General features: G+C 37.8%; 21 protein-coding genes and 1 pseudogene across 38 annotated transcripts; 8 read left to right on the plus strand and 14 right to left on the minus strand.

The window, feature by feature from the left end:
* Positions 1-1,263: 1,263 nt before the first annotated feature.
* LOC132121619 (Na(+)/H(+) exchange regulatory cofactor NHE-RF1-like) lies at positions 1,264-27,911 on the plus strand. The gene is made up of 6 exons (XM_059531208.1): positions 1,264-1,896; positions 19,501-19,671; positions 24,248-24,401; positions 25,194-25,237; positions 27,387-27,503; positions 27,580-27,911. The coding sequence occupies exons 1-6, from the start codon at positions 1,441-1,443 to the stop codon at positions 27,733-27,735; spliced, it is 1,098 nt and encodes a 365-aa protein (XP_059387191.1). The 5' UTR covers positions 1,264-1,440; the 3' UTR covers positions 27,736-27,911.
* A 1,279-nt stretch (positions 27,912-29,190) lies between these two features.
* Positions 29,191-40,406, minus strand: LOC132121618 (MBT domain-containing protein 1-like). Of its 2 annotated transcripts, XM_059531206.1 has the most exons (17): positions 40,234-40,404; positions 39,068-39,269; positions 38,148-38,281; positions 37,954-38,068; positions 37,763-37,845; positions 37,542-37,659; positions 37,315-37,449; positions 37,069-37,157; positions 36,129-36,363; positions 35,961-36,016; positions 35,782-35,886; positions 35,222-35,369; positions 35,041-35,123; positions 34,712-34,946; positions 34,168-34,239; positions 33,548-33,715; positions 29,191-32,400 (listed from the first exon to the last, which is right to left on the minus strand). In XM_059531206.1, the coding sequence occupies exons 1-17, from the start codon at positions 40,252-40,254 to the stop codon at positions 32,282-32,284; spliced, it is 2,118 nt and encodes a 705-aa protein (XP_059387189.1). In that variant the 5' UTR covers positions 40,255-40,404; the 3' UTR covers positions 29,191-32,281. The 2 variants fall into 2 exon arrangements, with proteins under 2 accessions (XP_059387189.1, XP_059387190.1); XM_059531207.1 differs by lacking the exon at positions 33,548-33,715 and having other exon boundaries at positions 40,234-40,406.
* Positions 40,407-58,107: 17,701 nt separating this feature from the next.
* On the minus strand, positions 58,108-77,984 carry LOC132121620 (transmembrane protein 94-like). Of its 2 annotated transcripts, XM_059531209.1 has the most exons (32): positions 77,841-77,984; positions 76,679-76,939; positions 73,491-73,610; positions 73,275-73,402; positions 73,052-73,188; positions 72,571-72,779; positions 71,599-71,750; positions 71,324-71,426; positions 70,942-71,028; positions 69,489-69,605; positions 69,085-69,141; positions 67,260-67,364; positions 66,471-66,644; positions 66,076-66,291; positions 65,671-65,983; positions 64,476-64,649; positions 64,283-64,385; positions 63,971-64,179; positions 63,377-63,558; positions 63,148-63,283; positions 62,936-63,045; positions 62,710-62,809; positions 62,362-62,470; positions 61,909-62,098; positions 61,174-61,251; positions 60,987-61,072; positions 60,812-60,893; positions 60,553-60,710; positions 60,378-60,469; positions 60,193-60,286; positions 59,890-60,060; positions 58,108-59,237 (listed from the first exon to the last, which is right to left on the minus strand). In XM_059531209.1, exons 2-32 carry the CDS (start codon positions 76,700-76,702, stop codon positions 59,165-59,167), a joined length of 4,089 nt encoding a protein of 1,362 aa, XP_059387192.1. In that variant the 5' UTR covers positions 76,703-76,939; positions 77,841-77,984; the 3' UTR covers positions 58,108-59,164. The 2 variants fall into 2 exon arrangements, with proteins under 2 accessions (XP_059387192.1, XP_059387193.1); XM_059531210.1 differs by lacking the exon at positions 69,085-69,141.
* Positions 77,985-78,790: 806 nt separating this feature from the next.
* Positions 78,791-110,073, minus strand: LOC132121621 (unconventional myosin-XV-like). The gene is made up of 64 exons (XM_059531211.1): positions 109,321-110,073; positions 109,059-109,123; positions 108,657-108,720; positions 108,454-108,563; positions 108,267-108,341; positions 106,097-106,190; positions 105,913-106,016; positions 105,765-105,828; positions 105,581-105,694; positions 105,344-105,505; positions 105,143-105,256; positions 103,125-103,183; positions 102,899-103,022; positions 102,646-102,741; positions 102,211-102,342; positions 101,809-101,934; positions 101,615-101,692; positions 101,203-101,348; positions 100,987-101,032; positions 100,736-100,860; positions 100,249-100,363; positions 99,960-100,135; positions 99,767-99,857; positions 93,314-93,376; positions 93,086-93,143; positions 92,202-92,326; positions 91,974-92,069; positions 91,667-91,902; positions 91,243-91,412; positions 91,006-91,078; positions 90,187-90,360; positions 89,974-90,092; positions 89,703-89,773; positions 89,143-89,221; positions 88,803-88,892; positions 88,610-88,713; positions 88,257-88,487; positions 88,086-88,158; positions 87,894-87,992; positions 87,616-87,778; positions 87,222-87,312; positions 86,894-87,107; positions 85,934-86,049; positions 85,761-85,820; positions 85,584-85,659; positions 85,327-85,442; positions 85,114-85,232; positions 84,490-84,631; positions 83,631-83,742; positions 83,093-83,456; positions 82,962-83,007; positions 82,798-82,870; positions 82,272-82,348; positions 82,101-82,177; positions 81,756-81,886; positions 81,477-81,571; positions 81,302-81,379; positions 81,124-81,220; positions 80,868-81,016; positions 79,767-79,891; positions 79,515-79,648; positions 79,291-79,424; positions 79,059-79,196; positions 78,791-78,944 (listed from the first exon to the last, which is right to left on the minus strand). Exons 1-64 carry the CDS (start codon positions 110,056-110,058, stop codon positions 78,849-78,851), a joined length of 7,902 nt encoding a protein of 2,633 aa, XP_059387194.1. The 5' UTR covers positions 110,059-110,073; the 3' UTR covers positions 78,791-78,848.
* Positions 110,074-114,012: 3,939 nt separating this feature from the next.
* Positions 114,013-152,429, minus strand: LOC132121622 (LLGL scribble cell polarity complex component 2-like). 2 transcript variants are annotated; one of them, XM_059531212.1, is made up of 26 exons: positions 152,204-152,429; positions 134,292-134,424; positions 133,772-133,869; positions 131,462-131,543; positions 131,020-131,135; positions 129,796-129,954; positions 129,214-129,376; positions 123,260-123,392; positions 122,724-122,778; positions 122,237-122,391; positions 121,923-122,134; positions 121,598-121,665; positions 121,109-121,262; positions 120,883-120,987; positions 119,815-120,107; positions 118,759-118,906; positions 118,433-118,583; positions 118,199-118,315; positions 117,403-117,569; positions 117,060-117,321; positions 116,809-116,971; positions 116,666-116,694; positions 115,915-115,962; positions 115,449-115,491; positions 115,296-115,354; positions 114,013-115,052 (listed from the first exon to the last, which is right to left on the minus strand). In XM_059531212.1, the coding sequence occupies exons 2-26, from the start codon at positions 134,364-134,366 to the stop codon at positions 115,048-115,050; spliced, it is 3,060 nt and encodes a 1,019-aa protein (XP_059387195.1). In that variant the 5' UTR covers positions 134,367-134,424; positions 152,204-152,429; the 3' UTR covers positions 114,013-115,047. The 2 variants fall into 2 exon arrangements, with proteins under 2 accessions (XP_059387195.1, XP_059387196.1); XM_059531213.1 differs by lacking the exon at positions 115,915-115,962.
* Positions 152,430-152,882: 453 nt separating this feature from the next.
* Positions 152,883-158,709, minus strand: LOC132121093 (galactokinase-like; annotated as a pseudogene).
* Positions 158,710-161,941: 3,232 nt separating this feature from the next.
* Positions 161,942-166,816, minus strand: LOC132121623 (twinkle mtDNA helicase-like). Of its 4 annotated transcripts, none has more exons than XM_059531216.1 (6): positions 166,686-166,816; positions 164,756-166,146; positions 164,403-164,643; positions 164,095-164,202; positions 162,818-162,959; positions 161,942-162,677 (listed from the first exon to the last, which is right to left on the minus strand). In XM_059531216.1, exons 2-6 carry the CDS (start codon positions 166,116-166,118, stop codon positions 162,330-162,332), a joined length of 2,202 nt encoding a protein of 733 aa, XP_059387199.1. In that variant the 5' UTR covers positions 166,119-166,146; positions 166,686-166,816; the 3' UTR covers positions 161,942-162,329. The 4 variants fall into 4 exon arrangements, with proteins under 4 accessions (XP_059387199.1, XP_059387201.1, XP_059387200.1 ...); XM_059531218.1 differs by having other exon boundaries at positions 164,756-165,909; positions 166,686-166,799; XM_059531217.1 differs by having other exon boundaries at positions 164,756-165,909; positions 166,642-166,799.
* A 132-nt stretch (positions 166,817-166,948) lies between these two features.
* Positions 166,949-168,382, plus strand: LOC132121624 (large ribosomal subunit protein mL43-like). Its single transcript, XM_059531219.1, has 3 exons — positions 166,949-167,230; positions 167,667-167,773; positions 167,898-168,382. The coding sequence occupies exons 1-3, from the start codon at positions 167,100-167,102 to the stop codon at positions 168,104-168,106; spliced, it is 447 nt and encodes a 148-aa protein (XP_059387202.1). The 5' UTR covers positions 166,949-167,099; the 3' UTR covers positions 168,107-168,382.
* A 4,068-nt stretch (positions 168,383-172,450) lies between these two features.
* Positions 172,451-196,636, minus strand: LOC132121625 (semaphorin-4G-like). Its single transcript, XM_059531220.1, has 15 exons — positions 196,501-196,636; positions 193,971-194,268; positions 185,565-185,716; positions 185,403-185,465; positions 184,910-185,008; positions 184,702-184,792; positions 184,515-184,628; positions 183,931-184,085; positions 181,382-181,557; positions 178,367-178,505; positions 177,997-178,219; positions 177,073-177,188; positions 176,809-176,963; positions 174,035-174,096; positions 172,451-173,947 (listed from the first exon to the last, which is right to left on the minus strand). Exons 2-15 carry the CDS (start codon positions 194,227-194,229, stop codon positions 172,968-172,970), a joined length of 2,784 nt encoding a protein of 927 aa, XP_059387203.1. The 5' UTR covers positions 194,230-194,268; positions 196,501-196,636; the 3' UTR covers positions 172,451-172,967.
* Positions 196,637-198,079: 1,443 nt separating this feature from the next.
* Positions 198,080-207,686, plus strand: LOC132121626 (transmembrane protein 180-like). 2 transcript variants are annotated; one of them, XM_059531222.1, is made up of 10 exons: positions 198,091-198,194; positions 198,609-198,666; positions 200,691-200,945; positions 201,666-201,745; positions 201,830-202,279; positions 203,532-203,652; positions 203,753-203,849; positions 204,001-204,172; positions 205,050-205,243; positions 206,799-207,686. In XM_059531222.1, the coding sequence occupies exons 3-10, from the start codon at positions 200,781-200,783 to the stop codon at positions 207,032-207,034; spliced, it is 1,515 nt and encodes a 504-aa protein (XP_059387205.1). In that variant the 5' UTR covers positions 198,091-198,194; positions 198,609-198,666; positions 200,691-200,780; the 3' UTR covers positions 207,035-207,686. The 2 variants fall into 2 exon arrangements, with proteins under 2 accessions (XP_059387204.1, XP_059387205.1); XM_059531221.1 differs by lacking the exon at positions 198,609-198,666 and having other exon boundaries at positions 198,080-198,194.
* Positions 207,687-209,619: 1,933 nt separating this feature from the next.
* On the plus strand, positions 209,620-220,340 carry LOC132121627 (E3 ubiquitin-protein ligase TRIM8-like). The gene is made up of 6 exons (XM_059531224.1): positions 209,620-211,439; positions 215,514-215,609; positions 216,574-216,807; positions 217,839-217,870; positions 217,994-218,109; positions 218,255-220,340. Exons 1-6 carry the CDS (start codon positions 210,867-210,869, stop codon positions 218,896-218,898), a joined length of 1,695 nt encoding a protein of 564 aa, XP_059387207.1. The 5' UTR covers positions 209,620-210,866; the 3' UTR covers positions 218,899-220,340.
* Positions 220,341-230,487: 10,147 nt separating this feature from the next.
* LOC132121631 (ADP-ribosylation factor-like protein 3) lies at positions 230,488-233,030 on the minus strand. Of its 2 annotated transcripts, none has more exons than XM_059531233.1 (6): positions 232,952-233,030; positions 232,395-232,538; positions 231,828-231,944; positions 231,696-231,746; positions 231,425-231,610; positions 230,488-231,354 (listed from the first exon to the last, which is right to left on the minus strand). In XM_059531233.1, the coding sequence occupies exons 1-6, from the start codon at positions 232,952-232,954 to the stop codon at positions 231,307-231,309; spliced, it is 549 nt and encodes a 182-aa protein (XP_059387216.1). In that variant the 5' UTR covers positions 232,955-233,030; the 3' UTR covers positions 230,488-231,306. The 2 variants fall into 2 exon arrangements, with proteins under 2 accessions (XP_059387216.1, XP_059387215.1); XM_059531232.1 differs by lacking the exon at positions 232,952-233,030 and adding an exon at positions 232,769-232,834.
* Positions 233,031-234,639: 1,609 nt separating this feature from the next.
* On the plus strand, positions 234,640-240,517 carry LOC132121628 (sideroflexin-2-like). The gene is made up of 12 exons (XM_059531225.1): positions 234,640-234,797; positions 235,894-236,076; positions 236,159-236,329; positions 236,431-236,529; positions 236,744-236,819; positions 237,585-237,670; positions 237,776-237,836; positions 238,292-238,358; positions 238,473-238,522; positions 238,913-238,962; positions 239,071-239,118; positions 239,743-240,517. The coding sequence occupies exons 2-12, from the start codon at positions 235,919-235,921 to the stop codon at positions 239,840-239,842; spliced, it is 966 nt and encodes a 321-aa protein (XP_059387208.1). The 5' UTR covers positions 234,640-234,797; positions 235,894-235,918; the 3' UTR covers positions 239,843-240,517.
* A 7,487-nt stretch (positions 240,518-248,004) lies between these two features.
* Positions 248,005-264,445, minus strand: LOC132121629 (metalloproteinase inhibitor 2-like). The gene is made up of 5 exons (XM_059531226.1): positions 264,028-264,445; positions 250,041-250,141; positions 249,834-249,945; positions 248,808-248,932; positions 248,005-248,235 (listed from the first exon to the last, which is right to left on the minus strand). Exons 1-5 carry the CDS (start codon positions 264,152-264,154, stop codon positions 248,038-248,040), a joined length of 663 nt encoding a protein of 220 aa, XP_059387209.1. The 5' UTR covers positions 264,155-264,445; the 3' UTR covers positions 248,005-248,037.
* A 2,568-nt stretch (positions 264,446-267,013) lies between these two features.
* Positions 267,014-327,301, plus strand: LOC132121630 (cytohesin-1-like). Of its 4 annotated transcripts, none has more exons than XM_059531229.1 (13): positions 267,014-267,074; positions 310,767-310,849; positions 315,976-316,040; positions 317,188-317,254; positions 317,650-317,768; positions 318,842-318,922; positions 321,045-321,157; positions 321,869-322,017; positions 322,437-322,549; positions 324,286-324,364; positions 324,479-324,550; positions 325,399-325,553; positions 326,514-327,301. In XM_059531229.1, exons 1-13 carry the CDS (start codon positions 267,056-267,058, stop codon positions 326,590-326,592), a joined length of 1,194 nt encoding a protein of 397 aa, XP_059387212.1. In that variant the 5' UTR covers positions 267,014-267,055; the 3' UTR covers positions 326,593-327,301. The 4 variants fall into 4 exon arrangements, with proteins under 4 accessions (XP_059387212.1, XP_059387210.1, XP_059387211.1 ...); XM_059531227.1 differs by lacking the exon at positions 267,014-267,074 and adding an exon at positions 277,304-277,741 and having other exon boundaries at positions 322,437-322,548; positions 324,288-324,364; XM_059531228.1 differs by lacking the exon at positions 267,014-267,074 and adding an exon at positions 298,659-298,908.
* Positions 327,302-327,600: 299 nt separating this feature from the next.
* On the minus strand, positions 327,601-346,897 carry LOC132121632 (CDP-diacylglycerol--glycerol-3-phosphate 3-phosphatidyltransferase, mitochondrial-like). 4 transcript variants are annotated; one of them, XR_009426293.1, is made up of 11 exons: positions 346,750-346,897; positions 344,581-344,782; positions 343,904-343,981; positions 343,270-343,366; positions 341,059-341,248; positions 340,623-340,801; positions 337,454-337,869; positions 336,045-336,120; positions 332,067-332,215; positions 331,319-331,496; positions 327,601-328,394 (listed from the first exon to the last, which is right to left on the minus strand). XR_009426293.1 is itself a non-coding variant. In XM_059531234.1 (11 exons), the coding sequence occupies exons 1-10, from the start codon at positions 346,863-346,865 to the stop codon at positions 331,377-331,379; spliced, it is 1,623 nt and encodes a 540-aa protein (XP_059387217.1). In that variant the 5' UTR covers positions 346,866-346,897; the 3' UTR covers positions 327,601-328,458; positions 331,332-331,376. The 4 variants fall into 4 exon arrangements, 3 of the variants coding, with proteins under 3 accessions (XP_059387217.1, XP_059387218.1, XP_059387219.1); XM_059531234.1 differs by having other exon boundaries at positions 327,601-328,458; positions 331,332-331,496; XM_059531235.1 differs by lacking the exon at positions 327,601-328,394 and adding an exon at positions 329,116-330,319 and having other exon boundaries at positions 331,332-331,496.
* Positions 346,898-348,819: 1,922 nt separating this feature from the next.
* Positions 348,820-352,327, plus strand: LOC132121633 (suppressor of cytokine signaling 3-like). The gene is made up of 2 exons (XM_059531237.1): positions 348,820-349,029; positions 350,443-352,327. The coding sequence occupies exon 2, from the start codon at positions 350,617-350,619 to the stop codon at positions 351,274-351,276; it is 660 nt and encodes a 219-aa protein (XP_059387220.1). The 5' UTR covers positions 348,820-349,029; positions 350,443-350,616; the 3' UTR covers positions 351,277-352,327.
* A 36,217-nt stretch (positions 352,328-388,544) lies between these two features.
* On the plus strand, positions 388,545-395,776 carry LOC132121634 (uncharacterized). The gene is made up of 7 exons (XM_059531238.1): positions 388,545-389,021; positions 389,523-389,606; positions 389,897-389,985; positions 390,589-390,774; positions 391,089-391,226; positions 393,286-393,478; positions 394,716-395,776. Exons 1-7 carry the CDS (start codon positions 388,775-388,777, stop codon positions 395,021-395,023), a joined length of 1,245 nt encoding a protein of 414 aa, XP_059387221.1. The 5' UTR covers positions 388,545-388,774; the 3' UTR covers positions 395,024-395,776.
* Positions 395,777-401,105: 5,329 nt separating this feature from the next.
* Positions 401,106-407,842, minus strand: LOC132121635 (transmembrane protein 235-like). Its single transcript, XM_059531239.1, has 4 exons — positions 407,057-407,842; positions 406,301-406,357; positions 406,027-406,164; positions 401,106-401,516 (listed from the first exon to the last, which is right to left on the minus strand). The coding sequence occupies exons 1-4, from the start codon at positions 407,226-407,228 to the stop codon at positions 401,281-401,283; spliced, it is 603 nt and encodes a 200-aa protein (XP_059387222.1). The 5' UTR covers positions 407,229-407,842; the 3' UTR covers positions 401,106-401,280.
* Positions 407,843-407,904: 62 nt separating this feature from the next.
* Positions 407,905-411,774, minus strand: LOC132121636 (baculoviral IAP repeat-containing protein 5.2-like). Its single transcript, XM_059531241.1, has 4 exons — positions 411,558-411,774; positions 411,366-411,475; positions 411,065-411,182; positions 407,905-408,302 (listed from the first exon to the last, which is right to left on the minus strand). The coding sequence occupies exons 1-4, from the start codon at positions 411,663-411,665 to the stop codon at positions 408,210-408,212; spliced, it is 429 nt and encodes a 142-aa protein (XP_059387224.1). The 5' UTR covers positions 411,666-411,774; the 3' UTR covers positions 407,905-408,209.
* A 1,528-nt stretch (positions 411,775-413,302) lies between these two features.
* LOC132121637 (fascin-2-like) lies at positions 413,303-423,096 on the minus strand. The gene is made up of 5 exons (XM_059531242.1): positions 422,017-423,096; positions 415,647-415,803; positions 414,936-415,057; positions 414,656-414,823; positions 413,303-414,067 (listed from the first exon to the last, which is right to left on the minus strand). The coding sequence occupies exons 1-5, from the start codon at positions 422,834-422,836 to the stop codon at positions 413,862-413,864; spliced, it is 1,473 nt and encodes a 490-aa protein (XP_059387225.1). The 5' UTR covers positions 422,837-423,096; the 3' UTR covers positions 413,303-413,861.
* Positions 423,097-469,829: 46,733 nt separating this feature from the next.
* LOC132121638 (BAH and coiled-coil domain-containing protein 1-like) lies at positions 469,830-563,975 on the minus strand. 4 transcript variants are annotated; one of them, XM_059531245.1, is made up of 29 exons: positions 563,777-563,975; positions 561,327-561,665; positions 520,352-520,528; positions 505,957-506,079; positions 503,864-505,873; positions 503,182-503,296; positions 502,833-503,023; positions 502,485-502,643; positions 499,376-499,572; positions 498,446-498,803; positions 494,963-495,733; positions 489,728-489,882; positions 489,198-489,334; positions 488,734-488,841; positions 482,439-482,553; positions 481,587-481,824; positions 481,263-481,454; positions 479,447-479,611; positions 479,099-479,334; positions 478,921-478,998; positions 477,981-478,128; positions 477,742-477,859; positions 477,499-477,574; positions 475,237-475,345; positions 474,870-474,986; positions 474,592-474,741; positions 472,540-473,726; positions 472,215-472,451; positions 469,830-472,125 (listed from the first exon to the last, which is right to left on the minus strand). In XM_059531245.1, exons 2-29 carry the CDS (start codon positions 561,496-561,498, stop codon positions 471,916-471,918), a joined length of 8,049 nt encoding a protein of 2,682 aa, XP_059387228.1. In that variant the 5' UTR covers positions 561,499-561,665; positions 563,777-563,975; the 3' UTR covers positions 469,830-471,915. The 4 variants fall into 4 exon arrangements, with proteins under 4 accessions (XP_059387228.1, XP_059387229.1, XP_059387226.1 ...); XM_059531246.1 differs by having other exon boundaries at positions 477,981-478,125; positions 481,263-481,457; XM_059531243.1 differs by having other exon boundaries at positions 481,263-481,457.
* Between the last annotated feature and the right edge of the window lie 12,741 nt (positions 563,976-576,716).

The raw sequence follows: 576,716 nt of genomic DNA on the forward strand, positions 1-576,716 counted from the left end.
ATGACTGAATTATTGAGTCTCTGGCTATAAACACAATATTTAAAAAAAGCTCATGATCACACAATGCTACAGAGTTTTTCTTTGAACTTTTAGTATTTGAACATTTAGTTTGACACTTCAGAGTAAATCCCATTTGTGATTAAACAGTAACAAAACTTAATGTGATTCTCATAACTTTGCTCTGGTATGTCGACAGGCAGATGATCTCTGCAAGCAAATCTTTATATTTTTTTATTATTATTGAATGGAAGAAAGTAAAAGGTTTCCACAGTAACGAGATTTGATTATAATGTGGGGATAAATTACTTAATGGGTAAACTTTTAATGTTGGTATAGATATTTCTCATTAAAGCTAGTACATTCAAAAATAAGATCATGATGATGTTGCTTATTCGATATGAAAGACTGTTACTCTACACATAACAGAGGTGTACTAGAAATTTATATGGCAAAATGTTACCATTTTATTTGACCTTGTAATGCAGAAGCATGCCATGTAATTCCAACTATGTCCTGATACAATCATTAATTCATCACAGAACTATTTTAAAGAAACTTTTTTATATATATTAGATATATTGTGGATATTATACAGAAACTGTTTAAGACATTTCAGAAAATATCCCAACAACAAAATAATTTGTTTATAATAATGTGTCCATATTTCATTATAAAAATAGTTAAATAGTTAAAAAAAATCTACATTAAATAAAATAAATCTATTTTTCTTTATCTACTTTTTGCTTGTATTGCCCCTTTATTTTATTTATTTTATTCAATACTTAAAAAAAAAAACATATGCCAAGGAAAAGAGCAGGGGTTCAAGGATGGCCAAACAATATATAGCACTTAAAATTCATAGGAGAGAGAAATAATAATAAAAATAAAATATCAACAAAAAACAATTACATTAAAAATATATAAATAACTGGAAAAATTTTTACAGATCATATAACAATAAACATTACAATCTTTCCTACAGAAGGTACACAAGGATTTAATATAGATATAGATATAATTAGGTTGAAAAGAAAGTAAACATTTCCATATTGCTTCCCAAAAGTCAAAGATCCTAACAAAACATCAGTGTCATTATTTATGAAGTTTTCTTTTATGAAGACAATGCCAAAATGAAACAAGAAAGTTTCTGGTCGATTCCCATAGCCCCTTTTACCGTGCAAGAGAACTCGCGCCATGACGTTCTTCTGATTGACAGGTGAAAGTTCCAATCAGTTAGAGTAAAAGACGGAGGCGGGTCCGTGAAGCGCTGACTGTCTACACTTCAAAGAAAACTGCGATTTGACTTGCAGTGTTGCAACAACACAGTGAAGACGCGGAGTGGGCGTTTTCACTTCACATAGCTACTTTTCGTTTTTGCCTCCAACTTTAAGTCTAGCTGGACAGCTAATTTTGTGTATCTGTAAGTTTCAAAGTTTCAAAATGACCAGCAACCTCAGGCCAAAGCTTTGCGTCTTAGAAAAAGGGGACAACGGCTACGGTTTTCATCTCCACGGCGAAAAGAACAAGCTAGGTCAGTTCATTCGGCACGTGGAGCCCGACTCTCCGGCCGCCGCTGCAGGTCTGCTGGCCGGGGACAAACTGGTGTTCGTGAACGGGGAGAATGTGGAGGACGAGAAGCATCAACAGGTGGTGTCCCGCATACGAGGCATCACGGGCCAACTAGAGCTCATCGTGATGGATACAGAGACCGCAGAACTGCTGCAGAAGCACAACTTGAAGTGCCAGAAAGAGTATGTGACTGAAGGCATACTGATACCGAGCAGTGCTGGATCGGACCATGAAGACGAAGTGAAGAACGTGACACCAAGCGAGTCCACCCCTGTCCCGGAAACAAACGGGGACATACGCATGGATAGACTGAGCTTGAGCTCCAAGGTGAGTTCAGCTGAACGAGCAGCTTTTATGAGCAAATTTCCATCACTTAAAAGATTATTTTGGATCTCGCGGATGCTGCAAACAAGATGCGAGAGAAGATGAGTCTTCTGCACATGCGTCACACTTTGGATATTTTTCATAACATGACATAGTAAATATGTGTATATGTAGGTTAATGTCAAATAAGGATGTTCGAGATCGTTAAAAATAATACATCGCGTAAAAATCTAGTTTTAAATACACGTTTTATTCATGTTGGTTACATACATTTTTGAAAGAATGTTTTTTAGGCCTAACATTTTTTCACATCTATTCAGATTCATAGTGGTGTAACCATTAAACTAAAATACTTTAACTGGACATTAAATAGGCTTGAGTTTACAGAAATTAATCAGTTTCAGAAATTCATCCTTTTGACTCTTTTTCTTTTCTTTTTTAATCTCTGGTTGGAAAGTTATAGCCTACCCTGCCACCTTTGACTTTTTGATTTTTGACTTTAATCCCCACAAAAGCTATTAAAACGAGTTTTAATTCAATAATTAAAAACATGTTCAACATAGTAGATGTGTATTCAAGTCAATCTTTGCACATTTTTGTACAACTTAATCGATTTAGACAAAAATCTTTGAATATTATACTAGTTGCCAACTTGCCAATATTATATTCCCATCAGAGCATCTCCACATAAAAGCTTATTTTCACATTTTCTTATGACAAGTTTCATTGCACATAGTTTGATGACCAGGCTGTGGATATGTGCCCAAAACAACACAGTGTTTGGTGGGGAACGACACTTGTCATCATTTTTTTGAGCCGTTATTGCTTGAGATGAGGACAAAAGCCAGCAGACTAAAATGACCACCAATAAAGTTTCTATCCCTTGAAAGTGACATTCAGCCAAGTATGGTGACCCATACTCAGATTCGTGCTCTGCATTTAACCCATCCAAAGTGCACACACACAGAGCAGTGATAACACACACACTGTGAACACACACCCAGAGCAGTGGGCAGCCATTTATGCGGGGAGCAGTTTGGGGGTTCGATGCCTAGCTCAAGGGCACCTAAGTCATGGCATTGTCGGCCCAAGATTCGAACCCACAACCCTAGGATTAGGATTAGTGATAAGGCAAATAAGTTTTCCAAAGTGCCAGCACAGCAAAAGCAAACGTCAAGTGTGCAGTTTTGATGCTAGTTATTCATTTAATGTACATAAAGACATACAGGCCAGTGTTTGTCAGTCCCTTTTCTGATTATGTGGCATGAGCCAGAAATAACGTTAATCATCATAACCCTGGCGCACCAGAGAAGGCCTCTGCTCAATAACCGTTATTTAGAGTCTCCGGAACAATATGGATTGTAATCACATTTCTCTCCAGAAAATATCAATTGTTTTTGAATCCCTCAGTCAATCATGAATGGCCCTTCTGTTGTGTCGTTTTCCTCTCACCCTCCTGTGTCCCATCCTTCCTCTCTGTGATCATTCAGAAGTAAAATGCTGCTGGAGGGAACATCCTTGGATCAGCTGTCACTTAAACCCAGACTAAGCTTTGTTCTTGATGGCAGCTACTGAGATGAGATTACGCTCAGACAGCTTGCTCGCATTGTGTTTAGCAATAAATGATGGGAAAGAGACAGAAAGGATGTTTATGAAAATTAGATCAATGTCTGAGTCTGATTTCTTCAAATAATTCTTCAGAAATACAGGTGTGTTGGGACTAGGGCTGGGTATCGATTCAGCTGTCCCCATTCGATTCGATTTCGATTCACAAGCTCTCGATTCGATTCTCGATTTCAACTTTTTTTTTTATTACATTCAGTGAATATACTTTTAATACAAATGCTTTTGATATCTCTATAAAATTAACAGTGAATATCATTTTACAAATGGTGAATTTATAAAAAGAAATTAAGAGCCACAGGTCTGTATTTTAAACCTTTTCTTTTTTTGTATAGGGTCCTTTTTAAACAATAATATGGCCATATAAAATTTTCTTAATTTTTCTTGTAATTAGATGAAGACATAAAACCATTTAATTTGCCTAATCAAATGAAAAAACGTTTATTTTTTGGCAAACAAAGTGCTGCACAACAGAGGTTTATTGTTAAAATTAAAAAGACAACAAATTAGATTATTCCTTTAAAAATAAAGATTTATTCATATTTATTATTAGTATTAGTATTAGTAGTTGCAGTAGCATTGTTGTTACATTGAGTCTTGAGACTGCTAAATAATCATATATTTTTGACAATTTCAAAACTAAACTTTTATTTTGATGGGTTGCTGTGAGGAACTTGCAGCTGCTGTGTTTTCAGATTAAACTGTAAAATGCTAATGAAGTGACTCTCAGAGCAGCTGTGGATGAAATTTGTGTATTCATATCATCATAGTGAGACGACAGAGGCTGAAAACACCATGAGCGTCGTCCGCGCTTGTGTAAACAAAACAGTGCGTTGCATCATCCGCCAATCATTGCGGAAATTATGGCGCCTTTATGCGTGATGTTAAATGTATCCGCAGATTTTAAGTATTACTATAGAATTTTACCGGAGCATTGCAAATATATGCATATTGCTTTGTTCTTGGTTCTTGTCAACCGTATCTCCGTCATGATAAGCACTGAATGAGTGACAGGCTTTCTGTTTGTAACATTGTGCAAGGTAAATAAGAGGGTGACATCTTGTTGAGAAGACTAATGAAAATATTCACATATTAATCAGATCTTCTTTTAAATGTTTGCTTAAATACCGGAAAAGATCGACTCATGGCTTTTGAGAATTGATATTGAATTGACATCATTTTAAAAAATGGTTCATCGAAAAATCTGATTATGAAAAGATGGAAGTGGCCTACTTCCTAACTTTACTAATGTTACAGTTATAGACTGGTAAAAGTGGTCGTAATCACTGAACAGGGCTTGCAAAATGCTAGTCCGATGTCCCGGGACTATTGAGTTTTCAAGTCAGGCTACCAAAATGAATCACTGCTCTGCCCACATGCTATCTTGAACTTATGATGCAAGTAGGAGATTCATTCATCATTCATCGTTTTTTTGTGCTAGACTTAAGTCAGTCATATACTTTTCCTTGACAATGTAAATGTTCTTTTCTTGCTTTCTCTGTATCATTTATTAAATGTTTGAATAACTTTGGATGGTACAGGTAATACAAAAATGTATTAATTACATCCATGAACATGATTCGGAAAACGACATCTCCCATGATCACTCCACTCTACTTTATAGAGCCATCAATCTTGTTTGCGATGGATCGGCGTTGCTAATACCGATTGGCGTATGACATCAAAGTGTCGCAACAGTGTGATTAGAGAGAAGACAACTCTTTAAGCTTTTGAATTGCTCTCGCGGTACTTTGATGTTTTACACCGATCGGTCTGTGCAATGCCGATGCATCTTGAACAAGCCTATTGTTTTGAAAATGCGACTTGTAGCAGCAAAAGTAACACATTGTGCCTTTAACGTAAACAGAGGAGAAAGAAATTGCTTGTGCGTCATTACGTGCATTTGGTTTTAAAGAGAACGCTGAGTATTAAGACTTGTAAATAATGTCTCTTACTGAAATATGTAATAGAATACCCATGAAAGATTTACGTTATTTAAAAAATACACATCGTTTTATACGTATTTTCTGGGCGCCATTATTTAAAGGATGTCAACTGGTTGCACTCGGTGAGCTACTACAACCAAAAGCCACACAATGTGGCATCGTATCAGTATTCTGAGTTGTGTTTCAGGTAAAATTAAAAACACATAGCACCAGTATCTCAACAGCAACACATAGCACCAGTATCTCAACAGCAACACATAGCACCAGTATCTCATCAGCAACCATTTGATGTCATTGAAATAATGGCGCCCTCCATAGTCCAAAATATGTATAAAAAGATGTGGATTTTTTTTAAATAACTTAAGGTGAGACACTGCAGGCAAAAACACTGTTTTTTCAAGCACCTGTCAATTTTGAGATTTTGGGCTTTTTGGTTTTTCATAAAGTGCTTTTTCAAACTAGTGGAAGGAAAACATCCAAAAGACACTGTTAAGTGTTTCTTTTATAGCACTTTATCTGTTTGTTTCAATAGATTTCAATTACAATACATATTTTTAAAGGCCGTTTTCTCAAAATGAGTTTTTTCTTCAACACTGAGCCATAAATCTCCACTTCAGTAGCACTTACACACACCAAACTTGACATTTTTATTCCTGTCTATATTCTCAAGGTTTTTACAGAGGGATTTGTTCATAAATATTTTCCTTGATTATATACAACATTTTATTCCCCCCAAAATTGTGAAAATATATTGTTTTCTGGCTGTTCAAAGTATTTTCTGAATTATGGCGTGACAAAAAAAGATAACCAGAATTCCCTCTGTAAAAACATTTGACTCTAATATGTCAAAAAAATTAAACAAACATTTTTAAACTGACTTCATCTAGTGTTCAGATTTTTGTACTAGACATTTATGCAAATTAGCACATATTTCATTAAATAATGACTCATTTGCATATTTAAACATAACATTTTTGAAAACTTGTAATACAAAAAATGTTTGCAATAATAAATGTTATCAATCAACTGGGTAAGTAAGGTGATAACTATTAGTTATTTTTTTTGCCCTATTCACCTGCAGTGTCTCGCCTTAAAGAGTAACTAAACCCTAAACCAACTTTTTTTAGTTAATGATCTGTAAGAATGGGGCTTTATTAGTGCTGTTCATTGATTCAAGTAACTTTTTTGACATTTGAGTATAAAGTGTTTTAATTCTACAATATATGGTGTAAAAACGTGCTGCCCTCTTCAGGTTGAACGGTGGCTACTGCAGTTGATTTTTCCTATTGAATGTTGCAGTGGCAAGTGACCTAAGCGGTGGCAGGTGACGTAAGCAGTTTCCAGCTCACCACGCCCCTTGGTATGAGCCACCACGCCCTTGGCAGTATAAAACCATCTTTTTCTGTCAAAATCACTGTAGTGAGTTGGGAGTTGGAATTCCGATTATTGAAAAAGACAAGGATAGACTATTATAGCATCTATTTAGCATAGTAATTATATAGTTATTTAGATTATTTTGTGTAGCCTATGTAGTAAATTAGCATAGTTTTTAGTGTAATGTTAGTATTGTTAGAAGCACAGTTAGTTAGTAGCATAGTATTGCATCAGTTAGGATAGCTTCAAGTTGGCGTAGATTTATCTGTATTTAGTACAGTGGTCAGGATGGTAGGTGTAGTGTTGCTGGTTGCATGCACTTGGCCTGGAAGACCGCGAGTTCCCGCCTAGAGCTAGAGTGTGCAAACTGCATTTTACGCAGAATTGCTTCTCCAACGCAATGGAGGTGGAAATGGGCTTCTCCACACAGCTCGCGCTGAAAAGCGACACGGTGCGGGAGTTAAGACCGCATTTTGAGCCAGCGGCTCGAATTGATATGAACAGACACCTCGACATCCTCCACTTAAGGTGACTTCTCCTCTACTTCAAATGATCGCTCTGTTGCAAAGCTACTTGCGTCACTACAGTCACTCTCCATTTTAGCGTCTCTGACAGCAGCTGTCAATCAATCCGTCACTGTGGGTCTCAGGTTCACGCCGCACTCGCTCAGCCCCGCCCTAGGTTCGTCCCCTCTATCTCCGCTGTGATCTGCCCACTTTTCAGCATATTTCAAATATTGCCAGTGGGTGGAGTCAGGCCTTGACCAGGGGTTTAGTTACCCTTTAAGTATTTTATGGGTTTTCTACTACATACAGTATTTCACACAGACATGAAAAGTCTTAATACCCGGGGATTCCCTATATAGGGGAAGCAGAATATAAACACCTGCTGCTCCATAAGCGCCCCCTGCTGTCAGAGAGTGACATTCGCATCTCATTCACCCCGTCTTGCTGTTTTTGTTTTGTTCAGATTTTTTTTATGTATTATAGTTTCACAAAGCTAAAGTCAAACCATTCTGTATTTGCTTCAAATTTAGAAATTTTACAGTCTTGATAACATGTATTTAGGATCTTTGTTTGGATTGTGATTAAAATACAGTGGTTGCCTCTAATTTTAAATGGAAAGAGAATAAGCAAAGACTTATTTTGTTTATATTAAGATATTTGAATCATTTATTTATTTCATTTGGGATTTGTTTTTGTTGTTGTATTGAAGAAGTAAAGTGTTCTTTTAATAATAAGTGTTATTTAAATAAAGAACCATATTTTTTGCTATATGATCTGAGCCTTGAGTTTTGTGATCCGTTGCACACCTACTCTCTTGACTTGTTATTTGAATAAAAAAATACAATCACCGAAGTTCATGCTGATTTGTCTGCAGGCTAGCAGTGTTGTCACGATACCAAAATTATTGTTTCGATACCGATACCTAGTAAAGAATTGCGATTTCGATACTTTTTCGATGCCATTCCTGAAAAGGGAAAATACACTCAAATATCATTGCTGTGCTTTATTTTAAAACCGGGACAACATTCTAATCATATAACACACTAATAAATGAACATATGAACAGCAGATATATTAAACATTTGAACAAAATATGAAATATCAAAAAAGAGCAATGAGATTCAAGGTAAAGAAAGAATAAATTTAGCAGCATTATCTCAGTTATCAAAAGAAACATAATAGTAATAAATTTATCTTGATTCTGAACTTTGAATAAAAATATGAACAGTGATTATATTAAACAATGTTTCTGAAGTCAGAAGATTAAATGTCAAAAGATAAATAATATCAATTTAAGCAATGGCATTAAAAAAAAAAAAAAAAAAGATTTAGCAGCAATATCTCAGCGTCATCTTTTTCTACCAGCCGTGGACTGGCGGCCACAGTATCACTTGTGCTCGCACATGCAGCCTAGTGATGCGCGGGTCGGTTTTTTTTTTCAACTCACGAGTCCCGCTTTTATGAAAATATTTGGCCTGCCCCAGCCGGCAAATAAAGTAACATTTCTTTACCCACCCGACCCGCGCAACAGAGAGTCGAGTGGTTATGACGCAATCGTTAGCCTATTTTTAAAAAACAGTTTCTACGGGGCCATAATGTAACATAGAAGGTAATGGAGCCCTTTATACATTGTCGTGTATCTTTAGAAATAAATAATGGACAAATGGAGTCTTTAAACACCTCAGATGTAAAGTTATTCGCTGTCAAAGTGACGCCAAAATGAATGGGAATCAATGGGATGCTAATGCAAGTGAAGTTCTGCTACAAGATGGCGGCCGACTTCAACTTCTGGTCGACTTCCTTCCCGCCTGGTAAATCTCGATCAGCAATCAGCAGATACAAAGCTCAGTTATAGGTGCTGTGCAGATACGCTCATATTTAGCATACAGAACATAACTCCACGTTTAATCCCGATTAATGTGAATATTATATAAGAATATTCTGACCAAACAAATCGCTGTAGTGCTTTTTGCTGCTTGCATGAGGAGAAAAAACACAGACATCCATAGGGAGGCACTGAAAGCGTGCGTTGCACACACCAACATGAAATACGTCTCTTACAAATCTGGAACGCAGTCATTCTTTTAAGTATCGATACTAATAAATTTAGGAATCGTGCCGTTTTTAATTTCCGAGAATCGCGATACTTTTGAAGTATCGGTGCACCGTGCAACACTACAGGCTAGTTAAATTTATTTTGGGCTGCCAAAATCTGATGAATGCCTGCCCGAAGGGCTACCAGAGAATTAGAAATTTTGCAAGCCCTGAGTGAGTGACATGACATTCAGCCAAGTATGGTGACCCATACTCAGAATTCGTGCTCTGCATTTAACCGATCCAAAGTGCACACACACACAGAGCAGTGGGCAGCCATTTATGCTGCAGCACCCGGGGAGAAGTTGGGGGTTCAATGTCTTGCTCAATGGCACCTAAGTCATGGTATTGCCGGCCCAAGATTCAAACCCACAACCCTAGGGTTAGGAGTCAAACTCTCTAACCACTAGGCCACGACTTCCCACTGCTGTAGAATCCTTTCTATATCATTTGTATTTTAACCTTGATATTCTACCAGCTAATTTTCCCACCATCTATTTAGGGTTACGGAATTAAAAATTATTATTGACAATTATAATTATAAATGTGTAATTTTCTATTTGTGCTATGGATACGAATGTTTCCTCAAATTGTACAATTTATTGACAAGAGGTTTCCTGTTCATTTCTAAGTAAACATGTGATTTTTGCCTGGTGGTCCATTAAATTGACAGAAATTTCCACAAACTTTTACTTTTTCCATGATCCTGAATCATTGAGGAACCATATATAGGTGCCAAAAAACATATTGAGCTGTTAAGCAACTACCTAGCAATTACAGAGAGCAACATTACCCTAGCAGTATGCCACTTTAGCAACACACCAAAAACCTTCTGATTATCTTAGCAACCGTATCCTTATACCTTGGAAACAACTTCCAACTCACTGAATGAATCCTTTTTATGGGCAAAGCACAAATGTACATTTTATTCAATAAAAAATATTTTTGTATGTTAAAAATTATTTATTCTCTCACAGCAATACATTTCAGCAGACACAATACAATATCTTAAGGAGTGTTTGGCAACCACTAGCTATTCTCTAGACGTTCAGCACTTAAATTTCAACAGTGAACTTAAAAGCTGAATGTGTAACTTTTTGAGAGAGGGAGGGATGTTTACACATTTGAACAAACCACTTCCTTGGTTACAAGTTCACTGTTTTCCTGCTGTGGTCTGCTGCATTTTAGATTACATGAGCAGTAATACCAATCGTATCAGTCCTCACCTCACTCTTCTTGGTACATGTCTGGGCATTTTGCTGTTGTTTGGCAGTTTTCAAATCTCTGGAGATTAATTATTGGCTGTTGAGTTTTGCAAGTGCACATTTTGGATCCAAAGCCTCAGGCCTGTAAATATATTTATGGTTCCTTTGCCAGCTCTGCCCATCTTCACATTCATTTAATCAATATTGTATCATACTATACATTTTTTTTTCTTTATTGCTTTTGGTGAACCAGTATTAGAGATCGACCTGGTCAGGGTCAGCCAATGGCTATATATATATATAAGGGATGGGCGTTTTCCGCAAATATCACATTCGAATATTTGAGCTCACAAAAAACGAATATTCGAATATTTGTTTATTTAAATTAAGTTTAATGAGACAGACGTTATTTTCAGCAACATTTATTGTTTCCGTCATTTTTGAACAAGCTTACACACAATAAGCTTGAACATTACACATCGTGTTTTGTAGCTGAAAACCTTTAACAATGCGTGCAATCAAACAAAAGTACAGATTAAAAGCAAAAAAAAAAAAAAGTGAACAAAGAAAAAACGTAAAGCAGCCTGCAGCAATTAGGCTATTGTACAGAATGTAGCTTACACTTAACTTTGAAACTGTCAGCAAATCTTTTTTGCTTTTTTTTCTATTGTTTTACATGTTCTTGTTAAGAAACACGGGCATGTAAACATGATTGGGGGAAAGTCAGCTTCTGTTAACAATAAGGCCAGTGTTGTACCGAAATCTGACTCCCTGGACAAATCGCACTCCCCTTCGCGTGCACGCGCGTCACACAGTTGAACGCAGTGCTTGCAGTTAAACCTTCAGGGGTTTATTATAAGCCTTTTATTTATCTTTTTTTCCACAGTTGGCATCAAGAAAGAACATAGAAGCGTTATCTGATTAACAAGCAGCTAACGGATGCAAAAACGCCGACTGGAGAAGGTCGTCAACGGAATTAAACCGCTATTTCCAAAGTAGCCTAAAGGCCGCGGAGAAAACGCGCTGTGACGGCACAGACGTTGGCGGGACTCACAAATAACGGTGTGCTAAGCGAATAAGTTTTGTGAAGCGCTAAGTGTTTTCGTTTCACCACTGAATGGGATCCTCATCTGGTGGAATACATGGCTCCAGCAAGAACTGTTCCCACTCGTCTCGGCTGGACTCTCTGTAATCATTGCTGAAGAACTGGCTCAGCATTTTCCGATGAGTGGGCATTGCATTCTCTTCATCGTTGGTGGCGGCGGCTGCATCCGAACCACTCGCATCAAGGAAAATGTTCTTATAATGTTCAAACAAGTTTTTTTTCTTACTTCTCTCATGTTTTTATCGAGAAACCTGAGATGTTTGTACCGAGGGTCTAGTGCGGACGCGAGAAGAGGAGTTTTCACTGCATTCTCCAAGTTAGCGGTGTTTATTTGTTGCTTGAGAGATGCCGCAACAATGTTCTTCTATTTGGTCACTGTGATTCTCGACGGCATATTAGAAGTACTGTAAAAGACCGCAGTTCTTACTCATTCATTAATTATTTTTTGCTTGCATACATCCTCAAATATTCCGTGGAGAATTAGGTTTTATTGTGGACTTTTTTTTTCTTTTTTTTATGGCAAGCAAAAATATAGCGAAATTCGAATATCATTTTTATTTATTGAATAATTATAGCAGAACGACTATTCGAATGTTCGACTATCCGTGAAGAGGATGATCTTTTCCGTCTAGTTTACATTGAATTTTAAACTATAATATTTTGTATTTTTTAGATACATTGCGAATATGGAAACATTTGGATATGTGCAGAACGAGATGTGAGCAATAACCACCAAATACATCTAGCCAAATCCACGCTCGCTCGTCTTCGTATACACGCACGCATGCATTGGCTCGATCTAATGCACTGTAAATGCAGGATTTAAAAAAAAAAAATAGACCCCTTAAGAGTTTGTAAACATTCCAACGTCTTCGGGTGGGAGGGGCTTAGCTGGAGGCAAAAAGAGGCATGGACGCAATGTTGACAAGCGTAAGCTAGCATGTTTTAAGAGGGATTTATTAAACATGGATGCAGAAGAAGGTTCGGAACTGTCCGAATATGTACAGTCCCTGACTCTGCGGGACCGTGACAGCTTTTTAAATTTTTTTTATTATTAACTCTCGCGGATGGAAGCAGGCTACCTGACCCGTATGCCATACGGCCATATGAATTACTTTTGGGTGGTATGGGGAATTTTGTCAAGGCTTATTTTCTAATGTAACCTATCGCTGGGCTAACTATGATTAGCAATGTGTATTATTTTAAGAGACCATTCAAAGGATGGCACACACATCTATCGCTGTATGTTTGTTTAACATTTAAACTAGCTAGTGCGCTGAAGGTTGGCGACTTTTCACCTATTAAAATTTTGCAGAACAGGATCAAACAAAAAAGTACTGGTCATAATACTTGCATAAAAGGTTTGATGTGAAAAATGCGGTTCACTGTCTGCGCAGCACAGCCACAAGCGCCACAGTTACGTTTGGCATAATTTTATTTTTAATACTATAGTGTCATTTGAAAACATTGCAATTGCGTTTTAAAATACAACAACGAGCACCACAAAACCATTTAAAGAGGCGCATTCAGTGTTCTCCTTGACGGGAAACAAAGTAAAATGATCTCAAACGTATGGCACGCTCTCTTCATTTTATCAAATGATCATAATCACATCTATTCATTTTACAGTCCTGCTACTAGCATTTTATTCAGACTAAAACCCCTTTAATTTGGGTAAGAAAGCTTTTTTTCCAAGTGGCTTATGCACATTATAATAATACTGCTGCAGACGCATTTTGCAGCATTAAGGTTATTAATTGATTGTTAATTTAAACGACGATCGATCATGGAAATTATCGAATATTGACATCCCTAAATGCAAAAGAGTTGGATGGAAACCTGGCTATTGTCTGCATCAAACCATGCTTCCGAACAAATGTCATTCACCGTTCTGGGCAGCTCCAGCTGTCTCTCCGAGCACGGTGCTGTCTGTGAGCGGCGGAGTAACGGAGCAGTGTTTGTGAGAGCTGCCAACTTCTCCACCCCATTTACAGAGTGAAATTCTCTGTTTACCTTTATCTCCCAGGACTGTTGTTGAATCTTCCAAAAGTTTTGGCTTGGGGTCCTTCACATGCGGCAGCAGCACTTTCCACCACACCAATAACACGGGGCTGCCTGCCGACGTGCCTGACTTTAAATCGGCGCTACTAAACATGGATATTGGCCGATACCGATACCGAAAAATTACAAATATCAGCACGATATATCGGCCGACCGATATATTGGTCGACCTCTAACCAGTATGCCAGTATACCACATTATATTTTGGAAGGTTTTAAATAAAGTTTGTTTACTTGGAAAACCCAGGTTATGTTTAAGGATGATTATTGTTTTCAATCATCAGTTCATGTTTCACCAACCTTACCCAAGTCTTTCAAGAGTTGAGCAAACCAAGGACAAGATTATGAGTTACTAAAGTGAGCTATAAAGTCATTAACCCTTTGTATTATTGAACTGTAGTATCTTTATAGGACTAGTGGAGGATTAACTGAGGCCTGTCGTCAGCTGGAGATGGGTTATTCAATCATTCCAGACATTCCAAACCTGTATGACTTTTTTAAAGTCACGTGATTTAAAGTGCTACTGACATTGTGCTGTCAACTGTATGGGAAAAAATACCTTTTTTGTGTGTTCCACAGATGAAAGAAAGGTAATAGGTTTGAAAGGATGTGAGGATGAGTACATTTTGTGAGTTATTTTTTGAGTAAATGTCATTAATCTGAAATCTTATCTACACATTCTTTGTGGATTGTGGTTTGTTGACCGTGTTTATTGTCCACGTGGAAAAATTTGCACAGATTTTAAAAGTGATGAATTATGAATGCTGCTTGGCTGTGGGGTGAGTTTGTCCCAGTCGTGGTAATAAACAGTTGGGGAAATTTCATGCAGAGTTTGCATAATGTCATACATGTCATAATGATCTGATGCAATGATGCACTTATATTTCATAATGTTCCTCGCACAAACCTATCATATTTATTTAGGCGCTCTAGAAAAGCATGCACAAGTTGATGGAAACTTCAGTCCCCATTCTTTGTAAATGGCTGAAAAATACTAAGCAATGCAATATATTTGAAGAATTTATCCTTTTGTGGACTTGCTTAAAATCAACAAGAACATTTTTCTGTTTTTACTCTCACAGTATATGAGAAGACAAGAAGAGAGTCTTTTAAGTCCTAAAGTTATCGCTACATTTGAATTTTTCTCTGTGATCCAGTGATTGACCTCTTTGCCAATAGCCACTTTGAAGACCACAGGAGCTACAGGGTATTGTTATGTCACAGACTATCAGGAGGATTGGTAGTGAATGAAGGTCTTTGTCAGACACTGTAGTTGTAAAATGACTCTTCCCCACATCTACTGTGGACAGGGGGAAATTATTTCCTCTGCTGACTTCAGCTTCCTATACTGAAATAACCTAAGGGCCAAAGGAGGCCCCGAGGGAGACCGTCTAGTCAGCAAAAGGAACTCTACACGAAAAGGAACTTTCTGAGTTTCATGCATAACAGCCAAAGATCACAGGCTTTCGTCACATACTGCATTAAGGCATGTCATAGTTTAATGCTAGTTTATTGTTAAACTTATTTCCTCTCATCCCATTTCCGTTGTTGTTGAGGTTGTTCTGCCCTGCTCGCAAAACTGGTCACAAAGAAAAGATCCTCTCAAATCCTCTGAGTAATCAGAACCGGATCTATAATAAGCCCAAATCAAATGTAGAAGTATCTCTCTCTCTCGTTTTTTTTTTTCTAATCTAAAAATGGGTTTGATAAACAGTAGTTTGTACATTTGTGGAACAAACTATTCTGTACTAAATAAGAATACATTTGAAGGAAATGTAATTAAAAAAAATTAAGAGCTTTTGCATTGTGCATTGTTAATATATACATTACAGGAAGTACAACATGTAGAATTGTTTTTTCAGAGTATTGAGATTATTTTTGCATTAATATAATGAGAACTATTATTGTCGTAAAAATAATATCAGAAGGACAAAGAAAATTGTAGTTCTAAAAATAGGCTTTATTCTTTACGCAAATACAATTTATTTTTTTACTTTTCATGGGATTCAGGGGTGAAATAATAAAGTTTGTGACTGTCACCTCATGATGACTTAGATCATCTGTAGAATATATTTCTTTTGAGTGTCCTCTCTTCAAGTGGATTGATAAGATTTCTTTCATAAAATCATACGGCAGTGTTCCAGGAATCTTATCAAATCTGATGATGTCATCTTTTCATTGTGAATGTGTGGGCCCCTGCCATACCCAAATAGCAGTCCACACCCGAGTCCTCCCCTTACTCACACCCGACACGACCAAACAGAGATATCATCAGCTCACCTCACCTTCTGCATACATATCTTTTGCTTCTCATACAGTGGCAATGCAGCAAGTATGATATCCATATCATATCATTCATCTGTTCAGTTCATAATTTCCAACCCAAATTTGCACACAAAAAGTGTGGTGTTGGTTGAAAGAGTTTGCAGGAGTTACATGTCATTTGTAATGAAGACACAAGAAAAACAAATACAGTGACAAGTATATGGCTTTATCAGACAGCTTTGTATATCTTATCACAGCGGGGGTGTATCTTTTAGTACATGCTGAGTGATCTTCTGTCCGCTTGTACGCATAGTATCTCATGCATTTAAAAAAAATTGTGACAGTCACACGTGTTTGACGATAAACCCAGCCAGAGAGCAGATAACATTGTATAATATCCCTCACTGTATGTCCAGTCCTCTCAGGACATTGTGAACCTTCTGTCAAACATTGTTGAGCTTGGCTACAGCACTTGGCATGGTGAAATAAGACCTAATGTAGTCTCTTGCCAGTTTGGTCAGTGCTTAAAGCCAATAACGTGTTTGCTAAATCATCCAGCATGTTTGTGCTAGACAAGACAAAACCTTAAATAGTCGGGCAGAGTGAAAGGTGTTTAAGTTTAAAGTTTAAAGTGAGCAGCGTGTCAAAACAATAAAGCAGTACACACCACAAGCACTCAGGGTTGTTTATGGCAATGATCTTATATAGCCTACTGTATGTATTTTCATCTAGAGCCGAATGCGCTTCTGTCAAGCACTTTCTGTTCCGTTGCTTCTCTAAGAAGCAACTAAAGCATCTAAAGATGTAAAGCACTATAAGAGCTACAGATGCTGTGGTTATTTTAACAACAGCAGCAGAAACACAGTGAGCAGAAAAACTGATTAATACAATCATTTTTATTTGTCATACATGTTTGACTCTAGGTTTGTAACAAGACATTTAGCATTGTAATGAGCATTTAATAATAAACAATGTTATCACTGGGAGAATTATTGGTAGATGGCAAGGAAATACAAAAGTTTGAGACACTTCTATTTTTGCTCCCAAATAAATTTTTTTAATGATTTTCAAATGTTGCAATTCATTAAATTATAAGAAATACTTTGGAAGCTGTAATGACACTGTGCAGGTTTTTTTATTTTTTGCATTTCAGCTAAGCATCCTCTTGTTCGAGCACCTGTTTAAATGAATGTGATGTGCACATTCTACTTTAAATAGAAGGGCAAGGAAAGACAGCTTTGATATTAAAACTTTGAGGCATGCTCATGATGAAAGCATTTTAATTATTATGTACATGTTTTTGTTTTTAGTAAATACTTAAGCAAAATATAAAAAAGGTCCACACTTAAACAGGAAAACCCTGAACTCTCATACTGTATTTTTTTTCTGCCACGTGGCCTTCTGCCATACATATTTTTACATTTAGATACCATATTGCTCTATAGGGAGCAGTAAGTGTTTTAGTTTTTATTCAAAGTGACTTATAGTACACTTATTACAGGGACAATCTTTCTGGGGCAGTCTTTGATCAAGGGTACACTTAATAATAGCTCATGGCTCTGATTACCAGGACTGGGCTTTAACCACTTTGCCACACACTTTCCACAAACCATCCACAAACAGAACTCTTCAGTCGCAGCCTAGTGTTCAGCAGGAGGGCTTAAACTCTTTGCGTAACATATGGACTCTGCTGGCTAAGCCTATGCTAATCAGAGCTTAGATGGGTCTTGCCTTTGCATAGTCACTTGTCAGAAGAGTTCTTTCTTTCATTAATGGCTACAGTCAGGGACATTTTTATTTGGGGGACAGTAATGAAGATATCTTTGCTATTGTCAGCTGTGTCTGTGTCCTGTGGTTAGCCCCCAGCTAGTAGAGCGGGTATTATTAATCGCGTCGAGCACATTCAGTGTCCCTAGACCTAACCCCTTCACTTCTCACTGATATCCGATTTCCCAGAAGAGCAGGGCTCCCAGGAAGTATGTAGCCTGTACACTGCAAAATAATAATAACTAGTCATGATTAATCTCATAAATGGTGTATCATGTTTACTTTTTTTATTATTAATTTTAAATAAATAATTTATATTATTATTATTATTAAGCATTATTGATGGGACTGTGGAGATGCATAAGACAAAACATTGGCTTAAATAAACTACATATAATATACTATGTAATTATTATATTATATATATATATATATATATATATATATATATATATATATATATATATATATATATATATATATAATTGTATATAATTAATAATAACAACAGTAGCAACATTTTATATTATATTAATATTTGTATTATTGTTAACATTGTTGTTTGTTTTAGTGAATCATGTTTAGTGGTTTTATTTAATTATTTATAATTATATTAATTATAAACAAATGATGAATATATTGTTGTTATTATTATTATACTTGAACTTTAATGATGTGGCTGTGAGGTTTCACAAGACGAAACATTGGCCTAAATCAGCTATATGTTGTTAATAATAATAATAATAAGCAGTAGTAATTATTATTATTGTTATTATTAATAAGAATAATAATATTATTGGTGTTTGTTTTACCATAGCATGTTTTGTTTTTCGTGATAAAGGTTTTTTTTATTAATGGGACATGAGAAAACACTGGACTCTATAAACAAAACTATATTATATATATATATATATATATAATATAATTATTATATATTATATAATAGTTTTAATATAATTTTATAATAAACTTGAACAAACGTCCTTCCATGTTAGTTTTCATCCTTTGCTAGTTCCTGTAGGTTTAGTTTGACTCATCCATAAATCAATATGTTCATGTGTATAGCAGGTAGATGTTTGGTTTGTTATCTGTTTGTTTAATTTCAGCCATATATTATAGACTGCTTTGCTAAAGAAGGAAGTACACAGATGACTGGTCAGTATAGTTACTTCTACTTTTCTGTGCTTCATCTCGGGATGTTGATGTACTGAGTCCTCTTTAAAATGGTATACAAGTTATTTATCTCGTTTAATAGATTTCTTTTTTAGATTTTATTTAGAAAGTGTTGCTCAGAATATTGTGGAAGCTTAAATGTTTCAGGAAGCAGGTGACTTGTTCATGTATCGATGGGGATGGGTGGCTTTATTTTGGAAGTTCTTTCTTTTGTACATTTATGATTTTCTCATGCACATTTGTAAAGTGAAAGAATTTATTCTGAATGTATTTCTGGTGTGTGGTGAAGGTTTGATTTGAACATTTTGCAGTGAAGGGAATTAGTAGTTTACATTTGAAAGATACATCTTATTATGATTGACAAGAAACTGATGTGTATTTGATATCTTGAAATGTTCTCCTAATTTATACGTTTTGCTTTGTGTTTAAGATATATCAGTATATCCGCTTTTATCATAATTTCCTTCCTTGTTCATTGTCTTTTTATAGGAATCAAAGAACGAGCTGCGTCCACGTCTCTGTCACATGAAGAAGGGTGCCACTGGATATGGCTTTAACCTGCACACAGAGAAGTCAAAACCCGGCCAGTACATCAGGGCGGTGGATGAGGACTCCCCAGCAGAGAAATCTGGACTTCTGCCCCAAGATAAAATAGTGCAGGTATAATACACCATATTTAATCAGTGAGTTAAACAACTCTGTGTGTGTGATTCAGGAATGTATGGTAATAAGCTTTTGTTTTGATGTTCAGAGAGTGTATATATCACTATAATTCAATGCCTCTTCTTAAAAGTCAAAAAATTTAAAGTATTTAATTTGCCTAACCATAGGCTGTTTATGGCTGACATCATAAAAAAAAAAGGTTTCATTTTCAAGCCAGACTGCTATTTTAAACATTTTATACTTGCACAGAGAGCATTACCTGTAAATGCCTGAGCGGTTTGGACTGTGTTTCCAGAGCATTAATCTCATTATCTGTCAGTGAAGGAGTGGCCAGTGTAACACTGTCTCTTTGGGAGTGCTGGGATTACTGAACTCCTGAGGAGAGCTCAGAGCCACATATCTTTATCAAACCACTGATATAAGACCAGGCTCAATCCACTTACTACAGCTAAGGGATAGAGGTCCCAAAGACCCCAAAGAAAGTTCAGGCTGATGGGGAGAAAAAGACCCGGTTTATTGTTATTTATATGTATAAAAAAAATTATGTATTTATCAGTGTCCTATTTTAAATGCGTGTTACTACCTGGTGTAAATTAGGTAAGTGATATGAAGAAAAAAAGGCTAGACAAATAAATATAAATAAAATAATTTCTCGTTTTGTTTAATCCAACTCTGTACATAGTTTGGTTATATACTAGTGTGTGAAATCTGTTCTTCACTTGAATTAATTCCTGAAAAATTCAGGTAATGGCAACAGTGTATTGTGTACAAACAGATAACAGATTAGCAGCTAGTTACTGATGATGTCATTAAAAGCGTATCTGATATACATCACTCTTTTCCAATCAAGTGTTGTGTTATGTTGATAAAGATATCATTATGTCAGTCATCATCCGTTTGAGTGAATATAGGGGAATCGCTCTTGGATTTAAATAAGGTTGTCACTCACAAAAGCCTGTGAAGAGTGTGTGTACATGACTTCAGTAAAAGTATCGGCATGTTCTGAGGGTCATGGTGAAATGGTTTTGGCTAGGGCTGAAACTATTCCTCGAGTAACTCGATTACAAAAAATGATCGAGGCAAATTCCTCTGCCTCGAAGCCTCTTTTAATTTATTTTAAATCTCACGTCAGGTTCTTTCGCAATGATTTTTTTTTAATGTGACACAACGCGTTTACGTCACCCACACAGCGGAAGGAGACACAAGCACTGCATCCGAAATCTCATACTGCAAGGAGTCCGCAGTGTTTTGATTTGAGGGCGCGGGCAAACGTAAAGAGAACGTCGTGGTGTGTGTCCATTGCAAGATAGAGCTGGCATAACACAACTAGGGCCCTATGATTTCCGCCATGCAGAAAACGCGGAGGGAATCGCGGAATCCAGTCATAAAAACGGAATTTACAGTTTAACGCGGAATGGCACAGAATTTGCCAAATTTTTAATTAATTAATCAAAAATAGGTCATTGCACTTACATCAAATCAAGATATTGACTAATATCTGTAAATATCAAGCCTGAACAGTCTATTTAAATATGAATCCTGCATGTTCTGCGTGTCTCTGTTAATGGAGCAGAAGCGCAAGTTCCTTTATCACACAAACTGAAGCGCGCGTGACACTCGCGGTGATTTCAGCATCTTTCCTCTCACTCAATAAAGATGTGAACACATGAGGAACATCTCCAGAACTGCTCTGACAGTCACTTCATGAGCATTTGACCGTTTGATTGGAGTAAAACAAGCGTCACATCACATACACAGAACTGTAAAGGTACGTCAACCTGTCAGAATAAAAGTCCGGTTAAAGACTATTGTTCAGCAGAATGTACAGTCGTGGCCAAAAGTTTTGAGAATTACATAAATATTGGAAATTGGAAAAGTTGCTGCTTAAGTTTTTATAATAGCAATTTGCATATACTCCAGAATGTTATGAAGAGTGATCAGATGAATTGCATAGTCCTTATTTGCCATGAAAATTTACTTAATCCCAAAAAAACCTTTCCACTGCATTTCATTGCTGTCATTAAAGGACCTGCTGAGATCATTTCAGTAATCGTCTTGTTAACTCGGGTGAGAATGTTGATGAGCACAAGGCTGGAGATCATTATGTCAGGCTGATTGGGTTAGAATGGCAGACTTGACATGTTAAAAGGAGGGTGATGCTTGAAATCATTGTTCTTCCATTGTTAACCATGGTGACCTGCAAAGAAACGCGTGCAGCCATCATTGCGTTGCATAAAAATGGCTTCACAGGCAAGGATATTGTGGCTACTAAGATTGCACCTAAATCAACAATTTATAGGATCATCAAGAACTTCAAGGAAAGAGGTTCAATTCTTGTAAAGAAGGCTTCAGGGTGTCCAAGAAAGTCCAGCAAGCGCCAGGATCGTCTCCTAAAGAGGATTCAGCTGCGGGATCGGAGTGCCACCAGTGCAGAGCTTGCTCAGGAATGGCAGCAGGCAGGTGTGAGCGCATCTGCACGCACAGTGAGGCCAAGACTTTTGGAAGATGGCCTGGTGTCAAGAAGGGCAGCAAAGAAGCCACTTCTCTCCAAAGAAAAAAATCAGGGACAGATTGATCTTCTGCAGAAAGTATAGTGAATGGACTGCTGAGGACTGGGGCAAAGTCATATTCTCCGATGAAGCCCCTTTCCGATTGTTTGGGGCATCTGGAAAAAGGCTTGTCCGGAGAAGAAAAGGTGAGCGCTACCATCAGTCCTGTGTCATGCCAACAGTAAAGCATCCTGACACCAATCATGTGTGGGGTTGCTTCTCAGCCAAGGGAGTGGGCTCACAATTCTGCCCAAAAACACAGCCATGAATAAAGAATGGTACCAAAACACCCTCCAACAGCAACTTCTTCCAACAACCCAACAACAGTTTGGTGAAGAACAATGCATTTTCCAGCACGATGGAGCACGGTGCCATAAGGCAAAAGTGATAACTAAGTGGCTCGGGGACCAGAATGTTGAAATTTTGGGTCCTTGGCCTGGAAACTCCCAAGATCTTAATCCCATTGAGAACTTGTGGTCAATCCTCAAGAGGCGGGTGGACAAACAAAAACCCACTAATTCTGACAAACTCCAAGAAGTGATTATGAAAGAATGGGTTGCTATCAGTCAGGATTTGGCCCAGAAGTTGATTGAGAGCATGTCCAGTCGAATTGCAGAGGTCCTGAAAACTCCTGGCCTAACTGAGAAGATTAGTCATTTTAAAGCCTCGTCTCATTTCCTTTACAATGCCACCAAACGCTGACTTCATGCAGCGGCCGTGTTTTCACACTCTCAGTATCCCTGTTCTTAGTTTCACTCCCATTTCCCACGTCTCAAGAAGAGATCTGAGACGAACATGGCAATAAAATCATGCTATGCAATGCCTGTGTGTCTCATGCTCACTCAGATGAATTCTCCTTTTTGCTTCCCTGTTCAGTGAGTGTGGCCTCTTAATATGTGCGTGTGTCTCTAATAGGGCTGTGTTTAAAGGACACATAAGGGGGCTGTTTTTTCTCTGCTGTTTTTTAATTTAGGAATGCAGTGGGGTCTGCATTCCTAAAAGCCCACTCCTGCCCTGAATCTCCCACGCTGGTTCCTTAGCCTCTGGCATTATGGGATAGACAGACAGAACCTCAGTCTTTTCCCAGGTGTCTCCTCTCTGGGAACAAGTCATGGTCATGGTCAAGTATTTCAAATGAACAGAGCATCAGAGAAAGGAGTTGTGCTTTGTCTGACTGGTATATATTATAGTATGTATAGACAAAAACTCACTTGTTACACATTTGCATTGACTAAATTTGAGTCTAGCTGCATTGGTGTGAATAGTGCAAATTAAGTTATAGTGAAGTAAAGAAACAATAGTGCAAATATATTAGAATAGAAATATTCACAAGAAAAAAATAGTTTTTATTTTAATAGTTTTTAAATATAATGACTTTAAATTAAATTTCATTATATTTTTACATTTAAGTTACATTGTATTAAAATTGTGTTCAAAAAAACATGACTTTAAAATGAAAAATTAAATTTCTACAAATTGAATAAAGGATAATAACATAAAATAATAGATTTTTATTTTAATTCTTAATTTGTAATTTAATTTTATGAAATGTATTTATATTTGTATTTCAATTATATTACATTAAAATTAAATTACCTTTAAGCAAGAAAATTACATTTAAGAAATCAACATTACATTTACTAATCAACAAATATTTTTTTTTATATTAAATAATAATTTTTTATTTGTAATGATTTTTCATGTAATTATGTTTTTACATTTAAATTAAATTACATTGATGCTACATTACCATAAAGGTATTAATTAAATTGACTAGGATGTTTTTCACAGATGTTCTTTCCATGAAATGTCCCCTGAAGATCACTACTGAACCACAGACACTGACTCTCATGCACATGCTTCGAATGATCCAGAGAAACAATTGTTCATTTAGATATCCAGATATATCAGAATGAATGGAGGCTTCCTGCCTTCCTGCAATGTTCCCACAACTCTTCCTTATCATATTTTAAGTCTCTATCTTTGCTTCAAAATCTATGAATTCATGTCTGTTGTTTCTGCAGGTAAATGGCATTGCTGTGCACACAATGCAGCATTCAGAAGTGGTGGCAGCCATCAAGACAGGAGGAGATGAGACCAGACTGCTGGTGGTGGATCCTGAGACAGACGCCTTCTTCAGCAGCTGTGGTGTCCTTCCGACTGAGAAACATCTCACAGGTGCCAGCGTTACAAATTAACCAGCTGTTGCGTGGTTTTTCATGTGCAAAGTGGTTTTCTGTCCATCTCACCCTCGACCTTAAGTGTGGTTCTGCTGATCCAGAACAACTTTGTTCACTTTGGCAAACATTTCAGATGATGTTACGCACACACACTCACAGACTGCTGGTTAAACATCAACTCAAGGCCTGCGGTGGCACTGTCTGTACACGAGAGAATCAGCCAAAGTCAACAGCGCACTGCCAGCAGGTTGTCATGGGGATCAGGGCCATGGCAGAAGTATGAGAAATAGGGGAAGTCAGTCACCCCCAGCCTAAATGTGCCAGACAGGCAAACAACTCCTGTTTGTGTTCCACCTCACTACGACACAAAGTATATAATATATAGGTCACTTCATTGGAGCCTTTTTGAGGGAAATAGAGTAACAGGTGAAATAAGGGAAATTAAGGTTTCTAAGAAAATGATTGGCAAAATTATTCATAAAATTACTCATTCGATTCTGTAAAGGCTTTTTGCCCATTTCCTGTTTTTTCTTCTTATTTTCTTGGAAGGAAACTCCCTGTTCAACCATTGTACTGTGACTCTTCTGTGACAATGGCATTTTAGTTAATAATAGTGATGGCCAGTTATCATGAATCTGCTTAACCCCAACCCCCCCCCCCCCCCCCCCATGCGGAATTGAACTGAGACCAATACGTCTGATCATAAGTCTTTCAGATGCACCAAAAGAAAGCAATCTTTAGCAAAAGAAATCTAATGGATTGGTCTTTTCCCGTCCCTCTTTGTTCTCAGGTCCTCTTCCAGATCCTGTTTCCAGCCATGATGAAGAAGATCAGGTGAGTAAAGTCTGTGTTGCTCGTAGCTCAAAAGACTAAGGCTGATGATTCAAGGGGAAACTTTTTGAGCAATGTTGCTGTCAGCAGGCAACCAGGTGAGACACAGGACCCATGACCCATCTAAAGTATCCAGATAGAAATGTGTTACTCATTCTCTAGAAATGTGTTACTCATTCTCAATGGGAAAGTGCTAAATTGCTCAAAAGTTGCCCTTTGTATCATCAGCCTAAAAGTATTCAGACTTAAGTGGACCACTTATCTTCAAATGTGATCAAGCAAATATGTGTGTGACATATTACACATCTTGAAAAGTGTGTATGTGATGTGTTCGTTTGGTAGCACATGCTAAATTTACATGATCACATTTGATTGGCTGATAAAGTGTAGTAGTGTCCGAGCCTCAGTGATGGGATTAGACGGGCAGCATTAGGACGAGGGTAAATCTGTGGAGTCTGATCACCAGATTTCAGCCACTTTTAATGCAGTGTCCTGGTTCCTCTCCAGCAGCTCGTCTCTGTCAGTTTTCCCACTGCTAGATTAGACTGATTGAGAGAATGATGACCTGGAGCAGATAATCGCCGCTTCCTCTGACTCAGTGGAAGCTCCGTATGTCCAGTTATCTGGTAGTAGATAAAACATCTCAAGCATGAGCGAGAGTTTGTGCTCTGTCTCTTCACACAACACAAACATCTGTAGCTTTATCAAACTCTAAACCTGGTACCGCTGGCGTTTCTCAGATAAAGGATTCCTGGCTCTTGCTCAGCTGGAGACATCACAGAGAGTACTGGAATACCAATATTGCTTTAAAGATTTGTTGATCATGTAGTTTACATCAGTTGTTCTAGAATGGGGCTCCCATAAATCAATTCTACTTTAAAAATATTTTTTGGGATTTCGAGTTTCTGAAACTTACTCGAGATATAATAATAATTAATTATTTAATGCAACAGTCAAGATTATCTTTCTAACTTTCTATTCTCCAAAGAATGCTGCAAAAAAGTATCAATTTTCACAAACATGTTAAGCAGCAAAGCTGTTTTCAGCATTGATAATCAGCATATTAAAATGATTTCTTAAGGATCAAACTTTTGAACGGTAGTGTCAAGATACTCATTCCTATGTGATATTCTTACCATAACATTTTGGATACATACTGTACAAGTAAAACAATTTGACAAAGCACACAATACACTTGACCATTTGTCTGCTTACATGACAAGCTTCCTGTATTCAACCCAAGAAGGTGTGAAGACCAGAAGTGAATGTAGAATGCATGATTACCCGATGGGACACACTTATAAAACAGTTTCGCATAAATGCAAGTGAAGTTATTAAAAAGCTTCAGTTTTTGATTTCCAGTACTTTGCACTTTAAAATAAACTTAAATGTTTGTTCAGTAGTTCCTGTGTAAGAGACAGTACAGTTTAATTATGGTGCTTGTAAAATAAAAAATCCCTTCTAAACGTTATACAAAATATGCATAGTCACCTCCACACCAATAAAATGTGCATTACTTAATATTTTACTATAAAATGATATGTAACATCTAATTAATGTAGCTTACACTGTTTTCCTCAAAATCTCACGAGTTCATGCACATGATGTGTAATTAGATACACTTAGCCTCAAAAAATGCACCAAGGCACTCTTAGATAGTGTGGATTTAGCTTTGGCATTTATCCTTCCTGGGACAGTCTTGTGTTTGTCCTTTCGGTCACATGCACTTGACCAAGACCTACCCCAAGTGTGGCTGTTGGGACAGGCCCCATAGTCAGACTGTGAACTGAAACCTCAGGGTCCATCTAGGGGTTTGTTTTTGGTACTTCACTTAAAGGGAAAGTCCACCCAATTTTTTCAACATTTATTCACCCCCATGTCCTTCCAAACTAACTTTCTTCTGTAGAAGACAAAATACTTTAAAGAATGTTGGTAGCATTGTATGGACAAAAAAATACAGTGGATGTCAGCAGAGACAGAAAGTGTTTGGTTATCAACATTCTTCAAAATACATACTTTTGTGTTCAACAGAAGAAAGAAATGCAGACAGGTTTGGAATGACATGAGTGTGAGTAAATAATGACTGAATTTCCTTTTTTGTGGTGGATTACGCTATTAATTGTTTGACATTGTTTGCAATACTTTGTTGAAGGTGAATGGAAAAGCAACTCAGGAGGAAAAGCCTAAAGTAGCTATGAGCCTGTCGACTTCCAGCACCTCCTCCAACACCTCCACCTCTGCAGCTCCAGCCAGCACCTCAGCACCAGAGGTTTGTGTCCGTGCACAGTCTTGAGTACGTAGAATATTAACATTCAATTTAAACTTTCATGATGAAATGTTTGCAGGAGAAACCAAAAGAGAAGGCTTCAAATGATGATGCAGGACTATCTCTGGAGATATCGCTGCAGCAGGCCAAGGAACGCGCTCGCCAGAAACGCTCTAACAAGAGAGCCCCGCAGATGGATTGGAGCAAAAGAAATGAGCTCTTCAGCAACCTCTGAACCTCCTCTGTGCCTCCCATCTTCCTCTCACCCATTTTCTTTACTTCCTCTACAATTGTCCGTCCCATCATGCCTCTCCGCTCTTTCAGTACACTTGTACACATTTTGAAACCCTCTCACATGTGTATTTTTAAACCAGTGTTATTTCGCATGTGATTTCTAAATCTGTAGATTTTTTTTTTATGTTTGATCAATTTTTACTTGATTTAACCCAGTATCGATCTTCTGATTTATCGATATCTGATATAAGATGAAATATACGATTTAACATTACTGTATAATGTAAGTCTAGAATATAATTTTTTTTAAAGAAGAAAGCTTAAATGATATCTGAAACATACCTGTATATTCTCTTGCTTTGCTTATGGTAATATTGATGCAGTATTGATAGTTCTGTGAAAACGCCGTAGCGTAGAGTGTCTGAGGAGTTGCTTCAGGACTAGTTTTAACCATGGAGTTTTTAAATAACTTTTAGAGCAGCAACAATCCATTGATTTTTATTTTTCGTGTGTGTGTGTGGTTACGATCAGTTCATAACATTAAGTGTAGAAACTGCAGCCTTTTAATTTTGTAAATGTGAGCCATTCATGGTTTGGGACCCATTAACCACTGAAATGAAAGCGATTGACTGAATTGACGCTGTTGGCTGATAAACCTTCTAATTAAAGGTTTTATTTAAAGTGCTTGTTTAGTGGATGTACTGTGCTTTTTATACAGCACATGGTAATAGTGGGAGTGAGTACTGAATGTTTAAGCGTATGTTTACTTGTAAATCTTGCACAGTATTTTATTTCCATAGCAAATGCTCGCTTCACTCCATATGTCTTTAGTAGGTGAATTTCTAAAGTACTGAAATGTACCTGCTTTAAATAACTGTTAAAGAACCATGTCTTTTTGTTCTACACCAAAAACAATGAACATTTAAAAAAATGGCCAGTGTGTTATGACTATATTTATACACGTGTTGCACAATATATACCGATGCCAGAAAAGCATTGTAATACCCTGACAGCATTTTAATAAGAGTTGTATTCCCTAAAATTGTCTGTTCAAAGTAGGTCTTAAAGTGACAGTAGCCTAATAAACCTGCCTGCTCTCTGATGTTAAACAACAACAGAAAATGAGAAAATCACTCTCAACTGAATAACTTTAGTAGCTTGCACATTTAATTCATACAGAGAAGACTATTCAGTGTTTTATTTTTATGTTTGGTTATCTAATTTCTGTACTATTTCTTACGTGAATGCTACTGTTTAAATAGTCTGTACCTGAAACAAAAATTAAAGCACTGTTTATTTAATTTGTATCTTATATTGCATTTTTCCTGTTTATAATGTGCATTTTTGTCATTTTTAATAAGAGTTAAAAAAAATATATAACTATGCCTTTAAGTACTAAGAAGGGGAAACAACAACAGATAAACATTTAGTATCCTTTTTAATTCAGTGTAAAAAGTTCTTTTTTTTTTTTTTTCAAATTCAACAGATACATTTTCACAGCCATGCGGAAACAGTTTGAAATGCCTGTAATCAAATTAACAAAATTCAACAAAAGCTTCCCCCACAGTTGAACTATATACACGAGCTATCAAACCCCATATCACAGCACGCATCATCAGAAATAAAGCAAAGACTAGATACAGACTCTATCAAAAAAGTTACAAACCCACCACCCTCGTCTCTATATACTATGAGGGTCAATGTTAGTTCTTTATTTTTTCATCGTTATAACAAATGATTTCGGCTACTTGTATCCAAAATACAGATCTGAAGTTATAATCACCAGCTCTCCAACTTATAATTACAGACTTAATTCTTTTAATAGACCTAATGAATGAGTTATCAAATATATATATATAGCACCATGATGTGATTACTGAGGACAGAGGGAACGTCGCAAAAACCCGTGTTAGTATCGAGACCAGAACAACACTGGCCCTCATAAGATTCTCACATTGCTGCATGCACTGATAATCACTCTACTGGACAACATCTTTTTCTTTATATTTTGTATTCTGCTTCTTTATATTTGACTCAATAACTTTACTTATGTAGAGAAAAAACATAACAGAGGATAAGGCATCAATTCTGTTGATAAGAGAGTGTTTACTTAAAGGTGAAGTTGTGCGTTAGGGCTTAAATTCATTTGAGGGTAGCAGCTAAATTTGCCTCAACAGTCATATTTTAGTTGCAAATGATTGAGATTTTGGTATTATTATTATTATTATTATTATAAAAAAATTAGTTGACAAGCAAGATCATAACCAGTGTGTACCTAAATCCTGATGCTATGGATGGGGTTTATGAGGGAAAAAAATACCTGACATTGAAAAAGCAACATTTCAATAAAGAATAAGCATTGAAAGAAGTATAAACATGACAATATTGATCTGGTTGCTGATTTAAAATGTAGCCATAAAGCCCTAGTTTGACTTTTACAAATTAAATACACAATAGTGCCTTTCATTTGGAAAACTACACGTGCATACAACACAACAGCCACTGAAGAAACCCAAAAAATGAAAAAAATTCATAATGATTCAGTACAAACATCTGAACCCATGAAGGAAAAAAGTAAATTACAAAAGAGAGAGAGAAAGAAAAACACACCATCACTTGTTAAAAAAATACATAGGATCTTTATACAGCAAACCATAATTTAACATGAATCTAACAACATGTGGGTGACCATTTACAAAATTTAATCAGCATTTGATGAACGCAAGCAAAGATGAACCAGAGGGAAAACAACGACATGGTCACATTTGTAAGAAGCTTCAAATATTGCAAAGAAACAAAAGAGCGGTATCATAAGTAGAATTGGATGATCTTAGAAGCACTTAGGGTCTATAGACCCTTCAAATAAAGCAGAAGTCAATGAGATACGTTTCCTGAGAGTTCACCAACAACCTTACTGGTATTGAATAGAGCTTCTAGTTATACGAAGATAAACCACTATGCAAATGTAAATTGGTTGATTCTATATGATGTTATAAAATGTATTTACACTCAGAACGATCTATAACAGGGAAAGCTCAAGTCTAGCTCGTAGAAAATTGTCACAGTTTTGCAATATATTGTAAGACTATTTTGTTTGAAGTCTATAGAATGTATCTAGTCTATATACTTGTGAGCTGTGAGCTTTTTGTTTCCAGAGTAAGACATCATAAAACAACAGACATTATTATTGCATAACATTCTTTTCCATTTCAAGAACTCTGTCGATAACATGCTATGTTACAAATATAAATGATGTGTAGACTTTTAAAGTGAAATACGCCATGTGTCCAAGTGTGGATATTTACCATTTGCATAAAATATTATGAATATACCCTTTCAAATGGAGCATGAGAACTACCCTATTGCAACCTTAGCAAGGCCGAGGAACCACATGAATCCTCAACCCGTGTATTTCAAAATCATGTTTTCTTTTAGAGGTAGTAAAAATGGTTTTATCCTGGAATGAATGCTGTGAGTAAAGGAATATGCAGGGGATGGGATTCGTCGCTGATGCATGAACAAGGAGGCTGGTAAACAAATAAGCTGGCGCTGTTTTGATCAGAGACTCGCATTACTACTAGAAAGCCTACCAGAAGAATCCTCTGCTGTGCTGTCAACATCAAAGATGACAGGAAGGTAGTGTTCAGGTAGCAGTGATTGTTTACCTTTTATTTTACGGCTCACAAAATACTTTGACTGCCCGTATAAAAATGGCTCTTTAGAACGAAATCAAAACTATAAACATTGGTGTGAATGTCAAATAATATATATTTTTTTGCATATCACAATATTCACTTTGACTTGAGCACATCCCACTTCTAGAATTATGTTTGCTAATCACATAATACAATGAAGCTGCAGGTTTTACTATAGTTTTACAGGCCAATACATATATTTTTATCCCTGTAGTGCAAATTGTGAGTGTTTTCCATTAGTCTACTCTTCATACCAGTAAGGTTTGATTTCAATACCATCATCCCTCATTCCACTACTATATTTATACGTTTAAATATTTATATATGTGTGTTTAATATGAATGTCATACATATATGAATATACTGTCTCAATATAGATTTCTACTACTCTTACCAAATGCATACCCATCCAAAACAAATGAAACAGCGCAAGAAACACACAAGGTACTAAAATCTTACCACCCAAATAGTTTTTTTTTTTTTTTTGCTTCCCTCACCAAAAGGGGAAATAAAGACAGAAAAAAAGTGAAGAAAACTTCAAGTACAATGAACACTGAGGAGAAAAAGTCCATCGGGCAAATAGCTTCAATGAAAAGTCAGGAACAAAAAAAACAGTATCCCCACTTCAAACAAAATCCCCTCTTATACACACTCTTCGCTCTCGGATCAATGAATGAAAAATCCATTCTTCAAGCTTTTCAAACATGAAAAGAAACAAAAAAACGAAAAGAGAGAGACCTGGTGTGAGGGGAAGTCACTGTGTCTTCTTCCAGGCCTCGTGTGCATCGCTCCGAGTGGGATTTTTCCAGTGCTGTTGGCAGTGAGGTGAGGCTCTGTGATGGCTGATGCTGCTCAAGGCTCCTGTCTGATGTAGTAACTGCCTGAGCCGTTGCTCTCCTGGTCTGAGATGCCCTGCAAGAAGGTGAACTCGTCCATCTCAGGAGGCTCTTCTTTCAACTGCAGAGAGGCCTCTGGAAGACAAAAACGAGAGACAAGAATACCAATCCATAAAATAAATCGTGAACAGTAAATGGAAAAATTGGCTGTGAGATCACCTAAAGACTAGCATTTTGCACTCAGATCTACAGAAGTGTGGGTGGACAGAAGTATCACTCCACTTAAAAAAAATAAAATCAAAACAAAAACATTTCCATATTTACATTTTCAAATGTAAGCATATTATAGCATTCACATAATGAATTTAACCAGGCAGCAAGTAATTTCATAGGCTCATGAACTTACCTGTAATATTTAGAAGGACAGTTCACTCAAAAATGAACATGTTGTAATTTCCTCACTCTCATGTCATCCCATATGGCTTGGAGTATAGAAAATGGCCAGAGCCACCTACAGCTGAAGAATGGGTAGCTAGCCATTCTATAATATGTGTATGTGTGTCTTTTTTGTTTTTGTTTTTTAATTTTCTTTCATATAGAAGAATGTTCATTTTTTATTTGAAATTTTACTTTGGACAGAATACATCAAACAACCAAACCCATACAATAACACTTTTATTGAATGTTAAATAACCTTCAGTGTTGGAGCACATACCTGGTAAAAATAATATAACCATATTAATAATAATGTTCTTGTATTATTGTGGAAATAATGCTTTTCGGTCACGTTACATGTTTTGCTTGTGTAACAAATATATAAACACAGAATATTGCTCACAAGTCATATGAGCTTTTTATTTATTTATTTAATGGTAATTTTAGAGCTTGACAGAATCAGTACGATTTTTATTGTTAAATAATAATTAAAAAAGGCAATTTTGTGTGTTTTAAATAAAGTCGTACAGGTTTTAAATATGCAGACAGGTGACAGAATTGATAGTATTTTGTTGACCTATTCCTTTAACATCCAAATACTATTAACTCACATCACTGAACGTGTATAAAAAGGTCAGGCGTGGGTTGAAACTGACCGTGCACACAACTCTTCTGAGTCAAACAATAAAACTATACTTTTTATCATGCAACTGTTGTTAATGGTGTATGCAGCACAAATGACTCCGATACCTGATGACGTGCAACTCTTCAAGCTGGCCGACCTGAAAAGTTCTACAGGAAGGAGCTCTGTGGCGCCATCTCCCTGAGTGATGGAGAATTGAGTTACCTGAGTTGAGAGAGCGATCATGCTCTACACCTGAGGTGGGAGGTCGCCCGGACCCAGAGAAGTGGGACAGGTAATGGGGCGGAGTCTGTTCGTCATCGCCCGAGAAGCTCCTCCTCCTCAGAGGCCCAACCAAACCGATCGGCCTCCTCCCAACTGGAATCTTCCTCTCTAAACACCAAGCCAGACTGAGGTTACCGAAGTTACTGAGGTTACCCAGGCTATCGAGCTCCACTCCACACACTGCGGGCCATCCTCCGGCTGAGCCCAAATTTCAACTCAGATCTGAACCTTAATTTGATTTCTACATGTCAGAAGGGTGATTGTTGAGAAACTGAAGCCCTGAAAAAAGGCAATGTGGAACCCAACATGATGACTTAAAATCTGACCCCTACCAAACATTTGCTCAGATTCGGTCACCCTGAGGGAGGGGGTCACTCTTGTCACCAGAGGATGAGGATGATGGTTACAGTTGTCTGTAATTATCCGTGAACCCACTAAATTGTGAAAACTGCTACTGACTATCAAGCAGAACCAGACCAGACCCAGAGCTGAGGGAAACCCAAAAGAAATGGCTCCTGGACCAATTTTGAGGAGAGAGAAGATGAAAAGACTGGACTCACTTTTCTTTTGTCCTTTATACTGTGCGGTCTTCTTTTTCTGTTTGGAGACATTTGGTGGTGCTTCTCTTGTGGCTGAGGTTGAAACAGACAAGCTGTTATTCTATGCAGCCAATCATTAAACATCATACAAACACATTGTACTTTACAATAAAAAAGGACAGCAGGATTTTTATTGCTACAACCAATTTAAATAATACATCAAAATCAAAATTATTAGCCTATTCTTATTTACACTTTGCACAGTTCATAGGTCATGTGACGCATGCTATCCATTGTGCTCTGTTAAAGAACACTTGATTGATTGGAATGGTCAAAAAGACAAGAAATGATGGCCTAAGTTTACATGTCAGTGTTTACTCAGTATACAGTACCTCTAACATGTCTTTCAATCAGAGAAGTCATTTACATATAGATTTACATTTACATTTACAGTATCAAACTGCTTAAATCTAAGGGTCAGACGGAGAGTAGAGAACAGTTGTGTAAAACTCAAATAAAAAAAAAAAACCTTCTAGAATCAGAATGTTCTGGACTGTTCACTCACTCTGTGTGGCAGGCGGCTGCAGCTGATAGCCAGTCAGTTGGCACCAGCCTACGGGGTAGAGATCTGGAGACTCACAGTCCACCCACTGATCATACTCATCCTCCCAACCATCAAAATGAATGCGCAGGAGTCTGTGGACGATCCTGGTCACTGTGGCGACACATACCAGACGTGGCTCCATCAGGTCCACTGCCTCCAGCTTCATACCTACACGGAAGCCGTGATTCGGTACTTCCTGAAAGCAAGAAAAGGCATTCATCCCAGTGTGTAAATGAAGACAAAACATAATTAATTATTTGTCAAATTAATTAAAAAAAAAAAAAACTTACTTTGTTAAAGAGCTTCACAGGGGCTGCAATTGAACCCATATCTCGGAGGTAGTCAAACCATTTGAAAGGGAGTTTGGTGAACCCTGTGGAGCAGTTTCAGATTCATTAGCAAAAATGGACATGAAGTTCATTCAGTTATGCAGTCATGTCAAATCACACTGCAGAAAGAGAGGGAAAGCACCTCTTGGGGGTGTGAGCTCAATGTTGTTGATTTCACAGAAGCCGACTGGGAAGATGGAGGGAGAGGCTGAGTGGTAGCAGAACCAGTCTGACCCATCAGCAGCCTCAGAACCATCAATCCCAATCATTAGGTACCCGTCTGCCAACACCTGAGAGAAGATCATCAATTCCAAGTTAAAAATACTTCTTCCTAACCATTTCACTAATAACTGATTTTGTTTTAGCTGTTTTTTCCCCATGCAGTGTGTATCTAGCAGATGAAGAGAGGTGGGTGGAGAGGGCGGATGGGTAATTGTTCTGTATTATTTACAATACGTGTTCACATGTATATATGTATTTTTAGGTGATAGGTGCTGGTACAGTTATATAAAGAAAACAATGGTATGTATAGATGCACATTTATATAAGATTATACTGAATATAAAATAAAAAAAGAATCTTCCTGTATTTCACAATTTCTAGTCTTTTTTTCTGAATTACAAATCTTTATTTTGTATTTGTACTACCGTAGTGTTGTGATTTTTTTTTTAATTTTTGCCTAAATCAACATTTAAGTCTTACCTTTCTTACAGTAGCAACACATATAGCAGAGAGATTTAGAGGGTCTATTGCCTCCAACTTCATTCCATCTTTAAACCATTCCCCGCTCTGATCCACATCTTTAACCTGTGGGTTCAAAAGATGACACACATGAATGTGACCGTAAACACAGTTGAATTAAAAAACAATTACAAATATACCTTAAGAAACAACTGTGACGGAGCATCCATTTGACCCTCGATTTTCTTTGTCACCTCTAGAGAGGGCAACATTAGACACATTTAGATCCATAAGCCACAACAACTTCCATCAAATGTTATTCAAGTTTGAAAAGGTCAATCGAAAACCATTCAGACTCCCACACTGACCAGATCTTTTGAAACGGTGTCCAATGCTACGTGACCAGCCAATGGAGTGGATGACAGGGCTGTACATGTGACACCAGAAGTCATCGTTGCCGTCCTGGCTCTCCTCATACACCAGACGCAAACGTCCGCCGATCACCTGTTCCACCAGGGCCACGCGGGTTCGACACAGGTGGCTCTTATCCACAACTTCCACACGCATCAGTTTCTTAAACGGGAACTGCATGTTTTCCTGAACCTTTCGTTAAACATTTAAACAAATAGTTTTTTGCTCACAGATAGAGATTACTGTCAAAGGTGGGGGTTTGTAACATTTTTTTATGTTTTTAAAAGAAGGTTCTTATACTCACCAAGGCTGCATTTGTTGATAAAAATTATATTAAAATCAGTAATATTGTGGAATATTGTTTCAATTTTGTGCTGAAGAAATTTTTATTATTTTCATTATATTTGTTGTAGACACTTTTTTGTAGATGATTAATATTTTGTAGAAACAGATACATTTTAAAAAATTCTATAAAAAATTGCATTCATTTAAAATAAAAACCTTTTGTAAATTTATAACTGTGTTTATAAATTTATTTTGAACAAAGAAACTGTAATTGAGTATTTTATAATTCATAATACTTTTATATACAAATAAAAGTAACCGCATGCTACTTTTAAAATGTCAAACAACAGAAAAAAAAGAAAAACAAGAAACAAAAACACAAAAATGTAAAGAAATTAACAAAAATGTTTATACAATTTTTTTGTTTTATTTCACGTTATCACAGTGACAGGCAATGACATGCAAGTAAACATGGTCAATGATGTCTGCTTCCTCTGTAATAATAAGGCAGTCTGACACCTGCACCACAATATCCTCCTGCTCTGCTGGTTTTTCTAGAGCATCTCTCTAGTGGAAAACGGTTTCATAATCACTGCTGGGATAGTGTCTTACCTTTGTGGCGAAATCTGGTGGAAGCGTTTTGGCTCCAGTGAGTCGTTTCACAAGAAATGCTTTCCAGTTAGAATACTTATGGTGGATGGCTATGAAAACAAGTTATATATATATATATATATATATATAAAAAAAATAATAACAATTTATAAATTACTTCTATTCAGCAAAGGTAACTCCACACTACTTTAACAGTAAAGAAACTAGCTAATTACATAGTTTTGATTGACTTAATGTTTCACATACATTTTGGAGGCACCAGTGGCTTTCCACTAGAAGCACACCATCCAACAGGGTGGATTTCGGGGATACACAGATTACGCCAGAAGTCTTTGCTTGAATCGTTATCAAAACCCTCATAGCGCAGAAGAGCTTTAAAACCTGAGAAATGATGAAAATAAAATATCAGACCTTTTTCAGTTGAACGATTTTTAACAGAAAAATCCTTGGCAGTCATTAAACTACAACATTACCTGCCAGTTTGACAATCCCTGCTACCCAGTAAACTTTTGTGGAGAGGTTTGTATCAGAATTGAGGGCCTCCACCCTTACCCCCTCTGCGATGTCACCCCAGCACATACCCATGGGTACCTGGAGAATGATCAAGTTACAAACAGTATTTATAACAAAAACAAAGATGTCAAAATATTAGATACAAAAATGTAACGTTTCGTCAACCTCTGCCTGTACTCACATGTTTGAAACTGCTGACTGGTGCCCCAACAAGATTATTGCTACAAATGTACTGGCCCCAGTCAAAGCCTTCAACAGGTACCACTACATAACCAAAATGACAAATGATGCCGTGGTTAAGTGATGTGACAACAGATTATTAATCAATTAGGAATACAATTACATAATGACACTTTAAACCTGGATATCTACCTGATTTTGATTTAGCTTGGTTCTGTTGATTTGCTTGATACTGTGCGTAAGCTGCCAATTTTGCCATTAATGGCTGTTTCTGTAAGACTTTTGCCTTTTTCGTAGGTGGTTTACCCTTGGATAGAATACATTCATTGAACAAAAATCAAGGTTGTATTTGATTAGGAGTGCTTCTTAAGTCCATGAGTAGTTACCTGAAGTCTTGCCAGTATACTGGCCTTTTTAGAATTGGAGGAATAGCTTCTAGAGCAGGATACACTGCAAAATCTCTTTGTTTTAGAGTAGAAAGCATCTCGTACACCAACCATACCACACATCTCACAGGTTGCTGCATGAAAAAAAAATAAAATAAAATCATTAATCATATATTCACACTACTGAACTAGTGATTCACTGAAATTTTGGCAACCAAAATTTTTCAGCTCAATCTGAACATTTTTGGAGGGGTAAAATAATTGTCCAAAATAGCGCCGTTTAATTCATGGTTTTCCAATTGCACGTTTTGGAGTCTATATTTGTGCACATAATGTGGTTAAACTACAACAGGTACACATCTGTGTGGACCCTAATGCAGGATTAACAATACGGATTTGTCCTTACTCGATACTAATATATATATTTCTAAATCTCAAGATCAATCTTTTAGTCTTGGTTGTTTTCCACTGACGTGTGAACTTTATTAAATATTATTTGTAGTGCACCTGTCATACAAAAACTGCGATAAGATTTGTGCTTTGTTACCTTTAGTATGAAAGTACGTCTCTGCTTTCAAATTCTGTTCATTTAATAAAAAAAATTAAAAAACATAAAATTCAAACAAAAAATTTGTTTTTATTTGTCTTTAACGTGGCGTAACAGATTACTGTAGCCACCTCAGTTCAAGTGGCACGTGAACTGACCAAGTGCATCCTGAAGATTAATGTGGTTATTAAACAATTTTTCATTAGAAATTATATTACAATTAATTACATTTATAATAAAATTTAAATGAGCAAAAAGTTGACCTGATATATATATATATATATATATTTTAATTATAATACTTTGTTTATTTTCAGGTTTAAATAAAAAAAATGAGACTTTTGGAACCCCACTATACACGAAATTTACGAACCCATTCCTGCTTTTCCATCTGGATAGGTGTACACTTGGCCGTTGTTTTTGATGATTGGCAGGCTGGCGGGGATGCTGGGGACTTCATCCTCACTGTCCTCTGAGCTGGAGCTGCTACTGCTGTCTTCACTGCAGCTGTCATACCCGTCAAACATCCCGAACGAATCTCTCCTCTTCCGCTCTGAGCGGGGAGTGTGCTCAGCCTACGCGTGACGGGGAGTGAAAAATGTGGAGAAATTAAAAAAAGGAGGTTATTAATGGAAGTGCAAAGAAAGACCAGGATTAAGGCTCACTTATATACCACTAATACTTCAATAAATGATAACCTCTGACATAATACAGCCTGCTTAATATTACAGTCAGTGATAACCATAATCTTCACATTAGTTCATCAACGTTTTAATGAGCTGGGAATTAAGAAGCGGACTATATCACATGAATAAAACTGAAAGTTATCATGGGTCACAAAAAAAAAAAAAAGAACAAACATAATGGTAAAAGGGTCAATATGATCAGCACCCAATACCCCCACAGCACATTAAAGACAAGACACAGCCAAAGCAAAAGAATCTCATTTACTCATTTATTGGAATATCATTCCAATGACATCTGCTGTGTTTTCAGGTTCTGTGACCTGATTTCATACCCTTCTTCATCTGAACGCATGCCAGTTCCATGACCAACTGCTAAAATAAAATTTTACTAAAAATCTACACATTTTATATCCCCATAACCCACAATAAAGTGATTTTTTTAGGTCATATCACAACACAAACGTGCATATATGCTGTGCCTGAAAGAGCTTTCAACAAAAACGTTTTCAGAAAACGTGCTTAACTCGTTTAAGAGCTTCATAAATACTGTCTACTAAAGTTAACTATGTTTTGAGAAACAACCGTAAACACCAACATGGGCCTGCGGGTATATTTCTCCTACACAAAACATATACATTATCAGTTGTATTAGCATCATTTACTGAGACAGCTAGATTGAATAAGCTGTGACTCAACGTAGAGAGTATTACGAGTGATTTGAATGAGGTAAAGTTTGTAGTTTGTGTGACGAACAGGATCGGTTTCTGACAACCAAAACAAAGAGGACGGCTAACAGTGCTAGCCGCTAACTGAGCTAAATCAAGGAAGCGGGCTCACATAAACTATTTCTTACCATATCCCTTGGGTTTTCCATTAGCCCTTCATGCAAGTCGGTATCTTTTGTTCGTTCTGGTACGGTCCAAGAGCCCCCCTGGGGGAAAGGGCTAGGCTTGAAATTATTTTACTCTAAAGGAAAAAAATAACTCCAGTTGATTATCAACAATTGTCATGGCTCAAGCGCGCGTGCGCGTTGATCTAAATTAGAATGATTGACACGGATATTAGCCAATCACGGTTCATCTGTCTTGCACCTTTTACACCCTATAAGGTAATAGGAAACGTTTTGGTGAGTAATAACATTGGAAATAAATTCCGACTTTGTGGTGCCAAAGCAGATTTATTGACTATAACTATTAAATATAATGTCCACAGTCATAACTTCATGGTAATAGAAAATGACAGGATGAAATGATAGATGGGGTAATAAATGTTGGATGTGTGGCCAGATTATCAAATAGGACAGTGAATAGCTCAGTGAGTTGTGCTGTTGTAGTCCTATTAATAAATAATAATAATAATAATAAAAATAAAAATAAAAATAAAATAAAATAAAAATATAGGATTTAATAAAACTTTTATATGTGCTGCTATATTTACTTTTCCAAACATGTTTATCAAAAATTATTAAATTTTCCATTTTTTGTTACGTTTGAGTCATTTGTTTGTGGCATACACGTTTAAATTTTAGTAAAATTTAATTAAAATTTAGTATGTAAATTTTATTCTGATATATATATATATATATATATATATATATATATATATATATATATATAATTGTAGGTTTAAATTGGATAGGATTTGGACGTTGAGGTTAACGAACGAATAACATTTTATGGTTAAGCTTTTCTTTTTTTTAAATATCAATTTATTGAGAAAGGAAAAAACTGCCTCTTACATTGAAGAAAATCTCTTAAATGTGTTATTGTACATTTTTAAGAAAAGAGTTACAATCAATAGATTTACAACTTACTTACATTGATCTATTGATGCACAGCCTCACATTTGAAATAAAATTTATTGGGGTTTTCTATTAAACCTACACTTCACAACATTAAAATATTTTTAACATACTTGAATTTGACAAACAATTTCAATCAGTAATCTTTTATATGAAGTTGACTGCCTTATTTATGGATTAAGCGTTCCATTTTTACTGAATTATTTGCTGCTTCTCACAATTGTATTGCTTAGTCCATGCTTTCTTTAAATATAATGGAAAAATATCTATTTACATTTCCATGTTTTTAGCCATTTTCTCCTGGTTATATCAACCATTTTCACATAACTTCTTGTATCATCACTTATGTATTTTATAACAACCTTTGAATTATTATTATTATTGAAAACAGTTCATTCATTTTTAATCACAGAACAAAGATCCAAAAACAACTGAAGGACTGTGTTCACTCAACCGGCAAAAAAAAGTCATTAAAATATATGGGGTATAATAATAGTATTTATTTGATTTTTTACACATATATACTGTAGCATTCAATGTAATAAAATTTAATTCACAACAAATCATTTTTAACAGAGAAAATGAGAAACAGTATACAAACATCATATCACAGATAAACACAACCCAAAGGAACAAAGCTGGACTGGGACAAAAAAAATCAGCCCTGGACTTCAACCAGACCGGCCCACTATGCATGTAAACACACCCACGCACACACAAACTATATATGTCTATACATACATTAATCTGCATGTAAAATTACTGATGACAATTTATTTACTATCAAAACCAATTAAAAAAAAACTATTTAAAAAAAATGCAAATTATTTTATCAGGCTTTATTGTAAATATCTTGTGATGGCCGAGGACGTGGCCACACCAAAGGGGCAGTAACTGAGAACCCATGCACACATGCATCCCTCTTTCTGGGTTGTTTACACAATTATTTTAGATTATGTTTAGTATTTCATGACACATTTGTTACAGATACCTTGGTTACAGATCACGCTATTCGCATATTTCATAATAATGACAGACACAGATTTAGTTTACGTTCATTGTTTTATTTTCAAATTTGTTTTCTGCCATAAATTTCTAGTTTGGGTGCACACTTTCTAGTTGTTACTGGCATGTTAACATTTATTTCTTTTGAGTTTAAGTTCTTACGTGGAAAGAGTGGAGGGTTGGTGCTGTCTGGGACGTAGCGCTTCGGTGGAGGTCCGTTCCGATAAAGGACCGGCTGGCGTCAGTGGCTGCCATTTTGTTCTGTTGGATTAAACCATGTTGCTAATTAGCTGGGGGTGCTAGATTAATTATATCTGTTTATTTGGTTATTATAATTCTATGTATATTTTGTTGAGTATGATTCTTTGGCTATATTACTTTGTGGATGACCCATTTATTCATGTTTCTGAATTTATTACTTTATTTATTTGAATTGTGTTAAGTAATGTTGGTGTTATTCCCTGTGTATGTGTAATGGACTAGTCCTTTGTGTATATAAGTTCCCCATTTGTGTCATTTGAGAGGTCATGTTTCTTTTTGTCTAGTTTGGTTTTGATTACTGTTAAGTTTGGTTCTGTTCAGTTGACCCTGTTTTTGGGCCTAGACCTGACTTTATTTTGTTCAGTTTTCAAGTAATTTAATTTGTAATTTTGTTTGGCATTTAATAAATCATTTTCTTGGTTTTGGAAATCCTGCATTCTTTGCCCTTGACTGCTTGGTCCCTCACATATGGTGTCAGAAGTGGGATAAGCAGAGGAGGCAGGTTCCCTATATATTTTTCTTTCCCCCCCTGCAACTTTTTTTTTTGGGCTATGAGTCGGCCTGGAAGGAAAGGGCCTCCAAAGACAGTGCTGATGGAAGCACAGGAAGAAGAGGAAGAGATCATGGAGGATGGTGAGGAACTGGTCGCAGAGGAGTCAGTAGGCCGGGAGCCAACGCTGGCAGATCTGACAAGTTTGTTCCGGGCCCACATGGCGCAGGTGGATGCTTGGGAGGCCGGGAGGGCCCAAGAGCAAAAGGAACAAGAGCGGCGATTTAAGGCATTGCAGCACCAGTTTGGCCTGCTTCAGATGGAGGTGCAAGCTCGTACTCGTACTCCGGCCACCCCTGATCCACTTTCTATGAATCCAAGTCCAAGGGAAATGCAGGGTGGTGACCCTGATTCTGATCGACCATTCCCGAAAAGGAGTGAAAGAGAATTTCACCACGTGGACCATGATAGAGATGCTTCGGAACGAGGTATTGGAGCTGTGCTACTGCAAGGGCCAGGTGATGGACGACAGCTGGTGGCTTGTATCAGCCGTAAACTCTTCCCGCGAGAGGTCCGGTATTCTACAATCGAAAAGGAGTGCTTGGCTGTGAAATGGGCTCTGGATTCCCTAAAATATTATCTGCTGGGGAGAGAGTTTATTGTGGAAACTGACCATAAGGCTCTACAGTGGTTGAAGAGGATGAAGGACACAAATAGCAGAATTACTCGGTGGTACTTGGCCATGCAGCCCTTCCGATTCATTGTCCAGTATGTTCCAGGGAAAGACAATGTTACGGCTGATTTCCTCTCTCGGTGTGTCAGTGACGTGCCTGAAGGGGAGGGGAATGTGATGGCCGAGGACGTGGCCACACCAAAGGGGCAGTAACTGAGAACCCATGCACACATGCATCCCTCTTTCTGGGTTGTTTACACAATTATTTTAGATTATGTTTAGTATTTCATGACACATTTGTTACAGATACCTTGGTTACAGATCACGCTATTCGCATATTTCATAATAATGACAGACACGGATTTAGTTTACGTTCATTGTTTTATTTTCAAATTTGTTTTCTGCCATAAATTTCTAGTTTGGGTGCACACTTTCTAGTTGTTACTGGCATGTTAACATTTATTTCTTTTGAGTTTAAGTTCTTACGTGGAAAGAGTGGAGGGTTGGTGCTGTCTGGGACGTAGCGCTTCGGTGGAGGTCCGTTCCGATAAAGGACCGGCTGGCGTCAGTGGCTGCCATTTTGTTCTGTTGGATTAAACCATGTTGCTAATTAGCTGGGGGTGCTAGATTAATTATATCTGTTTATTTGGTTATTATAATTCTATGTATATTTTGTTGAGTATGATTCTTTGGCTATATTACTTTGTGGATGACCCATTTATTCATGTTTCTGAATTTATTACTTTATTTATTTGAATTGTGTTAAGTAATGTTGGTGTTATTCCCTGTGTATGTGTAATGGACTAGTCCTTTGTGTATATAAGTTCCCCATGTGTGTCATTTGAGAGGTCATGTTTCTTTTTGTCTAGTTTGGATTTGATTACTGTTAAGTTTGGTTCTGTTCAGTTGACCCTGTTTTTGGGCCTAGACCTGACTTTATTTTGTTCAGTTTTCAAGTAATTTAATTTGTAATTTTGTTTGGCGTTTAATAAATCATTTTCTTGGTTTTGGAAATCCTGCATTCTTTGCCCTTGACTGCTTGGTCCCTCACATATCTAAAGGTCTTAATTTATGTGCTGCTTATTATTCTAATAGAAATAATGCTTAGGGTACACAATTTCTGCTGTAACTATATTTCATGTGGTGCAACATCAAACTTGTTTTTATTTTACATTTATTTACACAAATTACCTCGGACCTGTTGATAGTAGTATTAAGACCACTGATCTAAAGTAAACGTGATTTATAAAGACCATTGATCTACAATAAAATAAATGAGTAATTAAGACAAGGAACATTGTGTAGTGATTTATTTTAAAATTTTTCTGAACATGATCAAAGGACTTTAAAAATACATGGAGTAGACTGGCTTATATATTCAAATGCAGAGCTCAATGCTAGGGTTCAAAATTGTACTTGCCCTGCCAAAAATAAATACATAAACATAAATAAAAATAGCTATTGTTTTCTTTGTAAATAAGCTGCAATCTCATTTCACAATTCCAATTTCAATACCACAATAAACACTAACTATTAAGTTCAAACATTACTGAAGACAAGTGAACAGTCAGTAATAAAATAAGAAAAAAATGATCATAAATAGCACCATTTTCAGGTACAGATATTGCATAATCAAATGTAAAATACTTCACTTAACATACATACATTACATACATACATACACACACACAGTGCTCCTGTAGCTCAAGTGGTAGAGCATTGCTTTAGCAAGCACAAGGTTGTGGGTTTGATTCCCAGGGAACACGTTAGGTAAAATTCTTCGCTTGAATGCACTGTAAGTTGCTTTGGATAAAAGCATCTGCAAATCCTTGTTAAAGCTGTTATTCAAGAGCAGTGAGTTATTTCTCTCTGTCTTTTGTTCACATTAATGACACAGACCGACACTTTTGGTGAATTTCAGTATTTTTTTCTAAGAATCATTAACCTTTGGAACATAAAAAACCCTTTTGGTCAAATACAGTAATTGTATTCGATAATTAATTATGTACTCTATGTACAGTAAGGGTGATATTGGCAAACGTTCATGTAGTAACTCAGTCTTGCCACTAGGAATGTACTACAATCTTTAGAACATAAAAAGCTTTTTGGGTGAATTACAGTAATTGTTTTCTAACAATAATTATGTACTGTATGTACAGTAAGGGAGATATTGGCAAAATTTCACCTGTAGGAAGTCAGTCTTGTAACTACAAATGTCCTACAACCTTTGGAACATAAAAAAAAGAAAAAAGAAAATACTTTGTGTGTCCTGTAAATACATTAAGGGAGATATTGTCTGTAGCGACATATTGGTTAAATATTTTCTGTCAGTTTGCCCACAAGACATTTACAATGGCAGTGTAAACATAATTTGTATTAATTATTGGACTTCGTTTTGTGCTGAGAGGTAAATTCGCAGACGGTCCCTAAAGCAGCCTAGGCGAATATTCAGCGAATATTAAACCTAAAACTAACTTTACCATGCTTATGTTAAGAACGAAATTAGTGCGTGAAAACAGAGCACTTTAAGTACATTATAGAAGTGTACTTTTTTTTCACCTGGGTATCCGTGACAGGTCGAGTGACAGGCGCGTATAGCCGTGACCGGTCGAGTGACAGGCGCGTATATCCGTGACCGGTCGAGTGACAGGCACGTATATCCGTGGCAGTTCACGGGGCAGGCGCGTATAGCAGTGACAGGTCGAGTGACAGGCGCGTATAGCAGTGACAGGTCGAGTGGCAGCAGTGGCAGGTTGAGTGACAGGCGCACACAGCAGTGACAGGTCGAGTGGCAGCTGCCACTAGCGGTGACGGGTCGAGGGACAGGTCTCAGTGGCAGCTGCCCCTGCCACGCAAAGATTTTACCCCCTCTCTGATTTGTTGCTCACCAAAAAAGAAAAAAAAAAGCTTTTTACAACTTATTTACGATTATTTGATCAACACAAAAAGTTCAAAGAACTGCATTTATTTGAAATAAATCTTGTGTAACATATGTCTTTTTTCTTTTATTATTTTAATGTGTCCTTGCGAAAAAAAAATATACTAAAAATAAAAAAATACTAACCCCAATATTTTGAACAGTGTATGTGAAAGAATGCAAGCATGTTCTAAATTTTTTTTTTAAATGCATGAACAAGGAAGTTGCCCATGGAAGTGTCTCAAATTTATTTCTTCATTTCTGAGGAACCACCCTGAGAATACGTACCTGACAAACTGATACAGGACAAACTGAGTTCTGATGTTGCTACGATCATGTCGTCCTGTAAAAAAAAGTAACAATATTTCTTCTAGTGCTGCTTCCATGTCTAATACACTGTATAACAATTCATATGCATCTTACCAGCATCTTGTGCAATGATCTGGACTCATCCCAGTCTCCCCTCAGCACAATCCCCTCATCCTCACAGCTTACCGCATGACCGAGACGAATCAACTCTTTACCGAGATCTAGAACCTGAGACAGATGACAGACCATACAGGATTAAAAATTAAAACTTTTACACTTTAGGAAGGAAACATGAGTGGTGCCTGTCCAAGCAACTCAGTGGACTGTGGACTGGACAAAGCTGCAGTAATAATACTATATTTGGACTCGCAGTAAAGGCAAAAATGTTAATCTCCCTGACCCAATGAAACCTCCAATCAAAACATTTGCATTTGCATGAGGTATTTCTACAACAACTGGATCAGCTGAAGAATAAAGCAGAGTTTCAGCACAGTATTGATGCATAAAGCGGTGGACGTTCATCTTGAAAGACACATACAGGAGCAACACCTTGCAGAACGATTCTCACTGGGAAAACAGGGCAGTGGGGCTGTAGTTCAGAAACACACAGGGTTTAGGGATGTCCATGTCCATCTTGGACCTCAAAACTGTTCTGCCTCTCTTTAACAGGAAGAACAGGCAAAAGAGTGAAATATAATGTAATAAATGGAAGACCACTTGTTTTTATTTTTTAAATATATAAAAAAGACAAAAACAGCAAATTAACATTGATTGTCATTTTAAATTTAATTTGAAGCCAAATTAATGTTTAGTTCTAATATTGTCGTTTAAGAAGCCCATGATATAAGCCATACAGTATTTTCAGAATCCAGTGATTAATGATACTTTAACATTTTAGAGATTAATAAATTACATGCAACCAGTGTTGTTATTGTTAATGAAAACTAAAACTATAAAAAAAAAAAATCGATTTCAGTAGCTGAAATAAAGCAGAACTAAAATAAACCTCGGCATATATTACCTCGGCAACTAACTTTAAGTACTACTGTGATGTATTTCCTTGGCATTATTTTGCATTTAAAAGATGCACGTCTGCTCATAAAGATACAGCAGATGTGACAGAAAAAAACAACAGTGTTGATAGTCATATTAAAGAATAACATTTGAAACACTTGATGCTGTTGATCTGTTATACATCCACAAATATAATTTTTTGTCAAGTGGTTCACAAAATAATTTTAAACCAACTTAATATCTACTAAATCAGATTATCTATGAGCAAATATGCAAACTTAGATTTGGGTGGAGTCAGAATGGTCACTAACCATAGATGTAGGCCAGATCAGATTTTATTTACATGTAGGTCTGCTTCTCTTTGCTGCATTCTTTGTGCAAACCACACAAAATAATTTTAAATGTGCAAAAATAAACAAGGCGGCATTCAGGTGCATCAACAAAATACTTTTGCAGGGTTTTCTTTTGCTCGTAAAATCTGTAGCTTGTGTCACTTCATTGTTTAGATATATATGCACATTAAAGGTGCCATGTGCAAAAATTGAGGTAAAAATATCCAAAAAATGACCTACACGCATCAAAAGAATGAGAAGAAATAAGGGCGATGATGTCATTAAAAAAATGTCAAGTTATAGTGCTGCAGAGATATCAACTTAATTAGCATTAGCATTACTAGCCCCGGCCCGACAGGTGTCGTAATACCAGTTTCGGCCATGGGAGGCGGTATGCGGGCAACATAACCACCAGCCAACCTGCAATATACAAATAACTCGCACAGCTTGTGGGCGTACTTGAACCTGATGTCAATCGTGTGGAAAGTACAGCCCACTACTTCATTTCAGTTCAGGGAAGAGAGCGGAAGGATGACTGAAGCCCTTGGCAAGAGACAACCGCGCTCGGAATCACAAATCAAATCCGATAAGAAAAGGAGCCGAACCAGAGTAAACATCGGCACTGCTTTCAATCGCTGGAGACAACTGATGGACCTGAAAGAAATGAGGTTCGACACCGAACTTGCAACATTTCTTTTGGATTGGTAAGTTAGATGCTGTTAGTATTTTGCTAGAAGTTTGTTTTATATGTTTGTGTATTTTTTTTCGGGAAGTTATAACATAGAAATGTATCGAAAGCTGTTCGATAAACGTGCTAATGTTAGCGATGGCTAACCGTAGCTGCGTTTGATAGTTAGCTAGCTATAACTTACCCATTTGAAAAGAGTCAATTGTGTGTGTCTCACAGTGAATGATTGAGAGTTGGCAGCTTTGGTTACGTTGGTTGGCGCTAGCTTGGTCAACATCAGCTGTCTGATGTTGACCAATGATGTTGACAGAATGCTGTCTGTAAAATTAATTTAATTCAAATAATGTGTATATAGGTTGTGTCCATGTACTTGTCAGGAGATGGCGCTGTAGTCACATGTTGATACCTATAAAAAGGTGTGGAGTAAGAATGGAAGTTGTTGCACCTGCTGCCCCAATCATGTAAATGGCTGGCACTGTTGTATTGCGTGTGGGTTTGAATAAACCTTAAAGAAGTGAGAAACTGTCTTGTCTTCATGATTACTTGGACTTGAATTTAACAATATACAACTCAAAATGTAATATGAACAGAACGAATATGAACATATTCACTGGTAAAGGTGAAGGGGAGTAGCTTGAAGATGTCATGTTTCAAAATCACTTGACATCACCCAACGTTCCTCTGGAGGCAAAACGTCCTCTTAGGCTTCGGCTATGGCTGTAGGGTAGTGATGTGTCGTTCTTGAACGATTCATTCATTTTGAACGAATCTTTAATGTGACTCGGGAAGAACGAGTCGTCTCGGGGAGTGATTCGTTCAGTCGCGCATGCGCATTATTCTATAGGTTCTGTTCTAGTAGTTGTGATTCACCATACATGTCTATGGATTCACCTGTCAGTCAATGGAGTCTTGAGCCGGAAAGAGAATTGATTAGTTCATAGTTCGGGTCTATCGGGTTTTTGACTCGTTCCTTAATGACGTGACAGCCCCATACGCTAACCCAATGCAGTCTGAGCCGGAAAGAGAATTGATTAGTTCATAGTTCGGGTCTTTCGGGTTTTTGACTCGTTCCTTAATCACGTGACAGCCACATACGCTAAAACCAATGCAATATGAGCCGGAAAGAGAATTGATTAGTTCATAGTTCGGGTCTATCGGGTTTTTGACTCGTTCCTTAATCACGTGACAGCCACATACGCTAAAACCAATGCAATATGAGCCGGAAAGAGAATTGATTAGTTCATCTCATGAGTCTTCGGGTCGGGTCGAGTCATTCCTTAATCACGTGACAGCCCCGTACGCTAAAACCATAGACAGTAAAAGAATGCAGTATTGAGTCGGAGAGAGAATTGATTAGTTAATCTTTCGGTTCTTCGGGTTGTTCGTTCTTTTGTCCCGTGTTGTGACAACATTGGCTAGAGTAATTATTAAATCAGATTGTCTGTATAAACCATACTTTTGTAACATATGACACTTTATAAACATTAAAAAACACTGTGTACATACTTTTGAATTGTTGTTTATTGTTTATTTTTGTGCCATTAAAGCTTTGTAACACAGAGGACAACTATTCCAAAATAAATCAAAATAATAAAAAAGTATAATAAAGATAAAACTAAAAGATAATAAAGCCACAGGGTCTAATAACCTTAACAAATGAACTTTAAAAGTACAATATAAAAAAAGAAAAAAAAGAAAAACTAAATATTGCACAACAAGCTTTGCTTTTTTTATATAATAATTTAAAATGAATACATTTTAAAATAAATAACACTTTTGTGCCAAAATATAAACTTTATATCAAAGAGTATAACTATTCCCCAAATAATTTTAAACCATTTAAATAAAAATAAATGAAAATGAAGAGATACTAAAGCTACGGAGCCTTATAACAATAACAAATTACCTTTAAAATCACAACAACAACAAAAATATTGCACAACAAGCTAGTCTTTTTCTAAATAAATAAAAATAAATAAGCTTTAAAATAAATAACACACTGTGGCTATATTTTTAGGACTTGCTTTAAGGCATGTTTGCATTAAAAAAAACAAGCTCCCTGACCTTGGATGGGCTGAGTCTGTTTCTTCTATCTGAGATAATCTGCCCAGTTTTAGAAAAAATTCTTTCAGATGGCACAGATGTGGCCACAATGCAAAGTCTTGTCTTTGTGACTTCAGAAAGGCTTTTGTATACTGGTGAACATCTCCTCCACCAGGCCAGAGGGTCTGATGTGCAGGGTAAGAGTGGCTCTGCAAGGTAGGCCTGCACCTTTATAGCATCTGAGGTCTTAGAAGAGGTAGCAGAAGGCCTCAAGCTTGCTACCCTCTCGTCAAAGTCTTCCCAAAACATGGCCCCTGCACTGGCAGTAGCACCAGGATCTGAAGTATCCTCCTCACTCTGAGCTGGGTTAAAACTGTTAAAGCTGAAGTTATCATAACCTTAATGTTTTAAACCAACATTAATAATTCAAATTCAAAATTTTATTTGCTTTTAATGTATATGTCATTATGTCCTTTTTTGAGCAATCTTCTTATACATATATTACACCAATATGTCAAGTCTGCCTAGGAAAAGCAATTATTATACTAGCAAACTCAAAATTGGAGTAAAAATGAACAAACTAGTATAAATACTTTTTATTGTAAGCTTGAATTATTATATTATTATATAGCCTAGTGTTTATTTACCGATAGACAGTCAAAAAGACAAATTAATCAATATTTTATTTATAACAGGGTTTTATTTATTTATAAAATAATAACAAACCACAGATCCTCAACAAACAGTAACAAAAACACAGTGACAGAAATAGCGTATGGGTCTGTCACGTGATTAAGGAACGAGTCAAACTCGACCCGAGACCCGAAAGACTCATGAGATGAACTAATCAATTCTCTTTCCGGCTCAAGACTGCGTTAGTTTTGCGTATGTGGCTGTCACGTGATTAAGGAACGAGTCAAACTCGACCCGAAACCCGAAAGACTCATGAGATGAACTAATCAATTCTCTTTCCGACTCAAGACTGCGTTAGTTTTGCGTATGTGGCTGTCACGTGATTAAGGAATGACTTAAACCCGAGGACTCTTGTCAGATAAGAGGTGAAGTGAGCTAATCACAGACTGAAGACCCAGGTAAAGAAGGAATTTTTTTTTCTGTATCTTATAGCATTTTAGTTTTGTATTGTTTTTAGTGGGATCAACGTTTGCGTACGTACTAGATGTGTTGGGGAAGTAACACATAACATTTTCATTACATTTTGCTAAAATGAACGAAATGAACGAAATGACTCGAAAAAAGATTCGTTCATTTTGCTGAACGAGACTCAAAAGTCCGAGTCGGTAAAATGATCCGAACTTCCCATCACTACTGTAGGGTTGTTGTGAAGGTAGGGGCGGAGCATAGAGACTATGCCGTTTCTCGTTTACTCTAGAGTAGACCAATTCACTTTATTGAGGCATACTGCCCCCATCTGGTATGGAATGTGGAGTATGATTTTTTTGCCAGACATGACAGATGGCACCTTTAAAGGTCCCGTTCTTCGTGATCCCATGTTTTAAACTTTAGTTACTGTGTAATGTTGTTGTTAGAGTATAAATAATATCTGTAAAATTCTAAAGCTCAAAGTTCAATGCCAAGCGAGATATTTTATTTAACAGAATTCGCCTACAAAAAACGACCCGTTTGGACTACATTCCTCTAGTTCCTGCAGTAATGACGTCACTAAAACGGTTTTTTGACTAACCTCCGCCCACATGAATTCACAAAAAGGGGGGCGTGGTCTTGTTGTGCTCCAATGGAGTAGAAAGAAGAGCTGCGTTTGTGTTTGCCATGTCTTTGAAACGCTGTTATTTTCATCTCGGAGTCCAATCACCTTTGTTTGGCCTTCCCAGGGACGCTGTACTTGGAGATTAATGGTTACAATTTATGTTTGACTCCGTTCCCGAAAATTATTATCTACATGTAAAACTGTGCAGCACATTTTGCTGAGGACAACTTCCTCTTTCCTTTTGCACAGATGTTAAAGCTGTGCAAAAAAACGAATGCGATTTTCATGCGCATCTCGTCAGTAAAAACGCTCCTGTGATTAGAAGTACATCTCCAGCACATACTCCTGCTCACTTGCTTCTCAAAGCTAGCCCAATCACGTTTCCAGGAGGGCAGCGCGCGCTCAGCTGCTGTCGAATCACAACACAGGAACCGCTGGCCCAATCAGAACCAGTTACATATTTCTGAAGGAGGTACTTTATAGAACAAGGAAGTCATCAGCCCGTTTTTATGACAGTGAAAACAGCGGTATACAGACAGGTGAATTGTGTGAAAAATACTGTTTTTTTTACACGCGAAACATGAACATGTTATATTGTACACTGTAAACACAATCAAAGCTTCAAAAAAGCGCGAATAACGGGACCTTTAAGAGTTACTGCCAGTAAGAGAAATAGAGAAAAGAGAAATTAACAGCACTCTATAAAGAAGTGTGACAGGCAATCAGAATCTAATTGTTGAGGGAAGCAAAAAGGTAACAATAAAAATAAAAAAAATCAACTTTTACTTTCATTGTTTTGGTGATTTCATTGTCTCTGGGAATCCTCTGAATAAACATGTCCTCCTGTGTGTAGACAACGAAGTCACACCAGTCTAAACCAGAAATCAACATCTGACCCTGGATTTGACAAAAGTAGAAATGAGTTTTCCTTAATGTGTGTGTGCCCTCACTGATCTTAACCTATGGGCAGTCAACATAGCTTGCAACATTGGGGCATTTAATTTCAACAAGGCCAAACACTTTATTAAATCTTTACGATACAAACAAAAATAACACACAAATAGAGTCATTAATGCAGTGTGCAATTGGATGCAGCAGCGTCTGTTATCGCGTGATGGATGGATGTCGCGTACTTGGAGGGCAGTGTATTTCTAGACTTTCTTTCCCGCGCTGTATAGCACTTAATGTAAAAAAAAAAACAAAAAAAAAAAACATCTGACACAGGTTTGTTTGGCTGGGTCATGCCTTTGCAACATATAAGTTACAGCCAGTGGCGGACTGCGACAGTAGGTAAATCAGGCCGGGAATTTGACTCCACCCCAGGCCACCTCTGTTGCTGCAGTCACCACCACCCAATTCATGTGTCCACCAGACTGCTAAATGATTTGGCTCTTTCAGTTGTTTGAATTGGGTTATACTTAAAAAAATTATCAAAATCCTTAGACTGTGGACGGGCAAAATAATTAAATGGACTATCAAAGCGTTTACTGTCTCTATCATCTTTCCCTGAATCCCCCTCTATCTCCCTCTGCACATCAAGTTTCTCAGCAATATGAAATAAGCACGTTCAATAATCTATATTAATTATGCAGCCATCAATTGTGTGTCCCGATGACCACAGTCCTACTACTAATGATCTTATAAATCATAAAAGCACATATTTTCTAACAGTATAGCCAGCATGTTTAGTTTTGCTTATAGCTTAAACTTTACCTGAAGGTTCCTGCTCTGACTCAAAAGGTCTAGCATTAGTTTTTAGTTACAGAAATTAAATAAAGTAATCAAAAGGTAAACAGCGAAACAGGGAAATTGCTGTTCGATTAATATAAATACTGTCTCTTTAAAAGAACACACTGATCCAGTGTTCGTATTCGTATTGAACAAGAGTGAATGGTTTGGCCACAGATTTTTTTTTTTCTCATCGCTGTTGTTGTAATGTCTGGGAACCCAAAATGCTAATCCATCAACAGAAACATATATTAGCTGAACCCTGTTTGTTTTAAGTGTAGATATACTTTGTCAGATTTAAGCTGAACAGCGGTCCCAGCGCGACCTGCTCCCTTGCTGGCGAGCATGGCTGGGATTTTGCAGCAATTTGCTGCGTACGTTTCCTCTCTGCTCCTCCTTTGCGTTTAGGCTACGTTCCATTTTTTGGACGGATAAAGCAAATTAGGCAGTGCTTCACTGATGTTTGGTCATGTGGTGGTGTCATTTTCACTCCGCAATCGCCTGATTCGTGAATTCATAAGTCCGTCAATTAATTAGCTGGTGCATTACAGCCTATTTGACGTCAGCCTGATCCACTGCACAGCGGCAGACCAGAATGACCGTCAGGCCACCGGGAAATGTCCCGGTGCTCCCGATGGCCAGTCCGCCCCTGGTTACAGCAGTTCGTTTGTGTTTTCAAATGGCATCTTCCTCGGACGCATAATGCACAAACATCAGAACCAAATAAAGCACAAAAACAGACTTTCCGACATATTTACCTCTAAACGGGTATAAACTGTGAAGAAACCCATGTAGCGAGTCCTTCAAGTGATGATACCCTTCAGCGTGCCGCTGAGCCACCGGCGCTTCTTTCTGTAGTAGTAATCAGTACCATCCTGCTTATCAACATAGAGCTTATCAACCACTAGAACCAATCACAGCCTCTGATGTTGTGGAACCTCTTCAGGTGCGGACAACGCCCCCTATTGATCAATTACAGCAACACAATACAAGCGTAATAATTTCCAACAACCTTGATGGTTGAATAAGGCATAATAAAGTCGTAGTTTTTTCTTTTTTTAGTACAGTAATGCAATGTGATTTTTATGTTTATAAAATGGAAAAAGTTAATAATAAATAAAATAAACGTTCAAATGGCAAAAGTCTTTAAAAATCTGAATATTAAGAGTGTTCCTGCAACTCCTGTAAGTTTTTCAGTCAGCATTTCATCACAAACGACTTTTCCAGATGTTACAATAGCAGATTGTGAAATATGAAATATCCGAAATATAATAAAGCATATTAGTTTTGCCCATATCTATGGAAGAAGCATTTTTATGGATTAATATGGACTCGAATGTTGGCCAGAAGATGATGAGCTGGAGTGGTGTGGATTGCTTATGAATTATTGTGATGTTTTTAATCAGCTGTTCGAACTCTTATTCTGATGGCACCCATTCACTCCAGAGGATCCACTGATGAGCAAGTGATGTAATGCTGAATTTTCCAAATCTGATCCAATGAAACAAATTCATCTACATCTTTGATGGCCCAAGAGTGAGTAAATTTTCTGTATATATATATATATATATATATATATATATATATATATATATATATATATATATTTTTTTTTTTTTTTTTTTTTTTTTTGTAACATGTAAAATTGCAGATGTTGGCAGAGTGGATGACAAAATCTGGACAGCTGAATATTACAATATCATAGGAGATATTCTTAATAAAAGAGCACACCTTTGTTTTGAAATGAACACATTTATTAACAATGGTTCACAAATAATCTCTGGGGAAGTGGAGAAATCAATGTTAAAGACATCTTAAAAAATGCAAACTGTACAACATTTATAAATCTTATGAACATTCACAAATAGCAAAAATATTGGGTCAATCAGTCTAGGTTGTAGCCCAGGCATGTATTTTGCAGAGAGGTTCTGAACAGCCCTCTAAAATAGCCTGATTCATACTCCCTGTTTAAATATTACAGTTTCTGACTGATGGAAAAACATCAGCAACATGTTTTAATCCATGCATGACTGAGTCAACATACTCAATATCCAGCAGATGAGTAAATCAAGAAAACCTTGCATTCTGGTCTTTATCATGCATACATCAGGAAAAGAGAACATTTTAAGAATAATTACCCCCCCAAAAAATCCTGTACAACAAATGCTGCTCACAAACTCATATCCCAAAATGTTTGTAACTATTTAACTTACTTTTTGATTTCTCTGATATGTCTGTATTAGTGTGGCTTAGTTACACAGCAGTGGTGCTGAACTAAAACACTGAACCACAACTACAGTTCTGTATAACCTCTCAACACTTCATACGACTCGCCTTCCTGTTGAATGAGCAGAAAAATTAGAAAGAAAGAAAAAAATGCAACACATACACCTATGAACATTCAGTGCCTAAGATCATCTCTAGATGCATTATGGAAAAGGCTGTTAGGTTGCAATCATTTGCTGATGTACAGGCATATATAATCATTTCAAAATAAATATCAACATTAGATTAGAGATTACAGTATGTATTTGCGATTTAAACTGAAGTATAACAGTGAGACCGGAACAAAAAGAGGCAGGAGATCAATAAATTAAGACATCTTGCAGTTCAGTATGTAGAAAAGGTCATAGACTGTGGCTCATTTGAAAGACTAAATACTAACTGGGTTGTGGACTATAGACTCTAGAGGTCTCATGATGCCTGTACACATGAATCATTTTTTAAATATACCACTTTATACAGCTCTAGCAGCAACTTAAAGGGACAGTTCACCTAAAAATGAAAAGTTAATCCAAAAATAAAAGAAAATGATTTCTTCACCCTCATATAATTCCAAACATGAATGACCTTCCCTGTATGTATACAAAAGATTAACACATTATACTAAATACCGTATTTTTCGGACTATATTCACACCTGAGTCGCATCAGTCCAAAAATACGTCATGATGAGGAAAAAAAACATATATAAGTCGCACTGGACTATAAGTCGCATTTATTTAGAACCAAGAACCAAGAGAAAACATTACCGTCTACAGCTGTGAGAGGGCGCTCTATGTCTTCAGTGTAGGCTACAGGAGCACTGAGCAGCATAGAGCGCCCTCTCGCGGCTGGAGACGGTAATGTTTTCTCTTGGTTCATTTGTCTTGGTTCATGTCAAATTAATTTTGATAAATAAGTCGCACCTTACTATAAGTCGCAGGACCAGCCAAACTATGAAACAAAAGTGTGACTTATAGTCCGGAAAATACGGTATCTCCTATGTTCTGCAGAAGAAATAAAGTCTAACAGGTTTGGAACAACATGAGGGTATGCAAATAATGGCAGTTTTAATTTTTGGGTGGACTATCCCTTTAAATTCTCCTTTTGATGAGTCTAGGCTAAGTCATGTTAGTGGATTACTTTAGTATTGGGAAAAAGTGCTGGTAATTTGGAGATTAGCTGGTCACTGCCAGAATATACACTTGAATGTGGTTTTTAAATAAGCACATCTGGTGACACTGTAACTGAGCCTCTTATACTCTATAGGTGCAGCCCAACTGCATAAATTAAAATAATAATAAAACCTATTAAAATGATGTTGCCTAGAATTTATATTAGCAATCAGCTAGAGGTAGAACAGAATAAAAGTTCAATATCCCTCTTTACCAGTAAACACTGAATTCTCTGGATAGGGGTGGAGAAATTAATTTTAATTTAAATAAGCCTACCCCATCCAGAGTTGTTTATATTCATCAGGCAAGTGATTTTTTTGTCTTGCATGCAAATGTATGCAAAATAAAATAAATAAATAAATAAAAAATCAGTGCATTCTGGCTGACAATCACACATGAAAAAACATTTCAAACGTCTCTGTAGAGAACAATTCATGTTGGAACATTCTTCCTTCAGTTGGACAGCTATTGGTTTGCCTGGTTAAAAAGACTTTGTGTTCTGATTGAACTTAAGAACTTTGAGGTAAAAATGGTTTAAAAGACTCATGCATTTCATCCGATATCGATCTGTAAAAGGAAAAGTTATTTAATGCCTGACTGATTCTAAGTAAGCTATTAAATGAATTTGCACACAGTCTCACACTGACTGCATTTGATTTTGGAAGTTAAGTTGCTCTTGCTGATATATTTTTGTAAGTAAATTCACTTGTACATCATGATCACAAAAGAACACAATGTAATCTTTCCCCTCTGGATATGAGGTAAGTTGAGGCGATGACATTCACATTCTAACCGGTTAAAACAGGCTTTATCAAGCTCTTATGATGTACAGTACTACACGAAACCTCTCAGCAGTGTGATAAAGAACCATACGGCTGAAATACGAACACAGAGAACCTACAGCTAAAGCTCATCTCATGAGCGGTCAACTGTCTCATGTTTGAAACCAAGGAAATCAATTAAATCCCCATTTCACAACATCGAATAAAAAAGATAAAAAAGAAAGAAGAAAAAGCATGCTAATTTAGCCCTCCGTTGTACATTTTGGTATATATTCTCTATATCGTGCATAAAGTGGGCAAAGGAATTGACTCATTAAAAAAGAATCCCTCCATTGAATGTCCCTGTCCAAACCAAAGCAGCATGCAGGTAAACATCCCTCAAAACAACACAGATTAAACCTTTACTTTGAGTAAAGCCTAAATCAAAGATCGCTCTCACGGATTAAAAATGCAGCCCTTCAGAGTTCTGTTGCAGCGAGAGCTCTGTTGGGGGAAATCCAAAGCATTCTTCATCTCCTCCACCACTGAAATGAACATGAGGCTGACGTGTACGACCATGCTGTGCTTTACAGAGGCAGGTCAGAAGGGAGAGTTCATCCCCAGCTTAGTCTCAAACTGAAGCTTCTGCCTCTTCTGGTAACGCACTCGTATCCTGAAATCAGAGCCATGTTTTCATAAGCTGCGGGTTAAATGATAAATGACATATGTAGGCTAGATTTGGACTGCTTAAGAATTGAAAGGAATCACATAGGTAAAGAAATAGTACATTCTGTCATTATAGTGAAATTTCAAAATAACGGTTTTCTACTTTAGTATGTTTTAAAATGTAATATATTCCTCTGATGGCAAAGCTGGATTTTCAGCTTCATCGTTACACGATTCTTTAGAAATCATTCTAATATGCCGATTTTTCTTATTAGCAATGTTAACTTCCTAATATTTTTGTGGAAATTGATATATATATACTGTATATATATATATATATATATATATTTTTTTTTTTTTTTTTAATGGAATGTAATGTGTCCTTACTGAATAAAAGTATTAATATAACTTTTATTCTTCCTGAGCTCAAACTTTTGAACAACAGTATACACTGTGGCCTATTCTCACATAAAGCTATCATGCAGCTTCAGATGACTCGGAATATTTTAAATTAGTTGTATGGTCTACTTTCATGGCAAATTTATATATTTTTTTTTATATATGCATTAATTGTATCAACGAAAGGGTTGTCAATGACATGAAGGTGAGTAAATGAGGACAGAATGTTTTCTCTACATTAAACGGATTTATCCTCTTACCTGATTTCATGCAGTTTTACTGCTTCATTGATTAGCACCACAAGTACAATGGACAGAGAGACCAACAGCCAGACCAAGAGGGGGATGTGATGCAGTGTGAAGACCACCTCTGTACTCCTGTCCTGCCACAACTGATAATCTATCACAGCCTGCACCACCTGTCCCAACAGTCTGCAAGAAAAACCATTGGCAAAGTGCATTTACTGTAAATGATCCCAGGGAAGTGACAATAGCTCTCAAAAACATTTGACTTAGCATGTGACTTTGCTAATAAAATAACCATTCTCTACATGAAACACTCACACCACAGGCACCGTGAGACACCACCATGTGTTACTGAACGGGTTCTTCCGCCACAGGGGTTGTGAACGGTGCACATAGCTCAGAGAGATGACCACTGAAAGAGAGGAAGAGAGATAATACGTTGTTTTCACTCTGATACATCTAGATAAATATTCAAATCAGGCAATGTATTTTATTAAAGTCACCTGTGTGCAGAGCCAGAAAACCTGCCATGATCTTCTGCATCAAAAGCAGCCCATTGGACAATTCACTAAACCACTGCGGGCCGTCCTGTGAGCTGTACACATGAATCATTGATTAGCACTCATAACTAATTCAGGGCATCTAAACAGAGAAAATTACATTCAAGCGTTTGTCTACCTAGATGTGAATATGTGAGAGCAGGTGCTGTTATAAGTTTTTGTGCGGTTAGCTGCTATAGAACACATTTCCTGTAGAGAAAACCCAAAGCCGACTAAGTAGGCCAACATCGTCAGACCAAACTTCAACAGGAACCAGCCTAGAAAGTAGTGCTGGGTCTGAGGGATGGAGTCAAAAACAACATGAATGCACATGTGAGGTACATCAGGTGCGTTTAGTGTAAATCGAGTGCATTGTGTGCACAATCTCATGACTTGACCTTGCGCGGTATGGAGTCCAGATTCTTTCCAGTAGCGACTGTCATCACTGAACTGTCTGGTGATTTTCCCAGTAAGGATACGCTGCGAATGCCAAGATTTTGTTTTACATATAAAGATCGCTGATATGACACGGTGACCTAGATTTACTAAAATGCAACGTTTTTTCCTTATTACCTTAGCAGCGGGTAAGAGAAGCAGGAAAGCCACAGTATGTCTGTGATGTTCATGGGAGGAGGTAGCTGAATAAGGCAGGCCAGGAACTATAAAATCAAGATATCAAGGAGTCTGAATATGAATTTTGAATGAATTCTGTAAATTTTATGTCCTGTAAATAACATGCAGGTCTGTTTTTTTCCCTCACCTGAATGATGACCAGTGTCAGTTGACACTGCAGTAGGAAGAGGAAGCACTTGCGGATGCCATAGGTGGTGTGTCTCGCCTGAAGATACATCAGATTCAACCCTTTTTTTTTTTTTAAAGATTGTTTTATTAGATATAGTAAAAACTGACAAGAAATGACGATGAGGCAATGGGATTGGGACAGGTTGCAAGCAAGACTTGAACCCGCATGACTTATATTCATGTACTTAATCATTTTTCTTTTCAGTTATTTATAACTATATCTGTCTACATTTAATAAGCAGTAAAAATACCCCCATGTTTTTCTTTCGGTTGTAAGCATACTACTGTTCAAAATCTGGGGTCAGTAATATTTTTTTTTAAGAAATTAATATTTTTATTAAACAAGAATGTATAAATGACTCAAATGAAAATAAATGTATACTGTATACTGTTATAAAAGAGTTCTATTTCAAATAAATACTGTACTTTGGGTTTCTTTTTCATCAAAAAAAAGGTATCACGGTTTACACCGAAATATTAAGCAGACACTTCAGACATTGAAGACTGGAGTAATAACTACTGAATATTCAGCTCTACCATCACAAATAACTGCAGACATGATAAAACTACATACCCCCACCTTTTAAACTATAATGAATTCACTGCATGAGCAGTGTATCTTCATGCTCCCATGTGATTAACAGCCTCATCAACCCTTCAGCATGCCAGCGAGTGTGTATTGATGCATGTATACCTGCTCAATGAGTTTGACCATGCTGACACTCTCGCCCTGATGGAAGGACATGGAGCAGGCCAGGCTGTTGAGACTAGCACTGAGCCCCATTGGAGACAGCTCATCACAGTCTCTATTCAGCCCGCAGCCTGCAGCATACCCAAATGTCTCCCATGAGCACCGGGATGGGTAAAGAGGATCCAGGGAGATACTAAAACACACAAAGAGAAGGTTTCCAAATCCCCAGAATCACTTTAAATTCAAATGAGTTATAGAGTACTCTAAAAGAAACATAATTTTTGATGTACACTATATTTTCTCACATATTTAGTATTATGCATTACACAAATACTCAAATCTATCTTTTTAGTTTTTTTTTGAAAATTAACATTCTTTATATTGCAGCTTTGCATAAGATTCTAGGGCATATTTGATTCTGGTGTACAGCATAGTAAAGTGACGTGTGTTACCCACCTAATGTCACTCTGCAGAAAAAGGCAACTGTTACGGAAGTTTGCGGAGCTCCCCAAACAGCATGTCACCTCTCTGTTCTCCTGCATGATCTTCATCATTTCACACATTGCTGTGAAACAAACATTTAGAGGGTTCAACTCAAGTACACTAGCATATAACACACATGGACTAAAAGCCACAAAACTTTAAGGGGTCACCTTGAGATCTAAATTGACAAACTGACAAAAATCAAGTCCCACCCTACATTTTGTTTTTCAACCGAGATATACTATATGTCATAACAGAAGAAAAGATGATCACAACTTTTGCTTAAAGTTGACATTAAAGCTGGTGTTGAGGCTGACTCACTTTCAGGGGTGCAGTCTGTGAACAGGGGCACCAGTAGAGGCACATTGTCTATGTTCTTCAAATGAGGACGAACCTGATGAATGCCACGAGGCAGTTTGGCCTATAGAACAACAGAAAGGAAAGAGCATCAATCAGTATTTAAGCAACATATTTCAAACTACCAAATTCACACTGCAAAGGTGGCATGGAGGTGCATATAAAGTGGCATTTGGAGTAGTCTGCTTACTCTGTTGCAGTCTTCTAAGAAACTGGGCACATCACTATCAGTAGGCTGGAAGCTGGCGAGATCTGATTGGTCCTCAGGCAGTAGTGGGCCCTCTGCATCATCACGAGAATCTAAGAACATAGAGAGATTGTATCGTTTAAATAATTTCCAAATGAGGGGAAAATGTAGTCTATGTAAATTGTGTGTACCGGCAGGCAGAAAGACACATTTACCATGCAGAAGGTCATCATGTAGAGATCCTGCTTGGCTAGGACTGGACGGAGCACCATCGTAGTGACCCTCTCCGTTTGGGGTCAGAGAGATGTGACAGTTCCAGCCTGTCTCCAAGCCCATCTTCTCTGCAAACACCTACAAGCAAAGCCAACATTAAGAGGTGAACAAATATGACAAAGCAAATGCATCGTGTTTCTACGGAGCGTGTTTTTCTCATCAGTGTAATACTTTGCTGCGCAGCTCGTCCTCCATGGAGAAGTACACAAAGCGGATACAGGCTACCACCAGGTTCTCAATGAGCCGTACAGTGTCCAGTCGGGCCTGGAACTGGGATGACACCATTCCCATGAAGATCTGGCCACTCAGAGCCTGCACACAGTCCTCCTTCTCCAAACCTTCTCCAATACCCTCTGAATCATGCACAGTACACAAACATATTAGAGTTGGTAAGTTTGATTCATTTCAGTGAATCGGTTTAAATAATCCAATACATATCAAAAAATGGATCAATCGAGTATCTATCCATATCTAGCCGTCTATCCATCCATGTATCCATCTTGTTATCTATTCAGGTATTTATCTATCTGACAATCCATCTACGTATCCTTTATCCATCCATTCATTCAGCTATCCATCCATCTAGCTATTTATCCAGCTGTCCCATCTGTCTATCCATCTATTTATTTATGTAGTTATCCATCTACGCATCTATCCAGCTACACAAACATCTATCTCTTTATGTATGTATGGGATCAGCTGATCGTCAGACAAACATATCAAGATATATATTTTTAGCTCTACTGTCCAGACAATGTCTCTTACCATCAGAGCTCCAGCTGTTCCTGCGGCTGCTCTGTTTGATGGGGATGGTACTGGGAAGCTCCACCCCAGAAAAGAGGGCGGGCCCTGGAGCCAGCTCCACACACTTTCCGTTGAGCTGTCCAGACAATGCCACCTGCATAGGCTTATATGCGAATGCAGAACAATATCCTGACAGACAGGCACGTTGGTAGAAATCTAAAACCTTTTTCCTATTGGGCATAATACCAGTACTTTAGTACACATACAAACTCCACTCTGCATATCAAGAAAACTAAACGAATAGGGTCAGTTTTTTTAATTCGTGTCTCTGACCTATCAGAGCCAGACAGCGGATAGATGTCTGCCCCGTCCCAGAAATCTGTGCAGGCTTCCAGGATGAGGTCAGCAGAGCCATGGGAGAGCATCTGTACATTATCTGAAAAGAGTTCAAGGGGGGAAAAGGTCAATGACTAAACAAAATCACAGAGGACAAACAGGAATTGGGATAGAAAATAACAGGCCATACTGGAAGTACTGTCCTTGACGAAGAGACTGATGAGGTGACTGATGGGAGGCTGGCGTTTTGTGAAGTGATGGAGACGACGGGGGACAGATTCTTTGGGCTTCTCTCCTGAAGGAAGCTGGTACAGAGACAGATGATTCTCATGCATAAACAGTTCCCTCGCTCCCGGAGTGAAACCTGACATACAACAGAACAGGAAAGAACAACCCAGTAATCTTAAGAAAGGATGTGAAGATACTAAAATGAGTTTTTAACGTCACTAGAAGTACTGCCAGAGTAGAAGTTAATAAATAATTAGGGATGCACAATGTCCAATAAAAATTGCACATCCATATTGGCCAATATTAGAATTTTTTTTCATTTATCATTATGGATTGAGGCTATGGATTGATATTAGTATTCTGCCTGATACGAAAATTCAACATAAAAATAAAGAAAGATAAAAGGAATGTCTGCGCACTAGCGAAACCGATACTATATATATATACACATTTATATAAACAACGCAACATTTCGACTGATTAGATCTTCGTCAGGCACCAAATTAATCGTCTTAAATTGCATTCTAAAAAATAAATGAAAAAATGTATGTTTATATATATATATATATATATATATATATATATATATATACATATATATACACACATATATATATATATATATATATATATATATATATATATATATATATATATATATATATATAAACAAATATATATAAATAAGAGCGGTATTTTTTATTACATTTTTATTGCTATTCTTTTTTATCCTGCACCTGGGCCCAGTTTGGGTTTTTGGATGCGCACACTGTTTTGTATTTTCTTATATTTAAATTGTTTTTTTTTATTAAAATATTAAAAACTAAAAAATATACGTACATATATCATTTTAATTGCTACAAATAAATATAGGCCACACAAAATAATACACAGTATGAAAAAAAAATTCTCTTTATGTTTTGCTAAAGAATACATAAAATGATTAGTGTTTTTAAAGATTAAGTGAGTTTTTACATGTTTTTTAAATTTCTGTCGACAATAATAATACAGATTGAATTTGTTGAATGATAAAAGTCATTTGTGTTTGTATAGCCCTGTATTCTTGTGATGGGAATTTCATCCAAAATTAATGAAAGATTATTGTTCAATACTATAAATCCTGAATATATGTTTGTTAACATGCTTCTCTCGTGTACCTATAAGGCGAGATAGTTCACAGAGGCCCCAGGGCACATGAACGGGTAGAACCGCCCCGTGGCATTCCTGCAGCGCCAGGTTTGACAGGTGGTCTGAGAATCTGCAGAGCTGCTGGGTGACGGTGGCATTGCACAGGTTCAACAGGATGTTCAAGCCAAGAGGCTTCAAAGAGGACAGGTGATTTTGCCAACCGGAGTCATCAAACTGGATGCTGACAGGGTTCTGCTGATCCTGGGACAGGCTCAGCATCTCCAGATGATAGTCGCACACAAAATCTTCTGCTTCACACAGATCATCACCCATACCGCATGGCTGGAAACAGGAGACACATACACATACATAAACCAAACTGCATAGTTATAAACTGAGCCAGCTCAAGCAGCAACAAAAAGATGTAGTCCTACCTGAGCAATGCCATCTTCACCACCTTCAGTTGCATTGCTGAAACTGACATTGGATCCTGAAGGGTGTTTGGAACGGGTAGTTTGGGGTCCTTGATGCTGACGCTGGGTGTCTGAGGAGCGGACGGTGTCATGTGGCGTCTCGCTGGGTTCCTGCTCAGCCACGTGAAGGGAGGGTTCAAACACTGGTAAACACAGCAGCGCTTCAGCTTCCTGAGGCTAAACACAGGAAAACACACACAGACTGAAGTGAGACAAAAACACTGGATAAAATAACAACTTCTTCAAGTCCAGCCTTATCGGGTACAATTACATGCTGTATTTTCTTATGAAACCTTATTCAAATCATCAGGATTAAAAGAAATTCTATGATACGTCAGTCTAGCTATCACCTGTACCTCGTCTCGTTCCTCCTCGCCCTCTGTCCTGCAGAGGGAGTTGACTAACAGGTCATCTCTGAGGTCATCCTGGCTGTCATGAGGAGGTTCTGCTCGTCCGCTGAAGAACAGCACAGTCTCGGGACTAGGGTTGGGCCAGGACAGAACGCCTTGCTTATCCACACAGCACAGCACCTATGAGCGGATCAGGAAATATGATAAAACAATAAAGCTTATGATTCTCTGAATTTAAAGCAAATGTCTATAGTTTTTTACCAAATAATGTAAATATGTTTGCATTTTATAGATTACTGCAAATATGATTGGTACAACAATATTGTAAAAGCAACTCATGGTATTGATCATAATTAAGTTTTAATTAAAAAGGATTTTTGTGTACTGTTGATGACGAACAGCTACAGATCTAATACAATTACACTCCCCATCAAGCATAAGAATGATAAAATGTGTTGGACAGTAAATCGATTTGCGGTGTTGCATTCATGCCCTCCAATCCTGCAGTATAAAGAGTATTTAATTACTGTAAACACCTCTTGAAATTTGTTTATACATACTGAGGGATGTGCTGTAATTATCGTTTTGTGGTGATTACCAGCATGATACAGATGCAGAATCTCAAGGATGTAAGAAAATGTTTCAGAATACCTGCTGTAATTGATAATTAGGTTGAAAATAACCCAGAACATTCCTTTAATTTTTATTCAGTTTTAAAGTCAACATTAAGCCGTTTTTTTAAACTGCAAGCAGGAAGTGTAACATTTCCAATATGACAGCAGGGGGAGCACTTACAGTGACTGAACCCAACGAGTGTAGCAGACTGGAGGTATGACAGAGGGTCTGGGACTCTCCCTTCAACACACTGACCAGGTGTCTCCACACACAGCGAAGCATCTCCTATACACAAGCACATACACACACACACACACACACACACACAAGTATGGAGTGAGTGTCATCTTCTCCCCTGACTGAAACACAAATCCATGCATCAGCACCTCTGGGTTGCCAATGGCTCTGCAATAGTGTCTGGATTTATGAAACCTGGTTCTGGATGCCATCCTCAGACAAAACACACACACACACACAAAGAGAATCTTTGTAAGACAAAGCCTGGGAGAGTTAGGCAGGAAGAAAGAAGCAGTAGCATGTACAGACTTGGGTTCGTCCTGGTGCATTCAGAGATTTTTAGGATCGTTTCATAATTATAATAAATGCACCTTGCAGCAGGAAAAGGGAGAGAGAAATTGAACTGACTGAATGACAGAAGATTTGAAACTGAAGCAAACAACTGAAAGCTTGAGGCAGCAGCTACAGGAGAGCAGCACCGAACTGAAGAACTTAAAGCTGTTAGTTGAAGGAGAATCTATCTGATGCACATCAGATGTCCAAGTATCCACCTTTAAAGCTCAAGATGAAATCAAAACTGAACTAATTTACTTTCTTAATACATGTTCTTGTTCCCATTGTGAATGATTTATCATTACATATAAAGAAAAACTGGTTGGCATTCAAAGCACAGCGACTTGCGCCTATCAATTGACTTTGAATATATTAGAATGATTTCTGGATCATGTGAAACTAAAGACTGGAGTAATGACTGCTGAAATTCAGCTTTGTCATCAAATTAATTACAATAAAAAAAACTTCTTTTTAAATGATAAAAATGTTGCAGTTTTTACATTTTTAAAAGTCACTGATCCAATTTATTCATCCTATTTAACCTTGCATTTATAAATTATCTTTGTTAAAAATGTATTTTTAATAAATAAAAAAGTCAGCTTAGGACTATACTAGGATATAGGCCACCTTGAATCCAACAGACATGGAAACTCAACAAAAAGCCACAAGTCCAATTTTGATTTCACTGGGTCTTTAAAGACACATCATCAAATACACACACACACACACACACACACACACACACACACACACACACACACACACACACTCAGACTTAAACTGTGCACAACTGTTAAACAAACCCCTGGGGAAGTTTATGAAGATCATATTAAAACCTTTCTTTTTTGTATTCCAAAGCCTTAAATAAATCATTAAAGAGCAAAACACACAGTAGAAGCCCGTTCATGTATCTGATCTGTCCATGCAGACAAATACTTACCACACTTTGGAAATTGTATAGGGAAAAAACAGAGTCTTGATCATGCAGTAGTTCTCATAATATACATTAGCTCAGATAAATGTAGTTTAGACACGCACCACTACTATAGAAAGAGTGTGTGCTCTATCATGCAAACCTCAGGCAGACAGAAGGTGGGCAGGCGAAGGCCGAGGGGTCACAGGTCAGCGTGTGCGGTGCCAAACTAACCGGCAGCACAAGAAGCGATTTTGCAAACTTGATCATACAAGTGAGATGAAGTGACCATGTATTTTAAAAGAAAACAATGAGAACAATCAAAAAAAAAAAAAAAGGTAACTCAAGAAAAAAAAAACAGGCTCTTTTCATAGTGATCCTCTGATAAAGAAGTTGACATGAGTAATTATCAGAACAAAAAGATGAAGAAAAAGATGACGATTGTGGAAAGACCCAGAGCAAGGGAGAGGGATCACAAGAAGCGTGTGGTGAACGGGAGGAGGAGGAATACAGAGGATATACCTGGGAGGACATCACTTCCGTGAAGCTGCTTAGAGTGTCCTCAGAGAACTTAGCAAGCTGGGATGAGAGAAAAGTCTGATTAAACACCTAATCAACTCTAGCCTTATCGCTTCACCTCGGCTCTGCAATCCCTCCCTAAGCCTCTCTACTACTAGTGTGAGCTGGGCCAACGAGATTTACTTCCTCATGCAGTGTTTAGGCTGCAAATCAAAGTTAATACACACAGTAATCCCAGACAGAGCGAGTTACAAATTAGCAGCAATATCCGTTGGTGTGGGATTTGGGAAGTTCTGCGAGTTGTGCAAATTTCGTGTCTGCATATGTATAAGTGTGAATTTGGTAATGAACAATTCATAAGTAAGCATGGACAAGTGACTGAATGTGCTGTGTTCTGTTTGTCTTACCAGGCCAGTGGGAGAGTTACGGCTGGACTCGGCTAACATGCGGGCCTCTCCGTACGCATTGACCACAATCCACATCACAGGAAACAGAAGAGGTAAAATCGGCAATACACCCATCATCTATTCATCAAAGACAGCAAGAGAGGGAGAAGAAGAGAGGGAGAAGAAAACATTAATATCAGAATCATTGGGGCAAATAAAAGGTTTGCACCTCTTTGTCTCTCTAATTCAAATGTATTTCTTATCTCTGTGCAGGCTTTGATAAAAATAAATATCTAAATAATATTTTCCATTAGTAGTCATTTAGAGCATTACAACAGTGGCTTTCAACTTTTCTCATTTCATGAATGTGATTTACTGTATATAAATTTTAACAAGGATTTTTTTTGTAAAACAATTTTTGAAAGAGTTTGGTGTAACTAGAAATCTGTATATTATAAAAAATATTAGGTTTCATAGCATATTGCAAGGACACGCTACCCAGGATCTCATATGTAAAGTGACCACTGTATGTAGACTTCACAAACAGTCTTGAGGAAAGTCCCCTATATCAGAAATTGAGCTGCTTGCTTTTATTTGGAATGATTATATGAGTATCATTAATCAGTGTCTTGCAAGGGTGCAATAATGTCATTTGAAACTTGCCTAATCACTCTTATGGAATGTGACATTATTCAAAAGGATTTTTTTGCTTTTTCACTCTCTCTGCACAGCGCATGTAAACTGCCAAAACTCAAATGGAATCGTAATTCCTTTTGCATTTGAATTTTCCGACGTCTACACAGAAACCTGTCAATCAATTGACAGGGGTGGGGCCATTTAATGGGGCATGATTGCTTTGGGAAGTGACGTCACTCACAGTCGACGGTAATAAACAATTATTAATAGACGATTTTATGGAATGTTTTGAAAAATGGAAGTAATTGGTGAAATTGTGGAGGACATTTTGACACTCACGCAGCAAGTTGATGACAGTTCATATGGTACAGATTTCCTTTTACTCAGAAGCCATTTGGTTTTGGACAGGTTAAATGAGTTTGCGGCCTTGACGAACAGCATCATAAGTAATGATGTCTTTGCCAATCTAATGCCAAATTTCAACCGAAATTACCCGGAACAATTGTACCAGGAACCTTTTTTTCCCCAGGAACTACTCTATACTCCAGGAACTATTTGCATTTGGATTATGTCACATTTTATGCGACCACAAATTGAAAACGCAATTGCAAATACAATTTGCAATTCCTTTTGAATAATGTCCAGAATATCATTCCATACACTCTAATGGTTAATAATCTAAATGAAGGTGCAATAAAAAAAAAAAAACTATTAAATGAAAAAGAGAATTCTATGATGACTTCAACCTAATACTTACTATTCTCAGAGTGTCAAAGCAGTTCTAAATAAATAAAAAAAACTGAAAGAAAATTCTGAGTTGAGATAAAGTATTATCAACCTGCAACTGAAGGAAGTTGAAGGGTCTAGTGGTGAGACCGGGAGCGTCACAAAAGTACCGGATCGTGTTAACACAGAAAAAGGCCACCTTTAAATGAAAATTTGAGCAAAGATCATCATCAGTAAATGGAGACATATTTTCACACAAATTTTTGTAACTGTTATGCGTGATCACACATCTTGCATCCGGGGCATGTGAACATCATGACAGCTTTCACACTGACAGCTCATAGTTCTTAATATAATCTAAATACATACTATGCAGTACGAATACAGCAAACTGTTAACATGAGTGTCAAAAAGGATGTTGCTTGCAGGCACAATATGTGTGAAACAAACCATTTTGAAAACTTAAAGTGCGCATGGGTTCAGTTTAGTCATACCAATACAGCTGGACAGGCGAATTTGGCAATGATGGACTGCGCTGAGAACCGTTCATTATCAAGGGCTGTGATTGGACGGGAGAGAGCCAGGTCAAGACTGTTCCTATTGGCCAGAAAAAGGGGATTCGTTACTATTAGCTGCTGTGAGAACACAAAAATGTTCACATATCACAAAGAAAATATGGCATAAAAAAAATATAGATATAATTTCCTTAAAATCAAACCAAAAATATTTCAGCTTTCATAGCAAGTTTGTTTGGCTCGGAGATATTAACCTGACACTGTCGAGTATAGGTGTGCGCACCACCCTGAAGAGGCGGTACTGCTGGGGACTGTGGGGGCCCCTCCGCTCATTCACACGTGGGGAAGGAGGAGGAGAGAATGGAGGAAAAAGATCTCCTGGCTCCAGCACGATGTGTTCGTCATCCTGGTAACAGAACATACAGGGATTGAGAAGAACAGAGTGAGAGAAACACTCATTAAAAAAAAACAGCACGAGTTCTCCAAGGTTTTCTTTTGTACGGTTTCAGATTCTAGCACAAAATACCAGTATGTAGTTCAAAGAGTTATTACGACTTCAGGAAAATCACAACAGCTTGATAGTGGATCTCTATTAAAAAGTGTGACAATATTTCCTAATCAGTCACGATGAGTGAGAGGACATTGTGTTCAATGCTTTCTTTTTATTTCTAAGGCATCACAATATGTAGCCCCACCCACTGAAAGCTAATTGGTCAAAATCTCATTCCTCAAATAGAATTGCACATTAAATATAAAATACTTCCCAAGTGGCTGTGTTTGGGTCACACCACTAAAGGAGTAACCATACATTTAGTTACTGATATTTTGGTTATCATGCAGTGTTGTTATCTATTAACTAAAATTAAAACTATTAAAACATTGTCTTCATTAATAGAAATAAAGCTGAAATTAAACAAAATATAAGTATTAGATGTCAAACTTAAAAACTTTATAGAATTAAAAATGTTGGCAACTAACTTAAGCTTAAGTACTAAAATTACTAAAAAAACAAAACAAAAAAAAAGTGATTCAAATGAAAAGAACAATTAAAATGCAAACTGAACTGAAAATATAAAAAATATAGAATTTGATATAAACAAATTCTGTAATTCTTTTTTATTTATTTTTTTACAGATAATACTTAATACTGTTAACATGGTAATTGTTAAGTATATTGTAAAATATCTATATCCAATACAAAAAAAGAAACTTAAATCCAACATTACCTTGATGCCTCTGAGAGATGCAAAGGCCTCCTGGCCCGGTCTAAGAGCGATGACATCACCTTCCACCAGAAGACTGACCGGTAGATTAACCAGCTGCCCATCTCTGAATGTCCAATGCAGTGACCAGGAAGGAGAAGTCGGGGTGTAGAGGTCAGGACACAGAGAGGGGGCCCATCTGATTGGATGTTCTGCACTTCTCTTCAAACAATCTGGCAATAATAAGAAAAGAAATGTGAGTTAACAAGTGAACATTTACTTTTTAGACTTGTCTAGCCAAGTCTAGTAAGATGAAACAACATGAGAGTGAATAATGACAGAATTTAAATTTTTCCATAATTCCAATTACTGTATATCAAAGTGTGTTTAGCATTGCATGGAAATATAATGCAAATGAATGGATAAACCACAGCATAACCATCTCTATTATTTCCTGAAGCATGAATAATTCCTTTAGACGTTCAAACACTCGCTGCTCTCTCACCATTCAGCTGTGAAATGATGGACTTGAGCCTCCGCACCACCTCACTCATCCGTAACCTCTGCTGCCGCCCAATGAGAAAGAGGTTCAACAGCAGGAGGAGGAAAAGTGCGCCCGCATTCACTAACTCTATGCCTTGACTGAGAGAACAAAAGAAATACTTACATAAAAATATCTGATAGCTAAACCCGACTACGTGCTGTTTTCTGCACTAAGCCCTGCCCACCTGCCCACCGGCTGGCTGCCATTACAACACAAAAGCCCAACCACCACAACCAGAGTGAGAGCAGCTCCCGGCCAATGGAAGCACGAATGCCGGTTGTCATGGTGAAGGAAGCTCTTAGCCCATTGCTCCTGTAAAAAAAAAAAAAAGAGGAAAACCAAAATCAGGCCAAAAGTAATATACCATAACTATGTTGATAACATGCATTCAGGAACAGACCTGTATGGTAGATTTACGCCGGCTGGATTTCTGGTGTTGACCCAATAAGTTGGACAGCTGGTCCCGTAGGGTGCACAGAGCATGAGCCGTGGACAGTCCCAGTGGAGTCGCCTCCTCCTCCTACAGCACAACCGGATGTCAAGGAAGTTCAAGTAGACCAACAGAAATCTGCTTTGCTTGAAAGTGAAGATCTTTATACATTGTTACAATAATTTCTATTGACAAAAAGACTTCTTTTGACAATGAAATTTGGACAAAATTTAGCTACTGTGACCACAACTTAAGAATGCTGTCTATTATAGACAATAGCTTCTTTACTACAGATTATAAAAACAAACACAAATCGTGTTTAGTAATGCACTTACAAATACAAATACAAAAGTGAAGCTTGTATTTAGGTGTGTACGATAAATATTGGCCGATAATTAATGCGCATCTGGTCAGTAAGGCCGGTTATCTAATCAGCGGTAAATTCCATCAGGTGCGTGATTTCACACAGAGCAGCTGTTATTAAATGACAAGTGGCGTTTATTTAATGTTCATTATCAGCGTGGAATTGCACAGCTTGTCAGTTAGATAACTGGCTTTACTGACAAGATGCGCATTAATTATCGGCCGATATTTATCGTGCACCCCTACTTGTATTGTTATACCTTTTTTTTAACAATTATAACATATAAATGTAAAAATATATATTTATTGCGCACTGTTGGTTGGTTGTATTTAAATGTATCGCCATATCAACTTCACAGGCTACTCAACATTCAACAATATAATAATGTTTTATACAATTCAAACTTAGAATTGAAAAGAGTAACAATTTTGTATATACAACTCTTTAAAAGATCCTTTAAATGTTTGTTTTTTTCTTGGTCCATCTTACAAAAGTCCTTCAAAGTTTGCCTTAATTAAAAATTGTTGTCACATGACATTAAAAACTAGGCAGATCAAAAACTTACGTTTTAAGGGCTAGTTTGTGCTACAATATGTCAGTGAGTCAGACTAGTATTACTGGAATTATAATCACACTATTCAACATGTATAGTTGTGCCTATACTAACAACAACTAAACAATCACTAATGCAATGCAATGCCCCACAGACTGTCCCAACCTCAGAAATGAGCTGAAATAATCTTTCTAGAAACTGACAGCCTGTCAAAAAGTTGCATTTAATCTGTAACATTTCATCATGACACTGCTAGTAAATAACCAGTTCACCAGTTCTGAACTACCGAAGCAAAACATTGAGGGAATGCAGACGCAGTAACTCAATCCTATTCATTTAGGCAGAAACTTTCATCGTTCAACATGCCTAGTATGGTAACAAAAGAAAAGTCTCTCTCCGCTGATGAATTAAGTTGCTACCCTACCAATAGCATTCCGGGACGGCCGGGGTCCTGTAGGTTCAAATGAATGCCTCAGCGCTATAAATAAACACGCCACTTTCCCACAGCCAGAGAGGCACTAAATCCCTGCATGAGCATCTCTCACACATCAACAAGCAGGGATTTACAGTACTAGCTCACACATTACAGATAAACCACTCAAGACCTTGAAAAATGCATGGAACATTTACACCCAGAGACGCAAATAAGAGTGCACAGATCCACTCACTTTATTCTTCCAGAACCAGGCCCCATTTTTCAGGATCATGGCTGTGAACAGTCCCTCTGCTGCAGACAGACTAATGTGCGACTGGTGTGCGTGTGGATTGGACACGAGTGTGCCAGGGTGCTACGGGATAATGTAAGCTGCTGTTTCAGCACCAGTCGCACAGTCTGGACAGACAGTCTCTTCCTCTGCGCATTCAGAGGCTGTGTTTTGGGCACGTCCCAGCTACACTGGTGTAGTCTGCCAGGTTAAAAAAGATTTGCAAACTAAAACCAGTACAAATGACCGGAGAGGATGAACACAAAACCATTCTTTTCAACCAATAACAGTGTGTAGGTCTCCTGCAAACAGTTAAGCTTAAGAAGAATGAACAGAAATTAAGAAATTAAGCTGAGAGCTCTGCAGAGGCAGCTGCGACACACCACCAAAAAAGAGAAACAGGCAAAAAGGGTGTAAAATGACAATGAAAAACTGAATAGGGTGAGCAGGTAGCAGGGTTGGGGAGCTTTTGAGCAAAAGAACTGGAGTATAAAGTGAGGGAGAGGGGCTTTACAGACAAGCAAAAGCATGGTGTGCCCTCGCCGCCCTGTCCAGGCATTCATCCATTCCAGCTAACATAGCAATTTACAATCCTAGCAGTGATGGGACGCAGTAGGATGAAACGCATCCTTAATGAACTTCACAACCTTACTAAAGTATGGATCAAATGACCAGCAAATGATAATGAACAATGTCTGTTTCAAATATCTTTTTAAGCAAAACGAAACAAAAATTAAATATCAAAACTTCTAAAAAATTAAATACTAAATGCTAATACTAAATTATAAGTAGCCTATATTAAGGAGTATATTATATATAAATTAAAGTATAAATAAAACATTTTCAAAAAAATTTGATATGATATAAAAATGTTTATGTAAAACATTTAATATACTACTGCTTGAGTTGCAGTTTTTCAATGAATTTGGTGTTGTGAAGTAAAATAATTCAACATTTAGAAATGCAGCATAGCACCCAAAATACCACTTTACACCAAAAAACTAGTCATTAAGCTAAACAAAACTTCACATCCTCACTGAACCTCACGAGTCACGACCCTGCAATGCACTCCAGATTCAGGGTCTGATTCAGATCCCCCTGTTCCTGCACCACAGAAACAACTATCCCAGCACACTTCCCTCACCTCAGCAAAATCGATACAGGTAAGACAAGAACCAAGAGCGGAACACAGCAACATCATTACTGCCAATGACATATAATGACTTAATAATGCTGTCTAACACAAGCAATGTTAAAAAATAATTAAAAAAAAGGCAAATTTAGACATTCAAAGCCACACACAAGGTTGTTTGCATGAGTTGATAACAAAAAGAATAAATATGCAGAATCAACTTTGCTAAAGCCCAGGGTCAATGAGTTTGAGTTCACAGTCATTTTACATGACAGTAATTAATGCATGCGGCTGGACGTTGTTTCGAAAATGTGACCATCCTAATGAATTAAACTCTACTTCAAAAACAGTAAGAATATTTATTTATTAAACCTTATATGAGACTGGTGTGATCATGAGACTTACATGTCTCTTATCCTTTAGCTCCATGGCAGCCGCTGTCTCTCACCATACTCTATCGAGACGCCCAGAGCTGTTAGTTACGGGCCACACTTGTCCCGATCCCAGCCCTCCTGGCAGAGGAAGGCAACTGTGGCCCCCAGCTCCAAGACACTGCACCTGCGGCCACTGCCAGTCTGAGGGACGAATGTTGGGGCTGTCGTCGAAGCCCAGGGGAATGGAATCAATAAGAGGGTGTAGCTTCTCTCTTCTTACATTCAAAGGGATCTGATGAGGCCAGAAAGTGTTACAAAAGGAGTTAGAACACATAATCAATGACTACAATTAACATCATTATCCAAGTCAGGATTACATGCTGGAGTTATTAGGAAATTTATTTATTCATGGTATCAGTATGTAGTATTCAAAATCATTCAGAATTCAAAATGGTAAATCAGTGTTCAAAATAAATACAACATTTTCCCACTATTGATGTACAGACGATGATCAGACTGGCCTTTGCCTACTTATTTCACTGACAAAAGCACACAAGAGTGCAATAAAGAGCAATAGCATGTCTGTAAATAAGGGTAGTTGGTTAATTAACCATCACTGGACCCAAAAAATAAATAAATAAACATTATCTCATAAATCCAAAATATTCAGAGAGAAGAAGTGCTGACAGCATTACACAGATACTTACTAAATAAGTAGGCTACTTTACTAGTGGTGTTGATGTAACTAGTCTAGGAACTAGAGGCTTTAATATTTAACTACAGGGAGTGAAATGATAATACAGGATTCATCTATACAACTTATTTACAGACTAAGCTTTAAAACAAAATGACATTTGTTTAGTAATATGTATATTTCTACAGAGACACCTTAAATAAGCAGTGGTGTTGCACAAAGTTATTAAATACTTTACAGTAACAGCTTGCATTTATGTATTACACACCTATGTTAATGTGAAAGGCAGCTCCCATTTGCATGTTGATCGTTTGATCAAGGTTTGCGACTGACAGAAACAATCCTGCTGTATCTCACTGTTGAAATGAGCTGTCAAAGTTACAATCCTTTATATATAAATATAATTACACCATTTAGAAACACAGCTGGTTCGTGTTAACCTAGGGGTTAAATTGTACTGGCTACATGTTCAGATCACATTTCATCGACGTAAACTTACGTTATAGAGCTGCAACATCAACGACCCGCAAGCGGCATTGTCAATCATCAAAAGCGTTTAAGCAGAATCAAATAATACTGGTCTCAAAATCCTTGGACTCGCTCCCTGGTGACGGCCATGTTGGTGACCAGAAGGGCGTAGTATGTTTTGTTCAGGGTCGATGTAGTGGAATCTGATTGGTCAGTGATATCCAAGAGGCGGGACTTGCTTTGTTTTGTGTTTTGTGATTGGTCAACACTACAGGGCGGTCTGGCTCACAGTTTTAGGCGTATTTACCCGGAACATCAACGTGAAACCTTTGATGTCATATGGGGTTTATAATAAATCCATATTTATAAATATCGCTGTTAAAATATATGCACGCAAAATAAAAATAAAATAATAATAATAATTATCGGTTTTCTGAGAGAGAAAGGAGGGGAGATACCAGGGATTTTTATTGAAAAATAATGAACAATACACTTCAGAAGACATTTATACTTTAATAGTTTAAAACATTAACACTTTAATAGTTTAACATCTACTCTCACTAGTAAGTTTTCTTTTATTTGGAGGCAAATAATTAAACAATTATAACATATACAAAATAGATCAGCCTTATAATAAATATAATCAAATCTCCCCATTTGGTGGTATAAATTCATAATGATACTAAATTAAACACATTTGTTTAAAAATATATATATATATTACATTAAATAACGCTTATTAAATCTATAGTGTTCATTCCAAACAGTTCAAAATGTCTTTGTATTTTTTATAGAAAATTGTATACTCTATACATCTCCGCAGTATCTTTATGCCCCCTGAAAAACCCTGGCTATAATGAATTAAACATTTGGTAACCTTGATGTTTGTACATCCTTTATACATACATACATACATAGACACACACACACACATACATATATATATATATATAACGTCTTAATATTTCATTGCAGGAGACATCTGTGAACTTTAGAGTAAGTCATGGGTTATTAGGTGAGCTTTGCATATGTTGCTTGTTTAATGTGGGGTTCCGGTCCGACTGGACACATTGCTGTAGGGGGGTTTCACCACCTCTTCCATAATCACAGCAATGGTGTGGCACAGCTCTTTCGCCTGGGAGACACGAGAGATAGAGCAATCTCATTAATCAAAACCAAAACATTAATAAGACCAGCTCTTGAAAATGACTGCATTGTATATATCCATGATCTTTATCTACATACAAACCTGCTTTAGACTGAAGCTGACAGTCTTGGGTTGAGTTTGGCCACTAAAGCTGATCTCAACCGATGGCAGCTTGTCTTTCTTGGGACGGACTGAGCGCAAGGACTGCACGTCCTCCAGAGACATTGTCAAACATTCATTCTGCAAAGTTTGTGATTCTTTAGTTGTGGTCGGGTATGGTTAAAACACACAGTTAAGATCAAAACATCACGGGAACTGAACAAGGATGTCATACCTGTGATTTGGGATCAATGATTTTGATAACTTCATGGCTGACTGCGACCAGGGAGGGAGACGGGCAGCTGCGATGACTGACTTTCTGAGCAGTGAATACATCAAATCCAAAGAAAGGCAGCAAACTGACACTTTCTGGAAATTTGAAGAGTTTGTTTATATGGATAAGGATCTGAAATGGTTTAACAGCTGTCTGGAAAGATGTAGACAGGTTTGTTCACTCACTGATAAAGCGAGCTTTGGCATCAAGATGGCCGAAGGGGCCTAAGGTAGAAAACTGTGCCCGTATAGCAGCAAGAAGTCTTTCATCACTGCGGTTGAGCCGGTCCGTCTGGGGAAGGTACTGCTTCACCTCAGCGCTGAAGATGAAAATAAGTTTCTTATTTAAACCAATGATTCAAATGTCAGTTTAAAGTTTCACTGAAAGTTTTAGGGATATGGAAATCACATGGTTTGAGATAAAAAGAATAAAATTACTTGGAGGGTAAATCAGTCAGCCCAAGGGCAAGGTGTTGAAGAGCGGTCAACTCTGCCACCTGCTGGTAGATTGTAGAGCTGCTCATGGGCAGCAGCAGCCTCCCTTTCAGATAATTAGCCACAAGCTTAAAAAAAAAACATAAGATGGCATCCATCATACAATAAAAAATATATGAATAAAGATATGAAAATTATAGATATTTAAAAAAAAGTTCAAGACTGATTTGTGAGCATGCTCACCAAGGCAGCATTTATTTGATCAAAAATAATTGTGAAATATTACAGTTTTAAATATTTTTTTTATTTAAAAATATTTTAAAATGCAATTTATTTTTGTGATGTTCAAACTGAATTTTCAACAGCCTTTGTGTCAGTCTTCAGTGTCACGTGATCCTTTAGAAATCATTGTTATATGCTGAGTCGGTGCTCAAGAAACATTTCTCATTATTATCAATGCTGAAAACTTTTGATTTTAGAAATTATTAAGAAATTATGATTTTAAACAACCTTTTACTGGAAACACCCTCAAACAAATGTGTGTTTCAGTTTCTGGTGTGAAAATATGGAATTTTCTAGAAAACTATCTAAAATGTTGTTCAAATATTCTTCAATTTAAATATAAGTATAAACAGAAGATATTTAACTTGTATAAAGATAAATGTGAAAATTGTTAAACCTATAACAATGATGGTCTCGTCGTTGTTTTCATTTCTAGAGTTGTCATTATCGCATCATTGTTGTTTTTGTTTGTTTAGTGTTGTTTAAGCAGAATTAATCATTTAAAAAAAACTGTTAAAATTGAGAGTAGATTACATCTGGTCTGGGTTATTTCTATTTGTTTGTTTTTTTCATGTCGGTGAGGCCATCTAATTTGTAACTTTCTTAATATAAGAATGGGGTAGGAGTTTATAAAATTATTATTTTTCTTCATCCTACTCCTATTATTCTTGTCATTCAATGTATTTTTGTTGTGTTTGTTGATTGTTGTTGTGGCAAGATATATATCTTGAAATCTTGAATATTCATTAATGTAACACAGGGGTTGTGTTATTACTTTAATATTTTAAATTATAATGAATTCAAAAGTGACTGTTTTTGTACCAGCTGGTAGTGGAACTCCACATAAAGATCATTGTTGAACTGGAGCGGCTGTTTCCAGATTATTCGTTGAAAGGAGAGGGAGATGGAGCCATCATCCAGCAGGAAGTCAAACAGATACTCATCAGAGTGAATTGGGCGTGTCCAATCACCTAAAGAGAGGGATTCATGGTTACCAAAAAAAAAAAACCCTTATAAAAGCGTTGACTGATATGAATGTGTGTTCATCTGAGCATAAGAGTGACTAAAGATATCTCACTTCTTTTCTTAGTGGCATGGATGGAAAATTCCTTCACTTCTGCTGGATTTATGATGCCCATCTCAGTGCAAAAGTCTTGTACCACCTCAAATGCAACCTACAGAAAAGCAGAATAGGACTTCATGTAAACAACACATTATCTGAATAGAATATAAATAGAAAGACGGCCCTCACTTACACTAAAGCTGCGAATCTTGCAGGAAGTTTCATTTCCACCAGGCAGCATGATGGGCAGCCGACGAGAGTTCCTCCCAGCCTGCACGTGATTCAGATATCAGGGCAAAGAAATGCTTCACATGCCTTCATCTTTTCTTGTTTCAACATATTTTCTTTTCTTATGTGTCTTCACTTACCAAAATGGCCTCCATCTCTGAATGGGAAGGGATGTACCTGCGTCCTCCAAAACTGAGTGACCGTTTGAGATTCTTCATGCACACATTTGCCAGCTCTAAATACAAACATTATAACCCAAGCAAACACAAAAACAGCCATTATTGTGCATACAAATATGTTCAAATGACTTTCTAATCAGATTGTATAACAAAACCCACATATGATGTAATCTTGGCTCATATTGGTGGGGTCATTGAAGCACTACAAATACAGTATAAGATGTTAGGGGAATACTGTACCTTGAAAAGGGTGGTTGGCATCATGAATGATGGCCTCCAGGTGACGGGTGCAATATGGCAGGAGAGTGTTGGAACAAGGGAAGAATCCAGTCACCAGATTGAACAAACGCCAGCCACGGGTACAGTTCTCCCTACAAAATCAGCAAACAATATGCCCATTCAAAAGTTTAGGGTCAGTACAATTTGAGAAGTCATTAATGACTAACTGTACAAACTTCAAAAGAGCAACATTAATTTGTAACACTGTAAATGTCTTTACAGTCACTTTATCAATTGAATGTGTGCTTGCAAGTATATTTAAAAAAAAATCATTTGAATGGTAGTGTACACATATTATTTACTCACTTGACTGGGTTTTTGGTAGTCTGCTTGATGACCTGACAGTAGATCTCATCCCTGAGGAACTCCTTCTCTTTTCCCAGCTGAACCAAAACAAGTTGTCATGTTACAGATACCTACATGTTACAATACCTTTAAAAAAACACGCTGTACTGTAGGTTTGGAGGGAACACTTACCTGCAAAATTAAGTTAACACAGTCACCCTCTGTCTGATTTTTCTTCATAGGCTGATCCAACATAAACTGCATCAAAACTACAAAGAAATTGTTGTGTCAAATACATGTTCTCTGGAATAGTTGACTCTCATTGGTCAATCCGTGCAACCAATCCCAAGCAACCAATTTTATATATAGCCATGCATGCTTCTTTTTAATGTCTTTTTTATTCCTTCAAAGTCAAATCAATAATTCATGTTTTTTTGTTGTTGTTTTTTTAAATACATATAAATTGTATTTTATTTTATATACTTAATGTATTTATATCAATGTGGTAAGTTGCCTTTTACCGTAATAAGTGGGATAATGTAGTTATTATCTCATTCTTACAAAAAAAAAAAAAAAAAAAAAACTTTGCTTCTCATTGGGGTCCTGATTTTATTTTCCATGACCCACTGACTGTACACTATCCCAGGGATCCCAAAATGTATGCTGTTATAATGGATGAGTTTACAGTATGTATTTGTCAGTACATATGTTCACTTACACATGAAGTTTTGAGCACCCAGACGACTGAGATCGCTGTCTGAGAAAAAGATCAGTGATTCCTGAATAGGATTCTAATAAAAGAAAACAGCAAACAAAAACATTTAAACAAATGTTTAAAATCCCAGCATGCATCGAGTGAGAGACTAAGAGATGCATACATACTGGAGTATATTCCACCATCTCATTAAGACTTTTGTCTTTGTTTGTTCTGAAAAATAAGAGAGAAATAAATCTATGTCAAGTGGAGTTTGTAAAGTATGAAGCAAACTCCTCTGCTTTCAAAAAGATTTCACCTGCTGATAGCATCTGTGAAGAACTTCTTGGCAAACTCAGTCATGATATGCTTATGACGTTCTGATTCAGATCTCTGGATGGTCCCCACTTCCACACTGTATTCACTGCTAGACGCTGAGCGGGTAACAGGGGTTTTGTAAATGGAACCATTGACAGGGGTGTTGGTCACAGGGCCATTGACAGGGGTGTTGGTGACAGGGCCACTGGCTGGTACATTGGAGGAAGAGCTGGTGAGTCTCATACTCTTCTTCCGCTCAAGCTGCCGCTCCATGTTGCTGCTGTGGTAGTCTGGTGGGGCACAAGGCTGAGTGACGTCCACCAGGAAGAGTCCAGAACGGCCCCCACTGGAACCAAACATCCATCCTGCAAACTCAATAGTAAACATCTTTTAGGTTTTATGCTAAAAGTGATATTTCAATATATGAACATATGAACATTTGTGATTCTGTGTCACTAATGGCGTAGAAATTACACATATTAACTTAAAGTTTATAGAGATCCACATTCTGAAACTGTTTTCTCAGGTTCTCTTCTCACCGTCCTTGAGGCCGTCCATGTTCAGGATTTTGATGACGTCGCCTCTGTGTAAGGTCAGCAAGCTCTTGTCATCTGTCACATAGCTCTTCACAGCGATCACATAGTCCGAGTACTGCAGATACAGAATCAGTCAAATTTATGGCAAAGAAAATTAAGATGCGCATTTATCACTGTTTGGAAATTTTTTTAAATTATTTCTTTAGGAATCCACACAATCTGGAATTTCACATGAGGACAAAAGATTTCCCCACACAAATTTCACAACAGGTTTAAGTTGTTCACACAAACTCGCTGCAATGTCCAGCAGAAACCTGCTTGATTTGAAAGCGAATTCTGTGTGACAATAGGCGATTTATCTTTTTTGCCTACGAAAATTCACTAAAATTAGTGATAAGACCGAGAACTGAATCATGGATGACAAATGTAAAAGGCCAAAAAACATGATACATAACAATAGTTAATGTCATGGTTAAAGTCAACATGAAACCGCAACACATTTTACTTCTGTAATGTAGTGAAACAGGAAATTAAATTTAAATATAGATTTATAAATCTATATATGGTTGGATTTAATCATTTGGCAGTTGTTTGGATTGTGATTGTGAAAAGAAGGTTTTGCATACCAGAAATGAAGCAGTTGAAAGAAAACGGGTTGAGAAATTGAAAAAGAGAGCCTGAGTTCTTTCAGAGGCTGACCAAGTTGCTTTTTTTTCTTATGAGTAAAATATACTGAACTGATCATTCCTTATAAGATCATGAATGTGTATTAAAAAATTATAAAGGGTCAGGTATGTTGACCTTAAATGAAAAATAAAGCTACGTGTGTTAAGGTTAGTATCACAAGATTTAAACTGAGCACCTTAATCAGCTCCATGAGGAAGAGATGAATCACAGCAGCGATCTGTGCAGCCTTTTCAGAGTGAAGTTCCAACTCCTCATTACTCAAAGTGATCAAGACTTTTCCAGCCCCTTGCTGCTGTACTGACAAAACCTGTGAAAAACTGAACACCAAAAAACATATAGTTATATAAATTGCAACACCATAGAATATTTGATACTACTGTTCAAATGTTTGGGGTCAGTAAGATTTATTTATTTATTTTTATTAATGTGATCATCTTTGTGAAATCCACGATAAAGCATCAAAGACAACAAAGATAACAAGCATCAAAGTTAGAATTCAACCATTCATTTCACTATGATTTCAATCTTTGACATGGTCTTACTCAGTCAGTAATACAGATATAAATGTTACGTTTTTACAGAATGTTCTTTACCTAATGAAGGATGATTTTATATAGAAAACATTTTTTTATAAATGTGGACGATTATCATGGCATCTGTTTGTATATAGTTAAGCAGAGTTTTGACTATGTTCTTGATATGGAACTTAAACTCAAATAAAATGTTGATCACAAAAAAAATAAAAATAATCATAAGTCTGTTTAACACAACATTTCTTATCCTCTCAGATGTTCTGTACCTGTAGCTGTGCAGTAGTCTGAGGTGTTCAGGGTTTATGCCTGAAGCTCTGGCAACCTTCAGAAGTCGGATTCCTCGATGCGACACTCCCAGAATCTGAGAATCTCCTCCGTTCTCCACCTGTGAAGCACACACGCAAAAACATTTCTGAGTGATTAACGAATTTCTGTATGCATGTTTCTGTGCATTATGTAAGAAAAGCCAAGTATTTCACCTTGACATTAAAGAGACGTGCAAAGTAATTGGACCAGCTGTCTCTTGCTGCCATGACAATTCTTTTCTTCATAGCATCATCTAGTGAACTGATACTGGTTCTGGTATGGAAACTCGCTGGTGAGAGAAAAACAAAGAGATGCAAAAAAAAACAAATATATATATATACAAATAGCTGAATTGTCCATGATAGTTTATCTGATTTATTAATAGACAGGTACATGGTTTTGGATTATTAAAAAACAGCAACTGTCATACCCAAAAGGTCTTTCATTTTACGTCTTTCTTCACGTGAAATCCTCAGACAAGAATCTGAGTAAGTGTCTCGCATGATCTGCAGTTTGCAAAAACAGTAGCCAATGTGTGAATTCGATGTTTATAAAATATATTAATTTTTGCATTGTATACAAATGCAATGCAATGTTTGCTACTGACCTGCTCACAGAGTAAATTAAGAATGTATGGGTGGTTGAATTTTTCCCTGGGATAAAACAGCTGCGTACAAGAAAGCACAAATAGCGTGAGTGTACTGTACATAAGTTAGCCAGAAGCAGCCATGATAACCTTTGTAAGGGTCATGCGAAGTCACATCAAACTCTCTTAGTTACCTCCTTGCGAAGGAAGAGTTTGCCAGGCATTCTGGGGTAGGAAAAGTAAACGCTGGCAGAGAATCTGTGCAGTTGGGAGCGAACACTCTCCTCCTCAGCCATCCTGTTGAACTGATCTTTAGAAACACAAAAAGGGTGAGATCATATTAGCAAATGAGATCTGTTTACCTTAATACTTGACATTTAGAAAGAGAAAGCTGCATAGCTTGCTTCAAATTTGCATATGTCTAACTTTAATTTATATGAATATCTCTATGCTGCAAATTAACGTATGTGTGATTTATACAAATATCCTCAAGACAAGACATCTTGCTTGAATTGAAAAAAACACACTTGGAAAATTTCTTAATAATTTAGCAGTTTTTCTATTAGACAGAAGGAAAAAATTAAAAACATTTCCTTAATATATAAAAAAAAATTCTTCATAAATTATTTCTTATTTAAAACATATAAAACTACTAAAAATGTTATTAGTTTCAAATACATATACACAGTACATAATATATATATATATATATATACATACATACAGTATATATATATATATATGTAAAACCTTAAATTAAAATCGACTGAAAGGAAATTGCTGAAAGGAAACACAAATGAATAAGTTAATAAAAAATGATCTCAATAAATACTATTTTTTTTCAACATCTAGAATAGTCACATGAATGATTACAAGAAGAAAAAATGAAACATCTGAATTATTTCTTAACAAATTGTCAGTCTTTCATTTTAATGCATAGCAAATGTCAAAATCCATTCAAATCTACAAATTTGTGAATTATTTCATTTCGCCCCATGTTCAGTTAATTGTGCTAATTAAGTTTTAAAGAAAACTAAGTAATATGACTTCAATATTTGAATATTTAACCCAATATATTATGACTTAATTAATGTACTATGTGTATTGCATATATGTTAGAAGTGACTCATATAAATGATTTGAGAATCACTTACTAGGTCCAGGTGGAGACATCAGTGGTGGGCTGGGGATGCTGGGAGATGGGGGAGGGATGGGCTCACGAGCTCGAGGCAGAGCATGCGGACGCTGCGAGCTGAAAAGATCAGCCAGTGAACGCTGCTTCTGTTTCATATCGTTAGAGATGGGACGAGGACCATGGGACTCAGGGAGCTGTGGGGGTGAAGGAGGCTTCTCTTCCCACTGTTTCTGCAGCACAAATAATACAGAAAAGATTCATGGTCAACTTCTGCATCCTTGAGATTGAACTTTGACCTCAAAAAGTTTATTATGGCCTGTCACTCAGGTCGGTATCACCTACAGTACCTTCTGTTGAGTGACAGGTCCCTGAGATTTGAGAATGGCCAGAGCCTCATCTTTGGGGTCATTTTTCTTTAGAAAGTTCTTGGCAGGTACCCTGTGATGATCAAAGTCCACATTATTCCTCCTCTTACAGTCTAAGAATCCCTCCAAGTGAAAAGGTCAAAGCAACATAATATTATGCAAGCATTCCGTTTTCAGCAGAGGCTGCATTAAGTCAGTGTGAATCACAGTTAGCAACCCATTTGACTTCCTTGGCACAACATATTTTAAAGCGAAGCAGGACATGTCATAGGAAAAAAAGAGAAGGGCTTGATTTTATCCATTGAGAATTCATCTGATCATGAAAAGGTGGAGCAAGGTCTTGCTTTAAAATAATTCAGGTCAATTCTTTACCCACCTGACAGGCTCAAAGGCTTTAGGTTCTGGAGAGGGCCGGCTCTGGTACTTCTTGATGATCTCTCTAATTTTACTAGTAGGTTCTGGTTTAGGAGATGTGGGTTCTGGAGATTCTGGTTCTGGTTCAGGTTCTTGGATGTTAGGAGGTACTGGGAGTGGCTTCACTGTGTGAAGAAGAGTTTATAAACTTCAAGACATTATGTCACTATGAGTTTAAATGTAAATAAAAAATGAAATCACAAAAACTTCTAATTCTAGGTATTGTGCCAGACGTCTGACCTTCAGTCTTTACTGGTGGAGGGGATTTGGGTTGGGTCACCGGTGGAGTGGCATATATCAGTGGCTTAGCAACCTTTGGCGCAGGCTTTGGGCGTGCTTCTGATGTACATGTGATGCATAAAGATAGTGAAAATCTTTTATGCAGTTTGATTTTAGACATTTAAAGGATTCTCTTTGACAGAGTGCACTCACCAATATTTTGAAAAAAATCCCTCTTCTCTTGAAAGGACCCTTGATCTTCCGGGAACTCTGTCTTAGGCTGTGGCTTAAAGAACAAATTAATTCACTGTAAAAATCTGAAGCGTAAAGATAAAGTTAACGGAAACAAGAAATCACAGGCACTGGTCAATATTGTGCTTGTACCTCTGGTCTGCCGGGCTTTTGATGGGTCTCTGGGGATTTTTGGGTGGTCTGATGGATGGTTCTTTCTACCTGGGGGTGGCTTCGGGGTCTGGTTTCGGGTGAGCGTGCACGTGGAGGAGAGCGCCGCCACTGACGTGGTGACTGTCTCTGTGATTCCTTTTCGCGTTTTCGCATCTCTTCCTGCTGCTGCTTCTGGGACATTGTCATTGCCTGCATGGTCATCTGCTGAGCCTATAGGGAAAAACAAATATATATATATATATATATATATATATATATATATATATATATATATATATATATTTATATAAGGATTTCACCTGCTCTAAATGTGTTTTGAGAGGTGGACTCACCAGAAGCAGAGCCTGTTGATTGATAAAGGCCTGTTGCTGAGCAGCCATTTGCTGTGTGTTGACAGCCGGTATGGCTTGTGGCATGGCAGTTGGCATCATCATAGCTACATCCAAAACAAGCAGTAGGAAGAGAGTAAGCATTTAACAGTTTATGCTATCAGAGATGCACAGCATCAGCAGTAGGGATGCTTACTTTGCATGGGATGCATTTGTTGCATCATGGTCATGTTTGGCATCATTGGTGCGGCAGCATAGCCAGCCATGGCAGGATTCATTGGCATTCCTAAATGATAGCAGGGGAGTAAACAGTACAGTTACTAAAAAATTCTAATGTCAGTATGGTAAAAGTATGTTAAATAAATATATAAATATTGAGTAAATAAAACGTTTAAATTCAGCAGTCTTGTCTAAATCTTGTTACCATTAAACTGTATTATATAAATCAGCATTATATTGGCCTCACTGCTCTCTAAATATCTGTATCACCATCAATCAATCACTACACACTGATTAAACAGATATACAATCTGTACCTGCTCCGGCGTACATGCTGGGCATCATACCTCCTCCACCTCTCATTCTACGATTCAGCATGGCCATCCGCTCAAAGTCCTACCAATAAAAAACAAATAAAAGTGCACATAAGACCTCTGCAGGCCAGCCCTCAAAGATAAAAGGTAATACAAGTAGAACTCAGTTAATAAGTTCTAAAGCTATGTAATCTTTGCTGGCTTAATGAATGTTAACAATATATCTGTGTAGCCTAGTGATAAGCAAACATGCACCAACATGCAGGTGACATGAGTTTGATTCATGACTTGTGTTCCAACTCTATAAATCTAAAGATAAAAATCTTTATTACAAAATGTATAAATATCAAAAAATCTACAGTGGTATTTAATTTAAAGAAAGACATCACAAGCACACTTTTCATTTCTACTTCACTAGAAGAAGTTTTATAGGTCATAAATGATAAATTAACAGATATATTGCTTAGTTCCTATAAAATAATGACTTTTGTTTTCAAAGTAGCTGCCAGTTTGACTATAAACTGTACAATAATGTTGATGTGTTTGAACTGGATGATACTGACCCCAGCACCCTGATCAAACACAGGATCAAAAAGGTCATCAACGTAAGAATCCATCTGTCGACCACGAGATCCTAAAAGAAAGATTGTTACAGGAGTGTCCCTTAAAAGTCAGAGTGAAACATTCATTTTATTTACTCTACAGGGTGAGCCGCTTCCCAACCCTGTAGCTTTTCTTCTCTTTGATTTCTTTCAATGTCTCTCTGCAAAGCTATGCAACAGAAATATGATAATGTATTTACTCTCTGTTTCCTAGTAATGGTTGGACTCTCACTCTGAGATGTGGAGGAGGGTTCATAGGTGTCCCATGGGGATGCTTCAAAGGGTGGGAGACCAGGGGCTTGCATAGGGGGAGCTGGAGGTATAAAGTCATCCAGGTCTGAAGTTCCCATCCTGACATGAGAAAATTGATCATTAATGGAATTAAACTGTGATTTGACAGTTTCTTTAGATTTAACTATTAGCACTAAGCTCTACACAGGTCTACCTGTCACTTGTGTTGCTAAAGAGGTATTCGGTTTGAGTGTGTGCATGACCGAGGGGCACATCAGCCTCCACTCCAGCCAAGAGATCCATTACAAAGTCACAGCCTGCCATGTCGGTCCAACCCTCCTCAGCCAGCAGAGACACAGACCAGCCCTGTGTAGCTTCAGTCAGACCCCTGAGAGAAAGAAATATGACTTTAAAATTATTCTGAACTCTCAGGGATGTAACACTACATAAAGCACCACTCACCATCCACTGCTTGCGTGTTTATGGTACTGTAATAAGGGTGAATCTCATATATATATAAAAATACTATTCCTTAGAGTTTATTTACATATTACATAATTATATATTAAATGATTTTGTTTTATATATTGCATATAATATATATTGCAATTAAAATAAATTTATTTAAATTTGAATTAAAAAAAAAATTATATAAATATGATTTAATTAAAATTAACTACATTATTTAGTATATAACATTTAATATGGCGTTTTATTTTATAATGATTGAATATATAACAATTTTACTATACACAAATTTTTTATTAACTTAATGATATAAAAAAATTAAAACATTGCTCTTTGTTTTTCTTTATATTTCGGATTCATATATTTCCCAAAATACAACCTAGAAAGAAACTTGTATTGATGCTACTTTATATAAATAAATACATACTGTACTTCAAATTTTGTTGTATTATAGCAATGAAAAAATCGGCCCAGTTTTCATGAACACGATGTCACAATGCAAATTATTTTCAAGGGCTTAAAATGTTAAAAAAAAAATTGTGAGACATCTATATGTATTAGCTACCTGTAGCTAAGAAGCCAAGAGGCCAGTTGTTCCCCTGTCGTCCAAGACTCAACCTCCACAGTCAACCTTTCCTCTTCAAAATAAAAACAGTCAGCATTAAATAAATAGAACACTTTCACAATGCATTCATACTCCAATATATTTCATATAATTTATTCTTTTTGTAATGAACAGTGCAGTAACTGATAATTATTCCAGTTATCAGATACAGCTCATCAGCTCATCAACAGTCCTTACCATTGAAAGTGTTAACCTCCACCACCATCTTTCCTTTTCTCTGATTGGCTGTCCACTCGAGTTGACTCGGAGGGTGTTGTCTGCAGGCAGGGGAGGGTAGCTGGAGGGATGTGAGGAGCTTGTGTTGACAAAGAGAGCGGTACTCCCCTGGACCTCGGTCAGACACATACCTGACGATCATTATACATACTATTTTTAATTCTGCTGATAAGCAGACTTCTGTCTGCAGTTATCTATTGTCTATAGATCACTATGAAATTTGACTTTATAACTCAATCACATTTCATTCAGTTTATTTAGGAAATGTTCATTTGTAAAATCAGTCACTGGCAATGTTATATCAGTCAACAACATTACACTAATAATCACTTCTTGTTCTAAAGACCCCACTTTTGCATTTGTAATACTATAACTGAAGACGTACTTAAGGAGGGGTTTCTCCAGGGCAGGAGAGGGTGTGAAGGCACTCAGACAGCAGGCCAGGAGCAACCATCCCCGGAGGACACTCTCCTCATTATCCCCGTCCCAAGTGTGGTACACCAGCTGAGCTAGAATCTCATCTCTGATGCTGGGCTGTGATTGGCTCTTCTCCACGATGTAGTTCCCCAACATCTGCTCTTGCCATCCAGTCAGATCAGAGTCACCTGTGAAACGCAGGATCTAAAGAAGAACGTAGACACGTAAGGATGTTTATTTTCTATGGTAAAAGATCCATTTAAAATACTACGGACCAGTTTGTAGATTTCTAGAGCTGTAAGAGCGTCATCATAGTCCAGAGAAGTCAAAGGCCTCTGAAGCGGAAAACCCTGCGTTTGGCACCATCCATCCTAAAGAAAAAAAGCATCTAAACTGATATAACAAATGCATAAAACTGATTCAAATGCATGAAAATTGTAAATGAATTGGAAGACCCCAAAACAAAACAAAATTCTGCTGTATGTTTTGTATGTAACGTCTACCTTGAGGACTGTGTTGGCATATTTGGAGAAAGGGTGTCTGTCAATGTCTTGGGGTAGTGAGAGGTTGTGGTCTGCTTTGACCTGTGGCAGAGCTACTTCTGTTACTCCTGATCCTTGAGGACGTCCTGAAAGCCATCATAGTACAATGTAAATATAATATGTTGATGGACACCCATCAGCCACTCCAATACAGTTTTGACCAAAAAGCAATGCAGTTTACTTATATCCATTACTTAAGAAAAAAATAACTTAATTTGTGTGTGAACAAGGTCAATCAATCTAAAACATAATACTTTTAATTAGCAAGGATGCAGTTAATTAATCCAAATTGACAGTAAGGACATTATTAATGTTACAAAAGACGAGCTGCCTATATCCATCAAAGAATCCAGAATTACTTTAAACTGCAATCATATTTCACAATATTCCTGTTTTTACTGTATTTTTTATCAAATAAAAGCAGCTAAGGGAGCATTACTGACTTTTTTGAACTATAGATAGATATATTCAAAATCAGCTGCTGATGTATTTAAAAAAAAAGTCAGGAAACACCTTTCAGTATCTTGAGTTCAGTATAGTTTCACATGGTCAAACCACTGAGAAAACTGTAAATAGGTTGCTTTAGGAAACGTGTTAATCAAAGTTGCTCCGATGAAGAAAAAAAAAAACTTTTCACTTGATTTCATCAGTTAGTTTTGAGAAGCTAAGAAAAAAGTTCACATTTTACTTTTAAGCACTTATATAAATACATATGGAAACTTTATACAATACTTTCAAGTGTTTGATCAATCAATTTGACTTTTGATTATGCTAAATGACACAGTACCTATACTATAATTTAAGTATAGTACTTTTTATTGGTTAACAAGTATCAAGGATCTCACCTGCTCCACTGCGTAATCGGGCCGACAGTTCTGCCGGGATCTCCAATATTCCCACATCCTTCGGGAAAAACAATTTTGTCGATCAAAATTAACTCTTAACTCTGAAGTGACCGGTTAAATTATGTCCGAGACCATACAAACCAGATGCTCAAATAACTTGAGCACACAAGTCAAAATAAAAGAAAATAAAACAAATCTATAAAAATGAAAAGATTCAGAGTGTCTCACCATCTCTGAAGAGGACGATGTAGGTTTTGCTGTTTCCTTCACCCTGGTTCTATCAGTATGCTCCTGATCAAATCAAAATACAATCAAAAACACAATCTAACTTTAAAAAAAAGAAGAAAAAGTTTAATACTAAGCCACCCTTTGTTCATTTCCATATTGTAGTGTTTCATTTCTTCTTGACTGAACAATGGGACATTTATTTTGTAAAGCTATTCCACTCTTTTATTCTATTACCTGTCCACGGCATCGTATGCAAAGGTAAAAGGCAAACTATTCTTAGCAGCTGGCCTTCTTTTATATCCTAGGAAGACCCTCCCTTGACTCGCTCCTCCCCAAACAAAAGAATTACATGAAATATGAGTCATCAAACCCATTTTTATCTGATCAGTTAGTATTATCATTGTTTGACTGGCCTTTTCTGTTTTGTGTATCATTGTTGCCAGAAAGCAGTGTGCAGAAAATAAGGCCACTGATTTTTACATATTCTAGAAACAAATCTGAGGGGATTCTGGAATGTTGCCACCAGATACCTTTGCCTATTCCAGCAAACCTTTCTTATACTAAATAAATTAACTTTTATTGGACACGCAAAAATAAAATCATACAAAAGATACACAAAGCTGCTTAACCCACTAAATGTGAATCATGTCACAAACCAGTCTTACAACAACTGCATAACAATTAATACAAAGTGATTTGACAGCAGAATTCATGACGGCTGAGGAGGACATAGTCCAAGCTGTATAAAACAATGATGGGAAACAAGAAAACATAACTGAAAGTTGCAGGTTATATAACTTAGTGGATCATTTAATAATGACTTACTACCAGTCAAATGTTTAGACTGACTTTATGCTTCTGATGAACATAATAATTGCTTTAATGCTCAAAATCAGTTTTTTATATAAATATAAATTGAATTTGTTTACAAAACTAACATTTCTATTCATATTATTTTTAACAGATGATTTGGACCTCAAAGAAAATCAGACAATAAGTGTGCAGCAGAACCATTTAAAAGCATTCCATGATGCTGAGAGAGCATGTGAAGAGTTGTCATCTAAATTGTGAGGCATCTCAAAAATATTTTACCATAATTCCCATATATCCATTTGTGTTTTTTTAATAGTTTCAAAGCTGTAATATTATTCTACAATATTGAAAATAGTAACAATATAGAATGAGTAAGTATATCATTTTAAGTATAACATTTTTTTAAGTATAACAATTTTGGCTGGTAGTGTAAAGTGTTAAAAAAAATAACCTTTCAGATGTACAGATCCAACATATAAGATCACATTATACAAATCACATTTAAAGTCTTATATTACTGATATAATCCCTTTCTTATTTTCCGCCCTGAGTTCCCTCTCGAGGCGGTAACTCAACATTACGTCAGCTAAGATGTATATGGGAACTCCTCCCTTCTCCACTTTCGCTGAAATCTTATTGGCTAACGCCAGCTGGGGGCAGCTGGCCAATTGACGCGAAGCATAAAAATACTGACAGGTCAGCGGGCAGTATAAAATGCATGGGCGCGAAAATTACGTCAATCTCTTTCCTCACGCTAGAAGTGTTATCTAGGTCATCGTGGAAGTTGCAATAGAGGACTACTCACCCTGTTTTTCCTCTCCGCATCCAATAGCTGCTAATGCTAGATTCTGACCTTTTCACCAGTTCTGTGTGACCTGCCTGGGAGCCTCACATGGACCACACGTGTGCCCACTGTGCCGAGCTGCCAGTGCGCGCCCTCAGAGCCAGAGTGGCTCGGAAAACAGCAGGAATGAGACCCACTGCTGCCAGCGAGCCGCTGGTGGGCCCTCCCCCGCCCGAAGACGAGTTGGACGTCGGCGTGGTGGACGATAGCTTCCGCCCCGCGAACTTCGTCCTCTTCGGAGCTGGCGAGGAAAACGACTCCATGTTGCTTTCGACGTCGGAAAAGGTTTTGGCCTCTCAGTGGGACTGCCCCGACCAAGAGGGCCCTGCAGACCTCCAGGAGGAGCTCGTCAGGGTCTTCGGAAAGGCTGTCACGGAGCTGGGTCTCGCTTGCAACGCACCTGACGAGCCTGTGAAAGGTAGCTGGACTCGTGGCTCCTCCAGTCGAGCTGCTGCCAGACGGCATTGAGGCATGCAAGAGCTCGTGGTGAAGTCGTGGGCTGCACCCCAATCGGCGCGCACCCACTCTCTTTGGTGATGCCATGGCGTCATGGAGCGTTTCTCAGAGACGCAGAAGGCGCCAAGGCGATGAGCCACGTGATGCCCCGTCGCTCACTCCAGTCATTATCTGCGAGGTTCCGCTCTTCTGCCCTGCACTGCGCTGAGCCACAACCCATGATTATAATGGCCTTGCGAGGGCGCGAGAGTGCCAACACCACATAAACACGTTGTCACTCTCCCTGTTCAGATGCATCATGTCCCCTATGTTCCTTCGGGCGACGATTGCTATGTCTGTTTAAATGCTGTTTGTGTGAGTTCCACAATAAAAGCATGTATACAATCAACAAAAGAGCTTTACTTCCTCTTACACTCAACACTGTGTCACTCGCCCTGTCTCAGAACATTGCAGAGCCACAACCTATGATTATAATGGCCTCGCGAGGGAGCGAGAGTGCCAACACCACAAAAACACATGCATCATGCATCATGTCCCCCATGTCACTATGGGTGACGATTGCTATATGTGTTTAAATGATGTTTGTGTGAAAAAATCTTTTAAAAATCTTTAAATGATGTTTGTGTGAAAAAACGCAGACCTCCCCGCTTAAATGGCGTGGTCCCGTCACTGACTTTGCCCCAAAACCGTCCTGTTCTGCGACAGGAAGTTCTCAGTCTGCTCGAGAGGGAGCGATAGAGCAAAATTTCCCTCAGATCGAGCGGAATGCACATGTTGAATTATCTGGACGATTGGCTGATTTTAGCCCACTCAAGAGATGTGCTATCAGTCACGTGGAAACAAAGCTTCACCGTTTGGATATGCTGGGACTGCGTGTGAATATGCAGAAGAGTGTGTTTTTACGAGTCAGACTGTAACATATCTGGGAATATGTTTGGACTCGATGGACGGATATGTTCAGCACAGGAGTTCTTTTCTCTACGAACGCGTCTACTTCAGGCTGGGGAGCAGTGCGTCTGGGCGTACCTGCCTCAGGCCTGTGGTCGGAGTCACAGAGAAGGTGGCACATAAACCATTTGCAATTGGCAGCGGTGTCCTTATCCCTGCAAGCCTTTCGGTCGAAATTGGAGTGGCAACATGTACTGATTCAAACCGACAACACGTCTGTGGTCTCGTACATAAATCGCCAGGGCGGCATGCGCTCCAGAGCTCTTTTCAAACAGGCAGCGAGTCTCCTGTTGTGGGCGGACCAACACTTAATCTCCATAAGAGCATCGCACATCCCCGGTACTTTGAACCGTGGAGTGAGCATGCTTTCGAGGAACAGGATTCCTCAAGGAGATGGAGGCTTCTCCCAGGATCAGATCTAATGATTTGGGAGGGAGGAAGTGGATTTGTTTGCCATGAGCGAGAACACACACTGTAAGTCATTCTTCTTGCTATCTCACTCCCCCCTGCCGGAAGATGCTCTGACATCGCGTTGGCCGGAAGCCAGGCTTACACGTTCCCTCCGGTGAAGATTCTCCCTGTGTTGTGCAAAATCAGGGAGGAGAGAGCGTCAGTTATACTCGTGGCCCCGAACTGGCCGAATCAGCCCTGGTTTGCGGACCTGAGAGAGTTAGAGATGGCTCCACCATGGCGAATCCCCCTCAGGCAGGACCTGCTGTCTCAGGCGAACGGCACAATATGGCACCCCAGCCCCGAGCTGTGTAACCTTGTGTGGCCACTGCGGGGACCCTCATAAGCGGGACGCTCTGCACTCACGAGTGCTGAACAAACTTACAGAGACGCGCGCACCATCAAACAGTCGCTGCTATGCGCAGAAGTGGGGAGTTTTCACAAAGGACATTTATATTGACCCGGGGACCTGTTCCGTGTCGGATGTTTTGCGCTTTCTACAGCACAGTATGGATAGTTTGAAAACCATTGAAACCATCCACGCTGAAGGTGTATGTGACCGCTATTGCCGCTTTTCATTCCCCGGTTGACGGGCGGGTAAGCACGCTCTGGTAATCAGTTTTCTCAGGGGAGCAAGGAGATTGTGTAATTCATGGCCGCCCTCCGTGCCGCCGTGGGATTTAGCTCTAGTTTTGAGGGCTCTATCTCTTACTACCGTTCGAGTCCTTAGCTTCGATCGCTGTTAAGGAGCTTCCCTGAAGTCTGCTTTGCTTCTTGCTCTCGCCTCGGCGAAGCGCCTTGGAAACTTTCATGAGTTTTTGGTGAAAGATATTGCATCGGTTTCGGACCTGGCAACTGTAATGTCACTTTCCGGCCGAGACCGGGTTTCGTTCCGAAGTCACTCAATACACCGTTTTGTTTCCCTGCCCGCCTTATCTGTTGAGCCGTCAGCCTCGCGTGACGCTGATGCTCAGAGCGCCGGGACCCTGTTAGGGTTTTACGGATGTATATGGATCGCTCGGCCGCCTTTCGTCAGTCGGACCAGCTGTTCGTGTGCTTGGTGGATGTAATAAGGGACGTGCTGTTTCTAAACAGAGACGTTCTCACTGGATCGTGGACGCTATCGAAAGCCAGGGGAAGGATTATCCCCTCAACCTCAGAGCTCATTCTGCGAGGACAATATAAATGCTTCCTGATGGGCCTGGTCTAGAGGTATGTGTATTTATGTTTTGCTGCTGGCTGGTCTTCCCAGAACACAATCGCCAGGTTTTACAAGCTGGATGTACCCTCTGTAGCGTCACATGTACTGTCAGCTATACAGTAGTTACCATGGCCATCTGTTTAACTCTCATGCTTGAGTGCTTATTGCGTTGTGTCTGCCCTGGTTAGTGCAGAGTTTGATTTATTGGTTGAAGTTATGCAAATTCTGTTAGGGTCGGAGCAGATGTCTCATTGGTCTAGTTCCGCCTTTCAGGTGCAAGCACTCTTAGCGACATGGCCATTGGCTAAAACTGTCCTGCTTATGTGTGGGGGTGATTGACTCCGTTCAGGGCTCATCTTCACTGCTCTCACGGCGGGATTTTATACAGTTCCCATATACGTCTTAGCTGACGTAATGTTGAGTTACCGCCTTGAGAGGGAACGTCTCCGGGTACTATCGTAACCTCGGTTCCCTGAGAGGCGGGAACGAGACATTACGTTAGCCGCCGTGGTCGCTGTTTGATCAGCTGTGCTAGCGTTCAGTCGTGATTCTGATGTAATTTTCGCGCCCATGCATTTTATACTGCCCGCTGACCTGTCAGTATTTGCATGCTTCGCGTCAATTGGCCAGCTGCCCCCAGCTGGCGTTAGCCAATAAGATTTCAGCGAAAGTGGAGAAGGGAGGAGTTCCCATATACGTCTTAGCTGACGTAATGTCTCGTTCCCGCCTCGAGAGGGAACCGAGGTTACGATAGTAACCGGAGACGTTCTCTCTGTATCATTAATCTTTCTGTTTGCTATTTGCATGTGTAATATGGATAAATATTAAATACTACCTACCTAGGATGATGTAAAAACAAACGTAGCCCTCCCCATGTAAAGTGCTCTTAAACTGATGAAATTAGTTGAAATCCAAACACAAGAGAAGTGGTGCTTAGGTTGGACTTTGCAGGAATGAGAGAGAGAAAGTGAGGAAAAAAGAGAGAGAGCCTAGGATCAAAGATGAAAGGGCAGCCGGGCGGGTGGAGCTCACCTCACCTAATTCTGAAATTTCTTACATGTGTACACACTCTTAAATTGCCCATGACCCACTAGAGATCAAACGTGCTACGTGAATCAGAAAATAAACATAACTTTATTAATAATGTACATTTTTTTTATAATGTAATAATTTGTTTGTTTCTTTCTTGTTTTTACAAGAAATTTATAAAAAAATGAATGAAAAGCACCATTCTTCTATTTTTTATTATTATATTTTTTTTTTTAATAAATTTGAATTCTTTTCCTATAGAGGTTGAGTTATAGGGAACTATGGGTGCCATTCTAAGAGTGATAAATCGAATTTCACAATCTAATATATTCAATAAAAAAAACGGGTCCAAAGTCCATTCAAAGAGTAAAATATATTATAAGACTCATAACTTATGATGCAAGTTCACCCTCTGCCCTTACAAGTAATGCAAGGAAACAGCAGTGGCTCTTGACTCATATAACTAACTTGGAAATGCATTTGACTGTCATTGCATTAGATAATAAAATATAAAACCGGATGACATTAATGGGAGGAGTGAGGCTGGAATCATATTAGCTGTCTCATATAAATAAAGTAGTTGGTTGCCTAGCATGGACCGTATAGGCAAACAGCTGATATAGTGAAGTGTGTGCATTTGTATATGTGCAAATTAAGGCAAGAAGAAGCCACAGAGCTAGAGACAGACAGAGGGAGAGATAAAAGCTCTCACCCTCCAATGACGTTTCTTGATGGTGTCTCTGGTAATCATCATTGCTGCCCAAAACTGAGTGAAGGACTGCTTCAATTTCTTGTAGTACTTCCTGTAACAGAAAAAGAGGGCGCCACAGCTTCACATTCAGAATCACGTTAGATTCACTTCGGTTTTTATCATGCTCTCAGAGTTGAAATCGCTGCACAAATACCGGGCCTGGTGGCCCCTGATGTGGGACTGGATGACAATAGCCTTCTGTTTAAAGAAACGGAAGTTTTTTCGGCAGATGAAGCCGCGAATGTTCCTCTGGATGGTGACTGCCGCCCATGTTTGAGTGCTACTCCATTTCTCCTCCACCCGCTGGTACAGACTCTCCTTCATAAACACCTGTTTTCACATTAAAGGAAGTCATTTTAGGGGGCGTTGTTAATGGTTAATGTAGTAAAAGAACGAGTCAGAATAACCCGGGCTGAGGTAGCTAAAGAGTTATGTTACTGTACTTTAGTGAGTCCTAGTTGGTACTGGCCTTCCTCTGCTCCTATAGTCTCCAGTAAAGTCTCTACTTGCTCTTTACAAGACTGGTGTGCAGGTTTCTGGGCCAATAATACGCCATATCTGAAATTAGACATAAACAGTGATTGGAAAATGTAGTTGAAACTCACCTAGTGGAGATTTTATTGAGGAAGAGACAGTGTAACGTTGCTTAATTTCTTAAAAAACTCTGATTGATGTAAGCTACCTATACTCAGGGTACACACAGATTTTAACCAATGGAATTACATGAGTTTTCCATGATTTTTAAAGATTGTACACCTTAAAAAATAAATAAATGATACAATAATTATAATTATACACATATATAATAAAACAAAAATACAAATGTTATTTTCAGGCATAAATATAACTACAAACACACACAAATATGATCACAATGTATGATTGTTAAACCACTAATAATGTGTTTGAATGTCCTAGATTCTGTATTACCTCTCCATGAACAGAGCGAAAGGGATGCGAATTGGAAATCCTTCTTTTCGTATGTGAATGGTCTCCAGTATCCCTCCATGCCTTAGCTGTGTGGTTATGTAGTCTACATCAAATATGCCTGGAAGCTGAAACCACACAAAAACACCAAACTGAGGACCAACAATCCATCATTTGTGCTTGCTTGCTCTAAACACAATGTTCATAAACAGAGAGATTAGATGCACATTACATGCAGTGTCAGCTGAAATTACCTTTACATAGTTTGGCTTAAAGCATCGTATAAATGTAGTTTTACACCTAAAAAAACAGAGAATAAATAAGTGATAAATTATCTACACATACAGTATACTCGCATTGGATGACTGCATAAGCCAAATGGCAATACCAAATACCCTGTGTATACAATACATAGCAGTCAATTTATACAAAAAAGTATAATAAAATAAATATTTGTGACATCGGTTGACCTCTCCAAACGAGTGGTGAGCTCTATAAGTGACTGCTGGAAATGAGCAGCTACAGTTGACATCTGGTTCCGGTAACCTCTTGCTCTTCCCAGTTCTTTCTGTTGGACGTAACGCTCTTGAACCTTCCGGAAGAGACCCGACACCATCTACACAGACAAGAAAACACACACTCCAATTACATGTTACAGGTTTCTGTTTCCAAACATTGGTGCTTTAAAACTTAATGAGACCTAAATCTTGCATAAATGATATGGGTTGTTCCTAACTCTTTTGTTTTGTCTGGGTGTGTTGACAGTCTCATGAATATATAATAGTGGACACGTTATTGTATTTCTTTGCAATCATGACACATTACAAATTACTGAAGACCATGTGAAGTGAGCTTCCATGAACACAGCTTAGATGAATTTACCTGTAAACGACTGCGGGCAAAAAGCTCTAATACCTCTGGGCGAAACTGGTCATGATTTTTATTTAGAAAGTTGTGCACCTGGTGAGCAGGGGGAAAAAATCTTAGTCATGGAAATCAAAGATTCTTGGCAAAATTGTGAGAAAAAATCATGCTGCATGAACAAATCATTTTGTGAACTCTCAGATCAGGCTTGCCTGGTACGTGACAGCTCCTGCATAGTGATATATTGTGAACACTGGCAGAGGAATTTTGGGCTTGGTGTAGTAGGGACTGTTGCCATGGTGATAGTGACATTTCTGCAAGAATGTGTGGTCTGTAGCCTGGGACAAAAAAAAGGGAGAGAGCCAAAGAAAAGAGAAAGGCAAAAAAGAGCAAAAGTGGCCCATAAATCCATTGTAGTATACATAATTTGCATTTGAATCAACACTAGGCCATTTTAGTGGAAATTCAAGTTTTATGATATTTAAACATCATGTTAGATACATACATGTAGAAGAAGAAACTTCTAAATCCATCGGTGAAGTATAAGATAATTCAAATGAATATTGACTTTAAGATCTCTAAAATATCCGGATAAAGCTGAAATGTGAAGTTACTTGAGGAAGGCAAGTCTGGTCATCCAGGATGCGAAGGATCCCGTACGGCCGTGCTGAGATAAGATCCAGACAGCCATTAGAGTCTTCCAGAATTATTGGATACCACTGGATCTGCTCTGCGCTGTATTCCTCCTAACAAAAACACACACAGCCAACCACTTGTTTTATTTATTTATTTTTTTCAGTCCCCTAAAGTATTAATTATTTCCAGTGAAAAAAAACATTATCAGAGAAGCCATATTTATTGTATTATATCTCAAGAATTACATTTACTGGTCCCATAGGAATTGGTAGATAGATATATATTTATACATGTTCCCATCAAGTCCAAATGGTAGAGTCTCCTCAGGGTACTAATATTTTCATAAATGGCCTCTAACTTTGGGAAAATGTGAGAAAACATTTTTGATGTAATTGCTGAGGACATAAACGGACCTGCTCTTGGGCCACCAGAGCTTTGTTCACAAACTGTTGCAGCTGCTCGTTGGCAAAGTTTATGCACAGCTGCTCGAAACTGTTCACACTCAGGTCCTGTAATGCATTTTTTTCACAGACTTTTTAGAGGTGCAGGTAGGAATTAATTTCAACTATGCAGATTTGATTCAGATATAAATGTAAAAAAAAGTCAATCAACAATAAATGTAGCAGTTAAATTGTCAATTTAAGGTCATAATGAGAGAGAGGATACCTCGAAGCCATATATATCCACAATTCCAACAGTGCTGTCCATCTCTGTGGGGATCAACCACTCATTGATGCGTTCAAGAATCCAGTCAAACAGCACAGAGTACAACATCTTGGCAATGGCATCTCTGAATCAAGAGCAATCTGTCAGTATTCATCAGCCACCCTCAGGGGTCAATGCATATAATACATTAATTCATCTAATAACCAGTAACATTTAATTGTCTAACCTGGATTCAATGGCACTTTCCACGGATAGAGGGCAGTAGATCCTATCATAAGTTGTTTCCTGTGGAAAAAATAACTCTTGTGTTCTTAGGAGATACGTCTGTTGTGTTTAAAGTTATATTCTGGGTTGAATATATATTTTGTGGCAGAATTTTCGCGCAATCACATTGCTGGACCAGTTTAAGTGATTTTAAGAGCGTGCATCAGTTGCATTTAGGGTCTGTAAGGTCATGAAAATGCCATGCGATTTTAAAACAACAATTTCCAGGCCGAAAAACGTTTTGAAAAAGTTGTGGAATTTTATTTTTCAAATCTCTGTGTAATAGTTATAATCAGGTCCTACATTACTGTGGTTTTAATAATTCTCGCAGCTTTCAAGTTTATAAAGAGGTAAATTCTTGCATTTATTCAACATAGGTTGTAGGTTTGAATAATAAAATAAATCCACACAAACAAGATTCAATCAGTCATTCGAAACCATAAACTCTCTTGGAGCGCGCTTCACATCAGCGCATCTTGTCTGCACTTCAGCGATCTGCTGCAAGCTGCGATACAAGACTCACTCGCATATCGATCGGGACAGCTGACAGAACTGCCACTTGGCTTGAATAATAGGGTAATTGTTGCATTGTCACAAAAATGTATAATTTCTACACCTTTTAAGCCATTTGGTACTCGCGCGCTCCACATGCTGTATTAGGCAATGAGCCCTCGCAGTCACATCCAAAGCTCGCGCGTATCAATCCGCCTCGCGAGTATTAGCCTATATAAGAGTTATTTTTCGTAGTTTGTTGAGTTTAAGCAACCAAATACACACAATATGATGTCTGATGGTTGTTGACAAATAAAACAGTTTCATGGCACACTCTACTAAAATACAGGGGGGGGGGTGAAAGAAAGGGGGGGGGGGGGGGTTAAATATTAAACACTGAGTCGTCAGTGTTTGTGTTGTACCAGACACGTGCAATTAACATTAGGCTATATGAAAAACAAGCTCAAGTGGAGTTAACAAGGTTTTTGGCCGGCGAATGAGGAGATCTGTGTTTTGTCTGCATCTGAGGTAAGTGTAGCGCATTATATGCTATCATCACTTTTTATAGGCTATATAACGTTTATTGTTGCTATATGGGCGCTTGGTTTTTCTTGTTGTTTAGTAAACTTGGCCAATGTCTCATGATATAAACAAAGCGCTTATGCACAGGATATTCAAGACAGGATATTCAAGACGTACAAAAGTAGGCTATATTGGCTAGATGGCAAAAAACGTACTTCTCCAGTCTTCAAACACACAAAGACAAGCCTTTGCGACATAGTGTTTGAGTAAAGGAAATGCTGTATTCAAACAGTTATTTGTTTACCCTTGCTTTGCAGATAAGCGGAGATTTGTCTCCTCCAGGCTGTGCGCGCGCGTCAATCTGAGTGGAGGCGGGGGAAGTGACGAGGTTTCGCGAGAGCTTGAGGATCCAATGGCGTAATGAAGTAAATACTTTAAAAGCTCTTTTAAATACTTATCATTGGTTAAATATTTGTAAAACCCTCTGATTTAAAATAATAATAACGAATCATAATAGAGATATGAATTTTGGTTAATTTTTCACGGCACATATCTGTCTGTCATACAGAAATGCTACCCCTGGAGGAGGGGGATCCGCCAAAATGAGGTGCCGGATCCGATTTCGGAGGTTTGTTCCGGCACAAATTAAGCCCTGAATATATATATATATATATATATATATATATATATATATATATATATATATATATATATATATATATATATATATATATATATATATATATACAGTTTTCTGTTTTTTATATATATTTAATAATTTAGTCCTGTGATGCCAAATATTTTTTTTATTCTTGTGATACCGTAAAGAATTTTCAGCATCAAATAATCCAGAAACATTTCTTATTACCAATGTTTAAGTTATACTGAACCAAAAATATTAATTTAGTTCTGATCATGGGAAGAAATGAGCATGTGTTTGGGTGAGATGGTGAAAGAGTTGCTCACAGTCACCCGGTGTGTGATGACCGTCTGTAAGGCCTCGGCAGACACCTGCAAGAGGTTTCCCACTCTCCGTGCTTCGGCTTCACTAAAAATACGGGCAACCTCAAACGATTCACTCTAATTTTTGAGGGGAAAACAATTTACATAGTTTAGCTTAAAGACTCAAGAAACTTTCCTTAAATGGGGTAATCCATGCATTCACACCTCATAGGAGCTGAAGCAAATGTTGCCCAGCTGCAGGATCGATGACAGAATGGCCCAAATTGTTACAAGCTGGTCAGCATGTAAACCAATGGTCTCCAAACAGTGGACCAAAAGCAGGAAGTCTTGCTTGTCATGCTTCCCTTGTAGGTCACAAGCCCTGCCCTTAAAAGCATTTAAAATATTTAATTAGTAGAAATATTAGACAAATATCATAAACTAATGGGGCTCCTCTTTTACCTGGTTGAGGTAGAAGTATGTTTCAGCTCCTTGCAGGTAAAGTTCCTGCTTGTCCCAGTCATTCATCCCAGCCAGCAGTTCATAAAACACATGGTAGTTTCTCTCCTCCTTAGCCTAAAGGAACACAGTTTCAAACCTTGAACGTGTACTAAGTGCAAGACAAGCTAATGAAAAAACATCTTACCTGGAAGACGATTCTTGATTTTTCAAGGAGATATTTTGAAAAAGACGTCCCAACAACAACACCACTGAAAAAATAAAGGGCGATCATATCATGCTTATTTAATGCTCTCTGGCCTTTAAATCAAACAGACAGCATGCAGTACACTTACTGGCGTATGTGGATGTGTAGGTACTTTCCAAATCGGCTTGAGTTGTTGTTCAGTATGGTCTTTGCATTACCAAAGCTCTCAAGAACTGGTAAAACATCCGTTGGCTAATGAGAGGGAGATTATCTTTTTGAGTTAACAGAACAAAACATAATTTTCCATATCTCGAGAAATTGATTTACTGTACCTGGCGTAATTTATCATTTCTGCCCTGATACATGGAACTCAGGTAATGGACAATGAGCTTTGCAGTCTCTGTTTTGCCTGATCCACTTTGTCCACTGTTGATACATTCAAATGTACTCAAATTTATAATATACAGTAGGAATATGTATATACATACAACCCGAATTCCGGAAAAGTTGGGACGTTTTTTACATTTTAATAAAATGAAAACTAAAGGAATTTCAAATCACATGAGCCAATATTTTATTCAAAATAGAACATAGATAACGTAGCAAATGTTTAAACTGAAAAATTTTACACTTTTATCCACTTAATTAGCTCATTTAAAATTTAATGCCTGTACAGGTCTCAAAAAAGTTGGCACGGGGGCAACAAATGGCTAAAAAAGCAAGCAGTTTTGAAGAGATTCAGCTGGGAGAACATCCAGTGATTAATTAAGTTAATTGATATCAGGTCTGTAACATGATTAGCTATAAAAGCTTTGTCTTAGAGAAGCAGAGTCTCTCAGAAGTAAAGATGGGCAGAGGCTCTCCAATCTGTGAAAGACTGCGTAAAACAATTGTGGAAAACTTTAAAAACAATGTTCCTCAACGTCAAATTGCAAAGGCTTTGCAAATCTCATCATCTACAGTGCATAACATCATCAAAAGATTCAGAGAAACTGGAGAAATCTCTGTGCGTAAGGGACAAGGCCGGAGACCTTTATTGGATGCCCGTGGTCTTCGGGCTCTCAGACGACACTGCATCACTCATCGGCATGATTGTGTCAATGACATTACTAAATGGGCCCAGGAATACTTTCTGAAACCACTGTCGGTAAACACAATCCGCCGTGCCATCAGCAGATGCCAACTAAAGCTCTATCATGCAAAAAGGAAGCCATATGTGAACATGGTCCAGAAGCGCCGTCGTGTCCTGTGGGCCAAGGCTCATTTAAAATGGACTATTTCAAAGTGGACTAGTGTTTTATGGTCAGACGAGTCCAAATTTGACATTCTTGTTGGAAATCACGGACGCCGTGTCCTCCGGGCTAAAGAGGAGGGAGACCTTCCAGCATGTTATCAGCGTTCAGTTCAAAAGCCAGCATCTCTGATGGTATGGGGGTGCATAAGTGCATACGGTATGGGCAGCTTGCATGTTTTGGAAGGCTTTGTGAATGCTGAAAGGTATATAAAGGTTTTAGAGCAACATATGCTTCCCTCCAAACAACGTCTATTTCAGGGAAGGCCTTGTTTATTTCAGCAGGACAATGCAAAACCACATACTGCAGCTATAACAACAGCATGGCTTCGTCGTAGAAGAGTCCGGGTGCTAACCTGGCCTGCCTGCAGTCCAGATCTTTCACCTATAGAGAACATTTGGCGCATCATTAAACAAAAAAAAACGTCAAAGATGACCACGAACTCTTCAGCAGCTGGAAATCTATATAAGGCAAGAATGGGACCAAATTCCAACAGCAAAACTCCAGCAACTCATAGTCTCAATGCCCAGACGTCTCCAAACTGTTTTGAAAAGAAAAGGAGATGCTACACCATGGTAAACATGGCCCGTCCCAACTATTTTGAGACCTGTAGCAGAAATCAAAATTGAAATGAGCTCATTTTGTGCATAAAATTGTAAACTTTCTCAGTTTAAACATTTGCTATGTTATCTATGTTCTATTGTGAATAGAATATTGGCTCATGTGATTTGAAAGTCTTTTAGTTTTCATTTTATTAAAATTTAAAAAACGTCCCAACTTTTCCGGAAAGGTTGTATATGTAATGAATAATGAAAAGTATATGCACATGTATGTGTACCATATGTCTAAATAAATATGAAATGTGTTAATGCACACTGTCAGCAAAAATTTTACCTTTAAGGGTACAACAGCTTGTCACTGGAGCAGTACCCACAAAGGGACACCGTTGTACCTTTTCTTGCCCCTAAAGGGTGCATATTAGTACTTTAGAGTAATAATACAGTATGTACACTTAAAGTAGCAACATGGACTCTATTACTATTACAAACCCTTTAGGGGTAAAGAAGTTTCAAAGGTGTCCCTTTGAGGCTACTGCCCCAGTGACAAGCTGCTGTACCCGTAAAGGAAAATTTTTTGCACATTTCGTTTCTGAGAGTGTGTGCATATGTAAATGTATATACATATTAATCATACCCTTAATCATCCTCACCTTATGATGATGCAGTGCTCCTGGGTGGTATTCTGAGATTGGTTAAAGGCAGCATCTGCTATGGCATATACATGACTACATGGACAATACAAAAGTTGCCTTTCAATATTACTGTTAAACTCTTAAAAAAAAAAAACCCAACCCATCTACAGGCAAACAATGTAATACTGTAGGTGAAAGCACTCACGGTGGGTTACTGTGCTTTTCTTTACCCTGGTACTGCTGTCTCAGATCCTCAGTGTAGATGTAGAGAGGCTTGAAGGGGTTGATGGACAGCAGCATATCACCGATATATGTCTGTTGGTTTAAATACATTGTTTTAATAAAGTTAAAAAGACAATTGAATGTGAAAAAGAACAAATTTTATTTTCTGGAAAAGGTAATGCATACATAAATTGAATCCCGATGAAACCGCTTCTTCAAATTCAGCAGAACAGAACTCTCACGCACCTCTCTGGAATAGGATGTGCAGTTTTTATTAATGTTTTATTCATATAATTCATTTTTACTAGTTTGCCTTTTCTTGCTTGGAAAGTCTACACCAGGGCTATTCAAATCTTGCCCTGGAGGGCCAGCGCACTGCAGAGTTTAGCTCAGAGTTTAGTTCAAGCCTAATCAAACACACCTGAGCCTCTTAATCAATGTCTTTGGGATCATTAGAAAATCACAGGTAGGTGGGTTTGATCAGGGTTGGAGCTAAACTCTGCAGTGCACTGGCCCTCCAGGGCAAGATTTGAATAGCCCAGGTCTACACAAGCAAGTGTACTTCAGCGGATTGCTGCGATGACTCACTCCAGCTGTGCCAAATCTTCCACCTCATCCACCTCCACAGCTTGGCTGCTTCCTGGCATTATTACCTGAGACGCAAAGTAAAGGAAACAGAGCAGAGCTGTCACTGAAACCCCCAAGTGTGCAGACATGTGGATAACATCTACACTATTTCCCAGCTAGGGCTTCCTGTTTCGAATCAAACAATAAACACTGTAGTTGTAAATGAGGTTATTTGCATAGTTCAATGCCAATAATTGTGTAAATTATTCTGCATATGTTATACCTGCGTGCTGTAAAGTCTCTCCTCTAGCATATTTTGGGTCGGATCTTCAGATTCCCATGGGCCCCTGCCATTATGGACTGGAATGATGGGGGCATGTTCATCATCTTGATACACCGTCCATTTAGTAAGCTTTTCCACCGTTTGATGGGGCAGGAGGTTTTCCGAACGTAGCCAGTCTTGAGGATCACCACACATTTGTTGAGTCTGAGCCCAGTGTTGCTCCATGACGGAGGGCAAAAGACCCTCACCCATCAGTTCTGCCACTTCTCTGTCTGCATCCTCCTCATAAGAAGGCTGCATCACACCATTCCTCCATGTCTCGGCTTCTTCTGAATTCCTTAGATTCCTCTCCACTTCTTTGCTCTGTCCCGCACTTATACCATTAAGCAAAGGTTTAGACATAGTCAACTTTGTGATATTTACTTGCGATCCACCAAGTTTTCCTTTGGCCACTTGTAGTATACTTGTACCATCTTTGATGCCTGATATTGACTCTTTTTTGTCTGCTTTGATCTCTGGCAGTCCCTCAATCACTTGAGAGTTTGGGCTGCCATTCTTATCACTTTTGCTCTCCTGAGCATTTTTCTTAATGGACTTGAGCAGGCTAAGGTCTGGCTTGACTGGAAGAACCAGACGAGCACCAGGCTTTGGTGGTTTACGTTCAGTTGTGCCTCCATTTCCTGTGATGGTGCCAGTAGATGGAACGGTGGCTTCATTAACCTTGCTGATTTTGTTCATCCTTGGGAACACAATTGCATATTTAGCATCTCCTGAGTTGGCCTTTTCTTCTACATCTTGTGGAGAGGAACAAGGTTCATCAGAAGAGTCATCCTGGGGATCAGCAGTGGTATTCTCATCTGACTTTTCCTTTGAGGTTGATACTTCCTTTGATTTTCCACCACTTGCCATTTTCATAACCATCTTGTGTCGGATAAGACTCTTCTTTGACTTGGTGCTGCTAGTCCTCTTCTTAAGTACCAAGGCAGGGAGCCATTTTGAGATCCCAATCGCTTGGGTGACCGCTGATAATTTTCTTCGAACATGGATGCTCTTTGGCATCTTCTTTTGAATCCATCCTGAGACACGCCGCAATGTCGCCATGCCTCTTCTCTGGGCCAATAAACGCTCTGTTGACTTTGAGGTTAATAAATTTTCAGGCTCAGGCTCAGTTGTGTCTGCCACTATTTTCTCACATGGATCTTGATTTGGCTCTTCGACAGCATCTTTGGTTTCTTTTGGAGGCTGCTCTTTGGCATTCTTGCTTTTATCATCTTTTCCTTTGCCTTTCATTGAAAACAGCATACGAGACTGTCTGTTCAACAAAACTTTGGGGCCTTTTGTTGGGGTTGCTGCCTGATCTTCCTCTGTCTTGCTCATTGCCTTTGTTTTACTTGCCAACTGTAGAATTTGAGACTTATCTTTAGTGGCGCCACCTTTGGAGAGAGCCATTCCTTTAATATTGACTCCTTTTGAGGGCACAGAATCATCCTTAGGCTCCTCTCCTCTAGAAGGCCCCTTCTTTTGTAGCATCTTAGATTTTAACATCTTTTTCTGGCCCTTGAGGTGAACTGTTAGGTTTAGCGGTGCTGGTTTCTTTGACGAATGGGCTGGCTCTCCCTGTGTGCTCTCTTGCCCAGTATCGCTCAGTACTCCCTCAGAGTCTACTTCTTCTGCACTGCTAACAGGTTCCTTCTCGGGTTCCTTCTCTTCATTGGCTTTGCTTTCCTCTCTCTCACTTTTCTTCTCTTCTTCTTCCTCCCCTTCTGTTTTTTTGCCTACATCTTCTTCTTCCTCCCCCTCTGTTTTTTTGCCTACATCTTCTTCTTCCTCCCCTTCTGTTTTTTTGCCTACATCCGACAGTTCTTCTTCACCACTTAATAGACTTGCATCTGTCTCAGCTGTGTTCTCCACACAATCTGACCCCTCCTTCTTATCATCCTTTCCTTCTTCATCACTCTCTTGTTCTGAGCTCTCTGCTTTCTCGCTCTCCGACTTGTCCTCTACTACTTTAACACCTCTCTTTCTCGCAACTTTTGCAGGAGTTTTGGCAGAATTTTTTTTCTGGTCAGGTTGTGATTTGACAGCTTTCCCAGCTCTCCCTCTACCTGTAATGCAATCAGTCACCTTAGCAGGTAAGACTTTGTCATTTTGCTTTCTTGCTTTGGCAATTTGCCTAGAGGTCTCTATCTCTTCCTCTTGAGGTTCCTCGGTTTGGTCACTCTTGCCAGTTTTCTTCTCATCTTTTTTGTTCTTCCCTTTCCCATCTATTTCTTCCTTCTTTACAAATTTACCACCTTTTCCTTTCCTACTTCCATTATTATTTGAGAGTATTTGAGATTCAGTCTTTCCTCCTTTTTTGGGGGGAACTGGTTCTTTTTTGTCTATCTTTCCTGTCTCCGCTTTCTGCTTCCCTCCTCTAGCCCTGGAAGGGGATTTGGCTGGAGGCATGATTCTAAGTCAAAGTAACCTCACAGGTCCTGTTTCTGACTTTTTTTTCTCCAATGTCAGAACATTTCTTTAATGACCTAAGAATAATAAAACATTTTCAAAGATTACCAGACCTCAAAAACATGTATCAGGAAATTATTCAAACCTTAATGTCAATGGAAATGTTCAATTTTTTTGCAGGTCTAGTGAAACTGATGCATATCAGCAACCTAAACCACCGTGGGTAGAGATCATATGTCATGTCTTTCAACTAAAGTGCAAGGTGTACCTGACCTAATCACCATTAGGACTGGGTTTCAGGCATTTAGCTCATCACTCTCAATAATGCCGGTTTGATCAGAGATGTGATTTTAGATACAGACAGATCAGGCACCATTACATTTGTACCATAAGAGATTTAACATAATACGAACAAATACTCAAATACAAAAATCATGTTTCATTTTCAGAACAAATTCAAACAGATTAACAAAAAAAGTAATGCAGTCTCGCATTAGTGTAACACCGAATGACTCACCCGTCTTCTCAGGTACATATGAAGCATTGAGCTCTCAAGAGTATTTCTGCTAGTCCCAATAACTCCATGGACTGATTCTGTGACCGGACTCAAACACCTATACAGTCTCTCTGACTCAAGCGCACACACACATACACACAAGCATGCAAAGCCATTCTAGGGCTCTAGTAAATAATTTATTTGTTGGGACACCATATAGTTATGTACCCATTCATATTGACAGCTGCTGAACAGATGGTGGAAAGGTGAGAGGCTTCACTGCAGGGGTGACAAAAGGTGTTGATACGTGAGAGAGTAGGAGAAAGATACTGACAGATGCTCACATGCTTAAAAAGAAATTCCAGAAGACATTCCTTCCTCAACTTTCAGTAAAGTCTGTTATTGGATTCATTCTCCATCACAAAAAGGTGTATATTAGAATGTTGAATAAAAAATAAAAAAGTGACAAAAAACTGGTTTGTTAAATATTTAAGTTTCAAATTAAGTAAAATGACTCAACAATGGTCGTCTATTTATTTATGTAGTTTTACAAAATATGTAAAAAATTAAAAAAAATCAGTCCACAAAAAAATAAATAAATGTGGTAATCCATTCTTTTTTTTTTTTGCCCTGTCCTTAAATCAATTTGGTCTTAGTAACTAATATTCTTGTTATAATAGGGAACTATATACACAAGTATTATTATCTGACAGTTGTTTTTAATCATTTTAATCTCATACATATTTAGAAGCTAGCCCTGCTACTACAAGAACTCTATTTAATTAATTTATTTGAAATTCTCTTGCTTGTGCCATGTGACACAACTGTGGAAACAGCTATTCTCCAGGATTCTTTAAGAGATGGTGTCTAATATCAGGCAAGCATTTGAGCTACTGCGATTAGGGTACAAAGCATCTCTCAATAATAGATGATCAAAACTCTGTGTATGACAACTGATCTGACCAAAGGGAGATTTCTTTTCAAATGTTTTCAAAGGCTACAACCCACTTATAAGCAGACATAAATTGACTAGAGACAGACGTAGTTATGGTTCACCTAAAAAAAAAAAAAAAGATAACGAGTCATGTCATGAGTTATGTTCACATGTTCATAATTCTTTCACCTCTTCACACTTGAAAAGAGATTAATTCAATTACAAAAAAAAATAATTTGATTGAACATGAACACGAACCAACTTAAATTACCAATATAATTTTTATACCAAAAACAGAATTAAACTATTAATAATATATATACACACAGTGTTTTATTGTTCTTTATCGTTTACAGTAATTGGCCAATATGCAAAGTAGTTTTTAGGCCCATTTTAAAATGATCATGCAATCGGAAACAAAAACAATGTCACCATATTGGGCAATTATTGTAATGCATATGGCTGCACATTACGTTCTCATTTTATTCATATCAGTACTAATTAGAAGTATTACATATAGACACAACTTTGTTGTGGAACTGGAATGCACAATTTACATTTCAATGTGGCGGAAAACTGCAAAATGAGGTGTCTACAAATGTAGAATTTAGTGCAAAAACAGTATGAAGACTAAATTTAAGCCATTTTTTGTATTTAAGCAAATTGAACCAATTGACTTGAACAAAATGCACATTTCAAATGATTTCTATTTTCTATAGAGCAAAATGTCCTGTCTGTTCATATACTCCACTGATCATATGCACACCATCTAAGAACCTCTCAGAAATCCCTAAACTGAAACAGAATGAGAATATTCTTCAAACATGAAGACAGTTTGTGTGAAAAAGTTTTACTGAGAAGACCGTAGTGTGAAGATACAAAGCATAATAATTAGTGTTCTCATACATAATCATGTTTCTACAAAAATATATTCTAGTGCCTCCCCCCACCCTACCCCCCAAAAGAAAATGCTAAAAGCATTTCAAAAGACAGTACCAAAATATTTCCTTGGATCAGAAAATACAGCCCTCCATAAAAGAAACCCAGCATCAAAACAGGTATGGATTTTCATATACACATATATTAAAACATTTGACTACAATATTTTAAAATTACATTCCTAAATTACATCATTCATTAATGGCATAACAAAAATGTTTTACATACAATAAAAACAGCAACAACAGAAAATAAAAACCTAGCCCCTCAGAAAGCTGTACACCCTAGAAACTACAGCATATGTACTACACAGTAGTGTACAAGTACCTATAAGAACTTTTATCTAGTTACTGCTCTCATTGGTGTGGACGGGGGAAAGCAATACTACTTGTAGAATACCAAGTAGGGTTTTAAATGTGGATGTGGTTTTTAGCAACTGTATATTAGCATCTAGTGCTAATGTTGCCCTGTCGTTCTAACCTGATTCGTCAGCAACAGCCAATGCCGTCTTTATCTAGGTATTATACACCATATATGTGGATTCTGAGGTCCTCAATCAAAAGAAAAAAATGATGCATTTAAAAATTCAGTTTAAAACAAAATTGTCTCAATTGCCAGTCTTTCAAACGCTGATGCTTCTGCTCAGGTTGGCGCACTGAATCGCGCAGACGCTGGTGGTGTGAATAGGGGTTGGTGATTTAGTGGAGATACAGTGTTTGGTCTTAGCAGGCACAGGTGGTGGTCCCTCGCTCTCCTCTCTCTGGGTGTAGAAGCTCTTGAGTGGGAGATTTCTCTCTTCAGGGCAAGACTTTCATGGTTCAGTAGTGGTACTAGCAGTAGTGTTCAGATCGTAAGCAAGTCTGGAATGAAGAGCGCATCCAGAATCATTCAGGCACTGGGAATTAAAGGCTCAGTCTGTGGACACAGCAGAAAAAAAGCAGCACAATGAACATGAAGCTCAAAATGTTATAGAATAGTTTATAAACACATCATGGTTGAATTAGACCATGACATTAAATATTAGAAATAATTATGACATGTCATGTGACAATTAAACGTAGTTCTCTCAAATACTTGAAACAAGGCTAGTTACAATATTTATATTATAATGTAGAATAACTGTTTATGCCAATTAGGAAAATTTTTAAAAAAAATCACCTCCATTGCTCAGCATGTTGCCTTTTGGCTTAGTCTTCAGATTGTTTTCTAGGAACGTCCTTTAAACAAACAACTTGCAGATTATTCAAACCATACAGACATTAATGCATATAAATAAAGTACTAAGATCTAGATTAAATTCAACCTTCTTACGTTTGATCTCCTTCTAGAGACTTCTGGATTTCCTGTAGCACTCCTGTGTTAGAGGAAGACAAGAATCAAGCAAATACTCACTTTCCCGCAGACACTATAAATACTACTAGTCCAGCAAACACTGTCCTCAATGAAACTGCATGAAAAGAGCTCAAAAACTAGTTCTTCTGTTTATAAATGACAAATCAAAACTTTTGCACAGATACAGTACTAATAAAATAATATTATTGTGCAGGCAAATTAAAGTGTTACAGATCATGCAAACACATGACTGCCCGGACCAGGGCACGATTACTGAAAACACACAGCATGTTCAGATTATTGTTTTAAGCCATTTGCATATCACAAAACATACACAGCAAGCAGAGATATAAACAATCTGATACTGCTCTGAGGTGCTGGTCTAACATGGTTATTTAGCATCTAAACTGATATTCTGTCTAACTGCTGATCCTCATGTACTCACTCTCGTCGTTGAGCAAAGCATGCTCCATTACTTGTCTAGCAGAATTCTCTGGAACACACAAGCACATTGATCAGTCATGCGAAAGCTCGCAAACGCCTTGAGGAGGAGTTATAAATACAATTCATAATTGATGCAACTGGCAAGCCACAACAGTGTTATTTTAGTATTTATTTAGTATTATCAATATTTTGTTTAATTTTAGTTGAAGTAATTTTGTTGTAAATAATTTGATATTTTGAATTGGCTTTTATTTATGCTTTCATTCTATTTTTCATTTTAAGTAATTCTGTTTCATGCTTTTTTCATTTGTATTGTTTCTTAGTTTATTTTTAGGCATTGTAGTGCTTAAACTTATTTTACTTAATTTTTAAGTTAATTAGAATTTATTTCAAATAAATAAATAATATAATAAACTTTAAAATAATAAACTTTTCTTTTCAAGTTTTAGTTAAAAATAACACTTGGCCTCAAATTAATATACTAATTAACATTACTAATATAATAAAACACTGTCTTCCAGTGCACCTAATCGACTCTAATACTAGAATACAAAATTTCAAATAATAATGTGGCATTGTTTCATCAATTACGGATTGTGTCTGTAAGTACGGATTTAAGTCTTTTGCATGAGTGACTTCTGGGAATAACATGGGGAAGCATTCAACAAAGCACTAAGAACATGCATTTTTTAGTACTGGATGCTTAGTTTGCACAATTCACACAGATCTGGAAAAAGCACACTGAATCTCACCATATCCTTCACTCTCCCTTTTGAAATTTCTAGAAAAACAGAACAAACAAACATCAATATAGAGACACATTTGTCACTCCTTGACAACAGGAAAGGAATAATGGATCCTGAACTATTACACAGCTACACACACACACACACACCTGTGTTCAGTAGGTACTCCATCCGGCTGGTCACTGTGGATGGGACTTGATGGGTTCTTGAGCCTCATCTGGAGGGGAGCCTCAACCAGACAGCGCGGCTCCACCACCCAGCGGGTGGAGAGAGAAAACCGCTCAAACTCAGATGGGGACATCAGGTAGAAACCTAAAAGATGACCGGACAAACAGTTTCAGAGGAGATCCATGCTTTTACCTGAGTAAATGCATTTTGTATAAAAGTGACTGTTTCCTACCTTGGCCATATTTGGTGAACACACAGGATGCGATTCCACTGACGTCTTCTCTTCGTATGCAAGGATAGTGGACCATCATTTTGATGGAGGGCAAGGAGATGACGTGTAGCTCACCCTGATTGGTCAGCACAACGAGGCTGCTCTCCAACTGTTCGTCAGTCTTCGAGCCAAACCAAGCCACACCCACACGTCGAACACGAGAACCGTCGACCGCTGTCAGCTTCAGCTTTGACTTACTGCTCACTTTAGGCAGTGTAAACAGCTATGTGCACACAAATATGGTGAGACTCACCATCTGTGTCGACACTGGAGAAAAAATGAATTGTGTGGTGTAAATTCTCACCTTAAATTGCTCCTCGGACACAACCAATAGATGGTGAGAACCGTGCATTTCAGGACTGCGTGCCAAATCATGGGCCACCTCCAAGGGTTCGGGCAGAGGGGCACCCTTGCCATCCAAGACCACCAAGCCAACGACCGGAGCACGATGCATCAACTGAATCTCTTTAGCTGGTGATGAAGAAGCACTTTTTATAGAAGATCTGTTTATGTAAACATTCGACTGCTTTATATCATGGGTTTTGTGTACACTACTGTTCAAAACTTTGAGGTCAACACATGCCAATTATATATAATCATACATTATTAATATTTTCCACGTATGATAATAGAAAAGTCATTCAAAATAATACATTATGTATGGACCAAAATGTAAAACAAATTACATGATTACATGAAAATTACTTTTTTAGAGATTTTTATGCTCACCAAGGTTGAATTTATTTGATCAAAAACAAAAGGAAAACAGAAATAGAGAAATATTTTGTACAATTTGAAAGGTAGTGGTTTTTCAAGGTAGTGGTTTTTTATGTAATGTATTTTTAAAAAGTCATTTATTCCTGTGATGGCATGGTGTCACATGATGATTGTGCCGATTAATATTTTTGTGGAAACCGATAGCTTTTTTGGGGGATTCTTTGATTAATAGAAAAGTTTTATTTAAAACAAAAACAAAAAGGTATTAATAATAAAAAGAACACAAAATATATATTAAAAAAAACATATTGACCCTAAGCATTTTAACAGTAGACTATATTTGTCAGTATTTTTGTGTCATTTATATATCGTTTTCTCTTTACCTGCATGAGCCACCACCGGATCCTCCGCCCTTCGTTCCAGTGAGGGGACACGGAGGACATATGCAAAAACAGCTCCGCCATTGGTTCCTGCCCACAGTGAGGGTGTACTGTGAGAGCCTGAAGAAGAGAGAGAGAGATGATGGAGGTCTTCTGCTAGTCACACACGTACTATCTGAGAGGAATAAGACTGATAATAACCTTATATTTAAAGATTAGAAACACTGTGGTACTCACTATCACTGACAAATGTATCTGCGAAGTAGAGTGTTCTGACGAGGCCTGTGAAGGAGTCATCAGAGGAACGGGCTTCGATCTTTCTCTGTACAGGTGCCAGCTCCATCTCCTGTAGAGCTTCAGCCTCCAGTCTGGCGTTGATTTCTTGCAGCTGCAGAAAAATTCCTGATATTCACTACCAAGTTGTCACCCCCCTTTTAACAACTCTGAAGTATGTAATGCTAACTGCTGTTGAAATAACTGCATGCACAATGTCTAGTCTCATGTTTAGTTAATCTGCCGGGTGAATAACTGCAGCATTGAAGAAAAAGAGAGCCGATGTGTACCTTGGCTGCGTTGGTAGTGTGGTGTTTTCGCATGGAGACCCGGCTGCGGCGAATCCTGCGGAAGGACTGTCGCAGGGACTTCTTGATGGACTTGACGCGCGAGAGCGGCCCCTCCAAGGCCACCTGGTCACTGGGGTTTAGGGTGCATCTGCAAATGGACAGTAAACATCTATCAGCATGTTCAAAGTTTTGTAATGATCTTAATTTTAACAGTCTTGATTCTTACAGTTTAATCTAAAGACTCAGAAACAAAAGGCTTAAAACTACTTTAATATGGACAATCAGACTAGAAGTGCTTTTTCCACTTCCCAACCACATTTGTGACACTGGACCACAAATCTGGTCTTAGGTGTCAATTTTTCATAAAAAAATTAATAAATAAGCTTTCCATTGATGTATGGTTTATTAGGATCTGACAATATTTGGCCAAGATACAACTATTTGAAAATCTGGAATCTATGTGTGCACAAAAAAACTAAATACTGAGAAAATCGCCTTTAAAGTTGGCCAAATAAATTCTTAGCAAAAAAAAATATTACTAATTAAAAATTAAGTTTTGATATATTTACAGTAGGAAATTTACAAAATATCTTCATGGAACATGATCTTTACTTAATATCCTATAATTTTGACCCATACAATGTTTTTTTGGCTATTGCTAAAAATATACCCCAGCGTCTTAAGACCGGTTTTGTGGTCCAGGGTCACATTTATCATTTTTTCATTGTTTTTCCACATTTATCATGATAAAAGGACATCATAGTGACCAACAATGCAGCCATAATAAAAGACTTCCTTTTTTTTCAAGGGAACATTTCTTTAATTAGACTATTGTGATGAATCAACACATGTACAGCATTATCACTCATCATTAGTCTGAACCAAATAAAAATGTATAATAAAAAAACAAAACAAAAAAACCTTCTCATGTGCTTTATATTTCAGGTTATCTTTAAGGTCATTCCTTCATGTTAATTTGTGATAACAGTCTGCTTGTTTTAACAGTTACAGATCGACATTTTAAACTAATACAATTGTAAATGTGATTCTTCTCACTTGACCATGATGTTATTCTTCTGGTGGTAGTCATAGAAACCAAAGCCATGGCTGGTACCGAAGGCCACCAGTTTCCACTCCGAGTGCAGAGCAATTGCTGTGACCACAGCGGGCGGCTGGCACTGTACTAGAGCGAATGGCTGGAAGCCTGGAGGGAACAGCACTGGCTCCTCCCGCACGTCTAGACGCGCCTGGCCCTTCCAGCGGAAGCCCTCCTGACCCTGCAGCAGGTCCACCACTGTGGCCTCAACCATCTGCTCAGCAGCCTCATCATTCAGCTCCATAATCAGAATCTGAGTGGGAGGAAGACATTTTATTTAATACATTTTGACCCAAACAGATGAAAATAAAACAGCTATATCTCACTTCTGTACAAACATTTTCTCTCACAAGACCTGTAAAACATAAATCCTCGCAGCATAAATCATATAGCATGTACCACGCTTAAGAGCTTGGTGTTCTGTTCTGCCCGAACATCGGCATAATTATCCTAACACCTTTCAGTAGTTCAGCAAAAGGACAACAGGAAAGTGTTTGATCCTGAAGAGTGGCTTTTCACAAAGCCCAACTCATTCCCAAATGGCAGACGTGATGTGAAGTGGACTGTTAATAATCAGCTAAATGCTTAATTTTAAGCAGCCACTAAAAAGTCTGAGAACTGGGTGTACTGGACAGATCAGATCAGATCTTCAGCACAAGCCAACAGAGAATAAATTCACAGACATACAGCTACATGAGCGACAATTCTTTTCAAGAAATGAATACATTTATTCAGCATGGATGCATTCAATTGCTCAAAAGTTCTAATAATTACTTCAAAAGTTTTAATAATAACCATTATAGAGTTCCTGTGGCTCAGTGGTAGAGCACTACGTTAGCAGCACAAAAGGTTGTGGGTTTAATTCCCAGGAAACGCATACGGGTAAAATAAATGTATAGCCTGAATGCACTGTAAGTTGCTTTGGATAAAAGCGTCTGCTAAATGCATTAACATAAATATATGTAAATGTTTGCTTTAATGATGTGTACACACTTTGTCTTCGCTTAAACTTCCACATCAAAACTCACTTGTCCTGCAGTTCCAGCAACTGTGAGATATCCACTGTATTTACACAGGTGGATCTTCTGAATGCCAAGCCGTGGGTCGTCGCTATATGGGTCAAAGCAGCCCACCTGATAATTAGAAAAACAATAAATACACCCAATCAAATGTCCGATGAAATCAGTAAACAACTGTGCGTTAACAAGAATTTAAGTGTGAGCGTTAACACTACAAGTGTCAGTCAAACCAGACCTTGCGGAATGGAGGCCACTCTCCCTCACTGCCCTGGTTCATGTTGTCATTTGGGTCAGCGTCCGTGAGGAAGACTCCCGCTGTGCTGAGCTTATAAATGGGGTAAAGACAGATCCCTGAGGCATCCCAGAAACGCACAGTGCCATCTTCATGCCTTTCAAAAGGAAGATGGATACAAAATATTTAAAGTGAAGGGTAATATACTATTTTAACCATCAGTTCCTCATTCCAGATTTTAGGAATTGCTAAATAATTGATGATTTAGTAAGCAAAATAACAAGAAACCGATCGGTTCTGTTTTTATTATCTGACGGAAGTGAGCGACTCAAAACAGACAGGCTAAAAAAAAGCTCAAAAAGCGCTCAACAGTTGTGTCTTCCATTAACAATATTACTGTTTTTGACTGTATTTTTTTTAAATAAAAAATGCAGCCTCAGTGAGCACAAGACACTTTAAAAAGCACACTTTAGCTTACACAGGTCTACTCACCCTGTCAGGAGCAGGTCTCTCTGGGGAGGGTCTGGGGCAAAATTCTGGCCTCCAATTATAGGCCAAGGCTACAAAAAAAAAGATTGACAAAAACAAGAATCGAATGGCTCAATAGAATCGATGTCAGTAATTAAAGTTGTCTGTGGTGCTGCCAAACAGAAATCATCACAAAAACACTTGACATAGTTGAAGTGTTCTGAAGGCAACAGCAGTTAACATTTAACCCAGTTGAAATGAGCACTCTCTTTCTGGTAAATGGCTTTATTGGGCAACATGTGATCTGAGCTTAATATTTCTGGTTTAGTGGGTGCATAAGGTTTCATACCTTCCTGGAGTAGTGTGTATTCTGCAGGGCTCCTGCAGCTTGCACTCTCTCCCACAGTTTGAGCGGGATGGAGGAGACGTGGTGCGAGCAGGTAATTGCTGAACAGTGTAATGGCACCAGATAAGGCGTCTGGATGACGGGCCACCCCTCACTCTGCAGATCCACCACAACCAGCTCCTCCTCCACCAAAACCACAAGAGCACTTGGCTCACCTGGGACACAAACACACATTTAGACCTATTGCAGCTCAGATAAAAAGTTAAGTAGTTGTAAAAGAAAGCATATAAAGGATGTTTTTGGAAGCATCTCTCTACCTTTGTGGTTCTCTCCCTCGCGAATGACGAAGAAGTCGATAATGCGTGAGGTGAAGTCCAGCGCCTCGTGGTTTTTGCTGTGGATGACGGAGATGCAGTGTCTGTCCCCGTAACTGGCCCTCGGCATCCCTCCGCTGAAGATGAGGAATGGGGGACTGGGGGACGAGATGACAGAAGACATTACTTTGTATAAGGAAGTATTTACTAAATGACAAACTCTCCCTGGCTCTTTCAGAACTTTTCAAATCAGTGGTAAAAAAAAAACACAGGAAATAAAAGGGACAGTATGATAAAATAGTCTGTGGAGATTAGCAGTAAAAGAAAAGTCAGATGGAGAATCCTCTACGTCTATGGAAGGTTTAAATATTAACCAGGCGGTTTGAGTCATAGTGAAGCACTCTGGGTTAATGACGCCACAAGCAAACACAACTGTCTCAGCATCAGCGAGTGAACACTCACAGTACTGTCTAATAAAGAATATACTCACCCTTGTTTTGATGGCAGCTGTATAATTTTGGATATGGCCTTACAGGGGAAGGCACCTGTGTAAAGATATTGTTCACGAAGAAGTAATTACAGATAGTTCAATATGAACACATTTTACATGAGGATAACAGTGGCGTTGTTCCAAAACCTAGTGAGCTGCCTATTAAGCAAGAATTTTAGGTGTAATATTAGGCATCAAATGGTAGGCAACAACATGATGATTCCACCTTTTGACAGATAGGATGCTAATTCTGTAGGTAGGAGACTACAAGGACCCAGATTTGAATTTTCCTACTTCCCAGTAAACTTGTGGTCAGTGAATTTCCTTTATTCAACTGCTTAATTGAAATGTTATTATGTTTATAATTTTGAAAAGGATTTCCTTTTCATATTTTTTTCCCCACATTGTACAGGGTGAAACTTTACTGGTGAACCTCTGAATTCAAGACTGCATTCAAAAGTTTGAGGTCAGTGAGATTTTTTAAATATTCTTTTGAAGGTTTTGGAACACAAGTCATTCCGGTAATGTGGTCTCACCATACGGCGTCTCCTGTTTCTCAGGCTCTGTTTGTGGATCCTCGCCGGTCACAGTCCATTGGCAGTAGCTCCCATCACTATGGGAACTGAGTATGTTCACACCATCCTCCATCCACCAAACACTCTCTAGTTGCTGTAGAGGACACAGAGGATTTTGTTTTTAAGAAGAAGCTTGAAATTGTCTCTCTCTTTTTTTTTTCCATCATTTATTTATAAACTTTTTAAAGAATTAACAGAAAGTTTCATACAATTTAAGTTATAGCTTTTCCCCCCTTTATAACCCTTTCCGCCAAAATAATTAACCATACATTACATAAAGGTTAAGACAATAATAATACTCATAACATCAATAAAAAAAATTTAAATAAATAAAAAAAAAAATATAATAAAAATAAATAAATAAATAAATAAAAATAATAATAATAATAATAATTAAAAAAAATACAAATACATAGCCAATAATACAATTTCCTAACATATTCGTGGTCCTTACACAATTATAAAGCAAAACTCCAATTGGTTATTAATATTTAACATTGATCAATAAGTGTGAGAGTCTTCATCTTCTCAAAATGTGTAATCATGGGTTGCCAAGTCTTATAAAAAGTTTGGACAGATCCTTTCATTAAATATTTAATTTTTTCTAATTTTAAGTATGACACTAGATCACATAACCACACTGAGGCTTTAGGGGGGCTTGTAGACTTCCACTCCAATAGTATTCTTCTCCTCGCCAGTAAGGTGGCAAAAGCAATAACATTTTTTAATTTATTTGTCAGTGATACTCCATATTCTGGTACTCCAAAAATAGCAATTTCAAAACTGGGTTTTACATTCAAATTAAAGGCCTCATTTAAAGTTTTAAATATGAATGTCCAATAGTCACTCAGCTTTTCACAAGCCCAAAACATATGAAAAAAGTCTACTTTGTCACCTTTACATCGGTCACACAAATCATCAACATTTGGGTAAATTTTTGAAAGTCTATATTTTGTGTAGTAGGCGCGATGAAGGACTTTAAGTTGTATAAGGCTAAGGCGTGCACACGAGGTTGATCCATTTACTCTACTAAGAGCCTCATCCCAAATTTCGTCAGGTATTTCACTCCCTATGTCCTTTACCCACTCACCTCTTGTTCTGTCAATTAAAACATCATTTGAGGACATAACCATCTTATATATTGCTGCAATTTGACCTTTAAGAAAAGTAGGAGATTGTAAAATTTTATCCAATAGTGAAGTAGGTGGCAAGTCAGGAAAAGTTGAGCTCTGAGCTTGAACAAAGTGTCGGACTTGAAAGTAACGGAATAGGTTGGACTGTGACAGCTGGAATTTCTCTGAGAGGTCATTAAAACTGGCAAATGTGCTGTTTATATAAAAATCACTACACCTGGCCAAGCCTACCCTCTGCCATTGTGCATACGTTAAATCTATTTTACCAGCAGGAAACAAATGATTATTACAGAGAGGGCTTAGCATAGAAGAGTTACTGAGTTTATGCCTTTGTCTAAACTGTGACCATATTTTAAGTGTAGAACGTACAACTGGGCTCGATGAGTATTTAGAGGGAGAGAATGGTAGCTTCATTGTTATTAGAGCAGAAAGCGATGTAGAAATACAAGTATTTGCCTCCGCCTTACACCAATCAACCTCAGGGGACGTATACCAACAAATAATTTTTTGAAGATTTGCAGCCCAGTAATAGCCCATAAAATTAGGTAGAGCTAAGCCTCCCTGGGGCCTTTGCTTTTCAAGGAGCTCCTTGCGAATTCTAGGGTTCCTTCCCCCCCACAAGAATGATAGTATGGGTTTATTTACAGAACGGAAGAATGTTTTTGGCAGAAAAACTGGAAGTGACTGAAATAAGTATAAAAATCTAGGTAAGATATTCATTTTTATACAATTTACTCTGCCTGCTAGAGACAAGTGCAATGCATCCCATCTCTGAAGATCAGACTTAATATTACTAATGAGTGGTAAAAAATTTTTTGCATATAAACCTGAGAAAGTACGAGTAATATGGACTCCTAAATATTTAAAACCAGATTGAGAGATGCGAAATGGGAGGGATGCCGCATTGATTTGTAAAGCAAGAGGGTTAATCAGGAAACATTCACTTTTAGAAAGGTTAAGTTTGTATCCTGAAAAACTGCCAAAAATGGATAGTTTCCGCACTATTTTTGGGACGTTTTCAACTGGATTTGAAATGTATAACAGAAGGTCATCCGCATATAAAGAAACCCTGTGCTCCATCCCCATTCGATCAATGCCCTGTATAGACTGCAAGGATTTAAGCATAATGGAAAGTGGCTCTATTGCTAATGCAAAAAGAAGAGGGCTTAAAGGGCAACCCTGTCTCGTACCCCTTAGTATTGGAAAAAATTGTGAACGTATTTTGTTTGTTATAACAGATACTTTAGGATTAGAATACAACAATTGGACCCAGGATATGAATTTTGGACCAAAACCAAATTTCTCCAATACTGCGAATAGATAGCTCCACTCCACTCTATCAAATGCCTTCTCCGCATCCAGGGATACCACCACCTCTGGGACCTCCCTGGATGCAGGAGAATACAGAATACCAAGAAGCCTCCTTAAGTTGGTGAATGAGTGGCGACCCTTAATAAAGCCTGTCTGATCTTGGGATATTATTTCTGGTATAACAGTATCTATTCTAGAGGCCAACAATTTGGCAAGAATTTTAACATCAACATTCAGCAAAGAGATTGGCCTGTAGGAATTGCACTCTAGTGGATCTTTTCCAGTCTTCAAAATGAGTGTAAGAAATGCCTCTGTGAGAGACGGTGGCAATTCTGTATTGTTTAGAGAATTCTCAAACATTCTCAGAAGAAGCGGAGCTAATTTGGGAGCAAAAGCTTTATAAAATTCGACAGGATAACCGTCGGGGCCGGGGGTTTTGCCATTTTGCATTGCTTTAATAGAATCTAAAATTTCTTGCAGCTCAATTGGTTGTTCTAATCTATCTTTATGATCTGGATTAATAGTCTGGGTATTCAGGTCCTTCAAAAAGGTTGACATGCCTGATAAATCCCCACGAAATTCTGAAGTATATAAATTTGAATAAAATGTTTTAAAAGTTTCATTAATTTCTTTAGGATCCACTGTCAGTTGTTGTGATGCGTTGCGAATCTGTGGAATTAACCTGGAAGCTGATTGACACTTTATCTGATGTGATAATAAACGGCCCGCTTTTTCCCCATGTTCATAAAAATTCCCTTTAGACCAAAGCAGATTTTGTTGAGTCTTTTCAATTGATATCTGATCATATTGTGCTTTAATTTCCACTCTCTTTTTAAGCAGTTCATCAGAAGGGGATAGAGAGAGTTGTTGATCTAATTTTTCTATCGAATCAATTAGTTGTTGTAGTTTTGCATTTCTCTTTTTATTACTGGATACAGAATAAGATATAATTTCACCTCTAATGACAACTTTAAATGTCTCCCATAAAGTCAGTGGTGATACCATTTCTGAATCATTTGTGTGCAGGAAGTTATCTATCGCCACTGATATATGTTTGTGGAAATTTTTATCTGCCAACAGAGTAGAGTTTAGTCGCCAAGTAGGGCGCTGTGTAAAATGTTGAATAAAACGAAGGTCAAGAAGTAATGGTGCGTGATCTGATATTATAATTGCTGAATATTGAGTATTTTCCACTAAAGGAAGTATTGTTTTATCTATAAAAAAATAATCTATTCTTGAGTATGAAGAATGGACAGGGGAAAAATAAGAGAATTCTTTCTTTTGCGGGAATAAAAATCTCCACGGATCCAGACAGCCCGTTTGTGCCATGAAAGTAGAGAGAGCTTGGGACATTTTAGACTGGAGCATGGATTTCGGATTCGAACGATCTAGAATTGGGTTAATAACACAATTCAGATCCCCGCCAAAAATTAATCGATGTGAGTTTAAGTTGGGTAAAAGTGAGATAATTTTATGAATGAAATTAACATCGTCCCAATTGGGGGCATAGACACATACCAGGGCAACAGGGGTGTGAAACAAATCACCTGTCACAATAACAAATCGACCCTGAGGATCTGAAACACATTTGGAAGGGTAAAACTGTACTTTCTTATGTATTAAAATCGCTGTTCCTCTTGCTTTACTGTTGAAGTGGGAATGAAAGACTTGCCCAATCCATGTTTTTTTGAGTCTCATATGATCTGATATCTGTAAATGTGTTTCTTGCAGGAATGCTATTTCAGTTTTTAATTTTTTAAGATGAGCAAAGATACGAGCTCTTTTATTTGGCCCATTCATACCTTTAACATTCCAGCTAGTGAACCGAATAGTAGACCCTCCTGTACTATTTGAATCACACATTAATCAATCATTAGGATATAAAGGAATAATGAATAAGACCACGTCTCCATTGCATGCCAGGCAAGTAAAGAAAAAAAAAAATAAAAAAAAAATAAAAAAAAAAAAACCCTTGGCGGTTACCATCCCAACCCAGACGAAACTGAACTTTTCCTATATTTGTCTCAAGAACAAAGACAAATTGCAGGCCCCTATTATCAAACCCCCAGTAGTCCCTCAACTGACTTAAAACCATTCCAACCTATAGGGAGCAACCCGACCGTTACCCTTATGAAGCATTATTAGTGTTTAAAACACTTTTAACTTAACTCGGTGGAGTGTGTCTATGTCACAAAACCATCAGCTTGTTTGAGTTAGGTTTAGAACAACAAACTATTTTCAAAGTCACAAAAAAATTAAAGTATTTATACCTTTTTCAACCGTCTCAAGAAAAATCAAATAATTATCCGTCATCCTTCGCTCAAAAGGGAGACCTTGAGCGTAAGAAAATAATTAAATAAAAAATCCAGGAAATCCTAAACATTGATGCGTTGATCGTAGAACTGTTTCGCCTCCTCCGGTGTGTTGAATATGAAAGTTTCTTCATTAAAAGTCACTCTCAGACGAGCCGGGTAGAGCAATTGAAATCGAATGCTCTTCTGATAGAGTGACTGCTTAATGCCGTTGAAAGACGCGCGTTTCCTTGACAGCATAGCGCTGAGATCTGGGTAGATTCTGACTGGATTCCCCTTGTATTTCGCCTCATGCCGCCTTGACCATCGCAGTAATTGCTCCTTTTCTTGAAACCTGTGAAAGCACACCACAAATGGAGGTGGTTTACGGCCATCAGCTGGCTTTTGACCGGGTGATCGATGCGCTCTCTCAAGTGCTGGTGGCTTGTCGAAGACCTCCGTGCCCGTCACCTCTAGCAGCATCTCAGAAATGAACGTAACAGGATCTTGACCGTTTTCGCTCCCTTCTGGAATGTTCACAATCCTCAGGTTTGCCCTTCGCGATCTATTCTCCAAATCTTCAATGCGGTCAATGAGAGATGTGTTCTGCGCTTGCAAAGTTTTTATTGTGTTTTCGGCCACTGTCAGTTTTTCAAAATTCTCCCCAACCAGGGATTCTGTCGCGACCAAACGGCTTTGAAAGCCATCCACAGTCTCTCTCAGTGCATTTACAGAGCTTTGTAAAGGACCAATAGATTCCAGAATCAAGTCAGAAATGTCTTCCCTGATACTGATGCGCTGTTTAGTTAATTCAGAGATCAACTGGTCCATGGAGACAGATTCAGAAGTTTCCGTCATGGCCTGTTTTTCGAGATTAGAGGTAGCGGCCATGGTTGCTAACTTACCGGCAATGCTAGCATTAGCTCTCGTGGTCGGTGGGGCTGAGGGGTGCGGTTGCTTCTGCTTAGTGTGACTCATAATTCACCAAGCAATGTTCTAACGCGTATATCAAAAATGACTGACGCTAAATGGTGTGTAACAAGTTTAGTTTGAAAATGTAGGTCGGGAGCCCTTCTTCCTTCGACCTCACGCCTTCATGGCTATACCGGAAGTCGAAATTGTCTCTCTCTAAGAGTTTTGAGGTTTAGGGCTTAAGTGACAACACTGCAGTATACGGTACCTGTGTGCCGAGAAAGTGCTGGATGGGACGCTGCCTGTCCAGATCCCACAGTACCATTAGGCCTCGGCTGTAGCCAATCAGCACCTGCCTTGGGTTTAGAGGGTTCTCATGCAGAGCCTCCACACACTCCAGATTTCTGCGGCCAACATAATCCTCTGGAATTCTGGGAAAAGTAGCGGTGAACAGATCAGCGATCACAAAGAGTAACTGTTATAGTTGTCTCGGGAATGTGAAACTGTTGCATAATACCATTCCACTGAAACTATTTAAAGAATGTATGCTGTATGTGTATATAGGCAAAATGAATTGAGAGATTAGAATTGAGAAAGTCTATTAAATATGGTAATTTTAAGCTCTCGCCTTGAAATACAGTGTTCATATGTAAAGTGACCAAACATTAATTTAAGTTAACCCTATTTTGCAGAAGATGTAAGTCTCAAACACTTTATATTATGATAAGACATATAATATGCACTTCAATATTTACAAACCCAACATTTAAAGCCAGCTGTGTGTTATCCATTAAGAATATTACATAATAATGAAAGAATGGCCCTTGCAATTCAGATCAACATGTCTGACCTGTTCTGTACATTCTCCACACTGATGTTGTTCTCCTCCAGCTCTCTGAAGCCTGGCACTTCCACAACAAACACATGTCCTCCCTCCGTGCCCAGCAGCAGCAGCTCGCCCGATGAGTGTGCCAGGACAGCAGTGACCCGCGTCACACTGGGAGGGGCTCTGTCAATATTTGACATCACAAGGGGGTCAAAATCAAAGCGCTAGTGATTTTTTTTTCTCCCACAGTTACACTTGGATTAGACATTGGATGAAAACTGTATACTGGCATATTTTAAGGCATATAAAGAATTTTTATAATAAAATGCATCTTTTCTTTGTATTTTCAATAATCATTACCAATTACAGTACCAACAGATGCTAAATCTTGGAGCACATAATATTTTAATTATAATTATATTCTTATAATACATCATACTCTTTTTATGCATAAACACAAGACAATATAAATGTACAAAAAAAATCATGATTACAAATTTCATACAAATGTGGCTCCATCAGAAAATATCTGATGTTTAATATGCTGCTATGTGAAGTGGGTGATGAGACTAATGATATTTCAGGGCTACCCACCATAACAAAACAGATACAAAATCCAAGACTGCAACTGAAAATGCATACTTCCATATTATATAGTAGGTGAACAGTATGTGAAACAGCAACATGTACAAATATACCGTATTCATAAAACATAAGGCAAAAAATTCCTGGAAAGCCTACTATTTTCGACAAGAAGTGCACATCTGGTGGAAACCTTTCTATCGCATGATGGCACAGGATCAGATTTGTGAATGGGAGTGAAGCAACGCAACTGACGCTGGTAGATCATGTGACAATGACAACATGATGAATATTGTACATCTGGATTACATTCATACTAGTATGAAGAACCTACTCAGTGAGTATGCGATTTCGTATGCAGCCTGGGAGATCATGATGTCCTGTCACTTGTTACTGGATAATAACAAAAGTATTAGGAAAATAATAATTCATGGGAGGATAGGATATGACATCATAGGCTGCAAAAAGGCTACTTTTAATCATGGAAGTCAGCTGACGGTAAGTGTACATCTATGTATGGATTCAGAGCACAAATGAGCATCAGTCATGTCTGGTTCAGTGTGAGTCAATGCTCATGTCTCATTCTTTGGGTGTGTGTACATGAACATACCAGCAGGTTCATAAAAACATCAGATTATTAGATTGAGGTGTGTGTTCCCGACTCACCCAGGTGGACCAGAGAGAGTGAAACGTCCTATCTCAAGCAACTCAGACATGCCATTATGGGCCTGAAGCGTCCACATGTGCAGACTGTTGTCATCCAGTAATGTAACCATCTCCACCTACAAAAAAATAAAAAAAAGGACAAAATCAAAACCAACATCTATTTTTTTCAAATAAAAAGAAGATATAAAGAAATGTATTTAATTCACTGAGGATAATATATGTTTAAATCATATATACAGCTAATGTGATATAAAAACCCATGCCACTATATCATATTTTATTGATACACCCCCTAATTTTAAATGTAATAACATGTTTTAACAACCTCACCCAAACCCACTGATGATTCACTGAAAACCGAATCCCAAAGATTGAATGGAAAAAAAAAAGTTATAATTCAGATGAGATCAAAAGGCATCAGGATTGAAGTTCAAAGCCGTACCTGGTTTGGCAGGAAGTGCACTTGTGTAACTGCCGCATTCTCGTCGTGCAGTCCCATGAACTCCACACCTGGAGTTCCATACCTGAGAACTGGTTAAGGAAACACATGCCAACCATTCACACAGCACCTTGTTTTTGTGGCAAGTAAAAAAAAAAATCTACTTGCTTTAAAAAAAATTATAAATAAATAAATACATAAAATATATTCAATTACAAAAAAATAACTATGAAATACCAGACACATAATGTTGGCCACATACCAGTTATTCATTTATTTTATTTTCTCTTCTGTGAATGACTAACAGAGAAAATTATGCAATAGTATGGGGAAATTGTTTTTACATGGACATGCATTCTAAGCGCTACGAACTAATATAAACTATTACGCCTTTCAATATACCTGCATGATGGGCGTTTTCCACTGAGCCACTAGACAACCACAAGATTACAGGAAATCAGGAATACACATGAAACTACAGGAAATCTCACTACATTATCATCAGATCACATTGTAGTCACTCTGCTCTCGGGATTCAGAGACAGGGGAGTGGAATGTGATAATTCTAGTCAAAAGAGTTATGCTATACACAGATCAAATAACCCAAAATGTGGAAATGTCTTCTGTTTGTTGTAGGGCTGCAACTAACGATTATTTTGATAATCGATTAATCTGTCGATTATTTTTTTTTTCGATTAATCGATTAATCGGTTTATGTACTTATATTTTAGTTTTTTCCATTTTTTCCCCAAGTAAATTATTAATAAATGGTCTTTATCCTTCAGCATAGATTTTTAAGAGATTTTAAACATTTTGCACTGTTATATCCTAATCAAAAATATACCTGGAGTTGTTTTATTGTGTTAGTAATCCTTTGTCGAACTCTTCTGCAATCAGAAGACTGACCCATACTCTAGCAAATTTCACAAGGAGATTTCAAATAATGTTTTCACCATGGCAGTCCTTAGAGCTCCTAAAGTAGTTTAACATCCCGAACGAAGCTTATTAAGGAATCTTTCAGAACATATTTTCACTAAGAATAAGGATAAAACAGAATAAAATTGCAGTGCATTGTATTTTATTATTTACTGGGAAACAGCTTTATAGCTTTTGCTGTGAAATTGTAAACAATCCTTCGAATAAAGTGCCAGTGGCATGAAACCTGAATGGAACTCACAATTTAAAGTAAAATCCATCAGAAGGTTGTCCAGAAAAAAAAATTGGACAGTCACACACAAAAAACCTGCTGTGTGAAAAAGAGCAGTGAATACTTAGAAAAAAAGTGCATTTCAAATATCTTTAAACATTTACCTCTCTCATTCAGTCATAATTAGGCTGCACGACTGAATTTTGAACTGGTAAACTACAAACTGATCACAGAACATGTTTGTAAAGCTTTTAATGTTAACTGTTAAAAAGCAATGTTATCAGCTTTTACGACTAAACATTTGCAAACAACATTGTACTGGAGAATCTGCACAAATAAAAGTCTTAGGGGCCGTTCACATATCGTGCCTAAAAACGCGTGGAAAACGCTAGGCGCGCCGCTTTCTCCTCCTTTCCAAAGCGCTCGCGCAGAAGCGCCCCTGAGGCGTCTGCCTTTGATAAGCAACCATGACGTGCTCTCTCCTTGAAGACGCGGAAATTTCAGCAAAGGATAAATGGATTTGCAGCTCAAAAAATCGCTTGCAGTAGCTCTGCTACTAAATTTATTTCAAAACGGAAATCCATATACAACTATGATCAGCTGTTCCTTTCATCTTGACTGAGCTTTTAACGTTGTTACGGGAAAGGATGAAGCTGATTGGTTAGTTCTTGTCACATGACCCGCGATGCGCTTGCAGCATTCTGAAAAGTTGAGATGTTTTTAACTCGATGCGGTGCGGTGTTGGAAATAACGAACTTGAGCGCGCAAAAGACGCGATATGTGAACGTCCCCTTAAACAGTTCAGTAGTGCAGAGTTTACAGGTTACTCTTCTTTTTTGAAGGCTCAAAGTAAAGTACTCCCAGTCTCCCACATCCCGCTAAATGCTGCAGAGACGCTGTTCGGGAAGCACGTGACATAAAACGAGGCCAGCTATTGGCTATTCGCTACTTCTCCTGCTGTACTGGCTGAGTAAAACCTCCGGTGGCTCATTACTGCCGTACTTTGGTCACCGCAGATTTGAAATATGCACGAAATGAGCCGCTTACGGCAAATAAAAGTTATTTAGCAACGAATCGATGACTAAATTAGTTGACAACTATTTTAATAATCGATTTTTATCGATTAAATCGATTCGTTGTTTCAGCTTTAGTTTGTTGAAGGATACAGTTTGATTGCTCCTGATCTGGTACCGATGGCCAGGAGATCCAGGCTGGGGCTGAATCCCAGAGCACTGGGCTGATGGGGGAAGCCATGTTCTACAGTCTAAAGCAGAAAGGTGAGAAATGAGAGTATGAAATGTTATATTATAGGTCTTATACACATTGGCTCTGGTAAACACTTACTAAACGGGCAGCTTACATTTTAGAGACATCATAGTCAAACGATTTCGAAGTCTGTTCCAAAATGGAACATATTCAACTATGGTGCCTTTAAAGATGCCTATTTTTGGGCAAATTGGGCATCAGAATCAGAATCAGAAAGAGCTTTATTGCCAAGTATGCTTGCGCATACAAGGAATTTGTTTTAGTGACATAAGCTTCCAGTAAACAGAGACAACAACACACAGACAAAAAAAAAAAAAAAAAAAAATGCATGGGATGTATACTTAACAGGGAAGGCAATTCAATTCTAAAGAACTCAAAAATCCATCCAAATTGTAGGGCAGAAGATATGGGCTTGATCACCTTGTTGAACTGATAGAGATCCTGTTTGTGTTTGTCCCTCTGAGACTCAAGCCCATGACGCCTGAACCTCTTCATCGTGCCTGGACGAACAGGGACCTCACGCTGCCCTCTCTCACCGCTTCTCCTCAGCCACCTGACATGAGAGGAGGGGTACAGAGGCTTTTCAGACAAAAATAAAACCAAATAGTGTAAAAACATTACATTATAGTGTGCTTAAAATTCCTAGGTGGTGTAGTGCCAGTGAAATGTTTGTTTAATAATGTGCCGACTTTTAATGCTGTTTCAAGAAATCTTATGTATAGATTCATGTGCAGACTAACAGGGTCTAAGAATATGATTATTGCGTCCATAGCTGATGTTTCTAAGAGTGATACAAGGTATACATCTTGCTTTTGGAAACATTGGACCCGAAGCCTGTAAATGTTTTAATGATGCCTCGTCTGCATCATCCTTATATGTTTTTGTATTGTTTTATATGTATGTATATACTGTATGTTGTTGTCTCTATGGACCTATGTGTCTTGAATAAAAGTTGATTGATTGACTTATGTATAGCGACAACAACAAAAGGGAATAATCAAGACTTAAAGCGATCATTCACCCATAATTTACTGCTTTTTACAGCTGTGGTCACCATTCATAGTCAGTGTATGAAAAAGAGCATTATCCAGCTTCTACTGCGTTTCACACAACAAATTCAGTCATACAGGTTAGGAATGACATAAGTAGGGATGGGTATCGTTAAGGTTTTAACGGTATTACTACTCCGGTCCGGTACTTTAACGGTATTCTTATCGGTACTTTGTGATGTGTGTGTATAATAAAAGGTTGCGAAATCTGGCCATTGGCTATTTTGTAAACTAACTTGAAGTGCTGTGCATTTAAGTTAGCCAAATAAATGTTAACATTTACATACTGATTTTTCTTTATTTGGAATTTTAAAAACAAGCAGAAAATATGTTGATTTCATTCTCTCATTTCTCCCAAAAAGAAATCAACAGAATTTCTACGTAAAGGTTAGCAAACCAGGGAGATTTAACATTTATTTTAAATGACGTGAACAACGTTGATTCGACATGATTTTAGCATACATACCTGACGTAGATGGGGCAACCAGAGACGAGCTAGCTAACGTTAGGCAGTCGAAAACTTGGCATTTCTGTCTGCACAATGCACTTTTGAAAGATGCTTTGACAGATTGCTTGTGTTTCCGCCCTTACATGCAAAAATTTTGTTGCACTAATAATGACGAGCGTTGTCTGCATCAACTCTAGTGAAGTATAACCACACTTTGGAACCTTTTGCTCACGTTTTGCTCTCTCCGCCATCGTCACTCTTTGTAAGCGGGAGTTTTCGTACTGTTGTGCGTGTGCCGCGCTCGTTCTTGTTGTGTGTGTATGACTTACAGACAGCCTCCGTGGCGCGCATGAGAGATCTCGCAGATCTCACAGACAAACGTATTAATAATATCGCAAATTAGAAATGATTGGTAAAATAAAATGTGCACGATAACATTAAGCAAATTTCTTCGCCATCGTCACTCTTTATTATTAAGCGGGAGTTTTCGTACTATTATGCGTGTGCCGCGCTCGTTGTGGTGTGTGTGTGTTTGTGTGTGACTGACAGACAGCCTCCGTGGCGCGCATGAGAGATCTCGCAGAACTCACAGACAAATGTCTTCATATGATCACACATTAGAAATGTTTGGTGAGATACAATGTGCACGATAACATTATTAAGCAAAAATACATAGTAATTTTTTTTTCTCTCCAGTACCGAAAGCAGAACCGATAGCGTCAGATCTTACTGATAGTACGGTCTTTCATAATTTAGCCCCGGGGCCAGTTTAATACCGGGTTTCGGTACACATCCCTAGACATAAGGGTGACCATTTTTATTTTTTGGGTGAACTATGCCTATAAAAAGACACAAACTGAAGCAATGTAAAGGGTGCATAACCTAAACAGACTTTGCACAGGGTTGTGTGTGCATTCCACTTAAAAAGAAAAAAAGAAAAAAAACGGATCTGATAGGATCAGGAATTCCAAGGAAGGAGTTGTGTGCTGTTTGACTGAAACTACACCCCCTCACTGCTCCTGATTTTTCTCTTTCGCTCGTTCTGCCCAGCCCCCACAGGGAAATTGTGGATCTCTGCAGTCCTGACTGAAGCAGCTTTTGTTCGGAGCTAAACGCTATCACAGTCCCTCCCCTCATCTGAGCAAACAGCACCTTGATGAAAACACCTGTTGGTCTGGGGAAGCCAAATCAGAAAGAGCCTCTTTCAAATGGACAGAAAAAGGAGGGCTGCTACCATAGGCGTCGATTTCGGGGGGGACAGATTTCGTCGTGAGTCATTTTGTACCCACCACTTTTTTTTCTTTTTTTTTTTGAAAACCTCGAGTTCAATTTAGCCGTTCTGCTGCTGCGCTGGCTACACGCTTTTCTGTTCATTAAAACTGCAACAACTGTAACATTATTATCTCTATATTACTATCGCGCTTCTTTTTTTTAAAGAATGTTTTTCAAATGAGTTGACAGCAGGGGCGTTGCTAGGGTCTTGATACATTGGGGGCTTAGCCCAGACCCCCCCACCCCCAGTTTGGTAACTTGGAAGCGTTGAGCATTAAACACTTCTTTTACAGCATTCAGGTGCATTTTTTGTAGCATTTTAAATGATAGGTAAAAAGATAGAATGCTTTATTTGTAGAACTGTAACAGCTATTCACTGAAACACAAATAAATAATACATGAATATTAAAAAAATGAATATAAAACTATATATATACACTGTGTATATAGATATTTATCTTTCTATATTTATCTATATCTATTTATCTACACACACACACACACACACACATAAATCACTCCAACAGTCTGCTTGTATAAGTCTGGAAAAGGAACTATAGACAGTGCAGGTCCAGTAAAGAGGCCATTCAACAGACAGTAAACACAGGCACTCTGTATAGGTGTCATAAACATAAAAATCACTCGCGCCTGACGCGCTATTCGCGTCCGGTGTGAACGCACCATAGTCACCTGACTTAAAGTTCAATGATATGAATGAAACAATGAATGAGTTGTTGTTAATTCTCCATTTTCACTGTATGTTTCATTAAAAAAACGGCAGCAAAACAGCGATTAAAAGCCGTTTAGCTCACGTCTCGCGAGATGAGAAAAGTGACATCGGTTGCTATAGGTAGCCTATCAGACAGAAAAGTTGATGCTAGCATCAACCAGCGAGCGATGTTAGGATTTCCTAACCTGAAATAAAAAGAATGAAGCAAGATATGATTCCTAAAGTTATTTAGTATCTGCTTCGGTAATACCAATTGAGGAAAATCCTATCTTAGACTCTTTCTGTTATACGGTCCCTGGTATTCTAGCTAGCTATCCATCTGAGGGGAATAACGTTAATTTACACATTGTGTTTCAATCGCCAAATCAGATGTATAGGCTACTTCATCTACATTCTTCACGAGAAACGGATTATGGCACACAAAATGGATTAGTTATAGGCGAAATAGTAAGGTCCCACGTACTTTATATATACAGTACATGTTGTTCTGCATTAATACCACAGTAAGTACAGGGCTATGTACGTTAGACCAGGGTTTGCTAAAGAGCCTTCACCGACCTGAGCTTAATGATGAGGGAACGGCGCCAGTAGATAACTCTTCTTGCCTTTTACTTTTTAAAAAGTGTGTAATGTCCATAGCTACCACCAGAAGCCACAAACAACAATGACAGTAAAGCCCAAAGCTCTTTCTCCTCAGGCGCGCACTCTTAAGCTGTAACCATAGTAACTTTGATCTGCTTGAACACATTTTAATCGTCTTTAATACATGATTGATTCCGAAGGATAGATTAAAAGACCCGGTCATTTTTTAAAATAAATACAAATTATTAAAAAAATAATAATAATTATTAATAAATTAATTTTTTTTGAGATCCGGGGCTATAAAAAAAAACGACGCGCCTGGTTGACAGTTTGGAATGGACAGTGAACGAGCGGGAACGAGGCTACCTAGTCTTTGCTGGGATTGGCCAGAATTTCTGGCGAATGTATCATAGACGAGCAAGTCATTTAGCCTTCATACAATATCACAAGGTTGCATCCTAGTGCCATGGACTATAACATATCAAAGTGATAACCTGTAGAACAAATGGATGTTGTTGTACACACAGCATGGGTCTGCAGACCATTGACACAAAGGTAAGACGCCATAACTTATGTTTATTAAGATTTGCTGGTATTATGGCTAGGTCTTGTGCATTTGCACACAAGGGATCGGCTGTTTTAATTCTTCTCTTGCAATTAATGTTACGTTAGACTTCCTTAGCCACCAACTTAATTAGCTAGTTACGGTTTGCGTTCATACAGCAAGTATTGGGGGATATGATTGTTGAGTAGTCAGTATCTTGTTTAATTATTGCTTGAATCTATTGCTGAATTCTGGAATAGTTGTGATGATGATGATGATGATGATGATGATGAGGAATGGATCAAGTTTTAGTCAAAATGCCTGATGTAGATTGGATGGATGCATGTTGTTGTGAATTGAGAGCAGTCAGATCATGGTGTGATAGTCAATAGTGTTCATCTGTGCTACACGTATTTTTGCTTTTTCAATCTTGATAAAATTTGTAGTGCTTAAGTTGTGTTGTGTGTAGATATGGTCAATTGTACTGGGAATTAAATCAAATTATTACATGGCTTGGTTGAATTCCACTGTAGAATGAAGTCTGTTATTTCTTGATAATAACACCGTTGCCATGAAAAACAGAGCGTTGCTATGGACGCGGCAGGATTCTAATCGTAGAGACGGAACTATTTTCTTTAGCGGAAGCAATACAATCGTGTTTAAATCAATAAACTCTTTTTTAAATCAATATTTTGTGTCAAATTATTGATTTATTTGGTAGGTAGCCATGTAATAAGCGGGATAATGTAGAGCGAGGCCCGATATTGGGTTAGATTTTTTTCCCCGTTTTCAGTGGTTATAACAAAGCAACATGAAAGAGAAATTTGGTAATCATTGTTTAGGTACATTAAACCACGTCATGGCCATGTCATATTGTCAACATGGTACTTATATGATGATATGAAGCAGATTAGTGGGTCATATATCATATGTCTAATGCTTTGTACGGCTTTCTTCTTCATAAAACGAGTCGGACATCATCACATTTTTGTATACATTTTTATTTATTTACATTAATAAGATACAGGACGTCTTTCAAAACATGACCTGCGCGAAAGAGAAAAAAAAATGCATCATTGTACCCAGCACTTCTGAAAATGCACTTCTGAATGCGTCTCTGTCCCCACCACATTTCAAACCAAACTGACGCCCATGGCTGCTACATGCTTTGCATTAAAGTGACCACTCAGCCTATAACAATACACAATAACCTGTAAATGGACAGGTGTTTATCTCACCTGAAGCTTGAAACTGTTTGGATTTGTTGTGGGTGGAAACAGAAAGTCACCATTGGCTATTTTGCTCCATTTAATGCACCTTAAAAACAATTTTACCACAGTAACAAAGCAAGCATCATAATTATTATAACTCATGTTTCTTCACAGCTAACCCTAACTCGAAACTGAAGTATTACACTTCAGCACATAACTCAGCCCACACCATTTTATGGTACAATACACTACTATTCAAAACTTTGGGGTCAGTTTTTTTTTTAAAGGAATTAATACTTTTATTCAAAAGTGATAGTAAGGATATTCAAAATGTTACAACATTTTTTCTTTTCAAATACATGCTTTTTTTTCCTATTCATCAAAGAAACCTAAAAAAAAAACATGGTTTCCACAAATACATTAAACTGTTTTCAACATTGATAAGAAACTTTTGAGCATCAAATCGGCTGAAAATTCAGCTTTGCCATCAGAAGAATGAATTGTATTAAAAATACTGAAAAATAAAAGTTTACATTTGTATGATATTTCACAAAATATATTTTTTTTATTGTACTTTTATTGTAAATGCAGTCTTCATGAGCATAAGAGAATAATAAAATAACTTCCTATACTACATAAATAATGGTTACCACGGTACATGATAATAAGGAGAAGTTGTCATAACTTCATGCATGCAAAAGTGTGTGTACATAAAACACATACACCTCGTTCACACAGAGACGCGACTAGCTACTGTATATACGCATACATTTTGTATTGCATAGGCGTTTCGTCCACACGGATCTGGTGTTTTGGGTGAGTGAAACAGATATTTTTTTAAACTGGTCCCAGAGTGGATAAATCTGAAAATGCAACCTTTAAGTTTTCATGTGGACAGCGAATCCGTATATTTTCTGAAATGATGACATCATCAGCCCATGTCTCGCCCCTAGTCAGACACCACTACATCATGTAACAGCAACCAAAACATGAACAAACACTGAACAATTGTCTTTTTATTAACTAACATTAACACCGATTAATAAATGTATTGTTCCATGTTCGTTTGTAAACCGCACGCAAGGTTTATACACATAGTCCAAGTCTTCTTCTCTGTTTTTAGTGTATCTTTGTGGCAGAATTACAGAACCACATGTATACTTCATCGTTTTTTGTCGGTTTTGTGTGGACACAGTTATTTCTTGAGATGAGGGGGGGGTCAGATAGGGAAAGCTCTGGCTTTGTGTGGACGTAGCCTCAGTATCAGCAAGCAAAGAGAAATTCTGCAGGAAATAAGGCTACCAGGATGTAGGCAAGCAAAACAAGAAAACAAACATTCAGTCAGTCTATGACATTGATTAATGACAATAAGAACTGCATTCAGAGTGACATATCCAGGTAACATTAACGTCACATCATATTAGAACTGCCCTGAGAGCATTTCTAGACATGAATGCCCTGATAAATTATAACACTTTGTCGAGGCTGATCACATCAGCATATTAACAGGAAAAGAAAATGTTTTCCTACCCCAAATCAATCGCTTCCAAGCATAACCTTCCCAGTGACTCAGTTGCCCCACTCGGCTCAGACACATATTTCTGTGATTATCGCCATAATTAGCCAAGAATGTTTAGTCATCAAGCATGCGTCTACAAATGCTTCCAGAGAAGGAAAAGAGCTCCCATTTCCTTATTTTTACAGAACCTTGAAGGAACCGGTCAACAAACTAAACACGAAAAAAGAGAGACTCTGTAAAGCTTAGCTAAAGGGACAATGGTAAAGTGGGAGGTCTTCTACTTAAGAGTGAGCTTGGCTTTATGAGAGAAAACTCTCAGCAGGAGAGCTGGAATGGAGTGAAGGCGGGAGAAAAGACGCAATTCATTAACAAACTAAAGAGGCCAGAGGGTCCAAAACCAGCTCCATCTCCCTGAACACCACATTGATCATTGGGAGCCTTTCGTAAAGCAGCTTCAGAGAATTCTGTCCTCAAAGATCAATATTACACCTCCATCCATTAAATCCAAAGTTAATTAGGAGGCAGAAAAAATAAACTGTTTTGTTTTGAATCCTGCTGGGAGGAATTATGGCGGAGGTGAATGTGAGGCATTGATGTGGGAGTAGTGGCTGTAGCTTATCTAAATTAAAGGTAGGAGGCTTGTGTGGAGAATTCATAGACTTTAAGGAGAAATAGTATGTGAATCTAAGCAGCCGCCACAGAAATGCTGGGCGTAATCAGTTCAACCATATAGACGACAGATTCATGGCAGTGGAATATAAAATGACATGGTACATTGTCATAGCAGAGGAAGTATTGATTAAACTGTAACTCTAAAACATGAAAACATCCATTTGAAGCATGAATGAATCGCCAAATTATGGCAGAAAATTATGGTATATGATTATCAAGCATGTAAAATCTAGAGTTTTCATTTTCGAAATGGCACATTTTCCAATTAATACAAAATTATCATTTTGTTCATATTATTAAAAGAAATATATCAAAATGATTATAAATGGAAACTTTATATCGTTTCACTGAAAGGAAGTTAGTTACAAACCAAGTAGTACTGTAGTTACTGCATACCGATAAATACAAATTTAAAGGAAGATCTCACCAACGGCAGGTACAAGAGAATTTAAGGACCTGTTTTATCATCTGTCAGGTGAAAATAACAGTGGGAAATTTTATTTTTCTTAAACTGAGTATTAGAAAAGCTCAAAAAGTGTGGAACAAGTTATGCCCAGTCCTATACGTAGGGTTACAGGTTTGTTTAACTATCCACACCATACAAAGAGCTAAATATTTTACTAAATTTAGGTCCTTGTATGGTGTTGATGCTTAAGCTCGGAGAGCTAAATTACTAAAGCACAAAACCCCCCTTTTCTTTAGAAAGGCTATTCTGAAACAACTGCACTAGGGCTGGGCGATAAAACAACAACAACGATAATTATTGTAATATAACTTTCCTCAAAACGGTAACGAGAGTTCAATAAATGTTCAATACAATGTTTATACGAGACAGCCAGGAAGTTTTTCAATCTACAAATTGCCATCATTTACCATGGATTTACTGTAGTAACACTAACTGCACCATGGCAGATGTGGCAGAAATGCGGGATATTCATATCGCATTTTATTAAATCATTAATGTAGACATGTTTTAAATTTATTAAAGGAATAATGGAATATAATAACAGTATTTTTTGTGATTAAGCTATAGCATTTGTGCATTAATACTAAATGTATTTAGACTTTCATACAAATACCCAGAAACAATACTGGAAGACCAATGGTTAATTTTAATAAAACAGTCAGAATTGAAATTGTTACGATTTTTACAGATGTTACTGTTTTTAATAATGAACAGATTTACATCTGATTTTTACAGATGTTACTGTTTTTAATAATGAACATAGATTTACATCTGCATCCTTACTCAAGATACTACTACTGCCAACTCGAGCAGCCGTCAAATGTGCAAATGTGCAAGAGACAGAACAAAAAAAGTTATATTAATATTGCAGCCTGTACTGCAAACTGAAGATATACATCAAAGTCAGGCAACACAAACATGATTTCATGATTTGAAACAATATCACTCATTAGAACATACAGAAACTAAGAAATACATTTTTCTATAAGGATATTTATTTTAAGGAAAGATGACTGGAAAAGTGTAAAGAATTCAAAAGTGTGACGTGTTTGTCATGCTCTGACTATAAAGAGTAGTTTTAAACCCACAATTAATGTTTTATTTTCTACAACTTTCACTTAGAAGCAAAAACCTGTTTTAAACTTGAAAGAAATAAAGATTTGAAATTTATCGTGATAATTTTCGATATCGACTGATACCGAAAATTTTCTTGTGATATTTTTTTTGCCCATTTCTCCCAGCCCTACCCTGAAGTTAACAGTGATATTGCTGAAGAATCAATATGCTTAGAGATTCCTCTGTTAAAGGTCATGGTGAGGGGTGACATCATATTACGCAAACACGTTTGACAACTAACTCGTTAAAGTGTTACTAGCCAGGACCAGGCCTGATACCCTCAGGATAGCAGCAAGAAATTAGCACCCTATGGTCAGGAGAGGTCAACTGCTTTTTAGTTTAAAAACAGCCTGTGCCAACCCACAGTAAATTTGATACCGACAACGCTCTCTCATGACACAGCACAACACAAACTGAGCCACGCTGCCAGAACCAAAACGTCCCACCCAACTTGACGACTGTTATTACGGGAGGCAAAAATATGTACTACTCCTATAGCCTACTTCTATTACTGGTTGCACAAAGCTATCGTTAAAAAAAGAGAAGCAACAATTCAGATGTAATTTCAGGTGTTAAAGCTTCAGTTTCTGATGGCCATTTTCAGTAGACAATGTTCCCCTTCTTGATTTCATAGATGCCTCTGTTAAAATAATAGCCTCAGAGGACAAGAGCTCACAACAACAGAACTGCACCTAAAACCAACTCAAAGACACTCAAATAGAAATGGAAAATAATATTTTCTGAAGGACTGGAGAAATAAATAGCTTTTCCATTACAGGAATAGAATACAGTTATTTTAAATTGTAATAGTCTACCTGAAATAAATCTCATGGCATCAAATTAGGAGTCTGACAGGAGCTTCAGCTACACCCTGATTGAGGGAGAAAACACCATGCAAATGAAAACCAGTTCAACCGCCACAAGCTGATGACACAGATAGTGCAAGTATAGTACTGAAAAGATCTTTTAAGGATACCAGAAGTCAATGTGTTCTGAGATTTAAATAAACACAGACACTCATGCATCAGGGCTAAACAATAAGAACTGCATTTCTGCAGTAGTTCAAATATGCACTTTGCAATATTATTTAAAACACATTTTACGTTTTGAAATGCACATTACTGTTCAAAAGATTGGGTTGCAAGGATTTTTGAAGGAAGACTCTTTTTTTCAAGGCAATATTTAAAATGACATAACAGGGGCTCTTTAAAGGGACACTCCACCACAAAATGAAAATTTTGACATTAATCATTTACCCCATGTCGTTCCAAACCTGTAAAATCTTTGTTTGTCTTCGGAAGACAATTTAAGATATTTTATTTTATGATATATTTGATGCGTATGCTCTTCTGTATCACCCCCCCCCCCCCACCACCACAAGGATGCACTGTTTTCTTTCAAATCAAAGCGTGTTTTAAATCTATGTTTAAAAGCATTTAAAGGGGTCATATGATGCTACCAAAAAGAAAATTATTTTGCGTATTTGGTGTAATGAAACATTTTCCACACTGTACTGTACATGATGGTTTCTCCTCTATGCCCCGCCTTTCTGAAATGCATAGATTTTTACAAGGTTCATCGGTCTGAAAAGCGAGGTGTGCTGTGATTGGCCAGCTATATACCTAAAGTGTGTGACAGAAATGTTACGCCCCTTAACATATTGTGATGCCATGTCTGGCCGGAGCGACAAGACAAACATTAAAACCCATTATAAACATGATTTCTAGTCGTGTCCTCTTTTGGAAGGCCAGAAGTAGTAGTTTCCCTTTCTCAACGAAAACAGCGTCACGGAGTGAGCGGAGACCGGAGGCCTAGAGTGAGTGGAGGCTGGTTTGAGTGAGCATCTGTTGGGCTTGTGGCAACCACATGTGATGACCCCGGGCTGGACTCCGCTTCGTACATGGTGAAAGCAGATCCGGCGATCCACAGTGCAAAGTTGATGCATTTCCTCAGCGACCAGCACGGATCAGTTCCAGGCATGACGAAGCAGATATCGTCCTCTTTTGGAAGGCCAAACAAAGAAGCTTCGCTTTCACAACCAAACACACAGCGTCTATATGACATGGCAGTGGGCGGCAACAACAACACTACAACGAAAATAAAAGATGCGCCTTCTTTCTTTGCGTGAACATCTGGGCGTTATGCAAATCTTCCCACATAGTGACATAGAGATGTGGGGGCATTTTAGAACGAGCAGTTTTAGGGGGGTGTGGTTGACTAAATTTTGATAAGCAATATCTCTTTGGATTTGAGACTTTAGTCTTTGCAACTTCACAGATCTTTTTTATGCATCAAGAGCTTGTGACACTCCAAAGAGAAAGGAGAAATTGAAATTGCATCATATGACCCCTTTAATATTTTTGTGGAAAAGTTCAAAAGAACAACATTTGAAAAATAAAGAATATTTTGTAAAATTATGAATGTCTTTACTGTCCCTTTTGATCAAATGTAACATCTAATGACTTAATAAAAGTATTAAATTATTTTCAACTGAAGTGTCAAAAATATTCCTGCTTTTAATCGTTATAATAACTGTTAACATTTATTTACAAAACACATTTTTTAAATGTATTATCAACATTATTGAAAACTTCGTTTATTATGATTTGCAATTATAGCTGGAATTTATGCAGCAGAATACCGGTTCTAAAATGATGCAATATTAAAAACCAATGCATGTCAGGAAACAAAAAAAGGTAAAGCGTAAAAACTAATTTTTATCATCGACTAAGTGCAATGCATAGTGCACAGCTCTGGACCGACAGGCCTGTGTATTGTGATTAAGTCAAGACTGTCATAATGATATTGCAGGTACTCAATATATTACAAAGTCCAAAACCTGCGGTAAGATCATAGACGACAGCGATTTTTGTTTAAACAAAACTGTCCATCCCAGTCAGACAACCAGCAGACAAAAGTCCATAGTGCTTAAAAATAAAGAACAGCTGGACAGGATGAGGAACTGGTGAAGGAACTTCCTCTGATTCTTAATGGTCACTGTAAAGCTGATCTCTCCTTACATGCTATCACCCACGCTAACCGTTTGTTGCTGTGGAAGTGAGAAGCCTTTGTTTACCTTCTCTTCCTCTCTGTGAAAATGTAAAAATAAGATCTTGTCTATAACTACGGGGTGTGTCCTGCCACAGGATGTCAGTCCCCAGACTTAAGCCTTTCCTGTCTTCTCTAAGAAGGGCCATGAAGTGTAAAAACCACATTTATACCCAAACATCTCAAAGTGATACATCAGACTGGTAACCAACTTGAGGCAATTGATACAGGACATTTGCTGCTCCAGTGTAAAGTCCGGTAAAAGCTAAATACAGAGTGGCACCACACCTACAAATGACTTCTATAAACAGTCATCATCTATCTGCAGCTCTTCATTAACTGATGGCAACAAGTTCAATTTCCCTGAACTTCAGAGACATAAAATATGAAACAGCAGACATGCGAATGAGCAAGAACATTATCATTCTTATAAAACCGAGGCCTAAATAGTTAGTTCAGCCAAAAATGAAAATTAAGCCATAAATTACTCACCCTGAAGTCATCCCAGTTGTACATGACTTTCTTCTTTCAGACACATTTAGTTATTTAAAAAATTGTCTTTGATCTTTCAAGCCGTTTGATGCAACTTAAAAGGTTGCACTCCACTGGTTCATGATTAAAAAAAAAACATGTGACATGACATACAGCCAAGTATGGTGACCCATACTCGGAATTCGTGCTCTGCTTTTAACCCATCCAAAGTGCACACACACAGAGCAGTGATAACACACACACTGTGAACACACACCCGGAGCAGTGGGCAGCCATTTATGCTGCGGCGCCCGGGGAGCAGTTGGGGCTTCAGTGCCTTGCTCAAGGGCACCTAAGTCGTGGTATTGAAGGTGGAGAGAGAACTGTACATGCACTCCCCCCCACCTACAATTCCTGCCGGCCCGAGACTTGAACTCACAACCTTTTGATTGCGAGTCCAACTCTCTAACCATTAGGCCATGACTAAAAAGTGCATCCATTGAAAAAAAGGGTCTCAAACAGCTCCGGGTGGTGAACAAAGTCCTTTTCATTCCGTTCCGTTTTTGTAAGAAAAATATGCATATTCAAAATGTAATTATCACTTTAATCTTACTTGCTCTCAGAGTTGTAAACGAATCAGTTCTGGGAGAATGACGTTTGTCACATTTGTTCATGATAGAAAAGGAAGCAAAAACGGCTTAAAAGATCAAAGACAATTTTTAAAATAACTAAATTTGTCTGAAAGTAGAAAGTCATATACACCTAGAATGACTTCAGGGTAAGTAATTTATGGCTTAATTTTCCATTTTGGCTGAATTATTCCTTTAACTTTGAAACAAACAGCTGTCAAACAAGGCACAGCTAATACCTAATGTTCAAAAACTCTGGGTGGGCTAATTTTATTAAAAAAAAATCATGCTGACCCCAAAGTTTTGAATGATAGTGTATTTTTAAGTCTTTTGGCAACAACTTAAGACTGCTAGACTAAAAGTGTGGATTTTTTTTTCCTGGACATTGTGTTTTACAAAAACATCCTTCTCTGACACGTATTTCAGGTCAATCCTTGTGTCAACACAAGCATGACAGGTTTGAAAGTTTGAAACCAAGTCTGGTTTTTCACAATTTTAAATGTGTTTTCTGAGATCTTTGCATTGGCTCTGCAGCCACTGAACGAAATGACCCAAGATTAATTACAGATGACGTCAACCATTCATAATCTCGCTATTGTCTATGGCACAACTGTTAGCCGAAATTGGTAAAAATATGCTTAGTACATTAACTATGAAGGCTTATGACTCAAGTTTAGTTGCTTTACAGACCAGAGAAACATTGACATCAGGAACATGGCTGTGTGTGAAGCAACATGAGAGTATGAAAGGCGGAGGCTTCGATTCTCAACCTGTCAGACCGGTGGGACAGCCTTCCACCAATCTATGCCAAGGACAACCAATTCCCCAGTCCTTACCAAAGCACTTCAACTTTACACTCAAAGCCAGGTGCGACACTATAGTCTCATTTCTAAAACTGAAAAATAATTATTCTGACCAATGGATTCTAGCAAATATCCACACCTTTTAACTTAACCGGTTCTTTATTATCTGATCTACTGATAATACAACTATTTGTGGGGTCTCATAATAGTATTTGCTGGTCAAGTAACTTAGTTTAACGATTAAACAGAGCCCAAAACAGAAATTAAAGTGATCTTTTGAGCATTTAGAAACTATTTAGCATAAAATACAAGTGTCTGTGTGTGTGCGTGTGTGTGTGTGTGTGTGTGTGTGTATATATGCTGTCAAATGATTAATTGCATCCAAAATAAAAGCTTTCTTTACATAATATCTGTGTGTGTACTGTGTATATTTATTATGTATATATAAATACACACACATACAGCATATATTTTGAAAATATTTACATGTATTTACATGTACATATTTATATTCATAAAATCTATAATATATAAATGTTTTTAATATATATACTTTTAACATATTTATTAAATATACATGCATGTGTATATTTATATATACTTAATAAATATATACACGTTATCAAAGACATATCGTTATCAGAGATATATGGGTGATTCTTTAATTGGAGATACATTTGAAGTCCGAAGCCATTTATTTTTAACAGCTTTACCAAAATTTTACTCCAAAAACACATTTTTATTTTTTTAAATTCTTTTTAAGAGTCACAAAATGTTAGAGTGTAAAACTAGAAAATATTTTATTTTAAAAGCTATTTCATGATGTTGAAAGTCATGATATCATACTGTCCTTAGTGGGTGGTACTTTTTTCAAACAAGGGTAAAATATGCATTAAACATGTTTTAAATTACAAATTTCAGGTTGGGGTTTTAATTATTTTTGTTTATAAATTATTATTGGTGACAGTTTCCAAATGATGCTAAATTAATTTGTTTATAAAAGTAACTTTTATTGTTGAAAAATACCAATCCACAAATCCTGTGTCAATTCTGTTACTACATGTTATTGTCTCTTTAAATTATGCTTATCTGTCGCATCAGTATCCTAAGCAACGCAAGATGATGTCACTTCCCTTTTGGTATTAAACTCTGAAGAACTAGGAGGTATGTGTTTTGTTCTCTCTGAAGCCATGTAATCTTACAGGCACTTGCACCAAGAGTTCTTATATAATATGTCAAAACTGTTTCAACAATCTCATAGGGAAAGCAAAGTTCAAAGCTATTAACAAAAGCAGGTATTAAAAGTTTTTAAAATCATCTTTAGTATCAGGCCATGTGCTCTTAGCCTTTATGCTAGCATGTGGTGCTATTAGTAAAAAATGCTAAAAATGTCAACTCTGTTATTGTCAATTCTGTTACCAAGGTACGGTAACAGAATTGACCAATGTCCATCTCTTGGTTTTCACACTGCCCCTGCCTTGGTTACAATCACACAATGATGCAAACAGACACAAAAAGGCATAATGGGTGTTTATAGCCACACACACACACACACACACACAGAAACGCAGAGCGGACGCATTAGCTAACAGTGGGAAAGATGTGCCAAATGCACAAAAACTTTTTCAAGCATTGGTGGATGCACCATCATCCAGTGAAGCTGTTCTACATTGAAGAACATGCCATTATCGCAATGGAGGTGATGCCAAAGTCACTTCCTGTCGTACCCTTCACCATAAAAATCCACCAAGTGGTCACGGTCTTCCCATATCAGCTAATTTACCGGGATGTGAGTTGCTCCTGTTCCACTCAGCAAAAGTTGGTGTGCCAGTGCCACCAAACAAAGACATTCAAGTTCCCTGCTGATCCTCTCACATTAAATGGAAAGCAGAGAGTTGGATAAGAGAGAGCCGTTGGAGAAGAGAGAGCCGTTGGAGAAGAGAGAGCCGTTGGAGAAGAGAGAGCCATTGGAGAAGAGAGAGCCGTTGGAGAAGAGAGAGCCGTTGGAGAAGAGAGAGCCGCTGGAGAAGAGAGAGCTGTTGAAGAGAGAGATGAAGACCAACAGACAGACATACACTGGGAGAGCCAGGATGTGGTTGGACAATGGTGTGTCCTCACATATGACCATAATATCTATCCTGGTACCATCCTGGAGGTCAATGAGACTCATGTGAGGGTCAAGTGCATGCACCAAATAGGAAAAAATAGATTCTTTTGGCCTGGTCATGAAGATGTTCATTGGTACCCACATGAGGACATCCTCAGATTAATTTCACCTCCGACCAAGGTTGCGACACGGCATGTAGAGATCCAGAGGGATATCCCTTACGAAAAATAACCATGATTTTATTATAGTAAAACTGTAGTAACCCATGGTTTTTTGGCATGTTGACTACCATTTGTATAACCACAGATTTACTACAAATACCATGGTTAAACTACGGTTAATATAGCAAAACCATGGTTAATTTGTGGTTACCATGGTTAAACTATAGTAACCATGGTTTTTTGGTTTTATTTGTAGTAAAACCATGGTTAATTTTCGTAAGGGATCTGGTCGAGTATTTCTCAAGAACTCAGCAGTTATTTTCTTGTTATAGGCATGTTCTGGTTGGTTTGGGTCAATTCTGTTACCCCCGTCAATTCTGTTGCCAGATGTGTCAATTCTGTTTTTAGTCTTTCATCTTGAATATTAATGAGATAATACATTGAAATATCAAACTACTTAATATTGTTATTTTTATATTGTGCAAGAGTAAGATATATGTTATAGTTTTATCTCTACCCTGTAATGTTCAAGTAATTTGATAAAAAAACAAGTGCACCCTTTGGATAATCCACTATTGCCTGGGGGTGAATCTAATTTTGAAGTTGTATAAATATGACATTTAATATCTGTTTTAAAGGCCTGAATAAAAGGACTACATGACAAATGAAACTAAAAAGATTTATCTTTTTTTGATGTACTGTTACTTCTATATATTTGGTTGTTCGTCCGTAACAGAATTGACGAGAAAAACTATGAACAGGTGATATTTTGATAAAATAGAGAAAATAATAAACTATCTGTATTTGTATAGCACTGTCTTTAAAGTGTTTTCAAGGTAATTCTTAAACAATGGTTCTGTATGACAACCTTTTTTTTTTTTTATTGAAATGCAAAATGTATCTCCAATTATAGAATCACCCATATATATATATATATATATATATATATATATATATATATATATATATATATATATATATCGGCTAAAATGCTAGTAGATTAAGTTTGACATTTTAGTCTCCATCTGGACTCGCACAGTTGAAAGTATGCGGTAGTATGTTGACAGTACTGGACAGATATCTGCTACAGCAGCTGATCGGAGTGACCAGAAACTAACAATACATTCTCTGTTCAGACCGGTGGAGTTTGATGATAGAGCGGACAACAGTGGAGAACATGGTCACAACTAGGTGTTAGTTTCGTTTTAGACTGAACGTTATTCATTAGTTAACCTGCCAATACTCAAAATGCAAAAGAAGGGAGGAAACAACTGCCAGCAGACAGCTTGTACCCCATTAAAAAACATATGTTAAGTTCATACAGAGCTGTAAGTTAAGTCAAAACTTCTTGAGCTTCCTAGCTAGACAGCATTTGTAGGCATTATATTAATATTTGCTTGCTCGCTATATAGACATCTCAGTACGTTTTGAGACACATCTTTAGAGCCGGTGAGTGGAAACACCTGTGGCCGGGCAGCAGTCGACAGGCCCGGGCAGGACTCACCTGATTCACCGCGGCCCGATGTCCCGGCACTGTCCACGATTCAAGCGGGTTTGCGCAATTATCATGAGGTGAAGAGGAAAACACCAGCAGGCGGTGAAGAAGAGCAAGCTCGAATTGAGTTTACCTCGCTTTCGAGGTCTGTGTATGGACTTAGTGGTTGAGGATTATCAGTGAAGTGTTTCCTGCTGCTCTTACTGCTCCTCCCTGAACAAACGCCTTCCGGGACAGTTCAGCGCGCGGCCAGCAGGGGGCGCGCACACTACAGAACTCATTAGAGATACACATCATACTTGTTATGCCGTCTTAAAATGTAAATAAAATAATGTATTACATTCACGAGAGTCTAATGAAAATTACACTGAAAATAAAGTTAAATAAAAAAAAATCATAAAATGATTTAAAATGATTAATGTCGCAAAACGTTCAAAACATTTTGAGCTTTCATTATTATTAATTTCATTTTTTATTTTTATTTTGGAAATGTCATTATTTATATGAAGTACACACGTCATTGCTAAACTAATGTTATACTTATGCTTACTGTACATTCACTCTTCATCTTCACATTATTAATATTAATAAGTACATTATTTATACATGTACTTGATATGGATAAGCTATGTTTATTGTATGCAAACATTATAAGCATTATTAAGTCAATAAAAGCAAACACAACTCCTTTGTTACATAAATTCTTTTTATTGAAAATATTACTCATTGTGGGAATTGGGCTTCGCAGTGCAAGATTGTACAAAATGCACATATATATATATATATATTCTGTTTAGTTATAAAAATTTAGATCCCAGTAAATTTCAAGTAATTTGAAATCACTGGTTTAGCACTGATTTTTTTTTTTTTAAATCACAGACTGAGAGCATGAGCTCCTTCTGATGGGGTAGTTATGAAGAAGGTTGGAGATCCATGATATTTTTTCTGTAAGGGAACAGAAACGTATTAATATCATGACTTGAATTCTGAATGTCTAATATATGTTAATTTAGATAATATCATGGAAAATACAAGTGCAGGTACTGAGTTACAAATTCTGAAGAAATAATAATATTTCTAAAACATCCAGAATGCTCAGTCAGTTCAGACACATCTTTGGATGAATTGCCATACACAGATGCACAGAGGATGTTAAACTTGTAAAAACCTGAATGTGCTCGACTGCTCTCTCCGTGGCATGAGCCTGAAGCAAAGTAACTGTGCATCCACCGAACCCTCCCCCCGTCATCCGACTCCCAAACACTCCATCCACCTCCAATGCTGCCGCCACCAGCTCATCCAATTCTGGACAGCTGACCTCGTAATTATCCCTAAAACAAACAATATTAACCCCAGACAAAGAATACATAATTAAAATCCATTTAACTGACAGTTAACCCCACCTATTTAATAAATGGGTTAAGCAAATAACAATTCAGGCACTGAAAAGCTCTTCTAATCCTGGAATGTTTAAAAGGAGTTGACTTCTGTAAGACTTCCAACATGATAATCTTGCTTCGATTATAGATGTTTACCTAAGAGAATTGAGGCTCTCCACCATCAGCCTCCCAAACTCTTTGTAATCCCCTCTCTTCAGTGCCTTGGCAGCTTGCGCTGTGCGCTCAATCTCCTCGATCACATGACGTGCCCGACGGTATGTCACACCCTCCAATCGATCCTTGGCAGCTAGGAATAAATTAAGTGTATTTATAATGAAATTACCTCGATTAAAGACTTAAATTATGGTATCCGCTTAAAATCTTTCTGTTCCTCTTACCCTCCAAATCTTGCAAAGTAGCCTCTCTTAGACTTTTCTTGCCCAAAAGGGCTGCTGCCTCCTCACATTGTTTTCGTCTGGTAGGATACTCGCTTCCTGTGAGTGAATGTCTAACATTGGAATTAGTGATCAGGATTACAAGTCCAGGGTCAGCCAAAGGGACACCAGTGGCCTCCAAAGATCTAAAAAGTTAACATTTAACATTATAAAAACATTTTTGTCAGCCTTTTTTGCGCATACAAATTAGTATAATTGATTAATTCTAATGGGATAGAAGAATTTGAATTGGCAAATCTACTTACCTACAGTCAATGAGCAAAGCGTGGCCCTATTTACCCAAAACGGACACAAACTGGTCCATGATGCCACAGGGCACAGCAGCATGAGTGTGTTCAGCCTGCTGACAGGCCACTGCCTTCGCTACCTGATCCCCATCATCTGTGGACGGCCAGAAAACATTAGAAGGTTAGTTCTTGGATTTGAAGATTCTTTTTGAAGTCCATGAAACTACACAAAATTACAATTTGAAAGAGCTGTTTTCCATTTTAATATACTTTAAAATGTAATTTTCAGAAGCCAGTGCAATAGTCTTCAATGTCACATGACTCTTCAGAAATTGTTTTGCTGCTAATATTTTCATGGAAACTGTGATACATTTTTTAAAAAGATTCTTTGATTAATAGAGAATTTAAAAAAAATATTGGACCTTTTATTTATTTACATCTTTTGTAACATTATAAATGCCTTTACTGTCATTTTTCATCGATTCAGTGCATTCTTGCTCAATAAAAGTATTAATTTCCTCTAAAAAAAATCTTACTGACCCCAAATGTTTGAACAGTAGTGTAACTGAATAGAATTAAAAATTAAAAACAATAATACAAAAAAAACAAAAAACAAAAATATAAACATATTATTCACAGATTACCAAATAAGTAAGCAATTTAGTTTTACAGTATATGCATTTAAAGAACTCCTTATTGCTGTTCCATTAGTACTTTTACTTGGTACTTTTATTTTTAAAGTAAGCTATTTTCTGTGAATGTGTGAGACTACAGATTCATTAACCAATATAGATAAATAACTAGAAGAATAACAAAGTGCAGTATAACTATTTACACTACAAACCACTTTGTTTATTATTAGGACAATACATTGAATTATTATTATAAGAAATACCAGTTTGCAATGTCAAGTAGCATAACAGGTTTTTTGGACAGCTAAAAAAAGCTGGAAGTCAATGACACCAGAAGCCTTGCACATTCGAGTTACAAATGGCTGTGCTCCTCCTTTTATTAAAAATAAGGTGGATAGGGGTATCAAAAAAAGACCAAGACCATTTAAAATGAGTGTGACAGACAGAAGGAGTTCCTTCCTGGACACAACTGCTACAGGAATGTGTACACAGCCTTCAAGTGAAGCTGAGCTGGACAGTCCACCTCCTAGTGGCACACTACTGGCTATTACAGCTCTGAAGCCAGGGATGGGCCGTGCTGTAAAAAAACAGAAGCTTTGGCCATTTGTGAAAGCTAATACATGCATGAGATTTATATGTACTCCATTCAAAGTATATTTTCAATCTATATTTACTTTTAGAGTAAGAAGACTTCAAGAAATCGGCTGAAATTAGAAATTGAAGAAATTCTTCAAGAATCGGCTGAAAACACATCTCTTCCATCTTTATTTGACCCTCTAACTTTAACACTCACTATTCTAATTCTATTCTTAAAAAAAATCTACCTACCTTTCTAATCTTTTTGTATTCTATTTTCTTTTCATTTATTATGCAATTGTATGTGTGTGTGTGTGTATGTGTAAAGATCTCTAACACTAGCTTGCTCTATTCTTTTTTTTTTATTCTATCGGTTATTTTTATTTTTTTATTTATTTTTATTATTTAAAATCCCATACTACGTGTACTGTGTTAACCTAACTGAGACTTGTTGTAGCACTTATATATCATTGCTCTTTTTGTTGTTTTTGATTGCTTCCACTGTCCTCATCTGTAAGTCGCTTTGGATAAAAGCGTCTGCTAAATGAATAAATGTAAATATAAATGTAAATGTAAGACAGTGTACTTTCTCAGGAACTATTCTGTATGTTTTGCAAGTTAAGTTAATGGAAACACTGCATTAAAAAGTTATTCCAAAGACAAGTTCTCGGCATGGGTCCCTAGGGTCACATTTCGTGCTAGAGACTAAGTGTACACTTCCTCATTACTTCCCTTTTTTGCCAGATAGACAAAAATGATGGCAAAAGATTACCTCTGTAGTGCTGTACAACTCCCTTTACATAATTGGCCCAGTTTGGATGCCCTCTTAAAAGTGGGGTCAGTTCATTTGGGAGATCAAAGTGGACCACCCTGGGCTCATCAGCAGCTTCAGTCTGAGTTACAACACAGCACTTCTGGCCAGAAGTTTTGCTGCCCACTATAACGGTCACCATCGGCAGGGCCTGCAATCATTCAAACTAGGGTGACCACCTGCTAATAAGCCCAAGGGGGGACAAGGGGTACGTTTCTGAGGGACAATGTGGGACACCCCATGGGCAGACTCACTGATAGTGGTTTACCCATTTCTAGCACATACCACCTTACATGGTATATTAATAATGCCCTATTCCCCTAAACATGTGTAATTGCTGATGTATGCTCATGACAGAATTGACAGATGCACTTCCACTTACGATTTACTTTAGCTACTTTAGCTATTTGTAGTTGCTCAACACCACAGGAAAAGTAAAAAAAAAAAAAAGTCTAACATCACAACTCAAGGGAAGGGAATTCACTCATTCACTAATCCCATATAGTGTATGGCAGTTGAGTTTACTAGGAAGGAGTGAATAAATAAATAAGTGAACGGATTCGGACAGTGACGTATAACCTACACTGCGCGTGATACTTGGAGCTGTTGCAAAAACATTGCCATGTGTACTTTTATATTACATCTACCTAATTTTAGAAAATAATACTAATAGCAATAATACTCAAAATTACTTTATATTGCAGTTATACATACCTCCCGCGTCAGCTTTGTGGTTTCATCGATAGTAGCCTATATAGTAATAATATATGTATTTTGTAATGCTTTTATGTTCATAATCATTAATTGCTATTAAAATAACGTACTGAGAACAAAAATAAACATACATAAACGTTCATAATTATGTATTTATTACTTTTAGTATCTTGACACTTGCTCAAGCAGCGTTTTGAGCTCAGATAAGATGGTTGTTGAGCGTCCACAGTCGACTGTTAATTTTACATCGGAATACACTACCTGTTATTAACGGAAAAATGTCAATTATCCACCAAATTATCATTTTTGTAAGTTAACAACGATGCCACCTCAGTAAATTAGTCAAATAGTAAACTGAGTTATTGCCTACATAACATATTTTAATATAAATAATGTAGGAAAAACGTTAAAACAGAAATAATAACCTCATCTCTCATTCAAACTCGCTCGCTCCCGCTCTCGCAGTAGGCTAGCGTGCTGAACTGTCAAGTAATGTTCGTTTGGCTGCCTGGGGCTCGAGGATATAGAGCCATCAACTTTTTTTGAACAAGCATTGATTTTGCGTGACACAGTCTCAATTTGCGGGACGCATGAATTCGGCTTCAAACGCTGTGCGCGCACGCGCTACGCGGGACGGGTGGTCACCCTAATTCAAACAAACATTAGTCAGTGCATTATTGCAGTGTGTTTTGATTTGAGAAGAAAATCTGCTTGTTCATTTCATTAATTCCCATTTATAAGGAGAGATGGAAGTGTGTAACTTGGCAACGTCTGCAATCTACTATCTATAATAGAAAATATAATATATATAATTGAAGTAACATTGGGTCACTTTGCATTAGTGCTGGTAAGGTTGATTCATTTACAGGAATTGGTTCTTTCAAATGGTTTAAATCAAATTACTGAATAATAATGGCTAATAATAATGCAGCTTACAGTATATTATGTCATGACATAATAACTCCATCAAAAGTTTATAAAGCATGTATTATAAAGCATACGTGAATATGTGATACATTTTAGCCCCAGAGTACTTTTTTTTGTTCAGTTTTTTACTTTCATGATTCATAAAATCGTTTATGACATAATTATAATTTTCCTTTACACCATAGAATACTAAAATTAATTTACTTATTAATTCAATCTCCTGACTGAAAAAAGTTTAATGTGTCAATAAAATACTACCCGTTTTGTAAATCGTTTCAAGAATGATTCATTTCTAAGAGTCGATTCAAAAGATTGATTCGTTCGCTACTTTACGTCAAAAAAATTACATATGTTACAACATATCTATACCTTTTTTTTTTTTTACAAGTGTTTACCAACACTTGCTGACTAATCGGATTTAATAATGTCAAAAAGTGTCATTACCATTGGGAGAACAAATCCTTCATTAGAATCTGTGTGTTCTCCGATTAAATTCACACGTCCAGGAGCGCAAACTGCAACATGTGCATCATCTCCGTCAAATGTTTCCCGGTACACACGACAAGCTTCAGAAACCAAATCTGCAACATTTTTAATTGGACAAATGTTGGCCATTTTTGAGCAATTTTGCAGTTAACGTTACTTCACAAAAATTATAAATTATAAATGTAATTATAATTGTTGTCAGATTTCCGAAAGATGAGGCAATACAGCTTAGAGCAAATAATTTATAGCGATCAATGAATAAAAGTTGAATAAATTATCTTTAATCCACGGAGTTTTTGTAAAGGAACAGAAACATCTCAGTTACGTATGTAACCACGGTTCCCTTAATAGGGAACGAGATGCTGCGGTGACGTCACCGTATGGGAACACCTCTCGGTGTGACGAATGTCTGAAGCCCTATACCTTCCCGCCAATCCTATTGGCCAAATAGCGATTGGCACCGCCCCACGCATGCGTACTCATCGTACACCTGAGTGCCGCACCCTATTTCGCTCAGATTTCATGAACTGAAGAAGAACGCTATCAAAATATGGAACGGCCGGGGCAAACTCTTAAGGGCAAAGCGAGTCCGCACGCCTCATAGGTTAAAGATATTGCCTTCACCAGCCAATGGGACATGCGTTGCTTTGTGACAGCATGGCCTCTATTCTTGTGTCCGAAACAGACAAACAGATGGTCAGACTCACGCCATGGGGCTGTTCGATCAACATAAGTCTTCAGTGCTCTGACAGGGCAAAGACTCAGATCTCCTGACCCAGCCTCTGCAGAGGCTAAAGCCTCCAAGACCACTTATTGAAAGTTAAAAGGGTTCGAAGCGACCTTAGGGACATAATTAGGCCTCGGTTGCAGCAATACTTTCACAGAGCCTGGTGCAAAATCCATGCACGAGGGCGAAACAGAAAGAGCCTGTAAATCCCCATCTCTCTTGAGGGAGGATAAAGCCACAAGAAGAACTGTCTTTAAAGTCAGGATTTTATCCAGTATAGTTTCCAAGGGCTCAAACGGATGCCCTGATAAACCTTGCAATGGATAAATCCCATGAAGGAACTCGCACGGGCGGAAAAGGCTCAGCCGTCGTGCACCCTGTATAAAACGAGAGACCAGCGGATGACGGCCCACTGAAGCACCATCTATATATACGTGGTTAGCTGAAATGGCTGACACGTAAACTTTCAGAGTGGCTGGCGTTACTCCATCAGAGAAACGGTCTTGAAGGAACTCCAGTACTGAAGCCACTGGGCAGTAAACCGGATCCAGATTACGAATTCCACACCAGGCCGTAAACAGTTTCCATTTGAAAACATATAAGCGTCTCGTAGAAGCTGCCCTAGAATTCATTATAGTCTCTGTGGTTTCAACAGAAAGACCGGAAAGACCAGAAAGACCATATTAACTCACTCCTCTCAGAGGCCATGCCCACAGCTTCCATAGATCTGGCCTTGGGTGCCAAATCATTCCCTGTGCTTGCGATAGTAAGTCCTGTCTGAGGGGAATCTCCCATGGAGAGCCCGCTAACAGACTGACCAGATCCGCAAACCACGGCTGTGTGGGCCACCACGGAGCCACCAGCAGCAGCTGTTCCACTCTGTCCAGTCGTATCCTGGATAACACCGCTGGAATTAGACGAATCGGGGGAAAAGCATACAAGCTGGTTCTGGGCCAATTGTGAGCTAACGCATCCAAGCCTAGGGGCGATGGAGGGCATAGGGAGAACCACAGCGGGCAATGCGTCATGCTTGATGCAAATAAGTCCACTCTTGCTTATCCAAATATTTGCCATAAAAGGCTCACTGTTTGGCGTTGCAAACCCCATTCCCCCTGTTCCAGAGTCTGTCTGGATAGCAAATCTGGACAACGGGGTGAAATGTTCCGGCTTTCGTCCACCACTGAAATGGGCGCATATGAAGTAAGCCCAGACGGATTACAGGGGATGCCACTGCCATTAGACCTAAAAGTCTGAGGCACAACCTCACCGTCACTGTGCGACCTACTTTGAAGTGACGCATGCATGACGCGAGAGACTGAGTGCGCGGGACAGATAGTCTTGCTGTCATCGCGCGAGAGTCCAAGTCTATTCCCAGAAAGGTTATCCAAGGTTATTGGGGCGTACATGAGAGAAGATTTGTCCTTTTCTTTGATGTCGGCGAAATTAAGCCAGAGATGGCGCTCAACCGTTATCAATCCAGCCATAGAACGGCCCACTGCTCGAGCAGTATGTTTGGTAGCCCCTAGCGCCAAATCCGTTGCTCGCCGCAGCTCTTTCACAGCCTCGGGTGTCATACCCTCCCCCTCGTCAAGTTCCTTTAAGAGCTCTGCTTGGTAGGCCTGGAGGACCGCCATAGAGTGGAGCGATGCGGCCGCCTGGCCTGCAGCCATGTAGGATTTCCCGACGAGGCTGGACGTGACTCGACACGCCTTAGAAGGAAGAAGGAGACGAGACTTCCATGGCGGGGCCGAATTAGGCACGAGATGTTCGGCGAGAGTCTCTTCCACCGGAGGCATCGCTGCATAGCCGAAATCCGCAGCCGCAGCGTTAGTAATGCGCACAGAGTAAGGCTGTTTCCAGGACCTCGAAACCTCCTGGTGGAGGTCCGGGAAAAAAGGCAAGGGCCTTCGGGTGCCAAGCGCTATTTTGCCAATAGGATTGGCGGGATGGTATAGGGCTTCAGACATTCGTCACACCGAGAGGTGTTCCCATACGGTGACGTCACCGCAGCATCGAAGTGACCTATGAAAGGGAACCAGCAATTCAGGCTCAGATACTTCCTACATACAAGGTTCCTGATCCATACACGTGTCTCATCACGCGGCAGTGCGTCAAAGTCCTGCTCAAACCTAGTAATGATAAACAAGGCAAATAACAATGAGACGTCATTAAAAACTCGTTTTACGTATCGAATTATAATAAAGTTCATAGACATACAAAAAAAAAAAAATTAGGTTATATATTTTATCAAATAACATTGTCCGAAAAAGTATTGTCTGAGAGCGTTATTTTAAAACATAAATATGTTAGAAGAGCCCATTTTAATGTTTTCAAAACATGCATTTGCAAATAAAACATTTAATTTTAGTTATTGTATTACACTTTCAGATTAAACTTTGGCAATCGTATTTTCACAAAAGTTTATTCATAAATTACTTATTTACTATACATATAGCACTTAAAATACTATACTTATTCATTAATAGTCTTTATTGTTAGATAATTATTGAGTTCCAGTCAATTGATTTTCTGTAATTTCCTGTACACACACACACACACTTTTAAACTATTTGGGGTAACTAAATTGCATCTAACAATCCTGTCAAATACAAACCCAGTGTAAATCACAAATGCTAGAATAAATTATTTTAATCTGATGACTTAATTTTTCATGCTGTTTTTGATTATGGATGAAATGTATTAAATTACCATTCATTTAAGTATATTTAAGCAGACAATTTCAATAGTTTCAAAACATAAAATAAATTCAACTGTCAGAAATCAAAATACACACATCATAAGGAAGCAGAAGATACAAATCCTACAAAACATTTTATTAAAAGTTTTCACAGCCTCCTTTAAATAGCTTTTTTGACACCTTTCTCCAACAGTAATAATGACAATCCCTAACCCTAACGGAAACAGATCACATGTAATTTTTGGACACAATCTATTAAATGTATTTGCATTGATGAAATGTATGGCATCTCTTTAAATGCCCTATATTTAAGCCTTCTTTAAATCATCAAATACTTGTACATATTTTTAGTGAATAAAAAACATAAGTGGATATACAAAACATTGCATTCAGCTCCCTTGCAAGAAGAAAACGCTTAACATGAACATTAATTAATTTACTCAGTAGTAAAAATGCAGCATTACATTTTCATGTATTCATGTACAAATAATGAATTCCTTGAGCTACTGATTATTTGCTTCTCCATCTGTGGTATCTTTTAATGTTGCTGACCTCTTAACTGTCTTTGCGGTCTTTGCTTTGGCAGGCTTGAGAGCTTTCTCACTTTTTTCTTTGAGTTCAGTCTCCTCTATTTCCTCTGTGCTGTTATTCTTGTCCACTTTCACCATACGAAGCTTCTGTTTTCCCTTCACAGGCGCAGAGAAAGTAAGCGAGGCTTTATTAAATTCTAAAGGAAAGATCCCCACGTCCCCATCGAAGCGGTTCTTGGCCACCTGAAGGGACCTACGGCCTGGACACGTCACCAACTTCTTCTCCTGAAGGATGAGCACGTTATCTGCCTCCTGACTGGCCTGATATGGGGAAAGTGATACATTAGACTTCTTACAGATGCATACATTAGATTTTCTTATCGATAGAAACTAAACATGTACATGTAAAAATGTGTATCACAAGTCTGCAGCTGAGGAAGTCACAGTCTGTATCTACCAACCTTGGCTGTGCCAAAGATGGATGCTGTCTGCAGTTCTTTATCATCCTCTTCTTTCCGAGGGTGGATGATTAAAGTCACATGACAGCAGCTGTTTGTGGCAAACTTCCTGAAGGCTCCAATGATGTGGTCTTGCACTGCAAACCTGAGGAATAAAAAGACATTTGGTTATCAAGTTCTCTCTCTTTCTCTCTCTATATGGATAAGATCACTTTTTAAAGTGCCCCTATTATGCCATTTCAAATATTGCCTTTCATGCAGTGTGGAATGCAGCTGTATGTGAATGTAAACGATTTGCAAAGTTGTAAAGCTGAGAGTGCACAATAAATAAACTTACTGACACCCAAAAGAAAGTATTGACAGCTTAAACAAGTTGTCAGTAATTTGAATCCCACTTCTGTAATGGCTACACATCACGGGGAAACATATTTGCAAACGCCCTCAAACACTGTAGCTTTTTAGTGTGGTTAACATCACATCAAGAAGACCCCGTGTCCTGTGCTGTGAAATTAAATTTGTTTTAATATCGGTTGCAAAGAATCAGTGGTTAAAATTCACAGCAGTACAACCCCAATCTTTTGTGAGTGTGTGTTCTCATCATTTTACTGATGACTGCTTCTCTAATCTTATTTTAATGTGGGATTCACAAATTGCTCGCTCTTGAAATATGGTTCAGTACTCAGTTTATTTGGACCAGCTTGCTCCACTGAATCACAACCTGTTAGTATGATAAATAATAGAGGTTTATATTTTCTAGCAAGCATTCAAAATACAGATCTATGACAATGGCTGTATCGTTCACCAATACACAGTAGACCAATCACAACAGACTGGGCCAACTGACCAGTCAGAGCAGAGCAGGTCTATGGAAAGGAGGAGTTTTGAGAGACTGCATCTTAGAACTGCTTCAAACAAATCCTTTTGAGAATCGCTGGAAAATTAGGTGATATTAAATACATGTTATAAGAAAACGTTTTTTGACCTTGCATGCATGAAAACCTATTGTAGGAGACTCCCAAAACAATATTAGGAACCTTATGAAGGGCATAATAGGGGCACTTTAAGAAATCCTTCTGTAGAAATCTCTCTAACAAGAATAATAACGGAGTATTACTAGAAAAAATATTACTGACTACAGAATTTCCATGACCATTCAAGATTTTATAATTTGATACTTTTCCAAGCCTGGAAACCACGGTTTTGAATTTCTCCAATACTTCTAGCCTTTTCAGGACCACAGAAACTCTTAAATAAAGAGCATATTAAAATTGCTGCCTTACTTGTCCACAGACAGGTTCTCCTGGCCCATCATAAACTGCAGGTTATCAATGATCACATGACTGATGTCATACAGGTAAACAGCATGCTGCATGGTATCCAAAACATTCCTGTGCAAGGTGCAAATATTAAAGTCATTTGATTATTTTTTTAAAGCCTTACATAATTCACAGAAAAAAAAAAAAGAAAAGAAAAAAAATTCTCAGAAAAAGAAAAATCACAGTGCCATAGGACTGGCAATACAATATACAGTATATATTTACAATAAAACAATGTATTAGCTTTTATACAAGAAATGGCAATAATTTACTTGATGTTCTGCTGTCCATGGAAGGTCATAAAGTAGAGTGGCAGGTCCTCAAACTTGTCAGCCCACATGTCATATTGATCCAGGTTCTCCTCCAGCCTTTGCTTGGCAAACTGGGTCAGCATAATTTTGGCCAGGCGCACATTGTTGATTTCAAAGCTGCCCCATAATGTGTTGACACCCTGTATGCACAGATCTAGGGCAAACTCGCTGATGAAGGTGGTTTTTCCACTGCCCGTTGGACCTGCATACAAATACACAAATACTATACAAATACAAATACTTTTATTATTTAAGAGAAATAAATATATATATATATATATATATATATATATATAGAGCTATGTTGGCTGTACCTGTAAAAACTGTCAGTTCCCCTTTGCGATGACCTTTAAGTATACGATTAAGCTCAGGGAATCGAGACCAATGAATCCCAGCCACCTGCTCCACATTAACCAGTTCCCCATACACATCCTCTCTGAGCTGCTTGAAGGACACAATGGACTTGTGGGCAGCAGGGATTGAAGCCTTGACAATTCGTGCCAAGTTCCTGCCCTGGGCCAGTGCCTCACTGGGGCATGGCTGAAAGTCCCCTGGCCGGATAAGAGAAGAGCGTTTCAGTCCAAGCTTCCTGGAGAATATTTTTGAGGCTTCCCAGGAGCGCATATCTCCTCCCAGCCACAGTGTAACTTTCTTGAATTGCTCCAGATAAGGCAGGAGGATCGGAGGCAGACAGCTTACACCCCGTGGCAAGGCCAAAGATGGAAGACCAGTAGCCTGACTCACCGCCATGCTGTCTACCTCACGTCCCGTGAGCACAACCTCGCTGTCCTTTCTTCCAATCAAAGACAGGCCGAAGAGGTTGTGGTAGTTGGAGATTTTTGGAATCGTCGCTTCGGTGTAGACCACACGTCCGTCACCTTTCATGGCAGCAGAAAGCAATTTAACACCCCGGAGACATGAGTCACGTCCACTAAACCAGGGGAACACCAAACTCTTTGTGGGCTTGAAGAACCTCACACCAAATCTCTTCAGTGTGGGGTTGGTGAGTTTACCAATCTGAAACATGGTTTTAATGAGCTGCACTTCCTCATCCAGGAGGTCGGAAAACGGCATAGAGCTGCTCCATATTCTTTGCACCTCCTTCATCTCCATCTCTCTTTCTTCTTGCTCCTCCATGCTCTCAGGAAACCCCAGCAGCACATTAGGGCTGATGGAGGTCTGACCTTCATTCAACATCACCTCAATGCAATCCTTGAGGTCCTCCCAGCTCCCCTCCACTAAAGTCTCCTTACACAGGAACTGTCCCGTGGTTTTATTGATGAACAGTGAGTAATTCTCTTTTCCAGACCCTTCAGGTGCTGGTTCCATAAAAATACTAGGTGCATGTAAGCAGCTGTAGCCATCATGGAAAGGGATATCTTTGGAACGGAGATACTGCTTGATATCAGTCACCGTGAGGTGCTGGGCAGGGAAATCAATGATTGACTTTGCATCTTTTCTTAATTTTCTGAATAAATAAAATGCAAAAGCAGGTCTTAAACTGTTTTCAGAACTATAGCAAGTTGGTGCCCTACAAGAACGCTGCAGGACTGGATGGAGGCAGGGCTGGTAAAATGATAGATATCTCAAGGGTGGAAGATGAGAGGGTTTACAAGGAATACAGCCCGCTCCCTGCAAGAGACAGCCTGTGCCCCTGAGAAACCTGCTCCTCCACATTTAACCGTTAATTCAGGACATTACAGACCTGCAATGACCACAGATCATTTGCACAATTACAATATGCTGTTTAAAAAAATGTGACAGAAATTTATTTACCTGTTACATTTTCTGTTATATTACGGTTTAAAAAAATATGACTTCAATATTTAAAAATGTCAATTACAATATATTAAGATGTACTGCATAACAGAAATACTTGTCTAACATTAACAGAGTCATCAATCATTAATAGATTATATAATGTATAACAGGTCATTAGTAGATCAAATAGTTGCAAATGTAATTTATCATTTATATATTTTTTAATATTAGAATGTGCATGAACTACTAATGCATTATAATGCTTGCTACGGATTCATTAATGAAAGTTATTATAAAGCGTCACCAAAATATAACGGTATATTGTCTATGCATGACACTTTACATTATTACTCAACCATAAATGTACGTGTATCTATACAATTAATGAAACTACTGAAGAGAAACTATGCCAGAAAACATGTATAAGAAACATACATACCATAAACATTTGAAATTGCATATTGTACACATACATAAACTTACTGTTCTGTAAGAAGCGCGCCAAACTGTTATCATGTGTCCTACTCATAGACATGAGGTTCGCACTCCAAAATACTTCCGTGTGAAACACGAAACTCTCATCAAGACAGACTGTGTAGCCTAAATACGCAATAATCATATATTTATAAATAATTAAGATGCCTCGTATTCATATTTCCTGTAATAAAGTTGTTGGTAATTTTCTGATTGTTACAAAACTCTACTCGAACCAATCCTTATGTGCAGCTTTTATTTCTACTCGGACGATAATTTGTAACGTACATGACATTACACATGTCTTCTGCTTCGGCTGTCCTCTACATCTAATCACTCAAAGTGCTTGATATTACGCGAACCGATACTGACAGCAAGCAAAGAGTGAGTTGAACTGAATGTAGGACATCTGAAGAGTTGGCCATGACTGCTCGAGGAACACCGAGTCGTTTTTTACAGAGCGTTCTTCACAATGGAGTGGGTCGCTATGTTTGTCAGCTGAAGCGAATATCTCTGATCTTCTCGAAGAAAGGCCAGGGATCTTTAGGAGTCAGGTATGGGTTTACATCAACGGTGTTGACCATGTATAATAAAACACTATACTTTAAACACCATTCGAATATTCACTGTGTATGGAAACCCAGTAATGATTATCTGGTGTATTTTATTGCGTTAGTATGCCTGATATAATATAATGTAACATTGTAGATTATATAATACGCAATATTTTTCACAAAAATTGTAGTAAAATATGGGAATTTTAAAAAATATTTGTATTTATTTATTATTTGTAAAACCATTTTGTTTTGCAGGAGTTTTGAATGATACTCAATGCAGTTTATGTTCCAAATAGTGTGGGGTTATTTGAGTAGCGTGTTTCAGTGAGAGCATTTACATTATTATTTGTTTCATTGTAAATCACAAAATTTCATTGTAATTTAGTTTCATTGTAAATCACAAAATTCTAATGCGATACATATATTCCTCCAGGGATTTCATTGAAGAAGGTGTGGTCGACTTTGCTAAGAGTAGCCCAGGAACTGTGGTTTACATTTCCCCTCAGTCCTGCAGAATTACCAAAATAGTAGCTGAATATTGTAAGTCTGACCTTGTCGCTTCCTGCAGTTATCTACTAAATGTACAGTTTGTTATAAAAGTTATAACAAGTTATAAAATGCGTTAAATACCTGTGCGCTTACTGTCATTGTTTGATCTGTGCAGTGAACGGTAATGTGAAGGAGGAGACGGTCACCAACAAAACATCACAGGAAATTGCCGAACTTATAACCAAGCTGTCCAATCAATCAGGACTGGACATCATCCGTATTCGTAAACCCTTCCACACAGACAGTTCTAGTATCCAGGGCCAGTGGCACCCCTTCACTAATCGACCCCCCAGCATTGATCCAGTCGGCTCACAGACAAAATAAGGACTTTGCATAGTATTTATTATCTGACTGATGTTCTGACCTATTAGAGGAGCTGTTAATGTTTTAATTAATGTTTTCAGCAATTACCTGTTATTAGACTGTTCTGTTTGATTATGACAGATGTCACAGATCATCTGTGGCTTTATAAAGTTTATATAACAATGAAATTGTGCTTAAATAAGATTAATTGCTTTTCACATTTATGTTGGCCCCTTATAATGCTCATCCACTGAGAAATATAACATTTATTTGAGAAATAAAGTTTTGAAAATATGACACTGTATGCTCATATCAATCACTTGTTTTGACGTTAACTCCCCTGCACTTATAACTCCTAATATCTCAGAAAGCTATTCTTGACAGAATAAATTTGAACTATGCTATAGTACAGTTTTTATACTAAATTAAAACTCTTGAAAAAATGACTAGTGCAAGATTGTTAATTGAAATTAAAAAAATTAATTCACTGAAATAAAATACTGTAATATTTTTATTTCAGCTAGTGGAGTGCAAATTTTGTCAAGGCAATATTTCTAATTTTATAAAAATGTTCTTTTATGTACTAAAGGCAACTAAAACTGAAATAAAAATTAATAAGAACTACATGGACATATAGAAAAGACAAAAACACATTTATTAAAATATAAAATTATCAAAAAAAAATTAACTACAATAAAACCTCAATGATACAAAAAACCCACTGTATTTTATGTTTGTAAAAAAAATCTATTTATTGAGTAATTTTACAGGGTCATCATTACAATTGTCACAACTTGCAGCTATAGCACAGAACAGAAATTTTGGGTCAAAAAGCACAGGAAATATTGTTCCAAGGCTGTAACCACATATTTATAGTTTTATGGGTGACCAAATGTAATAATTTTAGAGTAAACCATTTAAAACCACTTTTTGACTAAGTATTAATCTGAATATTAGGGCAGAATATCTATCTTGGTTCCTGTCCTGTTGATTACAGCTGCTGAGAAACCGACATGCATTGTGCGTTTAATTTACAGTGACAACGACACAAAGCTTAAGGACACGCGAGAAAAACTTTTCTCACTCCCACACATCACTGGCAAAAAAAATCAGTAAACACAGTATGCCACAGACCGTGATCAGGCTGGGGGAGGGAACATTAGAATATGTTAGCTGTAATCAGTATCAACAGTTTTGCTACTTCTTTTAAAAAAAAAAAAAACTGCAAGCTAAACTCTGTAAACAAATGTTACTGACCACTATGAATGACACTCTATGGCTTCTTTCAAGCTAGATGTTTTCTTCTGGCCGTCACTCGAACAGCAAGATAGATCAGCAGAGTTTCTACAGAGATGAACGGTTTCTGGGTAGTAACATGGCAAGATAACCCGAGGTTGAGCATCTAATCAATGTAAGACATGTATTAATGAATCGATTCACAAGAGGTGAACCAGATGAGACTAGTGCTCCGATCACAACTCTTTCTTCCCAGTGAAAACTAGCTTGACCTATTATTTGGATTAAAGAAAGTTCTATATTCAGAGCTGTGCTGCTAAGTAATGGATACATGGGGGACATACCAACAGGCCTGATACAGATGGGATCTGGTTAAAATCCCCTACTGTGACAGTAAACTAGGTTCTGGTTAGTAACTGGTTTCTTTTTAGATGACTTGCATGCAAAATAACCTTCGGGATTCACAAGAAGATACAGATGCAGTAGCAATGATAATAAATACTTTAATAGATGTAAACATCAGATAACATTTTGTACGTGTAAGCTCTAAAATAGTGAAACAACATCTACACAAATACACACCATGACTGACATGTTAGCATAGCAAAAACTTTGGGAAAATATTAAGTGCAAGACTTTCTGTGTGATTATAAGGAAGGCAGTGGATACGCAATGTAATATTTCAATCATGATGAATCACAGTTTATTACTAGAAGTACACCATAGGCGTACAGCACTTAGTTAACATTAAATCAAAATTGTTTACTTTCTTAATACGTGTTAGTATTATGAACAATTCATCCGTGCACAATATTCCAAAGAAAAATGTTTATTTCTAATTGTTCATCACATTATAACTTTCTCCACTTGTGAATTAACATTTCAGCCTCTTGTGCTCATCAAGGATGCATTTATTTGATCAAAAATACTGTAAAAACAGGAATATTGAGAAATATTATTACAATTTCAAATAACATTTTATTTTAAAATGTAATTTATTCCTGTGACAGCAAAGCTACATTTTCAGCATCATTACTCCAGTTTTAAGTGTCACATGCTCATTCAGAAAGTAATCTGATTTGGTGCTCAAGGAACAATTCATAATATTGTCATAATTTGACAAAAATCATGTTGTTGTTGTTACAGAAATCTCTTGTAACATTTTATGTTTTTGATGTCACTTTTGAAGAATTAAATGCATAGGTTGACACTCATATGCAATAGAAATAAGTGGATGCAAAATAACACCTGAATGAAATAAAAAAGTGAGAGAAAGTGAAAAAAGAGATGGGCTGAAGCATACTGAGTCAATGATGGCAATTGTGATAGCTTCACGACTTCCTGGCCAAAACAAGCACATCATCTCTCTCCCTACTCTTTCTGCAGTTGTAAGAAAAGACTCAACATCTCTCTCTGCATCTTGATCGAGTCCTTGCTAAGCAGTGCTATTCCTGTCAGCAACACTGACAATCAGAGCAGCACAAGCTGGGAAAGCCACTAGGGAGAAACGACAAGAGCTGACTCAACACGTCTCTGTGTAACACTGTTGAGAAACCAGAACAAAACCAGGGTCACAATACACAAAGCAAAAATAACACATAAAGATGTATAGATATTAGGCTTGTCAGTTGAAATGTAATCAAATTAATTACAATATGCTGATTAATTAATCTAATTAATCTCAGTCAATATTTGAAATAGAAAACCCCTAATGTTAGGATCGGCTGGCATAATTGTGTTAAAATTTTTCATTAATATAGACTATTTTCAAAAAGAAATTAATACCTTCATTCAACAAGGACACATTAACTGTAAATACATTGTTACAAAAAATGCGAACTTTCTATTCATAAAAGAATCCTGCAAAAAATGTATTACGATTTCCACAAAGATATTATAAGCAACAACTGTCTTTAACATTGGTAAAAATAAGAAATGTTTCTTGAGTACCAAATCGGCATATCAGAATGAATTCTGAAGGGTCATGTGACACTGAAGACTGCTGACAATTCAGCTTTGCCGTCACAGGATAAATTACATTTTAGAAAATGGTTATTTTAAATGGTTATAGTATTTCACAATATTACTGTTTTTGTATTTCCATTAAATAAATGCAGCCTTGGTGAGCATATGAAGAAACTTCTTTCAAAAACAATAACCCCAAACATTTTAACTAGTGCATCTGATTTTAACAAATTAATTTGAGTAAATTACAATAATAAACTGACAGCCCTGGTAGAAATACCTTTATGTCTGAGGTTTAAAAGTCAATTAACCAGGTGCAGTGTCATGCATACAAAATGCAGAAAATTAACTAACTTCAAACGTCCTGGCATTTTGGCTTTTACTTCCATTTGTGAGCATCTCATTTGACAGGGAAATCATGCATCAGAGAGAGTTTCTTCCATTTTGAGATCTATTCACTCCTTCTGACACACTGCCAAAGAGAAACACAACTCATCCCTTGAATTCTACAGCTGAGTGGCTCTGAAAATGACCACCTCTGTATCTGTATAGATGTCAATGGCGCATGTGTGTATACTCGCTGCTCCTGCAATCTAAAGTCCTTTTAGGCAAGTCGTGCCACTCATCCGCCATCTTGGCAACGCCTCCGGGCAGCTATTTCAGACTAACAATACCTGGCTCCTATCTAAATGAATGGGCAGAGAGTCAGAACTGCACTTTCACCGGTCACCGGGACATAAAAACTGCATGTATAGAAACAGCAGTAAAATATGATAAAAATCGCTCAATTTTTTTTTTACTTTGCCCCAAAATAAGGTTTAAAACGGCTTTTTCCCCACAGGTTATACTTTTACTACGCATGCGCAAGGGTTCCTCAACTGTGTGGATACGTCAGTGGAACCAGACGATAGGCTTAAATGTTTCCCGGCTTGACTGCTTAAAGCAAATGATTGGCTTTCCAGTGGGAGGGGCAGAACATGTGCATACAACCGCCATCTTTGCCGTTACGGGTTTTCCTTATATAGTTGTATTGAGGATTGAGGAAGTGGCATGTCTCTTATAAATTGCCTCTGTGCAATCTGACTCCAATCTAGTGTGAAACTGTCTAAAAAGTCCAAAGCTCAAAAACATGTGCCCTCACATTCATGAAATGTTGCCAACTCTTTTTGAATTATTAATGAACTAGCAAGGAGGTTTTGACTATTAGTACTTTGATAATAAAATGATTGTTATTTAAATCAGGTGCAATTAGGCAAAAACAAAAAAATCTGTAAACGTCTGCATTTAAGCAATAATATCACATTGACTATGTACAATTTCTTTGCTGAGAAAGTCTTTGGACAGTGTTCTTAAGTCTCTTACTTCTCCTTTAAAACAAAAAAAAACATAACCAAATTCAGTCTTGCTTGTTCTTGATTGAAGATCATCTTGTGATTTTTACACGTCGAGGTCCACAGTCTAGGTGTCTTTAGCTACATTTGATGTCTATGAAATCCAAAGTAAATTTGACCAAACTCAGAAATATTTTCACGAGATGATTCTCAAAGGCGCCATGCCAAATAAGTTGAAGTTGTATATTGAGTAACGATGAAGAACTTCAAAACACTTTTTTTCTGGCTCTTATACAAAATGTAAGCTTCCAGACCACAAGGGGGTGATATAGTAGTGGTGCGAGATCACGCTACACTGAGCTTTCATCTGGCTGGATGTCCAACTGTGTGTGTTTCCTCTTTTCTAGAATCCTGTTGAGCTCCTCGGTGAAGGAGTGGTAAAGCGGAGACGTCATTTCCGTGTCTGTCTGCCTCAGGAGCACGTAGCTATTCCCGTTCATCTTTCTTAGCACACTGGGCAATGTGGCTGACAGACCATTGGCATACTCCGATGCGGGCAGGGGTGGCGGCATAGGAAGTGGCGGCGCGGGCGGAGGTTCCTTGCTAGACGTGGTCAGGATGTCCGCTGGAACGATCTGTAGAAACTCTCCATCTCTTGACATCGCTCTGCTACGCCCCTCCGTTCTGCCATTGCAGTGGCTGGAGATGGTTTTAAGCTCAAAGTGCGAGCTCCTCTTTCTTTCGGCTGCCATTGTTATGGACAGAGCTTGCTGGGAGTACTTTCTGGCATTGGGAGAGTTGTGTGCACAGAAGCTAACGTACAGGAGGACCACCGTTAGAACCAGACAAAGCCCACCGAGAACAGCCACCAGAGAGATATACATAGCCTCCATATAACTGTAGTTCTGGAGCTCTGGTCCAGAAGGCAACAGCCCCGGTGGGGGCGACAGAAGTTGCTTAACAGGTCCGCTGGAAGGACTCAGAGTTGGCGCAGTTGTGGTGGTGAAGAAACTTTCGGGTAAAGCCGTTGGAATTCCCGAAGAATGTGATGCAGGAGGCGGAACGGGTTGGACCCATACCACGTAACTGCGAATGGGAACCCAGACACCGTTCTCTACGGCGTAACAGCGGTAGTGTCCACTTTGCTGATGCTGAGTTCCAATGATAAGGAGGCCATCAGTGCCGGTGCGGTAGCTGAAGTCTACGCCATAACTTAGCAGCTTCTGACCGTTCAGCGTCCAGTGAGGGGTGGCCAGGTTAGAACGAATTTCACACTGTAACAGAACATCATCTCCTGCCATCACTGAACGTGTCCGGTGCATGACAAAACCTGTAAGATGTAATGTAAGGCATTATAAGTCTACTCTTAAAAGTCACTTGACTAGGTTGCTCGGAAATTATTCACATGCAAACACACCATCGCTTGTAATATTAGTACAGCCTCTGCTTCCCATCTGGACATCCTGAACAAGATTGTATCTACAAGACACAGAGTTGCACTTATTAAAGGCATTAATCAAAGCATGCAGTACATACTGTGAATGTATTTTGGACACTGGGCCTGAAAATTAACACCAAGAGACCAATAAAAGGAAAAACGGGCTTTAGCAAGAAAATTAGTCACTTTTCTCACCAACTGGCTGCTAACTTTATTAGGACTGCTAATGGTTTAAATCACATTGCAAGAACATTAATCTCACTCTCACTGATGCACATCTTCTAACAACTTTTATCTCATTGGAAAGTTTACCATTAGAGGTTTATTTAAGGTGCCTAATGTTGTTAATTTCTCAGTATTCCTCATTTGTGTATTTCCATTTAAACTCATAAATGTGGAGATACAATGCCTTGCACTATTTATCATAAATATACAAGACAAAAACAGGTAAATCCATTGTCTTAAGAACTATTTTTTTAATAATGCAACATATCATGTAAAATAAATATTTATTATATATCATGTAAAAGAAATATTTATTATATATCATCAGACATCCCAACCTGCAAAAAGTCATTTCAGGGAGGTATCCCCCCCACCCCCCAAAAAAGGAAGGAAATACATCTCAGCTGTAGTCACCTTCTCAGTGAGACTTTGCCTATCTGAATGGGAGAACTGAGATATATTGGAGCAGCCTTCCCTGCGCTTAGCCTCCCTAACATGTTGTGGTCCCTAACAGATATAAAAGCATAAAATATTATTTCTATATGCTATAGGCATATGTAATTATTCGTTAATTATGTTTAAATATGTAGATTACTTTTACTATTTATATAATCTGCTTATACAATTTATGTAAACTGCTTTTATTTATTTTCCATTGCAACTTTAAACAGGTCTAAGGAGTTTGTTGTTTTCATGTAGCCTTGGCAACTAAAGGCTGGTTCACACGGCAGGATAATTAGGCCGATTTTAGCCCCGATTGACACCTTCCGACATCTTAAGGATGCTCCGATTATCGTAAAATAATCTGATCAGATATTCCTGCCGTGTGTGGTGTGTTAAGACTGCTCTCCTCTGCTCGGAAGGACGTTGGGACCGCTCCGATCTCAAATCGCGGATATCCAACATGTTGGATTTATTTGGCCCGATTTCTTCTCGTGTGTGGTGTCCCCCGATGACAAACGATCACGCAGCCTGTGGACTGTGGCGTGTAGCCAATCAGAAAGCGAGGTGACGAGGAGCGAGGAAGTACCGGGAAACAAAATCAAAACAGCCGGCGGCATAGCGCACCAGACAGTCCGGTGGACGTCGGAGATGGAGGACTTTGTCTCCGCTTCTTTGACAATCGCCTTTTCTTTTTTTTCTTATGTTTTTTTTTTCGGTTACAGACAAAGGACAAACTATGGCCACTGCATCCTCTTCGTCCGCCATGATTGTTTACTCTGAAGTCACGTTAGATCTCGAGGGATTTTGCGAGATTTCCCGTCTGACCTGGAAATGCTCGGGAGTCAAATCGGTTCGTGTGTGATGTGTTGATTTTGCCGTGTGGCTGCACACCACACACTGTATGACCAACACTGTTAGACCCGTGATTTTTTTATCGCCGTGTGTGGGGTCTCTCAGGTTTGGAAAATCGGCCGACAATTTTAAAATCTTCCCTTGTGAACCAGGCATAACCTGAATAATATGCAGATGAAATTAAACTTGTCAACTCATCTGTTTGAGTTGTTATGTTTGACATCTATAAGACAGGGGTACACTTTCGTGTAGTCTGCCGTAAAATGTGTCTTATACTTTTTTTGTTTTGTGGCACTCTCCCTCTTCCATGGTGCTCCTGTTTCTAGACAGACATAACTGATTAACTTTGTTCGGGACAAGAGATAAAAGCCCGCCCACACTGACAATTGATTGGTTGATTTGCAGAAACAGGCCAATCAGGATGCTCTCTGTCTTACATGCGCTTCGCACACACGCACATTAGCACACACGCAAGGTCTCTCGCTCCCTCTCCCTTTCTGTCGTGCGTGCGCTACACGGTTTGAAACACAGTATCTGTTTCGCATGCGCGCTTTTGCTCGCTCGGTCTAGATTCCAGGAGATCTTGACTAATTTGCGGAGGGAGCCGCTTTCAATATGCGGGAGACTCCCGGAACTTCCGGGAGACTTGGGATGTCTGTATCATGAAAAAAATAATAAATATATATATATATATATATATATATATATATATATATATATATATATATATATATATATATATATAAAAATAATATCATTTTTTTATATTTAAATTTTTTTGTAAATGCCCTGAAATTCTGACAAATCTGACTACACTAAGAATTACACACAGAAAACATTTCTATGCTAGTTAATTTAGGCATTACAACATTATAGCATAAAATATATCCAATAAAGATAATTGTTTTTTTTTTTCTAAATCTGCTGTAGAAAAATATATACTGTTTGAATCAAAATCTTAAAATAAGCAAAGATCATAACTCATATACTAGCCAATAAAAAGTCAATGCTGGTATCTGATATGGTGAAATGATATTGTGCATCCCTAGCAACTTTTTTTAAATCATCTGGCATTGACACAAAAATGACTTTTGCACTATGGTAACATACATATAAAATAAATCCCTAGCAACTTTTTTTAAATCATCTGGCATTGACACAAAAATGACTTTTGCACTATGGTAACATACATATAAAATAAATATATAAAAACACCAGATTCCTGCACTTACCTGTTAGCGTAAGCTGCTATTTCAGCACACACTCTACCATCCCAGCCGCAGAGCGGATCTCGTGCAAACACACAGTCATAACATGAGGTGTAGCGCTCACAGGATGACAGGGGTACTTGCACCACTCCAGTGGCAGCGCTCACATAGATACTGATCTGTTGAACAAAAGTGCACATCCTAAGATTTTTGGGGGATCTAAAAGCATTTGTACTATATACTTGGATTCTATGCTGGTTTTTAATGGGTGCTAGGTGTATCATGTACCTGTTTTTGTGATATCACCATGTTATTGATTGGTTGTTTCTTACTGAACAGCTGAAGCTCCTCAATGATGTGAACACGGTCTCTGATCTTTACAGCTCTGTGTAACCAGCCCTCATCTGGAGAGAAGCACACAAACCAAGTTCCAAGGTATGAACCCGAATATACACTACCTATTCATCAAATGTATCACCGTTTCCATAAAAATAATAAGCAGCACAACTGTTTTCAGCATTGATAATAATGAGAAATGTTTCTGGAGTCATCATATTAAAATGATTTCTCAAGGATCATGTAACACTGAAAACTGGTGTAATGGCTGCTGAATGAAATTCAGCTTTTGCATCACAGGAATACATTTCATTTTACAATACATTAGTGAACGAACTCCATCGCACACCTGTAAGTAGCCTAATAGGTGCGTAGAAAAATAAGACCAGGTAGGTCGTTTCAACATATAAGGAACTCCCGCACACTATCTTAACTTGCAAAATAAAATTTTAATCGCACAACGTTTTGGTCTCATGACCTTCATCAGGAGTTTACAAATGTTCAAATTCATCTCTTTTAAGAAAAACTCATGACATAAAAGAGATGAATTTGAACATTTGTATACTCCTGATGAAGGTCGTGAGACCAAAACATTGTGCGAGTAAAAAATTTTTTGCAAGTTAAGATAGTGTGCGGGAGTTCCTTATATTTTACAATATATTAAAACTTAAAAATTATTTGAATTATAATAATATTTCACAATATTTATTCAAACAAATGGAGCCTTGGTGAGCATAAGAGACTTCTTCTTAACATTACAAAAATCTTACCAACCCCAAACTGTTATAATCTTAATATCACTATCAAAAATCGATCAAAATTATCTTTTTAATCTCAATATCAAAATAATAACTAACAAAGGAAATTGACTCTTGCCTGTTCCAATGTAGAGCATGTCATAGACATGTCCATCCAAACCCACAACCTGTTTTACGGCGATCTTGGTGTAGGCCGTGCTCCTCTGGAGCAACACAGGACGTCCTCCCACGGGCTGGATCTGTCTGGACATTAAAGCATGTCTCCGGGCAAAATTCAGTACATTGTCAGGGAGATCCCGGGAGGAATTTATGAGCAGGGCATGATGCTGATCAGTTATACACTAAAGAGAAACAAGGCCACGTTATGTAACATTCCTGAGAAGAGTGAAAATAGAAAGAATGTAAGACTCCAATACAAGTCCAAAAGAGCTGTCCTATTATAACAGATATTAGAGAGTGACAGTTTATGAGACTATTTTGCATCTCACCGAACCAGGCCTTGGTTCTGGAACTTTCCCAGTGTATTCCCTCCATTTGGTGTCCTGTAGTTCCATGTACGGCCCATCAAATGCTGTCTGGACATCTCTGAGGGAATACTGACACACTGCAGACATCTTAACATTTCTCCTGGCAGTGAGAGAGAGAATTAAAAAAGGGGGTGAGATTAAAGGAATTTTCCTGGTTTAACCTAAGCATAAAAGTGTTTTGATTTGTTCCCTTAAAGGGATAGCTCACCCAAATACCCCATGATTTACTCATATGCCTTTCTTCTTTCAGACGAATACAATCTGAGTTATATTTAAAAATGCCCTAGCACTTCCAAGCTTTATAATGGCAGTGAATGGGTGATATTCAATATTCCAAAAGAAGTCCAATAAACTGCATCCATCCATCATTAAAAAGTGCTCCACATGGCTTCAGGAGGCTAATAAAGACCTCCTGAAGTGAATCAATGTGTTTTTATAAGAAGAAATCCATATTAAAAACTTTATAAACCGTAATCTTTAGATTCGGCTAACTGGTGTGTGTGTGTGTGTGTGTGTATGTGTTTTCATGCGAGAGTAGGGTGACCACCCGTCCCGCGTAGCGCGTGCGCGCACAGCGTTTGAAGCCCAATTCATGCGTCCCACAAATTGAGACTGTGTCACGCATAATCAATGCTTGCTCAAAAAAAGTTGTTTGCTCTATATCCTCGAGCCCCAGGCAGCCAAATGAACATTACTTGACAGTTCAGCACGCTACTGTTGCCACATCATCCCCTCAGTTGAACTGATGACTAGGTTGTTGTCAACTTTTCCGTTGTTGTCATGACAGCGCACGCACGTACATACCAGACACACTGGGAAGGAACTTTTAGATGCACGCTTTACGTTTCGAAAAATGGAGAAAGAGACTCTGAGGCACCTCCATCTTCAGTTAAAAAAGAGAAGGTGTGTCCTGTTTCAAACTTTTTTTTATGCGCCTGCCTTTACTAACATGCGAGTTCACCATCCTTCCTCCCCGTGAACCTCTGGAGTTGTGAGTTTAGACTTTTTTTTTTAACTGTTCCTGTGGTGTTGAGCAACTACAATTCATTTTAATCCTATAATTTTATATTATAATTTATTTAAATTGAATAAATTGTAATGAAAAATAAATAAAATGTAATAGCTAAAGTAAATCATAAGTGGAAGTGCATCTTTCAATTCTGTCATGAGCATACATCAGCAATTACACATGTTTAGGGGAATAGGGCATTATTAATATACAATGTAAGGTGGTATGTGCTAGAAATGGGTAAACCACTATCAGTGAGTCTGCCCATGGGGTGGGGTCACCGCCGCGCAAGGCAGTGTCCCACATTGTCCCTCAGAAACATACCCCTTGTCCCCCCTTGGGCTTATTAGCAGGTGGTCACCCTATGCGAGAGTCACCCATTCACTGCCATTATAAAGCTTGGAAGTGCAAGGAGTTTTTTAAAGAAAAAAGAAAGTAATATACTGTACACCTAGGATGGCTTGAGGGTAAGTAAATCATAGGGTAATTTTCATTTTTTGGGTGAACTATCCCTTTTAATACAATACAAGTCTATGTGTGTGTGGGGCAAGGCATTTCAAAAGCAGAAATTTTAAGATCATATTTTTATTAAAGTGCTTATATTATCATTGAATAATGAAATTATAATCAGAAAAACATGTTAAAAATCCTTCTGTATTTATCTTTCTGTAATCCATTTTATATAATCAAGTTTTTGTAGTAATTTATTAATCGCATCATGGTGCTGAAATTTAAATGCAATGTATTTTCTACTGCATATATAATAATAAAGAACGGTTTAATTCTCCTTTTAACCAGGTAATGAATATATAATTTTATGGTATTGACACCACTGTGGAATTTAGTGAATTATTTACTAATTCGTTTGTGTGATAGAAGAAGAAGAAATCAACCTGTCATATATTTCAAGCAGTTTTTTCTAAACCTACAAATGACAGTCCCTGAACCTGTAAAGACAGAAACAAACCCACTGCTTTTTTCACCTGTGGGACACAACACTAGAAAGCCTCAAAATGAAAACCTAATGTTATTACTCCCTTCAGGCTGATAAATGGGTTTGTCACTCAGTGCTCTGTCCTGTTTACTACCTAGAAATGGGTTTGATGGGAGAATTTGGTCCCCAACTAGTCTGTAGACATTTAAAGGTCAATTTAATGTAGCATGACTCTGTATATACTCTCTCTCTCTCTCTCTCTCTCTCTCTCTCTCTCTCTCTCTCTCTCTCTCTTCTCTCTCTCTCTCTCTCTCTCTCTCTCTCTCTGTCTCTCTCTCTCTCTCTCTCTCTCTCTCTCTCTCTCTCTCTCTCTCTCTCTCTCTCTCTCTCGTTCTCTTTCGATTCTGCCAATTCAGATACTGGCCCAGTGTCCAGTGTCCTATTGTGAATGTCCCTGCTATAGTGAGGAAAGCACTTGGGAATATTTACAGATGAGCTCTCATGTTAAAATCCTTTAGTCAAAAAAACTCAGAGAATGAAGATAACAGGGTCACATGCTAGAAGATTAATGCTACTTCTGTTCACATCACATTTAATGAGACTGCAGCACTTTTCTCACTGTAAAACATTCAACCCACTAAAACTGAAGGCTTTGGATTAACTGCAGCCTTAAATTTAAAGCAAAATCAATGTGGTGCCACAGTTCTTAACAGTTACCACTTTTACTACTTTTTGACTACTTTGAATTAGCTGATTATCTATCTATCTATCTATCTATCTATCTATCTATCTATCTATCTATCTATCTATCTATCTATCTATCTATCTATCTATCCATCTATCCATCTATCCATCTATCCATCCATCCATCCATCCCTTGCCTTCCACAAAATAAAAAATTATAATTGCTGATAAAGTTAATTTACATTAAATATATTCAGGAACTGAACTGGAATTTAAAAAGGCATTCCCAATTCTGTTTTGAATGGTACAAAACCTTTTACAGGTTCACAGTCCAAGTGAATTTTCTCACCACTCAAGTCCAAAAACACCATAAAAGACACTGTCGTGTCCGCTGCTTCCATCGATGACAAAAACGCTGCGTAGGACGTTGAAATGAAGCTCATAATCAGGAATGGCACACACCAATCTGGCCTTGAGAAAGGATGTCCACTTCCTCTGAAGAGTCCTCTGCCCTCCAATGTCACCCTGTGAATGACAAACAAAAAGCAACGGAGATAAAATTAAAAGCAAATTACATATAAAAATAAGGCTATGTTTTATTAATTCGATAGAGCAGAAGAAACAACACGATATACATATGTATTATGCGTAGTCTGCAGTTCTTTGAAAGCTGCCTCCTTAGGGGCATGAGTCACACTAGCTGTAGAAATATTAACAAATAATGAACACAATATCGCTCCATCTTAGTCTAATGGGATATGATATAATTGAGTTTAAATGTTACATTATGATTATGTAGCTCACCATCACACTGCAAATCCCTGTCAGCTGTCAAAACAGAGGTATACTGTCTGAGGAGTATAATCTGGGGAATTTTTTTACCAACCCACCCCATGGTATTTTGTATAATTCACATATACCCTTGAGAGTAGTTCACAGCCAACAGCACCAAGCCCTGGTATGTGAAACACTCCTGAATTAAACATTCAGCTTGAAATGACACAGTTGTGGGCACAAAAAGCTGTCCTAAATATACTAACAGCATTCTGCTCAGAAAAAGGCTCAATCTGACTTTAACATTAGGGCCTTCAGGCTAATTGTGTCAGTTAACATTCAGTCGAGAAGAAAGACCAGAACTGAGGATGGCTCAAATAAAAGAGTAAAGGAAACAGATACTTTTGTACAGTTTCTTCATAACAAAGTTATTAGCAATGCTGTCACATGATCCAAGTATCAGATACTTGTGTCACTGGAAATGGCAATTTCATTCTTTTCATTTCTAAAAAGCACATGGTGCATACTTGGCTGAAGGAAAAGCTTCCATCTGTTAAGCAAACTATATCGTAGTATAAATGCAGAGAAACAGAATACAATGGAAAAATGAGAATTACAGAGAATGTACAGTGTTACATATGCTCATGAAGGCTGAGGGAAGACATCTGGGGCAATGCGATAATCATTTTCCTCCTGCTCATTATTGCCATTATCACAGCAAGGCATGATTTGTTACTCTGACAGGAAATATTTCCTTAATTAATATGAAATGTATTTATGATGTGTAAACACTGAAAAGCAATATTTACTTTAGAATACCATATGTAAAATTGCTATATGGACCTTAATTGTGGACAACACATCTTTCTTTGTTGTTTTTGTGTGTGTGTGTATTTTCTATGGAATCTTAAACTACATCTGCTACTGTGCTTTGATGAAACACCCAAAATCTCTTGCTTCTGATAATATTTTTTTTTTGGTCAAAACATGGTGACTTATAGGGACACTACTTAGTATTAACAGTTTATTGCAGTACTTATTGGCCATTTATTTAACTTTTATTATTGTTTTGTGCACTATTCACCGTTAGGGTGATCCTCGGTCAACCTGCTTAGTCAAAATCATTTCTCACTGAATGCAATGCAAGTCAACAGAAGAATTTTATAGCATATTAGGTAAGAGTTGGCTACATCTAGAAGACTAATTGGACTAATTTAAAACATCTTCTAACTTTTCTTCAACATCTTCATGAAGCTGATTGAGCTTACACCAAAACTTGTTTATTGGGGTGAGACTGATGTTTTTAACTTATCCCATATTAAGTCTAAGTATGGGATACATACTTGGCCACATGTCATGTTCTTTCCTTTCCATAATGTTATGCTATTTCAAATAAATACTGTTGAATGTGACACTGATGTGACACTGTAGACCGCATTAATGTTTGCTGAAAATTCAGATTTGCAATCACAGGAATAAATTACGATATGTTTTATGGTATTTTCGATCCAATTAATTCAGTCTTGGTGAGCATAGGAGACTTTAAAAATCTCACCAAAACAAACTTTTGAACAGTAGTGTATAAGCTTGGATGTATACATGTGTGTAATCAGGCATATGGACGTGTGTGTGTGTAGGGTGGCCTACTTTGGACTGGAGCTTCTTTCCCTCCTAACTCAGTAAGTCAAACAGTAAGGGACCTGACCTGCTTCCCAGAGCTGTGAAGTGTTAGCTTCAGAGTGAATGCAGGCATGAAATAAATGAAGATATAATGGTAAGGGGAAAATATTGCATGGTTTATCCGAGCACAATGAAGACACTAAATAAGATGAGAGTAATGCAGGTGGGAGAGCATGTGTGGGAGAAGGAAAAAGAGAGAGTTCGGGTGGTGGGGCTTTATCTGCCCGGCAACAGTGGCAAACCATTGAACCTCTAGGAATTTGTGGCACATGAGGTCAGGTTGGTGCTGACATGGAGCTTGGAATAATTTGAGCTCATCTGAATTGTATTTAGGAGCGAAAATGTCTTGTTAATGTAAATTTGCACACTAGATTTGAAAAACACAGAACAACATACAACAGTTCCTCTTCATGAGCTCAGCTCAAGATATATCTTAAACTTTACCTTACACACACGGGCCACCCTTGCCACTTTGGTCTGACTGGAGTAAGCTGTCGGTTCTGTGTTCCTCTCCGTGAAGAAGAAGTAGAGTTTGTCATCATCCCCAATGGAGCTGTTGATGCTCTCTCTGAGTAACGCTGAGCCAACAAAATCTGACTCTATGAGAAAGAACATCAGCATTAACTGCAGCCCACACCACAATGGACCAATTATGAGCCTTACAGATCTTATTGTGTGTCTGAGAAGTTTCAAAGCACATTGTTTATCGATTGAAATATAGTGACTCTTTTGGAATCTTCTGTTCCTTTTAATGTTATATCTGTGCTATTACTTTTCTAAACAATCAGACTATTTGATTCTTGTTTGGCAGATGAGACAGCAAGTACAAATATAACGTTAACAGAAGGACCTGAGCCTTAGCAAATAACCATTCACAATACCATAGCAACTAAAAAGAAAATGCAAAAAAAAAAAAACACTCAGAACACCTTAGCAATGCCCTAGAAGCTACCTACAATACCCGAATATTATGGTTGCACAGGCAAACACCATTTACATTCTATTTTTTCAAATAATGGTCAACTAACCCAGTAGCCATCGTGTTGGGGAATCATCTGTCCGCAAGTTGGGGAAGGGAAAGTTGCGTCGTATATCAGGGATGTTGCGAAACTCATACTGGGAGGCAGAGTACATCTCACCATCTGTAACAGCAAATTTTATAGGTCACACTAGAAGAAACTTGCAATTTATGAAATAGGTTTATGAATCATTTACCTATTATAAACCCAGTGTAGCCCTTTGTAGGGTCATAAGGACATTTATCCTTTCCCTCCTCAAAACGCACAAAGGTAAAGCGTGCCACATCCTGATCAAAACAAGGAGATTTATAAGAACCATGCTCTATCTTTTAGTAATATATAAAACATTCATGATCGATATTCCTTTGCACTATGAGGTATAGAATGAGTAAGTTAAGTCTCACTATGTAAGCACAGCGTGGTCTGAATGCATGTGTCCCGCAGGTGTACAGGTGAGTGTCATTGTATCTGTCCAGGAACCGCACATGATTGTAGCATTCAGTCTGTGATGAAACAAGCAAGAAATGATTCTAGAACATATAAAACAAAAAATAAATAAATGATACATTATGCAGTACCATATGCAGATTTAAGGGGGTGCTGTTGAGAAAACTGCCAATAGTCGAAAATGTGTGAATCAGGGTTCCTATCATTAACTAAAGCCATTTAAAAAAAATGTTACTTAAAATAAAATTATATATATGGATTATATTTTGTTCTAACTCTAACTTATTTACATCAAAACCACCATTAGTTTTACCAACGTTTATCCAAAGCAACTTAAAGTGAATTCAGGCTATACATACATGTATACAGAACTTATCAATCAATCACATGACATTGAGTTGAGCTGCTGGATTTAGGGAAGGATATCTTACACATCAAGAATGACAATACCTGATTGTTCTTTCCTTTGCTCAGGCACTGCCTCTTCTGTTCAGCAGACGCTGCCCATTCCAGCTGTTATATAGATATGGACAACAAACTATGATCAGCCCAATTGCATAAGGTAGAGAAATGAAACATACTGAACCTTATAGTGACAAAGGCAGAACTCACAGACAGAGAGATATCTGTGTCAGAGATGTTAGTGGTGTCCAGTTTGTAAATGGCTTCTCTGGCCCCAACATACAACAACCCTGGTCCATCCTCCAGTAACAGAGAGCTATAGTTCACTGCAGATCCATGGAAATGATTACAACCCAGCAGCCCTGCGAACAGCGAGAGAGACCCAGTAAAAAAAAAAAAAAAAACAGGTACAAACATTACTAAATCATGGCAACAACATTGAGACCCACTCATAGCTCTACGCTGTTTGGTCTATTATTGGAAATATTTGAACTGAGATTAACAGATGGAGAGCTGAATCCTTATCAAATGGCAACAAAGAAAACATGACCATGAAAACATAGAAGATCTAATACAATACATACAAGATCTAACTTCATTATAAAAATGAAATGCTGGCATAATAAAAAGAAAGGGGGGGGGGGGGGGGGGGAGAGTGAGGGAAAGCAAAAACGGTGCTGCAAAAAAAGTACTGGATTTTACACTTCCTGTTTTTATATACAATGATAAAGTGTCTTTCTGAAATATTGACGTATTTGGGTGGTCTGCTTCCTCAAATTAAGAGCATAAAGTAAACCCAGGCACATTCTGAAGGGTAAAGGACTTCCCCATCTACAACAGTGCATGCTGAGATTTCCTGCCCCATACTAAGAGACGGGTGGGCTATGCTGATGAGACTTGGCAGTATTAGGCCACATATCAACCATGATACCCCTCAAATGCCCTTCCCGTAACTCTCAAAACACCCCTCCCCCCAAACACGGTGCTAAAGACTACATCAGCAACAATATAGAGTAAATCCAGCCTGCAAGCTTGGAACACAAAAGATTTGGAATCAGAATTTAAAAGTGATTTGTGCCCTATCATATTTTCCATCCTCTTTTTGAGTAGTATACTAAAATCCTCTCAGAGAGAGAAACAAAAAGTGTGGCCATTGTATTCCAATTACAGAATGAATATGACTAATCTGTCGGTTCATTTTAGTGAATCAAAAGCAAAAAGACAGTCCCTTTCAAGTAAAGTCTGTTCACTTATTGGCCATATTTCCAGCACCTCTAAACGCGGATGGGGGAATCCAGAAATCTCAAAACCTGCCTGCCACACTCACATTCAAAACAGTACTGCAAATTATCAACCCAGTCTGACATAAACTGTCCCTTAAATGTTGTTTCTTATGCTCCAATAGCATTAAAAAAATGCAGTTTGGTTTTCAATTTGGTCCAGCGAATGTGCTTGTGCAGCCATAAGCACATCTCAGGATACTGACTGTTTCTATAACAACCACAGCCTCTAACTGCAGCTGCAGTGACACCATGACTATGATTGGCTATTTTATTATTATTATTTTTTTGTAAGGCGGCACTTTTTCTGCCATACAAGTGCACTGGGTCTGTATTGCATATCTAAAGTCTTTGATTCAGAGCAACCAGTGTTTTCCTATTCCCAAACAAATGCGCACAACTGCAGTCTGCTTCCTTAACGAATTATTATAATGAGCTGGTTATTTAAGAGAAACAAATACATAAAGCTTACTATGATTTAATTCAGAGTTGTAACAGACTGGTTATTTATATGACATTGCATAAAGATACACATCATGAGCTCTGACAGTAATTTTTGACAAATATTAACACTAAACAAGCAGTGCTGGTCTAGTGTTGTTTTAACTAGCGTGAAAATGAGTGAAACTATAAACCGAATAGTCAAGGCCATGAGGATCTAAACTATCAATCAAAGAAAGATCGCAACAGACCTAGGGGTTGCTGTGCGCGTGGGAGGGCCGAGGGCTAAAATTACTCATAACAGGAAAGAAAATATTAAGTTATGCAAACATGCTTCAAGACCTCAGGCAATGTGACGACATTCTGTGTGCGTTGTTAATCTTTGTGTCTCACTGTGTAGATAGAGAAAGATGGGGCGTGTAACACACACACAGTGATGAGTGCAGTGTTGACGATAAACTGAGAGATCACACAAAAGCCTTTGAGCCCAAAGCTCATTGTGTGTCCTTGGACCATGTACACACACAGCCACTCATACACACACGTCCCCATCCACAGTCCACTATTACTTTGTAGAATAACATATCAGGATTTAAGTGAAGTGAAAATGCAGACATGAGCACAAATTTGGATGTACATTGCTGGAAATTATAAGAGTCCCATGTTATAAGCATCTGACATGTTTGTCTCTGGAATACTTGATTTTAATTAGTCAATCATGGCACTGACAGGTTAAATATTTTCATATAATGACTGCTAAACTATATATTTGGCCACTGTCCATGACAACATAATGCTGCTGCTACTGTTTTGTCTCTTTGGTGGTCTCACTTTTTTCATATCAACACAAGTTAAAATATCTCATTAGCACCACCCTGAGACTCAAAATGACTAGCTACCAATTACTAATACTGGCCTCTTATTATTATTATTATTTTTAAATATATGGTGACTATAAAACTGTTTCCAGCAACATTTAAAAGAATATTTGGGATGCAGTCTTTGTCACATTACCAATATATAGTAAGAAAATTAAAACCTTTATTTTTTTTTATTTTTTACTTAAACCAGCAAATTATTTTTCTGAAGCATTCTTTGTATTCAATTCAATTCAAATTAATATGTATAGCGCTTTCGACAATACACATTTCCAAAATCAGCTTTTACAGGAAATGCATGCATCTTCATTACAATGTAGAGTGATCTGTTATCAGTGTTGCATTTTATGTATATTAATTTCATCCTTTTTTATCATTATAAATATTATATTAATTGTGGTATTTTTACTTGTTTTCATATGAAGTTATTTATTCTTATTGTACTGATTTTTTATTTGAAAGCATTTTGAGCTATACATTTCTTTTATGAAAGGTGCTATATAACTACGATTTTATATATATATATATATATATATATATATATATATATAATTAAAATCATGCATTTAGCAGACGCTTTTATCCAAAGCGACTTACAGTGCATTCAGGCTAACAATTTTTACCTATCATGTGTTCCCGGGGAATCAAACCCCCAACCTTGCGCTTGATAACGCAATGCTCTACCAATTGAGCTACAGGAACACTATATATATATATATATATGGCCAGAAGCTCTAGTCCAAATTTAAGGCTAAAAATGTAAACATAGGAATGAAAATACAAGATATTTCAGCAAATCAGCTTGCAATGTATATGGATGACATGACAGTTATAGAATACTACTGCTCCCTGTTTGCATGTTTTCACTGAAAACGTTTATACAGTATGCAGATGAAAATGTTATGGTTTTTAATAATGCTGTCAATATTCAGTGTTAAGAAATTTATGATTTTTTTAGACTATTTGCATTTATTTCTGTTTAAAATTAGGGGACCAGCAAGAGGGTTCCTATGTTGCACTATTATAAATAAAGATTCTTTACTGGCATATATGGTCCATGAAGAACATCTGACATCCATGCAACCTTTCCATTGCACCAAAAGTCTTTACATCTATACCAGTAATTAAAATTTTCTTCACACTAAAAAATGTGTGAAAAAATGTTTCTTCTATGGAATTTCTGCAAAAAAAGGGTAAGCTTAAACAAATACAATTACATTAGGATGGCATGCACACTGTGTGTCAATAAAATAAATTTTCATCTAATTATTTGCCGCACTCCATGATCACAATTTTTAATAACCACTTTCTTTCGGAACTGCTTTTATTCATAACATAACGGCAAACAAGGGTCTCGGGTCTCACAAAAAAATAGCCTCTGGCCTGCTAGTGCACAAACTGCCTTACCATACCAGCTTATAAAAACAGACTGACTGTGCATCACTGAGGGAACGAATCCATGAGCAGAGTCAACACAGCGCTCAAGGCCTCCTGTTGTGTTCTAGCAGTGTGTGTGGTTTGTTTACTGTTCCCTAGAATGAACACTGGAACCAAGTTTCAACAACACAACCTTCATGCCAAGCTGGTAATGTGCAAATTGCGCATTCAGATTGTTTGCATGAACTTGTTTTCTTCTAATATTACAGTATATGTGACTATAAATGCATGACATACGGAAATATGACAATGTGTGGGAGGCTGTGTTATGGCTCAAGGACACACTACAAGGGCTAAGAATTGTAGCTCTCACCTCATGCTACAAACCCATGCATCTTTGTTGCATCTGTGTGTGTTTGAGACTTGACTGTTGACTCACTCCAACCCTGGTCCAAACAAACCTGGCCAGACAGCCGTGGTGCTCGTGTGTCCAATCAGACTCGTGTTTGCTAGGGGCAAGCGCTGACTAAATAAATAGTGACACTGGTTGAGAACAGTCAGATTCGGACATGATCAACATTACACAACCAAGCTCCGCCAGGATTACAAAATATACTTAATCTTAATAATCTTCCAGTAGACACAGTAGACTACACACTGCTTTAATAATCTATCTAACACACACTAACACTAACAGAGATCTGTATTGTATTGTGTACCAAAATAAAGTAATATGAGCCCAGATTTTTCTTCAGAAATGTTAAGGTCCATTATACATACTTGATTTAATGAGCTGACATTTAATATATGCTTTTCATATCAAATCATTTAAAGTGAGCTAACTACAGATCTCCTTAAGCAACCTTTTGATAAACACCTTTTTCCAAAAAGCATTAATGGTCATTGATTGGTTCCAATTCTTGGCAGTAAACTGATCATTAACATTGTGGCAAAGTCCAAATCACGTGTAGACCAAGCTCCCATTGATTAGTAATTTGTCTGTCCACAAAAATGAAAATGCTTCTAATCACAGGAAATCAGGAATTCTAGGTGGACGAGATATCAGAGATGACACAAAAATAACAGAATGCAAGCGTTTTGAGAGGAGTTTTATAAAGCTAGACGTTTTGTAACTTACAATTAAAGTTAACTTACAGTTTAAGATACTATGTATGTAAAAAGCAGAATGTGAAAAGAGCAGTATGTCTGAATTCATAGTATTCATTTAAGAGTACCTGGATGACCTACTTCCACTAACATTCTTTAATGCACAATCAGTGGACAATTTACTATCCCATGAAGCAACAAGTGAATTTGTGAATGGCAGTAAAGTGACACACTTTAAACTTGTTTAGACACTGAGACTTGTATGTAATGTGACATTAATAACAAGGTGGAAGTAGTACATCTGAATTTCATTCATGTTTTTTAATGATCATAAAGTTTCAATCCAAATACTGTACTTAATAATATGTCATTTCAGACACTGCTAGTGTCTTAAAGGTGCAACATTTGGCATTAGCATGCCAATTAAGAGTAGTAAAAAACTAAACTAAACTAAACCCTTTTTGCATAATATAAATATAATCTGTAGCATGATGCCAATGTAAGCAACCCCAAATGTGTGTTTATTATTGCTGTTATTTATGTACAAAAAGAAGGAAGTAGATGGCACCACTTAAATCCTGTCACCAAGACAACAGCAACCCCCACGCAGATAAAGCCCCCTCCATCAGAGGGCTGGATTCTGTGGTTCTGGTTTATCAAGCCTACCTTTTTATGAGTCCCAGAGAAGAGCTATTTCTCTTAAAGCGTGTTTAAAATAAACAGTGAACGTTGTATTGTATTTTAAGTGCCTTTTCTGTGATCCTCAGTGTTTTCAGGAAATCTTACCTTTCTTACCTTTCTGCACGAACAGTAAATATAGATCTAGCTTTTTTTTCCGCAGCAGTTTGTCTCGACTGAAATGTCTCCTGACCTTACACAATAACTCTCATACTGTGATTATATTTATTACACGTTCAACAGAAACTACCCACACCATATGACAAATTAATTTGCATGACTTTTTTAGTTGATCGTGATGGCTTTATAAGGATTTATTTTATAGAGAATATATACAGTATGTACATATATATGTGTGTGTGTGTTTGTGTGTGTGTGTGTGTAATTCTTTGTAATATGTTCATAGGTTTTTGAAAGAAATGTATACTTTTATTTTGTATTAAATTGATTAAAAGTGACAGTAAATAAACATTACTAAATATTTATATTTTAAAAAATGCTGTTATATTAATATATTAAAATAATATTAAATGTAGTTACATTGCTGTTAAAATAGTGTGTGTCTGTGTGCATGTGTGTATACAGTATATATGTAGACAGTAAGATTTTTTGCAAATATTATTGCAATTTAACATAACTTTTCTATTTTAACAGTAATACAACAGGGAATACATGTTAGGTAAATTTTTTTAGCATGAATGCACTGTAAGTCGCTTTGGATAAAAGCGTCTGCTAAATGCATAAATTTAATTAAATTTAATTAATTTAGTAACATTTATTTGAAATAAATAAATAATTTAATCAATAAAATTACTGTATAACATCTCAAGGTCTTAGATATTCAATAGACAGACATAGAAAGTCAAGAGACACATGTAGATGTCTCTTAAGACCCCAGATGCTCTTTTCTCCTCACCCTGCTACCCCAGATGAATTACACATGTATACATATTTCATTTCAGCATTACTTCAGGTCTGCTAAGCACTACGAAAACCAGACAGCCATGAACCCAACGACCTGCAAAAAGAAAATACTCCATGTACTTAAACCTACTACAGCAAACCATTAAAGCAAGTTAGCACCTTTTGTTACACCCACAAAATGATCTTTTCTTGAATTTAACATTTTGACACTATCTCCGAATAGACATATTGTAAGACACAAGCTTGATTTAGCAGAGATTCAAATGCTCTTACATGCAAGTCTGTACACTCTCCCTTCTCTCTCTGTATGCTCTAGCACTTCATCTCATCCCAAAAGAGCCCAAATATAGGTCAAGGACTTGAGTCAACCAGGGCAAGAAAAAAAATACAATAATGAAGACAAAATTACAAAACAAGATCTGCAGTGTCTGATCACAAATTTAGCATGAATGGATTGTATGAGCCATTACACAGCAGCAAACTTTAGCAACACTTAAGTTTAATCAACTGAGTGGGTAAAGATGTATGAAAGATGTCATAACATTCTCAATCATTTTACAAGCATGTCAATTATCTTACATGCAACGAATTAAAATGGTGATGCATAACATTTTTATGATGTTAAAATGCTTGTGTATCTCATATTCTTGTCATGCATTGACTGATTCCACTTAAAAATTGCGAACACTGGCTCTATGGGACTATCAAAACAACTCTTTATTTGTTGGCGCATCCTGACCAGCCAGAAACAGTACAATTGGCTTAAACGATGGTGTGAGTCTGTGGTGATAAATACACATTATCGTCATCAATGCAGTCAGAGTGCACATCTACTCTAAGAGAACATTGATCTATAGAAAGAGCTTGGGCTTTATTCCAAACTGCAGGCATTATTTATCAATAACAGCTATTAATGTTTAATTACTGGGAACCCATTTGTTATACAGATTTGGGAGCATAAGTGAGGTCTAGTGCTGATGAAGCATGGCTCACAGTTGGTTTAATGAAAATGTTCAGGCCTCTTTAAGATTTTCACGTAAACCATTTTACTAGTTACTGACTTCTTTGCACATCACACACCTTTGGTATGTAGTGGCCACCATATCTCCAGGATAGTTCAAAACTGTGATTTTTTTGTTGAAAGAAGAGCATTTATATGAAATACAATGCCTTTGTAACATTGTAAATGTCTACTGTCACTTTTGATCAATTTAATGCACCCTTGCTGAACAAAAATATTAATTTATTTAAAAAAAAAATATATATATAGAAATTACATGATACACTATCATGGATATGTTTCAAATCCTTCACACACTGAGAGCCCAAGTGTTAGTCCAGGATAACCTCACAGGAGTGAGTGTGGCCTAACCTCACTTTATATTCTCATGGCATCTGCTGTGTGAATCTCATTGACTGGGCCAGGACAAGTGAGAAGGGCTCTTTAATAATATCCAGAGAACTGCCACAGCCTCCAGCACTTCAGGCAAAACAGTGTCAAACACAATCAGCACAGCACATGAAAGATGCAAGACACACCTGATAATTTTATTGACTATGGAAACTAAGTAAACGCCAAAGTAAATGCATGATGTGTAATTCGAGGTATAATATTCAAACAAATCTTATATAATAAGAAAATCAAACTTAATAAGAATCTTAAACTTAATAAGAAGTTTAAAAATTGAATTTACTGTAAGTCTTTCAAAATCGTTAATTCAATCAAGACGAACATTCAACATTCACTCATGTGAATTTCTTTGCATTTCAATTCATTTTAATTCTACTTCCTTGCATCAAAATCTGAATTCTGCAACCTCTTTGTTACCTCGACTCAAATTCGGGAATCAAAATGAACTTCAAAATGCATTCACAATTCAGTTCTGACTAGCACACAACACTGAATTACATTTACATGTAAAGTGCCTTACCACTGACATTTACAGTTGTCCTGGGGGTGACATCCATATCAAGAACCGGTCCAAAAGGAAAACCCCAAATGACAGGTATTAGGTGTCCAAACACCATCAGCATGAAGATGGGCTGTTTGGTCTGCCGCATGATCAACACGATGTACTGGAATCTGCTAAGATCCAGGCAGGTTCCTCCAGCAGTACTTTGCTGAAGATAATGTTGTTGTGTAATGGATGCTGATTCACTAGAACAAGCTCCCACTTCCAGTGCAGTCATGGGCTGCTAACTCATCCTTGTTCTGTCAAAGGTTTCCCGCTGCATTAGCAAGAAAAAATGAGTAAGTCTCTGCCTTCCCGAGACACCTATCGAGAGCAGATGGCTTGATGAGAAAACACGTCATACACAAATGCATTCACTAAACATCTCATAGTGCAATGCATGTCGACTGTATCAAATGCTATTATCAAACCACATCGCACGTAAATGGAAACACACAAACTGATATAATACTTACAAAGTTGGATAAAAGTGCACCAAATGCATCAATTCCATTAAGTTTCCTCAAAGCAACAAACCCATTTAACTTGGTCACGCTGAAGTCCAGTCAGTCATTTTAAATTAATTGTTCGCCCAAAAAATGAAACATTCTGACGGCACCCATTCACTGTACACTGGCAGAAAAAAGGTACAAAACTTGTCACTGGGGTGGTACCTTTTCAAAAGGCTCAACTTAGTACCTGAAGAGTCCATATTGGTATCTTAAAGGTACATATTAATACCTAAAGTTTACATATTAGTACCTAAAATGTACAAAAGTGTACCTTTTGAAAAGGTACTGCCCCAGAGACAGCTTTTGTATCTTTTTTCTGAGAGTGGAGGATCCATTGTTGAGCAAGTGACGTAATGCTGAATTTTTCCAAATCTATTCTGACAAAGAAAACAAACTCATCTACATCTTGGATGGTCCAAGGTTGAGTACATTTTCAGCCAATTTTCATCTTTTTCTGGCATGATGCACAATTGTGGAGGATGCATAATTTTTGGCTCTGGAGAACTGCCTCAAAAGCAGATTTCGTAGCTTTTGATTCAATTTATAGTGAGTAAACTTTATTTCAAAACACTTAGCGTCACAGAAATTCTTTGTATATTATGAGGTATCCCTTAAATGTGTTTGTTGTCTAGAAACACCATTTTGTGATGGCGAAATGGATATGGATGCAGTGGATATATACAATAGATGCAGCCACTATATACCATATTGAAGTAAATATAAATGGCTTTTCTTTGCTCTTACTGGAAAACTGCTGGGTTAATTCATATCACTCTATCTATTCAGACATATAATGTACCATAAACATATAAGCATTAAAGGGATAGTCCACCAAAAAATGAAAATTATGTCATTATGTCTCATAGACTACTTTGAAGATGTTTTTCTTACCTTTCTGGACATGGACAGTATACCGTTCACGCAGCTTCAACGGAGGGACTGAGAGCTCTCGGACTAAATCTAAAATATCTTAAACTGTGTTCTGAAGATGAACGGAGGTCTCACGGGTTTGGAACGACATGAGGGTGAGTCATTAATGACATAATTTTAATTTTTCGATGAACTACAGTAACCCTTTAACACTTCTCCTGTTACAATAAGCACCCTGCTCAGGGTAGTATGGACAAGAGACATGTCAGCCTGATCACATCACATTACAAAAGTAAATTTGCCAGCCTGCATATAATACACTACTGTACTTAGTAAATACAGAAGCATTAAGCATAGAGAATCATAAAATAAGGAATAATTTCTGATATAGCCATCTGTCAGTTGAACAATATAAATACTATATTTCCAGTCTGACATTTCCACAGATGGTGAACAAGTACCTCCAATCACTCAAATGTGGGATTTTATGACATATCTCACTAATTCTCCATCTGCACTTAATCTAGCTGTGCTGAAAGAGTCGTGAGAGGTTCTGAAGTAATGAGAACTTTCAAGTCTAATTTCCAATATACTGATTACTGCATCCTGACCTGAAATGCTACTTATAATTATGCATGTCAAAATAGTTCATGCATCCATTCCATCAGACATTACAACCAGTTTCCCAACAGTAACTGTACAGTAGGCAGAAAACTTCCAGAAAAAAAGAAACTCTAAACATAATGGCATCTCTGATACTGCTGATTAATCACTCAGAACCGTTCACTTCATACTTCATATAAATCAGGTCTCAGCATCAGATTTATGATAGATAGATAGATAGATAGATAGATAGATAGATAGATAGATAGATAGATAGATAGATAGATAGATAGATAGATAGATAGATTATAAAAAGTGTTTGTGCCTGTGGTCGACATAAGATTGCACACCACTGCGGTATTTTTAAAGGACACTTCTGGCACTCATTCCCAGCAGGCTCCGTTTATATTACAACAGATTATGCGCAAAGATACCTACTATTACTATTAGCTTAACTACACAGATGTAATAAAAAACACATGCAAAATGTCAAATATATATCATAAACTCTGTAGTTACATTACCTGACTGTTTCAGAAAAAAGCATCAGTCACCCTGTCTGTCCATATGATCCCTTGTTATGCAGCTATTGATGTCTCAGCTTCAGAGATCTGACAGTGTACTGCGCTGCACGCTGCACGCTCCTCAGAGCAGTCTCAGGTGAAGCCAAGCCCTCTCTGGTTAATATTCATGAGAGACCACGCCTCCTCTACTATCTGTCCCAATGTCACTTCTCTAAAGCATTGGTTTACAGCATTTTATAATAAAAAATTATAATGTATAAATATTAATATTTTTTTGAGAATGCAACGGACTTGTGCATTCGTCGGGGACGGAGGCTTAAATATGCGACCGTTGTGACACGGTTTCAGTCGCTTCATTTGTATTGGTTGCCACCTAGAGGTTAGTATTAAAAATGCATGTAGGGCACGGGACTAGTTGTCACAGAGGCAGGAAGTACAGTGAAGAGCTGTATTTCAGTAACTATATAACAAGTCATTGCTTGTTTTTCTAACAGTTTTTTTCTCTTAATTTTTTTTCTGTCCTCCAAATTAATATTATCTTATTACTGCTATATATATTGGATAAAAAAATAGACACAATAGATAGATTTTAATTGAAAAGTTAATTTCAGGATAAGGGTATTTTCCCATAAATGTCAAGTTGTTTCATGTCAAAACTGTATCCAGTGTGTCTAATTAACAATTGGTATTGTCCAAAACAATTTATTTGTAATTTTTTAGCTGTTTTGGAATTGTTTCAAATGACATATAATTTTAAATATTGTGGAATAACATTGTATATATTGTACACTGATGACATCTTATTCTATGAAAAGTGTATGTTTCACTGTAAGAAATTTCCCAAAATCTTTTTAAAATCCAAAAATAATGTAACTATATATATATATATATATATATATATAATATAATTTTATTAGGGTAACACACATATTCTGAATGCCTTCGGCAGAATTCGAATGAGCCATTTTAATCTAGATTAATCTAGATTAATTTCAAGATCACAGTGAGATTAATCTAGATTAAAAAAATTAATCTATGCCCACCACTAATATACACACATATATATATATATATATATATATATATATATATATATATATATATATATATATATATATATATAGGTCAAGGCTTTAAAGTATGTGCACTTATTCTGTATTTAGGCTACCCAAAAATACAAATTTAAGACTATGTTAAATTCGTACTGTTTGATTGTAATTAATACTGTATATGAGGATGATTATTTATCAATATACAATATAATTTAAATATCATTACATTAGGTTTGGCTGAAATGGGCCTCAGTATGGCCTAAACTTTAATTTCTCACATGTCCATACAATAAGAAAGCGTGCCCGTTATCAGCTTGCTTCGCAATAATACATTCATGCGATTCCTCCTTAATCATGTTACAAATTGTACTGCTACTCAAAATAACACGCAATTTAAATGGCCACAACAACGTACTGTAGTATGCAATATTCTCGGGTTACCAGTCAAGTGTGTGTCTGTCTGTCTGTGCGTGCGTAAATGACGTGTACAAATGGCAGCTGGAGTGATGAGGAGGACTCATGACGTCACGGGCTTCCTCATCCAACACATGACGTGTTTCGATAGAACTGTGAAACCTAGAAACGTTTTCAGCGTCTGTTTTGATCATCAGACGATTGCAGCTTTGACATCAGCTCCTTATGGTAAGTGTCTAACAGCCTAAAGATATAAAATCCCGGACTCGACTGATCGCACGGGTTCTGATCAGATCAGCTGGTTAAAGTGTGTCCGTCTGCGGGCACACTTAGTCGTATTGCTTGATATAAAAGCGGATAGTCTGCCAGCGAGCTAAACTCTTTTAGGTTTAAACTTCGCAGCTCATAGTTTGATCAAATATGTGTTCTGCCAGTGATAATGTAACCACGTGTCATACAAAGCGAAAACATTCGCTAATTCTGCTAAAGAAATATTAAATGTCATACTAAAGGATAATCATCGAGTTGAAGCAGTCGTTGCAGCGTTTCCAGTTCCTCTTTTAACAGCTCTGTGTTTTAAGTGTTTTTAATCGGTAACTAAGACAGAATATATTTATGGATATATTTAATATTTACTTACAGGTGTCAGAAGAGTCTGACTGTCAGTGTGATCAATGGCTCTTTTAACAGAGCTTCAGAGGTAATTATTTATTAGGAGAAGACGGTACGTGAGATATGAGTTGCATGCATATACTACATTCATTGTATTATTATCGTTAACGTAAAATAATAAAACACATTTTGGTGAACAACTTAAAAGAGATATTACGAAACAAGTAAAAGGCTTAATTCTACTCAATTATAGGTTATGACAAATAATACAAATTTGTGACGTATTTTTGATACATGGAAAATTACATAATTGTAAAATTATTAATGTAGTTTTAAATGAATGATTGTGCTCTTGAATTAATATAAGTGTCAGTGTTCTGATATAAGAAAATGTCTAATTTTACTTAGTTAAATGTTATGACAAGTAATAGGCTATGTGTGACATGTATTTTTATTAATGGAAATATTAAGTTTTATTTTTATTTATATATTATACCAATGTGTGTATATATTAAATGTAATGTAAATGTATATACATGTCCTACTTGGACCTAATGGTAATTCTAACTTGGCTACAGAAATGAACATCTTTCTTCTGAAAACAATACAGACTAAGTTTTGTGAAAGCTGTTTAGCTATCGGATTTATGTTATAGGTGATAAAGCAGTTGTGTAAAAAGGGTGTTGATTGTTTGACGTTTTGGTCAAATAGAAGTCTTCCGTCTATGTGAGAACAGTTCCCATGCATCCTGTTTCTCTGGAGAACAGACACAGGTGGACAACCTGTCATTGTAACACAGCGCTGCCAGAACATGGCACTTGAGCTCTTGCTGGATCAGAGATTGCTAAATTGTATCACCTTTAGAAATGAGATGAGATTAGAATCACTGCTGCAACGCGATCCAGTGAAATATGTTTTGCTCCACTCCTTAGAACAGATGGATATCAGGTCGGGAGTAACAAGTTCACTCATATGTTTAGAGTAACTGCGCATTTCATTGTTCTCTCAAAGAGCTGGGGGCAAGGTTATTTTAAAGTTGTTTTAACTATAAGGATGAATGTTTTCCAAGAATCCCAGGACCTGTGTGAGCTTGCAAAGCATGTAAACATCAGGTGTGCTACCCGGGAAACATTTTAATTTGCTGTATGCCACGTGTGCCGGGTTGAGGACGGTGATGTTTGCGAAAGGTTTTCACGGATGTCCAAAAGATTCACTGTGCGTGAAGAATTGGCACAAGTCCGCTCTACCCTACTATTGGAAACCATTCAATATTTGATAGCAATCGCAGGCCTCAGAATACACTTCTGCTCAGGTTACATCTCTCTTCAGACTTCAGGGAAATCTCTGGACTGAACAACAGTGTTTGTTATTGTCATCTTTGAAGCTGATATGAGATCATTCAGCTCATTAAAATTTAATGTGTAATGTGCAATTACACTTCTCAGTGGGGTTTATGGTGACTTCCTGCTAGAAATGGTTTTATAGGCACAATATGGAGGGGTGACCAGAACGCCCTGTGAAGAAGTCCAAGCTGTTTTTGTTATTATGAATATTGAAAATAGGCTGCCGCCTTCCCAAATTCCCCATAAAACTCTGCATAGAAAAATACCGAAGCCATTTTTCAGATATATATATGTGTGTGTGTGTGTGTGTGTGTGTGTGTTATTTTCAGATTTTCCATTTTTGATTTTAGAATGGACTGGTTTTGAAACAAATTAAATATGTTTTGTAATTTCATACTCAATAACCACAATTTTCTTGACTAACCCTGTAAAAGCTGTGTGATAAAACATCTTTGCTGATGTTTCTCCCCACATTGTTGTTATTTTAGTCAGGAGGAGGTTTCTGTCTTGTCGGGCTTTAGCCTGTTTTTCCAGATTCATATCAAGCAAAGTGCTGAATCATTAAAACAAAGTAAAAGCTGCTTGAAAATGTAATCCAGATGCTCAGTTTTCTCATCGGCTTGGCCGTTGTCCAGTTACACTCTCTGAATCTAATTTGAGTAAGGGTGATTTCCAGTCTAAAAACAGCCGACAGACATTACCCAGACTCATATTTTACACAGTAATAGACTGCATGGGTTTGAACTGGTTGGTTTGTGTTTGTTTGCAGGGGTGGATAAAGTGATGAGCTTCCTCTGCCCAACCTGTGGGACGTGTAGAGCGCTGCGTGGGCAGGAAGAGCGGAGAGAAGTAGCAAAGGATGGGAAGGAGGGTATGGGGCCTCTGCCAGGGCATCTCAACGGCTGTGCTTTATGGCTCCCTGGCTCTATTCATCTCCATTCTCCACAATGTCTTCTTACTGTATTATGTCGAGACCTTTGTGTCTGTTTACAAGATTGACAAGATGTCATTTTGGGTGGGAGAGGTAGGTTTACTCAATGGTAACTTCCATTACTTAAGATTCTAAATTATTATTATTATTATTCATTTTAATATTTGTATGAAGTCTAAAGACTGGAGTAATAATGCTGAATATTCAGCGTTGCTACCACTGGATTAAATTACATTTTAAAATATATTAAAATAGAAAGCAGATATTTTTTAATTGTAATAATTGTTCCCAATATTATTTCTTTTTATTTCTTGATCAAATAAATGCAGCCTTGGTGTGAATATGAGACCTCTTTCAAAAACATAAAATAAATAAATAAAAAACACCTTACAGACCCCAAATGTCTGAATTGTATATAGTTTATTCTAATTATTTGAAATACTTATTAATTATAGGCCTACTTGACCAAAATAAATAACCTTTCATTAGTCTGAAGTTTTTAACATTTTTTTTTCAGTAGCACTTTACAATAAGGTTCCATCAGTTAATGTTAATTACAGTACATTTATTATAGTATTTATCAATCTTTATGTTAGTTAATGAAAATACAGTCATTGTTAGTTCATGTTAATTCACAGTGCATTAACTAATGTTAACTAGCACAACTTTTAATTTTAATAATGCATTAATACATTTTGAAATTAACATTAAGATGAATAAATGCTGTAGAAATATTGTTCATGTAAACTAATGAACCTTTCTTAAGTGATAAATTTTTTCTTTTCTGTTCATTATATTGTTTCTTTTTTGCAGACTGTGTTTCTGATATGGAATAGCCTGAACGACCCTCTTTTTGGCTGGCTGAGTGACCGCTCATTCCTGAGCTCTCCTCAGTGAGATTATTCACTCTCTTCAAATTGGAAATCCATATTTTGGTAAGATGAGTCTCATTGAAATGTCTGTGTTTGATTGCTCAGGTCTGGGTCCCAGATCACGTCCCCTGAGGTGGTCCTGAAGCGTCTGCAGGCACTGTCCCGCAGCGGCCCTCTCTTTGCCCTCTCGTTCCTGGCCTTCTGGGTGGCTTGGACCTGGCCTGGACTGCAGTTCCTCATCTGCCTGTGCCTTTACGATGGCTTCCTCACGGTGGTCGACCTCAACTACAACGCCCTCCTGGCTGACCTGGCCGTGTCTGCACATGACCGCACACGCCTCAACTTCCACAGTTCCTTGTTCAGTGCAATGGGCTCGCTGTCCGTCTTCCTCTCTTACTCCTTCTGGAACAAGGAAAACTTCTACTACTTCAGACTCTTCTGCATAACTCTAGCCTCTCTCTCAATGCTGGGCTTTTTTGTGGTTACACGTCTCCTGCGGCACCGGTTTCAGAACGAAGTCCAGCTGCGCAAGCACGAGAGCCAAGCACTCACTGAGTAAGAGTGTTATTGTTTTGCAGTGCTAAATGTTCCTTGTCGTTTAGCAGTTACTTTTCATCTGAAGCAATTTACACCACACTAATTGCAGAGCCGGTCCCCATGGAGCAACCTGGGGTTAACTGCCTCACTCATGGGAGGAGGGATAGTGCTGGATATGAACATGCAGTATTTGTGTTACCAGCACAGCTTCTTAAAGCAATATTTCACCCAAAAAAATTAGCATTTTGGTATAATTTACTCAACCACATATCTTCTCAACTATTTTATTATATTATTAATAAATCTTATTTTCTACTATAAAAGGTAAAAGGAGGTATTAACTTGTTTTCTGTACAAAGAAAAGTGCATGATTATATGTACATCTTAATTTTAGTTAAAGTTTTATTTTTATTTTTATGTAGTTTCTTATTTTAGTCAAACTAAATGAAACCCAAAAATTGTACATTGGCAAATAGGTGAAATATAATAAATGTAAGTTTTTTTTATATTTTATTTCAGATAATTTTTATTTAAAATAAAAAATGTTATGGTTTTAGTTAACTACATAAATTTAGCTTGAGTTAAAGATATATTGTATTTTATATTTAAGATGCATTTTTAAATCTAAATCACTTTCCACTTTCATTGTATGGAAAAGTGCAGCTCAAACATTCTGCCTTGCGTCTCATTTTGTGTTTTACAAAAGAAAGAAAACAATATGCAGTTGAGTAAATGAGTACTTTTTATTTTTACTAAAAGCTGTTATTTTAACAGTGCCTTTTCTTATCAAGCATTAAAATGGCTTCAATGTAATTTTTTCATGAAGACAAAATAAGATATTTGGTTTAGCAGGTCACCTATGGATATTTTAAATATTGCAGCTTTCAAAAAATAATCCGTTTAATTTCAGGTTTAAATTTATGATAAATTTCAGATGAAAACAGCAGAAAAAAAGAACATGAAAGCTGTGTTCTGTATTATTTATTCCACCCACCCAGTATTGCTCAAGTTTTGAAACTCTGTTTTTTTATTTTATTTCTATCATTCAGTTATCTATTTAGCTGTTTTGCACTTTTCCAGAGTTGCCGGACTACAAACTTACTAACATTTTAAAATGCTAAAATTGAAACAAACTTCATATTATTACAATAAGCCATTTGTGTTACAGTGACTTGCTTTACTTCACTATGTAAGTTTCCCCTCATCTTTTTTTTTCTTTTTCTTTCGTTGCCTTCCATTGGATTGCACATCCTCCTTGACATCCTAATAGACTGAGTGTCGGTCAGGCTCCTTTAACCTCACCTGAGACGCCAGTCACTCTTGGGGAATATCTAAAGCAGCTATCCTGCCACAAGAACTTTATGTGGTTTGTTTCTATGAACCTTGTACAGGTAAAAATGAGGGAACATGCACAAAAGACAGTGTCTTTTTCTGGTAACCATCCAATTAGGGATCCAATTATATGGTTTTCCTCTAACCCACCACCTGCAGGTATTCCACTGCCATTTCAACAGCAATTTCTTTCCTCTGTTTTTGGAGCACCTTCTGTCAGACCGTATCTCTGCCTCCACAGGCTCCTTTCTGCTGGGTAAGAAAGTAAGAAATCATTCACATGGCCAAAGTCATTATTATTATCATCCCTGAAAACCATTGTGCTGCTTAATATTTTTGTGAAAACCATGATACCTTTTTTTTATTTTTTTTATTACATTCTCTTTTTCTATTTTCCTGTGAGACAGGCATTTCTTACATTGCACCTCATCTGAACAATCTCTACTTTTTGACTCTGTGCCAAAGACTGGGTGTCTACCAGGTTGTCCGCGGGCTCTTCCTCTTGAAGCTGGGCCTCAGCGTGGCCATGCTCTTAGCCGGGGCGGACCACGTGTTTCTGCTCTGCATCTTTATTGCTAGGTGAGAAATGAACGTTCCACGAGACCTTGCGCTTTCAGACTGCAGGTGTTCTGTCTCATATGTTATATGAAATTCAAAACATTCTGGATTTTTGGGTTATTAGTTTTTGTTTAAATGGAGCAGGTGTGCTTTTGTTTGCTAGCAAATCCATGTTGATTCAGGACTTGAAACAGAGAACTTATATCCATGCTAAGGACACGTGCTGAGAGAAAGCAGACATAAAGTAAACTATATGAAATTGCAAAACAGGAAGAATTATTAGAATTATGAATTAAGTAATCTTCTTGAACATTGGTTAATGAAAAATTCTAATCTTTTTTTATTGAAGAAACTCCTTATGTACCAAATCCTTATGTATTAAATATTTTGTCAAGTCATATTCAATTCAGATCATTTTTTTACAACTGTTAGTAAAGTCACAGGTTTTGTAAAATTAACAAATATGCATTAAAAAGCAACATGCATTAAAAATGATCAGTTGCTTACAGTTCGTTTGAACTAAAATCGTTTCATTATTGTTTTAACAATTGCTGTTCAGTGTTTATCGTCTGGCTGACTACGCCTTGTATTAATTTTTCAGAAAAATCCTGTAATATGCACATTAACTGACAGTCATCACTTATAAGCTACTACTAAATATTGTACAAACATAATTTTCTGTAAAGTTGCTTTGTAATGATTTGTATCGTAAAAAGCGCTATACAAATAAACTTGAATTGAATTAATGTGCTAGTCTATAACTTTGACAAACCCCACATTTTCACCATTTTTTAAGTTAACAGTAATAAATGAATAAAAAGATGCACACTTGAGAACAGATTAAGAAAGTCTTTCTTCAGCATTGTCTTTTGTCTGTTTTGTTTGAATCTCTCCGCAGTAATCGCATCTTCACCGAAGGCACTTGTAAACTTCTGAACCTGGTGATCACAGACCTAGTGGATGAAGACTTTGTGATGAACCGCCGACAACAAGCAGCTTCTGCCCTGCTCTTTGGTATGGTTGCCTTGGTAACCAAGCCTGGCCAGACCTTTGCCCCTCTCATTGGTACCTGGCTGCTGTGTCTCTACACAGGTGCGTGTGCAGTGAATGAACATGCATTACATCTAACCTTCACATTCAGTAATTACATTTAATTATTTAGCAGATGCTTTTATCTAAAGTGACTTACAAATGAGGGAAAATGAAGCAAATGCCAAGAGCCAACAACAAAGGATCCATCTAACAAATCCTGCTTCAGACTTTTTGTTTGACACAGTATATTACAATATATTCTTAATATATTTAAATGTATTATATAAATTGTGTGTGTGTGTGTGTGTATATATATATATATATATATATATATATATATATATATATATATATACAGTACAGACCAAAAGTTTGGAAACATTACTATTTTTAATGTTTTTGAAAGAAGTTTCTTCTGCTCATCAAGCCTAAAAATAAAAAAATAAAAGTATTGATTTTATTTAAAAAAAGAAAGAAAAAAAAATTACTGACCCCAAATTACTGACCAGTAGTGTATATTGTTATTACAAAATATTTATATTTTAAAAACATAGCTTCTTCTTTTTTTTTTTTTTTTTACTTTTTATTCATCAAAGTATCCTAAAAAAGTATCACATGTTCTGAAAAAATATTAAGCAGCAGAAATGTTTCCAACTTTGATGATGAATCATCATATTTGAATAATTTCTAAAGGATCATGTGATAATGATCCTAAAAATTCAGCTTTGCATCACAGAAATCAATGATAATTTAAAGTATAATAAATTTAAAAACAATTATTTTAAGTTGTAATAATATTTCACAATATTACATTTTTTTTCTGTATTTTTGATCAAATAAATGCAGGCTTGATGAGCAGAAGAAACTTCTTTCAAAAACATTAAAAATAGTAATGTTTCCAAACTTTTGGTCTGTACTATATATATATATATATATATATATATATATATATATATATATATATATATATATATACAGTATATGTTATATATATATATGATTTTTAGCTTTAATTTATTTTATATTCTTATATATTTAAAAATGTTTTTAGTGGCCACAAAAATGTACTTCAAAACTAAAGTTTAAGTTTGCATTTAAAAATATGTGAAATTGAATCCGTTAAATAACAAAAAGGTTACAAATATTCAACCAAATTGCATTTATTTTAGAGAACTGAAGTAGAAGAACATTATTCAAAAATAAAATTCGCACAGAGCAGTTTGTTTTCATTTTTAAGTTTAAATGCCCTACTGTTTAAAGAGTTTTTTAAAGAAGTTTCGTGCTCACCAAGGCTTCATTTATTGGATTAAAATATGGTAAAAACAAGTAATATTTTTGCAGTTTACAATAGATTTTTTATTTGAATACATACTTTAAAAACAAATTTTTATTGCTGTGATTGCAAAATTTTCAGTAGTTATTATTCCAGTCTTCAGTGTCACCTGATCCTTTGAATATCATTCTAATTTGGTGCTCAATAAACATTTCTCATTACTATCAATGTTGAAAACAGTTGTGCAGCTTTATTTTGTGGAAACCATGATAACATTTGTTTCAGGATTCTTTGACGAATAAAAAGTGAATTTGTGTCTCATCACCCCCTATCGTTTTTCAGGATATGACATCTTCGAGAGAAACTCAATGGCTGAAGCACCAATTGCAGCTCCTGCGATCCCTGTGCCACTGCGTCAGGGTTGTTTTTATCTGCTGGTGTTTGTGCCCATTTCCTGTGCCCTTCTGCAGCTGCTGACGTGGTCTCGCTTCACTCTGCATGGACGAAGGCTACAAAACATCAAGAACCTAAGGCAGGGTGCCCAACACAGCCACCTCATTGATGTCAAGGCTATCTAATGTTCTTGTAAGCATGGGAAGAGGAAAGAAAGATGAGTGGTGGACACTCCCCAAGACCAGGCGTGCTGCCAACAGACCCTGAATGGAGAATGGTAATGCCAAATACTGCAAGAGACACTAAAGAGACAATGTATGGTCCCATCTTACTGAAACCTGCCTTATGTTTTTTTTAAACTATTATATTGAGTATGTGACCAAAAATGAATAGACGGTTTAACCAGTCTAGTGGTTTGGGACCTTATTTAAAAGTACTGCCCCCAAACCTCCTGTTGTGAAGTTTCAGTGTATAGTTAAATGGGTTGATAATCAAGGCAAATCGAATCACATCTCCCTTGCCTGTATGTTTCCACTTTATGTGAAAAAATACACTGTGTTCTGAGAAAGGGCATGTTTACAGTAAGTTCAGCAGCGTTCCAGGGATCTGTGTTTTTTCATTCTATATGGTCAGACTTAGGACTTATACATGTCTTATACATATATGTCTTTGTAATCTGGCCAGATGAAGTTGTTTAGTGGCCAGTAACATCTGTTTTATATAACTTTTTGAAATTAATTCAGTTACTCATTGCTATCAGTGATTATTATTACTGAAAAAGTATGTATGTTATAGTTCACATGAAAGTAAATGCAGGCTGTGTGTTGTACTAGCATGTCTGACGTTAAAATACAAGTTGACTTCTCAAAGCTACAGAAATATTTTTGTATAAGGGTTTTCCAAGTAAATTTTTATTACCAAATTTATATGCTTTACTTTTAGTACAAATAAAATTTTTGATGTATTTGTGAAATTGCAAATTGTTGAAAAAAAAAATTTAAAATGAAGAAAAGTCTTAATATTTTAGATGGTCAAAATATTTATTTCGTCAACTACTGGTTGTGGCACAATGAGCACATCCTATACTTTATTCATATTTCCTGCTTATTTATTGTAGTAAACATTTGAGTTATTTTAGAAAATGTTCTCATTTTTAGACATGTGACTGAGGCCACTTACTGAGCTATGGCTTATGATGTATGAGTTATTTTAGTGCTTTTGCTCATTGTATGATTATTTTTGCTTGCAAAATGTTGTTTTATAATAGTAATGCCTCAGTGTGATGTTCTTGTCTTTGTTAAATAAACACTTGGAGACAAAATTGTAGTTACTGTTTTAGCATTAACCCATTTTAAACTCTAAAATCTAATCATTTGTATAGGCCAAACCAAACCAGTGCATTCATCCATTGTTTACATTAAAAAGTTGCGGACCTGCTAAAAGCCATTTAACACATTATACAATAATAATTAAGAATTTTCTGGTCATCATAGGTTTTACTCAGAACGTGCATTTTGGCACTGTAGCATTGATCTCGGTGTATGACATATAAATATGTATTCATACAAATACCAGAATGATCCAACAAAATGAGGCACCACATGACTAGTTAGGTGCAGGTTTCAAATTACTTTTATAATTGGTTCCCATGCGGACAGCATACAGAAAAAAAGTCCTCGAGAGCTTTCAGCATTCTGTCCTTTTGTCTAGAAGATTGTGAGATTGCAAATTGGGATTGCTGATCACGTGTGTGTCATCTCCAAAACAACTTCACCTCCAAAACACTATTAAGAGATTATGAATGTGACTTATTTTTTCCTGTACTGTTTACGTCACCTGTCGGATATTTGAGTAGTTTCCTATGTGGGAAGGACTGGATTATGTCAGCGAATTTAACAAGTTCATCATTACAGCTCGAGTGAGAAATCCCTGTAATCCCCCTCTCACCCGTTCCCTGAACTGATCATGTTTTTGGTAATGACGAACTCCTCTTAAAGGGGCAACAACAAGTGACGTAAGGTAATGTAATGGCAATATCGAGCTGGGTATGGGTTGAAAATTAAAATGAAATCAGCCAGTTAACAAACTCAGATTCAAATTAACATATTTTTCTGATTAATAAGGCTCATTATTTAGAGTGGCTGCCTATTTGTGTATTTATGCAACTATTTTTACATCACTCAGAAGAACAGAGACGGTCATGATTTGTTCGTTAATGAATCATTGTAATTTAACAAATCTTTTGAATGAATCATTCTCGTTTAGTCACTGAAGTCTCCCCTTTGCCACTCATATTAATGACACTCACCTCTGGATGCATAACTTGCAGAAAAGTTCACTGCTAACAATAAAATTAAGTCTGAAAAAAAAATGAATCCTTAATAGTTCGTTACAAAAACAAAATATCCCAAATCGAAAATGAGACTGAAAACGTAAATTACTACTATTTTTGTTTTATTCACATATCTGTATTTCTTATATTATCTGTGTGTTGCTGTTGTTGTTGTCTCTGTGTCCTGAAAGCTTCTGTTAACAGAACAAATTCCTTGTATGTGCAAACATATTTGGCAGTAAAGCTCTTTCTGATTGTGATTTTAGTGCAAAGATTCAAAAGTTTCGAGTCACTGGGATGATTCAAAATCCCCTCTAATATTCGCGTTATTTCCCAATGTCGATGCCCTTTTAAACAAAGCCACGCCTCGTTGCTCGAAGCCCCTCCTTTTGGCATGTCAAAGCGGTGATGAGTCACGTGATTGGCGGAGTGGTCGTTGGAAGGGGAGGAGCGAGTGTGAAGCTCTGTGTGTATTGAAACTCTCTTCTCTGTCCCTGCATTCCAACCCTGATCAAAGCCTGAACGAGAGAAGAGGGGGGAAAAAACATAAATTATACCATGGTGAGATCGGCCCGTTTTGAAGATCGCCCCATGGATGCACGCTCTCAGGAATCGGCCGCGATAGGAATCGGAAGCAGCGAAGAAACGCACGCCTGTAATCCACTTTTGATTTCTTTTAAGCACTAAAGCGAGAGAGAGGCTTGATGGGGGCCAAACAGAGACGGTTCCTTTTTCATTTTTAAATACCGACGCAAGATGGCAGATGACAGACTCCAATAGCGAGGACCACTCCGTTTCGCTTTAAAAAAGGTTTATTTTTAATAAAGGTGTAACGTATCGTCTTTTCTCGCCTGAAGAGATCAAAGTGAAGGCACTCGGCAGTCCAGTTTTCTCTAGACTCGGATACATACCAGTGTATGTTCTCTCTATGTTCCTTTGTTATAATAAGGGGAAGTCTAGTATGCGCGTAGTCTACATATATGTGTAAGAATTAACCGATTGGTCTGGTTAAGATCGTTGTTTTCTATGAAATTCAGATTTGTAAGACGCTACGGGGGATGTGCGATACGAGCAAGTTACGTTATATTAATATAAAGTGTATCGCACGTCTGTATGGAGAGCTAGCAGAACCATTATAAACCTTTTTGGAAATAAAATTTGTGTCATTGTGAGGCAATGTCACAATAGCAGCGGACGGAAACAACAAAAGGCTGGACGTGAGAATACTAATTGACTTTCAACAGTTTTTATCAGTCTCTTGTTCGAGGCTGTTCGCGAAAAACGGCCTATTTAACGTTACCTAGTAAACGAAGAGCTGTCAGCAGACTAGATTATTCTTCGATACATAACTAGTGGGCGCAGGAATCGGCCATACGTGTAGAATATGAACTAGTGTGTTGGCATTTAAAGTCACAAGACAGAAAAGTCCACTGTAGTGGTGTGGCAACACAACATTTTCGCGACGCCTACAGTTGACACGAACGAAGTGGGTGGTAGTGATATTGCCTTGAGCTAAAGTGTGCTCAAAGTATACTTTTCTGGAGTATTCACACCCTCATTGGCACAAAGTTGAGGTTTGTGGGATAAAACAAGGTCCTTGTGGTTCCCACTCCACCCATTACTGTATCAACAGAGGAGCACCTGTTTTATACAGTTTTTACATTGACTTGTCAGCATTAATAAAGATGGCTGAGAACTGGAAGAACTGTCTCGAAGAGGAGCTCATATGCCCTATCTGTTTGAACGTCTTCTCAGAGCCGGTTCAGCTCCCTTGCAAGCACAACTTCTGCCGCATGTGTATCAACGAGGCCTGGTCTAAAGACAATGGAATGGTTCGCTGTCCCGAATGCAACCATGCCTACAGCCAAAAACCAGCTTTGGAGAAGAACCACAAACTGTCCAACATTGTGGAGAAGTTTAACGCGTTAAACATTGAGAAGACTCCTGCGGTCTTGCACTGCATTCTGTGCAGGCGCGGCCCTCCGCTTCAAGCCCAGAAAGTTTGCCTCAGGTGCAATGCGCCCTGCTGCCATTCCCACGTACAGACCCATCTCCAACAACCCTCTTCCAATGCTGGACACTTACTGGTGGACGCCGAGGATGTGCGGGCCTGGAGCTGTCCACAGCACGATGAGTACAGACTATATCATTGTGAAACCGAGCATGTGGCCGTCTGCCAATACTGCTGCTTCTCCAGATGTGCTACCAACCATGGCCACGCGGTGTGCGATATAGAAGTCAGACGTAACGATATCAGAGTAAGTGGCCTCAACTTCTTGTGTTCCTTCCCATGCTATGTTCAACATTCTGTTGTTTTACCTCCAGCTAAAGGTTGTGGTTCACTTCTGGATTTGGTGGAGACGATGACAAGGTTTATAGAGGTAGTTTTTGTCCCATTCCCCCCCTTTTTTTCTTCCATTTGAATGATAAACAATTGGGTAGAGCTGCAAACAAAACCGAAGCTCTCCTTTGGGCTTATCTTCCCAGCACAGGTGCATCCTTTCATGGCGTTTTGAGGAGGGGGAGGACTGTGACTGGAGAATTTAATGATGAGTCTTATTTTCTGTGGCACAGATGAGGGAAAAGGCCAGATTTGGATTTAATTTACCCTCAACAACCCCTTGCATTTTCTAGGCTTGCTGCATCAAAACAACCTGTATTTTCTTGCTTTAAATAATCAGCATTGTACAATGCTATTGAAGATGCTTTTAGAGCCTTTTTATAAACCTAAAACCAAATAAAATTCACAGCCAGAATGGGGTTTTAAACTCCGATATTATATTTGCTTCAAATATCTCAAAACAAATCAGTTTAGTTAGTACAGGATTACGCATGATGCTTTTTTTCCCTTTACAGTAGCTTTATTTTTGAAGAGGTAAAGCAGTGTGCCTCCAGTTCGATTCATGTGCATGCTTTCAGCCTCATTTCCATTTCTGTTGATTATAGAAATCATATGCCATCATTTATCCCAGGCTTTTCTGTGACAGGAAATGCTAGCAATGACCAATCGATCTACAAAATGAACCGTTGTTGTGTTTTAAACCAAGCTGTTTGAAACCAAGACCATGTCCATTTGGGATGTTTAGGGATTTCCAGAGTTGTTTTTCACAGGTAGGCCTTGTTTGTGAATGTTAAGTTAACTGTGAATGTTTGATTCACATTCTTCCACATTCATCTGCTACAAGGCAAAATGGCTCTGTCTGAGGTTTTAGCTCAGGGCAAGGTTGCTATTGCCTCATTCACTCTGACCTTGGCGGAAGAGACACTGGTTTGAAATGACAGTGATTTTGAGCACCCTACCCCCATTCCCCCTTGAGAGAGGTCTGTCCTGGATGGCAAGCCAGCACCGCTGCCATGAGGTATTAGGTTCCACCCTCCAGGCTTCTGCCGGCAGCCCGATCTCATCAGTCACTACAATTAGGCCATGGTCTTAGATCCTAGAGCTTCAAAGACATTCTCTGTCTCCATGCGGTTTTCTGCTTCTTGACCTTACTTCTGTTCCTGATTGTTGATGTAGATAAACACCCACTTGATATGTAAAGGAGTAGATGGTTTCAGAAACCAAACACGTATTGTTGGCCATTGTGATGGACGTCACCAAATTCACAGTATTTCACCACAGATTAAAGAGAGAGTTCACCCAAAATTAGAATTATCATCATTTATTCATTCTTATGTAATTTCGATCTTCTACAGAACAGGAAGAAGAACCTTTTTGGCTCTACAATGAAAGTCAGTAGGGTACAAAACAACACTGGACCCAACTGACTTTCATTGAGTGGACAAAAACACATTAATACGTATTTCAGGACACAGGTTTTCTTACAGGTCGTAATGGTAAGTAACTGATGACCAGATTTCTAGTTTTGGTGAACTATTCCTTTAAATTACTACAGTAAGTGACTTTATAGGGAGAAAATGGCTCCATATGGCTTTAAATGATGTACCATCACTGTAAAATGTATGCAAGATAGATCTCCTGCTGTGCTAGGAGTAGTTTGTATGAGTCTGAATTACTGCCAAATCCAATTCCTTGGATCCAAATCTTGGTAATGGATTTACGCCACAAGAAAACCGGTTGATGCACAGATGAGATACATGAAAACAAGTCAGTTTACCCAGTAGTACCATGTGATTGTGGATCCAATTTGTCATGCGCTCAACAAACAAAATCTGTTGAAAGGAAAAGGTTTGGTTACGCGCATCATCGGCAGTGATTGATGTAGTTCATTTTGCACAGAGGGTACAGTCAGCTGTTCTAAGCGTCTGTCAGGCGGTGTGATTGAAGATCATTAGTTTGCAGCGCATCCCTCTCTGGGTTTTGCGTTTGTCCTGTAATGCTGCACTCTGAAGACTGACATTGATTCCCTTTGTTTTTACTCTTTGTTGCTGAGATGAATCAGAATTATATAATAGCATTACTCTCGAGTGTGAAGAAAAATACCCAAATTGATTTCTTTGCTTCTGTGAGAATACCTGTTTTGTTTAGGCTTTCATCCCCCCGTGTGAGGTTATTAAAATTTGACGAAACACAACTGAATTAGACATGCCCTCAGTCAACTTTGGCATGCGAGCCCTGTTTTTCGCCTGTAAGCTTTTGAGCATAAAGTGGCTTGATGTGGTTGAGGTTTGTCCTCTTTCTACAGGAAGCAGTTTTATCTTTGAGCTAGCCTGTATTCAATACGGGGCTTTGCTCCAAAATACACACACACAGGGTCAACGTGATTTGTCTTTGCCTTGGACCCAGACAAAGACAAAATGGGGAAAGACGGTGTGAAATGAGCCTTCCTTCTTTCTCTTTGCTCTCCTCTATGCTGTCTTTCCTTCTCCTCCTTTTTCCTCCCCCATATTCCCCTCTGAATATACAGATATGAAAAAGAGCTTTGTTGCCATGACAGTACCCCCACCTTATTTTTGGTGTCTGCCTCTCGCACGAGGCATTTGTTTAATTAAAACTAATTTGGTTTGTTCCTAAGGTGCCACTGAACTTTGTCAGGCGTCGCAAGTCATTTGTTGATTGTGTTTTTTCCCTTTGTTTGCCATTGAATATGAAAGGAAAATAATTGAAATTCCTCTTCAGCCACCAGACCTTCTCCGTGGGGCCTTGACAATTGCATTCATTGAAAAGAAAGGAACAGGAAGTTAGCAAAGTTACATTTGTACCATCACAACAGAATCGACTTTTTATCCTTTTGTCTTAGTGCTGCATTCTCATATTCTTTATGTAGTTTTTGAAAGAAAAGTTTATGCTAGTTAACCAGAATACTAGTTTGTTCATTGTCTAGCAATAAAATAAGACTGAAAATTATTTTCTAGTATCAAGAATTCTTAGCTTATGGTTCAAACTGAATTTATATTATAGCATTATTAATTTTAAAAAAGGATCTTGTCCTCTTTTATGAATAATTTGTGTATAGCTTGAATTCTACTCATTGTCATTAATATATGATATTTGGGCTTAGCTAAATATTAAAGATTTATTCATTTTACTGGTTATATATAATTAAGCAACATTGTGATTTATTAAATGCCTATCAAGTGTTCTTAAAAACATATTGCAGTAGTTTTGTGATTCTGTGTTGCTTTTTCAGTATGATATTAAGAAAAGCTTTTAATAGTGTCTCGGATCTGTCTTTGTAAGTTTTTTTTTATGTCAGTGACTTTGTTATACAGTAAATTATACTTTGGTACTGTTTGAAACTGTGTTGTTGTTTTGAAGCATACAAATGAAACTGATTAAATATCATTCTTCCTAGTATTCAATTCTCATGAAACCCTCATTTCATGCACCAATTTATTATTATACAGTGTCATGCACATAGAGGAATTTCCTTTGTTCTGAAAGTGCCATTTCCACTCCACCTCAGGTCATGTAATTTCATAATATTCTGAAAATGACTGTGGTGGAAATTACATTTTTAAAGTGAGGAATAAAATTGACTTGGGTAATTTCATAGGCAGCATTTTATGTCCAAAATATACAAATCATTTTTGCACATTTTGCATAATTGTATACGAATTGCATTGCAGATTGGAAAAGACCTACAAAAATATTCTGCTCACAAGTTACATTTGCATTTTTTTCTTTTCTCCATATGTTTCTTTTTTTCATCTCGAGCATGGTCTTCACTGACGATATTCTTTAAAAACTAGGAGCAGTTTGTGGCAAAGTGTTTATTTTTTTTTTCTGGTGGAAAATGGTTCATGATTATTTTGGTTGTTTGTTTTTTAATGTAATTGTTTACATTTCTGTTATCAGCCGATTCTGATCCTCTCAATATGGCCAGATATATTCAACAGTATTGCCCTAATGATATCTTTTTGTGTTTCAGCAAATGCTGATCAAACAGCAGGATCGAATTGAAGACCGGGTTCAGGACATAGAAGAGCAGCTCTACAAATTAGAATCGGACAAATGTCTCATGGAAGTAAGTGTGAAATGTTCATGCTGTACACTGACTAAATCACATTATTATAAACAGAACAATTGCATCCTTTGCTTTGTGAGCTTTGGAACTAAACACTTAGCACTATTCCTATTACTGTGATTAAAGGGATAGTTCACCCAAAAATGAAAATTATGTCATTAATAACTCACCCTCATGTAGTTCCAAACCAGTAAGACCTCCATTTATCTTTGGAACACAGTTTAAGATATTTTAGATTTAGTCCGAGAGCTCTCAGTCCCTCCATTGAAGCTGTGTGTATGGTATACTGTCCATGTCCAGAAAGGTAAGAAAAACATCATCAAAGTAGTCCATGTGACATCAGAGGGTCAGTTAGAATATTTTGAAGCATCGAAAATACATTTTGGTCCAAAAATAGCAAAAACTACGACTTTATTCAGCATTGTCTTCTCTTCCGTGTCTGTTGTGAGAGAGTTCAAAACAAAGCAGTTTGTCATATCCGGTTCGCGAACTAATCATTCGATTTAACCGGATCTTTTTTAACCAGTTCACCGAATCGAACTGAATCGTTTTAAATGGTTCGCATCTCCAATACGCATTAATCCGCAAATGACTTAAGCTGTTAACTTTTTTAATGTGGCTGACACTCCCTCTGAGTTAAAACAAACCAATATCCCGGAGTAATTTATGTACTCAAACAGTACACTGACTGAACTGCTGTGAAGAGAGAACTGAAGATGAACACCAGATAATGACTCGTTCACTCGTGCAAATTGGGCGAACTAACCCTTTAATGATCACATTAGTACGTTCGTACAGGTTTGAGATCAAGGTTGTGCCTAGTTCTTGTACCAGAACAAATCCACTTCCTTTAGCTCTCCCTAAGCATCCACATCAGATGCAGTCTCTGCTTAACCCCCATTGTTAAGAACGAACTAGACTTGCATAATAAGTAATGGTTTTGTGCCGGTCTGTGGAACCTCAGGACAAAGTGCAGAACCTGAAGGAGGAGGTGCAGCTGCAGTATCAGAAAATGCAGCAGCTCTTGGAGGAGGATCTGGGGAAGACCCTGGAGGTCCTGGATAAGGCCCATTCCAAGTTCTGCCAGGAGAACTCTGCGCAGGCCCTGCAGCTTCACCAGAAACAGCAGGAGGCTAAGAAACTGCTCAGCTCCATCCAGATGGTTTTCGATAAGGCCGAGGACATCGGTTTTATGAAGGTGACCTGACTTTTATTGCTGTTGTCAATACTACACAGCCTGTGTTTGTTATAAATGGTGACATTTAGTGGTGTTTTAAAGTGTCTTTGCATTTTGTTATGGTGAGGATGATGAGGAGTATTTTTCTGCCCTGCTGTTACGAGTAAACTCCGATTTATTGTGGGCCATGACAGTGTAATAGTATAAAAGATTCCAGAAAATGATTGTTTTTGGCCCCATGTAGAATAGGCATCAATTTTTCATGTGCTGGATACACCTCTCTGAAACTCAGGAAATATGAAGTATGAAAATGATTTATTTATTTATCTATTAGATTTGGATGTAAAGTCAGACTCAGCTATTTGTTAATAGTACGCTAAACTATGTGATTTTATGATATTCATCAGTGAGGGGGGAACAAATACTGGTTAGCATAATTGCTAATCCTACAGGAGAGAGGTACTATAAACCAAAAGAGATACTAAAACCAACAGATACTATACATTTGGAATTTTTTGCAAAGCAACTTTATTTTAATGAAGCAAAAAAAAAAAACAAAAAAAAAAAGATTTTTTCCCACCTGTCAGCACTCTGCTGCAGACATACATGTTCCACATACTTCTCTTATCATCTTGTCCTTGAATTGCTCTTGTTTTAGTTATTCAATTGACTTGCAAAAAATCAGTTCTGGAATTTTTTTTGCTTTATTTGGAGTGCCCAAACCCACACAACAACTGTGTTAGGCAAAGCCCACACACAACTCTGGTGGGTGGAGCCTGCTTGCTGTCTATGTCTATTTTTATGTCATGTTTTATTACCGCTATAAAGAAATTAAGTTCTTATGCGGATAAACAGACAATTTCCATATATATTTTATCTCCGTGTATATAATGAAAGATACTATTGCCACCTTCTATATCATATCATATAATCATTTTTATGAACATTTTACATAATTTGTTTTTGTTGTTGTTTTATCTTTTCTTTTGTATTTTATGTGAAGGAACCCTGTTATTGAAATGTATAATATCTTTTTTTATTTTTTATTTTAGAACACAAAATCTGTGAAAATACTAATGGACAGGTGAGTCACTGCAGAGTTTGCATACATTAACCATTATCATAATGTTCATTAGTCATCATTCGTATTTTGTTATTGTGTTTAGTGTAACAATTAATTTGCATGGTTAATTTTCTTGGACTCTAGGTCTCAACCGTATGTGGGCAGCACATTGTCACCATACAAAGTGGGCAGCCTCAACTCCAAACTCTTTCTGTCTGAAATCTCTAAAAGAGAGAAGAACCTCTGCAAGATGCTGGAAGGTATGCATTCAAAAATACATATATTCAAGTATTAATTATATTAAACCTTCTGATGTTGCATTCAGCTGCTCTTTTTATTCTTTTCTTTTTTTTTAAATAATTGACCATTTCTGTAAAAAAAATTCTTCATCCTTGTCATTTCCAGCTCCATTCAGTGCTCCTGCAAACTTTTTCCAGAGTATTCCGGCGTACCTTTGCGAGAAGCGCAGGCATTCAGTGGCGTTCCCTGAAGGCAGCGGCAGCACCCGAGCGGGCGCTAGCTTCATGGACTCTTCCTCCTCATCAGGCCCTGTGGCTGCCAAGCAGCCGTGCCTGAGTCTCACTCAGGGCTCTGCCCCAGGCGAAGGTCAGTCCTCCCAGCAAGCTCTAGGGCCGTGTGGCTCCACCCAACACGCAGGAAGCAGCAGCTCAGCCTCCGGCTCCCAACCCTTACCGCACTCTGCCTCGGTATTCCCACATTCCCATTACCCAAACGGCAGCTCTTCCCAGCTGTCCCAATATGGAGCGCGGAAGATCTTGATGTGCACAGTCGATAACTGTTACTGCTCAGGGGTGCCCTCTGTGTCCAATCACCGTGGACATCCTCCCTACCCTCGCTCCAGCTCCTTCCCCTGGCCAGTAAGCTCGCAGGAATACTCCCATGCCCCCCTGCCCTCGGCCCCTGCCATGTCCCAGTCTCTCCAGAGCCTGTCCATGCGTGACTGGATTGATGCCTCTCAGTCGCACAGGCACGCTGACTTCTACAGCCTCTACGGTCAGTCTTCCACCAAGCATTATGTCACCAGTTAACCCCTGCTCCAGTGACTGCTGCCAGTCACCAAATGGGACATCTTTTTCGGCTGAGAGAAATCTTAAAGAGATGCATGTGGGGCATTTTTGTACACAGACCTTATCAATCATTTAGAATTAACTTGGATGAACTGCTGAAGTCCGAGAGCAGTGAAAAAGAAAGTTAATATCACAAAGTCAAGCATAGCTTTGCACATTATTTAGGCACTAAAGGTGTTGTGATTATGAACCATGAACTCAAGTTGCTCTTCTAAAAATAACACGCAATGTTTGCAAGAGATGCAGAGATGATGGAGGATGCTGTCTTTTGTCAAATCATCAATAATGTTGCACTTTCTTTGTAAGATCCAAATTTTCGCAATTAGCGTTGACTCGTCAGGGGAACCGATGGAAGTCAGCAGTAAAACCATTAAGTCAGCTCTTAATGAAACTTAAGGCAATTTACTCTTGAGAGAATTGTAGCCCACAAAGTTTTATTAACTTCACATGGTTGACATTTTTTTAGAACACCCATGTGCAAAAACTCTGTATAGTGTCCCAACCTTCCATATTTTAGCTTTCATTTTGTTTAAGTCTGTGGTCTTTTTTATTCATCACAAATAGCACAAGCACATGTTTAATTTGAACCATTCTTAACTGTTTTTTTAACCAACCCGGAAACTGGAACAGCACAACATTGTCATCGCCGCCATTGTTCGCTTGACCTTCCCTACTGAATGAAGCTTTTTTTAATGGAAATGCCCTTCACCTTGGTTCACAGTCCTCTCCTTAAGCTTCCAAAGTAACTGAGAACGCGCCTCCACCCACAACCTTCAATCTGGTCCCCATCCAGACGGCGCTGTGTCTCTCTCACGCCCTTCAAAGCCACAGAAACGCTCCCCTTTACATCCTGTATGTTAAACGCAGGATACATTGGTTTCGCATTCTTTCGTTTACCCATGGCCTCTCATTATATCTGACTCAACAGTGGCTTTAGTGCAAACGTGTCAGCCGAAAACGAAAAGGCCTGTGTTCAGAGGGGTCATGGTGCACTTGATGCCTCTGCATTTACTGTCAATGCTGTAATTGTTCTTCCTTGTGTTTAATGCCATTTCCGGCTCCAAGCAACAGAGCCTCTGGCTTCCTGTTTGTTACTGAGTGCATGTGGAAAAGAGTTTATGAGCACTTGTAAAAAAAAAATAATAATATAACTGTTAGCAGTTATAAATCGACTTTTGAAACGGGGAATTAAGGTTTTTTTTTTTTTTTTTTTTTTTTTTTTTTTTTTTTTTAGATCTACTTAAGAGAAACATTGACCAAATGAACGTTTCAAAACTAACTGAATACTTGGGATAAAATGGAGGGATTTTCTGTTGTAAATATTTTGTGAAATGGAAAAGAAAGACTTGTAATTTGGAAAGATCCTTGTTGAAATAAATGCTAACTTCGAACTTAAAAAGTTATTTTTCCACAGTTTCATTGTTTTTGTGCTGTATAATGAATCTTAACCTTAAGTTCTTCATGTGTGTGTTGCAGATTAAAAATTGACTGTATTGCTAACATTACTATGGTAACACTTACGGTTAACACTTAATTTATATGTGTAAAACAAATTATTAATGCTTCCAGGCTAGACCAGGCTTAAGAAATGCTGTTAACATGTAAATGAATTTGAAAAAAGGTGCTCTATTTTCACTTTTAAAATTTCAGAAAGACCGTGAAGCCATTTTCAATGCACAAAGGTTTTGTTGGAAAAGATCAAAGTGGTTAAATCTAAAACCCATTAAACAAAATGAAAGCGAAAACACACAAATGAGTCCAAGTCAAAATGCCCTTTGCCTCAGTTTATTGATTTCTAGACAAAAAATTTAGGTCATCGGTGGTTAGATTTTCATTTTCATCTCTAAACTGACAGCGACCCATTCACTTTTGATGTGACTAACATACCAGAACTACAGCACTTCTAGAAAAGCCATTTTAAATGTATTTTTCTCCTTTTAAAGTTTCTGCTAAATGTGAGGTTATATGCAAATAAGGATTCACTAGCTTTAGCATAATGTAGACACAGCCACCTGCGTTTACAGTGGCATGTGAAAAATTGGAGACAAATTGTGGGTGTGATCTGCATGTGCTGACATTTGCTGTTTCTGCTAAGCCAGTGGAAATAATTAATGTATATGCAACTGAAAACAATGAAAGCCTGTTCAGTTTGTTTTCTGTGTGTGTGTGTATATATGTGAAGAGAACCAAAGATTTATTAACAATCTTTGTGACTAAATCCGAGTGATCTGAATTGGATGCCTCCCTCTCACATATGGCTACATGTGGAACAAGGTGCTGTATGTGTGTGTGCATATCTGCAAGAATGAGTCTTCGGTGATGTTTGTATATCCTGAGAGTGAGCAGGGTTTCGTCTCCCCCCTCCTTCGGGTTTTCTTTCTTGAAAGGATGTCAGATGCCTGACTCTTAAATAGCAGCTCAGCATTTTAGTGCATCACAAGGCAAACAGAAAAGAAAGACTGAGATATTTGTAGATCGGAGCACAGAATAGACAGACAAAAAGGAATAAGAAAACATCTGGCTTCTCTGAAGGCTGCACAATTTATCAGTGCACTGCACAAACGCTTCTGTACGGCCAGTTTCCCCATTGGAAAAGACTGTATATGACTGTTTGCTAGTAAGTGCTACTGCTAGCAAAGAGCACAGCCGTCACACTAATACAGTACTTCTGAATATGATGCAAGGTGAAATAAAGGCCAATGCTTGAGTGTTAATATGAGCATATGAATTGTATGTCATGACATTTGATTAGTTTAGGGAAGTAACTGGCAAAAAGTATAGAACCATTATTCTAACTTAGCTAAATTTTTTACTAGCATGACAGTATTACAGCTATTTTCAAAATATTAATACTTTTCTAATATTTTTCTTTTAAAGTGTTTGCAAACCAAATGTTATCACATAAAATATTACATATTTTGAATGCATTATTAGTTTTGTGCATAATGCGATTAATCGCAGACAATAATATAATAAATCACGATTAAAAAGTCATGTTGGCGGCACTGAACATAAACAATGCCACTGAACCAAACAGAACTTGTGCATGGACTTGGCGAAAAAATGAAGTAGTTCACTATGTTGGGATAAGGAATCCCTACGTAGTGAACCAGCAAAAAGACCAGCATAAACCAGCAAAAAGACCAGCAAAGGACCAGCAAAAAGACCAGCAAAGGACCAGCAAAAGGACCAGCATAAACCAGCAGAAGGACCAGTATAAACCAGCAAAAGGACCAGCAAAGGACCAGCATTAACTAGAAAAAGGACCATCTTAAACCAGCAAAGGACCAGCTCAAACCAGCTTCCCAGCATCAAGACATACCTAACCAGCATATGCTGTTTTTTTCAACAGGGCAATCCACAACAAAAGAGCAAACTCCTATGGATCTTTCCCACCTATTAACTTGTTTATGAAAATATTGCACCCTTTCCTGCTTACTAAGTCCTTCTCTAAGCCCCCCCCCCCCCCCCCCTATGGTTAGGCATCATAAAATAGCAGAACGATGTTTTCAGTAGTACATTAGCCTGTAATCCATGCTGTTTTTTTACATCCGAGTATCTCCAATATGGCTACACATCCGGGTAATTTACCAGAACGCATACTAGGCACTCTTGCTACTCCTAATATACTTCTATATGGCAGAAAACTATGTAAGTAGGCTGTGGTTCGAATTTCAGCAAATAACAAGTTTGACGTTAAAACAAGTTGGTTTTGTGATTTGTGACAATTTAAAAGACATTAATTGCTATATTTATGTAGTTAAGATGACATTCATCATAAAGCAGTGTTTCTATTTATTATAATATTGGTTATAATGGTTAGCTTCTTTTCTTTAGTAGCTTAGCTTGTAGTAGCTAACTGCTTTTTCAAATAGTTACCTTGACTCGGTAGCTTCAGACGATGCATTTACAAACACTGCTTTTTATGTTGTCAAGGTGACTGAAAGTGTCTTTCAGTTAAAAGCTCTTGTGTAGTTATCATTCTTGGTGTGAACAGGCCTTAAGTGAATACTAAAGTAAATACTTTACACCAAGAACGATAACATTAATTACAGTAGTTCCCACAAATGTTCAAGTTCTTTAAAATTGTTTTTACAGTACATTAGCAAAAAAAAAAAAAAACATTCTGAAAGTGATTCCTACAATATTGTTCCTCTGTTTCGTTATCATTATAACTGTGGTCTGGACTTCCCTAGTTGAATGATTATTAAACTGTACATTTTAGTTATCATTAGGGCTAGAATGATAACTATAATTATAATTATATTATTATCATCATCTGCTGCTTTAAATGCTCAAACTTTTTAAAGTCAGGTGGATTCTGATTGGATCTCAACGTTTTTATGTTTCTTCAGCTGAAAAAAAAATTCTGAAAGTAATTCCAACAATATGGTTTCTCTATATCATGTCGGTATCGCTAAGCTGTGGAATGGACTTCACATAGAAATAAGATGATTATTAAAACTTTATAACTTTAAAATTATCGTTAACCTTTCTGTGCTTGCAGCAGTGATCTATCATAGGCTACAGCTTTTTTTTCCTCTGGGTGTGGCACTCTGAAATATCTCACAAACAGTTTTAATGCCACTAGCGACTGCCTTATGTTCTTTTGGTACGAGTTCTCATATGGTTTTATATTCAGTAGCTGCTTTTGAGGCTTAATGTAATCAGAACTTCTATTAGAAGGTCTCGGAGGAAACTGGTTGTCTATTATTTAATGGAAAGATTTGCTCTTAGGCAATGATACCCTCTTTTCTCTCTAAACCGGTTTTCACAGTCCAAAATACCTCAGCAGTCCACTGCCACTGTGATTTGTGTGTGAATGTGAGTGTGTGTGTGTGTGTGTGTGTGTGTGTGTTGGCTCTTAGTGTTATTGTGAGCTCCCTTAGCTGTGCTTACGAGTAAGAAACAATCCGTAGTGAAACTATTTTACAGGAGGAAACTTTGCCCACAAAGCCCAGAATATCTTTGTGCACTGGGCTATTTTAACTGTCTTGGAATGCAGGCACAGGTTATATTCCTAAAAGTCCAGCTGAGCTCAGGTTAACATGTGGACCCTGGCCTCCAGCGTGCCTTTTTTTTTGCTGATGCCTGCCTCAAGACAGTCTTCTTCATCGTTCATCGTACCCTTTTTCAGCCCTCAACTGCGCTGAAGGAGGGAGTATGTGTCATATCTTGTTGAAATGCCTTTGGTCATATTTCAGAAGAATCTGTCTCTGCTGGCACCATGAAATTATTTGCCTAGCCCCTGCGGTGAGTTGCTTTCAGTGTGTGTGTACAGTATGTGTGCAAGGGCATTAGTGAAAAAGATTTTTATGACCTCAGGGCGTTACTTCATATGAATGAATCTATGTTTATGTCAATGAGGCAATTTATGTCTCCAGCAAAAAAAAAAAAGCTAGTTAGAGGCCGGCTGCTTCCTTCTGAATGATCAAAGTTGTCATGCCACCACGTCTGTCGTCTGCACACTTATGCCGAGAATGTGTTGTTTGAGTCTGGAAGAATGACGGGGGAGTGGGTCGTCATGATGGGAGAGGCTGAGAAAGCCACTCTGATGTCTCACGGACGTGACAGCGGATCTGATGAAAGTGAGTTTGCCAGATGTCTTAACTGATGATTTGCTTGCTCCAGGACAGATGTCTAAGCCATTGAAGCTAATGATTTAAGACTTGATTTAATAGAAGTGGTGATGACATTAATCAAAGAGATGCTTTTGGTTTGGCAGAAATGTGCAGTGATGATACTGCAAAGTTAAAAGACGGAACATTTCTGCAAGGAGAGGGCCACCAGCTGCAAGGAATGGAAGATGCATCTTAGTGCAGCTTTTTGGTCTTTTTTTATTTTTTTTTTAACACAGCATTCACAAGCCATTCTATTTCCATAATGTATTATTTCGTATTTCTGCATGAAATTATATTAAACTATAACATATATATATATATATATATATATATATATATATATATATATATATATATATATATATATATATATATATATGTGTGTGTGTATGTGTGTGTGTGTATATGTATGTGTGTGTTAAAAAGTGAAAAATATATTATGGAGACAAAAAAATTGAATATTTATTTCTGAAATTTATTATATAATGCAATTGTACTAAATCTAGTGTTATTTCAGTATTTTATTTTTGTTTTTCAGTTTCATTTGAGTTTTATGTGCTTTTGTCAGTTCAATTTAGCTTTAAGTTTTAGTTTTAGTAATTTTAGTACTTTAACTGTTTTTTATTTTTTTTTTCATTTAGCTGCCAAGGCAATTTTGTAATTTTAAGATTTAAGGTTCAAGATTAAGTTTGCCATTTTATTTTAATCCAGCTTTACTTTAATTATTTTTAATAATTATTATTTATTTATTTTTGTTAATAAAAACACTGACCAAAATTAAATGGTTAAATATTTACCCTTCATGATGTTATTTTTTTACAGCCTATGCAAATTTGTTTTTTATTACTGTTAAAAATAGTGCTAGTATTATGGACAATTAATCTCATGATATCTGACCAGAAGCAAAAATAAATAGTTATGTTAATTTGGTGAATGTGGAAAAACAACATGCTTCATTAATTAAGTGCACACAATTATTATTATTATTATTTTATTTTTTTGTGCCTATATATTGGTGGTACTACAATAGACTATTGAACAGTCTATGCAGCATTACGTCAAACAAGTGTGGGCTCAAAGGAGGACCACAGGGCTGAAGGCCACGTTTGGGACAGGCCTAATTTTTGTTTTGAGACGAAGGGATTTTGAAATGCTCAGCCCGTTTTTTAATACTTAATAGATCTCTGCTCTTTGTCTGTGACCCTGGCTAGATTTATGTCATGGCTACTGCTTAAGGGAGCTGTTTTCCCTCTCAGATGGTAACAAATTTGACTGTTGTTTTTGATGTAAATGGACAGGGATTAGTTATTTCTAGCACAGGAAGGGGTTATGCTATTTTACAGATTTCCAAAGAGATTAGACATTATTATGATTCGTTTTTTGTCCTATTAGTGACTTATTGCACTTTTTTCCATATTATTTCTCACTTATATCATGGAAACTGGCATGGAAATTCTGTGAGTGAGCTCCATTAATATCATACCTGTGTGCCATCACTGTTTTATCTGTTTTCTCCTGTATTTCTGTCTGCCGAAAGAATGAGCAGCAGGATGGTGAAGAGCTCCACTCCCCTGTGTGTGTCAGTGGAGATGCTGGGAACCCTGTGACCCAGATCATCCCTCCACACAGGCCCACTGTAATTTAACACCAGCCCCATCTCCCCCCTCCTCCCCTCTGCCAACCCTCACTGGGCCCAATGATCTGACACAGACACCTGTGTGTCTCTCCTGGCATTGCTTTTTTTTCTTTCTCTCTCCCGCCTCCCCCGCATCTCTTTCATCATTCCTCTCCCTCTGTTTGACAGCCTCAGTGATGCTAACGTGGGTGTACTAGCCAGATAACTAAAAGAAAGAAAAGGTGAGCTCAAACACAAGTTGAAGACACATGGTCTATATAATGAATACTTAGGAAACCTGTAACACATATGGAAGGCAAAAGTATTGGCATTGTGTGTGAGAATGAGCTTTAACACGGTGTTGGGGGGAGAGGGCATTCCCTGCAAGCTCTTTTGGCATGATTTGTTCGCCGCAACTCTCTGATTGGTGGAATTTTCTGAACAGCATCATGGGTAATGTAGTTTTCCACCACAAATGTATCTGTTAAACATTATTATTTAAAAAAATATATATCATTTCAAATAACAGAAGGCAGAAGCATCTTTTATTGCCAATAAAAAAAGAAAATTTGAAAAATTCTGAAACCTGACTGTTGCAATATGGAAATAAAGCTGAGGACAAATAGATAGTTGTTGGTAGCCACTGACTTCCATAGTATGGAATAGAAAAAATATATATTAGAAGTCTATGGCTACCAGCCATAGAAGAATGAAATGTGGGTCCGTAACTGATTTATACGTTTATTTTTGTTTTTATTTTTTGGAGTGAACTACCCCTTTAAGTCAAAAACAGTTAAACTTTTCAAAGCACATCTTCAGACTTCTGCATTCCGTCCCCTTCAACTGCATCTAGCTTTTTTATTTTTTGAATGCGAGAACGCTGTCTGTGTGAACGGCTGCTAAGGCCTCAGGGTGGTTCTATTCATGCAGCAGCTGCAAAACAGCTGCTCGATTCCCATCAAAATGCACAGTAAAAAAAAAAGGAACAAGAAATTTACTGTGCAAACACCTCCCCCTCAAACCACATGCTTATGTATGGTAGCACATGGACAGGAGCTATCGACCCTCTTAGACCGCACATCCAGAACAGCGTGCAGACTTACAGAACATTCCATGTGTTTCCAGAATGATAATGCTGTCATTAGGTGCACATCTGAATCTGCCAAGATGATCCCGATGATCTCCGATACCGTGGCGCGTGTGGAAAAGCTTGACTGCTCGGTGAAGGAAGAAGAGATCTGAGTGGGTGTTGGGCCTTTTGTGTCGGGCTGAGGTGCATAATTATGTCTCCTTCACTGCACCCCTCTGACAGCCAGTATTTTAATGGCACTCAATAACAGAGGTGCTATACTGCCTGAACTGACGATTAAACCGCTGTGAGTGTTTGAGTCTGTGAGTGTACTGATAAGGCCACACAACAAATCTCTGTCCACATACCCATATATATATATATATATATATATATATATATATATATATATATATATATATATATATATATATATATATATATATATATATATATAAAGATATAATATACTGAAATGTATGGTAATTGTATACATTTAGGGGTGTTCAAATATACAGGCTATCTGTTTTTGAAACTACAAAGGAATGAATCCAAGGCTTTCACTGACAAGATAATATCTTACTGAGTGTGTTAAAATCCAGCATATATCCAGCAGACTATATCCCATCAAGGAGATAAAAATCAATGTTGCCCTTTAATTTGTGCAACTTTACAGGCACAATCAGGCCCCTTTGAGTTGCTATGGTTACGTAGACTGCAGGATGTTATTGCAAGAAAGCTGGTCTGAGCCTCTTGACCTTAGATAAGATGTGATCGACCACTAATCAAACCCTGGACTATTGCATTTCCATCATAGGAGCACATGCAGAGGAGCACCAACTAATTAACTAATGTGGCCTCTTGTGGTTTAAGTCATGGAAAATATCAAGGTCAGTCTGTCATTTTAGCAAAACGAGTGATCAGGACGTACAATGCAAATTTTTCAATCTTTATTTTGTGATAATGAATAATGGTAATAAATTATCCCAATGGCTACAATAAATAAAATTAAACCCATACACTGTTGCTGAACAGTTTGATATAATTAAGATTTTTTTATGTTTTTGAAAAAAGTTTTAAACTGAAAAGACATTTGATCAAAAATACAATAAAAACAGTAATATTGTGAAATATTATAACAATGTTATTAAACAATATCTAGGAGGACCCACTGATCAACCTTTATTTTTTTTAATAAATTATTTTGGATCACTAGGCATATTATTGTAATTCTAAAGCTAGACAAACCTATTCATTTGAAAAAAAAAAATCTTTAAAAATACTTTTAGAATTAAAACGAAATGAACATTACATACAGAAATATTTATTAATAAAACTAAAAAAAAAATACAATAAAAAATGATTAACATAAATCTTTTTTGAGTGACAATTTATTGCATGATTTGTACAGAGAAAATCGTCCCATCTTAAGATGGCAAGAGTGCATTCCATTGGAATTTGAATTATTTCTGAAAATAAGCTCTTTGATTCTTACGTTTTGTTCACAAATGAACACAACTACATATTGAAGCCTAAATACAATCGGCAGAAATAAAAAGCTACACGTGGTCGCATGACTTCAAGTCACCATCATCATGCTTCTGACTCTTTTAGTACTTATTTAAACATTTTCACTAAATGTTTGAGTTAAAATAGTTTGCCAGAGTAGAGTGCGATGAGGATGTGAAAGTGAACTTGTTTTTCAGAACAAGTTAAAGCTATTAAAAAATCACAAGGTAACTTGTTTTCAGGTTTTAAATTACAAAAAAAAAAAAAAAAAAACACCATCCCTGCAGCACTCTATATGGTATGAGGTGCCAATAAGATTAGTTACATATAACAAATTAGATATAAAAAAAACTGAAGTCTAACTACCACAGTTATTCTAAAACTAAAAGCCTAGGCCTCTCACTTCAATAAGCAGAATTCAGAAAGGTACTGTCTTTCTACTCTGGCTTGTCTAAGGGCCAGATGGAAGGAAAAGCCTGTGGATAAGTATACCGGATGAGGGCTGGGTCCTTCACACTAGGATGCAGAAGGAGGTATAGTGGCCTGTCTAATTGCCTATTTCAAAGAGCTGGCTGGCGGAGGATTTATTCAGGCTTAATAGAGCCTGCCAGTTTCACTGAGGGCACACGTGTCAGCTTGCGAATGTCACTCAAAGATGCTGAGTGCAGGAACCGGAGGGAGTGGTTGGGTGTGTTCTCATTCAAACCCTCGGGCTGTTAGCTATTCAGCTAGCATGGTCGCCACTCACAGATCTTACTGGAGAAATACATTCAGATTTGAGCAAAGGAGAGGGGGTGCTGGAACAAATGTTTCTGCTTGTCATTGGCTGCTTTTTACACAAACATTAGAGACAGAATGAGATCCTTCTTTTTAAGAGACCAAGCCTGTTTTGCTCATTAAAGATCAAATGCACTCATGCCAACTCATTTTGATTTAATTAACTGGAATCGATTAAATTAAGATTAAAGCTTACATTTGGGCCATTAAAAATGTAAATGCAAAAGAAAATCTACTGACTGGGCAGCTCTGTAATCATGGTTTGTTCAAAGTTTTTAATTAATACATACATTTGTGTCTGTGGCAGCAAACACAATTACCATCACACTGAATAACAAGAAAAATATAGTGTAGCATACATATTATATTGGCTGTTTGTTAGTACTTATAAAGCACATATTAATGCTTTATTCTTCATGATCATATTCTAGATCTCTTAATACCTAAACTTAACAACTACCTTATTAAATATTAATAAGCAGCTAATTAGGAATTTATTGAGGCAAAACCCATAGTTATTAGTAAATATGTGTTCCCTAGTGAGAGAGAACAAGTGTAAACACACACACACAATGTTTACCCTCAAAGAGCAGTGAAACATAGAAAATCAGGAACTAGCAAACAAAATTATTAAACATGGACAATAGTGCAACCTATATAACAGTTATGAATTATCAATTATTATTAAATTTGTCTTTAACTGTTAATATAATAACATACAAAATATACCATGCACTTTCAGAATGTCACTGGATAATAAGCCACATCACGTGAGAGTAGTGAACTGTGTCTTGTTGAGCTGCTGTCAACACCATGTTGTGAGAGTGTGTGTCCAACAGATATCGTTTGGTATAAACATTGGCACAACGACCCCGTTTCAAATCAACCAAAGAAAATTAATAAAACAGAAACATAAATGTATGATTACTTAAATAATTCTCAGCCAATAAAACCACATCTTTTCAGTATTTTACTCAGTTTACTTCAGTAATTTCACACACATCACAACACTCAGAGACGCTACAGAAATAATCTTGATGTGATGACGACAGACATCCTCTTGTACCATTACAGCTGTACAGGCCACTTACATTATAAAGCTCTAAGAAATTCTTAAATGCTGGATTTGTAAAATTTGACTATATATATATAGATGCAGAAAATAATTTGATATGTGGAACATTATTTACATTCAATTATCAAAAACATCCTATTTATGGTCCCCTTTTCTTTTGTATATACTGATGTTTCTTGTATGTTGCATTTGGGTACCGTAATTCTCATCTCTGTTACTCTCAGGAACAATTACAAAAATATGACCTTAGATGGAGTAACAAGAGAGTTATTTCAGTGAACAATGCCAGTATGGAAGGACAACAGTTGAACTGAATGATGAAGGTTGTCACTCTTTAAATGTCTCAGTAACAAAATCATCTAAATAGCTATAACATTCAATATAAAAACACAAGTCATTCATCTCAAGAAATCTAAGCAGAATTAAGTAAGTTTTGAAATGTACTAAAGAAAACAAATCAAAAGTGAAATCAGATGGATGTACATTCATAATTTTTAGCTTAAAAGACTAGTGAAAGGATACTGTTAATTTCAACTCATTGTATGGATACAGGACAAAGTAAGTCCAAACAGAGAGGCAAAAAAGTGAATTTAAATAGTTTTGAAAGGATGCCTTCATTTCCTATACCTACTGACAGTTTTTTTTTTTCAAAGTTATGGTTGTATTCCCTCCTGCGTGAAAGACAGGGTATGAGAAAACAGCTCTATTTCCTCTTAGCGTTCACACTCTTGCAGACCCAGTTCATGCCATCCTGAAACAACATCTGAGTCAGTCCAAATACTGTAGTTTGTGACTAACAACAAAATATAATCCAAACCAACCTGGACTCCTTCTCCTGTGAGGGCAGAACAGGACTGGATCTGCCACACTCGGTCTCTGATAGTGTGCAAATTCAAACCCTCGGCTATCTCGGACGCGGGGGCTGCCGTGAGCAGGTCCTGCTTATTCGCAAACACCAGGACCGGGACCCCGCTGAGCTTTTCTTCATCAAGCAACTCAGCCAGCTCCTGCATGCAGATCAATACACTTAATTAAACACTGAAAGCAGAAATGGCTTTGAATGGCGAAGAAATAACAGTCACAAAGCATCACCTGTCCCGTTTCCTCAAATCTTTTGCGGTCTGCGCTATCAATAACGTAAATCTGAAATCAAAAGGAGTGTCTAATTAACAACGTGTTTGGAATCAATTGTGGGATGACTTTTAATCGGACAAATGATCTTACCAGTACATCTGTGTTCTCAAAGTAGTTCCTCCAGTAGGGCCTGATCTTTCGCTGACCACCGATATCCCACACATTTAATTTGAATCCTTGTGATTGGACGCTCTTGATATTGAAACCCTACAGATAAAAAAACAAACAAACAAACAAAAAAAAAACCAGTTGATTCAGTAAATGCATGTGGCATTAACTCTAATTGGCTTTATGCAACCATATGGTGGCCTTTTTTTCCACACATGCCCTGGCCAAGACTTCTAAATTGCCTAAACGTCTAGGTTTTTGGGTTTGTTTTCCTATTGACATGCTCTCTACAGTCCTCATATATTATATATACACTCGTTGTTTTGACTGTTCTCTGTACATCCCACCTTCTCCCAAGCCACGATTGATCGATTATGTACAATGCCTGCATGCTATTGGTCAAACTACTTTTCAACCATTATATTCAGCAGGTATGAAAACAATAGTTTAATGTCATTACCTGAAAAGTTAAGACATTTCAGAAATTACTAACCAGGACTTTTTCGGGAATAAAGAGCAATTATGGTCACCCAAAGTAATCTTTGTCACCTGTGTTGGAGTAATATGGGTGATGTCTTCAGACGCCAGCTGTTTCAGTAAGGTGGTCTTGCCTCCGTTGTCCAACCCCAGAAGCAATATCCGCACCTCCTGGTCGGGGGTACTTTTAAGTTTCCGTAAAATTGATAACAAACCCTAAAAAATAAAGTAAAAAGCGCAGATTATACAATGCTCTGAGTTTATGCAATGCACGCAGCATGACGTCATATGCACGAGCACACGCAAAACATGTTTCAAGACGAGCAACGAATGCTCAAGGAATATGTAATTAAAGAAAATAAACATTGACATTATTTCCCCCTGAAATACGCATAAAAAGAGACTTTAAATGCAGTACACAAGCGATTATCGAATAGTCGTGACACCTGAACAGTCCTGCGAGCTAATCTCATCCACGACCGAGAACCGCTGCTCATCTTTAATACCGCTTGATTACAACAAATCCACAATTCTCCAAAGGCTAACATGGCATGTGACAGGGATGAAAATGTTCTCAACAGTCTCAAACAAACACGTCTACAGGGAAGAATATGTTTATGTTAACTCACCATCTTATGATTCTGCCTCCCTGACGCCGCTGAGGGTTACTAAGGGAGTGACGTAGTACGCAAAAATACGTGCATTCTAAGAAGGGTTAAAAGCGACGTAATACACGAAAAACATTTAGCTCTGCTAACCAATTTAAACTAACGATTTAAACTAAGAGTTATACTAACCATATCGATTTCAGTCATGTATTTAAGCTGTTGAGGTTATCAAATCCACAGCAGATGGTATGTACACAGAGATCAAATAATATAAGAATACAAGAGAATCAGTGTAATAATAAATAAAGTTTAATATAATTACAATAAATTCCATAATACATATTCTGTAATATAAAATATATTTTGTAATGTATATACAAAATGACTTCAGTTAAAGTATCAGAACGAATCGGTTGAACCACTTTTTATTAGTAAAACAATAAAACATATGTAACAAATACTTGAACGATTCGTTCACGAATCATACTTAATCGATCCGAGCGTTTCTCGACTCTCGAGTAAACAACACTGAACTCGAAACTCACTGACTGAATATTTGATGCCAAACCTCAACAAGTTTTACATTTTGTAAGAGCTTGTGGAAGTGATTCTTCTGAGGCAATATTTGTTCAAGGCAGCATGTTTATAGGAGATATTGATATTTTAAAACATAGGTGTACAAATAAACATATTAGGAATATGATAACTGGTGAAACAGGTACTCATAAAAGCTTGTTGTGGAATTTAGGAATATAAACTGGAAAAAGCTTGGTGTATTTGTGAAGCATACTGTTTAAATAATAAAGTAAAAGAGGTTACATTTAAAATTTTACATGGTATATATCCAGCTAAAAGTGTGTTAGAGAGGTTTAAGTTAGAGATTGATTAATCATGTGATTTTTTCTCAATGGAAAAATAATCTATTGTCCATCTGTTTTGTAACTGTATATACACAAAAAAAAAATTTGGGTGGATGTGGAAAATTTCATTAGAAGGAAAACAAATGTTATATTTAAATTAAATAATTTTGATATATGTATGTATTATTCCAATGAAAATAACAACAATAATAATAGTTTTAATTTTATTGTACAACTGTTTATTATTTTGGGAAAATTTCATATACACAACCAGAATTGTCAGGATCCAAGCCAAATTTTATTCAGTTTCTTCAGGAGACAAAAGACTACTGCACCAGTTTGGAGAACATTGTAAATAAAAAAATCAAGGAAGACTTGTCTACTTGTGATATTTTTAAAGAATATTTAGTTTTTTGATTAATCAATCAATGGTTTGTACACTCTGGCATGTTTTTTCTGTGCATTAATATGTACATTTCTGTTTATTATTGTATATTTCTAGTTTCTGGTTAATAAAAAAAAGAAAAAAAAGAAAAAAATTATTAATGAAAAAAATAAAAAAAAGGAAACTGACTGAAACGAGAATCGTCCCTTTCTGACAACATTTGGAGTGAATCGATTCTTAACTGGTTCTGAATGCTTTGTGTTCATATGTGTTGAATCGGCTGTAACAAACCGAACTAGGACTTGTCAACTGTTGAAAATGCTTTATTGGAAACGTTTTACAACATGTAATTTCATGACGCACAATAATAGATGAATCAGTTATTTTCGAATCGTCTTTTTGAAGTGTTCGAAGGAACCGACTCGCAGAAGTGAGTCTGATGTCCAATCAGTGTAGGCAGGGGGAGGGAGATTCTTCTCTTCAGGGATTGGAAGGTAGAATGCCACGTGCTCGTCTACTGTTGCAAGCCCACATCATCACAGTGTTTAACCCTCTTCATTGGGGTTTACTACTACTGCAACGCCACGAGATAGAAACAAGAGTGTCACGTCCCTTTATACAGGTACTTTCAAGCGGCACGTTTGATATTTGTGTTTTTTTTTTCCTGATCTGTTTTGACAACGCATATCCGGGTGCTTGTGTGCACCAGTGTGCATGAATTGATTCTAGCTGCTGGACAACTTCTGATACAGTCTGCTTTCAATTAGCTAACGTTACTACTGTGCATACTTCTAATGCAATTGTAATGCAGGTTTGGTTTTATGAAAATCCTTGCTTATTGTTTGAGAATTATTTATGTTTTAAAAGCGAACGCATACTTTGTATGTCTAACGTTAGGTCTCTTTCCTTAAACTTCTTGGCTGGTGACATACTAACCTATCTGTTATAGTTAACTGTACATAGTTCTATTATTTTGGTGATATTTTATTTTCATCATAGCATATAGTTTACACATTTTCTGTTAAACTACCAGTAAATCAAGTTAAACTGGTAAGGAAACAAATTAAGAGAATGAAAATGATGTTTACAAGTTTAGACCCATTGAAAGTCATTCATTGTGTGCTTGTTTTGTGTATTGCCTTAATTTTGTGTACTTATGCATTCAATTCACTGCAGTAAATAATAACATAACTGATATTTATAGTATCCTGTACATTTTCGTAAAAGCCATATTGTTTGAGAAATCTGGCTAACGTTACTTGTTAAGGATTAGTGAAAACCTCATTGATTTTTAAGTTGGAAGACTGAACTAAACTGGTCATAATTGATTAAATTCCTCACTTTCACTAGTCATGATTATTGGCAGAGACAGTTTATAAAACTTTGTTATTGGTCAAGGCCCTGGTCAGTTTTCTTCCTGATAGCCATACATCTGTTTGCATAGCTTGCCTCACTGTAAGAGCCTTGGTTTTGACTTTTCTATCATAGCATTTGGAGATACGCTGCTTTGTTAGATGAGAAACCAGTTTGTAATAAAATAGTACAACTCAAAGAAGAGAGTAAATGAGCTCACATTTGAGTTTAAGCCACTACGGGACTGACATCTGAAATGTCACATTTGTTTTGTCCTGTGGATCTTAGTATGATCTTTTATCTGTTGACTGGAACTGGAAACTATCAATGTATTGAATATCGGTTGTTTTCTGTTTTTCACCCAGGCTCTTCGGAAGCAGAGAGGGAACCATGGGATCTCTGAAGGGCTTTGATATCGACGTCCCACGCTGGGATCAATCCACGTTCATAGGCCGTCTTAAACACTTTTTCAACATCACTGACTGCCGCACTGTTCTGCTGCCTGACTCCAGACTAGATGAAGCCAAAGCTTTAGTGGAGAGCTGCAGGTGAATATATTTATTGATTTGATGAGTAGATCTCTCTTTTTTCTTCCCGTGTCTTACGTTATTTCGTTCCTCTCTCCTCCAGAGCTGGCTCTGTTCCTCCTGGCACAACAGTGGAGCAGCTACACTATGCCAAGAAACTGTATGACTCAGCATTTCATCCTGACACAGGTGACAGGATGAACCTGATCGGGAGAATGTCATTTCAGGTGCCTGGGGGTATGGCCATCACCGGATTCATGCTTCAGTTTTACAGGTCACATTTTATTAGATTTTTTATTGCACAATACATCTTATTTATAACAATATGTACTATATATTTTAACAACCAACCAGTTATTTTGTATTGCTGTGTAGGACAGTTCCTGCTGTAGTGTTCTGGCAGTGGGTTAACCAGTCTTTCAACGCTCTAGTCAACTACACCAATCGCAATGCTGCCTCCCCCATCACACCAAAGTAAGTTCCTATGACTCCTTCCTTCTTTGAACTTTACTCACTTGCATGAAATGGTAGGTTTGCAGTGTGTATGTACCTCTTAAAATGTGACCGTCCCGTGATACCTAGTGATTTATTAACAGATGTCTGGGAAGGAGCTTCAAATAACAGATAAGCTTCAGTTCCAGATATGTGTTTTTGTTGTTGTTGTGTTGTGTGTGACTTCTTTGCTCAGGCAGATTGGAGTAGCTTATGTGACCGCAACAAGCACAGCACTGGCCACTGCGGTTGGGCTGAACCTCTACACAAAGGTATTACTCAGCCTCATATAAATAATAATAAGGTAATACTCTATTCCTACAGACAGGATCTGTGATATGTAGCTGATTAGTTCACTCACATTCTTGAATCGATTTTGCTTGACAATCCTCTTAAGGCTGCACTTCTCTCGTTTCGTTGTGCATCTTTTTTTTCCACACTTTTTCCTTCCACTCAACTTTCTGTTAACATGCTTGGATACAGCACTCTGTGTATAGCCAGCTTCTTTGGCAATGAATGTTTGTGGCTTACCCTCCTTATGAAGGGTGTCAGTGATTGTCTTCTGGACAACTGTCAGATCAGCAGTCTTTCCCATGATTGTGTAGCCTAGTGAACCAAACTGACCGACCATTTTGAAGGCTCAGGAAACATTTGCAGGTGTTTTGAGTTGATTAGCTGATTGGCATGTCACCATATTCTAATTTGTTGAGATCGTGAATTGGTGGGTTTTTGCTAAATCTAAGCCAAAATCATCACAATTAAAAGAACAGAATACTTAAACTAATTCAGTCTGTGTGCACTGAATTTATTTAATACATGAGTTTCACAATTTGAGTTGAATTACAGAAATAAATGAACTTTTCCACGACATTCTAATTCATTGAGATGCACCTGTTTAATTAATACAGTAGATTTGTATGAAGAATTAAAGTTCAAATAATTAAAGCTTTCCTTCCTTTGTTCAGTTTGACAGGCATATCTGCAGAGGTTAAACATTATCCATGTCTTTTTAGCATCTTTAACTGTTATCTCCTCAGAAAGCTCCTCCACTGGTGGCACGCTGGGTGCCATTCGCTGCTGTGGCTGCGGCTAACTGCGTCAATATTCCAATGATGAGACAACAGTGAGACCTCTTATATTTCCTACCATCTTTTATTTTGGTGGGTCTTACTCATTAGGTTCACATATCTACATATTAGTATATACAAGTTTATTCTTTCCTGTTCAGGGAGATTTTGAACGGCATTGCTGTGACAGATGAAGATGGAAATACACTGGGCCACTCAAGGGTGAGGGATATTTATTGGTTGTTTTAGGTCGAAATAACCTAACCTGATGAAACTAGTTACAGTTGTGCTCTGAAGTTTACATGGCGTAATGTGTATTCGTCTTAGAAAATAACATTGTAAAACATTTTATTCTTTATTTATTACTGCCCTAAAGAAACTGTTTACATTCCACAAGACAAATTAATAACATAAATTACACAAAAATGCCTGTTTAATTTTTTTTTTTTACATCACGTGCTTGTGTATCTTATAAGATATCTAATATTGTTATAACAATTTATTGTGATTTGCAATCCTTACATACTGGAGTATGTAAATTTATGAGCAGAAACATCAGTTTAAATAGATCTGAACGTGTTTAATGCTTACAATAATCAGTTTCATGATACACTACAAGCATTTCTTTGTTCTTAATTAACTGAATAAATAGTGTATACTGTCTGCATTTGTCATAGAAAGCCGCTGTCAAGGGCATCACACAGGTGGTCATCTCTCGAGTTACCATGGCAGCGCCAGGCATGAGTAAGTGCAAAGAGTTTGGCTGGTGTTATCAGATCTCAGTGCTAAAATAAAGCAGCCCTCATTTCACCCGTCAGTCAGTGTTGAATCCTGAGCCGCTTTCTTTTTTCTCTCCAGTCATTCTCCCCATTGTAATGCAGAGGCTGGAAAAATACAGATTCATACAGGTGAGCCTCATGTTGTTTTGTATCCAAGGAGCACGCAATGAAACGGAGAAGCGATAAAATAGCTAGTTTATGATCTGCAGGTGTTTCTGTTATAAATTCCCTCGCTCTCAGACCTCAAAACCATCGTTCTCATATAACAGTCAGTTATCATCAATGCATACAGTTTTCAAATGGTTTTAACACTATTTGAATGACCATTAACTAATGGTTTAATGCATTATGTAGCATAATGATGTTTTCAATCGCAATTATTATAAGTCTTGCATTGATAATCTTATTTTTTATTGTTAATTATATTATATTGGGATTCCTGGGTCTGTAAAGTCTGTAAACCCCGAACAGGTATGAATTTATACAAAACATATTTGCATTTGTGCGTTTCTGTTGCAGAAAATCACATTTCTTCATGGGCCACTGCAAGTCATGATGGTTGGCGTATTGTAAGTGATAACATTTCTTTTTATGAAAATAGCAACAATTAATATGCTAAATGTATGAGATCTTGTTTCAGCAGATGAAATGACAACATGCATTTCTCTGTTTCACAGTCTGATCTTCATGGTGCCCGCAGCGTGTTCACTGTTTCCTCAGAGCTGGTAAAGTTTGCATATACTGTACATGACATAAATCTTTTTTTTATGTAAGGGATAGTATCTCTTCAAAGGAATTATTCCCTCAAAAAAAAAAAAAAAATTTTTTTAAATGTATTCGCTCTCAGCATATTCAAGATGTAGATGAGTAAGTTTCTTCATTGAAATTTAGCATTACATCAATTGCTTACCAATGTCCAAAAAGCTGATTAAACACCACAATAATCCACTCCAGTTCATCAATTAATTTCTTGTGAAATAAAAAGCAGCATGTTTGTGAAAACAAATACATAAAAAACAGATGTTTTTCATTTCGAAATGTCACTTCACAAGACATTAATTGATGGACTAAAGTCTGTTGTGGATTATTGTGATGTTTTATCAGCTTTTCTAACTCTCTATCTGACGGCACCCATTCACTGTATAGGATCCATTGGTGAGCAAGTGATGGAATGCTAAATTTCTCTATATCATAATCAGTTTCATTATGACATTAAGCTTATTCACATAACTTTTTGCAGTTGCTTCACCCATTATCTCTCTCTAAAATCCTTTATTCAGATGTTTTCACGATAACTGTGGTCTCTGAGCCATACCAGACTAATCAATCATTTGCACTTTAATTTGCAGTTCTATGGCTGTATCCAAGCTGGAACCTGAGCTCAGGGAGTCAATCATTTCTCAGTACGGTGGCCGTGTCAGTTATGTGTACTTCAACAAGGGCCTGTGAGTGCTGGCCAATCACAGACTGGATGCACGTGTCATCGGCCAATTTGAAACTCTTTTTCACTCTAAAAAGAAACTTTTTTGATTAGAGGGTTTGTTTCATATCCTAGAAAGGTTTTTATGCACTAAAGCATAATTGATGGATAGTTTTTTTTTTACAATTTGGCCCTGACTGCTGCAAAGAATCAGTTTGATTTGTGAATCAAAATGTATAGACATTGGATAAACCTGATCCAGTTGCCCTGTCATTCGATCCTGTTGTATATGCTCTACCCTGATTAATCGAGAACAGATTGAAAAGACTAAAAAGTGTTTCCCTCTGACGCCATACGCCATCATTTACCACATACATCTCTCAGGAACAGTTTATTTTAAAGGTTTTAATGCTTTAATGGCCTCTAAAGCAATCAGTGAAATCATTTTATCAGGTTTTCCTTAAACTGTCAGACGTTCAGGAATATACAGTCAGATCATGTTTACGTTTGAAATACAAGTTACAAGCATAAAGTGGGGGAAAGTACAGTCTATTAAACATCATTTTGACAGAGTATTTCATGGTTAAAGTGTGTCTTAAATTAAAAGCAAAAAACAAACCTGCCCTCACTGTGAACTGTCAGAGCTATGTACTTCTTTTCATCATTATGAGATGATGAAATAAACAGACAGCTGCCGAAATAAATCCTTGGTCTGTGATAACTCATGAGAGTTGAACCAAAGTTGGAGCTAGTGTTTATTTTTTTGTACAACTGTGCGCTCAATATTCATTCCTGCCACTCGAGGGCAGTAACAGATCATTATAGTTTTGTGAAGGTAAAAATGCATCACTTCTGTTAAATAGTCACACTGATGGGCTAAAATATACTATAAAGCCACCAGAAGACACAGCCCCCCCCCCCCCCCCACATACACACACACACACACACACACACATATACATATATATATACATATACAGTGGGTACGGAAAGTATTCAGACCTTGAATTTTTTACTCTTTGTTATATTGCAGCTATTTGCTCATTCAAGTCATTTAAGTAATTTTTTTTCCTCATTAATGTACACACAACACCCCATATTGACAGAAAAACACAGATTTGTTGACACTTTTGCAGATTTATTAAAAAAGAAAAACTGAAATATCACATGGTCCTAAGTATGCAGACCCTTTGCTGTGACATTCATATATTTAACTCAGATGCTGTCCATTTCTTCTGATCATCCTTGAGATGGTTCTACACCTTCATTTGAGTCCAGCTGTTTGATTATACTGATTGGACTTGATTAGGAAAGCCACACACCTGTCTATATAAGACCTTACAGCTCACAGTGCATGTCAGAGCAAATGAAATTAATGAGGTCAAAGGAACTGCCCGAAGAGCTCAGAGACAGAATTGTGGCAAGGCACAGATCTGGCCAAGGTTACAAAAAAATTCTGCTGCACTTAAGGTTCCTAAGAGCACAGTGGCCTCCATAATCCTTAAATGGAAGACATTTGGGACGACCAGAACCATTCCTAGAGCTGGCCGTCTGGCTAAACTGAGCTATCGGGGGAGAAGAGCCTTGGTGAGAGAGGAACCCAAAGATCACTGTGGCTGAGCTCAAGAGATGCAGTCAGGAGGTGGGAGAAAGTTGTAGAAAAGTCAACCATCACTGCAGCCCTCCACCAGTCGAGGCTTTAGGGCAGAGTGGCCCGACGGAAGCCTCTTCTCAGTGCAAGACACATGAAAGCCCTCATGGGCTTTTCTAAAAAAAAAATTTCTAAAAAAACACCTGAAGGATTCTCGGGTCTGAGACCAAGATAGAACTTTTTGGCCTTAATTCTAAGCGGTATGTGTGGAGAAAACCAGGCACTGCTCATCACCTGTCCAATACAGTCCCAAAAGTGAAGCATGGTGGTGGCAGTGGGGGTGTTTTTCAGCTGCAGGGACAGGACGACTGGTTGCAATCGAGGGAAAGATGAATGCGGCCAAGTACAGCGATATCCTGGATGAAAACCTTCTCAAGAGTGCTCAGGACCTCAGACTGGGCCGAAGGTTCACCTTCAAACAAGACAATGACCCTAAGCACACAGCTAAAATAACAAAGGAGTGGCTTAACAACAACTCTGTGACTGTTCTTGAATGGCCCAGCCAGAGCCCCGACTTAAACCCAATTAAGCATCTCTGGAGAGACATGAAAATGACTGTCCACCAACGTTTACCATCAAACCTGACAGAACTGGGGGGTATTCCAGAAAGCAAGGTTAACTTACCATTTGGTAAATCATAACCTCTGGGTTGATTTACCCCAAACCCGCATACCATGAGTATGTCGGTTCCAAAACACCTGAGAAGAGTTAGTTTAATCAACCTCCTACTGGTTACCCAGAGTTAATGCGCGTGCATAAAGGCATTTTCAATGGATCGCCGATTTCACGAGTCAAAATGGAAAATGACAACGAAAAAAAAAGAGCGGCATACTTTACTGAGGCGGAGTTGGAGGTTTTAATGCACGCATACGAAGAATTCAAGCCAATAATAATGAAAAAAAGCAATACGGCTGCATGGGCTAAAGAAAGAGAGTTGGCTTGGCAAAAAATAACGGACAGAGTAAATGCGTGAGTGTATTAAATTGCAAATTTTATATTGCCTCCCCTTTTATTATAGTGCACAATAATTAAACACCCCTTCCGCATCCTTTTGACTGTTAAATCACTACGAAAGCATTTGCTTTTCCTGCCATTCATTTCTTCAGATTAAAATAGTGTATATTGACTAGGAATATATGGTTTCTTATTTAATAAGGTGTAATCCTTCTGGAGCCAGAAGAACTTTGAGCCAAGTCAAAATGAAACACAAAAACATTCTGCAAAAAGGTAATATTTGATTACACAATTACTGAACTATTTATTAAACACGATTTAGTATATTCTTTCTGTCATGTAGCTAATAGAAAGAAGGCTGAAGCCCGTCTAACTGGCGGGGGCCCACCACCACCTCCCCTAACCCCATCTGAGGAGCTGGCTCTGTCCCTTAATAAAGGGCGACCAGTGGTTGCTGGCATTCCAGGGGGCACTTCATCACACACACCATGCACCACAAGTAACATGGTGACATGTAAGTTTGCCACTGTGATTTGTTCTCATTATGACTTAATAAATTACTCTCTGTCACTTATAAAGGCTTTTTGAACATGCTTAACGTTTTTATGCAGGCTTACATTATTTAACTACATATGATGTATAGGCTACTGTGGTCTTAGTTATATTGCTTTGATATTTTTTCCTGCATTATTGGTTTCTCTTTGATAATATTGAGAATTGTATGGGTTGTATTTTCTTATAGATACTGACAGAGGGATTGTATTATTGGACCCTACAGAAAGAACACAGTCTGTCACAGCTGTAAGTGTTTTGTTGTCAGGTACCTTTAGTTGCTTTTAGATATTTTTTGTTTATTTTTGCCAGATAATGTATACTTGCATATTTCCACTTAAGGATGAAGATGACGATGAAGAGACCACATCTGCTGTGACAGAAGTGGACAATGCTGGTAGATCCACTGAGGTATGATGCACACCATTATAATGTATGCCCCCTTTTTACATTAGAGTAACAAACTGTCATTGTCCTTTCACAGTACATACCTGGGGATTTGCCCACAGATGAAGGTCCTTCAACCTCAATGCACAATCTAACCAGAGTAAGAATTTGAGTGCAGTTGTCCATATTTTACTTTTATTGTCTGACAGAATCTCATTCATTAAACTTTTTTTGCCTTCCTAGTTGCCAGCAAAGGAGCTGTATAAGGTCCATCTTCAAAAACAAATAAGAAAAAGTGACATGGAGATGGACCTTATACAGCTTCAAATTAAAAAAGCAAAACTTGAAATTGAATTACTGGAGCATCGCCTTAAGGTGAGAACTTCTGATTAATCTGTTGCATGTTAAAAGTGTTGTGTATATAAAGCATTGTAATAAAAAAACAAATTTTATTTCAAGCTTGTTTTGCTTCATTTTATTTCATTTTTACTTTCATTGTTTTGCAGGAAATCAAGAAATGAACTGCAGAGCAGACCAGTGCAAACATTTTAATAAAAGTAATTTTGACAAATCCTGTCTCTCAATAGTCTTCCATCTCTGTTGTGTGCAAAACCCTGTTGGGGTTCCTCTGGGCCATCTTCCTCAATCCAAGGAGGGTGGCTCTCTCCTCTTATAGTGGCAATGTTGTGAAGCACAACACAAGCCACTATGATGTCGCATGCCCTCTCTGGACTGACCCGGAGCCCACGCAGACACTGAAACCTAGACTTCAGGATCCCTATGGTCATCTCCACCTTGGCCCGTGTTCGGCTGTGAGCCATGTTAAAGCGGGTCTGTGGTCCGGGATCAGGTTCAGGGTAGGGTGTCATTAAATAGGGCAGACAAGGGTATCCTCTGTCCCCCAGCAAGTAACCATTGTACTGTCCTGTAATGATTCAAGTGTACAATACAAATATAGTAAAAAAAAAAAAAATTATACAGCAAAACATACCCTCCTGAAATGCCTGACATAATGATGACTCGCGTAAAATTCTGGCATCATGCACAGATCCTGGCCATTTTGCCTCCACATTAGTAATGATGTGGGTTGCCTCACATATTACCTATAGTTAGTGGGAAAAAGTAATGAGTTTAATGATTTTAACAAGACAAAAAATTAGGAACACAAAATGAAATTGTTACCTGCACATTGATACTATGAATGGATTTCCTATTAACATAGTCTCCCTCATTTACTGAAGGAGCTTTAATAGGAATGTGTGTGCCATCAATGCACCCAATTACATTTGGAAATCCTGAAATAGAAAGTCATATATGGAAGTTTAAAGTGTGTGTGTGTGTGTGTGTGCAGGATGAATACATGTATAGATATAAATAGTATGACTACATATTTAATATGCGTCATAGATTTTACTACAAAGGACAAACCTGCCACTCTGTGGAATTCCTCTTTAATAACACGCAGAGGTTTATGGCCAGAGAACTGTACAAATGTGTGTAAGAATCGTTTAAGTGCCTGACATACTGTGCGAATGGCTCTACACACAGTTGCCTTTCCCACATGCTCTGCATCGCCCACATTGTACAAAAAATGCCCTGACGCGAAAAACCGAAGTGATATGCACAGAATGTTCTCTGTTCTAAGCGCAGACCCGCGGTTTGTGACATTTGCAATATGTGGTCTCAAGAGATGTGTTAAATAAATTAACGAATCTTTTGAAAATCGATAACGCTCTTTCAAATAATCATTAGGAAATGAAAATACATCAATTCGCGGTCTTATAACTCTCTCCCGGCGAAAAAAACCTCGTATAATTTGTGCCTCCACGTCCACAGGATCGTCATCAAAAGGGCACGCCATACTCAGTAACCTTCTGAAACAAACTAACCCTGGAACATAACCTGCTACCGAGCAGGTTATCTTCAGAGAGTAAGTCCCTATGGTTACATACATACCCAGAAAGTTACCTCCATTTTTGGAACCGAAAGTTGAGGTTATCCACTAACTTACCCTTAAACTTACCCGGGTATGTCACATAACCTGCTTTCTGGAATACCCCCCTGGAGAGGATCTGCAAGGAGGAATGGCAGAGGATCCCGAAATCCAGGTGTGAAGAACTTGTTGCATTTTTCCCAAAAAGACTCCTGACTGTATTGGATCAAAAGGGTGCTTCTACTAAATACTGAGCAAAGGGTCTGAATACTTAGGACCATGTGATATTTCAGTTTTTCTTTTTTAATGTGCAGAAATGTCAACAATTCTGTGTTTTTCTGTCAATATGGGGTGTTGTGTGTACATTAATGAGGGGAAAAAATGAACTTAAATGATTTTAGCAAATGGCTGCAATATAACAGAGTGAAAAAATTTAAGGAGGTCTGAATACTTTCCGTACCCACTGTATATATGTGTGTGTATATATATATGCATGCTGAAATATACTCAGAATATATGTATTCGATTCAGTTTAATTGTGTATGTATATATGAATATGCACAATATTTTTATATTACAGGAATATCAAAAAATATATATTTTCATAGATTTAAAAATCATAAAGGGACAAGCTAATGTTGTTTAATGTTTTATTTGGTAATACTGTATATTTATCGGTCAAGTGAACGTCCACATGGGAATTACACAAAGCATCAAAGACATGCATAGTCTGCTTCTTCTACCACAACTTTATCATGTGGTTCAGACACTAGGTCTCACATTCCTGCTCTTTTCAGCAAATCATAAAAGAGAAAGACAAAGACTGGTAAAAAATAATACAATGATCATATAAATCAAAGGTAATAACACATTTTGAAAAAAGTAGAAACATGGAAACAAAATCATTTAACTTACGCCATTAAAATTCATTTATTCATACAAAGCAGTTTAAGTAGTTATAGCTTGTTGCATATTAAACATTAAACCTGTAGATTCATATAGACTATTCATAAGAGTTCAAGCTCTTTTATGACAATGCTTCTGATATGAAGAAAGAAGTGAGAATACTGAAACAAAAATCTTAATTTATATCACAATAAAAAAAAAAAAAGCTTCATACATTTATGCTGGAACACTGATAGCCAAAATAGAAAGGCATGAATTGAACAATTACCCATAAGAATGCTCCCTTTGTCAATACAAATGATCTCGGTGCTGATTTTGTACAACGATTATGATGCATTATATTTTCCAAATCGATCAAAACTTTTGTTGCTTTCGTCAGTTCAACAGCGGTCTGTCTTCCTCTCTCTCAATCACTATGACCACATCGGACCACATGGTTCACCCTGACGAAGCGCCTAGCAACTAGTATTTTAACGCCTCACCCTCAGTCAATCACGTGACTTGGTAATGCCCAATCAGGGGACAGTTGCAACAACCCAAATCTGTGCCTTCCTCTCAAGCTGCCAATAAACTCCTGAGTTTATTGACATCTCAGGAGGAAGGAACCTTTCTCTTTGTTTCCTCTTTCTCAGTGCATGCTATAAGCCTGTGTCTTTGCATGCCAATCCAATCAGCCGGGTTTTACTCTAGGGCAAAACGAAGGGTCTTCGCATTACCATGGCAACTAAAGTCTTACATACCTCATCGTGTACATAATCTAATAAGAACATTACAGAAGATAAAACGGCTCACTAGGACCTTAGATAACTGATGCTGTAATTCTTAAAGATGAAGCATTTGCAAATCAACAACAAAAGCACTAAAAATGAGAATTACAAATAAGAGGAGAGAGTCCTCTTGGTTTTATCTCTAAAAAGTGCAAATAGTATCAACACTGAACTATTAACGGAGAAATAGATGCATAAATTGGACTCATCATGGGCATTTGAAACAAGATTCAGAAAGGTAAACAGACATTTTGACAAAACTAATTAGGGATGTTTGATGCATAAATGTGCATAAAAAAACGAATTAGAGAGGAATGTATTATATATTGCTAACTAATTGTGAACTCAACTGTTTTTCAGGATAATAGATGTTTACATGTTTACGTTATTCCTGTATATGCCATGAAGCAATGATGAAAAACAGTGGAAGTTAAATGAAGAATAGCTTCATATACAACAGTTCAACATTCTGAAATTTGGTCAGCAGCACAATTTTCTGTCACAATTTCTGTCTAGCGACAATGACTTTGGTCTTAAATTTTCTTTTCTTTTTTTTTTCAAACCCCAGCTGTCTTAAGTTCTTTCCAGGTCCCTGCACATCTTTGAACTATCTGGGAAGTCCTGCCTCACCATTTATCTAGACGGACCAATTGGCACAGCTTTGGGAAATTACTCTACCTTCAAAAGTAATACTTTCACTACCACCCCGTGTGTGTTTGGACCAGAATACCAGAAAATGAAAATGCGAAATGAGCTGAGAGACTGCATTTTTAGGAGATTGCAGAGATCATTCAGTCTTTTATGCAGAGAGAAATCTAAGCGCTGTTTAGGGGGGCAGAAAGTGCTCTCGTTTTAAAGATTGTCCCTCACATGATGAGGAGTGTTTTCTGGGTGCCAGCCTTAGGTGGGGTTGTTACTTTCGCTCCATTCTGTCTCATGTTGCGATATCTAATGAAGACTGTTCACTAATCTAGCCTTAAGGCATTTCAATTTCAATTTAGTAGAGTTTTGTCTTTATGTCAATATTAAATTACACTTTACAGATTGGGTGATGTGGAGAGGGAGAGAGAAACTTTAAGGGTCTTCCACATCCAGAAACTCTTTCTTGGGCGGCGCGACTCCACGGTACCAGGCGCAGGAGCCATCTCCTCTCTTGATGCAGGCATAGTGGTCAGACTGGCGCCCATGAATAATCTTCTCCGTCACCCAATCTGTCCACAGACACTCTGCTTGGGTGCTTATCTCGCATGGGAAGGTTGCACAGCGTGTGATCTGAGTGCAGCAAAACAATGTTTGTAAACCGGATGTGATACTGAAACCAGTATTATTTTAAACAACAATACTAAAATTAAACTACATTTTATTATTAAATATTAGCTAGGTAGGTGCCTACTGACTCAACTTCAGATTCCACCCTAAAGTCTCTATAAGTGTGTTTTGGAATACTTTTGCTCTGTTCTACACTATTTTGTAGTATAACTATTGCAAGTACTGAGTACCCAAATTATGTAGTTCTTCAAATGCAAAAACAAAGTCTGATATATAACATACTTTATGCACTATATGAACAGTTTGAGGTTTATAGGCCTAATGTACGGATGGAAGGATGGATAGACAGACATAATTACATAGATGCATGGATGGATAAATGATGGATGCATAATAGAAAATAGACAGATAATTACTCAGAATCAGATTGATGAATAGACTGATTCATGGATAAATGCTTGGAAAGAAGAAGAGAAAGACAACCCATTCTTCAAATTCTGAATTGTACACTACCCTTGTTGACAGTATGTTCCACAGTAATTATTATTATGTGTCCACAGGAGAAATAAACTCACCTTGCAGTCACACCCCATCTGATAGCGCTGAGTGAGGCTCTTCTTCTGGGTGGCACTCATGGATTCCCAGGGCATGATGAGATCACACAGAGTCACGTGCATCTTGCCGTTGGCCTCCGCCTTGCCTGGAAACACAATGTGCAGACAAAACAATCTGAACCATCTGCGAACATCTGATAGTCACGGACACAACGAGGCCCAACAGACAAAATAACAGCATGAGAACACCATAACAAGTCACCACGTTTATAAACCGAACCCTTCTGTTAGTCATCTAATGTTCTGTATCAAAGTACAGATTTGAAAAAAACTATGTGCAAAAGCTTGTGAACCCTGATGGTGGAGAATAGGAGAAGCTAACCACAATTTGGGACTTCACAAAAATCGAGGGAACACACAAATACAATGTAAAATACAACGTAAACAACCTCAAGATGGTTTCTATTTTTGCTCAAAACGAAGGTTTCTGAGGGTCTGCTCCGGTTTCAGTCTGAAACCTGGGTAGTTTCTACTCAGTGTGGAGAAGGGAATGTCTGCCTTGAAAACACAACCTCAGCAGTTACTCCGCACTACAGGATCAGCTCTCTCATTATTTTACCTCCCCTCCTCCTCTAAAACTTCGGCTTTAAAGGTAATTGCTACCCTCCACAGACCTCTGCCTTGTCAACTCTGTAATTTGGGCTCTGCTGGAATGGTCTGAGATGGGGAAACCAGAAGTTGTCTGTGTTCATCTTTTGACGTTCTTTTATATTCTGTGTTTTTTTCCCTTTAGAGTTCCCTGCTCAGCAAGTTCATTAGAGAGAAGAGTAGAGTATTGAAACCCAGCTGTAAATTCAGCACATTGTACATCAATAAGTCACGGTTTGTAAACTTCTGTCCTGTCTGAAAACAGACCGCCTCGAGTGAAGCATGAGCTAACTGGCAAGTGCATTGCTGTGAAGGCAATAACCAATAGCATTGTGTGGTTAGACTGTACATTTATTTGACCAAAAACAACAGCTGCAGAGAAATGAGTTTTTTTTTAACCTGAGATGAGGTACTCCTTCTTGCCGTTAGTTTCCAAATTCGTCACCCCGCACACTGCAGATGAGGGCGCGGTGAAGATCACGTCGATGTGGCGATCTGGGCCTTTGAACATCTGAGAGAGGAAAACAAAATCTCTTGTTTTATTCAATGAAAGACATTTTCATTGCAGGTTAGATCTGAATAACAGCTGTCTTCTTCATCCCTCACCTTGATCTGCTTAATCTCATATTGGATCCGCTTGATGGGGTTCCCATAAATATCATTCCCAGAATCCACTTCTTTTTTTCCAACCACTTTGGCCCTGATTACTGCAGCGAAAAGAATAATGAAAATGTTAATTTCATGAACTAACTGCAAAAAAAAAAAAAAAAAAAAGTTTACTCACAGCTTTGATAAAAGATTTTTCGTATGCTTTTCAGGGGTTTTAGTAAAATTACATCTAAAACTATTTGTATTTCATCTACTATTATGGTAAAAATATGATTGAGAATTCACTTAAATCAAATAAACAAATAAGAAAAGGCAAGAAAGCTTTGTGAGATTTAAATAAAGTTGGAAGTTTCATGGTGCCTTAATTAATTTTTTTTTAAATATACTTGAGATATACTTATAAGATTAAATATACTTAATTATCTATTTATAAAATTTTATCTTAACACATTTTTAAAACCACCCAGATAATGTGATTTTTGTGTATGTGTGGTTTCAGTTCATTTCTACTTTTTTAATTTACATTTTTATTATTTATTTTTGTGTGTGTGTAAAATTTAGAATACATTTTAGTTTGAAAGATGTTGATATATCATAATGATTTCATGTAAAATAAAAAAAAATAAAAAAATTGTTGCATACACAAGGTTAGTGAATGAGACCCAATGATTTCTTATTGTGAAATCCATTAAATGTGCAAACCAGAAGTTTACCAGAGACATTATATGTGGAGGGCACTCCCTTAAACTTGTATAAAAGTAGCTTGCATGGGGTGTTTCCAAGATGGCCGCTGAGTGGACTGACTTGCCTTCTTGGGACAAAATGTTTAATTTCTATTAGTGCAGCATTGCTGAAACGAAGCAGGGGATTTCCAATTCGCAGCAAACCTTGCACAAGACTGAATGGGGTGAGTACATGTTGTATTTAAGTGTTATTTGAATTGTTTTTAACAAGATGAGAAATAGGAGGTTTTATTGTTAACTTGGAATAGAGATATGTTTTTGTTATGTTGGTGTTTTGAGTTACCATTGTGGTGAGCTTGAGCTTAGGTTGGTAAAAAACTGCATTTATCATGCTAACATGCACTGTTCTTAGCTATACTTTAACTGCAAAAGATTCAGTTGGGTTAATTTGACGCATGTCATTTTATTGTTTTACTCAATTCAGTTATGTTTCCAGTCCAGTTTTAGTTTACGGTTTAATTCAATGTTAAGAAAACCCATATCCAAAGTTTTAAAACCACTGTCAACAACTAAATTAAGTTCAGCCAAAGAGTATTTTTTTTTTTTTTTTAAATGTGTGGAATATTCTCAATGTTTTTCCACCACTACTTGGACTCAGTAAAATATACAAGCTACAGCACAAGGGCTGTAGAGATTCTGTCACATCATCAAAAAAAGATGAAAAGGCACATGACTCTTGTACTGTACTTTTCTCCATGCCACCTCTCATCTTGAGGCCTTGTCTAAACACCAGCGAGAGGTCTCTCTTATTTAAAGAGAGTCATGCCCCCAAACCCAAATCCCATTTCCTGCAAGTTGAGCGTTTGAAGCTGTCCAGCATTTCTTTAACTCTCTTTGTCAGGTCAGCCAACATGCGGCAGAGACGCCTCCCCTAGAGAAGCTGACACATGACAACCTTGCGCTGACTCATTCATTCTCTTGCCTTTTATACTCACCCTTATTATCCTAAATCATTATTAAATGCCTGTTATTGTTTTTCTTTCACTTAAGTACTGCACGTAAACTTAGAATGGAACTTAAGGGGATGAAAAGAAGCATTTCTATCATTCAAAGAAACCGTTCACCCTCCACAACCCTTAACTTCAGCTGTGTCGTCCTCATACAGCAGCTTTGCTTTAACAGAAGTGTTAACAGCTGGAAACCTTCTAATATAAACTGTGTATCACATTTATACAAACTCTGCTGCTTCAACTAGCAGAGCAGAACTTAAACAATGATTTCATGATTTAGTGTTGGTCTGTTAAGCAGAATAAATTATGTTAAGAACAAAAGTAATGTTATTGACTTATGAGGGGAAAAACTAGATGGGAAGTTGAGCATCAGTCAAAGTTCATGTGAGATTTATAATTTTTGCATATGACAAAATCCTTAGTCAAAGAGTCCAAAAAAACATTGGACCCCATCAACTTTTGGTATATTGACAAAAAAACACAACATTTATCAAAATGTCTTCTTTTGTGTTCCACGAAAGGTCATACAGGTTTGAAACAATGTGAATGTAAGTTAAAGACAGAATTTCATTTTTGAATGAAACTATTCTTAGTCCAGAAAGAAAAATGTAGAAGTGTACTATGTATGCATTCTATGCAATCAACTGCCATTATTGCAAAATCACTGACAGAGAGATTAGGTCATTCTGAAGTGGTGTATTTTGCAATAATGACCAAATGAATATTAATTTTAACTTATTATATGGTTGCCTTATAAAAAAAGTAAACAAATGGACATGAAATATTTATATTAATAGTATAAATGAGTATATTAGTATAATAAAATGCTCACATGGTGGGACAATGATCATTTTTACAGTTTATACAAAAATATTTCACTGCAGAATGTTTTGACCAATCAGAATTAAATATTTCAAGAATAACATAAACCGACATTATAGAACATTCTGTTCAAACATTTAGATGCTTTCTAGTTGTCAAATGCTAGTGCAAATCATTGTATATTCATAATTTTTTATAATAAGTGTTTTGATGATATTCATAATTACCATATGTGTTTTACAGGACATTGATCTTAATTCTATTAAATCAGTCCATATATGAATCACACTTCACTGTGCTGTGAAATGAAGTACTGCTCATCAGCTATCGCTATAAAATGGTGTGTTGTTTACCTGTTGGTCTAGTCTACATTTGCCTATTAAACCAATGATGAAACATTTACAGGGTAATGTTGTCCTCAAAGCTAAACTTGTCTCCGTAAACGGGTGGATCGTGTCATTGCTTGGCAAACTATTTGCTAAGTTGTCCTGATATATACTGCAAGTCACACTTTTTGAAACATATTCACCCAAAAATAACCATGTCCTTCCCATGCCCACAGTGAACATAGCCATTTGGTCACCTAAAATGAGGATCAGTGTCAATATGCAACATTTATACGTGTTGGCAGTGCCTCTGGCAAGAACAAGAAAGGGGAACAGATATTTTAAGTTTCAGGGGTATGTCATGGGAATACCCACAAAGTGAAGCCACTCCACAGCACCAATAACAAAGTTTTGCTGTCCTTTATTTCAGCATTGTCTACTGCGGTTGGTTTGTACCGTACATTAAAAATAAGTGACCCAGTTCAGTTCCAAACTCATGTGTTTTGTAATGTAATCTATATTTTCTTTTGTTCCCAGCTTTCATGGGTGAGGGTATGACACACAAACTGTCCATGCTGGCTTCTGGCTAATTTGACCAGTTTCTACCAGCCCTGCTGGAAAGACCAGCTTGGGCCAGTATGATTTGGCTATTATGCAAGTTAGTGCAGGTTTGATGCTGGTCTTGACAAGCATAACCACGCTGTTTATCATCAAAACTAACTGTCTTTTTGGCTAAGCTAGTTAAGAAGCATGATGGAGATGCAAAATACAATACAACATATGCTGAGCTTTTTTAGAAGTGACAGATGCCACACCTTTTTGAAGATTTATGCATTTGAAAAAATTCTAATTCCTATAAAACTGAATGAAATAATATTTAATTGGTGTACACTACCATTCAAAAGTTTGGGGTCAGTAAGATTTTTTTTTTTTTTTTTAAATAGTATGGATGCATTAAATTGATCAAAAGGAACAGTAAAGACATAATAATAATTCATAATAATGAGAAATGTTTCTTGAGCAGCAAATCAGCATATTGGAATGATTTCGGTTTTAAATTCAGAATAAATATGAACTTTAAAATTAAAATACATTTGAGTATATAAACTACATAATGATAAAAAAAATCAACATAAAAAAAAACACTACAGCAACTACATTCACTTTGGCATAAACTCAACACATTTTATACTTATCAGTGTAAAGCATATTTAAATAAATCCAATTGTAAATAATTGTATAAATATGCATTTTTGCACTGAATTGTTTTTGAGTGATTACAGGATTGTGATTGAATGTATGGCCCATCAGCAACAAGATACAGTAACAAGCAAGCATTTTCTTCACCCTTTTAACAGATAATGCCTTTTTCTGCATAAAATATGACATTCCTACTCCCGATCAGTGATTGGAAATACACCCAAAGAGAGCTTATGAGTCTGAAAGCTGTCCTGTCGACTGAACCCAGAAAAAACAAAAACCGCTCTAAAAAAGGAGAAGATTACTGTGCATTTTCATGTTAATCAACTGCAGATGAAAATGAATCAAGACAACTTCATCAGCAGCAGCTGACTTGTAAATCCAGCTTCCAATTACAGCTGCTGAAGTTATGGCCTACACACACCTCTTCTGTTTGAGTCAGAAAAACATACTCAGAAAACTGCCATGAGGTCAGTCTGAAGAGTCTGAAACTGAAAGATTAAGATATTAGCTGGAGTGCTCCTTTCATAAACAGGCAGTCTTTCTGTAGCGTTGATATGCTTTCCCAGCTGTTTGGATCGGCTGTGTATTTTGTCGGAGCAGCTTGTTTTAATCGAGGTATGCTCAGGAACATTTCTGCAAAACTACTTAGGCAAACACTGCAATGAAATGGAGATACAAATGAAGTTTATGAGACAAACTAGATTTTTACAAGTTGAATTAGACTCGCTACTTAAACTCTCAGGGCTAATTGAGGTTAAAGGGATAGTTCACGCAAAATTCCTTCATTTCCACGTCATTACAAAACTTCGTCTTTATTTCTTTTCGTGTTCCACGAAAGGAAACATTTTAAAGGATGTTACCACTGCTGTCTTTCATACAATGAAAGTGGATGGGGACCAGGGGCTGTCAAGCTCCAAAAAAGCATGATAAAAGCATCATAAACTGAAAATATTGCTTGACCACAGTGGTCCCCATTTATTTTAATTGTATAGGACAGAGCAGCTGGGATATACAGCGATGTTCTTTTGTGCTCCAAGGAAAATCAAATGTGTTTCAAAAGACATGAGGGTGAGTAAATGATGACAGAACTATTCCTTCAAATGTGAAAATGAAAAATAGTTGAATGATATCACAGGAGAGTCAGAGATAGAAATGGAAAAACAAAGTGTAATGGTTGCAGTTTTTGAGGCCCTTGCTCACCATGGAAAATGTAGGTTGCAGGGACATAAAATAACTAGAAAATGGAAAACACACACACACACACACACACACACTCCATTATTATACACCCATGGGTTCAATTTATGGGTTGGAAAAGACGCAAATATGAAGGCTTCATTGCTCTTAAAGTTAACGATAGCCCCCCTCTTCCTCCAGTCCAAGCTGCATGCTTTTCTGTGTATGTCAAGCCTTTCCTGGTCCTGAGCTATAGGGCACGATAACACTGTGCCAGAATTAAAGATCAATATAGTCTTATTCTAAAACCAGTTTATTGTGGTTCCAGTGTTTAAGTAGGTCAAGTTACAACACAAGCTGTTTTGCACCTAAAATTTCAGACTCTAGGCTAAAAACGTTTTTAGGGCAAGGACGCCAAGCTTCTCCTGGTGAAGTAATCAAACAATTCTCAACAGAGCATCCCGCAGTGAGGAGCAGTAGCTACTGCCTGACTCTACAGATGTCACTCATTAGTTTGAGAGAGCATTCTGTTACTAACATCATGCAGCTTCTGAGTACAACCCAGGGATGTGGCTAATTCAGAAAGACGGATGACCCATAGAAAGTCTAAGTTTTAGCTTAGATTGGATGGTACATTTTTCACTATACTGGCTTTTTAAGTGTCACATGTGTAAGAGTCATGGTCAAGAACCTATCAAGGGAAAATGCTGTCATTAGTTATTTAAAACTGTATGAATAAATAGTCAAGTTTGGAATAACATTCAGCTACTGTACATAAAAATACAATTCATTAAATGCAATTTGACTCCACATTTCTAAAACAACAAATCTTTATTTGGCTAATGCTAACTAACTCCCAACCATTTTTAACAGACAGTGACACCCATGTATTGATCTGAACTATTTTCAAGCTGATAATTTTGTTTGAGCGAACTGTAAGCGCCAGCATACAAAATTTGATCATCTAAAAATGTAAAGAAGCTTTTTCTGTGTGGGATCCTGATAGTTTTATGGTCACAATATTAATCAAAAGTTTATTCTTTTTTCTTTGAGATTTAATAATTAAAGCATCAGAGGGGTTATTATATCTCACAGTTCTGCAGTTCAAATGGAGTGATGTTCTGTCTGTCTTCAGCTTCATTCCCACTGCTTCATTTTTCCTGCCTGACCCACATTCCTGTTGCCCGATAATCATGCATATCCCACAATGCATGCTCCCTCCACAGATGACTTACACACTCTCTTACATATACACATATCATAATCAAATGTCATAGTTTCCATGAAAATATACCCACCACATATACTTGCCACATCCTGAGTTTCCGTATGCCTGCACAGCTTTTAGCAATCATGACCAGCACAAAGCCCAGGCAGACCACTGCACCAAAAGTCCCCGAACTCCTCTTCCACTCCTACCTTCACAGACAGCACTCACTGACTTCACTGAGGGCCACCACAACCCAAATTTATTCCACCTCACAGGTATCAAATACTAAAAACTCCCATTCTTTTTCTCAGATTAACTGCCTTTTAACAATATTATATAAATGTTCCAGGAACTCAGAGGTTTGAAGCAACAACATATGCTTCCCTAAAAGATTTTGGCTTTTTAATTGCATTAAAAAATATATATATATTTTCAATTCTACTGATAAAAATCATGAAAAGAATTCTACCAATCAGAGTTTCTGTTAACAGAATTATTCTGTTATTCTACTTCTTTTAAAATCAATGACTATAATTTAATGGGTTTATATTATACCGTAATTTCTGATTACTTTATTCTCAGTGTTTGGTAATGTTTCACATTGCAGATGATGGGACAAGTGTACATTGTAGTTGTTTAACACATGACCAATGTTTTTGTTTGATATTTACAAGACTTCCATTTCACGTTTCATATTGTAAAAATAAAAAAGATGCACAAAAGACAGAATTTGCTGGATTTATGCACATCATTGTCAATGCTTGTACAAGAAAGTCAGTGCAAATGTTCTAAGACTCTGAGGTTTACCAAAATGGAAAAGGTCAGAGCTGGACAACTGAGAGTTGGATGCGGCCCACTGCTTTGAGCCTGGGTAAATAAACAGTCAGAGCGGACACAGCAGGATGTGGAGCAAGACTGGTTTGTGTGAGGTTTGCTGACTGCATTTAAATGCCATTCATTTCCCAGTATTTATCAAAACACAATGTGGGGAAAGATTTCACATTTGGATGTTTTTTTATGTCAGAAATTTAAAACATTTCCTGTTAGAATGGAGAACCAACAAATTGTCTGACATGCAGCTTCCAAAAGTCACATCCTCGCAACAATCTGACGTAAACTGTGGCGTGCTGTGTGTGACCCAAAAGATGAGGTTCTGGTGAACAAACATCATTGAAAATGAATCATGTGATGCATCAGGTGATTGCAATTAACATATCATGCCTGTGGGAGGTTGAAGATTTCCTGGACTTGCATTTTTATGTATTTTTAGAAACTTTCCAGATAACAATAAGTTCTCGATAACTACTTTCCTCCTCCTTTATGACCAAGAGAAATTAAGTGCTTGGCTTTGACCTGCAAACATGGCTCAAATGCAGTTTCACCTTCAGTAGACTAAAAAAACAAAGCAGTGTGAGTTCTTTGCTGGTGTTTATTGCTACTGTCTGGGGCTTTTAAATGTGGCAATGAGCTCTGTCATATGTCACTGAGCCAGCGAAGATGACCGATTCCAGACTAGATCTTTACTCTGTGAAACAGGTGGAGCTGATTGGTTTGGTTTGACATCAAAGCAGCAATGTTCCGCTTGAGAACGAGGTATGTTCGAATTGAATAACCAAAATAACCTTGCTCTCGAGGCTCATCACTGAATCAGGTCAAAGCAACGAGTGGTACACTGGAAATATTGTTTGGAATTTTTACATCAAAAATGCTAACTCGTAAACAAAGTTTCTTTAGCATCTATGGTTCCATGAACAACCTCTAACGTCCATGAGAACTTTCCATTGCACAAGAGGTTCTTTATTGTGGAAAAAAGGTTCTTTAGAATATTACAATTTTCTTTACACTAAGGGGCTTTTATATGGCTATTTTAACCCTTAAATGCATAGCTCGTGTCTTTAGCGAACGGGACATCATTCACTACCCTCTTCCTCCTTCATTTTTTATAGTTATACATCAACTTTCTTAGTATTCCTCTAGCTATTAATTAGAAACAATATAACAATACTTTTTTTAAAGAATGTCTGTTTTCTGTTGAATTTTTTTGTAAAAAGTATACAGGGTCGCTAGTGACCCGAGGTATGTAATAATGTAGCCTAAGTTTATTTTTCCTGCGCAACAATTGAATATCTGATGACTCAATGAATGCAATTCACCTTTATTCCTCAACGTGGCACTGCTTAATAGGGAATGATGACGTGATGACATTTTCCCTCATAATTTACCAGTAGCCCCTCACTGTAGAACACAAGATCCAGGGGGCGTGGTTGGATCCACATATAGGGTGTGGAGATTGGTAGGTTTAGAGGTGGAGATGGGTGGGTTTAGGGATCAGGGGGTGGAGACGGGTAGGTTTAGGTATATGTAAGATGGGAGGAGTTGGATCTGGATCCAACCACGTCCCCTGCATCTTGTGTTCTGCAGTGAGGACCATCTCATAATTACCACAGGCATAAAACAAAGGAATATCATCAGCAAAAACTCAACTGGCTTGAATGGCTTTACTGTTGAGCAATTACTGTATCCAATGAAATGTAAGTGTCACTGTCATATGATGGTGAATGTGGTGAATAAGCTGCCAGCGATCAAAATATTGATTTTGATCAGAAAATCAGGGACAGTGTTGGTAAAATCTTCTGCTCAAATTGAACCATTCTAAGCTTCAAAATCACATGTGCTTTATTTTATCCTTTTGTAATTGTTATTAAAATATAATTTAGAGAAATTTCTGCCAATGCAGCAGTTAAGAGATTCATCAGCGTTGGATATATATGTCTGGGTTGCCAAAGACCCGGATATGTGATAGTAATGATTGGCGAAACATCCATGCATTTAAGTTTGGAATAGTTTTCTGTTAAAGCAAACAAACAAAAAAGTTCATTAAAGTTACCACATGCAGTAAAATAATTAAATATTAAATATTACATTACATGATTTGAATTTATTTTTTACTGTAAACTGTATGGTTTACAGAAGTATGAATTAAATTTTTACACTATAAGTTTATATCACATTTAGTTTATTTGTATGACGTTTACAGTAAAAAATTTTAAGTAATAAAACCTACTGTGAAAAACTGCCCCCGTGTTACATCAGATTATTATTTTTAAACAGTTTTGTTTCTTGCTTTTTTCAGTGAAGTATTTTAGGGTGTTTTATGTTACTATTTATGTTATTTAATTAATGTTACACCAATGAAACCACCCACTAGAGGTATTACTCACTAAAAAGTGTGTGGGAAATAATTCTGGTTGTCTAGGCTGTCTGAATAGCATATTTGATCGGTATGGCTAGACGCAGCACACTTCTGCAGTCTGTCTGTTCCTTTACATTATGGTTCCCTTGTTACTCTACATGAATGACCAGCATTGTTCTCATGCCTCCTAGTACTGCAGTCTCTGGTCCTGCTACAAGGCTTCTGGGTACACTAAACCTTTTTAAAGGGCTACCTTTGAGAAATGTTTGTACGTTTGGCATCTTCCACTGGTAATTCCTTTTTTTTTTTTTTTTTTTTTTTTTTTTTTTTTTTTTACAATTTATAACTTCCTCAACCTCCACCAAAGAGATCCTCACCACTTCTGTATTCAGGAATGTTCAGCACCACACCAGGCCTGCTCTCTGACCCTAGTGACCCTTACAGTCTATTTACTTGCCTCATGACACCGAGCTTGTCAGTTTGCCAAAAGGGATCAGGCTACGATTTCAGCTCATGGCATTTGGCTCAGTAAATATTTTGAGCAGATGACCAGCATAATTGGGCCTTTAGTTGGGCAGTTTATACAGTATAAACAACCCTGGGTGCACCAAAGAAAACGAGGCAGTTACAATCCTCAAGGTAATCTTGTAGAGTAAACATGAATTATAACTCATTTTGTTTGTATGATTTGACACATTTCCATGCAAAACACCACGATTGTGCCCTCGTAACACCACGTCTTCCCAGCCCCTCCAGAGGTCTGTGCATGCCACTGAAACAAAAGATACAGTATCTCTGTACCATATTGGCTTTTTAGCTAATACTGGAGATTTTTTTTATATCGGTATATTAAATTTTTACATTCAGATTACCTTAGCTGCCATTTAACGCTCACTTTAAGTCTCAAAATTATGACTGATTTTTCATACTGTACGTTATAATGTTGTGATATCTATACGCACTTGTAGTATTTAAAAGTTTTAGTTTTTAGTGTTTTTTTTTTTTAATAAAATACCTTTTATTAGCTGTTTATTTCATATATGTATGTATATTTCAGTTTTTCTTTTTTAATAAATATGCAAAAAATGTCAACAATTCTATGTTTTTCTGTCAATATGGGGTGCTGTGTGTACATTAATGAGGAAAAAATGAACTTAAATGATTTTAGCAAATGGCTGCAATTATGTATTTAAGAGTGAAACATTTAAGGGGGTCTGAATACTTTCCGTACCCGCTGTATATTTTCAATATTGATGCATTCCTAATATTTAGTGTAGGACGAGACTTGATTTAATCCATCAGTAATAGATTGAAGGTTTTGGAGTTTAAGGAGTTTAAGTTTTTTGAATTACATACACATTGCAAGACTTGTAATTATAATTACAATTACAAGTGAATCATTCACAATAAGATCAGGGACATGCATTAAGAAATTAAATAGGGTCAACTTAGGTTTCATGTTGATTTCTCTGAGTTTTATGGAAGCTGGTTTTCACCACAGAATAATGATAAAAAAAGATAATTGTGACTATTCAACTCAGAATTCTGACTCTTTTTTTTTTTTTTCTTAGAATGGCGAGATATAAACTTGGAATTGCAGGCTACATATAGAAATATACTTTATTTCTTTATTAGACTTTTTTACCCTCACAACTGCAAGTTTATATGTTACAATTAAGACTTCTTTTCTCAGAATTGTGAGATATAAATTCTCAATTAGGAGATATAGTCCAGTTCTGAGGAAAAAAGTCGGTTTTATAAAGTCAGAATTTAGAAGTTTATTTTTCAGAATTGCAAGTTTATATCTCAATTCTCACTTTATAACTCGGAATTGTGAGTTTATATCACACAATTTTTAGAAAAGAAATTTGATTTAAAAAAAAAATCGATTCATTCCAACTAATTTTTATCAATATACACTTTCCAGCTGTCCTCTTATTGTATGATGAATGTGGTTCTGCAGACAAACAAACATTCTGAGCTTTGAAATGCACTCTGAACAACAGACTTTAAAAGCTCAAAGAGAGAAAAATTTAGTGGCATTGCTCATGTTACAGTTTTCAGTCTTGACACAGTCCTGTCACTGTTCAGACTCTCTAAAAGCATGTTGTGCTCGACTCAATAACAGTGAACTGCGAGGTAAATAATGGGGCTGTGTCATTCCCACAGGGAACAGAAGACTGGATCCTCATGACTAAGGTTTTTATGTATGACACGTAAACCTTATTAATGCCAAGCACAGATTCAAAAGGAATACTTGAAAAAACCCTAACAGACTGCAAAGGACAAATGACCGCATTTTGGTTTGGTCACTTTATTAATATGCAGAGATCCCAGTTCTCTTATGAAATACGAGCACTAAATTAATTTCCGGCTAACAGCTTGTTCATTTCCACTGCAAGACAGGAAAGACGCAAACCTCTCGGAACAACCACTAAAGCTAACTTTTCACAAAAAGGTGGAAAAAACCTTCTCTCTTCATCCAAGAAGTCTGGTTCAAAGCCAGAGTGCTGAGGCAAGGGTGGGTGGTGCAGCCAAAGAGTGAGCTTTTCTCACTGTTTGAAGAATGCCATGCATATTTCTGAAAGGCCTTTGACTTTCATTGTTTTTTTCCTCTCTGGCACATCCAGAGCTGTCGGCCAGATGTTGGATGCTTTCTGATGGTTTCTGCAAGAGCTGCGGGGTTCTAATGAAACTCTAAGCCCTCTAAAACACTTTAAGAGACTGCTGGCCTGTGTGTATTTGTCTTATCTTCTATTAGCAGCTCAAGACAGGGCTTGGGTTCTGTTCCAGCGGTTGGCGCACCTAGCTAATCATGTCTGAATGGCGCTTGAATTAAGCATGAACTGGGAGTGAAAGCCCCAGTGGGATGCAAAACATTCTTGCAAGTTTTTATGCTTCAGCTCTCTCCATCTGAGAGAAATATGAAATAGAGACCAGTTGCACAGGAAATGAAGGCCTTAGTTAGTAGTCAATAAAATATTTATTTAACATTTTTGTAAAGGAAAAAAACACACATATATCTCTAAATGTTTGTGCGTGTGAACACATTCTTTTTCTGACACATGTATTTGTTCTGGCATTGGCAGATCAGGTAGAAATCTGAAATACTGCAGGTCAGTAGAAAAAAAAACTTACTGTTGAGCCATTCTAGTCACAATATATTGTGCTGTAGAAGAGCGCAGATGATTTGGAGGCTTGCAGCTAGACAGTGAATCAGTGTGAATCTACAGGCCAATAAGAATGGTGTGAATGTATCATCATCCTGTTTGGGTTTCAGTCTTTTACCAGCAGACAAGATGGCCACATCCATATTTGTTTGGCATCTCACCATGATTTTCCCATGCAACAGGCATTTTGCTTTCAACAAATTATACTAAGCCAAAATAATTCAGTCTCATTTTGTATTGTACACCAATGTACTGTTTTGGTTCTGTGTATTCAGGCCAGTTAAAAGCTTTTGGTGAAAAGCAGATATAAATAGTTGTTTCTGACGAATGAAATAGAGAAGCCAGATATAAATAGAGATTAACAGACCTCAAAACGTCATTCAGCTCGAGCAACAGGACGTGTGTGCCAAAGATAACAGACCAACAGACAGAACGCTTTATCTGCTGTTATCCACACTGGGCACTAAAACAATAGCACAGATACATACGTAGAAAAAACACTAGCAAGATGAACAACACATTTAAGTACAACCCATAAAAGGGTACTAAAAGTTTTCAATTTTCACAACCCAAAACCTCACAGATCTGGACTTGAAAACAAGGTCTAGATGTCACTGAATGTGCATGGACTGATTCAGAGTGGTTCAGTTACTCAGACAGACAGCATAAATGTATTTACACTAGAATTACAGTTGCAGTAATGTTACGGCATTATGATATTTTGAATTATATAAAGATCTGAATAAATTAATTACAATACAAAATAATAATAATAATAATTAAAAATTAAAAAAATTAAAAAAAAAAAATTCAAAATAATATACTGCTAATTTTAAGGCTGCCTCTGATCCAGAGATGGGTCAAAGTTGGTATGTTTTAGTACTGCTTTTATGTGTTTTTTTTTTTTTATCCACGTCAAACCCAGTGGTTGTGATGCTTCATTTCATCTACAAAGCAGCATCAGAGCAGCCTTGAACTTTGTTGTTGTCATGACAGAGGATATTTGTGTAGTTTAAGGTTTTTCTAATAACAATTACTTAACATTTGTGGGGCATTAAACAATATACGTAAAGCCTTTGTGCTATAAAACAGGCACATTAACCCTATTGATGATGCATTTGCAAGAAACTCGCTATAGTAACAATTTTGCATTGTGGCGTAGCATCGTTGAGATTGTTGACACGCACTCACCAGCATCAGCATTGCAGAACGCCTGTTGAGGATGGACGGGGGAACAACTGCACGCTTCTGCGATTTCTCCCACCCGAAACAGTACCAGCACCACAAGTGTGCCAATACAGCTCCTGCCACTCTTCATTGCTTCACTTTAATATCTGACAGCAGAATTAGAGGGAGGTAGACGATCTTCTGCGATAATGATCCAGTTCCTCACACAGCCGAAAAGTACAATGTCCACCGCCTTTCGAGATGCCACGCGCTGAGTATTAGTGTGACTACTGCTGTTAAATTCCTCGGAGACGAACGGGCTTGTTGGAAATAAAGGAAGTGCACTGCTGCTCTATTTTAATGGTCTTTCCAGGCTTCTTTCTTTTCCACTGCCTTCTATGGGTGTGTTCTCATGGAGAGACCAGGTTCATGCCTCAATAGCTGCTCGTGGACTCCTCCCTTTAAACCAGATTCAACCAGAGGTGGGCGCTTCATGAAGATCTTCAAAAGATTTCTTTCATTCTGTCGGGACAGAGTTTTTTTTGTACAAATATGCACATTCAAGTATTAAATAAAATCTATCCTAAATATTTTTATGGAATAGAATAAGCTGCTTTTCATAATTTTTTTACATGTTAAAGGTACGTGCTTGTGTTTATGCACCGTATTATTATGCTACAGCTTACTGTAGGCTACCTTTTACTCAGTGTACAAACTGACATCACAGTAACCCAAACATTAAATGGATAACTTTTTTTACGACTTTTTCAAGTCTTCTAAAGCCACGTGATAGTCGTGTGTAAGAAAGAAACTCCTGAACAGTCTTTGTTCTCTAACAATCTTGACATATGCCCTCGATCTCCACGAGAATAGTGTTAAACCCTTTTTAATGAATCGTTGATTCGGTTCACAAAACTTGTCTAAATGATTCATTCACGAATCAGACTAATCCCTGCAGTCTATTTCTCGCGCAGAGCTGTTGTAAATTCAGTAGACTTGGAATATTGAGCCAGATGGGCCACATTTATGGTGATGTTTCATTATGATGAAATTATGGTGTACAGTAGTGCTACTCCCAGTCTGTCAGTATAACAGAATATAATATATAAAGTAGAATACAAGTTTCTTTTCCGTGTGATGTTTAATTCACTCTTTTTACCCTTATTGAACCATAATCCCACAATAAAAAACTAATTTCCTTATCATATTAATACTCAAAAGTCCACCAGTTACGCTGAATCGGGAACATTAGCTGCTATCACATCTATAAGGAACTTGCTCTTGTAGTCATAAACCTACTGAAGTCTCTTTATTGTTTCTCTTCCCACTCAGAACAGCAGTAAAATGTTCTTTTTGCTCCTGCGTCTGCCATGTCTGCAGCTGGCACATTCTCATTGTTTCCACACTGACTGGAGGGAAAAAGCAAAAATCCACAATGTGCTGCTCTGAGAGAGAATGAAGTAAAATAAATAATTTAATGCAATGGTTGGAAAATCTCATGGCAAGTTTGTTGGCAATGACTCCATCATTGTGGTGAAATCTTGAAGTCTTGTTTAATCTTTTTTACATAAATCATCAACATCAGGCCTGAGACTAGTCAACTCTGATGTACTGACTTGAGTTCTAGCAGAAAGTTTGGTATCGAAGGTTTGCCTTTGTGAAGGAAAGAAACTTTGTGACTTGGTCTGCTGTTGCGTGTATGACGGTGTGCGGCACAGACAAAAGCAATTTAGTGTCTGTGGCAATACGTAACCAGGAAACTATGTAAAAAATGTGTATGTGGTGCCCAGAAAGGGTGTTTTTGTGACCCCCCCCCCCCCTAAAAAATATTCAAAGACAGAGCTATATAACGCAACCAACGTTCTTGTAATAGCCAATTTGTAAACAGTGGCAACAGAGAACTAATCTGCAAATCTATATGAAATATTTGCATAATGATTTATAGTTCACATCCTGGCTTTTCCCATCATAGAGCTGCATTTTTCCAACAGAAGTTTTCCTTTAGGAATATTATTATTGTCTGGGTTTGTGCGTTTGCATAGTTTGGAATAACAATTACTGCTGCTTTCAATCATTCAACAATTCCCAGAGAGTGAGGATGCAGACATACAGAAGGAGAATTAAAGCAGAAGAGCAGAACATTTGTTCACTTATAACGTATGTCCACTGTTTAATTTATATTACGACTCAATCCTGTATGTAGATGTAGCATCCTGAAAATACACAATATTTAATGGGCAACAGGTAAATACCATTCATCTAGAAAGTAAAATTATATGCTTAAAATAATGTGTATAGGAAAAATGAGATTTTAAAACTACAGGGACATAACTTCATGTTTGTAAATGACAGCAAAAAATCTTATTGTATTTATGGTTTCTGGTGGGTGACAACAGCATTTTTAGCAATTTCATGCTTTTCAAATACATGGATTGATTTTATTTATTTATTTATTTATTATTATTATAGTGAAAGTGCATTGAAGAGTTTCATTTTATACATTTTAAAGTCCTATTTTCAATCTCTCAAGAGGTTGGGGAGACTCCTGCTGGACATAATTAAACATGGATTTATATATATACAATTTTACTACTAACGGTAAGATTTGATAGATAATGGCACTAATATTAGTTATGCAGACATTTGCTCTATCATAACGCTAAAGAGACTTACTGTGTCTAAACCCTATAGTGAGATTTCATTATTCGCTCATGATGCCCAGAAGTGCTGAATATATAGGCGACTAATAGGTTTTCAGACGGGCTTATGTACTGTACAGTCACTGTGAGTGGAACAGCTGTAACCTGGGAGAGAGAGAGAGAGAGAGAGAGAGAGAGAGAGAGAGAGAGAGAGAGAGAGAGAGAGAGAGAGAGAGAGAGAGAGAGAGAGAGAGAGAGAGAGAGAGAGAGAGAGAGAGAGAGAGAGAGAGAGAGAGAGAGAGAGAGAGAGAGAGAGAGAGAGAGAGAGAGAGAGAGAGAGAGAGAGAGAGAGAGAGAGATGTTGAGTTTGTATAGTGGAGGCAGGCTAGAGCTGTGTGAAACACCGTGGCAGTATGGAGGCAGAAGATTATGGTAAGTTTTATGTCATTACAATTTCTTACAACGCTTTCAGAAATGTCAAAATACATTGTGGCGAGAAGCTTCATAGAAATATAGTGTTATTTTAGTCTAAATGAGGTCAAACGTACAGCTCCATATTGAATAATAATGCAAACACTTGCATGATGGCAGTGTCATAATAAAACCCAATGTTTACCTTGGTTTGTCAGTAGGACTCCCATGTTGACAAAGACATTAACAAGTTGTTGCTGGCTCAATCAATTGGCTAAAGTAAAGATTTGCCTATATGTTTTAAAAGCGTCATATTTAGTATTGGACATCATAAATAAACAGTGTTTTTAATGTTGTTATATAAGGACACCCAAAGTGTATCTAATTTACTTAGATGCTGTGTTCTTATATCAAACAGATTTAATTTGATATAGTTTTGAGGTGTTTAATGTACCTTAGTAGAGTTTTAAGCAGAAAATCTTTTTTTTTTTTTTGCCTCTTTCATTGCTTTTTTTTTTTTTTTTTAGAATGTCAGAGTAGCAGAAATGATGTTACAGGATATCCTGGGTGAAAACAACACACACCGCAGCTTGCGGAGAGCGGTTGTCTGTTTTTATACAACAGTGAAACATAAACTGGGTAAAGTGACACCTGTTTAAGAGCAGTGAATATCTAAGCTCTAGAAGTTCATGCCAAACAGATTCCCTATAATTTAAACTCTCGTTGTGAAGACAATTAATTTATTTCATGAGCAACAGAAACTTATTGCACCACACCCACCTAAAATTCACACTCTTACAGTTGTACTTTGTATCCTTTAGAGAACAACTTGAGTCGTATTAGAAATGGCAATTCATTAGACCATTAGTCTGCAAGTCACAGCTATGATGAGCTTGTGTTGTTGCACCTCTTTTTGATTAGAGTGTGTTTTGTGGTCTTGATGGTGGTCGTTAGATGAGTGTCACTCAAATTTCACTTTTCAATTCAGTCAGACAGTCGATATAACAGACAGGCTGATCAGCTCAGAATCAGCTACTCTGCTTTCTAGATATTGGCATTAACGCAATATACATTCATCATGATCTTGCCCGTGGTGCCCTGTCTTGTGTTTGGTCTTTTGTGTTACTTCCTGTCTAGAGTTTAATTTGTAGTTAACTTGTAGTCCTATTGTTTCATTGGTTGTCTTGATTTCTTTCCCAGGTGTGTCTTGTTACCTTGTTATCCTGTTTGCTCTCTGTGTGTAAATGTGTTTCAGTTAAGCCAGGCGTACAGTTTGCGATTTTCAGCTGAATTCTGACTTGTGCGACTTCTTTTTTTGGGGTCTGGCGATTTTCTGCATTGTCGTTTGTCGTGCAGTGTACAAGGTGAACGAGCAGAAGACCACATGTACAGAAGACCACAGCTGGACCCTGGCACAGTTTATTGAACTTGTCCTACAGTTTTGTGAATTCCCCTTTACAGTAGGGGAGGATGAGAGAGACGCTACCCCTAAACCAATGCTCTGAAGCCCTTCTTCTCCAGTAGTAATCCCCATGTCTACAGCACTTCCTATATGGGGGATTGCTTTATGGTGTGTTTGGGCTGCACACACTACCGAAACTTTAGAGCTAGCTGCAGAACCTCCAAAGGCAGCGGAGACTACACTCCTCTGGCTACACCTCGTCTCTTCATTACTCTGGCTCTGTTGGACTCCTCACTCCCCTCAGCTCCACCTTGGTCATCTGTCATTCCGGCTCCATTGTGGTCTTCTGGCTCCTGAATGCCGTCAGCTCCACCATGGCCCTCCAGATCCTCAGTGTCGCCTTGGCTCTATGGCTCTCCATCTCTGGCCTGAGCTGGTGCGGTCGCACTGGGTCTAGCGCTTTGGGGGGCCCATGGGAACTGAGTTAGACTCAGTTAGTCTGTCAGATGTTGAATGTCTGTGACTGTTGCTCCCTGTCCTTCTCTGAGTTCCTTGTTTTACCAATGTTGGATTACTTGTTGGTTCCTGAATTTTTATTAAACTCCTGCACGTAGATGCTCGCCTCTGTATGCCTCATCTTGTCTCTGCAACGTTACAATAATATGGAGACATACGTGTTTTTTTTTTTTTCTATTTCACAAAGTTGCACAAGTTTGCAGCATCAGTGTGAGTAAATGAAACAAATGTCACTTTTGGGTGTCCCTTTAAGATGAGAAACACCGACCAACTAGGATGCAAAATATAACACCTAGAATGCAGAACACTAGTGGCTTCAGAAAACAAATGCTTTTTGTAGGTGTTGATAGTGGTAGAACCAGGGACGTACACAGACATTTTGAGGCGCAAAAGGGCACTTCTCATTTATTAAATTTTTCTAAACAGAATGTTAAATATATTAGGGGTGTGTGATCTTGACAAGAATATATCTCAATATTTTATGGGATTTTATCAATAACGATAATTAGAAAATATTTTGCTGGGTGTGTTATCGTGCTGGTATCTTAAGGACTACTGTGGACCGCTACCTAAAGCTTTTGATACTCTGCATAGTCTGTGTGGTGGTCAGTTCACAGCAGTTATAGAAATTAATCTTTTCCAATAAGTTTAAATTGATTTTTACCTTTTATTGGCATTTTTATCTTTTTTTAAGCCATAATTTTCTAAAAGTGTGCATCTTTTCATTCAAATTCTTAAATTGAATCAGTCAATTAGAATAATAAATAATTTGGGCTGTTACCAAGCAAATGAAATCCGTATTGAGAAAATTCATCAATGCAATGCAGAGAAAACAAAGAAGCTGCATTAGAAGGGGCATTTAGATGTATTTTAGATGTATGCTCAAGCCCCCTGTGATGTATATGTGTGCACGTGCCTTAGTAGAACAAACAGTGAACAAACTATTCTAACCTTGGCACAATGAAAACAAAGCCATGACAACCCCTTGACCTTTAGAAGTGACCTTAAAATTTCTAGCATTTTTTGTAAAAGCTTGTTTTGAAACTCAACCTCTGTCGATCTTTCCAATTGTATTTTTCTTCCCTTTCTATTGCTGTCTTTAGTTCAAAAATCTTGATATTTGATTACTAACAACATTGATATTTTTAAACGAAAAGTTGAGTCTGAAGTATGATTCAGACTGGCTACATGTTGATGGATCCTATTCCTAATGTCATGGGTGTAGATTTTATCATGCACAGATTCATAGCAGAAGACCTTTCAGTTGTGTATCAGTGTTGCTCAGTTAGCTTTATGTCTCCCTGCCAGTTATGAAACACCAAATGCAAGGTCAGCTTCTAAAATGATCATTTTAACCAGGCCTGTGTATGTGGACAGGTATGTGGGACTGGGATATGTCTCTCATTACGGCGGTTACAGCTGCAGACGTGGCAAAGTGTCACATCCAGGAAAGAGCAAAGCAGCTGCACAGGAAACCTCTGAGTCTGTCCTCAGCTTACCTCTTTCAGCCGTCACTCAGTGATGATAACTCCACCCAGGCTGTCTGTTGCTCCAGTTAGATATAGCGAGAGTTTGAATGGAGGTTTGTTTTTAGATGTACTCTCCCTGCCAAACTTTCTGCTGTCTATGCATTTTGGGGTTTACTTGAGAACTGCAAATCAAGAAGATTGTTTACAGAAATGACCGCACATATTAAAATCCATTTTTAGCTTAATCTTAAGTTATAACTTCTAGTGTCCTATTTTCCTGACTACCACTTGAGTAGGCTTTTATTAACAAACATATTCACTTTAAATTTGTTCCCAACTTCGACATCCATATCAGTATAATTATGTTTATCATTTATCATTTGAGAGACAGAGAGAGAGAGAGAGAGAGAGAGAGAGAAGAGGATAAAAATACCGACTAATGTAGTACATTTTTCTTAATGCAGATGCAGTGATGCCTAGGTTGAGAAGTTACAAATTGTGCACTAACAAAAAATGGCCAATAGATGGCATTTATTTCCACAAAATATCAAGCTGTAAAGGAGAGATGTGGACAAATAATCACACAATTCGAGCATGTCATAAGATGACATAACCCTATGGTCACCTCTCATGTTCTGTCAGCTTGGATGGGGCTGGCAGACATTTTCAGGTTTCCCCAGAAATATTTGATTAGGTTCAAGCTCAGGCTGTGGCTGGGCCACTCAAGGACATTTACAAAGTTATCTATAAGCCACTCTTGCTGTGTGTTTAGGCTCATTGTCCTGTAGGAAGGTCAACTTTCTGCCCAGTCTGAGATTCTGAATGCTCTGGACTGGGTTTTCATTAAGACTATCTCTATATTTTGCTGTGCTGAGCTTTCCTTCTACTCTGACGAGTCCCAGTCCCTGCTGCTAAAAAACAGTCCCTCAGCATGATGCTGCTACCGGCAAACTTTATTGATGGTGATGGTGCTCTGCAGGCGATGAGCAGTGCCTGGTTTCCTTTAAACACGACGCTTGAAATTGCAGTTCATCAGACCAGAGAATATTGTTTCTCACAATCTGAGAGTTCTTTAGGTGCTTTGTTTGGAATTCCAATTGTGTTTTTATGTGTCTTCACTGAGGAGAGAATTGAGTTTGGCCACACCGCCATAAAGCCCAGATCGGTAAAGTGTTGCAGTGATGTTCGTCCTTCTGTAGGTTTCTCCTATCTCTACATATTATCATAGAGCTCAACTAGAGTGGCCATTAGCTTCTTGGTCACCAGTCAAACCAAGGCCATTCTCCATCGATTGCTCAGTTTGGCCAGGAGGCCAGCTCTAGAAAGAGTCCTGGTGTTTCCAAACTTCTTCCAATATGGATAATACAGGCTATGCTTCTGTGAACCTTCAATGCAGGAGAATTGCGTCTGAACTCTTACCCAGACAATCCTGTCTCTGAGCTCTACAGGCAGTTCTTTTGACCTCAGGGCTTGGTTTTTTCTCTGATATGCATTTTCAACTGTTAGACCTTTTATTGAGAGGTGTATGCCTTTCCAAACCCTACACATTTAGATGAATTTGCAACAGGTCAACACCAACACCACTCTATGTGTAGTAACATCTACTGTACAAGTGATATGAATGCTCCTGAGCAATATTTCAACTGTCCATTGCATGAATACTTATGCAAAGGAATAATTTCATTAGTTTTTATTTCTAATAAATTTGCAATGTTTTTTTTCTTTGTCATTATGGTGTACGGAGTGTAGATTGACTTGGGAAAAAAATATTAGAAGTAGTTTAAGGCTGCAACATTAAACGTGAAGTATGAATACTTTTTTATAAGCACTATATATATACGTATATATATATATATATATATATATATATATATATATATATATATATATATATATATATATACAGTTATCTTAAAGTACAAAAGCAAAACGGTATGTCTTAAGCTAAAAGGAACGTCTTTATTTATTTACCTCTAAATGGTACATGTTAGTACCTTAAATGTACTGTACATATTAGTATTTTACTCAAAAAATACTTTTTAGAACCTAAAGTGTAAGTTTTGAAAGGCTACCACCCCAGTCACAGTTTTGTACCTTTTTTTTCTGAGTGTGAATGTTAGGATTAAAAGAAAGTTACATAGAAATCCAGTAGGATGTAGTGCTTACGTATATGCTCTGAATTTATTCCTGGTTGGCATAGTGACCACTGATGTGTGCTTTTACGTCCTAAGGACCTCTCAAACTCAAGTGTTACAGCGCTGTGAGCTCACAGCTCTCCTAGAGAGACCGAGGCTGCAGTAGCTTGGGTTTATACGTAGGCTGTTCATTGAGTATCATCTGGGATTCTACCCATTCACCTACATTCCTTGGCAAAACAAGGTCCATAAAACCTCATGGTTTTTGTGTCAATATAATAGAAAATCTGCATGCTTTTTGTGGTATTTTTATTTTACACTATAGGTTGTATTCTCTGTCTTTCATTTTTTTGCAGAGAGAATAGATGGGGTTGCTGTTTAACTGAGAAAGTGAGAGATAAACAGATGTTCAATGAAGCTGCATGTGTCCTCAGATCATGAAATGCTTAACTAGCATTGCAATGGGTAGTTTGCCAAAAAAAAAGACAATTCTGTCATCATACACCCACCTTCATTTTGTTTCAAACCTGTATGAAATACTGTATGATTTCTTTGAAATTATTTCTTGATTTCTCTGATGCTCTCCAAAGCTGCATATATTTGATCAGAAATACACCAAAACCACATGATCCTTCAGAAATCATTCTAATATGCTGATTTGCTGCTCAAGAAACATTTATTTTTATTATCAATGTTGAAAACAGTTGTGCTGCTTAATACTGTGATACTGTCACATTCAGTCAATTTAACAAGTCCTTACCGAATAAAAGTATTATTTTATTTCCAAAAAATAAAAAATTATTGACCCCAAACTTTTTGAACAGTAGTGTATTTTGATAGAATGTTTGGAATATGGAACAAGGACTGTCTTAATAACAATCAGCCCCTGGGACATAAAGTGCCCCTGGCTGAAGAAACACCTACAGTATTTCTAAATCAATAGTTTTACTGCAGTATGTTTGTTCATCTGTAATATACTGCTGTTTTCCCCTTCCAGTCTCTCTAGCACTCGCTCATTAATCTTAAGCTCCAGAGAAGGAAGAATCTTCAAAAGACTGATCTGTTTTAATATCAACTGAGATCAACGGCGGTCTCCCTGCACGGGAAGACTGGGACTCCAAGATACGAGTGTTAGGACAGCAGCAACCAACAGCCATGACCACATCCCCATTTGTCCTATTTTTGAAATGGGTTAGAAACAATCTGCCATGATGAACTACTGGAATAGTCCATCCCTTATCGATAACAAACTTAAATGAACTATTATTCACAAGATTTTAATATTGTTGCTTATATTGTAACCCTCCTTTCTGAAGGTTATGCTTTCATAATTGAGTATATCAAGTATAGATTTCTCCTTTGTCTATACATTTAAAGGAGTTTAGTTCATCCATAAATAAAGATTCTGTCATCATTTATTCACCTTAATGTCATTTCAACCCTGAAAGACTTTCTTTCTTATACAGAAGATATATTGAGGAATTATAAATAATGTACTAATCCTTTTATAAAGCAGTTATAATAAATGGAGAATGGAGGTTTCCGAATCAAAAACTGAACTGAATCCAAGATTTAACTGAATCACAAAAAAGCTTGCTGTTTTCGCAAGGACTAAAGATTTCATACAGATTTAGAGCAATATGAGGGTGAGTTAAAGTTACAAAAAGTTATTTATTTGAGAAATGCTCCTTTAAGAGTCAAGAGGTTGTCTGTGTCTGTGTCTGTGTGTGTGTGTGTGTGTGTGTGCTTGTTTATTTTATGAGCTGGTTCATTCTTGTAGGGAAAACAAACCCACAGATATCATAGATGTTAAATGAAAGCTTTTACTGCCAGCATATGATGCTTGTTGGCTTGGAAATGGCCTTTCATTACTGCTTAATAGCTCTTCTACACTTCCTTTGAACCATATTTTTATTGTCTGTACTTTCATTGTATTGTTTTACCTGATAAATATTGTCAGACATTTCACCTGAACAAACAGAAACGACTATAATATAGCGATACTCAAAGTCTGGCTCATCACAACAGTCTGGATTCATGGGACAATTTATTTGTGTTTCCATTTTTGCACTTCAAGTGAGCCCCACACAAGAAAACAGAAAGCCAGCTCTTATAATGAACAAATCTGTCTAAACTGCAAGTCAGCGTGTCCATTATAATGCAGTGTAGACAGCCTTGTTGATCATAACTGTCTTCTTGTTTTGTTGCTTTTGTTTGGCCAGAGTAGATGAGGTGTGAAATTTGAAGTCTGGAAGTCTGTCTATCTATCTATCTATCTATCTATCTATCTATCTATCTATCTATCTATCTATCTATCTATCTATCTATCTATCTATCTATCTATCTATCTATCTATCTATCTATCTATCTATCTATCTGTCTATCTGTCTAGCTGTATGTCTGTCTATCTATCTATCTATCTATCTATCTATCTATCTGTCTATCTGTCTATCTGTCTATCTGTCTAGCTGTATATCTATCTATCTATCTATCTATCTATCTATCTATCTATCTATCTATCTATCTATCTATCTATCTATCTATCTATCTATCTATCTATCTATCTATCTATCTATCTATCTATCTGTATATCTATCTATCTATCTGTATATCTATCTATCTATCTGTATATCTATCTATCTATCTATCTATCTATCTGTATATCTGTATATCTATCCATCCATCCATCTCTATATCTATATCTATCCATCCTTCCAATTCTATATCTATATTTATATCTATATCTATCTATCCATCCGTCCGTCCATCCATCCATCCATCCATCTCTATATCTATTCATCCACGCATCTCTATATCTATTCATCCATACATCTCTATATCTATTCATCCATACATCTCTATATATATCTATCCATCCATCCATCCATGGAATAAATTAATAAATATTTAGTATAATAAAGATTTGGTCTAATGACCAAACAGTTTCAGGTTTATGAATTATCTTGTAATTGTAATCCCAGGCTGTTCTAAAGGGACTGTCTCTGTAATATGTGTTCTATGAATTACTGTAAATAACAGCTTTAGCTAAATGTCAAATTAATCATTTAAATTTGGCATCTATATTCTGAGCCTTATAAACGTTTTTGATCACGCTTGGTGGAAGGTGTTAGGAAGAGCCAAACCACTAGTAAACAGCTGAGATCTGATTTAGTAAAACTCACTCAAGGACATTTTATCTGACACCTTCAGAAACGCATGTCAAGCGGAGAAGTAAATGTAGGTAATTGATTCTTTTATATTGTGGATGTATCTGATAGGAATGGAGTGATAAATACATGGGTGGAATGGAAGGAGAGGAAGGGTGTCAACCCACATAAGAGTGACAAGATGAAATGAGGAAAGTAAGCTGGAAAGTACTGGGTGGACTTTCCAGCAGGAGCTCCCAAATGTCTCCCCCTTGAGACCACACTTTGGGAAAGTTCCCAAGTGTTTGTATGGCTGCAAAATATTGTCAAATCCTAGGGTTTTAAACACTTGCTTTGAAGAGAAAAAGGTTGTCGCATGTAGCAGAATAGTTTACCTAAAAAGAAGATTCTGTCATTATTTTGTGTTCCACATAACACAATAGAAAAAACTGTATAGAATTTTTCATTTTTGGGTGAACTGTCCGTTTAGATTAGTAAATTACCACAAGATCCTAGGTTATAAATGACTTGCAACATGCATACAATCAGGCTAGTTTCTATTCTTTGAAAACATGTCTTTTTTGACAAGCTGAGATTGTTATTTGAGAGTAGTGTTCTGTTCCTGTTTCATGACACATGATCAGCAACAAGTCAGCTATTTCAGCGATCTTATGATTAAATAGAATTGCAAAGAAAGGATTTCTTTTAAGTCATACGTGTTTTTTTTAGAAACATCGTAAATGCAACTACATTTTTGTCTAGCTTGCAAAGTTCAGCATGAATATTTACAACATTTATCTATAGAATATATAAATTTTCAAGCTGAAAATTAGAGTTTTATTAAGTAGTGATTTCGTTTAAATCATATATTCATATATTCTCAATTATACACTCTTAAAAATCATGGTTCCAAAAGGGAGTTTTCCATAGATTAACCATTTTTCCCCTTTTTTTCCCCCCTTTTTTGCCTTTTTCCACTATAAAGAACCTTTTGAGGTTCCATAGATGTTAGAAGTTCTTCATGGAACCATCGATTCCAATTAAGAACCTTTATTTTTGAGAATGAAGGTTCACCCTTAACCCTGTCCCTCAACATATCCATCACTGGAGCATTAGCAGATTGTAAAGCATACAAATAGATTAGAAAGCAATTTGCCAGAACATTTTTTGCAAGTTGCCGTGATCTTGTATTGCTATTTTCATCATGAAGGACATTTATTGTCATATAAGAACATGCAATTACCTTAGAAACAACCACACAACATAAAACACTGATTTAAAATGCAAAATGCATTGATGCAAAAGCACCAGTCTTGGAGCATGTGGGTTTCAGAGGGTCTCAACCTAACACAATGCATTTATAGATGGGGTGGGTGATCTTGTGATTCTCCATGAGTAAACATATACTGTACGTGCCCTTTAAACCACGCATGGCTCAGATGCCCGAGATGGTTGAGCTCTGACTAAACTGCCCTTGTGGGAGTGAGTGGGGAGGTGTTCTGGGAGGTGTTGATGAGCTTCTGCTTATGTCTTTGTAAATCATTCAGCTATTTCAGCACCACAGCAGAGACTTTCCAGTAGAAATCAATGTCACAGACACAGAAAGCCCTGGATGGTAAAGTGGCGGTGAGTACGAAGAGAGAGAGAGGGAGGAGAAACAATACAAGGAGAGAAGTCAGTGAGTGAGATTGCGGGACCAGCACACAGTAGGGTGCAGAGCAGCGTTGTGGATCTGAGCTGCCATCAGAGGTCTTTGCTTTGGAATCTGTCGGACAGCAAAAGTGATGATAAAGACAAGTGGTATATAAATATCAACATTTCTACAAGTTCTGCATTCATACAAAAAGGGAAGTAGCTTGTGTTTTCTCTCTCATCGCTCACAGGGACTTACTTCTCGCATTTGCACTTTCACATTCAAAGTGCAACAGCGACTGCTGAGCTATGGGGACGGTGAGCGAACTCTGTGCCTCAAGCTTCCAGGCATTCTTGTGTCCCACAGTTTGTCCGGCTCCTCCAGCAGGTGGGTCTCATTATGTGCGTGTGCTTGGGAATTATATTCACAGTGAAAAAAAAATGGTGTAGGATTTCCTTTGAAACAATTTTCATTCCGAAATACAGAAATTCCTGAAATTTCATTTTCATGTCTAGTATAGTTCCCAGCAAGTAATGCATTGAATGAAATATTGAAGTATTGATTGACATTTTATTTACTTGTAAAAGATACTCCAATAATCTTTGCTTTATTTTCAACTTCACAAAGTCATTTTTTCAGTCGAATCGGGACTTATTCAAACTGTTTAAAGGAGTCATGAAATACATTTTCAGATCTTTATTTTATGATTCTGCAGGGTAGCTTATAAAGTGTTTCTCTTCCACACGAGACTCATTAAAACATTAATTTATACACTTTCTCTTTATAGCAGTATATGCTGGCCTGATGTTTATTACAAACACACACAAAAAATTTAAATTACTTTTTAAATTATTTTCTGGCATGCCTCCAAGGACAAACATGGCACTGCCATAGATTTCAAAGCAAGATATTTAATAAAACAAGCAACATGTTGAGCAAAATTAACAAAACATTCCAAAATAAACTTCCAATAATTTGATCTTTTGGATGAGCATGCAGTTTTTAGATGTCACTCTTGTGATTGAATGACAGACATTGCGCAGAGCACGCCTCATTGATTTACAGTACATATGCATGCTAAAATGTGTTGAGGAAATAATAAAAATTCATATTTTAAACTGGGCTTTGAGGTCTGAAACTTGCGGTGTGTTTTGTGTAAAGGACATTTTGATTTCCATTTTCATGACCCCTTAAGTGATGCACCCATAATGCTGGAACCATTTGAGATCTGAGAAAAAATCATTTGCAGCTGCAAATTATATCAATCCAGTATTGTTGCCGTGGTGATAAGCAGTGTCCCTGGATCATGGAAGTGTTGGATGCGAAACGGAGCTGCCGTCATGGGCATGCAATGTGAGACAAATCATTTGTTTTGTTAATGGAACGTTGCTGGGCTGTTAAGAGTGTTTTTGATGTAATTACTGTTGCAGCACTAATAATAGTGTCATATTATGATGATCGTAAGACTTGAAATGTCCACCTGTTGCCAAGTGACCTTCAGTCATGTCCTCTTTATATAAGCTGTATATCTATAGTAATATAATCAAGTTTCACTGTGGATTTCGCCTGCACTGTTCTTTATGTACTTAGTCCTGCATTCGGCTGTTTATTTGTTTGTTTTAGCATTCTCGGCGGGTTAATGCGTGTTTGTTGTTCATCAGTGCAATTTGCATGAATTAAGTGTTAGAGCTGCTGAGACAATCATTATAGGTGAGGATGTAGAGGAGAAACTCTGAGAGAAACAGATGAAGAGGTGGGACTGAGGAAGATCCTATTCTGGGTTGATTTTTGACATCATAAGAAGAAGAAATCAGTGAAGGGTTTAGATCTGTGGTTTTTATGTTGGATTTATTTTCTCAGTTTTCTTCATACCATCTGTCAAAATTCAGTGACAAAATCCCCCAATGTTCCCCAAAAGATGCAAATTTAAAAACACAAAAAGCCTATTCAGATAGACTTAATGGTTGCTGTTTCATTGCTCAAGATGCTTGATTGAGTTCTGACTTGTGTTTCCTGCAAGTATCAGCTTTGTTTCAGTTGTTTCTCCTACAATGGATGGCATGTTTATTACATTTTATAATGTTGTCTGCCACTTTAAATACTTGTAAAATCTTTAAAATCAGGTGGTTTCTGTTTGGCTCAATGTTTTTATCATGCATCTGCTGGAAAAAGCCTGAGTGCACTGTAAGTCGCTTTGGATAAAAGCGTCTGCTAAATGCATAAATTTAATTTTAATTTTAATTTAATTTTAATAAAAAAAATAAAAAATCTGAAAATGATTCCAACAATATCATTCCTCTGTGTCAATATAGTTAGTTGTACTTCTACAGTTAAAATACTTCTGTAGTTAGAGTACTTCTCTATTCTCACAGAATTATATTTATATTTATAGTTACCACTGATATGAACGGTCCTTAATAATATATATAGTGGTAATATAAATTAGTATAGCACAGATTGTTTGGACTTTTTTGAGCCATTTGGAAAGTTCTGAGAAATGTTCATATTGAAAATGATCACATTCTTGTTTAGATTGAGAAATTCTTTGTTGAAACGTCATGCACGCATGATTTTTTTAGGGGGCGTCCTTGTCATGGGACACACAGCAACCACAATACCACTGTGTAACTGATATAGGCTTATGATTTATTTATTTATTATTTTATTAAAAACATTTCCATGTGATGCATTTGTTGCATCCAGTCGGCACATAATTACTGATTATAATGACTTATACTGTTTTTTTTACTTGTTGCGTTATGTATCGCGTTGCGTAAACATAAAACCATGTCTGGAGAAACGACAAACAACAAGCGCTACTCTACACTGCTCAAAACTTGTGTTTGTGGGGGCATGTTAGAACGTGCCGTTTTAGGAGGGCTTGGTTGACTCTTTTATAACTTTTATAAAGAATATTACTTTGGATTTGAGACTTTAGTTTTCGCAACTTTACAGACTTTCTTTATGCACCAAAAGCTTGTAACAGGTCAAAGAGAAAGGAGAAATTGAAATCGCATCATATGACCCCTTTAAGTACCAGAGATGGGTGTCATGCCATAAAATATTTTAATACGACTGACTTTGTATTTAATATGAATTTAATAACAGTATTTTTAGTTACAAATTATTTCATTTTATACTTTCATTTTACAGAAAGCAAAGAACATTTACATTATCATGTAACATTTTCGTTCAGTATAGCCAGAGTTCAGGCACTCTCAAAAAGTCCCATTATAATCACTGAAGCTGTTCATATGCACATCTGCACTTTGTTGTTTCTGATGAGAGAATTTGCCAGCAGTCAGCGAGCAAATGAACAAAACAGCACGTTTCAGCGATGACTCATCTGAACATCTCTGATTGGCCATTGCATTCCTAAGCTGTGACTGTATCAAATATAAAAAAATATTAATCCGTTTTTTTTGTGTTTTTTTTGGAAGCTGAATTCAAAATCCACTTGGCTCAGAAATCTGAGCAGGCACGTGTCCCCTCACTTTGAATGGGCATGACTCCTCTTGTGATGATGTTTCGAAAAGATCTGAGAAGCAGGACATTTTAGCTAAAATCTCTATTTGCTCTCCAATTAATTTCATTGCAGTACTTATGCAAGTGTCAATTACTTGATGTTAACTTATAACTGACATAACTTAAATATTTCAGTTTGAACTCTAAAAAATAACTGAAGCTATTTCCTTGTTTCTTTGTTATACATTTGAAAGAATGTTTTTGATTCTTGATTCACAAGAGTTACAGAAACCATTTCTTTTTCTTTGTAAAAATTATATTCCTGATGTTATTCCATTTTAGCAAATCTTTTGTCATGAATCGAAAACAAAAACAAAAAATTATGGGAAATTCAATGCATCCATTTGTGTGCTCTTTCATTTCTCCAAAGTTTGGCAAACTACAGTGTTTTTCAATCCAGTGAAAAGGGAAGTCATTTACTTTTTGTATATTAAGAGCTGTTCCCGTAATGACTCTTGAGAATCAAAAAGACAAATATGTGACCTCTCTGTGAAATCCATGCCTAAGTCTAATTATGAGATAACAAGCATCACAATTTGATTTCAACCGTTAATTTCACTATGATTTCAATTTTTGACATGGTCTTGCTCAGTCAGTAATAAAGAGATCAGTGTTACATTTTTAGCTGGGTTTTCACAGACAGCATCACATGTGTCAAGCTGCTCTCCAGTTCAGCACTGATACAGCACATTCAGTTCAGTTGATGTTATTTGTATGACCCTTTCAGAATTAATAATAAACATTGTTTCAAAGCAGCTTAACAGAAGCTTTTAGGTGCTGGTGTGAGAATCTATCGGTGTGTATTTAAAGCCTTAAGTGAGTGTCACTTTAACTTAAAGGTTACTCCAGGTCAGAAAGAAAGATGGTAAGAAGGCATAATCAGAAGAAATCGGTCAGGAAGTGTGAACGTGGGAATGTGAGAATGGATAGGGATATTGTGAACTACTGTTCAGTGAGGAGGAAGTAGATTTTGTACAAGAGAGTTTAATGAGAGTTTTATCTGTCATATACTTTAATACGCACACACACACACACACACACACACACACACACACACAAACAACCACACACACACACACACACACACACACACACACACACACACACACACACACACACACACACACACACACACACACACACACACACTGTGATTCACAAGTCATGGGCAGCTCACATTTCAAATTCTAATCATGATGAGTCAGTAAGTTAATCACCCTTTCTCTGGATGAGTAGTGTTTTATCATCCCCTCCAAATTTATGTGTGGCTATAATGAGGAACTTAAAGAGGTTTAGAGATTTAATGTCTATATGTTTAAAATCAATCCTATATTGCTGGGTCAATATTGGATCAATAATTACACTTGGGTGAATAATCCTAAACATAGCTTATTTATAGTTATCTCTGCATGTTAAACTGAGATAGTAGAAAGTGTTTTAACCACAAAAATGAAACACTTCACTTTAGCTTAAATACAGAATCAGAATGAGCCTCGCAACAAGCCACTACACTTGAACCAAACTTGACCTGCTAGTTTTGCCTAATGCATCCTATTCATGCACATTTGTTTTTTAGACACACACACACACACACACACACACACACACACACACAGCACATAGTTGTTTTAATTATTATTTGATCTTAAGTAAAACAAAAAAAAAGAAATTTCATTCATTTTAGCTGCCACTGATAATCGACAACAGGATAAAATGGCTCTCGTCAAGAAAAATGGTCATGGAAAAACCTTTTCATTATGTGACTAAAATTGTGTGACTAACACACAGAAAAAAAGTATGAAATGACCCCTTGAAGTAACCTATGAGGCACATATCTGTTAGAGAGTCCTAGAAAGTTGGAATGAGAATATGTATGCTTGAGAACAATGGGGAAAAAAGAGTGAAGGTGATTATAGTGTAAAGGGGTTATGAAGAGGAAATGAGTGTGTGTGCGGAAAAGAGGTGTGATGTGTGTGAAGTGACTCAATTTTGAATTGTGAGCCCATATTATCATGCTGGAAGCAAGTCAGTGCTCCCCACTCATGGATCTCCCATGATGCCAGCGTGGTGGCCCACCAGTTCTTCTGAGGGAGTCACCGTCTGTGATGATAAACAGTGAAGGACAAAACAAATCTTACTTACATCTCTCTTTATAGCTCTTTCCAAAACCTAATGAGCTGCCTACTGCCTCCGCAAGCAGCTGCTTTCTGACAGCAGACTGGAATTGGACTCAAGTTGAGTGATTTTCAACACTTTTCAGGAATTCATACAAAAACCAGTATATATTTGTAGCTCTTAGGTGATTCAACTCAGTGATTGATTTTTAAATATAGCCGTCATGTCAGGAATAGCAGAATTGTATTCATCTGAAAGAAGAATATCATGTACACCTATGGCTTGAGGGTGAGTAAATTATGGGGTAATTTTATTTTTTTTGGTGAACTATCCCTTTAAGTTTTGTGGAACAGAGCTTCCATCTATAAAACCTTAAATTTCATTTTCTTAGTCCTTCAGAGTCTCTTATTGAACTCTGCCTTTCCAAAGAGAATGACCAGCCACAAAATCTATTTTTCCTGGACTCTCTCCTTTATTGCATCTGCTTGACAAGTTCATATTTAACTCCTGTCCCTAAAATCTGTCCCTTATTCTCAAACCTTATCATCTCTGATCTTCATCCGGGATGAGCAGTGGAGAGTATAAACCTACATACAGCAATTTCATCTAACATTAATAATTTCCTCCTCTCTCACTATTAAAGGAGTGTTTCAACTAAAAATAAAAAATGTGTCATTATTCACTCAATGTCATGTCATTTCAAACCCTTATGACTTTCAGTACGCTATACATTATAGCGTTCTGTGAGGTACAGACCGAAATGTAATTTATTTAATAATCATATACATCTTCCACTTCCACAAATCATTATTTCTGAGCCAATTTTTTATTTAAATAGAAAGCTTTTTATATTTAATATAAAATAATAATATTAATATTTAATATGTGGTGCCATCCCAAAGAAGTTCAAAATCACTCTCACAGTGCTTCTATTGTTTTCATTTGTAAGTCGCATTCGATAAAAGCTTCTGCTAAATGATTAAATGTAAATTTTTTGACTCAAAGAATGTTTCATTAAAAAAAATCTAACTGCCGCTTCTGTTTTGGTTTAATACTGTATCTAATGGCTTCAGAAAACTTTAAATAAAGTGCACAGTTCATATGGACCACGTGCATCATCATTTTATGGTGCTTTTTTTGGTCATTTTTGGAGCTGACACTTCCAATCATGCACTTTCACTTTTGAAAAGACTTCGAAAGAGAGGCCAGGATATTATTCAGAATTTCAACTGTTGTGTTTCACAGAAAAACGAAACTCATGAGTAAATAATGACATCATTTTCATTTTTAGATGAATTATTCATTTAAGCCAGGTCTTTCTTTCACCATATGGACCAGCATGTTCTACCCTTGCTTAGCCATAGGATCATGGTGCATTTGAAATATGTGGACTAGTTGGGTTTGGGAGCTGCAGCTGCCAAAGCAGTGAGTAATGATATCATAAACACAGAAGCAGCCTCGGGCTTTCTGCTACTGTCTGACGCTTTGCTCTCTGTGCTCTAGACATGGACTTTATTGGAGCAGGCAATCAGCATCCCAAGCACTGCCGTGACTAGCACTACAGCATGTTTGATATAAGGAAAATACCTTCTCTCTCTATCATGTGTAGATACGTTAATGTAGCTACACTTTGCCAAAAAACTATTCAGAATAACTGCTTTATTAGATGTGGGAGATGTTTTAAACATCATCCTGTGGCGGATATATTGCTCCTAACGACAGTGCTGTCACATCAGACTCCCAGGGAAGATCAGGTGGATTTATTGGTATAGTATCACAAGTGCTGAAACTTCTTTAATCAAAATTCAGTTCTTTACAGATGTACATAGCAGGTTAATGTTCATTTAACCTGCCTGCTTCTGTTGGTCCCTGTGTGTGCATCTGGTATGTCACTGTCATTATAAAATGTTAAATGACTTTTGTGGCTTTACTCTTTATTTTACTCTGGTTTAAAAACCCAAGGTAGTGTTTTTTTCTTTTGTTTTTATTAAATGTCATCACACTTATAATTCTCTTCCCTTGGCACGCTCAGCATTTGTCTGTAAAATGTCTGTATGTGTGGTGTCCAGTGATGACTGAGGTCAGTGCAGACATTTGCATCACAAGGGCAATTCAGAGCACAAAACTAGCACAAATTCAGATAGGTCAGAGCACAAAACTATTTCCATGGACACAGTTTATGAAAGGAATGAACTTCATTCCTTTCATAAACTGTGTCCATGGTTATAGTTTTGTGTTCTGAATTGTTCACCATGACATGGAGAGCATTAGCATAATTCAGTTGTCTTTGAGAGGGCTATTTCACCGGGTTTTTTATCACCAGGCCCTTGTGATGCAAATGTCTGCACTGACCTCAGTCATCACTGGACACCACACATACAGACAGCTTAGATGCTGCCGATGATTAAGTTGGTTCTCAGTGGCTTATGTCACAGAATGATGGTGTTCAGTGGGTTAACAGTGAGAGATTTGATGTTCCCATCTTCTATATGCTTCGTGTGGTGACGGCTGAAGAGCTTATAAAGTTAGCAATAAGCTTTACATTCAGATATAAATCCAAATGAATGGACCCATAAATGTCGACTTGGTCAATTCATCTACAAGTATTTGCCAAGTTGAGAACTGTGTCCACATTGCCAAATTATAGATGTTAGTTCCCACTTGTGTTTGATCTTAAATGTACTGACAGATGACCAGGATTACAGAAGACCTGCAAATATTAGACAATTTTGATGTCCAGGGATGCGTTTCAAGCAACGTCAGCTAGCTTCGGTCGTTAGTTTCATTGGACTCTATTAGTAACAACGGAACTTGCGACCATAGTTACTTTTGGGAAACGCACCCCAAAAATCATGGAAATTATTAAAATCTTAAAAATTCATGGCAAAAGTCATGGAAGTTTCTGCAGTGAATATAGATTTATATATATAGTTATGATTTATGTGAGTTAAATCTCTATAACTTTTTTGTAAAAAAAATCATTGCCCATTAATCATAAAGTATAGAAATAGAAAAGTTATAGAAATGGTTCAGTCAAAAGGTGTGGCAAATGTGGATGATGCACACTTTCAGAATTACAAATATTTGCGATATGGAATTGTGAATTGTTGAATTTTTCAAATATTTTTTGAATTGTATTATTTCCAAATCTTATATATTTAATGTACCTTTCATTTTAGCCACACTATCATACATAAGACAAGCAGTTTAAGTGGATGGATGAATGGATTTAATTGTAGCTTTTGTGTGTACGTCTCATTTGCTATCATTGTATTTTTCATATACTGTAGATCTGTAGTAAATCATCCATCAGCCACTCTTTTCTAAATAAACGCATTGCTGGCACCCATTAAAAAATCCATTATATACAATCATTATATACAGAGATAAGGATAATGTCTTTCTTCTTAAATGCCACATATGATCTTTTTTGCTGCGGTTTATCATTATCTTTGCCTTGCCCTCTACTGCACAACCTCACCTGTTCTCTCTTTCTGACAGCTTTGGAACAGGTGTTCAGTGGTAATGAGTGGCTTTTGCATAGCATAGTGTGTTCTGGGAAATACAAGTGAAAGGAGGAATAAGAGAATCAGAGAGACATGCAGAGAAAGAGAGAGTGAGTGGTGAGATGGTATGATAACTGTTTATTTTGGTCTGTCTCCACCTGCTCTTGAAATGCCTTGAACTCTAACCACTTGGCGACAACACTGCTAATTCATTCTTAAAATATATACCAATCCATGCAGCCCTGTAATCTATTCTTGATGATTGTTAGTTAGGCACAGAAATGTTTTAAAACTTGAAAAGATTATGTACTCTCATACATCAAGTCAGCATGAAATGATAATCTGTAGTAATCTGTTTTACTCAGTTTTACATCACAATTCGGAAGAAAAGATCAGTCGCCATTTCTGTTTCATTGAGACCAATAAAAAATTTAAAATAGACTGTTTTACTCAGTTTTTGTGTAGAATATGTATTATTATGCTTATTAAATTAAGACATCATTAGCTTAGCAATATGCTTATACCAAATTTATTGAAATTGCTTTGTGTGAATTTAATCCACTACTATATCATTCACACAGATTCTCTTTCTTAATCATTGTACAGTGTGTAGGCACACAGAGGTTTATGAATATGTTGTAACCCCTACACACTGGATGGGCTGACCTTTTTTCTACAACCACAGCCATAGCAGCACTTCTTGTGTACTGTCACCTGCAGTGAAGGCTAGATAAGATTTTCTGAGTATGGTATCTTGATGCTTTGAGCTGCAGCTATGTGAACTGACCTCAAAAGTGTTGAATGCTGTGCAGCTTTAATAAGATACTCTGATGGCTGTCTCATTTGGCATTTAAATACAGACTTTAAAAGATAAAAGCTTAAGTTGTTTGCTAGACCCTGGTGCTTAGTTATTTAAAGGCAGCAGTCTGAAAAAGGACCCAGCTTAATGGATGCTGCATCGTTACTCATGTTAAAAAGAAATGTCTAGCAAATAAGTTATATAAAATTGTTATACATGTGTGTTCTACACACACACACACACACACACACACACACACACACACACACACACACACACACACACACACACACAACAAACATGCATGTACAACCCGAATTCCGGAAAAGTTGGGACGTTTTTTAAATTTTAATAAAATGAAAACTAAAAGACTTTCAAATCACATGAGCCAATATTTTATTCACAATAGAACATAGATAACATAGCAAATGTTTAAACTGAGAAAGTTTAAAATTTTATGCACAAAATGAGCTCATTTCAATTTTGATTTCTGCTACAGGTCTCAAAATAGTTGGGACGGGGCATGTTTACCATGGTGTAGCATCTCCTTTTCTTTTCAAAACAGTTTGAAGACGTCTGGGCATTGAGACTATGAGTTGCTGGAGTTTTGCTGTTGGAATTTGGTCCCATTCTTGCCTTATATAGATTTCCAGCTGCTGAAGAGTTCGTGGTCATCTTTGACGTATTTTTCGTTTAATGATGCGCCAAATGTTCTCTATAGGTGAAAGATCTGGACTGCAGGCAGGCCAGGTTAGCACCCGGACTCTTCTACGACGAAGCCATGCTGTTGTTATAGCTGCAGTATGTGGTTTTGCATTGTCCTCCTGAAATAAACAAGGCCTTCCCTGAAATAGACGTTGTTTGGAGGAAAGAATATGTTGCTCTAAAACCTTTATATACCTTTCAGCATTCACAGAGCCTTCCAAAACATGCAAGCTGCCCATACCGTATGCACTTATGCACCCCCATACCATCAGAGATGCTGGCTTTTGAACTGAACGCTGATAACATGCTGGAAGGTCTCCCTCCTCTTTAGCCCGGAGGACACGGCGTCCGTGATTTCCAACAAGAATGTCAAATTTGGACTCGTCTGACCATAAAACACTATTCCACTTTGAAATAGTCCATTTTAAATGAGCCTTGGCCCACAGGACACGACGGCGCTTCTGGACCATGTTCACATATGGCTTCCTTTTTGCATGATAGAGCTTTAGTTGGCATCTGCTGATGGCACGGCAGATTGTGTTTACCGACAGTGGTTTCTGAAAGTATTCCTGGGCCCATTTAGTAATGTCATTGACACAATCATGCCGATGAGTGATGCAGTGTCGTCTGAGAGCCCGAAGACCACGGGCATCCAATAAAGGTCTCCGGCCTTGTCCCTTACGCACAGAGATTTCTCCAGTTTCTCTGAATCTTTTGATGATGTTATGCACTGTAGATGATGAGATTTGCAAAGCCTTTGCAATTTGATGTTGAGGAACATTGTTTTTAAAGTTTTCCACAATTTTTTTACGCAGTCTTTCACAGATTGGAGAGCCTCTGCCCATCTTTACTTCTGAGAGACTCTGCTTCTCTAAGACAAAGCTTTTATAGCTAATCATGTTACAGGCCTGATATCAATTAACTTAATTAATCACTAGATGTTCTCCCAGCTGAATCTTTTCAAAACTGCTTGCTTTTTTAGCCATTTGTTGCCCCCGTGCCAACTTTTTTGAGACCTGTAGCAGGCATTAAATTTTAAATGAGCTAATTAAGTGGATAAAAGTGTACAATTTCTCAGTTTAAACATTTGCTACGTTATCTATGTTCTATTGTGAATAAAATATTGGCTCATGTGATTTGAAATTCCTTTAGTTTTCATTTTATTAAAATTTAAAAAACGTCCCAACTTCTCCGGAATTCGGGTTGTATATGCCAATGTCAATGTCAATGTCACCTTTATTTATATAGCGCTTTAAACAAAATACATTGCGTCAAAGCAACTGAACAACATTCATTAGGAAAACAGTGTCAATAATGCAAAAATGATAGTTAAAGGCAGTTCATCATTGGATTCAGTTATGTCATCTCTGTTCAGTTAAATAGTGTCTGTGCATTTATTTGCGATCAAGTCAACGATATCGCTGTAGATGAAGTGTCCCCAACTAAGCAAGCCAGAGGCGACAGCGGCAAGGAACCGAAACTCCAACGGTGACAGAATGGAGAAAAAAACATTGGGAGAACTCAGGCTCAGTTGGGGGGCCAGTTTTCCTCTGACCAGACGAAAAAAGTAGTTCAATTCCAGGCTGCAGCAAAGTCAGATTGTGCAGAAGAATCATCTGTTTCCTGTGGTCTTGTCCTGGTGCTCCTCTGAGACAAGGTCTTTACAGGGGATCTGTATCTGGGGCTCTAGTTGTCCTGGTCTCCACTGTCTTTCAGGGATATAGAGGTCCTTTCTAGGTGCTGATCCAGCATCTGGTCTGGATACGTACTGGATCCGGGTGACTGCAGTGACCCTCTGATCTGGACACAGACTGGATCTGGTGGCCACGTTGACCTCGGAACAAGAGAGAAACAGACAAATATTAGCGTAGATGCCATTCTTCTAATGATGTAGCAAGTACATAGGGTGTTATGGGAAGTGTTTCCGGTTCCGGTTTACCTAATTAATGCAGCCTAAAAATCCTTTAACGGATTTGGATAATAAAAGCATATTAGTATGTTATGTGTATGCCAGGTTAAAGAGATGGGTCTTTAATCTAGATTTAAACTGCAAGAGTGTGTCTGCCTCCCGAACAATGTTAGGTAGGTTATTCCAGAGTTTGGGCGCCAAATAGGAAAAGGATCTGCCGCCTGCAGTTGATTTTGATATTCTAGGTATTATCAAATTGCCTGAGTTTTGAGAACGTAGCGGACGTAGAGGATTATAATGTAAAAGGAGCTCATTCAAATACTGAGGTGCTAAACCATTCAGGGCTTTATAAGTAATAAGCAATATTTTAAAATCTATGCGATGCTTGATAGGGAGCCAGTGCAGTGTTGACAGGACCGGGCTAATATGGTCATACTTCCTGGTTCTAGTAAGAACTCTTGCTGCTGCATTTTGGACTAGCTGTAGTTTGTTTACTAAGCATGCAGAACAACCACCCAATAAAGCTTTTAGGAGCTTAGATGGTATAGGGTCTAACATACATGTTGTTGGTTTAGATGATTTAACAAGTTTATACAATTCTTCCTCTCCTATGGTAGAGAATGAGTGGAACTGTTCCTCAGGGGGTCTATAGTGCACTGTCTGATGTGATACTGTAGCTGACGGCTGAATGGTTGCAATTTTATCTCTAATAGTATCGATTTTAGAAGTAAAGTAGTTCATAAAGTCATTACTGCTGTGGTGTTGGGAAATGTCAACACTTGTTGAGGCTTTATTTTTCGTTAATTTAGCCACTGTATTGAATAAATACCTGGGGTTATGTTTGTTTTCTTCTAAAAGAGAAGAAAAGTAATCGGATCTAGCAGTTTTTAATGCTTTTCTGTAGGATATGTTACGTTCCCGCCAAGCAATACGAAATACCTCTAGTTTTGTTTTCCTCCACCTGCGCTCCATTTTTCGGGTTGCTCTCTTTAGGGTGCGAGTATGCTCATTATACCATGGTGTCAAACTGTTTTCCTTAACCTTCCTTAAGCGTAAAGGAGCAACTTTATTTAAAGTGCTAGAAAAGAGAGAGTCCATAGTTTCTGTTACATCATCAAGTTGTTCTGAGGTTTTGGATATGCTAAGGAATTTGGATACATCAGGAAGATAACTTAAAAAGCAGTCTTTTGTGTTAGAAGTGATGGTTCTTCCATACTTGTAACAAGAAGTAGAATTTACAATTTTGGCTATATGAATTTTGCAAAGAACTAAATAATGATCTGAGATATCATCACTTGGCTGAATAATTTCAACACCATCAACATCAATTCCATGTGACAGTATTAAATCTAGAGTATGATTTCGACAATGAGTAGGTCCTGAAACGTGTTGCCTAACACCAATAGAGTTCAGAATGTCTATAAATGCTGATCCCAATGCATCGTTTTCATTATCAACATGGATATTAAAATCACCAACTATTAAAACTTTATCTGCAGCCAGAACTAACTCGGATGTAAAATCACCAAACTCTTTAATAAAGTCTGTATGGTGCCCTGGTGGCCTGTATACAGTAGACAGTACACACATAACAGGGGATTTATCATTAACATTTGTTTCTTTGGATAATGTTATATGAAGCACCATTACTTCAAACGAGTTATACTTGTAGCCTGCCCTCTGAGAAATCCTGAAAACGTTGTTATAAATTGAAGCAACACCTCCACCTTTGCCTTTTAGACGTGGCTCATGTTTATAACCGTAATCTTGGGGGGTGGACTCATTTAAAATAATGTAATCATCAGGTTTTAGCCAGGTTTCTGTCAAACAGAGTACATCTATATTATGATCAGTGATCATATTATTTACAAAAAGTGTTTTCGTAGAAAGGGATCTGATATTCAATAAGCCAAGCTTTATCATTTGTTTATCCATATTGCTTCTGTTTTTTATTTGTTGAACCTCAATTAAATAGTTAATCTTAACTTGGTTTGGACGTTTTTTGTATTTTCTAGTTCGGGGAACAGACACAGTCTCTATAGTGTGATATCTAGGTGAAAGAGTCTCTATGTGCTGAGAATTAACTGACCTCTGTGACGGGAGGCAGCTAGCAGACGGTCGGTTTAGCCAGCCTGTCTGCTTCCTGACCTGGGCCCCAGTTAGTCAAGTATAAACACTAAGACTATTTGCCATATTTCTAGAGAGAAGAGTGGCGCCACCCCAGGAGGGATGAAGACCATCTCTTTTAAACAGGTCAGGTCTGCCCCAAAAGCTCGTCCAATTGTCTATGAAACCTATGTTATTCTGTGGGCACCACTTAGACATCCAGCCATTGAGTGATGACAATCTGCTATGCATCTCATCACCACGGTAAGCAGGGAGGGGACCAGAGCATATTACAGTGTCTGACATCGTGCTTGCAAGTTCACACACCTCTTTAATGTTATTTTTAGTGATCTCCGACTGGCGAAGTCGAACATCATTAGCGCCGGCATGAATAACAATCTTACTGTATTTACGTTTAGCATTAGCCAGCACTTTTAAATTTGCCAAGATGTCAGGCGCTCTGGCTCCCGTAAACATTTGACTATGGTGGCTGGTGTCTCTATATTCACGTTCCGTACAATAGAATCACCAATAACTAGAGCACTTTCATCAGGTTTCTCAGTGGGTGCATCACTGAGTGGGGAGAACCTGTTTAATGTTTTGATCGGAACAGAAGAGCGGTGTTTTGACCCACGACTACGCTGCCTCACCGTCACCCAGTTGCCCTGCTGCTGGGGCTCTGTTTCCGGAACCGAACAATGTACAGGAATCCCTGAGCTAGACACATCCAAAGCCGTATCTAGAGCCCTAACTTACTTACTGTCCTCAATTAAAGTTTGGATGCGTGTCTCTAATTCTGAAATCTTCTCTGTCAGCCTAACTATTTCCCTGCATTTATCACATGTGAATCCCTCATCAGCGACAGAGATAGATAAACTGTACATGTGGCAAGAGGTGCAAGTAACAATGACGGGAGAAGCCATTACTCACCGTGCTTGATGAAATATTCTTACTGCGGTTGTTTGATGAACTTGTGAAAAACTGGAGCGAGGTAGAGGAAAAAAGAAAACAGCGATAGGTTCGAATGAAAACGCTAATGACAAGCTAACGAGTGCTAACGCTTTGCAGGTGTACTGCACTCACGGATATAAAATAAAAGTGAACGATCACAGTTAATCTGATAAGATTGATCGATAATATCAGAAATATGGTGTGAATTAAGTTATATTTTACCACTTTAAAAAACAGAGAGTGATAGTAAGATAAAGATTCTAGAGAAAAAATAAAATAAAAACAGCTACACGGAGCTACAATTTGCTACAGAAGGCCAACAGGAAGTAGAGAAAACACTGTCCAACAGCGACACCCGCAGGCAGGAGTCTCTGACTTAGTTACTTAGTTATAGGCATATGCATATGTATATATAACATTAAAAAAACATTACCAACTCCAAACTTTTGCCAATAAAAATAGTTTTGAATGAATCCAGAACCATTGCTCGTCTCCGAGCAACAAATAGCAGTGTCATTTGATCCTGAATAGATCAGTGTTTAGAAATGAATTGGTTCTGTGAATGATTCAGTGACTCACTCATAAAGACAAGTTCCCTTGTTTGTTCCTGAATTAATCATGAATGAATCGCTTCAATGAAGGATTCATTGAAAAAATGACTAAAGACAGTCATTTGTCGCCACCTACAGGCGAAACTTTGTAACCAGCAGAAAGTATCGCTAAAAAAAATCCATTATTATTAAACAGACAGTTAGGTTTATGTTTATAATGATTTTCATTGTGTTTTCAGTTCACCTGTGACCATAGTTTTACTTTAACTCGGTCTTTAATGAATTATCTCATCGGTTCCTTTTGTTTGCTCCCCAACAAAATCTTGTTTATGTTATGTTGGCTTTTGTGAATGTCAGCATTGGTTTTCCTTATTAAACAACTTTTTCTTTTATATGCATCGCAACGTCTCCTTCACTCCACCAACTGTAACACAGACTGACTTGTCTGGACTATGATTATTATAAATGTAACTTATTTGGGCAATAAGGCTAGAAAATATGAACACAGTAACTAGGAGAGTAGTTTCATGTCATATCTTTTACTTTCACGATAAGGGGTTTTGTCTTTGTTCTCTCTGGAATACATTTCCCATAAACCCCTGCCTAGGAACTCATTATTCCACCACACCTGTTTCCTATCAGGGACACTGTAAAGGTTAAACACACACACACACACACACGCACGCACGCACGCAAGTATGTACGTTGCTGATTACTTTGCTGATTATTGTTTAGCCTGTATCCTGTTCCTTGTCTCTGTGTTGACTTGCCTTGGCTTCTTGTTTTTTGACTTTGGACTGTTTATCAGGATTACTCTTTTGTCTCATCCTGGATTGTACCTGTTTGCTGGTGTTTGACCTTGCCCGTTTCGACCACTCTCTTGTTAAATAAAAGAAGCATTTGGATCCTCATCTCTGTTGTTATGCCTCCCACATTACAATTACTATATGTTTTTTCTTATTACTAGAAAAATTTGTTAAATTATCTATGACTGTGGTTTACGACCAAAGGCTATTCTTGACAATATTGTTTCAGTCCTGCTTAGGTTGATAATATTATCCTATCCTATTTCTGTTTTGCAGAAAATTTTCAAACGTATATATGTATGTAATGTGTTCAGAACACTGAGAACTGTTTGGGAAGAAGTTATGGGACTATAGAGTTAGCCAGGGTGATTTTGGTGTTAAGGTTATAAGGTGGAAATTATATTTAAATTTATTCAGACTGTCTCACTAAAGATTGTGATTAAGTCTCACATCTGCTTTGCAATAAACAGAAGGCTCTGTGTGCTAGAACTTGCTTCTGGTGCACACACACACACACACACACACAATCAGAATACAGAATCAGCATAGTGAATCGGAGGAGTCTTTTCTGTATTTTAGCTGTGTCTTCTGGGTAAAGCAGTAAAGGCATCAAGTAAAAGCACTGCATCTCCCCGAGGAGTCTCATTTCATTTCTCTCGTCTGGTCTCCTGCTTAGAAGATGTGTTTGCTACAGTTTCAGAGAGCAGGGGTTCTACATCAGAGTTCAGATAACATACTTTCTCCTCAAAGGCAACATTTATTTTGCTTATGTATACAGATCAAATAACAAACACATTTAACTTTATATATGCATCAATACGTCTACATTTTTCATCTTTTCAGTGCTCCTCTTGTACTGAACTCTCCCATTTCTCTTACGAGTTTTCTCTGTAGTCATTTTTGCAATCATTTACTTAACACCTTAAAAGCTTAGGTTTTCTTGATAATACTTTCTCCTATCCCACAATGCAGAAACACCTTTGAAGAAGCCATGATTTCCCCAAAAACCATGCACACTGTGGCACAATCAAAACATTCCAAACCAGGCCACATAACAGCACCGACTCAACCAATGGTGTGAATTTGGGGCGGGGCTAGCCGTTTGATTAACCAATGGCAGACAGGGAGAGAACTCTTTTAGAAAACTTGTTTTATTGTTGGCTGATTTACATGTAAAATGTATTAAATAATTAAACAAATAAATGAAAAAGGAAAAATATCAAATGTATAGTTTATGAATGCTTTTACTTTTTTATTAAAATAGGGTCACTGTTTAATCAATTGTATTTGTATAAATAATATAACAATTGTTATATTGTTTGTTATATATAACAAATTGTTAGATTATGTATACAAATGAAAACCTAAAAAAATCCATAAATGTTAAAAAGTGTGAGAAGTGTAAGAAGAAACATGTTTTCATGCATTTTACCCATCTCCTCTTCTGCAGTGATTTTCAGTAGCAGCCATGTGCCATTTCTGTGAAGCATGAAGGAGGAGAGACATGATGTAACAGAAAATTACAGAGAGAATGTACTGAATTTGCTGTAAATGTGAGGCCTTTGAAAAATTACATAGCACAAGCATTAATATTACCTCAGGGTCAGTTAATGTGTTATTTTTGTTTGGTAGTGTTTTCTTGCCCTGTTTTTCTGCGCATATACAGAGAGGGAGGGGAGAACATTACCATTCCTATTCTGGATTAGGTTGTGAATGAACAGCTCTCCCTTTCTCTCTTCATACTTTCTCTCTCTTATTCTTTTCTACGAAAATAGCTTTAATAAAAGATAATGGAGACTTAATATAGAATATTATCAAAGCCATTAGCTGTTATAAAAATCCTTGATTCAATAATATGTTCATTATTTTCCATATATATATATATCAGTGGTTAAATTGTGGTCTTTTATATACAGCCATACTGCTCTTTGGGTTAAGAGGCTGATTAAATAGTTGCACACAAAAAAAAAAAAATTGTAGCGCCTTCTGGTGGAATGAATATGCTGCTACTGCTTGATTTATTGCGTATTATGTTGTATAAATGTTGACAAAGTTAAATAATTAAGGCTACATGATGTATTAAATTAAAATATACAATTAAATGTATTTTCTTTAGCCAATTTTAAATTCATTGTTCAGTAAATACAAAAACATGCTCTTGCTCAACTAATAAATTTGGGGCAGCTAATTTTTTTATTTATTTTTTCAATACATTATAACATTTTCATTTACAGATAGATAAGACAATGTGGATTCTGCAATCTTTGCAGAAGAAAACATCTTGCAATGCAGAGATAAAATGTGCTTCATTGATGCACATGGACAATAGTGACAATCAACAAGCACAATGCAGTAAAAAGATGACTAACTAACAACAATGAAAACAACAACAAAAGCATGAAGTCAACAAACAGCAAGCCAATATGACAATAAACACATAAGTTATTCATGCGGCACTGCATGCTGGGAGCTTACAAAACCTTAACAAATCAGAAAAAAATGGTTCATTATGAACCTGTTCAGACAGATCTTTTGAGCTGGGTAGGACAGGATTTTAGGGGAATATTCTCTCTAGCTTTAAAATCTTATTTGTGACCTTTGTGATCATTTTGCCTTTTACAGCACTGTTAAAGGTATTTCAACATCTTGCATCTTGTATCATCCTGAGAAGCACAATCATTTTCTTTTTTTTTTTCTGGTTGGGTTTGCCTTCATCTGAGGTCAAAGAGAGATGGACGATTGTGCCCTATGATCATGTGACTCATGTGACCGTGTGTGTGTCATCTGAGTCAGTTATGTGGCACACTGCATGTGCTTCTGTTGTATCGGCAAAATAGGAGAAGAGGACGTGATTTGTTTTTGAAATCTTCCTCTCACTGTCTCTCCAGAAGTGCATATGAAGGTGACAGCACAGGAATCACTGCAGGGAAACTTTCCAAGAATTAGAATTAGAAATAGAATTAGAAACTTAGTAAGCACTCATTGCCATGACAACTGAAGGTTAACAAGAAGTATCCAATTTTTTTTTTTAACTTTGATGTATTTCTGTTGGTCACTTATTGTCTCAAATTAGTTCCCCATTTGTTCTTAAAGGGTCAGTAAATATCCAAACAAAGGGGTTGTTCATGTAGTGCTTGGTCAGCCCATATTGAGGATAATCAGCCATTGGTCACAGTTAAGATGTGACCAATATTCTCCCGGGGGCAAGAAGAGACAACAAGCCTCTGTGCATAAGAGAAGTTTGAACATCCTTTGAACATCTTAAGGCTCTAAAAGTGTGCTCTGTTTGTTTGCAAAGCTGTATATGCAACTTTTAATAGAGCTCCATAAACTTACAGTCACTTTTTTAGTTTTCACACAGTTTGCATTGATTAAAAGTTGGGGATTGTACGTTTTTTGAGATTTTTGTTTTTGAAAGGCGTCTCTTTTGCTAAGGCTGAATTTATTTGATTAAAATTCAGTCTGAACAGTCATCTTGTGAAATATTATTACACTTTTAAACAATTGCTTTCTGTTGTGATATGTTTTAATGTGTAATTTATTCCTGTGATGGCAAATCTAAATATTCAGCATTATTACTTCATTCTTCAGACTCACATGATCCTTCAGAAATCATTCTAATATGCTGATTTGTTGTTCAAAAAACTTTAAAAATTACTGTGCAAGTAACTAAGAAGTTCAAAACAGGATTTCCCTCGAATATTTTTTTTCTAACCGTAAAAAACCTTAACTGCCAATTTTGATAAAATTAATTTTGATAAAATTAATGTGTCCTTGCTAAATTTGAATGGTACCCTATTTATTTATTTTTTTAAAGTTAAAAAAATGCATACGTTGCATTTTGACAATTTCCCTAGTTGGTTGTTAAAAACACACATTTAGTACAAAGCTGAAACCAAGCAATAAAAGTCATACCATTATGAATGTTTTGCTATATATAGAATAGGGAAGTGTTTTACTGTTACTTCGAAAGGACAGATTTACGGGGTTTTGTGCAGTTATTTTTTCCAATGCATAAAATTTTCCTCCCACAATTGTCAGAACAGCCTGCCACTCTGAATGAACTGCTCAGAACGATCAGAAAAGCCACATGTGTGGGTTGTTATATGGACACTACCATACTCCCTAAAAGTTCAGACTCCTATAAATTTCTTAAGCATCTTTTTAAAAAGCTTTGCATGAAATGTTTAGATGTGTTTTAAGTGTATTTAAGTGTGTGTGTGTGTGTCTCTCTCTCTCTCTGAGTGTGTGTGTGTGTGTGTGTGTCTGCACGCACACAAAGAAGAAAAAAAAACACTAAAATCAAAGCTTGGCGCTGATTGGTTGTTCCTCGTCGCCAAGACACGCCCTTCTGCGGAACATGAGGGTTTCACGCAGTGACATCCGGTCTCTGATGTTACTGCGAATACTTACAAACACTCTTTTCATCTTAAGTTTTTTTAGACTTGGTTTTCGGGACAGTTCAAAACTGTGAGTTAGCAGGTTAAAGCGTGAGCTCTGTTAAACCGCCAGAAGGTGATTGCTCCGAACCACAAGTGCAGCTCTCTGAGATCATGGTGCTGAAATCTGAGGATGGAATCGGTGAGTGGATCTCGCAAGTTTTCATTTTTGCAGTGGCCAGGTTTCAGTATTATTGTTGTAACATGTTTTTTGTCTCCTGTCGTCTGGGTTTGTTATATGTTTATGAAAACAGAGTCTATCGATAAGCAACAGGTCCATTCTTTCTGAATGGAAATGTATAACGATGTTTGTGAATGAATCATTTGTTCGAATCAGATCTTATTGGTGAATCGATTCTGGTTGTTGAATCGAATCAAGACCAATCTGGTGTGCGTTTCCCAAAAGCAACTATAGTATGATCACAGGTTCACGCATCTAACTGAATGGGTGCGATTGTTTTTCGAGTCGACATCTTACTGACTCGTATAACTGAGATGTATATGGAACCTGTTCGATTCGTGACCTAGAACCGATGCTTGAACTGATAGTGAGAGAGAAATTGACTCGTTTGGTTATATTATAGCATAAATATCTTACAAATAAAAAGTTATAGAAAAGTGGTTTTGTTTCAACTTAAAATAATTACTGAATCTGTTTATGAAACGCTCTTTGAAATAATTGTTCGAAAGAATTGATTGAAGGGCAGACTACAACGATTCAACAAAACTATTCACTGCAACACACAATGTAAAGTAATGCAAGCTTAATCTATAAAAAAACGAACATTTCTAAAATTCTTTTACAATAAAGAGCATGGTAAAACAATCCAACAAAAGTCGATCTGACCTCTAACATGATTGACCCAGCAGATGGAGTCACTTCCACTTGACCTATTGATATCAGTGAGTTCATTTACATCAAACTCAATACATAATTTATCATGTAGTGAATGAGTGCTGACTAACAGGATCAATTAATGCTCAAAATAATATCTATCTATCTATCTATCTATCTATCTATCTATCTAACTATCTATCTATCTATCTCGATCTATCTATCGATCTGTCTATCTGTCTGTCTAAGCTTATCACATGTTTTTAGGCTATGGAAGCTGTTACCATGGTGCTTATGAGTGAGTTGGAATCATTTTTTAGGCTCCATGAGGGGTTTAGGATGACACTCTAAATTTGCTCAAAATGCTTAAGAGAATGATTCAATCAACAAATCTGTTGCATAGTTTGGTTTCAGAAAGAAAAAAAAAATAGTGAGTAGATTTGATTTTTAATGCTTGAATAAAAAGTCTTTTTTATTACTCTTTGCTTCTCTCCCTTCAGACGTGAGTTGTGCATGTGCTGACACAGAGCCCCTCAGTCTCATATGAGAGTAACAGGATGCTCTGTTCTGAAATAGCACACAGCACTACTGTCAGACCTGATAAACCGACCAGAGATAAATGAAAAATGCCCTGATATGTTTCCCCCCAAATTAAAGACAGTTTGTTAAAGAACTTTAACTGTCCACTTTAGCATTTTGAAAATACATTTATATACGTTTCATTCATTTTCAACCATATTTCTGGATAAGACGGGAATTAAAAAAGGCTTAATTTAAGCTGCAGTGAAGGCAACAATTTCCCACATGGCCTTATTTGTATCTAGTTAAATAGATCTCAAGATAATTGAATAAATTAAATTATTTATTATGAAAAAAAATTCCATTTATAATTTTTGGATTTGTCCTACCAGTGTTTCTTGTTCTTCTGGAAATGTTAAAGAAAATTTTTGAGCAACTTGAATTAATGTGGAATTAGGCTTTAAAAAGATCCATCACAAAAAGTAGTTGAGTGACGTGTTTAATTTGACCTGAACTCCCTTCATTGTGACAGTATTGACATTGGGAAGTGGGTGGCTGAGACCAATCCTCTTTCCATCCGTACCCTCCTTACCCCGGATATCCAGGTCAGCGGTGGCTTTACTTGGTGCAACCCAAAATCAAGTCCTCTAGATTAAGTAAGGCCTGTCTCCATGGTCAGTCTCCTTTGGGAGCGGCTTTTCCATTTCTCACTGCAATCCATGTCCTTAGAGGTTTCTGCTGTGTGATTGAGTTATATTTTTATTGTGTGGTGCAAGAAATACTGACTGAATTCAGGTCACGTCAAGATCAGATTTTTTTTTCTGGTCGGGGAACCAAAGCTGGTCTTGCGGAGTAGAAAACAGGCCAAACAGGACAGTGATTGTGCTGTTTGCATTTATATCGTAAGCCACAACTATGTAGGGAAAACTGGACACAATAAGACAGAAACCACAACATGCCTGAGTGCAAACACATCCACGGGGGAGAGGCATGTTTGCTCTCTGCCTCTTTTATTGTGGATGGAAAAAGAATGAGACAAAAGCAGAGCAGAACAATGCAGTCGTGTACACAATCATCTTTTCTGTTCCTTTCTGTCTCTTTCGGTGTGTGTATGTGTATATATATCCCAGGGAACACATGATAGGAGAAAATTGTTAGCCTGAATGCAATGTAAGTCGCTTTGGATAAAATATATATATATATATATATATATATATATATATATATATATATATATATATATATATATATATATATATACACACTATATTTCTTTATTTTTTTTATTTAAAACAGTGTTGTATTGTCCGTAGTTTGTGTTTCTGTAGTTTCTGTTGTGTTTCTGTACTGTAGCTTTGTCAAAAAATAATGCACCTGTTCTAACAAATAATAGATTTAAGATTTTTTTTTACATTTTGATTGAATATTGATCATAATTGATGTAAATTGTATTTATACACATCTTTATTAAACTGGCCATCGACCATCCTGCTTTGCTTTCTAAATATAAACAGTTTTAGCCATTGAATATCTCTCATTTTAACAAATAAGTAAAAATGCTATATTATTTTATATTATGTACTGTATATATTTTAGATATTTTTTTTAACTTTAAAAAATGTTTTTAAAATAACTATCTAATGCTCACCAAGGCTACATTTATTTGATCAGTAATCAATCAGTAATCAGTAATCAATGCAGTAAAACAGTAATATTGTAACATAATTTTGCAGTTTAAAATAAATTTTGTATTTTAATATATTTTAAAATGTAATTAATTCCTGTGAAAGCTGACTTTTCAGAAGCCATTGCAGTATCACATGATCTTATAGAAATCATTGTTGCTCACTGCTCAAGAGGTAATGCTAAAAAACAGTTGTGCTGCTTAATATATATTAAAAAAAAGTTTATGTAATAAAAAATTGTGTAACACAAATAAGTTGAAATTGTGATCAATTAAATGTAGAAACACTGAAGTAACACTCTAAATGTCTTTACTGTCACCTTTGTCCTTTGATCAATATAAGGCAACCTTGCTGAATAGAAGTGTTTATTTCTTAAAAAAAATATATCTTCCTTAACCCAAAATTTTAAATAGTAGTTGAAATAACACGGGGGCAAAATTCTGTACAGCCACAGAGTGGAGCTCTTGAGTGTGCTGAAATGAGTGTGTGTGCTGGGGGAGGAGACAAGAGGAGCAGGTTACAGAGAGCAATAAAGAGAAAGAACATGAGGAGGAGAGGAGGGGGTCATTTTTACACACAGCAGAGTTTGTGCCGAGAGCAGAGCAGTTGAGATCTCAAACTGGCTGCTTCATTTTCCTGTAGCATCACTTCCACTCACACACTGAATGCTGAAGATTACTGGAAGATCTTGAGAGTTATGATTCTACTGGTTTTTCAGGGCAACAACAACGCATAAACGTGCATTTATTACTCTAAATGGATTAAATAAGGTACTGGGAAAATGGAATTGTGAAGGCTTAGAACTGTCATTCAGGATTACCGGATTATTTCACTCAGGTATATTGACTTTTTTTTTTGTGCATTTATAGTTATTTGCATTCATTCATAATTTGACTTCTCAACATAGCAGTGCATGTGACACATCTTATAAAGCAAATGCACACTTTGACAAACTCATTGCCAGTTTCTTTTGCAGGCCTGTGGATGGCCTGCGACATAGTTGCATAGTTGAATAGTCATCGTAGAATGAGAGTCAGTATGACATCAGGAAACTCGTGGCAGCCACAGGACTTGTAGCGTGTTTAGATGGAGGCTTTGTATGAGCTTCTGGGATGAGTTGATTACGCTGTTATTCCGATCTGTGGCTTGTGTTCTTCAGCTGCCTTTTTTATCAGTGTGTTTGCAGAGACAATGCTTTGAAGGAGCAAGTAGTGGGTGTTCTTGTATCAACTGATGTTTGAACCAAGATACTTGATTATAGTTGCAGTTTTGTGGTGTAGGCTAGTATATTGGCTCTGTGGCAAAACCTAGTAAGCTGCCCTTTAAGGCTTGTTCACACCGGGACGAATATCGTGTGCGATTATCACCGACATTTAACTCCTCGTGACTAAACAAAGGGTGCCAATGTGAGTGTGCACACAGACACGCAAAAAAACACCTCGGCCTTGTTTTTTTTTGGATTGACGCGCCACTTTAAAAACTGGCCAATCATTAGGGCCTTTTGCACCGAAGGAAGGAACCTTTTCATAGTACCAGAACTAACTGTGGAACTACCCACTTTTTGCCATTTTTGCACCACCGGAACTAGGTGTGATTTTAGAATCGGACTGCCTTTTTGAGAACCAAATTAGCTCCTACTCCGGAGCAGGGTCTAACCATCACAACTGGTACTAACCGTGACATAAGTAGACACTGATTAGAAAATGCCCTCACCCGCCATGATTTTTCAACATTGTGTCAACTTATTTGGCAAGTATGATGAACAGCAATAGATGAACGGACACTGAAGTGCAGGCACTTGTAGCAAATGCATGACTGCCGGTTGTCGTTGGAGATTCTTAATCCTCCTTTCTGTTCTTTCAGTCATTTTAAGTATACGTCGACATTCCATGACCATTATTGTGAAACCCGCGAGACACAACAAAAATACAACTCCGATCACAGGGTCCTCCATCCTCCTGTTGTTAACGTTGTTGAACGCCGTGAACAAATGACATCACTGTCGACCGGCTTACGTCATTTCCTAGTACACACTGTTGGTGCGAACGCAACTCTTTAAATTTTACCGGGAAATAGTTCGCACAAAATCGTCCCAGTACTTTAGTACTGTACATTTAGTTCTGGAACTAAATCTGTGTGAAAGGCCCTAGTGAAATTGGCAGTTTTGTTCACATGTCTGGAGCTGCTGAAGTTACAGTAAAACACGACTTGGTGGTGCTCAAGCACAAAACGGTCTTGCTGTGCACATTTGATAACTAACGACGAAGAGGAAGTAAGTTGACCAAGAATATGCGTTGAGGCAAGATGAATGTAGAGCTGCTGGTCTCATTGGTGTCTGAACACAAAGGGCTTTATAACAAATGCGACAGCGACTACAAAAATCTCGATAAGAAGGAATTTTTATGGAGAGGAATTGCAGATCAAATAGGATTCGATGTGTACTGGGTATTTCTGTTTTTCATTAAGCGGTATCTAATGTCAGGGAGTGAATTTGCACATTCACTCGGCTCATCGCCAGCGAAAATTGATTGGGTATGAACACAAAAGTGCACCATAAAATGTTGGTGATAAGCACGAGCGATAATCGTCCTAGTGTGTATGAGTCTTTACTTTGTAAATACAAAAAAAACCAAATGTGATGTTTGGCTAGTGTATAGTAAATGTCATCCCACTGGCGGTAACAAACCTCCATACTCAAGGGGGCAATAGAGTTGCCATCAAAAGTCACATTAAAACGATTGTTCTGTTAGCTAGCTTGCTGTAAAAACATTGACAGTATCACTGGTTAGCATCCTCAAATATGGTAAACAGAAGCTCAAACGTTGTTGCCTGACACACTACCAGTGACATTTGTCAATTAAAGTACTTTGCTAACAAGATCTTTAGCTGGTGCTGTGCAATGACAGTAGATGACCTGAAAGAAAAGACTAATACTCTCTATAGCGCCCATACTGCACTGCAGACAATGTAGTGTGTGCATAAATTGTTATGGGATACATTTCGGTGTGTACATACTTCAGTTTGTTTTGGGTTTTGAAATGTGGTATCATATTATGTTAGCATGTTGCTAGCAATTAACATAATAGTCAATTCGATTGAACTTCTTTGAGATGTCTCTAGTTAGCGTTTTTTTCACTGCCGTCTTGAATTAATTTTCTTTCACTTGTTGCAGTGGATTATAGGACATTAATCCACATTAACCTACGTTAACATTAATCCATAATGTTAGAACACGTTCTCTTTCCCTTTTCACCGCAGGAACCTTTTCATAGAACCAGAACCTGGTGATACCAGGGCACCGTTGGTAAAATTGAGCTAGAGCTGGATCACATTACCCAGGAGTGCTCGCCCTAGTTTGATATCTCGTTTTAGAAATATATCTGGCTGCGATGACAGTAAGAATCCATTTTTTTAACACTATAATTACTTTGACTTGACTTCTATTAAATGTTGATTCATGCACCTTTTAATATGAGAAGGAAAGTTTTTGTATTAATACTAAACATTTATTATTATTGATATTATTTGTTATTATAGTATTATTTAATGTTTGAATTAGCATTTGTTTTATTTTTAGTTGCTTTTGAATTAAAAAAATATATAATTTTTCAATGTGCTTTTGTCATTTTGTCTTTTTTAAATTTCTGTATAGCTTTAATTGTTTTTTTAAAGACATTTTTTATCAGTTTAGTGCTTCAACTTACTAACATATTTATACAAAAAGATAATTATATACTTTTTCATTTTTTATTTCCATATAATGTCTATTTTTCCAAGAATTGCTCAACTAATGTTAATCAAGGGGTTTTGCTACAAACTCTTTTAGTTCTCTTTTATGTCTATTCACAAACTTTTCTCTACCATAAGTCGTAGCTATACACAATGTGTGTACTATACAAATGCCATAAATGGAGAAGAAAGCATTTCATAGTACCCTTCTATTAAACAGTAATGCTATAAAGAGGTCTGTGGCCACACACAAAATAAAAACCCACAAGAGACACCCCACCTCTCATAAAACGACTCTTTGACATCGATTTAGAACGGCTTCTCCCTGAAGATTTATATGCTCATATCAATGTCAAAGGCAGACATGTGTCTCTGTGGTAGTAGCACCTGCCTGCGAGTTTGGACCAACATTTGACTTGGAAATTAATGGTACCTTTCACGTGGTTGAGGGTGCATTCCAGCTGGGATAAAAACCTTGTTGCCATGGCCGAACATGGTCCCAGTGACGTCCAGCTTCAGCTTATGAATTTGGATAACTCAAGCCAGGCTAGAAGAGTTCATGAATAAACGTTTTTCTATCAAACCAGCTACTGGCAACTGGTGTGATGTCTGACAGTCTAAAGCCTGCTTTTATTCTTGCTTTATTTACATTCATCCAATAATTTTGCTCTTTGACAGTGTGTTATTCATTTTGAGATCGAGATTGAAGACCCGATGAAATCCGAATTGGTTGTAGTTTGTGCTTTTATGCTTTTATGCCATTTATGCTTTTGCTCCTAAAAGGTAACATATAAATTTGATATCTTTTTGTTCGGGTAAGTGGGTTACAAAAACATTGAAGATGACTTCTGCACTACGAATTTTAGTACAATCTGATACTCCCTAGCAAGAGACCCCAACAGCAACTAACTAGTAGCAAATCATAGTCATGGCCGTAACTGTATCTAAAGCCTGTTGGTTATTTAAAAAAATGAACGTGGTCTAGCCCTATGATATTTGCTTTTCAAGGTTTTTTTAAGAGATTGTTCACCCAAAAATGTTAATTCTGTCTTCATTTACTCACTATTAATTTTTCAAACCAGTATGATTTTCTTTCTTCTAACACAAAAGATGACAGTTGACGGTAGACATTGACTTTTATATTACGAAAAAAAAAATCCTATGGAAGTCAGTGGCTACTGTCAACTGTTTGGTTACCAATGTTCTTCAAAACATCGTCTTTTGTTTTTAACAGAAGTAAGAAATAGGGCTGTCACTTTTTATTCGATATTCGAATATGCATTCGAACATGACGTGAAATATCCGTAATAGAAATATAAATAAACTACCCGGTTTTTAAAATGCCATGTGTAGCGCATTTTTTACAGTCTATGATTAGACTGTTTGTTTTTTATTTTATTCTTTGCCATCTTATCCAGTAGAGGGCACTCTACAAGGTTTCCCATACATTCATTAATTTGTGGCGGCCCGCCACAATATCAACGCTGACCGCCACCGATTGATTCAGATTTTAAAACTATTTAATATGGGTACAATTGTATTTTATTGTAGAGCTGCACGCTGCTTGCTCCCTCCCTCTCACAAACTGACAACGGAGGCACGCACGACTAGCCCCTCCTTTTCGAACACGATCTGAATCAAAACATGAGCATGCGTTAGTTACAGATTGTATTCCCCCAGTGAAGATTCCAGAATCAATCCGGAGTTGAATGGTTAGTAATGAACACTGCTGCTCAACATAACTCTGAGAAGTAAGTCTATGTTAAGCGCTGTCGCGTTTCTATTACAGATTCGTGCAAAACTTTAGTGTTTTTTTTCTAAATATCGATAAACAACTATTGCGAAATGACGGCGTTTCCATTAACCGATGTTATGCGACTAAAACGTCATTTTTTTCCTCTCGCGATCAGTCATTCCAAAAATCATGGCAACGGACGTTGGTTTCTTTGTTCTGTTGAACACAAAGGAAGATATTTGGAAGAATGACAGAATCAAACAGATCTCGGTCCCCATTGACTTCCATAGTAGGAAAAAATATATACTATGGTAGTCAATGGGGACCGAGATCTGTTTGTTTACAAACATTCTTCCAAATATCTTCTTTAGGCTACATGAAAAAAAAAAAAAAGATTCAGAACAGGCACAAAGAATAACGTGACAACTTTAACAGCAGCCACGTTATTCTTTGTGCCTGTTCTGAATCTTTTTTTTTTTTTTTTCATGTAGCCTAATGTTGTGGGCTATGCATAGTGGCACTTCATTTAAGTTGATATTCATACAAGTTGATAACCTGTTTCAAACATTAAGTTAAAAATATGGGCACGTAGATATTCAAATATATTCAAATACATTGCATGATATTCGATATCCGTTCGAATGTGATTTTTCTCAAAAGTGACAGCCCTAGTAAGACATCAATACAGGTTTGGAGCCACTTAAGGTTGAGTAAATGAGAGGTGAACTATTTTTTTGGTGAACTATCCCTTTAAGTCTGCAATTTTGCTAAAAATTTAATTTGCAGTCATTGTTTTCAAAAGTATTTCCCTGAATCTTTAAATGGCTCTTAGCTTGTTCTCTCAGCTCACATGAATGTTAAACCAGGACTTTGGCTTCTAATGATTCATTAGGAATGTGCTAATGAAATGCTAATGCAGCTTTAGCATGAAGCTTTGTGTTTTCAATGGCAAGCACATAAGGAAGCATTCGGCTAATAACTGCCTGAATGTGTGCAGATGCATAATGGGCCTCACAGTGGGTACAATTTATAGTGTCTTGTGTATGTGTGAAGAGAATCAAACTTTGACCGACTGTTTCTCAGTGTTCAGTGTAGCCAGAAAGCTTGCGTTAATAATGATGTCTATGCTGCAAGCAACTGTGTTGATCATAATGCCATATCTACGGATTTGTTTTATAATAATATTTTTATTATAATGTTTTATTATAACATTCCAGTTTTGTCAGACAGCATTTCACATTGCAGATAGACCAAATATAATATGGTATATATATATAATAGGCTATATACATAACACATACCATTTAAATGTTTTTGTCAGTATTTTTATACTCCGTATTTTACACCCCAATGTATAATTTTCACGGCTTTCAACAGAATATTTTTGAGTGAGCTGTCTCTTTAAGACTTCAAGATATCCTCCAGTTGTTCTCTGAGCTGCTTTTTCCATAGATGTAAATCCATATCCAAACAAGTGATGCCTGTATATTTGGGGAAAAATGCTTGTAATGCAAATTTAGCTTATAGTGGAGTTGGCTCTGTGTTGAAACTCCACAATGTGTGTTAATATAAAGTCTTATCTCAGTTCCTCTGAAATGATCCTCTGTGATGGATGTCTACTAACACAGCCGCCTGAACTCACTCATACCTGAGTGACCTTTTCCTCCTATTTGATATCGACTCCAGGAACATGTGTACTACTTGTAAACTCCAGCCTCACCTCAGGCGAGACTAGTGGATTTCTGCAGGAGGCTGCAATACTAATTTCTGCAAAATGAGGAGGGATGGTCTGTTTTTTTTTGGATGGGATTTCTGCTCACAGAGTGCCTGTCAAACATCCCAGCTTGAGTTCAGCAGGGAGAAACATGCAGTGCGTTGCCACAGTGACAAGCAGCCGCTCAGAAAAATGGTTATCCATGTGATTGGTGAGGCCGATCATGTGGGCAGGCTGTAGGTTTGGAGGAAGATGCGTCTTCATCACGATGGTGACGTTCTCACCAGCTAATGTCAGATCCTGATGGATTGTTATCTGTTGCCATGCTTGCAGTATGAGAGAACCATGGCTACCTTACTTTTTTGTGATGGTGTAAATGGAACAAGGAATCAATTAGTCCATGGGCTGGAGTAGGGTCTCTTTAGGGTCAGACTGCCATACGGGCCACCAGGAAGGGATTTAATGGGGTCACATGAAAGGTGAGGGCCATCATATCATATGACTGAGTGTCTTTGTTTTGTTTTATTGGGAGGTCAGCTGATCACATGGCTTGGTAAGGTCAGGGTTGAGTTTAAATGCTTTAATCTTGACATACTTTTTACGAGTTTTTCAATACCAAAGGAATCTGCCCTTTTTTGTTTTTAAAGGTCTGATGTCCTCCGATGCCCTGTGTTGTTTTTAGATCCCAAATCCATTAAAGAGATGCCTGGATCAAGACAAATGACCTTTGGACATTAATGGCTTCATGTCATCTGGAGACACTGTCAATCATGTTTTAAACATAACTGATAACAGAAATCGGTCACATCTCTTACTTTCTTTCTTTTTTTTTTATACAGAATTTTCTTCAGTGGTTTTTCCAAGTATCAAGACTTTGCTTTTGAGAAATAATCAATTTAAACACCCTAAATTCATACATGCTGTATTAATATCTTAATGTAATTTACTAAGATTGAAAAGTGAAGATTCTTTCTCTGACTGGCATCAGCCAAACCAAGCAGAATCGGGAGGAACCGTATTGAACTGACTTTAGTGCTCTTGAACAAAGCACCTAAACTGAATTGCTTCAGAGAAATCTTTGGGTTTATGGATGCAAGGTTCATATTTTTTTTTTTGTGTTCTGCAAATTCTATCATCAGAGCTCTCCAGAGCGCATCAGAACTGCTTTTATGATAGTATTGCATTTTTAAAAATGTTTAGTGTTTATTTATTGAAAACTAGTATATTGTTTTCTTGTACTGACATGTCTATTCATTAGATTTCATTTTTAACAGAAGTCTCTTATCGCTTGTTGTGAAATAATATTTTCTGATAACTGTTTTGTTTTTCTCCTAACCCATTTGGGAAATATCAGTGATGTTGTCCTGACTGGGGATTACAAATTCTTCGAAATAGCTTTTAGCTTAAATGAAAAGCATTTAATTAAATGTACAACTTTCTGCTTTGCCCTGAGAACTAACTGATGTTCTTGATCAGAGGCCCATATAAACATCTCTTTGTTTTTCAAGCTATTGATTGCTAAGTTGGTCTGGGTCTCAGAGGCAGTGCTTTGCCTCAGGCACTTTCCCCTCCTCAAACAATCTCCCTTGTTCTGTTGCACATCACTTCGTGTTAAATTAGTTCGGTTTCCTCCGAAAATATTTTGATGGCCCGTGTAAACTCTTAGAAATGTGCAGAAATGTTTGGGTCAAGAGACCGCAGCGTGACCATTTGCATATTTGTGTTTGTTCGCGTTTGGACATCTGAACACTCATTGTTTGCTTTTGTTTGTTTCCAAACATAGTACCGGATGACCTGACGCCAGAGGAGAAGCAGGAACTGGAGAATATTAGGAAACGAAAACAGGAGCTGCTAGAGGACATACAGGTAATATCGCATTATTTCTCCGAAATTACTACTTCCTCTTCCCCCTAAAATAATGTAAATCATCAGCTAGTGTTGCTAGTTTTGAGTGTTTTTGCTCTTTGAACTGATGGGTGTCTTATAATACTAATTCATTTCACCAAATCAACCTTACGCCCTTCTATCCCCCCTCTTTTTTTCCCTGGGTAAGGCAGCTAGAGTGAGTTGGACCTGTAGAGAATCGAAATTGGACCATGGGAGGGGTTTTCATGACCCTGTCTGTACAGTTTTAGTGTACAGGATTGATGGGATGTCCCTCCCAGGGGTATAGACTAACAACTGGCTTGTGGGGGGGTGGGGGTTTATGCTTTGGAGCAGATGGTGCAAGCCAAGTCCAGCAAATTCAATTATGCTGATTCTATTAAGCAACTGGAATGTCAACCAATAATGCCCCTCCTGCCAACCCACTGTCCCTTGCGTCTCTTAAATGATTTAATCGATCATGTAAACCTCCAAATAAATTTTGGTGGCATATCTTTGGCATTCCTCTTTGCCACTAACTGCCAGTTCCATTCTAGTCTCCTGCTATTTCCCGGTTGCCATAAGCCTCTCTATTAGATTAATCATCTTTACTCCTATTAAATTAGACATTTATTTATTTATTGCTTTTTGATATTTATTTCATTTCATTAGATTTAGAAATGTGTTATACAAGAGCCGATAATCTTGATACTGACGTCTTAATTTTTGCTCAGTCCAGATCTCATAATAACCAAGCCTGCATTTATTTGATCAAAAATAAATGTATTACAATTATTACAATTCTAAATAACTGTTTTCTATTGTAATATATTTTTTGATTTATTTTAACTTTATTAAATGTCATTTATTCCAGAATTTTGAGCGGATTTTTCACCAGATCCTCAGGTCATTCTAAAATGCTCATTTGGAAACATTTCTTCTTATTATCAGTGTTGAAAACAGTTGTGCTGCTTAATATTTTAAAATTAAAATTTGTTTTCTGATTCTTTGATAATTAAAAAATTCAAAATAGTGGCATTTATTTGGAGTAGAAACAGTTTGTAACATTGTAATGCTCATTTATGTCACTTATGATCAGTTTAATGCATCCTTGCTAAATAAAAATATTAATTTCTTTCAAAAACAAAACATACAGTCTTACTAAAGTTTTCGTAGTGTATGTCAAAATATCTGTCGAAAGTAGTTAAAAATGTTTTATTTTTTTCTTATTACACTTTAAAGCTTTAACATTTCTAACTGTGCAAAGCAATTGAGGTGCCATAAGAGTCAGTAAAAGCTCAGCTTTATGAATTTTTTTATTTTGTTGTTGAAAAATGTCGGTGTCTGTCTGAGTAAGATTCCTGGGATGAGCCTGTAGCAGAGGATTTCTTTTTGCCTTACTCTCTATAAATGTGGAGATACAGACAGACAGACAGTAGAAGAATTTGTCTCGCCGACAAACAGTATGAGATGAGTTAACTGGAGCGTTATAAGACCCCAGTCTCTCCTTCACATGAGTGGAGGTTGTGATGGGTCATGATCAGAGAAAACTGATCCAGTCAGCTCAATATAGCAGACCACCTCCTCTCTAGACCCTCTTACACTCTTCCTGAGGAGTCGTGTGATGCTGCCCTCCACCAGACCCTCCCTCTGACCTGAAGACACAAGACTACCTTTGGGCAGTGGGGCGGTACAGCATTCATGATGGGTAACCATACCAAAATTTCAGTGGTGAATACCAGTGAAATGTTAGTTTTTGATTCCAAGACAAACACCAATATGCTGTTGGACACAATCCTTTGAGTGTTTCTCCAGATGTCCTTGCTTTTTTGATCAGGATACTTTCTCTCACACGGAGTCTAGATCTAAATCAGGTCAGCTCTGCTATATTATTAGACCTCTCAAGTGAAACAGAACTTCAGCCCTTATGTTTAAGTAAACATCTGTCATTTCCCAGAGTGCTTCTGATTTTCACTACAATAACCAGTGAGTTTGAAAATGGATGCTTGGCTGTCTGGACTAAATGGTTTTTATTTGCGCTCACTGAACCGGCAGTGTTCAGACATTTGACGGAGCCAATCTGGCTCTGTCTTTTGTGTCCGGTGCTATGTGATGCAGGCCCTGAAGGCCCTATCGAAGATACCATCGCCTCTGTCAGTCCAATTAGGGTTAGCCGAAGCGGATCGATGCTGTGTGTGTGATAGCTCATCTCTGGATTAATAGGTGGTCTGATATTTGAAGTTTAGAGAAATATAGATAGTAGAGGAATAAGGGTACAAGTAATGGTTAGGAATATTTTGTGCTTTTATGACAATTGCATTTACTTGATTTTATTTTTTATGTATTGTTTTTCCTAATAGAGTGTGGTTCCATTAAAGCCAAAGTGATCTTTTTTTTTTTTTTTTTTAAGTATTTTTCTTAATAAAGACATTTTGCTCAGTTAAAGACATAATCTTACATTAAAACATCATCATGACTACTTCATTCCATCTTTGTGCCCGCAGCCGTCTACGAGCTCTGAGAGGAGTTCAGAAAAACTAAGTCTGATTCACTGGACTATTTGTAGTGACTTTCCATGCCTTCTAAAGATGTTTTAGACCGAAACAGGACGTATTTAAGGCTAGAAATGTTGCAGATTAATAGCACGATTTCTTCGTTTCCATATTCTTGGACTCTTCAGCCCTCTAAGATTGTCCTCTCTATAACTCATTGATTTATTTAACGCTAGAGGTCGACCGATATTGGATTTTGCCGATACCGATAGCTAGGTTGGACCACACTGGCCGATACCGATTAATTAACCGATAGTGTTTAAAATGGATACTGAAAAAAATAAAATAGTGCTTTATTTACAAAAAAAAAGTAGTGACAAAAATTACATGATTAGGGCCCTATGAAATGTTTTGTCTCTCATCATATCTCATCACATCATATTTTCTTAAAGATGCTTAATGATTTTCCCCCTCAAAAATTGTGTATTTACATTTTTATTGTTATCAAATCAAGGCATGAAACATTAATTTTATTTGTCTTTTAATTACTTAAAATTAAGCAAACTTTTTTGGGCAAACAAGGGGGATTTACTATTAAAATTAAAACATGGAAGAAATGTTGTGTGATTATTCCTTAAAAAACAATGCTTGTTTCATTTTAGTATTAGTAGCAGGCTATGTACATTCTACTGAACAATAGACTTCAAAACCGGACTTTTATTTTGACTGGTTGCAAAATAAATGAAAACCTTTACAATTCTGTGCATGTAATATGATGCTTTTGCTCAAATCAAACGGTCAGATGCTCATGAAGTGACTCTCAGAGCAGTTCTGGAGATGTTCTTTATGTGTTTTCTTCCTCATTTTGTGAGAGAGCAGATGCTGAAATCACCTCGAGCGTCACGTGCGCTAAACTGTGAATTCTGTTTTTATGAATGGATTCCGCGGTTAAGGCGGAAATCATAGTTCCCTACAATTATACCAGTACAATGTATACTCTCACACTTGAACTGCTTTTGTTATTGAACATTTATGATTATCTAATAAAAGAGCAGCGCTGAGTCTAGGAGAACTCACCGGTATCACACACACTCCGGGCGCGTCGCGTACAACTCGAGCAGCGGTCTAAAACGGTTTATTTATTCACCAGACAGACAAAAGTTTACTTCAAGAATGAACAATGAGGCAAAGATAAGTTTGAAGTTCAGTGTTTAAAAAATGGAGCAAACAGAAAGAGTGATATATATTATAGCTCTATAAATTAACCATAATTAACCATACAGACTTTATTAGAGCCACAGAAAGACAAACGTTTCAATGGAAATGCTCAATATACAATTTATTATATACATTAACAACGATTCAGGGCGAATATAATGTAATTATATTGTTCCAGCAATCAACTATCGGTGCTGATTAATCGGCAAAACCGATAAATTGGTCGACCTCTATTTAGCACATTACTACATAGAGCACCAAAAGCGCTTGTCTGGGTCAGGCATTTCTGGCTGCACTCCTGTCATGAGGTTTCGGGGTCATTACACACTCTCAAAATGTATAGCGGAGAAAGGTCAAAAGGGCATATGTGTGTGTGTCTGCATTTGTGTGTATGTGAGTGCGTATCCTTGGAGGATTGATAATATGAGTCTTATTGATCTGTGCCTTGGCTGCTTCAGGAAGATGGATTGCTGAGAGTGTTATTTTGGCACACACACTGACTATACATGCGTACAGTACAAAGTTTCGCATCGGGATCATACAGTATAGTTCACTTTATATAGACCAAATGAAAGTGCATTTACAATAATACACCAGCAACATACATCTGCTCACCCACATTCAAAACACTGCTGCTGTAAGTCACATGTATCTAATGTGGATTTGTTACTTATACACACTTTGTGTGGCAAGATACCAAAATGCTTTTAATTGATGCCAGCAAAATATCACAATTCTCAAAACAAATTTTAATACCAAAGCAAAAACAAACATTCAATTGAACATGCCCTTTTAAGTAGATATATATTAATTTAAATATTAACACTAACAGGAGGTGTCCATATATTTATAAATTTAACAATTCTTTGACAGTTTTATTATCAGTTTTATTATTTTATAAGGTTAATAAAGTAAATAATTAAAGGACAAACAAGCAAATATTTATTATAGTATAAATATAGTATCTTAATTTTATATATATATATATATATATATATATATATATATATATATATATATATAGAGAGAGAGAGAGAGAGAGAGAGTGAGCGAGAGAGAGAAGTCATTGTGAATTTTTTTCATACAGTCACACTCACACTTATCACCAAGCTCTTGCTCATCTACCTCATTTTTTTTTTTTACCTCTGTCCTCCCTTTCTATTCCCTCTTACAAATGCTACGTCATCTGGATATCTAATGCAGGTGCCACACTGTGCCATGATTGAATGTTTCATATGCTTGATAATCCTATTAGATATTTATGATCCTCTGTGTGTTCATCTTATTATATTCACTGCTCTCCATCACTTCCTGTGGAAGACTGACTTTGAAAGGGACGTCAGAGGGCAGCTCCACCTTCGGTTCTCCTTTCAATTAATTTAGCCATATTTTTCTTTTCTCTTTTTTTTTTTTTTATAGCGGCTGAAGGATGAGATAGCAAAGGTGACAAATGAGATCGAAAGTCTTGGCTCCACTCAAGAAAGGTAAGATGAGTGATTTAATTTTTCATTCTTTAGAGCAGTCCAATCCAGTTTGACCACCTTCAGCTGGTGTCTGCTGTATGATTCTGCCATATTCACACTCAAATGCACATTTCCATTTACTCATAAGCAACCATGGAGAAATGACACACACATCCTCAGTCTTTCCCATCCCCTGTTTGAATATTTAATGACAGTGCCCCCTACGGGAGGGGAGGCTTGTGAATTATGTACAGCTGTTTTGGTAAGAGAGGGTGTAATTTGTGTAAATTGACAATTGAGATGATGTGTTCGGGACTTTGCAAGAATGTGTATTTATGTCATGCAGTATGTTTCTATTTACATTTACATTTTATAAAGGAAAACGATTTAAAAAAGGATGTATCCTAATGTTGAATTTTAACACTTTGATTTATTGCAGTATGAGGGAATGTTCACACAGAACACATTTTCATATTACACTGCGCTTCTTTTTTTCCCGTAGTTTTTCTTGTAAACATGCACTAGACAAATGTGTTTGACATTGCGCTCACATTTCTAGACTTTTTATTAAAAATTTAAAAGAGGTGCAACTTTAAAAAAGACATTGCTTATTTCTCCAGTTCCAACAGTTTTTCAATGCAAAAACACCTTCTGTGTGAATGGCCCCGATACTGCCTGAGTTCAGTGACCCATAGTCCTAGACCAAAAAGAATCGCATCAAAGAATATACATCAAACTGAATCAGGCCCATTCATTATACATGATGCATGATCCCACTGGGGCCATGAACACTTAACAGGAACGCCCACTGTGATTCACATGAGGGCCATTTGGATGGAAGAAACCCATTTTCAGAAAGTGTTCCATGTCGTTAACCTTGCTTTTATGAAATTCTTTTGTCGTTCTTTGTTCCTCCTCCACCTCGAGTGGTGCCATGTGGCCACAATGGAAAGTACAGTAGTGTGCAGATCTTTACAGGCTGTGGCTTTCAACATTACTTGTCACACCACCATCCAAAAGTGCATTTGGCTGTATGGTTATTAATGATGTCATTGAGGCCCTGACTGGCGTGGGTGTTGAACAACTACATTCCCTGAGTTTTATCTTTAGATTGCAGCTGTCTTACCTACCCAGCATTAATAACGCATTCATCTTTCTGTGTTTACAGAATAAACATGCAGCGGAGTAAACAGATCGCTATAGGCCGCAAAAAATTTAACATGGATCCCAAAAAGGTAAACAAGCGTTGGGGTGTAATACAAAAAGCATCTATTTTTTTGTATTTGAAGTTTTCTCCATCACAGACATTCTCTGATATGCTTTGGTAAAGGAAATGATCCCCCATTACATAAAATGCATTGCCAATTTGCATATTTAAACCTTTGATCTCGTGTGGGTGCACATTTTATCATAAGCACACGCTGAGCATCACGCAGCCACACAATTTTCAGTTCATTTCCGTAGATTTACTAAAATCCAATCTCGTAGTTCAAAGAGCAGGATGAGAGCAGAGGAAAGAGACTGATGTTTTTTAATGTACTTTGCTAACACCGTATTGTGAAACTATAATGTATACGTGTAGGACTGCTTTGGAAGATCTTTATGCTGAATGATGTGGTTTTTTTTCCAGGGTATTCAGTTCCTCATAGAGAATGAATTGTTGAAGAACACTTGTGAACATATTGCTCAATTCCTCTACAAGGGTGAGGGCCTCAACAAGACAGCCATCGGAGATTATCTGGGTGAAAGGTAAGAACGAGTCCTTCTTGCTGAAAATTGAGAAAAACAGAGCTCCTGAAGTCTTAATAAATGCATTCAAAACGTGGAAGAAATATTTTTAGACAAAAATCTTAAATGGCACTGCTTTTAGCATTGATAATAATACAAAATGTTTCTTTAGCACCAAATCAGCATATCAGAATAATTTCTGAAGGGACATGTGACACTGAAGACAGCTTTGCCATCACAGGATTAGATAACAAAAAAAAAAAATTAAAATAGAAAAGTTTTTTGAAATTGTAGTAATATTTCACATCATATTATATTGCTATTTTTACTGTATTTATTATCAAATAAATGCAGCTTTGGTAAGCCCAAGAGACTCATTTCAAAAACTAGATTAATGGAAGTTAAACAGATTTAGGCTTTTTTTTTTAAATATCTGAAATATCTAGAATCAGCTGTAATCTGTTTTAGCTCTCATTCCAAAATACTTTAATCATTCAATAAAACTCTTTTTTTTTATGTACACCAGCATAAATACAAACACATTGATTTCTGTGTCACCTGAGGAAAATCAGTAGTGAATCCTGGGATCATTGTTGAAGTGAGGTTATGGCAATGCTGAGTTGGATGAAGTAGAGCTTAATGGATGGACCCCCAAAGTGGGTTAATGCATTCGCAGCTCATTGATATTATCAACATGCCCCATTTCCTTACTGAAGAAGGGACTACAGTAGTTATACACGGACAGTAATCCCAGACGTAATCCCCTCCGTGAGATTTAATGGCCATTGGACACCTCTGAGAGGAGGATCACAGCCGTAATTCAGAGTTTTTTAACAGTAGAGAAGGTTTTTAGTGGCATATGTTTCGAGTGAAATTCATCTGCTTTTTGTTTTTATTAAAAATTAATTTAAAATTTCTGTAATTAATTTAGTTCAAAATTATCTAACAGTATTATTTTGCTGCTTTGCAAGCACTGGCATTTTCTGAAGGAAATACAAATCTAGTTGCTCCATCTTTTTTATCAGATGTCACTTTAACATCATTGCTGTTGATCTAAGACTGAATCTCCTGTCAATTTTCTTTCTCATTTTCAGGGATGAGTTCAATATTCAGGTTCTTCATGCCTTTGTGGAGCTTCATGAATTTACAGACCTCAACCTGGTTCAGGCACTCAGGTGACAAAATACAGATGCTTAGATGTTGTTCTCCTTTGACAAATGCAGCAAATTTTAGCAAATGTATTTGATAATCTGGTAAATTGATTATTATTAATTAATGATTAGATCTGGTAAGTTCCAAAGAAAATTTAAATGGCAAAAGTAATTCCATTATATAAAACTGGGGATAAACATAATTTCACAAATTATAGACCTGTTTCTATACTCCCCCAGTTCTCCAAAATCCTTGAAAAACTTTTTACGGAAAGACTTAATAATTTAATTGAAACACACAACCTTCTAGTTGACAGTCAGTATGATTTTCGGACAAATAGATCAACATTTTTGGCACTAATGGAACTTATTGAAATTAAAAATTGTATAGATAAGAAACAAGTAGTGGGAATTTTCACAGACTTAAAGAAAGCATTTGACACTATAAATCATGACATTCTATTAAATAAACTGGAGAAGTATGGTATTAGAGGGGATGGAATAGACTGGGTGAGTAGTTATTTAAGAAATAGGCAACAGTCTGTAGAAATTGGTGAACATAAATGTATATATATATGAGCATAACATGTGGTGTTCCACAGGGATCAGTCTTGGGTCCAAAACTGTTTATAATTTATATGAATTATGTACAGAGTATCGGATATACTAAAATTTGTTTAATTTGCTGATGACACAAATATTTTTTTTGTTCTGGGGACAATTTACAGCAGCTTTTGGGGGTGATTACAACAGAAATGAATAAATTAAAACAGTGGTTTGATGTAAACAGATTGCAATTGAATATAAGCAATACAACGATTGTTATTTGGAAAACATAAACACTAAAGTAGAATTGAAAATTGACAACATAAGTATAGAAAGAGTACATAAAAATAAATTTCTTTAGTGTGATTTTGAGACCACAAAATCTGCATTTAAAACTGCTAATGAAACGCGACAAAGCAAAATTTGCCATAGCAATACTGAATAAATCAAGACATATTTTGGATAATAAATCAATGCATGTTTTACATAATACACTTATATTACCAGTTATTGTGTGGTAATTTTGGAAACCCCTACTACTAATAATTTACAGTCAATATGCATGTTACAAAGAAGAGCAATTAGAATCATCAATAACGTTTATTTTTTAAATCTTTATTTTTAAAGTCACATATATTGAAGTTCATTGATTTGGTTAAATTTAAGACTACACAAGACACATGCTCGTTGCAAGAAATAATTTACTTTGAAAATTTGAAAAAAAAAAATTACGGAAAGGCAGGGTGAGTATAATTTTAGAGAAGAATTTAACTTTAAAAAGCTTAAAATAAGAACAACTTTAAAAAGATGCATTTCTATTTGTGGGGTGAGGTTGTGGAATGGTTTGGAGCAGGTGTTAAAACATTGTACAAATAATAAACAGTTTAAAAAGTTCCCTATTAAAAGGACATGTGGATTATATGTGGGCTGATTAGGGCTGCACAATCAATAGAATACAATTTTCGATTACAATTATGGATGCCACAATTACATAATCATTCAGAGTGGCTATTAATCGTTTTAGGTCCACTTATGTTGTTCTAGTGCTTGATGTTTTTTCTTTCTTTCTACCAGTTATCTTAAAGGGTTTTCTGTTGTTTTAATTTTAGTTTTAGTATAACATTATAATACCATGCATATTTTTAAAGAAGAAAGCAATCCAATGTATTGTTGACACATGAGGCTTAATTAAAACTATAGAAAAGCAAAAAGATGTTCTGTTAGTGTTTTCAGCTTATTTTCATATAAAAATGAAGTTGCTTTAAACAATGGTGGAAATATAATTAAATGTAAATTGTGATAATCATAATTAATAATCGCAAATACAATTTAAATGTTGTCATAATTGTGCGGCCTTAATGGTGATTGCATTGGGATGTGTGATTATAGGGAGATGGGTTGTTTGAGGTCAAATGTAGACATTTGGTTGGTGTTTAAATTACTGTTATCTTATAAGGAATATATAATATATAATGATCCAGATGTAACAGATTTACTGGAACTATTTTTTTTTTCGAAATAAAATAAATGGAATGCAATAGTCTCTTTATGTCATTATGATCTCATTAATACAGTTAATTTCTCCCCGTGCTCCATGCAGACAGTTTTTATGGAGTTTCCGGTTACCAGGTGAAGCTCAGAAGATTGATCGAATGATGGAGGCTTTTGCCCAGCGTTACTGTCAATGCAATCCCGGTGTCTTTCAGTCCACAGGTGTGTGTGTGTGTTTATAATAATCTTGCTCTGTAGTAGGTTGTAACAATATCAAATTGTATAAATATAATTTTTATTAAACTATCAAATTACAATATTGGCCTGTACCTTTCATGTTTTTCTTAATAAATAACTATTGTTTTTAAATTCTTGAATTATTTGCAAAGTCTTCACCGCATGATTTATTTTATTTGTTATTTTTATTTATTTTTACCAACGTGCAGAAAATGACACTGGCTATCTCAATCCAAAGCTGCTGTTTTCCCCTGAGACCCAGTCTTTCTGCAATTTCCTTACACCCACATCCACTCATACATGTTTTGGGCTCTCTTCATAAATTTCCCATGCTCTTGGCCTTGCTAATATGCTTGTAAAGAGTGCCTCTGATGTAGAGCACTTCCACGCTGCCCACATGTTGCTCTGCAAAGTGGCTACACATGGCCTTGCTGCATTTTATCAAGAGAAAATTCTAAATTGGACGTAAATATTCTCCTTGACTGCTAATAAGTTCCTAGCATCAATAGTTTCTTCAATCATTTCATGTAATGAATTGTGGCCTGCGAGAGGATTAGTAATGAAATGAATGGCTTAAGCACTATTTGGCCACAAAATTAGTGTTTAAACTCATGCTTCTGTTCATAAATGAATTCAGTGTATTTGGGCAAATTCCTACATACAAACTCTTGTAAATGCTAAAATGTCTTTTTGCAGATACATGTTATGTGCTTTCATTTGCAATCATCATGTTGAACACAAGTTTGCACAACCCTAATGTGAAGGACAAGCCATCTGCAGAGCGCTTCATAGGCATGAACAGAGGCATCAATGATGGAGGAGATCTGCCAGAAGACCTGCTCAGGGTCAGTGTCCCACACAGTCTTTTAGTTTTGTCATTTGTAATAATTTATTCAGTTTATACATTGTTATTATTATATATTAATTGTTTTGTTTTGTTTTTTTAACTTTTTTTTTAATCCTGTCTTTTAGGTTTATTATTTTTATTATTTTACTTATTTTTAGCTAAAGTGGTTTGATAATATATGTATGTGCTCCTTATTAATATAATTTTTTTTTTCTATAAAAATTTAGTTTTTATTCTTTTGTTTTATTTTCTGTTGGCTGATTATTGACAAATTTAAGGCATTTATTTTCACAATTTATTTTATTGGTTTTTATAAAGTTATGCTAGTAGCAATGAAGCTTTTCATACAATTGTAAGCTCTAAATACTAAAACTCGGTTTAATTTTGAAGTACAACTCAATTTAAACACTCCTGCAGAACCTTTACGAGAGCATTAAGAATGAGCCCTTCAAGATACCTGAAGACGACGGCAATGACCTCACACACACCTTCTTTAACCCTGACCGCGAGGGCTGGCTGCTCAAACTGGGTGAGTGAGAGGTTTTCTCTGTTTGGAAGATAAAGGACTGGGACTGGATGTGCATTTAACCAGCCCTACATATAAATATTGTAAGTAGATCTGTGAATTGAATGTCTTGCAGTGTGTGATGTAATAGCCAAGAAGCATGAGGCCAAAGGCTTTATAGTCCAAAGCTAATATAAACTATTTATTTATCAGCATGCTTCTCATATTTCAGCTCAGCCTGGATTTTACACCAGGCGGACACACATGATTATTTTATTGCAGCCTTTTGTTACAGTATTTGTTCAGATTTTCATAGTTAATTTCATTTTTTTCTTTCTTCCACAATTTTTTTTGTTTTGATGTCTTTCTTCAGGAGGTATGTAAAGCTACACTGGTTTCCTTTAGCTAGCCCATTAAGCTATGCTTCCAAGGTGCTTTGCGTTTTCATTTACTCCATTTGTCTTTTTATTTTTGTAATTTGACAGACATTTCATTGAATCAAAATGAAAGTGTCCGAGTCTGTTTGCCTTTTAACTGGTGTGTTGTCGCTGCGCTGTTGTGCCGTGCTCATGATGGGCTTTTGATTTTTGCTAAACTCTCGGCCTGCTTTTCTTCGTCTTTGAGATCAACCTGTCTGTTAAACATTACTGTCTGTTGGTCTCTACTGCACTCGTGTGGTCAGTTTAAGCACTGCCTACTCCACAGCCTTTACATGCAGTTGTGTGAATGCTACATGCCACATACACACAAGAAATAGACGTGTGAGTATACATTTGTGTGTAAAAATGTTCGGATATGACATGGATAGCACAGGAATTATAGGAGAGCACAGCTGATTTAATGGTACAATATTAATGCAGTTTGTAATGAGATGTAAGTGATGTAAGTAATATTTATTTATTCAAAAAATTTGTTCTGGCCTCATTTCTAGTGTTTTATTTTTAATTTATACCTGTACTTTGTAACCTTTTCTAATTATATTTCTATTAAATATTTCTATTATCTTAATTTATTTTATTTCATATGAATCATTGTAATTATATATATATATATTAGCATGCTGTGCTTTAGCTGCTAGAATTATTATTAATGTTATTATATTTTAGTAATAGCGGCTAAAAATTCTGTAATTTACATTTTGTATTTGTTTGATCCTCACTAAAATGTTATTGTTGATATTATTATCATTTATAACAGTAATGTATATAGATAGATAGATAGATATTTTTAGCAACAGAGGTTTGATGAGCATGCTGTGCTTTTTATTTATAAACATGTAAAAAAAAAAAAAACTTAAAAAAATTCACTTAATTTATATTCCATATTCATTTAATAACACCACAACAGAGTGCTGACCAGTTTTAGAAAGCAAAAATATTATTATTTACAGTTATTTACAGCATCATTTGTTAATTGAGATAACGGACTGACCGTGGGCCTTAAGAGGAGAGAGCATTGCTTTCATTCCTGCATTCTGACACATTCTTAATGTCGGCTCATTTCATAACACATTCTCTTACTAATTTGGTGACCAACACCTTAAACTTGTGCCTGGCTCAATGGGTTTGGGCTAACTGTGTTTTGTTTATGAAGCTTTGAGCCATTTGAGCTGTCCATCTGCTAAAGTGAGTCCCATACATGTGTCTGTCTGTCTGCTGCTGTGCCTCATGTCCCTGCTGCACACCACTATTATTCTCAACCAAATACTCATACAGACCTGGACGAGTGTATCCGTATTATACTCACATCTGTCTGATCCACAGGTGGACGGGTGAAGACGTGGAAGAGGAGATGGTTCATATTGACGGACAACTGTCTGTATTATTTTGAATACACCACTGTACGTGAATCTGCTTTACTGAAGTTAAATGATTGAATGTTCCAATACAAACAGAACTCATCCATTGTGTTTTACTGTGGTCACATGTGTTTCCTCTTCTGCATCTGTTTCCAGGATAAAGAGCCGAGAGGGATCATTCCTCTGGAAAATCTCAGTATTAGGGAAGTGGATGACTCCAAGAAGCCAGTAAGCGTTCTCTCACTTTTCCATCTTTTTGCCGTCACATTTAAGTTACTTTGTGGTAAATGAGTCATTATGGTTGAGTATTTGATTATATTTTTAGTTACTTAGTAGTAGTACGGTTTTATTATTTTATTGTTGTTTTAATTCAATGTTAATATTTTATTTCTTTTAGCAACAGTGGTTTGATTAGCAATCTGTTTTATTTTCATTTATATATTCTGTATAATTTTATATAATTAAACTGTGTTTGTTTAATTTTTTATAGACTTTTAGCAACAGTGGTTTGATTTAGTCGTGCATTTCTTTTTTCAATATTGTCATTTTCTATTTTATTTCATTACATATATAGTTTTATTTTATCTTTGTTGTAGTTCATTTTTATTCTCAATTTCAGGTTTTATTAGTATTATTACATCTATTCATTATTTAATAAATATATATATATATATATATATATATATATATATATATATATATATATATATATATATATATATATATTGCATGTTGTGCTTTTATTATTTTTCATTTTATTAATGTTTAATATATATTTTTTAATTATTTAATGTTTTAAATATTTGAGATTTATTATATTTTTAGTTTTATCCTTCCCTTTAGGTTTTTATTAGTTAATTAGTTAATAATTATTTCTTACACTATAATTTAATTATTATTATGTTATATTATAACATCATAATTAGATATTTTCATAATATGGGTGGCTAAAATCTCTCTCATACACTGCCCTCATTGTTCTCGTAACCTCAGTTTGATCCAGTAAAATATCCTTGTGATTAATGTAATAAAAGTTCAAGATCAAATCCTCTTCTAAAGTAGCTCTCTTTGCACAGAACTGCTTCGAACTCTTCATCCCAGACAACAAGGATCAGGTCATCAAAGCGTGTAAGACTGAAGCAGATGGACGGGTTGTGGAAGGAAACCACACGTTCTACCGCATCTCAGCACCAACAACAGAGGAGAAGGAGGAGTGGATCAAAAGCATCAAGTAAGTCTTCCTCTCATTTTGCCCTGACAGAATGTTTAATATGCATGAGGTTCATTTAGACACAGAATAGACTTAAACCCAGATTGGCAGCTAAAATTCATAGGGCCTGGAATTTTGTTCGGATCTTTAGAGGCATGTTTTTAACTTAACGAGTATGTATATATATATATATATATATATATATATATATATCTCCTATTTGTCACATACTTCAGATGAATCCATTGATTATTAATGAGTTAATATCAAACATTAAATGCTAATCCTGAATCAGATAATCCAGAAGATACAACAAAACTTAATGTAAATTAAGACTATTAAAATTTATATATATATATATATATATATATATATATATATATATATATATATATATATTTATATATATAATGTTTTAAGTTTTGTTGTATCTTCTGGATTAGCATTTAATGTTTGATATAAAGATATTATATTAATGAAGAGTTCAGATACAAAAGCCTCTTAAGTGCCATCTGAAATGTTCTTCTAAAATGAGCATTTCTCTCAGGCTCTCATGTGTTGGTTCAGTAATTTCACTGCAATGGCAATGCATAGGTTATTTTCTTTGCCATTATAGTGAAATAACTGAACGTAAATATGGAAAAGAGATAACATTTCAGATGGCACAGCATCTGAACTCTTCATAGATAGATCGGTAGATGCACTGCTGATTTTTCATCCTAGCAACCTTTTCAATTTCATAATATAATAATCACTTAAAATGATTTATACTTTTAAAACTATTTATTCATTAAAAAAAAAAGTTTAAATTTATTTTTAATTTCACATCAGTATAATATGATATTTATAAGATAAGTAATAAGAAAGTTTGTAAATGGTGGAACTCTTCTGGGTAGCTCGATATTGAGCAGGCTAGATATGAGTGTATTATTGAAGTAGGCAAAAAAAAAAAGTATTTTCTCTCTTTGTCATTGTCTCCAGGGCTGCCATAAGCAGAGACCCTTTCTATGAGATGCTTGGTGCCAGGAAGAAGAAAGCCTCATCTCTGAAGAGACAGTAGGGCTGCTGAAAGGATGCTTGGACCTGGACAAGGGGCGAATGATAAACGGAAATAATAATGCTGGACTGGAGCGAATTTTATCTCAGGAATGACCCTGAAGTTTTAAAGGATTTCATGCAGCTGACTGTCTGAGAAGTTGTCTGACATTTCTGTTGGTTTCATTCTCATGAATGAACATTGAGTTCATCTCAAATCAGCAGGTCTGACTGAATGTGGATCTCATTGAGCTTCTGTAAGCTTGCTGCAGACTTGACCGTTCCTCTCTGTGCTTTAAGTAGAAAATGCTAATTGTGCACCTATTTTTTACACTGCTATGAACTGGAAGTATCTGGGAGAGTTTTGGCCTGGTTTTGTTTGAGAGTATCTAGCTTTGTTTTTCTATTTGTTTCTGATCTGCTGTCATATTTATGTTTTTTTGTTGTTGTTGGCTCGACATTTTTCACATTTTGCCAAAGTTTGTCTTTCAGTCGCACTCCAGATACTGTCCTAAAAACTGAAGTTAAGTGATTTTCTGATTCTTGAAATGAATTCTAGTTTTTATTTTGATACTGTTTATTTAGCTTAAACAGTGTTTTATTTAAAATATCAGGACATTATTCACTGATCTCAGAGGTGACCTTGAAAGACTGTGAAATCCAAAAAACATTTCAGTACGTTTGGTTCACATTTATTGAACTATGTCAAAAATTAAACTACCGATTGGAGAGTTTATTTTTGTTATGTTTTGTATTCTACCAACCAACTTAAATGTACTGGGTAAAGTAACGCATACGAAAGCCCCAATTTTTTGCTTTATATGCAAACGTAATGGGGTGAAGAAAAGATTGAGTTTTTCATCATTCCCATGTAACCTTTTTCAATACTCTTTCCAAGTTCATTAAGAAGCATTATTTAAAGAGTATATCAACATTTACTGAAAACAACCAAAAAAAAAAGTTTTACAGTGGATGTGACAAAAAAATAAGTCACACATCTGTATTTCACATCAAATAACTCACTCAATGACTGTTAAAGCGGTCTTTTTATTTTTAAAAACAACTTACGGTTTTATGGCAATTTTGTAAGTTCTTGTGCGTTAAATGACATGGCTTTAAGGCCTCGTCTGATTTTGATCTCTGTCTGAAAGAGCTGGAAACGTGACCATTTAAAAGTCTCTTCTCTTCCAAACACTGTCATTCATGACATTTAAACCCAATTAAATACAAATCAAGAGAAAAGAAATAATCTGGTCTCAATATATTAATGAACTTTATAAATAAGCAAACATTCTTGCTCCATGCACACTGGCACCAAAATCAAAACATTCTTAGGAAAAGGGTAGTACTGCGGGTTTTACTTACAAAACCAACAGTTTGCAAAGCTGAAATTGATGTTCAACTAATACTGCATTACTCACTCACACTCAAATACAGCGGTGCTCGAATCCATCCCAGCTTTACTGTGTAAAGGTTTGCATCAGGATTTGAACACAAGTATAAATGGAAATGGTTTTTGTTGAACAGCATCTTATTAAAGAGACAAAACACAATAGAAATGTTAACAGAAAAAAAGTTTAACTAAAATATATACATATAAGTGCACTGCATATCAAACTGATGGCCAAACCTTCATATCTGCCAAAGATCTTAAAAATACATGTCTTTCACACTGGCAGCAAATCCTGTATACTGGTTTCACGTGTATTCTCTCCTAGCGATGAGGTTGGTAAGCAGCAGAATGAATGTTATTGAATATAACAGCACACGGTGGTTTCTAACATCGTCACTGGAGCTCGCTGGGACTTTCCTCTTTATCATTGCCATCTTCATCCAGGAAACCATCCATTTTTGCAAATGCCTCATGTACATCACACGCAGAGTCCCACATCTGCAGGAAAAAAAACAGGCAATCTTAATGTGATCTGGTTTAAATCTAATACTATGTATTATTTCTTATAAACGACACGGAACTCATTGAGCAAAATACACTACTGTTCAACAGTTTAGGTCGTAAGATTGTTTAAAAAGTTTTTGAAAAGTCACTTATGGTCCATTTATATGATAGAAAATACAGTAATAACAGTAACATTGAAAAATATAATGGTTGAAAAAAAAGATAAGAATTTATTCCTCTGATAGCAATTCAGACATTATTCCAGTCTTAAGTGTTTTTCTTCAGAAGTCATTCTAATAAACTGATTCATTGGTTTCTTATTATTAGCATTGAAAGCAGTTGTGCTGCTTAATATTTATGGAAACAATGATTTTTTTTTTTGAAGAACAAATTTCAAAAGAACAAAAATTATTTGAAATAGAAAACTTAAGTAACATTATAAATGCCTTGACTCTCACTTCTGACCAAATGAATGTGTCCTTGCTGAATAAAAGTATATCGCAAAAATGTATACATGTAAATCTTTATATTTTCAGAAAATTTCAATAAGTTACTCAGTTTAAGATATCATTCATGCCAGTAGCACAGGTACAAGGCAAGCTACTCAGCGAAGTTTTAAAACACCTTGAAAAAAAGAATATATATATATGGTTTTATCGTAATGCATTTTACAAATCACTAGAGGGCAGAGTAAGCACTAAGTAAAGGAAATTGTCAACAAACTTTCCTTGACTACAGACAACCCTGCTTGTAGGACTACAAGCAATAATTTGCTATTTTATGGCATTATTACATGAAGTCCTTAATATTTTGATAAATTTACAAATACAATACACTCTTTTAAGTAGTGACACCCCCACTGTTTTGCACTGCTTTTGAGATAATATACCCAGAATTCTGTAGAATGGATTTTAACATGACCAGGAATACTACAGTGGCCCCTCAAATCACACTTTAATGTGTCTACACCAAAGGACAATTAAAGTTTTGTCGCCTGCCGCTTTAAATGCTCAAACAGAATCAGATTCTGATTGGCGGTCAAAAAAAAAAAAAAAAGTTCTGAAAGTAATTCAAAACTACTTTTTTACCGTTATCATTATAGTTGTGGTGTGGACTTCCCTATTCTCATATAAATATACAAATTCTATAGTCATCATTACAGTTACTGTCTTTGGTTTAACGACCTTAAGACCAGTCAGATATAAGTCACTTAAAAAATGGCTGAGAAAAGCAGGCTAGTACTGAGAAAAACTCTAACACTGTTTATAAACAAGCCACTTGGGTTTGATATTTTATTGTCTAATTGAACAACGCTTAAAAAAAAAAAAATTCAAGTGTCCACTGTACATTATATATGAATTGCTGAAATCATCAAAATACTTTGTGAATGGCAGCTACTTCAACTCCACTACACTTTCGGCTGATTTTGTGTTAGGAAAAGAGGCTGAGACCTTTCAGCTTAGTTTGATTTTTTATATTTACGTACAAGCCACCTCATTTTGCTAATTCATATAGCTTAAACGAAAACCGAAATCCTGACATTTAGCAAGTAAGACAGAGGATGTTAGTAATCAGATGGAGGCAAGAGAGGAATGATCCAGCAGACAGAAAGAGCAGCTGTAACAGACTCGTGGAGGTCACTGCCAGTGCAGCTGAAGTCTGCGGAGCAGTCTGTGGCTGACAACACTGGAACGGTCAGATTCATGCTGTGGTCTGACCATGCCAGCTCTAGCTGGGCTGTGTGACGGGGATTTGGGTTGAAGGAACCACTGGAGTGACACTGTGAATTCTTCAGAACCCACTGTCTGGCAAGCTGGGCTTTTGTACATCCATCTTCAGGGAAAGTCTGACTTTACTGAGAGCAAGAGAGCCCAGTCATTCATTTGGAAGTGGAATAAAATGCTGAACGCTGTTTTTGTTTGCTTTAGGCTAGGAGCCTCAGTGCATTTAATGCGAATGGCTCATTTATGCTTCAACATAATAAAATGCACAGAATACCCGATGCAACCGACCCATCCCTGCTGGAAAATCAAGTTTAAGATGGCAACGGGCAACTAGTTACAGGAGGTTAAAGTCAACATGGATTGCCATTTGTCACCCATTTCATTTCAGTAATATGACAAAATTGACAATATGATTATATGATTTTATCCTCTGGGAAGTGATGGGATTAAAAGGCTTTATTTGTTAACTTAAGTTAACTACAGTCATCAATCACTAGTTAACATGAGCTAACAATGAACAATACTTTCTGTTAATTAAATTTTCTGTCATTTTCACCCATAGGTCCATTTATATTTTGAAGAAATGTTACAGGAGGAAATGTTTTTTTTTAACACGTGCACGTAAGACTTGTTCAAAATAAGATCTATGACATGCATTTAGAAGATAAATAAGTTAAAATGTTCATTTCATGTCAACTTTAACAAATGCGTCTATTGTAAGAGTTACCACTAAAACAGCCCTTTCAGCCTAAGTGACGTCCCTGGAAAAGGAAGAGGAAGTGCAAGTCATAACACTTGATGAAAGATTAGGATGAAAATGTTTTCTTTGGAATAAGAGCCCACAATGAATCATTCTCAATAAGACTAGGAACAAGTATTAAGACTGTAAATAAGGTTCATGTTGACTTTTAGGTGGTCAAGATGGCTGATCGACCAGCTAATAACAAGCCTGGTTCAGATAATAACCAGCTTGGCCTGGCTAATAACTGGCTTCTATATTCCAAAACGCTGCTATGATCTTAAGATGGATTTTCCAGGAGGAATTGCTCATGTCTGAAACTACCATGAACACTGTAATGTGCCTGATCTTCTGTATGCCTGACAAGTTTAAAACGTGCTTCAAAAGGTACGTCAGCAACCAACCTGTCATAGACGGTGAGATATGCGTCACCTCAGGCCTGTTGAACTTTAGAAGAAGTTCTTGATGAGTGGAGTAACCAGTTGCACCCACAGCTTTACGTGGCGGTCTGGCTGATTAAACGTGGAGTCTGACACCTGTGTGGAGCTCTGGTACAACATCTCCTGCTCCTGGACAAGACAGAAAACAAGATTTCACTTCAAATCTCGCCATCTCAACTGTTACGCTCTTCTCATAAAGAATACTAAAGAACTGATTCTTTTATTACCTGATAATAAGTGAAGATTACAGGAATCTTATATTTCACAGACTATAAAAACTGTTGACACTCAAAATTAATTAGGCTTTATTGTAGCCTCTGTTCCCAAAACACCCAGTTAAGATTAATGGCATATCCTTCATGTTTAATGCAGTTTGAGATCTGAAAGATAAACTGACTCCATTGCTTTCTAAGTTAAGAAAACCGGTATATAGCATTATGGACAATCACAGTATTCAAATCTGCTAATACTGAATTATTCCAGTGTTATAGCATGGTGCCCAACAAATAGAGCAGGGTGATAACATGCATTGGTCTACATTCAATATCTTGTTCAAACTGCATTAAAACTAATCACTTGATACAATGTGTTGAGCTTAGCTCGGTTTCCTGAACAAGCCCTTACAAAATGACCAGCCATTAATATAGTACTAACAGCTATTAAAGCACATCACAAGCATTTGTGAAGAGGAAGTCCAACCTGTTGCAGTTGCATCTGGAGTTCCTCGTTCTCTGTTACTATAGCAATCTGAGCCTCCAGATCTCTGTGCACGGAGCGATAGCCGAAATTTGGGGAGCCAATGAGAGTGAGGCAGGGGAGGTCTCTCCCTTCCACATAGTACCACAAGCCTGTGAAAAAGTGGAAAAAATAACCTGAAATCCCATTCTTCAGACCAGGAACGATGACAAGTGCTCTATACAATGCTTCACATTACTGGAAAGTTGTTTACTTTGACTCTAAAAATAATCTGGATGGCTTCACATTCACAAATACGCAGATGCCTCAAAGCGGCTGATAGTGTCAGTATCTGTTTCCTGTTCACACGACTTTAGAAGATGTGGAGTCTGTACAACAGAAAACATATTTCCTTTTCACAATCAACAATGCACAACTACACGCTAGAGGAAGAAAATAAAAACAAAGTGTCAATCAAATTATGTACACAAACCAAACATATGTTCTATTAATAGGTAGCAGGAATTACTTGTCACTTCAAAACCTTGCCAAACATAACCACCCTGACCTGAGGTATTCTTCTTGACGAAAGCTGAATATCAGGTAACACAACTGCCAGGAATACCCTCAAATTAATCCCAAGCACTTCCTTATGCACACAAATCTAGCAATTAGCCCTAATACACTATTATAAATGCCTTTATGCTTAATTAGATTCAACTTAATTCTATTTCTAAACAACACAAGCAAACAATTAAATCATCTTTTTTTTCATTGTCACATTGTGACATTGGGCAATTCTATTATAGACCACTTTGTTAATCATACATTAGCATTCAATGGTTTAGGGTGAATATGTTTTTTAATACTTCAATTAGGGCTGGATGACATGGCCAAAAAAATAAATAAAAATCACCTCTCAGTATATTTATTTATTTTTTGGTTTAATTGCAATATACGGTATATATATCAGTATTTTCTACACTTTCTATTTGGATTTAATAATTATTATTTTAAAGTAGAAGTTAAATTGGCTAAAAATGAAAATAAAATAATATAAAAATACATTTTAAAATTCTTCATATGGGACATTTATTGTCCGTCTACAAAATGTTTTTTTTTGTAAGAATTATTAAAGAAATACAAAATAGGACAAATTTTTATTTTCAATTATAATACTTAATAATATATAATAAGACAAAGTTATTTTAAATTATAATATTTAATAATATATAATTATTATAAAATAAAATATTTAATAAAATTACTGTTTTTAATTAAAATTAAATGCAGCCTTGGTGAGCAGCCAGTAAAAGACATTCTAAAATAATTATTTTGAAAGGGAGTGCTATCGGTCCGATCTAGTTTTGTTTTGCAAAAATGTACTTGGAATGGACATTCTTCAGCCTCCTGACCTTTGACATTTGTGGAAGCATTGTTTTTTTTTCAATATTATGTTACCATTTCCATTGCTCTTTCACTTTAAGGATGCTAAAATGGGTTTTTACTTAAAGAGTAACTAAACCCTAAACCAACTTTTTTTAGTTAATGATCTGTAAGAATGGGGCTTTATTAGTGCTGTTCATTGATTCGAGTAACTTTTTTGCCATTTGAGTATAAAGTGTTTTAATTCTACAATATATGGTGTAAAAACGTCTGAGTGCTGCCCTCTTCAGGTTGAACGGTGGCTACTGCAGTTGATTTTTCCTATTGGATGTTGCGGTGGCAAGTAACGTAAGCGGTGGCAGGTGACGTAAGCAGTCTCCAGCTCACCACGCCCCTTGGTACGAGCTACCATGCCCTCGTCAGTATAAAACCATCTTGTTCCGTGAAAAACACTGTAGTGAGTCAGGAGTTGGAATTGCGAGTATTGAAAACGATCAGGATAGACTATTATCGCATCTATTTAGCATATCAATTATAAAGTTATTTATATCTTCAAGTTAGCGTAGATTTATCTGTATTTAGTACAGTGGTCAGGATGGTACGGAGGTGTGTTGCTGGTTGTGACATCACTGCTGGACTGCATAGTTTTACAGCAGACTTTAAAATTAGGCGCCAGTGGTTGCATGCATTTGGCCTGGAAGACCGTGAGTTCCCGCCTAGAGCTGGAGTGTACAGACTGCATTTTACACGGGGTTGCTTCTCCAACGCAATGGAGGTGGAAATGGGCTTCTCCACACAGCTCGCGCTGAAAAGCGACGCGGTGCGGGAGGTAAGACCGCAGTTTGACCCAGCGGCTCGATTTGATATGAACAGACACCTCGACATCCTCCACTTCAGGTGAAGGTGGGGGAGAAAAGTCCTCTACTTCAAATGATCGCTCTGTTGCAAAGCTACTTGCGTCATTACAGTCACTCTCCATTTTAGCGTCTCTGACAGCAGCTGTCAATCAATCCGTCACTGCGGGTCTCAGGTTCACGCCGCACTCGCTCAGCCCCGCCCTCGGTTAGTCCCCTCTATCTCCGCTGTGATCTGCCCACTTTTCAGCATTTTTCAAATATTGTTAGTGGGTGGAGTCAGGCTCTGACCAGGTGTTTAGTTACCCTTTAAGCAATAGCATCAAGCATAATTTTTACTCTAGCAATAGCAAGCTAGCTTTGAAAGCATAAGATCCCACCCTCCCTGCAAATCACTCTCCAAAGCCATGTCTCCTCCAAATTACTTGAACGTGCGCACAGGCAGACCAGAGGCTAACCAGCAACACGACGAGAGTCGGCATTGGTGGAGGCTCAGCTGCAACACTGTCAGATTACCTCATGTCTCAATCAACATTGAGAAAACATTACAGTACAATGGACATAATATTACAATAATAACGCCTTCCATTCTCGCTTGGTCTGTAGTGGCATAATGGAATGCGCTGATGATGCATTATGTCGGAGCAAACAGGGGGCATGGAATTACATACATACGTTGCAAATACATACGTTGACAGGCAGGTATGATAGCCCTTGAACTGAGGGATATGACTGGACGAAAATGTTATGCTCCTATGCTTTTCACAGATTTTAGAAATACATATAAAAACAGTTAGACCACTTGACTTAGTGATAGCCATCGGTATACAAAAAGACTTTCAACCAGCATAACATACACATATACATATATATATATATATATATATATACACACACACACACACACACACACATATATATATATACACACAGTACATACTGTATACATATGAAGTTGAGACATTTGGACATTCATCTCAACGGACTCCACTGGAAGTAAACAACCTACTTGCTGCCAATTTTGAATGGCTGCCAATGGAAAAAACACACTTTCTGGTGAGAGAAAGTTATAGTTACAGCATGACACTTAGTGAAAAAGGCTTAATCGAGTCCACCTCACTGTCTCTTTCCTAAGGTGGTGCGTGGACCTTGTGTAGGTTGAAGGCCAGCATCAGAACGTCAGCTAATGTTCATTGATTCTCGTTCTAGCTCAGCTGCGGGGACCTCTGCACCCTGTCTGTTCCCACTTCAGCTCCACTGTTTACAAGAAATGACGGCATGACAAGGCTTTATCTAATAAGCCAGACTTCTCAACAGAAGCCTGAAATTGAATTCCACTGACGAGGCTTAGGTTTGTCAAGCTTCTATTTTTCTCCAGACGTCACTATTTTATTCTGTCCCTTCAGGTTGGGGGCTTTTAAAGTGTATGGGGATACTCAGTTAATGCCATATGAACAACCAAATCAAATTTATTATGAATTCATGCATTTTTAAACCAAACTAAACATTCAACAACAGCCAGAAAACGTAGCCAAAGCATACCCCTGGTTTACAGAGAAAACATCACATGTGTCTGGCAGCCTCTGTGTCCTGAAGCTGTCCAGGAAGAGCTCTGAGGCTATTCAATCAGAGGTGCTGGGAAACCTGCTCCACGCATTAAATTATGAGCTTTCCTGTTACACCCAATTTTTGGGAACTGGGCTGATCCACTTCAGGGCTTAAAAAAACAACAACAACAACAGTGCAGATGAAAAACACCTACCTTTAGCATGAAATGTCCAGTTGGGGCGATGGTATTCATGCAAGTGGACACGACTCTGCTGACCCAGCTGACACACCTGAAACGGACAGGATGCTGAGCGTTTAAGAAAAACTAACAATACAACGATGAACATTTAAAAAACCATCAAGGTTAAAAGACAGCACAAAAGCAACACTCAAACCCATTGCATTTGTAGATGCAGCACCATCTGCAGAACAAGCAACAAAAAGACAAGACTAAAACATAGTTTAAAGTAAAATTTCTCTATAGATTCTTCAACAAAAAAAGGAGAATAAATATGGCCCTCCAAAAGTTTTCAGGCTTGGGGATTGAGATGTCAAGTGTTGAAATCCTCCTCTCAGAGCTTTTCTCTTAAAATGACATTTTCTGCCATGTTTTTTACTTTAACTTCACAACATGGCAACCATTCACAAACACTCTCTCTTAAATTATGGAAAAGTTCTGATGAGCTGAAAACATCAACAAACATGCAAGTTGGAGTTTAGCCATCTCCTATGAGATGTTCTGCTCAAATGAAAGAGTAATACAGCCAATCTGTTTTTCTTTAGATGCTCATTTGCGCAGTTTACTGCGACTGAATTTTTCATCAAACCTTGACAAACTCTATTAAATCCAAACATGGATCGTTTTTTTGATTGAGAATGCTGAATAAATGCACTTACACAACCTCTGTGCCACATTACAAAGTATTTTTGTTGTTGCTGTTTTAATAAAAATACATGAATATAATTTGTAGTTAATATTGAGAATGGCACCATTTTCTGGGTTTTTTTTTTTTTTTTTTACATTACACGGCATGACTAAATGTGTCAAAAAAATTAAACTAAATCTAGACTAAGACTTCAAGTCAAACAAACCTTCACTAAACTAAAAACAGGGCAGACTATTTCACTATATTATTGTTTTTACTGTATTTTTGATCAAATAAATGCAGCTTTCAAAAACATTATAAACTTTTAAAGTCTACTGTATATCACAATAAATGCAGTTATCTGAATTTAATAATCCAGAATTAAATACTTTTTTGGACGCAAATAAATGAGAAATTTGGCATGGGTACAAGAACAACTTAATAATAACAAAATATGTAAAACGTTAATACAAATATTTTTGGAAGCCAATATACTATATGCAACAGTAAGTTCACAAATCAGAGGAATTATATTATTATAGGCTAATGCACCAATTTGTAATGGTGCCTGGCAACCGTAAAAAAACCTAGTTACATTTTGTCCACACTAGATGTGGGCGGCATGACCTGAAAAAACTAAATAGCTCCTTTTATAAAAAACAAAGCTATACACTGAAGTGTTCATCTGTCAGTACAGGTATTTTACACATCATGCTGCCCAGCCCTGTGCAAAACTGAAAAAAAAAACAAAGCACACCTTATTGTAAAACTGTCGGGCGAGGTGAACGTAAGCCTCAGGAATTGCTCCTGCTACACCTTTGGCTCCAAAAAAGCCATTAACCTCTGGGGAAGCCAGGAGGATACGGTAGTCTGCTGCTGCACCCAGCACCAGCTGCATGTAGGTGCGTGTCAGGTTGAAGTAACCCGATGTCAGGAAGACGACTGAGTCTCCACCTGCCTCTATGAGCAGTCGTTGGGTTACTTGTTCATCCAGGTGAATGCCCAGAGGCTTCATTTGGACGAGTGGAAAGATCCAAGTGTCATTTGGCTCCGTTCTGTCCGAGTCTAGGACGTCTGAACATTCTGCCTCCTGCATGCTCTGCTGGACACGGGCCGTGTTCACCACCTCCATGATCCGTCTCTGTGCCGATGCAGAAAACTCTGCTCTGTTACCTGTTAGACCACAAGACAGACCACATCTGAGAACACTCAAATACTGGATACATCTGGGCTGAGTTCCAATTAACATAGTCAGCTGCCATCATAGGCAGCATTTTAAGCACAGCTGTTCCAAAAACTACGTTTTGCCACATGACTAGAGTCTTTTACAGAAAAGATAATCCCATAATGCACAGTGGTGAAAAAAAAGGAAAACGTACAAAATGGCATGTTAAATGATGATTATAACCATATTTCCTTCACTGCTGACAAATACTGATAAATCGATTGATAAAGTTACATTTACTATTTTATCTGACATTTGTGTGTATTGCAGTACATTTTTGCTAGTTAAAACGTTTGGGGAGATTTTAATGTATTTGGAAAAAAGTCTCCAATGTTCACCAAGACTGCATTTATTTGATCCAAAATTCAGTAAAAACAGTAATAGTGTGAAACATTAGTATAATTAAAAAATATATATATTTCAAAAGATTAAAAAATGTTGTTCATTCCTGTGGTGGCAGAGCTGAATGTTCAGCATCATCACTCCAGTCCTCAGTATAACTTTTTATTATTATCATTAACAATTATCAATGATAACTGTGAGACATTTTTTCAGGATTTTTTGGTTTGATGAGCAAAATGTTCAAAAGAACAGCCTTTGTTTGAAATATACATTTTTGTGACTACAAATGTTTTTACTGTCACTTCTTACTTCATGCGTATTAATTTTTTCCTTAAAAAAAAAACACTGACCCCAAAACTTTTGAACAACAGTGTAAATACTACCGTATTAGCTTATAAAAAAACTATTGTAAAACTTAAAATAAGTAACTTAAGAAGTTCTAGTTCAGTTAGCACAGCAGCATAACTCGTTAGGTTTTGAAAAGGTGCTTTGAAACGTGTCAGTCAAGTTAAAATACCTGACAGTAATGATAAACAGAATGATTCTAAGAAACTGATCTTAACAGGGTGCTTACGTTCACACTTATTTGAACGGGTATGCAAGCTAAACGACCATTCCATTCTATCAGGTATTTGCTCATGTGAGATCCTGCAAATGCATGATCAAAACCTCAGAGACACGGGTCAATAACTGCTGACCGTCTGGAAAGGCGCTCTGTCAAACCCTGGCGCCTCTGCTAGACATAATGTGCCACGGTGAGTCATAGCAAGAGAGATAATCTGTAAATAATGAATTAGCTTCAGGGCAGAACACTGCATGTTGGTAATGTATGGCAGAAGCCTGCTGCTCCATGGTGTCTGTGCTTATTTGGTTAAGACGGAAAATGTGCAGTAAGGCCGCACAGAATATTCTGTTTGTTAAATGCAGAGAACAAGAAAAAGTGAAAGCCTCCCCAAATATGTGTGGCCGGCGGAGAACAAATAAACGGCCCTTTGAAGCAGGATAGGGGCTTTCCCCACAGACGCAAAGCCAGCCACCCGAAGCCTCAGAGGTCCAAACACATCCAGTTAACAGGGCCACGAAGTTCACTGGCTCTTACCGACAGACAGTGGGATTCAATTACTGGAGAATACAGGGGCAGGTCCGGACTGCCGACTCAGCGGATAAAGCTGCTCAATGGACCAGCGCTCTAGTAACTCTTACTGGAAGGTGATGCTTTTGCTTTGCACATATACTGTTGCTGATAAGTTGCATAAAGAAATCTCACCCTGATTCGAGTGCATGTGCTTTTCATTCTGATATTTTCCTCCTTTTACCGTCATACATCACTATTCTCGCTGTTGGCTATCAGTCCATCATTTCCCGTTGACTTCATTGTCTTGACGGAATGTATAGAGGTCCAAATAGCTCCTTCCCGAACCCATCATCCTCCTGCATCTCTCCTTTCCTACCCTCCCAGCACAGATCACTTACCACCAGCAAGGTGACATCATTGCACTATTTCTGGGATCTGTGACAAACTGTGGCCCCGATCCACCACGATTATGTCATTGAACGATGCTGGGTTACGGATATGGACCAAAGCTGAATGAGCATCATCACTCATTCACTCGTTTCAGGTTCATCGCTGAGCCTGGGGAACGTAAGACACACCGAGTTACGGCTGAAGCTCAGCCTCACAGAGACCTGAGGCTAGCAAGCAGGCTCAGAGCTTCCTGTTACTCAATCTGTTATCACGATGCTGGTATTACAAGGAAATGAGTGACTTACCATCATTACCTCGGATTCATGTATGTCAGAGTGGGCGGAAACCACAAGTGTCACTCGTTTCTTTTATCGGGACTACTTTCGTTGCCAAAAAAATGCTGAAGTTGTTTGATCACTTGCACTTAGACCGTTTAGCTGCACCTAAACAATGATGCTCTTAATAAATAGATATTCAATCCATCCAAATCCAGTTAGCAAGGCCACAACCTTTTGTTGTTGTTGTTGTAATACATACAGAATATTCAAAGTGAAAAGATGACTAAAAATGTATATCTTCCAAAAATTTTAGTTTCCTGTTTGTCTAATTTAAATATGAATAGGAATTAAGGAATATTCATATGAGATATATATTTCTCAAGTTATGGTAGCTTTCTCAGATTATGATAGTTAGCTGCATCCTCTGCAGTTTTGTGAATGTGTTTGGGCATTTACCTTACATAATATGATTTTTTTTTTTGATGTTGAAATAATGTAGGCAGCATTTGGAAATGGAACGTTATGAGGAAATCCCCCGTCATTGTCTTATATGACATTATAGATTTAAGGAAGTAGCTTCTGTTTAAACAGGCCCCTCTCTTTTAAAACCACTTGCCTTTGTAGGGATGCACCTTTCCCTCCTTCATATTCACACTGTTGTCAGGTTGGAGCTGCAGTGACACGTCGCCCACGGCTCCCACCAGTTCAGCAAAGAAATCAGCCACTTCCTCGCAGTCCTCCAGAAGTACATAACGATCCTGACGATTGGTGAAGTAGGAGTCGCTCAGATTGGCCCTGTGTGAGATGATATCATATCACACTCGAGTGGGCGAACAAATATTCAACTCCTCCGCTGATCAGAGGCTGTTTGCATGAGCTCCATAAGCTCTAAAAACAAACCTAGAACCATGAAAAGCAATAGCTATGGGAATATTTTGTCTGATAGAAATGTTGGTATTCACATCGAAAGCATATTTTAGTTACCCAGCCATAACATATGTGTATGAACATGTCACATCCACTTTTGCTGTGACATATGCAGGTGTACACACCCACTAATAATGAGACTGTTGTCGAAAAGGTATGCCTTGATGTGCTGCACTCCGATGGTTTCATTGAAGCGTTCGGGAACCAGAAGACGCAGCAGCCCCCGCAGGTCAGGTGTGTGGTACAGGGACACTCTCATTTGCTCAGGAAAACGCTGGAGCAGCGACAGTAACATTGTGCGCGAATTGTGCTTACCTTCAAATGAAAAATAACAAACAAGGAAATGAGAAGCATGCAAAGAATCAGTGCATACATTGAAATAAGCATTAGATACACCAATGGGACATTCACACTAAGTTATTATGTAATATAAAGTCTCTTTAGTTTTGCACTTTCCGTATTGAAGGAAAGCTGTAAAACAATTGTAAAACAAATTAAATTTATAGTCAGTTCCAAGTCCTTCTCTTGTAAATGCCAAGTTCTGTCATGAAACCCTAGATGGCACATGTTTATGGGTCATTTACACAAACTGATGACATTCACAGCATTAAAGTACTTGGCACACGCTGATTGGTTCATCTTCCGAGAGTTGTCATGATAGAACTATGGCAAGATATAGCTTTGATACCAAAGTAAGCAGACATAAAAAATACTCTTCACCTTTTTAATATATATATATATATATGTAGATGTTTTTTTAAGAAATTAATACATTTATTCAGAAAGGGTGCATGAAAATGATGAAAAAAGATGGTAAAGATATTATAAATATTTCAAATGATTATCAAAAGAATCCTCAAAATAAACACCGAATCAAAACAAAACCTAAAACAATCATGGATTCCTCAATAATATTAAGCCGCACAGCTGTTTTTAACGTTGATGGTAATAATAAGAAATGCTTCATGAGCAGCAAATAAGCATATTAGGATGATTTCTGAAGGATCACGTGACACTCAAGAGTAATGGCTGTTGAACATTTAGCTTTGCCGTTACAAGAACAAATTACATTTTAAATTATAATAAAAATATATATTTTAAATGATAATAGTATTTCACAATATTATTGTTTCCATTGCATTTTTACAGCATAAAAGGCTAAAAAATAATAATAATAATAAAAACATACTGACCTCAAATATGTGTTTATGTTATGACCATTTTTTTTAAAGATCAGCTATTGTAATGGATGTCAATGGAGAAAGATGCTTTGAGAATGGGACACTGCTAACTAACCAAACCCTGACCCCTCGGTGCACTCATATCGTAGGCATCACATCACATCACTGCTCATTTGCATAGAAAACAATATTGTACGCATAGCCAACAGTTGTTCACACTAGAAATTGCCAACACATTAAAAACAAAACAAAAAACTCTCTTTTTGAACACCCTCTCATAATCCTCTCACAATGGGAGTCGTATTCAGAAGATCAAGCAGAATCTGAACCACTAAAATTAAGCTCTATGCTGCAATAAGATGCTTCAGTTACCATGAATATTAGATTATGAATTCTTACGACATCATTGGGTGAGTTGTACAGCACAATAAAAGCAGTCAATCTAATGACTAACAGTTCCTGTAAAGTAGTTTGCTAGATAAAAGATAAGGGGGCGGATGGTTTGAGGAGTTCTAAACTCTAGCCTACAATTACTAAAACTGGATATCATCCAAAATTACACCCAGGCAGTTATATCAGAATAAATATAGATATGGCGTACGCCATGAAACTACGTTAGTCAGTGTTGACAAAGGGAAACGACCGCTGGCAGGGGCTTTCCTGTAGGCATTATTTCCTTCTGATGGTTTCACAGAAAAGTGATCGATCAGATCAGAATGTAGTTCAAAAAGAAGCAAAAGAACAATACAGAGGGAGGTTAATGAATAAGTGAGAATGCAAGGCTTTGTTCACACAGTACACAATCTGATCTGGTTTTGAAATCTGATCTTTGGGACTGATTTCAATTCATGAAATCAGATCCACATGTTCGGTGTAGTCAATATCTGAAACATATAGTAACGACTTTATAACTCATGAGATGCATCAGGTAGATCACACCATTTCACACAATCATGCATATGGTTTGCCTGTAATCGCTCACCCTTTCCCCATTCATTCCATTGTGACTATAAATGAGTGATTGAGTGAAAACCACTAAACGATGCGATTAAGATGGTTTTGGATCACAATCCTATGTTTTCCCGTTCAGACTACAACAACTCCAAGGATTTGGGTTGGATACGTTTGAAATGAGTAAAAGACAGAGAAACAGACCTCTTGAGCCTCTGGTATAATCCAGCAAAAAAGACACTTTGAGATCAGGTACACGATCTTCCTGTGAGCGCTCTAATGCCTCTTCCATGCAATCAACCTTCAGAAGAAATCAGAAAGTCACTGAAAGCAGCTTCTTATTATCCACATTAGACTGACAAGTTTTCATCCTTAAACTAGGGTTAACCTGGGTTCTGTACTATTTTTAATTTTTATTCTACTTCTGCTGCAGGAACTTTATGGCTTGTCTGGCTGGTTTTGCATGTTGATGTGAACAAGGAAATGCAGTTTAGTGCACACGGAAATGGTGATTAAATTCAAATTTTAGATTGAGATTAAGCAAACACCACCAGATCAAATTCTGTTGATAAAATTAAATTCAGCTGGGGTCATTTTTCAGAATACGTTTGTGGATTTGACTTTGGTTGTGACATGATCTACTGTTTATTCCTGATAGTATTAATATTACAGCAGTAAAAATAGAAAATGACCTATGCTAAACTTCCCTGAGCAACTTCCTCTTATGTAAAATTCTTAATCAGGCCACAGTTAACTGCACAAAAACAGCCTTTTCCTTCTTAGGATAAGTTTTATTTACTGGTCAGTGACAGGAAATGTGTGCAGAAATGTTACATACGAGGTCTTGCTCTAGTGGTCCTGTGCCCAAATACAGTGAGGCCATTACCACACGACTCTTGGCTGTCTTGATACGAGCCTGGGAAAACAGAAAGAACAACAAACTGAATGAGAAACAATGAGTAAAGCTTTTATAACAAGATATATTATGGCAAAAAGTAATAAAAAGAGATTTAAGATTTTTTTTTAATCTTAAACTTTATTAATTTTTTGAGTCATATCTAAATTCAAAGCTATTTTCATGGAAAGATCAAAGCTAGTTTATAAAAAAAAAAAAAAAAATCGCAAATGTTTATTTTATTTTATTTTTTTTACAATATTACAAATTAAACCTATTAAGTATCTAATTGGATAAAAATTCTAGAAAAAAAAATCATAAAAATAATACCAAGACATAAATTATGATGTTTATAATAGTAGTTTGGTTTTACTAAATAAAAAATCACCTTCTCGGAAATATCAGCCAACATAATATATTTTACAATGACATGATATAAATTTGACTATAAATAGAAAGGTACTAAATGGAGTGAGATAATATCTGTTGGTAATAAGATATCAGAGATTTCATTTTTACAACCTTATAGTCATATTTACTGGCAATACAGCTCTCTGAAGTTGCAATTACTTGGCTTACACCCAGTAAATACACACAAGCGCACACACACTCAAGCATACCTTCATAGTCTGATAAAACTCATCAGGTGAGTGGAGGATGCGTATGCGGCCCCCAGGGACCCTGAAAGCAGGTACATAATTAGCAATCCACTGGAACCGAGAGTGGAGGCCCTCGGCACCAGTGAAGCCTGGAGGTCTGGAGGAGGCCAGGGGGGCTGAGTCCGCCTCTGCCAGGAGAGGGGCCAAGAGCAGCACAGTGGACCTACAGGATGACAGGAAGTAAGAGAGAAATGAGGGGCAGAGAAACCTTTAATCAGAATCCGAGCCTGGCAAACCTCTTCCACTGCACACAATGCACTGCAGTGCTTCCATTTACAGTATTAGTAAATACTGTCAAATCTGGTGGCTGAACAGATACTCAACTGATGCTTGGTTTTTATTTCCTGCTGGCTTTCAAACAATATAATACACAATGTACACTATTGTGTATTGTTGTCAGTTAGATTTTTAATATCTCTGAAAGAAGTCTCGTGCTCACCAAAGCTTCATTTATTTGATTAAAAATACCGTAAAATCAGTAATATTGTGAAATATTGTTACAATTTAAAATGACTGTCATCTTTGAATACATTTTAAAAGGTAATTTATTCAACATGTATTCATTTATATTTTCAGTTTATTGAAAAGGACAGTTTTTTATCTTATAACTGTCTTTATCACTTTTCTGAATTTACTACTTTAAAAAAAAATTTAAATAACTGTATTACAGCTATATTTACTAATTAAAAACTAAATACTTCATTTTTTGTACTTTTTGCTTTGTTCTTTGGAAAATCATCAACAATCATTTACATCTTGGTTTGTCGCCTCTTTCAAAACAGCGCATGAAACTGTAATAATAACTAAAAGTAATACTATTCAACTTTTTAATAGCACATGCAATTATTCCTAAAACAAATGCTGGAGAGATGATTGACTGTGCAACACAGACCTGTACATTTGATAGTTGTTTTGATTCTAAAAAACAATAATTCAACCAACAACTCTCTTTTCTCAAAACTTGATTCCCAACTACTCAGAGCAGGGTACTACGTCCAGCCCCAAATGCAACATGGTTCAGAAGACAAAGGCAGTAATATGGTCTGCATGACACAGCATGAAGTCTCAAACTTCAACCCTTCACTCAGATCGACTGCCAAACACCAAGGTCACACCGAGTTCTCTACAACCCAGACGGTGCTTTTCCTCACAGAACCCGGAGTCTCACCGCACACTCCAGCAGATCTCACATAACTCCTGAGAAAACAAAATAAAAAGAGGCGCCTCAGACAGCGCCATGACCTTGGAGAGACCGAGCTTAAAACAATCTGAAGGTCAATCAGGGGTGAGTTTACGAATCTATACAAGTTAGCTATCTGCGTCTTTCTGATGCATCAGCTCCGCCTTAAAAACTAGATCCACATTTCAAAGCCTATTACAGATGTCTCTAAACAAGTGAAGAAAATTAAGGAACAGGCCTTTACTTATATCCCACTGAAAACTGATTTGATTAAAGCCACTTTTTCAGAAGAATGCAAGCAGTGAATGTCTGCTTTGTAACAGCAGTTTCACAAGAATATACTAAAAGGCCAAGTTGGGCTTCATTTTCCATGTACCGGTAAATAAATAAATAAAAGCAGCATCTGCTGGTTAACATGAACAAATGTCCATGAATTTGGTGTACAGCTGAGCTATCAGATCAGACATGCCTGAATCAGATAACATCGTTTTAATAAAAGCAAGTGATTCTGCCGACAGAACATATCTGATATTCTGCCTGCAGATAACTCAAAACAAAGGTTATGCCTTCATCATTATTATAATTTAATCATTCTCATCCTGTTCCAAAACATGTATTACTTAAATTGTGTGTGTTGACCACAAACGAATATGTCAATGAGTCACCTTTCGTAGCATTTTAGAGTGAACATTATATTTAAGAAAGAGAACATAATGTTTACATAATGTAAATAAGCTCACGAACATTAGTAGAGAAAAAGCAGCAGCCATCTTTAGTGGTCTAATGTTTACGGCTCATATTCTCAAGCTTATTTTAACAACTGTAACTTCACACATGAATCTATGAACTCTCCTTTACACAACCACAAGCTAACATTAGCCAAACACGCTTGACTTTAATATTATTCTATCGACTGTAATTATGTAATGCAAACGACTGCTATCATTTACCCTCTCCTCCGCTCATGTGTCCTGAAAAAGCGATCTGTCACCCTCGTAAAAACCCAAGAGAAAGCAGGAGTATACGCAGAGAACAGAATTCTTTTCCAAGTCATGGGCGCCGCCATGTTTTCACTGCACTTTGAGTGTCAAAGCTTTATTTAAACACACACGCTGCTGGCGGCGCGTGACGCTTGCACTGGCGTAAACATCTTGACTGAGAGAGGGCCCCATACTGCAGCGCTGACCAGGTATAATTGTGCCTTTGCTGGTTTCTCATCTTTCTATACGTTTTTATCAATGCTTAACAATGCCACATTATTTATCGTGAACTGCACCTTCCCTATTTACATTTGAACTGACCTCTCCAATTTGAAGATATTTATAAAAACCTTATATCATAACACAATACAATTTCTGCTAGAATACATGAAAGTGAAAAAGTGAAGTGACATTCAGCCAAGTATGGTTACCCATACTCAGAATTTGTGCTCTGCATTTAACCCATCCGAAATGCACACACACAGAGCAGTGAACACACACACACACACTGTGAGCACACACCCGGAGCAGTGGGCAGCCATTTATGCTGCGGCGCCCGGGGAGCAGTTGGGGGTTCGATGCCTTGCTCAAGGGCACCTAAGTCGTGGTATTGAAGGTGGAGAGAGAACTGTACATGCACTCCCCCAACCCACAATTCCTGCCGGCCCGGGACTCGAACTCACAACCTTTCGATTGGGAGTCCAACTCTCTAACCATTAGGCCACGACTCCCCCCCCCCCCCACACACACATTCAGTGTTTCCTAAAATTTGCATTGAAACATTCTTATTTTAATTTATTAAATTAGCTGCATATAGTCTTATTTCAACAGTGTATGCCGGTAAATGCATAAGAGGAGAGAAAATATACTGAAATGTTGGTGGTGTTGGCGCAGTGGATAAGACACATGCCTTTGGTGTGAAAGACCCGGGTTCGAATCCACTGTGAGACACTAATCTGTCCCTGAGCAAGACACTTAACCCCTACTTGTCTAGTAGCTCCAGAGGCGTCCGACCTCTGACATATATAGCAATTGTAAGTGGCTTTGGATAAAAGCGTCAACTAAATGAATAAATGTGAAATATATCACAAGTGAGTAATTTTAGCATACATTTTAAGCTATTTCTTTTCAAACCTCCAGTTAAAATTCTGATTTGCATCCTTATTTGAATCATAATAAATTAAACTATTAAATCATATTTCAATAAATTATAAGCATTTATGGTTAGATGCTATAGCTATAGATTCATTTAGATTAGATTAGATTAGATTAGATTAGATTAGAAATGGCTCTCTACTTGTACTCTGCACAGTGACTGTGTGATTTTAATCATTAGACGACATATACAATAAATACTGGATTCACGTGCTCCATAAATATTCAAAGCTTCTGATCAGTGAATCTATTATTGCAAGAATATCCCCGATGTTTTAGTGGGGTCTTTTGGAAGGTGGTCTACTGCTGTCATCCTATAGATGGCGTATGAAACAAACCCAGCCAGTGTGTTTGAGTCGAGTCAGCCTTGTGCATAGCCTACTGCTATACTATACTATGCTATACTATACTATACTATACTATACTATACTATACATAGAAAAATGTATACTTAACTTTATAGTATAGACTTGCATTCTATTTCGAATAACCTTATGTAACATAAGTCCCAATTTTTCATGAAATCATATTTTCGTGAATTTTTTTTTTTTTTTTTTTTTGTAAAACGTTCAATTATGGATCTGGACGTTATAATACTGGACTCTGCAAAAGCAATAAATGAATAAATAAAATACAACAATAAAACAGATTAATATGCAACATGTGTGTGGTCAGATATCATCAGTCATAACACACCGACCGCTTTTATATCCGCAAGGGCAATGCAACGTTTCACCTTGTGTGAACAGGGAAGGGAGGGGGGAGACATCCCGTAAAAAAGGGTCACGCTGATTATTTATTGGCAATCCGCCACGTGCGTGTGTGTGAGTGTGTGTGGTTGCTTTACTGGAACACAAGGGGTGGAGCTTTTAGAAATATCAGTCAGTACTTCAGCTCGATGGCACGAACCTCCACTACCTCTAATAGACTTTCACACAGCTGATCTCTGATCGACTGTTAACAAAACTGACATGAAACTGATCTTCATCATTTTAAAAGAAGAAGTTCTATTTTGCATAAGCGCTTATATGGGAATCACAAAAGGAGCTATGTTTTAAGAAAACTCCCAAGATTGAGTCGGATAACGATTTGAAGGTAAAACGACGCTTTGCGCTTTATTCTAATGCAATGGAGTTATTAAGAATCTATTGTAAATGCATGCATATATTATTATATCGGACTGTTATGCATGCCTCGGTATGTGCTGTGCTACATGGTATCCATATTTAAATAAACTATGTCGTTGAGCTTTGTAATTCGAGCTAACGCATAGCTTAAATAAGTCTGCTTTAGTGATGTATGTGACTAAACGACCTCAGTGTAACCCGAATAACTTGAATTTCTATTCCAGTTAGGATAAGAGAGTGAAGGGGCATTTACAGAGTAATACGAGACAGAGACCGTGTGTCATGAATGAGAAATTAGGTTATTCACAACGAACCGGAGGACCTCATTCATAACCTGTTTTCTAATAGCCCGAAAGAGCGATCGAAGTCAATATCGGGTTTACACGGTCGTGCATTTCCTAAAAATAAAGCTTCGATTAGCAACTAGTTAATTTATCCACTGCACGCCGTTTTAACACTTGCGCTTCTGGCATCTATCTCTATTGCTCATCTAATAGTGACTTGTAAAACTAATATTTATTGGATTACTTGCTTAACTAGTACCACTAGTTCTAGTAGAAGTAGAATATGGAACAGTAACAAAGAGTAAGATAAATACTAGTGGGAAGTTATGAAATTAAGATATTTAAACCACAGATCCCTTTAGAATTCACTAACTTGTAGTATTGTCATAATGACTAGTTACAATAGTATTAGTAAACCTGGAACAGGTACAGTACCAGCAACGATGGCATACACACTAGTGAATGGCGAGTAGTTTATCTAAACTACAGATTCCCATGTAAATCATTAACAAAAAATAGTAACTTGTTATCAGGAGTATTGGGAGGTTGACTAGTAGCAAAAGTATCAGTAAAACTGGAAAAGGTGCCTTCAACATTGGTGTACATACTGGTCAAATATGAATAGCTGATTTAAACCACAGATGCATTATTCAGTAACAAAAAAATAGCAATTTGTTACCGGATTGGTATTGGGATAGTGACTAGTAGAAAAGTAGGATGTAATGATTGAATATATATTTGTCGCTATTGGAATAAGTACTAGCATCTAATGGTTAAGTTTATACATAAGGTTCATAAAGCACAACGACTAGATAAATCACTGAATTACTTAAAAAATAAGTACTAGTTAAAAAACAAGACACTAAAGAAGTTAAAACAGCCATAGTTTATCTCCAAATGGGACGATTACATCACTGAAATGCATACATGTGAGCGGGAGGGTTGGGCATTAATGCTGAGAAACACATGTGAGCAACATCCAATCCAGTTATTAGAACTATGAATGGCCCTTATAAAAGTGATGTCATAGCAGATACAGCCTCTGTTGTTCTCACTGTTTGGTTGATGCTGACATTTTCCATTTGGTTTTCCTTCAGCTGCCTTCTATACCCACCGAGGCGTCATTTCATCTGGATGTGGAAGAGGTGCCAGAGCTCTGGACGTTGTGTTGGTGCTCTCCAGTGCATCAGCACCCTGGCTGGGACGGCCCTTCGGCCCTGGACCCCCAGCACCAGTGGTTGCCGGGTGGTACAGGGGGTGGGCAGAGCGCCATGGTAACACACAGTAGGTTTGACAGCGCGATGAGCAATAGCCCCTTTGAAGGCGGCGCGCGCCTGCCCCCCCACCGGTACAAGACCTTCAGTTCTCGGGCGCAGTATCAGATGGTGATTGCAGCTGTGCGCAAACTTCAAGAAAGCGGCTTCTACTGGAACACCGTGAGTGGGAAAGAAGCCAGTGCACTGCTGAGCACCGAACCCCCAGGCACCTTCTTGGTGCGTGACAGCTCGGACCACCACCACTTCTTCACACTCAGCGTGAAAACGACCACGGGCACCAAAAACCTGCGCATCCAATGTGACTCCGTCTCCTTCTTCCTGCAGACCGACCCTCAGAGCGAGCAGGCAGTGCCGCGCTTCGATTGTGTCCTCAAACTCATTCATCATTACATGCCATCATCTGGGACGGGGACCTCTTCAAAAGTCCGAGAGGATGGAGAAAGTGGAAGCACCGCCGATGGAAGTGCTTACTACATCTTCTCTGGTGGCGAGAAGATCCCTTTGGAGCTACTGCGTCCGCTGGCCTCTAGCATGTCCAGTCTTCAGCACCTATGTCGAAAGACTTTAAACGGTCATATAGATGTGTCCACCAAACGGGACCAACTGCCTCATACACTCCAAGAGTTCCTCCAGGAGTATGACGCTCCTATCTAGCTATTCTTGAGGGGTTTCAGATGAGAAGAGCCACATGGGTTGAAGAATTTATCGCTAAAGATAGAAAAGAGTTTTTCGCTCCTCACATCGGCATCCGTCTGTATGCAGGCCAGCTGTGCCTTCGACTTCTGGATTGTGAACTTTTGAAGGACAGCACGAGATACATACTCCAACCCAAGTGCATCTGACATCTCAGCAGCTGTTGACACGAATGGACTTCCGCGTTCCAGCGGCCAGTCGGACTGCTGAAGATAAACACAAGTGATAGTTGATCAGTACAGGAGTTAAGTGTGCTGCTATGGCTACGGTCCAGCCATTCATCATTGATCGGGAGACACTCTCTCAAGTCTGTTTTCTCCAGCTCAACATTTTTTGACTTTCTCTTGGAAGGAAGGAGCGAGAGCTGGGTGTTTGCAATGACATACACATTTCCACTGCTTCTTGCCAAGTGTAATTGCCTCATAAGTGGGCGTGGGGGCGCAAATGGGGTGGCTACTTACCGTTCACGACCGACACTGTCTGCTATGGTAACTGTGTGTGGGGTCAAGAAAAAAGGACTAGAGTGAACGTATTGATCAGACGAGAGGCCTGTTACTTCAGGCCTTTGACCTCTCTTAGCCCTCTCTGGAGAAGACAGCCCCTTAGTGGACTGTTGTTACTTTGTTCATGACAGGAGCCAAAGCAAACAGTGGTTTAATTTGTGCTAGGAAAAGGCAGGTTGAACATTGTTGACGATATGAGTGTATATATATGAATTGTGATTCATATACTGTGAAGCAAGTACAAGCACAGTATGAAAAATCTTTAGTAACTGATTTACTGTGGTCTTAGACATGAAGGACCATGCTTCTCTGATCACACGGAGAAGCATTTGTACTTTGTGTGCTTCAAAAATTCTCATTCAATAACAACGACACACAGTGTTTGTTTCACTAGCAGGACTTGACGTCTGCTGTTCACTGAATGTATTATGAGTCTATGGAAGGGCTTGTGGTTCCACTTGTAGATTGTTTCTCTCTCTCTCTCTCTCTCTCTCTCTCTCTCTCTCTCTCTCTCTCTCTCTTTTTTTTTTTTTGTATTCATATTTTGTAAAATCAAGGTGTTTACATGTGTGGCCACCAACAGGACAGCATGTTTTTTACTCTGTCTTTTATAAAGATGTCTCATCTTAAGGTCTGGTCTGATGACCGCAGTGCAAGCTTGAAGATCAGAAAACTAAGGCATTAACATAGAAAATGCAGCAAGAATCTTTGCACATATTTATATTTATAAGATATTTCCATAATTTATATTAAAGAGCACTATTTTTACAAAATGGACCCAGCTATGTGCCTCGCATTTTTCTGTGTATAAAACAATGGTTATTCTGTCTGGCCTCAGGGTGCATGTAATTTAAATATGCATGATTTTTAATGTGGCGTTTGCTGCAGAAAATATTTTCCTCCAGTCATACACACACACACACAAATATACCACAACTGCTCTTGTTTTCAGAAAAACAGGTCTGAGGCTTACCTTGAGGTGTGTGTACAGGATGTCACTCAGTGCTTTCTCTTTTGTTCAAAGTTAAAACATCTGCCTCTCTCTTTTTCTCCAGAGTGTTTTTAATGGTATCTATGGATTAATCCTGGACACTCTTCATTCCTCATAGGAAAAAAATCAGGGCGTAATATGGACACAACACAGCTTTTCATCACTCATATTTACATTTTTTTTAATCTCTTCTAGTACCAGTCATTTGAATTAATATTGCAACTCTATTTAAAGTTACAATACAATATATATATATATACACATGATTTTATTTTATTTAATTTTTTTTTTTTTTTTTACAGATTGAGCATTTCTTGTATGCATCCAATTATTTAATTTATTAACCGCTCTCTTAATTAATTAATTAACTAAGGGCTTTTATCAGATCTTTGTCCTCATATTAGAGGGTAATTAACACATAGTAAAAGTTGTAACTCACAAACCATTAAATACCAAAGTAAATAAATAAATAAATAGGCCTTGATAAACTTCCTGAGAAAACCCAATAGAGCTTGACACGATAAGATTTCTGACTTACAGTGCAGACTTTTAATCATAGAAGTGCATGTGCAATTGAGAGATAACCTAGTTTTTATTTCATAATCAAAGTCTTTTTTAAATCAGTAATGCTTATTTGAAACGGTGTGGTTATATCACTGGATTTCTAAAATTTTGATTTTGAATTTTGAGCTATTAAAATAAAAGCTAATTCAAGTAAATGCATCCAGACTATATAAACTGGTATTAAAGCAGATCCTGGTAAGTTTTCACTGATCAATATCTTCAGCTTCCTTAATTTTTGATTTGCATAGTTACACATGAAAATTCAAATAACATATCAGTTCCTATAGCAGAATGGAAAATAAAGGCATATTTATAAGCATCCTCAGATGACTTATCAAAAAATAAATTTTTTACAGCACCATCATGTCATTCCGATACCTGTGACTTTCTTCTGCAAAAGACAAAACAACATTGGACCCCATTGAATTTAATTGTAGGCTATGGGCACGAAGAACACTGAAGCATTTTTCACAATGAAATATGTGTACATTTATTTACACAAGTTCTTGCTTCAGCATTATGGGTAAATTCCATTCACATTCATACCAGACAGCCAAGCATAAGCAATGATGTATGTGTGTGTGTTTTCGCAGAAGGGCCAGAGTAAGGTATACCCACGAGAGAGATTTACTCCACAGCTTGTTTAGATTCTGAGAAATATGTTAATATTTAGAATACATGTATATACTTGCATGGAGAACCACTGAACAGTCTCTTCTCACAACTCCAAGTGGTATCTCCTGCTCTGTTCTTTTTACAGTATTTGGGAAGTCTCCGCCTTTTCTTTACACTCTTTCGGGTCTATCTTCTTCTTTTCCTCCCTCTCTTGTGTTTTCAAAACAAAGCTGCAGTCATTGAGTCCATGCCCCATTTGGTCAAAGCCCACGCCCGTCAAAAACACAAAGCCCTCGGTTTCAGAAAGTTCCTGACCACCCTCTTCCCAAAACAACTGTTTAATTTTTTTTACACATAATTCACACTAAGCATTATGCATGCACTCTCCACAGCTTTTTTGAATAAACATGGACGTGTCTGCACATAAGACACAGTTGCAGCATGTCTCTACAGGATGTTTATGTTTTACTGCTGTCAGTATCGGCTTCATTTGAGGCATTACAGTAAATCTGCTCACTTCTGATTCGGTTACTGTAATCCTGGGGAAAAGCAATACTCCGTTGAGCCGCCTGCCGATTGTCTAGATATGCTTATGTTTTGACTTCCCTGAATTTTGCAAATTTTAGGATAAGCCTGGCCATGTTGATACTCAGATAATCAGATAAGTTATGAACCGCATGGTAGACCGGGCATCATGGACATAATATGTGTGTGTTTGTGTGTGCATCTGACTAAATGACTGAAAGTAATGGGACTCCAGAGGGGTTGTGCATGCTGGGAAACAGTCCAGTCCTCTCATGTGTCAGTCCTATATTGTGGTTGACTCAACAGGAAAAGAATGTGAGGCCGATTTTTTATACATCCTGACCCGCTGCAGGAGACCAGGGAAGACTCTGCAAATGTGTGCGTGAGGTCGTATAGGCCTTTGTGTGTGTGAGCATAGATCCACTCCTTTTTGTGAAACTCACAACATCTTTGTAAAGTCTGTAATCAAGTCTGCCTATAATCACACAGAATGAAAACATTATGTTAAAAGGTTACTCCACCCCAAAATTAAATTTTATCATTAATCACTTACACCCACGTCGTTCCAAACCTGTAAAATCTTTGTTCGTCTTCGGAACATAATTTAAGATATTTTGGATTAAAACAGGGAGGATTGTGACTGTCCCATTGACTGCCAAGTAAATAACAATGTCAAGGTCCAGAAAGTCAGAATAGTCCATCAGTGGTTCAAATGTAAATTTATGAAGCGGCCAGATATTTTTGTATGCAAAGAAAACAAAAATAACTTTATTCAACAATTTGTCTCCTCTGTGTCTCTCCGCATCACCGTTGCACCATTATGGAGAATACTTTGCAACTTTATAATCTAACTTTGAGAAACTATGAAAATCGGAGAGTGCTTTTCATGACCATCATGACTGTGATCGGTGCAATATTAAGGGCTCATGACATGTACAGATGTTCTTTGTTGCAAAGAGGTTTACTGCCGTTGAATCAAGCCAGTGACTAATGGATTAACTTTACACTTGTCCTGTTAGTAGTTGTGAAAACCACCTGTTCTCTATATTGTGATGTATACTGTATATCATATAAAACAAGCGATCAAAGAATGTTCTTTTTCTAATCGCTGGAGTCAATTCAAGATCAGTGCTAGTCTATCGGTGATATGATTTATGCATTTTCCTAACTCCTGTTAGGTAGACCAGATTTTCCAGACATGTCCTGCCTGGAATTTCTAAATATCTTAAAATGTCTGGATTTTGTCTTTGTTTTTCATATTATATATGCGTTTATATTGCTTTGGCTGCTCTCTGTAGATTCCACCTTCTTGGAGACTGTTGGTCAAACTACTTTTCAGTCATTAGCTACCTTCAGCAAGAAAAAAACAAAAAAACAACTGAATGTTACATAATAGTCAATTTTCATTCCAGTTATAATATTCTTTTTTAATATGCAATGGATTATCAAAATTCTTATTATTAACATTTTGAATGAAAATAAATAAAGAGTTATTGTTTTTCTTGTTTTTGACTCATGAAATCTTGTAATTTAATAAAATTAATAATAATAATATTAATAATAAAGTTACATAAAGATCACAAGCATGGATCTGACATGCATTTTCTGCAGATTTTCTCCCAACAGTTTATATTATTGTTATAAAACTTTTATTTTATCTCAGTGAAGTCTGTGCTTATGAGGATAGTACCCAAAATGGTCTTTTGAGTTAATTTTGTTTGTCCGTTCAAGTGCTCAAGTGACTCTTTGTGTGCATAAAAACAGTGCTCGAGTGCCAAATGTAGTCCTCTTTCACGACTTCTTGTGTTTGGTTTAAAATCTTTTGAATACCAAAATAGGAAAGACTTAAATATATATATTATATTATATATTGTATGTGATTTCTCAATTTATGTTGGATGGTCTGAATAGTCCACAAATTAAAAAATATATATAAATAAAAAACAAATATTAAAACCATTTCCTCACCTTGTCTGACATCATGCTCACCGTTTAGGGGTCCAAGCACTCTATCATATCCCGAAAGCACACAATATATGGTGCTAATATACAATACTGTAATATTACCACAAAATGATGATCATAATCTCCATATCGAAATCCCAGTTGGCCAGACAGTGTTTCATTTTTTATGAATCATTAAAACAATGTCCGGGGATGCCATGAGCCTAGAGACTTTAGTGTACACAGTGACTTTTTAAAAGCTTACAGCTTAAAGGTGTGCTATAAAAGAATATTGCTCATAAACAGCTGCTGAGATTCTTCACTTGAAAGGGACTTAAGGGCCTGGAACTGGAAATTGTATTCATATCAAGCTTTATAGTTTCCCCCCTATAATTCTTATATACATTTTTATGACATATATTTGACACTGCAAAACTTTTGGAAGTAGATCATTTTTTGCAATTATTTCTCAAGTTGCTGGTGCAAAAATGACATACTTCATCTTGAAAGGCACAAGACACAACATATATATATATAAATATATATATATATATTTTTATATATATATATATATGTATATATATATATATATAACTTTTTTTTTTGCAGTGTGATGCCATTCGCTAGAAAAAAGAAGTTGAAAGAAAAACAATAATGTGTCTAGTGCAAACATGCAGTATATTAAAGACAGACACTGATATCCTAAACCCGCCTGAGAGAAGACACTGAACCTGATTAGGTGTCTTTCACGTGGACAGTCTGCTTTGTGCAAGGACTGCTGGTTGGACCTGTGTCCCCTGTGGGAGATGGGTCACAGAATGCAAGCTGGGATGAAAAGAGGCCTCGTGGGACAGATTTACAACAGGGACTTTGTGCTCAAACAGCTAATGGTTTGAGGAATTACTTGAGTAAGTCTGAAAGAAAGAGAGAGAGGAAGAGGAGTGGCCACTGTGCAGGGAGCAAGAGAAAGGGCAGAGATTCCCTCTGTCCTGATTTCAAACTGACAGTAGGGCTGTAATGTCGGGTTTTCATTTCATCATAGCTCCTTCCCTGTCCTCATTTCCATCTGTTCTTCTCTTGCTCTTCATGCCACCTTCAGCTTCCCGTGTATGCACACATGCACACACACTTGCAAAGAAACAAAGTCCAACTATCCCCCTCCCCATCTAACACACATGGCTCCCATTCCCTTCATACCTCCCTGTGCCATCAGAGCCCAGTTTCCAGGAAAGAGGCTCTTTAATTGAGTTGACTCTTTACTGCTCTTGCAGTGTGTGTGTGTGAGAGAGGACACATTTAGACAGGAAGGGGAGGTGCAGAGCGGGAGCTCATGCACAAACTCACACGTTCCTTTATTGTAAGAACTCATTTCCCCCTCCTAGCTACTTGCTTTCTTTCTGCACCCTCTCCTTCTCCATCCCCTCAATTTTCGCTTGGTTTGGGTCAGTGTCTGCACAATTTTGGTTGTTGAACTCTACACTTACACATGAAACATGCACATTTAAAATGCACTAACAGAATTATCTTATTTTCATGCAATATAATTGCATTTTTGATTGACCATTAGTGTAGTTTATAAAGACACACAAGACGACAAAATCTGTAACAACATGCACACTCTTCTGGAATCATGCATGTCTGTGGATTTTTTAAATAAATAAAACACACAATATTTTTTTCAAGGCTGGTAATAAATATTAATGGCCAGCTTTATATACTGTACATATATATGTTATAAAAAATGTAAATAAGAATGATGTAAAAATAGAAATGATTAATACTATAAAAAAAGAATTTTCAAGTGTCATAAGAATATATATATATAAGGAATATATAATGAATGCATTTTTAGGAAACAATACTAAATACATTTTGCAAGGCTAGTAAGAAATGTTTATGGCTACTTTTATATAGACAAAATTTATATAAAATTTCACTTATTTATGTATGTATATATTTTATGGGATGTACAAAATACATAAGGCCAGCTTCAAATAAATAATGTATAAATACAAATAAAGAAGACATTTTTATAATTTATAATTTTATACATTTTAATTATAAAAAAATAATAGAAAATGCATTCTTAAAATCCTGAAAAAGAAAATGTATGGCTGGATTTATATAAATATATATTTTTATAAAAATTTAGATAACATTTACATACAAATATCATAAAAAAATTAATAAATAAAAACAATAAAATAATTGAAAGGCATGTAAGAAGTATGTATAGTCAGCTTTAAATCAATCAATCAATCAATCAATCAATCAATCAATAATGTAAAATACTATTTCAAAGCAGGTATGAAGCATTTATGGTTGGCTAAGCTTCAGCTGTAAACTTAATCTTTAAAAATTATGTTTAATTGGCAAATTCCCAATAATAAACTACACTACAAAGAATCTGAAATATTTCTACTTCAGCTTAAATGATGATTATTCCTCTCTCTCTTTTTTTAAGCTGCTTACTTTTTTAACAATTTTTTTTTAAAGCTGTTTCACATTTTTAAAGTGGCTTCTAACATTTGGCCATTGTGTACTGTAACTTTAGAAGACTGTTGGCAAGGGAGAGTAAACCTGAAACCTGCGCTACCTGGAACAGTGAGTTCTCCTTTCATAGATTTCAAAAGTTTGAGATTTTATGTCAGAAATAAGAGCTGAATAAGTCACCGAATTTATGTATGACCCTGTGTGAAGGTTCGTGAAAGATACAATGACTTTGTGCCAGCTGATCTCAAGACAGGAAGCACATATCGCCCTAAACAATAGAACAGACAACTTTCTTACGTTCAACATCTCTTGATCAGACATCCCTGAATTCCACACCATACTCAGATTACAGCTGACTGTTATAGAGCACAAAAGTGATCGGGAGGTATCTCTCCTATTTTTCTCCACTGACGCATTTAATTTTAAATGTCTATCTTAAGTGGACAACAGACTCAGAGCTGAAAGGACGTGGTGATATCAAAAAACGAATTCTGTGGTGACAAGGTGAACAGCTAACCTGTGTTACTGACAACGTGAGTTTTGAATTGTAAACATGAACAATAAAAAAAGGTCCAGCCATGAAGTTCAAACAAAGACTAGCAACCAAAATCATATAGACAATGTAAAAAACAGAGAGAGAGAGAGTCTGCAGAGCTTTTGTAAGATCTAAGCACAGGAAACCAGAGAGATGAGAGAGGTTTCCTGTCTGCTGTGTTGGACAGAGAGAAGGTAACACCTGAAGGTTTGCTACACATTCCTCCAACTTAAATAAACTGCTGCGCAGACCCACACGCATCTGCCTGAAGTGTTTTTTCGCACAGAGAACAGGTTACATGTAGGCGTATTTTGACTGGAAGAAATCTCACCCGTGATCTGAAAATCGCTGAGAGGACTATTGAAGCTCATTCGAGTGGGGAGAGAAATGTAAGAAAGAAAAGTACGAGAAATAAAGCTTCAGAGCCAGTCAGATCGCTTGGCTGTTTGCCCTGCAGTGTTTTCACTTCCGTCTCACCTTCTGACCTGCGGTGATGGACTGTCAGCTTACTGGAACACACGCAGTGACTCTCCAAGGGCGGTGCAGCTCTTTTCGATTTGAACTGATATCTGATATGGTGTTTCTCTTCTCTCTTTACCAAAGACATTCCTATAACAGTGACCACAGCCCACATTTAGAGTTTTAAAGAAAAACTTGGTTTCAACCTCTGTTCGAATCCTCATATTTCCTGAAAATGAGATCACAATGTGTCCGTGAGCTCCATTTGCTGATAGTGTAATTTCAGTTTATTCATCGTTCAAAAATAACTCCCACTCAAGGTAATAAAACATTTAGGCTAAAAGTTCTACATGCGCACATTTTCTTATAAATCGTGATTAATAAGAATCACTAAATTTCAGAAATGTGGAATATATGTGTAATACTTAACCCTAATCCTAAAGGTGAGTAGTTAAGTCCATTTATCAAAATAGGCTAATACACAAAGAATTATGTGTTTTTATGAAAGCTGCACTGGTTCCTGACGAACCTGTTCTTTATATATTGTCATTGTTCATTCATTTATTGTCATTATTTACTTATACTCATGTCCTTCCGAACCCATACAATGTTTTTTCTGTGTAAACACAAAATAACAAATTGACCATGGGCTGTCAGATCACACAACATAGTATTAAACATAGCATTTCATATGATTGATGCACTATTTAATGCACTATAAGTGTTTGAAGTCATCTGAATGCATTACAGTCACATGGACTATTGTTATGTAGCTTTGACATGAACTGTTAAAATCATTCTACAAATAGTTTACTTGTGTTTCATAGGGGAAAAAATTAAAATCACATGACTGGATAGACATGAATTCCTTTAAGCAGAATAAGGGATTGCATTGTGTTTGTTCAAATCAGCAAGTCATTAATCCACCATCAACTTCATAAAGCATAGTAGAAAACTGAAGTGAACTGTTTAATTGTGTCTCCAATTTTCAGCCTTGATGTCAAGGGTGTTTCAAATGATTGACTCATTATTTGTGTTAATGTCACGGTTGGTAAACCGTGATCTCTGGGTTTGCACTTTGTGGTGAAGTCTGTGTGTTTTGCGTCTGCACTGATTAGTTTGTGGGCGTCTCCGTTAATTGTCATCAGCAGCAGCTGTCACTCATTACACACTCCCTATATATTGGCTTGTCTCACGTCTTGTGTTTGTGAGAACGTTGTTTAATTTCGGTAACCATGTCTTTTGCTTCTGTGTCGTTTGCGTTTGGATGTCTGTGTCTTTCCCCGGAACCTCATCCACTCTCCACACTTTCACTCAGCATCAGACTTACCTTCGGCTCTATTCCCCGCAGTTCCTGTGCCATCCTCTCCTGCTCCCTTCTCACCATCATCATCTGGATTACTCACCATCTCCCCACCATCTTTGATTGTCGTCTTCCCAGCATTGTCTTTGTCCTCTTGTTTGTTTATCTAATTCTCATTAAATTGTTTACTCGCACTTGTTTCCAGCTAATCCTTCACCCAGTCGTCACAGAACGTTCTCACCACCATGGAAGCAGCAAGCACCAACACTCTCACGGACTTTATGCACATCAGTGTTAAACGCATGGATCAGCAGCAGGAGAGCATCTCGAACACCGGACGCGCTGTCCAAGCGCTGGGGGCACAGGTCTCAGAGCTCACCCAGCAGATCCATCAGCTCACTTCTCCCACTGCGCCCATCGCACCGCCTGCGCCACCCGTCCCCCAGGAGACCCCCCATGATCACTTCCGGCCAGAGCCGCGACTTCCGGCGCCAGAAAACTACTCCGGTGAGCCAGCTTTTTGCAGAACATTTCTGAATAAATGTTCTATGCACTTCGCCTTGCAGCCCCGCACCTTCGCCACCGAGGAATCCAAAGTGGCATTTACGCTCACGCTACTGTCGGGCAAGGCCGTCCTATGGGGGACGGCGGTGTGGGAGAATCAACATCCGTGTTGCGCGTCGTTCAACACCCTCTCAGAGGAAATGAGGAGGGTATTCGATCGAGCCGCGGCCAGCAGGGAGGCCGCTCACCAGCTCTCAGACCTTCGCCAAGGAACATCTTCAGTCACAGATTACTCAATTCAATTCAGTACCCTGGCGGCCGCGTGCCAGTGGAACGAGGCAGCACAGTGGGATCGATTCTTGCATGGGTTATCCGACCGTGTTCAAAAGGAGATCTACCTCCTCGAGCTGCCCCCCACACTTAATGGTCTTATCGACTTGGCCTTACGTGTTGATGCACGGATTAATCGCCTGGGTCGCCAGACCAGTCCTACGCGCCATACCATCTCTCCGGTTAGGGGGCGCTCGAGTCTAGAGAACACGGTCGGTCCCGTCGACGACCACGAGCCCATGCAGGTGGGTAGAGCTCGGCTGTCCCGGAGGGAGAGGGAACGGTGGAGGTCCCAAGGACTATGTTTATACTGTGGAGGCTCAGAACATACAATCTTCTCCTGCCCGGTAAAAGAGCCAGCCCGGTAGTAAACTTGGGGCTACTATCGGGTGGGATCTCCGCTGGGAAGTCCTCAACTATATCATCGATCCGGTGAAACTGCGGTGGAAAGATCACTCTCACAACTGCCACGCCCTTCTGGACTCCGGAGCCGAAGGTAATTTCATCGACTCACGCCTTGCACATCACCTGAACATTCCTGTCCTGCCTGTGTCTCTTCCCATCCATGTCACCGCACTCAACGGCCAGGAACTGCCTCACGTCACGCACCACACTGAACCCATCACACTACTCACTTCTGGCAATCATCGTGAAACCATATCCTTTTTTCTCATGGACTCCCCTGTAGCTCCCATTGTGTTAGGTCACCCCTGGTTAATTAAACCTAATCCACGAGTGGAGTGGGGTTCCAACACAGTCACATTATGGAGTGAAAGTTGTCCTGAGTCTTGTCTGGTTTCTGCTTGTCCTGTTGTCCCTGTTTCTGTCTTTCAGAAGGAGAACATGGTATTGCCAAACATGCCCGCAGAGTATCTGGACCTGAAGGAAGTGTTCAGTAAGTTCCGTGCTGCTTCTCTTCCTCTGCATCGTCCCTACGACTGTGCCATAGATTTAGTGCCAGGTAAGTATCCGCCTAAGGGCAAGTTATACTCTCTTTCTATTCCTGAGAGGGAGGCCATGGAGAAATACATTTCTGATTCCTTAGCATCTGGGTTCATCCGTCCTTCCTCCAGCGGGGGCGGGATTCTTTTTTGTGGGTAAGAAGGATGGTTCTCTGCGACCTTACATTTACATTTAATCATTTAGCAGACGCTTTTATCCAAAGCGACTTACAAATGAGAACAATAGAAGCAGTCAGGTCAACAAGAGAACAACAACAGTATACAAGTGCCATGACAAGTATCAGTTAGTCTAGTATAGAACGCATAGGCAGGTATTTTTTTTTTTTTTATAGAATGAAAAGACAAGTAAAGGAAAAGTGCTAGTGTTAGTTTGTTAAGTGCAGGCGAAAAAGATGAGTCTTTAGATGTTTCTTGAAAATTAGTAAAGACTCAGCTGTACGAATTGAGATTGGGAGGTCATTCCACCAGCTGGGCACAATCCAGGAAAAGGTCCGTGAGAGTGATTTTGAATAAAGCTTATCACCTTGCATTGATTACCGAGAGCTGAACAACATTACGATAAAGAACACTTATCCATTACCACTCATGTCTTCAGCTTTCGAGCGATTACAGGAAGCATCTGTATTCACAAAATTGGATTTATGTAATGCTTATCATTTGGTCCGCATCAGGAAGGGGGATGAATGGAAAACCGCCTTTAATACCCCCAGAGGGCACTTTGAATACTTGTTGATGCCGTTCGAGCTCTCCAACTCGCCCGGGGTTTTCCAAGCACTCGTGAATGACGTGTTGAGAGATATGGTAGATCAGTTTATATAAGTTTACCTGGATGACATACTGATTTTTTCTTCATCTCTCCAGCAACACGTTCAACACGTCAGACGAGTGCTCCAGAGGTTACTTGAGAATGGGCTTTTTGTCAAGGCGGAGAAATGCGTATTCCATGCACAGTCTGTTCCCTTCCTAGGGTATATCGTCTCGTCTGAGGGAATACGTATGGACTCTGACAAGGTTAAGGCTGTGATAGATTGGCCATCTCCAGATTCCCGTAAGGCCCTACAGCGGTTTCTGGGGTTCCCCAATTTCTATCGGCATTTCATTCGCAATTTCAGCCAACTAGCCTCACCTCTGACAGCTTTGACCTCTCCCAGTACTCCGTTCAGGTGGTCGGACGCAGCTGAGTCTGCGTTCACTAACCTCAAAAGCCGCTTCGTTTCGGCTCCCATCCTTGTGGCCCCTGATCCCACACGGCAGTTCGTGGTGGAGGTCGACGCGTCAGAGGTGGGGGTAGGAGCAGTGTTGTCCCAACGGGCTGTTTCGGACGATAAGGTACATCCTTGCGCGTTTTTTTCTCATCGATTATCTCCTGCTGAACGTAATTATGACATTGGTAACAGAGAGTTGTTGGCCGTCAAATTAGCTTTAGAGGAGTGGCGTCACTGGCTGGAAGGCTCAGGGGTACCTTTCATTGTTTGGACCGATCATAAGAATTTAGAGTACATCAGAACTGCCAAAAGACTCAATTCCAGGCAGGCTCGGTGGGCACTTTTTTTCGGTCCCTTTGATTTTACTTTATCGTACCGCCCGGGTTCCAAAAATGTCAAACCCGATTCTTTATCACGTATTTTTGATCCCTCTGCCCGCCCCGGTGACTCCCGAGTGTATTTTACCTGAGAAATTTGTGGTCTCAGCACTCGTATGGGAGGTCGAGTCGAAGGTCAGGATGGCCTTACAAGGGGTAATGCCTCCGCCCGGTTGTCCACCGAACCGTTTATTTGTGCCGGAGGAGTTAAGGTCCGAAGTCGTCCAGTGGGGTTATTGTTCTAACGTGGCTTGTCACCCAGGGATAAGTCAAACTAATGGGTTGGTTAAACAACGATTCTTGTGGCCACGTATGGCTCGGGATGTCCACGATTTTGTTTTGGCTTGCTCAATTTGCGCCAGTGGTAAGTCATCTAACCGGCTTCCTGATGGGCTTCTTCAACCACTGTCTGTCCCTTCGAGACCCTGGTCCCAGATCGCGCTAGATTTTGTTACCGCCCTCCCGCCCTCTAATGGCATGACTGTCGTTTTGACCGTAGTGGACCAGTTCTCGAAGGCGGCACATTTCATTCCCTTGCCCAAATTACCTACAGTCAAGGAGACAGGGGTCACTGTCTTAGATCACGTCTTTCGGCTTCATGGCCTCCCAGTAGACGTGGTTTCCGACAGGGGATCTCAATTTATATCCAAATTTTGGAAAGAGTTTTGTAAATTGCTAGGAGCGTCAGTTAGCTTGTCTTCGGGTTATCATCCCCAAAGTAACGGACAATCTGAGCGAGCCAACCAAGATTTAGAGAGGACATTGCGATGTTTGGCCTCCAAGAATCCTTCTTCCTGGAGTCAACAACTCTCTATGGTGGAGTACGCTTACAATTCGTTTCCAGTGTCAGCTACGGGCCTTTCTCCGTTTCAGTGTAGTGTAGGTTACCAGCCACCAGTCTTTCCCAGTCTGGAATCTGAAGTCGCGGTCCCCTCCGCTCACACGTTTGTCCAGAGGTGCCACCGCACCTGGACCAGAGCCCGCGAGACTCTGCTCCAGATGAGGGAGCGCACCAAGGCTAAGGCCGATCGCCACCGGTCAAAGCCTCCCGTTTACGTCGTGGGTCAAAAAGTGTGGCTTTCTACCAGTAACATTCCTCTGCGCTCCGTGTCTAATAAATTAGCTCCCAAATTTATTGGCCCGTTTACTGTCACCAAGATCATTAGTCCGGTGACGGTCCGCCTCAAACTACCTCCAGCGTACAGGAGGATACACCCCGCCTTTCATATGTCCAAAATTAAACCCGTGTTTTATGCACGTATTAATCCGCCTACTCCGGTTCCCCCGCCGCCGCATCTCGTATATGGGGAACCGACTTATTCGGTTAATCGTATTCTGGACTCGAGACGGAGGGGACGAGGATTCCAGTACCTGGTGGACTGGGAAGGTTACGGTCCGGAGGAGAGGAGTTGGGTACCTGCTAGGGACATATTGGATCACTCCCTTATTGATAACTACAATCAGCAGGTAGGCCCTTCTGGGAACTCCAAGAGGAGTTCTTAGAGGGGGGGGGGTACTGTCACGGTTTGTAAACAGTGATCTCTGGGTATTGCACTTTGTGGTGAAGTCTGTGTGTTTCGTGTCTGCACTGATTAGTTTGTGGGCGTCTCCGTTAATTGTCATCAGCAGCAGCTGTCACTCATTACACACTCCCTATATATTGGCTTGTCTCACGTCTTGTGTTTGTGAGAACGTTGTTTAATGTCGGTAACCCTGTCTTTTGCTTCTGTGTCGTTTGCGTTTGGATGTCCGTGTCTTTCCCCAGAACCTCATCCACTCTCCGCACTTTCACTCAGCATCAGACTTACCTTCGGCTCTATTCCCCGCAGTTCCTGTGCCATCCTCTCCTGCTGCCTTCTCACCATCCTCATCTGGATTACTCACCGTCTCCCCACCATCTTGAATTGTTGTCTTCCCAACATTGTCTTTGTACTCTTGTTTGTTTGTCTTATTCTCATTCAATTGTTTACTCGCACTTGTTTCCAGCTCCTCCTTCACCCAGTTATCACAGTTAATATGACTAAGCACCTGTTAATTTCAATTATTGTTGAGTAGGGCTCATCTGTCATCTTGTATCCAGTGTGAACAAACAATTCATTCTTCAATGGCATGTATAATAAAATAATAATAAAAATCCACACGCATTTGTGCTCAAATTTCGAATCAATTTAATTCTCAGTCTGAACAATTATAGCTCAAACTTACAAAATAAATTAAATAATGTTAGTATTATTTTGTTATTGAGCTAATTTTAATTAATTATAACATGCAACACATTTAATAACAATCGTATCTGAGAAAGCAAACACAGAAAGCGTCAGGTCACTTCAGCTTTTGAATATATGTGAGACACTTAAGGTAAGTAAATTAAATGAGAACAAAAATGGACATGTTGGTATTTTAGAATAATATAACTGATCTGTTTCAGTCATCATAAACAATAGATTCACTGACCCATTAATGGTGGGAGAGTCTTCGATTGAGTCAAATCAATACATTTGTTCTGCCTGATGTCTAATGGTGAAAACATAAAGCCGACCTCTCACATACATGTGCAAGCAATTCCATACATACAAGAGCATACTCAACCCTGTAACTCTTAACAATGAAAATTAAATACTGTTCAGAATAAATTAACCTGTATGGTACTGGAAACTTTTTAAATTTGGCACACTGTAACCTTAACTGTTAAACACTAAAAATGTGTTAACAGTAAGTAGTTAACAGTAAGTTTCCTCACTAGATCTAACCTCACATTTCATGTAATTTTACAGTAAAATGCTGTTAAAGTTTGTAAAAGAAACTCCGTGAACTTCCATTTCCAGAATTTTCCATGTGGCAACTCACATTTAATGGTATTTCTTGTGCATAATTGTCTTTTTTATTACTTTTCAGTTATCAGTTATGTATAGTATATTATGGTTTTATGTTACAACTAATGTTGTTTAATTCATGTTTATTACATTATTCTAGTGTTACCATGATGGTGTTTTTGTATTTGTGTGTATGACACAGTGTACCTTTTATATTATTTGGACAGTTCTTTTTTTTTTTTTTTACCATTTTAAACTATTAATTTTCTTTTACAGAGTCATTCTGGCAAATCCACCCCCACCTTTTTTCACACAAAGATAAATTCACCATTGTTATGTTGGTTCGTAAAAGCCTATTAAAGCAAAAGATAGTGATACTTTGGTTTACTGGCAATTTCTACAGTACTTTCTGCAAAATTCTTTGCACTGTGCAAATGGGCTGAAACTGTACTGTACTTTAGCAAGCAGTATAAAACAGACCTGAAGCCTCAATGAAATACTTTCACACAGTCTGACCTTTCAAAGATGCATTAGACATTAGTAGTCTTCTGAAATGCATTAATGAGCAGTCACGGCATGTTTCTGGTGCATCCGTCTAATTATAGGGTATGCAAGCATGTTATTTCCCTCAAACATGAATGCCTACTTACCAGAAACTAACCTGGGTGTGACAGATTCTTTGAGCACCTTTGAATTGTGACTATATTTAAATAATACATTAGACAAAGACATGTCAAAGAGAAACCACTTCTGTTGAAACTTTTCATGAAATCAACATCACAGTAAATGGACCAAGGAAGTACGCATCCTCTCCGCAGTTTCCCAATTTCTGTTCCTCTTGTGTGCCACCCCTGGAAAAGAGATTGCTAGTGTGCTGTCTGCAACACTGACGCAAACGGAACAGCCATTATACAATATTTCTTCCTTCCTGAAAATATTCCGAAAATACCACAGCCACAAAAAATAGAAAGCCTGCAAGAACGCATTATTGTCAGTGTACTGTAAAGATGCAGAAAACACCAAACTTAACAAAAAAAAAGCAGTATCATACAAAAATCACAGGATATAGAAAGATGGAGTTGTCATTGTCTGGCAAAGAAAGAGTGTCTAAGATATTTTTTGCAATTTTTATTTCAGCTTTAAGATTAAGAAACTTCTTATAACCCTCTGTTTTCCACATAAAGTCAGACAATAATAACATTTATAATATATATAAATAATAAAAAATCATTAAATAAGTTGAACACTTCTTTCATATTATTAACTCTCTCTATATTTTAAATGTTTACCATCATTCTCAACTTCCCCACTTGGCTGTCATCTCATTTTGCTTCACATCCTTCCCCTCCTTTTACTCTACTCAATCACAATAAGACCAACATAAAACTCTTGCCATGTCTTCTTGGAAACACTGATCTCTAACTTTACCTGGTATTCTGCATCTGGTCATTTTCCCAGAGATTTCATAACTGATTTGATGGCGTAACAACTGTTTTTGATCTTTCCCTGTGGGGTAGGAGGTCAGGATGAAATCATCTGGGATTTGACTTATCATGAATGACTTGATCTTGTAAACTGCTCCAATTTTCCAAAGCATGAAAAGCACTGTGTGAACCTCATGCTGATGTGTCACATTAGGACAAACAGTATCCAGCAAATCCTGCAATTGTCTGTGTACTTTTGGGAGCGTGTATGCATTGGCAACGAGAAACATCAGACTGGTCTGAATTACCAGAAATATGGTGAAATCCTGGCCCCAAGGAGACCCATGGCACACTTACACAAACACTCCATTTTCTTCTGTAGTGACAACAGACGGTCAGCTGGTTAAACAGTTATGTTGCACAATTCCAAAGTAACTGCCCTGTGGTGTGCTTTCTCCAATATATTCTACACTACTTAATAAATTAAATAAATAAATAAAAAAGATAATTGTTGTTATTATAAATAACATTATAGCTAGATGTTTAACACAACTGATACAGTCAATTAAATTGTATTAATTACCATTCATTAAAAATATGATAAATCATATGTCGTTAAAATACTCATCATCAATAATAATAATAATAATTATAATACAATAATTGAAAAATCTATTTATTGCACATTATTTATTAAAATATATAAAATAAAGAATAATTATTATTGTTGTTGTTATTTTTAGCAATGATAATAACAAAAACATTGTTTGTCTAATTGCTGTCTTGATGTTTATTAATACTGACAGTCAATTTAAATGTATTTTAATACTTAAATTATTAATATTATTATCATTGTCAAATATAATACATCACCAATAATAATAATAATAAAAAAACTATTTAAAGTTATAACAATATAATAATAATAATTTCCAAAAAAAACACTCAGTAAACCATTTCTATATGAACTTTCATGTCATACTGGAACAAAAAGCGCTCCATTCTACTGTAAATGTTTGTCTAAGGAGACTGCACGGCTGCATTCTTGATTTTATGCACCTGTTAGTAAAGGGTGTAGCTGCAATAGTCAAAAATAGTCACTAACACAACACCACAATAACACCATTTTAATGAGACTTTGTAGGTCAAACATCTCGGCACCATCACAGAAAGCCAGCATTCTCTATAGTTTCCACACATATAAGTTCAGAGTGACTAAACTCTGCAAAATAAGCATAATGCTCTCCGCGTAAAAATATAGGCCAAATTCCACAAGGAGCAGTGATGACTGCAACAGGACAGTAGGTCGGACGAGCTGCATTTTCTCTGTGATGCCAAAACGAGGGCAGCCAATAACAGCTGCTCCACTCTTTTAAAAACATTGATCTTACAGCACTGAGTCCACTCATCTGGGAACATACGCAAACGCTCCAAAACAACACAGCTGTTTCCATGGCAACGGCAGGGCTGGGGCCACACGGACAAATGAGTTCTATTTCATGTAGACTGAGATCTCTTAACACAAAGTAAAATATGAGCAAGCAAATCGCTTTGTTTACTTAACTTTTTCTTTCAGAAGCACACGTGGCACAATTTTTCTCCCCGAAAAACGAATTGCTGGAACATAACTGCGTTGCAGCATGTTAGGATGTAAGTTGCAATATTTATGAGCTCTAAGCAGCGCATATCAGATTTTTTGAGAGCAAAACTCTAAATTCCTCTTTAGGTTGTTAGAATTAATAGAGATGATGTCACAAAAACACACACAAATGGCTGTATAAATAATGTATTTGATCAAAATGCTTGGCAAAAGTTTATTTCAATCTTATCTAGCTGTGATAAAGCACATATTATATTCGAAAGGTCTTAGATTATTGATTTTTTTTTTTTTTTGCAATAAAGCTAAATGCAGTAATTTCCATTATAATGGAAAGCTGTAAAATATGTACAAAGTGAACAGGGTCACTGTCAAATTTGTAATGGCCTTAAAAAAAATTTGTTTTCCAGTAATTTATATTGAGATACAATGGCTGCATGGTCAAATTAAGAAAGAATATAGATTATTATAGACAGTTTAAGTAAAAAAAAAAACACTCTTCAATCCTCCAGGGCTTTTTTAGAGTTAGCAGTAGTAAGGAGAAAATATGGTATGTCATTTATTTGATGATTGGTTTCAAGTTTTTTTTTGACTCACAACAAGGTCAGAAAAGGAGAGATGTTTTGATAATTACCTGAAAAAAAAGAGAAAATGGGGAGCGGGAGGGGTTCTAAAAGCAATGATGTTAACAATGACAAACGTTGAGGGTCTCTATGACTCATTCTCACACATGTGGTCCAGAAGTCCCAGACAGTTTTGGACTGCACTGAAGTTTCATTGAGAGACACTGGTTTGTGGAGATAATATCTAAACCACCAGAAAGAAAGAAACCACAGAAACTTACTGTAAATGTGGGCAATTGTAGTAGACCACCCACTGAGACTGAAAGAATGAATGATAAACCTTTGATAGTTGGAGTTTTACAGTAAGTATAAAAACACATACACAGGCAAACAAAAGACAGAAAGGAACACAAAATGGACGAAATCTGCTGTGGACACCGTCTTCCTTTAGTTCGCATGGATTAAGGAGCTTTTGATTTCCAGGACAGCTCACACAGGCCATGAAACAGACGAGAGAGAGATGTGAGTCACTCTTAGGAACAGATGTGCCCTCTCACGCCACCCGTTTCCGTCATCAGCGCTCATCCAGAGGTTTCTGTCGCAGAAAAACAAAAATGAAAAATTCCGGCTTTTCTTGCAATTGTGAGGCTTATACTCAGAATACAAAGGAAAAAAAGATTTGCCAGATGTAAACACAATCAAGTTTATTAGATATAAACACAATTGCAAGAAAAAAGTCAGAACTGTGAGATAAAAACTCACAATTACCCTTTTTTACCAGCCCCACTTTGACTTTTGATTTGTGAAATGCACATAGACATGTTTGTTTGTATGCATACATGTGTAAAATTGTCTAAACAAAGTACATTCTCATCTTCATGCTATTTAAATCTGCAGCAGTAAACAGGAAGACTAATTATATTTCATTTGTACTATACAGGAAGCATTTTCAAAAAGATAAAGCAAGTTCAAATGCAATACGGCTATGGGACAAAGGTCTGTAAACAGCTCACAAACCAGTAAAGTTAAAGAGACACTGCTATTGTACATAAAACTTAATGCCTAACCGCAGTGCAAAAGTCAGCAAATCAGAGACCATAATAATAATAAAGTTTATTTTTATTTAAATCTGGAAATAAACAAAGATTTAAAACCCTTTGGAAAAGTATTTACCATGCAGATTCGCTTACTTTAATCAGCATGTACTCTAAAAAATTACTCAATATCCTAAACACAAATTTTAAATTTATATCTTATTAATTCAATCAGATTGTGTCTGTCTACAAGTGTGAATTAGGATAGACCAGGACACATTTTAGGAGTATTGCTATTAATTCCATAGGGTTTACAAACTTTTTCTTCCCACTGTAAAAATGTGATGATGTGAACTTTGTACAGATGCTCCGTCGTAACTGACATTAACATTCTCAAGTGATGTTAAAGAAAAAGTTGGACAAACCAAATAAAAAAAGACTGATTATGAATTAGTCCTTTCTGGACTGTTCATTCACACATTCTCCAGTTCAGTGACCTACACACTATTCCTTATGCATTGTTCCTGTGATCATTTGTATTACTGGCCATCAGTCATGTGTGGTGATTGCTTCATCTGTAATCTGTTGAAATGGAGTCTGGGGTCAAGGCTGCCCGCAGGATTGGCTCACTGCTGTCCGGAATGAGACTCCATGTTTACTCAAGGGGTGAAGGGTTGGTTCAGCTGGTAAAATATGCTTTGTTTTTTAATCACACAGCAGTTATATCCAGGAAAGCATTTGAAAAAAACACACACACCCTATTTTCCGTCAATGTGCCTCAAAAGCAGATAACAGCAACTGAATCTCACACTGACTGATATTGACTAATAAAATTTGTTGCAAACTTCAATGACTCAGCTATATGCATTTCCTGTGGAATGTTGAAATTTTGGAAATCAATTACTCAGTGTTTTTTAAAGGCAATTAATTATTTGAAAATGTTACATTTCTCATAATGAAAGCTTTGTGTCAATATTATAGACCAAAATCGTATATAGAATAGTTCCCTGCACTTTCAAAATAAACTTTCCTCAGTGGTTTAGGTTTGGCAAATATCCTTAAAAAATGTCAATTAAAATGATTAAAAATGTTGATTAATGAAGAAGTAAAAAAAGACAATACTAAATGCAAATACAATGCAACTAACCACAAGCACAGTCAGGACAGCAAATATTTAGTTTTTGATGTCGTCCAATAAGACTCGACAGTATTTAGTTTTTTTTCTGATAGTAGACAGTAGACTGAATTAGAGAAATGTCAACACAGACAGGAGACCCTCATCTTGAAAAACCATAAACATTCTAAACAACAAAATGGAAAATATGACGCCGACTCAATTAAATATGTATTCGCTTTCTGTGAGGATCAACATGGTTTGTGTCAACTACAATATGTTTTATACTGTGTATTATTTGCTGCAAAGAGCATAAAACCATTGAAATTCAAGAGACCATTTACTATTCAGCCCATTTCTTATTAATATTTTTTTAATACTGCTGGGCCTATGCAATTTAATACATTTACAGCAGAAACCAGTTTAAAACCACTGGTTTAAATGACCAGTACATAAATGGTTTCCCAAAATACTAGAGAATTAAAGGTTTTTATAGGACTTCAAAAGGTTGTCCATAATGGCATAAGTCTGTAAAACCCTTTTTGGTTTCAGATTGGAAACTTTATTTTTTAAGAATGCACAAAATAGAAGTCCCTTGATTTTGAAGACCTAATTTCTCCACTTACAGGCCGTAAATTGAACCAGACCAAAAATATATCAAGTTAGTCTCCAAACTTTCTGTTCTTTAGTCTAAACAAAAGGCTTTAACTTTGTGAGATTGAGGAACTGTTTATCTGTGGTATTTTGTGGCTGTCCTCAACCATCAGTCTTCGTTTGATGGTTGGCGGTCTCTGGGTGTGAGTTTTCTCAATGTACATGGTTATATCAAGTATCAAGTCGTGTGTGCGTGAGTGGAAGTTACCACACAGGGGTGATGTTGGGAGATGTCCAAACAAGTTTAGCTCATTGAAGAAATGACTTTCCATCAGTGAGAGAAATGACGCATACACCCCATTAGTAAGATCTCCTTCCTCCAACCACAAAATGTGCCTGAAACAAGACATGTTCTGATACAAATCAACAATTCGTCATCGCAAAGAGGAACCTTCAAGACCTCTCTTAGTCCTTCACATATCTTCCATATCTTTCATAATTCATGTTAATGGAAGCATGACTAAGAATACTTTTTATAATATTTCCCCATTTTTGGTTTCAGATAGTCTAAGAACAGTTACACTAACCACTGAGCTGATAAACACAAGCTGAACACAGTGGAAGAAAAATCTGAAGAGGAAATCAAAGATGTTGTTATTTTTACAATATTTGACTTGTTGAGTGGGTGAATTATTCCTGCTTTCATGAAACACTAGACAGACTCAGTGTTGAATTAATATAATTAATACTGGTTCCAATCAAAGAGGACATGGTGACTTATTGGTAAATAAAATGTTCAGCATGTTGCACTGTGAGCAGCACCAGAAGTGCTTAAGTCTATGAAAGAGACTTTTTTATTGTCTGATGACTAACAGTGGAATCTGGGCTTGAGCTCTAGTGTGAGCAATGGCAATATTTCCCACTTCCCTCTGCGTTTACTATGACGCATTCTTGATAGTCAGTGTTTATTCGGGCATTTTTCAGAATTAAACAAAGATGTTCATAGTTTGAAATAAGAGGCAATCAATATACATAAAATCCCTGTTGTTCTCACATTGACTGAGGTGTGTGAAGATCTTTTCGGGATGAGAGATGTTCGAGGGAAAGCCTCCATTCTGGATCCTGCCAAACAACTGACCAATAACCATGACTCATGACTTCCCTGCACTGCAAACTCTTTCCTCATTACAGAGACCTCAGGGGATAACTCTGTTTTAGAAAAGCCCAATTTTTATGATCCCTGAAAGCATAGTGTTAATTCAGAAAAAATTAATTGCAGTGAATTGCTTAAAAAACAAAAAAACAAAAAGTGAAATATCCCATTTTAAAGTGTTTGTGACAACCTAGACTGAAGAAGTTAAGTTCATGTAGTTCAAACAGTACAGAACTGCACTACTGACACTAAAGCTCATGGGTTTGAACCAAATATGTATCTTGTGTATAATTTAATGCAAGTTATTTTGGATAAAATCTTCTGCCAAAAGAATACATATAAAATATTCTATATAAAAATTTACTAAAATAAAATTTATATAATTAAATTGAATAATTAATATAAAAATCAATAAAGCAAAAGTGTATTATTTCTACAACAACATAAAGGTACATACTACAAATGCAAAAATAATGATTGTTTTCAAACAAGTTTCCCAAAAACTTTCCATGTCTGTCATTGTTCAAAAACCAAATAGCCCACCCAGGGTATGAATTATGCATGGCAACTATTTTAATGAAATTTTGCCTTTTTAAAAAATTATAAATATCTAATAAATAAACTAATGTAGATGCAAAGGTAATATTCAGAAAAAAGGTTATTCAGTTTTTAACTTCTGTCGAGGTTTGTCAAATTGCTGTTTGCAACTAAAGCTAGCTAAACTTTTTTTGTAAAACCAATAAACTAAAGATTTTGTGTCTATATTAATCTGATTCATAATGACAGTTCAACTGCATAAACCGGACTGCAATAGAATGCATGTGAACAACATATTTTCATAATGGTTACATAGAACTAGATCCTCCCAACCTTTTGTTGTAACTTTCTTGGGGGGTGAAGATCTGACTCCCCTTCCGTCCCGAAATCACGCTATGGGTTGAGCCGATGTTGCTGTGTGGGGCCGCTCAAACAAACAGAGCAATGTTTTAATAGAAAAAATTTTTTATGACACTCATCACCTTTAACTGGGTCACTGTGACATTTCCAGTAAGTGAGCTTTCGCACAAAAATGACAGTTCCACCTTGACTCTCTTCACATTCCCTCACTAATGATGATTCCTAGGTTGCACGTATTGTTGTTGCAAATAGTTTTGGCATTAATAGGTTGTGAATATCTAATTAGAAATTTGCTTCTGTTTTGTGTCCTCCCTCAACCTTTCTAACCACTAAATTATAAATCTCATTTTGAAGGAAAAAAATATGTAAATGGCTCATTTAGACACATTCCATTGTTCTATCAAATTCACAAATAACAACAGATGCTCACAGCAAAGAAATGTGCTATTGACATGCAAAATATGTGTAAACAATGTTGAACCACCACGAGCATGAATATCAAAATCGTGTGAGTGCTGTCAAAACAAAGGGCCCTTGGCAGTTCCAGTAACCCCTCTTTGTGGGCCCGATCTGAGGTAATTCCATTATGGCCTGATGAAGCCAGGGGCATTCCAGGAACCAGAGGCTTTTCAGCCACATTCCTCCTCTGAGCATCTGCGTCTGACTGACTGCCTCTCCTCTGCAACACACTTCAAATGAGAAGAACTGGAATCCTCGGAAACAACAAGTCCTTTCAGATATCCTGCGATTCTCGTAAAAGAGCATCAGATATTGTATGGCGTTTTGAATGTTGCCTCTTGTCGCGACATGAAGGATGGGTTATCTGACTGGCTTGTGAAATTATGAGCGGAAGATGAAGTGTTCAAAGGAATCTTGGGTAGTGCAATAGGGTGAATGGAGTGAAATGGCATAATAAAGGGCCACCATACAGCTCCACATGTTGTTTTCTTCAGAATTCAATTACCTTTCGACTATGCCTCTAAAAGAAGCACAATGTCTGCCATTTCAAACATTTTCTCTGACCTACATCTTTAAGGCATACATGCCTTCATATTAGCAAATTCTTGAAATATTTAAAGAACAACCCAGCCACAAAATACAGTTCTGTTGTCATTTACTCACCCTCATGTCATTGCAAACCTGTATGACTTGCATTCTGCTCAACTCAAAAGGGGATGTTATGAAGAATGTTTATGCTGCTTTTTTGCACAATGAAAGCTAGTATGATAGTGACCACACACTGTCAGTCTCAAAAAGAATATTATAGATACACTGTATTTGTTTAGAATTCTAAGTAGTTTTAAAGTAGTGCAAGGAACAGACTGGTATTTAGGGTTATGTTTAAAACCTTGCCTTGGAAATATTGTTTTACTGTCATGGCCACCATTTACTTACTGTTACATTAACTTACTGTACCATGTAGAGAACAGCTTGAACATTCTGATTTATATAACTCCTTCAGTGAAGCAATATACAATTCAGCTGTAGTATCAAGGAATTTTTTCTCTCATTTGCCTAAAATGTCCAGGTTTTGGCTGTTTTTCTATTGACAGTCCCATATGGTTCTCATATATAATATGTATTTGCACTGCTTTGACCGCTCTCTGTAGATCCCACCTTCTCGCATGCCATGATTGGTCAATTACGTACAACGCCCGCACGCCATTGGTCAAACAAGTTCTAAAAAAGCAGATATCTTGGGAACTGAAATACAAAGGGAACTGAAATGGCTATTCTGCTTGAATGCTTTGAATTGCAATTTTTAATCTAAACTGACCCAATTTTAGCATGACAGAACTATATCTTTATATGAACACTCAGTCTAATGCTGGGCTGGACTATACTTTTACAACATTCATCACCATTAAAGATCTTGGCTTTAGAAGCAGTAAAACCTGTTAGTGAATCATTTAACTTGAACTGGTTATCTGAAAGTTGTCGTTCACACAGACATTCACAGTTTTAAGTAAACCAGTTAAAATGTGGCCTGCAGCAATCAACTTCCCAGCAGCAGCTGCATCATTTGATTCCGAAAGTTTTATGACTTGTTTTTAACATTTGTTTTGGACAGATTCTTCTTGGTCCATAACCTATTAGACACAGTTTGCCTATACAGAACTGGATTTTACCAACATTTCATATCTGTCTTTACAGGAATCCCTAGGCCTATAGCCTTGAATCCCTTAGGAGAATAACAATTCACTACACAGGAATTTAAAAGCTTGAAGGAGTTAGCTGTACTTGTACACATGCCAGACGATCACCTGTGACTTATCATAATATCTGTCTACACAGCTTCAGGGTCTGTATTATATAATGTTTAATATATCTGGTATTTTCCAAATGATGTGATAAAGCCAATAGTGCACACAGAAGTAAAGATGGAATAACAACATTACCCAACACAGAATATTTAAGGATTCCTGGAAGAAAATCAGAATACCACTCACTGACCATGACAGATTGAGAAGAAGGGAGGAATAAAAATATGAGTAAGTGTTGGAAAAAAAATCCACTCAAGCAATTTGGTTTGCTGGTTGCAATGCAGTTCCATCTGAGGAGCGTATGGCCGGAAGGTTCGTAAACGGCTGAGCCAAAACCAGACTTCCATGTTTGTAAAATGATACCTCATCACAAAACCACAGCCTATGGCCTGTCAATACTTATCAGCAGGATATACTGAGGGCACACAGAAACCTGCCTTTGTAACTCTCCCTTCATAAGATTTTTTCCCCAGTTCATTTACACTCCCTTTGTGTTAAGTTTCTTAGGTTTCCAGTGTTCAAAGAACAGATAATTATTTTAACGGCACAATTCCTTTGATTTCATAATAGCATGAGAAACTAGAACTATTTTTCTCAGAAGCAATAAGCAGGAGTGAGTCAAGTGACAATCAGTGGCACAAATAGCTTAATGACAGTCTTTACAGGCTGAACAGACAAACTGGTTTTTATCTCTACTCTATGGCAGGATTGTTGCAGATGCCTGGAACGTCCCATTTATTTACATTTGTGATGTATAGTTATTCCAGAATACAGGCTACTGTACGGTTATAGACAACAAAACTGCATGCTATTTGAATACTAACACCCCTACATAACTTTCTCTTCCTCATCAGCAATCATATCACTAATAATTCTGCAGATGCCCGAGTTACCTGCCACACACATCTCTATGAAATTGCAGTACACTCCATTTAATGCCAAATAATCTGCATTGTGATACAGATGCACCTGGTAATTTTACCTCAGGCAGGCACAAAATGTCACATGACACTGTCTCAACCAATGAGGGGACTGCTCATGCAGAGCATGAAAATAAATGAGGGCAGTGAGCCCCCTGCGCTCCACGCTTTATGGTGCTCCACTTCAGGGAAACCATGTGACTTTCCAGAGAGGGGGAGAGAGAAAAGGGGGGAGGGAGAAGGAGAAAGACAGTGGGGAGGGTCAAGAGGAATAGGGTCAGAAAGGAATATCTGAAGATGGATTTCTTGGCAAAGAACACATGAGCGGAGAAAGGTAAGAATAAAAGAGAGTACACTTAGAAGTCTGAGTAAAACAGGGTAGAGAACCTCTAAATGAGAATGTAAGAGATATCTGTATGATATATATAAAACTTGATCCAGAAATCCCAAACTCACTAAGCAAAGCCATACAAGCTAGAATAACACATCTTGCACATTATAAAGACCCATTAAGTTCCCTGTTTGTATAGTTTAAGTTAAGTTGTTGTTGTTGAAGTCATTATTCAAAGTAAACATACGTTATGCTATCACTAGGTATCATTTGCGATTTACGTGGTGCCTCCTATACCAACTGACCCAACCACGTAGTTTGCATGTTTGTACTCACCTGTTTTTCATTTCATTTGTTTGGATTTTGCAAGTTTGAGGTTTCGTAGAGTGGAAGGCATTGAGAAACTAATTTGGACAGGCAGAAACATGGATTTAGAGAAGTGTGCTTTATCCCCTTCCCAATTCATAAGAAAGAATCTGATTATAGTGTTCCTGTAGCTCAATTGGTAGAGCATTGCGCTACCAAGTGCAAGGTTGGGGGTTCAATTCCCCGGGAACAAATGATAGGTAAAAATTGATAGCGTGAATGCACTGTAAGTCGCTTTGGATAAAAGCGTCTGCTTAATGCATACATTTCTTATAAAATGTGAAGAACCAAAAAAAAAAAATATTGCAGATTTTTTTAACAAAGAGGATGTATAGAGGATGTTTATTCACTTTCTATGGAAGCTATTTTGCAGAAAAAACAAGAACATATATGAATTGCACAATCTATGTGGCTCACTTAGCAAATTGCAGTCTGCAAACTTTATAAGGTAATAAAAATTCTGCTATAGCAGAGTAACTTTTGCCATTTTTACTGGATTGTCAATGTTTATGTAATCCATACATAAAGCCAGTTTTAGCAGTGCTTTTCAGACTCTAGAGCGTTTCAAAGGCGACAAGCATTGTATCGCCGGCCTAGTTTCAGACCCGCTCTGAGGAAGTAAAATGAACTTTGTTGCATGGCCTTGAGAAAACATGTTTACGAAAACTAAGGAAATAGCACAATCCCATCACATTGTCCCTTTAGGTTGGAATTAGTCAGGAAACTTGGTGAAATTTGGCACATACTACAAATCTGTTTTGACTTATCAAAACACCAAGTCAGCCACATAGATTATTTGCAAGCAGTTTCGTTCGAACCTCAAACTATTAGTCACTATAGGGAATATATGAAGGAGCTTTACAGCACAGTCTCTGGTCTGTTGCAAAAATACTGTACTCGTGCGCAACAAACATTCATTAGCCAAGAAGTCACATGACTGTAGGCGGGCCATAATCGTAGTTTCTCGACAGAATATCCTAACCGTAAAAGAGTGAGCAAAACAATAGCATTTTCGAAACCTTACCAAAATCCTTGAGATCTGACTTCCTCTGTGGAACTGAAAACAAAGATACCACAAGCTTCAGGATGTGCGTCTGTGATGGACGTGAGGTCACAAAGTTGATCCTGGGTAGATTGAATTGTTTCTAGACTAATGTAGGTGTGTTTTTGAATGTTCGCATTTAGAAAAACAAAAGTGGAGTCTTTCAATACTTAAAAGTAAGTAATTCGATTTGGGATTTTATTTGGATTCAGAATGGGATTTTTTAAAGCATGATATATTAAAAGACTTCCCACATAATAATTCCCATAAACACCTATACTTAGGAGGACACTGAAACAAAAATGGTCATATTTCTGATGAAAATAACTTTTTTTTAAGTTAATATTAACAGTTAACTATTAATACATAATTTTAGGTTAACTTCTTGTTTGTTCATTGGTTGCATTAGTGCAACAGAAAATACATACTTAAGCTTTAATATGAAAATCACTCAATAATGTAGTAGATTAACATAATAAAAAAGTAATTTTTTTAGAGATGTCTCTTATGCTCACAATGGTTGCATATATTTAATAAAAAAAAGTAATATTGTGAAATATTATAAATAACTATTTTCTATAATATATATATATATTAAAATGTAATTAGCGGCATTTAACAAACATGTAAATAAACATCATTTATTTGAAATGGAAATCTTTGGAACATTATAAACGTCTTTACTGTCTCGTTTTATCCATTTAATGTATTCTTGCAGAATAAAAGTATTTATTTCATACAAAACTACTGAACTCAAACTTTTGAGCAATAGTGTATATTTATTATTTAATTGTGCTTATGCTTGTATATGGTGGAGTTTAACAAGAAAGCCTGACCTCTGACCACATGCATCATACATCTTCTGACTAATTAGGAAATCCACAAGGCCATCCACAGATCATAAAAGATATCAGGCCACATGGCAATTCCAAAGAAAAGAGTGGCCTTTTTTGTAGGTGCATGTTGCAAACATTGTTCTGGTGCCAAGACATGAGAGTAACACCTCATTTACCGCATTCTCTTTTGATTGAGGTCATTACTAAGAGTGTGTTGATTTAAGAGAGACTGATTGCACCCTTGAAAGAGAAAGTGGAAGAACACCACCCACCGTCTGCAAACAACAGAAGCTCATTTGAGATATACACATTTGTATGGTCTATTTTCAGCCCCAGGGTTTATGGTTATTGGAAAGGCGTTGCCCTCTCTCTCCCTTCCGAGAAGGAGTCAATATTTCTCTGTCTCTCCCTCCATTCACAGCTAATCCAATTTAATGTCAGAAAAAATGGTCCAGCTGAGAGTGGAATGCCATATTTCTAAGACACATAAGGCAGTGCATATATACACATGTGCGCACGTGCACACACACTCACAGCAGCTGTGCCTCCTCAGCTGAGAGCAAATGCAGGTTGACAGGCAATTCTTTTTAATTGTTGCTTCTATTGTCTGTAGCTGCAGTTTTGTTTTTCTGAGTTCCTGCACTCAGAAGCAGGATGCAGCAGCTGCAAGAGCATTTGTGACGGTCGCATCACATCGCTGTATCGGTATTATGCAGATGAGACCAAAGGTTCTGGGAGGGAATGGAAAAATCATGTCCCATGTCCTTATCACTTATGGCACCACACCAGATCAAATGACATGCTCGCTTTCATCTCTCTCGCAGCCTGTACAAACAAACACACCTCCACGCCTCCACACACACACACACACACACACGCACACACGCACACACGCACACACAAATCACAATTCCAGTAAAATTACAGAGAACAGCATTTCCCTTCTGATTGTTCTGGCAATAAAAACCAGATTAACAATAAAGGATTACAGGGTGACTCTGAATTACAGTCACCTGTACTCGTGAGACATTCAAATGCAGTTTCAACAAAACAGCCTGTGATATGTGATCCGTTCAGCTTTTACTGGAATACCTGCTCTAGGATTCCACACTCTTCAAGGAAGGAAGCAATGGTATTTAAACACACACACACATGCGTAAACAATAAAACAACAGTTTGAAGAAACAGAAGTGGTGAAAGTTATAAAATCAGTATGTGGGTGCATTGCTTTTACTGGTAGTGACATGATATAGGCTGAATACAGTGTTGGGAAGGTTACTTTGGAAATGTAATAGGTTACAGATTACAAGTTACCCTGTTTAAAATGTAATAGTAGTGTAACTTTTTCAATTACTTTATTAAAGTAATGTAACTAATTACTTTTGAGTACTTTTTGATTACTTTTCTAAATTTGTGAAAATTAAAGAATAATAAATAAAAGCATATACATCAACTTAAATACAGTTATCTAATAAGCATGTGACATATTCTGTGTAATAAACTCCTGAAACATTGGTGTTTTTTTTAAACTGCTGTCTCTTTGTATATGATGATAGTTTTCTCAAAATAAGTAAAAAGCACATTAAGTGACACAAAGCAGTTCTAGAAATTATGTGCTTGTGTACTCCTATATTGAGATGGCAGAGGTTGAAAACACTGCAAGCTTCAGTCCTATGTGTAGTAAATGAAACCATGTCTTTGCCATTAATTTACAGGAGGGGCGGACTGGGGAAAAAAATTCAGACTGGGAAATTCAAACTCATACAAACAAATTCATGGACAAAACTATTTTTTGTATGGACCTGACATAAAAAAGGTTTAAATCTTTAATTTGGGGACATGCTAAATAATTAAAAGTTCTCTCCTGAACTGCACGTTCACACCCATTTTTCTCTTCAGTCTCTTTATTTTGCCCTGTTATCCATCTCTCTCATGACTTTAATACTCAAGATTGAACAAAACTATACTTTACAATACAATACTCTACAATACTACAATATCTTTATAGAAAAATCCTAATACTGTACACGAGTCATGTTTTTCCCTTACAAAAAATTAACCATGATTTTATTAGCCTATATAAAAGTAAAATAACATTGTTTTGTTTTTGTTTTTTTGCAAATGGATTTGTATTTATTTTTAAATAAATACATTTGTAAAATAATTTTACATTTTTGGTTACCACATTTAAACAATAGTAACCATTTTTTTCTGGATTTATAGTTAAATATTAAAATGTAAATTTTCGTAAGGGTTGTGTTGTTGTCTGTCGTAGCTCCTCCTAAACCTATAAAAAAATCGGAATTTTTTTCAGCTAAATTACTACTGTAACATTACAACAGATAATAATGATGTCCTTTATATAGTATTTTGAGTGATGACTGATGAGCAACGTGCTGCTGCTTGATTAAATAAATAAAAAAACAAAGACAAAAAAGCATCTTCATGGGGCGGCAGTGGCTCAGTGGTTCATGTAGGTTGTCTACAAACCGGAGGGTTGGTGGTTCGATCCCCGGCTCCACCTGACCAAGTGTCGAGGTGTCCTTGAGCAAGACACCTAACCCCAGCTGCTCCTGACGAGCTGGGTGGCGCCTTGAATGGCAGACACCGCAGTCGGTGTGTGAATGTGTGTGTGAATGGGTGAATGTGAGGCAAATTGTAAAGCGCTTTGGATGGCCATGTGGTCTGTTGAAAGCGCTATATAAATGCAGTCCATTTACCATTTACCATTGCTCCAGCAATTCACTCTATTCTCTCTCTCTCTCTCTCTCTCGCATTGATTACTCTGAGTCTGATCCAAACCGTTTGGCGGAGGCGCGGAGAGCGCGCGAGTCATGACTAACAGTTAATGACTTATTAGAGATTTAATTATCAAATGGCGGATTCGCAAATGATCGCTTTAGTACATTCGGCAGGCAATTATACAATAATGATATTAAATAGTGGGGCAAAATCGGCTGCCACGCCACCGGGAATTGTCCCGGTTCTCCCGGTGTCCAGTCCGCGCCTGATTTCCACAGACACGCGGAATGTGCAGGAGTCATACTGTATATTGCATTTTTGGGGCTTAATATTCACAGACACTAGTCCATGTCATGTTTTGATTCAAGTGTACTGACCTACTTTTGATTTAGTCATCCAAAATGTGGCATATTCCGTCCGCTTTAGGCATTTCGTTTTTATGACTGGATTCTACGAACCAGACTGTATTTCCGCATCCCGGAAATTATTAGGGCGGTATGTCTCAGAATAGTCAGCGCAATTTGGGAAAGAAATCAGTTAAATCTGTATGTGGATGTGTGTAAATATTCAAATGTAATCCCCTTTGTAATCGTTAAAAATTTCATAAGTAACTGTAATTTAATTACTCATTTTTTCGTAGTAACTGTAACTAATTACAGTTACAATAATTTTGTAATTAAATTACGTAACGGCGTTACATGTAACTAGTTACTCCCCAACACTGGCTGAATATGAGTACAACTGGTAAAGTGGGAAGCTTAAGTATAATCATCTATCATTATGTACTTTATAAAGTCTTACATGAATAGTTAATCCTAAACTAGTATGGGATAACATTCGTTGAATCATTTGAATTATATATTAAAAACATTTAAGTGTTCTACTTTACGTTATCACTCGTGGGAAGTAAAAAATAAAAAAAGATAAATACATAAACTATGTAAAAAATAATAATAATAATTTTAGCACTGAAAGACTAAAAATGCTGCATTAAAAACCTGTACATGGTGGAAATTTGTGGTAGATATGTTGGGACATTTTAAGAAATTTTACAGTAAAATAATGTTAAATGTACAGTTTTTGGAAGTGGATAAAACTTTTTACAATGAAAAAACTTTAATTGACATTCAAAAAACATTACAGTTTGGCTTTTTATTTCAGGACAGGTACTTCTACAGAGCAACCAAAATATCCCATAACATAAGGTCATAAAAATATATTTTTAATAAATAAATAAATTATGCAAAATAGAGTTTCATGGTCAGTACGAAATATTTCAGGTCTTCTGGTTTTGGTGTTCCACTTGACCAGCATGTACAGCTTGTGTTTTGTCTGTCTGTACTGTTGCTGTAAACACCACCAAAATAGAGCTACAGATCCCAGGGTCTGTGATGTCCCAGTACTGTGATGATTGTGCTAAATCCTGCGCTCTGTTTAGCTAGTGCCTTCATTTAAGACTCAACCCGGGAAATGATGAGCCCTAGGCAGTGTCTGGCGTTGTCCTTTTTAGGCTTAGTGATGGATCTGATGACAGCTACATGTCAAGCTGTCAAGGCTGTATGGTCAAACACTATTACAAACTAGCCAAAATTAGCTGCATTTAAAAACTAAATGGTGTACTTTATTATTATTGTAAACTAAAAAAGAAGTTGAAAACTACTGACAGAAAAACAGAACATACAGAAAAACCCAGCAATATTTGAAAATATTATTTACATTACATTTACATTTAGTCATCCAAAGCGACTTACAAATGAGGACAATGGAAGCAATCAAAATCAACCAAAGAGCAAATTTTAATTGTATTAAAATTACAATTTATTTGAAAAACAACAACAACGGCAACAACATTCTCCTGACAGACCTTGTTATGAAAGATCCAGAAAAGCTGGCATCTACTCCAAAAAGGAAACCATTTCAATATTTACACAAAGCTAATGCCAGCATGCACAGAGCTTATCAGCACTGAACTGATAATGGCCACGAAAACCCCAGAACATGTACTGTAAATGAAAATTATTAAATACACAAATTGCTGTTCGGAACACTTGCATGAGTTTTCCTGAGAGAACGTTTTCCTAGCCCACTCCACTAGAGTAATTATGCAGCATTTACAATAACATACAGTCTTTGCATGCATAGTTCTGGTTGGGGAAATATGCAATGCAATCAGCAGGAGAATCTTAGCATGGTTAGAAAAAAAAAAAAAAAAACAGAAGAATGAAGGGAACTCTTTCAAACTGACTTCCAGTAAACCCTCCTCTTACTGCAACAGTTTCTCTCACAACAGGGAGCTGTTTCTTCAGACACACCAAAAAAAAAAAAATCATATGCAGCTCATTTACGGGCACTTATCCAGCAGCTGCAGTAAAAGACAAATATATAGACACACGCTGATACATTAAGGTAGAACGTGCTGGGCCTAAAAACTATCCAACTTTGCATGTTTACTTAGCACTTTTAAATGGACACTCTGTGATATATATGACATCTTTTTTTTACCGCCATCAAACAACAATACATCAGCCCATGGACCACAACAGGGTTGGAACTCTCCAAACAATCTCCTCATATGTCAAGAATCCCTTTTCTAACCTCAACGGCTATGTGAACTCAAACTGAGAAGTAATTCAAACATACAGAATGCACAAGAAATCATGATGGGAGTTTTCTCGCCACACACAGATCTCTCTGCTGCACACCAAGTCGTGCCCTATAGCCAGAGACGTCTGGCACGGGATGGATGACAAATGCACTCATTAGAATACAATGTAAGAATCGGGTGCCATCTGGCACACCCAAGCCCTCACCTGCCCCCACCCTCCTGCCTCTTACTGGAAACCCTGACAGCTGCTCGACTCACTTTCACAACCTCTCCTGACACCTCCCGCAGGGTTTTATTAGAGCCGGCCTGGAAGAGCTCAGCTGCTGGAAACACAGCCAGTGAAGGCCAGGAAACCTCTGCTGCTGACCGTATGACATCACTGCAGCGGGGTGGACGGGCCTTTCAGGTCTGAGTGCAGCAAGTGTAAATATGATCGTGTTACTCACGGCACTGAGCATGCGAGCTTGAAGCTCAAGTATCAAGCGGAATGAGGAGCCATGCTGACATACCAGTTGTGATGTTATTTTTTGATTTGCAATTATCAGCTATTAATGGGATGTGGATATTTTAGTGGCCACATATAACAGTCAAACAGGGAGCAATAAGTCATGCAGTCACTCAGCAAACATGACATTGCTGGACATCTGGATGTGGATGTACTGTTATCAAAGTCAAACTGTTTCTAGTTACACATGAATTAGAAGCATGATATGCCATCAAGACGTCTAAGATCTGTCCCTGTCTTGTGTGTATTAATTGTATTATGTTCAAATATGTTATGGAATATGTTCAAATTATATTCTAATGTTAAACAATAAACTTTTTTAAATGTATTATTTTAAACAGTTAATAGTTTAAACAGTATTATACAGTAAACTTGTTGAAAACATTATATCTATATATCTAGATAGATAGACACACTATCAGATGTTTGGAATAAATTCATTTTTATATGAAAATGGTTGCCATCACAGGAATGAATTACATTTTAAAATGTAATAATATTTCATAGTATTACTGTTTTCACAGTAAAATGCAGCCTTGGTGAGCATTAAAAAAAATATATCTATATTTCAAAAGTCACACTTAAACGTCATTAGATAAAAAAAATTCACAATATGGCATCTGCAAACAAATGACGCAAGAGCTTTTCTCAGAACTATGTTAGTTTCCTCATGGTCCTCAAGTTTACACAGAGGTGTAAAAAACCATAGATGCAGTTCATCACATTAATCTTAAATATGTTCCACATAATTTGCTGACTAAAAGATGTGCTTGTGCTAATAAATGCCACTTTACATTTAATGCAGTGCTATTTTGAGTGTGGATTATGTGGCCAAACACTTTTTGAGGTCACTGTATGATAAGTATAATATGATGAGCAAAGAAAATGTAATATATTACTACAAAACGCAGTTCAGACACGTTCAAAATCACAAAACTAAAGTTTAGTCCTCAATAACTGCTGATAGGGCTAAGCCACATATATTACAAGTGAGCGCCCACAAGTGGACAAAGTTAATACTTCAGTCAACTTATTAAATAAAGGCATAATGTTTTTTTTTTTTTTTTCTGGCCATCATTCAGTATTGGCCAGGCTACAGCACCAGGATCAATATTACATCTCATACTGTACACTGGAAATGGTTGCCATCTTTAGGTTTGAAAACCTCGAAAGTTTTGTACTTTTTAGAGGATTGCTGTGAACTGATCGATGTCTAAGTGTTCTATTATTCATGTCTGTAAGTTTAAGGCCGCTTAATCAATGATTATCGAATACAGTAAACCAAAGTTCAGTACAGTCATGTGAATTGATGCACTGTTACCGTTACATTACCGTGCAAAAGAGAAGACATGAGCTCCAGAACACTAACGACTCCAGCTCGTTTACTCCGTTATTGCTTCCACAAACCTCGTCGTGTTTTTTACGTGGATCCGGTGCGACTGTACTATGGGTCCCCGCAGGTGGTCACGGGATCAGCCGTTCGCACCGTGGACCTCCGGAGCGATACCGTCACCAAACCCGGAGCGGCCATGCGTCGAGCCATGGCCGAGGCAGAGGTCGGAGACGATGTGTTCGGAGAAGACTCTACGGTTAATGGTTAGATGTTGACAGTGACACACAGTCAGTTGTGTGCTTCTGTAACGTCAGACTCTTATTCTGATAAGTGTAAAGGTTCCAGTGGTGTTCAATTATGATTCCATCTGTTAAAACCATAATAACATGCAAGTGTGTGTGTGTGTGTGTGTGTGTGTGTGTGTGGGGGGGGGGGGGGGGGGTCAAAGGTTTCCAGTAAAATGTGTCCTAAAGGATAATGTTTAAATTTGGACGAATTGGACTGAAAGCAGCTCACCTCATGAGATACAAATTTATTATCACACGAAATGGTCTGCTTTGAATACAATGAAATATAAGATAATTTGCTTTATTTATTTATTTATTTATTTTGACAATAAATAATTTCCCATACATACTTTTTTTATTCGTAGTTCTGATCACTGTACTATTAAATATATTTTAAAAAGTGAGTTTGCATGTTCAGAATTTTGATTAGCAAATATGCAATAGTTTACATATGCTCTCCCCCCATTCTTTATGTAGAACTACAGAAAATAGCTGCTGATATGTTTGGAATGGAAGCGGCTTTGTATGTCCCCACTGGAACGATGAGTAACCTGATTGCAGGTGAGATTGCAGAATGGTGCCCAGGGCTATTAATAAAACTGGTTTACAGTTGTCACTTTGAGGTAAATTGGACACATATAATGCTGTTTTCCAGTGTTTCAGCCTGAGAGCTGCTTCTGGCTATTAAAATCTGATATTTCAAAACTGATATTGATTTGCGCTTTAGCTCACAGAAATAGCTCACTATTCTTGGAATTTTGTTCTTGTTAGGGACCAGATGCAGTAACATAGAGCTGTTCTTCCCAACACATATTTTGCCCTCATGTTTCGTTTCTCTTTCTGTGTCTCAGTTATGGTGCACTGCAGAGAGAGGGGGGATGAGATGATAGTAGGGGATCTCTCTCATATGCATGTTTACGAACAGGGAGGAAGTGCACAGGTATGAACAATTGGGGGATGTACAGTATTTGTCTCTGGCATAGGCTTATTTTGTTCTTTGTCTCTCATTTTATTAAATGTATTATTTCTGTAATCTTTTATCAAATATTTTTTTAAGGAAATAATGCATGACAACTACATGATTTATGTAGCACATAAAGGAGTCTGCCAATTTATTCCAAAATATTAAAATGTCATTTCCACCGAAGAATGCTATTAAACACAATGATAATGTGAAGATGTTGAAATTATCAGGATTTTTTAGAAAAAAATCATTTGTTTTGAGATGCATGTGAATTTCCATTCCAAAGGTTAGTGTCAGTTAGATTTTTTTAAGTAAGATTTTTATTTTGTTTTTGAGATACCAAGGCAGGCTTCATTTGATAAAAAAAATTAATAAAAAATAGTAATATTAGAAATATTGTAATCATTTAAAATAACTGCTGTCTTTGTTAGTATATTTTAAAATGTCATTTATTCCTGTGATGGTAAAGCTGAATTTGCTGTTCAGATTTGCTGTTCAAGAAAAATAGTTGAAGAAATACTTACTGATATAAAACATTATCTGTAGGCTGAAATAAAATGTGCTTATGTTTGTTCATAGCTTGCAGGCGTCCATTCTGCAGCAGTCATTACCCTCAGCGATGGCACCTTTGACCTAGACCAGCTGATCTCCAAGATCCGTCATGGTTACCCTGACCCACACTACCCACGCTCCCGCCTGGTTTGTGTGGAAAACACACACAATATTCAGGGAGGCCGCGTCCTCCCACTCTCCTTCCTGCAAGAGGTTAGATATTGGTTATACATTGGTTCATTTAACGTGTGTATGTGAGGGAATGAGAATATGTTAAGGCAGCCAGACACCTGGTGGTAAACTTTGAACAATGGGACAAAATCCCTTCATTTACACCCCCTAGATGTTCATCTAGTAAATGAGTGATTAATCAAAGACGGATTTACTCAGCACTCCGACACGAATATGTTTCATGCATTGCCTCAGATTTGACAAATGAGGCACATCCACATGTTACACTTTTATGTTTAAAGTTACAAAAAATAGACATGCATAACTGTGTGTTTTATTTTGTTTTTCGCCCAAAGCTTCGCTCTGTGGCTGATAATTTTGGTTTGACTGTGCATATGGATGGAGCGAGGGTGATGAATGCAGCTGTGGCCCTGGGTGTCCAACCTTCTGCTATAATACAACACTGCCATTCTGTCAGTGTGTGTCTGTCCAAGGTAAGCACTCACTTTCTCTTAGGGTCCACTTATAATACAGTACTATAATACAGTTTCTGTTATTTTTGTATAGCTATTTTATATTTGAAGCTCATATAGCTACATATTACATTCAGAACAATTATGTTTGATATGAATTTAAATCAAATATTTATAGGACAGATGTTATTTAAACATGTTAAATTTAGTACAGATAAGTATTTAAACAGATTAATTTAAATAATAAAAGTTTTCAAAGGTTGGGGGTCAGTGTTTTTTTAAAGACATGTATTCAGCAAGCAGGCATTAAACTGACAGTAAAGTTACAAAACTTTTACATAGTTATAAAAGCTGTTCTTCTGAACTTTCTACTTAAGAATCCTGAAAAAATTATTAAGCACAAAATCAGCATGTTAGAATGATTTCTGAAAGATCATGTAACACTGAAGACTGCAAAAAAATCTGCTTAGCTATCACAGGAATAAATTACATTTATTAGAATAGAAAACAGTTATATTAAGTATTACTACCCATTGAGTCTTCTTTCAAAAAGAAGCCTGACTCCAAACTTCTTAAGAAAAATGTGTGTGTGTGTGTTTATTTTGATAGATTTTTGTGAATAGATAGTCTTTATTTCAGCAAAATGTAGGTTGTTTTAATGTAGCTGCCAGCGGGCAAATAAAATCTTTATGTGAGAGAAAGGAGAACATAATTTGAAAATTGAAACTGTATAGTAAATGCAGCAACCCCTAACCTTGAACACAGTAGTGAGATTTTCATAATATGACAAATGTACTTATTATAAGCTAGCAGTTGTTTTCATGCTCTAGAAAGTCATTTTCCAGGAAAGTTATTTCAGTCATTTTAAACAAAACAACCCCAGGCAGTGAGAAACAGAATCTGTAGTCTTCCACCAAAAAGCAGGAGAAATCAGTTTAAGTGAGAGGCATTGAAAATGACCTTGTAAAATCAGTGCTCGTATGCTTTATAACCTGCATCCTGAAGGTGTCTCACACATCCAGATGATCAAGTCTTATTTTAGTCACATCATCAAAGATTGATGGTACTTTCCTCTGATAACACACCTCTAATTAGATTGTATCATCTAGGATTTGAAAATATCCTCATTACTTCCCACAGAATGAACTCAACATCACAGCTCAGATCATCACATACACACAAAGTCGATTGAAGAGACCCTGAAGTAAAACCTAATGATTCTCCACTCTCAGAAAAATCCTTGGAGTAGATGTCAAGAAACGTATTTGCATTTTAATTACAGAACTAGTTTGCATCTAGCTGGAAGAAGGCTACTCTCTGTCACTGATTTTCCTCTTTTCTCGCTGAAAGACATTAAATGTAATTTAGGCTTATAGATAAAGACCACTGATATGAATATCAAATGACTTCTGCCTGTCTTGACTACAGACGTTCAAGGAAAAAGCAACCATCTAAATTCCAGATGTCTTTTATAAAGTGTGCTTGCTCATTGGTCATATACTAAAGCAGCTGTTTGATCATACTTGATGCATTAGTACTTCAGTGAATATAGTTGAATGATTTGTAGCTTGTCATTAATGCTGTGTAGTATACATCATACTTTATTCATAAATGCAAATATGACTAAGATATTTTAGGGGTGTTCATATGGGACAGGTTTTATTTAACATGGAGTAGGTTGCCTTATAGGAGCCAACATGTTAAGGTCACATGACCAACCCAATGTTACTTATTTGAAAAAGTGGCAGTTTAAATTTAAAGGTCAGACAGAGGGTGGAAAATGATCATGAAAAACTAAATTGACTGTTTTTGGCACGAAACCAACTTAATAAAATATTAAAATAAGTAAACTTAAAAAAAAAGCAGCCTTGTCAGCTAACTGAAATATTAAAACCGAATTAAACTAAATAGAATTATAAAAAAACCTAAAGAGAGACTTTAGGTGAATTTAACAGAAAAATATGTTCTATACAATAATCATATCTGAACTGTGCTGTACTAAATGTGTTCTTTTATAGATACTATTTTGTTTTGTCTAAGCTAAGAACTGTAAAATCTGATCTGATTTGCTCTTTGGCAGGGACTTGGGGCACCTGTGGGCACCATGCTAGGTGGGTCAAAAGATTTCATACAGAGAGCCGTTCGTGCCCGCAAGGCACTTGGTGGCGGAATGCGCCAGTCGGGTGTCTTGGCAGCAGCTGGTAAGATTGCCCTGTCAGACATGATTGGCAGACTGGAGGAGGACCACAGGAATGCCAAAAGCTTTGCCCAAGGTGATAGAACCCTATAGATTTCCTTCAACCCTCCGCACAATGCTGCACAAGCACTGTAGGCTTATTGCATTAGTTAGCCTGTGCTTGACTAAGACCTTTTCTTAGACCATTATGATTATAAAATAATTAAAGGAATTATTAAGCTTGTAAAATACTCTTATATGCAGTAGCTAGAATTAGATAGCCCCTTCGTTACAGCGTTACCACCACTGTTTTGTTAATCATCTACAGTAGTTATGCTCATTAATAAACCTGTATGACTGAATGTAGACCCCACGCAGTCACTATATTCATCCCTTAAAACTCATTTTTGATAAAGAAAACAAGGTATTAAAAAAATTAAATTAATTTATTCATTATTATATTAAATTATTAAAATATCATTAAATAATTTCTAAATGCCTTAAAATTGCTTTAATGTAGCTCTACGTACATCCTATACATGCACCATGAATACGCAAATTAGTCCTCACCTCCACTCAGTCACAACAGCTCAGACTCCCTGTTCCTTCATGACAGAGAAAGCAGATTTCTGTTAATCTGGTTTAATGGGCTATTTTAGTTTAGGACTAGGCTTAATCTCTGTCTGGGAAACCGTTCCTAAGTGTATTAAAAGCTGTATAAAAACCTGATTTTTACCGCAGTGGTCTTTAAGAAATCAGAAACTAAAAGCATAACAAAAGAAAGCACAAGTCTGTAAGAAATCAAGCTGTTTAAATAAATACATCCAATGGAACAATTCACTAATAAAGGTCATTATTTTAGTCACCCTCATGTTCTTAGAAATTAATTTAAAATTCTTCCTTTTAGGGTAGACAAAGGGTGATTATTATTATTTGTTTTGCACTTTTCAATTTCATACAGAGACTTTAAAGCTCCTAAGGGCCAAAAAAAAAACATTGTTTTAATGATTCTGTTGACAAATGCAGTCCTCGAGTTCAATTCACTGACTCAAAAAAAAAAATGCAGCAGTTATCTGTCCATTGGACTGAAATTATTTCTTTCACACAAGCAATTTTATGACTCCAGAAGACTGGGAATATAATGTACCAGTCTTATGGACTACAGTTGTAATAGTTTTATAGTGCTGTTGAAGCTTGGAAGTTTCAGTCCCTGTTCAGTGTATTGAAAATAGCTATTTAAAATGTGAATATTTAAAATCTAATTTAAAAATTTAAAAATCAAAAGTTATATTTTTAAGAGTTTGATGCAATGTCTTTCTCATTTTCTCTCGTAGCGTTGTTACAGTGTGACCCTCCTTTGTACCAGGTTGATCTGACCACTGTGGAAAGCAACATTTTGAGGTTCAGTCTGCGGGACGCTCATATGAGTCCAGCCGAGTTCTGCGAGCGGATGGCAGGCGTAGATGAAGAAGAGGTGAAGGCTCTGGGCCAGGGGGTCCAGGTTCTGATGTTCCCCCACGTCGGGGGAACAGTCAGGGCTGTGTGGCATCTGGGCGTCAGTGAGGAAGACACTCAGCTGGCTATACAGAAGGCTCATTTTGTGGCCCACCAGCACAAGCTCAAGTCTATCAGGGCAGCATGAGAAGAGCCCTTGACCAATCATAGATGTCTTTACACCAGTCTTTCGGTCTCGGGGACCATTTAAAAGCTGTAAAACTGTACAATGAAGCATAATTATATTAACTAATTTGCACTCCAGTTGGACAGCCAAGACTTACCCACTTAATTTAGTGGTAAGAGGTATATTACAGTGTGTGTATATACTGTACACACACTAACACACACACACTTAATGGTTACTCACAATAAACTATTGTCTCTGACATTTGAATCTTGTTTAAATGCATACTTTAAGCAGCAGAAGCTGTTTAAGCCTTTTAAAAAGATATATTATGGCTAGTTTTTATTGTTTTATAATTGAGTGTTATATAAGAGTTCCCCATAAGGAAAAGACATAGTCGTGTAGAGACAGATCGTCATGACAACAAAGCAGAGATTTACTGCAGTGGATATCAGAAGGGTCTAAGGACCACGGTCTAGTTTTGGTAGATAACACCGATAACTTTATTGCTATAGTATGCAGGAGAAATGAATTGACTGAATTTACAGTATTTTTAAATTACATAACCTTAAACTGGTTTTAGGCATATCATTTATTCTGTTGATTATTTTCTGTCTTTAAAGTCCAATTAACAGCCCTTGAAATTTACAGTTAAGACAAGGTAGACAGTGTCATGGCTGACAATCCAAGAACTTGTTTTGCCTTCCAAAAAAAAGTACATAATTTACAGAATCTTGTACACAGCGTCAATATTAGTGTGTATGATTCTTACAAAACCTGTCAAGAAATATCCAGGCTATGTGTCATTCTAAAATTAAAAAGAATGAAAAAAAAAAATACATTTTGAAATAATAATAATAATAATATTGCTTAAATTATTATTATTTTAACAATAATACTTTTGCTTTATTATTATTTTAACATTTTCATTACAGTTAAGCACATTTTAGTTGCTAATTTTCATATTCTCACTGTAATGCAAATCAGATTCTCATTCTTAATTCTCACATTAAAATGGTATTTTATACATCATGGATGTAGTTGTACTGCCTTGAATTGATGCAAATTGAAATTTATTTTAAAGTGTTGTTTTGAAAAATAAAAAGTAAACAAATACTGTGCAGTAAGAGATTTGTCAATAATGGAAATAGTAAAATTGATATTGATATTGGCCTGTTTGCATTAATCTGTACCTATACCACCAACAAATCCATTTTAGGAGTTTTGGAGTGTGAAGTCCTTAATCATGTGCACATGAAATCAAACTATAGTATGAAAAAATTTAGAAATATTTAAAACTTACATAGTATCTCATTGTAATTTATTAATAGTTTTAATAGTTTATTTAATAAAGAAAAATGTGTGCTGCGTGTGGTTGTATGAATACCCTAGAACAGGGTTATTCAAATCTTGTCCTGGAGGGCCAATGCACTGCAGAGTTAAGCCTGGTTCACACCGGACGCGGAAGCGGCGCGGAACGGAGGCCGCTACCTTTCGGCGCCCATGTTAACCTATGGTGTCGTTCACACCAGACGCGGAGCGCCGCGGCATGCCGCGGCCGGCCCGCGCCGTGAAGCGCCAGTTTCGGCGTCTGGTCTATTTTTTGGTGGGAGGGGGTTATTTACTTACCCATGATGTGCTCTGAATAAACAACAACTGCAGAAGCCTTGTCGACGCTGCGGAGAATACGCGTCTGGTGTGCAGGCAGGCGCCGGACCGCGCGTGATTTTCCGTTCCGCGTCGCTTCGGCGTCCGGTGTGAACCAGACGTTAAGCTCCAACCCTGATCAAACTCACCTACCTGTGATTTTCTAATAATCCCGAAGACACGGATTAGCATGCTCAGGTGTGTTTGATCAGGGTTGGAGCTAAACTCTGCAGCGCATTGGCCCTCCAGGACAAGATTTGAATAACCCTGCCCTAGAATCAATAGGCACATAGACCGATGCATACACTCACCTAAAGGATTATTAGGAACACCACACTAATACGGTGTCTGACCCCCTTTCGCCTTCAGAACTGCCTTAATTCTACGTGGCATTGATTCAACAAGGAGCTGAAAGCATTCTTTAGAAATGTTGGCCCATATTGATAGGATTATAGCTTCTTGCATCCATGTTCTCATTCTGTTTACGCCAAATTCTGACTCTACCATCTGAATGTCTTAACAGAAATCAAGACTCATCAAACCAGGCAACATTTTTCCAGTCTTCAACTGTCCAATTTTGGTGAGCTCTTGCAAATTGTATGAGATGAGTGGTACCCGGTGGGGTCTTCTGCTGTTGTAGCCCATCCGCCTCAAGGTTGTGCGTGTTGTGGCTTCACAAATGCTTTGCTGCATACCTCGGTTGTAACGAGTGGTTATTTCAGTCAAAGTTGCTCTTCTATCAGCTTGAATCAGTCGGCCCATTCTCCTCTGACCTCTAGCATCAACAAGGCATTTTCGCCCACAGGACTGCCGCATACTGGATGTTTTTCCCTTTTCACACCATTCTTTGTAAACCCTAGAAATGGTTGTGCGTGAAAAACCCAGTAACTGAGCAGATCGTGAAATACTCAGACCGGCCCGTCTGGCACCAACAACCATGCCACGCTCAAAATTGCTTAAATCAACTTTCTTTCCCATTCTGACATTCAGTTTGGAGTTCAGGAGATTGTCTTGACCAGGACCACAGCCCTAAATGCATTGAAGCAACTGCCATGTGACTGGTTGATTAGATAATTGCATTAATGAGAAATTGAACAGGTGTTCCTAATAATCCTTTAGGTGAGTGTATATGGGTGAAACATCACATGATAGAAAAATACTGCCATTTGCCATTATGGAGTGGGCCAAAAGGCCAGGCCAAAGGAACATTAATTTCAGCCTTGTGCAGTCTGCTAACGCTCTGATGGGGCTTGTATGGTTGATGGGGTGGTCTAATCAGCTACTTATGGAAGAGGCCACAAAAGCAGATTGGCTCCAACAGAAATTCAAAATTATTCAGCGAAGGCTTGAGTGCTATTACTGGATTCAATGTATTCATCTAAAAGAAGTAAAAAAAAAAATAGCGATGGCAACAAAGCACAATTTATAGTTTGTGAATAATTCAACAACAACAAAAAAACATTTTCATTTGGGATGCAGCATTTGGAGGTTTTTCAGTTTTAAGACCAGCCTTGTGTTTAAATGAAATGGCTGCAATTTACAGAAATAATAAGGCAAATGAACAATAATCAATTTCATTTTGGAAAGAAGCATCGAGACCAATATTTTGCTTGAATCAAAACAAGGCTATCTCATTCAGCTTTCCTTCCACACCTGAAAATGAAGTGGAATGATTCTGATTTCTTGCCTCCACCAGAGCTTGTCACCCTCTGAAAGTGTTAAAGCAGACCCCTTACATTTATGGCTACTGTAAGCCTGAAAAAAATTAAACCCACCAGAGCGCTCATTTAGGACAATACATTCTTTATGATTCATAAACTCAGCTAAGTGTGCCAAAAGCACCTTTTGAGTCACTACAGTGAGTCACATTTCTTCTTCTGTTGTTGATTTGTTAAAGCTGTGTACTAAAGTAAAAAAATAAAATAAATAATTTACATACAGGCAATTCAGTTAAGCTTTAATCTTGATGAATATCTAAAGGCATAATGTTCCTCACTTGTTGCCGTAAACCAAAATCAGAATGATATAAAAATTTAAATAAAGTCAACAACTAGAATAAATTCAATCCCTGAAAGCAGTAACAACTAAACATGACAACAACTACAAATCATGTTAAAGTGCAAAGCATTCAAACATACATTTAAATGGGAAGATTGTATTAAAAGCAAAACATTGTTTACGAGAACAGTATTTTAAGAACAACAGCATTCAAAAACATTCAGCTTCTCAGGGATTGTGAGATGTCTCTATATTGGTATTCCAAATAAAATTGGCTTGTTCAGGTAAAATGGATAGAAATGTGATGACAAATAACTATAATTAGATATGATCCATCTTAGCACATATTTTCTAAATGCACAACCTGACTTATCTGCTGATCAAAGTAAAAAAAAAAAAATCACAGCACACAAATGAAAAGTGAAGTTTCTGAAGCTTGAGTATAAAACATCAAATATACAGTGGTTATAGAAAAGTATCACCCCCCTTTTAAAATAACCACATTCTGTTACTTTGCAGGCCGAAATAAAGACAGACACAGTTTTTGTTTTATCCAGCTGTATTTACTCAACTTATAACATCCAAGTGAAAGATATAACCCCAACATGGAAAAATCTGGAAAACAACAAAAGTCACTGAGTTGGAAAAAGGATCACCCTCCTCCCGAAAATTACTTGTAAGCTCAATCAGGTGTAGCTAATCACTTTCTCAATGGCACACAAAGCCTTTGACTTTCAACTGTGATCAGCGGTGGTCATTTTGATTAACTAAGCATGAAAAGAGCTTTCCCGGAGAGTTTCATTCCTTGGTAGTGCAACTGAAGCAAACAATCAACTATGGGTAGTAAGACACTATGGGTAGTAAGACACTGTCAAAAGATCTCCGGGATAAAGTTGTGGACAGGCATATGTCAATTTTTTTTAAAGGCTTTATCAATGCCTAGAAGCACAGTGAAGTCTATTAAGAAGTGGAAGGTATTTGGTACAACATAGACCCTCCCTGGATCAGGACGTCACTCTAGACTGAATGAAAGCGCTTGGAGGAAACTGGTTAGAGAGTTGCATGAATTTATGACAAAGAGTGGTCATTGTGTGCATGTGACAACAACATCACAAATTCTCCACAAATGTGGCATTATGGGAGGGTTGCAAGAAAAAAGCCACTCCTCAAGTCAGGCCACATGCAGTCACGACTGAGCTTTGCCAAAATGCAACTTGAAGATTCTGAGGCAGATGACACAAACATTTTTTTATTTGGCCTCAACACCAAACAATATATCTGGCAGAAATCCAATACAGCTCATCTTCGAAATAACAGCATTCCTACAGTAAAGCATGGAGGTGGTAATGTCCTGTTATGGGGTGTTTCTCTGCAACAGGGACTGGAGGACTGGAGCAGGATAGAAGGAAAAATGTATGGGGAAAAATACAGTCAAATTCTTGAGGAAAATCTGCTGCCCTCTGCCAGAAAGTTGTCAATAGGAAAAAGGTTTACCTTCCAACATGACAATGACCCAAAGCACACAGCAAACCTGAGCACACACAGTGGATGAAGGAGAAAAAGGTGAATGTCCTTGCATGGCCCAGTCAGAGCCCAGACTTAAACTCCACTGAAAAACTGTGGAAGGACTTGAAGACTGCAGTCCACAAATGCTCACCATCAAATTTAACTGAACTTGAGCAGTTCTGCAAAGAAGAGTAGGCAAATATGCTGTGGTTCAAAAAAAGGCTGACACATGGGGATGATCTTTTTTCCAAATCAGTCATCTTTTTTTTTGGGGGGGGGGGGGGGGGGGGTTCTGACATTTTGGTTTTATATCTGTCCCTTGGTTGTAATAAATAGCACTGAGTAAATACAGTTGGATAAAACAAAACTGTGTCCGTCTTCATTTCAGGCTACAAAGCAACAAAATATGATTATTTTAAAGTGGGGTGCTTCTTTTCCACACCCACTGTAAAGCAAATCAAATTGCAGAATTTAAAAGAATTTCTTTCAGAAATATCCTTTATTTCTTTTTCATAAACTATACATATTTAATGAACAATAGATGGCTAAAAAAATATATACAGTTACGCTTCCTGTTAAATGCTCCGTTCATAATGTAAAATCAAGGATAATGACAGCAAGAGAAAAACAGAAACACGGATACTGGCAGGCAGGAGCCCAGCATAAAAGAAAAAAACATTACAGAAACACAAACAAATGAAACTTACTAGCAATTACAGTAGCAATTTTCAACAAAAGATGAGCCGGACAGGCCTTTTTTAATTTTTTTTTTTTTTACATATTTTACATAGAGTTATACTATATTGCAAAGGCCAATTTGCAATATCTCGTGATCTTAAGCGTGTAAAATTATTTTTGAATACAAAACATGCTTTTGTATGAATATCTTTACAACATTTTTTTTTTCCATTTCAATTTACTTCCATTTGTGTTATGTTTTTGATGACTATTATTCTAAAATGTGGAAAACAATCATAATGGAAATGAATAGATGTGTCAAAACTTTGGACCAATAATGTTCATCTGAATTTTTGCTAACAATGTAAGCAAAGAGGAGACCTTACCTTGACAAATACTGACTACCTTGCCTGAAATGGAAATGTATGGTTCAAGCAGGTGGCGAGTCTCTATATGGGAGCAACAGACTCTTCATACTGGGTTAAGGGCACCAGCCTGACAGCCAGCAGTAGGAGAAGACCAGTGATCACCTCCAGAATAAAGGAGATCCAGGCCATGCCCATAGACCAGCCGAATGATGTGTGCACTTGAGCCATTTGCTCACTGCCCATCCGCCTTTCAGTTTCTTCCAGAGCCTTCTGAGAGTACCTGATGTACAGACTCACCCCAGAGAGAGTGAGAAGACCTGAGAAAACACATGCACAAGCACACATGAATGCACACAGACAAATAAAACCAATTAAGCATCCTTTATCTTTACACCTTGTTTAGATGTGGGCTAAAAATTGCAATTAGTCTAAAATTAGCAGATCTTAAAATTTAGTCGCTTTATTATGTTTGACAATTTATCAATGACAAGTACTTGAATGAACATTTGATGTGGCTGGGCTGTGGTGGTTTTAATGTCTTCAATGCCACAATCATATCAGTAACACTTTACAATAAGGGTGCATGAATAATCATGTACAAATGCCTAAATTAATACTTAATTCATCATATACTAACTGGAGTCATATGGATTCAGGCATGAATACCGGCAGCCTTAACTACATGTTAGTACATGTTTGATAGTTAATGCATAAATTAACATTTACTGGTAAACTAAATCAAACAGCCTCTTTAAGAAGGAATGAGAAATAGTCTGACTTTGAAATGAATTGAAATAATTGAATATCATCATTTGAGTTTTTGACCTCTTAAGCATCATCATAATCATTACTGGGTGGCGAAGGATTAGTTGATCCTCCTCATCAATAACATATACTAACATGTAGTTAAGGCAGCCGTTATTCATGTGTGAATCCATATGACCCCAGTCGTAGTTAAGGATAGCTCTTCGTTCATGATTAGTTAACACCTTTAATAATCTTTATTATATGATGAATTAAGTATTAATAGGCATTAGTACATGATTAGTCATGTACCCTTATTGTAAAGTGTTACCATCATTAACCTTACGTTAACTTTTGCATGAAAAATGTTAGTGCTATATTGCTTTTAAAAAACATTTGACCACATGGTTTGATATTTTCTTGCTTAATGTAACTAAATATATTATTAAATGCCGCTTAGGTGCCACCCAAGATGTTGATGAGTTTGCTTCTACATTGGAACAGATATAGAGAAATTTAGCATTACAGCACTTCCTTAACTACGGATCCTTTGCAGTGAATGGGTTCTGTCAAAATGAGAGTCTAAACAGCTGATAAAAACATCCCAATGATCCACAAGTAATCCACATGACTCTAGTCCATCAATTAAAGTCTTGTGAAAAGCTGTGTGTCGGTAAGAATCAAATCCATCTAGCAATTTTAACTTCAAACAATTGCTTCTAAAATATGAGTCCTCTTTCCACAATATTGCTTTCTCCAGTGAAAAAGTATAATCTTGGCTGAATCAGGTGAGATTTATGTGCAGATCAAGCCCTGTGTACAAGCGATAAGACAATTCTAAACAAATACATAGGTAGATTTTGATGTGAGAACTCAACAGGGGATGGACATTTTCACTGGAGAAAGTGTAATTATACATTATGGTACTTTGGCCAGCAGTGATGGTTTAATGTAAAAATTCCTTGATCCATTTGTTTATTACGAACATGCAGTTTTTCGCTTTACAAAATTGCCTGCATCCAGTGATCTTATTCCCATTTATTCAAGCTCATATTTTACTAGTAAACCTCCTAACTTGATGTTTGCATTATCTAAGGGATTTATTTTAATAAACCCATATTTTAAGATGCCAGAAATGATTTGACTTTTTCAGTAATCAACTGAACCAGAACTGAATACAAAATTCTTCCAGACGCACAGAGCTTGTCTCCCTAAACACTGCTCAGTACAGAGAGCCATTAACACACAAGACTAGTCTATAGCATCCGCTCTCAGAATTAAGAGAAGCATTAGCATCAGTGATTTAAACAGGAAGGAAGTTAAACTAGGGTGGTAGTTTGTAGCTTCCTGTGGCCCCCTGGTGTGTCTGATGATTCCAAGACGTGAGCCATTATTACCAAATCTTCATTAAAACAGAATGTGCTGATGTGGACAAACAGCAGCAGTTTAAAACACTGACAAAATGAGAATGGATTTCCACATCAGCCATAATATGCACATAAGAGCCAATAAACAGAGAGTGTAACACAGTTTTTAATTAGTATGGCCGAGAATCTAGACAGGAACAAACTGACTTGTTTCTGAACTTACATTTGCCGGTTCATTTAGAACAAACAGTCTGTACAATCCAGGAATTACTGATTATTTTTATACAGCACTGTGTGTATGTATAACAAATCACAGCCTGATTTTCTTAAAGGAACAGTTCACCCAAAAATGAACATTTGCTGAAAATGTACTTCATTGAAACAGATTTGGAGGATTTTAGCATGACATCACTTGCTCAATGGATCCTCTGCAATGAATGGTACAGCATCAAGATGGCAGTTCAAACATTTAACAATCAACATCCTCTGAAGTGAACGCTGCATGTTTCTTATAAATACATCTTAATGATGGATTTATTACAAACAAACAGCTTTTCACTTCACAAGACCATAATTGTTGAAATGAAGTCATGTGGAAGTTTGTGGATTATTGTGATGTTTTTAATCAGCTGTTTGGACTCTCTTTGACAACACCCATTCACTGCAGAGGATCCACTGGTAAAGTGATTAAGCAAGAGCTAAATTTCCCAAAATATGTCTGATGAAGAAACCAACTCATCTACATCTTGGATGGCCTGCGTGTAAGTTAATTTTGAGCAGATTTTCATTTTTGGATGAACTGTTACTTTAAAAGCGTCATCGTATGAGAGGAAGCAGTCCATGTGGAATTCTCTTATGTCAAAATATTCCTTCAAAATTGCATTTTTATTTTTCTATACATTCTTGTAAACAATCCAACAAATAAAGACAATGTAAGTAACAAGACTGATGCCAAAATATTCCAAGCTTCACTGTGTTAAACACTTGCCATGCGGTCCTTATTTCCACGGTGATAAATGATTCCGTTCAAACATTTAACAATCAACATGCTCTGAAGTGCTGGGATTCATTGGCTGGCTCCTTTAAGGAAACCTTTATTCAAGTCATATGTCTTCAGGCTACATAGTGAGATGACACTCTCAGATACAGGCTTTGAAATGCTGTTTGGTGTCAGGCTAAAGCCAGCAATGTCTCAACAATGAGTGTATGTTCAAAGACCAAAGCAATATTGTCTTGCCTGTGATACTTAAGTTGCTTTGGGATTTCTTGCAGGGGTCTCATGAAATGAGCTCTGGATTTATTCAGCATGGATTATTATTTTATTTTATTTTGCTCATGCATGCATTCAATGAAGAACAAAAGCAATAATATTTGAATGAGAGATACATGATCAGAGTTACTGTGGGCTCTATCATTCCTTACATAAATCTACCCAGATATTATTCTTTCCCTTTCACCTTAAAGGCAGGGTAGGTAATACATGTATAAACAACTTTCTTCCAAATTTGTTTAAACTTTCTATATATATCAATGCATAATTAAAATGTAAGTACTCTGATAAAAAGAGTATAAAAATCGAGTGACTCTAGACCGTTTAATCTGTATTAAACACAGCTCATTATTTCCATTTCGGGACGAAACATAGGATTGGCTTAGGCGACTGTCACTCTCTCGCAACCATGGCAACCACCCTTTTGCCACAAATGACCTGCCCACTTGCGCGTGCACGTTTGATTTGAGGAAACAGCACGTTTGATTCAACAGGCACGGATCCTAGGAATACCAAAACAATGGCAGAGAAACAGCAAGCAAAATTCACAGTACCAGCCTATGCAGTTAGTGAAGGCAAACCAGGCAAAAAAAGGAAGACAGTAACAGTACAAGAAAAGGCAATGAACAAAAAGTCTTTGGATAAACAAAGAAATAAAACGCGAGTTAAAATCGGCGTGGCTTTCCAGCGATGGCGAGAACTGAGGGAACTCAAGGGGCTGAAAAGTGACTCCTTGATGGCTTTATTTCTGCTGGACAGGTAAATCTTTCTTTTTGTATTTTGATCATACATATTTTTTTCATGAAGCATGTGTCATTAGCACACGTAGCTGCGTAATATAGCTAACATAACATTACTTAGCGAGCCATAGTAGAGGCTTTGGAAGGAGCCCAGAAGGGAGGGGGTGGAGTGAATGGAAATAATGAGCTGTCTTTAAAACAGTCGTGAGAGGTCTACAGTCGATTAGAGAGGACTACTACTCGATTTTTATACTTTCTTTTTCAGAGTACTTACATTTTAATTATGTATTGATATATAAATAAAGTTTAAACAAATTTGGAAAAAAAGTTTTTTATACATTTTTTTACCTACCCTGCCTTTAAGATTGCCCATTTCAATCATAGAAATAGCTGGGGGAATGTTCTCTATTATCCTATCAATTTCATGAGAGGAAATGATAAACTGCAATAACTTCAGTCCCATAAGACTCTGACATTACAATAATTCTAGGTGAGTAATGCCTTCAGCCTTCCGGTTTCTGAATGTCATTCAAAGAACTGCAGAGCCAACTGTTTGAACTTGAACTTTGTGTATCTATGTTGTACCCCATGAGTCTGCAGACACAAGTTTAATTTGCATGAGATTGTTTTTGCAAGCAGCATATAAACGGAGTACCTTTAATTTTATAAAAGTAGAGGCTTTCTGAGTTCAATGGGTAAGACTTACTGCACAGGAGGAAATATGAAGCAGATCCGATCAGGAGTGCCCGGCTTCTTGCTAGGGAACTGACGAGGCCACAGATACCTCCAAACACCAGCATCACCAGACTCAAGGGCAGTAAGATGGCAATCACACTATGCATGACTGAATGAGGTAAATTAGATCTGTTAAGCCACTCAGAAATGGCACCAGATATTTAATGACAGCACTGCAGTACAATAAGCCGTTTTTAGAGGGAGTTAAAAGTTATTGTGTTTATGAAAAGGTTTTACAAGCTTACTTTCCATCTGCCTTTCTGATTCTGAATATCCAGTGTCCTCCATATGACTTTGGACATCTACAGTCAGAAAAACACAAAGCAAATCAACAGGGTGCAAAATATGGCTGCCCTTGTAAGGTTCGAACCTTGTTAATACATACTGTTCAACAGCGTTTTCAAACAACGTTTCAGTTCCCACAACAGTAAGACCAAAAAAAAAAAAAGAAAAAAAAAGAAAGAAAATTCTACATAACGCTAAATTTCTGCGTAGAATTAACAGAATTTGATTTTATTTGAGGAGGTAACCATAGCAACAGCTGCTCTATCGCTGACTATAACATCTTATATAGACAAAAATTGCACATTACAACATAACTGATTAGCTAGCGTTTGGTTTCCGAAACTGAAAAAAAAAGAAGAAAAAAAGTGTTTCAGAGAGTTGAGAAGACGCTAAAAGACATTTTGAAGACGAATCTTCAATGCGCCAAGAAAGTTACAGAAATTAAGACATGGACACTAATTAATAAAAAAAAATTAATGCTCAGTTTTAAACTAATTATTGGGCTAGATTTTGTATTGTGGGTGCAGTCTCTATTAAATTATTTCTTTTTAAACAACTATTACCTGGAAATCGATTGGTCAAATGAACTGCACGCACAAGTTAAAGCCCAAGATATTACAAAACGAACCTATTCAAAATAATAACAATCTGACTACGATCAAAGGTATCAGCTCCACACGGTGAAGACATGAGAATGAAAATGAAGGTCGACATACCATCTGTCACTCCCCACAGTCCAGAGTTAATGCGCGCGGGGTCAGTGTGGTTCGCGCGCTTGTCCTCGATGATGTACCAGTATTCCGTTCCAATGGCGAGCGCTAAAGAGCTGAAACTGAGAACACCCGTTAAACCCCCACCGACGACCACGAAACCGTATGTAATTTTCATGTCGGTCAGAATATATGCGATTCCGATTCAGGACAAGCCAAAAACTACGCTGAAAAGCATACCATTTGTCTATGAGACGCGATCAGATTCCTAACTTGTGTTCCAGGAGCTCATGGAATAAATCTCACGCGCTGCCAACAGCTGGAATAAGTGATGTTGATTGTCCATGCAAGATGCCGACAAAATAAGATGACATGCAAGGTGTTATTACTAGAAAAGTTGTGTGGTGTTAAAAGGCAAGGTGGGTTGCTTGGACATTTATTCCTCACCGGTGTGTGCAGTCCGTGTCCAACTAACACGGAGCGCAAGATTACGCGTGACATTACGCGAGGTAACATGACGTACAGTTCATAACCAACACCATTCATGACATTATCCTACCGACCACCCATCCATCCTTTTCATAATCATAAAACAAAAATACCTATGAAATATACAACAAACACATGCAAGAATGTACGTATTTATTAACAAGTATCTCCACACTGAATTCCTAAGATTTTTTACAAGAAATAAGTCTCACTATGAGCAATTTAGACTAATATTTTAGAGCTGAGCTGCCACTATCTCAATTCTTTATTCTCAAATCTTCTGACTTCTCCTGACCTGAACATTTCCGGATATTTCCAGGATTTCCCATTCTCAAGAGAGAAAACTCGTTATGGATAAAAGTTAATTTTTATTTATTTAAGTTTTTATCTTGAACAGACAAACAAACAAAAAGAACAAGAAATAAGGCTGAAAAATATCCCTATAACATTTTACAGAGGCCATGGTAGAGTCTTTTTATTAAGCTCATTTTAAAATAAATACTATAGCAGAAGGAAGTAGGTATATAAATTTCTACATGTGGTGTGACATACACATTTCATCACAGGTAACATTTTAAAAAGAACATACATAGTTCCATGACATACAAAGGAAAGAAAAGAAGAACACTAAGAATCAGACCAAAATCAGACCATAGCAAAATGAAACTCTTTACTCCTCCCCCATCGCAGTTTGGATGATCTGGGCTCTCTTGATCTTCACCGCCTCTTCAAATTTATCTATCGCCTGGCTACACCTTTTTTTCTGAAAGATTTCAAAAAACATTACTTCATTCATACTCTTAGCATGGACTAAATCAAGATAATATACTAATGTTCAGGTATGGAAACTTGAAAGATGCAGTTCTGTTGTAAAAACATTCCAAATAAGATGAAGTTGGTCACAAAGAAAACATAAATCAAATACAACTATCTAGATTACTCATTCGTCAACTATTAGGGAAATTTAAAAGAAATGTCAAGAGGAATTTAAAACAACATGTCTAAAAGTTGTTTACATAAGGTTCAAGGAAATCCCTAGAAATACATTTTTTAAGTATAAGTTAAATGTCCAATAAGAGGGGTAAGTTTATAAAACTAAAGCACAGAGTATACAAAATGCTAACAAAAGAAGTTTTTACACTATATTTAGTATTCAAGCTGTACAATTAATTGAAATAGTTTCGATTTAGCCTCCAACGATTATAAAATAATCGAGATAAAACTTATTGTGCCCTGTTCCGCCCCCTTTCCAGCGGTGTGCTTTCATTCCTCCATAAAATCCCAATTTTTATGTGCAGATCAGTAAAATCATGTAAAGTGACTTTCACAAAATGCTTGATTTATTTAAGTTTATTAGATTTATTTGTGTTTTTAAAAGCGAGAAAGAAAATACGGACATGTAAAGTCACCTTTTAGCTGACCGTGCATGCCTAAACTGTCAAATACACGCAAAAATGTGTCGAAATGCAGTGCCTAGTGATTATTCACATAAACCCTCATCAGTTATGTCTTAAGTGAATGCAAACAGTTGAAAATGCAGCTATTAAAGCGACAACAGGCTGAAAGTCCTGCTGCCGAGCCGACAGCAAAAGACAAAGAGAAAATCCCTCGCTGGTATCTAATATGAAGATGACATCATAGCAACCTTATTTACGGAAAATACATTTTGTTATGTATACCTCATATATATATATAATCTTTAAATAAATCACTCATTTAAAGTTTTAGTCATGTGGCCTTCTCATAGTAGTGTTAAATGATTGTAATTACAATATTAACCAAAATAATCGTGATTATGACTTATGCCATAATCGGGCAGGCCTAAACGTGTGTGTCATATGTGTATATATGTATGTGTATATATGTGTGTGTGTGTGTATATATATATATATATATATATATACACACACACACACATACAGTACAGACCAAAAGTTTGGAAACATTACTATTTTTAATGTTTTTGAAAGAAGTTTCTTCTGCTCATCAAGCCTGCATTTCAAAATGATCAAAAAATACAGAAAAAAAAAATTTAATATTGTGAACAGACAATATATTATTACAATTTAAAATAATTGTTACTTTAAATTATCATTTATTTCTGTGATGCAAAGCTGAATTTTTAGGATCATTATCACATGATCCTTTAGAAATTATTCAAATATGATGATTCATTATCAATGTTGGAAACAATACTGCTGCTTAATATTTTTTCAGAACATGTGATACTGTTTTAGGATACTTTGATGAATAAAAAGTAAAAAAAAATAAAAATAAAAAAAAGCTATGTTTTTAAAATATAAATATTTTGTAATAACAATATACACTACTGGTCAGTAATTTGGGGCCAGTAATTTTTTTTTCTTCTTTTAAAATAAAATCAATACTTTTATTCAACAAGGATGTGTTAAATTGATAAAAAGTGATAGTTAAGAAAATATATTATTAGAATATATATTATTATAATTTTTTTTTTATTTTGAATAAATGCAGTTCTTTTTAACCTTTTATTCATCAAATATATTAGACAGCAGAACTGTTTCCAACACTCATAATAAATCAGAATATTAGAATGATTTCTAAATGATCATGTGATAGACTGGATTTTACATGTGACACTGAAGGCTGGAGTAATGATGCTGAAAATTCAGCTTTGCATCACAGGAATAAATTATTTTTTTAAAGTATATTCAAATAGAAAACTATTATTTTAAGTTGTACTAATATTTCACAATATTGTCAAGAGGAATTTAAAACAACATGTCTAAAAGTTGTTTACATAAGGTTCAAGGAAATCCCTAGAAATACATTTTTTAAGTATAAGTTAAATGTCCAATAAGAGGGGTAAGTTTATAAAACTAAAGCACAGAGTATACAAAATGCTAACAAAAGAAGTTTTTACACTATATTTAGTATTCAAGCTGTACAATTAATTGAAATAGTTTCGATTTAGCCTCCAACGATTATAAAATAATCGAGATAAAACTTATTGTGCCCTGTTCCGCCCCCTTTCCAGCGGTGTGCTTTCATTCCTCCATAAAATCCCAATTTTTAGGAATAAATTATTTTTTTAAAGTATATTCAAATAGAAAACTATTATTTTAAGTTGTACTAATATTTCACAATATTACTGTTTTCTCTGTATTTTTGATCAAATAAATGCAGGCTTGATGAGCAGAAAAACTTTCAAAAACATTAGAAATAGTAATGTTTCCAAACTTTTGGTCTTTACTGTATATATATATATATATATATATATATATATAAAAGACACACACATTTAGGATTGTCCGATTTTGGCATAAGTCATAATCATGATTATTTTGGCTAATATTGTAATTTATATATATATATATATATATATATATACACACACATTTTGTTTTAGAAAAACTTGAATTCTACAAGACAAACTTTTATTTTCCTGTTTATGAATGTGAAGCTGCACTGAAACAGTTTGTATTTTATAAAGTTCTATATAAATAAATGTGGCTTGACATTTTGCGTCAGCAAGCTCATACTTACAATGATAAACTTCTGTCTCTCTTTCTGAAGTTTCAGAAACTCCTCCACAGTCAGACTGTCCACAGTCTTCTTCAGCGAGATAAAATCACAGGTAGGAGAATGTGTTTTATGCTCTTTCCTGATAATACAAGAACGCCAAAGCACATCAGAACAAACTGCTAAATAACCAGATGAATGATGACATTGAATAAATCAAATAACCCTGACTTGAAATCCGCGTCTTATTGCATTACAGACACAAAGCCTCTCTCAGCTCTTTTTAACTGCGCAACAGCGGAAAGTTGAACAGACATGGACTCACTCAGGGTCATCCTCGGGTTCCCATCCCTCCAGCTCTTTCAAACAGAAGAAACACTGCGCTATATCTGGACTATTGTCCGACGGGGTGTGAATAAATCCTGCTTTGGCCATCTACAGAACCAAAAAATGAATTTCAGCACATACAGAACAATTTTTCCTGTGTTGACGGATCGAAGGGGTTAACGTTACTCACGTTTTCTGGAGTGCAAATGCAGCCCTCTTCAAACGGCCAACCAACGAATGTTTGAAGTCTGTTCTCATAAAAGTACATTTTAGTCTGGTCGTCACTACTAAGATCCATTTTCTTGAATATGGAGAGTAAAATTAAAATAATAAGAAAGAAGACCGAGATACTCGAGTGGCTTGCTAGTTGTTGTCTTTTCTTCCGGTTAAAGTTTAAAATTGAGAGCGCGAGTTATGATTGGCTAAAGGATGTAACTACCACGCATGCGCATATAGAGAGACTATCATACGTAACTGTACATATATACATTAGCATTATTATATGTAACTTTATACATTTATTAATACTACAATAATATTATTAATAAATTAACTTTTTATGAAACACGTAATTTTCTCTCTCTCTATTTTCTGCACAGAGAGCGTGATACATTATTATCATTATCATTATTATTATTAACGTTATCAAAACTGTGTAAGGTTGTTTCAGAAAGTGGAATGCATATATCCTTATCGTCCTACCTGAAGCAAAACTATGTAACGTTAGCCTAGTGTCGAACATAAACCCACTTAAAAAAGCGTGTGCACACGTAAGAACTTAGTTTTGTGTCAGAACTTTTACACTTTCATTCATAAATTCACCCCGTCTGTGTTTGCGAAACGATTGAATCGCGGAATCCAGTCAAAAATAGAACTTGCTGTATAAAGCAGAACGTCAAGGATTTTGGCTATTTTTGAATGAATACATCTACATTAGGGCTGTAAAATATATCAAATATCGATATAGACTAGTGTATATGAATATTACAGTTAAAAGAGACCACAGTTGTTCTACGTGTCTCTGGGAATGAGTGCTCAATATGTGCATTTTTGTCATTCAAATACACACGATGTTCGCAGTGTTTTCCCCCACGCCGACTCCGCCCTCGCCACGCCCCCAGCTATGACTAGATGCCGACTGTATCTATTGGAGCTCTTTGGTGAATTGGCCAATATGTTTTTTTGTCTAGTTCATAATATTTACAAGTTTTTAAGGCAGATGAGACCTTTTCATGGTTTTAAATAACTGTTCACAATACTGAATGTTTTTTTTTTTGTTTTTAGGATTAAGTTGTATCTTCACCAAAACTGTTTTATGCGTTGTAAATAGACACATGATAGTGCACTGTTGCAAACTTTGTAAGTGGGAATCCTATGTCAGTTACAGTATTTCATTGGGAACTGGTTACCATAGACAATTTCACCGTAAGGCTTTTGTTCTGAAACTGGTTAACAATAACGTAGAAGTAATTATTATTTAGTTTCATTTTTTTTTTCTTATTGACTGCAGCTACCAGCAGTTTATTTTTGAAGCAAGACATGCAAGTCTTCACAAACAATTCTGGGTCATCTCGGTCGGTGGTAATGCGAACGGTGTAAAGCACACAGGAACAGCAAATACTGCATATAGGATTCAATTCTGATTCCTCGACAGCCAATTAAATTCAGAGCAGAACAATCCATTTGTTTTATCTAAACCCAGGTTACAGTAAATGAGATTAATTTCTCCAGAATTAAGAGAAAGGATTTTATTGTAATAATTCTAAAACCTTTCCAGATGGTCTTAAGAAAGAGAAAGTAAATCACAGTATGGAGTAAAATAAATTGAATCCTAGTACCTTTCATTTCGGCGAGACAGAGTAATTGCCTGTTCTATTCTTGGTTGCTTGGCTTCTCTGTCAGTTGCTAGTAAACTTAAAGAAACAACAAGGAGAGTTCATTTGACAGACCTAAATATATTTAAATACCATGTATTTCCATGTATTACAAACACAGCAGTCTGTAACCCCAGAGAATAAAACAAGCTTTACTGGAACTGACAAACATTGGCATGATAATAAATAATAGCAGGACAATAATGGGTCATTAAAGTAAAAAAAGAAAAAAGAAAAGCAGCTGTAATGAATTGTAATGTGTCAATTTGAAGTTGAACAGAGATGTTAGAAGTGATTTGCCACAGTAATAGCATGCTTTGCAAATTCATAACCTCAAACATTTTTCCTAACAGTGTGACAAAGTGAGCTGATATAATAAATTATTCTCATGTCTGATTTCTTTTTATACAGGCTCAGTCATTTTGTATAGGACTATAAACCAGAAATGGTAAATAATACATATACGTAATGCTAAATACTGACTCTACATCAAATGCTGACTGATGGGAAAAAAGATGTTGAATTATTAAACCTTATTTGTATCAATTTATTTTTCTCATATATGTAAATCCAAGAGTTTAACACAGGTGAGTGACAGTTCCTTAAATGTCCAGATGGTGTCAGTATTCCCAGAGGGAAGAGCTGTCTGCATTCTCTCCATCTCCTTTCAGATTGCCTCCTTGGTCTCCACGCAGATATTTGTTGTTTTTGCCCCTTATAGCTATCCGTCCATGCTCTAAGAACTCAAAGCAGAAATCTTCAGGTGTGTCTCCATCAGTGCACACCAAGCCACTGGTGGAAACATACCAAAATTTTCCACCAGCACCTGTAGGAAAACAATGCTGGTCAGCTTCTTAACATAAACGACTTGAGTCCTGGTTAATATCTGTTCATTAGCACAAGACAAAACTGCCAAAGTGTATGCCAAAATTATATTAAATATGTGTTTCATATCTATATTTTGTAATCTAACATTTGGTATATTTCATAATTTTGTATTCTACTTTTAGGTTATAAGAAAATACTATATGTACTGTAGGTAAATCAGTTCCCTTGAAAATCAGTTCCACCTGGTTAATAAAATATTTTGACATTTCTGACACTGATTACATTCGATAATGACTTAATCAAGTCAGGTTCACTTTAAATACAAGCTCACAGTCATTGTATAACTGTACCTAAATACAATACCTAAAAAAGCTCTCTTTTTTATCATCTGTCATTTGGTATGTATAATAATGTTGTAAAATATGTAAGACCAATAAAAAAATTTGAAATATGCCAGAAGCTATTTTTGACCTTAAATACATTTCCAGGAATTAAAAGCTGTTAATTGCTTTCCAGTTTCTGTTTAGGAGTTACTACAGTACATACAGATTAAAATAATAGACCATGTGGCTGGATTTAAACTCACCTTTAATGTGGTATGCACCATCGTTGAACTGCAGTGTAAATATATCATAGACTGAACGATTGGCGTCCAGTGTATTAGAGTTCTTGTGGTGGCAAACATAACCATTCTCTCCCCTCAGGATCAGAATGGGCCTATTGATCAGCTTCAGAATCAGCTGCTCATCCTCACCTGGAGGAAAAAACACGGTGACATATTGTCTTAATATACATTTTTCAAATAAAATTTGATTTGATTTAGGTGTTTTGATTTGGTTTTTGGGTAGTATCAAGAATGAACTCACCCACAGAATCACTGACTGCAGCAAGCTGGCCATTTTTCTTAGTGCATACATATTTTCCATTGCTGGCTCGCAGTGCCACCCGTCGACCGAGCCACACTATGTCAAACATGGTGTTGGCACCGCTGCACGCAGGGGAAGATTGTACGTATAAGTGTTAATAAAACATATACACCCACTGAGAAGAGAAGTAAATTAAATGGATTTACAATATCTGAAATCACCACTATGCTATGGATGTTATGGTTGCATTTACTGATTGTTACAGAACAGGACTGTTGCTTGCACTCATGTCACATTTCATATACCGTATTTTCCGGACTATAAGTCGCACTTTTTTCATAGTTTGGCTGGTCCTGCGACTTATAGTCAGGTCAGGTGCGACTTATTTATCAAAATTAATTTGAAATTAAGAGAAAACATTACCGTCTACAGCCGCGAGAGGGCGCTCTATGCCGCTCAGTGCTCCTGTAGTCTACACTAAAGACATAGAGCGCCCTCTCGCGGCTGTAGACGGTAATGTTTTCTCTTGGTTCTTGGTTCTAAATAAATGCGACTTATAGTCCAGTGCGACTTATATATGTTGTTTTCCTCGTCATGCCGTATTTTTGGACTGATGCGACTTATACTCAGGTGCGACTTATAGCCCGAAAAATATGGGGTAAGTGGAAAATAAAGATTTTTCATTACAGAAAGTTTAAAGTTAAATCTTACACTTCTGTGGCTGTTGACTGGATGCCTCCATGAGCGACAAGCGTCCAGTAATTCCCTTCGTTAGTTCTGAATTTGCACTTTCTTGTGTCTTTATCGATTTCCATTTGAAAAGTCTCCATGTCTGTCTCATCGTCCTGATTGGCTGAGACACTCACTCCTGTTGAAACACACAGAGAAACAAAAAGGACATACAGTAAGACAGTAAGCCCTATAACTTAAAAATAATTTGTATTACATTTTTTTCTAATGAATTTGAAAGAAGTGTCTTATGCTCACTGATGCTACTTTTGTTTGATCAAAGATGCAGTGATATTGTGAAATGTCATTTTAGTTTAAAATAAATTTAAAATATACTCAGTCTTCAGTGTCACACGATCCTTCAGAAATCATTCCAATATGCTAAAAAAGAGGACTCTTTGATAAATATTAAGTTCAAAACAACAGCAAACCCAGCCTTGTATGTTGTATCCGCTAAACAATCCCCTAAAATGTATCCGCTTAAACAAGATAGCGTCTGTTTGTCCTGATCTTTCCCCTAGTTTGGAATCCTGAAGGGAGATTAACTTCCCTGCCACGCACGACAGGCATCAACCTGACTCTGAGCCCTATTTTGGTGCAATGTCTACAGCGGACCATGTTTATTTAAGACTAATGGAGCCCATACATGTCGCTCTGCTGTCTATAAGCATCCTTTATTTCAATGCAAGATCACTGATGTTTTGAAATGAGTAGGTTTACTCATTCAGTAAAGATGGCAGAAACATTCCAAATCACTGTATTATTTGTAACATTTACACAATAAGTCAGAATTTTTTTTTTAAGCCATTGATCTTGAATAAGCTATTGGGTAGGGACTTTGCCATGGCATTTATTAGTCCAGAATTTAAAGCATAGCTGTGTTCAAGAAACATCTTAAAAACAGGACACAGAAGGACCAAGTTATACATGAGAATGCTTGTTTATTTGTAAGTGGCAAAAGTCTAGTCAGTCAATTAAAATGTTGTTTATTCTAAGAAACTACGAGACTGTAGTGACTATAGTTTTAAATGTTATTTGCTATTTATTAAAATTATTATTTAAAATTAAACATACATGTATGCACATTACTGTTCGGAATAATTTAGATTTTATATTGTTTTTGAAAAAAGTCTCTTATGATCACTAAAAAGATAAATAAAGTAAAAAAATTATTATTCGAATTAAAAGTAACTGTTTTAATTTGACTATACTTCAAAATGTAATTTATTCCTGTGATGGCAATGCTGAATTTACTCCATGATCCTTCAGAAATCATTTAAACATGCTGATTTGGTGCTCAAGAAACATCTTATACTTATTATTAATGTTAAAACAACTTTTGCTTAATAATTTGGTGGAAACTGTGATGCACTACCATTCAAAAAACTAAGTAAGATAAAAAAAGAAGAAGAAGAAATTATACTATAAGTCGCACCTGAGTATAAGTCGCACCAGTCTAAAATACGTCATGATGAGGAAAAAAACATATATAAGTCGCACTGGACTATAAGTCGCATTTATTTTATTTAGAACCAAGAACCAAGAGAAAACATTACCGTCTACAGCCGAGGGCGCTCTATGGCAGCATAGAGCGCCCTCTGGCGGCTGTAGACAGTAATGTTTTCTCTTGGTTCATTTCTCTCGGTTCATGTCAAATTAATTTTGATAAATAAGTCGCACCTGACTATAAGTCGCAGGACCAGCCAAACTATGAAAAAAAGTGCGACTTATAGTCTGGAAAATACGGTAATACTTTTGTCCATCAAGGACGAATTGAATTGATCAAAAACATTAATAATGTTATAAAAGATTTCTATTTTAAATAAATGCTGTTTTATATTGAACTTTGTATAATAGCAGTATAATATATTGGATTAAGGTGGTACAATTTAATTATCTGATTTAATTTCAAAATATAACTTTTTGAATGTATTTTTGACCAAATAAATGCAGTATTGGTGACCATAATTACTAAAAAATGTTGGTAGTGTGAGTAATTTAAAATTATTAAACAATTTTAAAAATTAAGTATCATAAATATTGATTTAAAGATGGTAACCAACTTTATGAGGTCTTCAAATGCATTTGAAAATAAGAAGAAACAAAAAAATTTGTGTGTCCAAACTTATGTAGGGCAAATAAATGTTTCAACTTTATGATCAAGCAAAACCGACAGCATCGTTCAAGATGCATCACACAGATTGTTGTGGCTAAGGCTCAAAGTGGATGTATCCGAAAATATCCCTTGATCATTTTCTTAAGGCTTTAACAGGCCAGATCCTGCATCTTACCCACTTCTCCCTCCACACTGTCATCCTTCCTGCCCCTCCCCTTCTAATTCTGTAACCTTTCCTAATTCTCAGCATGCAAAGAGACACAAAGCTGCACTGTAGGGCCCAGTAAGCAGCTTTTTGGAGTAGCGTATGTGCAATCCTCCACCTCCGAGGAAAACCAGTCGGGAGGCTGAAGTAATACTATTGTTTCGACGGGACTCTGCAGGGTGCCATAGACATGCTGGGAAAGAAACCAGACCTATCAGCAGAGTCTGCCGCCATCGATCACTCCACCGTGGAAAGCTTTTTTTGCTATGATTTAGGCTATCTGTGTGCTTGTGTTTCTCTCTACACCAGTAATTTTCTTTCATACTGCATGCACTATTTTTACAAATCATCTTGGCCTATCAATAGACACTACCAGCTCTTACTTTGGAATTGAGTTCTATAATCTGTTTAATGACTTTAAGTGATAGAAATATGTGGTATGCAGGATTAAGATAACACAGTGTTAGTGCATTGTTTTTGTTGGAACCAGAGTACAACTACCAGCCAAAGCCACCAAAAAAAAAGTCTCGCTTCTAATCAAGACAAAATCAGGGATAACGAAAAAGAAACAGTTTCACATGTTTCTCTTTCTCAGATTAGACATCACTCTGCTGCAGCGGTTTTCATTTCTGCGGCCCGTTACACTTTATTTTCCAATTTCACGTTTGACTCTGCTTTAGTTTAGTTTAGTAGCACCAAAGATAGAAAAAGAGAGGCCAGCTGGGGCAGGACACTCTATCTCCTTTGTTGATCATTCCTCATCCACGGCATTGTGATTACTGAGCTCAATCCTGGACTCCTGCGAATGACCTCACTCCCATCACAAAATGCTCCCTCTCAATTTACCAACCCATTTCTGTGAAATGGTAACAGTACCCAGAGACAGAGACAGTGAGAGGGCCTTCTCTAAACTGGGGCAAGTAGATTGCTGCATGCGTACCAGGTCAAATACCAATTGGAGAACACAAAAAAATATATGGGAGAACACTGCAGAATGCATAGGTTTTGGTTTAACATGCATGTATACAGTGGGGTTCAAAAGTCTGGGGCTACATTGAAAATAATATAAAACAATAAAGATCTGGTCTGCATGCAGCTCAAGTGCTGGTGTCACAAAAGCAGAAAAGCAGAAACATATAAATAAAAAACTAAAGAGATTTTGAAACAAATTAAAGTTTTTCAACTTTCACTCTTGTTGATATAAGTATATAGTTGATTTTATTCAACTATAAAAATGCGAAATAAAAGCATTTCCACTAGTAGTCCCAGACAGTTGGATCCCATTCTGTGTGAAAATGTCTACTTAGAAATATTTGGCCCAAAATTAAAGCTGTGATCTACAAATGTACCAAGACAGTCACTCTGAGATTAATTTTTAATTGGAAGGTGATGCCACAATCTACTGTCTCTCATTTTCTTTCTTTCTTGCTTGCATTCTCAATATCTCTTCCTTTGTGCTCATCTTCTTTTCACCTTCTGGGCTGGATTAGAATGCTCCAGGGAACACTGTGAAGGTGATGAAGAACATGGTAACAGATCCACCAGTCTGAGTGGATGCCATCTTTCCGACTCAAGTTTGTGTGCCACACAACATGCTCCATAGAAATCCTGCTGCAGAAAACGTACACCACGAAAAAGCAAACTAATAAGCCTCAGCCAATAATAGCAATATTTTTGAAAAACTACCATGCAATGTCACTACTCATTATTGATTAAAAGATAATCTGTGAGTTTGTGTTGCATCTCAGGGCAAGAGGCCTGGGGCTTAATGAACGTCAGACCTGCAGAGCTGATTGGCAGTTCTGTCTGAAGTCATCTCTGGTTCCCTTCATCATGTAGAGACTCTCTAAAAGAAATGAACTGCTTCATCCATTAGCAAAATTACTTTACCTAATTGCTTTTTGCACAGAATGAATTTGCAATAGATGGGGAGTGATGTTTCTCGGTCATTAAGAACAAATGTTCCATCTGGCCTGTGTCATTTTCCATGTCTTTTTTCACCCATAATGAAATGCCTAATTTTTTTTTTTTTTTTTGGTAATATGTTGATACTTGATTTCCAAATGTTGAATCGACACTGTACCATTTGAAGGAAGAGAAACACACCATGCAGAACTCAATAAAAGTCATAATGTGTGACTCAAAGATCTAACCTCTTAATTTTGATAACGATCAAACCAGAGTGTTTGACTATGGCTTCAGCTGCTTACGTTTAAGACCTCAAAATTTATTGGAGGATTTGTATAATAGCTGCCTTGGAACCTATTTAACTGGTAAAATTAAATTATATTTGTTGTGCTCTCAATTGGTTGCTGGTGCACATGCTTTTCTACCTCAAACAAACTTTTCAACTGGTGTTAAATGACTGGTAAACTAAACGGACAATACAACATTATGTCCTCTTTAGGGAACTGCAGCTAAAATCTTTGATTTATGATCTTTTAACAGTGACAATGAGAAAAAAGCCATACCGTTCACCTGTCCACACCCATAATGCATTATGTCTGTATTCATTGTGATTTTGTGCCTGATCTTTCTTCCTCCTGCCTGTCTTGTTCCCTTTTCTGCTGTATACTTTCACACTTTCCATTGTCTCTTTTTCCCCATTGTTTTTTTTTGCCGGTTGGGCCAAAACCTGCTCTCAGAGGACTCTCTGATTTGCGTCCCCATTGTAGCCCAGTGCAATGCATGGTCCCCAGATAAAGAAATGTGGTGGAAGTCTTGTGTTTCTGAAAGCAGACTCCACCATCATTGAAATGCCCCATCCACTCAATTATTTATCACACCTTGCCACTAGTGTGTGCATGCATGTGGAAATGTGCATGTGAGTATATCAGAGCATATTCTTATCTTTTATATAAGAATACTGACTAAAAGTGTATCACCTTGTAAAAACTTATGCACAAATATTTGTACATCTGTGAGAATGAGCGTAAGTCTAAGAGAGAGAGAGATGGATGAGTGTACCGGAGAGGACAGGATCTGTTACTGACCCAGCTTCCAATGGTGAATATTCAAAGCCATTCAGTTTCTCCAGTAATTTATCTATTGCAGGTGGCTCAAAATGCTTACCAATAGCTCTGCGCTGGAGATAATGGATAATGTTCTAGCATGCAAGATTTACATTATAGAACTTAGTTGCTCAGTCAAGACAGGAAACTAGAATTATGTAGCGTGTTTGTTAGCAGAGCACATGGCCAGCAAATAAAATTTGGCCATGTCTGGCAGATTAATATTGGCCTACTCAGCTTAAAAGACAGCTGCCGTATATTATTTCTGTGAGGTCACGCTCATGGGCGTGTTCACCTGCTCTCTAGGCTAGTTTCCATAGATTTGACTATGTGTGCATAGTTTGCAATGCAAAACTCATTCACTGGTCTGTTTGCATATGCAAACACTAATGGTGACCGAAACTGATAGCACAACAATGTAACTCATGCTTAGACTACTAAAATCATATTGTTTAGCATATTATTTAGTCTGAAAATTTCATTTAACACTGAATCTTTCCATTACAATTGACATTTACATGCTTGAACTCCATACTCTAGATTTCTATATCTGGTTATCCAACAGGTATTAGAGGTAGCTTACTTAATAGATGTAATGAGGTCTCACATCTGTTACAGAAGATGCCACAGGAGTGCTTAGGGACAGGGACAAACCTTATTTTGAGAGTTCCCTTGAATCATTTTTGAAGGGATAGTTGATCCAAAAACAATCTAAATTCTGCCATCGTTTATCCTCTCATGTCATTCCAAACCTGTATGCCTTCTTGCGGAATGTAAAAGACGATATTTTGAAGAACGTTACAACTGTTTTGTCCATACAACGAAACTCAATATTGTCCAAAACAACATTAGACCCTACTGAAAATCATTGTACAGAAAAAACACAAAGACTTAGCCATACAGATTTGGAAACAACAGTCAATAAAGACCCAATTCTACAGCAAAAAATGAGGCTAGTCGCTGAAGCATGTGGTTCTCCTGTAGGGGAAAAGTCAAAAGAAATTAAACTAGCACACTTACCTTGTCTGATGGAAACAAATCTGTTGTTGGAGGCTTGAAAAACCACTTGTGGATGGCTTTCCTCAAGATCAAACAGCTCATCTTTGCCAGGTTTGGAACAGCGTCCAGAGCGCAGCGTTCCAGTGGGCCCCATGGGGGTCAAGTATTTCCCCTCACAGTCCTTGAAGGCCAACTTGCCTGATTTCAGTTCCAAAGTGTAGCCTGTCCCACGACCATTTTCAGGGGACAATTTCCCATCATTGCTCAGAAAGCGGCTGTCACTGGTCTTAAGACAATATTTGCCATCCATGTACACAAGAGTTAGAAGAGCATCCACACCCCAGGGGATGTTGCCGTTCACAGCAATCTCTCCCTCTGGAGATGCTAGGTGGGCGTAGCGTTTGCGGGCCACACTAAGCAGATTTGCCTGTGGGTGCAGAGCCAGGTGCATGGCCCATAGTTCTGCCTCACCAATGGTCTGAGCAAAGCAGGATAAGTAGTCCTCTGAACCTCCAAAGAAGCGCAGATATGGCTCGGACTGCAGGGCCCAGCGCCCGTCTGACTGTGCTACAATCAGAAAGCGGCAGTCATTCTCTTTGGCTTCAGCTTCACAGCTTACCTTGCCATCTTTGTCGGAAGCCAGGTAGCGGCCCAGGTGACTGCGCAGATAAACCACCTGACCGTCCTGCTCATCCTGCTCCAGAGTCCAGATCTGCTTCTTCTTTAGACTTGGAGCTGAAGCATTCACCTTGAAGCCAAAGGCCTCTGCTGTTAGATAGCGATTCCCATAATTAATAAGTCCGAATTGTAGCTTGAGGGCTTTACTGCCATTGGAGGGCATCCTGGCTTACAACCAAGATAGATGCCAGAGAGTGTTGAAAGTCCAGAGAAGAAGCTGAACAGCAATGTTAGCTCCACTTCTTGTCCTGATTAAGATACAGGCCTTAACTTTCTTTAGTAGGCTGCTCCAAAGTTCCTCTTTTGGATTTGTTCTTGGTCCTTGGCCTCTCCGCTTGGTAAAAACGGCGTCTTGCTCCCCGGGGAGCTTGCAGAGGCTCTGGAGCTATTTCTCCCTGTGTTTCCTAATCAGATCAGATTATAATCAGGAGGACTCAGCACTTCAATCCTGAGAGCCCCTGACGTCACCTTGATCCCAATGGTTCCTTTTCCTCTGTGCCTCTTTCACTTGCTTCCTCTGTCTCATTCCCTTTCCTTCTCAATTTACCTGTGATTTTCTGTCCTCTCCAGTGGCTGCCTTTGGGATTGTGGGACTACTGATCTCTCAAAGAGATGCTCAAGACCGAGTCACACTGTTTTACTTCTTCTCGATGCTTTACTTGTCTCAGTCCTTCAGATTGACATCTGATTATTTTGTCTCCTCCTTGTCCTCTTCTAAGTAATTTTACTTGAGTCACATCCTTAGAACTTGTATGTCACTTAAATAGACAAATTGTTCTTCTCCGAGACCTCGAAAAATAGCAGCATGTCTGTGTGCAAGGTGCCCACTAAGATGCCAGGCCAGCTTGTGCCATGTCAACAAATGCCACCTGAAGTACAGCTTTTCAGGTTGACTTCAACACCTTTTCTACCTCCCTTTCACCTGTTGTCCTTTCCGCCTATCTTTTTCTACGTCCTTTCTCCTGTCTCACTATATTAGATGAATTCTTACACTAGAGACCCTTTATAGAGGCTCAGTAATCCACCCGTTCTATATTGCTTCTGCTTTTGTCCTCCTCCTCAGTCTCTAACTCTTTGCTGATGGCGTTTTGACACAAAGCTGGGTAACCAGAGCCCTCCCCCAGCACCAGTGGTAGTGGCTTTAGAGGGGGATCGGCTTTCTAGTGTACACTCAAGATACAGTTACATGACTTCTCTGATTCCGAGTTTGGTGGTTCATCTTTATTACGGCAATGTGTGCATGGGTGTGTGAGTGTACTTGGAGGTAATGAACAGATGCTTATTCAAAGATGCCTGACATGTAGCCACTGAAGACCAATTTACTGTGACTGAACACATCTCTCTAGCTCATTTCCAGTTGTTTGTTTCTTATTTCACTAGTCGTGTTGCCTCATGTTTGCATAATGCTACACATATTGTCAATCCATTTCAAATCCAAAGCATGTTTGTTCCAAAAACAGTCTCCTCCACAGGCCCCTAATCTGCCTCTCAATGATTCAACTCCTTTATTAGACCAATCTAATCCACAGCAGCCCCAAACCCCTCCTCCTCTCCTTTGACGCGTCTTGGACACAGAACCTTCCATCTGTCAGGGACTGACCACGTGTGGGACGGGTAAGCCTGAACTACACACACATACACACACACACACAAACACACACACACACACACACACACACACACACACACACACACACACACACACACACACACACACACACACACGCGCACACACACACACACACACACACACACATACATACAAGCTCTTCTAAGCACAGGAACAATAAGACAAATATATCCTTTGTTTACACTTGTTAAAGAACCTCTAAGCAGAGATGTTAACCTTATACATGCACTATGACCCTTACATTTGTATTTACACGTTTATGTTGTTGCCAAATGCTTTGATAAAATAAAACAAAGTACAAAAAAAATGCATTCATTATATTACAGTGAGCAGCTAAGGATTTAACTGCAAAATCCAGTCAAGCAGAACACTGATGTGCTGTCAGTGGAGTACTTGTAAATCACTGTATGATGCCTTTGAGAGTCAAAAATAATATCCCATTAGGTTCTGAGTAAAAGCCGAATTATCACACACAAAACAAGTGTTTCTATATTATTAAAAATCAGTAATGGTGGGAAGAGCTTTTAACCTTGTTGCCATAATCAAATCTCTCTTCACTTAGGCTTTCTTCAATGGGCTGAGAGCTTGTCAATAGCAAGCAATCCCCTTCACAGCCTAACTGACAGTTTGGAGCTTTGCACTTTCAAATAGACAAACTATCACGACCTGTGACCCAGGTTAATTCTCCTGCCTGCAAATAAAGTGAAGTTTACATCACTGATCGTCTCTTGTTCCACATGTCTGAATGAAAGCATGAATGAAGGCTGAAGGAATAGGAGGTCTCCAGGCATATAAACATGTAATGATGACAATATGCCTAATATGGTGGACAATATGGCTAATTTGGAAAGCACAAGTTTCACAATACCTACCTACAGAAACTTTCTGAATGAAAATAATTTACTAGAGTGTGCCACCAGAGGGAGGCAGAGTAGCAGAAATTTACCAGAGACATGAGGAAAGTTTAGCATTATAAGGTTTTCTACAGTAATCAGATTTTTTTTCTCTCTCTCACACAGTTCAACCCAAAAATGTCTGGTTTTCTCTCCTGCAATGTCCCTGGGGTCCATTAGGAAGCCTATAATCTTTCAAGGTTAACCACAATATCTTCAATGGGACGGATAATGCAGTCCAGTTTGCATGTTGGGAAGTCATACTGCAATAGAGAACCATCCAAACAATATGAACAGGAAGTAAATAACATTAAAGATAAATTATACATAACATAAACTGTCGGGTTACTAATACCCTGAAATCAATGTTTGGGCTCTTTAGTGTCATTTTTGCCTTTAATTACTACAAGATTTGTCGGCCCCCGTCGTCATTCACCTACCCTAACCACAACAACACTACCACCTCTTTTATTTTTGTTGGTATTCAGCTCACAAATGTATTCCCTTGGTCTATTACCTAAGTCAGGCATGACTCCATGCAACACAGTATTGTGCGTTCACACATGAGTGTGTACATGAGTGTGCTTAGGTGTGTGTAGTGTGTTTGGTGCGGTGCTACCTCTTGATAAGCAAGCAGATGTTTTTGGGAGGCCAGCGTTGCCAGGTTGAGTCTGAAATGGTTCTTTAGAGACCATTAACCAGCTCCTCTGATGGCTGTCAAATAGCTATCATTACTACGCAGCCTGGGGAGGGAGCACGATTGTCAGGGAGAGAGAGAGAGAGAGAGAGAGAGAAAGAGAGAGAGAGAGAAAAGAGGGGAGGGGGTGGAAGGAGAAAAAATCTAGAGTTAAAAAAATGAACATTTCAGAGTTAACAGCCCCCCATCTTTTTCTACCCTATTAACTGCAATGTTGCTATTCCCCTACTCTGTCGGGAGCAACCCTGCCATCCCCAATACCACCAATATACATAACACCCTTCTTTCTTGCTCTCTTTCTTCTTCTGTCTCTCACTCTCCCCAGCCTCTTCATCATCCCTTTCATTTTTATCCTCTACTCCTCTCAACCTGTGATCTTCTCTTTCCCTTCTTCTCTCCCTTTCCACACCCCATGCTCAAATTTTCCCACCCTCATCTGCTCAACTCTTAATTCTGTGTCTTTTGGTTCTGTAACCTTATTTTATCCTGTCATCAGAACAGCAATACTATGTTTCAGTAAAATTGCGGCTGGGGTAGGTTGTGTTAAAAAATAAATAAAAATGATCTACACTAGTACTTAACTGAAATTAGGTATTTGAGAATTACTTGTACTTGTTTTACCTCCATTGAATTAACTGCCTCTGCTTGTATTATTGTTATTAATGTTTTGATAAAAAAAAAAAACCTTCTCTGAAATGAATAAATGTTAAATGTAATTTCTCTTTATTTTTTTATTTTCACTCACAGAGTCATTTAAATTTTTTATTGTATCTGCTTGTAATTGCTTTCTCCCTTCTGCTTTATTATTCACTTTTATAATTCACTTTGGATAAAATGTACGCTAAATGAATAAATGTAAATTTAATGTATTCTATTTCTTCTTTTAGCATAAGTCATCTGAACAAAGATGGAGAAATCCAGACCAGATCAGCACAGGGTTGGTGGCTAAAGATGCCACCAGAGCTTTAGCTTACAGCTGTGGTAGCCATGGGGCTGTGTGTGACCTCCTCATCCACCACAGGAGCAGCTAAATTGTATGTCTGCTGCATAATTCATAAGGGATAAATGGGAAAGAGCACCTTACAGCAAACGCAGTCCTCGAGCTGACCTCTAAGTGTCACTATTGCTTTGCACGTTGATTTATAAGGCTCTCCAGAGTACATCTCTTATAAGAGATTAATTGTCGGTTTGTGAGACGTGGTGCCTCTGTGACTGAGCATGATAGGATTATACTCACTTGACTATTTTTAATCTTTGTTTTATAGTCCCCCTCTGCAAACGGGACCTTCCAGTTAAAAAAAAGGCGTGAAAGAGGAGTCAAGCGGTTTATACATCTTAACAGCTATTAAAGATGCACTAAAATGTACATATAAAGAAATACAATTAAAATAATTTACACCCACACGAGAAGACTTCAGCCATTTCAGTCATCTAGAAAAAAATTCTGCATAGAGCTGCATAGACTTACCACCAAAATTGTGTCATGCAACTTTTTTAGTAGTAGGAGGATTACTCCTCCTACTACTAAAAATAATAATATTGTGTTGACTTTATATAGAGAATTAATCTAGTGCTCAAGAAAAAAATAAAATAAATACTTCCTACAGATAAAACAAAACAACACAGAATGAAGTGGTCACATTTAATAAGCAAACATCATGCATCCAGGCCAATAGGTGTCAGCATAAATAAAGTTAAATGTTTAATTTTGGTTGTGACGCTAAAAATAATTGTGAATGTGAACTTACTGGATTGAAGCACCTTTGAAAAATATTAGTGTAGGCTACTACATGTCGCTTCGGACGCTTTTATAATCAGTGGTCATTTTCCCATGACTCTGTTGAATTTATAGTCAAAACGCTAGGGAGGCTTGGCGCTAAATATTGCCCTCAACAATTTGGTCTGTTGCCTTATTATTACAACCGAGAATAGACAGATGCTTCCCCCTTAGTAGTGAGGTATTTTTAGATTTCACACCCGTCTATTCAATCAGGCAGTTTATTTAAGAACATTTCGTTTTGTGTGTGGGCTAATTTGACACATCCCTATCAACAGGACCCATGTAAATTTCATCCTAATGTAATCAAGCTAATGGTTTATGGCCTAATGGATGCAGATTATAAAAAGAAGATGGATGTTTTATATACAATTTGCACCTAAACTTCGGGCCATTTATTTTGCTGACAAGAAAATGCTTCCCAAAAAGGGACTTGGATGAGAAATGCTTCATGAGGCAGTCACACACACACACACACACACACACACACACACACACACACACACACACACACACACACACACACACACACACACACACACACACACACACACACACAAACCTTGTGGCAGGAATGAGTTAACAACGGAGAATCGGAGATGAATAAAGAGCCGTATGAAACTGCCAGCCAATCCGTATTGAGATTAACACTTCGGACCCAGATGATTGGCTAGAGCGGATTCAATGCATGTTCGTTGATAAGTACAAGGTTCCTGGCCCACGTGGGTCGCATTACCCTTGCGGAGCTAAGAGGGATTCGCGAAGTCCCTCCCCCGCCACGTGATTGGCTTCACACTTCTCTCTCTTGTTCTCCGTCTGCGGAAATACCCCTGCACGAGTTGAGAGCATAGACTCGTCGCATAGGCTCGTCGCTTCGCGTCTATCTGAGAGCGCGTGAAACCAACACTGTTCTGACATTTGGTGCCGCACCTGTTGACAACGGTCAGGGTATATTCTGGCAAACCGTTTACCAATCACGTTTCTCAATCGGCAAAGCAATCTGTGGTACACGCCTCTACCAACACGCGATGGGTAACTCGCGAAGCACAATGTTCCTCCGTGTTTTCTCAGCACTAGATCATAGAAAATACGAGGTTTGAGAAGTAGAAGGTGGGGCAACATTTAAAATATTTCAAAGTTAAAATTCATGCAAACAGATTTTAATAGACAAATTTCAGTCAAATATTTATGGTTTATGCTTATAACAAAACCCAGTGTTAAAGCAGAGCGCAAACAATTATATCTGGAACATTAGAATACTGTGTAGACTATCCAATATACGCTCACTTCCGCGTATCCATTTTAAGTAGATCATTAAATAAAACATTTATATTAGCATATTATTTTATAACTAATGAGATCAATAAAAGCAGTCAAAACTAACAAAAGAGCAATAAAATGCAAATGCTATGACAAGTCTCTGTTAGCCCAATGCAGTTAAAGTAGCAAGATTTTTTTTTCACACACACACACACGCACACACACACAAAGAAAACAAGTAGTTAGAATATAAATATTTAGAATATAGAAAGAAAATGTTTTCTTTATGAAAAACAGAGAGCAGGTAGAGGGTCAAGTGTTTTCTTTATTTAAATGCAAACATGTTAACAAATATGTACAGAATTATGTGAAGTTACATATTTACATTATTTTTACAGTTACATTGTGTGACATAGGTAAGTAGTAGTTTTCAGATGTGAATGGGTATTTTCTTGACGTCATCAATACAAAGTCACAGTAAGCGTATAGAGTATAGAGTGGTGTATCATTCCTGAATCCTGATATGAATCAGTCTTTGAAAGACCCATTATTATAGACAATTCAGTGACAAATTATTAAACACCGACACTTGAATTTATTCCTGAATGAATCTGAATCTCGGACGAATACATTGAATAAAAGGCTTCTTTATTAACAGTGACTTACCGACATCTAGTGGCGATATTACTTTCATAAGTATCATAAAGTAGACCTATCATTTCATTTTTTCATTACATATTTCTGTGTTAAAAATGTTTTATTAAACAATCTAATTTCATTATACAGTTGTAATTGCTATGTAAAGGCATGTCTGATCAGCATTAAAGGGTTAGTTCACCCAGATAGCAAATTTATGTAATTAATAACTTACCCTCATGTTGTTTCAAACACATAAGACCTTAGTTTATCTTTGGAACACAGTTTAAGATATTTTAGATTTAGTCCGAGTGCTCTCAGTCCCTCCATTAAAGCTGTGTGAACGGTATACTGTCCATGTCCAGAAAGGTAAGAAAAACATAATCAAAGTAGTCCATGTGACATCAGAGGGTTGGTTAGAATTTTTTGAAGCATCGAAAATACATTTTGGTCCAAAAATAGCAAAAGCGACGACTTTATTCAGCATTGTCTTCTCTTCCGTGTCTGTTGTGAGAGAGAGTTCAAATCAAAGCAGTCTGGATATCCCGTTCGCGAACGAATCATTCAGTTCACCAAATCGAACTGAATCGTTTTAAACGGTTCGCATCTCTAATACGCATTAATCCACAAATGACTTAAGCTGTTAACTTTTTTAATGTGGCTGACACTCCCTCTGAGTTCAAACAAACCAATATCCCGGAGTAATTCATGTACTCAAACAGTACACTGACTGAACTGCTGTGAAGAGAGAACTGAAGATGAACACCGAGCCGAGCCAGATAACGAACAAAACATTGACTCATTCACGAGTCAAGAACCGTTTCTGTCAGACGCATCCGATTCGTGAATCGAGGAGCTGATGATACTGCGCATGTGTGATTCAGCGTGAAGCAGACCGACACACAGGGCGTCTGAACTGAACTGATTCTTTTGGTGATTGATTCTGAACTGATTCTGTGCTAGTGTTATGAGCGCGGGTAAACCGAAGGCTTGAATCAAGGGCAATCATCGCAAATGACGCCATTATACGTCGAGCGCAAAAGAACCGGTGAACCGTTTTCTTCAACCGGTTTATTGAATCGAACTGTCCGAAAGAACTACTGGTGATCCGAAAACCGATGCAACCGGTTCTTCACTCGTAAACGAATCTGGCTCGGCTCGGTGTTCATCTTCAGTTTCTCTTCACATCAGTTCAGTCAGTGTACTGTTTGAGTGCATGCATTACTCCGGGATATTGGTTTGTTTGAACTCAGAGGGAGTGTCAGCCACATTAAAAAAAAGTTAACAGCTTAAGTCATTTGTGGATTAATGCGTATTAGAGATGCGAACCGTTTAAAACGATTCAGTTTGATTTGGTGAACTGAATGATTCGTTCGCGAACGGGATATCCAGACTGCTTTGATTTGAACTCTCTCTCACAACAGACACGGAAGAGAAGACAATGCTGAATAAAGTCGTCGCTTTTGCTATTTTTGGACCAAAATGTATTTTCGATGCTTCAAAAAATTCTAACCAACCCTCTGATGTCACATGGACTAGTTTGATTATGTTTTTCTTACCTTTCTGGACATGGACAGTATACCGTTCACATAGCTTCAATGGAGGGACTGAGAGCTCTCGGACTAAATCTAAAATATCTTAAACTGTGTTCCAAAGATAAACGGAGGTTTTACGGGTTTGAAACAACATCAGGGTAAGTTATTAATTACATAAATTTGCTATCTGGATGAACTAACCCTTTAAACTGTAAACAGGCCTATTACATCTAAAGCAGCTTCAGACACAGCTTCTATCTCTAAATGCTTGATTAATACTGATTTAATTGGTAACAGCCTATTGTCATATTACATGTATTCTAATTTAACATTATCATTTAAGAATTTAACATTAAGGATGACATACATACAAACCCGATTCCAAAAAAGTTTGGAAGCTGTACAAATTGTGAGTAAAAAAGGAATGGAATCATTTACAAATCTCATAAACTTATATTTTATTCACAATAGAATATAGATAATATATTAAACATTTGAAAGTAAGACATTTTGAAATGTCATGCCCAATATTGGCTCATTTTGGATTTCATGAGAGCTACACATTACAAAAAAGTTGGAACAGGTAGCAATAAGGGCCGGAAAAGTTATATGTACATATAAGGAACAGCTGGAGGACCAATTTGCAAATTATTAGGTGAATTGGCAACATCATTGGGTATAAAAAGAGCCTCTCAGAGTGGCAGTGTCTCTCAGAAGTCAGGAGGATCACCAATTCCCCCAATGCTGAGGCAAAAAATAGTGGAGCAATATCAGAAAGGAGTTTCTCAGAGAAAAACTGCATAGAGTTTGAGGTTATCATCATCTACAGTGAATAATATCATCCAAAGATTCAGAGAATCTGGAACAATCTCTGTGCGTAAGGGTCAAGGCCGGAAAACCATACTGGATGCTCGTGATCTTCAGGCTCTTAGATGGCATTGCATCACATACAGGAATGCTACTGTAATGGAAATCACAACATGGGCTCAGGAATACTTCCAGAAAACATTGTTGGTGAACACAATCCACCGTGCCATTCACCGTTGCTGGCTAAAACTCTATAGGTCAAAAAAGAAGCCATATCTAAACATGATCTACAAGCGCAGGTGTTTTCTCTGGGCCAAGGCTCATTTAAAATGGACTGTGGCAAAGTGGAAAATTGTTCTGTGGTCAGATGAATCAAAATTTGAAGTTCTTTTTGGAAAACTGGGACGCCATGTCATCCGGACTAAAGAGGACAAGGACAACCCAAGTTGTTATCAGCGCTCAGTTCAGAAGCCTGCATCTCTGATGGTATGGAGTTGCATGAGTGCGTGTGGCATGGGCAGCTTACACATCTGGAAAGGCACCATCAATACTAAAGGAATATCCAATTTCTAGAACAACATATCCTCCCATCCAGACGTCGTCTCTTTCAGGGAAGACCCTGCATTTTCCAACATGACAATGCCAGACCACATACTGCATCAATTACAACATCATGGCTGCGTAGAAGAAGGATCCGGGTACTGAAATGGCCAGCCTGCAGGCCAGATCTTTTTTGTCGCATCATAAAGAGGAAGACCTAATTGAGCAACTAAAAGCCTGCATTAGACAAGAATGGGACAACATTCCTATTCCTAAACTTGAGCAGCTTGTCTCCTCAGTCCCCAGACATTTGCAGACTGTTATAAAAAGAAGAGGGGATGCCACACAGTGGTAAACGTGGCCTTGTCCCAACTTTATTGATGTGTTGATGCCATGAAATTTAAAATCAACTTATTTTTCCCTTAAAATGATACCTTTTCTCAGTTTAAACATTTGATATGTCGTCTATGTTGTATTATGAATAAAATTTAGACATTTCAAACTTCCACATCATTGCATTCTGTTTTTATTCACAATGTCCCAACTTTTTTGGAATCGGGTTTGTATTTAGGCCTAATTCGACATTCTGTTTAAATGGTTAATAAAAATTGATTGCCCCTAATGGGAAAGAAAATTTCTGACACTGATAGAATCATTTCTGGTAAGTGCAGGTTTGAAGTAAATTAATTTTATTTTTCAGATTTCAAAATTAAATTACAAAAACGATTGGGGTGAGACCCTGATTTTATGCTGATTCTTCTCAAAAACGACAGTCTTCTTTAGGCTATTCATTTATTTTATGTGAGAATTAAGAATTGAATTAAGAATAAAAAAATTCTGCTGGCAGAATTTGGAAGAATATAAATCATTAAAGCACAAGAATCTGCAATTATCTTAAAGTAATTACTTATTTTCCTATCAATACATAGTTGCTGAATATAATTTTTCACTTGCTCTCTTTCCAACCTAAGGAAATAGGCAGCAGAATTCTGCTCACTTGTCGCCAATTCAGACAAGATCTGATAAAGCCATGGATTTACAGTAGGCCTACTAAGTGTATAGTTACATTAACCCTGATACTACATAAGTAATTGATAACTGAAGAACGGCACACAGCAGTAGATTAGCTGATGCTAGGATTAGACATAACACAAGGAATAAATATTTTTTTTTAATTATTATTATTTTTTGTACAGATTGCAATGTAACTGTTAAAATAATGTAAATATGTAACTTCATAGTTCTGTGCATATTTGTTTACATGTGCACTACTGTTTGTAAGTGTGTATTGCTATAGATCGTAAATTTCAAAGTACAGCTGTGCAATAAAGGTGTTCTATTCTATAAATTCACTATAATGAAAGTGTGTAATATATTTAGCTGATACAATAATTGTCAGGTAAAATACTATTACAAACATTATTACAGTATGTCAACCATTGCCTTTGTAATTACATTGTTACCTTTAAAATTGTTATATTGCAAAGCTAAATATATATTAAATGCAATACATGCATCTTCAAGAAACATCTAAAAACACATCTCTTTCATCTTTGACCCTCGAACTCTAGCACTGTCTATTCTAATTATATTTTATAATTTTTTTTTATTCTAACTGCTTGTTTTTCCTCCAGCACTAACTTTCTGTATTTTTTTTAAATTCTCTCTATTTGTTTCTTTGTGTATGTATTTATGGATGTGTGTTGTGTATATACTGTGTGTATATATATATATATATATATATATACATATATATATATATATATATATATATATATATATATGTATATAGATAGATAGATAGATATAGTATTTAATAATTAATATAGATATAGTATTTAATAATTAATGATCTACTTTGAAATGCCCCACATACCAAAACAAATGGTTAGTGTGATTTCAAAGGACATTTAAACCATCTTTGATTTTTATTATATCGTGTTATATTGTTATTGGACATACTGTAACTATGCATGTGATCCCTAAAAAAAATCGTGTTCTTTATGCCCGCGATGGTTATAGGCATAAACCATAAATATTTGACTGAAATTTGTCTATTAAAATCTGTTTGAATGAACTTTAACTTTGAAATATTTTAAATGTTGCCCCACCTTCTACTTCTCAAACCTCGTATTTTCTATGATCTAGTGCTGAGAAAACACGGAGGAACTTTGTGCTTCGTGAGTCACCCATCGTGTGTTGGTAGAGGCGTATACCACAGATTGCTTTGCCGATTGAGAAACGTGATTGGTAAACGGTTTGCCAGAATATACCCTGCCCGACAACCTTAATATGATTTCCTTTAAAAACATGATTATTAGATATGATATTTAACACTATATTTTCCGCCTTTGCATGTCTGGAAAAACCTTACGTGAAGCCCGGGTGTTTTATTTCATAAGGAATTACTGAATTCAGATTCTCTCTCTCAGTGTTAATCTCATGCATCCTGTCATTCTCGGCCAATTACAAGATATATTTTATTGGCAACATAACAAATTAGATTTGACATTATGGAATGCATCAAACAGACATGCGACTGCAATCACACGTTGGCCATAAAAAGTAGTTTGATCAGATAAGAAGCGGAAAAGTGCCTTTTAGGGGGTATTTACACATGGTTACTTAATGCATATTTTTCCCTGTCTTGACAACCAGTGTAAATACCCAATGAGATACATTTGAGCCTGATAGCAGTCTGATCACTGATCAGTCTGAGACACAAATCAGAAAAGTGTAAATGCATCTAGGCCATATGCATTGACACTGTACAGTATGTATGCATTTCTTATGGTAAAAATGGTAAAAATTGTTTTTTTTTCTTTTTCTTTACACAAATCAAATGATCTTGCCATGTAACAAATATAGAGCAAAAAAATGGCACTGTCCTAAAGCAACAAACAAGAAACATTTAATTTCACACATAAAAAACTAAAATATCTGCTAATAATGTACAATTAAAAACAAATAAACATACATGAAATACTTGAACAAACTTAAAAAAAATGTTTTACTTTTAAATGGTATTTCACTAATGCACAGGAAAATTTATATAAAAAATACAATATTGTCACATGCATGTTCATGGGGTTAAAGTAAATGAACCCCCAAAGTTTTTTTTTTTAGTAGTTAAATAGTGAAAACACCTGTTTTTACTATTGTTCCATTTCTAACAGGGCCTTTTAGTTTTCCCTTAAACTCCTGTCCATTATAGTGTCCACTCCAGCTTCCAAAAATGAGAAAATTACACTTGCACTACTGGTGGGATGCATGGCACTAAAGTCCTCAGTGCATGGCAATGTTTCCTGTGATGGTTGTCGTGGTGATCATGTTCTTTTCTTACAAGTAACCACTGGGTACCAGGCTTTACATCACGTCTACCCAGTAAAAATGGACCTTGCTGCAGATGCAGAACATTTGATTATTTCTCTGTCACATTCAAATGCATTCAATTGAATCTACACCCCCTCTCTTTTTCAGTTTACCTGACTTGCAAGGATCTATGCAATAAGGATTGATTCTACAATTCATCATAGTCAAATGTCCTGAATTGTATTCTTTTTCACTCACATGCACGATCCTGTGACTTGCACAGCGTAACACTAATGAGAATGTATGCATACTGGTGTAATTTACATTTAAACACATCCATTAAGAGATACACATGACTTAAGATGCTTGGTCTGTCTCATTCTGAGTCAGACTAGTGCGCACACACATAAACACATACACAGCCTTTGCCCATGCATTATCCATATCCTGGCTCAGACACTCTCATCACACACACACTCGCACACACACACTCTCAGATGCTGCCCTGCTGTGATGCCTGAAGCTAAGCAAGCCAGCAAGATTAATAACGACCCCTGCCTCCCGAAAGGCAGGGCAAAAAATACACTGTTTGCAGAGGGTCGAGAAAGGAAAGGGAGAGAGAATGAGAGAGAGACTCTTTTTGTTGGCAGGTTAGTGCCATTCACTACCTCTAACACTCACAGACCCTCCTCCTGGGGCCACCGACATGGATTAATGTGTTTAGTACAATTATTTCATTTATTACTGTCTGGGGATTTTTTCAGATAAGAACATTTTTCAGGTTGCTAACCATTATTACCTCTAGGACTTGCCAAGCGTGGGGGCTCGCGGTCAGAAGCTCCGCTCTTTTGTTAAAGCTTCTGCTAGCATCTGTTTCACAGCTTCGCTATGAGGTTGAGAGGAAGAGAGCACCATCTTTCTCCTCTCGTACATTTTTTTCCTCTTGAATTTATGTTACACCAGATCAGTACAATTTTGGTGTTTGTTAAGTGTAGTCCCTAATTTCTAGGACGTTCCATTTTGTCTGACAAACTCTTTCTTCTATTCTCAATGTATTTTGTTCTTTTCTTTGCCTGTTTTAGTGATGTTGTGTAGATTATGATTATGTGGAGCAGCTGTATTACTGCAGGATCCTCAGCCGGTAGTCCTATAGCGCTCACAGAATGGCTGCCTTTCTGAATGATGATACCTGCTTCAGAGGGTGGCACAGTGCTTAATCTATCACCATATCTAGTCTGCGCTAGCCCACAAATGTTCGCCTCCTCCCATGCCTGTTTGTGTGTGTTTTCTGCCTTAAACCATTTCCACTATTTGGCCCTTGCTCCACTTATTGTGCATTGCTAATGTAAGCTCTTTTAATATTAATTTATATTTAGCCAAGCAAAAAGTTCACTACAAAAATCTGACTGTGAAGTCAACCGTCCTATCAGCTTCAGTGTGCCCAAATGAGGCTGGTGATAATGACGTTTTTTTTCTTCATCGCTTGTTCCTTCTCATCTTGGTTTATTAAAACAGTAATTTTAAAACCTTCTGGTACCAGGGCCTGGAAATAATTTTTTTTCTGAAATCTGAAGTTCTTCTGAGAAGAACTGTGGCATAAAATTGATAAACAAAATCTATTTATGAAATTATTTTTGCAAGCATCCTCACTTCACAGCTTGTTTACACAAGTGCCTAAACTCCTCACAGTAATGATGCTTTGCAGGTAAGTTTCTTCAAGTGTCTTGGAGATGTTGCCACAGTTCTTCTAGATTTAGTCTGTCTCAGGTTTTTTCTGTTTCTTTGTGTCATTTCTAGGCAGACTGGATGATGGTGAGATAAGATCTCTGTCTGTCTCACTGGCTGTTGTGAATATATGTGTATATATACACACACACACACACACACACACACACACACACACACACACACACACACACACACACACACACACACACACACACACACACACACACACACACACACACATATATTTTGGAGAAGGCTTCTGTTAAAAACTAGGGCTGTCAGCTATATAAAATAATTTTGATGATAATAATAATAATGATTTCTGAAAGCAGAACGTAAAACAAAAATACACTTATTATTGCTATTATTAAATTAATTTTCTCTTAAATATAACCCATCTTGCAGACCGCTGGTGGCCCCCAGTTTGAAAAACACTTTTTTAAACCACAAAGAACACACTCTAAAAATTATATGACTAATTAGTCATGATAACATATGGTTTTCCATTAGTCTAACTCATTAAATTAATTTTACCAATTTTACAGACTTCATTTTTGATATTATATGAAATTTAACTAGATTTTTTTAAAGTCAGTTTAATATAATTTAATTTCAAATAATATGTACAGCCAATCTGATTATACTTAAAAATGTAAGCCAACAACTAACTTTTTTTCTTTAAGCCCAGTACAGTGAAATATTGCTACAGAAACACCATAAGGGACTTGATAAGGTTTCACTATTAAAGTAGACCAGAGAATGAAAGTTGTGTAAAAATAAAAGGAAAACATTAAAAAAGAAAAACATTGTAATTACGGGAGGAATTAAAGCAATAAGAATTATGTTGAATGCAGATAAAAACAGGCAGCTGGTGATTATGGGAAAACTGATGGGATGCTCCTCTTACGGGGTTGATGACATCACCATCACCATCGTTCATGAGATTCGACCTGCCATGACGGTGTTACCATGGCACCTGCATGGATGGCGCCCTTTCTTTTGGTCCTGAGGAGTAAGAGGGCATGTCCAGTCTGGGGTCAGAACCCTTACATCTCATCATGTGTGTGGGGTCATTTGAGGGGTAGAGGCGAGTGTTTGTGAAGATATGTGTGTGTGTGTGTGTGTATGTGTTAAGAGAGGGGGACTAGAGTGATAATGAGATGATACTTTGTCCTGTAGCCCTGTTCTCTGGACTGTGGGCGTCTTTCTCTGGCATTGATTGAACAGGGGGTCACTAATAATGAAAGACAAACACTGCTGCCATCTATCTCCCAGTGTTGTTTTGAAGAACCCCAAACGATTTGTCACGATCACCCTTCCCCCAGTCCCTCTCTTTCTATCTCCCCATCTCTTGTCCTCCCCATCCTTTTCATTAATCACCCTGAAAAAGCCCCATCATATAACATTAGCCACTAAAGGGTCATTCTGCACCCATAGAAACAGCTCCACTCCTGTGCCAGGGGTATCATGGTCATTGGCATACTTTAGCACAATCCCAGTGATATAATTAGAGTTCTTGTTTTCATGCTCAAACAATTAAAACTGCTTACCCAGATGGCAGGAAGTCATGGCTTTTGCTCTGAATGAGGAAAACGGATCGCAGAACACGAAAAACAGGTATTTCCCAACAATGGAAACAATGACATGACACCATTTCACCATCCTCTTTTCATGATTAATATTTTTTTGCAATACACATTGCAAGAGCTGACATGCTCAGAATGTAGAAGGACTTCCAATGCTGTCCTGTTGACAAAGCATCAAAATTCAAGGAATATTCCGGGTACAGCAGGACAACACATTTGCCTCGATTTATAGGGTTTTTCTGCTGTCCCTCTCCTCCATTTTCATCCTTTCCGACTTGCTTCCTTTTCTCTTTTCCTCTCTCTCCAGGCCCAACGTCTGTCACTGTGAGGTAGATAGACTGCACTCATATCTTCATAGGGGTCTAAATGCCACCTGGCATCATCCATGGATGGGCCAATCTATTCTCATTTTCCCGGCATATACAGGGGGGCAGGTGGGTACAGCAGGAGGGACGCTGCCTAAAAATCCAGCAGATAATTATGAGGAAAAAGGGTGATAAAAGAAGAAATAATGCACAGAAATTAACAGCTTTTTTTTCTTCATTTGCATGCACGAGTTTTTCACATTATTGAAAATATTTTATTTGGTTAAAGACGGTTTTAATTATATCGGAAAAAGATAATTGTAGCTCTATTTCTTGTAATTGTGACTTTATATCTCTCAATTGTAATTTTATTTTTAATTTTGAACTCACAATTATTTCTTTTTATTTATACTCGGAGACCTCTTCCATAGCGTAAATGATGTACATGTGTGTGTGTGTGTTTTTTTGGTTAAAGGTTTTATTTGTATCATGGATCTAAATAAAAAGGAAAATAAAAAGCAAATTTATTTCTCACATTTGAGATTTTCTTAAGTAATAATGACTTATTTTTCACAACTTCACAACTATGTTTTACAAGAACATCTGCTCATTTAATAATGCATCTCAGGTGCTCTGCATGGAAATCAGGCATATAATATTTTATAAAAAAAAGAATTTTTTTTTTAGATCTTCCATTTAGCAAAATGAAAGCAATGAGAGAGAATTGCGTCCATTTAATTTCCGTATACTTTTTCCATCTGTCGTCCTGAGCAAGATACACAAATGCGGAGAAGCTTGACTGATTTCCAGCACTTGCCACAGCTGACATGCTTGTGCCATTCAAGACCACAAGCATATGGGTGATGATAGCCTATGAACAAGCTTCAAATGTTCTCCATGCTTTTGGCTCACGTACAAAAAAAATTGGGGAGGCTAGATCCACTCCACTTCCATTGAGAACTACAATGCTGAAAAGAAGCATCTACAGAAAGTCTGCTGACAGCGAATGGCTGCTAGCTACAGTCCCTCAATAGGCAACGCCACCATGCAAAAACAATCGCTCTTACACACACTCAGCATTCATGCACCTTTCAAGAGGCTCCCTGCTCCTTGCCTAAATATTTGTCTTTCTTTCTTTCTATACATGTGTTTATTTTGCTGATCAATGCCTATATACATTCATCAGTGTATAACACCACCCGACCCAACACACACATACACTTCCAGCTATAAAAGATTTATCACATGGTGTAATGGGGTACCTGGCGAACAGCGTGAGCTGGTAATTAAATGCAGGTCTGTAAATGTCACCGTTTTTAATACCATGGCAGCAGTGACACTATTTTTATTTTTGTTTGGTCTTAATTGTCACCCCCGGTCTGCTAGTCATAACTGTCCCTGCATTACACCGCCTTGTCCTCACTGACTTTGTATGACGGAGTGTTTAACATTTAAGAACCTCGTTCAAAGGCCTTTGTCACTCCTACGCATAAGAGAGGGTGGGGAAGTGAGAGAAAAAAAGAGCAGAAATCAGAAGACTGATTGAATTTAGAGTGTTGGATGGCAATTAAAAGCAGGAAGTTTTGACAGGGCTGGAGCACACTAGACTACATGGTGGGGAAGGCGAACAGGTTGTGGTGGCGGCTGCTTGTAGCTGTGTATAGCACACCGAGGTTTGTTTGTTTTTAGCTGTGGACCTAGGAGAGAGCTGGCCATGTGCCCGGGATCAAATAGCGATGGAAACCTGCAGCATGTGCTGTGTGCTTGAGGGTCAGATAGTGTAAAACACACACACACACACAGATTAAATAAATAATGAAAAAAAAATCTGAACATAAACTTCCAGGAACACAAGAATTGCCATCTCCATGCATTCAATTAAAGTAAATTTTTAGTCAAATAAACAAGCATAACAGTTTATTTTAAAAGTTCTATGAAGACTTTTTACATTTTGCCCTTTTTTAGTCATGAATATACAATCCGTTTTTAAAGGTATTTAATTTCTGAGTGTCTTTCACAAATGTGAGAGCTATGCACAAAAACTAGCAAACAACTTTGAAGACTATTTAAAATAAGATAGATTAGATAATATAATTAAATTAAATTTTAAAACCAGAATAGTATTTCTCTGGCTCAAAAGCAATGGCTTTTAAATTAATGATTTACAATCTTAATTATAAACACTTATATTAACTTTAAAAGCTGCAAAGTAATATTTTGGAAGCACAATTATAATGTTTACTAAAATGAATAACAAAAACTGAAATATAGAAAATTATAAAAGTAATTAAATAATTAAATTTATTAGATTCTATCATTTATCATTCTAAAAATGCAGTGCTTCACAGAGACTGGAATTATTCAATCATGTATATTTGAACTATTGCTGTAGTACAGAAACAGTGTAATGAACGGTTCAAACATATTTCTGTCTAACATCATCCCACCAGCTGTTTATATTATTGTCCTGTGTGTCTTGTCTATTGTCCAATGACAATACGAAGCACTGCAAGAGCATTGGTGTTCCGCCATCTCAAATCAGCGAAAAGACAAGATTGCTTTTGTCCGCTGCAGCGCTTCCCCCGTGACTCAAGCCTGAGCCCCCACCCTCTGCCAATTAACTGTGTGACCAAAATGGATGTTGTTTGGCATGTTTTGCTGTGGGCAGATTGAATTAGCAGCCGGGTGGGGTTCGACTCTGAACGATTTGAATGATTATCTTAACGTCTCTTACAACGGTATTGAAACACAGTTATACGTTCCCTCAGTTCTGTTAAGAAAAACACATTTTTGATAAACCAGGCCTACATGGTACAAATGGGAGGTGAGGGAGGAAAAGAGGAGGAGGTTGATAGGAGGGGGAATCAGACGAAACACTGAACAGATGGATGCGTTCAAGTACTTGAGTTCCTGATGAAGTGATTCTATTATGAGCCCCCCCAACCCCTGCCAATTTCTTCAAGCTTTTTGAAATCTTAAATTGAATAAATGTATCATTTGGGGTGGATTTACCTCTCTCTCCTTTTGCATCCATTCAGCCTTTCCCCGTTCCTCCATCTCCTCTGTCCCTCATCCAGAACCTTCAATGTTTCCTTTCATCTCTCTCTGAAAAAGTGAGAAAGTGAAGGCTCAGAGCTGAGGGTAACCGAGCACCAGACATAGCCCAACAGCTTTTAACTTAATTCTGTTTGCATATGAGATCAATTAGCTTTTCAACAGAGTTGTTTCACTGATTATTCACCCCTGTTTTCAATTTACGTTACGCTGCCGCGGGATTTGTGGAAAACGGGACAAATCCATCCATGCTAAGTATGACTTTTCCTCTCGCTTTGATTGGAGGTAGTGTCAGGGTTTCTTTGCATTGACAAGTGTCTGCACCTTATACTACTTCCTTCTGTCATCTACGGCGCTGCTGAAGGAGAATAGCTGCCTTGAGCAAGAGCCCAGCATTGTGCACTAATTTCAATTCACTTTACCCAGAATAGTATGCAGTTGTCCCGCAGGAAAACCTTGGGACTTGTTATTTGATTCCATCAGGTTGCCAATATTAAATAAACATTATTTGTTGTTGTTTTATTACTTTGAATATCAATTTATCAGTTGTCCATGGCAAAAAAAAAATATTTTTAATTTGTGGGATCTTCCTAGCTGCTCATAAATCATCACCTCTAATGGATCTATAAAGAAATCAATCAGCCAAGTTGGCACATTTCCATATGAAATTCGGAGTTTCATGCATTTTTCGTAATACAGTAAGTGCCTTGGTTCAGAGTAGTCTCACAGCTCATTCCCTGGGTTATAAACCACACCATGTTGCAGATTTAGAAACCCCAAAGATACTGCAAATCAATCGTTAAGAGCACAGCATGCCCCACATAAACGGAGCACAGAGACCTTTCATGGCCTCCTGTGCATATTATCTCTCATAATACGCTGCAGGAAATAACGGCATTGTGAAGGAATCCATGTAGCCATTTGCAGTAATCATTTTCTTCTGATATCTAAATCGCACATAGATCACCTAAGTTAGTGCTTTTTACATGCCTATTTGCATAGGTTCAGGGTTCAGGCTGCTTTTTTTATGAAAACGTATTACTTCCATTGGAAATTTGTGTGAGGTGGGTGTATATGTACATATTCAACAAACCATGGCAAAAGTCAATAACTGAAAGTTTTGATTCTCGCCAGCATGGTTTTGGATAAAACTCCAGAGGAGGTGTGTGTGTTGTGGGGGGGGCTGTTTTTTACAAAAACAGCTGTAAATCAAAGCAGTGTTTACTCAACAATCCAGATCATCAATTAAAAGAGCCAAAAGTAAGTAGATTGTGTTACGATCGGAACCCAGAGAAACACAGGAGACGAGAGATCCAAATGCAGTGGGGTATTTAATGGGTAATCCAAATCAGAATCCAACAAGCAGGGGTCAAAACCAGAAATCAATCCAAAACAAACAACAGGGAAAGGAACAGGAACAGGAACTGGAAACTCGGAAGGCGAGGAAACTCGGAAGGCGAGGAAACTGGGTGACGGAATGAAAGGACTCCATGAAAACAAACAGAAATGAAGACAAACAGAAAGAGACCGGTTAATATAGGCAGGGTAATGACTATCAAGTGAAGACACCTGAGTGCAATTAACAGGAGTGCAATTACTGTGATGAAGGGACAAGGCTTTGTGGGAATTGTAGTGCCTACGGTGAGGTGCCTATGGGGAAGTGAGACCACTAGTGGAGACTCAGGGAAACAGAGACCAGACTGCGTGACAGATTGTGACAGATTTCCAAAAGTATCTTGCTAAGTCCTTCAAAAGGCCACAGACATTTTTTCCAATGGAGCTTCACACCAAAGCATTCTCACCCCCAACACCACTATATGTGTGTTTACCCCTAGTGGTTTGTCCACAGTCTATAACACTGTGTGGTCAGTGCATGTGTGTGTGCATACCTGTTGATGTCTACTACTACTACAAAAAACAACCACCTATAGGGCGGACTATCAAGATGTAATTCTCCACTGAAGTCACCTGCCCAATGCTGGATATTTATGTAATGCAAAGAAAAAAGAAAGAAAATACCCACCATCCCTCATTGCGATAACGTCACTTTTGAATGAAAGACCTGGAGAAATAGACAGGTAACCCAGCCCACATCGCAAGTTTGTTCTAAAGAGGTGTAATGATCCAGTACTTTCCACACGGTCGGCAAGCAGAACAGGATTAGAATAGCTCAATACAGAGTGGGAATGAACAGACCAAGCGGTAACCAGCAGGGACACGGAGGCTCAGAATGACAATAACAAGTGGTGGTGTGGACAGTTGGTGTTATAATTACATCAAGAACGTGTCGTTAGTGGAAGGTCAGAACATTCTGACACCACACCTGGCTACGGACCCGTCGAAAATGGCTGGGGATGATTAGCGCATGCTGAACACACCTTGTTCAAATCCATCATGACTCTCACCATGCTAAAATTGGTAAAGGGGTTCTAGAGAATCATTAAGAGCAAAAATTAAAATAGTGAAGAAAATAATGGATCAGCCAATATAAAGAAGGCTTCTAAATGTGCGCTTATTATGGGCCAAAGCAACTCACACGGTCCCCTCCGTCATTTCTAAATTAACAGATTCCCATTTTAGAGGATGCCACATGCCATTAAAACCATGGCAGTCCTGACTGCACTCATAAAGGTTTATTGCCACCAGTAAATGAAGAAATACAGGCAAAGCTCAACATGCAAAGAGGTTCACCAGGGAGCCCACATCTGGATCTTAAATTGTTACTCATTTGAATTGAATTTGCCATTGCCAAAAGATAACTGTCATTGATTTAGACTTACAGCGTAACAGGGTTTTCACTCTGACTTGGCTTGGAGCAAACAGAAGCGATACTGACAGCCTGAAACGAGGAAAAGCATGAAAGCTGGTTAACTAGTTTACATTCCTAATTTACTTGTGTGCAAGAAAGAAATAAAATCACAGAAAAAAATGTGTATAAAAGACCTAAGATGTCTGCATAGCCATGAAAAAATAATCATACAGAAAAATCACAAAAAAACTAAATATAATTAATCTATATCTTCAAACTGTGAAGAGCAAGTTCATAAATCTGGATTCTGAAACACTGAAAATATCAAATGGTTCAATCTTTCACATATGGGTGGATTTGTCCTCTTTTTTTATGGAAAATGGGGGTTCAAATGTATTTACATCAACAAAGCCCTTTAACCTGAACAGTCTCTTCAGCTTTTGAGGGAAGCGTTTCCATGGAGACACAGTGAAGCCACGGGAGATTCCTCAATTGTGATAGTGCTATTAAAACAGTAACATTCCCAAATGGTTATATTTCCATTTCACAAAGGTTATGATTGTTTAATTTGTTTAATAGACCACAGTTTGATTTGCTAAATTCTTTCTTCCAGAAAGTGTTGTGATCACTCACTGAACCTTATGTTATGTGTGATAACATTTAGTGGAAATATTTACAGTACTAGTTGTCTGAGTGATCATACTTAGAATTTTTGACTGGTGGATAATAAAATAAATGGAATAAAATCCCATAAACGTACATTTAGGAAAAGTAGGTTCTTTTGACATGGGCATTAGCATGTACTACGTACAATTAATATATATAAAAAACCTGAAAAAATCTAGTTTTCTTTAAACTAGCACCACGTACAGCGATTAACACATAAGCTATATATGCTCATTTAATACAGGACACTCCTTCTGTGCATTTTTGCCACTGATCTCCTGAAGCAGACATACTAAAGGCCTCTGTAAATTCAAAGTCAGACAGTGGGCTGTACTGTGCTGGTCACACAGGGGATAATGACAGCACAGCGGCAAACTGGTTTAGTGTGTCTGTCAGTCAGACAGTGCTGCCTCAGGTCCCCTGACACACCTGTGTTATGGTTAAACATAAAGCCTGTTTTCACAGTGTGTGTGTGTGCACAGATTTGCTTAAGGGGGTTGGTGGGTCGCTTGAGCGGAAACTGCTGAAATGGCAGATGGAAGCTTTCAGTGACAGTCAACATTTCTCTTCTCAGTCCTCTCAGTCTTTTTGCACTCTTTCTCCACCTTTCTGTCTTTATTTCTTTAAGCCCACACTCCTTTATTTACTTTTATTTATCTTTGTCCAAGTGAGTAAACAACTAAAAGCAACATTAGCAACTTCTCTGGGTGTTTCTTCTACTTTTATATCCCAGAAGTTGATTTCAACTTTTTTCTGTTTGTTATGTGAAGGTGCTATAAATGTATGACATTTCTTGTTATTATAATGGATTATTTTCAAGCTTTAATTTTGGTGAAGTATGCAAAAAACTGTTTTCAACATTGATAATAATAAGATATTGATAATTTATTGAGCAGCAAATCAGTATACTAGAATGATTTCTGAAGGATCATCCCAGTTTTTATGTCACATTTTGTATGTTCCTGAAACTTCCGCATAATATTTATATATATATATATATATATATATATATATATATATATATATATATATATATATATACTTTCTCTAAAGGATAGCTGACACTAATTACTTTAAAATCTGAGTATCCTTTCAAACTACAGTTTTAAAGTTGCTTCCTCAAGATCGTTTCTGTCTTTGACTCTCTCCGTCTTCTCCCCAATGACTGTCTGTATCTTTCGCCCTTCTACGTATCGTCACTTAATCTTTGGCTCCATCAGTCTTAACTGTTTTGTCTCCATTTATCTCTCCCTCTCCCTCTTTATCTCTTTCATTTCATCCTTTCTCTCTCCCTCCCTCTCTCTGAGAGTGCTTATTGCAGTGCCTGAGGAGGACATATAGACAAAGAGCGTTTACGCTTCCCTACAACCTCCTCTCTGTCTGTGCTCCCCTGAGGCGGTCTCCTCAACTGTCACCCCCCCCCCCCACACACATACATAACCACCACCACTTTTCTCTCCATTTTCCACAACTCCCCCTGCTACTCTCACTAGGGTCCTGTCTCGCTCCTTCCCCTTTTTCTCTCATTCGTCGAACTCCACTCTCTCCATGCGCCCCCTCCCTCCCGCAGGTCTGTTGTTCTCACCATCTCGCTCCCTCCGTATCTATCGTCTCTCTCTCCGTTCCTCTCCCTGTGTCACCAACACCTCTGCTCCCACAAACACAACACACTGTAGGGAGGGTGAAACATATATGTTGCTTTAATGACAGCTCTTTATATATCAACATGAAAGCAAATTTGTGACTAATACTTTAATAAATGATCTTTTGTGCAAAATTCATCAGTTCATATTGAAGGAAAAACCTTTGTCTTCATGATACACTATCATAAATCAGGTTATGGGTTGCAAATTAGCCGATAATTAATTTCATCTTATGTCTGATAACTTATAAAAAGGCCATATTAAAATTAAATAGCATGACACATTTAAAGTAAATGTAAAATAAAATATGAAACATTTTGATCAATCACTTTAAATGCTATGTTATAATGTCAATATTATAATGTAAAGTATGAAAACATTAATTTTGAGATTTTTTAAAGATTCTACTACTTCTACATTGCACTTTGTTAAATTATTATTAAATATAATCATGTAATGCACCTCTAAGTGACGTAAAGACAATTTCACTAAACATCATTCACAGCTCAATGTGTCACACTGATACTTCTCAATGTGTCATTTCACACCAGGTGTGTCTTAAGCATATTGCACTGATTTACAGATCGTTGAAAAGAGTGGCATATACTGCACGTGATGTTATGCATCAGTCTTACGGCGCTGTATCTGTCATGTTTTAAAATCTGCCATATAAAGTTTCATTTAGACATGTCTCAGGCAGAGGGCTGAGCTGAGATGGATTACACTTGGCCTGGACAGCACTGGCGGGACGGGAGATCAGCAGTTGGTGAGGGGGATCTTGGTTACACCCCCTTGGGAGCTAGTGACTGACAGCTTAACGTACTCCCATTAAAAAAGCTGTATGAAAAAACTACTCTTTTTATAGTTTTTATTAAGTTAAAAAATGATTGTATTATTGTACTATTCTCAGGAAATGGTGCCCTTTGAGCACCATGAAATATTAATTACAAAATGTATAGTTTTATTTATTTATTATTATTGTAATTTTAGCCAATTTGAACACATTTAATTTAATTGAAACATTAAGACATGGCTTTATCATTCATTAAAACTGAATGGAACTTTATAAGGATACCACCACAAACGTATAAGATTTAGGCTATAGCTACATATTTGATGATAATAGATTAAATATAAATATATCGTTTGGCCACTAATCTGAATACTGATGGAAAATTTTCCCCATAATGAGCTGGTTACAAACATGGTATTTTGGGCCTGAGGTAAGAAAAATATAAAAACACACTGTTTTCTAAGAATGGGCTGGGAACATGATCAGACTGTTTAATAAAAAGTCACTTTTCATAGTCTGAGATGTAGAGTTTTAAAACACTATTACATTGGCTCTTCATGATTTTTGGCTAATGTAGGTCTGAAATCCATGGCCCGGCAAACTGCAAGCTTCAAGTTTACCCTTTGATATCTCTGGAATCCACCAACTGAGCCCAATCTGCAAAAAGGAAATGACTCATGAGTTCATGGTAAACTATTTGCGTGAGAGATATGACACTCCAGTCTTCCATCAAAAACAGCCTCACACTTTCATCATGAAAGAACAAGCCGTGATATACGAGAAGGTTACGCAGAATACGAAGATGACAGAGATTCTGTTTGTTTAAAGGGCGACAATGGCTCAAATCAACCTCACAGAGTTTAGCTTTCCTGAAGAGTCAAGCTCTTACTGCAGTCTAACTGTGGATGCTTGTAACTCAAGCTTAGTGGAACAGATGTCGTCAAAGTGTACTCTCAACTCTAAAGCAATTGTGCAGATAGTATGTCATTAGTCTCACTTGCTCCTTGTGAGTCAATTAACAGATTCCTTGTAATATAAATCAATCAGATTTGCTAATATAAAACTAAACTTGAAGTAACTGCACAATATAATAAAACAGCCTCAGAAAGTACCTGGACACACAAAGGGATTGTTCACCAAAAAATGAAAATTATGTCATCATTTACTCACCCGTTACAAACTTTTTTTTTTTTTCTTTTTCAAACATTTCTCTCTTCTTTAAAACGCAAAATCAGATACTTTTTTTTTTTGATTTGGTGCTCAAGAAAAAATTCTTATTTCTTATAATTTCTTATTTCTAAAACAATTCTCTGATGAATAGAAGTAGAAAATGACAGCACTTATTAGAAATAGAAATCTTTTGAAACAATGTACAAATCTTTTGATAAATTGAATGAATCCTTGCTATATATATTGCTAAATATATTTTAAATAATAAAACAACAAATATATTGTTCCACATAAGCACAAATAGGGTTTAGACACTTTCTGGTTGTCGAAATATTACAGCTGTAAGAACTGACAAACAGAAAAAAAATAATAATCTGTATTAGGCCAACATCATTTATTTGCAGATGACACTTCCTAATGCAATGATATTCAGAGTTTAAGTGGGGCTCAAGCATCCAAATACTCTTTGGGGCGACTGTATAATATTAATATATAATATCACATTGATTTTATTTGGCCTAAAAAAGGAATGGTTGCAAAACTATGTTGGATAATTCTAAGAGGAGGTTAAAATATTTAGATGCCAGTTCTGGTCACACCTCCATTACTGTATAAAGAGAAAGTCTTCCTCCGTTCCCCTTAAATGGCCAACGAGGGATCTTTTTTTTGTTTTTGTCTTCCATCAGTGTTTGCTGGAATGTTGCTATGGAAACTGCTCATGGTGATGGCCACTGCTGAGTGGGAGTTTAATGAAGGGGGTGGGGGTTTCTCCCATACATTACAATGCAGGCATCATAACAACTGCAGAACAGAGTCTCACACCACCAAGAGCTTGTAGGTGATGTGTGTGTGTCCGTGCATGTATATGTGTGTTTGGTGGCAGCGTGTTTGTTCTTTCTGTGTGTCACGTGATAGAGGCTTGTGTGTATGTGTGTGTGTGTGTGTGTATGTGTGTGTGTGTGCGCGCATGTGTGTGTGTGGACAGATCTTATCATTCACAGCTGGACCTTTTGTTGATGAGAAGACGTCAGAGGGAGTGATTGATGGAGCTGTGAGTGATTCAGTAAGATATAAGGATGGAGAGTCCTCGCTCACCACACACACACACACACACACACACACACGTTATGACTGATACTTTCAATTCTGTGACTCTCTACATCTCATAGTGAGGCGAACTGAATGCAATAAATGACACATCAAAAGTCTGGAATAATTAAGATTTAGAAGTTATGCTCTACAAGGCTGTATATATTTGATCACAATACAGTAATAACAGTAATACAAGAAATACAATTTTCACAAAATCCTTTAGAAATTACTTTAATATGCTGATTTGCTGCTCAATTATTATTGGTACTCAATTATTATTAATTCTTTTTCTGCTTAATATTTTTGTGGAAATCATTATTTTTTAGGATTCTCTGATGCATAGAAAGTTCAAAAGAACAACAATTATTTTAATAGAAATCTTTGGTAACATTATAAATATCTTTACTGTTACATTTAATCGTTTTACAGTTATGCATCAAAGCTGAAGAAAAGTGTTTATTTATTTACTTAGTTATTTAGATCTTACTTACCTCAAACTTTTAAAAGGCAGTGTAATACGGTTTCCACAAAAATATTAACCAGCAAAAACTGCTTTCAACACTGAAAATAAGAAATGTTCCCTTAAAACCAAATCAGTGCATTATAATTTCTGAAGAATCATGTGACTCTGAAAACTGGAGTACTAGGTGCTGAAAATTCAATCCATTTCCATCAGAGAAATAAATTACATTTTAAAATATACTAATAATTATAATGTCACAATCTTACAGATGTTACTGTATTTTTAATAAAATAAACCCAGTCTTGGTTTACAAAAGATACTTGTTTTAACAACATTAAATGACGCTAAAACATTCACTTTCATTTTATGACAAAAAATTGTCTAAAAATTGTATCATGCTAAATGCCTATGACAATGGAGTGAACAAATGATGACAGAATTGATATTTTTGGGCAAACTATCCCTTTAATGGTCTCTAATCATGTCACAGTGCACATACACACATTTATGCACATCACGTGACAACCATGCACACACACTCATACACACTTGTCATACTCATCTTGATTGATTGTATGGCCCGAGAGTGAGTCTGCCAACACCAAAGAATGAAAATGGAGTAATATGGCTGAGGACTTTATGCCCTCTGTACTGACTCAGCATGCAGACAGAGTCACACACACATACACGGCCAGCCCCCCATCAGCTGAGAGCACAGCAGACCGCCGATGGCTGAAAGCTTTCTAGCCACACTGATGCTGCTGACACACTCTTCATTGGTTCAGTTTCAGCTCCGCACAAGCACACATGCACACACAATGCAGACAATGCACTGTCTTTCTCTCTATACTCTCTCTCTCAGTGTCATTGTCACACTTGCATGGACTGTATATTTGTGTGTGCCTGTAAAAGCATGTGCTATATAAATTATATTCTCTGTGTGTGTGTGTGTGTGTGTGTCCAGAAGGACTGTAGTGGAGAGCTATCCGTTAGCATTCACATTTTTCTTAACGGGACTTGCTCCACTGGCACATGCAGCCACCAAAGTATGTGACCTGGATGCTGCTTTCTGTCACTCAATTATGATTTTTTTTTTTCAGTTTATTTCAGCCAATAGACTGAGCCATTAAATGCCAAGTACTTAAAAAGTAATTAAAAAGATCTCTCATTTATTTATTTATTTTTGTAAAATGTTCACACAAGACTTTTCAAAGGTTTGGGGTCAGAAATAATAAAATAAATAATTATTTTATGCAAAAAGGACACATTAAAATTGATCAAAAGTGACAAAAAAAACATTTATAATGTTACTAAACATTTATATTTCAAATAAATGTTGTACTTTTGAACCTCTTTGGCATGTGAAAAAAAAGAGTAAAAAAATGTTTCATGGTTTCCACAACTGCAAACTACAAAATTTTACTTATATTTCACAAAATAACTCTTTGTAATAACGCAGCTTTGGTGAATATAAGAAAAAAAAGATAAAAATCCCAAACTTTTCAATAAAAATTTAATAAATAGTTATATATGTTATACATATTCTATGTTATCTATTCTATTCTATTCTATTCTATTCTATTCTATTCTATTCTATTCTATTCTCTCTCTCTCTCTCTCTCTCTCTCCATATATATATATATATATATAACAAAGCTCCAACAAAAAAATAATACTTTTCATAGAAATATATGGCACAAAATAAAAAAGAATAATTATTAAACATAACTGCATTAATAATCACCTTACATAATGCAATTATTTTCTATTTATATGCCGCATGCAATAAATCTGTCAGAATATGCAGCACCTTCTGAAATGTTGTCAAAGAAACACTTTTTTTTTGCCTGCATTGTGGTGTAGTTATGGCATCTACCAACACTGTCTAACTGCTGAGGTTAGCCAGCTTAACCTTGACCCTCCTGGTGTATGTGTCTGGCATAATTTAGAGGAGCAGTCATGATACACTTACACAGAAAAAAGCCTTTTTGAAGTGCCAGAGAGCATGCTTCCTTTCCTTTTCGAGCTATATTTTTAAAAGAAGCAAATGTGACCCAGAACACATTTCTTCCCAAATGTCCAATATTGCCATGCTTTCACATTGATCCTGGGCACACCCCTTCTGAATAATGACATACTTCTGAGACAAGACGACTGATGCACCTCAAAGATCTGCACGTCACTGATGAATTGCTTTGAAGAGATGCCTATTACTTTCAATCAATACTATCTTAACAACTACTCATTAGTCCAGTCCAGATGTTCTACATATTTGTTTTCTGTTTGCATACATTTCTCTCTCTGTCTTTTCTACACGTGCTTCACCATCAGCCATCTTTCTTTCCTAAGGGGGTTTCCAGGTCCATCTCTCCTCTCAATCACACAACACAACACACGTCACACACCCCGTCCAGAAGAATGCAGTGAGTGGAACGGGATAGCAACAGCTGGATACACAGGAGAGAGACCGTGAGACAGATAAACATGTGCAACAGTTAACAGAATAGACAAATCCTTTTATGGCTTACAAACATAGGGACAGTAAACAAAGCTGACATGACTGCATGACTGTGGTTTATTAGCCTCAGCTGCAATATGGAAATCTTTATTACAACCAGACTCTGATCATCTCTACAATTATTTACCAAGAAACTGATTGCTTTGGTCTGTTGTTGTGATAAGTGCATGTGAAAAAAAGTGGTCTGTCCACTCTATTTTCTTGTAACTTTCTACGTAAATTCATTACATAGGCTTGACAGAGCCAGTCTATCTAGACAAAATTTCTGACTTTATGCAGCCTTGAGATTTTAAGCTACATCCACCAAACTCAGCACAGTCCTGTAGCCAGTTCCCTGCAACATTTAAAATAAACTTTTATTCATCATTTCAGTTTGCGTTTCATTATCCTTTTACAAAAGGCTTAAAAAATATATATATTTGCCAATAGATTGGAAAAAAAAAATATTGGTCAAACAAATAGACTAAGCTAAGCAATTGCCAGTTGTTTTAAATGCAATATAAATGTCTAAATCTAAAACAAATTTAGAGCTTTAAATAATTCTTAGTCAATTTTAAAAGTGATATATAGGCCTATATATGTCACTCTTTTATCTGACAAACTTGACTGAAAAATTGAGTACTGTGGACTATATTGTTCAGTAAGTTCATTAATTTGGAAATAAAGCAACAATATTCACTTCCAAAGCCCCCATTTTTAATGTCTATTCAATTTTTCACTCATCTGCCATTCTAAATGTAACTTTCTTCAATTGGGGGCTCAGTCATTATTGATGTATGCAATTAATTGTAATTAATTAGATAAATTAACTGTCATGTCATGTTTCTAATTTAATTAAAATTGTAATAGTTTAGCCTTAGTTTTTTTTACTTTCAGACAAGGTTTTATCAAGCCAACATCAAAGTTTGTCTTGACGAACTTTCCTTTTCTAGATTGATTTCAAAGCTCTCCTCTGATGTGAAGTTGGGCATCAGCAGCAGTGTGCGGCAGGCAGAAGAGGCCTTGCTTGCTTTGGAGAGGCACATGTTTGGAAAAGCTTATCTGGGCCAGTTTGTGAGATACTGCAGTTGCAAGATGCTGCTTCCCCCATGGAGCATCAGCATGGCACTGCAGGGGGAGCATCAAGCGTGTCTGGCTAGACTGTACCACATGTACCAACATGTGTAAGTGGTTAGAAAAGATCAGCTACCACCAGATGAGCTTAGCATGGGCAATATCGATGCCAGAGGTGAAAGCTTATGTATACACACAAATAGAGATCCCTAGTCACAAGTGCTAACAGATTTTTTTTCCAACCCTCAAACAAACAAATTCACTTTCACTTGTCTGAGAAAACAATATTTTGTGCATGTGAATATTTATGTCTCAACCAAGACAAGAAACTGCTACATATGAAACACATTTAAAACGAACAATAGCAAATATACTAAAATATAGCTTAGTACTTTACATTATTGCGGGAAGTTGTTTTCCGTAGTACCTAAAAATTAAAGGATAGGATCAACAAAAACTACATATCTTTTATCATTTACTTAGTCTAATGTCATTCCAAATTAATTTGACCTTTATCCCTCCATGGAAAGTAAACTGTAAACATTATTCTCTATCAGTGCTTTTAAAAGTATGAAACTGACTTGTTTTATGTTAGCAGTGTGGATATTCTCTCCTTTTGTGTTCCACAGAGCATAGTTATATGGGTATGGAACAAAATGAGGGTAAATAAATAATGGCAGATTGAATTTTTTTGGATAAACTATCCCTTTGCAATCACAAAAATAAGCAGCTAGATATAGCCTATATATATATATATATATATATATATATATATATATATATATATATATAAATGATCCCTTCCATGATGTCATATGCATTGTTTGTGGCTTCCTGTAAGGAGTGGATTTCCTTCACTCCTTTGTAAGGAGTGAAGTTTACGATAAATGTATTTTTAGTTTTGCAGATCAGGGAAGAGGGCAAGGAAAGGGGCACAGAGCCAAGGTGTTTATGGAGCTGCAATCCTGACCATCCCCTGGGCAGCGAGCGGAGTTACAGTTACATGGACGAGGAGTGTGTGCGAGATCAAATATTCTCTTGCGAAAAGTCCGCAGAGGCTTCAGCCTTCTCCCATTAATATCAGCTTCCGTCTGGATTTTGTCAGCCAAACCAAGTGGGAGGAAATCATCTGTCATCAGAAGCCTACATGTGTGCACTCACATATACAATCACATACATACTGTTGCAGTGAAATGCAAGGCATGTAGCGCAGAATGTCGATTTTAGAATTTTGTGCTGATGGAATTTTATTTCATTCAACCAACAAGTGTAGGAGATCGTGAGAAAATTCTGAGTGGTGTGAGAATGAAGCCTGGCCTTGCCCCTCCTGTCCCTAAATCAGTGGATTAAGATTTGCCTGTTTGGCCTTAAGTCGCCAATTTTTTTGTTGTTTTTTTTTATGGAAAATTGCAGTGTTTATTATAAATTCAAACCTTCATTGTGACATTAAATCCTGCTCAGCTACTTCAGGATGGAGAGGTGAGAGAGCACAAAAAGGAAAAAAAAAACAGAGAAAACTAGTAACCATGTGACAGCTTTGTTGTGTTTTGAATTCCTCTCTTATGCTTCCTTTCTTGCTTTCATCCACAACTCCCTTGGTTTTACCAGCACAGTCCAATATACAGGCAAACAAACACACACATTTGCAGGTACAAGTACTCACTATACAGCCTAGGGCAGGCAAAGGGGTGTATTGGGTTTCACCTGTCTGAAAAATAGCCTGTTTACTTATAGAATACTTCAGACATCCGACAAAAACTGTGATTAATGAGAAAGACAGTAGCCTTGCCTAACACATACAGCAGTCTCTCTAAGACACATACTTTCCAGACACACACATTATTTCATGGCGCTTACTCACTCCATTCTCCAGACCTTTGAATAAATAGGGTTTCTGATCCACACTGCAGCTTATACAGGGCAAGAATTGACCACTTAGACAGGATGAGACTGTCTGACCAAAATGTAAAGCGACCAACCACAGTTCAATTTTTACATGACCCTGAACCACAAAACCAGTCATTAGGGTAAATTTTTATCATCTGAAAGCTGAATAAATAAGTGTTCCATTGATGTATGGTTTGTAAGGATACCACAATATTTGGCCGAGATACAACTATTTGAAAATCTGGAATCTGTGTGCAAAAATCGCCTTTAAAGTTGTGCAAATTAGATTCTTAGCAATGCACATGCACATAATATCAATAAATTAATTAATAATTAATAATACATTATATTATTATTAGCTTATGGATTTAACTGAATTAGATAATATAACAATAATACACAGACACAGAAAATTTATTTAAAAATAATAAAATCCATATATATATATATATATATATATATATATATATATATATATATATATATTCTTATTTAAATTCTTCTTCTTATTATTATTTTTCTTAACATTTATTCTTCTTAATTAATACTGTCCAATAGCAACACTAGAATATAAAGTTTAAGCATTCAGGATCAAAAGAAAAGAAAATTAATTAAAAGAATAAACACAAATCCTCTCTGAATGAAATAAAACAATCAGATTTTGAGAGTAGCTTAAATGCTGTCTTTGACGAGATAACTGTGTGAACAACATCAAATGAAAACTGAATATTCAGAAGTCCACCACACGCCACTGTGGCGGATCATATTATCCACTGCTCACATGCACGAATCCACACCTGCACATATGCACAAATCCCCCTGCCAAGTAGGAAACTCAGACTTCTCCTTTCCCCACTCTGTCCCTCTCACATTCAACCACAGTCTGAGAACACACACATAGACAAAAGAGAAATGGAGAGAGATTTATCACTTTGTTTGTGCATCTCACCCCAATGGAGGATTTTTAAATGCAGAGCGGTAAGTAAGCAGAGTGAGGTTTCATGGTCACACTCATATTATCACAGAGACAAAATACAGGCAGTGCGTGCTGGTCCGTCTGACGCCCCTAGTTACTGCTTGAGCGAGTAAATGGGGGCAAACAGTATCTACCCAAAAAGGAACCATATCATCAAAGTTGTCTATATGACTCATGCACTATATTTCATGTCTTCTGGAGCTATAATTTGGCTATATGTTACGAACAGAGCAAATGTACATTCTGAATGTCCAATGAAAAATTCTGAAAACTCTTTCTACATTATTCTTGCAAAATGGTATGTAAATGAATGATACCAAATGTCATTAGTATTTGCTGGTTCTTCAAATCCATCATATGGCTTCAGAAAACGTAAATAGTATTAGTATATAGTATTACTTATTTATTTATTTTATTATTTATTTATTTTTCCGCTTTTGGAGCTTGAAATTGTTTGACCCACACATACAAAAACAAAACAATATACATATATATATATTATGTTATATTGTTTAAAATGTAATAAATATTTAAAACAGTGCAGCATCTTTTACACTTGCATTACCTTCTTTCTTTTGCGGAACACAAAATAAGATGTCTCAATAAATGTCTCAAATGAATTTTTTTGTCAAATGTCAAACTATCTTCTATTGTGTTTCACAGAAGAATAAAAGTCATGCAGGTGTCTGTAATGACACAATTAAATGAAAACTGAATGTTCGTAGGTGACCTATTCCTTTAAGAATAATAAGCCTATATGAATTATGCTTGTGTGGTTGCTTCTCCAAGCAGAACTACTAGTGTCTCTCCAGGCGTCTGCCCCTGTTCCCATATGAGTCCCACCCCCTTGTCTCCCCTGTGTTGTCTCTGCGGGCCTTGGACCTTCTGCCTGAGGGACACGGGTAAATCTGCATAGCTGGCTTGTCTGACAGACAGTGTTGTGTGTGTTGTTTGGCCAAAAGAGGTATGCACGAGAGTGAGTGCTCTGTGCCATGGCTGTGCTATTGCTGACCAACTCTGCCAGATTTTCCCTTCCAGCGTGACATCCACCTGATTTACAACACCCTGCAGGGGTCCCCAGCTGCTTGACTCCCACCTTGACACCAACACGCCTGCCCCGGCTCCATATGTAGGAGCAATGCACCTGCTTACATTAGGTCAATGTAAGGATGAAGTAGGCATGATGTTTACAGCAGGTGGATGAATTATATTTATATATGCTTTTTATTATCAGAGTTGTTGGCAGCAGTAGGAGTTATGATGGAAAACATACTGGGTGTGGGGCATTTAGAGGGGAATAGTCTCAGGTTCCTGATGGATTCTGTGCAGGTGAAAAACCAGTGTGGTTCGAGCACAAGCATTCGCACACATACTGATAAATTAGAGTTTGTGGGGGGGTTACAGAAGTGGTCTTGTCAAGAGTCTTACTCTGTCTTGGAGACAGCAGGTGAATTTATATTTATAAACACAGATCGCAAAAACTGTCTGCCTCACACTGACACATTCACCAGCTACATCTTAAATAAGATTTACAGGGTGAATTCAAATACACCCCCATAAAATGTCCATAGTAAAACTGGTTCACCTGGAGTCAGGCGCATTGAACCGTCTATCAGATCATTTTAGTGAGCTGGACTCGGGAGTCCTGTTACTGTTTTAAATGACACCCTTCTCTTTATATTTCAGCTTTACATAAAGAAAAAATATCTACCCCGGTGGTTTTCAACTGGTAGTTCAGACAGAGCAAAAAACTAAGTGAAATGCAATTAATAAGATAAAATTAATTGTGACTTGTGGAAGTATATAAATATATACTATGGTACATAAAATTGAAATTTTCTGATGTTTTTGAAAGAAGTCTCTTCGTGTCTCATGATGGCTGCATTTAATTGACTGAAAATACATCAGATGTAATGTTGTGAAATAATATAACAATTTAAAACTATTTTGAAATGGAATTTATTCCTGTGATGGCAAATCTGTTAATATCTCATGATGCTGCTTTGCTGCTCAAGAAACATTTCTTATTATTAAATGTAAAAAAATAATTTTTGTTGCTTAATATTTTTGTGATACTGTGATATTATTCCAAAAAAATATGTGTATATGATTTTTTTAGTTCTCACTTTCATTTTAGTTTAAACTTGTTATGTGCTTTTTTTTATTGAAAAAAAAAATCTAATATTAGTTTTATTATATTTTTTTCAGTTTTAGCAGCTTCAACTTTATTTGACATTTCTAACTTTTAAATGTAAAAAATAAAAGGAAAAGAATTGCCTAATATTTACAGGTGCATCTCAATAAATTAAGAATGTCGTGGAAAAGTTCATTTATTTCAGTAATTCAACTCAAATTGTGAAACTCATATATTAAATAAATTCAATGCACACAGACTGAAGTGTTCTAAGTCTTTGGTTCTTTTAATTGTGATGATTTTGGCTCGCATTTAACAAAAACCCACCAATTCACCACATCTCATCACTACTTCATAAGACCAATAAAAATAACATTTTGTTAAATGTTGGCCTTCAGGAAAGTATGTTAATTTACTGTACTGTACATGTACTCAGTACTTGGTAGGGGCTCCTTTTGCTTTAATTACGGTCTCAATTTGGCGTGGCATGGAGGTGATCAGTTTGTGGCACTGCTGAGGTGGTATGGAAGCCCAGGTTTCTTTGACAGTGGCCTTCAGCTCATCTGCATTTTTTGGTCTCTTGTTTCTCATTTTCCTCTTGACAATACCCATAGATTCTCTCTGGGGTTCAGGTCTGGTGAGTTTGCTTGATGCCTTGACCCCAGCCTCAGTCCATTTCTTGTGAAGTTCACTCAAATTCTTTAATCGATTTTGCTTGACAATCCTTATAAGGCTGTGGTTCTCTCGGTTGGTTGTGCATCTTTTTCTTAATCCCCCTCCTCAACCTCCGCGGCATTGGTCTGGATCACCATATCCAGCACTTTCATGCAGCTGACAGCCATTCATTTACACACGTGGCTCATAGAGTGATGCATTGAATTTAGAATGGAAGAGGGGTTATAAAAAGTGTTAGGAAATTTTACTTTCAATATACTCCAATTACATTTTCTGCAGAAAACAAACAACTACAGCCTAAACACATCCTCCTGCTGGTCTTCCAGTCTGCTCAGCCATTTTAGAGGAATTTTTGTGTACTATTTCATCTGGGACACATCTTTCTTCTATCCAGGCTGTGGGACCATCTTAAACCAGTTAAAGGGTTACACCACCCCCAAATTTTCTTTTAGTCAGTAATCACTTACCCCCATGTGGTTCCAAACCTGTAAAAGCTTCGTCCATCTTCAAAACACAATTTAAGATATTTTGGATGAAAATATCTTAATTTAGCTATCTAACATATGTTCATGTTTTTTCTGCATGTGCAATTGCTATGTTCAATTCTTAAATCCCTAAATATTCTGGATGCTCTGATTACAGGAGCCTAATGGCATAGTCTATACATACATCTAGTTTACTGTCTCAGTCTGCTTTTGTTTGTGTTAACTTGAGCACAGTTATTTATCTGCCTAGTATCTACACTTATCTGGATTGCAACAAAATTAAGCAGTACATTTTATAAAAGCAAACCAAACAAGTCATTCCAGTTAACGTGGCAGCTATCAAAAATTATTATTAAAAATAATTAGTCTTTTATGCACACAAAAGCTGCATTTATTTGATCAAATATTGAGAAACACTATTACAATTTAAAGTAACTTTTAATATATATTAGTAATATTTAGTAATATTTTAAACTGCAACTTATTCTTGTAATGACAATGGTAAGCCACTCTTCCAATGTTCAGTGTCATATTATCCTTCAGAAATCATTCTGATATGATTATTTGTGCTGTACAATTCTTAATATTTGTATTTTAGAACAGAAGATTTATGAACAGATTTGCACATCACTGTATATTCTCAAGATGGCATCAGTGTAATCACTATCACTATATGAAATCTACTACGCGTTTTATTTTTCATTGGAGAGAGAAACCTGCACAGAAAAAGAATATGCTCCTAAAAACCATCACAGAGAAAACCATACTTCTTGCATCTGTTCTTAAGAGAAATCACAAACGTTAAACAAATCTGACTGCAGCAATAATCTAATCCTTGTGTGGGTTAACGGCAAATGTGAAATGTACAGTGCTGTTGTCAAATTTGAGGACGGGGGTGTGCAATAAAATATGTATTTGTATTATCTTGTATTACTGATATATTTTTTTATATTATGTCAATGCTTTTATTGTATGTATATACATGTTTATTGTGCTTTATTGGCTTATAAAATATTAATAGCCTATATTTGTATTGTATTGCTAAAATGTTTATTATTTAAAACGGACATAACACAAACAGTTTTACTGGGACCGCTCCATCTTCCAATATCAAACGATGTCCAAATCCAGCGCCGAACTGGGCCTTGCTTAGAAAACGTTTGTGAACAAACATACTTGCAAAACTCCGTTGCAGCCCTGGAAAAACAAACTGCATCCACGGTTCCCTTTGGTAAGCTGAAAAAGGTTATCTTTCCCTTACAGCCAAATATACACTTCTTTGGAGACATTCTTCTCGAGCGAGTCCTGTTCTTTGCAGCCGAATGAATCGTGTTGATCTTGCTCTAGCTCTGGTCGATGTGTGTGCGGGCGCGCTCTTCCAGGAGAATTGCCCATACAAGGAGTTCCACTCTTCTTTATGTCACAAATAATACATAACTTAAAATTTCTATATGTATATGCTACTGGCATATCAAATAAAAGGTGGCCTTATACAATAATAGGTCCCTCTTTCAATGAAGGTTTTTTGGTTTATTTTTTAACCCATTTTATTGTCCACCAGGTGTTTATCCACAGGCTTTGCTGCTAAAACACAACAGTCCTTGATTTCCATTAATAAGGACAATTTTTCATTCTTCGACCCTCTTTTTGTTTTTCTGTACTTCAATATGCTTTACTGGTATGGCAAATGATGGTGTATTTGTACAGCTAAAGCAGTATCAGGTTAGACTGTCTCTCTCACACACATCTCCATGTATGTGTCTGCTTTCTGCTCGGCCTTTCACACACTGACAGGTTTGGGACCCTAGAGCAGCATGACATTGCATGATGGATGAGCTCTCGGACCTTCAAGCCAACCCCACCATAGGAGGGGTCTGTGTGCACTCTCCATCTCCCCACCAGCACCTCATTCAGAATGCCAAACCCTCACCCCACCCCATCCCGCTCCACACACTCTCCTCTCATCCTCCTGAGAGCCACTCAGCAGGCGGGCCAGAAGAGGTCATGCTGAGGGCAGGACATTTATGAGGTGTAGATATTTGCCTTCTCTCACAAAAACTGACTATGGCATTGACATGTTCTGGCTTCTGCTCTTTCAGGTTTTCAAGTTTCAGGTTCAGCAAGTTGCTGGAATAGGTGTCCGAGTTTGATACAGCTATCAAAAACAGAATATTTGTTTATTTGTGTCAGTATTTGTGTCAGTATTTGTTTCAGCGAGCAAAACATGATCAAATCCTGGAGTGTTGCCCAAAAGATACTGTAAATGTAAACTGCATTTATAGTTATCAAACTGCTAAAAAAAAATCCTCACACAGTGTTCACATGCGTCTGATGAATGAATGGGCCTCCGGCTCCAGTTTTGACTGATGTGCACTCATTAAATCTGGTTCTTCGGGTCAGCCTCTCCCTCCAGTACTAAAGTAGTCACAAGCATCCAAAACATTCCTCTCTCACTGAGGTGACATGGCAGACATGGAAACCTTGCCTGAAAATAAAGGTTAAGAGACAGTAACTTAAAAAAATATACATCAATATACATACATCAATGTTAATATACATTCATATACATCAACTAGTAATGTATTCAATTACAATGAAGAACAGAAAGGTCAGAAGAACTGATTTTAAAATGATAATAATAAATGTTTATTAAGCACCTAATCAGTATAATAGAATGATTTCTGAAGGTTCATGTGACTTGAAATACTGGAGTTACTTACTGGAGTAAGGGCTGCTGAAAATTCAGCTTTGCCAGGAATAAATACCGTTTTAAAATATATTACAATATTTCACAATATGACTATTTTTACTGTATTTTTAACCAATTAAATGCAGACTTGGTGAGTATAAGAAAAAAAAACTATTTAATCCAAACTTTTAACAGGTAGTGTATATAAAATGTTATTAAGATTAAGAAGGATGCAGATCAATCTTCTATTGGTTGCACTTTTAGCTTTGTGCACAAACCATCTTCTTCCTAAGTTTTGAAGATGTGAATAATACAATAACATTACAATTACATCACACACACACACGGGAAGTCATGGCCTAATGGTTAGAGAGTCGGACTTGTAACCAAAAGTGGTTGTGGGTTTGAGTCTTGCACAGGCATGGATTGTAGGTGGGGGGAGTGAATGTAGAGCGCTCTCACCCGCCTTCGTTACCACGATTGAGGTGCCCTTGATCAAGGCACTGAACCCCTAACTGCTCCCTGGGCGACCTCAGCAAAAATGGCTGCTCACTGATCTGGGTGTGTTCACTGCTGCATGTGTGCACTTTGAATGGGATAAATGCAGAGCACTAATTCCGAGTATGGTTCACCATACTTGGCCACATGTCACGTCACTTTCATACACACAAAAGCTTTCAAAATGGTTCCCTGTCAAGGGAACTTCGAACTGCGTCCTCTGAGGGGACACTATGGGGAACACCTCGTCGTGACCCGTGTCTGAAGCATACTTTGAAAAATGCCAACGTGTTGGCCGGTGACAGCCTCTGACGTCACTACCAGCACAACTATAAATATGCGCCCGTAGGACCCGTCACTTATCTTCTTCGTCTTCATTGACTGTTTTGTTTGAAGCGTGCATCTGAGAAACGACCAAAACGGTAAGAGCGATCTATTATTGTTGTCATGGCATCCACTAGCAAGGCGTTTAAACAGTGTGTGCATCCGTGTCAGTGTTATTTGACACCTGATGACACACACACTCTTTGCGTCTTGTTTGGGCGAAGAGCATGCGCGCGATGTCCTCGAGGAGGCAATCTGTGTGCACTGCGAGCGTTTTTCTGTGAAAAAGCTCCGCTCTCGTTTGTCTCTCTTTTCGAGGAAAGAGGGACAGCCATATGGATCCCGCGGCTCAGGACCCACCGTTGCCGAGGCACGGAGGACAATGAGCTCGTGGGGATCACAGGTGGATCTCGCTGAGGAGTGTAGAGAGGGACTTTTCCTTTCACACTCTCCGGCGGCAAACGAGAGTGAACTTCGGGAGGAAGATGTGTTGTCATTAACCCATTCTGGCACTGAAGTTAGTGCTCTGCTGGGTTTTACCCAGGAAGAGCAGGAGATGTCTGAGAGTGGCGAAGAAGCTGAGGCTGAGCCTTCTCAATCCTCCTGCCCTGCGTATGGGGAGCTGTTAGAGGTTATGGATCGCGTCACGGCAAAATTAGTCTTGCCATGGAAGCGTGCCAGAAAAGTAACGTCGCGAGGTCGCCTTGATGAGTGTTATTTGTCTGACCATAGCCCTCCATCCCAGGTGAGCCTTCCATTCTTGCCTGACTTACATGCAGAAGTCGAAAAGGAATGGAAGAGGCCATTTTCCTCTCGCATCCATCGGTTTCAGCATACGAGTTATGCTGATATCGAAGGCATGCACGAAAACGGTTATGAGAGGATGTCCCCTGTAGAAGAGATGATGGCTAGCTATCTCTCTGTGGGGGAAACGTCCTCTCTTAAATCTCCCTCTTTGCCATCTAAGCCCCTCCAGGATACATCCCGCTTAAATGGCAAATCATACGCGGCAGCAGGTCAGGCTGTGGCTTCGTTGCACACGATGGCAGTGCTTCAGGCTTACCAGGCTGGCCTGCTGAAGGACCTGGATACAGGCGAAGGTCCAGGTCCGAGCCCGAACAACAAAGGGGTCCTGGGCCATCTCGATCTGAGGATCGGAGACGGGCGCAAAAGGCTATTGTCGTGGCTCGCGCTCCTCCACCGCCTAAGGGCAGGGGCAAGAGGAATCGCGGGTCACGGAGAGGTAAGCAGGGTCTGAGGGATGTGATTCAGACGAGGCAGCGTCCTCGCTCAGATCAGAGCGATACCTAGTAGCTCCGGATGTTTTTAACCTCTGTTTTAACTTCTGTTTTTCACCCTGAGGGGCCGTGAACACTTTGCACACTATCTGAAATCCACGTAAGTGGTAAGTGTGCACGCAAGACTCTGCGCACTTTCTGAAATCCATGTAAGTGGTAAGTGTGCACGCAAGATTGTGCACACTTTCTGAAATCCTGTATGGTAGGGGTGACGTGCTCCGCTTGGTTCCCTTTCTTAAGATGATTAGCCCTGGGTTCCATGGGCTTCATTCAACCAGTTTGTATTTGTTATACACCTCAAGCATTGCTTGGTTACATTCGTAACCTGAGACGTTCCCTGTCAAGGGAACTTCGAACTGCGTCCTCTGAGGGGACACTATGGGGAACAGTATACCCACGCCGCCATGCTGAGGGGAAAGCAGACCAGAATCATGGCAAACACTAAGTACCAACTCTACCACTTCACCGGGAGTCGCCCCTGGGACGGTTCGACGGCTGTCTACGACATTATCCCTTACGGCCAAAGGCCTAAGATATATACCCAACTTACCTGTAGGGCCCTGGCCCGGGGTAGAGCTGAAGGCTTGGAATCACAAAAGATTCCTTTAAAGGGATACGGCTAAGAACCTAGCACTTTCTTCTACCAAGTCTTGCCTTGCATTCGTAACCTGAGACGTTTTACTGCCTGATGCATATGAAAACATTTTAAATTTTTATTTTGAAAGCCATCTGTGGTGCTTCAAAGAAATAAAAAAGGCTTAATTTATCCGGAAACAATACACTGAAGAACCTATAGCCTAACGCAACATCAAGACCTTTTTCTAATCTCCAGAAAACCATAAAGCCAAGTCATAAATTATTTTGTTGTACTTAAGTTACTGCAAAGACACTTTATTTTTAGTGTAGGTGAGTGAATCCACATAAATACTCTGTCCAGGTCATTTTTCCCAACAAAATCAAAACAGAATAAATAAAATTTTGCATAAAGCCTGTTTTATTTTTATTTATTTTTTAAATACGAGTAATTATTATGACTAATGTTTAATTTACATGAATATATGAACATATAACATATTCAACATTGTCTGAATTGTCGGTATTGGAGGAAAATGACCTGCATGAGCTCATGACCTTAGTTAGCCAGCTGTCCGCTCTTGCTGCAAAACTGCTGAGCTCAAACTGAACAACAATAGATCAGTCGATACTCTGGATGCCTTTTCAAAACATTATTTTCAACATTATTTGATGTTTGTAGGCAGTTAATCAGGTTGAAAGGTAAAAATGTAAATAGTTTAATATAATATACATATACATTCACGTAAATCAATTTACACATGTATCTTCTTCTTTCGTGTGTCGTCATCAAATGTCCAGCTCAGTAGAACTCAGCCACGTTCTCATCTCAGGTCCCACCTCGAAGAGGCCGGCCTCCGACGGTGGTTTATACAGTGGACAGGTGGTGATTATGTGCTCAGCGGTCTGCTCTGGCTCCCCACACTCACACACTGCTCTGTCCTCCAGGCCCCACTTCCTCATCGATGCTTTGTAACGTCCAACCCCAGTTTGCAGGCGGTTTAGCAGAGTCCATTGCCGGCATGGCAGATCCTCTCCTTCAAGAGCGCCTCCAGGGTCATAGATGTAACGGTGGATTCGTGAGGGCCCTGCTGACTCCCACTCCTGCTTCCAGGCTGCCGCGAGCCATGCCTCTGTAGACAGGTCCTCAGGAATGGACCTGAGCAGGTCTTGTGCCGCCTTGTTGTACGGGTGGCGGGACTTCAGTCTATGAGGAGGCAGTGCTGTTGTGGTGGTATTGTGCAGGATATGCCAGTTGTATCTTTGGGCTTTCCTTGCAAGAGCGAGGGTAGCAGCCTCTCGTCGGAGGCCGGCCGGGGCAATTCCCGCTAATGTTGGCAGATGGTAGACAGGGGTAGATTTCAGGCAGCCAGTTATAGTCCGAAGGGCGGTGTTTATGGCAATGTCGACTTTCCTGGCGTGTGGGCTTCTGCACCAGGCTGGGGCACAGTATTCAGCTGTGGAGAAGACGAGAGCTACTGTTGATATTCGAAGCACCTTGGCAGTTGCACCCCAGCTAGTACCAGCGAGACGTCGAATTATTGCGACCCTTGATGACACTTTGGCCGTCACTTCTTCAAGGTGTTGTTTGAATGTTAGAGATCTATCCAGGCGTACGCCAAGGTACCGTGGGGCTTGCTGGAACTCAAGGCGCTTGTTATTAACAAATATGTCCAGTCCCCGTCTGGCCTCACTGTTGTTCAGGTGGTAAGCTGCTGCAACTATCTTGCCGATGCTGAGCTGTAAACGCCACTCACGCAGGTAGGCTGCCAAGGTGTCCATGTCCTGGTTTAGGCTGGCCTGCATCTGCTCCTATGTTTGTCGTCTCGTCATGATGGCCAGGTCGTCAGCGTAACCATATTTCCGGGATGTTGTTTCCGGTAAGTCGTGGATATAGATATTGAATAACATCGGTGTGAGGACAGAACCCTGCGGAACACCATTCCTCAGCCTTCTAAGCCTGCTGCATTGACCGTCGCTAGTCTTTAAGGTGAAGCTGCGGTTCGTCACCATCTCAATGATGAACTTCACCATGTGCCGGTAGGATTTGGGGTCTTCAGCAGGCTTGTTTGGTTTTGGAAGGGCTATGACAGCAGCGCGGCGCCATATCTTCGGGAGCTTGGACCTCCGAAGGCATGTCGAGTAGAATGAGCAGAGCCATACAGATGTTCTTACACTCTGGTGAGTCACAAACTCAGGGTGGATGTAATCATGTCCTGTTGCTTTCCCTTGTTTGGTCTTACTCAAGGCAGTCTGGAGTTCAGCTGTTGTAAATTCCCCTTACAAGTTGGCGTCCACACTAGCTGCTCTACACAGGGAAGTCACCTGGTGTGATGTTGTGCGGGCAAAGTTCTTATCAGCATCAGGGAAACAGCTGTTCTTAAGGAGCTGGGATGCGATGGCATTTGCTGTTATTGGGCACCGGGAGGTCGATGGTGTTCTACCTGTCAGCTGGTTTATTGTCCGCCACGCCTTACGGCTGGAGTGGGTGAAGTCAATTGACTGAACTACTTCTGTCCACCTTGACCTTCGGGTGGCATCTAGCTTCTGCAGAAGTACCGTTGCAGATTCTTCCACTTCCTCCCTGGAGCTTGCCTGCTGGTAGACATGCAGGAGGTGGCTGCACTCTCCATCCCAGCCCGGGATGTAGTTTATGTTAAAGCCACGGGGGATGGTTTTCCTTGCTGCCCCAAGGAGTACTCTGCAGTAGGCTGCATACCCAGCGTCCACGTCGGCGTTGTCTGGGTCTGGGAGACAGGATGATGTCTTTTCTGTCTCCTCAGTGAATGACTGCCAATTTGCCTTACGAAAGTTCCATCTCCTGACGGGTTTCCCTGCAACTGGCTGCACCAGGGATGGGACCTTTATGATGGACGGTCGGTGGTGTGAGCGGGGGAACCTATCCAGGACACGTCTCTCTGGCTTTTGAGCCGTGTGCCACACAGCGAAAGCCAAGTCCGGGTTGGTGTGGGTGTTCCAGCGTGCTGAAAAGAAGCTTGGAGGTTCTTTGGGCTCGAACAGTAGCAACGCATTGGCACTGGAGGCCCATTGGCTTAATGTCTCTCCATTTGGTGTAGTATGACTGTAACACCAGTCTATGTGTTGGCAGTTAAAGTCCCCTGCATAGATGGCGGGTGCAGGTGCCGGTGGAAGTGATGTCATGGTCAGCATTGATGGTGGGGGCTTGTAGACATTGACAACCGTTGTGGTCTGCACCTTAGTGGACAGCCATTCGATACTCGAGCCTGGTGGAGTTTGGCCAGTGGCTGTCCAACTAAGGTTGTTCCTTACAAAGGTTCCAAGTCCATGCTGTTTGCTGTGGGTAGACCCAGCAAGCTGGGAACCGGGCAGTTTGAGGATGTTATCACTGTCACGGTGTGACAGTGACACCGTGACACATGTATCAAACAAGCTTGAATAAAATACACTGAGGCATGGTAATTTAGATTTTTTTTATTTTGTTATTACTAAATGCAACACGAATGCAATAAAATTAAGATAAATAACAAGTTTTAACAGTGGAAATATCTTAGAGTTATATTCCCCACAAGTTCAAAAAGAACATCCAACGTAAAAATCAGTTCAAAGTGGGTCTCAAATTCACTCAAATTTGCACAATGATTCTACTTCCTTTGAGGCTTGGCCAACTTCCTGGCACGCTGGTGGTGCCAGTGCTACCATATCAAGCGTTGAATCCAGTGTTTATTTAAAAAAATAAAATTTTTCTTTTTCTTTTTTGTAGACCCAGAAAGTGACATTACATTTATTTTCACATCAGATTTCTTAAAGCTTTAGCTTCTGCAGTGTAACAGCAACAATGTCATTAAAAAAGTAAGTCATCCTTTAGGATTGAAAGGCATATCTGTCCTTTTTCACAATTCCAACACGGAACAATCTGTACAGGCTTGCATATTGAACAAATAAGAGTACAACATTGATAATGGAGGAGAAAAAAAAAACACAAACGAAACAATTTTTGCCAAAGCTGGAAAAAAGTGACAAGAGGCAATATTTTAGATTAGATCTGCATTACACTGCCATCACTTACAGGTTTTGATTGTCCTTCATGATCATGTGACACAGGACAGCAGGAGGCTTCAAGTGCTGGAAGCGTCTTTTCACTCTTTGCATTTCCATACCCACTCCTTGCAGACATAAAATCCTTGGCCGACCCTTTGCTACAACATTGCTGAAATGTTTTTGAAAACGTTTCAGCTTTTTTCAAACACAAAAGCATTTATGTAATCTAAAGTACATCAGGCAAAAACATTGCAAGTGCCCCTTGTTTATGATTCAGTCTACATATTTATTGCAGCTGGAAGTATAGTAATTCAAAGGACATACTTTGGTTTGAAATTTTGCAGGCCAGATTCCTTTAGACAGTATTTAAAAAGAATTTCCGGATGGTAAAATCACCTCCACATGTGCTATACGGACCTGGGACTTTTAACGACAGAGTGTTAGCCTTTTACACAAATTGTTACCAATTAGATCACACAAAGATGATGAAATGCAATAGAAACAAACCATTCTTTCAAAGCCAAAATCAAACTCCAAAAGAAAGATGAAAGCGCGTACGCAGACAGCCCGTTTCCTCTGACTGGACTGCATTGTGTCGGCTCTACTGTTTGCTCCATGAGCAGAACATCTCCCAACCCTCCCTTCTCTACTATACAACAGTGAAGAGGGTACTTTTACATTTATGCATTTAGCAGAAGCTTTTATCCAAAGCGACTTACAGTGCATTCAGGCTATACATTTTTTACATTATGTTACTATACATTTTGTTTTGTCCCCAAAACAAAACTCCCAATCTCAACTAATTCATTATAAAAAAAATAACACAAGAGGAATAGAGCTCTCTCTTCATTTATATTATATTTACAGTTTGTAGTTTTAATATATATTTATATATTTACATATATTAAATAAATCAATTGTACAACTATACACCTGAATGAGAAGATAAGCAAGAGGTACAGAAGTGTATGGCTTGACTGGAAAATAATTCCTTTTGTTTTTGTCTGTGTTTGTTTTTGTTTGCTCATGAACCAACTTACTAATATACTGACGTAATCATTAGTGCCAAAATAAAAATAAAATAAAAAATTCCCTGGTATTGTTAAAAAAGGTCATTGACTGTACTCGTGTGGAAGCATCATTTAATTTAAAACAACAGTTAGGCCTCTAATCTCCAGGTTAACGCCCATTCCTGTTTGTTTTGTTTGTCTTTTTTGTGGCTGATCTCTACATACAAGCATGGTTGGTCACATATTTGCATACAGCAAAAAATTACACTCTCATTCACATCACCTCTCACGCAAAGACACAAACAAATAAACAAACAGATCATACCACACCACAAAGTAACAGTGTATTTGGTCCTGCTGGGATATCAAAACGTCCTGGGGACATTAGTTTGATGTGTTTAATCAGTGAGGTCTTTCTAAAAGAACTTTCCACTAATCCAAAAACACAGTCAGTGTTTTTCAGCTCTGATTCATGTTTGTCAGTCTATATAGCCTACTCTGAACGAGTCCAGTGCCTTTTTCACTAAAAGTTTTTAAAATATCATTCTATGTGTGTGGAACCTTCATAGAGTGATGACCACGAGTTGTCCTCCCCAAAGTCCATTCAATAATCTACTGTTTCTCTAAGAGTAGAGATGAAAGTGGCTGCAGAAACCCATGGCTGTGGGTTAAATTCATAATGTTAGTTTTGTAAGAGGGTCCTGATTATCAGCCATTTCTTTTATCTCACAATTTCAGTAGTGCATTCAGCCATTTTTTTTTTACGTTAACAGATGATTGACTCTCCCTCGGCTGTCACCAGCTGGCCGCTGGTGGGGTCGTAGGTTCCTGCCAGGTAGTAAAGATTTTGACTGTTGCTGTTGGGTTTCCTGATACGACTCAGCCGCTCATATTCAGCTCGGCTTACCACCTGGCACTTATGAGAGATGGTCTGGACGTCATTTTCATCCTGATGGGAACTTTGATACAGGGCATGCTATGAAGAGAGAAGAAAAGTAGGTTTAGGTGTGCAATATCTACCTAAAGTCAATCAAAACCAAACAAGACTTCTGGTGGCTACTGTACCTTCCCATCCCGCTGCCTTTTTCCAAGTTTAGTCTCTTCAGGGTGGTAAAACCACTTAACTTTGACTACCATGTTGCTGGACCAGGATTCCCAAAGACTCTCAATGCGACCAATGAAGGGGAGATGGGGTCGACCAGCTGAGAGGAAAACTGCACAGTCACCAACTCGGACGGTGTCTTTCCCCCGAACAATGGCCTTGTAGAAGAGCTTCCGGGCTTTTCCTTTCAAACCCCGTCTCTGACGATAGAAAAAGTAAAGTTTAAGGGACTCTTTCGGAAACTACAACCATTTTGGTCAAACAAGAAAAACTGGGACAAGAAATAACCTGAGTGGGGTTCCCAGACCACCTCCACAGCTGCCTTCCTGGCATGAATGAGGACGAGTTGGGTGGACCCTCTGAAGATGGTATCTTCTGTTTTTTAGGGAAATCTTTGGAAGATTTGGACTGCACTATAGAGGAAGAGTTGTTGGCAATCCCCTTTCTCTTCTGAGGTTTTCCTGTAGCACTACTGACTGCAGTCTTTGAATTAGAGATAGTCAAAGTTTTGGCTCCGAAAGTGTGCCGTGGTGGGGCGGTCGGAGGTTCAGGATGCTGCTGTTGTTGTTGAAGCAATGTGTGATGAGAAGAAAGGCAACCGTGAAGCAAAAACCGTGAAGCCTCCTCTTCATCCGAACTGTAGGACGAGTCATTATCAGATGAACATATGCTAGAGCTAGACAATGAGCCTGAACTAGACGCGCTGGAGGACCCTGAGGATGACGATGAAATAGAAAGACGGGACAGAAAGCGTCCCGATGTGTGCATTGCTGCCCTTCTGGCATCTTCATCTTCATCCATATCTGAATAGGAGCTTAGGCAGCCGCTGTGGCAGTTTGGCCCATAATCTGCATATTCACTAAGCCTGAGACCCTGAGGGTGTTTACTTTTGCGAAGATGGCAACTGTTCCTTTTGGCATCTTTGACTAAAAGAACAGACTTTGAGTAGCCCATTGTTGAGGTCAGTTCCCCTATTCCTTTGGCTCCAAAGCCCTTTTCCATTCTTCCACCTCTTTGTACCTCTGGGTTTCCAAGAAGCAACAATGCTTTTCCGTTCTTAGTCTTGGGGGACGTTACCCCTTCATGGTCCAGTTTGACAAGAAATTCCTTCCTGTCTCCTGATTTTCTACAACGTAATCCAGGGACGCCCTTGTGTCCAAGAGTCAGACCTGTTGCCAACTGCTGATTTCCGAAGGAAGTACACCCATTTGCAATGCTACTGAAGGAGTCCACCTCAAAGGAAGTGCTGAATATGCCTTTGGCCGGAGTGGTCATGGTGGAGCTAAGTAAGGGAAACATGTCTGACTCCTTTCCCCTCAGTGCTTTCTTTGCTAACCCATTAAACTGGAACAAATCCATGGAGGGTTTCCTCCTGGACATTGCAGCAACCGGCCAGCAAAGGAGAGGGGAAGCAGTTCCAGTCACATTCTCAGATGCACAGGTCTTTGATGGTGCATTGACGGATTTGGGCCTTCCTGTTGAGGGAGACAAACAAAGGTATTGCTATGGGGATGCAGGAAAACCACCCTCCATTCAATGATAACTTATTTGCATTTTCCAAGCTCCACTTCCTACGATACTACCTTTAGCCCTTTAGAGAAAACAGATACAAACAGATATGCCTGTCAGTGGAACATCTGATGACTCAATGTTGTTGTGTTAATGCAGATAACATCTGATGAGTTAGAGCTGCTGGACTGGTAGTTCAGGGCTTTAAGTAGGACTCCATATTTAAGTGGCGTTCAACCTCAACGCCAGTTTCTCTCATCCATTTGTTCATTTAAATACATCTCATTCCATTAATCAACCAAGCACTGGTCTAATCAATGCAGATGTGTTAATTACACAGGGTCATTAAATGTAAGGACTAAAAAAAAAATCTTTCTCATTTATACAGATTATACAACCTTAAATCTGATGACACTTTTATGGCTCTTGACAAACATTAATTAAATAAGTATTTTGGAGCATCAGTTCCAGGAACAAGAACCAGGAAAATTAATGAAGCATGTCCTTAGGGACAAAGAGGTTGAGAAACATCTACCCAGCAAGACTCTTTGACAGTCCCTGTGATTACTGTGTAAAACAATAAATCACAAAAACCTGTTGTGGAAACTTGTTTGATAGATATTTCTTAACATTCCTTTTGAAACAACATTTTTATTTATTTCATTGCAGGTCAAACATCTCACCTTAGGATGTATGTGAATTATGAGAGATTTTAATCTTACCATGCAAAAAGCGTCAGTTTAAAACATGTAACCCAAAATAGCTTTAATCCAATCAATGTTGAATGTGGCAAACTGTAAGAATGTGGATGATGCAGCTGTCAACTCGCACCTGACTTGGCTTTCATAACAATCTTCCTGGGTTCTGTGTTAGCGGAACACTCTGAGGACACATCAGTCTGTTGAGTCATCTTCTCTAGAGTGGAGGTCTTCCTCCTGCGGCAGCTAGGTGAGAGCATGTGGACTGGTGATGGCTCTGCACCTGCAGTATATCAACAATGTCACAGGCTTAATGACAAGCATGGAAACTTGGCACAATGTTTAGCATTACTAAACACTAGACTCTTCGTTTATATTGGAGATCAAATGTGTTTATCTGCAGAAACGTACAGTGGATTTGGTAGCCTGGTGGAAGCAGGCGAATATTCGAAAGAGAAATCCATCCCCGGTCTCCATCATCAAACTCTACCATGATGTTGCCCTCCTTCTGTTCCTCACCTGGACCACCTGTGAAAAAAAATGTACAGCTCTAAACCACATACATAAGAAACAGTAATGTCAAAAATCATATCTATCTATCTATCTATCTATCTATCTATCTATCTATCTATCTATCTATCTATCTATCTATCATCTATCTATCTATCTATCTATCTATCTATCTATCTATCTATCTATCTATCTATCTACAGTAGGTTTATTTTAAGCATTGATGGAGACTTGTTTCATGTGTGTGTGCGTGTGAGAATGATCTCACCTTTACGGACATATCCAGGATACAGACAGCGGGAGCGTTCACTCCAGTAAGCACACACTCTTGTTCCAGCCGTCAGAATTTCCACCGTATCTGGCTGTACATCTAAAACCTGAAACACATGGATGACTTTAAAAATTAACCTACATATCCAGCAGAGAGGCAGCTTATCGAGCATAACAAGTTTATTTAGCTAAAAGACACATGTGCAAAACATGAGACGTCCACTTTGCAAAAGCATAGATATCTTTGAGGCCCACCCCTTAAGGCAATTATAACCATGGGTATATCTTTCTCAAGAGACTCTGTTGTTTGATTTTGTTCCCATAATCAGTTTCTCATACTGAACCAGAATAAAAAGAGAGGAAATCAGCATCACTGAATGGGGCGTCTGCTTTGAAATAATGGAATAAAAGAGCAGAGTGAAAAATGCCTAAATCGATGACTTTATTGTGAGGTTGCCAGCTCCCCTCTCACAATATAGAGTGGACTATCCCTTCAATGTCAACATCATCAAGAATTTTTTTTTTACAGATTGGACTGTGAAAAGTGGGATTTATACACCAAAATCGAGCCAGACGGAATGACTTTGAATTAAATAAATAAATACGGAGAATTTTGGTTTCATGTTGACTTTAAATTTATGTAAACCTGAATAGTGCTTACTTCGTAATTCCACACTAGTTCCAGTAATGCTGATACACAAACATACACATAGGAACAATGCTGAAGGCTTATGGGTGAGTCTAATTTGTCGTGACGTGACATACAGCCAAGTATGGTTTGGAGTAGAGTGTAGCGTTCAATGTCAAAGCTTTTCCTGTGCTAGCCTTCAATGTGAATATAACATTAGCTCTCTTGTTCTTTCTGTTCTCCCAGCTTTATCTTTCCCACAACTATGCACAAATAACTTCCAACACTGACACAACCCTTATGAAACATAAATATATTGCAGTATATTGGAAAATATCATGTAATATATTAGGCATATATTCTTTTATATGGGATTTAATATTTATTTTTTCCAATATATTGCAATATATTGAAAGCGGCAATCATTTGGATATTTTGCAATATATTATATAATATATATACCATCAATATATTATTCAATGTATTCAAATGTATAATATTTTAGAAAATAAAAAGGGAAAATAATATATTACAATATATCACAATATATTTTAAGAAATATATTGGTAAATATATTTTCCTTTCATAAGGGAAATGACAACCTCCTCTCTTTGTTTTGCATTTTGCGAACAATCAAGAGCTTTTTGTGTTGCAGCTTGTGGATTGTATCAAGAAGAGATATCTTCTGATGTTTTGTGCAATGTACTGAATTTGAGAGTTGCACAGAGCAGGCTCATTAATACATCTTTGAGGTAAACTGTGGATGGGTGGGGAGAGCTTGCGATAGGCGGTTCCTAGGCAGGGAGACATTTTTTTCAGCCTATGATTCTGAGAGAGATGAATGAGAGAAGTAACGCATGTAATGTATTGAAATGAATGCATGCCGACAAAGAGCTGTTGGTTTACGGTGAGTAATCAACTCCCTTTTCCCCGTCGACTTAGATAAATTATGCGTGTAAGTATAACCCCCAGTTCAGCCCTAAAGATGTTCCTAAATAAGTTGATAAATAAATTTAAAAAAGGGATAAAACATGATCTTCTGTATTTCCTCCTGGGGAGCCACGCAGAACTAATAAGGAACAGCTATTTACAGTCACAACATGAAACTGTATATGCAGGAGTCAAATGGACTGCTGGACCGCATTAGGAGCAGCTAATGAAGGGTACTGCCTAAAAAAATGCAATATTAGCAAGTTCCTTGGGTTGTCTATTTCTCTCTATCACAACCAGATGCTGAAATGTTCCTCTACAGATGAATTTGATGTTCAATGAGATAAAAAAAATAAGCAATAAAAGACAAATGTGAAAGAATGCCTAAAGTTAGACTATAGTGCCACACACACCCATCATTGCAGTTTACATGCTTTATGGCTAAGTAACTGCCTATCGGAGGACAACCAACTCACACACACTCACACAACCCCAGATGCTATGTTCTTAACTGCTTTAGCAGAAAGTTACAGAGATGGGCTGGATCCAGCCTTGAGCTGATTGTGCTCTGGGGGAGAGCATGGGGTCTGTGAGAGCCTGTGAGATTGGCCTGAGGAACTGGTTTTACCCAAGGCCTGTATGGGAAGATAGAGGAGGTCTTCAGGGAAAAAGCCCCTGAAGAAACTTTTTAAAGTGTCTCACCGCTTCCTGAAGAAGCTGCTCCAGAGAGTAGATCCTCTGTTTGTTTCTGCGCTCTCCTTCAACAACAACACTATATCTGAAGAGACGGAAATAAAGAAAGATTTTTTAATTATGTTAAATTCTGAATGTAATCAACCATCCATCCCTTCATCATTCCATCGATCCATCATTTCATCCAATGCCCTATCCATTCATTCATCCATCCATCCATGTTTTATTGAAAATACAGAGTTGTTGCCTTACATATCAGGTGGGTCCAGAGTATGTACATAGGCAGCATACAGTAACTCGTCCTCTTTTGATATTAACACTTTCAGCCCATCCCTCAGGATTTCTTTGGTGAGAATGCAGTTGGGCAGGGCTAGTTGCGACAAAGACAGATTAAAGTGAGAGGGCATCCAATTTTTAGCACATGTCTTGACATGCATCCAGTTGCATGTAAATGTAACAGCATTATGTATGTCTGATTGTATATATCTTACTCAGTATTGCACTGCCAATTGGCTCTGGTTCCTCCTCCTCCTCTTCTTCTTCATCTCCCTCTGAAAAGCTGGTGTTGTCATCTATCCGGAATCCCTCATCGGCAGCAAAGCTCTCCAGCAAACGACTGACTGCACGCCCCTTAGCCTGCTAACAGTTATGAAATGGCATGTGAGTGTCTTTCTCTCTCTCTCTTTCACACACACACACGTAATGGCCCCGGAGAGAGTGATTCAGGGCTCCAACATTCATTCAAACTCCCATCCAAATATATCATAACCTCTCGCACCTTAACAGGTCCATTCTTGTGCACAGCCCTTGGTACTTATATACTGTCATATATAAATGTGATGGAGGTTTCGTCACTTGGGGTGATGCTGTTCGGTTTGCATTTTACAAGTGTGTCTAGGGTTAGGCCCAGGTGAAGAATGATGCGTGTCTTTGTTCTCTATCACGATCTTTTAGTAGAGCGTCAATTTTCCTCACCTGCTGATTAGGCAGGCAAAGTCCCCTCACATGCCTTGCTGATGACCTCACAAAGTGTCGACGGTGACAGCCTTGATGTCTATGGTGTAAATCCTTTCAAATCTATTGACTAATTTTTTTAAACAATGCATGATTCAGCCTGTGTATTAGCAGGCGGATCCCGTCTTATCTTTATCTTGAGCAGATTTACGAGAGCCCCTGACAGGTCAAACCAGGCGAGCTTGCATAATCCTTCTCTGAGGGATGACTTGTTATGGGTGCCAAGGGGGCAATGCAGACAGATCTAGGCCTCTAGGGGGGTAAATCGCTATATGGTGCTGCAGCCTCGCCACATCACACCAACTTTCAGTAAAACTTGCACTTGCATCTTGCATTGCTGGTCACCAGTAAATATTGTGTTTAGGCTGCATACATGCTGGTAATCCAGTTTTCATGGAAAGTGAGCACATTTCATACCTGCTTGTTTCTGATTCGTCTGCTCCATGTGATGTTATCATACTGAGACGACAGCGCTTCTAACCAACAGCTTTTCCTCTGAAACAACCATAGGGAACATTTTAGCACATTAAGACCTCCACAAGGCCTTGTTTGTGGCTTCCCCTATTTCCAAAGTACTGCAAGAAAACGGATATACCTTTCCAAGAAGCACAGCACTCTTCCTGGTGGTCTTTTCTCGTGAAGTAGGTGAGGTCTTGAGGACCCTAATATGATCAAAGGTGTTCTCCCTTGACCCCTCTCTGCCCTTGGGGCCAGTCAATCTCCTCTCCACCTCCTGTTCTGAGTGATAATGGTCAGCACTGACCAGGGCCAGCCTACAGGGGGCCTTCCTTCTCTTTACCTCTTCTTTATTGATAGACACATTCATAGACACTAGAGGGAACACAAAAACATTAATTGTGACAGTGAAAAATGAGTGTGTGTGTGAACTAAGGTGATATCTGTCAATCCCTAATGTCTAATTAAATAAAGATGTAACATTTACCAAATCCTTGACTTTCCATTTTGTTCTTGGCTTTGTGATTGGCCTCAAGCTTCATGATGGAGCACTGTGAAGGACAGCCGACTCCAGACAGTTGCTCTTTAGATGATGGATTCTTGATGCCCTCTGCCCCTTCCTCGCTGACATAGATGCCGTCATCTTCCTCCTCTGTGAAAATGATAGATCAATTGAATGCATTGACATCTTGACTGGATTACAGTTCACAGCGGGCATCTGAATCAGTAATGGTGAATGCAGCCTGATGATTTCTCTCACTGAGAGTTCATGAAATGGGTGCCAAATGTGGCTGTGACTGTCAATGTTCACAGGAACTGTGGCGGTCAGAGAAGTCTTGTCACTAAAAGGTTTGACCTCCAGACCTCTGCTTCCCACAACTGTCTGATTCCTGTTTACAGCCACACATTACGCAGAACCTGATTTTACCAAGTGAGACATGTTCCTGGGACAACATCTTTGGTGACCCTGGAACAACATTGTGATTAACCAATCAGATTTGGAGAACAAGTTTACAGATTTTGTGAAGTTTACGCTTACAATCACTGTTAGGTGCTTGTACATAAGTGTCATTCATCTATCATTTCCTCTGATTTCCTCTGATTCCTCTGATCCACTCATGGTTAAGGTTAGGTTTAGGTGTGGGGATATGGTCAAGACTACATTTTTTGAGTAAAATGTGTTTCCAGGGTCAACAAAATATGTTGACCTAGGAACACATCTAACTCAGCAATATCAGGACGTGCCACACATTACAGGACGATTCACAGGTTTGGAATCACTACAAAACTATGTTTTTTAAAGAAACTGATACATAAAGTCAGGAAAGATGTATTCAGTTGGTCAAAAATGCAAACTTATTACATGTATTTCTATTTCAAATAAATTCTAACAAATTTTGGGATATTAAACATAAATTGCTAAATGGAAACATTAAGATGGGGAATATTTTGAATAATATTTAAAATAACACTGTTTCCCAAATGCCTAAAAATTCTATTTCAATTTTTTACCAGTTTCCCTGGAAGTGATTATTTTGCTCTCTTGATATAAGTTTGTAATATGAACAAAACCTTATGCACTCTAGCTGTCAGTTAATTGAGATATTCAGATAATATTATATCTCATGCTTTCTGCGGCACTGTTTTTGTATCATTTTGTAATTTGTGCTGTATTTTTGATCACATAAATTTAAATTTCTTTCAAAAGCATACCTTTGTGATTCCACATTTTTTGCAATGTATGCACACAAATTCATACTCGAATGCTTCGGTGTCACAGATATGTATTGGCAGATGCCGTCTGTGGGCTATGAGTCTTGCATTGAGCGGAGATGGCACGGTGGCAACAGTGTCGGGTGTCAGCACAGTGCTGACACACTTGTCACTTATGAGGCGCTCGTCAACACTCTCGCAAGCTCGTGAAATGTGAAAAGGATAACTTTCAGGGCAATTAACAGAGCGGAGTCAACACAGCTCGACCGCAGGCGTAGCTCACATTAGCGTTCATTACCACCATTATTTCATCTCCATTTTGTTCACTTAAAGAAGTGTGTTTTCAGGGAATGTGAACTAAAACATGTAGCGGAACTGGAGCAGTGGAGGGAGGGTATCTCTTTTTTCCCTGTAGGTGTGGCATTCTTGAACACAGCATGACGCAGGCTAGCATTACAGATTGGGTTTTGCCCAATGCATGCCTGAGGAGGTGTCATTAATTTTTTTTTATGCCATGACAATTAAGCAGTAAAATTAGAGGATCCACTGATCATCATGGTGGGATGCAGCTCTCTCAGCCCATAACTCACCTGTGTCGCTGTCGGAGGGAGAGATGCCCTTCTTTGTAGCTTCTAGTTTGCTATCGGTCACTGCTGTATTGCATAGCAGCTGCTGAGTTCGGGTTGGCAGGAGTGAGGAGCTTAGGATGGCCTTTGACCTTGCACCTCTTCTCATCATAGTCCCCTTCCCATCTGATTCCAGGTGGACTGCTGCCCCACTACCTGCTGGGACAGAAAAAAATTGTTCAACAAAGCCTTGGTACAGCAAAAATGTCAAAATAATCTAAAGTCATCTACATATTAATGCAATTAAAATACCTTTGTCACATACATCTAGCATATATTATTGTTTACCTGTGTCACTGTGCTCTCCAGTTTTACTATTATGTGTGTGTTCTTCTTTTCCACTGTGCTCTCGGGACAGATGTTCTGTAATTGCGCTTGCTGTATTGGTTTCTCTGTGACACAACAAGTTCATCAGTCTGGATCCACGATTGGCTTTGGCTTTCTGCTTCAGCTGTGAGCAAGCTTTCTGTTTAAACTTTGTGCTCAGCAGTCTTGGCCTGCCTCTTGGTCTACAGTGAGGCTTCATCTGAAACAAAGATAGGAAGAGAATTAAACCACATGCAAAATTTGAGTTGCACTATTACAATGCTTGCAAGGCAGCACAGTATCGATGTTCCTCAACCAATCCTTTTCTAAATATTTTAAATGTGTCATAACCGCATGCTTGTCTCTTTCACCAAAATTCAATTCAAAATCATTCGAGTTCCAATTTAAGAATGTTTAGCATTTCAAATCTAACCGACAACGGTGACATAACTGATATTGGCCAACTGACTCGCAATTGGTCTTTTTTCTTCTATTTAATTGAATGCTAAATTATCATGGGTTTTTACATTTTTACCGGTATTTAACCATGCAAGAGCGAAAACAACTAATAATGGACAATAGACAGAAAACAGTGTTAAGCATGATGACAACAGCAAAGTTTAAGGTGGCATTTCAAAAAACATCAAGAAATTACTTTACTATTTAAAGAAATTTTAAATTCAAGTTTGAAAAACATTTAGAATATCTGACATTCAAAATCTGACAGTAATCACATAATTGTGATATTTGCAAACAGTAACAGCATATTTAAAATGAAGTTTCCAAAAACATAGCACATTTTTTTCAGCAGTTTAGAAATTATTAGCTACAAACCTGTGTGCTACTTAGATGGTGGTAGGGGCTACTGGTCATCCTCCTCTGCTTGTCTCCGCTTCCAGTCAAGTCCTCTGCTGTAAGCAGGCCCAGCCCCGCCCCCGCTCCAGCCGACCTGTCCATCACAACAGAGAGGTATTCATGAGGGAAGAGAAGAACGAAGAATGAAAAGGAGAGATCAGAGGCGAGCGAAGGGCTTGCCTTCCCTCTCTGTGGCTCTCTAATAACCTTCTTTTCAGGCTTTGATGAATGGAGAGGCAGGGGCCTGGTTCCCCGCTGCATGCTTGAAAAATTGGGGTCTGATGCCAAACCGAGAAATATCTGAGAGAAGTGCTGGTAAAGCAACCTCCCACTCATAATTTTGTTTGTTCTTTTTTTTGCTCTCTTTCGTCTCAGTCTCTTCATCTCTGCTTATTCCTTTTCCACTATGTGCCAATGGTTTTGTTGCTGTGAATTCCAGCATTACATTAAAAAAAATAAAAATAAATAAAAATTTCTCTGTCTTATTACCATATCAATGCATCTGTTCCTGCACAAAGCAGTACATTGCACAGGCCTCCAGGAGGGCAACAAGAGTGAGTGTGTGTGTGTGTGTAGCCAACCATCTAGCAGACCTATTACACTGAAATAAGGCTCATACACTCGCTCTGTGGCAATCGGCCTCTCGTTTTACAGTGTGTAAGCATCAGTGTTTTTACTCTGGAGAAGCAGACAACTACTTCAAACCCCGCTACAGGCTGCCTTAGTCAGTGCTTGGGGCGAAGGGTGGCAGCGTAGACATCAGCTGGCCCATCAGTCACCGGGATGATTGGCAGGTGAGTGTCGGAAGCCATGTCGACATGTGGTTGGTGAATTCCAGCCTCCCTCCTGTGTCCTAGCGACAGCTATATAGTCAGTCACACGTGACAGTCACTCGTGACTCCCGAATCAAGTCATGAAGACATTTTTTTTTTTTCTTGCTAATCAAGGTGCCACATCACCTACTTGACCCCATGATTTCTGCAGTGTTGGAATGCTGGAGTGTTTCCCAGCATGCACCACAGTATGCATAAATCAATTACTGCCTTATTGTACATTGTAATTGTACATGATGTTTACTGCATTTTGCACAACTACATTGAGTTCAAATGTATTTTTTACCTTGATGTGTATGATGTTAAGGGCTATAAGGTTGAAAACCTCATTTTTTAATATACACTTTTCACAAGGTGTCATGTTCCTATTCTCCAGAAATTCTCCTTTTAAGAAAATGCTCATGGCAACATCTCTTTATTTCTATATCATATAATTCTGCACCATAGAATTTGCAAGGCATGTCCCAACTGGGCAGATTGTTTACTTGTGTGACCCACTAATAGTGCAGCACTGGCCAAATTGATCCACGCAGAACCGATCTGCGCAGCCCACTGGGTCACACATGGATAATTTGTCATTAATAATTTATACAAAAATAATTAATGAACAATGAAATATTAAATTATTTGCTCAGCTGAATAGCGCAGTCTTGTCCCACTTTTGGAGCATTTGACTTTCCATACACCTTGCAGCTAAATAAAAAGGCTGCTGAAGAACAAGAAGAAGAGTAGTTTGGCATGCGTACGTGAAGGATAATACATCAAAACAAAATCAATGCATATTTCAGGATTACTCATCCAATTAGAAGAAGACCTGTCAGAAATGTATGATTCATATAAAAATGCATGAAGACATTTGCTTAACATAGACAAACATTCATATACACATTCACTGCACAGGCCCAGCACTGCCTGTGTTGTGTTTCACTCTTCCCTTCAGCTGTCTGAACACTGGCTCTCTGCCCTTTACTCTGGCTGGTGCTGTCAGAAAGAATCAGTATCCCCACCACATAGACTCCATCCCTTCTCCTCAATACAAAGAGCTCCTGCTTTATCTGGAGATGGAGGGAGGATCCCGCAGAGACTGAGGGGCACAGAGGCATGACCAGGACAGATGGGAGGAAAAACATAGACCATGGTCCAAAAACCTTAGCAGAAAAGTTCTAGTCCACAAACATGTCTGTGTGTAAAAAATAATGAAAATCTGTAGACTGCAACTTTCTTAGAATGCATTACAAATTCAGATATAGAAATGGGATTTTCAGACCTAATATAACAAAATTGGCCAAATACAGATCTGCAAATTTGGATATTTAACAAATACACTTCTTTAGAATAAATAAATTTCTTTTATGATCACCAATAAAGATATTTAACAAATAGACTTCTTTGAATAAATACATTTCTTTTATGATCACCAATAAAAAAATTTAACTTTGTAAGCTTAAACCAAACTACACAAGCAAGAAGCACACCCAAACGATACTAAAGAGAGAGAGAAATGACTCAAGATCAAAGTGGACACAAATGAGAACAACTGAAGTGAAAGAAAGAAGAGAAAGAGAGAGCACGCATTCCAGAGGGAGCCACTCTACTGACCAGAGCTGGATCAATGGACACTAACCTCTATCGACCCACCATCACATGCAACATGAACATGCCCGTCTACACCCCATTCTCCACATCAGCATCTGATAAATTCATCCAAAAACATCAAATTACCATATTAACCACAATCTCTATTGCAAACCCCCTTCAGAAGACACCTGGAAATTAATTATGTTTTTTTTTGGGAGACAATGCACTGAGCACAACAAAGCTGAGGGGAACTGTAGAAAATATCTTGAAGAACAAAAGCATTACCAAGAGTAAACTGTTCAGCTCTGAAGGGAGTAAAGAGAGTGTTGAGTGCGCTTCCCTTTCTCCTCCTTTTCCTCAACTACAGCCCTATGAAGCTGTTAAGTGCCTTAATTAAGGCCCTGTTTTTGTCAGAACAGATAATAAACCTTTGGTCTGTAGCAGAGACGTATTTTTCTCCCAGACTGTGTGCATCTCAGATTCACTTCTACTGAATTTAAATGCCACAGAGTCTCAAAAACCCCCAAGGCTCGGGAAACCAGGTAACCGTGGAAACCTGATTAGTAACCTGACACCAGGTCCGAGGCAGGGTTTGGTGTGCGGTTGCTTCAGCTTGATGAGGACTGTGGCTTAGGCGTCTATTAAAGAGCAGAGCTCTCTGCTCTGCTTGTCGCCACCCAAAGGTGACCTTCTGACCTCCTGACCCCGAAAGGCCCATCTAGTCCTTGTGTCAACTCCATGTCACATTCCTATGTTGAGAGAGAGTGTGTGTGTGTGTGTGTGTGTACTTGAGTGAGTATGCTGATAGGAGAATTCACAGTCCTCTAATCACAAACCCTTTCCCCTCAGAGAGGTCAGGATTACATGCTATTTATGCTATTCAGGGAAGGGCATTGATTAGCAAGACACAATCATCAAGAAGAGGGAGGAAAAGAGAGGGGGAGACAGCAAAAGAAAACGGTTATGTGTGTGTGCATGTCTCCTTCACAGCCCAATAATCAAATTCTAGCATTCTTTCACTGGAAAAGATGCTGAATGTTGCTACCATCGAAACCTTCAATAATTCTGGTAAATGAATATATATCGGCATAAATCCCAGCATATGAGCATTGCTGTGTTTTCATATGCAGGAAACCATTTGACAACCATAAAGTGACCAAATATGATTTGTTTTCATTTTGAACAGTATCTGATTTGTAGTTTTAAACCAAACAAACTTGCTTAAAATGTATATCCTAATTTTCTTTAAATTCCTTTAAATTTAATTTCCTTAAAATACAAAGTAATTTGGTTAAATGTTGTGTTAGCTAATGGAGTAGAATGTGCACATTTTTAAGTGTCCTAATATATTTTGTAGCTCATGTACCATTTAAAAGATTTTATATATTTTTGAAAGAAGTATCTAATGCTCACCAAAGCTGCATTTATTTGACTAAAAAAAATACAGTGAAAACGGCAATTTTGTGAAATATTATTGCAACCTAAATTTACTGTTTCAAATAAATATATACATGATTTAAAATGAATAAATACAAATCTTTGAACACGATTAAAATTACCTGATAAGCAACAATAAATAAGACATGTGACTTATTTTCAGGGAATGTACTTTTAATACAAATGTATTTTCTCTGCACAAACACTATAAACAATTCAAAATGTGCAACAATCTAAAAGTGCAGCCAGACAAAGCACACTTACATTCAAGATATAATCTATGAAAACAAGTCTTAATATCTTCACCAGGGTTGCATATTTGTTTTTGCATTTTTCATTTGTTGGTTTTAATGATTTTTTGAAATTTTTACTAGAAAGGTGGTCGAACAAGCCTACTCCCATGGCCTCTTGGGACAGTAAAGTGTCTATCAAAGGAAACCAATGATATTCGGACACAGTACATGCAGGTCTCCAACTCATGCTCCCATGATGCACTGGTGCAAGATGCCCAGCATGCTCCCAAACACATCACTTAACAAGTCATCTCCTCACACTCAGATGGGATTTGATCCTCTTAGCAATGCCACAACGACCCATCAACACCCTTAACCTTGTCTAATGACCTTTGATCTCAAACAGATTTGGAAAGTGAGAGACTGAAAAAAAAACCACATACCAACACATAACCTAAAAATCCAATAATGCTGACAAACACAACAAAAGTTATCTTTCAATTGCTCGACAATTAATGTTGTCTGCCATCAAACTGACGTAAACCATGACCAGAAAGTCAAACCTCGGCTTCTCTCCGCCATTCCCTAAAGGGACTCTAAATATGACTTTTTATGACTCGGTCATAAGTGGCGGGAAGTTGTCATTTGTTTTATTTGGCAGGGGAGCTTTATTAACGACAGGGATAAATGTGCGCTGGGTATAGAATGTGTAATTAAGCTCTGGCTCTTGCTTTTCATTAGCACGCTGCTAATCAACCAGGCTAGTAATAAAATTGGAGTTTTGTTAATCAGGTAGGGTAAACTTGATTTGACTGAGTTTATCAAAATGTCTGGCGTAAACAGAGGTGTATCTCACGGGAAAATGCTCATCCATCAGAGTGATAATTAAAGCCCTGACTTGGTGCAGAAATATTGGTCTCTGCGCTTTATCAAATTAATATCGCAGACGCGTCACGGGTTAGAAGGGAGTCGCAACACTTGTAGATAATCAATGGAAGTTGTAAATATGATTAATGACAGCTCTTCGTACTGATTAAGTACTTAGTCTGCCTTGTATGAACTGAGCCTTCTAGACTTATTTACATACATATGATACGTAGTAAAGACTGCACATACACGTACAAAATGAGTTTACAAACATAATCTTTCAAAACATCTCCTATCTAGACTGTTAGTACAGGGCGAGCACGATTTTACCAAGTACAACATGATCAACATTCCAATCAACCAATCAGAATTGAAATATTTATAAACTTTTTAGGAAATATCTGTTTTAGGCTTAAAATCAGGGTTAGGTGCTTCTACACCCTTGTTATTCATCTATAATTTCCCACTGATTTTAGGAATAAATTATGGGTAGGGTTAGGTTTAGGGTAGGTTTTGGTTTAAGTCTATATTTTTTATAATAATGATGATCCAGGATCAACAAAAGATGTTGATCCAGTAACATGTTGTACTTGGCTAAATTACAGGTAAGGAATTGTTTTCCTCAGCTAAGCTTATTACCGGTTGCAGTAAAGCTGTAATTTAATCCCAGCTCTCTTGCTCTAGAAACTGTGGAACTGTTTTCATTATTACTGTAAAAGAGCAAGAGAACAATAACACTTTATTTACTGCTATGCAGGATTTTATGATTCTAAATGTAAACAGTACTCATAAAACATATACATTTATACTTGTGAGACTTACATAACACTTACATAAAGCTAATTATAACTAGATTCTTGTTAACTAGTAACGAATGCTCCAGTATTCGCTTAGCCATTTCGTAAAGTCTCAATAAAAAGTAGTGGCAGATTTATTTTTTATTTTTTATGTATTGTGATGAATGTAACGGGTCATCAAAAATAAATAAAATAATAATAATACATTAAAAACTTACACGGATACAGTTTCTAAGGTGTATATATCATGTTCTCATCTCTAGATACGGTGCACTGTCATTTTATTTATAAGTTCTTTTTCATCATTTGCCAGGGTAAAATTTTAAGTTTGACTTCTTAGAAATATGACAGCATAGATTGAGGTATCAAAACATTAAAACAAAATCTGACCAATTCATGAACCTGTATTCTATCAAGGAAGGTTTCTGCAAGTCACTTGTACTGCATTGGTACTGCACTTCAGGATTTTGGCCCTCACAAATGTAGAGACTGTAAGAACAGTGAAACAAGCACAAAAGGAAACACTCACTTGACTTTTTTAGGGGCATCAGTGGGGATAAGGGGTGCCAACATGGATTTGCGCTTCCGTGGTCTTCCGGGGCCTCGACGAGCTGGACTGCGTGAGGTCTCTTCTTTCCTGTAAACACACAAACACACACACACACACAGCCTGTCAATCACTCTAATTCACATTAATGATGTTGAATGGAACGAAACACTAAGCCATCCTAATTGTGAGAGTGGACTAGAGGAAAGACTTAAGCACAGCTCAGGCTTATGCAAAAAGGGCTCGGTACATACTGGGTGGTCTCAGCAGAGTGTTGCGAGGGGACAGAGAAAGACCTAGAGAGAGACTGTGAGAGTGAGTGTCCTGAAGGATCGAAGAGAGTTCGATCTCTTCGTCCATGTCTGTAAATGGGTTTTGAATGGTGCTTAGAGTGCTTTTATATGTGGAGGCTGCGTATTTGTGAAAGTGGTCTGTGGTTTGCTCACTGGTGGTCATGTTTCCTCTGTAGCTTGGCCAGCTCCCTCTGTTTTTCCTTGTAACGCCGCTGCAGTTCTGCCAGCCGTACACGCATCGCTAGCTCCTCCCGGTCCAGCGTTTCCATGGTACCCTTAACAGGACACACCTACACATGGAACGAATAATCTCCAGTGAGTTTAGAGAATCTAAATTACAGACAACACTGTGCCGGTTCGTAGGATTGTGTTTCTTCAACATAACACAAACTGAGATATTTTGAATGTTCACATTGCTCTTTTCCATACGGTGAAAGCATACAGTGACCTTTAAAAAGGCCTAAAACATATCATAAAAATATAATAGAATTGGTCCACACGACTAATGCTTTATATTTCAAGTCTTTTGAAACCAATGCAATTTGTGCAATGTGTAAGGAACAAACTGAATTTTCGCATATTCGTAGTTCTTAAATTATATTTGCGATGCAAGCAGGGCTGAACAATTTGAAAAAATAATACAATTATGGAAATGTTAATAAACGAACTGGAGTTGCGTGTACCGGTTCGGGACGTGGCGTCCACTTGCACTTCCTGCGCAGATTGAGGATTCTGCGAATGGGTGGAGTTGAGTCTATTGGTATGGGTGGGGCAAGTTCTAATGCCCGGGCAGCAGCAAGGGTCGCCAAACTTTGGAGGTCAAAGGTCAACATGTCCTCTGCACAGGATGAGAAGAAATAAAAGAATTCAAGGAGAAATCACATCATCTGATCTTACAATAACAGATAAGAAGAATAGATATCTATCTAGAATGGGATGTCCGGGCCTGTTCCTAGAAGGCCAACTTCCTGCAGAGCCAAGCTCCAACCTGGAAGCTTCTAATAATTCTGTAGACCTTGATTAACTGATTGAGATGTATTTAATGATATTTGGAGCAAATTTGAAGTTCATTTGAAGCCAAAGTTCAAAACCCAAAGCGCAATTATTCAAGGGATATTTCACCAAAAATTTTAAATTCTGTCATCACTTACCTTCATGCCGTTTCAAACCTGTATAAATTACTTTCTTCTGTGGAACACAAAAGAAGATGTTTTGAAAAATGTTGGTAACCAAAAAATTTAATAAAAAGCAGATTTTTCCAAATATCCTTTGCGTGTGCATGTGTGTTCCACAGAAGAAATCAAGTCATGTAGGTGAGTAAATGATGACAGAATGTTAGTTTTTGGGTGAACTATCCTTATGGCGTCACATATTTTTTGACCCTTATAAAATGTGGTTTTAGTGATGGACCCTGTTTACACATGTATTTAGCAGGAATCACTTGAGACAGATGTTAATATCAGATGTTAATATCAGGTGTAAACAGAAGCCTAAACCTCTCCATCTACTGTATATTAAAAAGTGACCTAGCAAACAGACATCCAGCAAGTTCCCAGAGGATGCAAGCAGAAAAACCTGTAAAGGAGCAAAAATAAAAAGAGAGTGGAAGAGAGAGCGAAAGAGAGAGAAAGAGAGAGAGAAAGAGGAAAGCCTCAAACAGTACAAAGCCGCCTCTAAGCACGCCGCTGTTTCCTGACAGCACTTTTGTGCTTTCAGAGGCTGAATGAGCAATGATGATAGCTATTAACCAGAGAGCTTATCTCTGTACATGAAGCTTAGATGCCAGGAGCCATGTTACAGAGAAAGAGAGAGAGGGAGAGAGCGAGAGCGAGATGAAGAAGGGCGAATTCTCAACATTTATCACTGTCATTAGGGCAGGCCACATGCTCAGTCTCCACTCAGCCAATGAGGCTTGAATATTCATGACAGCCAAAGCTGGCCTGAGGATACTGAGAAGACTCTGTGTGTGTATGTGTGAGTGGCTGTGTCTGGGCATCCACGGCTCGCTATTTTGTTGCGTCACGGCAAGGCAGGGACACAGTATGGGATCGGCGAGGAGAGAGACTGAATAAAGGGAGAAAGAGGGAGGGAGGGGAGACAGGCAATAAGAAGTAAAGTGTTTATTGAGCTATCTATTTATTCGCAAACATCCCCTCATTACTAACATGGAAAGAATCCAATCTTCTCCTCCAAGGGGAAAATGCACGGTGCACAAGGAGATCTGCGCACTTAGGGCAGAGAGCAGGAGGAGATCAAAACCAAATGAGAGGACAGTGAGGGGAGAAAATGGTAAATCTCACAAAAACCATCAGATCACATTTCAACACAAAATTACAAGAAAAAAAGCTTTCTGTAAAAATTAAGCCAGTTTTTAGGATCATTATATCAGGTGTCTTGAGACATTTTATAAAAGTTGAACAAGATATGACAACAGTCAAAGAGTTCAGTCTAGCACATTTACAAAGAAAGATGTGTGTGAACAGCCCCTGAAGATTTTTTTATGACAATTAAGCACATTTTCCCCATAAATTCTCAGTATCACAATGTTTCACACTTTATGTTTTTCCCCATTATTCTTAATGATGATTCTATTTATAAACAGTGATATATGAAATCATCAGGGTAGAATTCCTTTCATTTACACTGATTTAATACGTACTGAATAAATATATATATATATTTTTCATGACAATTAAACACTTTTTCATCCAAATTTCACATTATAACTGATATATTTATATACTTATTTAAATAAATAAACACTTTAAAGGCAAATACTTTTATACTTTTATTTTCCTTTAATGAACGCTGATTTAACACTTTACATACTGAATCATTTACAGTTTATAATATTAATACATTTTAGCATTACAGTAATAAGAACTGAACGAAAATATTCTTAATTGTCATGAAAATAATGTAAAATGTTAATGTAACAAATGTTTAAAAAATGGTCCTAAATTAAGCTTAATTTTAAAATGTTAGACTACATTTATATATATATAAATATATAAAATAAATAAAACAATAGAAAAAAATATAGATTTTTGCGTTTGGTCTCTAATGTGACCCAGAAAAGTTCTTGACAAATTCTGTGAGATTCACTTAAAGGAAGAAAGTCAAGTTGTACAGACTTTAAAAGAATTATAGCTGCATGAAGGAAATCTCTCAGCTGAAACGGACAGTGAGAGAGACAAGTGAACAGAAAGTAAAAAAGACAGAAAGACAAGACGAGAAAGACTGGATTATAGTGGCCTGGGAGGGTCTTCAGTTTCCCACCTGGCTGAAATCATGGTGACACTTTTAGTACTGTGTTGGTCTTTTTGAAATCGATGCCCATCGACCTGCCGTAACAAGGCCAGTGGTGACCGAAGCCATGGAACGCCACATGGATAAAGGGATAGCATGAAAGCAAGATGGAATGGAAAAGCTGAGGCCCGAAAAAGAATTGAAAATGAGAGATGGAAGGAGAGAAGACAGATAACGCTCTCTGAGAGCATTTAGCCTAGAGATCTGTGGGAAAAAAAGAGCAGGAACGCTGTGGTATCACTGACCAATCAATAACAACTACCAACAATACTTCAAAGAACCTCTCAAAATCTATATAATTTTATCACACGATATTTGTCCGTATTTCACTATGCCCAAATCACCACAAGGAATGTTAGCAGAACGCTTGAGACGTTTGCCACAGATAACGATGCTTGAAATCAAATCTGTGAATCACTGAAGAGTAAACCGCATATGAAATCTTAAGCTGGCTAGAGACCCTATCCTGACAGCCTCCATGGCCACCTCACCTTCAGTTCTTTAATAATTCAGCGGCGGGCATGTTTATTGATGACTTCTTCCCTGCTGCAAAGAGCTTCATCATATTCTCTTATTAGTCCATTTAGTGCAGCTTGCTTAGACAAGAATTACACAGCACATTGCATACCTATTTTAACATGGGTGGAAAACACAGACTAAAGACTAAAACGATGCACGCCGCCAAATGCGGTTAGATTTGTTTTTCCCCGTGTGGTGTGAGCGTTGGGGATTTCTCAGCTGCTAGAGGATGCTGGTGTAAATAAAAACATCCTTGGCACGGAGAACCTAAATGGTCCCTGGAAAAGCAACAAGCCTTTAAAACAGCGCTCACAACAATAGGGCCTAATTAGCCGACAAAACCGCTATCGTTCTGAGAGGAAAAAGATCCGCTGCTTTTACTTTCATCAACTTCGTACTGAGGGACTCTGAAGCTGTGGGAAAGCACTGGGGCTTTTTTCCATCTAAAATGAGGCATATAAAAGTGATCAAACAGGTTTGAGGAGCAGGGGCAGGGGAGCCGTCCCACAGGATGAGTGAGTGGACACAGTCCAAAACGGCGGACGCGGGGGGAACTAGCTATCATTAGAGCTGCCTTTTAAGACAGGCTAAAACCTTTTAAAAACATGGCCCCCTCCTCACCGCTTAGTCTCTCCCACAGGAAGTGCTGAGCCCCAAAAGAATGGGAAGCATTTGATCTGTGGGCAGGAAAAGAAGGCAAGATTGTAAGCTTGTGCACAATTGAGTGTGTGTGTGTTCCTATGAGAGTGGAAAGCTGGACAGTCAGCTGAGGGTTAGCATTTGTGTGTATTTCGGTTTGTCTTTGCACGTATTGTCGGGATGGTGGTGTGGGGGGGGGAGTGGGGGGGCTTTGTTATCTTTCCTTCACACAAAGCCTGGAGATCTTGCTGGGCTGAAACCCCTATTTTTTGCACCTCTTTTTGTGAGGAGAGAGAGAGAAAAAAAAAAAAGACTGTCGTGGTCGTCCCCTGCCGCCAGTATCACAGTGCTACAAGACCGCTCATGCAAATCACTGATGAGGAATTAAATCGTGTGGGTGATTGGGTGTGCTTTCTATTGTGATAAGAAAGAATAGACTTTCTTTTTAACTACCTTTTCTAAACCTGTTGGTGCTGGAAATGTTACAGGATAGACAGTCTTCTTTTTCAACACATTTCAATTACCACAAATGTTAGCAAGCTAACTGTTAATTTTACTATCTTAGCAGCATAAAACTAATTGGTTAAAGCGGCATGAAATTCAAAATCAACTTTCTAAATGCTTGTTAGTGATCTTAAAGTGAACGATTCATCCATGCCTATGTTAATTTTTTTTTTGCATACATGTAATTTTTAATCAAAATTTCATAACTCGATCTTTCAGGGGAAACAGCAAACTTCTCTCTGGTGACGTATGGTCGACTTTTCCTATCAATTAGTCTGCCTAAACTCCCTTTCTTAAAATCCACAGCAAACTTACATTCAGATATGAATCCATCCCATCAACATCCAATGGATATAATCAAGTCCCAGTCCTAAATTCTTTTTATTTGTTTAAGCTGTTTGCAATAGCTTAAACAAAGCATATGATTGCAATATTATGTTCTAGCTTATGGAACGGAAGTAGCAACATATATTTTCTTACATATTGTTTCGTACATCCAAGTGAAATTTTTTTTTTCGTTTTTAAAAGGATATCTAAAGGGAATTTTGGGGGAATTTTTGGGGATTCATCTTGTGCAACTCAAACTGTCTTTTGGCACCTCAAGCACTTGTGGTCTTTTCAGATTATTATTGGATGAAAAACATTCAAATGCATAATCACTGACATCACTTTGTAAATGATTTTCATAAAACTGCAGTTTAAAAGTATTTTATTTAAATATTTGGCCAACTGTGCTGGGACAACAAGTAATTTTGCCAAGATTAACCTTAGTATTGCCAACCAAATATATCATATACCAACTCCTTTACAAAACCAGACATCCCCTGAAAGTCACTGAAACTTTGCACAGAGAATGAAAACATAGCAAGAATTTATGAATTTCCCATTGAAAACCTTGATCAACTGGTATACTGAATAATGGGGGGCTCATGCATGTTCAGCCTTACCTCTGTCCTCTTCTCTGTTGTTCCTCTGCAGTTGGCATCGCTCCAGCTCTGCCAGTTCACTCAGTAACTCTATACCATAATTTGGGGCAACTGTGTTCCCAGACATAGGCACAGGGACCACCATACAGGCATCTCGAGTAGCACACAGTGCTGCTGCGATGAGCAGCTCCAGGCTCCAAATGCAGCTCCCAGGGTACTGACTGCCCAGGGCAGAGGGCACGGGGCAGGGGGAGAAAGGCGGTGAGGATGAGTCAGTGGGTGATGTGCACTCATCCTCAGCAGTCCTCTCTGGATCCTGCTTAGTAGGTTCCACAGAATGATAATCCTGGGTGGTGATCATAGCTGAGTCTTGTAGCTCCTCAACCTTCTTCTTGTTGTCTTCAGCTGTTGCCGGACTCTCGATTCCACTCGCCTGTCTGTTGGGGATCATAGTCGCTCCATCTGGAAGGGGGTCCACTACGGTAGAGTCAGTAATGGGGCAAAGGGAAGTTTGTGAGAGAGTGGCATCCACCTGTCCGTCTGCTTCTATTACTCCACCCTCATCCTCTACATCATCTACTTCCTGTGACGTTCTAGAGGGAAAACCCACTCCAGTATGGCACTCAGGCTCCTTCCCTTTGGGGGAAAGGAGGTGGGGCTGGGGCGCAGGTTCAGCAGGTTCTGCTTGCTCCGCCTCCAAGTCTACATGCTCAGCCAATTGGACTTCTTGAGGGGAGGGACCACCTTTGTAACCCATGGCGATGGCGGGATAAGTGTAGCCAGGAGGGAGATCTATAGGAAAAAATGGGAATAAAACTGATTGAGTGTTTCCATAAACATTGATGTTGGTTTGGGCTCCTCAGCCTTGTTTGAAGTCACTCTATTACAAGCATAAAGATTTAACTGCTCCTGAAACACACTTCAGCGCACATCGAACCAGCAATCCATTAGCATTCTTTTGTAATACACATCACAATATGACCTTGTCAGTTAAGGGGCATGGCCCCCTGCTGCTGAAGTGCAGAGAGGGGTGATATATATGCTGTATACAGAAGCATTAGCGACAGTGTGTACCATTCGCTGTTTATCTAGTATAACTCACACACATAATGGAACCGGCGCCATAAAGGCTATGGTGCAGGCATGAGCAAATTTTCCATGAATATTGAATTATGTTCAAGTTGTTATGGATGCAGAGTGTGCAAGAGAGGGATGGAAGGAGCTCATGGAGGAATGTTTTTGTATAAACTAGTCTTTAAGTGAGAGTGTGTATTCGTCTCGTCAGCTGCGCAAGTGAAAACGATTGCAAAGGACAAGTTGCTTGCATGAAAGGGCGAGAGTGTGTGTGTTTGTGTGTGTGTGTCTATATGAGATCTGTAGCATTGCCACGTATATTGATTACAGCATGGTGTCTGGGTGTGATTGCACAGCCAGCCCTGTCACCTCAGTGCTGTATTATAGATGGTATTCATCCGCCAGATGAATGCATATCCCTCCGCCAGCCAGCATTCAAGGACCTCTGTAGGATAAGAGAGGCCCTGTCTGCTGTCTCACTGACCTCCCTACTGTTTTCTGTCTGTCTCTCTCTCACACACACTGTACAGCAAGCCATTCCCTATGGCGTCTATGCTTTCTTGCACATACAAATGTGTCACAAATGGATACAATGGTGCAAAGACTCAAACACAATGTGAAAAGTCAGTGCTGACTCTTCCATTCACATTAACAGGTTGATTGTCTTGATTGTAATCAGAGGGCAACAAGTCCTTCAAAGGCCCTTTGCATCTTATCTGCAGAAAAATCTCTCTCTCTTCTGTTCATTTTTCTATTCGACCATCTCTTCTATTCTTTTTTTTACTTCTCTCTTCCACTTCACTCCCTCTCCCCTAGGGGTTTGTGGAGCACTGTTTTTTTTTTAGACTCAAATTCGAGGGCACTGGGATAGGAAGCGTTGTGACGAAGGACGACTCCTTTCAGGTAGATAAAACCAAACTGACTGCTTGAGAATCAGCCAATCAGAAGTGTCACTGCGCTCTGCGGCTCGCGGAAGCAGACAGCTTTAGTTTCCGTTTCGAAACAGTTGGAAGAGCTCGCTGACGTTGAAAGACTGTGCAGTGTTATTTCATAAATAATATAAGAAAGTGTAGCTGTACTTATTTACAAGTTCCTAGTATTGTGTGCGTGCAACTACCAGTAAGTATACTGAAGTTGGTTGTTATTTTTACCTCACAATAATGTCGCGGCATGTTGCTGCTCATTGTCGTACAGTATAATGGCGGTGCTTCGTACTTCTCTTGTGTTTAATTGTTGAGAATGCTGTTTATTAAGTAACACTTATTAAGTTAAGTGTTGCTCTGCAAACCTTATGTGCCTTAATTGAAATAACTTCTGTTCTTGTACGATGTGTAATGTTGTTTAATTTAAGGAGTAACTCTGCAGTCCATAATTATTATATGTTCAGCTGAATTTGGCATGTTGTATATTGTTGTAATTAATGTACAGCAAAGCAATATTTGAATAGAGACATCGTGTACTACTGCATTTGTAAGTTTGTATTTACTTAGTAATAATCATTTATTATAACACTGTATTCAAGTCATACATAACAAAACTATAATTTAATTTTGATTGTGTTTGTTTATTATATACCTGTTAGGCATGTAATAATTATTTGTTATTTATATAGAGAGTTTACATTTTTACTGATTTATGTCTGTATCTCTATTTCAGAACCACACAAATATACTTTAAACCTTTATTTCAATAAAACACCTAAACGGAACATCTCGTTTGCATTCTAATCGATGCCCCGTGGTGGTCACAACCCTCGAAAGACCAGTCAAATTATACAGTCCTTAACAATCACCAAAACAAGCGTGTTAGAGAAAAGCACTATTCTGGCTTTTATTATTTGCTTTATTCTGTTCACCCCTTTTTTCAGACTGGATTATTAGTCCAAATAAACCAATCAACTTCCTTTTTATCATTGGACTCATTTTAAAATATGTTCTGATTCAAATACTAAGCCCGTATAGGGGCTTAGCAAACATTCTTTTAGTCATTTCAAAGTATGTTCTCCCTCTTTTTGGGAAATAAGCAGGGCTGCATCAATATGGAAATTTTGTCAGAAACTACTGCCAATAATTATTAATATTTTTATGTCAATAACGGATTGTCAATTGGCTGATATTAGATATAAATCTGATTTGTATTATTTTTACTTTATAAAAGCCATAAATAATCATATTTTTTGTTATAGTTTATATTTTTTATTCTTTTTTTAATGTTATATTTATGCTATGATATGTTATGGCTAACGCTAACTTACTAGCATTAGCCTTTAAGTAAATAAGTTGTGCCAACATAACAAAACCTAATTAATATTAATGAGTCCAGCTTATAGGGCTTATATAATGAGTCTTCCTTACACTTAATATTTATAAATAAATTTACTATTAGTTCTACTGAAATAACAGACATGAATGCTGCCATTTCCCCACTCACCAGGCTCCAGTGACTGAGGGTAGTCCTGTGGTGGCTGGCCCTCACTCCTCTTGTCCTGGGACTCTACAGGTTTTGGCAGGTGGCGGGGGGTGGCGTGAGGGGGGCTGAGTGCTGGGGATCGAGGGGCAGCAACGGCCGGGCTGGGCTCAGGGCAGGGCATGCAGGGTGTACACTTGAGGTTGGACCGTGGGGCGGGCGAGCGACAGCAGGGCGAAAGGCGAGAAGTGCAGCCCCCTGGGGACGAGGAGGAGGGGGGCAGTTTAGTGGAGGGGCCAACGGAGAAAGGCTTAGTGTGCTTGGACCTGTGGAGCTCAAACGATTCCTCAACCAGATCGATGGGGGGATCCTCAGGTTTCCTCTGCAAAAACACCAGAAATTCAAACAAGGTTCAGAGACTGTATAACACAGAGTCCTACACCAGCACTGGAAAGTCAAACATTATGCATATCAATATTATTCCCAGTTACCTCACAACTGAAATGCATTTATACTGGAAAAAGGATGCTAACATGGAGCTAATTATGATTCAGTCATCACAGGTTTCTTGCATAAAGACATGCACCAGGGAAGCAGTACAATGAGTGCTAATGATCCATCATACACTTGCATTCTGCTCTGCTTCTTTGTACAGAAGCAGTCAGATAAAAGCCGGAATCCTGCCCCATTCCTGAGAAGAGTCCCATTCTTTCAAATCTTCCAACAATAAAATGCGCTTTGAAAATGAAAGCCGTCCATTCTTTGGTCATAACTGCTATGAATTTCTGAGAGAAGGAATAACAAGCCTTTCACAACCTCAGGCACCCTGGGTTGTGAAAGGCTGCTGAAAGACGCCGGGCTTCTGTAAAGAAATAGCTGTTGGGAAATCACCTTGAGGGGTTTGAGGAAACGTTGCTAACCAGATGTACGTTGACTTTTTCCTTCATGTGTTACCTGCGAGTGACTGTGTCTGTGCACCAGCTCCATTGCCTGTGCTGCGCGGTGCTGCTGGTGCTGATGTTGCTGCAGCTCATAGAGATCCTGTTGCCGTAGAAACTGGGAGCGGGAATAGACAGCAGGATGCTGCATGTGTGAGGCAGGCCCTCGGGCTCCGTAAACAGGGGGCCACAGTCCCTGCTGCTCCATTACATCTACAGAGAGCAAGAGAGAGAAAGGAATGAGAAAAGAATGAACAAAGGTTTTTCTTTTGCCTCAAGGCAAGTCTCACTTATCACTCTGAAGGCCTATTGATTTACGGCTAAAAGATTCCACTCCTTTTCTGTCACTCTATTCATCTGCTCTCTTTTTTCTTTCCAAAAGTCATCCTCCGTCCCCAGGGCAAAAAAGCCTCACATTTCCACAACCCTTTCCTCATCATGTAACGCACTCAACCCGTGGGCAGAGAGAGAATGCATACTGCCTCGTTTTTACATTGTCTGTCCCTTCCACTCACTGTTAGCCTGGTCATACCACAGCAGATTAACGCAAAATGATGGTCACCAGTGAGCTCACCAGCCACACTTGCCTGATCTCTGGCTTGTGCACGCCGCAGTGCCAGTCAAGACGATTCAGTTCTGCTGACTCAAACTGTCACATGAATGTGGGTCCTCTGACAAGACCTTCCTGACAGCCTGCTTAGAGCGGGCAAGAAGGGTCTACTCCCAAATGGCTCCTAATGGAGTTATTATGCCTGTAATAAGGGTTAGGTGATAGTGTTGGCCTTAAAAAGGAGCAAAAATGTAATACACAGAGATTAACTTTTGAGTAGGGGAGATAGACACGGAAGTGTTGAGGTCATCTGTTGTTTCGGCCTCACAAGGCCGCATGATGCATATTGCATGCATGCTTTAACTTCAAATCGCCAGTTCCAATTTAAATGAGTGATGCAAAATAACTTAACTGGAAACAAAGTTGTCTACAAGGTACAAGGAGCATTTTTGTTTTGAGGATGAAATAAATCAATGGATTTGACAAAATTTGCCATGTAAGTGACATCAAATATTTGAAAAATTCAGACAAAATTTAAAAATCTATAATTTTTTTTTTAATTTTAAATAATTTACTCACCCTCATGTTGTTCCAAACTAGTATGACTTTCTTTTGTGGTACACAAAGGAAGTTATTTCGATGAAATACAATGAAAATCCCTTAACTATATAAACAAAAACAGTTCTTCAAAATGTCATATGTTTTTCGAAATGACGTGATTGTAAGTAAATCATGCCAGAACTTTCACTTTTATGTGGACTATCCCTTTAATTAGATAAGCTGAAAGGTGGAACAGACTTTCAAAGCCTGACTATATGTGGCCAGGCATATCACAGATGCACTTTTGTGCCATTTAATCACCAAGCAAGCAGGATATTTGAGAGGAGTCTGCCATTTCTAAAACGAGTTGATCAGATAGGAATGATGGAGGAAGAGGGAGAGAGAGGGAGAGAGTGTAGAGGGATGAAGCGCAGCTGTGCAAAGCACTTAGTCTCAGCCTTGAGCCTCAGCCCACAGAAATTTCAACACAATATGTTTTTCTTTCAGCCATTTGGTTTTGCATGCTGCATATTTTCCGCCCCTCCTTCTCTGATGTATGGCAAGGACCTTTGTTTGGGAAAGATTACTGGGACAGGGTTATGTTTCCCTAGGGAGGGATCCAATGGATGCACTTCCCTTCTTTGTTGTGGAAAGGGGAGTGTGACGCTAAGGAGCAGATAGCTAATTAAATTTCACAGCCAGTGTGGGAAGGAGAAATGCCGAACAGAGCCACACAGCACAGCACAGGACAGCAGAGCACAGTACAGCACAGCACAATACTGCTAAAAGCCTTGTGATGATGCACCGCACAGCAAGGCACAATATAATAGGGTAGAAAGACATTCAGAGATGCACCACAAATCAAAAGCACAATGCCAGAACTGTGAAAACATGATAGCACAACTGAGCACAGCATGGCATGACAAGGCACAGCGCAGTAGAGTTTAAAACTATTAAAGAGATTCTAAGAATACCACATCCAAACTTTGCTCAGATGGCATTGTGCATCACAACCTGCTGGCACGAGCTAATCCTAAATATCCCTTTGGTTTTAAAGTGCATAATAACTTGTTGTAAAATAAAATACCTTTGCCTGCGTAACTACTAAAATTATTTTCTGTTTGATCCCTAAATTGTTATTTTTTTCGTGTGCTCCTTACCTCCTCAGGTTCCACACAATGACACAAAGTAGACAAACTCCTAAAAACCCACCTGGGCCAATTCTGTTGCTGTGCAAGCACTAACGTATTCATACAAATTTTATCTAAACCAACAGTCCCTGAAACGTACACCCACACAATGATTTTAGATCTCCATTTCTCTCACTTGCACACGCTTATCTATGCATACGCCACCCTCCTCCCCACAAACTCAAAGTCAAATACGCAAGCTATCTACTTGAAATGATAATTTGTTTAAACAGTTAGACTAATTCTACTTTGTGCATTCAGAGTGTGCATTAGGGCTGCTTGTGAAACTGTTCCCATTAAGTCCATAGTACAATGTGCTGTAAATGCCTGCTTGGCTTAGTGAAGCGTTCCACAATAATGATTACAGAATGATACAGGGGCAAAAGGGGATGAGATGGAACTGTACAGAGTGGGAAGGGACATTAGACCCAAGGGGAAGGGAATTCAGAATCGAATTACAGAACAGGTAAAAAAAAGTGGACAGAATGACTATGGATTAAATTGCTGTAATTGTCTGGCTGTAAAAGTAAAAATTCACCCAAACATAAACTCTCTATTTATTTCTAGTTATTAACTGATCATTTTATGGGGGGGAAAGCCTGGTGAAGATTCTTTGAAAATCATCTTTTGTGTCCCATTGGAAAAAGGCGACTGCACCAAATAATTAAAAAATATTTCAGAGTGAAAAAAAATTCATGAAAATGTATATGAATATGTCATTGAGTTGAAATACTCAATGACACATTATGTGGAGCTGAATACCCACCATACTCCTCCATAATTAAACCTATTAATATTGTTTCTACAACAGCCAAATATAATTCTAGTAATTTTGGGCAATGTACCAAGGTGATGGGTAGCAGGGTGGGCTGCTGGCTCGGTAGGCAATACCACCAGGGCAGCAGAGGGGTCCTGAGGCAGGGGCAAAACTGGTTGCAAGGAGCTGGGCATAGTTGCAGAGAAACCAGGGGTCAAGTTCTGGTGCAATGCTGCATGACTGAGACCTAAACAGGGACATGGAAAGCTGCTTAATGATGAAAGATTTAAGCTTATGTTTCAATACTAATGGGCAATTCATTGATTATTTAGTAGGGTAAAACTAATTAACCAACACATGCAGAAATTCAACAAGACAACAAGTGAAGTATATTGTAATCTAATATCATCAAAATAGCAAAAACAGATTTGCTTACCATAAGAGTGCCCCATCCAGAGGGAGGGACTTCCTGTCCGAGGCATCCAGTGATGATGGGCAGGATTGGCTTGAGCAGATGGCTCAGTGCCTAATTGGCTACCGCCTGGCACAATAAGGTGTGAGGTCAAATCTCCATGGCAACTACTGGAGGGGTGGATCCTGGCAAAGTCAACTCTGTCTTTGTTTTCCCTGAGGGGAAGCCATCAAAATGGCACAAAGTTACTCTCTATGGCATTACAACTACAGTGCAGCATGCTAACTTTTCAGGTTGGTCTTTGTTTATATTCAACTAATTGTGGTAAATTCAGATATTCTACTGCAAAGATCAATTTGACTAACAGCCATACCTGAGGAGGAGTTCTCGCTCTCTGTCGTATGGAGGCAGTCCAAGCTGTTCCTCACAGACTCTTTTCGTGTGTTCATCCACCTCCTGCTCCAGCGGGTACACTGGACGTCCAACACCTAACACAGAATAGTTCAGCAACACAATCTAGAAACCCGCCAATGAATAAACTCATTTATTTGCTAATTTTACTGGTGCACACAACATTTATAATCTTTTCAATAAAATGTTAAATCACAAATATAGGATAGCGGGATATCAAAGGTACAGAAAGATACACTTATTAGATTCAGATTTATGCCTTGTTTCATTCTATCTCTGTTTACTGCCTGAAAAAGCAGCATTTTCAGATATCAGATACAGATTAGGTGTTGCAACTGAGCAATAGATACTCAGTTTTTTAAACAGGTGGCTGTAAGATTATAAGAGCAATTTGGCAGTCACGGTAACACCTAAAATTCCCAATCTGGTAAGGTTATACCTACAAATCATTAATAATTTAATAATTTGAATTAAACAACCAAAAATATCTTGTTTTTGATCATTCTCTTAATCACAAGCTTGTTTTTCTATGAAGTTTCCAAAAGTTCATAAAGTATATCCAGTAAACTGAACATATATAGCTTGTTAGAACACACTCTTGTACACACACACAAACACCAGACCTCCCATTGAGAGACGCTTACCCTTCATGCTGGGCAATACTCTACTATGGTGTCTGTGGGTGGGATGCCCGTCTGGCAGGCGACACGGGGGCTCTCTCTGCCTGGCAACGGCCACTGCTATCCCTACAGGGGGCTGTCGCACCTCTCCCTCCCCCTGAACTTCCCCTGAGTCCTTGCCTGCCCGCTCCGAGTGCTCATTCTCCCCAGATGACGAGGCTCTCCTGGGGGGCAGGGTCTGCTTCACCTCCTGTAGAGTACAGTTCAAAACACTTCCATTTTTGTCATTTCTCTCATTCCTTTCACTCTTCTCCCCAGTAACTGCCCTCTGCTTGAGGCAGCCTAGGCCACCAAATGGGCTCTTCTGAGAGAACAGCTGTGGTTGCTGGCTGCTATATTTTATCAGACTTCTCATGGCATTGGTTTCAGGTCCCTGGGGGCCCAGTGTGGCCTCCTGTGGGGCAGTTAGAGGAGGAAGAGGCCCTCGGTCCCCATGTGACGTCTGGGAAGCAGCCCCCAGAGAGTTGTAAGCCTTGTGTAGTTCTTCATCCAGTCGAGCCGGATGTCCTCGCACCTCCGAGGAGGAATGAGTGCCGGTCTGATGCCCGCTGTATATCTGTGATGTCGACTCCATGCTCATCTTCCTTTTGTCTTGTGTGCTGTTGCCAGGCTCCAACTCTGGACCCTGTCCATCAGTGCTAGCCCTGTTACTGTGCTGCTGATGACGTATCCGTGCAACTCTCTGACTCTTCCTTTGAAGAGTACACTCAACATCTGTGGCACCTTTACCTTCGGATGAAGCCCTGTTTGACTGACTTAAGTGGGAACAGTCCTGGAAAGGTGGAGTACTTGCATAAATGCTACTCTTAGCTTGGTGGCCACCCTTTGTCCCCTGTGGCAGAGAGGGACGGAAGGTATCAGATTCCTCACTGCTGTCCAAGCTACATGAACGAACCATGTGGGGATGCTGATTCTGACTGTGTTGAACCTCGTTTGTGCGTGAATGGGGGCCTGGGGGCCAGTCTGGGCTCTTGTCTGCTTTGACATATGCATGTTGCTGCTGGGAAGATTCTCTTTGGCAGGTACTCGGAGGAGGCAGTAGGGTAGCTGCTCGACTTCCACTGCTACTCCTCTCAGGAGTTTTCGTTTCTTTCCCCACACTGCCCCCAACCGCAACCATCCCACCTCCCACACCTCGATAGTGAGGGTTCCCCAGCTGGAAAGGTCCACTGGTTTTGTCTCCCTGTGGCCCCACAGAGGGCACAAAGGTAGGCCCTGTCACCTCAGAGTCCCTGGCAAGACTCTTTACCTGAGCAGTGGGCATGGTTAGTGGAGCAGGGGGTGGTGGGCAGAAAAGATCAGGGTGGGGATGATGAGGATGGTGATGGTGTGGATGGCTTGGGTGCAGCCAGGATCCTCCCATGGCAGATCCTAGGCCCAGAGGAGGGGGCATGGAATAGGGCAAAGGGTGGACATGTCCCAGCATGGCACTGTGGCGAAGACAGTCTGAGGGTTGCTCACTAATTCGCATCTCTCCACTGACCCCCTCCTTGCAACAGTGACCCTCTCCGCTTGTCTGCCTGCCAGTCCCCAGAACAGAGGCCCCCGGCCCCACACAACTGGGTAGGGAGCCCCTGGTGGTGGCCCCTGGATCAGAGCCATTATGGGTCTTGGTGCTAAGCAGGCAGGAACTAAGGTGCTTGGGGTCATCTTTGTGCCGGAAGTCCTCTTCTAGGTCTTGAGGGTTGTGATGAGGATGGTGCTGGTGCTGGTGGTGAAGGGTGGGAGGACCATGATGATGCCTATTCTGCTTGGACTCTTGTTTACTCTTTTCTTTTTCTTTTCCTCCAGGTGCTACTCTTCGCTCCGCTACACCCATCTCTTTGGAGCTCTTTTGGGAAGCTGTGCTCCCAGGCTCCCTGTCACGATTGCAGGAGTCCAGCAGGTGGGCAGGGGCAGTCCTAGATAGTGGTGGGAGGCTGTGATTTGTGGAGAGAAGGTGGGGCTGCGACGGGAGGCTTCGTAGATAGAAATCTTAGAAAAGAAATAAATTTACACAAATACTTTTGCAAAGTCTGTTTATTGTTGCTTGACAGAAGAAATTGAATCTTACTCACCTTTCTGAGAATCATAGAAACAGTGCTGTCCATAGAGTACGCTGCTGTTGCCATGGTGATCCAGGGGGCTCATGGGCAGGAAGGTGGGGGCTAGACTCCCTGAAAAGTGGGGATACCCTGGGGCTGAGAGAGAGAAAGGAAAGAGGGGAGAGAATATTGTCAGGATAAACAAATGTAACAAAAGAGAGTGACAGTTTTGGCCTTTTGCTGTGGCTGGATGCAGGTTCATGAAGCCCTACAGCATGTTACAACCTTTCCCAGAAACCCCTGCACAAACAAGTTCAGTTCTTTACTCGACATTTATGAGTATTTCAACTAAACAAGAGCTTTTAGAACTTCCATTTTACAATTATTTAATATTACAGCACACTGCTTCAGATGGAGCTAAATGGCAACTCAGTTTGACTCTGCATCTTCAAGGACACTGAACTGTGTCCAGTGATAGTGAAGGCTACAGGGGGATGTATTTATGTGTGCACATAAAACTGAGCACATGGCTAAAACCCAACCACAGAGCAGCAGAGGTCAATGGCCAGGCACACAAGGGTCATACGCTTAAGCAGCCCTCAACACAGAGCTATTATAGCCATCTGGTGGGGGGGGGTACTTCTGTCTGTCAGTAAAATGGTAGTCCAAGTAAGGGTATCCTGTTGTCTTTTTGAGTGTGTGTTCCTGTGTTTGTGCATGTATTTGTTTGAGACCCTGTCCTTGTACACAGTATAATTGGATGCAGTTAAAAGTTTAACAGTCTGGGGCCAAAGTAAACAGCAGTCCATAATGCTCATCCTCAGCATTCCACAGAGTTGTCCCTTTGTCCCATAGCCTACAATACACACACACTGTCATGACCTTATCCGTCCTGTCACAATAGAGAACTTTGGAAGACAAATGAACAAATGAATGCACAATAAATCTTTAGCTAATATTAGAGAATCTTTTTTTTCTTTTCCTGTCAATATTGGATAGTTAATTGTGCATGTTCTTTTATCTTTAGTATTAACCAGCATGAACCAGTCTAGGCTGACAGTTTTGTGGTTGGTGATACTGTTGAATGCACACATTCTGAACCTTTATTTAGAATTTCATTACAGTAACAGACATTTGGCTCATGAATTAAACCTTTGTGTAACACATATATCAATAAGCAAGAGGGAAAAAGTGAGAAAGAGAGATGTGAACAAGGGAGTGCGAGTGTGATAAAGAAGGAGCATATCATTTCGAGAGGCAGATTATGAGACAGACAATTTACGGTCAAGTGTCTGTAGGTACATGTGTGAGTGTGTCTGAAAGAGAGAGAGAGAGATTGAGAGACAAAGGAGGAGGGAAGGAGATCTCCCCCTCTCCTGCCTCTCTTACTAATTGACACCAGTGGAGCATCCTGCTGACAGTGACATCACAGGGGAGTCCAGATGTGTAATATCAGGCCTTCTGGCTGCACCTGTTTCCTACAGCCACAGAATTTCAATTTTATCAACACACACATACTTGGTGCGCACACACATACAAGCTCCTGCAGCATGTACAGATACAGAGAGACACACACATTAAATGTGAACATGCAAGATGAGGGATGGTTAGCACAGTCAGTTGTAAATGTGTGGGGTATTTTTTGTAATAATGTACTGCAAAGTATTTAATGTTATTTAATGCATCATTGCCGAATAAAATTATTAATTTCTATCAAAAATAATCTTACTGACCCCAAACTTTTGAATGGTATATGCAGTCTTAAAAAGGAGACAGAAAGAATAAGAGAACTGAACAGACCAGACAAGACTAAACCACCACAGTTGAGGTAAAACGTACTCGGTTACTAAACGTAACCTCGGTTCTCTCTAGAAGAGCGAACGAGTACTGCGTCTTAGCTAAGACGCTACGGGAAAAGTCTCTTTTCACGAAATACTGAAGCAAAAAATTATCCTTAATTTTGTATTTTTGTAAAGCGCATTTGCAGCAGTACACAGCCATAGGCGAGACGGCTCGTTCGCTCATTGGCTTGTTCTGCGGCAACTGCACAGCCTATCGAGCGCGGGCTGATGCAACATCAGACCAATAAGGGCGCTTCGCGCCCTTCTTGCCACTTCCCGCCGAAACGGGTGTGGCCCAACCTATAAAAGGAGCTCGAAAAGGCTGACTCACCTGATTTATTTCATCGCCGAAGCGAACCAGAGTGAATCGTACGCACGGCAGAGAACGCAGTACTCGTTCGCTCTTCTAGAGAGAACCGAGGTTACGTTTAGTAACCGAGTACGTTCTCTTACGAGAGCTCTCTCGTACTGCGTCTTAGCTAAGACGCTACGGGAACCCGATGTAAAACGCCGTGCGCGCAGGGATCACACACCGATAAACCTGAAGCAACGCCCAGGATTTACAGTGCACAGTCACCTGAGGGACTCACAGAGAGTCCGGGACAGAAAAAAGGGGGAAAAACCCTCCGTCCCATATCTAGCAGCATCCGTAGATGCGGCAATATGACATCACACAGCCGAGGCAAGGCCTGACCAATGTGGCAATGCGGGTCTTACGCAATACTGCCCATATAACAGTCGGCAGCGCCTAGCGCTCATGAATTCAGAATTCCCCTCAGGGCCCTGATTCTTCTATACCGACAGCAGCCTTGCTTGCAAGGCGGGAACCTCCAGGTTATAGAACCTGATAAATGTAGACGGCGAGGCCCAACCCGCCGCCATACATATATCCTGCAAGGAGATCCCAGTAGACCACGCCCACGATGAGGCGACGCCTCTTGTGGAGTGTGCTCTGACGCCCAACGGGCACTGAAGGCCCCTGGAAGCGTAAGCTAACGCTATGGCGTCAACTATCCATCTGGATAGAGTCTGTCTCGAAACAGCCATTCCTTTGGAACGTCCACCGAACGAGACAAATAGCTGCTCCGTCTGCCGAGAGGCAGCAGAGCGAGACACATAAGCTCTTAAAACCCTGACAGGGCAAAGAAGACTCGAGTCTCCATCCTCCCCTGACACCGGCAGGGCAGACAGGGCAATAACCTGAGCCCGAAACGGTGTGTTGAGGGATTTCGGCACATAACCGTGCCTAGGTTTGAGTATGACCCTTGAGTCATTGGGCCCAAACTCCAAGCACGACTGGCTCACCGAGAGCGCGTGCAAATCACCCACACGCTTCACAGAAGCGAGAGCCAACAAGAATACTGTCTTGAACGACAGATGCTGAAGGCTAACCGATTGGATAGGCTCAAAAGGGGGACCCTTCAAGGCCTCCAAAACCGCCGCGAGGTCCCACATAGGGACTGACGGATGTCTGGGAGGATTCAGCCTCCTAGCTCCTCTGAGGAACCGGATGACTAAATCGTTCCTTCCTATTGACTGACCGGACGCCGTTTCAGAAAACGCCGCGATGGCCGCCACATAAACTTTGAGCGTGGATGGGGCTCTGCCCTTATCCAACAGCTCCTGTAGGAAGGAGAGGACCTCCGTCACCTCACAACTAAGGGGTGAATAACCTCGAGCTGTGCACCAGCTGGAGAACACCGACCACTTCGAGGCATACAGACGTCGTGTCGACGGAGCTCTAGCCTGAGTGATGGTATTTAGCACTCCCCCTGCGAGATCAGCGGGTAACCGTTGAGTGCCCATACATGGAGGGACCACAACTCCGGTCGAGGGTGCCAAATCGAGCCCCTGGCCTGCGAGAGGAGATCTCTCCTCAACGGTACCGGCCATGGGGCGACATCTGCTAATTGCATCAAATCTGGGAACCATGGATGGTTCTTCCAAAGAGGTGCCACAAGCAGTATTGAACATCTCGTTTCTCTCACCCGTTCTATCACCTGCGGAAGGAGGGAGACGGGAGGGAACGCATAAAGCGGGCAGCACGGCCATTTCCGTGACAGCGCGCTTTCGTTCTTGGAAAAGAATGTGGGGCAGTGAGCGTTTCCGTGGGACGCAAAGAGGTCCACCTCCGCCATGCCAAATCTCTCCCACAACAGCCGAACTGTTTGCGGGTGTAGAGACCATTCTCCCGTAGGGACATTGCCTCTGGACAGCCTGTCTGGACCCAGATTCTGCAGTCCAGGCACATGCACCGCTCTCAGCGAGCGCACGTTGCGTTGAGCCCAAATCAGGAGGCGTTCCGTCAGCCTGTACAGGTTTCGGGACCCGAGACCGCCCTGGCGATTTATGTAGGACACCACGGACATGTTGTCCGAACGGACTACGACATGGTGATCCTTGATATGGGGACAAAAGCGCGTCAGCGCATTCTCCACTGCCAGCATTTCCATGCAGTTGATATGATGGAGCTTTTCCCGTTCTGACCATAGGCCAAAGGACGGTCTGCCTTCGAGCAGCGCTCCCCATCCCGAAGTGGAGGCGTCCGTCGACACCATTTTCACACTCGGGGAAGTCCCCAGGCTTACACCTGATCGGTACCAGCCGTTCGCTGTCCAAGGTGCTAGAGCCGCAACACAGCTCTGATCGACCTTGAAATGCAGCCGGCCAGACGCCCACGCTCTGCGCAGCACTCGAGCCTTCAGCCAGAACTGCAGGGGGCGCATGCGGAGCAGGCCCAGCCGCAGAACCGGAGATGCTGAGGCCATGAAACCCAGCATCTTTTGACAGTGTTTGAGCGACACAGTCGCGCCACAGCGGAAAGAACTCGCTGCACGCTGAATGCCCATCGCGCGCTGTGGTGACAGCCGCGCCGTCATGGAACACGAGTTCAGAACTATACCCAGAAACAGGATCGTCTGACTGGGGTTCAGCGAACTCTTCACCCAATTGACACTGAGGCCGAGCTTCTCGAGGTGATCGAGTAAAACGGCTCTGTGGTCCATGAGCTCCGCTCATGATCGGGCCAGAACCAGCCAGTCGTCCAAATAATTCAGCACTCGTGTGCCTCTGAGTCTAAGAGGAGCGAGCGCTGCATCCATGCACCTCGTAAGCGTACGAGGAGCTACGGACAAGCCGAATGGCAGGACTGCAAACTGGTATGCCTGGCCCTCGAAGGCGAATCTCAAATATCGCCTGTGGTTTGACGCTATCTGTATTTGAAAATACGCGTCCTTCAGATCTATTGACATGAACCAGTCCCCTCTGCGAATCTGCGCGAGGAGCTTCCTGGTCATGAACATTTTGAAACTGTGTTTCATCAATGCCTGTTCAGCTGTCTTAGATCCAGTATGGGCCGGAGACCCCCGTCTCTCTTGGGCACCAGAAAGTATCTGCTGTACAGCCCCCCCTCGCTTTGAGACACAGGCTCTACAGCCCCTTTGCTCAACAGTTTTGATATTTCGGCCCGAAGTATGTGTGCTACTTCTGTTTTGACCGTAGTTTCGACGCGCGCTGAAAAGCACGGTGGGCGTCGAGAAAACTGTAGCGAGTAGCCTCTCTTTATAATGCCTAGCACCCAATCCGAAACCCCTGGAAGCACTGACCATGCATCTGCATGAATGGCTAAGGGCTGGATGCGAAACGCGCTCTGTTGACTGGGCAACGGCGGCGCTCGAGTGTGCTGCGCATCTGAGGCGGGGAGCGCGCTGATCACAGCGGGCAGATCGCTCTTCCTCGACCCCGTTCCGGCGCTTAACCGACTGGAGGGAGGCTGAGCGGGTCCCGTGGGACTCGATATATCTGCGAGTAACCGTGGGCTGCATGTGTGCACTTTTACCACTTTCAACTCGCTGTCTGCCTGTGCAGAATGTACGTGCACGGGTCTCATTTTTACAGAAGCCCCGCGCCGTATGTGACATAGTGTATGTGGGCACTGGGAAGTGGGCACGTTTACTATGCGGCGCGCTCGACCGATCTGTGTCGATCTTATGTGCGCTAGCCCTGTGTGCAGGGCTGTGCTTACATGTGGAGATGGGCACTGGGTAGTGGGCATCGTCACTGCATTTATAGCACCATCGGCCGTGGCCGGACGAGCATGCACGGGTTTCGTTTTTACAGAAACCACATGACGTGTGTGACATAGTAATTGTGGGCACTGAGGGGTGGGCACGTTTACTATGCAGTGTGCGCGACCGACTTGAGTCGACATTATGGGCGCAGGCCCTGTGTGCAGGGCTATGCTTACATGTGGAGATGGGCACTGAGGAGTGGGCATCGTCACTACATTTATAGCACCATCGGCCGTGGCCGGACGAACGTGCACGGGTTTCGTTTTTACAGAAACCACATGACGCGTGTGACATAGTGATTGTGGGCACTGAGGAGTGGGCACGTCTACTATGTAGTGCGCGTGATCGACTTGAGTCGCTTTTATAGGCGCGAGCCCTGTGTGAAGGGCTGTGCTTATATGCGGAGATGGGCACTGAGCAGTGGGCATCGTCACTACATTTATAGCACCATCGGCCGTGGCCGGGACACCAGAAATTACACCTTTTTCGGGAAATATCTGGGTAGCCGTGATAACGGTTTTCGTGTGCAGGCAAGCGGGCAACCGTACAGGCTTGCGCATTGCAAACAACGCTGAAACAGTCACAATCTCTGGAAACTGAAACAGCGGCGCGCTTCGGTGACAGCCCGGCCACAGCGGAACTCGTACACCGGCGCTTCGATGAAGCAGCCATCGTGTGTAGTGCCGACGCAGCGTCATGCAGCATGCGTAGATGGCTTTCCCAGGATGGCTTCGGGGCTCCCGGCCTCACCGTAATCCTCTGCCGCGGTCCCCGCGGCGCGGGGCGACGGCCAGTAGAGCGAGAACGGGGGTCTCGAGCTGCGTTGCTGAAGCTGTTGTGATAACGGCTTTTGTGTGCAGGCAAGCGGGCAACTGTGCAGGCTTGCGCATTGCAGAAAACGCTGAGACAGTCACAATTCCTGGAACTGAAACAGCGGCGCGCTTGAGTGAGAGCTCGGCCACAGCGGAACTCGTACACCTGCGCTTCAATGAAGCAGCCATCGTTAGTAGTGCCGACGCAGCGTCACACAGGAGGCTTTAGATGGCAACACCGCTTTTGCCGCCGTCCAGCAGAGGGCGGACAAAGGTGCGTCGCTATCGCCTGTTCCACCGGCGGAAGTGAGTGGTAGTTCCTGTTTTTAGCATCATCAGTGTGGAGAATGCTAGTGAGACAGACGAACGAGTTCGTGCTGAATATGGAGCGTTCCAAGCCTTCGCCACCTCTTCGTGAAGCTCAGGAAGAAATGAGGCGGGCTTTGAGAAGTACGCTCATCCGAAAGGGAAATACCATCCAGCCGGGAACGAGAGGGGGGGGCGCTGGTGCAAACCACTCGCGGCCGAGACACATCGCGGCCAACACGAGCATTCGCCCCAGCTCCTTCTCGATGTCAGCTCGTCTGCTGGGCTTCTGAGCAGAAGGCGCGAGATCCTCGGAGCTCGCCCAGCCATCACTGCCCGAAGCCAGCAGAGAGCGCGTGTCCTCTTCCCCCGACGCGGCCCTGAGATCGACTTCCTCGGACGACGCGCCGGCAAACAGCGGGCGCTGCCCACCGGGAAGCGATGCAGGGGGGGGCCGGTGAAGCAGGGCGAACCGGCGAGCTCGGTTGAGCTGAAGACGGTTCCGGAATCCGCTGGAAGCGATGCTTTTACGGCGCCTCAGCGCAGCGGAGAATGCAGGCTCAGAGAAAAAGGCCAGGCGAGTCCTCAGAGTCACCATGGCAACAGCTCGCAGTGGGGGCATCCGCCGTCAGCGAGCGAGCGCTGCATGATCTTCACCCAGGCAGGAGACACAGATGACGTACCGGTCTCCCTCGCTGAGTGGGGCTCTGACGAGCCGCAGGAAGGCATCTTAAAAAAGACGCGAGCTCTTTTACGAGTGTGTGTCGCAGGGCGAACACACACACAGACATAAAGAACAGCTTGTATATAACAGGATTGAAAGGATATAGGCGCCGGATAGCGCAGCAGGAACGGCAATGGAAGGCGGCGATGCCAGCAGCTTCAGAATGGCTCGTCCTGCTGATGTGCTTTCTCAGACGGCGCTTGCTTCCTCCGTGATCCAGCGATGCGTGAGCTTCGCTGAAGAGATGAAAAATCAGGTGAGTCAGCCTTTTCGAGCTCCTTTTATAGGTTGGGCCACACCCGTTTCGGCGGGAAGTGGCAAGAAGGGCGCGAAGCGCCCTTATTGGTCTGATGTTGCATCAGCCCGCGCTCGATAGGCTGTGCAGTTGCCGCAGAACAAGCCAATGAGCGAACGAGCCGTCTCGCCTATGGCTGTGTACTGCTGCAAATGCGCTTTACAAAAATACAAAATTAAGGATAATTTTTTGCTTCAGTATTTCGTGAAAAGAGACTTTTCCCGTAGCGTCTTAGCTAAGACGCAGTACGAGAGAGCTCTCGTAAGAGAACCAGAGGAGTGAAAAGAAGAGGAGGCAACAATAACCACAATCCCTCTCTTCCACAATTAATTTAATGGCAACAATTAGAGCAGAGCGGCATGCTCTGAAAGCAATCATACTCTAATGATGAGCAATAAATGCAGTCCAGTACAGACCATTACAGGCTAGAAAGACGAGACACACACACACACACACACACACACACACACATAACTAATCAAACACACTTATTGTAAACTACATCTCCCCAGTCTGAATGAAAACTGTATTAATCTAAATGAAGAATGATGGAGCCACAGGAGCTCAGTGTGCCAGATTAAACTGAGATTCGGCTCAGAAGCCAAAAGACTGTTTTTGTTCTGTAAGTTGAGAAGCAGTGAAAAGTACAGGTGGGGAGTGTTGGACAGTATCCCAAACAAAGTCAAAGAAGATCAATAGTTTTGTGTGTGTGTGTGTGTGTGTGTGTGTGTGTGTGTGTGTGTGTGTGTGTGTGTGTGTGTGTGTGTGTGTGTGTGTGTGTGTGTGTGTGTGTGAGAGAGAGAGAGAGAGAGAGAGAGAGAGAGAGAGAGAGAGAGAGAGAGAGAGAGAGAAAGAGAGCAAAAGCAGAAATGGAGCCACACAGAACAACCCATTCAATCATATACCTACAGACATTAACACTGTTGAGCTGAGCAACAATGTTTATTTTAGGGAGGTCATTTTCTTTTTAATCTATGAGAAATTGTTAAAAAAATATGTGCTGCCACTCCATACCTCACCTACCTCCCCTTGCTCTCTAAAATATTCTGTTAAAATGTTCTCATTTTAATTTCAAAATATTGTATTACCGTGACTGTTTAATATAAATATCTAAATCACTGAAAGAAAAAAGTATCCGTAATAAATATAATAAATAAAATAAAATAATAAAAATTAGTCGATCTGTTCCAATCATTAAGAATCACTCTGTGTAACTCAATACTAGCTCTACTGGCACCCATGACACAGTTTTACACCTTTACATGTAAGGCACAATAAAGTGCATCAGATTACAGCCTGTCAAGAGCATGACAAATTCACCATCCATGTACAGTACAAACCCCACTGCATGTCATGCGACCTACTGGAAAAGGATAATAGAGACACACACACACCCTTACTAATCATATATATGTGAACAAAGATTTCTGGCAAAGAAAAGGGAGTGAGAGAGTTGAGTGTCTCTGTTACAGTTCATTATTACCACAAAATTTTCTTTAACTTTATAGATCTTTAATATTTGTTGTTTTGATAATCTATTTCTTGCTGATTATTAATTTATTTTCTTTTACTTAATAGATAGATTTAGAATAGATAGAATAGATAGATAGAATAGATTAGATAATAGAATAGATTTTTAAAAGGTATTTACTTTTATTTGTTACAACAAATATAGTTATTGGCATTTTATTTTTGCATTACATAATTTGTCATGCAAATAAAAGTTTGTCATTGAAACTGATATCAAGAGAAAAAAAGGAGTACAATATAAAAAGAAAACAGGACTGACTCTAACATGCCCATCTAATTTTCTAATTGAAGTGAAGCAGCAAAACGAAGCAGGCAGATGGAGGGAGGAGAGAGCAAAACACAGAGACGAAGAGGAGGGGATCTTGTCAGCTCCGTTATTTGTGAGATGTGCTGAATCAACGAATCAATTTCCAGTAGCCATTAACACTAACTTCAGAAATCATTCTAATATGCTGATTTGCTGCTTAAGAAGAATTTATTATTAATAATGTATTAAAACAGCTGTGTTTCTTAATATTTTGATGGAAGCTGTGATACGTTTTTTTCAGGAGTGCATTTTAAAACTGCTCAAACAACCTACATTTTGAGTATATATATATATATATATATATATATATATATATATATATATATATATATATATATATACATATACATATATACATATATTTTTATGATAAATGGTTATCTGTAATAAACAGTAAGAGAAGGTGTTACAACCTCAAAGCAACAAATGTTGAAAAAAAAGTTTTAAAAGAGAAGAAAAATAAAAAGGGGCAAACAAAAGCAGTAATGTAAAGGAAGAGTGGTTCAGTAAATCAACGAGAATAACTCAGGTATTGAATGAGTGAGAGATAAAAGAAAGATGGACAATGAGATGGAGGGAAAGAGAGTATGTGTATGAAAAAGAGAGAGAGTCTCGGGTGGCAGATCTGTGTTTTGGCTGAGCGCCCGACACTGGAGTTTGGCCAGCTGGCAGCATGCCGATGGGGGCTTCCTGGATTCAGTCCTTAAAAACAATCATTTGGACAGTGTTTGTGTGTGAGTGTGTGGGGGGGGAGAACATATATTTGAGCGGGTTTACATGAGCTACTGTAACCAATTATTTTCCTCGTATACTCTCATTTATTATGAAATATACAAACTGTCTCCATGTCCTTTCCCAGGTTAAACACACGCACACACACACATTCACAGTCACTGCATGCAGCATGCCAAGCCTGGCTTCCTCCACCAGCTGGGACTTCAAAGGTGATCCCCTCTCTGTTGCTTTGAGCCAATTCCCTTCTCTCTCACACAAATGTAGTGCACAGACCTACCTGACATCCTTACACACACTCATAGTATAAAATCTTAGAGCTTTTGCTGTTCCGACTTCACTTCTACTGCTCCAGGCATTTTACATTAACATCCAACGAAGCACTCAGCTGCGTGGTTAATGCCTCTCACAACACTTGTTTAGAGGATTTAGAGGGCACAATTGTGTGTAAGTGTGTGTGCGAAAGAAAAAGGGATAGAATAAACACAAGCATCCTTTGGTCAGGCACACAATCACAACCTGATGTTTCTCAGAGGGTTCACACAGATGGGAAAGCAGGCGTCCAGGTTGATAGTAATGTGTGTAGCCTTTTACAGGAAAACATTAATGGAAAAGGTTAAAAATATTTAAAATCTTCATACACTAAATTCACTTTGACAAGCATGCATGCTTAGAATTAAAGGGACAGCTCACCCCCAAAATGTACTCATCCTCATGTCATCCTAAACCTGTATGATTCTCTTTCTTTTGTGGAACCTAAAAGAAGAATGTTTTAACAATATCTTGGCCACTTTTTTTTGTATAATGAATTTAAACGGGGCTGTCAAGTTCCAAAATCACAAAAAGAAACATGAAAGTATCATACACGTGGTGATTCATATAATTCATGAGCAGTATTCTATATCTTTTAAAGTCATACGGCAGCCTTATGTGTAAATAAAACCAAAAATTAACTCATTATTCACTGAAAATCTTTAATTCTGCCTTTGAGAACTCATGACAGACAAAATGCAAATTAATCATTCTTCATTGGAATTGTTTTATTTAGTTTGTAACACAAAAACAAAAAAATATATTTTTTTTGAAATTATTCAATAAAAAAGGATACAATTCCAAAACAATTTGTAGGAAACTGGATTCGGTTCTCGAATTCAACTCAACTCAAGTCACAGCACTGCCATGAAATTAAAATAAACACATATATTATTGATCTAATTGTGAAAAATTCATCCATGCATTTCTTTTTTTTTTTTTTTTACCTCAAAAGTTTTAACGAAGATATCTTACCCATCATCCAACTGATAGACAGAAGCAAGTCCCTGCTCTATATTTCTTTCTTTTTTGTTTCATTCACTCTGATATACGTCAAAACATGGAATAAAAGACTTGTCACTACTTCCATAACACTGCAACTTTAACTGCTCAACTAAGGGGACTATTATCAGTGGTAATGACTAAAATTTCAGTCTATTTGCCACAAGCTATTATATTGTATAGCACAGGTGTCATATGAACCACTTTTATTTTGTTTTTATGTCCTTTCTGGAGTTTGACAGTTATCATATTAACTTTGCATAGAAAAGAGCATTGTAAATGACGCTAATTGCGCTCCAGTGTTTTGAATATTCTGAGTATAACGGTTTGAGTCCACTCATCCATATCTTGTGCTTTCTGTTTGGAAAACACACACCTTTGACTGATCTGTCTCAATGAGGCAGTTGGACGTTTAGTTATCTGGTTATCAGTTAGGTTGAGCCAGCATGTCTCATCATTGGCTCATTTCTATGATATGACTACAAACAAAAAGTTTTCTCAGATACACATTTACACACAAGCACACACACACCTGACCGGGGGAGATAAAGGAGGCACTGAAAAGCGGTGCCTGACCACAAACTGTTCATAGCCAAAAGAGGAGCCGTGGGGCCAAAAGGCAGAGAAGACACACACACACACACATGCTTAACAGAGTCCGGAAGCCAGTACCTCCCTGTGGTGATGCTTCTAACCCTCAGCATCTCTCAGTTAAAACCGCATTCACGTACCCACACAGATGCACACCCCATGTGTGACTATGGGTTGTATGGGCAGGAAGTAGACCGTTGCTGCTGGGTTTAACCATAAGGGTCACGAGACCCCTGGGTCTGGCTGAGGAAACCCCACATCAGCCCCCCAAAATAATGAGCCTTTAATGCATCATTTCAACATCACTTTGCAGTCAGGTGGCCACACGACTGTAGCAACCAGCCAAAATTCCCCATAAAATCCTATCACAATGATGCTCTATCTGCTTTTCTTCACCTTTCCTTTCATTTCTTTTTTCATTTTGCTTTTAAGGTAATTTACTAAATTGCCAACAGATATTACAGCACCATGCTCATAAAGTTAATGAATATTAATTAACAATTTCCAGGACCACAGAGGAGATCCCGCTACATCCAATCAACTAACGCTTTTCTCTCCTGTCCTCCCCCTTACCCCCCCTGGCCTAATGGGTCAGGTGGGGCATCACATCATCGATAGCTGGACCGTCTCCAGGGGAACGAGGCAGGGGTAATTGCATGACTCGTTTTGATGACATGCTTTTTGCAAATGAAGGAGGAAGTGCAGGGACATAGCTGTGGGGGATGGAACAGAGCCATCCAATCAGCTGCTTCGAGGGGCTAAGCACAATTAAAGACTGATTCAGATAATGGGCTCTTATCATCATGATGGGGCTGTTGGCATCATTATAGACACATTCTGTTATTAATATTATTGTTATTAGTTTAATTATTATTATTTTTATGGTGGTAATCAGAAGCATCATCATTATAGTTATGATTATTGTTTTTGATGGTTTATATAAAGCTCCGTGTGCAGCAGAATATGCACTAGATCAGCTGCGCTGCTGTATTTTTTTACCCTCTCCCTCTAACTCTCTTATTCTGTCTCACACGCGCAGATTTGTTCAGTCATTCAGTTACAGTAGTGCTGGGTGCCAGCAGTAACACCACTGTGTTCACTGCCAACCACAATTACTGTTCCATTCTGCCAGCTGCCAAGAGCTCCGCAGATACAGAGCAGTTAACCCACACCGAGACACACACACATACACTTGTACGCGGTCGTACACGGATCTGTGAAAATACCAATAGCAAGTGCTCAGCTGTGCATACTATTTAAAAAGAACAGCCATGTGCACATTTTAACACAAATACACGCTGTGCTCACACATACACTTAAGGCATAAACATTTATATAAAGAAATACATACATTTGGACACTCTAAATTAAAATTAAAAGCAGACTGAGTGCTTGTAAGTGGAAAAACACATTCAAGATCATATAAGAAATAGAATTGAAGAAAGCAGTGCACTAATATAGCGTAGCACACTGACTCTCAAACATACTCTAAATTGTGCTTTTGTCCATGTAAGGTTATGTCCGCTATAAGGTTTTTCTAGTTTCTACAGTGCTAGTATAGCAGAACAGCAGAGTGCAGACTAAAAGAAAGATATGGATGGATGGTACTACAGATACTGCATATAGAATGATAGATAGAAAGAGAATGATAAAAGAACGATGAACAGAAAGACAGATGAAAAAGATGGATGAAAGAACAATAGATACTGCAGAAATTGTGATGAATGTGATGTGATGAAATTTAGATAGATAGATAGATAGATAGATAGATAGATAGATAGATAGATAGATAGATAGATAGATAGATAGATAGATATACAGATAGACAGATAGATAGATAGATAGATAGATAGATAGATAGATAGATAGATAGATAGATAGATAGATAGATAGATAGATAGATCACCTTCGTGTGAGTGTGTGAACCAGATCTGTGACGGGGCTGTGGAGTGAGATCCAGAGCGATAGGGCAGAGAAGAGGGGGATGATGGGTGTCCGCTGGGGTGGGAGGGGGGAGATCCCAGACTGCTGGCCAGAAACATTCCCATGAAGGAGGCAGAGGAGTTCCCTATCAGTCCACTGCCTGCAGGACAAAATTAAAAAAAATTGAAAAAACTTCTGTCTGACAAGCCAGCAGGGAGAAAATAATGCTAAATGCTTATAACAAAATGCAACAAACCACAAGTTAGCACAGAAAAAAACGACTCTAAAAATGGACTTTGAGTCCTGCAAGCAAAACCATGTTGAGAACGTCTGACCTACATCATCCAAAACACAGATGCAAACAAAAAAGAAAGCAAAAAAGAGGGTGATGGAATGATAATGAGGAAACCCTGGATCGAAGAGCATCAAAAAGATACAACTTTATTCATTCCTGAAGGAAAATGTGCAAGACTTGCACGCACAATACATACAAACCAAACAGATGGTCATTATATTTCCACACACATCTTTTGTTTTTCTCAACATGGAAAGAAACAAAGTGAATTTGCAATGCTCCAATAAGCTTGATTAACCTATATGCTACAGAGGCATGGCTTTAAAAAAAGTAAATAATCTAATTTGAAAATAAGGCAGTTTACCAGAGACGATTCGCTCGTGGTCCGATACAACATCATCAAATCAGCCTATTAATAAACACAGAGCTTAATAGAATGAGTTGCTCTTAAAACGATGTCTGCACAACATTTAAAAGATTAACAACATTGAATTCTGAGCAGATGAAAAAAACACCACACGTGATGTTAGTTTCAGTTAATACTGCTGTGGTTTCCTGTGTGTCTCCCCTGACAAAGACCCTGCCCTTGTGTCCTCTAAAACACCACCAATTAAACAGTGAGGTGAAGGCAAGTGCGGTTTAATTTCCTAAACTGATCAAAGTTAATTAAAGTGGGTGAGAGGGATGAGGTTAAGGAAGATGTTTATGGGTGTGAAATTACTAAATGACTGCTCTCACAAGATAAACAGAGCACCAGGCCACAGCTCAAGCCCCAGGCAGAAACAACAGCAAGCAGGGGGGAAAAAGTCAAGAAAGCAGGAAAAGACCAGTGCAATTACAGTTCTGGAAAGACGTTAGACCGCTGGTGCCAGGGTGGATGCTGGGATCACAGCCGTCAAGACACTTTGTCTCTTCTCACCCACTCACTTGCCTCAGGATGAAAGCTGGCTTTTTGCACTGGTCTAGGAACAGTTTCCCACTACATGAAACGGTATAATCGAAGCTACAGAATTCCCAGCACATTACAGTCATCTTCTCCTCCCAAATGTCCCTACTATACCATCCCACATGCTTTACTACCGAAATGAAAGGCCTGTGTTTTCCAAGAGAGCTCCAGTCATTATTCACCAATGACTTAAGGGTGTGGTCTCCTCAATTCTGGCAAAATCCACCACAAGGTCTGTTCCAGTCGACAGTTAGGCAAAAATATAAGACTGTGTTAATTTTTCTTTATGTGTTTTTGTTCCAGTCATAGTCTTTAATGTAGAAAATGTCATATTTCTAAATATCTAAATAAATAAAAAAAAATTAAAAAAAAAATAATAATAAAAAACTAGAACGAGAACAGTACATTTTAATTAAAAATCTACATTATTCATCTCATTAAACAAACATTTCCTAAACTAATTTTTTTTTTTTAAGTTTGTTGACAAGCCTGCATTTTATCAACACAAAAATAAATACATTGACAAGTAAATTAAACTAAATATGAAACATTTTACATTAAACTGGACTTTGCCCAAAAAAATATTGTGCTTTTCACCTAATATTTAACTGCATAGTTGAATTAAAATCTATATAAATTTATATAAATCTTGATAATAAATTCTTAGTAAATTGGTCAAGATTTGCACTGCATTTTATGGAAAGCATTGAAAAACCACAGCAGCCGCTCATTCTGCCCTCCTACAGACTTGGAAAAGCTAAATATTAGATATATTATTAAATAAATGAAAAAATGAATGAAAGCAGAAAAAAAGGGAAACCTGATCCACCCTGGCCTGGTTTAAGACCATACGTGAACCTGCATGATTCAACTCTGCCGGCCGGCATGGATAGCCCAGCAGTCTCTGCCTCAGACAGCACACCCACAGATTTCCGACACTGACCGTCTGATGGATACTGAACACAAAACTACAAAGCACTCATAAGACTCACAGCAACAAAAGTTCTGTGCACAGAGGTTCATCAAGGAGGGAAACAAAAACGTGTTTACAAGGCACCAGGTTAATATTATGAGCTTGAGAGGATGAACTAATCACTGGATTCTCATCTAAATGGCACAGAGAACTGTATGCAGAGTGGACCAGACTTTACACCATAAGTCAAAAGTCTGGTTTGCACTACCCCCACTGTACTGAACAGCATTTGAAGCCCTCACTCCTCCTCTCCTCTACACCCTCCACCAACTTCCCTTTAATAAAACGTTTCCTCTTGTTTGCTTTGCTTTAATGACTTTTTTCTCTCTTTTTTCTGTCTCGAGCATGCCGTGGGCCGAGCGTCAGCTGCAAAGGCTGAAATTATTGCCTGCGCCCATCCTACTAACTTCTCCCCTCCTTCCACCATCTCTTTTAAACCAAACTGCAGAAATGAAATGCTGTTGTTACATGAACAGAGGGAATGGAGGGAAGGAGAGGATGGCGGGAGGTCTGAAAAGAAACATAGTTGCAAAAAAAAGTCCAAACGGCATGTGTGGGGCGGATCGCAGATCCTGGGGAACCCCATTCGCTGTGAAAAAACAGCGGCAGAGTCATTGCGGCGGGAATACAGCGAGCTATAAAGGATGATCCTGTCTTGTCAGGCGGATCCCCAATGGAAATGTGTGTTTATTTACGTCCGTGGTGTGAAACACGGCTGAAAGAGAGAGAGACTCTTGTATGAGCGCTTAAGGAAATCAGGTCATGTGCATACTAATCGTCTGATTCCAGGCTCAGAGCGACATTAATCCAATTAAGGAATTAAAAGGAAAAATCCTGAAGAGTGGGAGTCCCGAGTGTGTCTGCCACACACAAACACACACTCACGTAACCGCCAATTGCACCAGTGCATGTTCAGCCTTGTCATCAAATGAGAGTCCCCCAGCGCTGCCCTTCAGTGGAACAAGACTTGTGTGAGAGACCAACAGAGAGAGAGGCAGAGAGCATGATGGGGGAAAAAAGTCAAGTCAGAGGTTTGGATTATGTGTTACTTGTTTAAATCAGAGATCCAAATGAAGTGCAATCCATCAGCAGACACAATAGCTCGAGGTTCTAATGGCTCTGTGTGTATACATTACAGCAGCTGTCACTCTCTCTCTCTCTCTCTCTCTCTCTCTCTCTCTCTCTCTGTGAATCTCACTCTCTTCACAGGAGGATGTTTATGTCTACTGGTGCTGAGTACTCAGTTGAACATACAGAGATAACACAAGTGCTGCTCCAACTACAGTGGAGAAAAGAATAGAGATCATCCTAAACTGGGCTATGTAGATTTCCCTAATATTATATTGTTAAGTTAAAACAATAAACAAGCACACACAAATTTAAATTATACAGTTTATGTGAAATAAAAACAATATAAATATTAAATATCATTTAAAGCATATATATTACAAATTTATAATAATTTTTTTTTATTTAGGTTATATTTCTGCATACATACATACATATTTGAAACAAATGTTTTTTTTCCCGTAATAAATAAATTTATAAACAAACAAACAAATAAATAAATACATTTATAATGTATTACAAATAAAAATAAAGAAAATACAAAAAAATATATTTTCCTAATTATATATAATGTATTTTTGTAATATATTCATACACACATAACAATATCAAATATAACAGTTTTAGATAGTTGAGGCAATATAAGTAGGTATACATTCATTTTAATTAATGTCAATAGATTTGGAAATATTACTGGCTATAATAAACGGAATGAAAAAAAAAATGGAATACCGAATTCTGATTGGTCAGTCTGCTGTCAGTTATTTTATATAAAGACGGCTAAACTACATAATTTAAAGCACTCAATTTCCAATGTAGCTATGCCAGTTTCATGTCTCTTATATGACTCTGTATCCTCCTTCTTACATGATAAAACAATTTAAATAATCCTCATCAATATTGTATTGCCTTTTTTTTTACTCGGTAAGTAGCTGTGCAATAAACGGGATGATATATACGGTCAGCCAGTCAATATTGCAAAATAATCTCTGATAGGATCAACAGGATCCCAGCACATATGGTATATAAATCCTGTACTTAATTTAAGAACAACGGCTATCTCTACAGTGATAACTAGGTAAGCATGCAAATGTGAGTGACCAAGCAAGCAATAGACAACCTCGACAAAATCACAAATAGAAAAGTCCAACTGTAAATATCTTACACACTGTAGCTACATCAGTGTGAGAGCTGGAATATGTCATAGATGGCAATGCTAGTGGAGGATGGGCATGAGAGACTTCATATTAAGGGTTTTGTCAGGGGAGTGGTTACCGCATATGTGTGTGTGAAATGGGGGAGTGTGAGACTGTTTACACAGCTGGGTTCCACGCTCTCACACAACCCCACATCTCACTGTCCCCCAAAACATGTGCCACTCCAGAAAACCCCAATATTTTCTCTCTTCACAGTCATAATAAATCGCCTTTGGGAGGGAGGAAGGGCAGGGCCTGCAGAAACAGCACACTTCTCTCACTGCCTGTTTGTCTTGTGTCTCTATGCCGTGACTCAGTCAGTTTGGGATCGTGCCGTACGAGAGGATATTTTTGAAGTCGTTTGGTTTTGGCCCGATCGCTTGTGTGAATGAGTCTAAACTGACAAGGGAGTATTTAGAGTAATCCACATGTAAAAGTAGCATTAGTCATTAATCATTTCTGTTCCTAAACACTAAAATGTCAGAGACAGGAAGGATTTAAATGAACATGACACTGAATATATAACCCTGCTCTCACTGGAGGCCTATTCCCAGGTTGCGCTCTAAAATTACACTCGTAAGGATGTTGCTGGAAGAAATATAATATTTTAATAGTTTTGCATTATGAACAGACTGACATTTAAGTTACTGATAATCTTCTCTTCCAGTAAGCTGGTAACTGCTGCAACCAGATCACTAAGTAAGTTGAACTCAAGAATCAGATCAGGTTAATTGAGTCAATTGGAACAAATGATTCATTCGGATCATCTGTTCTCTCATGAATTTGCCAAGGAAAGCTAGGGCAGATGTCAAGGTATAAAAACGATCTGTATGAAGAATTTCAGTCAGGTTTTAGGCCCCACCATAGCACAGAAACTGCACTTGTTAAAATTACAAATGACCTGCTTCTTGCGTCAGATCAAGGCTGCATCTCATTTCTAGTCTTACTTGATCTTAGTGCTGCGTTCGACACCATAGATCATGACATACTCATAGATCGATTACAAAACTATACAGGTATTCAAGGGCAGGCTCTAAGATGGTTTAGATCCTACCTGTCCGATCGCTACCATTTTGTTTACTTAAATGGAGAGTCATCTCATTTATCATCAGTAAAATATGGAGTGCCACAAGGATCCGTCCTAGGTCCCCTTCTATTTTCAATATACATGTTGCCCCTTGGTAATATTATTAGAAAATACGGAATAAGCTTCCACTGTTATGCTGATGATACTCAGCTATATATTTCAACGAGACCAGATGAAACTTCCCAATTATCTAAGCTAACAGAGTGTGTTAAAAATGTAAAAGATTGGATGACAAATAATTTTCTCCAATTAAATTCGGATAAGACAGAGATATTAATTATTGGACCAAAAAACAGTACACAGAATCTTGTAGATTACAATCTGCAACTAGACGGATGTACTGTTACTTCCTCTACAGTCAGAAATCTGGGTGTTATATTAGACAGCAATTTGTCTTTTGAAAATCATATTTCCAATGTTACAAAAACTGCATTCTTCCATCTTAGAAACATTGCCAAGCTACGAAACATGTTATCTGTTTCTGATGCAGAAAAGCTAGTTCATGCATTCATGACCTCTAGACTGGACTATTGTAATGCACTTCTAGGTGGTTGTCCTGCTTCGTCAATAAACAAGCTACAGGTAGTCCAAAATGCAGCAGCTAGAGTCCTTACCAGGTCAAGAAAATATGATCATATTACCCCAATTTTACAGTCTCTGCACTGGCTACCTATTAAGTTCCGTATCTGTTACAAATTATCATTACTTACCTATAAGGCCCTAAATGGTTTAGCTCCTGCGTACCTAACTAGCCTTCTACCACGCTACAACCCATCACGCACCCTAAGGTCACAAAACGCTGGACTTTTGGTAGTTCCTAGGATAGCAAAGTCCACTAAAGGAGGTAGATCTTTTTCACATTTGGCTCCCAAACTCTGGAATAGCCTTCCTGATAATGTTCGGGGTTCAGACACACTCTCTCTGTTTAAATCTAGATTAAAAACGCATCTCTTTCGCCAAGCATTCGAATAATGTATCTCTTAAATTGTGAGTGTAGTTGCATCTGCATTTTTATTCTTTAGCTTGGGTTAAACTAATTTTACTTTGTTGGATCAGCAGCTATGCTAATGATGTCTCTATCTTGTTTCTATGTTTTGCCACGGGATTTACATCCCGTGGTAACTAGGATTTACACAAGCTCCAGTCTGGATCCAGAACACCTGAGAAGAGATGATGCTGACCCTCAGAGGACCCCAGATGATCCTAACCTTGAATCAACAAACAGAACTAACAATTATTGCTACATGTGTGACTGCATCATATAATTACTATTAATTAATAATATTGATAGTTCATCATCTAGCTGACTACGTCTTGTATTATTATTATTATTTTTATTTTTCTAAAATCCTGTCAAACGTGCACAAACTACTAGCTACTACTAAATATTGTAGAAACATAATTTTCTGTAAAGTTGCTTTGTAACGATTTGTATTGTAAAAAGCGCTATACAAATAAACTTGAATTGAATTGAATTGAATGAAGGTTTCAGTGATTAACAAGTCTGTTTCTCACACCTGATTTTTGTCATTTCAGTAAATTAAATGTATTTTGTGTTTAATAAAATAAAATAATAAAAAGGACACGATTAAGATCATACAACAATATCTGTGGAGCAGAACCCTCAGGGATAAGTAGTTTCATCCGAGCAGGGCTTTAGAAAAATCCACTTAATCACATCACAACTCCACATTGTACTTTACGACAGGAAGCAAGAATCAGGGTCAACTTACACCTACAATCTGCTGCACATGTCTGCTTTTGGAGTGAACACCAAAACAGGCAGGAAATAAAAAGCGAACCGATTAACAACTACAGCTCACACTGCGAAGAACACGCTCCATTTTTCCAAGAACCACGAGAGATGGGCTGCTGTTTTGGAATTTCCTCCCTGAAGATGTCATTTGTGAATATTGTGCCAAAAAGGCAGATCTGCTATTTTTTGTATTTACATTGTAATTTAATTTGTCATTGGTTTGTGCTTTTTTTTTTTTTTTTTTTACTTTCTCTGTTGTGTTTGTAGGTATGCCATCCATGGTATTCACTGGTCGGGAATTAGAGGAAGCGTCTTCTCCTGGGAATCGGGTAGAGGCCGTATGAGTGGGTGTGTGAGTGTGCAACTCTGCCTCTGTGTTTTAAAACAGGAGGTCAGACTGGAAGTGAGTTAATTCCCAGAGGATTGGGACACGCCACACCCCAGAACCGCCACAAACTTTTTGCAGCAAGCAGTCGCAGTATCTCAGTGGTGTGTGTGTCTGTGTGTCACATGTGGGTCGTCCTATGGCTGGATTATTAAACATAGCTATGCAGCTTCTCAGGATGAGGTATGTCAAACCACACTAAATAACTCACACAGAGTGCATGAAATATGTTGCAGATGAGGAAAGGTGATTTGAGAAAAAGACAAATAGGAGAAGGGGGAATTTTAAACTAGCCACAATGAAAGAAAGGAGCAGACAGAAAGCGTATAACACACAGTAGAAAACCAAAGGCCTAAAGATCTATAGCTGAAGTCCGACAGCCAGGTCTGCGGGTCGGAGTGTTTGTCTAGGCACAGACAGCACAGCTGGCGGGAACAACGGAGCATCGTTTGCTGGACAGTAAAAGTGCATCGTGCATGTAAAGAAACAGAACTGCAAACCACCCAAAGAGAAAAAGAAAACAATGACGGATAGTCTAGAACAGGGGTCACCAACCTTTTTGTGAGCGAGGGCTCCCTGAAGGGATAAAATAGTCTTGAGGGCTACTTGTTTGATACAGGCACACACACACGCACACACACACACACACACACACACACACACACACACACACACACACACACACACACACACACACACACACACACAAAGTTTCAAGTTTTGAAAAATACAACAACAAACAGTAATATTGTTAAATATTATGACAATTGAATATATAATTACCGTATATACCCGAATATAAGACAAGTTTTTTTGTCCTAAAAAATGGGGGGTCGTCTTATATTCGCGATATAGACAAAATCACGGGGGGAAAGGGAGAAAGAACAACGGCATAAATATGAAATAGTGACTGAATGATATACTTTACATACTTGCATGTAAAATTAGAAAAGCAACATAATATCTGTGTTTAACTAAATTAAAACGCTGCTCCTCTGCCGCGCGATACGCAGAGAGAACAAGAGAGGTGCGTGCACGAGACAGAGAGGTGCGCGCGCGCAAGACGAAGAGCGAGAGAGAGAGAGAGAGAGAGAGAGAGACGTGCAGATTCTAAATATTTTAAATTATTGAATTATTTTATTATGTTTTAATGGTATATAAAATGTCACCAATAGCTATTTTCTCATTTTATGCCCTTATCATAAAAAAAAAAGAAAGATTACAAATCAGGCTATTTATAGAACGTGCTCGACGGGCGACTCAGAGACTCCACGCGGGCTACCAGGTGCCCGCGGGCACCATGTTGGAGACCACTGGTCTAGAAGCTACACAATGAAGTGAATAAGTAATGCAAATGTAAAAAAATAAAAGTAAACAACATTTGTTTTCTGGTAAGATAAATTATGTGAAAACACTCCTAGCTATGCAAGGTCTGTTTCATACTCAAAATTGAACTGTAATGTGTCAAAATACATATCATAATGCTAAACAAGTACATGCTGCATTCTCAAGTTTCCACTAGAGCAAATATTCTCCGGTCAGTTTTCTCAGCTCAACTATAATGATGCACCAAAATGTCTGGAACATAAAAATGTGTCAACATTTTGTTGTCTAAGCAGTTTTGGAGTGCCAAAATCATTGACCGAAACATTGACGTTCCATTAGCATTTTTCGTGTTTTGACTGTTTCAGTGTTTTGTTTCACATGCTAGAGTAGCAGTATGTAAAATTTTTTGGCTGAAATATTAAGAAGTGGCTTGTTGCTAAAGAACTTTACTGTAACTGGTTTAATTTATCATCTGAGAATGTAATCACAGTTCAATCGTCGAATTACCCAAATTTGATCACCAAAAAAAAACGTTTACATTTAGGTTTTTTGGTAAAAAAAAAAAAAGACTTAAACTAACGACAAACTAAGATTATTGAAGTATGTTTTACAAGAAAATAATTTCTATATCAAAATGTAATTTTTAAATCAATGTGTTACAAGTCATTTCTTTGCAATTATTTGTGAAATTTACTAGCAGTTCTGAGTTTTAAAGTAAATCCTACACTAATTACAGTGTCACCTTGCAATTTCTTAAAGCACAATGCATTTTCAGAATTGCCACAAGAGGCACTATAGCAAGAATTAGCATAAAAGGTCTTCTATGGCAAGTTTTCTCTTTCAGGTCAGCTATTACATGGTGGAGCAACCGTGGAACAGTCAGTTAAAGTGTAAACATGTTACATAGCTAGCTACCAGATAAATAACCCATCCAAGGTTTATGCCACAGACATCTGAAGGTAACTCTATCGCCCCTGAGTACTAGCCCAAGAATATTTTCAGAGAGATCGTTACAGTGCTTGGCAAGAACACTTCAGACCTGGCAAGAAACTCAATCTTATTTTCTGATGAAAACCACAAGGATCAAACATTAATAAGCCAGAATGGCCACAAAACTTAAGGGCATTTTTTTTAATTAGTACGTGCTATTCGTCACCTCCAGATGTTGGATTCAGACTACACATAATTTTGGTCTGGAAAACCGGGAGGACGTGTCCAACTGCATTTTCAAATATGACAAATAGCTGTTACGTCTCCATTGTGGATCAATTAAAAGCATTCACACAAGCCAGTACTCACACAGGGTATAACTTTAAATCAGCGATAGGTTTTCAGCCCCCTTATTAAGAACCCAGTCAAAAATCACACCCAGACTACATTAAGTACACATCCTGAGAGTGTGTTTGTGTGGAAACGCACATGTGAGACTCGGAGATGAGAGTCAAAGAGAGCAGACGAAACAATAGCGGTGATAAGCAGACGTACACACACTCCAGAACACAACACACACAGCTCTCTGCTGGCACTGCCGCCCTTCCATTTCCATATATGAATGTTTGAATCAGCCCCCCTGTGTGTGAAAACACCCCTCTATGATCAGCAGGTCTCTAAAAATCACTCCACCTTCAGAACAAAACAGAGAGAGAGAGAGTGAAAGGGGATAAACACAGTAGTACAAGGTCAAACATTAAACCTATACACACACACATAAAAATCACACACACACAGTGCTTTTCAACACAAACATGGCAGTCTGGGTCAACTCGGGGTTTGCAGATATGACACCAGCCTCACACACAGACAGAGCGTTGTCCAAAAATGAGTTTGCACAGACAGCAATAAACGTTTCCACTCCTAACTATAGTATCGCAGGAACACTGGGTCAGGAAGGGAAAAATATTCATGCTAATCTACCTTTGCTAAAATGACCAACATATGTAGCGTTTTATGGTGTTTGCTAGCATGCTGGTGGCTGGTCTATGCATCAGGTTTCTATGCTAGTATAATGAGTGAGATTCCTCAGCTATCAGAGACGTGGTCTGCTTCTCTCCATCCCACTTTCGCTCTCACATCTATGGAAGCTTGTTTCTGCTTCAGAGTAATAAAAATAAAAAGGTAACTCTAAGATGAAGTTTAAAATATGATAAAATCACTGTTGCAATTGCAAGATATAAACCCACATTATAAGATATGGTTAGATTGTTGCATGTAAGGTTATAAAGTCACAATTGCATGAAATAATGCTGCAAATGTTAGACATAGTCACATAGTTTGATATAAATTAGCAAAAAAGTTGCAATAATGCAATGTAATATGACGTATAAAGTGCAATATTACATATATAAATAACAAAGCTGCAATTACAAAAGTCACATTGTGTTATATAAAGTTGCAAATATATTATAAACTAAGTTGCAGTCATGTAATATAGTCACATTTTACAATATACAAATCTGAGAAACAAATTTGCAATTACATGAGTCACATTGTATGATGTAAAGCTGCAAAAATTAGAAACCAAGTTGCAGTTATATGATAAAGTTGAATTGTGTGATACACAGTTGCAAAAATGAGAAACCAAGTTGTAGTTATGTGAAAGTCACACTGTGTGATATAAAGGTAATTTAATGATTGTGAAATATGTTTTGTTATTTTTATTCTAAAGCAGAAATAGGCTTCCAGGCTTATCACTTACATTCACGTTTTGGGACAAAAAAAAATCATGCCAGGCTTTTCGGCTGGAACATTTTCTTCTTCTCCTAATACTTCACGTTCTTCTACTGTTTCATTGCTAATTCTTTCTCTGACACATCAATTTCATCCTCAGTAGCCATATTATCTACATGAATTTTAACCTGTGCAGATCACAGGTCCACTCACCTGTCACCCTCCTTCCACACCACCCTGGACTTTAATGGGGAAAACTTGCCCTCTTTCCCCCGGAATCAGCATCTTGCTGTCACCGTCACTTCATTGTGTTATCTAAGCAAACATGAGCTATGTTGAATTGACATAATTCGTGCTCTCTACCTCATTAAATCTCTTTTTGTCCCTTTGCTGTTTCCTGTGGCTCCTCTCCTGCTAAAGATGCTGCACTAGTGGCTAGCGCTCTACGCTCCAGCGCGTACAGTAAACTCACACACGCTCTCGCACCCTCTCAGACATATGGGTGCTGTCAGCCCGCCTCGGCTAGGCTAATAACATGCAACAAGCAAAGCCACCATTTGTTCCAAACAGGGAACAATTCAATTGTTTGCTACGAGCATTTGTTTTCATGCTAATCAGCCTGTTGTCACAAGAGCACTTTGGCTCAGGGGCCAAATATCATTCCATGTCCCCCCGATCTACCCTCTGTTCAATCCTGAGTGTCGGCATGGGAAAGGAGGCAAGGACTTATCCAGGGAATATGAGATGGAGCTCTCAGTATTAACTAATGACAGGACGGTGTCCAAAACCTGGGGCTCAGCAAGAGACACTTCCCAACCCGAGGGGCGAGAGTAGAGAAACCGGGGATAGTGCATGGAATTAATATGGAGTCAAACTCTTCTGCTCTCTGGATCAACCTGGCATGCCGAGCTGGAGGCAGAGGCCAAAGCTTATTAGATCTCGGCGGGCCACTGGATGGACCTAACGGGTTCTGGATGGATGACTGAATGATGGTTTGTGTTTTCTAACCAGAACAGTGCCACGGCGCTCCCAGTATGGGATTCCTGATGTAGACCAGCAAGTTCCTCTTTCGTTCTCTTCCCAGTATTCCTCTCTCTTGTTTTGACTTGAGTTCTTCTTTTCCATTGGCACTGTATGGAGAAAATCATATTCCCTTTCCCACTGGGCTCATGCAGTTGCACTGATATGGAAAATTATTTCAGAGGCAGCCTGAACCGTAAATGCTATTTTGTTTTCTTTTTTTCTCTGCCTCTCTCTCTCTCTCTCTCTCTCTCTCTCTCTCACACACACACACACACCTCATTTTCCTCCCCCTCTTTGGTACTCTTTCTCTGTTTCTTTCATTCTCGGTAGGGAGGATATATTCCAAGGCCTTGAGAGCACACTCAGTGAGGGTGATTTGGCTGCTCTGTCCATTCCACAAAGAGCAAGAGGTGAGAAATCCATTTAGCATGTACAATACCCTTCACACACACCTGAATCACACCAGGTGCATGCTTTCAAATCGACCGACTCGGCTAACACTCCTCCAATCAGTCCATTCACAGAGGCAAAGTCAGACTCGCTGTGCCTCTCTTTTCTGGATTATGTTTTGTATCATCCATACCGCTGGTGGAGAATTTCACCCACAGTAAGCAGAGATTCTTTGCCAGCGAAGAGCCGTCTCCCGTGGGCAGCGGGTTTCTGTGAGCTGAGTCTGGGGGAAGAAAGCCGCTCTATTTCATGGGTGGAAATTCACAAGGCATCCAGCGAGACTGGAAAACAGGCCCAGTGTGAGACAGATTCCTGTAATAGATGACTAATACATTGCTTATCCTCACACCACTGTGTGTTTGTGCATATTGGCGGTGTCTCTTTGGTTTTAGCTTGAGTATGTGCGTGCATTACAGTCTTCTCTCTGGTTTTTTGAACATCCTTACATTCGGCTTTCTCCGGCACAATCCTGACAACAAGTTGCCACGTGGCATTGCAAAAAAAAGTCCAAATAAGATCTTAAATGCTTAAAAAGTTGCTTATGTTACTTAAAAAGTGTTAGACTGCAACGAGATTACATAAGTTCTTGCTTCTCCTTCTTGCTTCTCCCAGGTCTCCACTGGAGTTTCCAAAATATTTCAACTTTCTCCAACAGTGCTCAGATTTGTCGAAATGCCAAAGTCTGAACTCAAAAGAGATTTCAATTAAAAAAAATCAAACACTTATTTTAAAAATTTTCAATACCACGTTGTATGATCTAGCAATAATATCAATGTTAATTTTATAGCTTTTTTACACTTTTGTTTCTAATTTGCTTCTGTTGTTATTTCTCTTATGGAAGAAATTAAATCTGACATTCGATATTAATTCTTCTGAGAAGCCTTTATATACATTAAAATATAATAGGGTTGTGCATCATTCAGAATTGAATCTGAACTGAGGTAGCAAATAGGAAGTAGAATCAGTAGAAAAAAGAAATTCATATAAACAAAAGTGTGATTTTTGAGAGAAATTTTGATTATTGGCTTGAGAGAGAAAAAAGTTTGAAACGCCTTAAAGACACACAAACACACACACACACACACACACACACACACACACACACACACACACACACACACAGTACATCCGGTGCACAGAACTTAATTCTCCCTAAGGAAGAACACGTTTCACAAGCAAGGACATGCTTTGTCTGAACAGAAAGAGAGAGAGGGAATGAAGAAAATAGAGTAGAGCTGGAGCAAATTATGCAAAGTAAGTGTTTTGGTGTTGGCAGCTTACAGTTGGAGGACGATACTTATCCATCTATCTTTCACTCCCTTTCTTCCTAATTCCCAGATCCTGTCTTTTTCATTATCATTTCAATCTTTCATTTCATCCATTCTTTCCCAGAAGCCCTTGCCCTTCCCATCAGGCTGATTCTAACGCACAAAGCACATCATCATTGTTTTTAATCAATGTCCATCTTGATTATTTTCAATGTCTTCACCAGTCCTACCAAGAGCATTCAGTGCACGCGGTCTTAGTGCTCATTAGACCCACATGGATTCTGCAGATATTTTGTTGAATCTTCTGCACTGTAGAATTCTTTGGGATGCGTTTAAACATGGCATTAATGCATTAAACTGAGCTGAGAGTGCTAAACTCTTTATTGTTTGGACAAAAGCACAATTAAAGGAACCATAACATACATAAAATCTCTAAAATTAGGAATGTAAATTTTTGGTAGTTATTTTCATTTCAAGTCTGTTGAACTGGTAAATGGATATAAAATTAGGCAAAAATGTTTTAAAGTAATTAAAAACACACACACACACACAAAAATAACCTGAATCATTTTAAATGTATTGAAATTAAGTGAATTTAGGCATCACAACATTATCATATACAGTATGAAAAATCAATAATAATTTAGAACTTTTCATATAGCTGATAACTGATAAATGGCTGATATAAAATTGCATACAGTTTTGTTTAAATAAACAAAAAAATCAATCGTTTTAAATGCTACATATGAAAAATCTATATTAGTTTAGAAATTTGCTATTTATTACCTTCAAGTGAGTGTTAGATGAAACCAAAGGTAATTTAAATGATAAAAAGTGGGGAAAATAAGCATGTACAGTTACATATACAATACGGACTTATACAAATGAAGAAAAAAAAAATCTGGTAACGATATATTATGAATCCATTTTTTAGAGCGATGGGTCTAAAATGAGACATGCCAATGTGCAAGTGATTTGTTATAAAAATAAACAATAATTTTAATCAAAGCAATGATATGAAAGTATATTCCATACTTTTCCCAGTTTCCCAGGCTTCTTTTCCCTGACCCCGGACCACAGCATCACTCCAGAGGCCTTTTTGCAAGAATGCAGCCACACAGAGGAACCAGAGATCCCACACAGTACTGACAGCTCACTGAGAAGTCATTCCTAACCTTGAATCACAAGACCTTCTAAAACTTTCCATAAAGCTGTAAAGATTAAACCAGGTCAAAAATGAATCTAGGGAGTCGGTATGCCTGAGGTTCAGCTCTTGACAAATCATCATCGATCAGTATTTACACAAGCAACTCAAAATGTCATAGATTTCAGGCAGATGCAAAATTGCACAGTCACTTCCAAAAAGCCAGATGATGAAAGTTCATGAAAAATCTGCAGCCGCTGTATCAGGAAATAATAAACAGCACATGAGACAACTTTACTTACTGAGAGAGTTTTGCCAAACTAATCACCCATGCCTACCATTAACTTAGTCCTAACATTTACACAACTTTGAAGCATGAGCCAAATCAGTTTTTGGAACAACAGCAAACATTCATATGTCCTGCGCTGGTATCAAGACCTGAGCTTTCTCAGGGCTGCACTCCCACTCCTGTGAGTGAGAAGATCCAGAGCAGGCCAGCAGATGCAAAACAGAGCTGACCACGACTTGACACCCGCCTGCATCTGCTCAGAGCCCAACCCTTGGTGGAATCTCCCCAGGGGTTAGGAGAGTGCTCAGATTGAAAACAGAGCTGAGAAGATAAGCCTGCCGGCTGCAACGGCCAAGGACTCTCTCCCCCACGGTGCAAGGCCTGGTGCTGGCGTGTACTCTGGGGGAGGCGAGGGAAGATTCTTTTGGGGTTGGAAAAAGAAAGACAGGAAGAGCAGAAAAGGAAGAGTGAGTCAGAGAGGTTAGAAAGACAGAGGAAGCGAATAAAGGTGAATGAGGCACAGCTGATCATGTCCATAAGTGACCACTGGCTTCTGTGTGTAAATATGCTCTCAGAGGAGGTATGTGGGGAAACAAAAAAAAAAAAAAACATGAAACAAACATGATCTTCCAAATATCTGAATTATTTCTCCAAGACTGCAATGAGATTTAATGCAAGTCTCAAAAATTATTATTTTATTATTTTTATTATTTTTTACATTTCACTCTGAACTACAAAAGATTGTACTTTCATATTTACTATAAATAAAATCTATATTTTTCATTACATTATATATATTTTCCATCACGTAAAAAAAAATATATAATAATAAAATAAATAAATAAAACGTTTTTTAATTTCTAAATATTCTTTAAAAGAATATATAATTTTTCAGGGGGAAAAATAAAATCAATAATCTCAGTTTTGCTGGAAAACACATAAAATATCAAATGGGTTATCAGGACCTTCCTAAGGCCCTTTCACATCTAAGTCACTTCTAAGAATAGGTAAGTCCACACCACTGAGATCATTTTTAAGAGCTCAAGCATTTAAAGTGGCAGATGATAAAACTGCAGCACACACACTTACTAAACAGAACATTATTGAGTTTGGTGTGGAATATAGTTTATATCTAGCATTCTTAATGTAGATAGGTCTTAAGGTTCCAGAGCCATGAAAGAGCAACCTCTGAGCAATAATTTCCTCTGCCTGTGTTTGCATGTGAGAGCAGGTGCTTTGGGAAACCACAGGGGTTAAACACATGCAGATGAAAAAGTTCTTCTACAGAGATCAGACAGTCCTCTTATCTTCCTCTCCTCATCATTGCTCTACTGAGGGCTTAATATTACACCCTTATTCTTTACAGTGAACCTGCCCAGGGGCCTCTTTCATGTTTTTCCTGCCTCTGGACTTCACCAGTCAGGGCACAAAACGGAGAGTCTGAGGCTGGTAAAGCACTACCAGAGACTCATCTGAATCTGCTTGCACTAAAGTTGAGTTATGCCTTCCATCACACAGCCGCATTCATCCATGACATTCAGATGTCTGCTGGACATCTGGTGAAATAAAGCAGCAACTCTTCCCAGCTGTGGAGTAAAATTAGGGGGCGCTTCCTGCAATCTGTACATTCGCAGCAAAGGTCATCTTCACAGGGGAGCATGCACAGACAGAGGCATTATTTGACCTCGTGACGTGACTGCCAAAGAGATATCAGCCAATACCTGCTATGCTCAGATGTTGCTCTTCCAACGCTCACAATTCTGAGTATGGGTCACCATACCTGGCCACATGTCATGTCACTTTCACTTTCACTTTATTCTCTCAGCCCAAAAATGTGAGAAATAAAAAAATTCTCCAATTGCTCTCTATTTAATCAGGGTCTAGGAGGCGAAAAACTAATATTAACACAAAACATATATATATTTAAAAATATTAAAAACAAATTATATATTTTTTTAAATAACAAATTTAAATGTACTACCAATACTGTACAACATAATAAGACCTATCATAATTTGTCTTCAATAAAAGCCAGTTTGATTTATTTTAATCTTACTACATTAAACATATTTTTAGTTGTTTATAGTTAAAACAGCACAAAATCTGACTGTGAGAAAATAAACTTGTATTCAAATGTCTAAATTCTCTGGTCCTCAAGAAAATGTATCTTATTTCAAGGGCTTTTAGAGGTTTTAACTGAAAAACCGAACCAAATCCTCTTTTCTGCAATAAGGGGAGCTTTTTATTTATTATCAGGAAAATATCCCAATATTTTCTATTAATAATCTAACTGCTATTTAGGAACAATATGGCAACAACTGAGATATTAAAGAGCTTCCTATAGCCTATTTTCACTGATTAAAACTAATGAATGTACTTTCACAGGCCACACACACACACACACACACACACACACACACACATGCACTCACAGTGAGTTCAATCATGATGCGGAGTAATCCTCTGCATATTCGATCCCTGGCCGATCTAGAATCAATAACTGCCAGTGTTCTATTGTCACAAATGCCAATTAACAGGGTCTCTCTACAAATGCTGACTTGTTGATCCAGCACTCCTTCTCATTCTCGCTGACTCTCTCCGTCTCTTTCATTTCTGTCTCATTCTCTTTTTTTTCACACATAAACACCGCATGTGCACGCCACTACCTGTGTTGAATTACTGCATGCTTCCAGGCTTGTGAGGTAAATAAATCTGTTGAAATAAAGTGGGAGGACCTGATCCAGTTGCCGTAATGGAGAGAAACTGCTGCCATATTTCAGCAAAAGAAAATCTCAGAATCTCTTTTACAACATATAAAAAGTCAATTCAGAACACAGTAAAACGGTCCAGCTTTCCTTATGTACCTGACCACAGCTGTGTGCTTTTGTGCCAAGCGGTACAATAGTATGAGTTGTTGCAATGCATCCTGGGATTGCCTTCTCTTCAAATGCTTCATGGAATCTGGCCAAAACGAGGCAGCACATTTAAGTTTGGACCTTTTTGAAAAGCATTCGCTCTGGGAACGCACCTATGATTGCTTAAAATGCAGCCTACGTTGGAAGCTCACTATGTGTGTGTGCGTGTGTGTTGCAGGCTGACAGAAGTGCACAGGGCCTCTGTGCGGTGTGCTCAGATCAGCACCTTCCCAAGAGTTCAACCTTTTAACAGGTTGAGCTCTGTAACCACCCAGAGACTTGGCAGCATGCTGCAGAGTGTGTGTGTGTGTGTGTGTGTGTGTGTTGAGAGTCAGAGCGCAGTCCCTGCTTTGAGATGTTTTGACATAAAGCAACAACACAAGTGACAGGGGTACTTACTCAGACAGGAAGCCTGATCTCATATGCTTACACACAAACGCAAACATGCATGTGAGCACACACACATACGCAACTGGCTCATTAATGCAGGACTGAATTCTTATTAACACCAGCGAATCCCTCTGTTCAATGTAATTAGGAAAGAAATCGTTCATTTTCACTTTTTATTTCGTAGGTGCAAAACAAAAAGCATTAGAAGAATTATATGACGTAAAAACTATACGCTCTCAATGGGTTTTATTAATTTATAATTAAATACAGATAGAAAAGTTTCAAGAAACAATTCCGACAGATTAAGTACAGGTGCATACACACATAAATGTGTTCTTTCTCTTAATCTTGATGAATCTTGAGTATTCTAAATGGAGGAGCGCATAATCAACACAATACATGTCAAGATAATCTGCATATAAGGCTTTAGCGTGACAGCCATCTCTACAAACACATCCTTGAAACACAAGAAATATTTTTGTTTCTCTGATATAAGCTATTGTAGGATCCCTTATTTATTCAGTTTAAAAAAAAAAAAAATTGTTATATAATAATTTATAATAATATTATATAATAATAAATAATTATTATATACCTTATTTTAATACATATATGTGTTTGCATGTGTGTATATGCACATTGACACATATGCATTCATGAAAATAATTGATAAAAAAAATTCTAAATGTTTTTCATTAAAAAATTAATAAAAAAAATTAATAAATTCTAAAGGATCACGTGACACTGAAGACTGGAGTAATGCCTGCTGAAAGTGTAACAGGAATATTTTACATTGTAAAATATAATCAAATGGAACACAGTCATTTTAAATTGTAAAACTGACAACATTTTACATTTCAATGATATTTTACAATATAGCTGTTTTTACCGTATTTTTACTGTACTTTCAATAACAAAAACAAAAAAATCTCACCAACTCCAAATTTTGAACAAGTATATGGAAACTTTCTACTTCTTTATTTTATTTGACATATTTCTATATATAAAGGGACAAAAAAAATATGAAGCAGATAAAATTCAAAGTTATTGATGAATCATGATATCTGCTTTTTCACACTGGTTTACACAGGATACCCATTGTCAAGACCACATCAAAAGCTTCATGTGGTGCTTTACTGCCAGCACAGTGCGATAAAAGAGCAGGTCCTGTCCAGCATGGTACTGATCTGTATAATGTTTGTTATGTGAAGCTATTTGAAGGGATGAGCATTGATATCAGTGTGGTGCAGGTTCAGAGCATGTCGATCTGGCTGGGTTGGCTTTGGCCTGCAGCCCTGAGCCCTTGGCTAGACCATTAACTTGTTTTAAATCTGCATGCGACTGCGCAGGCTGTAGTAGCATGCTGTACACACTATACGGCCAAGTTAAATTCAGTATTTCCTCATTATAGTTGTGCACAGTGAAACGCACTCAGACATACACACACACTCATGCACACAAAGGACTCCTGTGTTAGGAATGTTTATTCAGGGCTGACCGTGTGCTGCTCTCTCTGATAAGCGAGCAGTTAAGTCAACAGTGGACAGCGGGTCTGCTGGTGAGCATGTTAGCCGCTGTTTGTTCAACGATCTGTTTACAGTAAACACTTTGACCGCAAGTCTGATCCCCTTCACACCTTACTACCTACAGCGCCCTCTAGCAGTGTCACCCCCTACTGATAGCAGCCTATTTTTGTTAGTTAAAATGAGGAAAAACATAGTTCCCTAGAAATCCATTGCACACTACCAGTGAAAAGGTTTGACTCACTTGACATTTTGTTTCTTATGATCATAAGTACACTTTTTATATAAAATCCTATGCTTAAAATGAAAAAAAAAAATAAGAAGAATGCGGATGACACAATCAGGCTCATGGCATCATGGCACCAATATGCCTTATTCTTCTGGTGCCTGATGAGAGAACACTAATGTGAAAAAATAAAAAGCTATACGTTGAATAAGAATAAGAATTATTAACAGGTCAGTCTGTTAATCCCCTTCATCCTCTCACTACTGTGAGTTTTTACTAAAACCTGTGCACCTTTTTTGTCATTTTCATTAGGATGACTTCTACCTACTTTTTCTCTCTTACGTTTCTTTTGCTAATGTTTCTCACCCTGCTTTCTCATTCCTCTTCAGTCTCACAGTTAGTGAAGGAATAACAGAGAAAAGCAGGACGCAGAGAGCAGATCCCCCAAGAGAACCAAACCAAGTGATCTGAATCATCTTAAAGGAGCAGCAAAAAAAAAATGGAAATGAAGAATAAATGAAAGAAGGAAAAGGATAAACCATCGAAACTGAGAGATTTCCATGGCACAATTCAAGAAATGCAAACTCTCAGTCATGAAAGACAGAGGCTCCTTACAATTTAAATGAGACCACAACTACCAAATGGGAACTGTATTGGTCCAGAACTAGCGCTCATAAAAATCTACGACTGGCACCACATGGGGCCCAAATCAGCATGAAGTTTCAAATAGTCTTCTGCACTACCATGGGCCACCATAAACCCAGTAAGTAGCAGGCTCCCATGTTCAAATTAAACATACAGTTATCACAGAAGTGCATCTCTAAATTCACAACGGGCATCAACATATCATGATTTTCATGTTCCCTGTCATTCAATTTGTTTCTAAACAGTAAAAATGTTATCTTAGCAATGGTAGAAGCTGATACAACAACACTCTTTCAACAAGAAGTTTGAGGTGAGACTACAACAGATTCTTATTTAAAGTTATTCCGTTATATTTTGTTCTGTAACAGTTCTCGCACTTGCATTCTTCTGTCTATGATTTGAAGAAAGCAGTAATAAAAATACACTTACAGTGTTTCCTTTAACGCAGCACTACAACAGATCTACTTGAATAAAATGTGAACAGTGTAGTCCGATTCCCGATTGAACAACTCTAAAGAATTGATTCTTTTTTGGCAATCAGACAAACAGTACAGCATTTACTTAAGGCATTTTGTACAGTCTAGTTGAGTGGCTGTTCATATGACAATGTGTTACAGATACCAATGTACAGTACAAAATAGTATTTTATGAATATGAATGTATGAATATATACCATGTTTTTGTTAACAGCTTTTACAAACCTTTCCCCAAATACTTCATTTCCATCTCTAGGCAGGATTTGGATCTCAGCCAATGGAAATTCCATATCCCAGAAAAAAATCTTTATTTTTGCAATTTAGTTTGATGTCACTAGTGATGCAAAAATTACACACTTTACCTTTAACACTACATCTTTACAGTTCTTTGTTTCCATATTCACAACTCTCGATTAGAGTTTCCACATTCACACTCTCTCTTTGGAGATTTGTATAGGTTCAGCAGCTGTCATTCAAACCCTACAGGCACCAGACTGGAGGTTTCTGAGATTTCACTCCAGGTATCCACCCCTATACTCCCACAAACCTGCCACAGAAATCACGGAGCAGTCCTTAAAGCGCTCATCTGTCTGCCTGTCAAGAGACCGAAAGACACCCCAGACTATAGAGCTCAGAATCCCCCAGAGATGAGAATGACAGAAGAGACAAAGAGAGAGAGATGAGTGTAGAGGAAGGGCGGAGCAGAGGGTGGATGAGTGCATCTGGGGAACTGGGGGACGCTCTCACATCATCAAGGGCAGAGGTGCATTCTGCATCTCTCACACACTAAAAAGGTGGCTGTGTGTCTAGACTCACACACACACATACATATACACATTCAAGCATTTACACAACATATAAATGCAAAGTTATGCACTTACAAAGACATCAGCATGGAGGAAAATGGGCACGCAATGCATAAGAACCAACACACTCTCTATACAAACAGAATAAACATGGTTCATGCAAAAATCAACCAACACACACATAAGTTCCCCAGTGGTCTCAAAGAGAGCTGATGATTGGCTGACAAGCCAGCTGGGTTTGTATTCTTCCTGTGATGGCGAAAGAGGGGAACCAACCAGAGGTAGCCGCAGGGGTCCAGGAACCAGGCTGATTAGATTCCCCAAATAGGTAGTTAACATGAAGGTAATAATAACTAGTAGATGCACCATAAACACAACGAAATTCACTTCACATAAACACATCCATATAGAAACGATATAAGTGACAGAAAACGATTGCACTTCAGTTGATTCAATTGTCATGATGATATACATGTATATACATGAGTTTGTAACTCTAACATATACTGTAAAAAATGAATAAAATCTAAGTTGTAAATTAAAGAATAATGTAGTACATTTTACACAAAAATACTATTTCAGTTTATCAAAATGTAATTAAATTCAGTGTGCCATCATTTCAGAATAACGTTGATATTTAAAGCTGTTTGTTGTAACACTTGCAATAACAGGCCGCCTGAAATGGCAGTTACGCATTCTAACTTTAATTAGAGATGCTGGATACGTAGGTGAGCCGCAGACCTCCTTCCTGGAAAAGTAGCGAGTCTGGAATAATCCAGCAGCCTAATTACACTGACTCGTCTGAACATGCCACGAGAATCAACTATCAGTATTTATACTGACACAAACACACGCTGGCATCTGTCACAGAGCTGGCAAAGATGACCAATAAAAGCACGACTCATATTTGAAGGGAGTTGAACAAGCAGAATGTGGACCCTGAAGAGATGTATCTACAACTCATTAGTTTCTTGTACGGAGACTGCAGGAACAACAGGAACTGTGGGGGGAGCCATGTTCAGCATGCGTACATTTCACTATGTGTGTGTGCGTGTGTGTGTGTGTGTTATGATAAAGCTCTGATGGTGCTGGAGGCAACCAGGGGTCAGACACCTCATTAAGCCAAGAGGAGGAGGAGGAGAAGAGGGCAATTAACCATGATGGGGGAGAGAAAAGCAAACACACTTCATTCACTCATACTCACGCACAAATATGCACACACACACATGCACAGAAACCAAACAAAACAGGAGTGGCTGGATGGGCCCTGATCATTAATGAGTAATCACAGAGACAAACGACTTTTTCTGCTACTCTAGGTATGTGTCCACTTACGCACACACGCATCCAGAGCTTGTGCAAACAGGCAAGCAGAGACTTGCAAATGAATTACTCAAGCTATTCTCTTCTGAAATACTTTAGTCACACTCACTAAATCCTTCAGGTTGCTCTTTTTCTGCCCCTTTTTTTCTTTTTCTTTTTTATTTACCCATAATGATATTTCTGTGCCCTGCCATTGTGTGAGTGTGTGTATGTACAAACCATGTGTATATATGTGGTCATGCTTCTGTTGTCTTTCTTGGTTTAGAGTGTTTTTGTTAATCTGCTTAAATTTTCATTGGATGTTTGGTTTATGGTCTTCTCTCTCTCTCTGTGTGTGTGTGTGGGGGGGGGGGGGGTTTGCTTAGCAAGACTTTGGAGACTTATTTGTCCCCACAAGTTAACAAAATATGACAAAACCTCCTTTTGTGAATGTCTAGAGATGTCCTTAAAAGTAAAACTGATTCTTAAAAAAGATATGTGGAAGTATGCTTTATTATACTTGGGGAGAAAAGACAAAACCTCCCTTTGGAAAAATGCATGGATAAAGAAAAAACATTTTCTAAATATACTGTATATATTTTTTTAAATAACTTTTTTTATTATTATTAGTTTTTATTCTTAATTAGAGATTGTAATAAATAACATAAATTTTTTCTAATAATTCAAAAACTCTTTAATGCTTAATTTACAACAAAATTAATACGATGTCATCACTTAGATAAAAAAGCAATGCAAAAAGTTATAATTTAAGCAATAGATGTAGGTATATTACCAATAGCAATTAAATCTGTGATTTAAATTAACATTCATAACTTTGAGGTTGGTAAGATTTTTTTTTTATTATTTTTTTTTTAGGTTTTGAGAGAAGTCTCTTATGTTCACCAAGGCTGCACTTATTTGATCAAAAATACTGCAAAAACAAAAATATTGTGAAATATTTTTTACAATTTAAAATAATTGTTGTATATTTTAATATATTTTATAATGTAATTAATTCTTAGGAGCAAAATGTAATTTGATTCGGATCACAAATAATTCTAATATGCGCATTTAGTGCTCAAATAACAATTACTGTTGTTATTTTTATTATTACTATAGAAGAGAACATAATTATTCCAAATAAATATATTTTGTAACATTATAATTTGTTTTTAAACTTTGATCAATCTAATGTGTCCTTGCTGAATAAAAAAAAATGTAAAAGTATCTAAATGTAAAAGTTAAAAAATGTTTCTGTGTGGGCTAGGTTTAGGGATAGGAGTACATATAAATTAGCTCAGTGTGAAAACAATAGAGGTCAAAAGGACAGTCTTCACCATGATTTGTACATGTACACACCCACACGCTATATAGTGGTCGTTTTTGCAGCTTTGCAAACAATGCCCGCATGGAAAGAACCTATATGTGGATATATACGCATATATGAAACCTATATGCAGTGTTTATGCACATATATGATAATATATGCTGCATATATGCGCATATATGCTGCATATATGCACATATATGCTGCATATATGCATATATATGCTGCATATATGCTGCATATATGCGTATATATACTGCATATATGCGTATATATGCCACATATAGGCAAAATTGAGGTGCATATATGTGCATATACAGGAAATATAGGTCTCCTGTATTGCTTCTTCATTTCCACATATAAGCCCTATACATACAAGATATGTCTTCTACTAATGGCAGGATCTGGTCATTTTGTAGCTCATATCTCATTTTTGACTGTCATACATGATGCCTAGCTCATATTTTCTATTATCAAGGAAAAAACTAAGAATTAACGAAAAAAAATTATGCAAGAACTTATGTATGTGCGAACACATGAAATTGGTATCACATGTAATTGGCATGTTATGGAATTTGACTATGGCAATATATTAACATGATATACCGAGCCGGACAGTAACGGAGTACATTTACTTGAGTGCAGTACTTAAGTACAATTTTGAGCGATCTGTACTTTACTCGAGTATCATTTTTGGGGAGTACTCATGACTTTACTCAAGTACATTTGAGGGGCAAATATTGTACTCTTTACTCCGCTACATTTCTATCCATAACTGAAAGTACCCGTTACTTCTTCGGCCCCGTCCACACGGAGACGGACCCCCGATCTTTTTTTCCCTAGTCTCAAGAAATTACCTCGTCCACACGAAACCGATGTAGTATACATGCCAGACCAGCATGTGGCGCTGTAATTCTGCCACAGAGATACAATTAAAACGGAGAAGAAGACATGGATTTGCTGATAAACCTTGCGCGTGGTACACAAACGAACATGGAACAATACATTTATTAATCCGTGTTAATGTTAGTTAATAAAAAATACAATCGTTCAGTGTTTGTTCATGTTTTTGTTGCTGTTATGTGATGTAGTGGTGTTTGACTAGGGGCGAGACGTGGGCTGATGACGCTATATTTTCAGAAAATGTACGGATTCGCCGTCCGGATGAAACGCAAAGGCAGCGTTTTCAAATATATCCACTCTGGGACCCGGTTTCAAAACATCGGTTTCACTCTTCCAAAACGCCAGATCCGTGTGGACGAAAATGCCTATCCGCTAAAAAAAGTTTGTATTACATATAATAAGGGAAAACGGCTATTTTACGAAAATTTGATATCTGTCACATAGATTAAAAACCTATATCAAAACCTATATTTAAACATATATGTTTATATAGGTTTTTTCCATGTGGGTGACACTATATTGTAAAAGTAAATGAGGAGGATGAGGAAGAAAGCAGATACAGAGGAGCACAGTGGGTGACGCAGCTTCCTGCTCTCTAACGCCCATTGTTAACTGCTCATTACATCCGATATGCATGCACACAAATGTTCTTTCTGTCCAACATGACATTACCTGCACATGCATGTATGATATTAAAACTCTCCTTATTTTTTCTTCCACACACACACAAACTCAAAAAGCCCTTGCTAAGCTAAAGCCACACAGCTGGTTTCCTGTTGGAAAGTGGAAATAGCAACACTTGTTGTAGAGGGGTCTAGTCTGGTTGGTCTGGCGGTGTATTGCACCCACACTGGAACAAGCCTCTATATTTGGCCTCTGCAAGAGAGCGTGAAGTACGCCTGAAACCCCAAAACTGAGGTACAGCAAAACCCTAGCCCTCCCATGTTCAAAATAAGTGATGGGAAGAAGAAAAGGCAGCAGTTTCCTTTTCGGGGGTTTTAACAGAAGTGTAACCAAAAACCACTTCTGCTTGGCTTGAACACACATGCAGACTCGAATCAAATGGAAAGAGCTGCTTCTAGAGGGAATTGTTCAGTGTGGCTTGGTCTAAAAAGAGATATAGAGAGAGACAATGACAGAGGGGACGTGTTCACACCACAAACCAAAGCGCTCAATTACGATTTTCTGCTTAAGTTCACTTTTTCATGTGGTTGCTTACATGACTTTTTAAATGTGGCCCATATCAGACATGAGTTTGAACAGGTGATGTTCTTAAACATGCATGTATATGATACTCTAACCTGATGGAGTTTGGGGTAAGTTTTAAATTTGAGATTTTTAATGTTTTCAAAATAAGTCTCTTTTGCTCAGCAGGCTACATTTATTTGATTAAAAATAATGTAAAAACTGTATTAGGAAAAATTATTTAAAACATTTTTTATGTATTTTAAAACATAATTGATTCTTGTGGTGGCAACGCTGAATTTTCAGCAGCCATTACTCCAGTCTTCGGTGTCACATGATCTTTTAGAAATCATTCTAATATGCTATGGTTCTCAAGAAACATTTCTTATTTTTATCAATAAACACAATTTATTTGAAATCTTCTATCTATAACATTACAAATGCCATTTTTTGATTAATTTATTAATTTATTTATCTTTTGCTTTCTTGTTAAATAAAAATATTAATTTCTTTAAAATTATCCTACTAGTGTATGTTCAACAGAAATACACAAAACTTTTTGGCTACATTTACAATTTTCTACAATCCAAAAAAAAAATCACTAAATTGATTAAAACCTAATAAGTCATTAAAAAATTATTTGGAATTATATTTCTTAAAAAGTATATATATACTTTTGAAGAAATATAATTCCAAATAATTTTTGCTCATCAAGCCTGCATTTATTTGATCAAAAATACACAAAAAAAAACAGTAATATTGTGAAATATTATTACAACTTAAAATAAAAGTTTTCTTTTTGAATATACTTAAAAAAAATTATTCCTGTGATGCAAAGCTGAATTTTCAGCATCATTACTCCAGCCTTCAGTGTCACATGTAACATCCAGTCTATCACATGATCATTTAGAAATCGTTCTAATATTCTGATTTATTATGAGTGTTGGAAACAGTTCTGCTGTCTAATATATTCGATGAATAAAAGGTTAAAAAGAACTGCATTTATTCAAAAAAATATATATATATATTCTAATAATATATTTTCTTTACTATCACTTTTTATCAATTTGACACATCCTTGCTGAATAAAAGTATTGATTTTATTTTAAAAAAAAGAAAGAAAAAAAATTACTGACCCCAAATTACTGACCAGTAGTGTATATTGTTATTACAAAATATTTATAATTTTAAAAACATAGCTTCTTTTTTTTCTTTTTATTCATCAAAGTATCCTAAAAAAGTATCACATGTTCTGAAAAAATATTAAGCAGCAGAACTGTTTCCAACTTTGATGATGAATCATCATATTATAATGATTTCTAAAGGATCATGTGATAATGATCCTGAAAATTCAGCTTTGCTTCAGAGAAATAAATGATCATTTAAAGTTAAATATAATAAATGTAAAAACAATTATTTTAAATTGTAATAATATATCACAATATTAAATTTTTTCTGTATTTTTGATCAAATAAATGCAGGCTTGATGAGCAGAAGAAACTTCTTTCAAAAACATTAAAAATAGTAATGTTTCCAAACTTTTGGTCTGTACTGTATATATTATTTATTATAATTAATACATTTTATTTTTCTTTCTTTCTTTTGTTTGTTTGTTTGTTTCTTTATTTCAAATTTTGTTCTACTCTAAAAGTAATATTTAAGGCTGTATGTGTAGAATAGAATTTGATTGTGAGCCAACATGAAACATTAGTCAGTGCACTGAGGATTTGGATACGTTTGTACACTAAAAAGTATAATCACTTAAAATGACTGGTTTCAAAGATTGCTAAATCATACAAATAAAAACCTAGTTTAAATCTCTGGTTAAGAATGTAATTTTTTTTTTCATTTAAGATAAAGTTCTAAACAAGTAAACATGAACAACTAGAAAGGTCATGGAAAGTGCAGCAATGAATGTGGTTTTTGCTTTTCAGACACTGTGTCAGATCTGTGTCACATGAAAAAAAATCTAATTTGAGACATTTTTAACTACAATGTGAAGCGAGAGAGACAGACAGAGAGAGAGAAGAGAGAGAGTCAGCAGTCTGTATTGTTATCCACTCGTGATCATTGTGTGTTCATGATTCTCTGTGTGTGTGTGTGTGTGTGTGTCTAAGGTTCATGTTAAAGTTGAGTGCAGTCAGTGAAAAGGTGAGAGTTCCCACATTAGTCCACCGCTTCCTCTAACAACCCAACACCATCCTCCTAATCAGACCCTTTCAGGACACACACACACACACACATGCAGGTCAACATGTCATACAGTTCTCACTGTCTAAAGCCATCTCTCACTCTGCTTCCTCTCATCTTCTTTTTTCTTTTATTTGTTTAACCAAATTTTTGAAAATAGTATGAAATGCCATTAAAGGTAAAAAAAAAAAAACTTCACAAGTACTGAAGATTACACTGGACTTTAATTACTGTTCATCAACTAATGTGGACTTTTTTTAATTAATATTTTTCAGATGTAAACTAATTATAAATTAATGTAACAATATAATAGCAATGCAATTAATAACTTTATAAATTAAATCAATAACTAACAGTTCAAGTTGATAAAGACAAAATGTGCACATTTGACCAATAGAGGATCTAAACGTCAGTGTGCCCTTTTGATTCAGTATAAAATGAATTTATTATATATTATTATTGTGATGGATTTATTTTTATTTGTGATTTATTATTATTTCAAGTTTGCCAGATACACGGAAAAGCAACACAAACTGCTCAATTTTTTTAGTGTGTGTGTGTCACAATGTTCCCTCTCTTTCCTCGTTCATTCCCTTCTGTTCATTCCCCTCCCTGTCGTCCACCTCCATCTATCTGCCTTTTAAATCAATGTGTCTAATAAAGCCATCAGCTGTGCTGAAATATTGGGCAAACATGCACTCAATCAATGCATGCAAATGCCAGCCATCCATTCAGGGTCCTTCTGAATATTGACGGCGCTGCATGGGCGCATCGTTCTGGGGGTTTGGGTATGTGTGTGTTCAACAAATAAAAGCAGAAGGAAGGACACATGAAGGGTTGAGAGAACAGGGAAACCCAAGATAAATGGGTTTCATTTTCTTCTTTCATGACTCCCAAATGGAGAGAGAGCGAATGGTAGGAAAACAGACTTCCTCTCGAACCGACCTGGAGCCCACAAACATGCCCCTGTTTGAACTTCTGTAGAAATGACATTCACCGTATGAGGAAAGGCAAGGCTGATATCAGATCTGAGGTTAAACACCTCTGAAAATGAGAAGATTTGAGTGCTATTGTAGCATTGTAACCTTGAGAAAACACAATGCAGCAAAGAAGAGATACTGTGTGTTCCACTACGCTCTAAAGAAACGATTTCTCTCACAAAACATAAGCCAACTGTAAGGTAAAAAAGTAAGATTCATTTGGAGCAAGGGTGAGCTCAGACCTGCAAGATCTGTAGGAGTACCTGAATAAGCCACCTGCAGACAGTCCTTCCAATCCTGGACAATCCCACAAACAGAAAATAACATAAAAGAGTAAACACAGCTGATTTACCTAACCTTTGCATTTCCCTGTTGTATGATAAAGGCAGTAGTAAAAACTCTGGTCAGTGTGAGAACTCTCTTTTGAGACGCTGACCCAGAGTCAACAGCTGAGCATTTAGCTTGTTCTCTCTCTAACCCCACATCTACACTTGAACTGACCATGAAAACCAGACCATTAAATATCTAAAAAATAATAAACTATACACAAACATGTCAAAAAAGGGATCTCATTTTAAATTTGTGGTTGGCAACACTGTCCTAATTCATCAGGAAACAATTTTCGTCTACAGTGCACACAGCAAATTCTTGTGGTTTTTGAGAAGCGTTTTGCCAAATGACTATTTTTACATAGCTTCTTAAAATGCAGTGTTCACGGTGAACAATATACAAAGACGTCCATCAGATGTGTGTGCACATGAACCAACAACTGCAACAAATAGCACATATTTGCTAAAAAAAATGCACACAAAAAAGAAAATAAAAGTATATAAAATATGTGTTTGTTAGCTGAGGTGGACTGTGTCTCATTGATTTCCTTGCAATGTAGAAATGTTGGTTTTGCTCACTTGCGCTAACAAACAGCTGCCATGTTGGAAATTCTCTGCATAAGTGAGGTGAGGGGGGCCCTGAAGTGCAAGACTTATGGCTCTTACCAATACTTCACAAAGAGGATAAAGAATCATTTCTCCCTGTAAATCATTTAGTACATTAGAGTAGTTTTGGAAAGAGGGTGTGGGAATGAAGTTAACAACAAGGCGCATATTAGCAAAACAGCTGAGTATCAGACTAACAGTTGGAAGTGACAGAGAGAGCGAAAGAGAACAAGATGTGAGTGAAAGAGAGCTACAACTTGCAGAGTCACACGGAGAGCTGAATCACAGCCAAAGGGAAGTGTGTATCAGCCAAAGTGTAATCATAGGCCAGTCTCTTGGCTTTAAGGGGAATTAACCACTTCAGCTGTTATTTTGTTTTTTTTGAGAATTAGGCATATGCAATATTGGACCCACCGGTGGGTCCCCAGAGTTGATGTGGTTAAAGACTGATTGAATGGTCTTTACAGTGGAAACATAACATTGGGCCGCCTCACCGTGTTTGTCTACTCGCTGCAATAGCTGGCCGAAACACTCTTCTAACCCAATGAGATGAGCCAATTTATAAAAAGAGTTTCACTAACTTTCCTACAAACCAGCACTCGTTCTATCCATAGATATTCGTCAAGAAGCGAGAAGAGCAGTGCTCCTGGCACCCGGGATGTGGAATTACAATAGCCTCGATTCACACCTCACATCTTTCCCTCTTTCATAAGGCTGGACTGGCTCCATGTCCTGAGCGTATTTGTGTGTGTGTGTGAATTTGTGTGAGGGGGAGATGATAGGGGAGGACTGTGGGACTTTGACTGCCTCTGTGTTGTGTCCACAGCTGTGTTAGGCTCCTGACCTCCAAGCAAAGCCCAGCACAGAGGAGCCACTATCTGGCAGACATGATAGAGGACAGGCCGGGCCAGCCAGACATGCTGAGGGAAGGACCGTAAAGCCTGAGAGACAACACAGCACCCGGCCACAAGGCCTTTGATAACCACTGGCGACTGGAGCCAGCATGACACGCATACACTCATATTGTTAATACAGACAGACACACACAACATACATCACTGAGACAAACACACACAGAGACAAACATGTATTTTCACAAGTTCCTCCACATGTTCAAGAAGCAGAAAAGCCATAATTCATATGTTCATGATGATCTGTAGGAAAGAAAAATCATAAATGAGATCTGTTTAGTATCTCATTTGTTTCTCCCAGAAATTAATAATATTAGCAAATTGAGATAAAGGGATATTTCACCCAAAATGAAAATTTTGACATAACTTACTTTTTACTTGCTACATTACTGTCATAAATTGTATTTATTTTGGTTAACTGGCCTGCCCAAGGGCACCATGATCCTCAGTATCGCTGCAGTTCAGGGGTCACCCCTATCTGGGAACCCACCTGTTTGGGTCGCCAGCCCAGAGCTATTATCACCAGGCAACCAATATCCACTTATGTGTGTGTGTGTGTGTGTGTGTGTGTGTGTCGGTCTGAATGTGCAGAAGTAATTAAATAAACAAGTTTACTGACATTAGCCAATTCATTTTGATAGCTAGAGGTCTGTTTTTGGGAAAAGAGTGATAATAAGGGTAGACTCTTATAGACTTTCACACACACACACACACACACACACACACACATCAACACACTGACACACTCTTTCCCTTGTCAACGGCCCCTCTGTATGTGATCATGCATTCCTCTTCAATCCAAATCACAGTTATTATGTTGCCATGCTGATAGCTGTTAAGCACGTTTGTGTCCTAATTGAGCCGACTGTGACTGCACAGTACACCTGACCAGAGATCAGCTGTCCAAGCTGGACAGAACAAAGCAGGCAAGCCAAGACATACTGCATCCGTTTAAGCAATTTAGTGTTAAATCGATGCATTTTAGGAGCCAAAGTGGTTCAGAGAGGAAGGACTCTTTTAGATTTTTGGAATGAGACCCGCATGTTTTGACATGTTATTCGCTTCACAGAATTTGACTTGTGGGAGGAGTGAAGCTGAGAATTTGTGTGGTCAAATAAGGGTTCGTTTTTCTGTGCATTCTGGGTAAAAATGGCAAGGCCTGAGTCCAGAAATAGAACAGGGGCTATTATGGGATGCATGGAAGGCTGGCTCCGTGTTCAGGCATGACTGTGTGGTCACGGTGGTCACGGCACTGTCTTCCCCCATAGCTAGCCAACCTCCTGCTGAGTCTGAAAAACACTAATCAGAACCAGAGAGAGACAGACAGAGAAGAGAGTGAGACAGAGAAAAAAAAAAAAAAATACAAATGCAAACAAAAAGATTCAGGAAGACGATTAGGGAGGGATGAAAGTAAGAAAGGAAAACTTTACAAGCAATCAAAGCACAGGCCAAAAGACAAAGGCTATGTGTCAACCGGAGTTTTGTTTTAATCAGAGAACATGAAAATATTCAGACATGCGGCTCGAAAGCAACAAGCCAATCTCAAATTAAAGCCTTCGCTATAACGAGAGAGAGGGGAAAGAGAGGAATACAGAAAGAGAGAGAGAGAGAGAGAGTCCCTCGAGACTGATTAATATTGAATTCCTAATGCTAATCTTTGTTTTGAGCTTTTTTTTCTTTACTGGTGTGGAAGCCGATGTGTCCTTAAAAAGCATGCTTTATGTATATTTAATGAAGGCTCTGCATACATTTGGAGCTCTCGTCTTGCTGTGTGGTATCCCACCTTCGCATGATCACATACTGTCACATACTGCGGAAGATACCTAAATATCAAAATATTCAATGTGCCTATTATAATAGTCACATGAATATGTTTAATAATGCAAAATAGTGAGTAGCATAGAAAAAAAAGGTATTCAATTATAACTACATGAATAAGGTAGTCAGTGTGTGTGTGTGTGCACCTGGTACATACAGGTATCAGATACCATTGCAGCATAAAATCCTTGATGATATTGCCTTATATCATCTTAGTATCTAATGGTGATGAGCTCAGCACAACTGTGAAATTGCATGTGCCAAGGTGGGACGATCCGACCTTGTTGAGAACACACAGACTGATTGATTATTGATCACTGTATGCACACACAAGCAAAAAACACACAGAAATTATACAGCATCCATGATTCAAAACACACGCATAACCCCCCCACCCCAAAAAAGGTGGAAGTGTATTTTGCAGTTCATCCTAACATACACAGTCATGCCTGTCTCTAGATTCCTCGTCCGATCACACATCCTCACCACAGAATGGAAACACATTCAAGGTTTTGTTTTTGCAGCCTATTTAAAATGTCACTTTTCTCTTACTATCAGACATCAAAGCCAGTGTGGAGGGCTTTTGTTTTCTAAGCCAAATCCCCAAATTGTTTCTTATTTACAACAAATGCAGGCCAAGTCAAAGTTTGGACTTAATAATGACAGCAGTGCATGAGACAGTGCATGAGGGAAAGAGTGCGGGAGGAGAGAGAGATTCCCCACATGGTTATAATATGCTGTGGTGGTTGAGTCCATCAGTTGAGGTGTCACAATGAAAAGTATCTCACAGGATGTAGCAAGCAGCATGCAAGCACACACACACATACACATGAAAGAAAGAACACATTCTGCTCAAACTCCGCACAAAACTTGTGAATTTACAGGGCTCAACAAAAAAGATAGTCGCTGGCACGGGTCAGTGTATTAAATATCTGAATATATATTTTTTAAATACTAAAAAAACAGACATTATAAATTGTTTGTTGTAAATTGTTAAATAAAATAATAAATGAAAAATATAAAAATATTTTCTAACAAAAATGTGTATATATATATATATATATATATATATATATATATATATATATATATATATATATATATATATATATATATATTAATATAATAAAATAAAAAAGTCAAAATAAAATTGATTTTAGATTTAGATCAGAACTACTCACAGAAATGTAAACCACTTAAATCAATATAAACCAATTCCCAAAGCACTGAAGAAAGCCCTTACAAGTTTCAGAGATGCGTGTAACACCCTAAGGGAAATGTGTCAAAATGAGTGAGATAGTTGAAAGAATCACATATACATATAATAAAATGAAAAGAGAAAAAAAAATGCTGGGTGTTAATCCAAACAGCAGTGATGACGAGTCAGGAGAGCTGTTCTCTTGTGAAAAAAAAATGTGAGCCAGTAGGAAATAGAAATGGAAGAAGAGGAGGAGATTGAGAAAGAAAGAAAGAAAGAAAGAAAGAAAGAATGAATGAATGAATGAAAGAAAAAGAAAGAGGGAGTCTGACAGCTGTATAAATGAGCTCTGTAGCTCATGGTGCCCCAGAGTACTGCTTCATTGTTGTGCTGATCCAATGCACAGCAGATGAACCCAGGGTTTAAAAGTTGAAGTGTGTGTGTGTACGAATCAGTGTCTACCGACCCTTATTTGCTTGCATCCTTTAACAGGTTTAGCTTATGTGTGTTTTTGTGCGATTGTATCTGTGTGCATATTACAAGCCCTCCCACTGAGCATTTTTTAACCCAGTCAGTTCTCAAGTATCAGTTGCAGAAATCCAAGTTGGAAGGGTGACAATTTTCGGATTTGGTGTGAAAACACCATATCATATGTCAGGTGCATATTAGGTGCATATGCATATCTGACTTGCCATGCATGCATTCACAGTTCCTCATTTAAACCCTCCTGCTTTGCATTAAAAAGTATTTGTAAATACTTTTTTTAAATGTACTGTTTGTAGGCCTACATGTTTTGTCAGTATTTAAAGAAAACCACATTAATTTAAGTACACCAAAGCATATTCAGTGCTTTAAGATATTTTGATATGATATTTCAATTTTATCATCATTTGAAAGTGAAAGTTGTGCCCATCCAAGTGCACACACAAAGCAGTGAGAAGTGAACACACACCTGGAGCAGTGGGCAGCTATAGATCCAGCACCCGGATTGCAACTGGGGGTTCAGTGCCTTGCTCAAGGGCACTTCAGCCATGGGTATTATTGAGGGTGGAAGAGAGCGCTGTTCATTCACTCAGCCCACCTATAACTCCTGCCAGCACCGAGACTCAAACCAGCAACCTTCCAGTAACTAGTCCAGCTCTCTAACCATTAGGCCACACCTGCCCCATTTCCTCAGTTTAATGCGTTCTAAAACTGACTTTCACAAAAGATTTTGAAGAACAGTTTTTTTGTCCATACAACTAAAGTCTATGCGGTGCAAAACAAAAAATTAGACTACATTTACTTCCATTTTATTTGTGGACAGAAAAATCATGTCATAAAATGGCATAAATGCAATGACACAAAGGTGACAACATTATAAAAGATTCAAATATGACAGAACTATTTTTAGATGAATGCAGGTGAGCCGCTTCAGCTCTTTTGGAAAGCACCACGTTGGCCTGATCTCTTGACTTTAATACTGCACAGCTGTGCTTTTGAGAAACGCGGCCCTAATCAATAGTCACAGGCATCGAAAGTGATGATATACCGGGCGCTGAAGCGGATAATACATATTTTATAGGTGCACATAAGGTGGTGTACGTATCAAATATTAATAAATGATTTTCTGCCGACACTGATGACGTGCAGATGCATTGTTTGAGAGGGGAGCTGTGATGGGTGCAGTCGGACCAGGGTGTTGGGACTTGGGACTCTCTCAGCCTACTGAGGCACAACAAACAGTGAAAGAAGAGAGTGTGAGGTGAAGGAGAGGGGGGGGGGGTGATGTCGCTTCTGCCAAAGAGGCTCCGCAGAAATCACACACACATACACATAGCGTCGTACACACGCGCACAGCACTCAGCTGGCAGGCATAGTGAGTGGCGATGGAACACGCCAGGCTCTGTGCTACCAAGCAGAGGTAATTGGGCCAGATTACCAACCAGGTGGAAGCATTCAGCCTCTCTTTTTCCTCTTCTCACTCTCGCTCTTTTATTCACTTTCACTCTTTACTCTATTTTGGAGCAGCGAAAGAATTTTACGCCATTTCAGAAGTTATCGGACAAAGGTGGAATCAAACGCAAACGTTCATGCCAAATCAAAATCAAAGTCGCTGTAATTCATTTAGACGGTGCAGAGAGAGGCACAAGTGAAAAGGAGAGAGGAATGAAGAGAGATACTAACTAGACTCAAGCGAACGCACTAATTTTAACTACGAGCCCTATCAAAGGCGAAGAGCCTGCGGGCAACAAGGCTGCACCGCAGAGGAACGAGTGGACGAGGAGGGTGAGACAGGTTAGGATCAACAGCAGATGCAGACACGGCATTGTTAAATCAGGACTCAAGGCACACAGAAGCGGAGGGGAAGTGATATGAAAGAAGGCCGACCAAAGCTTGACAGGGCAGACCACATTGCTTTTGCAGAAACATGACTGCTATGGCACAAAGCTACAAAATCACTTTAACGCCGAAGGTGAGGGCAAACGAACGCTTGGGTGACTGTGACAGACGGGGTGCCACCTAACTGAAATCATTCTGTCTCTCAGTCTATATTTGTATTTTTGTGATTCACCAGTTAAAGGGTAGCACTGCAGTACCAGAACACATTTCTTACGTATTTTCACAGTCATTAAATTCATTTTACACATTCCTCCCATCCTGCATGTCTACACTTTTGGGAGTACAGTTTATAAATGTGATTGTATGAAATAATACATTTCAATTAAGAGGAATATAGGCTATATTAAATAATTGATAAACGAATCAGAAATAAAAAGGGAAAAAATAGGCTATACACAGAAAAAGATATATATATATATATTTATATATATATATATATATATATATATATATATATATATATATATATATATATATATAGATATATATAGATATATATATATATATATATATATATATATATATAGATAGATATATATATATATATATATATATATATATATAGATATATATGCTCAGCCTTTATCCCATCATTACATACAAAATTACTTTTCTCCCAGTATGATGTAAAAAAATACAACAGTATCATCGCAACGTAGGCCTATTCTACCTATTCTGCAGAAAAGACACCTGTGTTGATTAAAAAAAAGCCACAGCGGAAGAACATGAAATTGATACGCGCGCAAACACGCATAGCCTACTCATACACACATACACAGAACGAAGTAATGATGCTCCTGTATGGCATGAGCTGGCCTTGTGGCAGACGTTACAGACATCTGCTGAGGATATGAAAGTGACGTGACATTCAGCCAAGTATGGTGACCCAGACTCAGAATTTGTGCTCTGCATTTAACCCATCCGAAGTGCACACACACTGTGAACACACACCCGGAGCAGTGGGCAGTCATTTATGCTGCGGCGCCCGGGGAGCAGTTGGGGGTTCGGTGCCTTGCTCAAGGGCACCTAAGTCGTGGTATTGAAGGTGGAGAGAGAACTGTACATGCACTCCCCCCACCTACAATTCCTGCCGGCCCGAGACTCGAACTCACAACCTTTCAATTGCCAGGAGGGGGGGGAGAGAGAGAGAGAGAGAGAGAGAGAGAGAGAGAGAAAAGGAGAAGGAGAAGGAGGGGGTGAAAAGAAAGAAGGAAAGGAGTTCCTACTGTACACATTAGCCGCGCGCACTGCCGCGCAGCATTCGATGTGCACGCGAGACTTCAGCAGCACAACAAGATCCATCAATCTACTGGCGGTGTGGCTTTTAAAATGCATTCAGCTTCGTCGAAGAAATAGACAATGAACCGATTCAATACATTTGAGATGAAAAATAACGACAGGGAGATGTACATTTACTCGAAAGCAGCTATTTTAAGAGGCTGTATGTTTTACATAGTTTATCTTGCGGACCTTCGTAGTTTGTCTCTGTGTGAGGTAAGAGGACGGAGTTATTTGTGTAAGTAACAAATAAAAATACTTTAAGAAGGCAGTGTGTGAGGGTATAGCAACGGGAGGCCGAAGAGGAAGACAGCCGCTGACGACCCCTTCAGTACCCGCGCGCTTTCACCGTGCGCCGGGGACTGTCGGGGTCAGCGGGATCGCGCTGCCGAAATTTCATTTGAGCCTCGATTTCATTGAGAAACTTCATCATTCACACGGCAAACTTTATGCATCGAATAGGACTGAATGACTTCAGCTGAGTCTAAAACACAATCGAATGTAATGTCTCATTCGTATTCAACTGAAAAGAATTCATACACACACACAAGATAACAAGTCAAGGGTTTATATGAGAAATTATAAGTGTTAAGCTATAGGCCTGTGAAAAGAAAAAACAAAGGGGAGGGGGATATATTTACACATAGCCTACTGATTAAAACAACACCAAAGAGAGTTTAATTTAATTCATAGTTCATAGCTATTGAAACTGCTGAAGTCATTAGAACACATCAAAAGGGTGGTTATGTCAACCATAGGAAGTGTTATAAAAGAAAAAAGAAAAACTGTGGAATTACCTACATACTGTGATATTCTATAAATTACAACAGAAGCTGAAGCATTCACAGACTTATGCATTCATGTGCACATACATACGAACCTATGAACTCATTAATAACCAAAATGCTAAGTGTACCTGTATCTCAAAGGTACGTTGAAAGCTGGAGACACTTGTTAAATCTAATGCATGCACTGTCAACTCATTCGCACCCCTTCACATCACCGCTCAATATAGAAACCGGATTTTCTGGTATCACAGATGCCTATTTTAACGCGCGCGCGCGCACACACGCACACACATAAACACACAGAGCTACTGACCCCAATCTTGGAGAATTCTCGAACCACAGATAACACCAAGGCTTGTGTTAACTTTAAGCAGCTGTGGCAGCAAACCGCTCAAATATGCACCCTAATAATTAACAGAAAATCATGGGGATTTACTAGAATAGATACTACCGAAGAACTTATTTTTTCAAAGAAAACTAGATCTCTGAATGAGCGCGAAACAAAGAGGGCAATCCAGCTATAAAGTAACTGTTCATTATCAACAAAACAGTAGCCTATATTCATTAAATCATCAGAAATAAATGTATATACCAAAAATAAATTACAGTGTGCAAAAGTAATTAACTACGTTTTATTTTCTAATACCGTTTGCACTGCTTTAAACTAGAAACAACCAGCCTTTCAGCTCCTGTCAGTTTATGCAAGTAAACTGTTCAATAAAACGCTCATATTCAGTTAGATTGGACTATATGGAGTCCATAGCAATTGCTCATTTCCAAAAAATACCTTAATTTCCCAATAAAATTAAGTATTTTTAGCCTAATTACACGTCGCTGCTGTGAAAAGATAAAGGTATGTTTTAAAGGCACTGAATTATCCACATGGTAAAACAAACATATCACTTACCTGAATGTGGAGGCATCGGTATGTGTGAGGGGTAATATTTCCCAGGCTGAAAGTGACCGGGATGCTGCACAGTCGTGTGCCCGGCAGGAGTGATCCTCGAGGCGCCTCTGTGAACCAGCGCGCCTCGCTCTGCCAGAAGGTGCGGCGGAGGAGCGAAATCCCGACCTTCCATCCCGAGAAAAAAACGATAAATCCGAAATCCAGAGCGGGAAACCACAAGAACCGAACCGAACGCTGCCCAGATGTTATAATCCCGTTAAGAGTTTCGCTTAGGTCTTGCATTCAGCACAGTTTTGGCTCTGACGGCCAAAAAAGTAGGCTATGTCCCAGTCATGTTTTCTGCAACACAAAAATCATAAAATGTAGTTTAAATTACAAACTAGTTACACGAGCGAGTAATGCAAATCCACAAGATCGTATCATGTTAGCATCCTTCAGATAATGGAAATCCTTCAATGAAAACATGAATGTACGTCCATTGCTGCGACTGCTGCCTAAACAAATTCTCCGCTCGTTTCTCTCATCTCACCACATTTGAGCGAGCTTGCAGCACACCTCCACTTTTACACGGTAGACTCACTGCAGGCTATACACCATTCACAGAAAGATGTCAGGATCAATACATTCTTACAGTATCTTCAAGCCTATATGAAAAACCAAGGACATTTTAACCAAAAGAAGGGGAGAAACTGACAAAGCAAAAACAATCTTTCTGTCTTTCACTCACTAGACATTAAGAAACATTAACATTAAGAAAATCTATAATCGCTGACGTTTGGTATGACTGCGTTCATTACAAACACTAATTTATTTAATGCATCCAACTATAAATGTAATTTATTTATACATTTATTTAATTGTCATTCCAGTTAATGAAACTGCTTTGTTCATCAGACTACGTTTTCAATAACAGTACGGGGGTAACAGCACACTGATGACGGCGTCTATATTTCACCTTTGGCCTCCAGTCCTTAATTTTCCTAAATCACTGGTACAAGCAATATAGTATGATCTTTTCATGGTAAAATGGTGCATTTAGACAATTGTCAGACGCTGTTACTAATGCACGAGATTTGTTTCAAAACATCCTCATGCTTGCAAAAAGGTATATTTTTGCAAGACTATTGGAAATTGTAAGGTACTAAAAAGAAAGTCTGCAAAACAGAATTACAAAAACTCATGCTCATGGTCGTAAGTGCTGTCCTCATCCCACTGAATCACAGATAAGGAAACAAAGACATTTTGATCAAGTTTGAAAATCTATAGCTGTGCTTTCCTTTTATTCGAAATCACAGAATATAAACGAAAGACATAGGTCGTATCTCCAGATATTTGACGTCCAGAACGCTGAACGTCGGTTGGATGTTTCAACGTATCGAGGCCTTAAGACGTTGGAAGTTTCCATTTGGAATGAAGGATGGTTACGGGGCAAAACTGAAATTGCTGTAGCCCTATACTGCTGTCATTAAAACACAAAAACTGAAAATAGAGAGAGGTTATAGAAAAGTGAATGATTTGACACAAAATGACACATACATATATATATATATATATATATATATATATATATATATATATATATATACACACACACACAGACAAATAATGACAACAAGATTAAATTCCTAAATAATGAGCTCTCTGAAGTACAGAATTGAATGTAGGCTAGTGCAACGTTTTTGCACTGACAAAGGACATTTCAGCAAACATGTATCATGTTTGTGACATCATTACTTCATTTAAAGAAATTGGGCACAAATTTTAAAGCATGTGGTATTTGAACTCAGTAACCTCCCAGTAATAACCAAAGCCGAGGTTTTAACATTTATTGGGATCTGAGATCTATTAGATTTGGCTCGGCGGACGGACGGGAGGTGAGGAGGAACGCATGACAGAACAGGCAGAAGGATTTGAAATGTCTTTTTAAGCTCTGATAAAAGTCATACAATTTTATGAATCATGGTATAGCAGTGTAAAATATGTATACATAATAAAGGCCTACAAAAACTAAGTAATTTCACAAACAACTGCCCAATATCCATTCTACATGTACTAAACTGTAGAAAGGTAAAAGCGCTTATAGGCCAAATTAGCCTACTTCTGCCAGATTCACGTCCATTGCATAGCAGTTTGCGAATGCATGTCTTTTTAAAAAAAATGATTATTCACACTTGTATTTTATCCATTCATGGTCAATAAGACACTAAGGCCTTCGCTCTAAATACAATTCCTTCTTTATTCAGAATGATTATTATTATAATAATGATTATGACGATTATTTTTTATTATTGTTGTTTTTGTTGTTGACATCATTACTATTGTAATGATTAGCCTATTTTTGTTTAAGGAAAGCAATAGAGTTAGAAAAAAGTAAGAGCAGCTCTTGAAGGCAAATGTTTATTATTGCACGCATATAAATGTAGGCTATACAATATAAACGAATTACTTACTGGTAAGTTATTCCTTGCAAAACAATAAATGGGTTTTTTAAAAAAAACATGACAAAAAATACGTAAAATAGCAGAAGCAGAATAAAAACATATGGAAATGGTTACATCCTAGAGTCTGCAGATTGCAGTGGGTGTGCAGTGCAAGTTCGGAGATGCACCGTAGTAGTAAAAGCTTCTGCTGAATCGAGCCCCGTGCAAGCAGTCAGAGGCTCTATCCTGAATGTGCTAGTGCCACTCAGAAAGAAGAGGGGGAGGTGACTGTGGGAGCAGTCGCGCCCATTGGTCTAATACCTACATGTCAATAAGCTCGTGCAGCGCGCTCCAGGATAAACAGTGGTTCCGATTGGATGGCTCTCTGAGCCAATGGCATGTCAGTTGGATCAACTAAACACGGCGGGCGCTTTATTTGAGCTTTCCTGTCTCGCGACGAGTTCAGTGTGAGGCACGACCACGTGGTTACTTATGCAGCATAGAGTACTATTATTTAAATTACTTCAAACAAAGGAAGAAACATAATTCACAACATTTGAGTTTCCTCCCTGCTTTAAGATGAGGAAAACAAGCTTTTATGCAGATATGACAAATTATAAATTGCCAGCATGTATTGATGTATCCTATACTGTAACTACTGTGGGAAAACGTCATCTAGTGTATAAAAACCCAATTGAGCAAAACTAAATATTCAATTGAAAATATCACCAGCCAAACACAAATGAAGACATAAGAGCAATGAAATCTGTCAATTTCTTTTCTTTTTTTTTAACCATTTTGTGAATTATACAGTATTACTGAAATTTTAAGCACTTCACTGCACCTTAGGTTTAAGGAAATGACAAACAAAGCTTCAGTCAAATTTACAATAATAACCCAGAACATATAATGAAATAATCAGTTAAAGCGGAAAACTGTGTTGCAATGGCAAAGGAAGGGTTAAAAACCTGGGCCTCGTCCTGAAAATTGTTTGATTGGTTGGCGTATTTCCAGAGCGCTGTCAATCATAGAATGTAAACAACGCTCTGATTGGCTGCTGTCCAGTCCGCACTGGGCTGCCTGAAAAAAGCAATTACTGGCCTTGCGGTTTCAAGGCGGCCCAGTGTTGGATGATGAAAGGAGATAAAGGGGCGGTTTCAAGGCCTCCCCTATAGGCGAACCTCGTTGGCCCCAAAGCTAAAGGAGAGTCAAGAGTGACTTAATCAAAGGGAATGCGTTAAAAAGGGGGAAATTACATGTTGTATTAAATTTTAAAGTAGGCCTATAGATTCTCGGATTAATATCGCTTAATTCAACAGTAACATGATAATTCTAATACATGGAATCTAATAGTCTAAAACAGTAGAAGTCTGGAAATGAAGGCAAAAACGAGTATGCGTAGGCCCTATTGAGGATTTTTTACGATGAAATGTGAAAACTCACTGACTGCGACTTCTATTTTTGACGGGATATTAAATAACAATAAGTAGCTAGTAGATGGCCGTAAAATATAAACTAACAATTACACGCTAATACTGAAACTTTTATAACCTACGCCGTTCTTTTTCTTTCGGCTACAAATGCAATTCAGCAAAACCTTGGTGAGTGAAAAACTAGAAGATGACTATTAACATAATGTATTCAATTATTAAATATAGCTGTTTATATTATAAGGTCTGTAGGCCTATTAAAATGTTAAAATGTTAAAAAGAATTACAATTTTTTACATTATAAAATATAAAATTATTATATTCCTCTTTTAATCATTAAACATATGCTATATATATATATATATATATATATATATATATATATATATATATATATATATATACTGTAATGTTTTGTTTTTGTTCTTATAGCCTATGGTTTACCATACTCTGCTATTTTCCTTTCTTCATTGTCTCTTTAACTTTAACCCATGAAACTTCACCCAGGAAAACCTTCTGCACGCCACCATCACACAAACCTATCACACAAACCTAAGGGCAACTTCAGCTAGGCCACTGGAAGAACTGTTATTTCATGAAGATGTAGTGGGCTATAGGAGTTTTTGGTTTCAGCACCGTCCCATTTTAAGGGAGAAAAAAAAAACTTTATAGTGGATGTTGATAATAATATGTTTTTAATATGTGCTTAATAAGGAAACACATGTAGCCTAATGAATATATATATAATACAGATACTGATTTATTAGATAGCCTAAATGCAAATTTTACTGTCCAATAAATAAATAAATAAATAAAATGCTGGAATAAAGCAATAACACTGAGGCAATGATTAATTCTGTTCTGCAATATACAAAGAGGTGCAGCGCTTAAAGAAGATATTAGGCACTTAATTTATTTAGTAACAAGAAATACCCTTTTACTGTTGGATTTTTATTGGCTCCCTTTCGCAACTTGAAAGGTGGGGGTGGGGTGCATTTTTAGTGGTCTACGAATAACACACGCAAACACAAGAAACCAACGTAAACACACATTAACAAACAAGCGAAGGCATTCTTCTTCTCGTACATGCTCTTCTTAATATGCACATATCCTACCTGAACACAAACGCAGTGATTTTTTATGTCTCTCTCTCTCTCTCTCTCTCACACACACACACACACACACACACACACACACACACACACACACAATCTCCTTCTCTCCCCATGCGCGCACTTACATTCATTCTTTACTCTTTTTATCACTCGCACACACAAACAGACACACACTGTCCATGTGCCAGCGCGAGCTGCCCTACTGTGGGACGCGGGGATAATTAATGCGGAGTGACTGATTGGTCTCGAAACAGACCAGTCCCGCGAACGCCATTGTTCGTGATCAATGAAGCGTCTCTGATTGACACTTTCCCTCCATCTTCCAGCCACATTCAAACTACCGGAACGGGGCGTTTGTCACCAGCGTATAGGCCAAGGGTGCGCAGAGACCCAGTGACTGTCAGGCCTAAGTTGCACACCAGATTTAGATAGTGCGAGATCGCCCTGGTCTGCCATTGGCAACAGAATAATCCAGGCAGGACGCCTGAATTCAGAGCCCACTCTGATGCAAATGTATAAACGGTGCTTACATGCGCCTACACGTCCATGTAGGTTAGGGGATTTTGTCTACGCGTCCGTTGGATGAATCATTGTGACAATGCACTCCATAGCTGGTGATGAGGATGAAGCATGTTCAGTCAAGACGTTCATTTTGCTCAGGGCCCAGGAAAACGGAGATGTCTGCTCGAAAGATCGCTCGATTTTAAAATATAATCAACTGTACCTATTTTATTGAAAACCACAATTCATGAATTATTGTGGTTGTTAATAATATTGTATAATTTAACATGAACGAGAAGTTTAAAATTACACGTTCATGTCCAATGAGACAATAACATAAAATTGTTTTATTCCCCAACAGGACTTGAAAACAAATAGCTTAAAAAGATTTTTAATTCGAATCTATAGCGTTATAAACCCACTACATGTTCGAAATGAGGTTGATTGGTAGTTTGTGACCTGTAAATAGCTACTGCATTTGATATCTAATTGAAATATTTTTGGACCTACTTCTGAATATTTTTCAATCATTAGAATTGCTAAATTCCTTTGAACTGACTTGGCCTCTGGTAAGTGTCAGGCAAAAGGGACTCGTAGCTTAAACACACGGCTTGGACGGTTTAGAAAGTCCGATGTCTGCAGTAGGCTTCTGATAAAACATTGACATTATAAATAAAGCATTATACGCATAAGATTATCTAGATTGAATTTAGGTGTATTTGGGTACATCTTCGCTAACTGAGGCGTTATTTGTGTCGACGACCAACTTTACAAGCAGCAGCGAGTTCTTATAAAAACATGGCGCTTCAGAAACTTTTTTGCACAGATTATTCTAGGAATCGTGAGGGGTAATGAAAGACACAGTTGACACCGAAGTAAAAATTCTACCTGAAACAATGGAGATATGTTAAATGTAGGCCTAGGGGTAGATTGTGAACGACAGAAAAACAACTCACAATAAGGGTGGATACGGACTAGCTGCCCTTTATAAATTCCAGGGAATGGTTTTATCGATAGAAAAAGCCCATCTGTGTCCAATTAAGAGAAGTACTGGTTCACCCCCATAAATGGCACAAACCTACCTCATTACGACCTGTTTTATTGTAAAAGCTAGAAGTCAAACTATAGAGAGGTAACAAAATACAAAAATAAAAACAAAAACGAAGCACAGAAGCACAAAAAGTATCACAATCACAAAAATATCTACGCCATTGTTACTCACCAATTCTTGACTGACCCATTTATAATGATCAAGAAACTGACGGCTGCCCCTCACAGTGCCTCATTAACAAGATTGTCTTTTATAAACGCCTCCGTTTAAATTCTGTGATAATTCTTAAAATGTCTCCTTCAAGCTTCTCTCTCAAATTTAACGTGACTAAAGAAATTGAAAATTATCGGATGAGTGGTCTAATTAGTAGAAAATTAGTGTATAAAATGAATAGGCTACCTAGTAATCTTCGTATTGCCCCGTTGTTCAAGATACAACTGTAATATTATCCTTATATAGTATCCTTATACAGGTATAGCTTATATATTGCTCTCTGCTGCCATAAATCTAAAACAAAGTAGTACAACTATAATTAGATAAATTCTATGAAATTTTGTGAAAGTTGTAGTCACGTGTTGCAGTATTATTTATCTACATCGCTTGTATTATCCTTAGCAAATTAGTTTTTATTTAAAGATTCAAATAAAACTAAGGTTATGGCTCAGTCACATGTTTTTAAGGGATTGTCAGTGGCCCACTCGGGTTTGACATGGGACACGGTCCTGTCTTGATCCAAAAGTGTAACCTAACCATGTATGTAGAGTCTATGCTTGTATCACAGTCTGGTGGGTGTCAGATCTTCACAGTTCTTCTCACATGTATGTATTCAATGTGTTACACGTTGTTTTCCATCAGCGATACAAGTAGCCTACATCGACGTCTCAGTGTTCCTCCTTGAGAGCCCAGGCGCTTGATTTAGCACGTCCTGATTTTGCTGAGTTAGATGTGTTCCTAGGTCAACATATTTTGTTGACCCTGGAACAACATTTTACTCCAAAAATGTATTCTTGACCATATCCCTACACCTAAACCTAACCTTAACCATGAATAATCCCTAAAATCAGAGGAAATGATAGATGAATGACACTGATGATGTACAAGCACCAAACAGTGATTTTAAGCATAAAGTTCACAAAATCTAATAACTGGTTCTTCAAATCTGATTGGTTAATCACAATGTTGTTCCACATGTCTCACTTGGTAAAATCAGGTTCTGCCTTGATGCACCCCGATTTATTATAAGAAAAAAAAGTCATTCCGAGTTTAATTTGGTTGTATAAACAAATGTATAGTATTACATTTCACGAATGGCTCAATCCAAACAGACTGCAATAATATAAAACCACCCAGCATCACTGCGTGTTTCGTTCAGCAGCAACAATGTTTTGACCTTGTGACCCAGAAGCGTTGGTGAGCAAAGCAATAATACAACTGACTAAATTCGAATGAATTAATGACTTAATGAATGACTGAACGATCACGGTAAAGAAGAATACGTTGCTTTAAACTACATATTTGGCATACATGCGAAAACGACATGGGGAAAAAAGCTCAAACAAAATATATTTAATTTAATATAATTTCTACCTGTTAGAAAAAAATATATATAGGCCTATATATATATATATATATATATATATACACACACACATTTGTGTTAAGTAAAGAATTTGAGAGTTCAGCACGAACAATGAAAAAGTCTGGACAATCAAATATCCGGTCAAAAGGCATTCTACGCAGAATGGCGTGTCTTTTGTACCCCAAGAAACAGTGATAAAATCTTCCGAGATATAACTCATTAGTGTCTTTATAAAATTCCCATATGAAATGTACATACAAGTACATTGTCCAAGCTTTTATCTTTGAATTCAATCCCAGTGTAAAGCCGGTTTTAGAAATAATCTTCACTCATCAAAAATGCTAAAAAAGACACTTTTTACTGACCGCTAAATAGTTCTTGTTCGAACGGTGCATCTGACATGAAAAGTATATAAAGCCGTTATTATTTTTGACAACTCATATGGCCTCTTTATAATGGACACAAAGAAACGTGTATTAGGCCTACACGATCTTCTAAATACTTCTGCAAAAGTCCTGATGGCTGCAATAAATCACAATCAGATGAGCAGAAAACACCTACCTATAAAAATGTTAGTCCATCCAGATAGAATATATATATATATTTTGAATAAGGGTTGACTGATTTATGCAAAAATTGGGTAAATGCACCAGTGATCTGGATTCAGATCTTTGATAAAAATCCGTCTGAAGTGTTCCTTCCTCGCGCAGAGCCACCTAATAAATCTTAACAGCCTTTGGAAAAAAACAAATAGAGGCTATTTAATTCATCATGACTACTTAATCATAGTCTAGTCCGGTAAAAGTCTTCAAAGCCTAAACGGTATTTAAAAGACGACTTGAATGGTTTCTGGTTGCTGAAGATCTATCTGAAGGTACGGAGGAAATCTGTCCGAATAGAGCCAACTGCCTCCTCGAGCCTCTATAATCACAAATTTATGGCTGGATGACGCGTCCTCTTCTCCCACAATGGAGCTCAGTGACATTAAACAGAAAATTGATGGAGAGGCGAACGAAAATTAATCTGCTGTCATATCCAGACCATTGCATTTTGCTTCATTTAATTAGGGGAGAGGGCACGTGTCTCTTGAGCACACCCAACTCCTTAACACACCTTGAACTATTCTACTTTATTTAATATTTTTTGCATGTTTGCACTGAACGGGACCTTGGAAAAGACTGGGAGAAAAGAGACCCGTTTCTTCCGCTTTCTAATACTCTCTGGACACACTTAATCAGATCTTCTCCACCATATTGGACTTCTCACATGGTCTGCAAAAAGAACCTACGTTAATCGAGCTAAAGTGAAGACTGCATGCGATAACTCGAGGAAATTTAAAGACATCGCTGAGAAACCACGAACCAATCGCGACCGTGCGGAAATCTAAGACCGCGCAGACAGCTCCTAGAGAATATTATTATTCGGATTTTGAAAATGGATTTTAATTACTGTTTCTCAAACTACATTTGTGTTTTGTAAAGGAAGCCACTGTGTGTCGATACAACACAGTCGATAAATCCACCGTGTCTGCGAACAGAAGATATTTAGAGGTGGTAAGATCAGACAGAAACACCACAAACACACATTCGATTCGGTATGTTGTTTACTTGAAGAACTACAGATTTACCTTGATGAAACACAGGCAATCCATTACAAAATACATATTCTGTCCAGAAAGAAAAGCAATGCATGACTCTAAAAAACTAATTATGTTTTTACATCCCAAACAGGCTATTTTCCTTGAAAGCGAGGCGTATTTCCCACTCATCCTTGGAGCAAAATTTTCCCCCAACCCTACCTTTAAGGTCACCGCCCCGGGAATGATGACGTCAGAAAATTAACCCTTTACGTCCCGACAGCAGTGCTCGAGTTTACAGCGATGCCGCCAAAGCTTTACTTTCACTTAGCCTATATTGATGTAATGGATTTACAAGTTAATATACAAACTTTTAAACATGTATTACAACTATGGTTTAAAGGTGCATTCAAAACTAAAGTTTTACACAAAGAAATAGCAAAACAGCACTTTTGAGAATATTATTAAGTGGTGAATAATACGGGACGAATAGGAAGTTGAATTAATTTAACAGCAAAAGTGATAAAGTTACCTTTATCAATGTGCATAAGCATATACAAAATATTTTATTTTCCACATGTAACCTGTAAGAGTTTTCATCTTGCGATAATATTAAACAAGGTTGACAGAATGAAGACCAATCAAAGTGGATATACTAATAATATGAGTTGCTTCGGTCCAAAATGAATCCAGAAAAGGCAAAAGGGAGATTAAATGAAATATGTGATTGGGGAGATTGTAATCCGTCAGACTAACATCAAAACCTTTTTTTTTTTTCATATATATATATATATAGGAGAGCAACTGTATGCAAATATTAAATAAATAAATAAATGAATAAAACACGATGCAATCTTTTATTGGTTAAATTTAAATATTAGACGCCCCCCCAAAAAATCCCTAATTTATCACCAGTTAAATACCTTTTAGCCCATATGTTTTAGAAATTGTAGACACCCAGGCAAACTTGCTCAGGAACTTAAGTTCGTGGAATAGCAGAAATGTGCTTAACATAATACTTTTGCTTATTACGGTTGTCAAATCAAATTTATCAGACATGGAATATCTGCTACCATGTCTAAGTGTGCACACCCATAATTAGTCAAAGTGTATTTAAACAGTTATGCATCTGGGCTCAACAGCAAGCTGACAGAACAGACAACACAGAGCATCTACATATACTGCACACACAATAGATCCTCATATACATTTATGAATACAATTTCAAAAGGGATCAATCAAGAGAGGACAAGAAAAGTCAGTTGCCTAGTGCTTTTTCATGGACACAAGCTCATTATTCCCAAATGATCCTGACTGTGCCATTAAAAACAGTGTCACTGGCATGACTGCAGTGGCAGAAATTATAACCATCATTTGTTTGTGCTTTGAATATTCTTAATAACTGTGTGTTTTGGGCACATTTTTGTTTGTTGCATAAACATTTGTGAATGGTAAGTGTTTGTAGGAGAGAAGCATGGAATAATTAACACTATTGTCTGTGCTCAGGGGAGCTAACGGAAGATTAAAGTGATGGAACACAACCTCTCCATAGTCATGAAAGCATTTCTCTGTCTTGTATGTATGTGTTAATTAAAATTGCAGTGTGACAAAACGTAAGATCCATGCTCCTTATTTGTTCCATAGTGCTACCGATATAAGTGTCAGAAGATGCATATATGTGACGGATACTGGAATGCTTTAATGCAGGTTCCATTTATTTCAGTTGGAATGTAATCTAATCAGTCCCACTGCACAAAGATTTTTCTTGCCCTCCCATCATATATTACATATTCGAGAAAAAAAAAAGTATTAATCTACTTAAAAGTGTCATTTAATATAGTAATTTTCATAGAAGAACAAATCCTCATTGGCCTTTCAATCATCATTCAGCCATTCCAGACCAGATGATGAGATTAAAAGATTAATCAGAATGGTGGATTAAAGAAAACAGGCAAATAACATGGGATGAAAAAGTATTGTTTTGGATTTATGAAAGACAAGACATGGAGTTAAGCAAATTCAATTTTAGGTAAGGGTTCACTAGCCTTAATAAACAAACGACAACAACAACAAAACATCACTAGGAGCTAAATTAAAATCTGGGGAAAACAGCAAAATTTGTCCTGGTTTCAAGAGGTAAAAATCTAAGTAAAAAAAAAATTACAGAATATACATACATATACAGATATACTTACCTTCCTTAGGTCCAAAATTTTGCCTTTGGATAGACTTATCACATGTTAAGGGCGTATTTCTTCACTGGAGAAATCACAGTAAACCTGTCTGTGCTTAGTCTAGTGTGATCCCAGTTGTAATATGTTAGAAAATAAGACTCTTACTTCCTCCCTATTTTAAATCTAAAGCTGAGGAAAATCCAATAAATGGAAAACTTTTTAAAGGATTTTTTAAAACATTTTGATAGTAGGCTATAGGTGCGATTCCATTCTATGCTTCAGCAGACAAAGAACAGGAACTTCCATGAAATTAACAACTTAAAGCAACTCATAGGTAATGTATAGACTGTTTTTAAAATGGCAGTCATATTTAAACATATGTGAATCATTCTGTCTGAGTTCGAAGTCGTGTCCAAAACATTGATGACTGACGCAAAACTGTTGCCAGAGGACACGTGTTTTCATCGTCCAAACTAGAGTGACGTCACCGTTGCCAGCTTCAACGTGACCAGGGGGGTTCTGGGATGCGTGAATCAATTCAATACACTATGCAGATTTAAAAAGTAATCACTCAAATTGCACAATCACATTGCAGCTATATTGAGCTGTAGTTTTTATGTGGCCGAAGTGATAGAAAAGTGCTCTTGTTTCACACGGTCATGTCAAATAGACAAATTGATTTTTTTTTCAACAAACTGCAGTAGAAAACATTGCACTGAAGGAATAGCTCCATATGAACATAATTTTGGGGGAAATTTAGAAAACATTAACATGTTAATTCTCTGATTTATCACATTTAAAAATAAATAAAGATAAATATTCAGTGTCAAATCCACACAAAACCACAGTTCCAAATCCACAGCAGCATGACTAGGGCAAAGGTTGATAAATGTGAGCAAGCTTGAGCAGTGCTCATTCTTTTATCTTCAGATCAGCGCTAGAGGTTTGATTTAAACACTTGTTTACATATGCATGAGGCATTAGATGTTGTAGTACTGAGAGAAGACAAAGAGAGCCATCCCTCAAAAAGTCTGAGGCATTTAATTTCCCTTTTTTTCAGATTTTTTCAAATACGCTCTTTATTGCAGCTGTTAAATTCAGCAACTGTGAGAGTGATACAAGGACGGTATTGTGTCCCTCGCTTTGTTTCTGACGTATTTGCTTTTTGCTCTGGCTGTTAAAGAAGTTCCCTCACCACATCTGTAGTGCCATCACGTGGCAGGGCAGGCATCTTCTGTGACCCCTGAAGCCATGGTTGTTGTTGGGAAAAAGAAAGACAGTTTGTAAGGGCAACAGAACCCAGCTGCAGGGTTGAGGAGTGCCACAGACATCAAGTGACGGAACTGCCCACCTAACAATGAACCATCTCTTTTCCTCCCTCTCCCCACCATCCTTCGTTCCTTTCTTTCTTGCATTCTGCTGCCTTTTATCAGTCTCTATCTCCAGGCCTTGGGCATAGCTTTCTTTTTAAAGATGAGCAAAGAGAACGAGACGACCCTGTGTTCATGTTGACTTTCACATCACATTCACACTTTTAATTATTCATTACCTATAGAATTATCTTGAAAACAACACTTCCCAATAGAAAACTAGAAGATAAATCAAATAATTTTATGATATTCTTATGAACGTCACTTAAAGGAGTTCACCAAAGACAATAAAAACAAACAAACAAACAAAAATTTTACAGGTTTGGAACAAGATGAGAAAAAAATAACAGAATTTATTTATTTATTCATTTATTAACTACCCCTTAGTTTGCATATTTGCCTATATGTAAGCCTTTAGCACCAAAATGGTTTTAACATGCATTAAATAGTATGGCTTTTTAACAAAATGAGGACTTACATGACATATTATATTATATTGTAATGATTTGTGCTGTATATCTCTTGTCCTCTGCAACAGGTGGGATCTTCAGTAGATCAGTTCCAAATTCTGCTGGCTCTTTTATCACTGGACAGTAAGAACACAAGTGATATTTCATAGGGAAGGCTTAAAGGGTGCCCAGACATTGAGTTTTACAAGCTACATGAGCAAACGCCCCCCTTGCCAAAAGGCAATAGTGCAGTTATACACACATTCTCTCACACACTCAAGCACGCACACTCTGTATCCTAACAATGTTAGCTGGAAATAAAATTTTAGTACTCCTGGTAATAATGTGCTAGTCATGCTGAAGACCAGGGAACAACTGAACACACATACTTACAGATGTGTATTGAGCACACTTTCTCAGACCTTGCTTTCTATTTGTTGCTTTATTATCAATAAATGCTCAACCCTGGTGCTACAAGTTTCAGCATGCATGCAATCAAATACATTACACAAATGACAAAACAAAACGACAATTACTAAAATGAATGATTCTATTTAGTAAATTTTGCAAATAAAAGTCAAATGATAACTGACAAATAAGGTTTCTGCATTTTTAGAGAAGGTTTAAAGTGTATAAAATCCAATACATTCAAAAACAGACTACTGTCTGATCCTAAAACTTCAAATCAAATCCAAAATGTCTCCCCATTCCCCTCTCTGCACGCGCTGCTGTGTTCTTTATAGCTTTTAAATGGGGCTCCTTACAGACCAACACAGGGGGTCTGCAGCTAGCTCAGGGGTAAATGACAGCCATGTCATGTTTATCAGAGTTAAAGTTGGAGAATGCATCCAAAATTCTAAATATTATTGGCTACTTATTGCACCAGCTACTTAATGCTGACATGCAGAACTCTTTTAAAAACACAAGCCAAATAAATATAAATAAAAATGTAGAATGGTAAAGAAAGAATTGTAACAGTCTCTTTTTAGTGACTTTAAGCAAAAAAATGTAGGCCTATTTATTATATTCAGTTTATAATAAAAGATGAGATCGATAGATAGATAGATCGACTCGACCGTCTAGAGTGGTAGTAGTTCTTGCATTCAAGGGGTTCACCAAATGTGCGTCAAATGATCAATTGTCATGTATCTGGTGACAGACGGACTGCGAGAAAAGCAGATCAACTCGAAAGTCGAGTAATCATCCCTCTACGGAGTTATCCATTAATTCAGGGTTAAAGTCTATTTGCATTTAGACAAAAGAGATCGTCTATCCATCACCGAGTCGAGGGTCAGAAGGAGGGGTAAAATAGTTCTCTTGCAAATAAATCTGTTGCCCTCCGGGGTGCGTTTACATAGGTGTGAACTGCGACTGTTGGAAAGCCGAGAGTAATTCATTTGAAATGCGAAACCTCAACTCACAATACTTTCCAAACAGCCATGTCACTTTATTATTATTATTTTATTTTTTTTGCTAACGCTGTACAAAAATCTTCATCTATACATTAACAAGGTTTTTTTGTTGTTGTTGTGTTTTTTTTTTTTACAATAAACCATGGTTAACGGATCATTGCACATAAAAATTGTTAGAAATCTTATTTTATTCATATTTTCAAAATATAAAAAAATCACCAATAGATTGTGAGTAATCTGTTAATGACTTCATCACCTAATTTGTTATAGCTAAAGTAATTTCTAATATTATATTGCCCCTTATAGCCTATCA

This window comes from Carassius carassius, chromosome 39, assembly GCF_963082965.1.
Source record: "Carassius carassius chromosome 39, fCarCar2.1, whole genome shotgun sequence".
Classification (NCBI taxonomy): Eukaryota; Metazoa; Chordata; class Actinopteri; order Cypriniformes; family Cyprinidae; genus Carassius; species Carassius carassius.

Excerpts from the sequence above, each read along its gene's own strand:
- LOC132121619 (XM_059531208.1), top strand. The coding sequence starts at position 1,441 with ATGACCAGCAACCTCAGGCCAAAGCTTTGCGTCTTAGAAAAAGGGGAC. Across the intron at positions 19,672-24,247 it reads CCCAAGATAAAATAGTGCAG|GTAAATGGCATTGCTGTGCA; the intron begins GTATAATACACC and ends TTGTTTCTGCAG. Across the intron at positions 25,238-27,386 it reads GCCATGATGAAGAAGATCAG|GTGAATGGAAAAGCAACTCA; the intron begins GTGAGTAAAGTC and ends ACTTTGTTGAAG.
- LOC132121618 (XM_059531206.1), bottom strand. The coding sequence starts at position 40,254 with ATGGAAAACCCAAGGGATATG. Across the intron at positions 38,282-39,067 it reads AGATGGAAAAGCAGGAATGG|CAACCTGTGAGATGTGTGGT; the intron begins GTTCGTAAATTT and ends TTTTTCATGCAG. Across the intron at positions 36,017-36,128 it reads ACACCGTTTCAAAAGATCTG|AGGTGACAAAGAAAATCGAG; the intron begins GTCAGTGTGGGA and ends TGCCCTCTCTAG.
- LOC132121620 (XM_059531209.1), bottom strand. The coding sequence starts at position 76,702 with ATGGAGCTAAAGGATAAGAGACAT. Across the intron at positions 62,471-62,709 it reads CACAGACTGCACCCCTGAAA|CAATGTGTGAAATGATGAAG; the intron begins GTGAGTCAGCCT and ends TTTGTTTCACAG. Across the intron at positions 60,061-60,192 it reads TGTCTCACGGTGCCTGTGGT|ACTGTTGGGACAGGTGGTGC; the intron begins GTGAGTGTTTCA and ends TTTTTCTTGCAG.
- LOC132121621 (XM_059531211.1), bottom strand. The coding sequence starts at position 110,058 with ATGAACAAAATCAGCAAGGTTAATGAAGCCACCGTTCCATCTACTGGC. Across the intron at positions 105,506-105,580 it reads CATACTTCTACCTCAACCAG|GGCAGGGCTTGTGACCTACA; the intron begins GTAAAAGAGGAG and ends AATGCTTTTAAG. Across the intron at positions 82,871-82,961 it reads AGATGGTGGAATATACTCCA|AATCCTATTCAGGAATCACT; the intron begins GTATGTATGCAT and ends TTCTTTTATTAG.
- LOC132121622 (XM_059531212.1), bottom strand. The coding sequence starts at position 134,366 with ATGAAGAGGTTCAGGCGTCATGGGCTTGAGTCTCAGAGGGACAAACAC. Across the intron at positions 129,955-131,019 it reads ACTCTCTCTGGTCCACCTGG|AGCCCCTCCCAGTGTGACGC; the intron begins GTGAGTCGGGAA and ends AAATATTGACAG. Across the intron at positions 116,972-117,059 it reads GTTCACCAAATATGGCCAAG|GTTTCTACCTGATGTCCCCA; the intron begins GTAGGAAACAGT and ends GTCATCTTTTAG.
- LOC132121623 (XM_059531216.1), bottom strand. The coding sequence starts at position 166,118 with ATGTGGAGGAGCAGGTTTCTCAGGGGCACAGGCTGTCTCTTGCAGGGA. Across the intron at positions 164,644-164,755 it reads GGAACTGACAGTTTTTACAG|GTCCAACGGGCAGTGGAAAA; the intron begins GTACAGCCAACA and ends ATTTGTATGCAG. Across the intron at positions 162,678-162,817 it reads CCATCTTTGGCACAGCCAAG|GCCAGTCAGGAGGCAGATAA; the intron begins GTTGGTAGATAC and ends TCCCCATATCAG.
- LOC132121624 (XM_059531219.1), top strand. The coding sequence starts at position 167,100 with ATGACTGCTCGAGGAACACCGAGTCGTTTTTTACAGAGCGTTCTTCAC. Across the intron at positions 167,231-167,666 it reads CAGGGATCTTTAGGAGTCAG|GGATTTCATTGAAGAAGGTG; the intron begins GTATGGGTTTAC and ends ATATTCCTCCAG. Across the intron at positions 167,774-167,897 it reads CAAAATAGTAGCTGAATATT|TGAACGGTAATGTGAAGGAG; the intron begins GTAAGTCTGACC and ends TGATCTGTGCAG.
- LOC132121625 (XM_059531220.1), bottom strand. The coding sequence starts at position 194,229 with ATGACTGCACTGGAAGTGGGAGCTTGTTCTAGTGAATCAGCATCCATT. Across the intron at positions 178,506-181,381 it reads GGTGTTTTTGGACTTGAGTG|GAGAAATGTTAAGATGTCTG; the intron begins GTGAGAAAATTC and ends TCTCACTGCCAG. Across the intron at positions 176,964-177,072 it reads TGGTGATATCACAAAAACAG|ATCAGTATCTATGTGAGCGC; the intron begins GTACATGATACA and ends TTTGTTCAACAG.
- LOC132121626 (XM_059531221.1), top strand. The coding sequence starts at position 200,781 with ATGGGAAGGAGGGTATGGGGCCTCTGCCAGGGCATCTCAACGGCTGTG. Across the intron at positions 201,746-201,829 it reads TCATTCCTGAGCTCTCCTCA|GTCTGGGTCCCAGATCACGT; the intron begins GTGAGATTATTC and ends TTGATTGCTCAG. Across the intron at positions 204,173-205,049 it reads CTCTGCATCTTTATTGCTAG|TAATCGCATCTTCACCGAAG; the intron begins GTGAGAAATGAA and ends ATCTCTCCGCAG.
- LOC132121627 (XM_059531224.1), top strand. The coding sequence starts at position 210,867 with ATGGCTGAGAACTGGAAGAACTGTCTCGAAGAGGAGCTCATATGCCCT. Across the intron at positions 211,440-215,513 it reads TCAGACGTAACGATATCAGA|CAAATGCTGATCAAACAGCA; the intron begins GTAAGTGGCCTC and ends TTTGTGTTTCAG. Across the intron at positions 216,808-217,838 it reads AGGACATCGGTTTTATGAAG|AACACAAAATCTGTGAAAAT; the intron begins GTGACCTGACTT and ends TTTTTATTTTAG.
- LOC132121631 (XM_059531232.1), bottom strand. The coding sequence starts at position 232,819 with ATGAGCAGCGGTTCTCGGTCGTGGATGAGATTAGCTCGCAGGACTGTT. Across the intron at positions 232,539-232,768 it reads TAGCTCGCAGGACTGTTCAG|GGTTTGTTATCAATTTTACG; the intron begins GTGTCACGACTA and ends TTTATTTTTTAG. Across the intron at positions 231,747-231,827 it reads TTGAGAACACAGATGTACTG|ATTTACGTTATTGATAGCGC; the intron begins GTAAGATCATTT and ends TTTTGATTTCAG.
- LOC132121628 (XM_059531225.1), top strand. The coding sequence starts at position 235,919 with ATGGGATCTCTGAAGGGCTTTGATATCGACGTCCCACGCTGGGATCAA. Across the intron at positions 236,077-236,158 it reads GCTTTAGTGGAGAGCTGCAG|AGCTGGCTCTGTTCCTCCTG; the intron begins GTGAATATATTT and ends TCTCTCCTCCAG. Across the intron at positions 236,330-236,430 it reads TTCATGCTTCAGTTTTACAG|GACAGTTCCTGCTGTAGTGT; the intron begins GTCACATTTTAT and ends ATTGCTGTGTAG.
- LOC132121629 (XM_059531226.1), bottom strand. The coding sequence starts at position 264,154 with ATGAAGAGTGGCAGGAGCTGTATTGGCACACTTGTGGTGCTGGTACTG. Across the intron at positions 250,142-264,027 it reads GTTCTGCAATGCTGATGCTG|TAATCAGGGCCAAAGTGGTT; the intron begins GTGAGTGCGTGT and ends TTTTCGCTGCAG. Across the intron at positions 248,236-248,807 it reads AGATGGGGTGTGACTGCAAG|ATCACACGCTGTGCAACCTT; the intron begins GTGAGTTTATTT and ends TGCTGCACTCAG.
- LOC132121630 (XM_059531227.1), top strand. The coding sequence starts at position 277,663 with ATGGGGACGGTGAGCGAACTCTGTGCCTCAAGCTTCCAGGCATTCTTG. Across the intron at positions 277,742-310,766 it reads TTGTCCGGCTCCTCCAGCAG|TACCGGATGACCTGACGCCA; the intron begins GTGGGTCTCATT and ends TTCCAAACATAG. Across the intron at positions 317,769-318,841 it reads GGAGATTATCTGGGTGAAAG|GGATGAGTTCAATATTCAGG; the intron begins GTAAGAACGAGT and ends TCTCATTTTCAG.
- LOC132121632 (XM_059531234.1), bottom strand. The coding sequence starts at position 346,865 with ATGGCGGCGCCCATGACTTGGAAAAGAATTCTGTTCTCTGCGTATACT. Across the intron at positions 336,121-337,453 it reads CCCGACAGTTTTACAATAAG|GTGTGTCAGCTGGGTCAGCA; the intron begins GTGTGCTTTGTT and ends TGTCCGTTTCAG. Across the intron at positions 332,216-336,044 it reads CTGGACATTTCATGCTAAAG|GCTTGTGGTACTATGTGGAA; the intron begins GTAGGTGTTTTT and ends ACTTTTTCACAG.
- LOC132121633 (XM_059531237.1), top strand. The coding sequence starts at position 350,617 with ATGGTAACACACAGTAGGTTTGACAGCGCGATGAGCAATAGCCCCTTT.
- LOC132121634 (XM_059531238.1), top strand. The coding sequence starts at position 388,775 with ATGAGCTCCAGAACACTAACGACTCCAGCTCGTTTACTCCGTTATTGC. Across the intron at positions 389,607-389,896 it reads GATGAGTAACCTGATTGCAG|TTATGGTGCACTGCAGAGAG; the intron begins GTGAGATTGCAG and ends TCTGTGTCTCAG. Across the intron at positions 389,986-390,588 it reads AACAGGGAGGAAGTGCACAG|CTTGCAGGCGTCCATTCTGC; the intron begins GTATGAACAATT and ends GTTTGTTCATAG.
- LOC132121635 (XM_059531239.1), bottom strand. The coding sequence starts at position 407,228 with ATGAAAATTACATACGGTTTCGTGGTCGTCGGTGGGGGTTTAACGGGT. Across the intron at positions 406,165-406,300 it reads ATCAGAAAGGCAGATGGAAA|TCATGCATAGTGTGATTGCC; the intron begins GTAAGCTTGTAA and ends TACCTCATTCAG. Across the intron at positions 401,517-406,026 it reads TTCATATTTCCTCCTGTGCA|GTCTTCTCACTCTCTCTGGG; the intron begins GTAAGTCTTACC and ends GTGTTTTCTCAG.
- LOC132121636 (XM_059531241.1), bottom strand. The coding sequence starts at position 411,665 with ATGGATCTTAGTAGTGACGACCAGACTAAAATGTACTTTTATGAGAAC. Across the intron at positions 411,183-411,365 it reads GAACCCGAGGATGACCCTGA|GAAAGAGCATAAAACACATT; the intron begins GTGAGTCCATGT and ends TTGTATTATCAG. Across the intron at positions 408,303-411,064 it reads AGAGACAGAAGTTTATCATT|AAAAAAAGGTGTAGCCAGGC; the intron begins GTAAGTATGAGC and ends GAAATCTTTCAG.
- LOC132121637 (XM_059531242.1), bottom strand. The coding sequence starts at position 422,836 with ATGCCCTCCAATGGCAGTAAAGCCCTCAAGCTACAATTCGGACTTATT. Across the intron at positions 414,824-414,935 it reads TGCAGTCAGTGATTCTGTGG|GTGAGGATGAGCAGCTGATT; the intron begins GTGAGTTCATTC and ends TTTTTCCTCCAG. Across the intron at positions 414,068-414,655 it reads TGGTGCATACCACATTAAAG|GTGCTGGTGGAAAATTTTGG; the intron begins GTGAGTTTAAAT and ends GTTTTCCTACAG.
- LOC132121638 (XM_059531243.1), bottom strand. The coding sequence starts at position 561,498 with ATGGAAGGTCGGGATTTCGCTCCTCCGCCGCACCTTCTGGCAGAGCGA. Across the intron at positions 479,612-481,262 it reads TCCCTCCGACAGCGACACAG|AGGAGGAAGATGACGGCATC; the intron begins GTGAGTTATGGG and ends TCATTTTCACAG. Across the intron at positions 474,742-474,869 it reads ACCAGGCTACCAAATCCACT|GTGCAGAGCCATCACCAGTC; the intron begins GTACGTTTCTGC and ends GATATACTGCAG.